Source organism: Halichoerus grypus, chromosome 10 (genome assembly GCF_964656455.1).
Source record: "Halichoerus grypus chromosome 10, mHalGry1.hap1.1, whole genome shotgun sequence".
Taxonomy (NCBI): domain Eukaryota; kingdom Metazoa; phylum Chordata; class Mammalia; order Carnivora; family Phocidae; genus Halichoerus; species Halichoerus grypus.
In genome coordinates, this window is record NC_135721.1 from 126,859,499 (window position 1) to 127,353,073 (window position 493,575).

The following is a 493,575-nucleotide window of genomic DNA, read 5'->3' on the forward strand; positions in this document are numbered from 1 at the left end:
TGTGCGAGGCTGGCATGAGTGTGGGAGTTGGGGGAGGGTGGGAAAGGCTGCGGGAGGCTGTCACTCCCTGTAAGTGGGGATTTCTGCCAGAGGAGGAGATCTAAGCCTGACTCTAGGTCTGGACCTCAGCTGGCTCTGCCTGGCTGACTGCCAGACCTTCTCCCTCCAGGAAGCCCACCAGGTATTTGGGCGTGTATGTGTGAATGTGTAGCGGTGACACAGAGAGAAAAAAAAGTGCACAAGGAAATGATAATGCAAATAACTAACAAACATTGAGCACTTACCTTGTGTCCGTCTCTATGCTAAGCACATCACAGACTAAAGTCAGCGAACCTTCATTGACCCCAGCATCAGCAGCATTAGCTCCATTTTCCAGATAAAGAGACTGAGGTACAGGGCAGCTAATTAATTCAGCCAAGGTCCTAGAGCCCCTGGCTGAGGCAGGCAGTCTGACTCCAGAGCCCCAGCTCTGAACCTCTCATCCCTTGAAGGGGGGTTTTCAGGTGTCACTTAAATTGGCACCTGTGCTTTGTGCCTGTTTCCTCACCTGTAATAGGAGGATCATCCCAGCAATCCCACCTTTCAGGGCTGGTTTGAGGCTTAGTGATGAAGTACCGAAAGTCCTGCCCATGAGGCCTTGCACATAACACTAACCCTTGTGAAGATCATCATGTGAATATGACGGTCACGCTCATTGTCAGCCAACACTCTAGAATGGGGCACAGAAACCCTCAGTCCCGTGCAAGAAGGAATCAAATCTCTCTTTTTAGCAGTTTGCCCATATCATTCATCTGCAGCATGTAACCTAAATATCTTGTCTTTTTTCCTGTTCCTCTCAAGCTCTGTAAGAAAGCAAAGTACAGCCAGCAAAGAAAGTATGCAGATCTTGGTCATGATTAAAACCACCTTGTCTTTTTAAAGACATTGAGAATCTTCATTTCTGCTGAGAGGTTCTCTCCCAGAATAGATACCCACACAGGCCACCAAGTCCAGTGTGGTGGCAGAGGAACAGATGAAATTTATCTTTCAAGGTCACTTCCACTTCTGCGTCCCCAGGAGATTAATTCAATTTAACAATTATTTAGTAAGTATTCACACTGTTCCATTGGGGACTGGGAAAGACAGCACTGAACAAGACAGCCAGAAAGCCCCATCTTGCGGAGCTGACATTCTAGGGGAGGAGACAGACAATTAAAAAATGGAGACATCATCTAAAGTCAAGTCTTGAGAAATACCATGAAGAAAAATAAAATAGGGGTGCCTGGGTGGCTCAGTTGGTTAAGCGTCTGCCTTCGGCTCAGGTCATGATCCCAGGGTTCTGGGATCAAGCCTCACATCGGGCTCCCTGCTCAGCGAGGAGCCTGCTTCTCCCCCTCCCCCTGCTCATGCTTGCTTTCTCTCTGTCTCTCTCTCTGTCAAATAAATAAATAAAATCCTTAAAAAAAAAAAAAGAAAAATAAAATAGAGTAAGGGCATGGAGAGTAATAGGTGTGGGAGGGCTATTATTTTATTTTATTTTATTTTATTTATTCTTTTGGAGGCCTCTTATTTTAAAAAAGGTGATGAGGGAAGGCCTCCTGGAGACATTTGAGCTCAGAGCTAATAAAGTGAGGGTAGCTGGGGAAAGAATATTCCAAGTTTAAGAGTGAATGGCATGTGCAAAGGCCCTGAGGACACAACCAGGGGCGAGAATGGTAGGAATTGAGTTTGGACAGGCAGGCAAGGTCTTGCTTCTCTCCCCCTTTTTTCTCTGCCAAAGTGGAATAAAGACAGCAGCCTGCTGACCCACCTCCCTCTCAGCTAATGGATGAGAAAGTGCTTTGAGCAGGAGAGCAGGGACAATCAGTGTTACTAATGGACACGTTGGACAAGGCCCATGCCAAGGGCACTTTGGGTCAGTGTGGTTTCTTCTCCCTCCTGGAGAGTCTGTGTTATCCTAAATATCAGCACTGGGAGAGCCCAAGTTTCAAACATTTCCATTCTCTCATTCAAGGCATAGAAAAGGTACGGTCCAGGGAGGGGAGGAGGCTTGCCCAAGGTCACACAGCAAGTTCCTGCTAGAGCCCCAGTTTTCAAGACTTGGCTGAAGAGTGCAACAAATCGTGAACCATCCCACTCACAGGTGCAGATCAGAGTAAATAAAATCAATATTCTTATCTCCTTAAGAAGTTGTTACTTCCCCAAGGGTAAGAAGAAGGTGAGACTGTTTGCTTGCGGGTTGGTTGTGAAGAGTAACACTTTGCAAAGCAAATTCAGTATGTTAAATGAGCAATTTCTCCCCCAGATGGGTCTCTCTGCTCTCACCAAGTGACTTCTCCTTTGTGCTTTTCAAAACATTCCCCTAATTTTCTTAAGTCTTCACAACCAGTGCTGAGCAAGGGTTAGAGAAGGCTGGGCTCTTTGTTACTTTTCCACAAAACCGAGGCCCAGAAGAGTGAAATAGCTCGTGGGAGGCTACAGAGCAGGTTTATCCGTTCAGTCAGCAGATATGCATTACAGTGGGCCAGGAAAGTGGTGAGGAGCAGACCACATAGAAAATAATGCCATGGGAGCGCCTGGGTGGCTCAGTCGGTTAAGCGTCTGCCTTCGACTCAGCTCATGATCTCAGGGTCCCGGGATCAAAACCAGCATCAGACTCCCTGCTCAGTGGGGAGTCTGCTTCTCCCTCTCCCTCTGCCCCTCCCCTATGCTCATGCTCTCTCTCTCAAATAAATTTTTAAAGACCTTAAAAAAGGGATTGGTTAGCCCAGTGATGGGTATTAAGGAGGGCACGTACTGCATGGAGCACTGGGTGTTATACGAAAACAATGGATCGTGGATCACCACATCAAAAACCAATGATGTATTGTATGGTGACTGACATAACATAAAAAAAAAAAAAAAGACCTTAAAGAAAAGAAAAGAAAACAATGTCATGAACAAGACAATTTCAGAGAATACCAAGTGCTATGGATGAAATAAACAAAGGATCTGGCAGGACTAATTTAGGGTGGTCAGAGAAGGGCCCCAGTTGAGATGACATAGGAGGGGGGCCTGTAGCTTGAGATGCAACCTGCCATGTCCAGAGCCAGGCAGAAGACGGTTCCAGACCAAAGGACAGCAAATGCAAAAGCCCTGGGGTAGGAACAAGTTTGGTGCTGGCAGAACAGAAAGGAAAGACCAGTAAGGTGGGAGCAGAGCAGAGCAGGGGGAGGGGTGGGAGAGATGAGATTAGAGGTGTGGGGGCAGGGCCTTGCAGGCCACTGTGAGGCATGTGGATTCAGTCCTAAGTCCAGGGCTCTATGGTTGGTGGCAGAGCTGAGCCTTAAAACTCAGGTCTCCTTCTTCAGAACCCAAGCTCCCTCTTCTACAACTCCCTCTGACCTTGCTCACATCCCAGTACATCCTCAGCCTGACTCTGGAAGCTCCCGGTTGTACTCCCAGCGTGCGCCTCTAGCTTGCCCTCCTCGGCCTTGATTTCCCACAGACTCACTCAGCGTCCACTGCCTTTCTCACACACAGGGCAGACCTTCACTTCGGCTTCTCAAGGTCGCACTCTCTGGGAGCCTCTCAGCAGCAGGTGAATTTGCATCTTCCCTGCCCCCAACAAGAGCAGGAATTAAGAATGAGGAGAGAGAGACAGAGATAGAAATAGAGACAGTGGGGGAGAGAAAACAGAGCAGAGGAGTCCTCCAGTAGTGAATCTGCCGCAGACTAGATAGAAGGGCAGAGAACACAGGCCTGATCTGCTGTGGGGGGCTTATCAGCCCTGGCCTGGGTGACAGGTCCCCAGGAGCCACAGTGGTCTCATCTTGCCTTACTCCTGGTGCTAGGAGGTGACAGACAGGGTCCAGAATGAGGGGGGTCCAAACTAGCCAAGCAGCAGGGACAGCCTCCGGGGAACCCCGGGGGGGTCCTAACACCCCCCACCAAATCGCCAACAAACCTCCAAAATCCCTCCTTGGGGTGATCTTTTTTGATGTAGGGAGACGAAGTCTTGTCTTTTTTTTTTTTTAACTGAGATATACTTAACATATAACATTATACTGGTTTCTAGCATGCAATATAGATTTGATATTTGTAAGTGTTGCAAAATGACCACCACCATAAGTCTAGTGAACATCCATCACCACACGTCTTTTTCTTCTTCTTCTTACAAATCTTTTTCTTCTGATCCAAACTTTTAAGATGTACTCTCTTAGCAACTTCCAAATATGTCACTATAGTGATCATGCTGTACATCGTATCTCCACAACTTATTTTCTCTCTGGAACTTTATACCTTTGGACTCCCTTCATCCATTTCATCCCCTCTCTCACCCCTGCCTCTGGGTCGCATTTATTGAGCTCTTACTGTATGCTGTGCACTGTATTAAGTACTTTACAGTTTTACCACACAAAAGCACTCATGCTTCATGGAAATAGAGAAGTTCTTAGAAAACTTGGTGATTGTTATAAACTTTAAAAGGCCCGCTGAATCAAAACAACTACAACAACAAAACCAGCGCTGGCATTCTGCCATCACTGGTTTAGCGTAGATCTGGTCACCTAACCACCCCCTGCGCCCCATGAGATGCCACCTGGAAGACCCACACGACTGCCCTGGAACTGCCCTTCAGGACCTTCCAGACAGAAATCAGGATGCCCTGCCTCACCAAACACCCACGAGCATGGCTGCTATCAAAATAACAGAAAATAGCAGGGGTCGGTGAGGATGTGGAGAAATTGGAACCGTTGTGCTTTGCTGGTAGGAATGCAAAATGACGCAGCCTCTGAAAAACAGTATGGTGGTTCCTCAAAAAATTAAAAATAGAATTACCATATGATCCAGCCAATTCCTCTTCTGAGTATATACCCAAAAGAATTAAAAGCAGGGACTCAGGGGCGCTTGGGTGGCGCAGTTAGTTAAGCATCGGACTCTCGGTTTCAGCTCAGGTCGTGATCTCAGGGATCGAGCCCCACGTCGGGCTCCTTGCTCAGTGTGGAGTCAGCTTAAGACTTTCTCCCTCTCCCTTTGCCCCTCCCCCCCCGCACACGCTCTCTCTCTCTCTCTCTCTCAAATAAATAAATAAAATCTTTAATAAATAAATAAATTCAGGGACTCAAACAGATATTTATACACCCACATTCACAGCAGCATTATTCACAGTAGCCAAAAGGCTGAAGCAACCCAAGTGTTCATCGATAGATAAATCAATAAGCAAAATGCGGTCTATTCATACAACAGAACGTCATCCAGCCTTAAAAACGAAGGGAATTCTGACCCAGGCTACAACGTGGATGAATCTTGAAGACTCTATGCCAAGTGGAACAAGCCTTGTCACACAAGGGCAAATATTGTATGACTCCACTTCTGTGAGGTCCCTAGAATAGCCAAGTTCATGAAGACAGAAAGTAGAGTGGGGGTGCAGAGCACCAGGAGCTGGGCAGGGGAAGCACTGGGGAGTTGCTGTTTAGTGGGGACAGGGTTCCAGTCTTGCCAGATGAAGAGAGTTCCAGAGATGGGTGGTGGGGATGTTTGCACAACAATATGAATGTATTTAATACCACTAAACCGAATGCTTAAAAATGGTTATGATGGTAAACTTTGTGTTAGGTGTATTTTGCCACAATTTTTTTTAAAGATTTTATTTATTTATTTGACAGAGAGAGACACAGTGAGAGAGGGAACACAAGCAGGGGGAGTGGGAGAGGGAGAAGCAGTCTTCTGAGCAGGGAGCCCGATGCGGGGCTCGATCCCAGGACCCTGGGATCATGACCTGAGCCGAAGGCAGACGCTTAACACCTGAGCCACCCAGGTACCCCAATTTTGCCACAATTTAAAAAAAAAATTTTTTTAAGAGAAAGATGCCTCTGCCCCTTCACTGGGGCCCAGAGAGGAGGTCTCATTCTCCGACAGGAAGGATGGGGGTTGACTGCACCTCCAGCAGCCCTATGGCCCCATCCAGCCCCCTCTGTACATTAAGAGTCTGGGGCAGGCCTCTGTGACCCTAAAAGAATCCATCAGAGATTCTCAGCGACCCCCCTTTGGTCCCAGAACAGCACAGCAATGAAAGGAGGTTGACAGAAATGGAGTTCTATTACTGGCTTTGAGGGATCTTGAACAATTCACTCTATCTGCTTGGGCCTCAGTTTCCCCATCTTTCCCAGTGATGGGTTGGACTTCAGAAGTGCACAGGAACAATATCTGACCCCCAGACATGTCTTGTTTGTCCCACACAAGATTTAAAATTGAGAGTGTCCGGCCACCTGGGGCTCTGCTCCTTGGCGGTCATTGCCATCTGGAGGCAACACTCCCAGGAGAAGTCAATGCTCCCCAGTTCACTCCAGTCCCGAACCTTCCCTGCCAGGGCCCTGTAGATGGTGTAGTTTGCAAGTTGGACAAGATGACACCCGAAGAACCTTGACTTCAAGAAGAGCTTCACTAGAGTTACTTGGGGGAAGATTTCTCTGAAAACACAGCTCTGGGGTTTCTGATCATGGGACACGTGGTCTCAGTGACCTCCCGTTTCTCAGCTCCGAAGCCCAGCATTCTGCAGACAAGTTCCCTAAATAGGGGGGCACCACAACAGGGTCTCAACACCCCCACTGCTATCTCACTCCTTGACTTCAACCTCAGTTTTCTGGGGTTCCCAGTGGAAAGGGAAGAAAGCCTACAGTGGACCGTGTGCCTTGCTCTGGGGGCCTTCAGACAATAACCTCCCTCCCATTCTCCACCTCAAAGCTTATAGAAAGTAAAAAAATAAATAAAAACAAAATATACCCTTATTAAAGTCTTGTGATTCTGCCCTGATAAAATCCAAACAGGAGGAATACGAACTAATATCCTTTTCCTCCTCTTCTTCCTCCTCCTCTTCACTACAAATGAAGACTACTAATGGCTGGCTTTAACTGAGCATGTACTATGTACCAGGCTTTCTCCTAAGTGCTTTGCATATTATGTCCTTTATACCTCACAACAATCGGAGGAGGCAGACACTCTCGTAACCCCATTTTATAGAAGACGTAACTGAGGCAGAGCCCACACGTTGGTGATGGGCAGACTGGGGTAAATTTCAGTTCTCTCACCTCTCGTGATGTGACCTTGGACAAGTCACTTCCTCTCTCCAAGCTTCGATTTTTCTCATCTGTGAAATCTCCAAGTTGTACGATGCCATCATCACGGTCTAAACATTTTGTTAGGTCTTGAACTCATGTCCTAAAACTCAAAGCATATATGAAAAGAATGAATTGGAAACTATACTTGCCAGTGTAGGGCGGTGTAGGGCTTGCGCATGTGTGTGTGTGTGTGTGTGTGATTTAAAAGCCAGTTAATCAACAATCCATTGTGCTCTTCTTTTCCAACCTGGGCCAGGCAGAATGGCTCCCGCAAAGAAGGATGGGAACAAGAAGGCCCTCAAGGAGGTGATGACCAGAGAACATGCCATCAGCATTCCCGAGTACATCCAAGCAGTGGGCTTCACAAAGTGTGCTCTTTGGAACCTCAAAGACCTCTGGAAATTTGTCATGGAAGAGATGGGAACTCTAGATGTGTGCACTGACCCAGGCCCGAGGAATAAAGGAATGCCCCCTCCTGTATCCGTGTGCAGTTGTCCAGAAAACATAATGACAGGATGGAGATTCATCAAAGAAGCTCTGTCCTTTGGTTACCTGTGTCCCTGTCACCACGTTCAAAAATCTGCAATGTGATGAGAACCACTGAGGGTCAAATAGCTATAAAACCAAACCAACAAAAAAAGCCAATTAATCAAAGTTTTCAAACCGAGCCTATACTTTTTTTTTAATTAATAGACTTTTTTAAAAAGCCATTTTAGGGGTACAGAAAAATCGAGGGGAAAGTGCGGAGCATTCCCCTATACCCGCTCACCACCACCCCTAAATTCCCCCTATTACCAACATCTTGCATTAGCATGGCATGTTCGTTAACACTGAAAGCCAACCTTAAAGCCATAGTGGTACATCATTATCAACTAAGTCCATGGCTTACAGTAGGGTTCATTCTGTGTTGTATATTCTATGGGTTTGGACAGATGTGTAATAACACACATTTTATCATTGCAGTATCATGCAACATGGTTTCACTACCCTAAAAATCCTGTGCTCTGCCTGTTCATCCCTTCCTTCCCTCCCGCCAGGCCCTTGGCAACCACTCTTCTTTTCATGGCCACCATAGTTTTGCCTTTTCCAGAATGTCATACAGTTGGGATCATATCCTATGTAGACTTTCCAGACTGGCTTGTTTCACTTAGTAACAGGCTTTTAAGATTCTACCATGTCCCGGGGTGCCTGGGTGGCTCATTCGGTTACGCGTCTGCCTTCAGCTTCAGTCACGACCCTAGGGTCCTGGACTCTGTGTTCAATGGGGAGTCTGCTTCTCCCTCTCCCTCTGACCCTACCCCCTGCTCGTGCTCTCTCTCACTCTCTCTCTGTCAAATGAATTTTTTTGAATTTAAAAAAAGGATTCTACCATGTTCTTTCCTAGCTTGGTAGCTTATTTCTTCTTAGCGCTAAATAATATTCCATTGTCTGGATGTACCAGTTTGTCGATCCACTCACCTACTGAAGGAAATGTTGGTTGCTTTCAAGTTTCAGCAATTATGAATAAGGGCTTATCCATTTTTTATGACTTTTTTTTCCAGTTGCAAAAAGCAATGATATATGATCACCATAGATTAGGAAAACAGAGATGAGCATAATGAACAAAATAAGAATCTCTCCTTTACAAAGAAGGAAACTGAGGCTCAAGGAGGGGAAGTAAAGTGTCCATTCACTCATTCCTCCAGTGAATATTGACAGAGAGCCTACTATGTGTAGGCACTGTGCTGGGACAGGGGACGTCTCTGGGAATAAGGAGCTGAGGTCTCTGCCCTCCTGGAGTTAACATTCTAGACAAACAAAAATCAAGTAAGTAAATAAATGATATGAATAATGAAAGAATAGCTAATATTTATTGTGTACTTTCTTTGTGCCAGATGTTGTTCCAAAATCTTTATGTACATTAAGGCAGTTAATTCTCACAATTACGCTAGCCATCATTACCCCAGTTTCGCAGATGGGAAAACTGGGGTACAGAAGGTTAGATCATTAACCTAAGGTGGCATAACTCAAACGTGGAGGAAGCAGGATGTGGACCCCGGTCCTGTGGCTCCTGAGTCTGCAGGCTTACCGCCACTCTAAGTAAGGGGACGTCATTTAGATGGAGGATCGGTGGCAGAGTTCGGGCTGAACCCTGATCTTCAGCTTCTGAACTTCACCTTTGTGTCGGGGGCCCCTCTGCCTTTCGGGGGCCTGAGAAGCCAAACTTCATTATTCTTTGTGGCTTCCTCCAGACCCCTTAGCTGTGGTCCCGGGGGTTGGGGGAAAGGGTTCAGAGCTACTGCCAGGGCTCCAGGCTGCCCAGGGCTCCTGAGTGCAATCCGATCCCCTTTATTTTTAAGCCATTAAATCCCTGATGACAAACACTGCTCTCTGGAGGAGCAGCCTGACCTTACTGCGAGAACAGAGTCACTGGGTGTGGAAAATGATCTCAAAGCCGCACACCTCAGCTGGTGTTTTTGACCAGCGGGCAAGGAAGGGCAGCCTCGTCCCACTCTGCTTCCTGCAGGTCAGCTCAAAATGAGCAGCAGAAAAAGCCAAAAGTTTATAAAACGGTGTAGGTGAGGCTCTGGGGTGAGAGCTTATTGCTCTGGGTGTTTTGGAAAGCAACTGACGACATCAACAACCCAACTTTAAAGGAACATGGCCTTTAACACGCCCATTCCGGGCCCAAGAGTTTAACCTACAAATACCCTCACACACGTGTGGCATGATATATGTACAGACCTACACGTTACGGCAGTTAGTAGTGAAAGGACTGGAATGACCCATCTTTCTCCCATCCGCCAAAGAGGTCCTTGGTTTAATGAGTAAGGTCCATATTTGCAAAGAAATTCTATGCTACTGGTCAAAAGAAAAAGGCAGCTCTCCATCGTGTACTGTGATTGAGCTCTCTCCAAGAGAAATTGGTCAGGGGGGAAAGCAAGTTTCAGAACATTATATGCTGTCTCGGCTGTCACAAAAGTGGAGGGGGGGCAAGTCTACAGAGACGTTGAAACCTGAAAGAGGGCCAGGACCTGGGGCCAGGCAGACCAATTCTGGCCCTCCTCGGCTGTGTCACAAAGAGCAAAACGCTCAACCTCTCTGTGCTTCAGCTTCCTCAACTATAAAATTGGGTCCTCATCGCTGGGCTTGTTGGAAAGCTTAAATTAAGTAATTTCCATAAGGGGCTCTGCTCGGTGCCAGGGACACAGGCATTGGTCAGTAAAGAATAGCTAGGCGAACAATTACCATTGTGCACACAATCTCTCAGGAGGATGCATACAAGAGACTCTAACAAGGGTGCTTCTGAAATGATGGGGGGTCAGGATAGAGGGTGACTAACTTTTCAGTGTATGCCTTCTCGAAGCATTAGATTTATTTATTTATTTTTACCTCGTGCACGTATCACACGCTTGAAGAATATTATTTAAAATAGGAAGCAGGGCACATTCAAAATGAGAAGGAGCGGGTGAGTGGTTTTCAGGTGACTTTCTAGCTGGATTTTCTGAGCTCACAGCAACCTGGGTGTCGTCCTTCAGGACCTCACTGCTCATGGGCATAACAGGGGAGACTGCTAGAACATTATGCCCTCAGCCTCACCCCAGACCTGCTGAACGAGAATCTGCATTTGAACAAGAGTTCCCCGGAGCCGCTTGAGTCTGCAAGTTTGAGGGCTGCTGGTTTCCTAGCGGCTGCCAGAGACCAGAAGACAAGTGTTTTTCAGTTTTGTGACTCAGCAGGGCAAAGGATGAATGGAAGGAGTGGCCCCTCCCTCGGGATCCGGGGGGGTGGGGTGGGTGGGGGGAGAACAGTAAGAATTAAGAATTCTGCTCACTCTCTCCCCAGAAGAGGTTGTAGCACAGGAGATCTGAGGCGTGTGGCTTTTAGCAGCTCCCCACTTAGGGTTTAAAATAACTTTCTGGCTAAAAAAAAAAGAAAGTAAGAAAAGAGAACCTCCCATTGCAGCCCACACAACCCCAACACGAAAGGAAGGCCGCTGTTCCCTACTCCCCTGCCCGAGCCCACTTCATCTCTGGAGACAAGGACAGAAGCATTGCTCAAGGAGAAATCAGCCGGAAGATTCTAAGAGCTGAAGAGCCTCTGAGACAATCCACTTCAAGCTTCTCATTTAACAGATGGAGAAGTAGAGGCCTAGAGAGGGCAAGTGGTTTGTCCCAGGTCACACAGCAAGTTAGGGACAAAAGCATTTCAGGACTCATGGAGGCAGGAAAAAAGGTGAAACCACCGACTTCAGAGTTACGAACTTGAGGGGCCACACAGGCGATGTCTGTAAGAGAAGCAGATTGGCCTTTCCATCCCACAGGCCGCAGAGCCAGCACACGGGCCAAGCTGGGCTGATGATAATTGGCTCTGGAATTTCGTTGGACTAAGAACCATTTATGCATCTACCTGCAGGTACAGAGACTGCCACATAAAAAAAAAAAAACCAACTGTGGTAAGATACACATAACATAAAATTTACCATCTTAATCATCTTTTAATTTTTTATTTATCTTTTTATAATATTTTCTTTCCTTTTTTTTAAGATTGTATTTGTTTATTTGACAGAGAGAGACACAGCGAAAGAGGGAACACAAGCAGGGGGAGTGGGAGAGGGAGAAGCAGGCTTCCCACCGAGCAGGGAGCCGGATGTGGGGCTCGATCCCAGGACCCTGGGATCATGACCTGAGCCTAAGGCAGACGCTTAACGACTTAGCCACCCAGGCGCCCCCATCTTAATTATTTTTTTAGAGATTTATTTATTTATTTGAGAGAGAGAGCAAAAGAGAGTGATCGCATGAGTGCTGGGGGGAGGGCAGAGTGGGGGAGAGAGAGAGAGAATCTCCAGCAGACTCCTCACTGAGCGCAGAGCCCGACATGGGGCTGGATCCCAGGACCCCGAGATCAAGACCTGAGCTGAAATCGAAGAGTCTGACACTTAACCGACTGAGCCACCCAGCCGCCCCTACCATCTTAACTGTTTTTGAGTGTAAATGTAGTGTAGTGATTTTTTTTTTTAAGATTTTATTTATTTATTTATTTATTTATTTGACAGAGAGAGACACAGCGAGAGAGGGGACACAAGCAGGGGGAGTGGGAGAGGGAGAAGCAGGCCTCCCGCTGAGCAGGGAGCCTGATGCAGGGCTCGATCCCAGGACCCTGGGATCATGACCTGAGCTGAAGGCAGATGCTTAATGACTGAGCCACCCAGGCGCCCCTAGTGTAGTGATTTAATACTTCCACATCGTTGTGCAATGAGCCTGCCACCTTTGATGAAGACCTGGGTATAAGAAGTGTTTTGCTTTTCTCTTAGTTCTAGTCTAAGAAAAGCTACCGTGAGCAAAATGATAGATGGCAACAGACTGGGGTCAGGGAGACAACAGAGAGTGGTGGGGACTGTGGCAAACCAGAGAGCATGCAGCCCATCTGGGAAGCACTCACCACCCAGCTTGAAGCTGGCCCTTGCCTGCAGGGCTGCTAGATCATCTAAATCTGAAAACATGTGATGTTTTAAGTGTGGTGTGGTGTGGTTTTTTTTTTTCAAAATTCAAAACATTTTGAAAAGGTAAACAGAAAAAGTCTCCCTCCCACTCCAGTCTCCTACTCTGAAAGGTAACAGTTAATTGACTTTTCTTGAATACTTTTTAAAATGTTTTTAAAGATTTCACTTATTTGAGAGAGAAAGCAAGAGTGAGTGAAGGCAGTGGGGAGAGGGAGAAGCAGACTCCCCGCTGAGCGGTGAGCCCGACACGGGACTCGATCCCAGGACCCTGGGATCATGACCTGAGCCGAAGGCAGACGCTTAACGACTGAGCCACCCAGGTGCCCCAGCTTTTCTTGAATACTTAAGGTTTCTTTATAATTATACAAGCAGGGGCACCTGAGTGGCTCAGTGGGTTAAGTGCCTGCCTTCGGCTCAGGTCATGATCCTGGAGTCCCGGGATCAAGTCCCACATCGGGCTCCCTGCTCAGCAGGGAGTCTGCTTCTCCCTCTGACCCTCCCCCCTCTCATGCACTCTCTCTCTTTCAAATAAATAAAATCTTTAAAAAAATAATTATACATGCAAATAGTAACATATACATACATATTTCTTTTCTTTAGACAAAGAAGAACATAATGAGAACTTTGGTTTATACCTGGCTTTTTTACTTAACAGTATATCCTAGAGAACTTTCCTTATCAGTACCTAGGCAGTGCCCTTGACTTTTTTTCCAGCTTCATAATATTCCAATGTGTGGATGATCCATATTTGATCTAACCCATCCCCTGTTGGGAGGCACTGGGCTGTTTTTCAAAACTCTTGCATTACAAACGATGCTGCCTGAGTGACCTCCAACGTATATCATTTTTCACAGGTGTCTGTGGACCAAATTCCAAAAAAGTAGAATTTCTGTGTGTGCATTTTTAACATGTAATAAATTTGCCAACTTGTCCCCTCCTAGAGACCCCAAGATCCACTCTGGCCAATTATGTATCAATGGCCCTTTCCTCACAAACACCTTATTAATGTTGCCAAATAAACTAAAACGAATCAAAATAAAACCATGTGCCATCCAAATAAACGTGTCTGTGGGCTACACTAGCCCAAATTTTACCAGCTGCCACCCTTCAACACCCAGAAATGTGGATTGACTTGCCTCAAGGTGCACAGCGATTGAATGGCAGAGTCAGAACCCAAATCTCAACTGCCTGGTGCCTAAGCCTGTCCCTGACCCACTTCCTGGCTGACAACCAGCTTGGGGGAGCGCTCAGCTTTGGTGGTAAGAAATTGGGACTTCCGGGGCGCCTGGGTGGCACAGTTGGTTAAACGCCGGACTATTGGCTTCGGCTCAGGTGGGGATCTCAGGGTCGTGAGATCGAGCCCCACATCAGCCTTGGGCTGAGTGTGGAGCCTGCTTGAGATTCTCTCTCTCCTCTGCCCCTCCTGCTTGTGTTGTCTCTCTCTCTCTCTCAAATAAATAAATAAATCTTCAAAGATTTTTATTTATTTATTTGAGAGAGAGAGAGAGTGAGAGAGAGCATGGGGGGGGAGGGTCAGAGGAAGAAGCCGACTCCCTGGGAGTCTGATGCCAGGCTCGATCCCAGGACTCCAGGATTATGACCCGAGCAGAAGGCAGACACTTAACCAACTGAGCCACCCAGGCTCCTCCAAATAAATAAATCTTTAAAAAAGAAGGAAGGGAGAGAGAGAAAGAGAGAGAAAGGAAGGAAGGAAGGAAGGAAGGAAAAGGAAGGAACCAGGGCTCCTGCAGAGTTACCTGGAGCCTTTGTCAGCTCAATGAGTGGAAAAAGTCCTGCTTCTGTGCAGACAGTGAATGTGGATGGAGCTGCCCTCAAATCCAGCAGGTGCCCACCTCTCAGATGTATTAGCCAGCTCTTGATGTATAATAACCAACCACAAAGTCTTACTTATTTCTGTTCATTTAGCCTAAAACCCTTCACTAAGTGCTTGAGGAAGTCTCTGATTGCAGAAGGGAGTCTGTAACAAGAACCCAGGATGCAGCTTTGGATCCAGACCCCAGCCCGAACCCCAACTCTGGCCCAATCTCCCTCACAAGCTGTATCTAACTTTGGATCATCGTCCTTTTTCAGCTCCTGTGTCTTCAACTATAATACGGGGATAATAATAGACCCCACTTTGAATTGTACTTGGTAATCACAGTGGACACAAAATAAGTACCTTGAACATTAGAATCTTTGGCCCTGCTTACCAAAACACCGAGGCTGTGAGAGGCTCAGAGGAAGTGGGCCTAAGCAAAAAAAGAGAAGATTCCTTTGTATTTATATTGTGTCCATGCAACTAGATTGTAAGCTCCTTGAAGAAGGGGGCAAGACAGGCATGGGAGGGGCGCCTGGGTGGCTCAGTCAGTTAAGCAACTGCCTTCAGCTCAGGTCATGATCCTAGGGTCCTGGGATCGAGCCCCACATCGGGCTCCCTGCTCAGCCAGGAGCCTGCTTCTCCCTCTCCCACTCCCCCTGCTTGTGTTCCTCTCTCGCTGTGTCTCTCTCTGTCAAATAAATAAATAAAATATTTAAATAAATAAATAAATAAATAAATAAATAAATAAAAGACAGGCATGGGAATAACTAAGTATTTTGCAAGACAGAGTGGTGGGTGCAAAGTACTATGAAGAAGGGCAATCCATTCAAACTGGGGCCTAGAAGGACTCCCGGAGTCTTCTGAACCAGCCCTTGAAGGAGGATGAGGGGATGGAAGAGGACCCAGCATTTATTCAACAGCTATTTGCTTGGCATTCTGCTTCCTGATTTCGTTTTTTTCTATTTTGTTTTTTTCCCCTCTCTTTTATTTATTTTTCTTTTTAAAAATTTGATTTTATCTATTGATTTTAGAGAGAGAGAGAGGAAGGAGAGGGGCAGAGGGAGAGTGAGAATCTGAGGCATGAGATCATGACCTGAGCCGAAACCAAGAGTTGGACGCTTAACCAACTGAACCACCCAGGTGCCCGTCTCCTCTCTTTTAAAAATAACACAAGTGTACCGGTCAGTTTTTGCTACAGAATACACTCATTTGTGGTTCATGCATCTGTGTATTTCCTGGGGAGACACTATTGATCTCCTGATCTCAGCTGGGCCTCTGGGCAGTGGGTTTGGTTCAGGGTACTTCCCAAGCCACTCATTTTGGGGACCTAGGGGGCCACCCATGGTGTGTTCTTCTCATGTTGAAAACCACAGGGGATGAGCCCCATTCTCCCAGTGCATGTCAAGCCTTGGCTTATATCATGTCCACTAATGTCCCATGACCAAAGCCAGTCACATGGCCAAGGCCAAAAATGAGAGCCAGAGAAGAACCCTTTCCATGGAAGTGGAGGGGGAGAAGGTAAATATTTGCTCAACAATAACCTAATCTACAACAAGCAGTATTACACATGAACACGGTCTCATTAAAAATTCAAACAGGAAAGTATAAAACCATCACAAAGGAGGAAAACAGTTTACCGTCCTCCCAGCCCACTCTCTCCAGACATAACCACTCCGTCAGTGTGGGATAAGTCCCGTCAGACTTTTTCCCATGCTTTCACACACACAGAAGGTTTTCATTTTACACAATAAGATCTTACTACGTGTATTTTCACATGGCAGTTATACATATCTAATCATTTAACTATTATATTGACCTTATGATTAGGCGTTTTTGAGTTTCTATTTTATAAATGAGGAATCTGAGGTTAAGGTGTTTACCCAAGATCACCCACCTCTTAAATAACTGAATTAACATTTGAACCCAGGACTTTCCAAAAGTTCTTTCGATTACAATTAAGGCTGCTTCTCTAAAAGGGGGTTTGAGGGGCGCCTGCATGGCTCAGATGGTTAAGCATCTGCCTTTGGCTCAGGTGATGATCCCAGGGTCCTGGGATCGAGCCCCACATTGGGCTCCTGGCTCGGTGGGGAGCCTGCTTCTCCCTCTCCCTCTGCCTCTCCCCCGCTCAGGCTCTCTCTCTCTCTCTCTCTCTCTCTCTGCATCTCTGTGTCTCAAATGAATAAATAAAATCTTTTTAAAAAATAAAATAGGGGCATCTGGGTGGCTCAGTCGTTAAGCGTCTGCCTTTGGCTCGGGTCATGATCCCGGGGTCCTGGGATCGAGCCCCGCATCGGGCTCCCTGCTCCGCGGGAAGCCTGCTTCTCCCTCTCCCACTCCCCCTGCTGTGTTCCCTCTCTCGCTGTGTCTCTCTCTGTCAATGAATAAATAAAATCTTAAAAAAATAAATAAATAAAATAAAATTAAGCCAATAAAATAAAATAAAAGGGGGTTTGAGTTTTCCCACCAAAGTTGTTGTCACCAGCTCATCATGCCTGCCTTATGGACCACAGAGGAAGAGGGTTGTGTGTGTGTGTGTTGTGTGTGTTGTGTGTGTTGTGTTGGGGATGGTGAGTTTCGGGAAAGACGAGTGTTCACTATGACCAGACTTGCATTAGGGGCTTTGGGAGACATGCTGTAGAGGACAAAGACCCTCATCTTTGGGTCATTTATGATTAAGCCAAAGAAACAAGGAGTCTCCGGAGGCAGTTTAACAGCCTGGCAGGATGCGCTGGCTGTGTGTGGGGCACCTCCGGAAAGTTTTATTATCTGTCCTTCTAAGAACTGAATTGCGAATGCAAGCTCAGCCAGGGGCTGATATCCCCGCTCAGCCTGGGGGATGACACAAGCCTTAACCAGCTAACACGAAAAGACAGAAAAAAAAAAAAAGGTAGCATTTAGAGAAAGTTGAAAGAACTTTTGCGTGAATTGCAAATGGTAATATTGCTACACTTCCCACAGGAGCCCATGCAATATGAATGTGTCACCAGGGGGCTTAATTTAGACTGGGGGGCGGTCAGGGAAGGCTTCTTGAGCAGGTAACATTCCAGTGGAAACCTGAAGGCTGAGTGCGAATTAGGCAAAGGCTAAGGGAACAGCAAGGGGGGACGCCTTGACTGAAGCTGGCGAGGGCTTGGCATCAGAGAAAGAGGAGGGACACCTGGGTGGTAAGGCAAAGAGTGGGGGGTGCAAGTGGGGGAGGGGAAGAGATAGGCTGGGTGGCCGCCAGGGGCCGGTGCATGCAAGGACTTGCGCTGAGCTGCTCTGGGAAGGTGGACAGGAGGGCAGAGGCGTGGCATGCCCACGAGCTGGTGCCAGAGGAAAATTGTGCATTTGTGTGAGCGAAAGAGCGGCTTCATGAGCATATAAGAGAGCGAGGTCAGGGCAGCCAGGGGCTCAGAGACAGGGCCAGGTAGCTACCAGGTAAGCCGTGTGACTCTGCGTATGATTTAATCCATTCAGGTCTGTAGCTAAAAAATTCAAGTTTTCAAAAGGGTACCTGGGATAGCAAAACTTGAGAAGCCCTTTCCATGGAGTTTAGACAAGTCACACAAGAGACAAAATCTGATGTGTCTGTGGTTCGGGCTCGGAGAAGAGGTGGAAGAGGGACTGGGATATGGAGAGCGTTACAGGTGCCACTGGAGCTAGGTCCTGAGGAATGAACGGGAGCTCACGAAGCAAGGACGGGAGGGAAGACAGGACGGGCAGAAAGCACCGCAGAGGCAAAGAAGACAGGGTGTTCTCAAAGTGCCCAGTGGGTAGCGAGAACAGGTTGGGAAGGACGCGAGCTTGGGTCCCTGGAGGAGAGGGGCATCAGGGAGGCAGTGTGGCCCAGACACGAACACGGAGAACAGCGGGATCACATTTCTCCTAATAATGTACTGGGCTCGTCTCCCTGCTCTCTCACCCCAAGGGGACTAGAGCAAGGCATTTGGGGCCCTTCCCCCCTCCCTCACACAAAGACACACCTTTTGGGGAGGGCGAGGTGGCAGATGGGGGTGACCGATCCTGTAATCCTATCCCCAGTCCCTGAGTCAAGAAGCTCTTTCCCCAGCGGGCTCCAGCCCGGGTCGGCTGTTGAGACAGAAGACGGAAAACTGTTTTTCTCATCCACCTGGCCTCAGGTGGACGGGATGGGAGCCAACCAGAGTCCTCTGGAGACAGCTCTGGCTGCGGGATCAGCCCTTAGAGGACCCAGATGAAACCCGATGTGACATGAAAGATGGTAGGAGGTGGCCAAGTGCTGATCGTATCAGGCAAACTCCTCCTTGGGAATCAAAGAAAGGGAATAAAGCTTTTCTTGTTTACTCTCCTTTTGCGTTCTGGTTCGGTGCTGGCCAGGGGTCTGTGGGGGGCTCCGGGACGTGTAATCTGGCCTGGGAGGCAGGCAGGTTTCCCAGCCACCCTGGATTTTTAACATTTCTTGTTGTTGTTGGGAGTCCCACCCTCCAGCAAACTGTTGGGCACACTTAGGGAACAGCCACCAAGGGCTCTACGAAGAGCGAAATGCTCTTGGGAATGACCTTTAAGACTGTCCTTGCCCAGGAGTCTATGATCTGGACGGAGACAGGGAAAGGTTCTTTATTTCGTTCCACTGTGAACTTGTTAGGGAGCAAGGCACTAGTCAAAAGCATCCTGGCTTCTGGCTCTGGAACAAGCACGCAGTGGGGCTCAGTCGGTGTCCATGTCCTCTCACTCAGGATTCTTTCCATTGTAAGTATTAGAAACCCAGCTCAAGAGGGCTCCAGTGAAAAGTGGAATATATTAACTCACAGAACTAAGAAATCCAGGGCTTGAATGACGTCACGCTGGGCTGGATCTAGGGGTCAGCCGACGTCATCGAGGTTAGACTTTCTTCCTCCCCATCAGTTGTCCTGTATCCTTTGTGTCGACCTCTTTCTCAGGTGAAATCGCACTCTTCGTGGCGAAGCTCGTATCTTTAGCAACACCGGTACTTTGAATCGTTACAGCAGAAGGTGCCTGGACTGGATCTTGCTGGACCGGACACAATCACTAGCCGGGGACGTGCCAAGTGCTGATTGGTGGGGCCTGGGTCCCATGTCCATTTCACATCTGTTGCATGAATAGACAGGAAAGGCTAGAGAAAGAAATACAGTATTTTACATTTGAACACCAGAGCAGCTAGAATGATTCTTTCTAAAACCTCTATGGAATCACTTCACTCCTCTGCTCTGAGCCTTCCTTCCCCCTCAGAGCAAAAGCCCAAGTCCTTCCAACGGGCTCTAAGGTCCTAAAGGATCTGCAACCCCTGCCCTTACTGACTCCTCTCCCAGTGATCTCACTGTGCTCACTGTGTTCTAGCCAGGCTGTCCTCCTTTCTGATCCACACACAGTGAGGCTTCAGTTTCCTTGTTACTAAAATGGGGACACTTGTAGTAGACATCTGATACTGTGTCTGGCCAGCTTTTCCCTTTTCCTTGCAACTCGGTCATTCTCATGTGTTTCAAGAAGTGTTGACCCCGCCCCAGATCCAGAGATGGACTTGTCACTGGCCAGAGTGTTCTAATGGTGTTCCAGAACCAATCACAGACGTTGGTTCAGGGATGGGCATGAAACCCAAGCCAATCTACTGAGATTCAATCCTGAAACTTTTATTATGATGATTAGAAATAAAAAACTCTCTTTATGCTGATGTTGTTAGAAGGATAATATAGGCATTAAACCACCAGAACTACCATGTGGAGAGAGAGTCTACTTGAGAAACACCAGGGAAAGCAGAGCAGTGATGGAAGGAGAGGGAAAACTGAATTCTGGTGATATCTTTGAGCCCCTGGATTCAGCCGTGCCTGAATCCCACTAGACTTTTTAGTTACATACCTTGGTAGCTCCCCTTCTTTGCTCAAGCCAATTGGAATTAGATTTCAGTCACTTGTAACCAAAAGATCACATTTCAGGGCTGCTGGTATAAGGGTTAAATGAAATTGTGAATTATAAAGTGCTTAGCACAACAAATGCTCAAAAAGCAGGAGTTATTAGTAGTAGCATTTTACGATTCCATCTTTTACACACATATTTAAATCTGTTTTCACTTTTAAAACTTTCACTTAAGAAACAAATATTTAAACTTCTGTATAATCAGAGCTGATATTTACTTGGTACCAGTACAACCACAAGGGTTGTTAAAATACTGAAATACTTCTGTAATGGTTGATAAACAGCATCGCTCCCAATCTCCCAAGTACTCCCTGGCTCTCCAGGATGTGCTCAACTTCTCTCTTGGGATCCTCCAGCCGGTCCTACAATCTGGCACCTAAAGTGTGAAAACCAGGGCTGGCAGGGGCCTCCGGCACCCTACTCTCTGACTGAGGCTCCCTCCATGCTACGCATTTTTTAGATCACCTCTGGGTACATCTATTAACTCTTCAATATGCACGCATTAAATGGAAACACTGAATTATCAACAGCTCCACGAAGTAAGAGCCCCACCCTTCATTCCTCGAATCACCAATTATTGTTAACTGTGTAACCTCCTCTGAGCCTAACGATACCAGAGACATAATTTTGCACAGCGATGACTAAGCAGGCATGGGCACGGGCCAGGTCTTGTCTTTCTCCCCTCCTGTTACCTTGGGGAGCACCTTCCATGATTTCCACATCACAGTCATATTTGTCATCCTCTGTGGCAATCTGATATTCCTTTGTCTTAACACACTGTGGATGGCCTAACCCTTCCTCCACAGTGGGACATATGGTCCGTTTTTGTTCAGCTTTTCAAAAATTTTAAAAACTTTCTGTTGGAAATTGATTTTCCATGTGGTGCCCATCTTTCTGGTAATAAGCAACGGATTTCCTTCCTGATTCAAACTTCAGTTTTGCGAATCACAAGACACAGTTTTACTTTTTGTCTGCAAATGGTTTTTGTTGTTGCTCTTTGAAATAAGAATCCACGTGCTCGATTGTGTAATGCTGCCATTCAATAAATTATTTATTTTGACTCTAAGTCCATAAAGGATTTAAAGTGGTTTTATAAAAATACGTACAAGATGAAATCAATAGATGAGGGAATCAGGGAGAAGAAAAAATAAGGAGCAGTCTATCTGATAAAGTATTGTGCCCAGCTGCTGGTCAGAGTGACCAGAAATAACAGTGACCTCAACAACTTAGATGTTTATTTTTCTCTTACATAAATAAAATCTGGGAGAAGGAAGTTCAGAACTGGTGTGGCAGCTCCACAGAACTGAGAACAGAGGCTCCTTCTAGCATCCCACTTTATTATCCTTAGGATGTGGCTTCCATCCTCAAGGCCACCTCATGGTGCAAGATGGCTACAGGAACTCCAGCAATTGCAGCCACATTCCAGGTAGCAGGAGGAAGGAAGGGAGAAAACCCTGCAATCCCAGCTTTCTTTAAGGAGCCTCTTAGAACTCCTAGGCCCAAACTTCTATTTATAAATCATTAGCCAGGATTTAGCCCTAGCTACATGCGGGGCCAAGAAATGCTGTCTTTTAGCTCTGCTCAATGTCACCCCATATAAAATCGGGGCTCTTTCCTAGTAGGAAAGAAAGGAGAATAGATAACAAATAAACCACTAGTAGTTTCCCCTACAGGTGAGAAAATGAAATAAAGCTAGGAGTTCATCTGGTCCACAGTACTGCCTACCACAAAGACTTTTCAGGTGTCTGGCTACGAAATTGTCTCTGAGTATCCTAATGACAATAGCAGAAAGGAATCCATGACTAAATACTTATCTTCTCCTGTACAAGGCTTAAAAAGAAAGTCTACCCACAGGTCTTCATGAGGAAGACACGGGACATGGTGGACAATATCCTTAACAATATTCCTGCATTAATGGAACAACTTGATTCTGGGATGTGTTTCAAAACTTGGGGGCGAGGGGGTGGGTGGGAGTATAGCTAAAACCAGATGGGCCATGAGTTGATAATTGCTGTACTAGGTGATAGAGACATGGAAGTTTTCATATGTTTCCCTTTACTTTGCTGTATGTTTAAAATTTTTCCATACTAAAAAAAGAATTTAAACTCTGCAATAAATCCTTTCCTACAATTGCTTTTTAAAATGTTCCTTTAATAAACTTGCTTTAAAGTTTAACTGACAGGCAGTTTCTATCACAACTACTTCCTCATCGTTTTTGGCCTTTTTATCTACTTTCCATATCTGTTAACTGATTTTTTAATGGCTCCACTGAGATATAATTCACACACCACGCAGCTGACCCTCTTAAAGTGTACAATTCATTGGTTTCTTGCAGAGTCATACAACCATCACCACAATCTATTTTAGAGTACTTTCATCACCCCCAAAAGAAACGTCATACCTCGAAATCAGAGAGGGAGACAAACCTTAATCATCGGAAACAAACTGAGGGTTGCTGGGGGGTGGGTGGGTGGGGATGGGGATGGGGTAACTGGGTGATGGGCATTAAGGAGGGCACTTTATGTAATGAGCACTGGATGTTATATGCAACTGATGAATCACTGACCTCTACCTCTGAAACTAATAATGCACTATATGTTAATTAATGGAATTTAAATAAAATTAAAAAAGAAATGTCATACTTATTGGTAGTCACACCTCATTGCTCTTCCCTTCCCCCACCCCCAGCCCTAAGCAACCGCTCACATACTTTCTGACTCTATGCATTTACCTTCTGTAAATTTTGTAAGTGGAATCGTACAATATGTTTTGTGTGTGACTAGCTTCTTTACCTGGCATAATATATTCAAGGTACATTCATGTTGTAGCATGCATCAGTACTTCATACTTTTTACAGCCAAAGAATATTCCATTTTATGGATAGACCACATTTTGTTTATCCAATCATCAATTGATGGACACTTTGGTTGTTTCCAATTTTTGGCTATTGTGATAAGGCTGATATGAACCTTCACGTACAAGTTTTTTGTGTGAATACATGTGTTCACTTCTCTTGGGTATACACCTAGGGTGGAATGGCTGCGTTAAATGCTAACCCCATGTTTTGTTTTGTTTTGTTTTTACTTTTTTTTTTTTAAAGATTTATTTATTTTATTTTAGAGAGAGAGAGTGAGCACGAGTAGGGGGGCAGAGGAAGAGGGAGAGAGAATCTCAAGCAGACTCCACGCTGAGCACAAAGCCTGACATGGGGCTCGATCTCACAACCCTGAGATCAAGACCTGAGCTGACATTAAGAGTCAGACGCTTAACCGACTGAGCCACATGTTTAACATTTTGAGGAATTGCTGAACATTTCCCAAAATGGCTGCACCATTTTACATTCCCACCAGCAACGTACAAGGGTTCCAACCTCACTGTAGCTTCACCAGCCCTTAGAATGGTCTGTCATTTTTCTTTTCTTTTCTTTTTTTCAAGATTTTATTTTTAGGGGCACCTGGGTGGCTCAGTAGTTAAGCACCTGCCTTTGGCTCAGGTCATGATCCCAGGGTCCTGGGATCGAGCCCCTCATCGGGCTCCCTGCTCCACGGGAAGCCTGCTTCTCCCTCTCCCACTCCCCCTGCTTGTGTTCCCTCTCTCGCTGTCTCTCTCTGTGAAATAAATAAATTCTTAAAAAAAAAAAAGATTTTATTTTTAAGTAATCTCTACCCTCAATGTGGGGCTCTAATTTACAATCCCGAGATCAAAAGTTGCATGCTCTCCAACTGAACCAGCCAAGTACCCCTGTTTTTATTTTAGCCATACCAGCGGGTGTGAAGTGGTATCTTGGACCTTTGATTTGCATTTCCCTGATGGTTACTGATGTTGGTCACCCTTTAACGTGCTTACTTGCCATTTGAATATCTTCTTCGGAGAAATGTCTTTTCAAATCCTTTGCCCGCTCGTCAGTTGGTTTATTGCCTTTTTATTGTTGGATTGCAGGTGTTTTTAATACATTCTGGATACAAGTCCCTTATCACTATACGATTTGCAAGCATTTTCTATCATTCTGTAGCTCGTCTTTTCACTCTCTTGATGGTGTCCTCTGAAGCACAAAAGTTTTTTTTTTTTTTTTTTTTAAGATTTTATTTATTTATTTGAGAGAGAGAGAATGAGAGAGAGCACATGAGGGGGCAGGGTCAGAGGGAGAAGCAGACTCCCTGCCGAGCAGGGAGCCCGATGCGGGACTCGATCCAGGGACTCCAGGATCATGACCTGAGCCGAAGGCAGTCGCTTAACCAACTGAGCCACCCAGGCGCCCTGAAGCACAAAAGTTTTTAATTTTGATGAAGTACAATTTATCTATTGGTTTCTTCAGTCATTTATGCTTTCTTGGTGTCATATCTAAGAAGACTTTGCTCAACCTGAGGTCACAAAGATTTTCTTCAATGTTTTCTTCTAAGAATTTTATAATTTCAGTCCTGACCTTTAGGTTTGTGGTCCATTCTGAGTTATTATTTGCATATGGCATGAGAAAGTGGTCCAAATTCATTCTTTTGCATGTGGATATCCAGTGGTCCCAGCACCTCTTATTGAAAAGATTATATTCTCTCTCTCTCTAAGATAAATAGATAAATAAAAATTTTTTTTAAAAAAAGAAAAGATTATATTTCCCCACTGAATTGTTTTGGCATCCTTGTCAAAAAGCAACTAACTAATAAATGTAAGGATTTATTTATACTCTTTCAATCTATTCCGCTGATTGACATGCCTATCCTCATTCCAATACCACACTGTCTTGATTACCATAGCCTTGTACTAGGTTTTGAACTCAGGAATTGTGAGCCCTCCAACTTTGTTGTTTTTCAAGGTTGTTTTGGTTATCCTGGATCCCTTGCATTTCCACCTGAATTTCAGGATCTGCTGGCTAACTGAAAAGCAGCCAGCTAGGATTTTTATAGGAATTGCTTTGAACCTGTAGATCAATTTAGAGAGTATTACCACCAGAGCAATATTAAGTCTTCCAGTCCACGAAAATGGAATGTCTTTCCACTTGCTTAGGTCTTCCCTGATTTCTTTCAACAACGTTTTATAGCTTTCAGAGTACGAACTTTGTAATTCGTCTGTAAATTTATTCCTAAATGCTTTATTCTTTTTGATGCTAATGTAAGTGGAATTTTTACTTAATTTCATTTGAAAAGTTTTTATTGGTATTTTATAGAGATTTAATTGATTTTTACATCAATCATATCCTGCAAACTCACTGTATTGCTTTATTAGTTCTAATTGTTTTTAAATGAATGCCTTACCATTCATAATATACAAGATGATGTCACTTGCAAGTAGAATGGTCTTACTTGTTCCTTTCCAATCCGGATGCCTTTTATTTCTTTTTCTTACCTGACTGACCCAGCTAGAATGTCCAGTACAGTATTTACCAGATGTGGTGAGAGCAGACAGTCTTGTCTTATTCCTGATCTCAGGTAGAAAGCATCCATTCTTTCATCATTAAGGAGGATGTTAGCCGTGGGATTTTTGCAGATGTCCTTTATTGGGTTGAGGAAGTCCCTTCTGTTCATAGTTCATTTAGTGTTTTGGGTTTGTTTGTTTTTTTTTAATCATAAAAGGCTATTGGATATTGTCAAATGCTTTTTCTGTACCTGTGGGTGATCATGTGGTTTTTATCCGTTAGTCTGCTGATATGGTTCATTATATTAATTGATTTTTGAATGTTAAGTCAACTTTGCCTTCCTGGGATACATTTCTGGCGTATAATCCTTTTCATATGTTCCTAGATTCAGTTTGCTAGTATTTTGTTGAGGATATTTGCATCTATATTCATAAGGCTATTAGTCTGTAGTTTCCTATCCTTGTGATGTATCTGTCCATAACTTGGACCACTCAGCAGCATGTGACACAGTTGCTTACTCCCTACTTTTCTATTTTTAATTGTGGTAAAATGCTCAGAACATAAAATTTACCATTTTAGCCATTTTTAAGAGTACAGCTTGGTGGCATTGAGTACATTATCTCCGTTGTGCACCCATCACCACCACGCAGCTGCAGAACTTTTTCATCTTTGCAGACTGAAAACCATCTCCGTGAAACACTGACCCCCTCCCAGCCCATAGCACCCAGGAATCCACTTTCTGTCTCTATGGGTCTGACTACCCCATGGACCTCCTAGAAGTGGCATCATATAATATGTGTCCTCTTCTGAGCTGTTCCACTCAACATGATGTCTTTCAGGGTTCATCCATGCTGTAGCCTGTGTCAGAATTCCCTTCCTTCTTAAGGCTGAATAATATTCTATTGCATGACTATTCTACGCTTTGTTTATCCATTCACCTGTCAATGGACACTTGGTTGCTTTCACCTTTTGGCCACTGTGAATAATGTTGCTATGGGGGCACCTGGGTGGCTCAGTCGGTTAAGCGTCTGCCTTCAGCTCAGGTCATGATCTCAGGGTCCTGAGATCGAGCCCCAAGGGGGATTCCCTGCTCAGTGGGGAGTCTGCTTCTCCCTCTCCCTCTGCCCCTCCCCCCTGCTCGTGTGCTATCTCTCTCTTTCTCTCAAATAAATAAATCAAATATTTAAAATTAATAATAATGTTGCTACGAACATGGGTGTATAAATGTCTGTTCAAGTCCCTGCTTTCAGTTTTTTTGGGTATATACCCAGAAGTGGAACTGCTGGATCATCTGGTAGTTTCTATGTTTAATTTTTTTGAGGAACCACCGTACTGTATGCCTAGAGCTGCACCATTGTACATTCCCACCAGCAATGCACGAGGGTTCCAATTTCTCTATATCCTCACTGACACTTGTCATTTCCTTCTTTTTGAAAAAACAGCTTTATTGAGATGTAGCTTACATACCACGCAATCCCCTCATTTTAACTCTACAATTCACTGGATGTTTATGAAATGTATAAAGTTGTGCAGCCATTATCCACAATTCTAGAACATTGCCATCACCCTGAGAAGATCCCTCAGGCCCATTTGCGGTCACTCCCCATCCCCCCACCACAGCCCCAGGCGACTCTAATCTCCTTTCTCTGTCTCCACATCTGCCTTTTCTTGATATTCATATAAATGGAATTGTAGTCTTCAAGCTGTAAATGGATCAGTATTTTGCTCCTTTTAGCTGCTGATACTCTTCTAGTGTATGGATATACCACATTTTTTTAACCACTCACTAGCTGGTGGACATTTTGATTGTTTCCGCGTTTTTTTCATTTTTTTTGTTGTGGTAAAATATATGTAATATAAAATTTGTTATTTTTTTTTTAAAGATTTTATTCGTTTATTTGAGAGACAGTGAGCACAAGTGGGGGAGGGTGGTGCAGAGGGACAGAGAGAAGCAGACTCCCCGCTGAGCAGGGAGCCCAACGTGGGGTTCCATCCCAGGACCCTGAGATCTTGACCTGAGCCGAAGGCAGATGCTTAACCAACTGAGCCACTCAGGTGCCCCTAATATTTGTCATTTTTAAGGACACGGTTGAGTGGCATCAATTACATTCATAAACTTGTACGACCATCAGCACTATGTCCAAATTTTTTGTCACTCCAAACAGAAACTCTGTACCCATGAAACAATCACTACCCATTGCCCTCTCCCCCAAACCCCTGGGAACCTCTAACCTATTTTCCACATCTCTATGAATTTGTGCCTTCTAGATATTTCATAGAAGTTGAATCATGCAACCTTCATCCTTTCACATCTGGTGTCTTTCACTGAATGTGACGTTTTCAAGGTTCATCCCATGGTATTGTGCTTCAATACTTCATTCCTTTTTATGGCCAAATAATACTCCATTGTATAGAGACACCACATCTTGTTTATCCATCCATCAGTCGATGGACACTTGGGTTGTTTCACTGTTTGGTTGTTGTGAATAGTGCTGCCATGAACATTCTTGTACAAGAGTTTGTGGACCTTGCTTTCAATCCTCTCGGGGACACACTGCAGGGTGGCATTGCCGTGACATATGGCAATTGGATGTTCTCTGCTCTGGGGACTGCACCAGCTGTGGTCGGACAACAGTTCCAGCCTTTTGGACTTCTCAAGGCCAGTAAAAATTCCTAAGAACAAAACAAATGATTGGGCAACCTACATAAGACGATGTACTTTTTATATCGCCAAGTAAAGACTTCAAGATCAAAGAAATATTTCCATCATTACTTTACGAAGAAAGAACGTGTTAACCGCCACCACCACTACCCCCAACAAGGGCAAGAGATGAAAATATCAGAATAAACAGCAGTTGTTTAAATTTATGCAAATTTCACTACACTGTTGTTTTCCACAAAGTACCATGAACGGGTTTAAAAAATGACAATAATACAACACACCTCCTCACAGTCTAGCAAGGCTGTGTGTGTGTGTGTGTGTGTGTGTGTGTGTGAAGCAGGAGGATGTTGGGTACCCCAACTTTAGGGAATTCTGAGATGTGCAAAAAGAGGTTCTGACCCTAAGGAGCTTCAGGCTCCGAGAAGAACAAAAACCAGGATAATGGGGGCTCCTGGGTGGCTCAGTCAGTTAAGCGTCTACCTTCAGCTCAGGTCATGATCCCAGGGTCTTGGGGATCGAGCCCTACGTTGGGCTCCCTGCTCCATGGGGAGCCTGCTTCTCCCTCTCCCTCTACTCCTCCCCCCGCTCGTGTTCTCTCTCGCAAATAAATAAATAAAATCTCTGGGGAGAAAAAACAAGATAATGGCTTATTTGAGGCACAAGCAACAAGAGAACTCAGAGACAGAAACTGGTTTTGACTGTGGGAAGACAGATGAGGGGCAGAGACCTGAGCAAGCCGAGATGAATTCCACATGCCCACAAGTCTGGGAGATCATTTTTACCAGACCAGAGAGAGTCTGCAATTCCTAGAGTCTCGGTACCTTTAGGAACAGAGGTTTTATTGCCAAATAATCTCTTCCAGTTGGGGCATCAACAAAAAGAGTGGGTCAGTTTGGTCCCCTCTCCTCCTGCACCCCAGAGGCCCTTGAGAACCATCACCTTTGACAGAGGCCAGCTTGGAAATTAGCCCTTAACCGCCTGCCACCTGAGCATGTTTGGGAGGGAAGCAGCAACCCTCAGAAGGTCAGGAGATTTGTGGGGTCCAAGTACCATCATGAAGGAACAAAAGGAAGACGTACCTGGGGCAGCAGGTACCACAGGGCTAGGGTCTGTGAGGCTCTGAGAAGCCGCCTCCCCCGCAAGCTCCTAAATCCCCTTGGAGAATTTCAGGGAAGGAGACGTGGGGGACAGCTGTAGATGAACTCAAGATAAGAAACAATTGTCCTCTTTACTTTCCTGTCCCACAGAGGAAAGCGTAAGCTCCCACTGCTGAAAGCACAGAAATGAGGAAAGGGGACAATAGAGAAGGTCATAGATGGGGGAGGAGGTCATAGGGCAGAAGTATCAGTGTATCAGAATCAAACGTGGCTGATTTTCCCCTAAGGCTGGCAATGAAAATATATATGGAAAAGTCCCCGTGCTTTGAGAGGTAGGCTCATGGAAAACTGTGGTGAGGGATCACATAAGCCAGTACCAGACTCACACGTGACATCGCTATCAGACTTTCTTCTGGTGCCAAGGCAGCTCATGAGAATGAGTCTAAGGCAAAATGATGAGGCCAAAACCTTTTCCCCCCCTCTTTTTCAGAGAGGAGTAAAACAGGACCAGGTGGTGAGTCCATCTGAACTTCTTGAACATTGTCGCCCTCCGGTGGCCGAGATGCAAATTGCACCAAGGTTGAGGATGGAAGTGGGGTGGAGGGTTGTCCTTTCCCTTCTGTGGAAAGACAAGTGGATATACCAAGAGGTTTCAGAGAGGCTGGCTTTGCTTATGAAGAATATCTACTGAAAGGTGCAGTCTTGGAGCTGGAGTTTAAAACATCCTACTCTTTCTTTGCGGGAGGTCGCCTGGCATCTCCCTCTCTCTGCGTGGGCTCGTCTGGGCTTCCTCACGGTGTGGTGGACTCAGAGGTGTACCTGGTTACATGGCAACTCCAGGGTTCGGGCACAAGTGTTCCCATGAACAGGGTGGAAACTATATCACCTTTTATTTATTTATTTATTTATTTATTTGTTTATTTTTAAAGATTTTATTTATTTATTTATTTATTTGAGAGAGAAAGAGCACAAGCAGGTGGGGAGGGGTAGAGGGAGAAGCAGACTCCCCACTGAACAGGGAGCCCAATGCGGGACTCGATCCCAGGACTCTGGGATCATGACCTGAGCTGAAGGCTGATGCTTAACTGACTGAGCCACCCAGGCGCCCTATTTATTTATTTATTTATTTTAAAATATTTTATTTATTTATTTGAGAGAGAGCACACGTGAGCGAGAGAGCACAAGCAGGGGAGCAGCGGCAGAGGGAGACGGAGACAAGCAGGCTTCCCACTGAGCAGGGAGTTGGACGTGGGGCTCAGTCCCAGGACCCTGAGATCATGACCTGAGCCGAAGGTAGACACAACCAACTGATCTACCCACGCGCCCCTAGATCACCTTTTTATGACCTAGCCTCAGAAGCCACATGGCAACACTTCTGCCATAGTTTTTGAGTTGATACGGTCTCAAATGCCCACTGAGTTTCAAGGCAGAGTGTCAAAGACTTTGTGGACATACTTTAAGACTACCACCACAACTAATTTCCAGTAAAAACTTAAAATACACAAATAAGGCTTTAACCAGCCCCCACATTAGTTTATGCGTTTATTGTCTGTTTTTCCGCACTAGAGATTAAGCTCAATCAAGGTAAGGACTCGGGCATTTTGTTCACTGCAGTATCCCCAGGGCCTAGAACAGAATGCAAGAACCATAAGGTGATGGAACAGAAGGAAATGTCTGCCCCTCTCCTCTCCACCCAAGTTAGGCCAAGCACCGCCCATATCCAGCTCCCGCCCTCCTCTGTGACTCTCCTAAACGGTGTGACCTTGGACAAGAAGCCTCAGAGAGCCTCAGTTTTCTCTTCTGTAAAAGGGGGTAATATTCATACATATCTCCTGGGGTAGTTGTGAGGATTAGATGAGTTCATTGAAGCAAAGCACATAGAACAGTCCTGGCCAGTGGGAAGCACCGGATGAGACACCCCTCTTAGCCCTCAGATTTCTGCATTGTGGAGTTTATTTGTCCCCTGTATTTTCTTTATCTTAAACAGCTTTGTTGAGATTCAATTCACATATCATACAATGTATCCCTTTAAAGGTGTACAATTCAGGGCTTTCTGGTATACTGAGAGTTGTGCAACCATTACCACAATCTAATTTTAGAACACCTTCATCACCTGCAAAAGAAACTCCCATTAGCAGTCGCTCTCCACGCCCCTCCCGCGTGGTGCCTGAAAACCACTGATCCTCTTTCTGTATCTACAGATTTGCCTATGTGATACTTTATTTCTTGTGTCATTTCATCCTTGACTGTGTCTTATTTTCCACACCACCCCCCCAAACAATAATAGAGCATACAATTCTGGAGACCCTGCCTTTTCCTCTTTGTACCCTCTCCCAAACTGCAGACAGGGCTTTGCCAACGGGTATCTGCAGATAAAGTAAGAAACTAGCCCTCTGAGTAAGAACCAACACAGAATACCTGCGATGTGTCACGTCGTGTGTTAGGGGCTGGATACACATTAACTCGTATTCTCCTCACAAGAGACGCCACAAGCCAGGCACTGCGTGATGAAGGCATTGATGAAGGAACCGGGAGGGAAGAGGGTGAGTAACTGGCCCGGGGTGACCCAGCCAGCAAGTAGGCAAAGGCAGGATTTGAACCCAGACCACGTGTGTCTGGCGTCTGCGCTCTTTACCAGTGCACCATACTTCTTTTGAGGCCAAGGGGATGGGATTTCTTCACTACGATCAGTCCGAAGAGACCCTCAGGTGTTTGGGAAAGAGCAGTGTGGCAGTTGTCACAAATGACCGCCATCAGCCAGCTTCTTAGTATTCACGTGCCCCGCATGGCTCCTCAAACATCCATTTTGGCCTGATCTCCTGCCTTGATTTAACCCACAGGATGCAGTGGAAAGGATGCTGTACCCTTCCAAGACTCAGCCTTAAGAAGCCCTGGTAGCTTCGGTTTTTGCACTTTGGGGAGCCCTGAGCCTCTGCATGAGAAGTCTGGCTACCCTGCCGGGAGACCACGTGGTGAGGTCACACAGGGACAGACCCTGAGTCTACGAGGAGAGAGGCCGGTTGCCCCAGCTGTCCCAGCACCTCAGCTGTCCTCCCCAAGGTGCCAGACATGTGAGCAAACCATTCTGGATGTCTCGGCCCTGTGTGAGCCCTGCTGACTGCAGATCTAGCCACCACCACACACGACAGAAGAACCGCCCAGCCGATCCTGGGCAAGCGCAGAATTGTAAGAAATAATAAATTGTTGTTTTAAGCCGCTAAGTTTTGGGGTAAATTGTAACAAATTGTCACAAACTTAGTGGCGTAAAATACCACAAATTCATTACCCGACTGGTTCCAGAAGTCAGAAGTCTGAAGTGGGTCTCACTGGGCCAAATTCAAGGTGCTGGCAGGCAGGCCTGTGTTCCCTTCTAGAAGTTCGAGGTGAGAGTCTGTTTTCCTGCCTATTGCAAATTCTAGAGGCAGCCTGCATCTGTTGGCTTGCAGCCCCCCTCCATCTTCAAAGCCAGCAGTAACATTCCTCTGATCTCTGCCTCTGCCTCTTTCACTAACAAGGGCCCCTTTTTACTTTATTTTATTTTATTTTATTTTATTTTATTTTATTTTAGAGAAAGAGAAAGCGGGGGGAGGGGCAGAGGGAAAGAGAGAGAAAGAATCTCAAGCAGACTTCCTGCTGAGCACAGATGCTGGGCTCAATCTCACGACCCCAAGATCATGCATGGCCTGAGCCGAGACCAAGAGTCAGATGCTTAACCAACTGAGCCACCCAAACGCCCCTATAAGGACTCTTGTGATTATAGTTAACCCACCCAGATAATCTGGAATAATCTTCCCATCTCAAGATCCTTATTTTCATCCCATTGCCATGTAAGGTTACATTTTCACACGTCCCAGGGATCAGGACATGGGTATCCTTGGGCAGCTCTCATTCTGTATACCACAGTTGGGTTCCCCAGAAGCACATTCTGGAGTAGGGATTTGGGTGCCCATGGTATATTTGGGAGTCGCCAGCAGGTGGTAGGGAAGTGAGACACAGAGGGGAAGGAAGCCTCGATGGGGTGTGCTATCTGGCTGGTGAGCCCCAAGGACCTCTGGGAAACAGTAGAACATGCCACAGACCTCTCTGTTCATCATTACGTGGCTCTCCCCAGGGTACCAACCCACTGGCCCTTCTGGTCTGCCCTGTGCGTGGCCGAGCACACCTCTGTGTCCCAGGAGAGCACTCAGGCCAAGGGTCTGGCATATTTAAAAACAGAAAATACCCGAACAGCATATAGCAGACTCGGCTGGAGCCCCAGCCATCTGCCCTGGGCTCTCACCCCTCCTAGCTGGAGGAGGCTGCTTCCCATGGGCCGCGGGGCTTGGTCAGCCTGGGTGCAGCATGCAGTGTCAGAAGCCAAGCCCCGAGAAGCAGCGCTTAGGCAATAATGGATGGGAACTAGACGAATGAACGCCCTGGCTTTCTCATCTCTTCTCTGGGATAACTCTATGGTCTCTGTACCGGCTCCCAGAGGTGTCCAGGGGGATGGAGCCCCAGATTACCCTCAGCCTGGCTTGATATCACCCTCCATCCCCCCTCCCAGGACACACTCCAATCCTTGTCTCAGGGAGTCCAAACCATGATCCAGAGGCAAACAAATAAACAGCAAAACCCCACAACGGTGGTGTCTTAAATATTTACACCACACAAGTTAACATTTTTTTTTTTAGTGCAACTAGACGCATGTACACAAACAGAATACAATTGCTACATACATAACTTCCTTTGGAGAGACTCTTACAAGTCTACCTTTGAGGCTTTCCCTAAATATAAGGCCCCCACCAAACAGGGCTTCTGCCCCAAGCACCCTCCCCAGCCCTGAGACAGGAATCAGGGGAGACTGTGTTTGAGTTTTGCCTTAAATAAACAGAAAATAAATGTTTCAAGGAGAACAGTGACACACAGAAGCTCTGTGGGGGCAGGGGCGGGTCATCCAGGACGGCGAGGCGTATAAAGAGTCTGTGTATAGCGGGAAGAAACCAGACTGGCAGCTGGAAAGGCCAGCTGTAGGCATAGCCATAAGGGCCTTCGGTGACTGGCTCATGCTACCGAGTTGAGACATTACTCAGAGGAAACCTGAGTCAGAACAGACGCTTCTGGTGGCCAGTCTTATTAGTTGGACTAGGTTCAGCAGCAAGAGACAGGGAAGCAAAAATAAAAGGTGCTTATGTCTTTCTCGTGTAAAAGCCAATAGGTAAGCACCCCAGAACAGGCATGGCTCTCCAGCATGTCAGGGACCCGGGCACCTTCTCTCTTGTTGCTCTGCTGAGAAAAACTTCTATTTCAGATCGCTTCGTGGGTCCAATATGGCTGCTGGCAAAGTGAGACTGGGAGGGGACTGTTAGATAAAACACAATATATCCAGTTTTATTTTATTTTTTAAAAGATTTTATTTATTTGAGAAAGAGAGAGAGAGAGAGAGAGAGAGAGAGAGCACAGAGGGAGAAGGAGAAGCAGACTCCCCTGCTGAGAGAGGGCTCGATGCGGGACTCGATCCCAGGACCCTGAGATCATGACCTGAGCCGAAGGCAGACATTTAACCAACTGAGCCACCCAGGTACCCCAATTTATTTTATTTTTTTATGTAATTTCTACACCCACCATGGGGCTTGAACTCATGACCCCAAATCAAGAGTTGCATGCTTTTTCAAATGAGCCAGCCAGGCACCCCTCCAATTATATACATATATGTACATATATATATATTTCCCTCCAGCTGTATTTTAATTTCAGGGAAACAGTGATTTTTTTAAAGAAATATAACAATGTCCCAATTACTGCATGGGACATACTTACACTCAAAGAAAGTATTCATTGTTTATCTGAAATTCAAATTTAACTTCTGACACATTACCACAAATTTAGTGGCTTAACACAACACCTATTTATTCTCTCACATTTGGAGGGCCGAGGTGTTTGGGAGGGCAGAGGTGTACGAAGAATCAGCAGGGGGATGTTCCTTGTGGAGGCCTCAGTCCCATTTCTCCACCTTTTCCAGCTTCCAGAGGCTGCTTGTATTCCTCGGCTTCTGGCCCCATATCACCGCCACCTCTGCTTCCAACATCTCAACTTCTTCTGACTCTGGCCCTCCTGTGTCCCTCTTATAAGGACCGTTATGATTATATTAAGCCAGTCAGGATAATTCAGGATAATTTCCACATCTCAAAACTCTTAACTTAATCACACCTTCAAAGTCCCTTTTGTGGGGTGTCTGACTGGCTCAGTTGGTAGAGCTTGTGACTTTTGATCTCGGGGTTGTGAGTTCAAGCCCCATGCTGGGCATAGAGATTACTTAAAAAAAAGAAAGAAAGAAACAGGGGCGCCTGGGTGGCTCAGTCGATTGGGTGTCTGCCTTTGGCTCAGGTCATGATCTCAGGGTCCTGGGATCAAGCCCCATGTCGGGTTCCTTGCTTATCAGGGAGTCTGCTTCTCCCTCTACCCCTTCCCCCTGCTCGTGCTCTCTCTCTCTCTCAAATAAATAAATAAAATCTTAAAAAAAAAAAACAGAAACAAAGTCCCTTCTTCTCTGTAGTTTTCACAAGTTCAGGAGATTGAGATGTGGCTATCTTTGGGGACTGTTATTGTGCCTACCATAGAAATACAGAAGTCAACCACAAATAACTTGCTGATGAAATTTTTTTTAAAGATTTTATTTATTTATTTGACAGAGAGAGAGATAGCAATAGCAGGAACACAAGCAGAGGGAGTGGGGAGGGAGAAGCAGGCTTCCCAGCAAAGAGGGAGCCTGATGTGGGGCTCAATCCCAGGACCCTGGGATCATGACCTGAGCCAGAAGGTAGACACTTAATGACTGAGCCACCCAGGCGCCCCTTGCTGATGAAATTATTAAATCCTGTGGACCCCAATCCACCCACCACCATTCATCCATGAGTAGCTATTGAGCACCTCCTAGGTGCTCTGGCCATAGAGCTGTGAACAAGACAATGTCTCTACATTAATGCATGTTCTACCTGGGGGAGAGGAGATAGTAAGCAAACTCATGTGAAAACAGACCTTTCCCTTAAAAGGTGGAGCCCAACTTTTCTCCTCTTCAGTGTGGGCTGGACTTAGTCATTCACTTCTAAATCAACTCTAGGCAAATCGAGGGAAAACTGTATTTTGCCTAGAACTTTAACAAATGTCATTCCCCATTGCAAAACCACACCACTGACATTTACGTCAACCACAGTCAAGTCTCCAACAGCACCCTTGATCAGTCTGCATGGCGAGCCACCTTGGAGATGAAGTCATAAAAAAATTGCTACAGCTTCCTATGGCTGTTCTTTCTTTTTTTCCTCTTGGGTCACTTGCTGGGGAAAGTGAGGTGCCTGATGTCACGAGCACATTCAAGCAGCTCCATGGCGAGGTGAATAACTGAGGCCTGTAGCCAACAGCCATGTGAGTGAGCCACCTTGGAAGCAGCTGCTCCAGCCCCGGTCAAGCCTTCAGATGACTGCAGCCCCAGCTGACAGCCTGACTACAACTCTTGGGAGCTCCTGAGCCAGAACCACCCAAGCTGCTCTCAAATTCCAGAGAAACTATGAGGTAATAAATGTTTGATTTTTTTTTTTTAAGAGAGAGAGAGAGAGCAAGTGGGCTGGGGGATGGGCAGGAGAGAAAGAATCTTAAGCAGACTCCCCACTGAGGGCAGAGCCCGATGTGGGGCTCGATCTCACGACCCTGAGATCATGACCTGAGCCAAAATCAAGAGTTGGACACAACAGACTGAGTCACCCAGGCGCCCCAATAAATGTTTGATTTTCAGCCATTAAGTGTTCAGGTTCCGGTAATGATGCAGCAATAGATAACTAATACACAGGTAAAAAACACCCCCATTTCAAATTAAGTTTAGTGCAATAAAGAAAATAAATCAAGATGATGTGGAATCCAGTGGTGGGGGTGGGTGTGGTATGACAGGGAGGTGAAAGCCTCCCTTGTGGGTGACCTTGAGCTGGAAACAGAATGATGGAAGATGTCAGCCAGATGTGATTTCCAACACCAATAGACACCGCATTCCCTTTTTTATAATCATAAGACCTCAGTTAACTATTCTGAAACAAAATTTGTAGATTACAGAATCTTTCTACAGACATAATTTTTAAAAAGCTAACAAAAGGGGTTCCTGGGTGGCTCAGTTGGTTAAGCGTCTGCCTTTGGTTCAGGTCATGATCCCAGGGTCCTGGGATCGAGCCCTGCGTTAAGCTCTCTGCTTAGTGGGGAGCTGCTTCTCCCTTTCCCTCTGGCCCTCTCCTGCTTGTGTTCCCTCTCTCGCTCTCTCACTCACTCTCTTTTTAAAAAAAGTAACAAAAAACAAAGACAAAACAAAAAGATAGCAATGCACAATCTGCAAATTTAATTCCAGTATATAAATGCCAAAGCACAATTACACTAAAAGATATAATAAAGCAGTCAGATGCTGGAACCTAAAAGTAGAATTCCCTGGATTATGACAATTGCAGACTGATCGGAGGTGCTGTTGTGGCGACTCAAATTCCAGGGCTGGCATAAATGGTAGTAATGTGGTTTTGAAACTGAGAACAACATTTGGTAAAGTTCCAGACAAAACGCAGTTTTCTCTTGAATTACAGTAATAATTGCATTCCCAGAAAATTCGATATATATTCAGACTATGAAAAATGCTTTGTATTTATATGTCAAGCAGATGTACGTTCTAGGTTCAGATTGCAATTAATAGGTTTTTCACCTCCAAGAATGTCTACTCCAGCCACATGAGACTACGTAGGATTGTCCAGCTCTCTAGAGGATGTCGTCAAGCAATCCTACTCCCCTCTCATGACAATAAAATTTCAAAAGGTCCCTCGGGTTGGTACTGGCTTCATTGAGAAGCACTGACTGGGAGGCGCATAAGCCAAGCCCTTAATGGGAACAAAAAGGAATCCAGAGTGGTGGGAGAGTCCGAGGAGGAAGAAGGGAAAAGAGAGATGAGGGCAGAGAAGTCAGGCATGGTGAGATACTTAGAGTCAATTCCAAGGGCAATTGAGAGGAACTGTGGGTTTTTCAGCAGGGTAGTGACATGGCCTGACCTCAGTGTGGAGGATGACACAAAACACATCATTCCGTGGATTATACTGCATTTTTTGAGAGTTTCACACATCCATTCATTCACTCATTCATTCAACACATAAGGATTGAGAGGTGTCTCAGTGGGATGCATTGCTGTGTAACAAACAACCCCCAAATATAGTGGGTTAACCTAGCAATAATGCGTTGCTTTCTGCTTTTCTGTGGGTTGGCTGGACAGTTCTGCTGCCTCACAAGGGTTATTCAAGGTGCTGTAATCAGCTGGTGAGTTGGCTGGGGGCTGGGCTCAGCTGGGAGCTCTGGGACGACTGGAATGACTGGGCCTCTTTTTCCATGTGCTCCTTCTTCAGTATGCTCCTGAGCATCTGAGGCCTCTTGATGCACAGGCTCACTTTCACCACATTCCATTAGTCAAGGCAAGTCACAAAACTAGTCCAAGGGGGTGGAGAAACAAACTTCACTTCTTGATGAGAAGAGCTGCAAAGTTGCATTATAGCAAAGGAATTTATGGCCATGAAACATTCTACCTGGCTCTGGACCAGGCCCTGGGGAGACTGCTGCCCCTTTGTGGCCTATATCCTAGTCTGACAGCATGTAAGTCAATAAGTGCAAAAGGCCAGAAAGTGTTGTAAAAAACATCAAATAGAGAGAGGGGGGCTCCGCTACACCAGGCGGTCAGGAAGGGCCTCCTGAGATGTTTGAGCTGAGACCAGAGCATTTGAGCATGCTGCCTGGGGAATTTCTGGGGTTTTCAAGAAAGACACTGTCCTTGCAGGAGCCCTGCTCAGCACCACGGCTCCCTGGGGGGGGGGGGGGGGCGGGGGCGGAGGGAATGATGCAGGCTCCCTGGGGCGGTTGCAGGCCGTGTGAAAGGAAGGGCTCCAGGGGGCATCACCAATGGTGTTGTGACATCACTGGCGGTGGGATAGAAGGCAAGGGGCCCTCGGGCCAGCCTTTTGTCTTCTTACGCTCACTTGTAGGCTGTGTGACACTGGTGATCTCCGGTTCTTCCTGTCAGACACCCCAAACACCCTGCCCCGTGCACAGCACCGAGGAGAACCACAGATTTATGAACGTGGACGGACACACTCCAAAGGGAGGTGCAGGGAGGCGGCACGAGACACACAGTTCCCTGAACTGGACGGCCGGGCGTGGGCTCTACCGCAGCAAGGGGAAGGTGCGGCGGAAGGTGTGTGCCTCGCCAACAGGCAATGCGAGGTCCTGTGTTTGGAGAGCGTCCATGAATACCCCTTCTCTCTCTGCCTTCCCTTCACCTCCCCTTTCCCTCCACCCCTTCCTTTCCTTTCCTTTCTCCTTCTCTCTCCGTGTTTTCCGGCCGTTCTGTCACACCTCCCTCCCACACCACTTCCTCTTCCATTTCATTCTTCTTCCCTTCTCCCAACTCCCCCTCCTCCCTGTATCTTCTCTCCTTCTCTTTTCCCCACTTCTCCTCTCCTGAACTCTCCTCTTCCTACCTCCTCTCTCCTCTCACCCCTTCACCTCCAATCGCTCCCTTCCCCACCTGTTCTCCCTCTCCCCTTTCTCCGGTCCTGCCCGTCCCCTCCTGCCTTCAACTACCTCTACTCGCCTCCCCCACCTTCTTTTTCCCTACCTTGCTCTTTCGCCCCGCCCCTCCTTGCCCATCGGGCCCCGCCCCCAGCCTCGGGCCCCGCCCCCAGCCGTAGGGCCCGCCCCGCCGGAGGTCACGGGGTCGACGGACGCGCGGCGGCCGTAGCGGCCCCGCCAGTCACGTGGTCACGTGACGCGCTCCAACATGGCGGCGCCGTGGGGCCGCGGCGTCGCTTCCTGACGGGGCGGCGGGGACGGACGCGGCCGGTGTTGGCCGGGACGCCGGGCCCGCAGCCTCTCTCGCCCGCTTGCTCGCGCCGCCCGCCCGCGGGGCTGCCAGCCCCCGCCGGGCCGGGGCCATGCAGGAGAGCCAGACCAAGAGCATGTTCGTGTCCCGGGCCCTGGAGAAGATCCTAGCCGACAAGGAGGTGAAGCGGCCCCAGCACTCCCAGCTGCGCAGGGCCTGCCAGGTGGCGCTCGGTGGGTGAGCCGCTCCGGCCCGGCCCCGCGCCGGCCTCCCCACGCCGGCCGTTACCCCGCCGGCCTCCTGGCCTCCACCTCCCCCGACCTCGAATCCCACCTTCCCGACCCCCTCATGATACCCCGGGGAAACTGATGCCCTGGGAGCTCGGCACTGGCCCAAGGTCACCTAGCAAGTTAGTGACAAGCTGGTGCTAGCTCTCCAGCCTCCCAGCCCAGGGCTCTTGCCACGACTACTTGCCGTCCTGTTTCCTGGTTCCTCCTCTCACCACCCTCAGAAGCAGTAGCCCTTGCCCCAAGTTTTTTCTTTACTTGGTTCTTCTAGTTAGGGTTCCCCACGTGAGCAGAGCAGGTGGGAAGAGCTGCTCAACTGGTTTAGGGAAATCCCTGAGGCTTGCTTTCGAAGTCCCGGATTGGAGAATGTTTTCCTTTAATTTGGGGCTCTCCCATAATTCCGTCATATCCTACACCTCCTAGGTAGGTGCAAGAGATCTGCTTATTGCGGGCAGTTCACTAAAGTAGAGGGTGTATGAGGGCAAAGAGACTCGTCTGTTTTATTCACTGCTGGACCCCCTGCACTCGCAGGAGTGCCTGGCACATAGTAGGTGTTGACTGAATGGACCCACAGGTTATGGAAAGAAGGAGAGAACTCTAACTCATAGCTAGTTAAAGCCTTGGTAGTTGATTACAACATCAACATGTTGTCTTTTACTTTTAAGCATTGAAATATTTATCAAATGCCCACTGTCTACTAGGCGCTGTGATGGGCACTGAGGATACGGTGGGGAATAAGACAGACAAGGTATTGGCCCTTGTGGCGCTTGTACTCTAAAAGGAGAAACCAAAAAATATATAAGAAAATTATGAGACATTTTTGAATACTGATAAATACTTCTGTGAAAGTAAAACAGCAAGATATGATAAAGAGGGCCTCAGGACTGCTTTTGATAGGTTGTCAAGAAAGTAATCCTTTCTGAGGTGACATTTGAGCTGAGTCCTGAAAGGCAAGAAGTATCCACCAAGTGGAGTTTCAGGAGAAGAGAGTTCTGGGCAGTTAGGATCAGTCCATTTGCCCACGACTAGCTTCAAGCTAATTCACCACCCTGATGCCTTTGGTTTGGAATCTGTAAAAAGACCTGTTTTTTCCTAACAAATTGACTGAGTCAATAGAAAATGTGATTTTTCTGTCAAAGAGTTTGAAGTTGCCATCACTTTTCTCGCTACAATTGGTATAAGGTATAGTGCTGGCATTCTTTTCTTGGGGCCTAGGGATGAGCTTGTGAACTCTGCACTGCTGGGGAAGAGGGTCCATGGCTTTCATCCGATCCTCAGATGGGTCTGAGGCTCCCTCAAGGGTCAAGAACTATTGATGGAGAGGTTGTTGTTGCTTAGATAATCTGGAAACAGATGTTAGTCCTGTGAAATCCAGGATCAATTGGAGGAATTTACTGAGATTTAGATTTGTAAAGCTTTTCTATTCAGAAAACCAAGGCTAACTGTTGGATACTGTTTTATCAGGAATGCAGGATAAGCACTACAAAGCAGTTTGTTAGGCAAAAGCCCAATACTTAGAACTCTATTTTGAAACCTGCCTGGATTCTGTCCTCTCAGTATTACTTTAAGAGTATTGTTGCAGAAATTTAAAAATAGTAATCTGGCAGAAAAGTTTTCATTCCTCCTTGTCAGAAGACTTGACATAAAATTTTCACCAAACTATGTATCACATTGTTGGAACCTACTTAAAAATTGCCTTATGGGTCATAAAGGGTCAAAACATTGAGAGCTTGTTACATATTTTTTGCATCATATCTTTGTTCAGAAGTTCAGATTTTTCCAACGCAAATTGTGGAATGCACGTTCAATGTTTTAGTAGTGAATTGTAAGAAATAGCTGATATATGGGGCGCCTGGGTGGCTCAGTCGGTTAAGCGGCTGCCTTCGGCTCAGGTCATGATCCCAGGGTCCTGGGATAGAGCCCTGCGTCAGGCTCCCTGCTCAGCAGGGAGTCTGCTTCTCCCTCTCCCTCTGATACCGCCCCCCCTCATGCTCTGACTGTCTCTCAAATAAATAAATAAAATCTTAAAAAAAAAAAAAGCTGATATAAGAAGTAATTTAGCCATAGGTTAAATGAGTAGTCAGAGGTCATGGTGGCTCATCATTGTCATCAAATTGGGTAATATTATAAGGGAACCTATGCACAGTGTTAGTTAAACTGGCCATCTTTTTTAAGAGAGTAATTGTGTCATTGCTTTTAAATAGAAATGGCTGCTTTTATTTATAAGCAATAGAAAACCTATAGCAAAGTACACAGTGATAGTTCATTCTGCATCTCTTGTGCCCAGAATAGCTGAAACAAGCCTATGTATGAGTTTGTGTATAAGAAGTGTTGCAATGTGGCTGGCATTTTAGAGATTACCACGTGTAGATTATCATGAATTTTGATAAGAGGAACCATAAATGACCACTCAAGGTTGAAATGCTTAGATGATAGAGAGCACTTACAGGAAACAGCTGTGATATGATTCTGTCGTCAGTTATAGTATTGGGGGAAGGGGTCAGGGATACAGGGACTGCATAGTACAGAGATTAGGAGTGTGTTCTCTGGACTCAAGATTGCCTGGGTCCAAATCGCTTGCCTTCCGCTTCTTATCTTTGTGATCTTGGACAGGTATTAATACCTTCCTCATTGTGTTATAAAGATGAAGTTAGTTGACATTTCTAAAGAACTTGGCATGTACTAGGTGCTCTGTAAAGGCTTGCTATTGTATTTTATTATTAGTTTAAGCTGTGACAAACCACAGAAACTGAGCTCTCTAACTTGATGTTCTTAACCTGCATTGGTTCCTCGGTCAGGAATGACTTATTGCTCTGTTTGGTTTGTAGATGCAATAAATAAGAATGTAATTACACGACAGGAGGCTGTGTTTATTGGAGCATTAACTTGCTTAAGCTCAACGAAGACAGGGCTTGTCCCTTGTAAAAGCAGTGATGATTGGGATGGACAGGTTTAGAGTAATCTCAGTGGTTTATCTGCACTAAATGCCAAATGCACAGATATGGACTGCCCAATTAGGAGATTGTGTCCTTCCAACCTTTATCTGGAGATATCAGAATAGCCTGTAAGAGGATTCATCACCCAAGGATGTTGTTGCTCTTTACCTTAACGAAGCTTTGATGTATATTAATAATCTTGAGCCTTTCAGCCCTCCATTGGGGCACATACATACATTCTTAAACATCCCTTTCATAACTGTCTTCAGGGCCATTTTCTCTCATGATCCCTCTTTAAATGATAGTACTGTTCTTAAACTCTATGGAGTTTGGAGACTTGACAAGATAATCTGAAGGTTTTTAAATTGAGTATGGAAAAATTTGTCTGGAAATCTGGAAAATGTTAATAACTGAATTGTTCTAATGGTACTCTTCATGTATATATGATAAGAGATTCGATATCTTAATAACTTAATCTGCACGGAGTGCTAAGCAAGGGCTGAGTGCTCTAATTAGTAGGCATCATTCTTAGTCATTATCAAGAAAATATAAAAATAGTAAACATATTTGTTTTCATATGAAATAGAGTGATTTTTTTTAAAAAAACATTTTCTTAGAGCAGTTTTAGGTTCACAGCAAAGTTGCACAGAAGGTACAGAGAATTCCCATGTACCCCCGGCCCCCCACACATGCACAGCCTGTCCCATTCGGGATCCCTCATCAGAGTGGGACACTTATTACCATGATGAAGCTACACTGACACATCATTTATCAACCAATTGAGTCACTTTTTAAAATCACATGTTAGGTAATAACTATTGCTATCTACCATGTACTAAGCTTTCCTGTGTTCTAGGCACAATGCCATGTGCTTTACATGCAGTTTAGTTCTTACTATTATTATCCTCATTGAGGCCCAGAGAAGTTGGCCAGCGTAACTCAACCAGTAAGCCATGGATCCAGTAAGGAAAATTGGCAGTCTGGCTCCAGAGCCAGATCTTAACCATTTACTCTAGTGCTGTACTGCTTCTCCATATGGAAGTTAGTGTATATAAAATACTCGATGGAGTCTTTAAACAATTGCACTGCATGAAAGTTTTGAAGTTTCATGAAGTAAAGCATTTGGTAAGTAGAGAGACCATATTTTCTGTAGTTGAATTTTGGGGTGTATTTGAAAGCCTCTAGTCAAGAAGATGACGGTTTTTTTTTCTGCAGCTTTTTGCTGCATATGCCTTTGTTTTACTTTACCTTAGGGACTAATGGGAAGAAAGAAATGAGGGTAAAGAGCTTATGTCCCATAAGCTTCATTTGAGTTATGAAGTGCTCTGATTTATGACATCTCTCTTCATCAGCAGTAAACTGCCTTTGATTAATTCTAGAGTTGTGATGTGGAATTGGTGTCTGGTTTTGGGTACCACAGGCAAAGGGAGACCAAGGCTCAGAGAGCATCTTGCCCACATCTGCACAGCCAGGTGGGAAAGAACTACAACACATGCTCTGTCCTGACAGAGAGATCATCAAATCCAGGGGCGCCTGGGTGGCTCAGGTCACGATCCCCGGGGTCCTGGGATCGAGCCCCGCATTGGGCTCCCTGCTCGGCAGGAAGCCTGCTTCTCCCTCTCCCACTCCCTCTGCTTGTGTTCCCTCTCTTGCTGTGTCTCTCTCTGTCCGATAAATAAATAAAATCTTAAAAAAAAAAGAAATCATAAAATCCAGTGTTAGATTTGCCAATCTTGTTTAATATATGGGATTTAGAGGCATGGGGGTCATTGGTGATGTTAGCTTGAGCTCTTGTGGTGGCACAGTGAAGGTGCAAACCAGCATGGAATGGTTGAAGCCTGCGTGAGAGGTGAGGAAAGAGACAGTGAGCACAGATAGTTGTTTCCCAGAGCTTGGCCGAGGTGTGAAGGGGAGGCAGGAGATGTGGATCCTGGGAGGTTTTTTTTCTTCTTTTTCTTTTAAAGTAGAAAAAAACTTGAACTAGTTTAAATGTCATTGGGAAGGAGCCAATTAAGAGAGTACATTCATAAATCTTAGTTGTATATTAATATGCAAAAAAATTTAACATTTACACGTCCATATGATAAATAGTAAATCGCTTTGTCTTCCATATGATGTTGGTTTTTTTCTAATGTGTTCAAAGTAACTATTCTCACCATTAGGAAGAACCTAAGAAGAAAATTTGAAAAATAGTAAAAAATCCCTAAATTGTCATAGCAAATAAAGTAAGGCCTTCTGTTGAAATACAGAATAAAGCCTTTAATTTTAGTAAATTCTGGTGTTTTGATTAGACATTTTGTTTACATGTGCTGCATATTAAAGTTTTGAGAAATACCAGGACTCAGGACCTTGACAGATTACTTTTTGTTGAAAAGCTTTATGACGATTCTTCAGGAGGGGGTCATCTGCTAGAAGCAGCATCTAAAAGTTGGATTTTGATTATTGAAAAGTATTTATTTATTAGTTTGGCAGAAAATTCACTGAGAGCTGAGTTGGAAACTTTGCTTCTTGATTAGTCGTGTGATCCTGGGCTGACAATTTAGCTTCTTTGAGCCTCGGTTTCCTGAAATGATAAAGGTGGTAATACCTATGTCCCAGGATTATGGTGAAGGATTAAGTGAACCAATGCAGTCATGTCACGGACACCTGGCGCCTGACGGCTGACCTGCTAAAATTCAGAGGCACTGGCGTTACCATATTTAAAGGAGAAGGAACTGAATGCTTGCTCTTCTCTGCCTCCCGTATAAGTTGGTTTATGGACATTTTTGCAAGTCTCTGACATTTCGACGCCAGTGAAGCAAGCGGTTGGTTGGATGAATTTAGAGCTCGTCCTGTGCTTGTAAGTCTCAGGGGAGACTCTGTAAGCAGTGCTGGGGAAAACAGTAAGACTATTCTTTATGGAAAAGAGCAGACTTGTGAAAACGTGTACTTAATCAGCAAGTACATGGAGTCTCCTATATAAATAGCTCAGAACTGTATTTAGTTCTCACCAATTTCACCAGGCTTCGGGAGCCTGCCAGGAAAATACTTGACTGTCTTTCCAGCAAGGTTATCTTAGAAAACCTTGACTCATTCCTGGAGTCCTCCTTTAAGAAGCTTCTTTCAGTTTACTGTTTTGGTTGTAAATAAGTCTTTTAGCTTTTTTATTAGGTACTTTATTAAGTTTTATAGATTTGTGGGGAGAATGGCCTTCTTGTGCTATTAAATTTCTTAAATTTTTCCTTGGTCCCAGGGAGTGGTCAGTGCATATTTGTTATTTATATGTTCCTTTTGTCTGTTGACTAAACAAGGGTGGGGTGACATTCATTGAGAAGATATTTATTTGGGTGTCACATTTGGTGTCATGATGTAAGGGAAACAAACAAGGACTCTGTTCTAATGGAGTTTGCAATTAATGGGGAAGAAGTGCATTATTCAAATGATCACATCCTTTGGATCATACTAACAACCTAAAAAGTCCTGTGAAGGAGAGAAACCTGGTCCTGCAGGGGAGTGAACAAAGGGGTGAGGGAAAATTTCCCTGAGGAAGTCTTGAGATCTGAATGATAAATAAGAAATAGATTGGGGTGAGAGGCATTTTAGCAGCATGTGGGAACAGCATGTATGAAGGCCCTGTGGCAGGGAAGAGTATAACTGTTAAGGAAACTAAAATGTCAATTGACAGTTATCTCAAAATAGAAAGAAATGATTTAAAAAAAAAAAACGACAAGAGGGGGAGGGTATGTGTTCTGGTAAGCGCTGTGAATTGTGCAAGACTGTTGAATCTCAGATCTGTACCTCTGAAACAAATAATGCAATAGATGTTAAGAAAGAAAAAAAGAAGAAGAAGAATGTAGCAGGAGGGGAAGAATGAAGGGGGGGAAATCGGAGGGGGAGAAGAACCATGAGAGACGATGGACTCTGAAAAACAAACTGAGGTTCTAGAGGGGAGGGGTTTGGGAGGATGGGTTAGCCTGGTGATGGGTATTGAGGAGGGCACGTTCTGCATGGAGCACTGGGTGTTATGCACAAACAATGAATCATGGGGGGCGCCTGGGTGGCTCAGTTGGTTAAGCAACTGCCTTCGGCTCAGGTCATGATCCTGGAGTCCCGGGATCGAGTCCCGCATCGGACTCCCTGCTCAGTGGGGAGTCTGCTTCTCCCTCTGATCCTCCCCCTCTCATGCTCTCTGTCTCCCATTCTCTCTCTCAGATAAATAAATAAATAATCTTTTAAAAAAAAAAAAAACAAAAAAAAAACAATGAATCATGGAACACTATATCTAAAACTAATGATGTAATGTATGGGGATTAACATAACAATAAAAAATTAAAAATAAATAAATAAATAAAAGTCTCCAAAAAAAAAAAAAAACGACAAGAGAACCTGAAAGAGGCCACTGTGTGGTCGGAGCATGGTAAATGAGAGGGGAGAGTGTTTGAGAATAAGGTGGGAGGGGCAAGCCAGGGCCCACCCCAAGGTTGTCATGGTGAGGAGTTTGATTTTCAGACCAAAAGCAGCGAGACAGCACTGAAGAGTTCCAAACAAGGGAGAAGGCGACAGGATGGCCAGGTTTGTATTTTGGAACAATCACTTGGGCCATTGTGTTCAGAACATTTCAGAGAAAGACCAGAGGGATGGCCCAGGGGCAATGAGGAGGCAGTTACCATCTTCCAGGTGAGAGATGTTGGTGTCTGGACTTCAGTGGTGATGACAGAAGCCGGACAAAGAGAATGTATTCCTCACTTGCTCAGAAGGTGAAGCTGACAAAACCTGTTGATGGGTTGGATAAGAACATTGGATAAAGAAGAAGACTGGTACTCACGCAGCTGGATGGATGGTGGTGCCATTCTGTAAGGTGGGAGTGTGGGAAGACCATCTGGGGAGAGGTAGGGGGCAGGAGGTTGATCTGAGTTGGGACTTGATGTGTTGAGGCTCCCCTGCCTTTGAGCATCCAGTCGGACAGGTGGAGTCGTCAATGGATGGAGGTACAACCTGCTGTTCATGAGGCAGGCCTGGGCTGGCAATCGTGATTTGGGAGTCAGGAGAGCTGCGGGGAGGTGGAGTCTGCAAGAGCAGTAGGGAGGACTTGGGGCAAGAAACCGAGGACCTGTGAGAATGCGTGCCTGTGGTGGCAGAAGTAGGGAACATCTCAAGGTCAGAGAGGCCAGTAAGGTCAAATGCTGCAGGGAGGTCAAGTTAGATGGAGAATAGCAAAATGTCCATCAGATTGAGAGACATGGGGGTCATTGGTGACCTTAACTTGAGCTATTTTGGGGGTGTGGTGAAGGTGAAAACCAGACCGGAGTGGGCTAAGGCCTGCGTGGGAGGTGAAGAAATAGGCAGTGAGCACGGACAGCTCTTTGCCAAAGTTTGGCTCTGGTGTAAAGGGAAGGAGGAGGAGATGTGGATCACAGAAGGTTTTTTTGTCTTATCTTTTCTTTCTTTAAAGGTTGAAACTTGGGAAGGGAGCCAAGTGAGTGAGAGGTTAAATAATGCAGGAAAGAGAAAGGACAGTTTATTCATTCAACAAATATTGAGTGCCTGCTCTCCGCCTAGGAATTCCTAGGTGCTGGAAATTCAGCAATGAACAGAACAGACAGAAGTCTCTGCTGTCATAGTTTATATTCCCTTGGGGAAGACAGATAACAAATGAACTGATAAATAATATGTCAAGGGCAGTAAATACTGTGAAGAGAGATTGGAAAAATAAACCAGAGTAAAGTGAAAAAGTAAAGCAGGTGAGGAGATACAGAATTACAAGGGGGGGGGGAGAGGCAGAGATGGCAGTTTTGGGTGGTGAGGGAAGGTGACATTTGAACAGTGCACTGAAGGAAGGGAGGGAGGGAGCCATGCAGATATGTGGGGGAGGGAGGGCATTCCAGGCAGCAGGAATAGCAATTGCAAAGTCCCTGAAACTGGAACATGCAACAAGCAGGCTGGGGGGCAGGGTGGTAGAAGGTGAGATCAGAGGGATGGCCCAGGGCCAGATCTTACAGAGGCTTGGAGGCCAGGGTCAAGGTTTTGGATTTTATTCAGTGTGAGATGGGAAGCCAGTGGAAAGTTCTGAGCAAAGGAGCAGATGTAATCTGATTTATATTATAAGGGTTATGGATAATCTGTTTTGAGCAGATGTAATCTCATTTACATTTGAAGGGAGTCCTTCTGGCTGCTGTGTGAAGAAAGATATGGGGTGGGAGGAAGGATGAGAGCTGGAGCATCGTGGATGGTGGTGCTGGTGGCCCAGCACGGTGGAAAGTGATCAGATTCTAGATGGAACGGAGAGCATGAAATTCCCAAGAGGCAGATAGGGATGGGAGACTACAGAGGTGTAGGGATTGGACCCTGTCTTCTGGCAGGAGAGAGTGGAGGCTGAGTCCAGAAGTGGGTCAGTTTGTAGGTTCTCTAATGGTAAGTTGCCGAAGTCTCCTTGTGGCAGTTTCTAATCTCTAAATGAGAGAAGAGATGCCAGGAGCATGGGTTGTGAGTAAAGAGGAGGGGTGCTGGTTAGGAGGGGAGGTGGGGTATTTGAGGAGAGCAGAGAAACATGCAGTCGTCTGGACGATAGAGGAGTGGGCTCACCTGGCGAGATTTAGGGTTCCATTTGTGGTTGGTGATTATGGCTCTGTAGCCCTACCAATTTGCCCTGTTGTCAGAGGTCTGGTTGTTAGGTGGAGACAGGTCAAAAGGAGATGGTAGTGTAATCCAAGTTTGGAATTCTGCCAGAAATTAAAGACTAAAGGTCAGAGAGAGGCATGGCTATTGATTGCCTATCATTCTGATAATAGTCCTGCTAATGGGACCCATCCTGGAAACTGAAGAATGGGGAGAGCTGACATGTTGGACTCATCAAGATCTGACAGGCCAAAGAAGGGCCCTTCTGAGAGCAGTTGAGTAGGACATCTGGAAGGAAAGGAGATTGAGGGGATGAAACAGGAAGGAGCTGCAGTGCCACAGTTCTACATAGGGACAAGATCCCAAGTGTGACCAGCCACGCAGCCTGGCTTGGAGCAGGGCGGGGGGAGGCGGGGAGGAGGTCCTCGGAGGGGAAGTTGAAGGAATTGAGGGCAGCCTTGGTTTGTATAGGAGGCAGGTGTGTGGCAGGTCAGATGTGTGGGGGAGAGTTGCAGGTTTGCAGGGACGTTGGGGGACTTTGGGCCAATTGACCAGTGATGGCATATTGAGGTTGGTCAGAGTGGTTGTTGGACTCAGCTTGGGAGTAGAGCAGAGGTCAGTGCCAAAGTCACTGAAGAATGGGGGAATCTGACCTTTGGGGTTCATAGACAGCGGCGATGCCCAGAAAGGACTTCCCAGGAAGATAGTGCTGCTTTTTAATTGAAGCTGCCTCACCTCAGGTCTCCCAGCTTTCCAGCCTGCTCATTTATGACTGCTAATTGCCCAATTGGCTGTTGGGAAAGCAATGCCTATTAAAATGTGAAGCAATAAACCAGAGCAGGCGTGCCCTTCCATATGCTCCTCTTCCTTCACCCATCTTCCTCCTCTGTCTCACCGTTGAGGGGTTCTGGAGTATCGCTCTGGAGCAGACAGCCTGGGTTATGAATCCTGACTACCCGGTAGCACTTGGTGGCTGTGACGGTGGGCAGCTGGCTTCACATGTGTCCCAGGTTCCTCAGCTGTGTAACAGTTATGGGATAAGTGCTCTGGCCTTCCTGGGTTGTGGTGAGGACTGAATGGGCACCTGCCCTTCATTTTCTTTTTCCCCTTGGCTCTGCTTGGTTCCACCCATGGCACTAGAGATTTTGCACTATTTCTGGCTCTTGTTTTAAGAAAAGAGCAAGAGAACTGTCACTTGTTGGCCACCTGCTGTAGGTCAGACCCTGCCTTAGCCATCGGTGAGTTAGCACTGGTGACGTTCCAGAACAGGTAATTTTGGAGCTCAGAGGCCAGCACAGACTCTAGTGAAGGCCTGATTGCTTCAGGCACATTGAACATCTAAACTCTAACAAAGTAACCATGGTTGGAAGGAAACCTTACTTTCTTTCAAGTTTGAGCAGCAGTGCCCCTTTGGAGTGTCACAGAGTGGCACGATCTTAAGCACTGAGCAGAGCCTTGATATTCTGGATATAGATTTCTGCAAGCTTGGCTCCCAGCCTCCTGGGCCATTCCCACAGCCTGGGGGCCTCTGCTAGAGGAAGCCACAGCTACTTCTTGTCCCTAAAGGGAAGGAACCGTGCCACAGAGCTGTCTTTAACAGACCCTGTGTGTCACAGCCCTTATGGTCTGTGAGCAAAATGCTTGATATTAATCATCTGGGTGTTTCTCACCCATTTTCTTATGTGTGTAGTAAGAGGACATTGGAAGGTTGGCTTGAAGGTTAGAAATTGCCACCTCTAGTGAGTCTAGTTGTTCAGTTTTCACTTCCTAGCTCAGTCTAGAAGGAGTTCTCCAAGCAAAGGAAATTTGTAATTACCAGAACTGTGTTGCTGGGATAACTAATGCCATATCCAAACCACTGGTTCTCAACAGATTGTAAAAAGGCTGCCCTTTTGGAGATTATCTAAATACATGGCATTTGGTGCAGACTTGTTTCAGTGGCCTGCTTTGATAATATGTTGAGCCTGCGGAGCGTAACATGCAAGAATACATCTGACTGAGGGGCTGGGGGAGAATTCTCTCCATGTCTAGGTGGAGTGTTCTGTTGTTTCAAGGGCACAGACGCTGTTCTCCTGGAAATAAGATTATCTCTTTGAGGTTGTGATTTGTGAATAATGACACTTTATTTCTGTAACCTTCACTGGGTAGTTGTTATAACCTCCATGGTAAAAATTTTTATTCATAAAAATTATATATGCCTTAGCACAACAATATGAGTGTAGTCAATATACTGAGCTGTACATTTAAAAATGGTTAAGATGGTAAATTTTTAGGTGTGTTTACCACAATTAAAAAAAATTGTAAAAATATATATGCTTATCATAGAAAATGTGAAAAAAAAAGAAAAAATAGTCATTCTATTAACACAGCTTTTTGTTCTATTTGTTGCCAGTCTTCTATACATATTTTTAGACAGTTGAAATATTATTACATGACCATAATATTGTGGTAGCTGTCGTTAACATACATTTTGCAGAATGGGGAAATAGCTAGAACATTGGACTATGGGGCCAAAAGGCCTAGATTCAAATTCTGGTTCCCCAGTTCCTGATACATCACAGGAGGCAAGTTACCTAACCTTTCTGTGCCGTGGCTTCTCATCTAAATCAGTGATTCTCAACTGGGGCAGTTTTGCCCCAGGGGACACTCGGCAATGTTTGGAGACATTTTTGGTTTTCCAGAGTGCAGGAGGTTGCTCCTAGAATCCAGTTGGTAGAAGCCAGGGATGTTGCTAAACATTCTACAGTGCACAGGACAGCCCCATGGATTACCTGTTCCCTGGTGTCACATTGTCAGTAGTGTCTTGGTTGAGAAGTCCTGCTCTAAATAAGATGGAGATGAATACCACCTACCTCATAGGATTGTTTTGAGGATTAAGTAAATGAAAGTATGTGAAGTACTTAGAGCATTGCCTAGCACAAAATAACCTCCATGTCTGTGTTAGCTATTATTATTGTTACTATAGTCACTTTTAATAATTTCATGTCAGCCTTTCGTTCTTTAAAAGCTCATAAACATTCTTTTTAATATTTTCCAAATATCTTTTAGTAAAGTTTTCTTTTATATAAATATTGCATGCTCCTAACATGGCTTTCTTTCTTCCCCACCAGATGAAATTAAAACAGAGATAGAAAAGCAGAGGTAAGCTCTTCTCTTTGCTGGAATACAGTATTAAGGGAGAGGTAGTAGCCATGGGAACCCCTTCCTGTGCGTGTTTTCTCGTATTCCTTAGCTCCCAGGTGGCACATACTCTCCTAGCAGTGTCGGACACATGGCAGGACTCCGTATGTGTTTGAACAGATGCTAGGTTAACAGGTTACCAACTCAATAACTGCACATTTGCAGGAAAGGGTAAAGTAGATCAAGTTAATGCTGCTGTACCTTTTCTTGACAGATGAGGCAAAGCCCTTGGCCTGTATGTCATGCTTCCTTGGGCAGGAGGACAGCTTGCCCCAGAAGTGGCTGCTCCTCGTCTTCATAGTTAAAAAGCCAGTTGGTCACATTTCAGAACATGGCTGATGCCAGGACGGTGTCAACATAGCTCCCTAATCAGAGACCTTCCCTTCTGCCTGTGGCACTTTGGTCTTTTGTCCTAATGCATGTGTTTCCATTTTTAATTGTCTCGCCCCGCAGATGCAGTTTGCAGGCACTTTCAATTAAATGATTGCAAGTGGGATGGGAAGTTAGAGTGATGTGTAGGAAAAGCAAACTTTTTGTTTTTTCACTTCCCCTCTCTGGCCCTCTCCTGCTTTTTCTCTAGGCTTGGCGCTGCCGCACCACCAAAGGCAAACTTCATTGAAGCTGACAAGTATTTCCTTCCATTTGAGCTAGCTTGCCAGTCCAAGTCCCCCCGGGTGGTCAGCACATCCCTCGACTGCTTGCAGGTACCACGTTGAAACTTGCTGGTGTAAAGAGGGTTTCCTCCAAGCCATCGCTGGTCCTTTTAGGGGAACTATGCTTCCAGGGTGATGGAGGAAGGAGCAATCCAACATGTTCTTTGAGGGAGGGAAGGGTAAGGGGTCTGACCTCCTTAGCCAGAACAAGAATGTGTTTCCCTGGAAATACTTTGTTGTACTCCCTTAATGTATGTTTTTCTAAGTGAAACCTTTAGGATTAGTTGGAAATGTGGGTACACGTGGGCACATGCAATATTTTTATGCCACCTCTTTCTTGATGGCATTAAAATTCAGAATATCAAGTAGAGAAATAGATATCACTATTCATCATTTGTGTGATATTCTATAAAGACACTGTGAATGTGGAATAAGCAAATCCTGAATCATTGTTCCCATAAGAAATACAGGATAAGGTGCCTGTGAGCCTCTGGCGTAAACACGTTCATCAACTGGTCAATACATAAAGCAATATGTAACTTTGTTCTTTGTGTTTTTCTGTTTAAAGACGCCTTATTTAATATATCTTATTGATTCATTAACATTGCACTCATGGTCACAGCACTGTAACACATGCCTGAACAAAGCTCACCTAACACGTAATTTCTCCGTAAGGCACATCATTGCCTTCTTGCTCTACTAGGAACAGTAGACAGCACTTCAGCACAGTGCTTAGGGACCATTTTAAATGGCAAAAACACCAACAAAATGGACCAAAAAAAGCAAAAAATGTGGCATGAAATAGGCCACAGAAAAGATAATGCTTACAGTGTAAGAGCTGAAATGAGAAGACAGAGCATCTCCTTGTTTGACCTCAGCTGAGAATGTATGCATCAGGTGATTTGATTTTTTTCACTGCTCTGCGTGTGTCCACACATGACTGCAAAAGTGCCACAAGTATTGATTTGGGGCTTACAAATAAATTGTAGTTGAGTTGGGTACATCTGCAAATACAGGATCTGGGAATGATAAGGATTGACTATATGAGAGCCACAGTGACCTTGTTATAAATCACCTTTGATTGATGAAGAAACAGGAATAAAGAAGTTAAGATAACTTGTCCAGTAATATGCAAGTATGAAAGACAGAAACAGGGCTACAATGTGGGTCTCTTAATTCCTGGTCCAGCATTCTTGTTTTGTTTTGTTTTGTTTTTTTTCTTTTAAGATCTACTCCTGAGGTTTCTGGTTACCTCACTTTTATCCTTAACCCCAGCAGGTAACCTACACATCAATGGAAAAAGCTTGATAAATTAAAAAATTATATTCAGAGGTCCACAATTTATCAGTACTTTCTAGAACAGGCATAGTGAATAGGTTTTATATTATGATTGCTCAGAAGCTGTGTTGAAAAGCTATCTGCAGCTTCATCTGGATTTCTTGAGAAAGTACAGTGATCAGTTGGTGATGTCTGCTGAGGCACGGGCTGCCAAGTGGCAGTGGGCATGCCATGTTTTTGGCATCTCCAGTCTAATATTTACTCTATTAATCTCGCTTCTTTGATATATCTGTACTTGAAAGTTGATGACAGTTTCTTCGCAGAAGCAGTTCTTCCAAATGAAAAGCTATTTTCTCATTCAATATAATTCTGTACAGATTGTCCTATGTGAAACATATAATGAGCCAAGAATTCTTAAATGGCAGGCCCAAGTCCTCCTTCCATCCTAAAATATTTGTTGCTGTGAAATTTTCTGAGGAAATTTGGCATAAGTTAATTTTAGTTGTTTTCTTCTCATGTTACGGTCTAGTTCTGAAGCTGGTGCTGACAGTTAACATTACCGATGTACTAAGAACAGTGGCTATTGAGTACTTGGCCTGTGCTGGGCCCTGTGCTCAGTGCTCTGTCCGCAGCATTGTGTTTAATCTTCCCAGCAACACTCTGGTTACTTAACTCTCATCCTCATTTTGGAATTGAGGAAATGGAGGTTGAGAGAATAAAGTGACCAGCCCTGCAGAGCTCCCCCTGCCCAGGAAGTGGTGGAATGGGGTATCTAGACCTCTCCCCACCCTGTCTGAATTCTTAACCAGGGGTCGTTAAACTAAAATTGTAAGCCAGATCTGGCCTGCCACCTGCTTTTATAAATAAAGTTTTATTGGAACATAGCTGTCTTAATCTAGTCAGGCTCATACAACAGAATACCACAGACTGGGTGGCTTAAGCAAGAGATATTTATTTCCCCCAGTTCTGGAGGCTGGGGACGGCAAGATCAGGGTGCCAGCTGATTCAGTTCCTGGTAAGAGCCCTCTTCCTGGTTTGTAGATGGCTCAGTCGTCAGCTGTGTCCTCACATGGCAGAGAGAGCACACTAGATCTCCAGTCTCTTCTTCTAGGGCACTGATCCCATCATGAGGACCCCACCTTCATGATCTTATCTAAACCTAATCACCTCCCAAAGGCCCTACCTCCTAATACCATCTCACTGGGAGGAGGGCTTCAACATAGGAACAGGGGGACACAAACATTTAGTCCGTAGCAACAGCTGTGCCCGTTGTTTCTGATCTCTAGCTGCTTTCCCACTACTACAGCTGAGTTGATGGAACAGAGACCATAAAGCCTAAAAATTTGGTTCTTTACAGAAAAAGGTTGCTGACCACCACTCTTAACTGTTACCCTGTGGTTCTGGCCCTTTGATTAAAAATAATGCTGTTTGTATTTTATGTTCTATATTTTCCTGGAAATAATCTGTTTCTGGAACTCTGGAACGGAAACATTGACATCCTGCTCTGCTTCAGCCCACTGTCCTGACTTGAACTATAAATGTAAAAGTGTCTTCAGGCCTACGACATATGGCTAGCTCTTTTTTTTTTTTAAGACTGGAAGTTCTCTGTGATTTAGTAGGTATACTCGAATTTCTTTGGTCATTTTACAAAATGCAAGCTGTGTCGTCCTTTTTACGACATTAGAAAGTGACCCAGTGCTCCCTGGAATAGTGAATGAAAAATTTCATTCGCTCTTCGAGGTTGTCCTTGCAAAGCCTGTTAGACTGGCTTTTCCCAGCGTGGGAGAGATGACTTCCGTCTTGGAAATGGAAGGCCAGTGTCTAAGGGCAAAGGTTGGTTTGAGCAGAATTGAAGCCAGCTGCAGACATATCCACATTCTGCCCTGGGCATTTAAAGGCATCCTTCTCTGAGCTTAGAGAGGTGATGGGATGCAAAGGTGCTTATGGGTTTGGTCTGTCCTGAGCACAGTTAGCTTAGAGTTCCCTCTCTCCTCTGACAGAAACCTAGAGAGTTCTCCTGCTGCTGCTCACTTCTACCAAAAGATAGATTCTCTTTATTCCTTCCCTTCAGCACCTGGTCTGCTGCACACTTCCCCTCCCTGCCAGCGGAGGGGCATTAGGCTCAGTCTTGCCTTACTCAGTGCGTGATTTCCAAGGTTCCCTGGGCATATGTCAGTAACCAGATTTTTTTTTTTTGAGAATATCCTTCTAATATATTCATATTTCTTTAATGGTAAGATTATGTACATGTACTAGTGTTACTCCATTACACATATTATAAAACATACACAAAGAGAACTTTCAAAAAGATAAAAAAAAATAGGAATAGAGTTGTAATATTTTCTTTCTATGTCCCAGTGAGGGCTGTAGGAAACCACTGGTCTCAGCTATCCTTCGTTCATACCACAAGCATTATGTTTTAGTTCTCATTTCTAGATAACTTCGGATTTTTGAAGCACATTTTAACATCCATTCGTAATTATAAAAGTTGTACATGACTACATTCTCTGTTAAAATTTTTTTTTTTTAGAACTTTACAGATAAGGCTGAAGTCCCTTAGACCACTAGCCCCAACCCTGTGCAGGTCGTATACTTTTTTCCTTTCTTGTTCATTTTTTTCTTGCCTATGGGTGGTAGATTTTTATTTTATGAATTTGACAAGTTTCCCTAATTTATTTGCATCTTTAGAATGTTAGTTGGATATGTGGACTTTCTCATTTTAATAATGTTTCAGGTTGAACCACATGAAATTGTCATTCTCATGGAGTGAAAAACAGGTTTCAGGAACTTCATATGACCCAACGTAATAAAACTTTTTGTCCATAAAGAAGGAAAATAAGTCAAGGCTAGAAAGCACAGACTTGGGTCACAGATAGCTTAGCATTTATATACTGGCTTAACATGTCACTAAGACACCTGGAACAGGTTCTTTAACCTTTCCAGAGTCCGGGATCCTCAGACATAGAATAACAATAGTGTCATTTGCCTTTGTAGGTGATGATGAGGAGCAATATGATGAGGACTCAGTGTTTTTCAAACACAAGTCAATCATGTTTCACCCTCAATTTCTTCCATATCTGCACTCTTCTTTATCGTTATGTATTTAATACTTTTCTTTAAAATAATTTTTAAAAAGTTTTTATTATTGAAGTATTGTTGACATATAATGTTATGTAAGTTTTAGGTATTCTCCAGCTTGCTTTTTACTTTCCACAGTGTTTTTAAGATCTAGCTATGTGGCTATGTGCATCCTTTTGACTGATGTATGATATGTTATGCCATCATTTAATTTATCTCTTCCCCTATAGAGGGGCATTGACAAATAGAGTAACAGTGAACATCCCTGTGCAGGCAGCCTCCTTGGACACAAGGGTCAATGAGTCAGCTGCCCAAAGGCCTCCCTCCTCTGCCCTCTTCCCATCTCATTGCATCAACAAGAAATAAAGCAGGAATTTCTACCCTCCATCTGTGTCACCCTCCCGAGTCCAAGCCACCAGCATCTCCCTCCTGGACAGATGCGGTAGCCTCCTCACTGGTCCCCTGCTTCTACTCCTGTGGCCCTCCAGCCTGTTCGCCGTGCAGGAACTGGAAGGAGCCTTTAGAAATGTACCACATCATGTTAATCCAGTAACTTTCCACCCCACTCACTGTGCAAAGCACTTTCCTTAAGTGAGCTTGCCAAGCTCACTCATGCTGCTGGACCTCTGCTATGTTTCCGGGCTTTTTTCTGTGCATTTACAAAAATACACACATAGTCACATAGTTTTTATTTTCCAAAAATGAGATAATGCTATGCATTATCACTGCAACTTGTTCTTTTTAAGATGTCTACAAATCAGACAGAGCCCTGGAGATCCTAGCCAGGACTTTTGGCTTTGGTCTGCCCCGCCCTGGAGAATATAAACTCCAGGGGAAGAAGGACCGTCTTACTCCCTGTTGTGCCACCAGTGCCCAGGACAATATCTGGCCCAAGGAGGGGTAAGAGGGCAGAACTAGAAATCCCCAAGGATGCAGGAACTCTGCTTTCTTCTGGCCCTGTGTCACTGCACAGACATGGGAGTGAAGCCATACTTTAAAACCCTGTTCAACTTGGGGCACCTGGGTGGCTCAGTCAGTTAAGCGTCTGCCTTCGGCTCAGGTCATGATCCCAGGGTCCTGGGATCGAGCCCCGCATCGGGCTCCTTGCTCCATGGGAAGCCTGCTTCTCCCTCTCCCACTCCCCCTGCTTGTGTTCCCTCTCTCGCTATGTCTCTCTGTCAAATAAATAAATCTTTAAAATAAATAAATAAATAAAATAAAACCCTGTTCAACTTGAAGGGGAATGTGCTCTCTCAGGAGCCTGTAGAGGAGAGAGGATCCTTCCAATCCTTTTCCATATTTGAATTCAGCAGTGGTTCACCTCCATCCTTGCTTTGTTGCATCATTGCTGGGTTCTATGGGGACTACTTCTCAGCATTCACATTTTAGGAGTTCAGAACCATCCCACACATAATCTGGTGCTCCAGATGGGCTTAGGCATCCATTAGGGGTAAGGCATAAGCAATGTCAAAAACCAAAGTTCACTTACCAGGCAGCCAGCGCTGCCCACTTCGGAAGCCTGCGTGTCTAGCAGCAGGGAGGGGTTTGAGGTAAAGGGCATCTTGAGCTGTTTTTCAGAAACACATTTCAGCGCCGCCCCCACCCTCTGCACCTTCCCCACTCCTGCTCCCACCCCCTGCCCCTGTCTGGTGACCTCTGTGGTTGGACTTGATCAGCAGAGGGTGTGCAGGCCTCTCCTGCTCATTCAGTCACACGATCTGGCAGGATCATGTTCTACTCTCAGCCACTCTCTCTTCACCCGTTTTGTTCAGCTTACCGGATGGCAGTGCTTCCACAGCTAATGATGGGGGAAAAGCTGTTGAGAAATGGAGTCGGGCCTCTGCAAAGCGGCAGGTCTTCCTAGCATAGTGCTGGTGGCACAGTAGATAACCTCAGGTCCTTGTGTCACTCTGTGCGTGTAGAGGCAAGGAAATGACAAATTAGGAACCAAAAAGGACAGCATTTTTTTTTTTTTTTAAAGATTTTATTTATTTATTTGACAGAGAGAGAGATAGCTAGAGCAGGAACACAAGCAGGGGGAGTGGGAGAGGGAGAGGCAGGCTTCCCGCCGAGCAGGGAGCCCGATGTGGGACTCGATCCCAGGACCCCGGGATCATGACCTGAGCCGAAGGCAGACGCTTAACGACTGAGCCACCCAGGCGCCCAAAAGGACAGCATTTTAAGAAGTCTTTTAAGTCAGTGGAAGCAGAGAATGCCTTAGAATTCACATATCCTAGAGGGGTTGTGTCAGATGAGTGATTCTTTTATCTGGTCAACCCTCAAAATAACCTGGACAGCTTGGAGAAAAACACTGGTTACCAGGCTCTCCCCCAGAAGTTCTGATTCACTAGGTCTGCGTTGAGGACTGGGAATCTGCATTTGTAATGGGCTCCCTCAGGTGATTCTGAGTCTCAGCCAGGCTTGGAAATCATCCTGCCCCTGGCCTTTGACTTCCTTTCCAGCTTTCAGATTCTCCACAGTGAAATCCAGGTCCTAAGTGAGGTGGCACAGGCCTCTGAAAGGCAGCCCCTGTCCAAGCCAGTCAGTAGCCTGACCAAGAGGGCGTGGTCCAGGCAGCCCCCCACTTCTTCAGCCACTGGGTTGACACACGTTAGATAACAAAGGTGCAGAATTGAGTTCCCCCTCCAGCAAAACACATTATCGGTTGTTTCTTATGTATCTTTCCTTTTAAAAAGAAAAACATATATATGGTTTTTAACAGCTCGTGAAATAATTCACATGCATACGAGTCACCCATTGAAAGTGTGCAATTCAGTGATTTTTGTACATTGACAGAGCTGTGCAACCATCCCCACAATCTAATTGTAGACCATCTTTATCTGGGTTCATCAGCAGTCATTCCCCGTTTCCCTCTACCCCCCCCCCCCACCGCCCCCAGCTCTGGGCAACCCCTGACTCCATTGTGTGTAGCTTTTGGTCCATCAGTTTTTCACAACAGTGGTCGTGTACCGGCGACTGTTCTACACCTCGCCTATTCCCTTGGACAGCTTTCACCATCCTGGGGCTTTTCTGCCATGGGAGACAGGGTGAACACTGCACCCATAGGGTGGCTGTGCCTGCCATGCCCCAGGGGAGCAGAGGGATCTGTGAGAACCGGAAGTTAAGGTCAAGCTTACTGCCTGTCTTTTGCCGCCATGGGCAGCCTCAGCCTGGCCAGGCAGAAACTTGTCATCTCTGTTCTTTCTGTATTTAGAAACTCATCGCGTATGGGCACATCACCGGCAACGCCCCCGACAGCGGAGCCCCAGGGAAGCGGCTCATCGACCGCATTGTTGAAACCATTTGCAACTGTTTTCAGGGCCCTCAGACCGACGAAGGAGTTCAGTTACAAATAATTAAGGTAGTTCTGTTTGTTTGCCTGGTCTGGATTTTTAAATAAGCAAGCTAGTCTCCCCTGGGAATTTGGATTTCTAATTCGCCATGTGTTAGTTGTCTCAGGTGGTGCTGAGCTGGAACAGAAGAGTGTAAGCATCGCTTAGATCTTCTGTTAAGTGTCAGAATTTATTAGCACAGACAGACAGGAAAAGTGGAACCAGGTGTGTTTTCAAAGTAAACAGTTCCACTAATAACAATGTAAATTGCTTGTCAGTTGACTCAGCTGAAATCCTCTGGTCTTTCTCCTTGAAATTCTGGATTTCCAGTCTGCCATTTCTCAGTGGGTCCTGGATGATCTTACACCAATCTGCCCCTGTCCTCTTGTCCTGCCCCGCCCTCCACCTCCCATTCCATTGCCCTTTCCCTGTTCCATTTCTGCTGCCAGAAGTGGTTTGGCATGTGGTAGTACTGTCTGCTTGTCGAGAGAACAGGGTCAGGATGGGTGTAGCCAGCGTTCCAGATCTTCAGTCCTGACTGTGTTAGCTTTGTGCGGATGGCTCCATGTTAGCCACTCCTGAAGCTCTCTTGAAAACCCTCCAGGGAACTGGAACGCTGACTGCCTATCAAAACCTGTGTATTTTGTGATTAATATAGGTGAGATTGAGTTGGAGCGGTTTCCCTCCTGAGAGAACTGCCTGTGTTTTGGCTTTTAAAAAAGTATACTGATAGCCCTCTTCACCACAACTTAATTACAGCAAATAATTTGGATTTTATAGAGTTAATAATTATCTTTAAGCTCAGAGCAGTAGGGAGTTTTGGTTTGCAGAGCCATCTTCTTAAAATTTACAAAACCAAACCAAAACAAAGCCAAACCCTGTAGAAAAGTTTGGCTGTGGGAGGATGGGAGGCAGGTGGATGTTTGTGAAGGTGAAGGTTGTGGATTTTTGTTTTAGGCTCTTCTGACGGCGGTGACATCCCCACACATTGAAATTCATGAGGGCACTATCCTGCAGACAGTCAGGACATGTTACAATATCTATTTGGCCAGCAAAAATCTCATCAATCAAACCACTGCCAAGGCTACCCTCACTCAGATGCTGAACGTCATTTTCACGCGCATGGAAAACCAAGTGGTGAGTGGTGGCGGTCATCAGCTGCTGGGGGCACGGCACACCCGATGTGTGAACGGTTTCATTTTAAAGTCCATCCCTTCTTCCTCTGAATTCTGTTTTTGTTCTTGCTTTAAAAAGCAGAGAGACAGTCTAGCTTGGGTTTTGGAATCAGCATTCAGAATTTGCTTTGAGTTTGTCAAGAGAATTTATCTCCTTTTTAAAATGTTATTCTTCTGTTTAAAATGTTATCCTTCAGGCTGGCGTATTTTCTGGTCCTTCTTAAAATGCTGGGACCAGGTTTTTTTGTGTGTGTTTTTTTTTAAGGTTTTATTATTTTTAAGTTATCTCTACACCCAGCATGGGACTCGAACCCACAACCCTGACATCAAGATTCACAGGCTCCACCGACTGAGCTAGCCAAGCACCCCAGTGCTGGCAGCATTTAGATTAAATCCCTTTTTTGTTGCCTTGTAGTTGCAGGAGGCCAGAGAATTGGAAAGACCAATCCCGTCAAAACCCCAGTCCCCTGTGATCCAAGCTGCAACAGTGTCCCCAAAGTTCAGTCATCTGAAGCAGAGCCAGGCACAGAGCAAACCAACGACTCCTGAAAAGTCAGATTTAACCAACGGTGAACATGCCAGGAGTGGTTCCGGAAAAATGAGTTCAGAGAATGGAGACGCACCCAGAGAAAGAGGCCCATCGCTGTCAGGTACACCCTGGGCACTGTTCCTTTCCCGCCGTGCGAGGGACCCGTCTATGGCTGAGGGGCAGTTGAAGGGGTCTGGTAACATCTGCAGGAAACCTCTGATAGCAGCTTGTATTTCTGGGCCTTCCCCTTCCCTGTTGCTCATCTCTTGAGGAGCACAGCCACCGAAGCGTGATGTCTGTTGTCCACTGTCAGCTGTGTGGTTTTCTCTCAGTAGTCCCTGGAATGCAGCACGCTACTGCTTCTTGATGTCAGCTTCAGTGCGGTGGCTTCAGTTTGGGGGTTTATCTCTCAGTAGTTAATTGTTTGGATAGTTAGTCACTCAGTGTCTGTCTTCTCTTCCCTGAGGAGGGCAAGGGGACCCCCTCTGTCACGTATACACGGGATCTCTGCACCTTGTTCAGAGCCTGGCAGCTAGTGGCTACTCACAGACATCTCTGAAAGGAGCAAAGAAGGTGGGAGGGTGGGCGGACATACAGATAGACAGACAGACAGCTTTGTTTTCTTCTCTGGTGACCTAGTACATTACGTGTTTTTATTTGCTTTTTTAAATGAAAGAGACATCCCACACCTGATTATAGTCTTAAATGAAACATTAAGTAAGAAATGGTGGATTGGGTTATCGTAAGATTATTTCAGAATGTTTGCATGTTTCCCTGGGCAGGTTGTATGAATCAGTTCTCAAATTCATATTTTTTTCAGGGATGTACCTTCCCAAGTGATTTTTGTGCAGTTCTTCACTCTAGCTGCTTGGTCTGTATGAAATACCTGACCCCTCTTTATACTTCATCTCATCTCTTCTGTCCCCTTATTGACAACAGTTGGCGTTGGTAGTATGTTCTGTGACAGGACACGTGTGTGAGCAGCTTTTGTTCTTCTGTTATTTATCAGCGTGCTTGACATACACAGGAACAGACCAAGTGCTGCTGCTGGAAGGTTTTTCTGTATCCGTTTACTCAAGGAAAGGACAAAAGAGAAAGTTGCCACCAAGAATGGTACGGGTCTCCGGGTGAGCACAGAGTTGCTGTCTCAGTCCTGCGGTCCTATGTCTCAGGGGAGGTGCTCAGAAACTCCTGGCCCACCCTCTAGATCTTTCGCCATCTTTGCTTTCCTAAACTCTCAGGGCAAGGACCAGGTTTTTACTGTAACCCTTAATCAGGCTGTGGTCAGTCAATAAATATTAATATTTAAACACTTGGTATGTAGTAAGCATAACTGTACAGATAAAAACGCAGATCTCTATAGCTGCATCAGAGTGTTTCCCCTACAGCCCATTTCCTACGTGGCAGCCAAAGTGATCTCTTAAAAGCATGAATTAGATCACAGCCCCCCTCTGCTTAAACCCCTTTTGTAATTTCCCGTGGGATCCCATTCAGAGTGAAGTCTGTGCCCGCCCTGCCCCACGGCTTCCGAGGCAGTGTGTGACCTGGCCCCTGCCCGCCTCTCCATCCCCTCTTACACCTCTTTCCCCCGTATTGACTGCACAGTGTGCCTTGGGAGTGCCATGCTTGCTGTTGGTGCCTTTGCACTTCCTGCCCCCCCCATTTATCTTCAGGTCTCTCAGTTCATACTGATCACCCTCTCTGCAGCTCCCACATTTCTGCCCTATCAGCCTCTTTTCTTTTTTTCATAGCACTTATCACTACCTGAGATCACTGAAGAGTTTATGTTTACTTATTACCAGGCTGAGATCTGGACCACTCTGTTCACCACTATATTCCCAACACTGGCATGGTGCCCAGCATTCATGGCAGACACTCAGTAAATACATTTTTTTTTGAATGAATGGGGGAAAAAAAGCTTGACTTCTAAAAGATGGTTTTGCAAAAACACAGTAACTTAAAATTCTGCTGTAAAACAAAGAGTGATTTGCACTTAGTATATTGCTGTGGGTTTTGTTGCCAGTACTTGGTGCCCCCCACCCCCTGCCGCAAGGCTTCTCCCAGGAATATGGGAATCAGATTGCCTATAACAATCAAATAGCAAACCCGCAAATAGTGGGTTGGAACAAAAGTGTGCTGTTACCCTTAAAAAGAGTGAGTGGCTTCAGGTTCTCAAGATGTGGCTCTAAAGAAAGGACGGTTCTTCAGAAGAAGGGATTGAGCAGCCTTGGAAGCCAAGGAGAAAGGATAACCCAAGAGACAGGTGGTGGAGATGTCCACGCAGGGAGACGGTGCCCTGGGCTGGAATCCAGGCTGTCGAGACCCACTGAGAGGCCTGGGCTCTAGTGCCTCTGTGATGGAGGGGACACACCCTGCCCTTCTGTGGGGTCCATCCTGTAGTCATTACGTCCTGAAGCCACCCCTAACTAGCCAGTCACTGTGCCGGGCACCGTGCTCACTAACTGGGCACTCGACATACATTTTCCTATTTATTTACTTTTATTTTTATTTTTTTTAAGATGTATTCATCTATTTTAGAGACAGTGCAAGAGTGGGAGGGGCAGAGGGAGAGGGAGAGAGTCCCAAGCAGACTCTGCGCTGAGTACAGAACCCTAGATGGGGTTTGATCCCAGGACCCTGAGGTCATGACCTCAGCCGAAATCAAGAGGCAGACACTTAACCGACTGCACCACCCAGGCACCCCTACGTTTTCCTATTTAATTTACTGAGAACCCTCCCCACGGCCTTCCTGGGATCATTTGCCTCCCAGTGAAATTTGCGTAGATGGAGACGGTTCACCAACAGACTTGAGCATCTCTTTTCCCTTTACTAGTTTTTCATCCTAAGTTGATAAATCAACAGTCAGTTCGTAAGTCTTATCAAGCCTGTCCAAGACATGGATTAAATTGCTCTGTGTAAACTTACAAAATAGATTTTTGAGCCTGAGACATTCTAGCTTATGTGAATTTGGGGGCACAGCCAGCAATCTTCCCTAGAGGACCCCACCCCATTTGTCCATTCACACTCCTCCACATTGCCTGGCTATTCTTGTCAGTTTTTTTTCAAAAAACAGCTTTATTGAGATAAAATTTGTGTACCATAAATTCAGCTTTTTTAAAATGTACAATTCAATTATTTTTAGTACATTCACAGAGTTGTGCAGTCGTCACCATAGTCAATTTTAGAACATTTTAATTACACCCAAAAGAAATCCTGTGCCCAGAAACTGTCACTTCCATTTTCTTTTTTTTTTAAGATCATTTTTAAGATTTTGACTCCCAACATGCATGAGACATTAGCGTTTTTACATTCATATAGATAATGAGTATCGTAGGTACACAAATACCTGTGTGTTTAAGGAATTCTTAGCTCATTTTTTCTTCTTGGATCTCATTCTTTAAGAGAAAAAAAACAACGCAATTCTTAAGTATTCTAAAATAGAGCAAAGTCATCCTCCTCCAGCCAATATGGAGATTCTTTTTTTTTTTTTAAGATTTTATTTATTTATTTGACAGAGAGAGACACAGTGAGAGAGGGAACACAAGCAGGGGGAGTGGGAGAGGGAGAAGCAGACTCCCCGCAGAGCAGGGAGCCCGATGCGGGGCTCGATCCCAGGACCCTGGGATCATGACCTGAGCCGAAGGCAGACGCTTAACAACTGAGCCACCCAGGCGCCCCCAATATGGAGATTCTGATTGGACAGCCTGGTTTCAGATCATGACTCTACGGTGTAGTAGCTCTGTGACCTTGAGTGAAATCTTTAACCCCTCTGAGCCTCAGAGTCCTCATCTGTAAAATGAGGCCACAGCTAGTACCTATCCTACAGGTTTGTAAGAATTACATGAGAGCAGTGTCTGGCACTTGGACCTGTGTGTTTGCTTTTGTGTTATTAGCTTTCAAATAAGTTTCCGCTTAAAAAAATGAGTTAAAGAGAAAGAGCGAATAGTTAAGATGGTAATCAGATGTGAAGGTGGTGGGAACAGTGCGAACGGTGCATAGAATAAAGGGAGCCTGTTTTACATGTTAGCAATCCAAGATCCTCTGCTTTAGGAATTTCAGTATTTTTTATGGACAAAACAAAAATTGTCTCAGACAACACTTTATAAAAATAACAAAATGTACCCCCAGGACCCCCTCCTTTCTGACACAGCCTGCCTTGCTGGACGGCTCCAGCTCAGGGTTTTACGACCTCTGTGTTAGCTGCTTGTTGGACATTTACTTTGCAACACTAGGTTGCCTAAGTGTTTCTTCCGTCGAGGAACCGTTTTGGCGTGTGGCTGGAATGTGACAGCAAACAGCTTTGTTCCCTGATTTTTTTCCCTTTAGTATTCTTGCATATTACCAAGTGCTTGGACATTGGACACAACCAAACCCTAGTTTGTAGGAAACAGGCATGTCACATTTTATTGTCACCATGTGTTCACATTTGTTCCCCCCAGTTCCACATCTGCCTCCTCCCACTCTGTTTTTTCCCTAGTTCTGTAGTGTGCAGCATAACACAGTTATTATCCCAGCTAGAATGTAAGCACTGTGAGGATAAGGATCTTTGTTTTAAACAGTGATGTAGTCCACATGCCTGGAACAGTGCCAAACATGCAGGTACTCAATTTATTGATGGAATGAATGAGTGAATGCATCTTACTCCATCTACCCCATCCCCCATGGTCCCCGCTTCACTGGACAGAAAACAGGGGTGTGGGAGGGTGTGTCTCAGATTCCTTCAATTTTTTCCCCATTATTCTTAGCATGTAACTTTCATCCTCCAGGTTACCTCATGGTTCCAGATGCTATCATGTCCTTCTGCAGGAAGGAGGGAGAGGTTGGGACTCACGGACTCCCAGCTGAGTCATGCCCCTTCCTAAGGAGCCTTCCCGGAAGCCCATGCAATCCCCAGTAATTTATGCTTTACCCCTCATTGGCTAGAACTTGGTCACCTGGCCACCCTTTTTGCTGGGATGGCCAGGAAATACAGGAACAGCCCCTTCCAAAACAAAATTAGAGCTCTGTAAGGACTCAGGGTATGAGTTAGTAATTGGCAATACCCACCACAGGGGTGGTTCTCCTGCTGGCTAGGGAGGGAATGGCAGCAGGGGTTTCTTTTATCTGAACCTATGCAAGGTGACCCTCTTATTTTGCTTAGGGACAGAGTTTGTGAAATAGCCAATCAGTAATGGCCAGGTGGTGACTGCTGGACATCCTAGGGAATCAGCATATTCTGAACCTTGCAAGGATTTGGTTTGGTTTGGTTTTCTAACATTTTGACAGCATGCTTGAAACTTAAACATAGCAGACTTCTTAGTGGTTATTATATCATTCAGGAAGACCTCTTCTGAGACCTACCCCAGGCTGACATGTCAACAAGGGAAGCAGGGCAGGGGTACTGTGGGGAGTCATGCTTCATCTGGGCCTCTTTAGGGGCTCTTCAGCGGCAGCTCCCTCTACAGGAACCTTCTTTTGGAATTAGGGCTTCCTCACTCTCCCACCCCTTCCTGGCCTGAGAATATTTTGATTTTGCACAGGTGCTATTATGGATCCAGCCTGTCAAGGAAAATGAGTTAAACACTGTTATTCCTCCAAAAAATGATGGTCCTGGTGCTGTTTAACTGCGAAAACTGCAGTGAGGGAAAAGGAAGATCCCTGGAGAAATGGACATTTTTTTTTCTCTTTAGAATGAAAAATAGTGATGGCTTTAAGTAACTGAAACTGCCTTCTGTGTGGCTAGTGGGAAATTTCTTGTCTGGTTTTTTGTTATTTTTTTTTGACAGAGAGAGTGAGTGGGGGGTGTGGTGGGCAGAGGGAGACAGAGAATCTCAAGCAGACTTCATGTCCAGCGTGGAGTCCAACGTGGGGCTCAGTCTCACGACCTGAGCCGAAATCAAGAGATGCTTAACCGACTGAGCCACCCAGGTGCCCCTAGTTGGGAAACTTCAATATGGACTTAGTCTCCAGAGCCAGGCAAGTGGCAGAAATGACAAGGCCTTGGGGTGCCTGGGTGGCTAAGTTGGATAAGGGGCCAACTCTTGATTTCGGCTCAGCTCATGACCTCGGAGTCCTGGGATCGAGCCCTACGTCAGGCTCTGCGCTCGTTGGGGAGTTTGCTTCTCTCTCTCTCTTCCTCTCCCTCTGGCCCTCCCCACCCCCCCACTCATGCATGTGCTCTCTCTCTCTCTCTCTCTCTAAAATAAATCTTTTAAAAAGGCATGTGATGTGATGAGCACTGGGTGTTATATGCAACTAATGAATCATTGAACATTATGTCAAAAACTAATGATGTACTATATGTTGGCTAATTGAATTTAAATTAAAAAAAAAAAGACATAAGAGGGCCTCTCTCATGAGCGCATCATGAATGTCTTAGCACAATCATACTCTACGGGCCAAAGAAAAATTAACACTTGAGTCCTCACTCTTCAAGCACCATTTTAAATGCTTTCTGGGTATTATTTTATTGAATTCTCACAAAGCCCCATGACGTAAGTGCTGTTGAAATCATCCTTGTTCACTACTGAGGGAACTGAGGCTTGGAGAGGTGACGTGACGTAAGTCCCCACATTGGGAAGTGGCAGAGCAGGGACCTGAACCAGACACACTGGCTCCGGAGCCTTCACTCTTCCTCACTGTGTTGAAGTCACTTCCACAAGGGAGTATTTTCTCTCTGATGTCTTTCAGACACCCAACCCTGTCAGTGTCCCATTTTCCCCACTCTTGACAGACCTTTGTCGCTTTTGTGCTCACTGTAATGACACCTGTCCTCAGTGGCAAGGACCGAGGCACCAGGACATCTGTAGAGTTCACGCCCTGGCTAAAGGGGTCAGCTGCTCCTGGTTCCAGCCACTGTGGCCTGGTGTAGCCGGATAATCTTTTTCTTAATAGAAGCTAGATCTGAATTTTTATGACACATCTCCCAATTTTTTAAGTGTTCGCAGCTAATTCAAATTAAAAAAAAAATAAAAACCAGTCTATAAGCACAACCAATGAAACAATCAACAGAGTTTAAATGCATCCCGTGGAGTGGGAGAAAATATTTGCAAACCATATATCTGATAAGGGGTAAGTATCCAAAATATACAAAGAACTTCTACAAATCAATAGGAAAAAACAAATAACCCATTAAAAAATGGACAAAGGACCTGAATAGACAATTCTCAAAAGAAGACATACAAATGGCCAACAAATACTTAAAAAGGTTTCACTAATCATCAGGGGAATGCAAATCAAAACCACAATGAGATATCCCCTCACCCCTGTCAAAATGACTGTTATCGGAAAGATGAAAGACAAGCGCTAGGGAGCATGTGGAGAGAAGGGAGCCCTTGTGCCCTGTTCCAGGAATGTAAATTGGTACAGCCGATAGGGAAATCAGTATAGAGGTTCCTCAGAAAATTAAAAATAGAACTACTTTATGATCGAGGAGTCTTATTTCTAAGAGAATGTAATCAGGATCTTGACGAGATCATCTGCACTCCCCTGTTCAGCATTATTCACAATGGCTAAGATGTGGAAATAATGTGAATGTCAAAAGATGAATGGATAACGCACACACTGGAATATTATTCAGCCTTAAAAAAAAAAAGAAGGAAATCCTGCCATTTATAACAACATGGATGGACCTGGAGGGCCTTATGCTAAGTGAAAGAAGCCAGTCATAAAAGGACAAATACTGCATGATTCCATGTATATGAGGTGCCTAGAGGAGTCAGATCTGTTGACACAATGTAGAAGGGTGGTTAGAGAAACGGGGAGATACCGGTCGGGGGTACAGAGTGTGGAGTTCTAGGGATGCAACATGTAGCAGTGTGACCGTCCTTAACAGTCCTGTGCTGGTTGCTTGAAATCTGCCAAGTGTAGATCTTACGTGTTCTCACCACACGCAAGAAAGGAAGATAAACAGTAACCGTGTAAGGTGACAGAGTGTTAATTAGCTTGATTGCGGTGACTGTTTCACAGTGTATACATACATCAAATCATCGAGTTGTGCCCAAGTATATACAAGTCTTAATTGTCGATTATACCTCAGTAAAGCTGGGGGGGGGGGGTGGAAGCAGTGCGCAGGCTAAAGAGCGCCTACCTGCAGATCAGGTATACTCGGCAGCCTCCACCTCCAACCTCTGATCCATCTCCCCCAGCCCACAGCTCGCCCGATGACACGCATTCAGCATGCTGGCATTTCTCAGGGGTTGGAATGTACGGTAGAGACTAGCCGCTGTCGTCATCATTGTATTAAATTGTGGCATCGGAAAGTGTTGGACCTGGAAAGGAACTTGGAAATACCTTGTCACATGTAGATGAGATGGTTTTAGGCGGCTCGTTGGTAAACGGTGTTTAATAGTTACACGTTGAGGGTGCCTGGGTGGCTCAGACGGTTAAGCGTCTGCCTTCGGCTCAGGTCATGATCCCAGGGTCCTGGGATCGAGTCCCGCATCGGGCTCCCTGCTCCTTGGGAGCCTGCTTCTCCCTCTGCCTCTCTCTCTCTGTCTCTCATGAATAAATAAAGAAAAAATCTTTAAAAAAAAAAAAAAAAAAAAATAGTTACACGTTGATTTTAACATACATTCGGAAAATTGGCGCGTGAAGCCTGCGGTCTTGGGAATGTTCTTGCCTGAGGTGAGGCCGCGTGAAGAGCACTGGTAACTGTACATGTGTGACGTACTGATACTCGTGATGGTGAGAACGGCAAACGTGACAAAGGTGGCCCGAGAGCACCTGAAGCGTGCTCACACACCCATCTAGTCTAAACCACGTTGTTTAGACGAAGACATGGGTGCAAGGAGATTGTAACCGTGGCCGCCGGCTTTCCTAACTTCCGTTCGAGGTCTTTTTCACCCTCTAAGAAAAGCATGCAACATCCACGTTTTCCACAGAGATTGACTTACCCATCTACATAGTTACCGTGGTTTTACTTGTCAGTCGTACTTCAGAAGCTTGGGGGGCAAATAAATAGTTTGGGTGGGTCACCTGCTCAGTGGAAATGAAAATACTTTGTACTCTTCTCCAGGACCTTGTGGATTAAACACAGAACTCATAAAAATAGGGGCTTGATTGAAAGGCCTCATTTGGGAAGAATTTGAAGGCTTATTTTGGTTCTGTTTAATGTGGTGGCCTTTTTGGTCAATGTGATGTTTGAGAAATCACGCGTGTTTACTCCTTAAAGTCTAGTCCAGGACTGTTGACTTGTTCTCCCGAAACAACTGGTGCCGAAGCTCTTCCACTTAAGCAGTTAACAGTTGACAGAACAATTCGATTTAAAATGCAGTAAATCCTCAGCTACCGCATTAGAAGTGTCATGCTGAGCTCTGGGTTGTTCTGAGTGTGAAGGAAGCGAAGCAGCAGGAGGTGTGTCACTTCCCAAGGCTCTGGGGTGCCTGAGGTGAAGGCACAAGAGAAAGCTCCATCTTTTGTTCTGCTGAGAAGCGTAGCTGGGTAAAATCCCGCTCCTGCCTCCATCTCGGGGGTGGTGGAGAGGGCTTTAGGAAGGAAGAGGGATCCACAGAGGGAAACTCAAAGTCCTAGCAGATGCTGCCTAAGAGTTTCCAGATTGCACAGGACTCGTTTTCTTTTGGCATTATCAGATTTGGCTTTGGAGAGGACTTGTTTGCCCCATATGCCTCCTGGATGTGACCTCCTTCTCCCCCTTCCTTTGCTTTCCTGGGAAATACCCACATGTTCGTGTTTGTGTCTTTGGGTGTGTGTAGGGACTGATGATGGAGCCCAGGAGGTGGTGAAGGAGATCTTAGAAGATGTGGTCACATGTGCTGTTAAAGGTAAGACCTCCTCGCTGCTCCAAAAAAGTCCTTGGCCAGATAATTTTAGTGGTGGAGTGCCCACCCCCAGTGAAGTCATGGAAACTGAGTCTGCTTGTATCTGCCCATCTTTCGTGTGAAATTCAGAAATATCTGAAAAAGATATTTCTAAATATCTAAAAAAGAAGTATCTTTTTAGTGATTAATTTTATTCTCGTTGGGGCTGGGTTCCAGCACAGTCTGACGATGCTACAATGGGGTGCCCCACGTGGAAGACAGAGGCAGCTCCCAGATAGATGCAGCTTTTTGCAGGAGTGGCCGTGTGTCCTGAGGTGGTGCCTGGTGCTGCTGCGTGTCGGTGGCCGGCCACTGATGGGTCACGGCGACAGTCCCCACGTTAGCAGGTTCAGAGGCACAGGGAAGATTGGCTCGTTTTGTTAGACTTCATTCATAGTTCCCTCAGTTTTATGGTGTTGTTTCAGTAGAATTAAACTTGTAGAGCTTAGAATGTCCATTGGAGAGAGTTTTTTCTTTGTTTTTGCCCAAAATCTTAGGTAAATGGCTGTGTGTTGTACGCTTGACTCCAGTGTCAATAAACCATTAATGGGTCAAGAAATCATTAATTTAGCAGGGGGTTACAATCAGCATTTCTTTTTTTTTTTAAGATTTTATTTATTTATTTATTTGAGAGAGAGAGAGAGAGAGCACAAGCAAGGGTAGGGGCAGAGGGAGAGGGAGAAGCAAACTCTCCGCTGAGCAGGGAGCCCAATGTGGGTATTCGATCCCAGGACCCTGGGATCATGACCTGAGCCAAAGGCAGACATTTAACCGACTGAGCCACCAAGGTGCCCCAGGGGTCATGATTTTTAAAATGTATTTTTTTTTTTTAAGATTTTATTTATTTATTTGACAGAGAGAGACAGCGAGAGAGAGAACACAAGCAGGGGGAGTGGGAGAGGGAGAAGCAGGCTTCCCGCGGAGCAGGGATCCTGATGCAGGGCTCGATCCCAGGACCCTGGGATCATGACCCGAGCCAAAGGCAGACGCTTAACCAAAGTGGTGCTCAGGCTTTTCATGTGTTTCTTACGATGTATTTCTTACGACGGGTCACAAAGAAGTTTTTGACCCGCTGACCCACTGTAAAGTTGATTTAGGTTACTGCCAATCTGTATTCATAGATTTCATTATTTATTTAATGTGGAATTAAATAAAATTACTTAATAAAATGTAGAAATATACGTTCTGGTAGCAATATCTTTAAAATAGAATAATTTTAATTCTTTGTCTTTCTGTTTTTTATGTGGCTGCCAGGAAGCTCAGGTCTACTTTGTTTTTTTTCCCGTGTGACTGAAGTCTTCTGTCGTAACTGCCAACTCTTTTCATTTACATGGCTCTTCTTCTCTAACCCCTATATTAGTGGCGCTTTTTAAAAATTGGTGCTTTTCATGTTTAGCTGCTTCTAACCTTTTCCAGAAGTGGACAGGGGTGGGCAGGGCTGCTGTATTGCTCAGTTCTAGAGGCACCACTGACATGGACTGCAGTATGAATGAAATTCATTGGGCATTGGGGCTGTGGATAATAGACACATGAAAAGCCTGAGCACCACTTTGGTCAAGCCTTTTTCAGTATTATGTCAGTCTCCTAGGGTGGTGGCAAAGGGCGAGCGGGAAAAAGCATGAGCTAGAAGATGATGTGAATAACTTCTCCCTGGTGTCAGACCTTTTGGGATGAGTACTAATTTCGTGATGATTTTTGCACTCGTGTTTTAAGAAGCAGCACAAAAGCACGGCCTGACAGAACCCGAGCGGGTCCTGGGTGAACTGGAGTGCCAGGAATGTGCTGTTCCTCCAGCAGCTGACGAAAACTCACAGACCAATGGGATAGCAGACGACAGGCAGTCCTTGTCGTCGGCGGATAATCTGGTATGTTGGTCATCCTCCTCCTATACAGACCCGTTTGGATTTTTACTTTCATAGAAGATGCAGAATGAAATCTCTAGCAGAAGAAGTGAGTGAAAACTAGCAGACCCTATTCAGTTAGTCACACAGTCCTGGCCTGATGTGCTTTGTATTAGTAGGTTCCATTCTTGGAATGTGCTACTGTTGGTTGTATATAGCATTGTTATTAAACCTTGTTTATTCAGGCTTTTAAAAACTTAGGTTTCCTGGCCTTTCTTTTCTCTCAATCTACATTCATTATAGAAGAATAAGAAAATACAGAGAAGGAAAAATAGGGAAATAAAACTCATCCATAATCCCCTAATCTAGAGATAACCCTTGTTAACATTTTACTTATATCCTTCTAGATTTTTCTGTTCCTCTCATATTTTTTTCCACTTAAATGTAATCACATGACATACTGCTGCTTTGTAACCTGCTTTTGAAACTTAGTGTATATTACAAACATCCTTTCAGACCCATAGATCTGTCTGCCACATTATTTTTTTTTAAAATAGCTTTGTTGTTTTCTTGAAAATGCTGTATATAAACACTCAAAACAGGGAGAAATACGATGTTAACATCCCACCTGAACCCACTCTCTGCACCTTTTCACTGGTGTTTCTCAACCTTTTGCATTATCAGCGCCCATCCCCCCAGCCTTTTTATATATTTCTTTTTCTGATGCACCACCCCCTTTCATGAATTTTAAAGCCACTGATAAACCGGATATCTGTTTATAATTATACATGTACCTGTGCTTTATACCTACAAAGAAGAAGATTTTTCCCACCCCCTACCCCTCTACCCCTCCACTAAGAACCAGTACCTGTCCCTGTCTTAGTCTGTTTGGGCTGCCACAACAGGATACCATAGATTGGGTGGCTTATAAACAATAGAAATGTATCCGTCACAGTTTTGGAGACGGGGAAGTCCAAGATCAAGGTATCGGCAGTTTTGGTGTCTGGTGAGGGCCTGTTTCCTGATTCATAAATGGCTGTCTTCTTAAGGACATTAATACTGTTCACGAGGACTCCTCCCTCTTGGTGTAATCACCTCCCAAATGCCCCACCTCCAAATACCATCACTTTGGGGATTAGATGTCAACCTCTGAGTGGGGGTGGGGGGGGCACAGGCATTCAGTCTAGCAGTCCCCGTGGGATTATGTCATCCCTATTAAGAATGCACTTACAGGGATGTGCTCAAATCTGCACGAAGGACTCTTGCCTTATATACTAGGCTGTGACTTCTTTGTTTACTCAACACCGTTTTATGGACATCTTTTCACATCAGTACATACAGACCTAATTGTTTCAGTGGTCATGTAAAATTCTGTCCTGTGGATTGCCATAATCTATTTTACCAGTTCCCTGTTAGGTTTTTATGTTACTTCAGTTTTTTATCACAGGAAATAGTTCTATAATGAGCATCCTTATAGATAAATCTTGTGCACATCCTTAATTCTTTCTTTAGGATAAATTCCTACAAGTGATATTGCTGGGTCACGAGTTGGAAGCTTTAAGGCTTTTGTTCCTTAACATCACATTAGCCTGCTGGGAAGGTAATGCTTGAATCTCTGCCCACCTGTAGGCTATCAGTGCTCATTTCCCCATTCCCTCATTAAAACTGGGCAATAGCCTTCATTCCAAATTTTGCTGGTCTGATGGGAGAAAGATCCCGCCTTAATAATTAGTAGTAAGACTATTTAGGTTAATCTGTCATTTGCATTTCTTGGTGAATTGCTTATTCATGGTTTTTTTTGCCTGTTTTTCATTTGGGTGGAAGGTTTCTGTATTTTTCCTTAATGAATTATAAGAACTTTTTGTATGTCGAGCATATTAGTCTTTGTCATGTTACAAATATTTTTTAATGTAGCTTATTTTTAGTTAAAGAAGTATATTTTAAAATGCCTTATCATTTTCCCCCATCTATCCTGCAGTAGTGTTTTTAGAAATACTGTTATCCAAGCTAATATAATTACTTATACATGTGACCCTTAAATAATGCGGGGGCTAGGGGCACTGACCGCCGCCCCCCCATGCAGCCGAAAATCTGCATTTAACTTTTCACTCCCCCAGAACTTAACTACTGATAGCCTGCTGTTGACCGGAAGCCTTACTAATAGGATAAACAATTGATTAACACATATTTCATATATGCATTACATATTGTATTCTTCCAATAAAGTAGACTAGAGAAAAAAATCTTAAGAGAAAATACATTTACAGTACTGTATTTATTGAAAAAAATCCGCGTATAAGTGGCCCCATGCGGTTCAAACCCGTGTTGTTCAAGGGTCAACTGTATTTGTCTTAGATTTTTAACGGTTTAACGTTTGCTCATTTATCATTTTAAGCCACCCATACCCACTTTTTGAAGGACAAGGAACAAGGTTTTAGAATTGCTAAAATGACTCCCCCATAGCTCCTATTTTGGCATATTGTCCTCTCCCCCACATTCCTCACTTCCCCATTGAATAAATAACAGAATTTTAAATTTCCATGAGATAATTCCATTCCTTATTTTTGAAAACGAGTTCTTCTATTGTTTTGACTCCTTGATTTTTCTCTTATTTGTTTCTAATCTCAGGAATCAGATGCACAGGCACATCAAGTGGCCACTAGGTTCTCTCACATTCTGCAGAAGGACGCCTTCCTGGTGTTTCGCTCCCTTTGCAAGCTGTCCATGAAACCCCTTGCTGAAGGTCCCCCAGATCCAAAGTAAGTGGACATCAGTTCTTGGCCATGTATGACCCAGATGACCCAGGAGGATGTTGGGGGTTCTAGGAAACCCCAGTGCCCTGTCCCCTGGTTGGTGTGAATGCAGGAATTTACAGCTTTTCAGACTCCTGCTGTCTCTACAGCCCTTCCATAATGGATTGTCTCTGTGTCCACACCAAGATTTTGCCCAGTTTTGCTTTCCTTGGTTTATATGCAAAAAAGAGTTATTATGTTGAATGTGCACCCTCTTTTTTCTGACTAATGAATTTACTCTGATGCAGGGTGGGCAGAAGTAGGATGTGTACAAACCTTACTTCCCTGCCTTTGTGGGAAACCTCAGCTCCATGGGTACAGATTTAAGCCCCAGATGCATCCTAGAGAAGCCAAACCTTTCTTTGTAGTGAACCAGTTACTGCAGAGATGATAGCGCTTTGGAGCTAGAGAGCTGCATTCACTCCTGGCTCGCTTGAAAGCACCTCCACAGCCATATGCGTTACTGAACCTCAGCTGAAAAATGGGACTGTGGGAAAGTGCCTTACAGGATCAATGACATGAGATGATATCATCGCATCCTGAGTGGGGGACCCTGCACTTTATGAGTTTGATTGTCACTGTTATTGTTAGTCGCTAACAATAATCCTCGACTCTTCTGTTGAGATATGATGACCGTTAAGGAGTTGATTCAGGAAAGTTTTCTTCTTTCTGGCCCTGTGGGTGAGGGTGGAGAGCATGAGGCAGGTGGATAAAGAGCACTGTTTCCATTTCTCCATAAAGACAGAGCAGGACACAGGGTTTAGTCTCACAGGTATGATGTAAAGTAACTGTTGTTGCAGAACCAGCATTCTGGAGTCAGTTTATACTTACTTTGCTCCTGCTAAATACCCTATTTTATGGCAGGGAGAAGAAAAGGATAGTAGGAGTTGGCAACTCTTGTCCTCACGGGCCTGCAGGTCCCAGGAGGACCCACCTGATGCCATCCGCCCTCACACTCTAGGCATCTAGGTGCCGGTGCCAACTCTTCACTCGTTGGCTCTCAGAAAATTCTGCTTGCTGGTAGAGGAGCGAGGCCTTCTCAAGAAACACGCTCTTTAAAATCGAATCTTTTAGCATTGTCACCATCTTTCCCTTCCTGTGCCAGATCCCACGAGCTGCGTTCCAAGGTGGTTTCCCTGCAGCTGCTCCTGTCTGTGCTGCAGAACGCCGGCCCGGTCTTCAGGACTCACGAGATGTTCATCAACGCAATCAAGCAGTATCTCTGTGTGGCATTGTCCAAAAATGGCGTCTCCTCAGTGCCTGATGTCTTTGAGCTCTCTCTTGCCATTTTTCTTACTCTTCTTTCAAACTTCAAAATGCACTTGAAAATGCAAATAGAGGTATGGCCTCCAAAATGATTTTTGGGGTTTTGTTTGTTTCTTTTTTTGTATAATGGTTATACACGAAGAGTTGACTCCTGGTGACATAGTCACCAGGAACTAGACTTACACGGTCTACTTGCTGGCACCCCAAAGAAGAACTTTTTGAATAAGTGAGAGAATACCTTTTCCTAAAAGTTTCTGCCCCCAAATCTTGCATGCTTTTCTAACCAAAAGTGTAAGTCGAGTGGCCCATGTGCTGGATTCAGTCCCCTGAACATCTTTGTTTAGCCTATAAATTGTTTGAAATGACCTGAACTAGTTGGCAAATTGAGAAGTCATTTTCATTTCATTTTACATGAAAATCCAGATTTCTGGTTTCTCTCAAAATTGTATCGCTAGTCCTCATCTTTGCTTGACAGCTCTTGGTGGTTGCTGAGGAGCAGCTGCTCCACTGGTGGGGGCTCCGTCCTCCGGGTCGCTGTGGTCCCGCCCCGCTAGCTGTTCCCACGGGAGGCCAGGGTTCCGCCACGCCTCAGCAGGGCGTGTGTGTGCGCACGCTGCTCTTTTACTTCTCCCCAGGCTACCTCACTCGGAGCTGCCTGTTCCCTAAAGCCTTTGGGGGTTTTGAGCCCTAATTTAAATGGTATTAATTGGTGTCCCCCTTTGTCTTCATGTCATGTAGGTCTTTTTCAAAGAGATTTTCCTGAACATTTTAGAAACATCAACAAGTTCTTTTGAGCACAGGTGGATGGTCATTCAGACTCTGACAAGGATCTGTGCAGGTATTTTCACTCTGAGGGTGCTCATCCATTGACTTACCCAGAAATGGTTTTCCAGAATCCAGATTGAGACCTTTACCTCCTGCTTTTAGAGTGTTAATGCAGTGCTGGGAAAGCTCACCTTAAAGGCTAATGCTAACCTAACATCTAGTCCCTCTCCACTTCTCCTTTAGAGGATGATCAGCTCAATTTGGTTTGTCCCGCACTTTGTGGTCTTCGCACAGAAAGTCCCACATCCTGGGAAGCCCCCTAATCCTGCAAAACCAGGATACAGGGTCACTCCACGTACAAACTGAACGCTTTGTTAGTCACAGGGTCTAAGGTATTGATGCTGCCAACCCTTGATTGGATGCGAAGGTCAATTCAGATTTACTTTATCACAGTACAATTATGTGGCTGTCAACCAAGCCTCCGACTTGTCTGTCATCAAACATAATTCCATAAGTCACACAACTTTAAGAGGTGGATCGGGCAGTTGTTATCTCTTTCTTATGAGGAAAGTGAGCCTTGGAGAGGTGGAGTGAGGGGCTCAAGATTCCGGTTAGTGCCGAGGCAGGTGTCAGAAGAGGGCCTCCTGACTTCTAGTACATCTGACACACATTTCCTGAGGGATTCGTGGCTACCTGAGTCAGTGATTCAGTGGGAAGCATTTTTGAAAAAGGAATCTCATTTAATGAGAAAATGTAACTGCTGTGTCTGTTGGATCAGAATTTCTAATATCTCTGTGTTATTTTCCAAGACGCCCAGTGTGTTGTAGATATTTATGTCAACTACGACTGTGATTTAAATGCTGCTAACATTTTTGAGCGCCTCGTGAATGATTTATCCAAAATCGCTCAGGGAAGAAGTGGACACGAGCTGGGGATGACACCTTTGCAGGTAAAAACGCTGAAAACACCCATTTATATTTTTTTTAAAGATTTTTTATTCATTTCAGAGAGTGGGAGCATGAGCAGGGGGGAGAGTCAGAAGGAAAGGAAGGAGCAGACTCCCTGCTGAGCATGGAAGCCTGACACAGGGCTCCATCCCAGGAACCTGGGATCATGACCTGAGCAGAAGGCAGCCACTTAACCGACTGAGCCACCCAGGTGCCCCCCATTTATATTTAAAGTGCATTTGTTTCAGGGTGTCTGGGTGGCTCAGTCGGTTAGGCGTCTGACTCTTGATCTCAGCTCAGGTCTTGATCTCAGGGTCGTGAGTTCAAACCCTGCATTAGGCTGCACGTCCAGCGTGGATTTTATTTTTAAGGATCCATTTTTATTTGAAAAAAAAAAAGGTGCATTCATCTCCATAAACCTTTATTGAGTGCCACCGGGTGCCAGGCCAGCGCTGTCCTTGGTGCTAGGATTCAGCAGTGAACAAAGCACAGTGCACGACTGCTGTGGTCACGACATTTACAAGCAGACAATGGAGAAGCAAGCTGCAGAGAAGAATAAAGCAGGGATAAAGGGGTGCTAGAAATGGGGGTGCTGTCATTTTTAATGGGGTCACAAAGGTAGTCTCTCTGAGAAGGTGACATTTGAGCCAAGATCTGTAGGAAGTCAGTTCACTTACAGTCACCTTTCCAAAGCTTATATGAAAACAGGATCCTAGGCTCCAGTAAGGCAAAGGAAATTGTCTCTTATCCAATTGCCTCATTGGAGTGCCCACACAGAGGATCTTAAGGTAAGGTCTCTGAAGGAACTGGTCAGAAGATTTGTGAGCTGCCTGGAATTATGTGTAGAATTTTGGTGTATGGGCATTTTCCCTAGAAGGTCTGTAGATGTCATTAGATTCACAGAGAGATCTGTGCCACCTTAGATGCTGTTTTGAGTAGAAAATATTTGCATTTCTTTAGGTTATCTGTGATTCACATTCAATTTTTTAAGAAATGCTACTTTTTAAAAAATTAGTATTTTTATTTATTTGTAGAGCAGGCCTTAAGATGGTATGCATTTGTGAGTGTTTGAAGAGTAAGAATGTGTCCAGAATCATTCATTTGTTGCATCATGTAAAATTCTTTTCTCTTTTTTTTAGGGAGCGGGGGTCACTGGTTAAGACCCTGTTGATTTTTAATTTTTATTTATTTTAAGCAATTTTTTTCCGAAGATTTTATGTATTTATTTGAGAGAGAGAGAATGCATGTGTGCATGTGCGTGAGGGGAGGGAGGGAGGGAGAGAGAATCCCAAGCAGACTCTGTACTGAGTGCCAAGCCTGATGTGGGGCTTGATCTCATGACCCTGAGATCATGACCTGAGCTGAAACCAAGCATCAGACATTTAACCAACTGAGCCACCCAGGCGCCACAACCCTGTTGGTTTATTAAAAAGGAAAGTGTCTTAAGTGTTTTTCGAATTATACAAGCAATGAATAACTTCCTTTTAAAAATCCAGATAACACTTGGGGCACCTGGCTGACTCAGTAGGTAGAACATGCAACTCTTGATCTTGGGGTCATGAGTTCAAGCTCCATGTTGAGCATAGAGTTTACTTAAAAAAAAAAAAATCCAGCTAACACTGTTCCTTTTAGGAGGGCACACATCGCCTGTTTTTCTACTAGGGTGTTTGTAATGAACAGCTTTAGAGATTTTCAGGGTTTTTGCAGTGAGCCCTTAATACTTATGTCACCTGTTAACTTTTCCTTGGGTTCTGTGCTTAATAGCACCGAAGGTCAGTGATTATCTCGTATTCTCACAGAATTCCATAAGAGTCCTGTAGATGTCTGCACTCAGTGTATCTGTTAAGTCTCTGTGCCATGTCCCTTCTGTCCTTTAGGAGCTCAGTCTGAGGAAGAAAGGTTTGGAGTGCCTCGTGTCCATTCTCAAGTGTATGGTGGAATGGAGCAAAGACCTGTATGTGAATCCCAACCACCAGACCAGCCTCGGTGAGAGGGCTTGCTTGCCTCAGCACCACCTCCATTCACAGCATGACTGTTGGGGAAGTCGTCTTGGTGTCACTGTCTTAGAATTAGCAAAACACTTTAGTTTGCTGACTGCCTTAAAGCTTCTGCTTTTTAATCCATCTGGATTTGGAGGGAATAGTGTGAGTTGTGCTCTAACATCATCTTTCCAAATGGAGAGACAGTTATTCTGATTTTTTTAGTAGTCTCTCCTTCCCTCACCACCTTGAAGCACCACCTTTATGATATACCAGATTTCCCTGTGGAAGTCTGTTTCTGAATTTTCTATTCCATTCTACGGATTTGTCTGTTCTTGCATCATTACCACACTTTTCAGATGCCTTGAATTCTTTAGTGAGTTTGATACCTGTTAGGGCAGGTCTTCCTATTCATTGTTCTTCAAGTGTCTTCACGGTTTTGGCACTTCTGTTCTTTCATGTGAAGTTTAGAATTAGCTCATCAAGTTCGACAAAAAAGTAAATTTTTAAGTAAAGTACCTGAGTGATATCAAGGTTTCATGCTTACGACTCTTACGGTATAAACTTTATTGTTACAGGTCTGGAAAAGGGAACCACCGAGTCAGACCTGAGCTCAGGTATGTCTGTACCCCATCTGTTGATTTAGTTTCCTTTGCTTTATGTCATCGCAGGTCAGGAGAGGCCCACAGATCAGGAACTAGGGGATGGGAAAGGCCTTGACATGGCAAGACGGAGCAGTGTGACGTCCATGGAGTCCACGGTGTCTTCGGGGACCCAGATGGCTGTCCAGGATGATCCAGAGCAGTTTGAGGTCATCAAGCAACAAAAGGATATTATCGAACATGGCATCGAGCTGTGAGTATGGCTGCTACTCCAGCCGAATCTCTTGGGGCCTCTGACAAAGCCACGTCTTCTCCGGGAACCTGGGACTGACTCCCCTAGGGGAATGCCTATTACAAAAGGCCAGTGCTGATGCTCGCAGCCAAGCCTGACTGAGCCAGAGTGAGTGAGTGAGAGAGTGGGAGAGGGAGAGGCAGAGGCAGATTGAGATTGAAATTTAATAGCTTTGTGTAGTTGATGCCTGGTCTTTTTACTTTTATTTCACCTAATGCAAAAAATTAAACCAATTTAGAACATAAAAGTATGAAGCAAGAATGTTTAATCACTCATAAAATTATTATCTAAAGGAAATCAGCATTGGTAACTTTTTTCCAACTATATCTTATGAACAGTTCCAACATACAGAAGAATTAAGCTTGTCGTATTAGCATTATTTAGGTATATTTTTTTCTGAACCATTTGAAAGTAATTTGCACCCATCATAATACCTCAGCCGTGTATCTTTGGAAAATGACATTCTCTCATAAGTACATCATCATTATTACAAGCATTGGTAAATCTTAAGGTGTTTCTTTCCAGTCTCTCATACATAAAAATACATAAACTCAGTCTCATATTCTGTCCAACTTTTGAATGATTAGTTAACTTAGTAAATTTGGTTTGTTTTAAAAGCTGATGTTATAATACTTATGAATTGAAGTGTTGATCTCGTTTCCACTCTCCCCAGCCCTCTATCGCCCCCAGTCTATTCTCCCCAAAGCAGCTAATCTTTTAAAAACTTAAATCAGGTCTTATCAGTCCCCCACCTAAATCATTCCACATTTCCCTCTCCTCATCACAGCCTGGTCCCGCCTCCAACCCCCCACCCCCACTGACCTCATCTGCCAGTACCCGAGTCATACCGAGTGCTTTAGTCCCTTGAACACCTTGAGCTCTTCTCACCATTGTGCCCTCTGCTTGGAATACTGCTGGGTCTTTTTCCTCCCTCAGGCTTGGCGAAACCTCTCCTCCTCAAGGAGGCCTTCTGTAGCCTCCTGTCTGCAGGCTGCTCCTACTCGTACCTGATCCATGTCCTTCCTGCGCAGCCCTTGCCCCAGCACAGAGCATTCTCCAGTGCGGGGCCTGGTAAATAGCACATTGAATTTATCCATAGTGAAGTATGCCTACCTTTAACAGGAAATACACACAGTACTTAAGCACTGTTAAAGGAAATCCCAACGTGGACAGTCTAGGGCTGTTATATTGGCTCTCATGGACATCAAAGATCCAGGCTCTTTTAGTCTTTCTCCTTTACCATCCTTTTTTTTTTTTTTTTTTTAGCGGGGGGGTGGTGCACAGGAAGAGAGAGAATTTTAAGCAGGCTCCACACCCAACACAGAGCCCGACATGTGTCTTGATCTCACAACCCTGAGATTGTGACCTGAGCCGAAATCAAGAGTCAGATGCTTAACCAGTTGAGCCACCCAGGTGCCCCTCTGCTTCACCATCCTTAACACAATTTCCACCTTCAGTGTTGCCTCGTGGTTTAAGGTGACTGCTAGAGCACCAGCCATCACACATATACTAGGGAATAAAGGGGAAACTGCAAAAAGAATATACCTCCCAGCCAAGCCAGGTTTGTTTAAGGATCCTTCCTAGAAGTACCCACACCATTTCTGCTCATATATCACAGGCCAGAACTTTATTACGTGGCCATACTTTAAGGGTGGCAGGAAAATGTAATTTTTATTCCAGGTGGTTGTGTGCCTGGCTAAACATCTAGGGCTCTGTTAGTGTTGGAGAAGAGGAGAACAGATGTTGGGTGACAGCCATCGGACCCTGCTATAGCTAGGTCAGAAATTAAAGGTGAAATTCAGAGAAGCCACCAGGACACACAGGACCTTCCTGAGCTGATAGGCGATGACTTGTTCATGCCTCAAATGCCAGCTTTTTCTCTCCTCCAGATTTTGAAATAAGTAACCCATGTCCTCTCTCTTTTTGAAACAGTTTCAATAAGAAACCCAAGAGAGGCATCCAGTTTCTCCAGGAGCAGGGCATGTTGGGAACATCAGTTGAAGACATTGCCCAATTCCTGCACCAGGAGGAGCGCCTTGATTCTGTAAGATTGGGGGTTGGACGCTTGCGTGTAGGTTTTATCAGGTGATTCTGAGACCCCGCCTAGCTTTAACCTAGAGCGTGGCTGATCCTCAGCGCAGTGGCTATTGTCCACTCCCTTGTTTATAGCAGTCCTCCTTACTCCTTTGGCCAGTGTTGGCAAAAAGCTCCCAAGAGGGGGTTGTGTACTTGGTGGAACAGTGTCAGAACTAGAAGTGTCCTTTGACTGCTAGAAACTTCTTTGGTTACATACTGATGAGCAGGTTACAAAAATGGCTACATAACTAATAAAACCTGCCTAAGTGCATGATATCATCTTAGCAGTCAAAGGACACTGTCTGCAGCCCACCTCCGTCCTGAGTGTGTCCCATCATTCTTTCATCTTTAAGTCTCTTGTGCCTCCTCCTGTTCTGCCTGAGACAGGATAGACTGAGCCTGGAATGGGTGGGTGGGTGGGCAGGCTTGGAGTCGCCCAGCTTTTCTAGCAGGCCAGCCTGTTCTGGGTGTTGAGAGCAGGGTATTCTGCCTCCCTACCCTGTCTGAAGTGTGTTTTACTATGGGTTCACATATGACAGTTTCTAGATGTGAGTGGGTGTGTATGTTTCAGACCCAAGTAGGTGATTTTCTGGGAGACAGCACAAGGTTCAACAAGGAAGTGATGTATGCCTACGTGGACCAACTTGACTTCTGCGAAAAGGAATTTGTCTCAGCCCTACGGACATTTCTAGAAGGTTTCCGTCTACCTGGGGAAGCCCAGAAGATTGATCGACTAATGGAGAAATTTGCTGCGAGATACATAGAGTGCAACCAGGGGTAAGCGCTGTGTTGAAGTCCCTTCCATGTCATCTTTTTGTCTGCCTCAGAGCACTGATCTTAGTTTGGTTGGGAGTTGAGTTTAATCTTTCTAAATCTGCGCCAAACAACTAACATTTCTGTTACGATGTGCCAGACACTGCTGAGGGATTATCTCAGGTAAGACCTCACAGCTTCTGTTTGTGTCCCCTTTCTGCAGACAAGGAGAGTGAGGACCAGAGAGGCTAAGTAACTTGCCCACATTTACACAGGTAGAGCCCACGCTGTCTTTTTTTTTTTTTTTTTAAAGATTTTTATTTACTTATTTGAGAGAGAGAGACACAGCGAGAGAGGGAACACAAGCAGGGGGAGCGGGAGAGAGAGAAGCAGGCTTCCCGCTGAGCAGGGAGCCCGATGTGGGGCTCCATCCCAGGACCCTGGGATCATGACCTGAGCTGAAGGCAGACGCTTAACGACCGAGCCACCCAGGCGCCCCTAGCCCACACTATCTTGATAAGAGTAATTTTATGAGTTGAGAAGGGGCTTAGGCACCTCTTTCCTAATTAAGAACAGCTCCCTGATCTAACATATGGGGTAGATCTCAAGGATTTTGGTTTTTCTTTGGTTACATACTGAGGAGCAGGTTACAAAAATGGCTACATAACTAATAAAACCTGCCTAAGTGCATGATTTCATCATAGGTCCTCTTTTGGTGGGTAGTTCATGTTTTTGTAGGAAGTGGAAATTAAAAAGAAAGCTAACTTTTATTAAACATCTCCTGAGGCACCTGGATGGCACAGTAGGTTGAGTGTCTGACTCTTGGTTTCAGCTCAGGTTTTGATCTCAGGGTCATGAGATCGAGCCCCGTGTCAGGCTCTATGCTCAGTGGGAAGTCTGCTTAAGACTCTTTCTCCTGAGGCGCCTGGGTGGTTCAGATGGTTAAGCATCTACCTTCAGCTCAGGTCGTGATCTCAGGGCCCTGGGATCGAGCCCCATGTCGGGCTCCCAGCTCCGTGGGGAGTCTGCTTCTCCCTCTCCCTCTGCCTCTCCCCTTGCTTGTGTTCTGTCTCTCTCTCAAATAAATAAAACCTTAAAAAAAAAAAAGACTCTTTCTCCCTCTGGCCCTCCTCCCCTATGTGTACACACGCACATGCTATCTCTGTCTCTGTCTCTCTAAAATAAATCTTTTAAAGACAAGACAAAACCCCAAAAACACATCTCCTATATGTCAGCCATACCATGGGTTTTACATACATTTCATTTAATTAATGGCAAGCCTGGGAGTAGTGTCTCCATTTTTTAGAGAGGAAACTGAGGCTCTGGGAGAGTGAGCAACCTGTCCAGAGTTAATTAGCTGGTAAGTAGCAGAGCAGGATTGAATACGGATTGTCTAACTCAAAAGCTCACACTCTTTCCCCTGGGCATGAAGTGAAGAATGTCTGAATATACTATGAACATGATGTAGAAATTGTTCAGTAGAGACATTTTAATAAGTTTGCCTCTCAGGTCAATTTGGTTTTCATATTAATTGGTTCTAATCCTCCAGGCACACAACGAGCTATTCCCATTAGATGCATGGTCAACAGAGGCAGCATCTGGTCATTTTAACCCAGTGAACATAGAATTTGCCGTGAAGGCAGAGGAGATGTTACTTACTTTGAACATATCTCCTGTGTGGACCTGTGTTTCTCTTAATGGCTAAACATGTTAGATTGTTTCATGGTAGAATGCAGACCTTTTGGGGCACTGGGGTGGTTCAGTCGTTAAGTGTCTGCCTTCAGCTCAGGCCCTGATCGCAGGGTCCTGGGATCAAGCCCCGAATCAGGCTCCCTGCTCAGCGGGAAGGCTGCTTCTCCCTCTCCCACTCCCCCTGCTTGTGTTCCCTCTCTCGCTGTGTCTCTTTCTGTCAAATAAATAAATAAATAAATAAAATCTTAAAAAAAAAAAAAAGCAGACCTTTTGTTATGTTCTTCAGAGTTTCTCCCTTTCCTTTTGGGGATGATTTGGACAGACCCGTTTTTGTAGCTTCAGCCTCACATACTTTGAGACTGTGTATCCACACATTTTTGTCTTTTCTTGGCTAAGGCAAAAAAAGTCAGACTTAAGCATATTATGTAGAACAATATAAATATTTTTTTTCAAATTTCTGCTGTTTAGTATTACAGTGGGTAATGTAAGCTGTAAATAATTAATAATTGAACAGCAGTTTTCTCTTTTTTTTTTAAGATTTTTTTTTTTTTTAAGTAAAATGCTCCCAGCATGGGGCTTGAACCTATAAACACAAGATGAAGAGTCGCACGCTCTACTGACTGAGCCAGCCAGGCACCTCTGAACAACAGTTTTCTTCCTCTTTCTCCCCAGTGCCCAGCACAAAGTAGATGCTCTCAGGAACAGGACCAGGGTGAGGTAGGTGAAGCACAAGGGTGCAGACTGTAAGGGGGCCTCACTCTCATGGTCGGAGTGAGGGTCTCTGTGCATTTTGTGCTCTGGGTGCCTCACTTGCCACACCCTAATCCAGGGTTCTGGCTGCACCTTGAGAATCTTTAAAACTTGAGTTAAAACTGCTTTATTCAAAGAAACCTAAAATGTGACACAATTTCTTAATTAGCTTTTTCTACACTCAAGGTCATTAGTTATTATTCGATGGTGATAAAAACATGAACGCTCTTGACTACTTTGGCATCATCATGTGGAACAGTTGGCCTGCTTTCAGTGCAGCGTGTCTCCATTAGCCTCTTCTCTGTGCATGTTCTTATATCTGGAACCTTCTTTTCCAGGCAAACCCTGTTTGCTAGTGCTGATACTGCATATGTCCTAGCATACTCAATTATCATGCTAACCACAGACTTGCACAGCCCTCAGGTAAGATATTTTAATGATTTATATATTATAGTAGCTAAATAAGGAGTTTTATTTGGGCCATTGGATGTTTTCTAAATGGCTTTTAATTTTTTTAAATTTCAGGTAAAAAATAAAATGACAAAAGAACAATACATTAAAATGAATCGGGGTATCAACGATAGTAAAGATCTCCCGGAAGAATATCTGTCAAGCATCTATGAAGAAATAGAAGGCAAGAAAATTGCCATGAAAGAAACAAAAGAGCATACGATTGCGACCAAATCTACTAAGCAGAGTAAGGTCTAATGACAGATCATTTCTGTTAATCCTAATTTTCAAGTGTATCAGATTGCATGATTAAGTTCCCTGATAATTTTGTGTATCTAGATATCTGAATAGTAAGTGTGTTTATTTTTTTAAAGATTTTATTTATTTTTGACAGACAGCAAGAGAGGGAATACAGCTGGGGGAGTGGGAGAGGGAGAAGCAGGCTCCCTGCCGAGCAGGGAGCCCGACACGGGGCTCGATCCCAGGACCCTGGGATCATGACCTGAGCCCAAGGCAGACGCTTAACGACGGAGCCACCCAGGCGCCCCAGTAAATGTGTTTAAATCAGTTAGTGTGATTATGTTGATTCTCTCATAACCATCTTCTTGCTAGATTGGTGATTAGTTACAAGAAGGAATTTAAAATGAGTAATCTGAGAGCTAAATTATCCCACACAGTGTTCCTTAAAACTGCTTTAATGCCACTGATGATGGTGCCAGCCTTGATGAGAATGTGTGAGGGAAGGCCCGTGACACTCTCGGCTTCAGCAGAGCATAGAGATTGAGTGCACAGGCTGCAGAGCCACACTGGCCAGGGTCAAGTCCCACCTCCACTGCTCATTGGCTGTGTGTCCCTGGGCAAGGTGCTGAGCCTGTGTGTGCCTCATTTCCCCCTTCAGTAAAATGGTAATATTTGGAACACACTCACAGAGGTGCTCAGGAGGATTTGTGACTTAATCGTTGTAAATCTTTTAAAACCGTGCCTAGCCCACAGCGAGCGCTCAGTGGGTGTCAGCGGTGCTATTAGACTCTCATTTCTTTGTAGGCGTAGCTAGTGAAAAACAGAGACGGCTGCTGTACAACCTGGAGATGGAGCAAATGGCTAGAACAGCCAAGGCTCTGATGGAGGCTGTGAGCCATGCCAAGGCCCCGTTCACCAGCGCCACTCACTTGGACCATGTCCGGCCGATGTTCAAAGTGAGTATCCTGAGAAGCCAGAACCTGGCTTGGCCTGATTCTGCAGGTGACCAGCTAGAAGCTAACCAGTGCCTCTGTAATGGTGAAGAGGTGGAGGAGAGGAAAGGTCAGGTCTGGGTGCTTCTGTCTGAACAGTTACTCAAGTGAGTTCTTCCCAGAAGCCCTTTAATGATGCAGGGGATGTGCCAGGTGCCATAGGCGTGGGCTCCACAGACAGAATGGCTAGTTTGAATCCTGCCTTTGCCACTTCGTAGCTCTGTGACCTTGGTCAGCTTACTCAGCCTCTCTCTGTGTTCATCGTCGGTAAAATGGGGACAAACACAGGGATGCTGTTGGGGCTGCTGGGGGACTGAATGAATGAAGAATTATTCAGGCAAAAGAGATCGTTTTATTTTGACCTCTCACCTCCGTGGCCTCAGGGTTAGTTTACCAGATGAAATTAGTTGGAAATAAAAGACAGTATCCTGAAGTCTCTCTGTTTTTAAAATGTCTAATTTTTCTCTAAGGTGTTTTTATAGTAGCTGTCAATATCCTGTTAGTTGAGCACTTCTAGATTTTTGTGAACCTTTATTTCCAGGGAATTCACAGGAAAATTGGAGGAAAAGTAAAGTCTAAATAATTTTTTTTTAATTTTATTTATTTGAGAGAGAGAGAGAGCACAAGAGGGGGTAGGGTCAGAGGGAGAAGCAGGCTCTCTACTGAGCAGGGAGCCCAGTGCAGGACTCGATCCCAGGACTCCGGGATCATGACCTGAGCCCAAGGCAGTTGCTTAACCAACTGAGCCACCCAGGTGCCCAAGTCTAAATAATTTGAATTAGGAACCTTTCAAGAAATTAAGTTTACAGAGTATGAGTTGTGTGTAGGTTTTATTTTGTGTGCCAGCCTCTGATTGGCCCTGCCTGCCTGCACTCTGCGGAGAAGGGTTCTTGTGCCCTGAATAGACTCGGCAGGGAGTAGGCTCTCCAGTTGATGAGTGATGTCTGCCACCAGTGCAGGTAGATGTGGTGATGGCACGCTAGCCACTATTTATCTTTCTTCCTTCCTTTCGAGCTGTACATTTAGTACGGAGCATATCTATAGTGACACCTTTGACCACAGTTGAGGAGGAATCATTTAATATTGTGAATGGAGTAGATTGAAATCAGAATAGCAGTGAACTTGGCATCCTGGCTGTGCTCATAACTAACAGCGTGGCCTCTAAGTGCTCCTTCCATGCTGAAACCCTAGACATGATGGAAACCTCGCTTCCTTTCAGCTGGTGTGGACGCCGCTGTTGGCAGCCTACAGCATCGGACTGCAGAACTGTGACGATACAGAGGTGGCCTCCCTGTGTCTGGAGGGCATCCGATGTGCAATCCGGATTGCCTGTATCTTTGGAATGCAGGTGGGTGGAAGTTAGCAGGGCTCCAGAGTTGGTGGTGGGCTGTGTTCTTTCAGATTTGGCAAAACTTAGAAACTATCAGACATTTCCAATTAGCCAAAAAAGTCTCAGCAAACTACCTACTCATGCCTGCTGAGAGGAAGCCCACAGATTTGTGCTGACAACAGCCTCATTAGGGAGAAAATTGGAGATTTGGATTGTAACCTTCTTTAGCGAGTAGGTGGGGTCTAAGCTACTTGATTGGGTTTGACAAAACAGACTTCCTATCCATCTGCCTAATTAGCTGCCCTAGTGCTAAAATATTACTTTTCCTTTTAAGATCAGTTTTTATCATAATGTCCTTCATTTCCAAGTCTTCTCTGGGGGAAACAGTTTACTGCAAAATGAATATGTCTGTAAGCCTTTGAATCTTGAAAAATTAAAGCAACTACACAAAATACAATTCTCAAACTCTTAGGAAATTAGGAGGCTGTCGGTCCCATGCATCACTTCCTAAGTAAGAATTTGCACCCATTTATTTTGAAAAACTCAAATCTTCCATTCCCATGTATTTTACAGTTAGACATTTTCTTCTGTACCAAGACCACAGGCTTTGACACCAGACAGTCTGGGTTGCAGATCCTTTCTCTAGCCACGTGACATTGGCCCAGCTAACTCCTCTCTAAGACATCCTTGGTCTCCTCAGTAGAGTTGAGAAAATAGGCCTACCTTGCAAGATTGTTGCAGAAACTGGAGTGTATGTGGCAATCTTAGCATTCAACAGATTCCTCTCCTGCTCCCTCCAGAGGGAAGGGAACGTGGAATTTAAGTTTGAGGTCAGCTGCGAAGGAGAGAGCCGGCTCTCGGCCACGTGGCGCGCAGGGATGTTCGGTAGCAGGAGGACGTCAGCACGGAATAACTGGCGTGTTGATGTGCGTGAAGCCCGTTAGGTGGTGTTTGTACAGAAGGTATCAGGAGCCCAGTGCACACACAGGCCTGTGGATGTGGCAACGGGCACGCGAAGGGTGGAATCTCAGCACGCTTTCTTGCTTGGACTTCCATTGCAGCTGGAGCGAGATGCCTATGTTCAGGCTCTTGCTCGCTTCTCCCTGCTGACGGCCAGCTCCAGCATCACCGAAATGAAGCAGAAAAACATCGACACCATAAAGACGCTCATAACAGTGGCACACACCGATGGCAACTACCTTGGGAACTCCTGGCACGAGGTGCGTTTCCTTTGAAAGCCTGGCAAATGCCTTTTCTTAGTTAGATGGACTCCCAGCATTTTTCTGATTCAGTGTCCGTCTTCTATCTTTGGTCAATTCCAGTTCTGGAACTAGAGTCAAGCCTCGCTTTAACTCTGGGTTTTCCTTTATCCACAAATCCTCACGTCTCTGAAAGTCAGCTTCTGGGGCTGTGGTGGGTGCGTTAAGATGCTCCATGTCACGGGGCAGCCCCCTCCGCAGCAGCTCCTGTTTGCACGTGAGCGCACTGCCCCAAGCCCTTGGGCTCCTCCTGGGAGCTCATAACGTCCCTGTGTAGATTTAGAAAAAGCTGGGGGCCTGATCTCTCTCCTAATCGTATCTGAAAAGGATAAAGGAAATTGTTAACATCCTGAGTAATAGAATTATGCAGGCGATTTATTTTCTGCTTTTTTCCCTTAAATTACATTACCTGATTTCTCTGGTGTCTGCACATATTGCTTCTTGCTTTAGGGAGAAAACTGAAAGAGTAGAGGTGAGTGTGCAGAGTGACGGGGACCGTGGGCACCTAGAGGGGACATGGCTGCTTCCTCCTCCGCGGGGTCAGTTCCTAAGGGGGAAGGCCCAGAGCTGGACTGCTGGGGTCCGGTGTGGGTGTGCAGTTCTGCCTGCGTGTGTGGCATGCAGGTCCCTAGTCCCCGGGCCGCACCTTCGTGGGGTTGCCATGAGGTGAAGGGAGGTCATTTGCAGGGCTCAGAACTGCCTTTGGCAGGTAGTGAGGGCTCAGGAGATGTTAGCCCACCTCTTCCCACTCATCTTGGCAGGTACCTTTGTCCCCTTTCACCCAGCCTTTTCTTTCTCCACCGCAACCCTGGAGTTTTCCATATTAGAAAAGATGAAGTTGTACGGGGTAGGGGTAGGGAGGGCTGGTTGGTTGGGTTTTGGTTTTTGTTTTTTTTCTTTAAGTTATCTCTGTGCCCAGGGTGGGGCTCAAACTCAGGACCCCAAGTTCAAGAGTCACATGCTCCACCAACTGAGCCAGCCAGGAGCCATTTTGTTGTTGTTTTTCTTTGTTTTGTTTTTAAGAAGTAATTTCCTGTTTTCTGAGGAGTCACAATACATAGTGAATCAATAAATAGCTGCTTTCTCTCATAGAACTTTTTTTAATCTGGGAGGCGTGATCTCGATGGGCTTCCTCTGGTTGCCGAGTATATAGCAGCACCTAGAAATGTTAAAATGAATTACCGCCTATCTGATGGTCAGAAACCTTGAGAAACCAGGCTGGAGCCAAGAAGTCCTGGCCGCAAGTTGTTGACATACTTGAGACGCTGGCCATCCTCAGCTTCTGGAAAAGGGAGGGAGTTAATAACAGTTTACTGGTAATAATTTAGTGGTATCATTGTATGTGGAGTAATCAGGGCATGGCTCTTTCCAGTAGAATTAAATACCTTTCGCAGTCAACAGGACGTTGATAAGTAACAATACCAAGCAGTGCTCAGTGGTATAGTGGACTCCCATACTCTGAGATTGGATCGTAACATCAATACAAAAGGCAAAACTCAGCTTTAGTCAGAAGTTCCCATGAAAATCCCTTAGGAAGGGTTTACCTGGAGATCTCCATGCTGTCCCTCGATAAGTTTCTGGCGACCAGTTTTTCCTCCAGTAGAAGTCGAGGCCCATTTCTGTTTCTTCAGATAAGCTCCAGTCGAGAAAAGGCTTGTGTGCAGGTATATCTTCTCCACCCCAGAACCACCCCATGGGGCCGGAAGCTACAGTCTTTTTTCCGACTGCACACCCATTCCAGGGCATGTTCTCCATTCATTCAGTTAACCAAACAATAATCACCAGCTGTTTTAAGTGCTGGGGATTCAGCAGTGAACAAGACAGTGTTGATGGCCTATTGGTACTTAAGGCAGAGAACAAGAGAATATATGGCATAATGCCAAAAAGTGGTGAGGGCTAAGGGGGAAAGTAGTGTGACCAGGGGATGGTGGTAGAGACGGTGTGCATGCAGTCTCAGGGCAGTCAAGAGAGGTCTCTGAGGGACACGTGTCTGAGCTGGGAATCTAAGCTGGGAGTGAACCGTGGGGAAGAGCATACGGAACATGTTGTAGGCATAAAGAACAGCAAATACAAAGGCTTTGGGGATAGGACGAGACATGTCAAGTTAACGGAGCAGCAGGGAGGCTAGCATTTTGTGTCTGAGAGGTAGAATAGAAAGGAGGTGAGGGGGGCTAAGTCAGACCAGATGGCACACTTAATGGGTAGCACAGTGGGTGGGATTCCCTCCCTGCACCAAACAGCTTTTCTCTCTTTCTGGAGCACTTATCACATTTGCATAATTAAACATCTATATCGCATAACTCCATTGTACCAGCTTTTCTTTTAGTCATTTTCTCTTTTACTTTTTAACAGTTTGAAAAAAAAAATAGTGGAGTCTGTCTTCCAGGCCTGCAGTCAGTGGGTTGCCTCGCAAGGACTAGGAAAACCATTCTAAGACCCTGGGATTTCATTCTCACCTGATGAAAAGCTGTGTGTTTCAAAGAGCTCTCGAATGACTAAGATTGCAGTGACCTTTTCAGGCCAGAAACGGGAACTCATTTCTTCACGCCTTCTTTTCATTAGATCTTGAAATGCATCAGCCAGCTGGAGCTCGCTCAGCTGATAGGAACCGGTGTGAAAACCCGCTACCTGTCTGGATCTGGGCGTGAAAGAGAAGGGAGCCTGAAGGGCCACACGTTGGCGGGAGAAGAGTTCATGGGCCTTGGCCTTGGTAAGACACCAGGCCCCACGGCTGGCCGTCATGGAGTCACAAGTTAACCGGAATGAAACGCTTCTTGTCTCAGCAGGACTGTCACGTAAACCAGCTCTTCCTTGTGTGCCAGCTGACAGTATGTTTATTAATGGAAGTGGAAGTGCTGCTTTGGCTCTCTTAACTGATTAAACTGTTGAGTAAATGCCTATTTTATCAAATTCAGCAGGGTGCATTACTTTTCTTTCTATGCCTAGAAGTGTATTGGGGGTAGAAGCCATTTGCTTTAGAAGGGCTACAGCTTTAGTACCTAGTACTAGAGGAATGGGTATGTGTATCTCTAGATTTTGAAAAGTACATTCAACATCTCTTCCATGTTCATTCTCCTGTAAGTAGAATGATTTCTCATTGAATCGAGAGGCTCCCGTCGGTGATCTAACAGGAAATAAGGCAAACAAAAGTGCCAGACCACATTCTAAGCACTCAGTTTACACATTTTAATTCGTCTAGGGCAGGCTCCTAGGTCCCACGTACACTGATTGGAATAGGACAGGGTCACGGTTAAAAGCACAGACTGTATGAAAGGGGGAAGCTGTAATAGCACCTGCTTCTTAGGGCGCATGCAGGGATGGCTGGAGTGAAGTCCTGGAAAGCACACCACACATTGAGCAGGTATAAGCTGTCCCGTCTTCCAGGAGCTCTAAGTTAGTGCTGCTTAATTTTGTATTTGTTGTCCTAAATGTAGGCATTCAATACTATAAAAATGTGAAAGACTGAAGAAAGGGAGGTGGTTGGTACAAGCAAGGGAGCTTGTATTTTAAGAATAAGAATGTATTTTAAATGCCAAATGCCAAAACCTACATTTAATTTTATTCTGTCATCAGTTGAGGGTGTTTTTGTTTTGTTTTGCCTGCAAACCATTCTCTTATGTCTCTTGTCTCTGCATATTGATGCCACAGAATACTTTGTTCTAAATACTTGACTGTTTTTGAAGCAATGTTGATTTTGCACATTGTGTTTCAGGTAATTTGGTAAGTGGTGGAGTGGATAAAAGACAGATGGCCAGCTTCCAGGAATCGGTTGGTGAGACCAGCTCGCAGAGTGTGGTTGTAGCTGTAGACAGGTAATGATTTTGTTCTCCAGCAAAGCTGGACTATCCAGTAGTGTGGCACATCCTCTGTGTAGTTAGTGGATTCTTAATCTGTTTGACTCTTGTAAGTGTTGGGAGCTCTAGATCATTCAAACTAGGAAGTAGCACACGTGATCCACAGCTACTAATAACCTTCATGTTTATTTGTATTCGTGACCTTTTTAAAAACAAGCGTTTTTGCTTGTGCTGATGTTTTAGATTACCTTGTTTCCTTAACAGAAATTTCTAATTAAAAAAATTCCAAGAAGGGTTTAAGATGTAAAGCCTATCTACGAGTGAGAGGTGGCCACATTGATAGTTTGCATTTCATTTTCCTTAGAACCTTTCCATGATACCTGTTTACTTGAAACTAAACATCCACGAGAAATCTAGGTATTCTTATTCAAAGACATTCATTAGATAGCAGTATTTAAAATATGAATTTTCTAAAATGAATAAACTCCTGAAAAGTACCCTTGAATAATCATGTACACTGCTGTTCATGTGGTTAATGACGGATTCCACAGTATTAAATACAGACAGTGTTGAGGTGGTAGGAGTATAGAATTTGGGGCATAATTTGTATTGTTCTCAGAACAATCCTCTTAGTATTTTAAAATCTTTATTAGTGTATTTTGATTACCTTGTTCCTGTTGCTTCCCTGCTTCTCTCCAACAGAGATACTGTCTGTAACATACTTTTGATGGGTTTTCCTCACATTTTTCAGTTAGGTTTAGGCTAAAAGTACAAAATATTTATTCTTCCATTAATCACAATTCTTGCTTTTCTGTTTCTCTGCATTAGCCAGATCATGGACAGTAGCAGTCTTGCCCGACATCATTTTGTGTGCCATTACATTTTTTTAAATTGAGATATAATTCACATAGCACAAGACTTATTCTTTTAAAATGTACAATTCAGGAGGAGCCTGGGTCGCTCAGTCAGTTAAGTGTCCAACTCTTGATTTCAGCTCAGGTCATGATCTCAGGTTGAAATCAAAGGAAAGATAATAACTCAAAAGTAGCTGAAGAAGTAAAGAGCACTGGTGAGGATGCCTGGGGAAATACATATTTTCTGTTTGTAATTCATTTTATCTATCTGATTTGAGGATGGCGAAAGTAATCGTCATCAATCTGTGTTGATGGGCAGGTATGTGTAAACAAAAAACTTACATAGCAACAGCACAAAGGAGAGGGCAGAGAATGGAGCAATATAGGAGCCAGGATGTTTCATACTACTCAAATTAAGTAGACATTAATTCAAAGTCAAATGTTAAAAGTTAAGATGTTATTAATCATTCCCAAGTCAATCAGTAAGAAAAACACTGAAAAAATACAGTAAAAGAAACAAGGAAAATAGAATGATACACTAGAAAATTTCTTAACACATAAGAAGGCAGTGATAATGAAGGAATGGGGAACAAAAACGACACAACAGATATTTATAAAAAGAGAAAAAGAGCAGATCTAAATTCTACCCATCAACAATTAAATTATAATTAAATGTAAATAGATAAAACACTTTAATCCAAAGGAAGAGATTGGTGGAATGGACTAAAATAAACACGGTCCAACCATCTGCTTTCCAAAGGAACTCACTTTATTTTTTTTTATTATTTTTTTTAAAGTAAGCTACAATGCCCAGTGTGGGGCTTGAACTCAGAACTCTGAGATCAAGAGTCACATGCTCTACCAACTGAGCCAGCCAGGCGCCCCCAGAGAGACTCACTTTAGATTCAAAGACACAAACAGGTTGAAAGTAAAAGAGTAAAAAAGACATAGCATATCAAAAAGTAGCCAAAAGAGAACTGGGGTGGCTGTACCAATGTAAGACAAGAGGTTGAAAAATCATTAGTAGAGACAAAGAACATTTTATAATATAAAAGGTTTAATCTGTCAAGAAAACATACAAACATATATGCATCTAACAACAAAGCCCCAAAGTCACACAGCAGAACAAATAAAACTGAAAGGGAGAAATGGACAATACAGCAATGCCCAGAATCAGCAAATCTATAAAGACAGAATGAAGATTAGCGGCTATAGGGGCTGGCAGGGGAGGAAATGGGGAGTGACTGATAGTAAGTACAGGCTGATGAAAATGCTATGAAATTCGATAATGGAATAGCTTCTCGGCCTTTTGGCTAAGACCAAGTGTGAAATTTGATAGTGGTGATGACCACACGACTCTGAATATACTAAAACCCACTGAATTGTATACATGTATACATATATTTTAAAGATTTATTTATTGAGAGAGAGAGAGAGAGCCCCCACAAGAGAGCACACGTGCGTGAACAGAGGGAGGGGCAGAAGGAGAGGTAGAGGGAAAGAATCTCAAGCAGACTCCCTGCAGAGCGTGATCTCATGACCACTATCTCTGCTCATTTAGCTTTAGTGATCAGCTAAGAATTAGACAAAGAGGGGCACCTGGGTGGCTCAGTCAGTTAAGCATCCGACTCTTGATTTTGGCTCAGGTCATGATCTCAGGGTCCTGGATCAAGTCCTGCGTTGGGCTCCCTGCTCAGCAGGGAGTCTGCTTCTCCCTCTCCCTTGCTCTTCTCTGTCTCGCTCTTCTCTCTTTCACTCTTCTCTCTCTCAAGTAAATAAATAAAATCTTAAAAAAAAAAAAAATAAAGCCTTCTGTGCATGTCTCATTCCCAGCTTTTCCTTTTAAGTTTTTGGCAGGGTCCTTGTTTACCCCGGTTGTGACTGCCACCTCAGCTAGTTACTACAGATTGCTTTTGACAAAAGCCCCAGGGAAAAGGCTATTTGCACCAAACAAGGTCTGAGTCAAAAGACAGATCCTGGAAAGGGGGTTTCCAGGGTACTGCCAGGCAGGTCACATAATGTCACTTCTTTGAGACTGGTGTTTTGGGGGAAATTCCAGGATAGTTGTGTTCTCTCCTGTGGAACTAAGTTGCTGGTTTCGCAGTTACCGTGACTTCAGAGCTGTTGGCTTTCAACATTCCTGAGGAACTGAGAAGACAGTAATAGAAATAGGCCAGCCTAAAACACCATAATAGTCTCTATTTATACCAAAATTGAGCCATTTTTCTTGAATAAACATTTTACCAGCCTTTGGTAATTTCCAGAGTTCAGTCCTCAAAGAGTTGGTTTGGGTAACTTTTTTCTGCTAGTTTTTTTCGTTTGTCTTATGGAGGAGCAGCTTTTTGGAGGTCCTCACTCTCCCACTCCCACTGTTGTGACATCACATGCTGTTATATTTTACTCTCCCTTCCTCCTTTTGATGTGTCACTTTTTCTTTCTACCATTATAGGCATCTGTGCTCTGGGTTCACTGACCAGTTTTGTACCTCTGATGCCTCAGTCATTTATTTTAGTGGAGGTGCCAGACCTGAAATGCTTCCTTTTTGCCTTTTCTTCAGTGTTTGAAATTGAAACACAGCTTCTGAATCTAACTTTTATTTTATTGTGTCTGGAATTATCTCCCTAGAATTTTTACTGGATCTACTAGACTGGATGGAAATGCCATAGGTATGTATTTGTCACTCACGTGTGACAACTACAGAATCCTCATGTTGTGGCTGTCTGGCCATTACTAATGAAGCCTTGCATGTGTTGTTGGGTCTGGCCTGTAGTTGACTTTGTCCGCTGGCTGTGCGCCGTGTCTATGGACGAGCTGGCTTCCCCGCACCACCCCCGCATGTTCAGCTTGCAGAAGATTGTGGAGATATCATACTACAACATGAATCGGATCCGGTTGCAGTGGTCGCGAATATGGCACGTGATTGGAGATCACTTCAATAAGGTAACTCTTCAAATTCAAAAACCACTCCATCGGTGTCCAGAAAAAGGCAGGCAACTATATTCAAGGAAGAAGTGAGAGAGAGTTTAGGTACCTATACAGCTTTCCCTGTTATCCAAAAGTAGAACGTTGCTATGAAACCTTTCATAAGCTGAAATGGTGTAAAGCAGAGAGGCAGTTACCATTAATTTATATGAAAAAATTGTTGAGCATTCCCACACCCCAAAAATAACCTTTCTTAGGCTTTTCTGATACTTTAGGACGCATCTTGCTAACAATGCACAGAATCGAGATAAAGCCCAAATGCTCACTGACACAGTTCAGAGCGCTGGTGGCTTAATGCTGAGATGCTGAGTGGAGTTCGCGGGGAAGGGGCTTGGCAGCACCCCTCGTGCTGCTGGCCGCGTGCTGCCTCTGTAACAGCTCGCTGCAAAACAAACGCTGAATGTCATTTTCACTTTCCACGTTTCTTTTGTAAAAGCAAAAATCCTCTTTGGATTTTTTTTTTGGTTAGTGAAAATAGAAACTAAGGTAGGTCTTTCATAAAAGCAAAGTGGTACATGGGGCGCCTGGATGGCACAGTCAGTTAGGCGTCCGACTCTTGATTTCAGCTCAGGTCATGATCTCAGGGTGGTGAGATTGATCCCCTGCATCAGGCTGTGTGCTCAGTGTGGAATCTGCTTGGGACTCTCTCCCTTTTCCTCTGCCCCTCTTCCTCCCCCCTCAAGCAAATGAATAAATCTTTAAAAAAAAGCAAAGCAGTGCAGTGTGACATTGCATGAAGCAGAGGATACTCATAATTCATTTTACCTGTGGAGCATATTTAGGTATTGCTAGAACTCGTGGAGTATGAAATTAAAATCTTAGTGGTATTAAAAATACTTTAATATCCCATATCCAGGATCTAGGCTAACACCACAAAATCATTATAGTCACTGGACAAACATTGATGTTTGAACACATGGCAAAATCCTCTAGTGTCTTCTGAATGACCAAAGATTAAGTTATGTTCTATATAGTTTCACTGTTAATGTCACTGCTTCTTATATTCTGGCTTTTGTTGCCACCACTCTTCTGAAACCTTTGTTGAGAAAACTAACATTCATTCATTCATTCATTCATTCATTTTAAAGATTTGCTTACTTATTCGAGAGAGAGAGAGCATGCATGCATGCAAGCTAGGGGAAAGGCAGAGAGAGAGAGAATCTCAAGTAGACTCCCCACTGAGCATGGAGCCTGACATGGGGCTCCATCCCACAACCCTGAGATCATGACCTGTCCGAAATCAAGAGTTGGTGCTTAACCAACTAAGCCACCCAGGCATCCCTAGAAAACTAACATTTATTTTTACATCAGAAACAGGCTAGAGATTTGTGTATGTTCTAAAACTGACAACTACTGAGAGAAAACCAGACTACCCTTGTTCCTCTCCGCTAGAGGTTTTATCATGTACATATAGGCACATGCACACATAAAGACTTTTAAAAGTCAGAATGTATATGTATTGTGTGTGTGTGTATGCATCTGTGATTCCATTAACTTCTTAAAAGTGATAGCTTAATAGCACTATTTCCTACCAAAACATACTCCATGATTTCAAAGCAATTTTCTCACTCCTGGAGATGAAGAGTTGTAATACAGATGCTTAAAAGTACTGTGAGTAAAAAACAGTTTATCCAAAAGAGAATTGCACTCTCTCCATTGAATGGAAGAAACTTATAAAAAGAAGCAGGTGACCTTTCATCTGAATCCTCAGGGAGGACACAGCCACGAGAGCTTGCACATGACCCCGAGCAACTGTTTGTCGAGTGAATGGTAGCACTGTCACCTAGAGTAATCAACCAGCTCAGCAACCATCTTTCTTACTCTTCTGATAAATAACTTACTAGTGGACCAGTTGACTTAATTGGTGTGAAATTGCTTGAGAAAGGGAATGCGAACCATTACCATTACTGTACCTTACGTTGTATTCTCATCCAAGCCTGTGACCACTAAGCTGGAGCAAACATTGCTCACTTGTTCCATGAAATCTTTCCACTAGCAGCCGTGGAATCCTTTTTTCTCTCAGAAGTAATAATCCAGAAGTGTTTTGGTAAGCCTTTCCCAGCTTTTCGGAGTCTGGATTTCATGTTCAGTGGGACTTCTTCAGGAGAGAACATCAGTTTGTACAAGTTACTTTTCCCACCTGCAATTCTGTTGTCAAGACTCTTTAGGTGCCAGTTCTCGGTTATCTGTGGGTCACTTACGGGCAGCTCAGGATGTAGGCTGACAGATAGTAATGAGACATTTCATGGTTGTCACCTTCATTACCAGTGTCTGTTCCATCTCATCAGAGCCACTAAGCACAAAGTTGTGGAAAACTCAGTTGCTCCCTCTGGGAGTCTTCATTCTTTCTACCACCTCAGGAAGATGTTCTGCTTGTCTATAGTTTACCTACTTTTAGAGACTGGAGTTATGGGTATATATTTGGTTGGCTGGACGTATTTCTTTTTAACTGCCAAATGTTACTCCGTGTAATAAGAATCTCGTAGGTTTGAAGAAGTGAATGGCTGAGTACAGCTGTAACTTAGCTCTTGGCATTCTAGCAGAGCCTTGGGAACAGTCCCATGTTTCTCTTCTAAATTAGGACACGTGTGCGTCCTGGGGTGTGCAGAGCTGCACGATAAGCATGGAGTGTATTCCTGCTGCAGGATTTCCTGAATCCTGATGTTTAGGAGAGGAATATTCTTTTTATTAGTATTTAATTTAATGAACATGACATAAACACCTTAAAAAAAATTACTGTTAAAGCCACGTTTGACCATCACCACTCCCCTATTGAACCCTGCCCAAAACTAATTATTACCAGTTTGGTATATACCCTGACATTTTTCTATGCACGTGTATATGTATATACTCACAGAAATACAGATAATATTGTCTTGGTTTCTTTTGCTTTTTTGAAAAAAAACATAATTGGTATTGCACATATCATTTTGTAACTTGCTTCCTCCACTTAGCAAGGAATCTTAAATATTTAACTATGTTATTAGTATGTATGAGTTTATTCTTTTTTAGATTGTGGTAAAATACACATAAAATTTTTCATTTTAACCGTTTATAAGTGTACAGTTTATTAGTGTTAAGTACACTCACATTTTGTGCAACAGATCTGAGGAGCTCTTTTTTCATCTTGTAAAATGGAAACTCCAAACCCGCTAAATACTAGCTTCCCATTCCTTCCTCTGCCCTGCCCCTTCCCCCAGTCCAGGGTAACCACCATTCTGCTTTCTGTCTCTGTGAATTTGACTACTCTCGCTACCTCATATAACTGGAATCATGCAGCATTTGTCCTTTTGTGACTGGTTTCTTTCACTTGGCATGATGTCCTCAAGGTTCATCCATGTTGTAGCATGTGATAGAATTTTCTTCTTTTTTTTTTTTTTTTAAAGGCTGGACGTATTTCTTTTTAACTGCCAAATGTTACTCCGTGTCTGTGAACATACCCTTATGTAACTATTTCCTATTGATGTTTACAGTTTTTCTTTATTTGAAGTGATATTGCAACATTACTTCTGTTAAAAATAAAACCTTTTCAGGTCAGACCACATGCCAGTGAAATTTCTTGCTTGGAGCAGGCCACTGCAAGATGCCCCAGATCCTTGGCAGGGGTTCTGGTAGGAGACATTCCCTTGCTCTGCTTGAGGGATTCTTCTTGAGGGAAAAGTCTGAGAAGCGCCAACCAAATATATACCCATAACTCCAGTCTCTAAAAGTAGGTAAACTATAGACAAGTACAATTTTAAGGAAATTGAAAAGCCTTAATATTTGTGCTGAATTTTTTGAGGCCGATAATACTCATTTATAATCAGGCAACAGATATGGGCAAGTATGAAAAGGATTTACAGAGGGGCGCCTGGGTGGCTCAGTCGTTAAAGTATCTGCCTTCGGCTCTGGTCGTGGTCCCAGGGTCCTGGGATTGAGCCCCACATCGGGCTCCCTGCTCCATGGGAAGCCTGCTTCTCCCTCTTCCACTCCTCCTGCTTGTGTTCCCTCTCTTGCTGTCTCTCTCTCTGTCAAATAAATAAATAAAATCTTTAAAAAAAAAAAAAAAGGCTTTACAGAGACTTTAAAGTCTTTTGACCTGTCCTGTATACTTGGATAAAATTAATTAGCACGTGGGGAATTGTTTAACGGGTATAGAGTTTCAGCTTTGCTAGAGTTCTGGAGATGTGGTGCACAACAATGTGGATGTCCTTAACACTACTGAACTGTGTGCTTCAAAATGGTTAAGATGGTAACTTTTGTGTTTTATGTGTATTTTGCCACAATCTTTAAAAAATTAAATAGCACATTTGAAAGCATTTTTAATTAAATGTGCAGTACTGATCTTTCATCATTAAACTTAAAACAGAATTGTCCAGGTCATAGCCAAGAAACACCACTTTCTTTTCTCCTTAGGTGTGTTTTTTCAGAGCATTTGTTCTGAAGGCAGGCTGTCCATTTTTGATGTTCAGAAGCCCACATCCACAATTGTTGTACTGTGCCTATCTCACCTCGCCTCCCATTTCTGCTCAGGTTGGCTGTAACCCCAATGAAGATGTGGCGATCTTTGCTGTTGACTCCTTAAGGCAGCTCTCTATGAAGTTTCTCGAGAAGGGAGAATTAGCCAACTTTCGTTTCCAGAAAGATTTTCTGAGGCCCTTTGAGCATATCATGAAGAAAAACAGGTATGTGCCTTGTCAAATTCCCCATTGGAGGCCTAAAAAGACCTCCTAACGCTAATCACACAATATTTTCTTCCTTTGTTGATGGAAACAGGTAAAATGAACAGGCTGATTCACATGTATTGTTTCTAAGTACGTCACTGAGATCTGCGTGTGACCCTTCCCAGAAGGACAGATGACACCACCACAACTAGTAGAAATGTGCCATGCATTCTTACTGGGGTGGGTGCTGATGTTGTTCAGAGAAAGAGCCACTGCTGAGGCATCCTAAAACAAGGTCAAGAGGGGCATTTGGGTGGCTCAGTCATTAGGCGTCTATCTTCGGCTCGGGTCATGATCCCAGGGTCCTAGGATCGAGCCCCGCATCAAGCTCCCTGCTCAGCGGGAAGCCTGCTTCTCCCTCTCCCACTCCCCCTGCTTGGTTCCTTCTCTCACTGTGTCTCTCTCTGTCAAATAAATAAAAATCTTAAAAATAAACAAAACAAGGTCAAAAATTATGTGACCCATCATTTCTGCCCCAGGAGGGTGATAGAAGAGATCAGGACAGCTGTACCTGTGAAGGACTCACCCTGTTCATGCGTTCACTTGGCCTGTATTACTGCAGCCTACCGGCTGCTAGTACTGGTCTGAGTGCCAAGTATACAGAACTAAAGAAAACTCAAAAATTCCTGTTTTCTCTGGCCCTGATTTAATCATCATGGGTACACCATATCCTCTTTACTTTTATATGTGTTTGAGGTTTTCCATAATGAAAGTAAATAGTAAATCCTTGTTTAGGGGCACCTGGGTAGCTCAGTCAGTGAAGCGTCTGCCTTTGGCTCAGGTCGTGATCCCGGGGTCCTGGGATCGAGCCCCGCATCGGGCTCCCTGCTCAGCAGGGAATCTGCTTCTCCCTCTCCCTCTGCCCCTGCTGATGCTTACGCGCACGCACTCTCTCTCTCTCTCTCTCTGAAATACATAAGTAAAATCTAAAAAAAAAAAAATCCTTGTTTATATTCCAGTGAGATAGATAAACAAGTAAATAAATGTTTAAATCAAGGTAAGGGTATAAGACTAGAAGCACTCCTTTATACAGGGCAGTCAGCCGAGATGCATTTGGTAAGTTGACCCTTAAAATGAGGAACGAGCCAGGAGTGGCTGTATGTGGTTTTGGGAAGAGTGTTGTGAGCAGAGGGAAGAGCAAGAACAAAAACCCTGCGGCAGAGTGTCCTTGGCATAACGAGGAGGAGCAAGGAGGCCAGGGTAGCCGGGCAGAGTGAAAAAGGCAGAAAGTCCTGGAGGATGAAGCCCTAGTGGTGGCAGAGTGCCTGGGGCATGGAGGAACTGTCAGCCTTTGTCAGCACTTTGGCTTGTTCTCTGTGAAAGACAGAAGCCATTGGAGGCTTTTGAGCAGAGAAGTGAAATAGTCTGACATATGTTAAGGGATCATCCTGCGTTTATCCGTGAAAAATGAAAAGCCACTGTCATTGTTCAGATTTGGACCAAGGCGGTGAGGCACCATGAGATTGGATTCTGCATACATTTTGAATGGGAAGCCTACAGCATGTGCTGATGAATTAGCTATGGGGCATAAAAGGAAGAAATGTCAAGGATAACTTTCGGGTGTCTGTCCCGACCACTAAAATGAGTCCATGAGATCTGCTTAGAGTGTTGTTTGTTTGTTTGTTTGTTTTTTAAAGAAACTGAAAGCTGGGGCGCCTGGGTGGCTCAGTCGGTTAAGCGTCTGCCTTCGGCTCAGGTCATGATCCCAGGGTCCTGGGATCCAGCCCCACATTGGGCTCCTTGCTCAGTGGGAAGCCTGCTTCTCCGTCTCCTACTCTCCCTGCTTGTGTTCCCTTTCTCACTGTGTCTCTCTCTGTCAAATAAATAAATCTTTAAAAAAAAAAAGAAAGCTTACGAGTTCAAAGGCCGTAGCCAATGTGGGTCCTTTAGGGTAACAAAAAGGGCAGCAGAAAAGTCTCCCTGATATGTCTGTCTCTCTCTTTTCTCTTCATCACCTTACTGCTCATTTTAAGAGAAAATAAAGCCCATTCCAGAATCTGGCATCACCCCTGATTTTTATTTTACTTTATTTTATTATTTTTTTTAGAGAGAGAGAGAGCAGGGGGCAGGGGGAAGAGAGAGCATCCTAAGCAGGCTCCACGCCCAGCAAGGAGCCCGACGTGGGGCTTGATCTCATGACCCTGAGATCATGACCTGAGCTGAAATCAAGAGTCCAATGCTCAACCGACTGAGCCACCCGGGCGCACTTCCCCCTGATTTTAGCGTATGCGCAGAAATACCTCCTACCTTTGGGGACACTGTTGTGAGTGCTGAGGAGATGGAGGCCTGACGTGGCAGCCAGCCTAGTTGGCTGGTGGCACTGATGGCCAGAGTCCCAGGCCCCCCCGCCCATCCCGTGGCTGCTCAGCCAGCATTTGAAAAGGAACAGAGTAAGTTTAGAATCACACATTGCAGCCACTCTCAGACACTGTTGATGGAACTGTAACTTGCTATAACATTTTCAGAAGCATTTGGGCAATGCGCAAGAACCTTAACATTTCTCTGCCTTTTGACTCAGTAATTCTACACTTCTGTAACTCTTCTAAGGAATTAATTTGAAATACAAAACATTGTAAATCACACAAAATAATTTTTAAAAAACCAGATCCCACCTAAATATAAAAGAGTGTTAAGTCAATGTTGGTACAGCCACAACATGGAATATTGTGCAGCTGTTAAAGATGTTCACAATGTTTATGACACGGGAAATGCTTAACAGTTTAGTCAAAAGGGTCGGGTTATGGAATTGGACAGCGTAATAAGGACAGTTTTATCAATCTCTCCATGTGAAATATACTGTCACATAAAGGAATTTTTTGTTTCATTATGTTTTTCTCTACATTTTCCAAAATGTTTACTGTCCTCACATTACTTTTAATAATCAGGCAAAAAGCATTTTTTTTTAAGATTGTATTTATTTATTTGACAGAGAGACACAGCGAGAGAGAGAACACAAGCAGGGGGAGTGGGAGAGGGAGAAGCAGGCTTCCCGCGGAGCAGAGAACCCGATGCCGGGCTCGATCCCAGGACCCTGGGATCATGACCTGAGCCGAAGGCAGACGCCTAACAACTGAGCCACCCAGGCGCCCCTGGGCAAAAAGCATCTTAATTTTTTTTTTTTAAGTAAACTTTTTTTTTAAGATTTTATTTATTTGAGAGAAAGCAAGAGTGAGAGAGCACAAGTAGGGGAAGCGGCAGAGGGAGAGGAAGAAGCAGGCTCCCCACTGAACAGGGAGCCCACTGTGAGGCTCGATCCCAGGATCATGACCTGAGCCGAAGACAGATGCTTAACTGACTGAGCCACCCAGGGGCCCCTTATTATTACTACTTTTTATACAGGGCATGAATTCATGACCCTGAGATCAAGAGTTGGATGCTTAACTGACTGAGCTATCCAAACACCCCGAAAAGCATCACATTTTTTTTTTTTTTTTTTTTTTTAAAGATTTTATTTATTTGACAGCGAGAGAGGAAACACAAGCAGGGGGAGTGGGAGAGGGAGAAGCAGGCCTCCCGCTGAGCAGGGAGCCCAATGCGGGGCTCGATCCCAGGACCCTGGGACCATCACTTGAGCCGAAGGCAGACGCTTAACGACTGAGCCACCCAGGCGCCCCTTTTTTTTTTTTTAAGATTTTGAGAGGGAGAGTGTGTGAGCAGGGAGAGGAGCATAGGGAGAGGGACAAACAGACTCCATGCTGAGCATAGAGCCTCACACAGGGCTCAATCTCACGACGCTGAGATCAAGAGTCAGACGCTTAACTGAGCCAACAGGCATCCCCCCCCGAAAAACATTTTTAAAAGTACATGTAGGGGTGCCTGGGTGGCTCCGTCAGTTAAGCCTCTGCCTTCGGCTCAGGCTCCCTGCTCAGTGGGGAGTCTGCTTCTCCCTCTGCCTGCCGTTTCCCCTGCTTATTCTCTCTCCTCTCCCCCCCCATCAGATAAATACATAAAATTGTTTAAAAAATAAAGAAATAAAAAGTACATGTAGGAGTGCCTGGGTCTGCCTTCAGCTCAGGTCATGATCCCAGGGTCCTGGGATCGAGCCCCACATCAGGCTTCCTGCTCGGCAGGAGGCCTGCTTCTCCCTCTCCCACTCCTCCTGCTTGTTTCTGCTCTCTCTGTCTCTCTCTCTGTCAAATAAATAAAATCTTTAAAAAAAAAAAAAAAAAAATATGAGTAGAGGGGCGCCTGGGTAGCTCAGTTGGTTGAGCATCCGACTCTTGATATCAGCTCAGGTCATGATCTCGGGATCATGAGATTGAGCCCACCGTTGGGCTCCACGCTTAGTGTGGAGTCTGCTTGAGATTCTCTCCCTCTGCCTCTGTCCCCACCCTGCTCATGCACTTTCCCTCTCTCTCTCTCAAATCTTAAAAAAGTACGTATAATTCTTCCCAATGAGCTACTTTTCTTCCCCATGAGGGGGAGGCAGTCATGAATTCAGTTGTATTATATATTAAAATCACATAGGTATGTAGTCAGTCCTTTGTTATCTGTGAGTGACATATTTGCTTTGTGGACCCTTAGCTAAGTTTTAACTCTGTTTTGACTTTCTCCTTGCCTTCTCTAAATGACCTCTTACCAGTTAGTATGGATCCCGCAGATGAACATGAATGTTACCGTAAGCCAGATGAAATTTGCAAGTCAAGTCTGCAATCCCAAAGCCACTCTAATGGCTTTCAAAGCTAGTGGTGTGGAAGTGATAGGTTGTGTAGCCTTGCTTCTTGTTGTTTGTATGATAATGGAGCTCACCCCATAACTGCACATGTCTTAATAGGTTGCAAGACATACATGCTAACCTTTTGCAAATATCCAGGTAACACCATGTTGAACCTTGCAGCTGCTTTAGAACCATTTTTTCTGTCTTCAGGTTTTGTTTTGTAATAATTAAATTTAAAATTCTGCATCTTAAATTACATATGTATATTCCCATCCATGTATATGTGTTTACCATACACATATATTCCTGCCTAAAAATCGAAGAGGATATGCACCAAGAATTTAGAAATGGTCATCTCTGCCTAGGAGAATTATGAGTATTATTAGTGTGAAGGTTTTCATCCAGAAAAACTGACCAACAATGCCTTAAACCAGAAGGCTGTGTATTGTTACGTAACAAGTCAGAGGCAGGCAGACCCAACTTTGGTTCCATAGCCCAAATTGTCGTTGAGGACCCAGCTTCTTTCTTTTTTGCTATTTTTTTTAAAGATTTTATTTATTTATTTGAGAGAGAGCGCAGGGGAGGAAGGGGTGGAGGGAGAGGGAGAAGCTGACTCCCTGCTGAGTAGGGAGCCCAATGCGGGACTTGATCCCAGCACCTTGGAATCATGACCTGAGCCGAAGGCAGACGCTTAACCGCCTGAGCCACCCAGATGCCCAAGGACCCAGCTTCTTTCTGTCCCTTTGTCCATCCACAGGATCACTTTTTATCTTTGAGCCTATTATTTTGTGATGCTGAACAGAGGTTCTAGCTCAAGGCATCATGCTGTGTTCAGAATGGGGATACCAGGAAAGGGGCAGAGCCTACCATGTGTATTTTTTATAAGACAAAACCAAAACTAGTAGAAACCCCTCCCGTTCCCATTCCCACAGATTTTTCTCTTATGTATAATTAGAACTGGTCATGTAGCTCCCCTGGCTGAAAGGGAGGCTGGGGTATTAAGGGCCTGGCACATGAGACAAGATTGTCATGTTGTCTTGTCCTGTTTATGACTGGCTCCCTGTGGTCAGGCATAATGCTGCCTGCATGAAATCGAAGTTCTGTTATCAAGGAGGTGGGAGGACAGCTGCTGGGAAAGCATCTGACTATCTGCCACAGTGATTGTCTTAATGTTTTTTGTTGTTGTTGTATCTAGTTTAATTTTTTTTTTTTTTTTTTTAAAGATTTTATTTATTTATTTGATAGAGACACAGCGAGAGAGGGAACACAATCAGGGGGAGTGGGAGAGGGAGAAGCAGGCCTCCCGCTGAGCAGGGAGCCCGATGTGGGGCTCGATCCCAGGACCCTGGGACCGTAACCTGAGCCGAAGGCAGACGCTTAACGACTGAGCCACCCAGGCGCCCCAATTTTTTTTTTTTTTAAATGAATGTGGATTACTATGTGCTTTTTAAAAATGCAGGTTTTGGGAGGTGCCTGGGTGGCTCAGTCAGTGAAACATCCCACCCTTGATCTCAGCTCAGGTCTTGACCTCAGGGTCGTGACTTCAAGCCCCGTGTTGGGCTCCAAAAATAAAAAATAAAAATAGAAAAATAAAAATGCGGTCTTTTTACTGCACTGCTTCTAAGCGATGCCGTGTTCATTTTTCTTCCCACCATTCAAAGTACAGATGACATGGCTGCCCCATTCTTTCCTTAGGTCTCCAACCATCCGGGACATGGTGATCCGCTGCATCGCGCAGATGGTGAACTCCCAGGCAGCCAACATCCGCTCGGGCTGGAAGAACATCTTTGCAGTGTTCCACCAGGCAGCCTCGGATCATGACGGGAACATTGTGGAGCTGGCCTTCCAGACCACGGGCCACATCGTCAGTAAGTGGCTCTTATGTCCCACCTGCAAGTCTAAAAGGGTGACCACTTTTTCCTGTCTGTTTTACTCTTGTGAAAGCACTCCTGGATTGGACATTGGCCTATGAATCATAGGATTTCCCATACCAGGGTTACAGCAGTCTACTTTGTCTTGATTGCCACCAATCCCTTCCAAGGACCAGATGCCACTATGCCCTACTGATGTGGATAAATTACTCCCAATAACAGATGGAGCTGAAGTTCCAGTTTGCCTGATACGTGCAGAACGTTCAGTCCCAATAGGGACTGGAACTTTTCTGTCCTGAGAGACACTGCTGGGCTTTTCTGACCCTAGAGGTACTGATGATGGGGCAGGCGAAGGTGCACGGACTCCAGAGGACACTGACTGTGCAGCAGAGTCATTTGATGCTCATGGACATGGAGTCAGCAAACTACGTGGGGAAGAATGTTGTCTGTTAAAGTTAGCAGCTGTGGGTGCTCCTCCAAGGGGTGCCCCAGGTCCATACATGTGACCTCCTGAAAGGTTTGAGGCAGAGTTTCCCAAATGTGTAGAAGAAGGTGTTACAGAACCATATGGTGAGTCCATATTGACAATAGCTGAGGGACTTGGAGCGGGTCTCTGTGATGGTGGTCTAAAACCTGGAGCTTTAGAAGTATCAGACTGAGGTAAAGGATCTGAATTTGGCAAATATGAGGGTTTTCCTGATAGCATAGATTCTGGTGTTGACTGAGATGAAACAACAGATCCTCCCCAGAAGGCATGAGCAGAAGTAGGGCTGTTTTCAAACAATGTGCTAAAGGGCCCAAATGGTAAGGGGGCACTGAAATTGGGAGCTGGATGTACTGAATTTTGACAAGCACTTTGTGTACTTAAGGTTGAAGGTAGCTGGACAGAAGAGGGAACACTGTGAGGTCTTTTAATGTGATTGACACTGAGGACTGCAACAGATAATTTTGCACTGGAGCTGGATTGTGAGGGGCAGTTGTGCCATGAGAGGGTGGTCTAATAGCAGGGGTTTCCATTTTAGGAGCAGGCTGGGAGCATCCCATTTGTGTCTGAGGCATAGGGTAAGTCCCTGGGGCAGTAGAAGGCGCCGCCACTGGAGCAGAACTTGTTGTTGCTAAAGGAGGGACAGTCATTCTAACTTCCGGGGGAGGAACCTGAGGCTGCTGAAGAGGTGGTCTTGGCTCCTGAGAAACAGATCCCGGAGGTTGTTGCTGAGCAGAATGAACTGATGAACTCCCAGAAGAACTGCTGCTGTTTGAAAGTCTACTGTTTGTTGTTTCTACTACTGGTGGACTACCTGCTTCCTGTTCAGAGGAAATGCCCCTTTATTTGGAGATGCTCTTCCACAATCCAAAGGGCTGTCTTAGGACAGGAACGGCCGGGGAATTAAAGGAGTGTGCTCAGGATCACCGAACCAGCGCTAGAGCTTTGCCCAGTGCTCAGCTTCTGTCAGGCAGACCACTGAGGGCCAACTTCACACAGAGATCATTGTCCTCTCCATTTCCTCAAGCTCCATCCTAAAATAGTTTAAGTTGAAACGGGCACCTTGGCATCCTGGTGAAACTTGGTTTTCTATGGCTTGTCCTCTCTCACTTCCTTAGGGACATTTGTCAGGTAGGGCCTCTTCAGAGAGTCCTTCCCTGACCCCCAGCCTAAGCAGCCCCTACTGCCTTCTGTCCCCTCACCCAGCACTCACCCAACCTGAGATTATTTTATATTTTATATATGTATTGGTTTAGGCGATTATTGTCTGTTTTGCCCATTGGAGCACGAGTATCGTGAGGCAGGAAATTTAATTGGTCACCTCTGTCCCCAGGGCCCACAACTGTGCTTTGCACATAGTTGGCACTCAGTAAATGATGAATGAATGAGTGAGTGAATGAATATTGGAACTCAGGAACCAGTTTAGCCCAGGCAGTGCCCAATTGATTCATTCCTGAATAATTTAATAAGAAATGCTATCTTCTAGAGATAGTGACATGCTTTTCTTAGATTTTCGCAGAAGTAGTCCCTTCAGGGTGGGGGGTGTTCGATCCCCATTTTTAAATTTCCTGGTCTTATAAAAAACATGGCTTTGTTTCCGCAGCAACTATTTTCCAGCACCATTTCCCTGCAGCCATCGATTCCTTTCAGGACGCTGTGAAGTGCTTGTCGGAGTTTGCCTGCAATGCCGCCTTCCCCGACACGAGCATGGAGGCGATCCGGCTCATCCGCTTCTGTGGGAAATACGTCTCCGAGAGGCCTCGGGTACATCATTTCCTCTCCTCCCGCTTGGGCACTGGGGAGAAAAGGAATCGCAAAGAGCGTTCCAGCTACGCTTTTAGAAATGCATGTTTGCCCTAAATGCTGCCCATTGCTGGGGTTCTACCCCTTCTCTCCTTTTGTATGTATGAAATTACTTCTTTTACTCCTACTGAACTTTTACCGGGTATTCTAATTGTTTTTGTAGGAGATGGGTATTTAGCTTTGAATTTTGGCAAAGTTGAAGAAGCTAGACCTTTCTATTTGAAAGAAAACAAACCTCCCTCTTAAGGAAATGACATTTTACCATTGTGACATGGCTGAGAAGTTGCATTTTAAAAAATCACCTTTTGTTTTCTCCCAGAAATGTTTGGGGTTTTTCTGTCATGTCTCACCTTTCCAAAGAGGCCCGCTTGGTTTAAAGGACAGTCTCATACTGAAATTGGGTAGAAATAAGCACGTCTAAACTGCGACGGCCGATACAGATCTCTCCTTCAGATCTTTTCTGTGTATTGATTTATTTAGTTTCCACATTAGACCTATGAGATTGGCAATTATGTCCCCATTGTACGGGGGAGTTGATGGAGGCGCAGAGAGAAATGGCCTAGTGCTGGGTAACCAGAGCTGATAAAGAAATTTCATTACAGCGGATAGTACCACGCTTCAAGAGTAGTTACAGATCAAAGGGCTCGAAATCCCAGAGGCAGGGCAGGGAGTGGGGTTTCACATCCAGACTGGAAAGATTTCCAGCTCCTAGCTGCGTGACCTTGAACAGCTGACTTCACGTCCTGGTGCCTAAGTTAACTCAGCAGTGGTCTGCCCACTCAGCTTATTCTAAAACCCACAAAGGTCCATAGGCATAACTGCTCGCATGCACTTGGGAGAGGCTTGTGTTTGCCTCCTGGAGATTCCCTATCCTGCCGTTGCTGAATGGATGTTGTTAGGAGGGGGAAATGTGTGGGGCCTTAACCTTCGTGTAGTTCCCTTTTAGTTTCTTCCTTTGCTTGCATAGTCTGTGTCTGAGAGATGACTCTCCTGGCAGGTGCTACAAGAATACACAAGCGACGACATGAATGTTGCTCCTGGCGACAGGGTCTGGGTCCGAGGCTGGTTCCCCATCCTGTTTGAGCTCTCCTGCATCATTAACAGATGCAAGCTAGATGTTCGGACAAGGTAACCATGTCCCGGGACGGTGCCCCTTCTGTCACAGAATGAGCCTCGGTCACCTGCTCACCTGACCCCATGCTCTCCCACTCTCTTCTCTGCTGTTCTTTCCTCCTCACCCCCATCCCTTTCTGCGCCTGTCTTTGTTCCTGCAGAGGACTCACGGTCATGTTCGAGATCATGAAGAGCTACGGCCACACCTTTGAAAAGCACTGGTGGCAGGACCTGTTCAGAATCGTGTTCAGGATTTTTGACAATATGAAACTCCCTGAGCAGCAGTCAGAGGTAGGTGATGACTAACACGGTGCCCTGGATACGGCCGGGGAGGCCTCTCTGCTTTCGTCTCCTCCAGGGTTATGTCATCATCCCCATACAAGTCTGGCATTTTGAGCTCCTGGAGGTGTGTTTTAAAATGGAAACCCCGGGACAGGGCGCCTGGGTGGCTCAGTCGTTAAGCGTCTGCCTTCGGCTCAGGTCATGATCCCGGGGTCCTGGAATTGAGCCCCGCATCGGGCTCCCTGCTCCGCGGGAAGCCTGCTCCTCCCTCTCCTGCTCCCCCTGCTTGTGTTCCCTCTCTCGCTGTGTCTCTCTCTCTCTGTCAAATAAATAAATAAAATCTTTAAAAAAAAAAAAAAAATGGAAACCCTGGGGCACCTGGGTGGCTCAGTCGGTTAAGCCTCTGCCTTTGGCTCAGGTCATGATCCCAGGGTCCTGGGATCGGGCCCCTTGTCCCTCTCCCACTCCCCCTGCTTGTGCTCGCTCTCTCTCAAATAAATAAAATCTCTAAAAAAGTTTTTTTTAATGGAAACCCCCTTCCAAGCACTCTTATACCAGAATCAACTAGTGCTAAGAAACTGTCCCCATTTGGGGAAGGGCGAGAGGAAATAAGTCATCATGGCCCACCCGCTTTGCCGTCGGGCATTGTACCTGCCAGTTCAACAGGGCACCTGCTCCTCTCAGTTACTTGGTTTATACCAGCTTCTCAGCAGTCAGTAAAAAAATGGAATGTCTCTGGTCCCTAAAAAAAAACTCATTAAAAGCATTTTTACAGGCACCTGGCTGGCTCAGTCGGTAGAGTGTGCGACTCTTGATGTCGGGGTTGTGAGTTCGAGCTCCATGTTGGGTGTAGAGATTACTTAAAAGTAAAATCTTTTAAAAAAAAGTTCTGGGGTGCCTGGGTGGCTCAGTTCTTTAAGCATCCGATTCTTGGTTTTGGCCCTGCATCGGGCTCTGCATTCATCAAAGAATCTGCTTGGGATTCTTTCCCCTCTCTCTCCCTCCCCCTTTGCTCCTCCCCGCCCCATGAGCACTCTCTCTCTCAAATAAATAAATAAAATCTTAAAAATTTTTAATGAAGTTACAGTTGGAGATGACATTGGCAAATATTAGGCCTTTTTTTTTTCTTAAGGAAGTTTGACGCCTCTGGTTATCTTTGTTATTTCTTCCCTAGGGATAGAGGGAAGGGGAGAGGATATTCTTTATCAAGATTTTTAGAGAGAGTCACTTTTTTACCTACTTTTAGGAATACCATTATCTACCCCCCCCCCGGTATAAAAGCAGCATAAGTTTAATATGGAATGTTAAGAATATACAGAAAACTCATAATTTTACCATTCAGAAATTAGAGTTAATGTTTTGGCAAATTTCCCTCCGTCTTCTGCCTGGTTAAAATATGGTTGAAGTCACAGTCTTAGATTCAGTCTTCTAATTATATTTTAAAGTAACTTAAAATTTTCTTCATTATAAAACAAATCAGAGGGGCACCTGGGTGGCTCAGTCAGTTGAGCATCTGACTTTGATTTCGGCTCAGGTCACGATCTCAGGGTCATGAGATGGAGCTGTGAGTCAGACTCTGTGCTCAGCACAGAGTCTGCTTGGGATTCTCTCTCCCTCTCTCTCTCAAAAATAAATAAATAAATCTTTAAAAAAGAAAATCAGAAGACAGAAAAACAAAACATTTGAAAGCCACAGCTTCCACAGGCAACCACTATTAACCCCTTCACATACTGCTTGTGTGTTTTCTTTTTACAAAAATGAAATACCAGGGTCCCATGGCTGGCTCAGTCCATAGAGCGTGAGACTCTTTTTGTCATACAGATGCACTTAATTTAGTTGCCGCCTTGCTGGGTATTTGTATCTGTGTTTTCAGTGTGTAAGTGCCAGTGTGGTGTAAACCTCTTTATTCATAGACCTTCACCCTCAGATCTGTGATTCTTTCCTTAGGGTCCATTCCTGCCAGCCGTGTTCCTGCGTCCGTGGGTGTGAGCATTGAAAAGGCTCTTGACACATACTGCCAGATTTCACACCAGAACAGTTTTGCCCATGATGCAGGAGAGTGCCATCTCCCCACAAGGAGAGTGGCCTCTCAGCATTATCATTTTGTTTTTCCAGAAATCCGAGTGGATGACAACAACTTGCAATCACGCACTCTATGCCATTTGTGATGTGTTCACCCAGTTTTATGAAGCTCTGAATGAAGTGCTTCTGTCTGATGTGTTTGCACAGCTGCAGTGGTGTGTAAAACAAGGTACTCGCTATGCCTCTGGGTGTCATTCTTCTTGACTTAGTTTTTACTGAGAGATTAATTTTTCAATATGTAAAAGCAAGAATGTAATGCGAAGGAGTATGATATATAATTGGTGAAAATGTGTATTTTTACTTAGAGTATCAAAACAATCTCCTTGGGGCGCGTGGGTGGCTCAGTCCTTAAGTCTCTGCCTTTGGCTCAGGTCATGATCCCAGGGTCCTGGGATCGAGCCCCACATTGGGCTCCCTGCTCCACGGAAAGCCTGCTTCTCCCTCTACCAGTCCCCCTGCTTGTGTTCCCTCTCCCGCTGTGTCTCTCTGTCAAATAAATAAATAAAATCTTAAAAAAAAAAACAAACTCCTCAAGCCAGTTTATAAGGCATTTCTTAAAGAAGGGATGTAATTATTACTATATTTTTAAAGATTTGCCTTTGTATATTATGCTGGTTTTTTCTACTTTTGTCTATATTTGAAGTTTTCTGTAATGTTTTTAAAATGGGGTCAGTATTAACAGCTTCATCAGTGAACATTGTTCATTTGAGTACTTATGTGTAGAGGTAGTGCGTGCTAGGAAAAATGCCCATGTAGCACATTTGACCTGGATTCCATAGATAGTTTTGGCTTAAGACAAAGCTTCGATGTGTTTTTTCAAAAAGTGACTCTGTTTTAAAATAAATGTAAAACAGTCGATACTGGTATGGCAATGTTCAGGGGAGAAACACTGGTCTAATATTTCCATCCTTTACTAATACATCATATAAGAAGTCAGTTAATTAAGTAGCAAACTGACCACCTTCCATCCCTAGCAATAAAGCTGTGATAAATAATTTTATCTCTTTATAGCCTGCTTAAACAATAAAAGTTTTACTACTGGCTGTATCGTTGCTTCCTTCAATAAGAGCCTGCAGAGCCCCCCATCATGTCGTCTCCACCTTGCAATATGAAGCATTAGTGCCCTGATGGGAATCAAAACAGCAGTGGAAGTTTCATGATAGATGTTGCTTTATTTTGCAGATAATGAGCAGTTGGCTCGGTCAGGTACCAATTGCTTAGAAAACTTAGTAATATCCAATGGGGAGAAATTCAGTCCCGACGTCTGGGATGAGACATGCAGTTGTATGCTGGATATCTTCAAAACAACCATCCCACACGTGTGAGTGTGAATGTGCTTATTGCTGTTTATTTCTGTGCTCGGTAGACATATTAAGACTCCAGTTTGCCTTTCACATGGATCATTTTCCTTCTCTTGCATTCCCTTCAGTTTGCTGACTTGGAGACCTGTAGGAATGGAGGAAGATTCGTCAGAAAAACATTTGGTAGGGTTTTTTGTTGATGTCTTTTCTTTGATCTTGTATTATAGTAAAAAATTAAGGAACCCAAACAGTTTGTGCTTTTCTGATGAGAAGTGAATAAAAAAGGTTATAAGATTTAAAAACTAAGGGCGCCTGGCTGGCTTAGTCAGTGGAGCATTCAGCTCTTGATCTCAGGGTCGTGAGTTCAAGTCCCACGTTGGGTGTAAAGATGTCTTAAAAAAAAAAAAAGAGGGCACCTGGGTGGCTCCGATGGTTAAGCGTCTGCCTTCAGCTCAGGTCATGATCCCAGGGTCCTGGGATCGAGTCCCGCATCGGACTCCCTCCTCAGCGGGGAGCCTGCTTCTCCCTCTCCCACTCCCCCTGCTCGTGCTTTCTCTGTCTGTCAAATAAATAAATAAGATCTTGAAAAAGAAAAAAAAAGAAAAGATTTAAATCTATACATGTTCATTAACATCTTTTTTAGAAAGTACAAAAAAATAAGTCACCTCACCCAATAAAAACCATAGTTTACATTTCTAGTTCTTTCTTTGTGTAACAGCACATACCTAACCCACATATGTTTGAAATCCAGGAGCACTTGGCACATAATGTTTTACCTAACAACATGTGAGCATTTTTAAGATTCTTAAATATTCGGGCGCCTGGGTGGCTCAGTCGTTAAGCGTCTGCCTTCGGCTCAGGTCATGATCCCAGGGTCCTGGGATCGAGTCCCACATTGGGCTCCCTGCTCTGCAGGAAGCCTGCTTCTCCCTCTCCCACTCCCCCTGCTTGTGTTTCTGCTCTCGCTATGTCTCTCTCTGTCAAAAAAATAAATAAAATCTTTAAAAAAAAAAGATTCTTAAATATTCTCTGAGAGCAGATTTTTTAGTGGCTGTACATTATTGTAATCTATTTAACAAATTCTCCCTTGCTGGACTCTCAGTTCTGGTGTTCTGCTGATAGAAATAATGCCTTGGTAAAATTATCCTTATTTATTATCCTCTTAAATAACGAGTGCTTTCCTCTACACCAGTGAGATAGTGGTTCTTATTTTCTGTGTGAGGCCACATAGAGAAGTTCTGATTCAAGTCTCACTTTTAAAACCTTGGTGTACAGGGGCTTTGTATTAACGTCTATTCCCAAATAACCATAAGGCCATTAGATTTTTTTTTTTTTGAAGATTTTATTTATTTATTTCACAGAGAGAGACAGCAAGAGAGGGAATACAAGCAGGGGGAGTGGGAGAGGGAGAAGCAGGCTTCCTGCCAAGCAGGGAGCCCAATGTGGGGCTCGATCCCAGGACCCTGGGATCATGACCCGAGCCGAAGGCAGACGCTTAACAACTGAGCCACCCAGGCGCCCCAAGGCCATTAGATTTTAAAAGGCATTTGGGGGCGCCTGGCTGACTCAGTCAGAGGAGCACGCAACTCTTTCCTTTTTTTTTTTTTTTTTTTTTAAGATTTTGTTTATTTGACAGAGAGCAGAAGCAAGGGGGAGCAGCAGAGGGAGAGGGAGAAGCAGGCTCCCCGCTGAGCAGGGAGCCCAATGTGGGACTCAATCCCAGGACCCTGGGATCATGACCTGAGCCAAAGGCAGACACTTAACCCAACTGAGCCACCCAGGCACCCCGGAGAATGCAACTCTTAAGCTCAGGGTTGTGAGTTCAAGCCCCACATTGGGTGTGGAGCCTACTTAAAAAAAAAAAAAAAGGCATTTGGTATATAGCAACTTAAAAAATGAAGCACCTTATTTAAACATTTTTTTGTTTGTTAACTGCCTTCTGTCAACATTTTAAAAAGCTAGCTATCACACTAGAATTTTTTTTTTAATTTTTTTTATTGTTATGTTAATCCCCATACATTACATCATTAGTTTTAGATATAGTGTTCCATGATTCATTGTTTGTGCATAACACCCAGTGCTCCATGCAGAACGTGCCCTCCTCAATACCCATCACCAGGCTAACCCATCCTCCCACCCCCCTCCCCTCTAGAACCCTCAGTTTGTTTTTCAGAGTCCATTGTCTCTCATGGTTCTTCTCCCCCTCCGATTTCCCCCCCTTCATTCTTCCCCTCCTGCTACATTCTTCTTCTTCTTTTTTTCTTTCTTAACATATATTGCATTATTTGTTTCAGAGGTACAGATCTGAGATTCAACAGTCTTGCACAATTCACAGCGCTTACCAGAACACATACCCTCCCCAGTGTCCATCACCCAGTCACCCCATCCCTCCCACCCCACCCCCCACTCCACCAACCCTCAGTTTGTTTCCTGAGATTAAGAATTCCTCATATCAGTGAGGTCATATGATACATGTCTTTCTCTGTTTGACTTATTTCGCTCAGCATAATACCCTCCAGTTCCATCCACATCGTTGCAAATGGCAAGATCTTATTCCTTTTGATGGCTGCATAATATTCCATTGTATATATATACCAAATCTTCTTTATCCATTCATCTGTTGATGGACATCTTGGCTCTTTCCACAGTTTGGCTATTGTGGACATTGCTGCTATAAACATCGGGGTGCACGTAGCCTTTCGGGTCCCTACTTTTGTATCTTTGGGGTAAATACCCAGTATATCACACTAGAACTTTTGAGCTTGTCCTCATTAATTTGCTACACTTATGTTTTCTGGTTGTTTGGTTTTTTTTTTAAGGGGGCTCCACTCCACGCTGGGCTTGGAGTTCAGACCCTGAGTTGGGGTTTGAACTCATGACCCTGAGATCAACTGAGATCAAGAGTCGATGCTCAACTGGCTGAGCCACCCAGGCGCCCCATGTCACATTCATTGTTAAATCATAATATATAAAGAAATACCTTCTAAGTAGGAATAAGAAAATGTGAAATTTTAATGGGAGGGAGAAAATACGTGACATTAGTAATCTCTCCTATGTAGCCTAATTAAGCAGGCAGTATAATTTTACTTCAAGCTAAGCAAAGCGCTTAAATTCAGGTTGGCCCCCAGTGTCAAAACAGGTGCATATCCGCCCAGGTACTGAATTGTGGATAAAGAAAGTGAACATTTTATTTCTCTCTGGGTTGCTTGTAGGATGTGGATCTGGACCGCCAGTCTCTAAGCAGCATAGATAAAAACGCCTCTGAGAGAGGCCAGAGCCAACTCTCTAACCCAACCGATGACAGCTGGAAAGGTAGACCATATGCAAGTAAGGCGCTTTTTTTAGTTGTTTTCATTTATTTATTTTAAAATAGGTAACATGTTTACGTATTCAAATATTCAGAAGGTACAAAAGGTGAACATGATAAGCCTTTCTTCCACCCCGTGCCTCAGTCTGCCAGTCCCTTCTTTGTGGCAGCCTGTGTCACCAGTTTCTTGTGTGCATTTCCAACTGTTACCCATATGCAAGAAAGAGCATAATATCCATAAACACATGTGTGTGTGCGCGCATGAATTCTCCTGTCCTTTTTATACAAATTACAGAATACTATGTGTATTCTTTTTTCACTTAGTGTATTTTTGAGACCATTCAAAATCAGTACCTAAAAAGCTTCCACATTCTTTTATACTTTTTATTATATGTCATCCCAGGATATAGATGTACTATTATTTGCTTAATTGGGTTCCTACTAATGGACGTTTATATTATTCCCCATCTTTTTCTGTTACAAACAGTACTACATTGAATCACCTAATAATGTGTGTCATTCATGAGTTTATTTATATAATAAATTCCTAGCAGTAGGACTGCTGGGTGAAGTGCACTTGCCATTTTGACAGATAATTACAGATTCCTGTTTACATGATCCTCAGGAACACATAGGTGATACTTCCTATCTTTGGAGTAGTTTTAATTTGCAGTTTTCTAATTATGAGTGAAACTGAGAAGTTTTTCATGTGTTTAAGAACCTTTCTATTTTTTCATCATCTCTCCAAATCGTTCCTCATTTTATATTGGCTGTTAGTCTTTTTACTGGTTTGGAGGAGCTTTTCATGTGTTAGAGATCCCTTTTCTGGACATGAGTGTCAGATTACTTTTATCAGTTTGTCAGTGTTACTTGTGGTCATGTTTTACTGTCACTTTAAAAAACAGGTTTAACAGTCACTATGAGGCAGGCGCTGCACTGTGTGTTTCATGTGTGTGATCTCGTGTAATCATCCCTCTAGCCCTTTGAGGAGGTGCTGTTTACATTTGCGTGTACTGGGACCGAGACGGATAATGTGACTTGCCACTGTGCAGTAGAGTTGGGATTCAGACACACTTTTAGCTGACTGAGAGGCTGGAACATTCCTGGTTTTGTGGTCTGGTCTCTTTCCAGCTGTGGCCCTGTTGTTTTTCTTCAGACACGCCAGGCTTTTGGTGTCGACACTGCCATTAACTTTTGAAGCAGTGTATTAGACACAGCCACGTGTGGCCACCAACTATCTTTGAAGGCATAAAACATAACCACCCTTGGAATCCATTAAAAAGGCACCATGTTGGACACTCACACGCCGTTCTTCAGTATCTGCAGCATAACCAGGGTCTCTGCAGGGGCCAGTGAGCAAGGTCTGCTGCCTCATCAGCTCCAGATAAAGGTTTGGCTTGTGTGGGAGAGTACACGTACAGTTCTTTAAATAGAGCCACTCTTGGTGCAGCAAGAGGTTTGTGCTCTGAGAGGGGCCTGGAACTTGAGACCCCTGCCCTTCCTCCTGGGAGCATGCTCCCACTTGCCCAGAGCAGCCCGCCCTGTGGGCATTAGCTCAGTGAGTGGGCAGTAGGCACATTCGCACACCACTTGGACTGTTTCTTCCCTTGTCATTTGTGGTCCAAGGTGACGTCACTAAATTGGCATAAATTAAATGTACATGTGCTGCAACTCCACCATATTCTTTAATTAAAACTGATTCTACATGGAGAATTTATATAAATTCACACACACACACACACCACAAAATTTCACAGTCACTTTCCAAAACTTGAAGATGATCCATCCTCCTTGTTTGCCATCACTAAACACTTCGTCTAATGATTTCAACATTCGGATTCTATAACAATAAGTTGAAAAAGGAATCTCTACTTTCATTATAGTCAAATCAGTCACCAGTGAAGTGCCCAACACGGGCTGCCGCCCCTGCGCCCAGGGAGTGAGAAGACAAAGATGGAGGGAAGAGATACTAGCCAGAGTCTAGTCAGTAGGCAGAAATCACACCAATGATTTGAACAGAGAAGATTCTTGAGGGAAACAGAAGCAGATACACCTCCAGAGCAGACAGAAAGCAATTGGGAACTAAGAACGGAAAAGAGCCCCATCCCCTCAAGACTGACAGCCAACCACTTTGGAGAGTCTGGCTGCTGCAGGAACCTGGGCCTGGAGTGCTTAGGGCATAGTCCAGAGCTGTCTGTAGGAGTCCCTGCAGGTGGCAGAGAAGTTTGTTGGAAGATAGGGTCCCTGCATAGCTGACTCCTCCCCTCAGGTCTTTGCTCAGGTATCACATTTGCAGAGAGCCCTTTCCTGACCAGCTTGTTTAAACTTGCAGCCCCACCCCGACACCATCTCTACCTCATCCCTATTCTTACCTTTGTCATCGTCATTTGACATATTGTACCTTAGACTTAAATATCCTGTTTATTGTCTGTCTCTGCCATGGGGTTTTTGTCCAGCTTATTCACTCTTCTGCCACAGCATCAAGAACCGTGCCTGAAACATAGTAGGAGCTCTGGGAATACTTAGTTCAACACTGGCTGAATCATTATTAGGGTTAATCTTTATCATCTAATATAGATCAGAAACTGTTTGCCAGCCTCCTCATCAAGTGTGTGGTCCAGTTGGAACTGATACAGACCATCGACAACATCGTGTTCTACCCTGCAACGAGCAAAAAGGAAGATGCAGAACACATGGTTGCTGCCCAGGTAAGAAGACCAGCTCCAAGAAGGACGTCCTCGTGTGCGGGGACGTTGCTCAGATACAGTGCTGTGCTGGAGCCAGCTTGAAGGGTCACGCAGCTCCCCAGCCCTTCCTCCAGTCATGGCATATTGGTGGCTTGAGAAATTGGCTGTGATATTTATACCACGGAAATCAGCAAACACTAAAAATCAGGGCTTTTTTTTCTTTTTTCTTTTCTTTAAATTTCCCAGAAAGCCAATTTACCAGCATCCTACTGTTGGCATGCCAGCCCCACCTTGGGTGCTTTGGAAAAAGAGTGTTATTAATCAGGGGGATTATCCCTCATAATTGGTGTACAATTTAACCATAAATAACAAAAAACTATATGGATAAAGATACCAGTTTTTCCTTTAAAGTTTACTTTGTACGTACAGCCTTTTATATAATATGTTATTCTTGGAGACGGAGGATTGAGTATCCAAAAGTTGGACAGTAACATTACACCATAGGTTGTAAATGTAAGTGCTTCAGGGGCTAGCAGATCCTGTGAATGAGTGTTCAGATTTTTGTATATTCACAAGAGTTGTGCAGACATCACCCCTGTTTAATTCCAGAATATTTTTATCATTGCCAAAGTGAATGCCCTCATAATTAGCAGTCACTCCCCCTTCCCTCTTCAGCCCAGCCCTTGACAACCACTAAGCTACTTTCCGTCTCTATGGATTTGCCTAATCTGGATATTTCATATTTAATAGAATCATATAATATGTGAGCTTTTGTGTCTGGCTTCTTTCACTTAGCATAATGTTTTCCAAGTTCATCCACATTGTAGCCTGTATATGTAGCATGTAACATCCATGTTGTTACATATGTGTGGATGTGTGTTCATATATAAAGTAATATTCCATTGTAAGGCTGTACCACTATTTTGTTCATCCAGTCATCCACTGACAGACATTTAGGTTGTTCCCATTGTCTGGCTATGGTGAATAACACTGCTGTGAACATTTGTATACAAGTTTTTATGTGGACATGTTTTTAATTCTCTTGAGCACGTACATAGGAGTGGAATTGCTGGGTCATATGTTAACTCTGTGCCTTCCTTTTTGAGGAATTGCCAGACTGTCTTCTAGAACAGCTAGCCTATTTTACCTTCCCAGCAGCAATGGATGAAGTCTCTAGTTTCTCCACATCTTCATCAATAGTTGTTATTGTCTTTTTTTCTTTTTTTTTTTAATTGTCACAGTCATCCCAGTGGGTGAGAAGTGGTATCTCACTGTGGTGTTGGTTTCTGTTTCCCTAGTGACATTGAGCATCTTCTGTATTTATTGGCCATTTGTGTATCTTTGGAGAGATGTCAATTCAAATCCTTTGCTCATTTTTAAATTGGATATTTTAACTTTCTAACATTGAATCGTAAGAGTTTTTATATATTCTGGATACTAGTTCCTTATCAGATACATGATTTACAACTATTTTCTTCTATTCTGTGTATTGTCTTTCCAGTTTCTTGATGGTGGCCTGTGAAGCACAAAAGCTTTTAGTTTTAATGAAGTCTGAGTTACTATTTTTAGGAGTTTCATAATTTTAGCTTTTACGTGTAGGTCTGTGATCCATTTTTTAGTTCATTTTGTGTTCATTTTGCTTAGTTCATTTACCTTTATTGTTTTGCCTGTGGATATCCAGTTGTCCCAGCACCATTTATTGTAGAGCCTGTTTTTACCCCAGTGAATTGTTCTGGCACCCATGTTGGAAATCACTTGACCCTAAATATAAGGATTTATTTCTGGGCTCTCAGTTCTGTTCCACTGACCTATATGTCCATCTTTATGCCAGTACCACAGTGTCTTGAATGAAATTGGAAGTATGAGTCTTCTAACTTTGTGCTGCTTTTATCAACATTGTTTTGACTATTCTGTGTTACTTGTGCTTCCATATGAATTTTAGGACCAACTTGTCAATTTCTGCAAAGTAGTAATCTGGGATTTTGATAAGGATTGCACTGGATCTATAGATCAATTTGGGGAATATTGCAAACTCTACTTTTTTTTGTGATCTCTGGTTTATAAGAAGGATAGTTCCATTCCTAGAAGGCTCAACAAATAGAAAATCCCTAAGTATGTCTTCCATTTTAGGCAACATGTTCAATAAAAATTTCTAGCATTTTATACCTATTTTTATATTTTTTTCCCTTCACATTTGAAAACACAGTTGTTGAGCTTACTATGTTCATTAATCACCTGGTGAAGCTAAAGATGCCACTCAGGCTTCACTTGGCAGTTTCTGTCTTTCATAGTATGTTGTGAGACTCACACCTTCTATCACATACAATACAGTTTGACTTTCTCATTTTCTAATTTCGTTATAAAATATAAAGAGAGGACAGTGCAGTCCTGTAGTGAAATAACTGGAGAAGCACATGCTCATGTTCATGCAACGAAGGCGGTCCTGACAAAACAGAAAAATGGGCCCGCAAAGCCTGATGTCAGGCAGGAGCTGGGCATAATTCTTCCCCTGGCCGGTGAACAGAGTCTAACGGAGAAATGTTCAGAGTGCTGAGGAATGAAGTGTGTGATTCTCAGACAGAGGATAACTTCTGGCAAGTGAGGACTGCCTCGATGTCCAGAACCAGCCCATCCTCACGTAGCTCTCCCACCCTCCCCTCTCTAGCAAGACACGCTGGATGCAGATATCCACATAGAGACGGAGGATCAGGGCATGTACAAGTGCATGTCTTCCCAGCACCTGTTCAAGCTGCTGGACTGCTTGCAGGAGTCCCACTCATTCTCAAAGGCCTTCAACTCCAATTACGAGCAACGGACTGTCCTGTGGAGAGCAGGTAAGGCTACACAGCAGCTAGGTCAGGCAGCCGCACTGGTCACCATCCTAAAATATTAAAGCCTTTGGGAAACTCCTGATATTTTACACTTAGCTGGAATAACTCGCCAGATATTTTCAGGCTTGAGGGGAAAAGAAGGACATGCTGGATACATTCAATCCCAGTACCAGGAATATTGCCTGGCACATGGGAGATTTTCAGGAAGTATTTGATGGAAAAATGAATTGATAGATAGAGCCCTGAACTGATCTAGCAAACCGAGACATTTTACATTACGTTACAATTGTGTAGTTGGGGCGCCTGGGTGGCTTAGTTGGGTAGCATCTGCCTTTGGCTCAGGTCATGATCCCAGCGTCCTGGGACCCAGCCCTGCATCGGGCTCCCTGCTCAGGCGGAAGCCTGCTTCTCCCTCTCCCACTGCCCCTGCTGTGTTCCCTCTCATGCTGTCTCTCTCTCTCTCTCTCTGTTAAATAATAAAATATTTTAAATAAATAAAATTGTGTAGTTAAATATGGTGATATAAAAATTGTGGTAGTCTTGGAGAAACAGAAAGCATTCATACATTTGCTGAGGCTTTTAGGGGTTCTCTCTCTTTACCACCTCCAAAAATACATACATAAACCCTGGAGGTAAGTGATATATGCAAGGTGACAGTGGGAGTCTCATTTTGTGAACTTTGCACAAAAGTGATACTTTATATAATTTTTGTATTGTTACCATTGCTGGGTAACCATTAATTTTCTTCCCAAATGCTATTTTAATCCACAATTTCATAATGTCATTTTTCTTTATGGCTTTAACATGTCTAGATGTTTGTTTGTTGTTTTTTTTTTAAGATTTTATTTATTTATCTGACAGAGAGATAGAGCCAGAGAGCACAAGCAGAGGAAATGGCAGAGGGAGAGGGAGAAGCAGGCTCTGCACTGAGCAGGGAGCCCGATGCGGAACTCGATCCCAGGACCCTGGGATTATGACCTGAGCCGAAGGCAGACACTTAACTGACTGAGCCACCCGGGCGCCCCATGTCTAGATGTTTTATGCCTTTGCCTGTGATAAGGTTTTGCTTGTGAGAGTGGTTTACACATCTCTGTGGCTGATTAGTACTGCTTTGTTTAAGAAAATGTGATTAATGTTATATGTCAATTATACTTCAATTGAAAAAAAGAATGTGAAATATTTCTTTCAGTGTTCCCTAAAGTAACTAGATTAGGTTCCTGCATGATTTCTCAGCATTATCCTAGAAGTGTGCGTTGTTTACATGACTGTCTAATCTCTAGGTTTTAAAGGCAAATCTAAACCTAATCTTCTAAAACAAGAAACCAGCAGCCTGGCCTGTTGTTTGAGGATCCTGTTTCGGATGTATGTCGACGAGAACCGCAGAGATTCCTGGGAGGAAATACAGCAGCGACTTTTAACGTAAGAAGATTGGTTTCTGATTAAATGTCTTATCCATAAAACACAAAATGCATCACAGTAATACTCTGAATTGAAACGAATAAGAGAAAAATACCTATACGCTGACACCCTCACAAGCTGCTTTCCTTTTTGCTTCTTCCTTCTATTTGCTGACACTTGTATTTCACTTTTCTTAATGCCCAGAATAGGGCAGGACCTCATTTCTTTCAGAAGTTTCTTAAGGCACAGAAACACGGACAGTAAAAAGTGCTGAGAGCTCAGAATCAGCAGGCCTGGAGTGAAGTCCCTTTAGGGTGATGTCGGCTCTAACCTCCAACCCTCTCTCCTTCCCAAGAGGAATGTATTGGAATCATGTGGATTACCAGGGTGTCCTGACTTGGATTATGCAGAAATGCAGCAATGGGGAGACAGTGGGATGGCATGGAGAGAGCCTCAGACAGAAAAGTGATCTTCGCCACCCAGCTCCCTGTGAGCAAGATGCTATGCCTAAGCTCTTTTCACTCTTTCAAGACTTAAAACCATTAACATGCAGTGTTGACAGCCATGTGATAAGACATGCACTCTCCTGCACTGCTAGTAGGGATGTACAGGGAGGGGATTTTTCCGGAAAGCAGGTGGCATTAAAATCAGGAGCCTTAAAATGTTCAGTTTCTCTCTTTTGACACAGTAATCCCACTGGTATGGAATCTACTTAAGAAAATGTCTTAAGGGGCACCTGGGTGGCTCAGTTGGTGGAGGATGCAGCTCTCCATTTCAGGGTCGTGAGTTTCAGTCCCTGCATTTCAGCCCCACGTTGAGGGTGGAGATTACTTTAAAAGAAGAAAAAGTAGCAATCCTATGTGACAGGAGAAGAGAGAGAAAGGCAGTGTGTAGTCAACTCTGGATGATCGGCTCTGTGTTCATTGTGTGCAAACGCTGACTGGGCCCAAAGCTGTGAGCAGGCCCTGGGCTAAGCAAACATTCAACACGCTGGTTTCATTTAAACTTCACAGCAATGCCCTGGGTTTGGTACAATTATTTATCCCTGTTTTACAGTCGAGGAAACTGAGGCTTAGTGATTTGCTCCAGATGGCATAGTACTTATTTACTTGTTGCAAGAACAAAGAGTTCTCCACTGCAATAGAATGTGAGAGGTTAATGTGTTTGACGTGTCTCCCCCTCTCTTGATTCGTCTAGCGTGTGCAGTGAGGCCCTTGCCTATTTCATCACAGTGAATTCTGAGAGCCATCGGGAGGCCTGGACAAGTCTTCTGTTGTTACTTCTAACAAAAACCCTCAAAATAAACGATGAAAAGGTAAAACCAGGAAACTCTAATGTCCCCACTAGGACCTAGGTTTGGGTTCCTTTTTACTCAATTTAAAGTAACGATTTCCTCATTTCTTCCAAGGATGGTTACATAACTAGCACCATTCTAGATTCATTAGAGGACAGTTCATTCATTACAGACAAGGATGCCGTAGCATACTAGGGCTCTCTCTCTCTCTCTCTCAAAGAACCCCAGTTGAGAAAGGCTGACGTTGAAACCACGCACGTAGTAGTTAAAGTGCTGCAGGGGTTTTGAGGGCAGCTGTGTTGGAAGAGAGGGTCCAGATAGTGAAACCCTGGTTCAGAAGGGGAATCTGCTTTGCTAAAATGAACGTTGACTTTGGTAGCAAAGCTGTCCCCAAAGAATTTGTGTTTGGAGTTAAACATAACTAAAAGACATTCTAATTTGCAAATTTTTCCTACCAACTTTTTAAACAGCAAGTAAAAGCACCAATATTGCAAGAAGTTCCAGGGTGAGATGAACTCTTTTGAGAAACTAGTGCCAGAAAAAGTAGCTCCCTGTCTAATTTGATCTCTCCCCTTCTCTCCCACCTCAAGTTTAAAGCACACGCTTCTATGTACTACCCCTACTTGTGTGAAATTATGCAGTTTGACCTGATTCCTGAGCTCCGAGCAGTTCTGCGCAAGTTCTTCCTGCGGATAGGTGTTGTCTATAAGATATGGATTCCGGAAGAGCCATCACAGGTACCAGGGACACTGTCCCCAGTATGGTAGCCCCGGCCCCTGTGGGCCCCTGCTGCAGCTCTGCAGAACGTTCACCACGCCACCTCTGCCTGGCACATCTCGTGGAGGGTCAGATCATAGAAACAGGGAGTCGGCATCTGGGAGCTCAGAATGGCCTGGAGGAAGCTGGCCTCGACGAGGGTCCCACAGTCCCTGGCTGAGACGTTGTGCTGTTTCATTAAAGTGTTGCATACCCAGTTAACACAGTAGGTGGGGAGTCTGTTTCATCTCTGTCATTCCGTCTTCCTGACTAAACTGTCAAGCCTGTCGCCACACATGCGCCATTTCCCAGCAGAGTCCCGTGGTTGGCTGTATGCGTTCTGTCGGAGGAAGTTGCTTTCCTTGCAAATACTGAGCACTGAGCACAGCTGTAGAGGTTCGTGATTATTAGAGAGTATGTTAATAAAATTTCTTGTAACGGCTAAATGCCGCCTAAAATATGCTGGATTTTTTGTTGTCGTTTGAGTGTGTTGGAGAATTTTGAGTGTTTTTGTCAGTTGTGAGTCAGCTGTAGTTAGATTAGTTTGGAGAAAGTTAGTGGGAAAAAGCGTTTTTGTTTTGTTTTGTTTATGTCTGAGTGGTTTTTAAAGTACTTTATGAAAAGCTACTATTGAAGATTTCATTGAAAGCAGAGTTTAGTAATTAAGTTAGAATTAAGAGCTTGCAAGGTTAAAAAATAAAAAAAGGTAGTGCTTCCTGGCTCTCCCTGTTTTAGTAACCTGGGGAGAAAAAGTCTGTAGGAAAAAGTAAAAAATGTAATGAAGACGGTTAGCCTTCCTTGGAAAGTAAGTATTTGTGGATGGGTATGAAAATTTCCAGAATACGTTGTCCATCTCACACCCTCTGAAATCTAATATATGAAGTAGTAACAAAAATGAAGTAATTTAAGAGAGTTAATTTATATTTGAGTAAACCTTTTATTTTTACCTCAGAATAGTGAGTTTAGTGTCCCTGCTTTGCACAGTCTCCATTCAAGGGCCCTCCAGAGAGGGATGGCGGCTGTGTGGGAGAAGGGCCGACTGCGCAACTCCTCAGCCACACGTCATGAGTCCTTGATCCAGAGTCGGCCTGTGCTGTGGTGGGGCCAGCACAGCTGAACTGTGACCGTGGCGGGAGATGGCCTGTGCCCAGGTGCTGCCATGAACTCGAGCCTCAGAGCTGCATTCTTTCGAAGGGTTGGATTCTGGGGGCCCTGATTGTGTTAATAAAGGTGCCGTAGTCTTAACTGCAATTAGAACTGAATCCTGATGCAGCGGCTTATGTAAAGGATTGCAACAAACCGGGCCTGACGCCTGCAAGCAGTCTGTTTGGAAGCTTGATTTATTCTGAGTCGGTGAGAAAGAACACGAACACACGCTTCACTCCGCCCCCTCACTCAGGGCTCCCCGAGAGCCGCCCTCAGCAGTAAAACCAGTGTTACACGGAGTCATTAACACATTCAGACTTCTGCCTGTGCCCTTCAGTCCTGGAAATTGGGTTGCATTGGTGTCAACTCTGGTGCCTTAGAAGTTAGCAAGTTGGGAACCTATCTAAAATCGGATATTTTTTTCTTTATAGAGAAGGATTTCTGGTGCTTTTGTTTCCTAAGAAACCAATTTCTTAAATTTGTTTGTTTGTTTTTAACAGCTTTGAGGAATGTTTGGTTAGGGCCAGCAGTACTCTGTTTTTTTTTCTTTCCCCCAAAGTATTTTAATTTCTCTACCAAAGAAAAAAAGAGCCGGTTTAGGTTTTTATGTTACTTACATACATATTAGAGAAGAGGAGCTATATAATTTAGGAGGAAGGGACCACGGGCGAGTATTTTATTGTGAATGGAAAACGTCAGCACCTTTGACTTGTCCTGGAATGCATTCCGTCTTTAATGGTGATTTCCCTTGTCCTGGAATGCATTCCGTCTTTAATGCTGCAGCCGAGACTCCTTCCCTGGGACGGTGGTCGGCCACAGCCTCAACAAGTCTGTGCTCTCCATCCACATTTGTCCTGATGGCACGCGCAGGAATGTGCCGCTGCGTCCCCGACTGGAGACTTTTCCTTTCCTTCTGAGGTTCTCGTGTGCCGTTTTCTTCAACGGTGACCCCGCCGCCGGTGTCTTCCTGCTGCCTCTTTCATTCTTGCCACCTCTTGCAGAGCGGGAAGTGTGTGAGTGCATTTTGTTCCGTGCCCAAACATTCAGCTTTGCGTTTTGTTTTGTTTTGTTTTGTTTTTAACTTTGTCTTTTAAAAGGTTGGATTTTCTGAATGAGGCATTTGAATCGTACCGGCATGGACCTTTTAAAAACCGGGATGTCAAACCATTTGGGGTAATTTTTCTTGCCGGTGGCCCGTGACATACAGAGGAATTCCTTACCTCTACTAATAAGCCATTCAGCCTAAATTCTACTTTGTGAATAAATCTATTCTATCTCATGGTAAACGTGGCTTGTGCCACTCAAAAACTAGTGGGAAGAGTGTGTGTGACTGCAGCCCCGGGCCAGGACGCCATTCACTAACAAAGTTAGAGAAGATGGAGCATTTCCAAGGCCTTATTTCTTTGTCAGGATGCTTTAAGTGTGATTATATGTGCTGGGTCTCTAGAGAAGTTTTTGTTACAACACTGCTACTTTGAGCAATTTTGTTTTTCTGCACTGTCCTTGAGGGAAATCACCAGCTCTGGCATCTTAACAACAAACGGTGGATGGGAAATCTGTTTCTAATATGCATCTTTAGAGTCAAATACACCTTTTTCCTGTTACTCCTCATGTACAACCAAAGAACTACATTATGGAAATTGTATCATAATATCTGGAAACACAGCATTTTCCTCTGACAGGTGACTTTTGTACAAAATGGAAAAAAAAAAAAACGCTAGACCTTTTTGTTGTTCTTTTGCGATTACAGCTCTCCATTTCGTAGTCTTTATAGTTATTGAAGGAACCTGCTGATAGAGGCAAGTACGACCGTCCTGTTCAAATGTTTGTTGTTACGATGCAAATGGATATTGGTTGAGACAGAAGCTAGATCCTTACTACTGCATTCTCTGAATTCTGTTTTAACATTTGTGTTAAAGTAGACATAGCTTAAACTCATGTGAAGTCATGGAGTTTTGCTATCAGCAGCTTTGCAGTTGGAGAAACAAAGAAACCAAAGCTGAATATTTAAAAGAATGAATCTATCTGGAAATCCTTACTCTCAAAAGAAGACACTCATCAGGTGTAGTTTTTCTCAGTGTTCTAATTTTTTAAAAATTTTATCTTCATATTTGCATCAAATATTTCTTTATGTGCACAATGTATGTTTTACCTCCTTAAAATGCCTAAAAGTTAGTTAATAGCTACCTTTGTTTAATCTATACACGATGATTAAGTGCATTTAATATTGGTAATTTAATGAAAAGCATTCCTTGCCCAATGGATGTATACATTTTTGAAAGAATAAGCCGAATTATATAATATGAAATGCTATGTAAAGTTTTCTATGTAAAAATATTATGTATAATACTGTTAAAATCCCATGCTTTAATCAGGTGGTAAATCAATAATAAAGTTTTAAAAAGTAAAGCTGTTTTTAATATAGTAATTTATATATATATGTATATGTATATATATCAAGCTATAGTTTTGGGTACATTTGTTCTTATGGCAGCTACAAGCTTGTAGCTCTCAATTGGTAGTAAAATTTGGCCTCAGTAGTTAAAAATAATTTCTAATGGGAGAATATTAATTGTGGGTTTTAATAATTTAAATAAGGTTCCCTTCTTCCCCCTCCCTCCCAATGAAAGGGGGGAAAAAATCCAGTCACGAGAAGATTCTTATTTATCTCTTGAACTCACTTTAACTCATTAATTAGTTTTACCAGTGGGTGAGTTCCCAAAAGAAGACAACAGTCTCCTCTTGCTGGTGTTGAGGGCAGGTTTGCAAAGGAAGACTCATAGGTAGCCAACTTGGACACTGAGCGGAAGGCAATTCTAAGGTTCACAAAGGGTGCCAACCTAGGAAGACGTGGCTTGGCTTTACTGCCTCTGAATTCAGAATCCATTCTTTCTGAAATATCCTAAAATTGTAAATCACCATTGTACTTAAAATACTCCCCTGCTGAAATTTACTCATACTTTTTCATCTTTATTAATTTATTGGAATAAAATGGTGACTCTCTGTGGTCCCACATATCAGGTGCTTCCAGTGAAGAACAAAAGGGAGTGCCTGGGTTTTATCTAGAGCAGTGTTTTTCAACCTGCTGCCAACCAGGAGTTTTCCGTCCTGTCCCCAGGGGGCACTTGGGACACTTGGCAATGTCTGGAGACATTTTGGGTTGTCATGGCAGGAGGGGGGTGGGTAGGATGCTGCTAAACAGCCCCCACCAGAGTTACCCAGCCTCAAGGTCTAATTGGTGCTGAGGTTGAAAAACCCTGAACTAAATTGACTCTGAGTCTAACAAGGCTTCTTTAGTGTGGTGTTGTAGGACCCAAGAGTCTGTCTGTGGCAGATACTGTCAGCCTTCTTTGGCCTTCCTGTCTAAAAAAAAAGAAAAAAAAAAAGGTCACTTCTGCTTACCCATTTTAGAAAGGAGGGCATGCTGAGGTTGAGGAAGGACCAACTTCATGTCATTTATTTAAAGTGCTATTAAGCATTTTGCAAGGTAATCTCATCATGATGCTGCATCTGTAACCCTCCCTGCCCACAGACCGGAACACATTTTAGGCAAAAGTACATTTTCTTTTTCAAAGGGCCAGAGTAGTTCCCTGGAATTTTTGCAAAGCTGTGTAACATGCCTGTGGTCCAGTTCAAGAAACCTGCTAAACTGTCCTTGAGTTAGTCATTTGTGTCACATCTTAGGAGTGGCCAGCTTAATTAATGCAATGACGTACCTGCCGCAAAAGAAGAAGGGGTGAGGGCTCCCCAAGGATTCTGGCAGAAATGACTTTAGTCTTATTTTTACACATGTCTGTTTCCAGACACAAGCCAACCTTATCTGGTGCTCAACTGAAGATTGAGCCTTTGCAGATAATTTTTATATAAGTCAGTTTTCATCTTTCCCAGAGACTCCCCATCTTTGCATAAAGCTTCTATAGCTTCTTCTTCACTGACCTAATTTAGATTTGTTTAAAGAATGTATCTTGATTTATGTTCAAGAAGCACCATGTGTTCTCGTAAACTTCTTAGCTTGAGTGAATTTGAGCTTAAATAATGGCATCTTGATTTTTTTTGTCCAGAGTGCTATGGGTTTCTGAGAAGCAAGCAAAAACCAAGCACCATTCCATAGGAGAGGACAGTGGACAGATCACAGAAGCTGGAATGAAGACCCCTTTGTACAGAAGGATTTGTGCTAACTTTCTGCCCCTTTTTGGGCATCAGCAATAAGCAGGCTATTAATGTCACTTTTTAAAGAACTAACATTTACTGATAGTTTACCACACTGCAGACGCCTTACTTTGCATACAGGAAACCCTTTAAACTTCACAGCAACTGTATGAAATAGATAGCATTAGACCTCCATTTTTTTAAGTGTATTTATTTATTTATTCACTTTAATAATCTCTACATCCACCATGGGGCTCCAACCTATGACCCCAAGATCAAGTCACATGCTCCACCGACTGAGCTACCCAGGCGCCCCAAGTGTCCGACTCTTGATTTCGGCTCAAGTTGTGATCTCCGGGTCATGAGATCAAACCCCACATCGGGCTCCACACTCAGCCATAGAGTCTGCTTGGGATTCTCTCTCCCTCTCCCTTTACCCCTCCCTTTTGTGCTCTCTCTCTCTCTAAAATAAATAAATATGGGCACCTGCATGGCTCAGTCGGTTAATGGTCTGCCTTTGGCTCAGGTTATGATCTCAGGGTCCTGGGATTGAGCCCCGCATCAGGCTCCCTGCTCAGCGGGAGGCCTGCTTCTCCCTCTCCCTCTGCCCCTCCCCCTGCTCCTGCTCTCTCTCTCTCTCAAATAGATTAATAAAATCTTTTTAAAAAACACAAAATAAATCGTTAAATACATAAATAAAAGTTATATGTCAAAATAGTAAGTATTTGAAAACACATTCCATCCTCCTTCCTTGACAAATAAAACCTTTGCAATATCTGGAAGTCAAACTGCATTCTCAGGCTCCTCAGAGTTCTAGGCCAGAACACAGCAGCATGGGAAGAAATCAGTCCTTGTCCTGCCCCCTTTCTCTCCTCACCCCAAGCCTCAACCTGTACCACAAGGCTTTGAATGTGTGTGCGTGGATATGCAGCTCTGTCCGAACCCCCTGCAAACACATCTGTCCCCAAGTCACACTGCCAGTGTAGGGGTGCTCACAGCTGCTGTGTATCTGCTCTCAGGAGCGACCCAGCCAAGGGATTTCTACAGACCCTGGAAGAGGGCTTGGGGCTCGTTGGTGAGGAATTCCAGGGTCTTATGCAAACCAGAACAAGGTCTGAAAGGAGGTGATAAGGGTTTTGGGTGAGCACGCCCATTGGGCATATGGACCCCTCACCTGTGGGCAGCTGGAGCGGGACCAGAGCCACACCCTCTAAAGCATAGGGGCCAAGGCAAGTGTCCAAAGGCCTGTCCAGGTCTACAGCAGTACCACCTAGGAAAATGCAGGACTGGGGACAATGGGACGACGTGAAAAATACACTGCCTCCCCGTCTCGAGATGGAGATAAGAGCTAACAGCGTTGGACAGTTACTATTTTTCAGATGCTCTTCCATGGGCCTCATCTTTCCTGGCTCTGTCATCTGCCCAGACCCACTGAGAGGCAAATTACTAATTACCATCACTCCTGTAGAGATCAGACAGCTCGATTTTAAGTAACTTGCCCGGTGTCACAGAGATGGCGTGAAGGTCTTAACCTGGGTAGTCATGCTCTTTTTTTTTTTTTTTAAGATTGTATTTATTTATTTGACAGCACAGCACAAGCAGGGAGAGGGTCAGAGGGAGAGGGAGAAGCAGGCTTCCCGCTAAGCAGGGAGCCCGATGCGGGGCTCGATCCCAGGACCCTGGGATCATGACCTGAGCCGAAGGCAGACACACCCAGGCGCCCCCATGCTCTGAACTAGTATGATACAACAGGATCAAAGCAGAGTGACAGTAAAGATCTGGTAAAAGATATGTCAATTCTATCTCAATAAAGCAGGGGGGTTAAAAAGATATGCCAGGAAATTGTTAACCAAAAGAAAGCAGGTCTAACAATATTGATTCAGACAAACAGAATTGGAAGAGGAGAGGTCTGAAAGGACCAAAGAGGAATATTTCACATCGTCAGATGGTAGACAGACTTCCTCGGGAAGAAATGGCATGAACCTAATCTACCTAATAGCTTCAAAACATACAACAAAAGACAACTGAGTACACTTTAACAATGACAAAGCCAGAATCATGGTGGGAGACCAACATGCCTCTCAAAGAACATCTAGTAAAGCACAATTAAAAATAAGGACATAGAGAACATAATATGTTACCTACAGTGATGTCCTAATTAGCGAAAGACCAAATCCTCTCATGTTTGTCCCGTGTGAATTTTTCACCATGTGCACATTAGCAGTTGTAGCAAATCCTCATGTTTGTCCCGTGTGAATTTTTCACCATGTGCACATTAGCAGTTGTAGCAAACCTGGGAGTGTGTGGACGGGATGGGCTGGTGGGGGGGCGGGGGGGGCGGGTGGGTAGAGATTCCCAAGGGAACCTTCAGGTATCACCCATGGAGACTGGAGAAGGAGGCCATACCGACCTTTCTGTGACCCTCACCTGTGTGGTTCTTCTTTCAGCTGCAAAGGGCGAGGGGAGTCGGCACCACTAGAGCTGTGTCCACAGACATGATAACCTTGGCACACTTCAGGGCTTCCTGCAGAACCTGGTAGAGATGCTAGACCTACAAGCGTATGCCAGCCAGCCTCCTTCGTGATTAGCTCTCAGAGATGGAAAACTGTTAAATCATCAGGGTTGTTCTCACCGGGATTGGAGGAAAATCTTCGTCTAGGAAAGCAGATTAGTATGATCTTAGTATGATCAAGATTACTTGTGCTATTGCTGCAATGGTAAAAATACATCTTTTCCACCAGTGTCCTTAATAACTTACACCTTTCTCAATGGACTTTATTTATATAGGGAATTTCATTCACCATTTAATAAATACTTATTGAGCAGGTACTGTGTGCTCGGTGCTGGGGGGACAGCTGTAAGTAAGATAAATAAGGTCCTTGTTCTAATAGAGTCCTTAAGCTGATGGTGGGGAGAGGAATTAACAAAGACAATTGCAAAGAATGATAAATGCTATGAAGAAAACAATGATATATTGAGGCTAAGCTTGCCAGATAAAATACAGGACACCTGAGTCAAAGCGAATTTCAGATAAACGATGTATGATCTTTTAGAAGTATGTCCCATGCAATATTTATATTAAAAAGTCATGCATTGTTTTTCTGAGGTTCATATTGAACTGGGGGTCCTGTATTTTACTTGCTAAACCTGGCAAACCTGGGTCCTGGGTGGTTCAGTTGGTTAAGCGTCTGCCTTCGGCTCAAGTCATGATCCCAGAGTCCTGGGATCAAGTCCTGCATCGGGCTCCCTGCTCAGTGCGGGGAGTCTACTTTTCCCTTTACCCCTCCCCCCTGCTCTCTCTCTCTCACTCTCCCTCTGTCAAATAAATAAATAAAATCTTAAAAAAAAATAAGTGGCAAACCTAAATGTCGAGTTACCAGGTGTGAAGAGTGGGCAATTTCAGACAGGTTGGAAGTCCTCTCTGAGGAGGTGACATTTGAGTGGAATCTGGAGGTACAGACGGACCCAGTTATTCGGGGGTCTAGAAGAGCATTCGGGCAGAGGGAAGGGCAAGTACAAACACTGAGGTGGGAATAAGCTTGGAGCTTGGAAAAACAGAAAGGAAGGCAAGGTGGCTAAGTCGAGTGAGGGTGGAGAGGAGGAAGGAGGAAGGTGATGAGGTCAGACAGGTTGACAGGGGCCAGAACTTGCAGGCTTTGTGGACTGTGATAAGAGATGTTGAATAATTTTACAAAAAAGTTACATCCATGACCCTTTCACTCAAACAGAGCAATTTTTGCATTTTATCTCAGGAATTGCTTTTACATGTTCATAGCCAGGGTGCTGTCAAAGATAAACAAAGTCAGACATTGTTAAAGCAGTAAAAACAGATTTTATTCAGAAACTACTCACAGTGGGGGAGAGAGTTGATTCCGACTGTGCAGAGGTGATTGGGCATTTTATTTTATTTTTTAAGATTTTATTTATTCATTTTGAGAGAGAGAGCATGTGCGTGGCAAAGGGAGAGGGAATCTCAAGCAGACTCCCCACTGAGCGTGGAGCCAGGCATGACCCTGAGATCATGATCTAAACTGAAACCAAGAGTCAAACTGACTGAGCCACCCAGGCACCCCTGATTGGGCATTTTATTTTTTTATTTATTTTTAAAAAGATTTTATTTATTTGTCAGAGAGAGAGAGTGTGCGCTCACACAAGCAGGGGGAGCCGCAGACAGAGGCAGAGGGAGAGAAGTGAGAGAGGAACACAAGCAGGGGGAGTGGGAGAGGGAGAAGCAGGCTCCTGGCTGAGCAGGGAGCCAGATGTGGGACCTGATTCCAGGACCCTGGGATCATGACACGAGCTGAAGTCTGCCGCTTAACTGACTGAGCCACCCAGGCGTCCCTGATTTGGCATTTTAAAGGTGAATGTGGGAGTTGGAGAGTGAGGGCCCAGGTGAAAACTTAAAGCGTTGGTCGGTGTAAATGTCATCAGGCTCACTATGTCTGCTAGCTAGCAATTATCAGGGTTAGGCTCCCATCTGCGCACAGAGACCGAGAAACAGGCCTCACCTTCTTGATGATTATATTTCAAAGGAATGGCTTTCAGGTCATTGAGAAAGACACTCCTGAACTGCAGGAGATACATATACATCTCAGAGGGACAGAAGAAAGATCCACAATTGTAAGTCCTTTTTAGTAAATGCTCTAAGGAAGGGAGGTTGGGGCCTATACCCAGGTGTTGGCTAGAACAAACAGTAAATTCTCCTGGCAGCATTGAACTTTCTCAAGCATTGAACTTTCTCAAGCATGTGTGTGTGTGTGTGTGTGTGTGTGTGTGTGTGTGTGTTTGTGTGTGTGTGTGCTGGGGTGGGGGACACTGGGGTCATCCTAGGGTCATGGCCTTATGCTGCTGCTAGAAGCCATGTTCAAATTTGGTCATCTCTTACTGCAGAGGTTTGAACAGAGTCATTATATGCTGAGAGTTCTGCAGGTCTCAGTGCCTATATAATTCTGTGTTCTTATAATATTTGTTTCCTCCAGTGATAACCAAATACATGCCTTTCAGTCCCCAGAGTAGCAAGCTAGCAATTGCAAGGGATGCGCTCTGAAACAGCTGAGCCTCAGCCTGCTGGTGGCTGACACTGAGAGCTGGGATTTCCCTAAGTCCTCATTGCTTCCTGTCCATTGTCACACTCTATGGATCATAAGATCCTACAGGCTCCACCTCTATAGTATATCCTGAAGCTGTCCACTTGTCTCCATATGCGCTGCTACTCACCTGAGTTCCGAGCCATCACGTCTCTCTTCTGAATGCCTCCAGGCTCCCTGCTTCAAGTTCTTCGCCCCCACCCCCATACAGTCCATCTCCACACAGCAACTGGTGGGCCTCTTAAAGTGTAGATTTGGTGGCCTTCCCCTAATGGATGCACGTGAGAGTGAGACCTAGTCTAAACAGGGCTTATGACGCCTATATCATCGGGCCCCTGCTGGCCTAACTTCATCTCCTGCCTCTCCGTGCTTCATTAAGCCCCAGCCCAGCTCACTCCCGCCTCAGAGCCCAGGCTGTTGGCATCCCCTCCTCCTGGAATGCTCTCCGGGAGGATCTTGACACAGCTGTCTCCTTGTTGAAATTGAGGTCAAGTGTCACTTGTTCAGAGGTCTTCTCTGACCAATCAATGACCTTCCAAGTCACTGCCTGTCATATCACCCTGTTTTATGTTTTCTCGTCGTAGCGCTTATCAAGATCTGAAATGATTTCGTGTATTCCGCCTCTTCCTCTAAAACCTGCGCTCTGCGAGGGGCGGAAAGTTCTCCTCGGTCTGAGAGGCTATGGACCTGACTTTGAGCAGTTCGTTCAACAGTTATAGAAGACCTACTACGTGCCTCACTGCAGCCCTACATCAGACTAGGTCGCACTCCGGCGGCCACTCGCTGAACCCCTGCCCGTTCTCAGGAAAATGGGGATTGTGGTGCCCCAAGCCGCGGTCTGAGCCAAAGGGCATTGTCGCTTGTGACGTCAGCGCAAACACAGAGCCGGTCGCGATTGGCCATCCGAGCTTGGGTGGGGCCTGAGCGCTCCTGGTCCCGCCCCTCGCCTCTTCCCGGCTCACGCATGCGCCCGGGCCGCAGCCTCGCCGCCGCGCCATTTTGCCGGGGTTTGAATGTGAGGCGGAGCGGCAGCAGGGGTGGGTAGTGCCGGCTACAGTTCGCGGCTGAGATTCCCTTCTCCGTTCCCGTATCCCCAAGAGGTGAGGCGCGGGGCGTGCAGGGCCTGGCAGGGTGGTCTCTTGGGACCCCGCTGGGGGAGGGATGCGACGTTTCTGACACTTCGCTGGGAAGCAAAGAACGCGCCTCTGGGCGAGAGCGGAATTTGAGCCCGTGCTTCGGGCGGCGCCCTCGGGCGAGGTCTTTGCCTGCACGGACGGGTCGCGCCTCACCTCGCGGCGTGCCAGGCCTCAGGCCCAAGCCCAGCGGCCCCGGGGCCTATGAGGGGCGAGGGCCCCCGAGGCGCGGCCTAACGCGAGCCGCCCGAGCGCCCGCCCCTTCCCCCCCCCAGCGCCGCGCGGATTGGCCGCGCCGCCGCCGGGCAGCTCGGGAAGGCCACCTCTCATTGGTCGCGCCCGCGCGTCCGTCCTCGTCGCGCCGGGCCACCCGCAACGTGAGCGGAGTGCAGTGGCGAGGCCTGTCCGGCGGGGCGGCGGGGCTGCGGGGCCGGAGCCGGAGCCGGCTGCCGCCCAGACGGCCTCTTCCCCGGGACTCACGCTCTGATTGGAAGGGGGACCTTTAACCTCCCTGTGCTTCAGTCTCCCCGACTGTAAATGGGCATCGTGATCTCACTTTGCTGAGTTGTGTGAGGATTACATTCTAGTCCATGCACCTGCCCAGGAATGTAGGGTCTCGCTCTTGGGGGAGACGCGAGAGTGTGGTAGTTCGGAGCATGAGCTTTGGAATTAGAAGGCCTGGGTTCGCTCCAGAGTCGGCCTCCCTGGGAGTGCAGGTTAGGGCTCGTCTCTTCATCCCTCGGAGTCTCCCCATTTCCTTATCCGCAAAGTGGGGTTGAAAACAATCTGCCTCGCAAAGTGGCTGTGAGGATCCACGGAGTTATTACCGTGGTTTACAAAGTCCTACCCGAAGTGACCATTGTCTGCCTCTTCCACCCGTCTCTTCTCCTTAGCCACTGTAGCCATACTGCTGACTTTGTTTTCTTAAATGTTCCAAGTTCGTGCCCACCATAGAGCGTTTGGACGTGCCTTTCGTTTGCTTGGAAATTATCAACATCAGAACTTTGCAAGGCTGGCTCCCTGTCCTTTAAGTTTCATGTCCCTTACAGCTTTGACCAACTTCTCTGAGGACTTATTTCTTTCAACTTTTTACTTAATAGCATTTACTATTAACTAGAATTAGAGTTGTTCATTGTCTTTCTCAGCTGCTGGGTTGTAAACTTCAAGAGCAAGGACCTTGCCTGTCTTGTTTACTGCTATATTCTGGTGATGAGTGCTTACCACGTGGTAGATGCCCAAGTGTTGTTATTCCTTGGAGGCATGGGGGGGGGGTGCTTTTTACTACTCTTGGATCCCACCTGTGTTCTTTTTTTTTTTTTAAGATTTTATTTATTTATTTGGCAGAGAGAGACACAGTAAGAGAGGGAACACAAGCAGGGGGAGTGGGAGAGGGAGAAGCAGGCTTCCCGCGGAGCAGGGACCCCGATGCGGGGCTCCATCCCAGGCCCTGGGATCATGACCTGAGCCAAAGGCAGACGCTTAACCACTGAGCCACCCAGGCGCCCCACCTGTGTTCTTTTCTCTTCTCCTGAGCCCCCTCCCCATAGTTGAATTTTTAACCTGTGTGTGTGTCTCCACTTTCTGCACAATTCCTGGGACTCTTGATTGACCTTATCCCTCCAAGACACTTTGACTTCTTTCTATCAGTGCAAGGGAGTTTTCTCTTCCCATCTGGTTACTTTGATTTCTGCTACTTGGGGGCTGGGACAGAAGGTTTCCTATAGAGGATCGGATGTGTTTGAGAGCAGTGCTCTAGCTTTGGAATTAATTTGTTCCTTCATTTAATAACTATAGAGCATCCACTTAATATCTGGGAATACAGTGAAGAAATAAAAATGGACAAGGTCCTTTCCCTTGGGGAGCTTATATGCTAATGGGAGAAAGAAATAGTAATACAAATAAATGAATTAGATAATTTCAGATAGTGACAAGTGACAGAGCCGATGTGACAGATGAAGGCTTCTCTGGGGGCACCTGAATGGCTCAGTCCGTTAAGGGTCCAACTTGATTTCAGCTCAGGTCATGATCTCAAGGTTGTGAGATGGAGTCCCATATTGGGCTCTGTGCTAGGTGTAGAGTTTGCTTAGGATTCTCTCTCTGTCCCTCCCTCTCTCTCCCTCCCCCTCTCTTAAAAAAAAGAAAAGGCTTCTCTGGAGAGGTGACTTTTGAGCTGAGATCAACCATGGAAGGTTGGGGGGACAGAGCATTGCAGGCAGAGGGAATAGAAAGTAAGTACAAAGACTTGAGGACAGGAATGGACTTAGAATATTGGAATATTGGAGGAAAATCCAGCTTGCTACTGTAGTGTATGAAGAAAGGAGAGGTATCCAGGGGCCAGATCATATAGGGCTTTGTAGACAATGTACAGTTTGGATTTGATTCTAAGTGGTCTATCCTGTGATTAGAAAGCAGGGAGGGGGGTTGAGGTGTTGGGGTATGTTCTTGATATGTGTGTGCCAGATAGTTTTCATTCATTGGATCTCTTTCCCTTTCCCCAGATGTAAGGACTCAGGAATGGTTCTCTAATGTGGAGGAAATATCTAAGGAAAAGGCACAGATCTTGGATCAGCTTATGTCACAGATGTCTGTCAGATGGCCTTGGAAAGCAAAGTTTTTATTCCAAAAGTCTTCATCCATAACTGAGGGCCTGTGGGAAGAGGCTAGACTTAGGTCCAGCCATTCATTCAACAAGAAGAACTTGGAATTTAGATAAGTCTCTCATCACTGATTTACTGTGGTACATGTGTTTTCTTTTTTAACTGAATTGGTAGGGATTTCCAAAGATCTGTGGAAAAAGTAACGTATCTCATATAGAAGCAAAATAATGAATTTCACATTTCTAGTTTTAATCATTATTTTAAAATCAATAACACTTTCTACATTTACATTTTGCTAATATTTTAAAGAGTCCTGGTACTTTCACATGTGGCCAAATTAGATAGCTTAATTAGACCTTGATCTTGCCGATATATTGTGAATACCTGTGGAGTATTTTCTAAAGTTACCTGATTTGTCATGCTTTCCCAAATCAGGGCTAAGCTTACAATTTTTTTTAAAGATTTTATTTATTTATTGGAGAGAGAGCACCACACACACGAGTAGGGGGAGGGGGCAGAGGGAGTGGGAGAAGCAGACTCCCTGCTGACCAGGGAGACTGAAGCAGGGCTGGATCCCAGGACCCTGAGATCATGACCTGAACCATAGGCAGACACTTAACCGACTGGTCCACCCAGACACCCCTACCATTTGGTTTTTTAGACATTATCACTAAGGAGATACAAAAAGGGACAGATATTTAGTTCCTTAATTAGTACTAAACTCAAGGATCTGTGTAGTATTTTGACTTTCAGGGATTGTTTCATGCATATTTACATATCCCCATGAGTCCCCTTTTTTTTTTTTTTAACTTACAAATAGTCCTGCTTAGTACCGGAACTTTGTCATTTTAGTGTCATTCTATCATGTGGTCTTAGAATCAGTTGTCTCCACCTTTTCCTGTAGTCACAGTCAGTTGACCAGAACAAATGTGTAGAATGATGGAAAGTTTTTTTTTTTTAAGATTTTATTTATTTATTTATTTGAGAGAGAGAATGAGAGAGAGCGAGAGCACATGAGAGGGAGGAGGGTTAGAGGGAGAAGCAGACTCCCCGCTGAGCAGGGAGCCCGATGCGGGACTCGATCCTGGGACTCCAGGATCATGACCTGAGCCGAAGGCAGTCGCTCAACCAACTGAGCCACCCAGGCGCCCTGATGGAAAGTTTTTGATGGAAAAAATCAATCAAGGGAGTGCAGCTTTTGAAAATAGTACAAGAAATACATAGTAGGTACCTATCACTATTGTAAAGCTCTAGGGAGATTGAAGTGAACAAAGCCCCTACAAGAAAGCAAAGTAGTATGCCTTATAAAATTTGGAAATTTGGAACTTGGAAAAATAGAGTAAAGGAATAGAGAGTGACTGAAGAGGGTGCTCTTTTAGATAGGATGGTCCAGGAAGGCATCTCTGAAAAGAGATAACCCTGGAAAGAGATCTGAATGAAGTGGGCCGTGCCAGGCAGCTCTCCAGAGGCAGAGCTGTTCAGGCAGGTGGAACAGTAAGTGCAAAGCCCTGAAACAAAAGTATAAGCACTGGCATATATGAACAGTAATATAGGACAAATTTCAAATTCACTTCTTTCTTGAAAAAGTCTTTTGAATGAACAGAAATTAATTATGGTGGGTAAGTTGTCATTTGTTTATCTTACAGATGTAAGAGTTCCCATGTTAAGTTGGGGCTCCTCATAACTGATCCTCAAAGAATAGTCTCTAATACACACTGGGAACTCCTGTTTTCGCTAGTTGACTGACATATTGACTCATCCTTTAGTTCATTCAACAAATGCTTACTGTGTATCTCCTGTGTGCCAGGCAATGGTAAAGTCCTGGGCTTACAGAGACAAGACATACAAAGTCCCTGCCATAAGGAGCTTACAGTAAGGATAACAAGTATATCAAAGATAATTCAGATGATGGTTACTGCTATTAATAGTGTAATGGGAACAAGGTAGATGATAATGGTGGAAGGCCCTTTTGAGGAGTTGACAGTGGGCTGACAGCTAAATGATACCCAATATCAAATTAGAAGGAAGAGCATTATTACAGCATGGAGAACTGTCTTGGCTGGTTCACGCAACAGAGGGAAGGCTTTTGTGGCTTGAACTTAGAGCCAAAAAGAAGCCAAAAGAAGGTAAATGAAGTTGACAGGTTACAGATTGCATGGGACTCTACCATGGTAAAGAGTAGAATTTTTTTTTTTTTAAGATTTATTTTAAAGAGAGAGAAAGAGTGTGCACACTAGAGAGAGTGCACACCTTTGGGGGGAGGGGTAGAGGGAGAAAATCTCAAGCAACTCAAGCAAACTCCCCGCTGTGGAGCCCGACTTGGGGCTCGATCTAATGACCCATGAGATCGTGACCTGAGCCCGTATCACAAGTCGGTCACTTAACCAACTGAGCCGCCCCAAGGGTTTGGATTTTTAATATAGATAATTATGAGGAATATAAGAGATTTTAGCTGAGATATGTATAGTGCTTTAAGAACATAATGAAGAACGTTAGTTGGGTGCCTGGGTGGCTCAGTCCATTGAGCCGTTGGTTCTTGATTTCTGCTCGACATGATCTCAGGGTCCTGGGATCAAGCCCTATGTGGGGCTCCGAGCTCAGTGAGGAATCTGCTTAAGGATTCTTTCTGTTCCTTTCCCTCTGCCCCCTCCTCTGCTCACAAGCATGCGCGCTCTCTTTCTGTCCCTAAAATAAATAAATCTTAAAAAAAAAAAAAAAAGAAAGTTAGTGAAATGCAGAATTACTGAGGAGTGTATTAAATTCAACAGAATAGGGGCTCCTGCATGGCTCAGTCAGTTAAGCGTCGGACTCTTGATCTTGGTTGGCTCAGGTGTTGATCTCAGGGTCATGAGAGCCTGCTTAAAAAATCAGTAAATAAAGGATATTAAAAAAAACCCCTCAAAATAGATCCAATTAATCTCTGTAATCCTCCCAGTACACACAGTTTCTAACATGCTGCCTTGAATAAATGTCAAAAGGTAGAACAAATTTGTGTGGCAAAGAAAGACAAGGGTTTTTTGGTTTTTTGGGGTTTTTTTTTTAGCTTACATACACTGATGTAGATGATTTTGCTTGGCAACAGCAAACTTTCATGATTTCATAACAGATTGAGCATTCAACACAAAGAATGGGAAAGGAATTGATTAAATCATTACTTTCCAAAGTGTTTTTGTTTTGCTTTGTTTTTTAATATTCATTTGGGGGAGAGAGTGAGCAAGAGAGAGAGAGCACACGAGCAGGGGCAGAGGGAGAGGGAGAAGCAGACTCCCCCGCTGAGCAGGGAGCCTGACACAGGACTTGATCCCAGGCTGGGATCATGACCTGCACCAAAGGCAGACACTTAACTGACTAAGCCACCCAGGCACCCCTTTCCGAAGTTTTATATAATAAAGTAGTTCTGTGGCCAAGTAATGGGGGGGGAACTCTGGATTAAACAACATTAAACTGATAATTTACTGTTTGAGTTCCTGAAACCTTTAAGGGAATATAATGTGTAGCATTTTCCAAACTTTTTTTTTTTTTTTTTGAGATTTTATATTTAAGGGCTGGCTGGCTGGCTCAGTCAGAGGAGCATGTGACTCTTGATCTCAGGGTTGAGTTTGAGACCCACGCTAGGTGTGGAGATTGCTTAAAAATAAAATTTATAAAAATCTTAAAAAAAATTTTTTGTTAAGAAATCTTTATATCCAACTCAAAACCACAAGATCAAGAGTCGCCTGCCAGCCAGGCACCCCTGCATTTTCCAAAGTTTTGATATAAAACCCAGAAAGGGTAGCCTCTCAATAAATTGTGTGTATGTTTGAGTGGTACTTGATATTCATGCCATAGAGTGGTTTGCACTGGGTCAAAGGAAGTGAATGGATAGGTGGAGGAATCTCCTAAATAAGAATATTGGCTTCCCTTATGATAAAAACATCTTCCAGTTAAAGGAAAAGACTAGTAAGGAGAATACGGATAGTTTCAAACAAATCATTCTCCTTAAAAGTTTGTAGTTTCTGGCTGTGGAGGGATATGCTGCACAAGCATAGTATTAGCTATAGCCCTTATCTATAGCGTTAGCTAACCTCCCCCCCCCGCAAGATGTCCTTTCTCTTGCTATCCCCAATGTTTCCACTCTAGTTCAGTCCCCTGTCATTATTATTTCCCCCTGAGAGATAGCCTTGGTTAGTAGGAAGAGAGTAGACTTTTATAGAGTCAGACTGATCTGTTGAATCTAATTTTTATTAACTATGTGACTTGGGGCAAGTTAGTTAATCTCTCTGAGTCTCCTTGTATATAAAATGGTTATTATATGAAATGATATAAACCATACAAAACATCTGTCATTGTGCCCTTCCCCCCCCATTTAAAAAAAAAAGTGTCCTAACACATCTTCACTGTTCTCAACTCCATTCTGGAAACATTGCCAGCCCAAAGTTCATCTACTCCACTTTCATTAAGTTTTGACTCATTTCAAAAAACCTTTGGTGACTTCCTATTGTACACTAAATCATGAAACTCTTCAGCTAAATATTGAGGAACCTATATGATATGATCTTAGCCTCCAATTCCTTTATTCTCCAAAGGAGCTATGTACTCTTCCTGTCTGTTAACTTTGCTCACACTAGTTCTTGTATGAGATGGGTCTTCATTCTACTTTGCCTTTCCAGTTCTATGTATCTTTCCTCTTTTTTATTTTTAATATTTTATTCATTCATTTTGAGAGAGTGAGCGAGAAAGAGTGAGGGAAGTGGGAGGGGGACGGGAAGAGGGAGAAGCAGACTCCTTGCTGAGCAGGGAGCCCAGCATGGGGCTCGATCCCAGGACTCCAGGATCATGACCTGAGCTGATGGCAGATGCTTAACTGACTGAGCCACCCAGGTGCCCTTCTGTGTATCTTTCAAGTTGAGCTAAAGACAGCCTCTTGGACATCTTGGCCCACATGCAAATGTAGGCCAAGTGACTCGCTTATTAACTTCCTAGCTGTTCAGTTACTGTCTGTGATTCATTTGGCACCTCTACTGCAGAGGACAAATGTGTTTCAGGGTTTCTTTTTGGATGCAATATTCCTGAGGGGTGTGGGGTAGCACTCTGCAATCAAACACATTAGTATTTCTTAAACAAATTTATATACTAAGTGAGATACTTTATTTATAGCCTCAGGCAGTTTGGGCCAGGTTTTGCTGCCGAATGAGTTTGTTACAAACTTTAAAAAAACAACAACAAACCTGTCAGGGGCACCTGGGTGGCTCAGTCGACTCTTGATCTCAGCTCAGGGTTGTGAGTTCAAGCCCAGCATTGGGCTCCATGCTGAGCGTGGAGACTGCTTAAAAAAAAAAAAAAAAACACAACAACAACTTTCAGTTTTAGACTTTTGGATTTCAGAACTGCAGGAAAGGGATTATGGGTCTGTAGTTGGCATAGCAGTTGAAGTGTCTTGTCTTCCAGCTAATATGTAAGCTCCTTTGAGAGCCTGAATTTAATTACCTTTGACAGAATCATTTTAAAAATACAATAAAAGGGGCACCTTGGTGGCTCAGTTGGTTGTGTCTGCCTTCCGCTCAGGTCATGATTCCAGGGTCCTGGGATCGAGCCTTGCATCCAGGCTCCCTGCTCAGCGGGGAGTCTGCTTCTCCCTCTGCCTCTCCCCTCTGGCTTGTGCTTGCTCTCTCACTCTCTCAAATAAATAAAATCTTAAAAAAAAAAATAAAATTTTAATAACTTTCTGATTGCAAGTGTGATACATACAGTAGTTGTGGGATATTAGGAGAATCTAGAAGAATATGAAAAGAACAAAAATGTCCATTGTTCATCACATGGACATTACTGCTGTTTACATTTTGAAGTGTATTTTTAGTTTTTCTATATAGTGTGGTATGTGTAAATTTTTTTAAAGATTTTATTTTTAAGTAACCTCTGTACCCAATGTGGGGCTCGAACTTAAAACTCCCAAGATCAAGAGTTGCATGCTGGGGCGCCTGGGTGGCTCAGTCGGTTAAGCGACTGCCTTCGGCTCAGGTCATGATCCTGGAGTCCCGGGATCGAGTCCCATGTGGGGCTCTCTGCTCGGCGGGGAGTCTGCTTCTCCCTCTGACCCTCCCCCCTCTCATTCTTTCTCTCTCTATCATTCTCTCTCTCTCAAAAATAAATAAAATTAAAAAAAAAAAAAAAAGAGTTGCATGCTGTACCAACTGAACCAGCCTGGTGCCCCTAAATATTTTTCACATAATTTGAATTGTGGTGTATTTGAGCTTTTTCCACTTAGCTTTATGACATTTTACAAAAATTATTACATACTTAATTTTTTTTCTTCTTTGTCATAGAAGCCCCAGATTAAGTTTGGTGCATGGTTGCCCTGAGAAGGCTATATTTCCCTGGGTTCCCTGGGAGCTAGTGCAGTTTTAGGGGCGCCTGGGTGGCTCGGTTCGGTTAAGCCCCTGACTCTTGATTTTGGTTCAGGTCATGATCTCAGGGTCATGAGATCAAGCCCTGTTTCAGCTTGTGCTGGGCGTGGTGCATGCTTAAGATTCTCTCTCTCCCTCTCCCCCACCCTCTCTTTCTCTGAAAAAAAGAAGTGCAGTTTTTAAAAAATAGCTTTATTGAACTATAACTTACTGTGAATTCATTTTAAGTGTACTTTTTGGTAAGTGTCATTAATTTTACACAGTTGTGCATCCATCACCATACTCATACCACGGTTTTAGACCATTTTTATTGTCCCCAGAAAGTTCTGTTGTTTTGCATTTAATTTTATCTACTCACCAAGAACTCGGCGATCACAACGTCCTATTTTATAGAGTTCTCACGATTTTTTGTTTATGGGGAATGATGTGTGCGCACACTCTTGTAATTTATACATATGTGCTATTTCTTCTGTGTTTCTTAGCTTTATGTTGTCACTTATGTTTAGCTTTTAATTTGTAATATATTAGATGTGAATTTTTTTGGTCAATGGCAGTGTATTCTGTGATTTACGTTTGGTGTTGTTTACGCTTTGAATATTTAATAAAGTAGTTGCTTCTTTATTGAGATATAAAGATACAATTGACATATTACCATTAGGTTTGGGTGTACAACATAATAATTGTATATATTGTGAAATGATCACAGTAAGTCTAGTTAATACCCATCACTACACATAATTACAGATTTTTTTTTGGTCATCAGAACTTTTTTTTTAAAAGTAGGCTCCACACCCAACATGGGGCTTGAACTCATAACCCTGAGATCAAGAGTTGCGTGTTCTGACTGAGCCAGCCAGGTGTCCCTTATATTACTAACTGTAGTCACTATGCTGTACATTATATCCTCATGGCTTACTTACTTTATAACTAGAATTTTGTATCTTTTGACCCCCTTCACCCATTTCGTGCACCTCTAACCCCCCACCAATTGGTTCTCTGTATCTATGAGCTCTGGTGTGGGGGTTTTTTTTGTTTTAATTTAATTTTATTTTTTAAGATTTTATTTATTTATTTGGCAGAGAGAGAGAGTACAAGAAGGGGGAGTGGCAGGAAGAGGGAGAAGCAGGCTCCCGCAGAGCAGGGAGCCCGACATGGGGCTCGATCCCAGGATGCCAGAATCATGACCCGAGCTGATGGCAGATGCTTAACCAGCTGAGCCACCCAGGTGCCCCTTGTTTTAATTTTAAATTCTACATATAAGTGAGATCATATGGTATTTGTCTCTCTCTGACTTAATTCACTTAGCATAATGCCCTGAAGGTCCTCCAGGGCATATGGCTGGCTCAGTCAGTAGAGCATGTGACTCTTGATCTGGGGGGTTGTGAGTTAAAAGTCCATATTGGGCATGGAGCCTACTTTAAAAAAAGTTCATCCATTTTGTCACAAGTGGCAGGATCTCCCTTTTTTATGGCTGAATAATATTCCATTATGTACACATATCCGGTTTCTTTTATCCATTTATCCATTGGTGAACATTTATAAAGGTTATTTCCATGTCTGGGCTGTTGTAAATAATGATGCGGTGAACATATGGGTACAGATATCTTTTTGAGTTTGTGCTTTCATTTCCTTTGGATAAATACCAGAAATGGAATTTCTTTCTAATTGAGAGCGAACCGAGAGAGCACGAGTAGAGCTGCAGAGGGAGAGAGCGAAGCAGGCGCCCCCTGAGCAGGGAGCCTGTTGTGGGGCTCGATCCCAGGACCCTGGGATCATGACCCGTGCCGAAGGCAGATGCTTAACCGACTGAGCCACCCAGGCGCCCCAAGATTTTTTTTTTTTTTTAGATTTTATTTATTTATTTTGACAGAGACGCAGCGAGAGAGGAAACACAAGCAGGGGGAGTGGGACAGGGAGAAGCAGGCTCCCCACAGAGCAGGGAGCCCGACTTGGGGCTCGATCCCAGGACCCCGGAATCATGACCCGAGCTGAAGGCAGACGCTTAACGACTGAGCCACCCAGGCGCCCCCAAGATTTTACATATTTATTTGAGAGGGAGAGAGTGTGCATGCAGCGACAGGAGTGGGGGGTGGGAGGGCAGAGGTGGAGGGAGAGGAACAAGCACACTCCCAGCTGAGCGCAGAGCTGGAGGCGGGGCTGGATCCCATGACCCTGAGATCAGGACCCAGACTTGAGTCAAAACCAAGAGTTCGACACTCAACCACCTGAGCCACCCAGGTACCCCCAGAAGTGGAATTTCTGGATCATATGGTAGTTCTGTTTTTAATTTTTTGAGGAACCTCTCCACACAGTTTTCCATAGTGACTGCACCAATTTACATTCCCACCGTCAGTGCACAAGCTTTCCCTTTTCTGCACATCCTTGCCGACACTTGTTATTTCTTATCTTTTTGATGACAGCCATTCTAACAGGAATGAGGTGAAGTCTCATTGTGGTTTTGGTTTGCATTTCCCTGATGGTTAGTGATGTTGAGAACCTTTGCATGTACCTGTAGGCCATCTGTATGTCTCAGAAAAATGTTCAAATCCTCTGCCCATTTTTAAATTTTATTTATATATATAAAAAATATATTTATATAATTTTTATTTTTTTGCTTTTTGAGTTGTGTGGGTTTTTTTTATTTTTTATTATTTATTTTTTTTTAAAAAGATTTTATTTATTTATTTGAGAGAGAGAATGAGATAGAGCATGAGACGGGGGAGGGTCAGAGGGAGAAGCAGACTCCCTGCCGAGCAGGGAGCCCGATGCGGGACTTGATCCTGGGACTCCAGGATCATGACCTAAGCCGAAGGCAGTCGCTTAACCAACTGAGCCACCCAGGCGCCCTGAGTTGTGTGGGTTTTTAGTATATTTTGGATATTAACCTCTTATCAGATATATAATTTGCAAATAATAGCTTCCATTGGTAGGCCACATTTTTCATTTTGTTGATGGTTTCCTTTGCTGTGCAGAAGCTTTTTTTTTAAGGTTTGATTTATTTATTTGAGAGAGAGCACAAGCAGGGAGAGTAACAAAAGGAGAGGGAGAAACAGGTTCCCTGCTGAGCAGGACCCTGGCATCATGACCTGAGCCGAAGGCAAGACGCTTAACCGACTGAGCCACCCAGGCGCTCCTGTGCAGAAGCTTTTTAGTTTGATGTAGTCCTACTTGCTTATCTTATTTGCTTATCGAAAGTTGCTTTTTAATCATAATCACAGCTGTCATCTTCTGAATCCCAGAATTCTCTCCCCAGGTGCAAATTCTCAGCATCTGGTTTGTCAGTCCTTGTGATTGCATGTTGTACACAAAGAAATTTATTCTAGTTTCTTTAATCTCAGAACTCTTTATGGGATCCTTATTTACTGCTTAAAATTGTAATTTCTCATGGTGGACCTTAACAAAAAAAAGTTCCTAGTGAGTCTTTTTTTAAACCCCTTGTTTGCCCTTTTTTTTTTTAACATTAAATCTGATAAACTTTGTGGTGACTTTGATCAATTCTTCACCTTTGTTTTTCTGTGCCTCTTTTTGGCTTTTTGGTATGTTTTTCTTCTTCATCTCAAAATTAGCTCACCATTGTCTCAGAAAAGTCCATCTTATCTTCTGGAACCTTGCCTCAGCTGAGTCAGGCTTATAGCCCGTACCTTAAAACATAACAAATGGATGACTTTCAGAGAGGGGAAGACCCATAGTATAAAAGTATTCTTTTATGTAAATCATTGTATCCCAATGTGACCAATTTACCAAAGCTCATTTTTTGTTTTAGGTTCTCTGGCAATGGAGCTCAGTGATGCAAATTTGCAAACACTAACAGAATACTTAAAGAAAACTCTTGATCCTGATCCTGCCATCAGACGTCCAGGTAAAGAGAATGTTTTGTGGTTTGATTTATTCTTTAAGGACAGGTGATGAAAACCTTTGCATAATCTATCTGTATTTGTAAATTGAAAAAAAAAAAAAAAAAGATTTAACACTTGATTCTGGGGCATAGTTTTTCATTCTCTACCTGTAAAGTGTGTGGTTGGCTGCTTACAGCTGCTATAACATATGTTGGGGTGTTTTTGGTTTGGTTTTGTTTTTTGAGTAAAGTAGCTTTTACTTGGCATTTTCTGGGATTAAAAAGTACTAGTATGTTTAGAATGCTTTGTCCTGTCACCTTTCTGAAAATCCCCACACCTGCCTGTTTTAGAAATATAATAATTAGGGCACAGAGATGAGAGTTAATTGCTTAAAAAGTGATTAAATGAATTAAACTAGGTAATGAGATGCAGTCTCTTAATCCCCATGTTGGGTTTGATTTAATTAATACGTTTTAAGACCTAGGGTTCCTCCCTCCTGTATTTGACCAGTTTCTGTTAGAAACTTTAGTGGTAGCTTAGAATTGTAAACTCAGATGCCCACAGGACTCAAATGTGAAGGTAAAAATGAGGGAGGCAGGTGAAGTGAGGATTGGTAATTTCATGTGACTTGTATGCCTTGGTTAAGGGCCTTTAGAACAAGCTAACTGGGGGATTCAAACCACTTTTGCAAGATCAGATTTCCAGCTTTGTTGGAAAAATAAAAGACATTTCTGTGAAGTGTCGTCATTTTTAAATGATAATTTGAAATACCATGAAACCAAGCAAACCCTCCTGAGGGCCGGATGTGTCTTGTGGGTGGGTAGCCAATTGATGATTCTCGATGTGAGCCATATTAACTAGGTATCAGCCTGCTTCTTCAGAACTTACTAATGTGCATGCTCACAAAGAGGATTTTGGAACGCCTCCACAAAGACACAAGTGGATGTGTGTGTGTGTTGCAGTTATATATTATATATAATAAATAGAATTGTAAACATGTTAATGCATCCATTCTATTCTAGAATAGTGTTTGTGATTTCTGAGAGGGAGAATTGTGGCTTTTCTCATTAGTGCTTAAAAAGGTAACGTGTTCTTGGAGGAAGGGAAATTAATGGCTCTAATCTTCTTAGACTTTCCCAGAAAGCCTCTGCAAACCCTGTCTATTAAAAATTATTTTTAATAATTTTGTCTTTGTAAGGCAAGGGTGTTACTGTTTTATGAATTCAGGACAGAGTGTAGGAATAAATTGATGAATGAGTTATGAACATAGCATTTCTCAGGGATTGGTACTAGACCAACTCAATGTTTCTAGAAAATGATCTGGAGGTTGAACTGTGTAGTACAGATACCACTATGCTCCCTTGGTTTTTGTGATGAGACTGGTCCAGATGAACTGGAAGACATTTTTGAGGCTACTTGAGTGTGTAGAAACATGTCTGTGTGAATATTCTGTGAGCAAGTTGAAGGAAATGAACACAGACAGAAATAATTCGACTTAAACTCATGAGACTTCTTTAAGGATATTGATTACAATTTAAGAAAGAGACCTGGCGATCTATATGGGCTTTCCCCCAGATCATGGATCTAGTGTGTTGCCCTGTGTGCAGTGCTAACCACTGAGAGGAAACAACCAAAGCCTTCCAGACTCCTGCAAAACCATAGTGTGTCCTCTCCTGAAAAACATTTTTCAGTTTAGCCCTCCTCGTCTTTTAAGAAAGATATGATGGACACAAAGCAGGGAAGATTTGAGGATGGGTATCAAACTCTTGGGACTCAGTTCAGAAAGAAGAGAGATATTAAATCATAATATTGTAGAAAATAATAGATGCTAATGGCAGATCTTTTCAATGAAGTTTATGAAGACATGCTATAAACCTTCACTTGTGTGATCAGTAAACTTTGGAGAGTTCCTTTTTTTTTTTTTAAGGTTTTATTTAGGGAGGCCTGAGTGGCTCAGTTAAGCATCTGCCTTCCGCTCAGGTCATGATCCCAGGGTCCTGGGATCGAGTCCTGCATCAGGCTCCTTGCTCAGCAGGGAGCCTGCTTCTCCCTCTGCCTGCAGCTCCCCCTGCTTGTGCTCTCTGTCTCTGACAAATGAATAAGGTCTTAAAAATATATATATTTTTTATTTATTTTACGAGAGAGCAAGTGAGCACGCGAGCACAGAGGGAGAGGGAGAAGCAGACTCCTGATGAGCAGGGAGCCCGATGCGGGGCTTTATTTTAGAAGGAGCGTGTGCATAGGGGCTGGGTGGAGGGGCAGAGAATCTCAAGCAGACTCCCCACTGAGTGCAGAGCCTGGCACAGGGCTCTATCTAATGACCCTGAGATCATGACCTGAGCCAAAATCAAGAGTCAGATGCTTAACTGACTGAGCTACCCAGGCACCCCTAAACCTAGGAGACTTCTTATCCCTAAGTGTGGTAGGAGTTGAAAATATGTGGGTAAAATCTTCGAATAATTTTTTGCTCATACTGGAAATGTTTAGTTCAAGAAGAAAACTGAGGGCTAGTGTGACAGAATAAGGACTGGACTAAAACTTTCTCAGTGATGAAATCTTCTAGCTGTGTGATCTTAGACAAGTTACCTAACTCAGGGGCCTTGTATTTATTTATTCATTAATTCATTTATTTATTTATTTAAAGATTTTATTTCACAGAGAGAGCACAAGCAAGGGGAGCTGCAGAGGGAGAGGGAGAAGCAGGCTCCCCACTGAGTAGGGGAGCCCGATGTGGGGCTCGATCCCAGTACCCTGGGATCACACCCTGAGCTGGAGGCAGACGCTTAACCGACTGAGCCACCGAGGCGCCCCGATTTTTTGATGCTTTTAATTAGAGATCTACATAGATATAAAGTGGAAGGACTTGGTTATAATGTCAAATCTTCTAACATGGAAATTCTTTTACAGCTGAGAAGTTTCTTGAATCTGTAGAAGGAAATCAGAACTACCCACTCTTGCTTTTAACATTGCTGGAAAAGTCCCAGGATAATGTTATCAAAGTTTGTGCCTCAGTAACATTCAAGAACTATATTAAAAGAAACTGGAGAATTGTAAGTATTTTGTGAACACATGGTCTAATAACCTGTATGTTTATAAGATTTATATGTAATGCTCCTGAAAGATTCAGACACAGATTAAAGATAAAATTAAATAGAACCCTCTTCAACAAAATACTAGCAGATCAAACCTAAAAACGTGTAAAAAGAATTACACACCATGACCAAGTGGGATTTATCCCAAGGATGCAAGGCGGGTTCAGCATTCAGAAATCAGTTAATGTAATCCTGTTAATAAACTGACAAAAGAAAAATCACATGATAATATCAGTAGCTACAGAAAAGGCATTTAACAAGATCCTGCGCCCATCTGTGATAAAACTGTCAGTAAACTAGGAATAAAAGAGAACTTTCTTAACTTGGTAAAGACTATGTACAAACAACCTAGAGCTAATATCCTACTTAATGGTGAGAAACTTGGAGCTTTTCCACTAAGATCAGGTACAAAGGAAAGATGTCCCCTCTTCTAACTTCTCAACATTGTACTGGAAGTCCTTGCTGATGGAATAAGAAGAGGAAGTAAAAGGTATTACTGACTGGGAAGGAAGACCTAAAACTATTTTTATTCACAGATGACATGAGTGTCTATATAGGAATTCTGAAAGACTTGGCAAAAATTAAACAGGATGCTTTCCCAAAGTTCCATTGTTTCATGTGAGTTCATATAGATTACTTGAACTTCCTAACCCAGGTTGCTAGAGTGTGAGACTTGGCTTTTGCCTCCATTATGGTTGAATTTAAACGTTAGTGCATTGTCAACTGAAGAGACATTGTGTGGGAAGATACACAACCTTACTGAATAATTGAAGCAGTTTCTCCCGTGGATGGGAAAAAAATTAAATACAGTAGAAAAACCGCATTAAATATGTTAAAAATTTGTAGAATGCAAAATAATTTAGATTTGGAGTTTTTGATAAGGGATATAGAAATATATGCTAATTTTAAGGCATTGTAGTACAAGTTTATTTTTTAATTTAAATTTTTTTTAAAAGATTTTATTTATTTGAGCGAGAGAGAGAGCACAAGCAGGGGGAGTGGCAGGCAGAGGGAGAGGGAGAAGCAGACTCCCCGCTGAGCAGGGAGCCCGATGAGGGGCTCGATTCCAGGACCCTGGGACCATGACCTGAGCCAAAGGCAGCCACTTGACTGAGACACCCAGGCGCCCCTGTACTGCAAGTTTAATGAGTGGTATAAAATTAGAAATTAAGAAATTAAGGTATTTTCCCTACCTTAGGACAATGGTTCTTAATGGGGGGTAATTTTGCCCACAGAGATCTTTGGAGCCATTTTGGTTGTCACAGGTAGGGGCAGGGAGAGTTACTGCCATCTAGTGATAGAAACCAGGGATGCTGCTAACTATCCTACAGTGTACAAATCCATTCTCATAACAAAGATTTGGGCCCAGAATGCCAGTAATGCTAAGGTTGAGGAAACCTTGGCTTAGGATAAAGAAAAAAATGAGAATTGTTTTGAAGTGATAGCAGTAATGAAATTTAGAAAGTATTAAGGTTGACAAAAATGGTCAGTTTTTCTAAAATGTCAACTTTAAATCTGGCTAGATATTTATTTAGAATTCTTCTTTTGTCTTCATTTCGTGAAAGAGTTTAAGAAGTAGTAAATACTGTTTTTAAGCTTATGTAGTCAAGTATTAACTTCATGTAGTGAAGAAGCAGCTGGAAAATCAGAATGTTTAAACATCCATCCCTCTACTTGCAGACATGCTAGCCCTCTTCCTTTCTCTTGATTTGTAAAACTAGTGAGACTTCCAGAACCTTTTTGAGTGATTTGTCCTGGATGTATTTAAATTGGTAATGGTCAAGAAGTTTTCATTGAAAAGACCTCTAACCTAAGGTGAGAGTCAGATCGACGCTTTTGAAGATGAATGTGGGCTAGGCAGTGTAGATCCATAAAGATTTTCACCACATGTTCTGATAAGTTTACGTTTAGAACTGAGATTCTTAATTGGCATCAGGGAATGTATATTTTTCTGCAGAAGAGTTTATGCTTTCATCAGATTATTAAAGGAATCTGTGACCCATTCATGTAGAGGGAAGGCCCTGACTTTATGGTTTTCTTAGAAAACCAGAAAAAAAAAGAAATGGTTCTATTTTCTCTATAAACCCATAAGGTCATAGATATAGACTTTATGTTACTTGCTATTGATGTTTTGCTTTTAGGTTGAAGATGAACCAAACAAAATTTGTGAAGCTGACCGAGTAGCCATTAAAGCCAACATAGTGCACTTGATGCTTAGCAGCCCAGAGCAAATTCAGAAGCAGGTAATGTAAGGCCCAACTGTTTAATGAGGAGCCTTGTTTGTGGAACTGTCATCTAATTAATCTTTTTCCTCCCCCCAGTTAAGTGATGCTATTAGCATTATCGGCAGAGAAGATTTCCCTCAGAAATGGCCTGACTTGTTGACAGAAATGGTGAATCGGTTTCAGAGTGGAGATTTCCATGTTATTAATGGAGTCCTTCGTACAGCACATTCTTTATTTAAAAGGTATTGATAAATTCATACTTCTTGTTTTAAAGATTTTATTTTTTTTAAGATTTTATTTATGTAGAGCGTGAGTGTGGGGGAGGGGCAGAAGGAGAGGGAGAGAGAATCTCAAAGCAACTCTCTGCTGAGCTGGGAGCCTGATATGGGGCTCGATCTCACGATCCTGAGATCATGACCTGAGCCAAAATCAGGAGTTGGATGCTTAACTGACTGAGCCACCCAGGTGCTCCTTAAAGATTTTATTTTTAAGTAATCTGTACACCCAACCTGGGGCTTAACTCTTGACCCCAAGATCCAAACGGCAAATGTTCCACTGACTGAGACTGCCATGTGCCCTCATAAATTCATGTTTGTAAAATACTTTTTCCAAATGCTTTTGCTTATATAAACAGTTGTATTATTATGACTCTTGTCATTCCTTTGAATTTGGTAATCTTAGAATAAGATTTATTTCATCTAGCTCTGTTACTGTGAAATAGGTCTTAATAAACTGTGCTTGATTCCTTTAAAAAGAAAACCAAGAAATCCATTTGAATTTCAGAGAGCTGTCTACCCATGGGTTTTTCTCTGATCTGTCCTTGAAGACCTAAAGTTAGTACACAGAAACTTGTAAATTACTTTACCTATTTTACCTTAATTTTTTTAGATATCGCCATGAATTTAAGTCAAATGAGTTATGGACTGAAATTAAACTTGTTCTGGATGCCTTTGCTTTGCCTTTGACTAATCTATTTAAGGTAATGGAATAACATCTTGGTGATACTTTAAAATTACTTAATATTTTAAATTGCTTAATTATTTGTATAAATTTTGTTTAAGAGAATGCTTTGAAAGTCTATTTGATAGGTAATATTTAGAGCAACATTGCTTTTGAAAAATTCCAAACCTACACAGAAATAGAGAAGACGATCTAATGAACCCTCATGTATCTATTACACAAGTTTAACGGTATTACTTTTTTTCCCCTTCCCTTCCCCTCATTTTGTAGGAATGTTTAAAAGCAAATCCCAGGCATCATATTATTTTATTACTCAAGTATTTGAGTATGTCTCTCTAAAGGACTCGCTCCCCATTTTGATTTGACTATGTGGTTTAATTTATATATATAATTATAGATTAATTTATATATTTGTATATCCTCTTGTGCATAGGCTGTTTTCTTAAACATGTTTATCTCTGTGAGACTCCTATAAGATTGAAAGAGATGATTTTTTTTTTTAGTCTTTTTTTTTTTTTTAAAGTAATCTCTATACCCACCATGGGGTTCGAACTTATAACCCTGAGATCAAGAGTCATAAGCTCCACTGACTGAGCCAGCCAGATGCCCCCCGCCCCAATTTTTTGCATGCTCTTCCCACTGAGTTAATCAGGGGCCCCGAAAGAGATATATTCTTAACCTATTTTTTCAGATAAGAAGGTTCAATATCACACAGCTAATAAAAAAGGAGCCAAGTCTCAAGCCTGGTTGTGCTAACTCTGGAAAAGCTGCTCATTTCCTTTTTTCAAAAAGGAAAGTTTTGTGATTTTCACAACTTTCTGAGATGTAGTGTGCACAGGATTTTTCATCATTAGGATGTCTTACCGATGGTACATTTTTATATAAAAAAATAAAATTGGACAAAATGTAATCAATATTTTCTACCTATTGGGTTGGTAAAGATTCTTATTTCTTTTTACTGGTGTTAAAAGTGTTAGCCAGAGTGCAATGAAATGAACACTCTTGTGTCCTGTCCATTGGATTATAAATGGTACTGTCTGGAGTTTGGCATTTCATTCAGAAAACTTTAATATTCATATTTCTTTACTCCAGAATATAGGGAGTACCATTTGTTGAGTGTCTTTTACATAGTGTGCAAAGGTACTGGATATTTCATGTATATTTCTTCATTCTCATATTCTCTGTCTGAGGCAGGCATTATTTTCAGATTATACATGAGGAGATTGGGGCTCAGTAAAATAACTTACTTGCTCAAAGGAATGCTCATTATGAGCAACAGAGTCTGGATTATATCCAGGTCAATCTGGCTTGCAAAACCTGTGCTCATAGCATACTAATCTGCTTTGGTAATACATTTCTAGACTCTCATAGTGTGAAAATGAGAGGTGTGCATAGTTTTATAGATAAGCCTGTTTATTGCAGTTAGAATAACAAATAATTGGAAACAGTTTAGATGCCAGGGGTATCATTTAATGAGCGCATATAAAGACAGTTTTGTAATATATTTATATGCACAAAGGAGAGTGGAAGGATCTAGTCCAAATATTAAACATTGGACTTTTAGTAGTGCTGTTATGGACAATTTAAAAATACATACTGTTGTAACGTATTTTTCAGAATCTCTTCAATGACTGTATACTATTTAAAAGCCAAATTTCAGAGAGGATATAAGTAGTCTCAGTCTGTTTCACTAAAGTTTACAGTACATTAAAACCATGTCCCTAAATTCCTTCCTAAGGCCACTATTGAACTCTGCAGTACCCATGCAAATGATGCTTCTGCCCTAAGGATTCTTTTTTCCTCCCTGATCCTTATCTCAAAATTGTTCTACAGTTTAAACTTTCAGGTAAGTTTTGTTATATTTCTTGCTTTTGATTCTTTGATGTCAAATATACAAGTTTTCAATTAATAAAGACTTCTTTGCCAGCATTGATTTTTCTGAAAGAAATTAGTTTTTTTCTGACTCTCCTCCCATTCTTTGCCTACAAGTAGTGTTCTATTTTATAGTCCTTCCTAGAGATATTTCTAGGACATTTCATGGGGAAAGGTATCATTTTCTTATAGTCTAATAACTTAGAGGACCCTACTTCCTAAATCACTGTTTTGGACAGTCACCCTGTATACTGTATTATTGAAGACACGGGGAGATCATATTCTCAGACCTTTCTCTTTTATTTATTTAAGTGGATATTAACACTGGAGGAACAGTGTTTTGGTTAGAGGTCTATGGCTAGCTTATACAAAAAGGCTTTTATTGGAAGAATGGGAGATAGAACACTAAAAAACCAGGTTTTGGAAGGTATAAGAACCAGTGGCATTTCAGAAGACACATAGCTATAGACTTCTAGTAGAAAATGCCTGGTCACTGTCTTGCTACTGAGATAGTGGCCTCCATTCTTTTTGTTCTTCAATCATTACTTTAAGATTCAGTGTTCCAGGAATGAGAAGAGGGGTCTTAATGGTGCAGATTACTATACTGAGATGCAAGAGGAATGGTCTGGCCTTTTCATTGCTCATAGCCGGGGCCATGTACCTGGACTTCCTCCTCATAAAATGATTGCACTCAGAGTGGTAGGAAGAGCATTCTCCAAAAGGAATAGGCAGAATAGATGAACAGCCCAAAATGGTATATCTACATCAGTGCTCATCTGGACACCGGTTTGAGAAAGTTTTACTTAAAGGATATCACTGTTTTTGCTTACATCTTCTTTTGAATTCTACTTCCTAGAAATCAGGTAGGATGAGGCTCTTAATAACTTGTTAGGCATAGTCTGAAGACCAAAGAAAGAGCCATAATCTTTATCCTTGGGGTGGCTTATCCCTCATTAAGAAGGCAGTACTGTGGCACAGGAAATCAGTAGCTATATAAGACAAAAAGTCTGAATTGGTGGTCATCTTACAATAAAAGCAATAGTTGAGAAAGGAAAAGGAAGATAGTGGTAAGCACTCGAGTTTCATACAGTCTTAGCTGGACCTTGAAAGAATAAGTGAGTTTAGATTGGGGCAGGAAATAGGTGGCATCATTTGTAGTTGAAAGTGTATAAACCAAAGAGACAGTGGTTTACTCAGCTGCCAGGCCTGGCTGGGATAAAGAATTCTTGGTCTAAATAGTTAATGGTTGGCTCAGGCTGAGGAGTGTGAACTTGAGACTGTAGGCATGTGGGAAATGTTTAGCATGGGGGCAAAGCTTACTAGAACAACATTACTTTTAATCAAAAATCTCAATTCAGTGTTTATTCTTTAGGACCTCCCTGAATTTTTTGAAGATAATATGGAAACTTGGATGAATAATTTTCATACCCTCTTGACATTAGATAATAAGCTTCTACAAACTGATGTAAGTATTTAAAAATGGTTAACAGGTATCCCTGTTTTAACTGAAGAATTGTTCATATTAGATTTTGATTATATCTCAGTTTTTTTTTTTTTTTTTTTTTTTTTTTAAAGATTTTATTTATTTATTTGACAGAGAGAGAGACAGCGAGAGCAGGAACACAAGCAGGGGGAGTGGGAGAGGGAGAAGCAGGCTTCCTGCCGAGCAGGGAGCCCGATGTGGGACTCGATCCCAGGACCCTAGGATCATGACCTGAGCCGAAGGCAGACGCTTAACGACTGAGCCACCCAGGCGCCCTATATCTCAGTTTTTAAAATGTAAAATAAAAAGTACTCTCTGAAAACCTTGGAATATAGTTAGACTTCAGAAAATGAAATAGTTATTTGAGAGCATTTATTTTATTTTATTTATTTCTATATTTTTAAAGATTTTATTTATTTGTCAGAGATGGTGAGCACAAGCAGGTGGAACGGCAGGCAGAGGGAGAAGCAGGGAGCTTGATGTGTGGGACTCGATGCCAGGACCCTTGGGATCATGACCTGAGCCGAAGGCAGAGGCTTAACCGACTGAGCCACCCAGGCGCCCCGAGAGCATTTATTTTATTTATTTAAAAGATTTTATTTATCTTTTTGACATAGAGCACAAGCAGGGGGAGCAGCAGAGGGAGAGGGAGAAGCACGCTCCCTGCCAAGCAGGGAGCCCGATGTGGGGCTCGATCCCAGGACCCTGGGATCATGATCCGAGCCAAAGGCAGATACTCAACCAACGGAGCCACACAGGCGCTCCTGTTTGTTTATTTTTTAAGTAAACTCTGTGCCCAACATGGGGCTCAAACTCAGGACCCAGAGATCGAGAGTTGCATGTTCTACTGAACATTTAAATTTTGGTTCCTAAAAATTTTTTTACTCTTGCACTGTTAGTAGGTAGAATCCAAGAATATAAGTAATATTTGATTATGTGGGATGTTCTGTGTTTGGTTGTTATTTTTTTTAATTATTTTTTATTTAGGGGTGCCTGGGTGGCTCAGTCATTAGGCGCCTGCCTTTGGCTCGGGTCGTGATCTCAGGGTCCTGGGATTGAGCCCTGCATCGGGCTTCCTGCTCAGCGGGAGGCCTGCTTCTCCCTCTCCCACTCCCCTGCTTGTGTTCCCCTCTCTCGCTGTCTCTCTCTGTCAAATAAGTAAAATCTTTAAAAAAATTATTTTTTATTTAAATTCAGTTTATGTTTGGTTATTTTTAGCAGACAGAATTAGCCTTATTGTGGCCTGACATAGGTAGATTCACAATTTATAGAGAAGGCTATTTCTTTTTTTTTTTTTAAGATTTTATTTATTTGACAGAGACACAGCGAGAAAGGAAACACAAGCAAGGGGAGTGAGAGAGGGAAAGCAGGCTTCCCGCAGAGCAGGGAGCCCAATGTGAGGCTCGATCCCAGGACCCTGGGATCTTGACCTGAGCTGAAGGCAGACACTTAACGACTGAGCCACTCAGGCGCCCCTAGAGGATGCTATTTCTTTACAAGATTGAAAGTAAAGCCTCAGAGTATTCACACCGTGAACATTTTATGAAATAGAAAGCTATCATTGAAAATATTAAGAAAACTTAAACCTTTGTACCAGTAGCCTCTTTTTAAAAAGTCAGTACAGCATGGGAACGTGGGGACATTATGAAGGTTTGTAATGTGTTAAAGTTTCTGGTCTGGGTTTTGTAATATGTACTTTTCATCATAGCACTTTGTGTTATCATTTGCTTGTTTATTAATAACTTACAATCTATCTTTTTTCCAAGAAACAAAAAACTTAAAAAGCAAAATATTAAGAATGCTTCCGTTTCAGATAAAATTAGACCAGGTGATTCAAATCAGTTTTTGGGAGTAGGATGCAGAGAGAGAATTGTTTCTGTGGGTGTGCAGCAAATTTTGTCTGGGATTTACCAACTAAAAAGCAATAAAAAAGATACGGCCCCATGAAATAATTCTTTCAGTCCAGTAGGAAAAAAACGATGCCCTTAGAAAACAAAGCTTGTCTTCACACTTCTATCTAAAGGAAGTTTTTCACCTAGGATTCTTACAGGGAGCTGTTTGCCCATTTAACCAGGTGCTACCTTATGTCTTCTCACTGTGTAATATCCCTTACATTTATGCCTTGAGGAACCACCTGTTCTCTCTTCTAACTTTGAGTTCTTTGGCACATAGTACAGCTCAAAAGGTGTTTATGGATTGCCATCACAGTAGAGATCATTATATAAATGACTGTCATGGTTTAGATTGGGGTTGGCAAACTTTTCCTGTAAAGGTTTAGGTGGTAAATATTTTTGGCTTTGTGGGCTGTACAGTCTCTGTTCCAGCTGCTCAGCTCTGCAGTTGTAGTGGAATGAAAGCAGCCATAGGCAATACTATGAATTGTGTAAACGTAAAGAAGGAATGAGCATGGCTGTGTTTCCATAAGACTTTACTTACAAAAATAGGCAGCAGGCCTGCAGACCACAAGTTTGACCCTTAAATTAGATTGCTGTTTAATATTTTATAGCCAGAATATTGTTGGTGAGAATCCTATAGCATTATTATTATTATTTTTTAATGATTTTATTTATTTGAGAGAGTGATCAAGGGAGATAGCATACGAGCAGGGGCAGAGGGAGAAGGAGAAGCAGGCTCATCGCGGAGCAGGGAGTCCGATGTGGGGCTCGATCCCAGGACCCTGGATCATTACCTGAGCCAAAGGCAGACACTTAATTGACTAAGCCACCTAGGTGCCCCATCCCATAGCATTATTTTATCTTAATGTATTTGAAATGAGAACCTTATGGGAGGAGATAGCAAGACAGTATAGCTGACCATGTTACAAAGGAAAATGTGATACGGCCTTTTATCATTCAGGTTTCTCTATATTATTTTCAATTGAATATGTAAATATTTTGCAATTCAGCAACCAGAAGAAAAGTCTCTATTTAATTTGAAAACTTTGAGAGCTACGCTTCGTGATTAATAAATGATAAGTATTTCATTTGTTATTTATTTGAAAGACTAAATGAATACATTGACAATGGCATAGTTGTAGATTACAACCCTAGGTTTTATTTTTAGTTGACGGAATTACAGCTACTCTGTATTTATGGTAACTTTAAAGTTTTATGTTTGAGTTTTCTGTTTTTTCTTATGTGAGGATGAAGAGGAAGCAGGCTTATTGGAGCTCTTAAAATCCCAGATTTGTGATAATGCTGCACTCTATGCACAGAAGTATGATGAAGAATTTCAACGGTACCTGCCTCGTTTTGTCACAGCCATCTGGAATTTACTAGTTACAACAGGTCAAGAGGTTAAATATGACTTGGTAAGATGATGGTGGAGACAAATAATTAAGACATTCCCTCCCTACCTCCCCCAATTAATAAATGATTCAGTTCTGCTCTTAAAAATATGCCTATTAAAAAAAATACCTATTTTTGTGTTTTATTCCAGTTAGTAAGTAACGCCATTCAGTTTCTGGCTTCAGTTTGCGAGCGGCCTCACTATAAGAACCTGTTTGAGGACCAGAGCACGCTGACGAGTATCTGTGAGAAGGTTATTGTGCCTAACATGGAATTTAGAGGTAATTGTAGCGAAGTCTGAAGCCTTTTCAGGAGATTAAAGCTTGCTTTTTTTAAAGCATGTATTAGTATAAATTTATTATTAAGTCTGCTCCCTGTTGCTTTTTATAATAAATGCAGTCTAATTTTTTTTATTGCTAATTAAAACTTCCTGTAGGTCACTTACTCCCTATTTTCTAAACCAAGACAGAAGGAGAAAAAAGTGATAAAGACATTTGTGAGTGTTGCTGTGATGAGCTTTGTTTTCTACTGTAGAATATTTTTCACAGAAATACTGAATAAGGCTACAGATATTCCTGTTACATTGAGAAGAAAGTAAACCGTCCAGGATCTCAGTTTAGGAAAGAATTTGGTATTGTTTGATTTAGTGTTTCACTGGGGCAAATAACTATTGTTCAGTTGAGTGTAGAAGTGATTGATAACCTTTAAATGCAGAGCTGAAGCCCACTCAGTTTCTGATTAAGGTTAAGAGAGCCCTAAGACTCTATATTTGTATACAAACTGTCTTTCCTTCTTACAGCTGGGAAGAACAGGTAGTAAATGTGGAAGGAATTGTGTTTTATGTCAAAACAATCATTAGATCAGTGGTTCTCAAACTATCAGGAACTAAAAGCTGAATTAAGGACAATACAATGTGAGGTTTTATTTCCTTTTGTGTTTTCATAAAACTATAAAGGACAGATCTTTATTTTGGTATTGCCTCTCCTACTTTGTCTGGTTTGAAATGACTTTTATGAAATGGTGATTATAGTTGTTAGGCCCTTTTTTTTTTTTTTAAGATTTTATTTATTTATTTGACAGAGACATAGCGAGAGAGGGAACACAAGCAGGGGGAGTGGGAGAGGGAGAAGCAGGCTTCCCACGGAGCAGGGAGCCCGATGTGGGGCTCAGTCCCAGGACCCTGGGATCATGACCTGAGCCGAAGGCAGATGCTTAACGACTGAGCCATTGAGGTGCCCCAGGCTCTTTGTTTTTTTAATGTCCTTATCTAGCAGAATAAAAGTTGACATCTCTAGGTTGGGCCCCAGTATTCAACTTTTTGAAGTTGGTGGTTGGTAAAGTCCAATTCTGGGGACACGGTCACATTAGAACAAGTGAGCTGTGTGAATTACCTGTTACCTAATTGTTTAGGGTGGCATTTGCTGCTCTTAAGTAATGATAAAGAATATATGAAGTAGGGGCGCCTGGGTGGCTCAGTCGTGAAGCGTCTGCCTTCGGCTCAGGTCATGATCCCGGGTTCCTGGGATCGAGCCCTGCATCGGGCTCCCTGCTCTGCGGGAGGCCTGCTTCTCCCTCTCCCTCTGCCCCTGCTTGTGCTCTCTCTCTCTCGCTTGTGCTCTCTCATATAAATTTCTTTTTAAAAATGTGTGTGTGTGTATGTGTGTGTGGGTGTGTATATATATATATATATATATATGAAGTTTTTTTGGGAAGGAACATTTTGCTGGAAAACATGGCAGTTCTACATAGTCTTCTGTGTACTTGGCTGTGAAAGTACAATGATTTTTGTCATGTCTTTTGAGGGGTTATTTGAAGTGCCATCTCTCTTTGTAGCCGCTGATGAAGAAGCCTTTGAAGACAATTCTGAGGAGTACATAAGAAGAGATTTGGAAGGATCTGGTATGTATTTTGGTTTTGAACTTAGTCTGATAGCAAGGCTCTTTTAAAGTTGCTCTTTCTGGTCACTGTGGGGAGGAGTGGGAGTCAGGGTAAGTATGTTGTTGTCTTAACCAAGCCTTTCCTCCTCTAACTTTATACACCTTAAAGAGGACTCTTGTCTGAGCTTGAGCGTAGAGTCCAATGTTGAATCATCTGCGTTCTCTTTTTTATATGCTTATTAGTGTGTAACTACTACTGTATCCTTTTTAGTTCCCATTTTGTGTTTCTTGTGAACAAAAGAATGTTCTTTTTCTTCTTTTTTTTTAGAATGTTCTTTTTCATTGTTGATGTTGCTAAGAGCGATCAGATGACAATTTGTTGCCTTATAATCTTGATCACTTGGTTTGTGGTTGTTTCTTTTATGACATATTTCCCTTTGATTTTATAGATATTGATACTAGACGCAGAGCCGCTTGTGATCTAGTACGAGGATTGTGCAAGTTTTTTGAGGGACCTGTGACAGGAATCTTTTCTGGTTATGTTAATTCCATGCTGCAAGAATATGCAAAAAACCCATCTGTCAACTGGAAACACAAAGATGCAGCCATTTACCTAGTGACATCTTTGGCATCAAAAGCCCAAACACAGAAGGTGAATCTTTTCAATATAGTTTTGTTTTTAAAATAGACTTGGTATGGTAATCACAGAAATCAGAAAGAAGTAATACATTTCTAATGATCAGCCTACTTTGCTAGATAACCTGTTAGTTCTGATTCGAATTCATATAGTCTCCCAAGATGACTTTACGTTGATATATTAAGCACTTTATTTTCTTATGGATAGAAAACTGATAGGTACCACACTTGTTTCCCTTAGCTGAGACTCAGTGTATATAATGTGCTTAATTTAAATTTAGCTGTTCCTTAAATTAGGGAGATTTCTTTATTGTCTATTAAAATAGTCTTGGTTTTTTATATTTAAGCAGTTTGTGATTTGAAGTGTTCATCTCCATTTGTAACCTGTTTGTTATTTTAGAGGGGGGTGAGGGGCAAACGGAGAAGGGGAGAGAGACTCTTAAGCAGGCTTCAGGCATCACAACCTTGAGATGATGACCCAAGCTGAAACCAAGAGTCAGACGCTCAACCACCTGAGCCAACGAGGCGCCCCATAACCTGTTTTTTAAAAGTTGCCTAAATTTCCTATGTGATAGATTGTATCAGATGTATACAGGTATTTCATGTCATTTACCCTGTTAAAAATTGTTTTTCAGCATGGAATTACACAAGCAAATGAACTTGTAAACCTGACTGAGTTCTTTGTGAATCACATTCTCCCTGATTTAAAATCAGCTAATGGTGAGTTTGTGAAAAATTTTTTATGCCACTTACAACACTTTTTACTTGAGTGGTTTTTTTTGTTTTTGTTTTTTAAGTATTTAGTTTAAATCTTACTATTTAAGATACTAGTATCTAGTATCTCTGCATCCAACATGTGGCTAAAACTCAAGACCCTGAACATCAGGATTCACATCCTCTACTGATTGAGCCAGCCAGGCACCCCTGCATTGTTATTTTATACTACAAAATAAGTAACATGGCAAAAGTGATAAGGTCATAATAGGGGCTCTACAGCACCATGATACTCAAAAAATTGGCTCCTGTCCTTGTTGCAGTTATTCCTTTTTTTTTTTTTTTTTTAAGGATTTTATTTATCTGAGAGAAATGGGCAGGGGGACGAGCAGAGAGAAAAGCAGACTCTCCGCTGAGCAGGGAGAGGGGGACTCAATCCCAGGACCCTGAGATCATGACCTGAGCTGAAGGCAGATGCTTAACCCAATAAGTCACCCAGGCGTCTCTGCAGTTACTTCTTTTATTGAATAAAATCTCACATGGTTTCCCCAGATCTTGCACTGTTGAAATTAATTTTCTTTAAAAAAGATGTTGCTTGTATAGAAGGAAAATAGGAATAACTAAGACGAAATTGTAGCTCAGCTCTGTTATGCTGGTGCATACTCTAGGAATTATACTTCATTTTTCTTTCCCTTCTCATTTAAAAATGTAATCTTAAAAATTGAAGTAAATTTAAAGTACTTCAAACTGATAATTAAGGATAACTTCCTATGTTTATGAAAGTATATACATTATATATTCCCTTTTTAAAAACTTTTTGTATGGCAGGCACCTGGGTGGCTCACTCAGTTAAGTGTCTGACTCTTTTTTTTTTTTTTTTTTTTTTAAAGATTTTATTTATTTATTTGACAGAGAGAGAGACAGCGAGAGCAGGAACACAAGCAGGGGGAGTGGGAGAGGGAGAAGCAGGCTTCCTGCCGAGCAGGGAGCCCGATGTGGGACTCGATCCCAGGACCCTGGGACCATGACCTGAGCCGAAGGCAGACGCTTAACGACTGAGCCACCCAGGCGCCCCTAAGTGTCTGACTCTTGATCTCAGCTCAGGTCTTGATCTCAGGGTCATGAGCTCAAGCCCCATGTTGGGCTCCACGCAGGGCATGGGGCCTACTTTTTAAAAAAATAAAAAAGCTTTTTGTAAGGAAATTTTAAATATACTAAGAGGGAGAATATTGTAATGGACATCCATGTTTTACTGTCATCTGGCTTTAAGAATTTTAAGTAATTGATCGGTATTCTTTTTTCACTAATTTATTTTCCCACCATTAGAGCAGTTTAAAGGAAATCCCAGCCAGTGCTTGCTTTGGCAGCACATATATTAAAGCAAATCCCAGCCTGAGAGACATGTTTTTGATTCAGAATAGCTTCACTTCTAGCTAAAAGATGATATATGGTTATTAGCTTGTGGTCTAAATCATTTTTATTCAATTAATGTAAGTAGTAAGTGCATGTCCATTTGTAATGAAACTTACAAAAGGAAAAAAAAATTAATCATAATCTTACCAGAACGAATAGCTACATAGTAGATCTTTATATAATTAAATAAGCTTCAGTTATTTGACATTACGGTTACCAAAACTGTTTCAAAAATCTGATAATGTTGCCAATCTGGGTGTAATAGTCCTGAGCACTTAAATAACTATGGTTTTATTTTTTTAATAGTGAATGAATTTCCTGTCCTTAAAGCTGATGGTATCAAATACATTATGATTTTTAGGAATCAAGTAAGTAGCTTTTGATTTATGTGTTATATGCCATTTAATCTCTTAAGAGTTTTATTGTATACCAGCCTCTCTTCCCTTCTATGCAGTCCTTCTTGACATCCACATCTAACAGAACGATAACTTCTTAAGAACTTAGGATTCCAGACCATGCTTAATTTTCTCCTTTGTCTCAAAAATAATCATTATACAGTGATTTTCATAAAAAATGGGGATCCGAACAAGGTACACACATTGCTTATGGTTGATTATGTGTCTTGTCTTTCTTTTAAGATTTTATTTATTTATTTGAGAGAGAGAGAGAAAGTGTGCACAAGCAGGGGGGAGGGGCAGAAGGAGAAGCAGACTCACTGAGCAAGGAGCCCAACGTAGGGCTTGATCCCAGGACTCTAAGATCATGACCTGAGCCAAAGGCAGACGTTTAACGTACTGAGCCACCCAGGCACCCCTGTGTCTTGTTTCTTATTTGATGACAGAGGTCTCCTCCCCTTTCATATGCCTGTTATTTGTTGGAGAAACCTGTCATTTATCTTACAGAGTTTTTCACATTGTACTTTTAGCTGTTTGCATTCTCGTGTGTTTATGGTTTTATTATGTACTTGTTTCCACAAAAGTTTTGTAGTATTCCATAGGTTTAAAATTTAATTTATATAGGGGCGCCTGGGTGGCTCAGTCGTTAGGCGTCTGCCTTCGGCTCAGGTCATGATCCCAGGGTCCTGGGATCGAGTCCCACATCGGGCTCCCTGCTCAGTGGGAAGCCTGCTTCTCCCTCTCCCACTCCCCCTGCTTGTGTTCCCTCTCTCGCTGTCTCTCTCTCTCTCAAATAAATAAAAAATCTTAAAAAAAAAATTTTTTTTATTTATATAAATGGTATGCTATAGGTTCGGTCTACACATGTTGTCTTTTTTTACTGTGCTTGATATTGTTTTTGAGACGTACTCATTTTAGTAGATGTAGTTCATTTTTTAATAGTTGTGTGGTATCCCCATCATAAGACTATCCAGTTTATAATTTCTTGATTTATAATTTTTATGTCTTTGGCACGTATTTACAAGGGTTACATGCAACCTTGTGAAGCTGCTCTATATTTTTTAAAAGATTGATTTATTTATTTGAGAGAGAGATTGAGCGCACATGTGTGGGGGGGGGCACAGAGGGAAGGAGAGAGAGTGTCAAACAGACTCTGCCAAACGCGGAGCCCGGTGTGGGGCTCAGTGTCATGACCCTAAGACCACCAGCTGCGTCAAAATCAAGAGTCAGGTACTCAGCCGACTGCACCACCCAGGCTCCCTGAAGCTGCTCTATTTTAAAGAGTAATGGATGGGAATTCTAAATTTTTAGATGTTTCTTTTTTTCTTTCTTTCTTCCTTTCCTTTCCTTTCCTTTCCTTTCCTTTTCCTTCCTTCCCTTCCTCCCTTTCCTTCCTTCCTTCCCTTTCCTTTCCTTCCCTTCCTTCCCTTTCCTTCCTTCCTTCTTTCCTTCCCTTTCCTTCCTTCCTTCCCTTCCTTCTCCTTCCCTCTCCTTCCTTCCTTCTCCTTCCCTTTCCTTCCTTCGTTCCCTTTCCTTCCTTCCTTCCCTTTCCTTCCTTCTTTCCTTCCCTTTCCTTCCCTTTCCTTGCCTTTCCTTACTCCCCTTCCCCTTCCCCTTCCATAGGCTCCACACCCAGCATGGAGCCCAACACAGGGCTTTGAACTCACAACCCTGAGATTAAGACCTGACCTGAGATCGAGTCGGACGTTCAACTGGCTGAGCCACCCAGGCGCCCCTAGAATTTTCTAATGAAGATTAGTATTCTTATTTTTGCACCACCCCTTTTTTTAGAAGAGAAAATGAGGCACAGACAGCTTAAATGACTTTTCCAAGAAATACCTGCTAGTGAAAAGTATAGTTCTTAATATTAATGAAATCTTAGTTTGCTTGTCCATTATACTACTATTTCATGAGGTGTGTTTTTATCTGCAAGATTTTCCTCTAACCATAGTTTAATGCTCAGAGAAGGAGAATTGTGAATGTGAATTGAGCCATTACGTGGAGGTAGAAGTTTTGATTTCTCATCCGTATCGTCTCCCATTGTAACAGCTGAAAAAAACACACTTTCCAGAATCAGCAAGCCCTTCTAAGGTTGCATCATTGACTTAAAGCATGCATATTATTGTGTTTTTCAGGTACCAAAAGAACATCTTTTAGTCTCTATTCCTCTCTTGATTAATCACCTTCAAGCTGAAAGTATTGTTGTCCATACTTATGCAGCACATGCTCTTGAGAGGCTGTTTACCATGAGAGGGCCGAACAACACCACTCTGTAAGTATTTGATTCTAAACAATTTCTATTTTTTCAGCTTAGGGTGGGGAACTGTTCTGTGCTGGTCAAAGTTCTCTTTGACTATATTCATAATGTCATTAGTTTGAAAAATAAATGTGTACTTTTCCCTCATTTAATAATTCTGTCTCAGTCCAAAAGGATGAGGTCGTATGCTAAAAATAGATACATTATGACAAAAAGTTAAATAGGAAATTGGAGCAAAGGAAAATAATGGGGTGAGATTCTAAAAAGAAATGTGTGTCCAAGGATCCTGTATAGGAGTTAAGGAAACTCCTGAAATTTGTGTGCTGTCTCCTTGCAACCAAGGCATAGAGGGCAACTTGGTAAGTTAAAATTTTCAGTGTCCTTGAGATTAAAATTAGACAGTTACTCAGAAGGCAACTCAGAAATGGGCCTTCATTAAGGGGGTGTTCTTGCAACATCATGCAACAGAGTTGTTTTTACGTGGCCGTTTTTGCATGTTTTTGCATTATTACCCCGTGTGGAGGATAGGACACAACTGAGTGAAAATAATTCCCTAGGGTCCCAGACAGTAGTTCCTCTGGCCTGAGCCAAGGAGAAAATGTAGAGGAACGGACGGTCTGCGTGTCTTTCAGGCCATTCTTCAGCAGTGTTATTTCTTGAAACTGAGCTTTGGGTAAGAGATGGAAAACAGTTCTAGGTTCTTTTCTTCTTCAAGAACTTGAAGTGCAGATATTCTTAGAGCCAATTAAGGGTTGAAAGGACATCCTTTGAGGTGAGTCAAACCAGTACCTGTCTTCAGGCCCAGAACTCAATGCAGAATTTATGCACCTGCTCCAGGAAAAGCAAATGACTGAGACCCCGAGAGTCTGAGCTCTATTCTTGGTGATGATAGGTATGACCCAAGGGTGACCTGAACAGCTTTAGATGATGTCAGGTTTGCCTGGATTTTGGTTTGTGTTTGATCCCAGATGTGCCTTTTTAGGAATTTCACATGAACACATGTAAACAGTTACTTTCCTAAGCTGTCTGTTGATTGTCAGTGGTGGGAGATGGCTACCTTTTATGCCAAGAAGTGTGATTTAGTGGTTGCCCAAGGGTATTCCAGAGTGATCAGCTCAAGAGTTGGCAGTGACTGAAAGCTGTTTTTTCATCTATAGCTTTACAGCCGCAGAAATCGCACCGTTTGTTGAGATTCTGCTAACAAACCTTTTCAAAGCTCTCACACTTCCTGGCTCTTCAGAAAATGAATATATTATGAAAGGTAGGCCGTTTCCCTGGTGTATAGACTATAAGAACCCCATCTCCGATTACAGGGGCGAATGCTCTGAGTTGTACTTCAGGTTACGTAGTCTATGAACCAGATACTGTGGGCTAAGCATTAGGTAGGTTTAGATTATTTTTAAATGGAAAATCTTTTGTTTACTGTTAATGGTATTTTCAGAAAAAAATTTACCCTAGTTTGGTATAGAGCTCCTCTTGTTAAAGAAAAAGTAGCAAACTCCCTTTTTCTTTACCTAGATTGATTTTGTTGAGGGCAGAGATCAGACGAGACATTTGTTGATGGCATGCTAGCTGCTAGGCTAGGTCTTGGCGTGAAGCCTGGGTGCACTTGCTGGGCTGCACACGCATCCTGCCTCCGCAGAGCTACTGCCAAGAACACAGGCAGCTGTCAGCCCCTGCCTGCTGCCACGGGAGGAGAGCGTCCTGGTGACCGCTCTGACTTAGTCACTGTTGGATTCCAGCAGCCTAGCTGTGTCTGACTCCTAGGAAATGCTTTTCAAACAAACTGTCCCTGATGGCGGGTCAGGCCCCCTGGGGTATGTTGTGTATCTGTGTCTGTGTGTGCATGTGTTTATATGTGTGGGTAAGAGTGTATCTAGGTATGTGTTTGTGTTTTCAGCACCGTACTTCTCCCAGTGGTGATGCGTGACTGCTGTTGTTTAATGTCTGTTTCTGTGAGGTTAACTGGCGTATAGTCTCATTACTGTGTTCCTAGGGTGTGTGAGAGCACCCGGATGCATACCTTCTCAGTAGTACTGTTGGATGAGTGAGGCAGCAGACTCTGCCAGCCCAGAGGTGGGGCACTGATCCATCCTCAAGCCCCTTGACTCCCCCAGCTCAGGGACGGTTTTCTCTAGGGAGTGAGGGATACGCAGTGGTTAGCTAGCTGGAAGGTGAGGCTGGCTAAGGGAGAAGAAACATGGTCAAGTTTAGGGGGCAACAGAGGATAACTTTCTATCCTCTGTGCCTGATACATAGTAGCTGCTGTACTTGGTAAACATCTATTCTACTTGTGCAGAAACAATTATGTACATTTTTAGCTTAATAATGTATCTCTCATGCCAAATGTTTTTAGGCATCTATTAATGAGCAGTATTCTTGTAGTGTGGACCCTCCATAGCTTTATGTGTATTTTTAGATTTTTCTTGGGCTCCTAATCTCTCTTTTGGAGGGAGATGGACAGATGGTCTTCTCTCAGTTGTTGGTAGGCTTGTGATGTGTCCATTAGGCTAGGGCTAAACATTACCTGCCATTGATTTTCTAAGTGAAGAGACTGGAAACTGTACTCTCTTCCAGCTACTGCCCCCCTTCCCCTGTCATTCTACCACTTCCTCCTGCTCAGTGTTTGCCTCTTTAGTCACTTATTATTTCTTACTGTCCCTTTTTTCTTTTAAGCCTTAGGCTTTCTGAAAGTAGCTAAATTTTGTTGTCAGTCCTTGGCATAATTTTGAAAGGAAAGGACATTTAGATTGTTTATAGAGAGCTATCTGGGGGGTTGCTTAAGGGTCTTAAAATTTTGTTGGTGAGTCTGTGGAATTTTTTTTTTTTTTTGTAATCACTGTTTTTTTCTGAATTTTAACTATTCTTGCTCTTTTTATATTTTACAGCTATCATGAGAAGTTTTTCCCTCCTACAAGAAGCCATAATCCCCTACATCCCCACCCTCATCACTCAGCTTACACAGAAGCTTTTAGCTGTTAGTAAGGTAACAAGACCAGTTTTAAGAGTACAGTTGCTTTTTAACTTATGCTTCAAACTGTTTGAGCCTCAGAACTCTCTGGCAGTGGGTCAGGCTTAGGAAAAGTTCTCTGAATTCTTCCTGACCAACAGTTAAGTACCTTTTAAAAGTGTGGGGAGGTATTAGATTGGAGACATTACAGCACTTGCCTTTTTAAGTGTAGGTCCAGAAACTTTAAAATGTTTCATTTGAATTCTCATTTAAAAAAAGTAACATGTTTCATTGACTACAATTGAAAAAGTATAGAAGTAATTGATCTGAAATGATCTTAGATGCAGGAAAGCAGGCTCTGTACCAAGTGGACAAAAAAAAGGCTACTCAGACTTTTATAAAATGATGTAGTCCCTTGTGTCTGGTCTCCTTTACTCTTATTTCCCCCAAGTAAGGTCCATTCCTTTGATCAAAAATTTTATAGATATTTTGATTTCATATTTATTAATACTAAGATTTAGAAAATAAAAGCTTAAGGCTGCCAAAATTCTTGTTGAGATGCCTGTTCCTAATTACTCTATGGAAAGGAAATAAATGTATAGAACTATTACAGGGACTTTGGAGAACAGTGATCATTTTCCCACGGAGTTCTGGTAAGGGTGTTGGACTGCTTTGGGCCTTGGGGGATTTAGAGAGAAGAGACCTTGGGTCTTCCGCTGTCCCCCACCCCAAACTTCTAAGTTCATCAACTTCATATGGTAGCCTTCCAAGAAGGACTTCGTTTGATGGAAAATAGGGTTATGTTGCTTTGAAAATTGAAAACCACTGATAGAAAGGAGTGCCACTCTGGAGGTATAGACATTGAGACCCATAGAGGTTAAGGCTTGCCTAAAGTCCCACACAAGGCTAAAGGCACAGCCTGGTCATACATGTCCCTGCTCATTTCTTCCAGCACTGCTTACAGGGTTGGCTCTGGGGGAGCACGTGGCTTTCAGACAAGTTCCTTATAGCGCTGGGAACACTGAAGCTCGTGGAGTCCTCTGCCTGTGACTTGACTTATTTTTCATAGTGGACTTTTGTCCATTAAAAAAAAATAAAAAGAAATAGGCATTAGTGAGTATTGTTTTATTTTCTGAATTTTAAAGTCCATATAAAACTTTAACATATATATGGGCAAGTGTAATTGAGGTTTTTTTTTTTAGTACTGATTTTTTTAAAAGATGGCCTCTCTGTGTTTTAGAAGGGATTGGTGTGTGTGTTTTATTTTAGATATTTAATATAGTCACTTGGATTATTGGAGAGTGGTAAGCTTTCTGTTTTTAATTTCAGAATCCAAGCAAACCTCACTTTAATCACTACATGTTTGAAGCGATATGTTTGTCCATAAGAATAACTTGTAAAGCTAACCCTGCTGCTGTTGTAAATTTTGAGGAGGCTTTGTTTCTGGTGTTTACTGAAATTTTACAAAATGATGTACAAGGTAAGTTAAAAGAAGTTATTTTCTTTCTTACTGAATAAAACTATTAAAGTGGCTAATAAAATGGAGCCTGCCTGTGAGGTATGTGCCTTTTTGTGGGGGCCATTAGTTATGAAGCTGACAGCTCTGTTTTTACTTTTATCAACAGAATTTATTCCATATGTCTTTCAAGTGATGTCTTTGCTTCTGGAAACACACAAAAATGATATCCCGTCTTCTTACATGGCCTTATTTCCTCATCTCCTTCAGCCAGTGCTTTGGGAAAGAACAGGAAATATCCCTGCTCTGGTGAGGCTTCTCCAAGCGTTCTTGGAACGCGGTTCAAACACGATAGCAAGTGCTGCGGCTGACAAAATTGTGAGTGGGATTTATTTTGATGTCACTGTCATTTTATAAGGTAGCGGAGAGAAACTGAGAATGGCAGAGTTTTAAAAATTCTTAAGTAAAATAAATGTAACAAAGTTATTAGAAAATATTAATGTATATTTTACTACAATTAGGTATCCTTTAATTATCTCCATGGTAGGAGATAAAAAAATAGAGCCAAATAGGTTAATTTCAGGAACTTAACTTTAAGGCTTATTGTGATGGGATATTTTCTGTCTATACTTCAGAAGTAGGAACAAAAGTGAAAACGCTAATTATTATAGCATGCACCCTTTTCCAAAACATCACCTGCTTAAAGTGTAACTTTCGGAACAGTTAATCCTTGCCTCTTTAACGGAGTATTATTTGATCTAATTTGTTGTAGCCTGGGTTATTAGGTGTCTTCCAGAAGCTAATTGCATCCAAAGCCAATGACCACCAAGGTTTTTATCTTCTAAACAGTATAATAGAGCACATGCCTCCGTGAGTATGAGTATAACCCTCACTGTATAGATTACTCAAGGACTGTTGGGTACTCAGAAGATGCTGACTTGATACATTGTTGGTTTTATTCACTTCTTTAGTGAGTCAGTTGATCAGTACAGGAAGCAAATCTTCATTCTACTATTCCAAAGACTTCAGAATTCCAAAACAACAAAGTTTATCAAGAGTAAGTAAAATTGGGGTGCCTAAGTTGCTCAGTCGGTTGAGTGTCTGCCTTTGGCTAGGGTCATGATCCCAGGGTTCTGGGATTGAGCCCCACATTGGGCTCCCTGTTCGGTGGGGAGCCTGCTTCTTCCTCTCTCTCTGCCTCTTCCCCTGTCTTATGCTCTGTCTCTCTCCTTCTGTCAAATAAATAAATAAAATATTAAAAAAAAAAATAAGTAAAATCATTTGGCTCTTACAGAAATAATGAAGGAAAGTAGCTAAAACCCTTAGCCTTTATGGTTACATATAAACGTTTTATCAGTTTTAAGCTTTTTCTATAAAATATTTTAAGATGTTTGTATTCTCCAAATAGTAAGTCACTTTCAAATATATTGTGTTCCAAAGGTTAGTGTCTAAGTTTAGATATCAAAACATTTTTTGTCTGTACTGTATGTTAATTGTATAATAAAGGGAATATTGGTCCCAAAGTTACCCATTGGTTTTAATGATTATGACTATTTCACGTGGCAGACTTGTGCTGAATCACTTGTTTAGTGCACTGAGGCCTCTGTATTGATATTCTGCATCTCCTTTCAACAGGCTTCTTAGTCTTTATTAATTTGTATTGCATAAAATATGGGGCGCTGGCACTGCAAGAAATATTTGATGGCATACAACCAAAGTAAGTTTGTTTTTATTAACTTACTGTATTTTGTTATTTAAAGCAAAAAAAATTGACTGCTTTTAGCACAAACCAGTATTTCTATTTTATAGATGGTTTTATAGTTCTTGGTGGAGCTATATATCTTTGTGGTTTTCAAAATATTCTTAGGACTGTTGAGTTGCAAAGAAGAAAATCCCTGCAAACATTTTTCTAACTCCCACCCCTGCCTTCTACACAGCCAGTGTTCTGTGTGATTCTGGATGGTTGGGGTTGTCTCCAGGAGCCTGCCTTTGTTAAGGCCAGTAGTGTGATTTTTCAGATGAAAGTCTTTGCTTTTCACTTAGTGTACATACAAAGAATGTAGTTAGATGGTATTTCCCATTTCATAGGGAAAGGAAGGATAGAAATGATAGAGAACAATTTGAAGAAAAAAACTCAAGTGAGATCCCCGTATTGGTATTATATCAAAAAAATTCCAGACTGACTGAGATGAAAAAAATGAATTAGCCTGAAAAAGTAGTACCAGAATATATGCTTTTCAGCTGTAGAGATTTGTGAGGAAATCAGTTTCATGAACTGCTAGTGGGTAAACTGGTGTGATCTTTCTATAAAGCAAAAAATAATACCTAGAGTATTAAAATGTCCAGTATCTTTGATATCCACTATTTCCACTTCAGGTAATATTAGTGTAGTAGAAACTGAGGATTTTACATTGTTTGGTATTGCTCTTAGGGTGTTTGCAACAACATATTAGATTGGTGGCTAAATAATTTTTATAATGTAGTCTTTAACATTTATATCCTTATAGATATGTAAGCATAGGAAGTTGGGAAGTTTACAATCCAGTAATGTTAAAACTAGTTATTACTGGATAGTGGGGTGGTGATGGGTAATTCTTTTTCTTCTTTCTCTTATCTAATTTCTAATTTTTCAAAGATTTGAGTAATTAAAAAAAAAAGTACAGAAAAGCGGTTGTGAAGATTCCACATGAGCACAGACTTTAGTATTTCACAGAAGTTGTTGGCAGCACTTGGCCACAGGGCCAAAGTTTGAGGTTTCATGTTTGCTTTGTCATTTCTAGGTCTCTGCCATTCAGTTGACCAAAAATAGTAGCTCTGTTATTTTGGATTTTATTATATTCCTAAGGAGTCAGTGTAAGTAACATCTAAGCATTTCACAGTTTAATTATAGTGATAGTCTAATATTTTATTTTAATAGAATGTTTGGAATGGTTTTGGAAAAAATCATTATTCCTGAAATTCAGAAAGTATCTGGAAATGTAGAGAAAAAGATTTGTGCGGTTGGCATAACAAAATTACTAACAGAATGTCCCCCAATGATGGACACAGAGTATACCAAGCTATGGTAAGTAGTACTCCAAACTTTTTGGGAATTACAGCTTCCTTCCCTTATGACTGCAAAATTAAACAAGCTTATTCTCCTGAGGGCTGAGAATTGGGTTCTGATCTCAGGTTCTCCACTAGCAACCATCAGATCCAAGACAGGACATGTGGGTCCTTCTGGGTCTAGAAAGATGTTTCCTGATTCTTAACTTTATCAGAGGGGGTTCATGTGCCCCCTCTGAGAATCTGGTGAACGTCGCTGGTCTACATGATCTCTAGGAATGTTCATGACAGACACTCAGCTAAGTTGGCTTAAAATCTTTAAGTGGAGAAATTGAATAGGCTAAAAGAGGATCTTATGTGCTTGTGCTCCATGACTGGTATTCCTGGCTTTTCTTGACCTCTTGCTCTCAGGAACCTTGCCTCATTTTGGGTTCGCTCAGGCACCCTCTTCCAGAAAAGGATCTGATGATTCAAGGCCTGTTTCTTCTAACTAACTTCTGGCAGCAGTGAATCTCTGGTTTGGCTTCAGTCACATGGCCTTCTTGGCCAGTGGGTCACACAGCCAGCTGGACAGCTCTGGAGATGGAGTAGTTTCCAAAAGGGAAATTGGCGTGCTGTGGCCAAAAAGAAGTTAAGAGTGGTTTTGGAGGATACGTGTAAGAACTGATGTCCATCCCATTTCAGAGGTCCCTTGCAGCTCTTGAGACTGTGCCTCTATGATTTGTGTCTCTGAGGAATTGCTGCTTTTTGTTTAGATCTTCAGAAGTATTCACTTAATCTTTTGTCTGCTTGCTTGCTTCAAATCCAGGACTCCTTTATTACAGTCTCTGATTGGCCTTTTTGAGTTACCTGAAGATGATACCATTCCTGATGAAGAACATTTTATTGACATAGAAGATACACCAGGGTATCAGACCGCCTTCTCACAGTTGGCATTTGCTGGGAAAAAAGAGCATGATCCTGTAGGTCAGATGGTGAACAATCCCAAAATTCACCTGGCACAGTCACTTCACAAGCTGTCTACCGCCTGTCCAGGAAGGGTAAGTGTGTTGTCCAGGAACTCTGATGAACAGACCCCTTTCTGGGAAGGCAAGAAGGTAGGAGTTACGCTGGTGCCTATAGTTAGGCCTTAATTTTCTTTCGTTAAAATGATGTGCTAGAAGTAGATTTTAAGCAAATGACTTTTGGAATAAGGACAAAGCAGGGGATAAAACCCCCTCACACCTCCCCCACACACTTTTTAAGTTTTATTTATTTATTTAAGTAATCTCTACACCTGACATGAGACTTGTACTCACAACTCCCAAGATCTAGAGTCGCTGGCTTCAACTGAGCCAGCCAGGCACTCTAAAACCCTTTGAATAGAAATGTATTTATTTCCCAGATTGAAATCACTCTTCTATTAAAATGTAGGCATTTTTTTTTTAACTGCAATATACTCAAATATTGGATCATGGAGTAAACATAATGGCTGTAGAGTTGCATTATCCAGCACCTTTTACAGAGTCTTCTAGATTATCGGAGAAAATATATATTTTTCAATGTTTTATTATGGAAAACTTCAAACACATAGAAACAGCATAATGAACCTTCACATACAGACCTTCAAAAAGTACCAGTGTTCTGCCATTCTTGTTGCATGTGTTTCTCCTTGGGCATGATGTCATTTCACCTATATGTACTTAATTATGCATTGCTAACCAATAAGGACTTTTTTTTTTAATCCCCACAATGCCACTACCACACTGAACAGCAGTAATTCCTTATGGATCTGCTTTTTAGACCTATCCAGTTCTGAAGGTGTAAAGCAATTGAGATCCTTGAGTATCTCTGCAAGAGTCACTGGTGATGGACTAGCCCTTCCCAAGACACGGCAGTTCTGGAGAAGATGGGGCTTGTGTTGGTTTAGTAGGATCTCCAGGAACCAGCATGTTTCCCATCTCTTGTAGGTTCCCTCGATGGTGAGCACCAGCCTCAATGCGGAAGCGCTCCAGTATCTCCAAGGCTACCTTCAGGCGGCCAGCGTGACACTGCTTTGACCTGCGTTTTCCAGATTGGCTAAGCCAAGGGTGGTTTCTGAGGAAATCACATAGACGTCTGAGCACAGCTGCATTAAAGCAAGTTTTCCTTTTGAACTTGTCACAAATTCCATCTTGTAAAGAATATTAAATGTTGCTTTAAGCTGAACCTTGAGCAAATTAGGTGGTTTGTGTGATCATAAATAGAAGTGGGTGACTTTCCAGTTTGCAGCTTCCAGGGACAGGTATTAGTTCAGTATATGATCATGAGTTGAGCATTTGCACTGTTGGGATAACTTTAAAATTCTGATGGACACTGAGCGTGGAGACTTTTTTCTGTTACTAAATTGTTTTGTTTTGAGGCATTGCCATTTGTGTTTCTCGCCTTTGTATTTTTGTCTGTTTCCGTAAGCTTTTATTGGAAATGTGAGTAAGTAAAGAATCACTGGTGTAACTTGCCAAGAAATGCACATTTCATAGTTTTAAATCTAATAGAAGTTTTTTTTTAAAAGCCCTCAAATATGTATCTAAGAACATCTTAAAGACAGGCTTTTGGTGCTAATACTATTATAATGAATTTCTTTAAATAACTGAAATTCAAACTCAGTCTTTCCTTACCAGGGAAAAGGGAACATTAATAAAGGTTTGGGGCTTATCTATTAGAACTTTCCTGGACCCATTTCTAGATGGCAGCATGAACTCTGGGCCAGATGGTTCCCTCTGTGGATCGGGGAGAGATGCCCTAGCTGGCTTCACGAGGCTGTTGCGTAGGTTAGACTGCATAGACGTTTGCCCTTTTTGAGAGTGTCTGTCTTACCTGCAGATTGGTGGTTACTTGGAACTTTTCAAAGTACAGCCTGAGGTCTAGGATGAGCCATGAGAGTGGGTATAAGCTAGCAAACAAGGCTGCCTGGGCAGGTTCTAGAACAGTTGGGTTTTTAGGGAGTAATCAGACTAGCTCAATTGAGAGGCGTAGTTTACTTCTGCTGGAATTGTCCGTTCAGTGCAGATTAAATTGAAATCTCATTCTGCACACATCAGTGATCTCTTTTAAACTTCAGGCACCTGACTTGAATGTTTTTTCTTCACATGCTGTTTTTGTAGCGTTGCGTGAGAAACCCTCCAGCTTAATCAGTCTAAGTGTTGTATCAATCTACTCATTTTTGTTCGTCTTGACATAGTAATGGAAGCATTAAATCATATATCACTATTTAAGTGGTCACTGGCAAGATAGTGAGATATTATTGGGATCTACTTTTGAAGTATAATTTAATACAGGTAAAAAATCTGTAGTGGAAAACAGTCGGTGGTGATGATTTATGTTCGCTGCTTATTACATAAGCTCCGAGAGCACCTGTTTGGCAACGATCGGGTAGAGCTCTTGGTGAACAGTTAAGTAAATACACAGCACATTCTGTTGCAGAGAACCCTTGCTTCAGCATCTTAGCCTCAGAGGACTGAGCAGGTTGTGAATTTTTTCCTCCTCAAAACAACTAGAAGATGGTTTGTCTTTGTAAATGTGCCTTTTAAAATAGTTTCTGAACAGAAAGACTGGTACCTTTCCTATCCTTTACTCTGGCACAAGTCATTAATTCTGCTAATGTTTAAAAATGCTTTAAATGGAGGTTTCTCATTCCGTCATCTTAGACCGTTTACCTAGCTTTTAAAGATTTTAACAGCTGGTATGTAGTGAGTTTCTGACAGGTCTTAGTGACTTTCTCAGTGTGGTGATGCCAATTCTTTGTGGATGTAAAGAGTTGGATTCATACTTTGAGATTGGGCCAACCTGGGTTTGAATTACTCTGCGCGTGACATGTATGACCTTGAGCAAATGACTCAGCCTCTCCACTTTGATTTCTTCTCAAAAATGAGAAAAATCACCTTCAGGATGGTTGTAAGATGTAAAAAAGACCTACTTTAAGCAGAGAGCATATGCAGAGTTAAGTACTAATAAGTAAAAGCAGCCATTTGATTGTTTAGGGTGGGCTTGGGGGCAAGCGCAGGGCGGGGGGTTGCCTTGGAGGAAGGGTTTGTTACTGAGCAGGGCAGAACACAGCCCTATCTTACCAGTGGTGGTGTAGTTCTGGGGGGGGTGGGAGGGGGAAGACTTTTCAGAAGAGTCCCAGCCCAGGGGGTAGTTTTAGACACACGGGAGAAATGTATCTAACCTGCGAAGTTCCTCATGAGAGCCTCCTGCTGCTTCCATAGATTCTGTTTAAGCACATCTCCCCTTGTAACAGCTTGATTTTTAAAAGTAACATTTCTGATATAAATGTATTTTCTTTGTTGGAAACTTGGTAAACACAGAAACCTACCTTCAAATATTTTGGCTTTTCCCCCTAAACAGAGTTGAGATCATTTATGATTTGATATGCTTTTTAAAACATTTAACAATAATTATAACCACTGTTGGAAATGATAAACCTTGAAGTGAACATTCTTTATACGTGAGTCTCTCTCTTTCCTGACGGTGGGATCACTGAGCACCTGTCCTGTGGAAAGCTTCGCGCCGGTGGCTGCCGCACTGCCCCCCCCACACGTGTGCCGTAGCCAGTTTGGGTTTAATCCAACTTTACACACGTGTGGTAACGGAGCGACAGCCTTCCGGTTTTCAGCTCCTGGGGCCTTTAGTTCTTCATCTCAACTGGCAGATCACCTCCCTGCTATGAAAAGTAAAAAACTAGGTCACACTTCTTATATCTTCCTAGGTGGTTCTCTTCTTTTTTCCCCCAGTAATGACACTTTTTTTTCTTACCTTCAACTTTGGCCACTGTTTCTTGGCTCCTCAGTATCGGTGATAAGGTAACTGCGATGTCACAGGAGAGGGCGCTCCGTCCTGTGCGGTAGTCCCTTGTCCGCTGGGCTTTATCTGTAGGTCTCTTTTAAAGGGGGGAAAGTGAGAATCCGTACTTGAGTACCGTTTGGCCCGGATGTGTGACTGCAAGACTTGCCCTTGGGCCATCCTGGGGTATGCTGAGGGGCTGCTCTTCTGTAGGGCAAAGGAGCTTCATGGGCCCGTTGAAAATAACTTGAGGTCATTTCTAGTGGATTCTCCAAAAGACCTAAGCGGCTCCGGTTACAGCCACAGGCACACACGGGCCCCGGGGGCTTGCTGCGTGATAGGTGGTAAAGGCTGTTTCTGAAATGCTCACACGTGGCTGGAGAAGGCAGTCATAAACTAATGAAGTCGTTTACCTATTTCTGGGTTTTCTCCCTTCTCGATTAGACAATGTGAGAGGAAAATGTGGCAACAGGGAAGCACTGTCCACGTGAAGAAAGAGCCACAACAGGCAGGTCAGTTTTGCAAAAAGGAGACCATTTAATGGGGAAGCGGGAAACATTAGGAGAAAAGCAGCATATTTATCTTGCACCGGAAAAAGGTCCATCTCCTCACGAGAAGTTAGGGTCACCCCTTCTGAGTCTAGAGGGGACGTGATGACTGCTCCCCGATAGCTGGGTTTCTGCAGCAAACATCAGCTGAGAAGACCTCCTGATCTGTCTCCCAGGCGAGTCCACAGGGCAAAGGGAGGGAGAGCCCAGCATCCACCAGGTCCTGCCCCTCACGGAGCAGGCGGAGTGTCTCAGGAAGGCCGGCAGCCCCACTGGTGAGAGCCACCTCTGTCAGGACTACAGATTTCAGGCTAGAAGGAGGGAAGAAGTTGCTCCTATGGTGCCCGCTGAGCATCCTGGTCAGAGAGGCTGCAAGACCCCCCCCCCCGAGGAGCGGCAGGGTGGGGGCGACAGACTTGAGCCGACCGCCACAGGTCGTGTGTTCCAAACCCCCAGCCACGTGAACACCTCACCCTTGGCTCTGACCCTCCGCAGGAGACTCCCTTCAGTCCCAAGGACAGACTGGCTCTGAACGTGGACAGCAGTCTCCAGGGGAGAGGTGTGTGTGCAGCAGCGGGCCACACGTGCCCTCTGTTTAATTCACCATGATCCCCAGCGTTTGTGATGCTATCAAAAGGAACGGCTATCATTTAGAGTTCTGTATTCTATATTAGAAAAACCCCACTAGCAGTGTTGACTGCGTAGCACAGTGGTTCTCAAATTACCACAGCATCACCTAGGAAATTAGAACTCTTAGAAATACGCGTTGAGTCCCATACCTACTACACCACAAACTCTGGAATGGGACCAGCAACCTTTTAACAGCCCTCCACCACGTGAGAGGATGCTCAGTGCTTAAGTTGGTGGGCAGTGACTAGGATAAAGTGAGGTAAAAGTGAATCGATCGAAGAGACACACGGACCTGGTAAAGCTGTGCGCCCTGCTGGGGAGCAGTGCTCTCAAGCTTCATGGCCTCAGAACTAATGGATGTGCAATTAACAGCTCTGGTTTTGCACAAAGGGAGACAAAGTCAGGGCCCACTAGGAGCCACGGGCCTCAGTGGACCTCTTCCAAAACTCAGCCACTCCCTACAGTTCCAGCATAGAGAGACACAAATTCTTGTTCTCATGGAATCTGTCACTACAGTTTTTCTTGGGAGACTTGCGGTGGCCTGGGGCCTGCATCCCAGTGGGAAGACGTGAGAGCTAGACAGGACAAAACAAGATTAGGACTGGACATCTCCGGCATGGAATCGGGCAGAGTCCTCTCCATCAGCCCCGAGTGGTGGGCCCAGAGGGCGGACCAGGAGCAGCCGGCTTCCGTGTCCGGCAGTAAGAACACCAGGAGGTAGGTACGAAGCGCTTCCAACACCAGGTGCCCTGAGGAGCTACTGACACGTATTGTCTTGGCGGTGTGTGTGAGAGAAGTGAGTTTCTAATTTACAGATAAACTGAGGCACAGAGAGGTGAAATCATTTGAGGTCTCAGCAAAGCGGTGACAGGTCAGGACTGATGCCCTGGCTGGTAGCTGCGCTTGTTACGCGCGCCCACGGCCGTCTAGTTGGGCATGCTGCCTTGCCCTCTGAGGACGCCTCCGACCGGCTCCTCTGCCAAGTGTAAACATTCGTGCACCTACATGACAGCACCTCGGTCCTTCAGGAGGTGATCTCCTCACAGCACAGAAGCCTCGTCCACATGGGTGTCTACCCTCTACCATTCTGCTCCCTCAGGCAGGCGTTACCTGGCCGAGGCGAGCAATGACAGAGGTTGGCACACCATCTCAGAAAGGGTTGGGGCTTTCAGGGAACAGACTGTTGCCAACAAACCCTCTAGACCCTAACTCCCCAAACTCAGCCAAAAACCGGCGTGTCCCCCTCCCCTAGGGTAGGGGAGGTCTGCACCGTTCTGGTTTCCTTATCACCCTCCAACCACATTTACACTGCTCTTGAGCTTGAGTCCAAGGAACCACCAGACAGGAGGGTCCTGTTAGGGCCCAGAGAAGTTTCAGGCATGACCTCCCAAACCGGGGAGCACAGGCTCAGCTTACAGGACACTGCGGCCACAGATCTCCAGTGGATCTTGGCACAGAACAACAAAGGCCCAAGGGGTTCCAAGCCCTAGAAAATCTCTGGCCGTTTCTTAGGGAGGCCTTTTTGGCAGCCAGAGGAAATACGTGATTAAAAAGGCAGATACCACGGGCGCCTGGGTGGCTCAGTTGGTTAAGCAACTGCCTTCGGCTCAGGTCATGATCCTGGAGTCCCGGGATCGAGTCCCGCATCGGGCTCCCTGCTCAGCGGGGAGTCTGCTTCTCCCTCTCCCGCTCCCCCCTCTTGTGCTCTCTCTCGCTCTCAAATAAATAAAATCTTTAAAAAAAAAAAAAAAAAAAAAAGGCAGATACCACAGAAGAACACAGTCTCAATAATGATAGGATTTGCATAGGTCCTCATTCCAGAACAGGACCACCTGCTCACTAATCTGTCCACGCTCAGCAATGTCAGAGGTCAGAGAGAGACTCACTGCTGCTCCTGCCACAGCCTAAGTGGGGACATCCGTGATGAGCTGAGGCTGAGCGGAGCCCACAGGCTTCTGTACGGCACGTTCTGGCCTAGCTGGTCCTGCCTGCTCCTGGGCCCTGCTCAGCTTTAACGGCACCAGTGCACGTGCACTGCACATCTGATCGGGAGAAGCTGCATGTGTGGCGGGGCGCCTGGGGGGCTCAGTTGGTCGTCTGCCTTCGGCTCAGGTCATGATCCCAGGGTCCTGGGATTGAGCCCCGCATCGGGCTCCCTGCTCAGCGGGAAGCCTGCTTCTCCCTCTCCCACTCCCCCTGCTTGTGTTCCTGCTCTCGCTGTGTCTCTGTCAAATAAACAAATAAAATCTTAAAAAAAAAAAAAAAAGGTTTTAATGAATACCTTTGGGAACACTATGAAGGAGATAATTTCTTTTTTATTTGAAAGATTTTTAAGTAATCTCTACACCCAACCTGGGGGCTTGAACTCAACCCCAAGATCAACAGCCACAAGCCCCACCAACTGAGCCAGCCAGACAGCCCCAAAGGAAATATTTTTTAAAAATTAAATGGGGGCGGGGGGGGGGGGCACACTTGGGTGGCCCAGTCAGTTAAGTGGCCGACTCGATTTCAGCTCAGGTCATGAGATCAAGCTCTACACTCAGCAGGGAGTCTGCTTGAAGATTCTCCCTCTGCCCCTGCATGTGTGCACATGTGCTCACTCTAAAATCTTAAAAAATTTAAACTTGGGCTAAACAAAGTAGTACAAATTTCCTAAATTGTACATAATTTTGCTAATAAAATATGGATGCCATTTAAATTACAAAGAAGTCTAATTAGAATAAGGTGCTTTCACATTTACAGTTTCACATATTCCATATATACACCCTCTGTATCCATTAAACACAGCACTGCAAGTACATAGAGGGACACGAAGTTCCAAGAAAACAGCTGTGCTGCTTTCCTGAATCGAAACCCCCTGCCCCTAGCTCTGAGTTAGCCATCGCCTCTCAGAAGAACCCACATTTCTTTTAAAAACCTATTGAGGAAAACCGGCTAACTTCCTGCCAATCCAGCAATGTTCAAGTGCTTAAAAAATCCATTTATGGATTTGGAAATTTCAAGTAAATTTGTCTGTTTTTATGGGCACATAGACATCTAAACCCTTAAGCCAGAGACGGTAGTGATGGAAGTTTCCAATGTTAAACTACATGCAAGCAAACAAAAGCTGTGCGTCCCTGTCCTGGCGTTTGCATCCCAGGGTCCTGTGGTCCCGAGCTCACAGCAGGCGGCAGCACGCTGCTTCTCGGGAACACACGTGCCCTTTCCACAGGTCGCACCAGTAGCCGGCTCCCTCTCTGAGGGCACTTGGGATCCAGGCCAAGGCGGCTGTCACTAGGCATTCACCCTGCAAAGCTACGCACGTCAGCCCGGTGAGCGGGGGAAGGAAACCCAGTGTCAGAAGGGACACTTTTTTCTAAGAACTGTAGGTTATATTCCTGTGGCTCAAGAAGGCCTTTCAAAACCAACAAAACAACCAGCTCTGGGGAAATCTTTACTCCTTAAAATCTCCCTTTGGTAAGAGGCATTTTACAAAGTCAAGACAAAATGTCCGCACACGCACTGTGGGTGAGACCCAAGCCTGTCTGTCCCAAGGACCACAAGAGCCTCTCCCCTCTGAGGATCGACACTCCACAAATCCTAAGACCCACAGTCTTCTCGTGGCTGACCCAAAGCCCCTTTGATTATTTCAGACCTGCCTCGGGCGCCTTCCTGTCTCCTTCTCTGCCTGCATTGCAGAACCCAGGACCGCATGGATCGTCCCCAGGGTGGAGCTCCTTGTCTCGGCTCTGAGGTTCTTGTAACTGAGCGAGCATTCCAGCATGAAACACGGGGCACATTCCCTTCCCAGGCAGCTCTGTTCAAGCCTGTTGAGACCCGGGCCGGGGCGGGGCGGGGGGGGTGCGAGGCGAGGGGCACGGCGTACTGCAGGGAACCCTTGCAGCGGGGGACAGCAGCAGGCCTTCCCAGAGGCCAGACTGGTGTGAGAGGTTACAGTCTCTGAACATTCAAGGACATCTTTCCAAAACAGCCAAAGATGCATCAGCCTTGAAAACCAGCCTTTCCAAGAAACCTGGAAATCCATACACCATCCTTGAGATCAAGGGGAAACTCCCCCTCTCTGGAGTTCTGGCATTCAGAGCCGAACAGCCAACTAGAAGTTGTGATGTACTTCAAACACCGCACCCACCTCTCCCATCGCCCTTTTGCAGCGTGGAGGTCGCCGGCGGGCACGCGGTAAGGCAGGGCGCAGCGTGCTGGGCAGAGGCAGCTCGCCTCCCGGAGGCCCGTGAGAACGCCGGGCAGAAGTGGCAGGTGGCAAGTGGGGAGGTGGTGGCTGGCGAGGCCGGGAGATCGCCTACGATCTCAGTATTGGGGAAGGTACTGCAGACAGAGGAGGGCCGTGCAGAAGCCCAGGGTGCTGGTAGCAGTATAAACGCAGGGCTTCCAAATACACATACACGGACCAGACGAATGTGTGTACACACGGACACGCACACGCACGCCTATACATCTGTTTACGCGCCGGCTGCTCAGAAGGCCTAGAAAAATAGCAGTGGGTGCTCTGAATGCCCAGACCTTGGTGGTTTTTGTTTCTTTGGCTTTTCTCTTTAATCTTTTATGCCTGGCGTGAGGCTCAAACTCACAGCTCCCAGATCGAGTGTCACATGCTCTATGGACTGAGCCCAGCCAGGCGCCCGCCCCCCCAACACCCTGGTTTTTAGATGCTCTCGTCACTAAAGGGAACCAGAATAAATGGCTGACTCCAGGACTGGGGAAGGGAAAATGTTTTTCCTTTCACTGCTTTTATCCCTGCAATGTTGATGAACTCCCTTCTGTTGCTGAGCACTTTTCCATAACCTTCTGACCACTTTGTCATTCTGACAGTCCAACCCACAGGCCGGTTCATGAACGTGAACCGTCTTCCAAGAATACAAGCCACAAAGCCACCAGCCCACTCCTCAGCCAGGCCTGAACGCAGTGCCTCACCTTGACGACTCCGAGTGTGAGAGCACCCGCTGGAAGTGAGGAGACTCGAAGTGTTAGAAGTCTCTCTCCTCTTCGGGCTCATTCTTTGGGTGACAGTGTCCGGTCCAGAGGAGAGGCACCTCCCCTCGCTTGGGTGCCCACACGCCGTACTTCCACACCCTCACTCACCTCTTCCCTCACTTCTTTAGTTACTGCTCGGAAGGACCAAAAATTCATTAGTATTTGTTTATTGATCAATGGTTTGATATAAAGTTATTTCAGATCTTCAGAATTTTGCCCAAACAGAAGTCACAAGCATTACAAAGTGTTTTTTTTTTTTCTTTCTTAAAAAAAAGGGTAGGAGGCAGGTTGGGAGGGGACCAACCTAGCAGTAGTGGCATTTGAGAATAAATTAACAAAAAAAAATTTAGTATTACCATTTATTGGTGACAAACACTAAGTTTTACTTACATTCCATGGGGAGAAAAAATTCCAGCGTAAACAATGAATCGAAGCGGTACTTAACTCGCAAGGCTACGGTGCTTTTCATCTGGACCATATGCAGGACCTTTAACTGCACACGCTTCTGTGCCCAGTAACACAACATCAAAAGCAACACAGTTTCAGAGATAAACACGGGTCATTCTTTTCAGCCCTACATGGAGATGTAATCAACAGTACAAAGCACTCAAGGAAATCCCCCTGCGGGTTTGTGTGTACTACGTGGAGACCATATCCTGTAGTGTAGTGAAAGCTACGTGTCTTCAAGAGCCAGGTGTATGTACACACGATTTTTTTTAATAATCTTTAAAACAAAGATCAAAGTTCATTTGTTTAAGTCCTGTTGCATTAACAAAAGTAAAATAGAAAAGGAACCAAATGATCATTAAAGTTTAAAATTCCTAAACTGTCCAATTTATACAACCGTGGGAGACTTCATCAAGGACTCTGAGAAGTCCAGGACCGTTTCAGCTAAACCGGAGGGCACGCAGTTTGCATCACTGAAATGGTCCTGGGTTAGTCCAGTAAAGTCGAGACGTATAACCACATACACATGGATATGATCTTTGCGGATTAGATTACTGAAGTCAGTCTCAGACAAGTTTCTAAACTGTGCTATGTAACTAGATACAATTGAGAAACTCTCAGATGAAAATTTATATAGTGTCATTTCAGTCAAAAGAAAATAATAAAACTAAGAATATGTAATCTCTTTTGGGAGAGAAAGCAGTGGTGAGGACAGTGTGGGTGCCACGGAGGCGGGGGCCGGAGCACGCTAGAATGGTTAGCTGGCGCTGAGTAGGAAGCATTTGATTTTCTCTGGTGCTTTCGGCTCTGGGGCTGGTGTACGGCCCCGCTCCCCGGCGTGGGTGTCCCAGGCGTGTCCCAAGGGTTTGAGTGAGCCACTCTGAGAAGGGGTCGTGCTCTGTTCCCGGTTTCCTTCACACAGCCCAAACAGCAGTGGCCACAGCCAAGCACCGAGGGGTCCGGGGCCACATGGCAGGCCCCGCCGTGCCCCCCAGCAGCTGCCTGTATGTGGGGACAAAACAGCACCCGCGAGCACAGCCACGGCCGCCTCCTTGTGTTCCCGTCTTCGTCACCACTGCCGCCTCTGGTTCTTTACCCAGCACGTCTCTCAGCCCACTGGAGGTATCAGAAATTCCAAATTCTCAAAGCAGTTTCAGTATTTTCAGTATACATGTTGGGGTTTCACAACGGTTCGTGGCCAGAAAAGGTTCAGCACCTCCCACACCTTCAAGGAAGAAAAAAAATGAAAGTGATGCCAGTTTTGAAATGTAAGAAAATTTAACCCATGTTAAAAATGAGCAGAACTCAGCAGACACTGAAGTCCAATGGCACAGGCACCAGTTTGTGATCACTGGGCTCCGGTTTTCTCAGGATACGCCGTCAAGTGAGAAAAGTGAGGAGAAGGAGTGTGTAGTATGTGATCTCCGGGAGAAAAGGAAGAATGCAAGAAATACAGGACTGTACTTGCATAAAGAAACACACAGGAAAGATACATAAGAAACTAATAACCATTGTGACCTGTGGGTGGGGGCAGGGAGAGTGACATGGGTGAGGGCTGTGTGGGGGGCAAGACTGACCACCCGGCATCTCGGGAAATCACTGTGGGGTCTGAACCCTGTGTATGTATTACCTATTCTAATTTTTTTTAAGCAAGTAGAGCTCTGCTCACAACCTGGAAACCTTTCAGGGAAAGGGACAGAAAGTGATAGAGGGGAGTGTCTTACTATTGAGTTGAGCAGATGGTTTGAATTTAATGCAAATGAGGAACAGAACTGCCTTTCCGAGTAAATCAGCTCACTCACACAGACATTGGTCCATTTCCTGTTCTTGGCATCTCTGTACTCGGTTGGTCCAACTCAGAGAGCAGCTTTAAGATGTTCAGTGCAGCCTGGCAGGGACAAAAAGAAGAGTCAGAGCATGACCGCCACCCGGGGCCACAGCAAGACGCTGTTTGAACAGGTAGGCGAGGGACAAAACCGGGAGTCCCACTAAACCTCACATTCCCTTAATATTTGGACTTTCAATTTGAAATACAAATTACAAAAGAAATTATCCACGTTTGCCTCATTGAATCACAACCTCTGCTAATTTTATTTTCTTTTAATATTTTTAACTTTATGGTAACTAGACTACACATTTTGTATCTTGCTTTAGAACAGAAACCTGTCATGTTCCCTTGTTAGAATACGTTAATTTGATGGATGCATTATATTCCATCAGGCGGATATACCACAGTTTACCTAGATTAATCAGTTCTTTTTCTCAGTTTTGTACTTCTCGTTAACAGTAGTTGCACCTGAACGGAGACCAAAATAAGGGGCTTTCTACAGCTGCCCGAACTTGGGCGTGTGGTCTGTGTTCTGGGAGGAGAGGAATGGACACAGCGCGTGGAGGGGGTCCAGGACCCAAGTCCACCCCCCAGGCCAGCACAGGGACGGGAAGGAGAGTCTAAGGCTGATGAATTCTGATAAACAATGAACAATCAATAAACTGAGGAAGAAATCTTCAAAAATACGAAGTCTATAAAAGCACCCAAGTCTCCGGGAGAACCCTTCTCCTGTCTGCCCAAGGCCAGCAACAGGCAGGGGCCAGGAGCACTGGGGAACGTACCATGTCATGGCAGGACTCCACATCCTTTCCAATACCATGGCTGATCAGAGGTGGCTGAGAGGAGCAATTGATAAGAGATACAAACTCGTTCTTGTTGTTTTTGGGGAAGTCTTTGTATTCAACCTGAGGGGAAAAGAAAACCGAGGCCTAGTAGGGCAGCGGCGAATACGCAAGGAGCCCAGCAAACGGAGAGGACACGTCTGTCTCCTGCTGTCAACCTGACACGACTCCTGCTCAGTCAGCAGACTGTCCCGGGCGCCTGCAGCTGGGGGTACCCAAAAACCCTGGTCGGGAGGAAGGGGGGTACCAAACACCTGGTGTGAAAGAAGCCATGTCCTTTTCTGCTAGGCTGAAAGGGCCAGCACACTGAATCCATTCTTGCCAGAACTATCACTAAGATGACAAGCTTTGTTACTACGGTTAGCTTGGATTTTGTAAAAGCTTATTTATTAGCAAAGGACAAGGTGATTCTGTTACCATACAGGCTTGGCCCATACTTTCCCGAACTCCCTCCACCCGCCTCAGGACCATCAGGTACCACGTGCCCTCCACCCTTCCTCCACATAAAGACCTGGATTTAATAAACAAGGTGCAAGGCTCATTTTCTGAGAGAAACCCAAAAAAGTTGAGTGCACTGAGGTCTAGACCACACAGCTCCGCCCTAACAGTTACCTGGAATCCCTGGACTCTGGAAAGATAGTCCAGCTGCTCAGAGGGTCTTGTAAGAGGTCCATGGGGTACGTGGCCTGAAGAGATGTTATTCTTTAAAATGGTCTCGGCTGTGGGCGAGGTGCCCCCATACAACAACTCACGGGCTATCATGGCAGTTACCGTGGCCTTGGCCGGATTCGGAGCTGCCCTGGTGAAATCTTTGGTGTGGTGTCCTTGACTGACTCCTACGGCCTGGGCAACCTCGGGCACCATGGGAAGAATCCCCGCGGGCAGCTGCTGATGACTAAGATAAGGCATCCTAAACTCATCCTCTTTATTGCCTAGGGAGGGACACGCAGACAGATCAACACGAAGCCATGTGCGCCGCTAGGAAAGATCTTTGCCACCCCGCCGGCCCGCCCTCGGCGCACACGACGGCTCGGGGAGGCCGCAGAGCTCCACACTGCTCGTCGTTCCAGGGGCCACGCCAAGCCCAGACTCACATTCAGATCAAGACAGTATTAACATCACACTTACTAGTCCCATTTTCATCCCCAGAGCCAGGTTCAAAAAAGGTTACTTTTCTTCCATCCCCTGGTTTTTTTATTGGTGTCTTAAAAAAGAAAAAAAAAAAAAAGGCCATGAGCGGAAATCAAACTGTCGCAAAATTAGTTCTTACTCTCTGAAACTATACCAACTCCAACCAGCATTCATCTGTGGTTTGTAACCTTTTGAAATATGAAGAGGTAATCAGCAGAGAAGCCCTACCCCCACGCCGACCGGCCCAGCAGCCTCCTGCGTTTCCCCCCCGACCGCGCCCGCCCCAGAGCCACTCCCGCCCCCACAGCCTGTCCTCTACCAGAGGAGGCTAAGAATCCTCCTGCGCCGGGGGCTCAACTCTGCTCGGCACTCACAGGACGACAGGGGAACGTTTAACCAGAGGGAGCCAGAGATGCTAGATGCCTTCCCCAAGGCGGGGGGAAAAGCAGCTTTTAGATGAAAGCTAAACAAAGACTTTTCTGGAACTAATATCCAATTCAAAGAAAAGGTGACATTTCCAAAGATAACAAACAGTGGGGGGGGGGAATCCTATGAGAGAAAACTTTTGTCAAACACGGGTCTTTCTGAGAAGGGAATCCTCTATCAGATTTTGGAATGAAAAACCCCAAAACCCAAGTCCAGGCTCTGTGCCGATTCTCCGAGGAGTGTCCACGGCCACGGCAGAGGCCACGGCCCGCTGCCGGCACGGCTGGCACAGGGAGGGGTCCCATCCCGGGACCTCTCAGTGGAAACAAGCTCGGTCAAGAACCCGCTTGAGGGTACTGCTTTACCAATCTTGGCAGAAGATTTTGTATCTAGTGTTCAATTCATAAAGAAAAAAAGAATCCCGAATCCAAACTACGAATTTCCTTCCATAAATCCCAGTGTGTCGGTGTCCCAGAAAACCCAAAGCCTGCTTCCCAACTAGCAGAAGCCTGAGGCCGCGGGTCTTGCACGCGGGCCCCACCGCGAGCACGAGGGCAGCCGCACACAGGGTCATCTGCAGCCCCGTCGCCCATCCTCCTCCAATGGAAAGGGGCGAGCTGCCCTCCAGCAAAGTGTGTCCCCAACCACAGAGATACAGAAACAAGAACGACTTAACCCAGAGCCACGCTCGGAGCCACGGACATGCAACTCCCCTTCTGACCACATTATAATGCTCCAAACGGATAGGACGCCGCTCAGCAGGGCTGTTTTCCTGCCAGGAGGATGAAGCCTTGCCCTGAAGCCTGGCCCTGGAGGTTGCCAGAGTCCCCTAGGATGAGGCGAGGAGGTCATCTTGCCATTAGAGAGCAAGGACACAGAGCCCCGAGCAGTCACCTTCTCCTCTGATTTGAGGGCTGGTTTGGTGGGCTGAGCCTGTGGGACTTTGAAACCAAGGATCTCCAGCATGTTCTCGGCTGCGTTGCGTTTGGCCACCTTCTTGTTGGTGCCTGCTCCTTCTGCGGTGTGGTTTCCCACCTTCACCTGCATGAGGACGAAGTCAGGACTCAGACCAGTGCTTACACCTTCAGAGTAAGACTGGTGAGGCAGCGGCGTGTGGGCAAAAGAACCCAACAGCGACCACAAGCCTCCCAGGGGCGCCCGCGGCAGCCGCTGGTCAATGTGAGATCACAGAAGCTTACAGGCCCTTTAACGTAAGGAGTTCTAAAAACACACTTCCTGCCGTGACTCCCTCTGACACTCATCTGTGCTGCTGAGGGTCTGCGCCCCCGGGGCACGTGTGTGGAGCCCAGCCCGGGACCACCTGCACGGCCGCGGGCAGAGCGTTCCCCCCACGGAACCCGCAGGCACTACGCAGCACGCCCGCCTCCGGCGGTTCTGTCGTGTCCTCTAGACCTACGAGATGGAGGAAAGGGTAATGACGGAGGCAGGGACGCAAACTACGCTTACAAGCGTGTCGAGTCTGCAGCCAGGGCCCTGTAACTGCACAAAAAACGGGAACATCCATCCAGTCGTTGAAAATGATCTGGTTCAACAAAGTCACTCACTGTTCACAAATGAAGTTCCAACGTGTCTTTACTTTCATCTTGTTTATGTAAATAAAAACGTTAACCAACTCTCATGCTAGAACTATGCTCCTTTGTCAACAGCACGCGTGGCCTGCTTTTCTAACACCATCTAACACTGTCACGGCCCTTACGTGACAGAGAACACGGAAAGTAAAGAGTATTACGTGCTTTCTATATTATTTGTCAACTGCGCCCTGGCCCAGTGGGCCCCGCTCCCCGCCGTCGGACGTTCGCACTACTAAGACCATGTTGCTTGTAGTAATTTGATGCCTTAAATCATGTCCTCGCGTGCGCACCGCACGTGCTGCTGAGTCAGCGGCCAGGAGCTCATCCTCTCTGTGACATCTGTACTACACAGACGTGTAGTTTATACATGCGTAACACATCTATAAACACCCCCCCTCCCACCAGCCCGCCCCCCAGGAGAGCTGAGTGTTCACAGGTTCCAGCACGTAACCACGGCTTACAACCCCTTCCGAGCTGGTCCTGATCACAGACCAGACCAAAAAGCCCCATGTCCCAGAACTGAGAGTCAAGGAAACCTTCCCTGGCCTGTGAAGAGGGCTCTGGGGTTGAATCCTGGCCTTGCCATCTACCAGCTTTGATTTTGGCCAAATTACTGATCCTCTTGGTATGCTGCCATCTTCCTTGTAGCCTGGAAGGACCGTGACTTTACTCGCCTTCTGACTGGGGAGGGAGAGCACGCCGAGAATACTTCCCAAGTCATGAGCGAACTGCTACACGAGAGCAAAGTACTGGGTTTTTCACCAGAAAACACCATTAAATTCAAATCACAAAGTAGACTGCCCATATGAGTAACCGTTTCCTAAATACAAGAAAACACTCTGCACTAATCCGAAGTGCAATCCCAATCTAAGGAGGACCAACCCTAGACTCCAGATTCTACAGATTGGGAGGAACAGGAACATATCCTTTGATAGAACTTGTAAAATTTACCTTCTGAAAAGAACAATACAAGCCTTCAAGGACATGTACTGAAGAGCAATGGTCACCCGCAATCCCCCTGCCCTAGCACCCATGACCTGGAGCAGGGGTCTGAGCTCCTACCTGCTGACTCAGCAGCACGTGCGGCGCGCACGCAAGGACACGTTTTAAGGCATTTACTACAAGCAACGTGGTCTTACTATTGCTAACGTCTGATGGCGGGGACCTGGCCCCCTCAGGAAAGCACCCAGCCCCTGGACCCCTCCAGCTGCGTGGGGCGCGGTCACCGAAGGGCTGCCACAAGCCACGCTGACCCACCTGCATCACAAACTCTCTGCGGCGCGGGAGGCCTCGCTCTGTGAGGAGCATGTACTCCGGCTCCTTCTCCTTTTTCGCCTGCTGGATCTGGGCCAGTCTGCTGATCGGGTTCATCCCCTGGCCGCAGTCCGTGCTGCTCTGTAGCTGACAACAACGGATGCAGACACCATGTGCCATGTTAGCCACAGAGAGGACCTCGCCAATTCAGGGGTCAGGACACAACGCAACATTCCTTTATGTTTGATCTAAGTGCCCAGAATTAATCAGATCTTTTTTAAACCTTCTTAAAATTAAAAGATGCTTAGTGATTTTCTAGGATTGCTCTGAGGTGACTTTTTACAAGGCTCCTGGCAAACCAACATCAGTATCCCACTATGGGTAGGCAAGCAACCCTGAAAAGTCTGCTTTTTAACAATAAATTTCAACTTGACAATGAAGAGAGAAAAAAATACAGAACACTATTCCTAAAATTCCCCCCAAAAGTCTGTTATGGGTCCCCAGCTTTCTTAACAAGGACTCAAAATCCAGAAACTATTTAAAAAACACACACACACGAAACACAAAACCTCAGGCTGACACCATGTGGAAAGAACCTAAGAATCCCACAGTTTCCTCCCAGTGGCCATCTTTAGCGCCACGGAACCCTCAGCCACTGCTCGTGTGGGGTGGTTCCTGGGATCTCCTGAGAGAGAAGGGGAGCTGCAACAGTCTACGGCGTGTGCTCAGCCCTGGGCGCGGGGTCTTGGCAAAGCGTGAAACTACAGCTGGCTCTCGAACAACAAGGGTCTGAACTGTGCAGGTCCACCTAGAAGTGGATTTTTTTTTATAACTATAATAGAGTACAGGAAGTGTATTTTCTCTTAAGATTTCCTTAATAATGTTCGCTTTCCTCCAGATTACTTTACTGTGCGAATATAGCATTTAATACATACACACATATACAACATATAACATACAAAACATATTAATTGACTGTTTATCTTATTGGTAAAGCTTCTGGTCAGCAGTAGGCCGTTAGTGGTTAAGTGTCTGGGGAGTCAAAAGTTAAACCCAGGCTTTCCACTGTGGGCTGGGGGCCCGTGCTGTGCAAAGGTCAAAACTGTATACTGACAATCAGTACAGACCCTAGTATTCCTAAACATGCCCAAATGGACTCTTGTCCCTTCTCTGGGTGGGGAAGCAAGGGGCTAGTATAATTTTTGACAGGTCCATTGACATGGCTTAAAAAATCCCAAAGAATAGGAGGTGTTTGGTGAAATGTCTCACTGCCCCCAGACGCCTTTGCTCCCACAAATCTGCTTCACACTCGCACCAGTTCAGCGGTGAGCGAGGTGGAAGGACACTTTGTCGCCATTCGCTCTGCAGATGCACACGGTTCCTGTGATCACCCCTCACCCACGACGTGTGCGCACAGCTGCCAGCGCCCCGGCGCCCGCATCTTTGCCGAGGGGGCTCCTGGGAGGAAGTACCCAAGGTGGCCCCTGCACCAGGCCTGGCAGGTGGCACGTCAGTGCCTATCCTGTCACTAGGGTCAGCAACCTAGTGAACCTTTTAATATGTCCTCCCCCGTCATCTACAGGCAATGGAAATACTCTCTTCGATCGAGAAGGTTCTTACCCTGACTATGGATTTTGTTTTCTTTTTGATTCTGGGCTTCACTCGCTCGACCGTAGGCAGGGGTGGTAGCTTCTTCAGCTCCTCGAGGACAGCGATAGCAGCGTTTTTCTTTGAAATCTTCTTGCTCTTCCCTTCACCTTCCCCAACAAACTCCCCAACTGACACCTTGGTCACAAAGCTCTTCATATGGGGGGGGCCACTCTCCCGGGCAACCTGTTTCAGAGGGAAAGACTGAGTGAAAGCGTGACAGACACTTCCTGCCAGTGGTAGGCCACACTGCTCACCACACGACCTCCCAGGAACCACAGGGAAGGGCGAGTGACGGACAAGACCTGATCAGTGCAGGCGGCGCAAATGTCAGCAAAAGAAAACAGTGAAAATCCTGAATGCTTTTCTTCCCTTCCTTATTTCTCAGACTTGTTAATGTTCTTGGGTCTGGTTGGTCCCCCACACAGTTAGTACGGAGTAAAGAGGAAAACAAGTTCTGCTCCCACCCTCCGAGCAGAACGGCTCCCGTCTTCCCAGGGTCAGAGACTGTCCTGAGTTCAGGGGATCCACTGCAAATGGCAGAAAGGAAGCTGTCCCAGCGAAGTCCAGAAATAATTGCAACACAAAGAGTTCAAGTTTAATATTTGCTCTGAGCCTCCAGCCAAGTCTGAGCTTATTAAATCCTGATTGCTATGCAGCTTTAAAAAAGAATGAGAAATTTCAAAGCACTGACCGTGATTTCCAATACACACTAAGTAAAAAAAACCAAACTGCCAAGAGTTTATACAGTACCCTAACTTTTGTGTAAAAAAAAAAAAAAAAAAAGATTTATATATACCCACACATATACACAATTATATAAACAGACACACGTGTGTGTTTATATGCTTATTTTTGCAAAAAGAAACACAGGATGGATAAAGCAGAAACTGAGAGAATTAGTTCCCTACAGCACGTGGGAGGGACTGTGTAGAGCAGGGACAGGATGACGCTTCTGAGTGTATCTTTTTGTATAGTTTTGACTTTTAGAAGCATTTAGTGTTTTACATATTAAAAATATAAAAATAAGTCAACAAAGATGGGAGAAAAACACTAAAATTGAGTGTGGACAGAAACTTAAGTAAGGTTCTTACTGGATCACACAGAAGGAAAATAAAAATTGAACTAGGGGCGCCTGGGTGGCTCAGTCGTTCAGCGTCTGCCTTCGGCTCAGGTCATGATCCCAGAGTCCTGGGATCGAGCCCCGCGTCGGGCTCTCCGCTCAGCGGAAAGCCTGCTTCTCCCTCTCCCACTCCCCCTGCTTGTGTTCCCTCTCTCGCTGTGTATCTCTCCCTGTCAAATAAATAAATAAATTCTTTAAAAAAAAAAAAAAACTGAACTAGCTAACTTAGGTTAGCTAAGACACTCTTGAAAAGAACAACCAAGAGGACTCACACTAGCAGATTTCAAGACTTCCGATAAAGTTATAGCAACGATGCCCTCACAGCATTGTTTAAAGGCAAACAATGAGATCAGTAAATCAGAACAGAATGCAGAAATAGACCTGCACACATTTGGTCTTGTGATTTCTGGCAAACACACCAAAGTACATCAAAAAAAAATTTTTTTTTTTTTGCACCGTGTCATTATTTTTAATGTCCAGCATTTACAATATGAGGGCCAGAGCTTTCTCCCCAACTCAAGTTTATAAATTCTCAATTGGCTTGTGAGGCCAATAGGGATACTACTTGTCTAATTTGGTTTCTGGGAAGACTTCATTCAGGTCCTCAATGGTCATCTGATCAAATGGAATTATGTTCCTCATCTTCTCCAGCTCTTTTTCATATTCCTCAATCCTGGCCTTTGAGAGAGACAAAAACTCGGCACAACTTTTCACATCTTCTTTTTCTTCAGCATCCACCTGAACAGTATATTTATCCTCTGGCACAGGAACCTTCAGGGCATTAAACTTCTTCTCAAAGTCATCTACCAAACCAGCCTTCGCCACATTGGCCTTGTAGTAAGCCCAGTCGAGAGCAGGTGGTTTCTCAGGGAGACTAGCCAACCTGGAGGTAAGTGTCTCATTCCAGGATTTCGGGGAGTTAGCAATGGCCTTCTGGTTTTGGGGTATGATCTCCCCCAAAGCTACCCAGTCAATGGTTTTTAGAGCAAGTTTTCATGCAGCCATCTTGAGATCCTTCACCAACCCCGGCAGCCCAGAGTCCACAGCAGCAAGGACAAAATACTTTTTTTTTTTTTAAATCAAAAGTCTTAAAGGGGGGAAAAAAAAAAAAGCACTACATATCCACATGGAAGAAAAGCTGAACCACACAGTCTCAAACTCCACCACAAACAACAGGTACCTGGAGCCAGAACACAGACCTAAATATGAAAGCTAAAACTCTAACACTCTCAGAAGAAAACATAGGAGTGGGGCGCCTGGGTGACTACAGTTGGTTGGGCCACTGCCTTCAGCTCAGGTCATGATCCTGGAGTCCTGGGATCGAGTCCCACATCGGGCTCCCTGCTCAGTGGGGAGCCTGCTTCTCCCTCAGGCCCTCTCCCCTCTTATGCTCTCTCTCTCTCTCATTCTCTCTCTCAAATAAATAAAATCTTAAAAAAAAAAGTTCTGAAGAGACACTAATTTGGAATCATTAAAAAAAAAAAAAAAGAAGAAGAAGAAGAAGAAAACACATGTTCAAGGCACCGTTTTCCTTTCAGTGCTACTGTCCTTCACTGTTGACCGCCCAGGAACCCCGTTCCTGTGTCACCTGAGGCGTCCGTGTTGGCCATGTTTGCATTTCTACGTTGGTAGTTTGTGGCTTGTTTATGTGTGGGGGGTTTTTTAAAACAAATTTTTATAAAAAGAATATAATTTAATGGTAATAATAACCTAAAACAAAAATGGAAGCTACTGGTTATTCTCTTAACTTTTCACAAGATTAAATACAGATTTTCCTTTTAAAAAAAAGAAGAAGAAAACATAAGAGAAAAGGCCTGGAGCATGCAGTTGGCAAACAGCTCTTAAAAACACAAAGTACCAGCCATAAAGAAAACAAATTCGGAGCTCCTCGAAATTAAAATAATTGTTCTCATCAAAAGACAACAATTAGAAAATACAGGGAGTCCACAAAACGGGGGAGAACATTTGCAATATACGTATCTGAGGGTTTATATCCAGAATACTGAAAGAACCTCTGTAAGTCAACTACCCAATTAATGAAAGACTTGAACAGGTACTTTACCAAACAAGATCTCTAAATGGCCAATAAGCATATGAAAAATGATCATCATTTGTCATCAAGGAAATGCAAATCGAAACCACAATGGAATACTGTAATGTACACAACATCCCAAAATGGCTAAAATTAAAACAACTGACAGCATCGAGTGTTGACAAGGATGTGGAACAACTGGTCAGAGTATAAACTAGTACAATCACCTTGGGAAGCAGCTTGACAATTTGTTTTACAGATTTTATTTATTTGAGAGAGAGCACGAGCACGCACGCACGAGCAGTGGGGAGGGGCAGAGAGAGGAGCAGACTCCCTGCTGAGCAGGGAGCCCGAAGCGGGACGATGCAGGACTCGATCCCAGGACCCCGGGATCATGACCCGAGCCGAAGGCAGATGCTTAACCAACTGAGCCACCCAGGCGCCCCCAACTTGACAATTTTTATTAAACACTTACCCTTGACTTGGCAATTCTGGGTGCACGTGTACACAAGAAGCCTTAGCAGCTTTATTCATAAAAGTTCCCAACGTGGAAACCACTCACATGTCCATCAAGAGGACAATGGATAAAGCACAGCTTTACATTCATACAGGGAAATACCACACGGCAATTAGCTACTGCCATACATGGATGAGACTCAAAAACACTCTGTTGAGGATTAGAGACTTGACACCAAACAATCCATACTGTATCATTCTATTTATATGAGGTCTAAGAACAAAGAAAATGAAACTATAGTATAGGTTTCAGAAAACAGCTTCTGGGTGGGTGTTAACTTGAAAGGGGCCCAGGGATTGCTGGAGGTTATGGGAATGCTCTAGATCTGGATCTGGGTGGTGAACCACAGGCTCGAACGGGCTGTGCCCTGAAGACGTGCCCATTTTCTACACAGGAAGCACACCTCGACAGATGGTCAGCAGGAGGTCTAAGTATGGAATTAGGAATGGAGGGGAAGAGCCTTGTGATGCTAGATGAAAATTAGAGGTATAAACTGGTAATTCTGAAAATAGAGGTATTTTCTAGTGATACCTGCCTACAAGGCCTAGAAGCAGTGACCTTCCCTCCAGCAGCAACAAGCATGCCTGGTGCCCCATCCTCATCTCCACATGCCGCTCTCCGTGAGGGGGAACGGGGCTCCTGCAGGACCAGCTAAGGCCATGTCTGTTAGAATTTCCATTTCTACTGGTGCCAAAACTTGAGCAGGGAAAGTTCAAAGTAAGGGTAAGGTTAAAACATTTAAGTTCACTCAAAATCTGAACAGGGGAGGTGAGAAGCGAGCGAGCAGGGATAATGAGGCACACAAGCAGAAGAGGAAAAAAAACACCTCACAGCATATATAAAAACTGTAACTCAAAATGAACCATAAAGCTTCAAGAAGAGAAGAGAAGAAGAATGACCTTACATGAGACAAAGGTGTCTTAGGTTACATACAACAACCATGAAACATAAAAGAAAAATTAGGCAAATTCAACCTCACTAAAATCTCTCTGCTCTTTGGAAGATACCATTTAAAAAATGAAAAGACAAGCCACATACTGGGAGAAAATATTTAGAAAATACGTATCTGATAAAAGGATTGTATTCAGAATATATAAATAACCCTCAAAACTCAGTAATAAAACAACTCCATAACAAAACCGACAGACGTGAACAGACGCTCCCCCAAAGAAGATGCCCAGATGGCAAAGCAGCACAGGAAAGATGCTGGGCGGGGGGGGGGGGGGGCCCGCGCCTGGGTGGCTCAGCTGGTTAAGCCTCCAACTGGTGATTTCAGCTCAGGTCGTGATCTCAGGGTCTGCTTCTCCCTCTGCACCCCGCCCCCCACCTGTGCTTTCTCTCTTTCACGCTCTCTCTCAAATAAATAAAATCTTTTTTTTTTAAGATTTTATTTATTCATTTGACAGAGAGACACAGTGAGAGAGGGAACACAAGCAGGGGGAGTGGAAGAGGGAGAAGCAGGCTTCCCGCTGAGCAGGGAGCCCGATGCAGGGCTTGATCCCAGGACCCTGGTATTATGACCTGAGCCGAAGGCAGACGCTTAGCAACTGAGCCACCCAGGCGCCCCTAAATAAATAAAATCTAAAAAAAAAAAAAAAAAAAGGCAGGAACTACTGCTCTGTGCAACATGGACAACTCAACACCTGCATTACATTAAGTTAAAGAAGCCAGACTAAAGGCAATAAACTCTGTAATTCCATTTATGTAATGTTCTGAAAAGAGAAAAACTGTAGGGGCGGAAATTGGATCAGTGGTTGCCTGAGGCTGAGGACGGAGGAAAAGAACTGGCTGCAAAGGGCCTCAGGGCAACTTTACAGGTTGAAAGAGGTTTTAGGTCTTGACTGCAGGGGTGGTTCCACCACTGTATACATTCATCAAAACACATCAATAAATCTAAATAGAATAGATTTTACTGTATATAAATTACCTCAAAAAAAAAACTACCCTCCCCTCCAAAAACATCCCCACAGGGGAATATCAAAGGACACAGCAGCCAGCTGAATGGCAATTTGAATATCAAAATGAATGACAATAATGTTGAACCATGTTTTTTTTTTTTCTTTTTCCTTTTTTTAAAATGTAAGCTCTACACCTAATATGGGGCTTGAACTCATGACTCCAAGATCAAGAGTCGCACTCCTCCACCTCCACCGACTAAGCCAGCCAGGCGCCCCCAGTGAATGACAACAATAATGAAGTAACACTTTGAATAAAAAAAGAAGCTGTGCACCTATGCTAATAAAAATTAACGTACAGAGGTGGGGTATTTCCTGTGGAATGTCAGCTCAGAAAGGCAGGAAATCCACCATAGCAGTGACTGTTACTGGGAAGAATTATCAATGACTATGAGAATCAACGGGGAAATCTCTGAGGGCAGAGCCTTCAAACATCTCCTCGCAGGATACGGATTAATTGCAAAGAGAAAGAATGTCTTTTTTTTTTTTTTTTTTAAAGATTGTATTTATTTGCGAGAGAGAGAATGAGAGACAGAGAGCATGAGAGGGAGGAGCAGACTCCCCGCTGAGCAGGGAGCCCGATGCGGGACTCGATCCCGGGACTCCAGGATCATGACCTGAGCCGAAGGCAGTCGCTTAACCAACTGAGCCACCCAGGCGCCCCAAAGAATGTCTCCTTAAGGTGAAGCTCTGGTGTAAGCCAATGAAAGGAACGTCACTGACACGGGGGGAAATGCCCTCATGTGATGCTCAGAAGAACCAACACCACATCTGTGGTGTCCTGAGGGAAAAAATGCATTATCTGAAACTAATCATGAGGGAACAATCAGACCAAACTGAGGGCCATTCTACAAAGTACCTTTTAAAAATGTCAAAAGAGGCTGCGAACTGTTACAGACAAAAGGAGAGCCCAGGGATGCCTCTACCAGATGCAGGGTGTGATCCTGCACTGCCACATACGTGCCATCAAGGACGGAAGGCACAGACGGCAAAATGTGAATATAGGACATACGTTACATAAGAATTAGTGACGCTCAATTTCCTGTATTTGATCATTAGATTGTGCTTATTTAAGATAATGTCTTGTCCTTAAAAGATACATGTTGAAATTTAGGAATCCTGATACCTGCCACTTACTCAAATGACCCAGCAAGGGTAAGAAGAGATAGAAAATAGTATGTGCATTCACAGAGAGAAAAAGCAAATGTAAAATGTTAATCACTAGTAAATCTCAGTGAAGGAGAAATTCACTGTCCTATTCTTCCAACTTTTCCACAGGTTTGAAATTTTTCAAAATAAAACATTCAAAAAATGGCTAGGAAAACCAAATGAGCCCCAAAACAGCAGTGCTGTGCTCCCCAGGTGAGAACCAGCGGCCCCTCAGAGAGCAGCCTTCACTCCCCCCCAAAGGAAGAGGTTGGCAGGGAGGGCCCCTCACACACCACCTCCCACCCTGACAGCCTGGTTTCCGAACACTCAGCCCCACCTGGACTCTTGGCCTCTCAGAGTTGACTCAATCATCTACTCACATCACCAGCCAACCAATCTAAATGTGGAGTTCCACCTACAATGGATTTAGTGCAAGGTCATGTAGAGGTCACAACTGCCTCCCGGTGACTTTATCAATCAGCACCATCACATTTTTTAACTAAAACTATGTATTTTATCAAGTCAAGCTATATACATTTTTTCTGGAGAACCGTAGGAAAGGCTCCTGCCTTCTTCTATTAAACAGTTCTAACCCAGATTTCTATGTGACAGATTTTACTATAAAAAACTCAGTAAAAAAAAAAAAAAACTGTTCCCATTCATTTACTCAACAAACATTTCCTGAGCATCCAGTATGTGCCAGGTAATCTTCCAGATGCAAGAGACAGAACTGTGGGGGAAAAAAATGAAAGCCCTTGCTCAAGCTAATAATGGAAGTAATATGACCCTTTGATAGATGAGCTATTTAACATAAGCACTCACATTAACAAATTCAACACCACCACCAACGAACAAACTGGAATGTCTTAAATGATTACCCTAAAGATATTCACCCACCAGAGGGCACTCCCAAAACTTCCTTCAGGTGATCAGACCATTTCCTGCTGTGTTACATATTCCTGAACACAAGCTTGAGACCCAAATCCGAAATCTAAACAAAGCGGAAGTGGAACAGAAGCAATCTGGTCTCCAAATCCCACAGAGCAAAAACAAAATGGCATTCCTTCACTAAGGTTCCAGAAAGCTGACTCTCAGGCAGGGCAACAAACTAGTAGGAACAGGTGGCAAGCTTCACAAGGATCCAAGGCCCTGGTGCCAGCAGTCACCTCTGTAATCCTGAGGTGACCCGGGAAGCCAGGCACCTCCCACTCCCACAATCTTGGCACCCCTCTAATCTCTAAAAATCCATTCTCATGCCCTACCAATCCCTCAGCACGAGGAGAAAAGGAGGACTTCTTCCCTTCCTGCAACAGGTACCCAGGAAGACCTCTTGGTTTTCGGAGTGAAGCTCCCACCTAGTTCCCACCCAGCAACTAGCCCTGTCATTCTGCGTATCTCCTGTCTCATCGCCTCCCTCCCCAATGCCAACAGAGGGAGAAGGGCCGGAAGGGACAGAGAGCCAGGTAAGAAGACACAGCCCTCGTCTGTCCAGGGCTCTGCCCTCTGGGAAGAAGGGACAGTGTAAACCTGGTCCTGCTGGCCAGGGTGGGACAGGGATGGATGTGGGGTGATGCAGGGTGGCCCCATGATGCAAGTGTAACTTCCCATCCCACCTGTGCCCCACAGCAGGCAGGGAAGCACTGCGAGCTAAAGGCCAGAAGTCAGCAGCATGCAGCAGACGGGTTAAGGACTGAACTCAGGAGCCAGTTTAGGGTGCTAGCACATTAATAAGAGAAGGTATATATTTTATAAAGGTCAGGCATGAAGTTTGGGGGTCACTTGTAACTGCAAAAATGCTACAAAATTACAGTATTTTACAGCATAATAAACTTCAGGGGGATTTTTTAACCAACTGAGCCACCCAGGTGCCCCACAGGGGGACTTTTTAAAAAAAGAAACAGGCCAAAAGAAATTTATGGACCACTTAAAATTGTTTTAAGCAAATGCCCCACCTCAAATTACATTTGCCTAAGTAACGAAGTAGAAGCGTAGAGCATTTTGGAAGACTAAATATATAGTCTTTAGAACTCTGAAAGACCTGGGGCGCCTGGGGGGCACAGTCGGTTAGGCGTCCAACTTTTTTCTTTTTTCAAGATTTTTTATTTCTTTGAGACAGAGTTGAGAGAGAGAGAAAAAGAGTGAGAGTGGGGGGCGGAGAAGCAGACTGCCCGCTGAGCATGGAGACCAATGTGGGGCTCGATCCCAGGATCCCAGGATCATGACCTGAGCCAAAGGCAGACGCTTAACTGACTGAGCCACCCAGGCGCCCCTAGGCATCCAACTCTTGATTTCAGCTCAGGTCATGACCTCAGGGTCATGAGATCGGGCTCCACAAGATTCTCTCCCCATCTCCTTCTCCCTCTGTCCCTCCCCACCCTCCCCGTGCTCTCTCTCAAAAAAACAAAGAAAAAACCACCTCTGAAAGACCAAAGAATTGATAAAGAAACATGCATTGTATAGTAAAACACAACCTTGCATAACCAAGTGCGGAAACCAAAAGGATTTGCAAAGAATTCGTCGTGTGTCAGACCATTACAGAAAACTTACTAACCTCTATCACCTGCCTCATCTGTTTGGACTCACTGGGTCCTTGAAGGAAACATGTCCTAAATGTACCTTACTTTCCATATTGAACTAACAGCCCATTAGTTATGGTTTTTAAGACCATAAAGTCTCCAACAACAAATGAAGTTATCAGAGAGGTGATCTACAGGGCAAATGCTGGACAAGGACAAAACTGATGTCCTTTTAACTCCGCTGTATGATTCCTAGGGACTGTTAAGGAGATTAACGTTTTGGGAGTAACAGAGTCTTTTGAGAGTCTTATGAAAACAATGGAACCTCTCTCTAGAAAACACAATCTTCAAAATCATTCTGGGAGGCTCGCAGACCATCCATGGACTGTCTGGAGGGGCATGGCAGCCCCTAAATTAGCAACCCTGAAGAAGAGAATCAATATTGCTTTGCTAAGGGGCGCCTGCGTGGCTCAGTCGGTTAAGTGCCTGCCTTCAGCTCAGGTCATGATCCCAGGGTCCTGGGATCGAGTCCCGCATCGGGCTCCCTGCTCAGCAGAGAGCCTGCTTCTCCCTCTCCCTGCCTCTCTGCCCACTTGTGCTCTCTATCTCTCTGTCAAATAAATAAGTAAAATCTTAAAAAATATATATATATATATATTGCTTTGCTAAGTATAAAGTCTGAGTATTAAACCTGAAGGTTCACAGGTTTGTGATGATAATTCCAATGTTATTTAGGAAAAAAATCATCCCAATGGTGAATGCCAACAGTATTTTACAGTGCAGTCCTACATGTAAAGCAAGCTTACCTCAAAATTCACAGGCAAGTTCCGTTTAAGTGCAATCTCAAACACTTGACTTATTTCCGATTTATTGAGATTTTCTTCTTCTGATTCTCTTCCATTCACCTAAAGAAAGAATAACTGTTTAGTAGTTAACTCTTATTAAAAACTGTCAACATCCCAGCTGTGATAAACCTTAAGCACTGAACCTTGGCTTCATGGAGTGAGCACCACCCCAGGGAGCAAGGCCACCTGTGTGCCATGTGGCAGTGAATTTAAAGGTTAAAAAAAAAAAAGTATTATTTCACACTTGGGTCAGCTTGTACCTTGTAAATCCACCACAAACAACCCCACACCTAACAGACTCAGGGGTATGAATCAGCCTCATCGTGGCGCAACCACACGCCCACAGCTGCTCAGGAAGAGTGACAGACTCCCAAAGCCTTCCTTGAGGACCGGCGAGCCACATTCTGGAAAAAGTCAGAATACAGACAGCTCTGTGTGGGACATGGCAAGTTCAAATAGAAGTCTCTCCATCTAAGTATGCAGGTTTCTCATTTGGACAAAAGTCCCTGGAAACCCACTTTTTTAAAAAAGGATGCAATGGAACAAATTATGAAATTGTGTACCAAATCTTTTCCTCACTGCTGCTGGCCAAAATTCAAGTGCAAACTAATCAAGTCTGCTCAACAAAGGCTGAGACTCCATCTTTATAACAAGGTTCATTTACAGTCCTCCAGCCAGGGCTGGGATTAGGGAGGGCAGAGATCTCAGTGCGAGCTGATAACCGACTCTATCCATGCAGTGATAATGAGAATCCAGATAAGCTCAGTAATAGCAACGCCCCCCTCCCTGCAAATTGTGGCAAGAGAGCTGCATTTTTCTTATTTCTTATTATTGTGACTCTTTTATCAAAGAATTTGTAAAAGTCCTATTTCCAAGACTAGAACTTTCTGAGAAGAACCCATGGCTAAAACTGCGAAATAGCTAAAATACAGGACTATCCAGGATTTTATCGGTTGTGCATTTCTATACGTTCATCAGATAGATCTTACACCTCCGTGTATCAGTATTTCACACTATAATGGAAAAAAAATAAAACTCTTAAGTTAAAAATATTAATACCATCAAGAATATAACCCTATACCAGTAAACTCATCCCAGACACTCTCTCCTTCTCTCTCCTGCCATGATGGCGGCCTTCTCCTTCTAGTCGGGTTTCACTTCACTCTCTGCCTGGTCAGAACTATTTGCGTAGCATTTCTGGTGGCTTTATTAACTTAAAGATACTTTTATTCTTGTTTAAGTCCTAAACGGAAAGAGGGCCTGACTTTTTATGCGGGAATCTTTAAAGCCAGAAATCTTCAAGCAAGACGCCTTAGAGCTCCGTGGAGGTTTGGTTTGAAATTTATTTTTTAAACAAGTTTTAAACTTAAACAAACAACCACCCTGCATTTTAGTATGTTCAACAAATGGTGCTTAGAAAAACAGATTTCCACATGCAAACAAAAACAAAACAAAAAACCACCTATACCATATACAAAAATTACCTCAAAACGGATCAAAGACCTAAACATAAGGGCTAAAATCGTAAAGCTCTTAGAACAGCAGGAAGAAGCCTCCTGGTGCTGGACGTGCCGGCGACGGAGAACAGGCAACAAAAGAAAAAGCCGGTAAACTGGACGGCCTCAGAATTAAACACTTCTGTGCATCAGAAGACGCTCTCAAGGAAGGAAAGGTAGAGACGAGCCACAGACAGGAGAAAGCACATGCAGATCATAGATCTGATGAGGAATTAATATCCAGAATATATACACAACTCAAAAACAAACTACCCAATTTAAAAATGGGAAAAGGACTTGAATAGACATTTTCTTAAGAAGGTAGAAATGAGTACGTGAAGAAGGCTAACGAGTACATGAGCTCAGTATCACTCATCATTAGGGAAATGCAAGTCAAAATCACAATTAAACACCACTTTGCACCCCTTAAGAATGGCCAATGAAAACAGCAAGTGTTAGCAAGCACATGGAGCAGTGCGAATCACAGAGCATTCCTGGTGGGAATATAAAATGGCCCAACCTCTGTGCAAAACAGTGTGGTGGTTCCTCAAAAAGTTAAACATAGATTTACAGGATGATCCAGCAATTACACTAGCAGATATGTACTCGAAAGAACTTAAAAGAACTCAAACAGATACCTAGACACCTATGTTTACAGCAGCATTATTCACAGTAGCCAAGAAGTGAAAACAACCCAAACATCCAACAACAGATGAACGGATACACAAAATGTGGAATGGTCACACAATGGAGTATTACTCAGCCTTAAAAAGAAAGGAAATGCTGACACATGCTACAACATGGATGGACTTTGAAAACATGATAAATGAAATAAGCCTGACAAAAGATGAATATCCACTTATATTAGGTATCTAGAATGGGCAAATACATAGAGACAGAAGTAGATGTTCCCTGGGGTGGGCGGGGCGGGGGGGGGGATCGAGGGGAAGTTATTGTTTAATGTGCACAGAGTTTCAATGTGAGATAAAAAAGTTCCAGAAATGGGTAGTAGTGACAGTTGCGCAACACTGAGAATATATTCAATGCTGGAGAACTGTGCACTTCAAAAATGGTTATAATGGTAACCTTTATGTTATGTTTATTTTATCTTTAAAAAGCAACTTAAAAAAGTATGTTTTGTACCAAATATTAACACACTAGAGATTGTCAACACATTAACTTATGCTAAAAGGTTAACTCATTCTTGTGCACAATTAAGGTTTCTGACAGCTGTTTATTTGAAGGATATCCAGAGGTTTTTTTCTTAAGCAGATGAGTTAAAACAAAGGCTCCACTCGGATGCTAAGTAACTGTTAATGCAACCAGAACAAAATTTAGAAATAAACTGGGTGCTGAGGCTAAAATAAGACTTCAGCCACCACGCATGTACTCCAATTTTCAAACCTGTTGTTCATTTTACCAGCCCAATTAGTTTTAACTTTTAATTATGACCTATTTCAAACATTCAGAAAAGCACAGATAAATAATGTAACAGGCAATTGTGCTAGATTTAACAAATGTCCCAACATTAAGAACTACTGACATTACATTTTAATTTTTTTAAGGAAAACAACAAAGCTCTCCTCACTCTCCTTTCCGGGCAGCCTTAATCATGATTTTAAAATGGGAATGTATCTTTCTCACAGCCATGTTTTTTTAGTGGACGAAAACAATATGATATATTTTGTGTTTTGAAAATTCACAAATAATTTTCACTGATTTACCTTCAAAAATACTCTAAAATTCAAACTTACAAGTTTATACTAATCAAATGCTACTTTCCTATTTTATATATTGAGCTTCCACATAAGTCTGATGGAAAACAACAATCTACGGCAAAAATCTAAACTGTAAGCCAGTGTTTCTTAACCACAGCAGCATCAGGATCACTTGGGAGCTCTGCAAGGACAGATGCTATCTAGATTCCTACTCCAGATGAGGGAACTTAAATTTTTTTCAGGTAGGGCTTAAAGATCCATTTTATTTATAGTACTTTTTTTTTTTTTAAAGACTCCAGCTGATTTTACAAGCAGAGTGGAGATTCACTGCTCTAAGCCATTGTTTCTCAAGGGATTTCAATAGGGACAAAGCAGCCAGTAAAATAAAAATGCAAAACAGGAAACAAAGATATACATTTACTTGGAAGTGAGATTATGTTGCTCTTTTACATAATTTTGATATTATCTGGAGTGAACAAAATGTTGCAATGGGAAAGCAGCAAAATGAGTCAAAAACAAATCCACAAATACCATTCCCAGTAAAATGGGGAAAGTGTAGTGGAGCCTTAGTCTTACCTTCATGAAGTGGGAATTACTGTTAACATCAATTCCATAGTGTATGGTTCAGCAATAAAATCTAGGCAACATTAAGAAAAGAAATAAACACTCTGAACCATGCTTAACCCTCAGTATGCCAGAAAAAAACAGTCATCTCACCGTTTACTATCTGGCTCCAAGAGACTTTATTTTTCTCTATTTAGTCATTTTACAAATAACATACAGAATAAAAGGACAATAAGAATCTTTTCCTTAGAGATTTTAACAAGAAATTAAAACAGCAGGGCACCTGGGTGGCTCAGCCGGTTAGGCGTCTGACTCTTGAGTTTGGCTCAGGTCATGATCTCAGGGTCAAGGGACAGAGGCCCACATGGGGCACCTCACTGGGCGGGCAGTCTGCTTGAGATTCTCTCTCTCCCTCTGCCCTCCCCCCACCCCTCCCTGCTTGCTCACTCTAAAATAAATAAATAAATCTAAAAAAAAAAAAGAAAAGAAAAGAAATTAAAATAGCCAAATCCAAGTTTTTATTCCAGGTTTGTAGTCTGGAAAGCATTTATGTACCCCAAATGGGCACAGTCCTTTAAATGCAGCTAACTGCTCATCTGCTAGCACGTCTGAACCAGGAGCACAGCCCACCTGTAGCAATGCCATTCTTCAAATCCATCCCCAGTGGGTTCTAGCTTATCATGACCTCTGGTTCTGCCGGTAGTGGTACCATCAGAACACACTACTCGTGAAACTGACTCATAACTGTATCAAAGAGAGAACAGCCATCTTCTTTGCTCCCTAACTACAAAATGCTTTCATTTTTAGATCTGTAAACCCCGAAGGAAGGATCTAATGGTTTTTTCATTGTCTTATCATCTATATCCTCCTAATGACCTTTGTATACACACCTTTTGCATTTGTCCACTTATTTTGTGGACCATAAGTGGTGAGAAGTAAATTCTGGTGGCCAAACATGATAAAAATTAAAAGAATGCTGTCACACATACTGTTTAAAAAATCAAAACAGGATGTTCCAGATTCTTGTCACAAAATAATGTGTGACGATGTCCTTCCTGTTGAATGGTCAGAAAAGAATACACATTTGCTTTTCATACACCATAGAAATACACCGTTCACTTGCTGATTCTTGAGTTTGGGAGAGCTTATTTAAGATACTGTCTGAAGACTCACAGTCTGAGATTCGCTTAAACTCTCAATCCCACCATCACCACTGCAGTCTAGGGCCCTGCTGTCCCTCTGCTTTCATCTTCCCGCTTGTTTAATAACGGGAAGGTCTTCCTCTGTCAACTTTCTTCTTTTTGCCATTAGAGGCAAAGAAAAATTCTAACTTCCCACCTGAGTTCAAGGAAAGCTAAGTGCACAGGAAAAAGATGGTGTCTCCAGTCTTCTGCATCTTCTTGGAAGGACGCGCTGCGTCGGGCAGTGCAGTAGGCACGGCAAAGGATGATGTGACGAGGGGTTATTTCACTACTGAGCAGCCACCCCGGGATGGCAGCGTAATTCCATGTCCTTTTATCTGAGTCTTGCTCAGCATGTTTAGGAATGGATTACAAAGAGTGCTGAAATGATATGTCGGATGACAAAGAGCAGAAGGTCTCAAGACAAAGGAAAATTTAGATTCCCTAAGGGGGAGATTTACAAAAGGGTCCAAAGGACCTATGTGATCAGTGTAAGACAGAATGAGTTTTATTCTATTTAAAAAAGTAAGTATGTTTTCTCTTTGTTCTTTGTAAGATCTCCAGAAAAGAATACAAGTCATGCAATATCACTCCTTACAGAGCTTGAAAAAGAAGCTCAAAAATGAAAATTGGGTCTAACGGACCCTGACAGAATAATGAAAATCAAGGTCTCCAATTTTAGTTTAAGCCCTGGCCCAAGTGAAGATAAGACTCAAGACCAGAAGAGCTGCATGTATTTATTTTTACACTAGTATTAAAAAAACCCTTCAGACAGTACAATTTTTTTAAAAAGTCTGTCTCCTACCTCTACCATAAAGCGAAAACTACTTTTAAAGCTTGATACAGCCTTCAAGACAGAAACTACGTGCAACCAAACATACACATATGCATACATACATACACACAGGTGGCACTTTTATTTACTTACACACAAACAGGATCACACTATCTACAAAACTACAGCTCTGGTTCTTGATCGCCCCCCACACCTTACATGATGTAGCTCCTTTCATGCCTATGTGTACAGATCTACCACACCCTGGGCCTCCCTCCGACAAATGTAGCTGTTTAACCACTTCCCTACCAGTGGACATTCAGCTAGCTCCTGTTTTGTCTATTACAAATACTGTAGCTATTAGCCATCTTGCTCCTAGCAGCTCAGACACTGAGTAAGTCATTTTTTATTACCACAAACATTAGATTTAAAAACCAAAACAAAAAACAAACAAAAAACAAACGGCACATTCCCAACACAGGACCCTTACACAAGCTGCTCCCGCTCTTCTGCTTCTGTCTGGTCTCGGCTTCAATGCCACTTCCCCAGAAGGGACTTCTCTAAATGCATCACCCTCACTTCCCTCTAAAGGAGACAGCGGGGTGCCTGGCTGGTGCAGTCGGTTAAGTGTCCGACTCCTGGTCTCGGCTCAGGTCGTGATCTGAGGGTCGTAGGATTGAGCCCCACGTTGGGCTCCACACTAAGCAGGGAGTCTGCTTGAAATGCTCTCTCCCTCTTGCTCTGTCCCTCCTGTTAGTTCTCTAAATAAATAAATAAATAAATAAATAAATAAATAAATAAATAAGACATCTGATGCTCTCATAATGCACTCACTGCACTCTGATGATTCTAACGTTAACATCTGTCAGCTGTTCAATGAAACCCCACCAGGGAAGGGAAAGGGCTGTGGTTTTTCCTCAGGGCCTAGCACGATGCCTATCGTCAAGGGACCAGACTATATCTGCCTTGTAGGCAGAAATTGCTGTCTTTATTGGCCATGTTCTAAAGAAGATGGATTGATCCACCACACAATCACATGCCCTACAAATCGTCAAAAGCAAAATGAACAGTTTGTTTAAAATTATAATCTCCAATCCTGGCAGGCCAGGGGCAAACACGCTGCTCACACCCTGTTGGCAGAGGTCTAAAATGGTACCATCTTTCTAGTGGGGAACTTGGCCATATACACTTGCCATGCAATTCAGCTCCAGATCCATGGCTCATAAAAAGGCATAGACATGCACAAAGATTTAACTACAACGATGTTCTTCACTACCTATTTTCTAAAAGGAAACACAGTAAACAACCCAAATAACTAAGGCTCTGTTGAAAAAATAAACTGCTATGTTCACACAGTGAAACACTTTGTAGCTATTAAAAACTGCTTAGATGCCAGTTGAATTTGAGTCCTCCAAGGAATTATAAGTAAATGGCACGACAATGTATTCATGATAAGCGGTTCAGTGAAAAAGAAGTGGTTACCATATGCTATTACCCCACTTCTGTTACACAGACGGGTGCGTGTATTTACTTATATATGCACTGACCTCCACCAAAACGTTTTTTAAATTTTTATAGTTCACATGCATTAACTCTAAGTAAAAAAAGGTAAAGATACCTTCTAAAAATGTCCCTCCTGGGGCACCTGGGGCTCCAACTCTTGATTTCAGCTCAGGTCATGATCTCAGGGTCCTGAGACTGAGCCCCGAGTTGGGCTCTGCATTAGGTGTGGAGCCTGCTTGGGATTTTCTCTCTCTCCCTTTCCCTCTGCCCCTCCCCACTCACTTGTGCACTCTCTCTCTTAAAATTAATTAAAAAATAAAAATGTCTCTCTCTTTGCATCCTACTACCCACCTACCCAGGAGGCCTGGTAAACCAAAGGGCAGCTCACTGAGGCGGGAGGCTAAGTGTTTCATTTATTATCTCAAAGAAAGTCTGATTCGACTCAATGATTCTTATTTCTGCAGCACTGGTTAAGCCAGTCTCGGCCATTCCTGAAGGGCACGGTCTCTATTTCAAACCATACAGAACTAGAACAGGGGCACAAGGAGATTTAACATTACTCTCAGCAAAGCTCTGTACAGATGGCAGATGACTGCGTGAAACTGAGCTCAGGAGAGCGAGTCCACTCCAGCCTCTGCCCTCAGGATGGAACTGACCACACTGCTCCAGGGCCATGGGGTCAGACTGGAGACAGCAATGGGCATCTGCCCTTTTCAACAATATGGGGAGCACTTCCAAGCAGGATTCAAAGTGGAGCGGCTGCCTGAGGGGGAAGCACTGATAATACTTAGGACCAGGGGTTCCCAAATCCTGATCGAGCTTTAGAGTTACTCCAAGAGCACATTTAAAAAGAAAAAAAAAAAGGCAAAAGACAGACTCCTATTAGAATTGTGTGGGTTGGACCAAGGAATTTTTTTTTTAAACTTCTCAAGTGGTTCTGAAGCAGACAGCCCACATACCAGTGTTCAGCGATCATTTAACAACTGCTGGCTACAAAAAACTGAGAAATAACTACCCCATCTGACTCCAATTACATTAGCACCAAACTGAAGTAAAAAAATGCAAAGCCTCCAAAATGACTCAGATTACACTACTGACTGCCTCTAACAAAACTCACCAGTAAGAAGCTCATCCCTTTAACTTCATGAAATCCCCCTCTTCTAAATTACAGTCCCTTCTTTTATTTGGTCCTCATTGGACCCTGGAAATACATCATCTCTGTTTTAAAATGTGTGATTACACTGGAAAATGGAAACACACCATAACGAAAAATAGTCACTGACTTCCTAAGACCTATGTTCCTATTTAGTCGCAAGGAGTTAAAAACCTATTCCTACCAAGAGATTTTTAAAACGTGGCCCTCAAATTCTTTGACACTCTTCTCATCCAGAAGTGGGGTTAACATTGTCAATGTACTAAAAGCAACTGAACTGTACACCTAAAACAGTTAAAATTATGAATTTATATTGTGTGAATTTTACCTATTAATAAAAAGGGAGGTTCTATATTTCCTCCCTTTGAATCTGGGCTCTGTGCCTGCTTGACCTGTAGAATATAGCAGAAGCAATGCTGTGGGGATTTCTGGGCCTAGCCCTTAAGAAACTGGAAGCTGCTTCCTTTCCTGTCTTCTAGGATACTCACTCTTGGAAGCCAGCACCATACCATGAGGATGGGGAAGCAGCCTCTGCATAGGATAACTAAGAGGGACGGAGGTGCTCAGGCCAGAGCCCCTGCCGAGCTCTCAGCCAACAGCCAGCACCAACTTCCAGCCATGTGAGGGAGCAGCCATCTTGAAAATGGAGCCTCTGGCTCCTGCGGAACCACCTTAGCCAAAGCTATGTGGAGAAGAGACCAGCTCCCATGCCAAGCCCTGCCTAAACTGCAGATATGTGAGCAAAATAAATGCCTAGAGGTGGTCAAGCCACTAGGTTTTGTAATGGTTTGTTATGCAGCAATAGGTAACCGGCACTTCAACATAATAGAGTAGCTGGTCAAAAAATGGCTTTAGAAAATTCTCTAAGCTGGTACCATAAATTGCAGTAGATTCTAACAAGCATAATCTTTTGCACCGAAGAATTCATCAATACATGTACTTCACAATTCAACTGAGTCACAATCTTTCTACCATGTTCACTCAAAACTATACCACAGAGGAAAAAAGAAGGCATCTTTCTTACTAAAACATTTTTTAAGGGGGTGTGGGGGAAGGCCAGAAAACTACAGAGCACAGAATCGTGTAAGCTACCAAATAACAAACATTATGGACAGCTCTCATCTCAGAAAAAGACCCCAAGAGGACGCCTCTCCGCACCCACCTGCTCGCCTGGCCGCCTCCCCTCCAGCCTCTCGGGCGGAGGCTCGCTCTGCAGGGTCCGCAAAGCTTTCGCAGCGGCGTCGTGTTTCGCAGCCTGCCTCGTCTTGCCTTTCCCATTAAACTGCTGTCCTCCCACAGAAAGCTCAACTTGATAAAGTAAAGGTGGTACTGGAAATGGGTAAAAGTACCTGAAAGTAAAAAGGGGGTTAGCAGAGTTACAGTCTCAGATCAGTTAAGTCACCTGTATGTTCTCTGGCAAATTCTGGGTCTTTCCTTCATCATGGGACCTAAACCACATCAGGGCTTCCTTGCCATTAAGGACTCCTCATCAATATACAGAGATTTCGTAGGCTTACACTGGATTAGAACTGGCACACAGGATGAGCAAATACTGTTTAGGAAGCAACCTTATGTTTCACAGAATGGACTAGCTTACAGATTACATGAGTTCAATTTATAATGCTAACCCGAATTTACAAAATCTAAAATGAATTAGGCTTTGGCTGAGGTAGTCGACTTAACTTGCTCTACTTTCTCAGATCTGAGAGTCACACTTGCCTGTCTCCAGAAAAGGCTGGGAATTTTTTAACAAAAGTTTTTTTTTGTTTTGTTTGTTTTTTCTTTTTTAGAAAGGCCCCTCATTTCTGGAAACCCAACAAGCCTGGGAGAGCCTGGCTTCTTACATTTCAGAGCCTGTATTTTTCAAATGGCTTTGCCTCCATCCAAGTCAGGCAGGGAAAGGAAAACTTCCATTCTGATCACCAGTCTATCCACTAATGTCTCAGGACTGCCAACAGGAGGTTTTTAATACATGATGTTTTCGGGTCTCAATTAGTATTTTACTGCACCTGTACTCCAAGGCTATTACACAGCACATAAGTTCAAAGTCAAAAAGTACCCAATAAGCAGTAATTAGCAAATCTAGGGGTGCCTGGGTGGCTCAGTCAGTTAAGCGTCTGCCTTCGGCTCAGGTCATAGTCTCAGGGTCCTGGGATTGAGCCCTGCGTCAGGCTCCCTGCTCAGCGGGGAGTCTGCTTCTCCTCCCTCTGCCCCTCCCCCAGCTTGTGCTCTATCTCTCTCTCTCTCTCAAATAAATAAATAAAATCTTAAAAAAAAAAAAAAAGGAAAAAAATCTATGGATGCTGAGAATCTTTTTTTTTTTTTTTAAGATTTTTTTATTTAGTTATTTGACAGAGAAAGACACAGTGAGAGAGGGAACACAAGCAGGGGGAGCCAGAGAGGGAGAAGCAGGCTTCCCGCTGAGCAGGGAGCCCGATGCGGGGCTCGATCCCAGGAGCCTGGGATCATGACCTGAGCTGAAGGCAGAAGCTTAACCACTGAGCCACCCAGGCGCCCCTGGATGCTGAGAATCTTGATGTTGTGGGAATCATGCTCAAAGTAACAAAGCAGTTAAAAAGGTGATCTTTAACCAAATTTTCTTGGGGCATAGCCACACTGCTAGTGAGGAATATGCTCAGGCCCTTGCTAGAGACAAGAGTTTTGTTTTTAAAGATTTTATTTATTCATTTGAGAGACAGACAGAGACAGAGAGAGCACAAGCAGGGGGAGAGGGAGAGGGAGAAGCAGACTCCCTGCTGAGCTGGGAGCCGGACGTGGGGCTCGATCCCAGGACCTGGGAATCATGACCTGAGCTGAAGGCAGACGCTTAACGACTGAGCCACCCAGGCGCCCCTAGCGACAAGAGTTAAAGAAGCGTTAAGACATACTTCCAAAAGTACCAGCACAATTAAGACTGACTTCAACATTTGGCAAGCCTAAATATGACCAAATCATTATGTGCCCCACAATCTACAGATTTTATTCTTCCATGTCAAAAATGAGATATATTTTCACCTGTATTTAAAACAAACAGACACATACCTTGGGGGATAAGCACCTCCTCTCATGTTGTAGTTATAGGTGGACTGCATCCGAGAGTAAGGGTCGACAGGCTTATACATTGGTTTTTTTCCAAGTTTCATGCACAGTGCATTTAGTTCTACAGTAGGGGTTATGCTTTCTGCAACACATAATCAACACAGAGAACTGGTTGTTTTCTGACATGAGAATGACGGTCACTAAAATCAGAAATAGCATGCTTTCTACTAATTGGATTCATAATGCATTTCATGAAAGGATCTAAGTACTTCATTGCTAGGCGTCAGGTCAGGAAATCCAAGAATCTGCTGTGATTTCTAGATATTAATACACAGTCAACAGCACAAAATACACCATAAGAGCTATTACAGGGGCAACAACTAGCACAAGATGTTATCAGTGAAAGCCACACATTCCAGTTATTAGAAATCAGTTCCAATACACATCAAATTCCATGATTAAAAAAATCCCTGTGACTGTCCAAATCCTTTTACTGTTTGGGAATCCTTAGCCAGTATAACTCTGGTTGTACTGACTTGCTGGGTTATTGGCTTACACTTAGAAGTGTGTTGATGCACGCTATTTCATAGACTGATGCACTTACTAAGTACTAAGTGGATGGAAAGCACTGTGCTAAGGGATACAATTCTTGCCCCAGAGGATTCAAATAACACAAACACTCTCAAAGAACTACTATACAACAGGATGTGTGCTATAAGGAAAGGTGTGGAATCACTGAGGAGGAGGCAAGTAAATTGTATCTGGAGAAGTCAGATGAAGGCGGCAAAATATTCAGATATTTCCAATCTCAATATTTACATTGGGATTTGACCTGTGAGAATACTTGTTAGGAAAATTAGTTCTGTTTCCATATAAACAACAGCAAGTATAAGTTACCTCAGAATTATCAACTATAGAAAATACACATTGTTCATTTTCCAATTTTTTTTCCTCAGTTCATCCAGTTCATAAACTGTTAAAAACATGTAATGTAAAAGGAAAATCAGGCTGGAAAGAGTAGTGTCAGTGCACAATCACATTTGAAAACAACACTTCCACATCAAACACAGAACAACACTAGCAATGGCAAAGTTCAACTTAAAGGCACACAAAAATCCACTTAAAAATGCGTCTTTAGGCATTTTATGTACGTAGAGGAAAATAAAAAAATGACTTGATTCTGTACTATAACTGGTTCAACTAAATTTAGTGCATGAATCAAATCTATAAGAATATCTTTGGGTTTGCAAAATCAGAGGGTCACAGAAGTAACCAGCTTCTCTCTTCCTAACATGAGAATTTTATTTTTTTATATGATTCATACAGTTGCATTTTAACATAAACTGAATCATCTTCAGAGCAGTTCTGACCCAGAAAATCTACCTGCAGTAGAGAATGAATCCGAAACACCACAAAGAAATTAAAAGCAACAAGAAAGGTGTAGCCGAGATCCCTCAGATTTCTTCCTGTGTACAGAGGGACTGGGATGGCTTCGTGTGCGATGACAGGTAACGTGGCTACAACGGAGCCACTCCCACCCACCGTGGCAGGTCAGTGGTTCCCAAGCTTTTACCAGATGCTCTTCTCTATTAGTCTTCTCCCTTCTCCGTGGGTCCCTTGTTTGAAGAGATATTGTCTACTAATAGTATTTAAGTGATAAATATTTAAGTTATTTTCTCATTCTGTTTAATGATCAGGAGACATGAAACTGACAATCAGGGTTTCTGATCAATGTGTTATAACTGGTATTTCCACACTGGGTTGAAGTGATCCCAGCTAAGGCCTACATTCTTGGCAATCTGTACCACCTTATCGAGGAACAAAAGGTATTTTCTCTAAGCTTTTCTGAAACCTTGGAAATTGTCTGGTGACACCCCCCACCCCTCAGGACCTTCTTTGCAGATCCTCAGGAGTCACGGGACCAGAGATTGGGAACCAATGCTTCAGATTTAGAGTATGGTTAAGGATTCTGAAAAGGTAAGTGTTTGCCACTGGTAGTGTAGAAACTGTGCTTTCAAAATCAACAAGTTAGTTAAGAAAGAATTCATATACATACTGAATGGGTACCTCTAAACACACTTTTGAAAGGAACCTGTCTTGGCCCACGCATAATACCTGGATTCCTTCCTTCGCTACGAAAAGGGCGGACTATGGGTTTAGGAAATTTTGTTCCTTCCAAAGCTTTGGCAGCAGCTGTGTGCTGGGCTTTTTTAATACTAGTTCCTTCAGCTTCCCAGTGCTGATCTCCAAGTGTTAGCTGTACTGTAAACACCTACAAATGAAAATTGTGAGCTCTCAATTCATGATACCTGATGTTGACTATAGTATGTCACGTTGGACCTTGAACATTTTTTATGGCCATGGTTTAAAAGGCCTGATTATTATCTTGGCAATTTATCCCTTCACCCCCATTTTTTGTTGTTTCTATAAACACCAAAAGACACATATATCATTGACTAGCATTGAAAAGCATTCTGTGACAAAACTATGCTTTGAAAAATGGGGGTAAGCACAGAGAAGTTTTCCTACATACATTAAATATTAGACGTTGATTTTTTGGAAGTCATCCAAATAGAAACTGTCTTCCAATTACTTCTCATGGAAGAAATATAGCAAACTTGATTTAGACACATAGTAGTATCTCATATAAATTAAGACGTTCGTTTTGATGTTCTCATGCGTTTGTGGTCTCTTGTCTGAAAACACAATCCCAGGAGGACAAACACTTGAATAAATTTGGGAATGTCAGCCAGGCTCTAAAACGCTGCCTTCTACTTTGCTAAGATTACTCTATTATTCAGACACTCCCTCCACCTTCAGAAGAAAATCTGATCCACAGTAAGCAAAGATCAAGAAACGTTTCTGAACTCAAGGAGGCATCCAAAACAGCTAATTTCGTCCTCAGCAAATGCTGACAATGGCAAGCCTCTTTATTCCTTCTTAAGTATAAAGGTAACCCAAATACTCCATTCTTAAAATTAGGTTATGTTAATCCTATCAGAACTGAATTAATACTCTGTCAAAAAATATGACCCATCATGCCACAGTGATTCTCTAACTTTGGTGCTCATCCAGGAAACTTGGTAAAATACACATGCCCATGGATTTTGACTGAGGAGCAAGAGGGGAGACCGGAGCAAGTGTATCTTTAATAAGTTCCCCTAGTGATTCTGACGCACTATGAAGTTTGAGACTCACTACTTTGGAATTTAGCAAAACCAACTGGAGCTTTTATTTTTCTGCTTTTCTTTATCACAGGCTATCACTGTGTTTCATCTACAAATAATATACATGAGAAATGCTGATGTGAATGCATCTACATCATCTGAAAATGTCCAGACCACAGAAATTTGGTGCCTAGAGGGATGGGTGTGCCTTGCCTTCACAGATGATTTTTCTTGTAGATCTTAACTTCAGGATTCCCTCAGTACACAGCTTCCACTAAAGGGGAAAAATTAAGAAATCCTCACCCCACTGGAACCATTAGGGGGTCCCCTGAATTAATGCTGCAGTTCACAAGGGTACTCATTCAGCACCAACAGCACGGACTCAAAACAGTGGCTGGCCTGAGCAGCCACACAGCAGGAGCCTACAGTGCTGTGCAATCCCCAACCTCCAGGGCATTTCATGAACCTTTCACGGAAAGACACTGAGGGGGAAAAGCTAAAAAGCAAAGAGTTATAATTTTATCAACAGTCTCGCCTTTCTCCAGCACTTCCCCCGTCTGCACTGTTGTGGCTCTGCTGCCTCCCAAGTGGAGGGCTGGTAGCGAGGTCAGAATCTAGGTTTTCACAGAATTCAAACCATACCACACCACCGACTTTTTAAAGAGTCTAACAGTCAGTTAGGAGGGAATAACTTTTCCTCTTCGAATAACTTGAAGGTTTAAAAAAAAAAAAAAAAGGGCAGTTACAGATTGAACACACAGCCAAATGACCTACAGTACCACTGAAGTTTAAGTGAAAAAGTACGTGTTTCAAAAAATACCAAAAACAGTTAATAAAGGGAATCCCAAAGTTAAGGTCTGCAAAAAAAAATCCCGCAGAAGAAACAGAACAGTTATAGAAAATCACTAATTGCCTTCCAAAAGTAAAGAAACATTTCAAATACGATCATGCTTTAGAATAAAACTAGCTTCACATGAGTAGAAATTTCTGTGTTTCTCAAATGCCTAATAATAATAGCTACCATTTCTGCAGCACTTAATAATCGCCAGGCATTGTGCTCCACACTTTAACATACAGTCTCTCATTTAATTCTCACAGTAGGCCTATTTGGGTAGGTCTTATCCCCATTTTACAGAGGAGGAGACTGAGGTTCAAAAACAGCAGTAGCTTGCCGCCCAAGGTCACACAGCTAGAAGAAGCTGAGATTTAAACCCACATCTGTCTCACACCAAAGGCGACTCACCTAAACACACTATGGTGCCTATTTAGGACTGTGGTTGATGTTGTTTTTAGTCAAATGAAAAGGGAAACTTGGTAGATATATCATTCAAGGCTTGAGGTCTGCATGTCAAGAAAAGTGACGCATAAAGAGACCAATAACTCATCCTTAATAATATTATCTTTACTGCAAAGCTAGGATCAGAAATAGGAGACCCAATTCCTTCTCTCTGACACCATACCCTCTCTCACACTGCAGCTGCAAAGATAAAGCCAGATATGCACACATTTAAGTTCCAAGATTTACATTAGCACAGATATCAAACGAGCTTCAAAGACTGAATTCCTGAGTAACAAATAGTAAAAATTTAAATTACAGTCAGTCTTCCATTCTCTAAGATATGGGGAAAGACAAGGATAAGTGAAATCAGAGACAATCCAAAGGACTCACTCTGAGACTAATTTCTACCCCTCATCTTCAAATCTTTTACCTGGATTGCTAACAAGTGGCAAAATGGATTTCCTGTTCCCCTCCTCTCCCTGCCCAGTCTAGGGTTCGTGCAAACAAGCAGGAAAGGAGCCCGAGGCAGGCTGTAGCCAGGAGGCCCAGAGCCTGGAAAACTCGCAGGAAATCATTCACAGGTGCTTGGGAATTGTCTCTATTCAGAGTCCTAAACACAACCACACACTAATTGGAATTTTAAAAGCCATATATCCCAAAAAGAAGCATGTCTTGTCTTTGACCCATTCTGCAAGGATGAAGAGAAGTGACTTGCCAAAAATCTATACTTTTGCATCTCTTGAAGACAGCCTCAGTGGTTGGGAAGTACGTATTCTGAACCACAGCACCACTTGGAGCAGCATAAAAAGACAGAAAACATTCCTGGTGGGTTAGAAATGCACAAGCAGTATGGACAATATTTACCTTACAGTGAGCTGGACCTTGCTCACGCAAAAGCTTATACTCAGGCTGAATCTTGTTGAAACGGGCTAACTCATTCACAAGACACATTGGGGTTTTCTCTTTGGGGTGTGCCATGCTAGAAGGAACTGAAAAATAACGTCAGAGCAATGAAGTCAACTAGCAGTATATAGGACTGCTGCTCTCCCGGGGATATGAGAAAAGAGGGAACACGGAAGGTCTAAGGAGTCAGAGCAGCGGTGCCGCACAGCTGCAAACCACGCGGGGGCGCCCGCCTGAAGGCACAGCTGGGGTCCGCTCTGAGCCGGCCGAAGCCGGGGAACCTAGGAGAGTGTGTCTTCCAAAGAGAGAGAACCGAGGTCAGGGGGATAACCAAACCATGGCAGCAAGCAAGATTTGAAATCAGATGAAGCACTGTTGTTATAGCCAACCACGGGAATAACACGGAGGTCTTGTGAGCACAGACACACTGGTTACCACAACAGCCGTCAGCTGGACCCTGTCGGTTATTGCACAAAACTCAACGTGCCGATGCCATTTCTCAAACAACGACTGTCGTGTTCCACACGGCTAACTTCTCGTTCCTGGGGCATCCCCTAGTCTTATCTCCAGAGGCTGCCATCCTCAGACCTTATCTACTTCTGAGAATTATAGAAGTAAAATAAAGTGGCCTTGGCGGGCAGGAGTTTTACAAAGTCAGTAGGATGTGGATATAAGAACGCATTAGAAGAAAAAGCAGTAAATCCCAGAGGACTGAAACAGTCTGTGACATTTCCTTTGAAGATGGTCTCCAATGGCAAATTTGGGGAAAACTGAATCTGTTGGGTATTATGACAAGTCAAGATAGCTCTCCAGTGAGCCAGTCCAAGGAAGCCTAGAGGTAGGGTGACAGATGCCATGCAGCTGAGAGGGGGATGAGCCAACACTCTAAGAACAGATTTATAAAGTAAAGGAAATGAGAAATGAAGGAGGAAATGCAAGGGAAATTGTCAGGTACAAGGGGTTGAAAGAATTTGTTAGAAGGTGACTCTGCTATGGAGACACCCATGTTGGCACCCCATTTAATTGGTTTTGCCACTATGGGGAAGGGTTGGGAAGCAGAATATTATTTTCAGGATTGTTTATTTTTCAGCTGTTTCAAGTCTTTTCTCATCAATGAGCACATTTATTTAGAACTTTTTTTTTTTTAAGTAATCTCTACACCCAATGTGGGGCTCGAACTTACAACCCGGAGATCAAGGGTCGCATGTTCTTCAGACTGAGCCAGCCACATGCCCCATCAACGAGTACATTTAGTTCATCTTTATTTTCCTAACAGTCAGATTTAAATGCTTCTGAACTTATTCCTCTTCAAAAATCTCTGCTTCTTTGTTCAATTTCTAATTGGTCCTCACTGTGATTTCTGAACTACCTCCGGAATCTCAATTTAAACTGACTTGTTCAAAATAAAAATTAACAAATGCCAACGCACTCTCCTGCTTTCCGGTAAATCTGGCTGCTCCCTTGCTTGGGATATAATCTTACAGAAATCTAAAACAAGGGCTTACACATACAAGAATTCTTTGTCAGTTCTGGGAAATAATTTTAAAAGGAGAATTTTCCCATACAACAATACAAATCCAAAGTGGTATTTACTGTTCAATCCTTTCTGCTGGCCGCCACTTTATAATAAGCTAGGTTTTATAGTTTAGTTTTCAATTCCCTTTCTTACACTTTGAAATGGTCTGTCAACTCAGGCCTCCGACAACCCAGTATACAACCGAGTGTTTTACATCTGGAATAAAGAAGCATGGGTGTTAATACTTTCTTCTGCTTCTTGAAGGTAATGTGAGAGCTCCCTACATCTGCAATCTACTTATCAGATCAAAAAACAGGCTAAGAAAACATTTGAAAAAGAAGACACTTGGATTCATACGCTTACCTGCAGCTGCACTGGTGGGTGTAAGAGATGCAGAGGGTAAAGCAGAGTTTTGAATAGGTCTACCTGCATTTTCAGAGGGCAGAGAGCTAGTAGTAGAAGGAATACTCATCAAAGGCTGGGAGAGAAGAGACTGGTTCTTGTTCAGTATTTGGCTCCCTGAGAGAGCAGCAGATGGGTTCTGAACTTGCACTTGAACTTGAGACATGGTCACTTTCAACAAAAGTGAACAACTGCAGGTAAACAGCTTTCAGTGCAGGTTAATTCAGTGCTATGAAGTCTAAAGTTCTACCTAAAAGTTGTAAGGGAAAGAAAATAAAAAGGTAAATTATAGAGGAGATATGTAATTGCCAATATTCAGTCAAAATCGGTGTCACCTACTCAAGAATGAAAATAGTCCCACTGAGCCTGGAGCTCCACCGATATATCAGAAGTGGGTTTCCCCTCGGTACGCAGTGAGGTTCCTGGCCTTATGACTTTCTGACACTGCTTTTAAATGACTTGCAATACCCGTCTGCTCTGCATGTTTATTTTATAAAGAGCATCAGTAGGGCTTAATGATATTCCTTGTTGAATATTAAGAATTACAAACTACAGCCTATATTCAAAATGGCCAATTAAAAAAATAGGGAGAGGCCTTCCATACTATATGGATACAGTAAAGATTTCTGGCCTCAGAATTATCAGAAGCTGAAAGCACACCGGGTTCCTAGGACCATTAATGGGTGAATGTCAACACTGCTTCCACCGAAGGTGCTCAGACTGGCACCCTTACAGTTTTCCTTCAGGCTGACTGAAGAAACACAGGAATTTCTCACTTTTGCTGTTTCTTTTCCTTATGATGGTAAAAAATCTTTTTCCTATGAGGTTTGTTGAGATGGTCTCATTTAGTTACAGACCCCAAACAAAACTTGCATCTACATCAATATACAGGATCCTAAGAAATTACTTGAATAGTAAAGAACATTCTATAGTGTTTGTACGATTAAAAGCAAAAGTGGAGAAGATGAAGAAGAGAGGAACAGATTTCAGACTGGTAATTTCACTGGTGTGGCTGGGGAGTGGAACCCGGGGAGCAGAGGAGACTATTTACCTCATCTTCTAAGTTCCAAAGACATTACTTCTAAATACATTTAAATTTTCTTCGTAAGTCAAAAATAAGGACAGTTCTGCTTATGTTCAGAGTCATCCTTCAAAAAGCTGAAAATGTTTAACCAAGTCAAAAGTACTCCCAAAATAACCAAGAGCAACAAAGAGTAGAAAAAGCCAACCAAAACAGAAACCAGCAACAAATCAGAAGTTCTATTACAGAGTAATTGTTACTTAATTTTTTAAAAAGTCTCAGAGTAATTTTTAATTAAAGCTGGACCTCTACAAAGAGATGAATGACCAGAGCAATTAAGTTACTTGAGGAGTTCTGGCACATTCTCTCTTGCTGAGAGCAAAAAGAACTGCAAAACTAAAAATAACAACCCAAACACCTCAGCTCAAACATGACTTTGGATACAGAAACATCCCCTTATTCACCAAAATCCCCCATACTGCAGTTGTTCCTTGTTTACTTTTGGAGTTGGAACAAAGGAACAGAGGAGATTCACTAAGACTAGGTAACTGTCCTGGTAGACAAGTTGCCAACATCAAGAAACAATTCCAGAACCAACCAGAAATCAGCTAGGACCTTGTTTCATTGTTTTGATTTCCTTCAGCTGCCAAAATGGAAATATTTCTCTCTCAGTGCCCCTCAACCCCCCTGCACTCCCTTCTCCCCTCTCTTTCTAAACTCTGTCTTGAGGGCATTTTTCTACCAAAAAAAAAAAACCTCACCTATAGTGTACTCACAACTTCACACCACCACCCACTAGTCACAGGTCAAAAACTATGCCAAAAACCAAGTGTCTGGACTCCAGAGCCTACTACGTGCACCCCAGAGGCAGCAACCCAATCCTGCCCCAGGTTGCTCTGAGGGTATGAGACTGAATGAACGAACTAAATTTAGAAAGGGTGGGGCCCAGAGATCTATTCTGGCCGGTGCTGAGCAGAGCAGGCCCACAGCCAGCAGGTCCGGTCACAGACTATTAAATACAGATTTTCTACAAGCTGAAAAAGGGAACAAATGGCCTTTAATTAAGACTGCCCCCAAAATGTTACCTTGAGTTCACCTGGAGCTGTGTCTCTGTAACTGGGAAACAAGTAGTTCAAAATTGCAAATAAAAATTTCCTAAAACCCGAATACGGCTGTACTCATCTACAAATTTCTAATGTCCACCGTGACCAATACCAAACAGCACCCATTAGCCCATGAACGCTCCTATGTGTCTCTAAGCCTGAAAAGAGAATTTAATGCAGTGGTTCTAAAGAGAGGACAAGTCAGTTCTTCAGAGTGGTCTGGATACATTATTTGGCTGTCGCCCACTGGAGGATGGGAGGAGTTACTGGTATCTAACGCACAGACGAGCCAAGGATGTTGTTTCGAGTACACATATATTAACCCACAAAATCTCACTAATAAGTAGCTTATATTCTTAAGAAAAGAAAACCCCCTTTTTACCTCAAAAGGCTCTAAAAAATTGAGGCTAATATTTTACCCAAATAGACGCTCCTTTCCCAAAGAGAAGCCAGGCAGCTAACATAGTTATAAATGGGGTAAAATATATTATTTACCCACATAACTTGAACAACAAATAAAGCTTTTCACTACTGCTACTTATAGAGTGCACAGCAGCATTCAGGGGAACCAGGGAATTCTGCAGATCCTACTTCTGTACGAATTTAGCCCCTGTTGCCCAACAGTACTACCCTGTCCTGAAGATGAAATCCTTCCATGAGATCGTGTCTTTTCTTTTGAGCCTATCTTTAAGGGTTACTTGCCACCAGATAAGTTAAGGACTCCAAAGAGATTAAAATGATTTGTCAGTCTTCTTATAAACGAACAATATTTTACACACAGTAAAATTAGGTGGAAAACTGAAAACACAAAGACTTCAGCTTTCCTCAGCACTGAAAGCACCTTTAACTGTTAAGCCTGGGTCGTGCTATTTCCCTGTGTCCGGCCTCCAGCACAGACGAGAAGCCTCTGGTTTCTCTTATCTCAAGAGCTTTAGACACCAACTCAGGAAAACATGTTCACATCTTATTCTCAAATCCTTGTATTTACGTAGCACATACAAGCACTAAAACACAAAGAGAGCTGATAGGATAGAGTTACGAATACCTTTTTTTTTTTTTAAAGACTCCTAATTCCAAGTCCCAAATTTGGCTTGAGGACACAAAAATCTTCTCATAAAAACAGTCTCACCTTGGATGGCAGCTTCCATTTCACAAGTGTCACATACTTTTTAATGGGTTGTGGGAAGGGGAATATGGGCACATGAATTCCACAAAAGCATTGTTTTTAAGATATTTTCCATGCCCAGCATGGAGCCCAATGAGGGGCTCAAACTCATGACCCTGAGATCAAGACCTGAGATGAGATCGAGTCAGACACTTAACCACCCAGCGCCCCTAAGCATTTTTAAAAATTATACATAATGTGTTAAAAATTGATCAGGTACAGAGGTGTCTGGGTGGCTCGGTCGAATGAGTGTCCAACTCTTGATTTTAGCTCAGGTCGTGATCTCAGGGTCGTGAGATCAAACCCCAGGTGAGCTCCGCGCTGGGCGTGGAGCCTGCTTGGGATACTCTCTCTTCCTCTCCCCCTTCTCGCGCGCGCGCTGTCTCTCTCTCTCTCCAGAAAAGAAAAAAAAAGTGAGGAGACACAAATGCAAATTCCTCATTCAGCAGTGATCTACCAAGACTAGGCCATACTGAGTGTACCATCTGAGTGATTTGTTTAAGAAACAAAAAGGCAGATTCTTCTAGAAATAGTTTACAGAACTATCTGCAAGAGTGCTTAGTTTTATATTCACTTTCAACTAACAGATTGTTAAATCATTGTAATATGAAACAACTACTTCGGCAATTATGGAAAAACATTTTAATATCCAATTTGTAACTAGATTAATATATGACTTATAATGAAGGTATACTTTTGTGTTCAACACATCATTCCCCTTTGCAATAAGTGATGTTTCCAAACAAGATGTTAGAAAGAAAAAGAGAAAAAGAAAAAAAGGAGAAAAGAAATCACCACAATTCTGAACAAGCTTAGATAGCCACAAACATTTTACCAAAAATCTCTCCCTTCACCATCCTTTTCTTGGGGTTGCGCTACTGTCCAATGAACGCCTAGTGAGGGCAGTACTGCTAACGCCTGAACAAAGTCCTCCATCAAATCTTATGTAGTATGGGTACACAGACACAAGAGCACTCCAGTTCCTTGCCAGGATAAAGCATCAGCTGTATGAACAGCAATTTCAGGACAGTATATTCATTCAACATTCAACAAAAATTTATTAAGCATCTACTACATGTGAAACCTTATATGGCATATTGTACATTCTCAAGTGCTAGAAAAAATCTATTTGTTAAACTTTTCCTCAAAGACACAAAAAGAGATCTTTAAGCAACCAACTGTAAATCTATTAGTTCTCTAGGTTTTGAGAGGCTCCACTCTCAGAGAAACTTTGTCCACAACAATAAAAAAGCTAAGGAATAAACCACTTTTCCTACAATAGCCTTGAAATACACCTAAAATGCCCAGACCATTCCTTTACATTCAACAGTTATTTCTAAGATCCTTTCTGGACACATCTTTCTGGTTGCAATGTGGTTTTATGTTTTCTACAAATAAACTCACCCCACCCCCACAACCACCACCACACCTCCCTACCTTCACCCCCTACCAGCACCCACTATCGTGGCTCTGGTCCCCAGAACAGCACTTCATTGACTCCAAACATTATCTAAACACTCGTAGGCAGGGCAGCCGCAAATACAGAAACATGGCAATCACTATACTCCTACATAACCATTTCCAAATAACAACGGCAATGTCAAGCAAATAATATCCAATAGCAGGCCCAAATATCAAATTACCCAATAAAAGGTTAAAAGAAATATGACCAAACTACTTAAGACAGAGGGAAAAACAAAACAAAAAGACCACTATGTACTTGGTGCTCAAAAGAAAGACAGGACAAGTAGCCCTGAGGAGGCATAATCACTTGTAAGACAATAAAATCAGCCAAAAATAATGCCTGGAAACAACCCAGGCTGTTCAAGATCTTTGCATCCAAGTGACTGAATGTGGCCCCTGTCTCACACTTGGCTCAGTGCCAAGTGGGCAATGGAGGATTTTCTTTCCACACAAATGTAACCACTGGGTGGTCCATTTAAAGAAACACTTCTTAAAAGAGAATTCATTATTAATTGTTCATCCTGGAAAGACCATCATACCAAACTGTACACTAAAGTGAAAAAAACTTTACCTCTGCAGCCTAACGAGCTGCAAACCTTACTTTCTTTTCTAGCTTTGCAACCTTATCAAGCTTCCCTCTTCCATTCCCTAGGAGCAACTCTTACAAATAACTAAAGTCAAACACATATAATTTTTTGCAAACATGGAAGTGTTTTTAAAATCTAGACTTATAAGAACATGGAGAAATGTCTTAAACCAACCAAAATGAGTGACTATTCATGATTTGCTGGAGATTTTTCAGAGTAGCACTGTGTAACCTATTCTTAAGTAAGAAGGGGCTTAGTTCAACATAACAGTTAACTGGCTTTTCCTTTCAGAAAAGGGAAATTGTACTCTGTAACTATGTGCCATCTACCTAGAAACACGACGGCATTTACCATCATCTTCATGCAAAAAAGACTAGAGCCAAGACCCAGTTTCTAAGAAACCAGCCTTGCTGCTAAGTAGCAACCAACAATGTTAAATCAGATCAAACTTCTGAGTTGTGGCTTTCAGTTCCACTCCCAAATAAGACAGCAATTATCCATCCAATTCTTGGCAATCCACTGCCCGATGCCTCAGTTTCCCCAGAACACCCTGTAACAGGATATTCGGCAAAGCCTCAGCTTTAGCAATCGGAGGGCGAAAATAATGAAGAAATCCTAAGGCATGGGATGGTAACAGTTTAGTCCTTGGAAAACAAAAGCATTAAATAAACCCAGTGTAAATCCATTCATTGAGCCTGGTACAACTTCTCTGATCTCCTTATGCTTCAATTTCCTTATTCCCAAAGAAAGCTGGGTTTGACTCGTCCACTAATCACTACCTCAGTGATGTTATGATGCTGTGCTTTCAGCTCTCAGAGGGAAACTGCTAAAATACAAGGCAGCATTGACAGATGTAGTGCATTTTGCAGTGCCTTGATATAAAACTGTAAAATCCTCAACTCTTACAAAACTTTTGGTCTAGATGATCACAAGCAGCCAGCAGTAAATGGAACTTGATTCATAACCCTATCTCATGACAGAAAACAATGTTGGATTATTTCCACAAGTTTGAAAATCAAGTTTTACATAAACAATCTGAGAAATCAAAGGCAATCTACAAAACCTGCTATGAGCAAGATACTTACCAGCCGAGTTATGTCTAATGACAACTTCAGTGGCCAATTTTCACGTCTCGACATTTAAAGTACACGGCAGTGCTGGCTAAAGGGTTTTACATTCTTGCCAACAATCTTCCCTGCATTTACTTTCTAATTAAATCTCAAGAGTAAAAAGAAATTCAGACTGCATACAATTTCTTCTTTTTCTCTAACCTTACAGACAGAAGCAAAAGTCATTTTCCACACAAGCCATTCAAGAATTCAAAAATATTACAGTTTATGAACAGGCCTGAAATTATAGAGCCAAATTATGTGTACCTTAAAAAGAGGTGCTCCGGGAATAATGCTGTTTTGGTTCAGTTCTGAGAGGTTATGTGATTAGGAAACTCCTAGAAAATAAGAAACAATAATAATTTACTAGACTAGACCATTTCTGACAATGAAGATATATATTGCTCAAGTTTTGGGGAAACCTAAAATTTACAAGGAGGAAAGTTTCTGAAAACATGATGTCATGGCCTGAAGCAGCACACTGTAGAATCCACAAAAGCCACAACTGCCTGGGAGCTGGGCAGAGTACTTTGTGGAGACATGACCATAAGAGAGAGAGGAGTACTTCGAAACTAATTTTAAAGAAAGAAACTGGGCATCATATACTGTCTGATCACACAAGTGTGGTTTTTAAACTTATGGGGTTTTTCCCCCTTTTAACTACCGGCTAAATATTTTATTTCTAAATGTCCTTACCATATGCTTGGTCATGCAAATACAACTGCATGGGAAAATTTACAAAAACACAAGTTGCACATAAACATTCTTATATTAAATTGCAAAATACAAAAAGCACATTACCTCTAGTAAATCCAAACCATAATCATTCTTTAGAACTGGATTTCAGGCGACATAAGAGTTTAATTCTCAAACTCTCAGATCTGATTTATCTAGAGGTATCTTCCTTTTTAAAGGGTAGTACAGGTGATCCTTGAACAACGCGAGGGTTAGGGGTGCCGACCCCCCCACCCCACACAGTCGAAAATCCACGTGTAACTTTTCACTCCCCAAAGACTTCATCACTTATAGCCTAGCTGGTAACCGGAAGCCTCACCGATAACATAAACAGTTGATTAACACATATTTTATGTTATATGTATTATATACTGTATTCTTCCAATAAAGCTAGAGAAAAGAAAATATTAACATAGTCATAAAGAGAAAATACATATATAATACTGTACTGCATTTATAAAAGAAATCCGCATATAAATGGACACATGCAGTTCAAACCCGCATTGTTCACAGGTCAACTGTAGTCAGTAACAAAGACGATTCCTTACCTTGAGATGCCTTTTGCATTTTTACAACATAATTTCACTCATTTCAATTTCTCACTGCTACTGTGACTTAACAGAAGATAAAAGTAGCTGTTCACTGTCCAAACAATTTCAGAAATAAAACAATAAAGTCTAATTTGTTTTACGGTATTTTAAACAACTCAAGTCCTTTTCGTAAATAGTATGTTATACTACTAACAAACTTTCCAATCTAGAGGCCTGTTTCTCCATAATCTCACAAGACTAGCATGAATGGAAACCGGAAAAGGCCTCTGAGCAGCCCAAAGACATTTCTAAGACTGCCTAGGAGAGCTCATGCCTTCTACTCCGGGGGGGCTTCCCTCAATTCAAGTCCATCTGTGCTCAACAATTACGGTAGTTTTGGGTATCTACGTTTTTTTAGCCCAACCCAGAAATGTAAAAAATTAGAATAAAAAAAAAATACATAAAAAAATAAATAAATAAAATGGAAAAAAGGAGCTGCTAGAGTCAATGACAACAGTAAGAAACAACCACAACAACTTTACAGCAAAGGAAAGAGGAGGAGGGGGGAGAAATACAGCAGCTTGTAACCATCTGGATTTTAGACATTTTCACACAAAACAAGGATAGCTGACACTCATATACACATTCACACTCCCGTGACCAAACGCAGCTTTTGAAATCCCCCAACCATTTTCAAATGATAATCCAAAACCCTCATGATTATTACTAGTCTAGCTATATAGCACTTACTTTCTCCAAGCAGTGCCAGAGAAGACAGACTGGGGGTTAAGCCCAACTCCCTTACTTTCCCACTCAAGAAAACATACTAGAATGCAAAAGAATGAATTACATTCATTGCTTTATTCACTTAACAAAAAATTATTGAACACCTACTACTTGCGGGCAGTATTTTAGACACTGGGGAGAAGGCAGTGCATAAATAAGATACAGTCCCTGTCCTTGTGCAATTGTACAAGAATAACCTTGAACCTAACACAAATTTAGTAAATAATTCACAGTGGCATTTTAACTCACAGTAACAAATCATTTATAATACACATCACCTCATAACTAAAGAAGACAAGTAAGAAGAAAAAGACCCCTTGGCTGCAAAATGCTGATTTAGGATAAGGGCAAACCAGCTAGCACAGGGGGCTGTTTGGTTATGGTGGAGGAAAGTCTTGGCTGGAGATCTGAATTTGGGTCCAACTCTGGTGCTGAGCTGAATAATAAATGCTTCATTTGATATGTTAAGAGGCTTCAACCTTTTACTATATTAAATGGGGTCACTACCACCAATTTCATAGGATTAATAAAGTAACTGTACTGCTTGGATGGATTAGCTGGTAATACAGGTGAAATGCTTGTAAAGTATGATATTCCATACCCAAGTTAGTTGTTAAACGTCACTTTCTTAGGGTATACTGTAACTGATTTTATAAAATGACATAAGTCATGTACGAAACACGCTATTTAAGAAAGAAAAAACAGCAAAATTAGAAAGAACTTTATTAAAAAAAATTACTTTATTCTTTTTTTATGTTTGGTGCTTAAATAGGTAAATTCTGTTAACAGGGAAATCAGTACCCAGCAGTAGTCATACTCTAAATGTTCCAGACTGTAAAGGTTCACTACACTACAAACAAAAAGGGAATTTATTTACCTAACTCTATTTGACTGTCATCTAGGTGAAGGGTCATAGAGTTTCAATGAGCAGGTTGGTTAAATTGTGCAACAAAGAACATAAGCCTCCAGGCATAATCAGACTTATCATTACATATAAATTATCTTCTTTCTGACAGAGGAAAGGACTGCCTAGCATTTTGTACAAAATCACAATGGCATCAGCAGACAATGGCCCTGTTTGTATCAGGGTGGAATCTGCAAGAGTAGAAAATTCATGCCTCAGTTAATTTTAATCTATAGAAAGCATGGACTTCAAAAAGCAAAACTGTGAGAGAATCAGACAAGATCTAGTTAGATCAAAAAGCTCGTGCCTGAGGGGAGCCAATATAGACAATTTAAGAAGCAGCATGTGCTCACTTCATCCCCAGAAAAGACACATTTCCGACACCTTTTCATGATTAATGAGACACACGTACGTCATTACAGACTACATGGTCACCTAGGCTGAGGTTAAAACACAGAATGGAAACTCACACACCGTCTCATGAAAACCCCAAATCCAATGGGCAGGTTTAATTTCACTGATCTAGCCTCTTAAAACTAGCCATTAAGAGAGGACTACTACCTGGGTGGAGAACCAAAGAGGCTTCCTATTCAGGAGATCACTGATTCAAAGAAAGTAAAAAAGAAACTGTTCAGGAGGCAGTTTAATACCAAACAGAAAGTTACATGAAATATTTCCAATACCATCAGCAAGGAAACGGATGTTAGACATGGCTGGGAGGCAAAGAGGGCCACAACCAGAGAGCCCTATAAAGTTAATTGGAAGTTTAGTTAATGCGTATCCAATAAAGTAGAATATTATAATTCTAAAGAAACTAATTTTCTTAGCAACAACCTTGTCTATAGTTCATAAATCATTTTTAATTAACTTCATGAAGGATCATAGCAATAATTTAGGGGACAGCCTCCTACAACACACAGGTTAATGAAATATCCTCCTCCCGATTTAATTCTAAGTAGTTCCCGCCCCCCACAAGCCTTTGAATCAACCTACAAGTTTTAATGTGGCTGTAGCAATCTATCACAACAAACAAAAGTACACGGTAAGTCTATTTCAAGGGAATGATGAATCGAGTTCATTTTAAAAACTGAGTATTACTGAAACAGACTTTTTTCAAATTGGTCTGAAGTTCTAGTGACCAAAAAATCATTCTAGCTATAGTGACACACAGAAAAAATCGCCCTAAACAAAAAGCACCCGAGCATAATTAGAGATGAAGTTGGTTCAATAGAAAGCTCAGAACCCCACTCCAGTTACCTGGCCTCCCAGACAGGTCTCAGTATCCACAGCCACTGTGAACAGACATCTGCAAAGACGTTTTCCAGTATCAGAAATACAAAATAAAGTGTCTACTTCAACTCTTAGCACCAAGGAAGAGCTCGCTGAACAGCAGCTTTTACATCATTAGATAAATTCAATCTGACCCTTCAGATTCCTTTCCTGCATTAAGTAACCCTCACCCTGTAATCCTAACCTACCTAGCACATGGTTAAGAGCTCAATAAATAGTAGCAAGTATTATTATCCAGCAAATTTACTAATCCTGTCCTCAGCCACATAAACATCTATAAATATAAACTTATAGCTACACATCACTTGTAAAAAACATTTTAAATGGGAACAGAGAACATGCTGACTAAAATCAACCCACTCACTGGGCAACCAGTTCTAAAGCTACATCAAATATAGAGATAATCTAATGAACAATCCTTTCCATTTAGGCAAAGACCCCAGGGCACTTAAATTTTTTTTTAAGATTTTGTAGTCTGGTAGACTAACAAAAATCTTCTAGAACAATTATGACCTCTGTATCATATAATAAAATAGCCTGGTTTGTTTCATTACTGTTATAAACTCACAAAGTCATCACACTTCTCCCCCAAATTAGATTCCAGATTAAACAAAAGCAGATGGGCTACAAATTTAATATTTAGAAGACTAATTTTTAATCGAAAGCAAATACTTTCTTGGACAGATTTTCCTACTTTTGCTTTCAGTAAATATACTCTGAAGGAGCCCCCTGAATATACTCCTTTAACAAATAAATGAACATGTGTAATTCCAGAAAATATAAAATTAAGTTTGCAGAGAATTTGTTTCTACCTCCTCTTACCTGGTGACATAAATCACTTTTATATCAACCTTATTCACTACTTTGGGAATGTACGTATTAAAAAAAAATTAAGCTCTTTGTAGTAATTTCCTCATTTTACCATTTTTTAAATAATAAATAATTTTCTTTGGTAAGGTTTTCTAGTTCAGAGCATTAAACTGTCACAAAACAGATCTCCAAACCATCCATCTAGGAGTATTTGTTAAGATCAACATAGCTATATATTTGTAATCCTATTATCTCCTTAGTAGGTGAGAACAAAGGATTTGGCCAACATTATTCAAGCTTTGTAATACTTGATTTACACATAAGCACACCTTATCGCAAAAATTCATTCAACATTTCTTCAAAAAAGCAAAAAGTTCTGGAGTCAAAGCAAAACTGGAAACAAAAAAATCAACAAAGCCCTTGGCTTTTAAAGGTCTAGAAACACCTTACAGAGCTGCCTCAATTTAAAATTCACTGTGGTGGCTATGCATGCTCAAGTATTTAGTGTGCTGATGCTGCAATTTATTTTGAAATGTACTGAAAAATAAAATGGACTAACGAATTCAAAGAGACAGACAAATGGAACAGACCTGATAAAACAAGTAGAGCCAAATGCCAATGGCAGAGAGCAGGTGGTAGATACAGAAGCATACAGTAAATTTCTTTAAACTTTGTTATATGTTTGAAAATTTTCATAATAAAATGTCGGGGAAAAATAAGGATAGCAAATAACATGTCTTCTCATTCAATCTCTAACTCATAATTTTTTTTTTTAAAGATTTTATTTATTTATTTGACAGAGACACAGCGAGAGCAGGAACACAAGCAGGGGTAGTGGGAGAGGGAGAAGCAGGCTTCCCGCAGAGCAGGGAGCCCGATGCGGGGCTTGATCCCAGGACCCTGGGATCATGACCTGAGCCGAAGGCAGACGCTTAACGACTGAGCCACCCAGGCGCCCTCTAACTCATAAATTACACTTTTTGGAACGGCATAAATGCTAAATCTTGATTTTAATGAGGTTTTATTTAAGGAAAAGCTCATATAGAAAATTATACTAGAAGCATGTTAGCTACAAAGGTCTCTGTCACCAAAAGTTTACAATTTAAAACAACCTGTTTAGGTTTAGTGTGAAGCAAAAGGTCTAGTGTGAAACAAAATTTGTCATAAAATTCTCTCAACATTTCTGAAAGCTCTCATTTAAAAGGGGGAAGAACTTACATTTCCCCAACCTGAGCAATTCTGTGCCACTAAATATGACAGTGAGTAAGACGATCCAGTGTGGAGGCTCATAAAAACAAGGTCCCTGGAATTGACTTACTGACATCCAACTAAAAGATGCCTTTTTCATGAAAGTTTCATTTTTATGCTGGTGAATTTCACTTTCACTCCATCCAGTAAAAGGGCAAGAGAGAAAGTTGCCCTGCAAGCTGAGAGCCACTCTGTGCCTCCTATATTAAATATCTTCATTGTCTTACTGAGGGGAGACTGGATGAAGCAGCACAGTATAGGCCAACGTTGAACGATTACACTCAGAGTAATTTTAATGGATAAGACTTCAGAAATGAGGGGGAAAAGTTCTATGAGTCATACTCCTTTCTAAACTTAAAATAATCTGTATATACATGGGTTTTCTGGCTGAATCTTAAAAGAGAGCAATTTAGTCTGAACAAACTGTATTTATGGTAACAATTCCAAATACTTAAAAAAGTTTGACTTTAAGCCTCCTGGGAAGCACTAAGCATTTTTTAAAATAAAGCACATTTTGTGCCCTTTCTTAGATACCAGATTTTTTTTTCTAATTTTAAGAGGTATGCACATCCCTCTCCATCTCCCAGACTGTAGTAAGTAAAACATAACATACGTTTTCACTACACCTGATCAAGCGCAAAGTAAACCTACATAATTGAAATTACAATTATCTAAAAGTAAATTACAATTGTCGAAAAGCTGTGAACAGCCCATGACCAGAAATTTGAAAATTAAGTAACAATGACAAATGTAATATTCCTGTCAACTTCAATTCTAGGAGAAATCTCTTTTCAGACAAGAAAGAAAAACATGAGCATCTAGGCTCTGAAATTCATTCATACTTACTAAAAATAATTCTACAACAAAGTTTTGAAATCAAATACCCTTTGCTTAATTCTTAACCTAATGTGACAGCAGCATATTTACACAACTACTGTAAAGAAACTTTGAAAGTTTCATTATGAATTATAAACTGTAGTTTAATTTTGACACAAAGTTATTCTCCATTGTAAGTGGTTTAACAAGTAGGTCTCCACCAAAACAGGCTTAGGGATATCTGTATTTCTGATTCCTTTTCTTTTTTTTTTTTTTTTTTTTAAAGATTTTATTTATTTATTTGACAGAGAGAGACACAGCGAGAGAAGGAACACAAGCAGGGGGAGTGGGAGAGGGAGAAGCAGGCTTCCTGCAGAGCAAGGAGCCCGATGCGGGGCTCGATCCCAGGACCCCGGGATCATGACCTGAGCCGAAGGCAGATGCTTAACAACTGAGCCACCCAGGCGCCCCTCTGATTCCTTTTCAATTATAACCACTAACAGCTCAAGAACTGTTGCTTTTGTACACAAAAAAGCAAGGCAATATTTTGGACATGACTGAATGGAATAAGCACTGAACCAACAGCTAATCTGGCCACTCATTTTTTTTCTGCTGTATAGTAATCGTGTGTAAACAGAGATGAGAAGACCAATAAACAAAATGAGAACTATGATTCCACTAAAAGTAAATTTCGTGACAGATTAACAGTCTGAGATGATCTTGTAAAATTATATGATGTTTAGGATTTGTTTCAAAATAACCCAGTTTGGGGGAGGAGGTACTTCATGAAACAAGATGACCTTGGCTACAAGTTAATTATTGTCAAAGCTAAGTGACCAATACATGGGGGTTCTCTACAGTTATCCAATTTTTCATGTTTTCCATAATAAAGAGTTTTTTAAAAAGGTTATCGACTGCAATATTAAAACATCATTTCCCCAACACTACAATTTTCGATGTGGCAGAAGACATGCGTGTTGTACAGCTATTTCTTAGGTGTTCTGAAGAGTCATCCAACCAAAGATTTTAAACTAGAAATGACGGTGAGGCTCTGTCAGAAAATTACAGGAAAATGTCAACAGGCCACTTTATATCACATGTAATCAAGAGACAGGTGTAAATCAAAACAGCTTTAAATTCAGTAAAGACATTTATTACCTAAAACAACTCTACAATATAGGAGGATCATTCAGGTGAGCAAACACACACGCACTACTTTTTTGTAAATTTGAACCTCCATGAGTTGCATTTCCTTAAGGAAAGGTACACATATACAACTAGGTAAAGAATTAAAAGAAACTCAGTATCTTTAAATAAAGTTGCTGTTTTAAAAATCCCACCTGTCACCAGGAGGACCGAAACTGCTCCCTCTACAATCCAACTGTATTTTTAGTTTTTACTTCAACAAGCAGCAATGTAATTTATATTTGGTAAGCACACCGATTCCTGAAAGGCCAAGATCAATCAAAAACCCGGATTAACTCTCTTTCCCCCACCCTCTAAACAATTAAAGCTACAAGCAGAAGGGAAGAGTGACCTTAAAAACGTCCCCACAGCCAGAGAACAGAGGCAGAACAGACTGAAGCACACATCTTCGCCGGAACAGGAGAAAACTTCCACATAAGCAATACTGCAACACGGAGGTGGGGCAAGGGCTTAAAAGGAAAGTCGGCCAACAGGGACGGAGGGAATAAAAGCAAAGCTGCAGTGAAAAAAAGTTAGAAGTTAGAAATGTAGCGCAAGAAAGGACAGACATATTTTTTGCCTGCTTCCTACACCGCCCCCTCCAGAGCCTGACACAGAGCAAGTGCTCCAGAAAGGTTTGCTGAACTCAAGGAAAGCTTCTGCCAGCAACTTTCCCAGAAATGAAATGACAACAAGAAGCCGGATGATGGCAGGAAAAAAAAAAAGGACAGGTTGCTCATACTGAGGGAGCTGGTGAAAATCTTGTAGCTGGCTCAGCGGAGGAGATGGAAGTAACAGCATCTTTTACAGTCTGCCTACTTACAGAGTGTCCCAATTAAACGTACGCCCCTTTCAGATGTTAACAACCCAAAACAAAAGCCCGGGCGCTGGCGGTGGGCACGCTAAATATTTCTGCCTCAAAGAAAACCCAAACGGGTAGGTAGGTCAACTTGTATCCCACTTTACCCATTAAGTTATACCTTAATATCACGCTAATAAATTATGCAGATGGTTTATTGGGACACGCTGTGGGTCTGGCACTCTGATAAGCGCTTCACACGCCCCATTTCACGGAACCCTAACAGCCTGAAGAGGCAGGAACCGCATTAGCCCCTTTTTCCAACCAAGACACAAAGAGTTTAAGTGACTTGCTTAAGGGAGTAGCGCTGGGGTTTGTACCCGTGCTGGACACCTGGGCTGTGCTCGTAACCACTACGCTCCAGATCCAGCTGCGGAGATTTAGACGCTCCGGATCTCAGGGACTTGAAGCGGGGACCCCCACCCCATCCCCCGCCCCAGGAATAACTTCGGCATCCCCACGCACGAGGAGGAATTAGGAAAGGCGGCGTGGCACCTGTTTCTTGCCCCAGCAAGGGGTGGACGAGCTGGAGCGCCTGGGGTCCAGGCCGCGGGGCGCCCCGAGGCGGGGGGCGCGGGAGGACCCGCCTCCTCCGGGAAGGCCCCGCGGGCGGGACAGAGGCCCGGGGAAGAAGGCCAGGCGCGCGGGCCCGCCGAGGCCTAGGCCCCACCCGCCGCCCCCCTCCCCGCGGCCGCGGCGCCCGCGCGGGCCCCGCCAGGCCCGGCCCGGCCCGGCCCGGCCGCCTCACCTGGCTGCTGCCCCGAGCTCGTCCCCCGGCCGGCAGTCCTGGGCGGCGGCGGTGGCGCCGGGGGAGGCGAGGAGGGGAAGGAGGAAGGAAGAAGGGAGAGGAGGAAGGGAACGGCGGAGGGAAGAGGCGGAGTGGCCGCGGAGGAGGCGGGCGCCGCCGGGCCGGGGGGGGGGTCAGAGGAAGGGGGAGCCAAGCCAGACGCGGCGGCCGCCGGCGCAAACGCTGAAGAGCCGCTCCGGCGCCCGCAGCCCCGCAGGAAGTGACGGGGGAGGGGCCTGCGCCCGCCCCCGGCCCCCGCCCGCCTCCATGCCCGGCCCCACCCCCACCCGCGGTCCGAACCACAAGTCCCGGCGGGCGCTGCGACGGCGCCTGCTCTCGCAAGGCACTCCGGGAGCCTGGTGGGCTGGAGCCTGGTCGGGCCTGGTCGCGGCGGCCCACCCGGGCCCCCGGGGCCTGCTGGGAGTTGTAGTTCTGCTGGGAGTTGAGGGCTACCCGGGGACCCGCAACAAGGCTGGGCCGACCTTCTTAACTCCGCCCCCCTCCCGTCGTTCTTCCCGTTTTTCTCTCTGTCTTTCCTTTTCCGCCTCCGTTCCTTCTTTCGCTCCTTCCCTTAGTTTCTCCTTACGTAAATGTTTATTAAACGCCTGCTGTGTGCAAAGTACTGCTCCAAGAGTTGAGAATATAGAAGTGAACAGAGAGGCAAAAATCCCTGCCCTCAGAGAGCTTACGTTCTAGTGGGGGAAGCACATAATAAATAAAACCAGTTATTTTTATAGTCAGAGGGCGAGAAATGCCAGATTGCTATTTCTTTCACCCAGCTCTGGATAAACTAAAGGGGTTTTAGGGGGGTTGGGGTTAATGGTGGGGAATTTTGGACTTCCAGAATCACACTCAGCAAAGAATAATGTGCGCATTGTGAGAGGTCCAGGAAACAGTGAGGGGAAGAGCTGCAGATGCCCAGGCGTCCTCTTTCCTGCTCACTCTGGGACTACTTCCCCACTATTTAAAAATGGTTTATTTTCTCTCTGCCTATCTTTCTCAGTATCTTTCAGTCTAGCTATTGCTCAATCTTTCTTGCCAAGGCAATGCAGTTTAATTTGCATAAGTTCATGATATGAGGTCCTGTGGCTGAAGGGGCCTCTCCAAACATGGCTTTGGGACCTTGCCCCTGGCCCAGAGGACACTTTTCTCTAGACCAGGCCCCCTTACTCTGCTTCTTGTAAAATGCAATGAGATTGAATTTCGGGACATCAAGAACAGTCAAAGGACTTTCACTGTCCAGTTAGTGCCAGTCCAAGACAGTGGTAAGCAACAGTCAGATATTGTCCAGCCCTCTGCTAAAGGAGAATTGTTTTCTCTAACTTCTAAGCAGTCGACCCCATAGCTCACTGGGTAAAGGAGTGGACACAGAGGGGTTTCTCTAAACTCAAAGCTGAGGTCCCCACACAATCAATCTCTTCAGAGGTGTAAAGGTAGAAGGGGATGTTCTGACCCATTTTACTATCACCTGTGGGGACCCAAGTGACGGGCAGATGACTTCCAGTCTCCACTTATTTCCCTCCTTCCATATATTGAAGGGGCGATCCCTCTATTTTTTTTTTTTCCTAATCCCAATTTTGGATTTTATTCCACGATTTGGATCCTGATACAGCTGGGCCTCAGTTTCCCCCTTAGTTAAATAAGAACAATTTCCTGTCTTACCCAGTGGACATGAGAATCAGTAGAGCTTGATACCCTGTCTCATATTCCCCACCTGAAGAGTGATAGGACTCTCTTTAGAGTTGTGAAGTTCTAAGCGTGCTGCTGTGAGCAGCCTAAGCTGCGATCTGCTCTTGCTAGTGACCAATCATGTGTCATTCCAGGGGTCACATGTTCTTAGGGTACTGCCTCCCCCTTCCTCCCCTCACCCCTAGCAATCACTGATCTTTTCACCAACTCCATATTTTGCCTTTTCCAGAAATGTCATATAGTTGGAGTCATGCAGTCTGTAGCCTTTTCAGATTGGCTTCTTCCAGTTAGTAATATGCGAAGTTTCCTCCATGTTTTTTCATGGCTTGATACCTCTTTTTCCATTTTTTAATAGATACATAGATGACATGAAGTATAATTTTTTTTAGATAAAAATCAACTTCTCACAGGGTTTTTATTGATTTGCATGTTCCCATTCCTTATTATAAATGTATATAATTTACATTCTAGGAAGGAACACAGAATTTAGTGTAATTTACTTAATGGTTACAGTTTCTTATTTCCACCTTCATCTCTAAGAAAAATAAATAATTCCTTTATTATTTGGCAAGAGTCAAGAAGTCTGCAGGCCCTTAGAAGAGAATTTAACTCACAACACAAAGAGAGAAAACAAATCTAAGTGACCCACTCCTGAACCCAGTCAGCCCCACAGCTAACCTCTGCCTCAGTTAAATACAATTCCTTGATTACACAAAGCGAGTTCAGAGTCATTCTCAAAAAACAAGGAGTGTTGAGAACAGCCCTGTGGTCAGGTGGCTGGGGACCACCTGAACCTGAAGGGGTCATACGTATTGTCTGACCAATCTGTAGCCCCGTGCTTGATCTGTGCTGACCCGAGGGAAAAACAAAAACAACCTCCCCCCCAAAAAAAACCCTAAGGAGTATTAAATCTTCAGCTTGTTGTTGTTTTTCTTCCTTTTTCTTTCATCTGTGTTTTTAGTTTTAATTAGTTGCTATCATTCTAACACTTACATAATAACCTGGGTTTGGGGGCACCTGGGTGGCTCAGTTGGTTAAGCGTCTACCTTCGGCTCAGGTCATGATCTCAGGGTTATGGGATCCAGGCCCACTGCGGGCTCCCTGCTCAATGGGGAGTCTGCTGCTCCCTCTGCCCCTCCCCCTGTCTGTGTGAACGTGCGCACGCGCATTCTCTCTCAAATAAATAAAATCTTTAAAAAATAATAGTAATAATCATCTGGATTAGTATCAGCTCTTTATAAATGAGGCAGATTTGGCTGCACTGAGCCCGCAGAGTGGCAGCTACACCCTATAGGTGGGCACATACTTTTCATGTCACTGCAGTCCCCACCCTACCCATGTCTCTCTGTTTGTTATTTTCCTGTTCTTGTTGACATTTAAGTTTGCCACGCCTGGCCTACTATGTAACTGCATGCTTTTCTGTGGAGCTGAAGACTTGTCAGGAAGACAGACCCTGGTCAGAGAATCTCCAAATGCAATGGTGATGAGTACAGGAAAGAAAGGTACATGATATTATGAGGGCACTATGAACCCAGGTTTCAAGGTTTAGGGACGGTGCTTCAGCAAAGATCTGAAGAATATGTACAGGGTAACTAGGCAAAAGGGGTGCAGAAAGGGTTCCAAGTAGGAGGAAAAAATGTACAAAACCACGTGGCCCAGATGCTAGTTACTATTGCTACAAAACAAATCACTTCCAAATGGAGTGGCTTAAAAGAACAGTAATCCTATTATCATCTCTCATAGATCCGCGGATCAGGAATTCGGAAAGAGTTTGGCTAGACTCTTCTAACTTGGGTTTCTAATGTAGAACTGGACCACTGGGTGATAGGACACCTGGGGGCTGGCTGGGCCTTTCCCTCTTCATGGAGCCTCAGAGACTGTCCACGGGGCCTCTGCATGGGCTAGTATGGGCTTCCTCACAGCATGGCAACCTCAGGGCTGTCAGACTGTTTACACGGTGGCTGAGGGCTTCAAGAGTGAGTGTCCCAGAGAGCAAGGCAGAGTTGCATTTGCCTTATGTGACCTAGCCTCGGACATCATATAGAGTCACATTTGCTATAGTGTCCTGGCTACAAATGAGACGTAAGCCTGTCCAGATCCAAAGGGAGGGGGATTAGACTCCACCTCCTGTTAGGAAGTGCAAATGGCAGGTCTGGAGCTCAGAGGAGAGTCAGAACTTGAAACGTAATGTGTGAGTGGGTAGCATTTGAGAGTTAATTGAAGCCTCAGGTGTGGATGTTAGTGGATGTTAACACCTGATGAATGACCTCTGCTACCCTCTCATGGCCCCTTAGCAGAACTTTGCACCCTTATAATTATTTGATTTTCTGCTGAGTTTGCTCTGTTTGGCTAGGACTATGTGATCAACTTCCATGAGAGCAGGGACTCAGGCTGTCTTGATCATCATGGTGTCCCTGGCCCCTAAGACAGTGCCTGTACACATACATTTCCATCAGCTACTGAAGAACCACAGCCTCTCATTTGTGCTAGAGTCCCTAAAAAAACAAGGAACACCTGTAAGTTTGATTGGTGTATGTCAAAATCACTCATAGTATATGTTGCAAGGGCAAACACAGTTGAGAACTACTTGCTACTCCAGTAATTCTCAGGATTATTTGAGGTAGACTGCTCCCCTGGGGCTATTTCAGCATCTTAGAGGGAGAGCATTATATCTTAGAAGATGGAATGACATCATTACATCTTGACATCATGACATCATGATGACATCTTGACATCTTTTTGTCAAAAAAAGACATCATTTACAAATCAGTAAAAAAAGAAAATTCCTAGGAATAAATTTTACAATAATGATGCACAATCTATACGAAGAGAAGATTTAAATTCTACAGAAGGATGCAGAAAAAGACTTGAATAGAAATATAAGCTATGTTCTTGACTAGCAAGACTCTGCATCATTAAGATATCAGAGATATTGAGATCCTTTTTTTTAAGATTTTATTTATTTATTTGACAGAGAGAGAGAGGGTGCTAGCACAAGCAGGGGGAGCTACAGAGGAAGAGGGAAAAGTAGGCTCCCTGCTAAGCAGGGAGCCTGACGTGGGGCTCAGTCACAGGACCCTGGGATCATGACCTGAGCTGAAGGCAGACGCTTAACTGACTAAGCCACCCAGGTGCCCCTATGGAGATCCTAATTAAAAAAAAAAAGCAAGACTTTATTTTGGAACTAGATGAGCCAAGTCTTCTTGTGGAAAAACTAACAAGAAAACATTTCTTTTTTTTTTTTAAAGATTTTATTTATTTATTTGACAGAGAGAGACACAGCGAGAGAGGGAACACAAGCGGGGGAGTGGGAGAGAGAGAAGCAGGCTTCCCGCAGAGCAGGGAGCCCGATGCAGGGCTCGATCCCAGGACCCTGGGTTCATGACCCGAGCCGAAGGCAGACGCTTAACGACTGAGCCACCCAGGCGCCCCACAAGAAAACATTTCTGAAAGTGCCTGCCCAAGTAATAAACATATTATCATGTCGTACTAGTTAAAACTGTTACCTGGGCTCCTGGCTGGCTCACTCAGTAGAGCATGCGACTCTTGATCTCTGGGTCATGAGTGTAAGCCCGACAATGAGTGTAGAGTTTACCTTAAAACAAAACAAAACAAAAACAAAAACAAAACCTGTTAGGTATTAGTGTCTAATTAGTTCAACAAATCAGCAGAAGAGAAATTCCCAAATAGACACAAACACAGGTAGGCATTTATTATTCAATAAAGGTGGTATTTCAAATTGGTGAAGATAAGAGATTTCATGCAATAAATAATTTGGGACAACTACAAAACATCTGTGGGGAAAAAAGAGTTAAATCCATACTTCATATCTTACACCTGGAAAAATGCCAAATGGATCAAGGATTTAAATGGAAAGAGGGAAACCATAAAAGTACCAAAAGAGTTTCTGGGAGAAGTGGAGAAGACCCTTTTGATTATAACACAAAATTCAGAAGACTTAAAGGAAAAGATTGTTATATTTGATTTCATGAAAATAAAATATAATCATGGGATGTAAAGAAACAAATGACAAACTGGAAAAAAATTGCATCTGAAGCACAGAAAGGCAAGCTTTATTTTATTTTTAAAGTTTATTTTATTTAAGTAATCTCTACACTCAATGCGGGGCTCAAACTCATGACCCCGAGATCAAGAGTCACAGGCTCCTCTGATGGAGCCAGCCATGCGCCCCAGAAAGACAAATTTTATAACATGTAAAGAATTAGAACATGTCCTATGAATTACAAAAAGAATAAAACCCAATAGAAAAATGGGTAAAAGATAGCAACAGACAGTTCATGGGAAAGGAAAAACAAGTTGTTCTTAGAAATAACACCATGAGGGGCGCCTGGGTGGCTCAGTCGTTAAGTGTCTGCCTTCAGCTCAGGTCATGGTCCCAGGGTCCTGGGATCGAGCCCCACATCGGGCTCCCTGCTCCTTGGGAAGCCTGCTTCTCCCTCTCCTGCTCCCCCTGCTTGTGTTCCCTCTCTTGCTGTGTCTCTCTCTGTCAAATAAATAAATAAAATCTTAAAAAAGAAAGAAAGAACACCATGAGGGGTGCCTGGGTGGCTCAGTCAGTTAAGCACTGACCCTTGATTTTCAGCTCATGTCACAGTTGTGAGATGAAGCCCCTCATCGGGCTCTTTGCTGGGCATGGAGCCTGCTTAAGATTCTCTCTCTCCCTCTCCCTCTGCCCCCTGCAACTCTCTCCCTCTCTTAAACGAAGGAAGGAAGGAAGGAGGGAGGGAGGGAGGGAGGGAGGGAAGGAAGGAAGGGAGGAAGGAAGGAAAGAAGGATGAACACCATGAATTCAAGGATATTAATGGAAATACAGTTTGTAATAGCAAAAGTTTGGAAATAACATCAATGTCCATCGACCTAAGACTGGCTAAATAAATTATGACAAATTCTTACAATGGAATAATAATCAATGGTTAAAAAAAAAAAGAACGAGGAGAAACACTGCAAAGAGAATGAGAAACAAGCTACAGACTTGGATAAAGTATTTGCAAATCACATATCTGATAAAGGATTTGTATCCAGAATACACAAAGAACCCTAAAGACTCAACAATCAGAAAACAAAAAACCCAAGGGAGGGGCACCTGGGTGGCTCAGCTGTTAAGTGTCTGCCTTCGGCTCAGGTCATGATCCCGGGGTCCTGGGATCGAGCCCCACATTGGGCCCCCTGCTCCGCGGGAAGCCTGCTTCTCCGTCTCCCACTCCCCCCGCTTGTGTTCCCTCTCTCACTGTGTCTCTCTCTGTCAAATAAATAAAATCTTAAAAAAAAAAAAAAAAACCCCAAGGGAAAAATGGGCAGAAGAATTGAATAGACACTTCACCACAGAAGTTACAGGGATATATGGGTGTCAACTAAACATGTGAAAAGATGTCATTAGGGAAATGCAAATAAAACACACTACATACACTCACGAAGAGATATCATTACACACCTATTAGAATAGCTAAAAAATAATAAAAATAAACCAACAACACCAAATAGAAGAATGAAGAGCAACAGGAATGCTTATTCATTGCGGATAGGAATGCAAAACAGTACACCACTTGGGAAGGTACTTGGCAAGTTCTTATAAAGTTAAACATGCACTTGCCATACAACCCAGCAACTTATGTTCACATGAAGCCCTTGCACTAATGTTTATAGTAGCTTTCTTCATAACAGCCAAACCTGGAAACAACCAAGATGTCTTTCAATAGGCGAATAGGTAAACAAACAGTGGTCCATCCATGCAATGGGACCCTCCTCTGCAACGAGCATAGATATGTTCATGAAACAACATAGATGAATCTTAATTGCATCATTATGGGTGAAAAAAATGAAACCCAAAAGGCTACAAATTGTTTGCTTCCATTTTATGACATTCTGAAAAAGGCAAGATTATAGGGACAGAAAACAAATCAGTGTTGGGGTGGGGGAGGTAGCTGACTAAAATCCTACATCTAGTGTTTAGGTATTTAGGTGATTGAACTGTTCTTTATGTTACCGCTGTGGTGGACACATGACTGCATTTTCCCAAGCCCTTACAGAGTAAACCCTACTGTATGCAAATGTTTAAAAATCAGTAAAGATGTCCAAGGTTCCCAAGATGGAGTTAAAGACCGTGACAAATGAATCTCACTGGCGGGGATGGGAAAAAAAAGAGCTGACCCTAATTAACTTTGTTAAAGTGCTTTGACTGGAAATTGTAAAGCTAAAGGCAAAAAGAACTGCACATAAACACTGTCCTCTAGTTGATAAGTGTGTTTCTCACAGGAATGAGAAATATAAAGCACTGTGAACTGAATGAAAATGAAATTACAACATACCAAAAACTTGGGGATGCAGTTAAGGCAATCTTTAGAGGGAAATTTGTAGTATTAAAATGTTTGTATTGGAAAAGCAAAAAAAAAAAAAAAAAAGTCTCAAATCAGTAGTAATCTAAGTCTCTTCCTTAAACTAGAAAAAGAAATTAAATCCTAAGCAAGGGGAATTACAGAAACAATAAAGATATGAGCAGATATCAATAAAATAGAAAGCAGTAATAATAGAGAAAATCCATGAAAACAGAAGCTCATTCTTCCGAAGAAAAAAAAAAAAATCAACCTCTATCCAGACTCATCAAGAAAAAAGAGTCAGAAAATTTGTGGCAGGTACAGAAAACATGTGTTTGTTAATGAATAGACCACCTCTGGATTCCAGGGGTCTGAAATGAAGCATAAAAATGTAATAACAGTATTTGCCTTTGAAGAGAAGGATTGAGTAGCTGGGGATAAGGTGGGGAAAAGACTTTTTTGCTGAAATACCTTTCAGTTTTCTTTTGAATGTGCATAATACATAATCACCTATTCAAAAATAGGGGCACCTTCCTGGCTGGCTTAGTCAGTACGGCATGCCACTCTTGATCTCAGAGTTGTAAGTTTGAGCCCCACATTGGCCCTAGAGATTACTTAAAAATACAAAATCTTTTTTTAAAAAAGTAACAAAAATAAAGTGCTTTATATTTCAAAGAAAACATCTTCACTTGAGGAATGGTAGTTTTTATTTATTGTTTTATTAAGTCTTTAATTTATTTAAATAATCTCTGCACCCAATGTGGAGCTCAAACTCACAACCCTGAGATCAAGAGTCACATGCTGGGCGCCTGGGTGGCTCAGCTGGTTAGGCGACTGCTTTGGCTCAGGTCATAATCCCAGGGTCCTGGGATTGAGTCCCACATTGGGCTTCCTGCTCAGCAGGGGAGTCTGCTTCTTCCCCTCCCCATGCTCATGCTCTCTCTCTCACTCACTCTCTCTCTTTCAAATAAGTAAATAAAATCTTAAAAAAAAAAAAAAAGAGTCATATGATCTTCCAACTGAGCCAGCCGGGTGCCCTGAGTGCTGCTGGTTTTTAAAAAGCATATTCATTCATGCGTTCATTCATTCATTCATTTAATATGTGGTGTTTATTATTTCCACGAATTTTTATACTTATATTGCAAATGAAGTTTTCCTAAAGCAATATTGCTTTTTATTTTATTTCTTTAAGGTTTTATTTATTCATTTGAGAGAGAGAGAGAGAGCATGAGCAGAGGGGAGAGGCAGAGGGAGAGGGAGAAGCAGACTCCCCACTGAGCAGGGAGCCCGATGCGGGGCTCGATCCCAGGACCTGGAGATGATGACCCGAGCCAAAGGCAGACGCTTAACCATCTGAGCCACCCAGGTGACCCTTAAAATTTTATATAAATGGTATCATACTATTTGAATTCTTCTGTGCCTTACTTTTTGCCCCTCAACGTTACATTTTTGGGTAGTTCATCTATATTTACATATGTAGCTTTAGTTTGTTCATTTTCACTTCTGTACACCATCACATGGGTGTATCCCCTTGTACTTACCCAGTCTTCTGTTGACGGACATTTAGGTTGGTGGTATGTCTTGCTGTTGTAGGCACCACCGCTCTCAGCATTCTTGCGTATCTCCTCATGCAACTTGTAGATTTTACATTTCCTATATTCGTAATTGACTGTTTCCCAAAATACCCATTGACGTACCCTTTTCTAAGAGCTATCTTACCTATTGATTTTTTTAATATATATCTATGAACTATAGGTATAATTTATGATAACTTTATTCTAATGCTCACAGACCTCAGGAAAATGGGGAGTAACAGTCATTCAATTTATTTATTCAATACATACTTAGATATCTACTATGCATTAATTATGTGCCACGCACTGAGAATACTGAGATGAACAAAACAGACAGGCCCCTGCCTTCATGGAGGTTACATAAAGAACATATCTCTGCCTGGTCTTTTTCTCTTACTGACTGTCCTAAAAAATCTTGATAGGATTTTGTACAGGGATGCTACGGGCTCCAGGGTGAAATGAGAAGTAGTGATCATGAGTTAGTTCTAGGTCAACAAGGTAGCTCCTATTGGCTCAGCTGACCTGGTTATCTCTCAAATTTAATACCAGGTAAGTCAGTTGGAAAAACAAAATCCTCATGATGTAAGTTTAAATTGATCCTATAGGAGAATCCATTGCTTATCTCAAGGTTATTTGGAAATATGAGGGTATGTTTTCATATCCTACTGGAGGCCGAAGGCTACAGGGAGTCATTTTCCCTGGAATTAGAAAGCTTTTCGGTCATACAAAATAGCTTTTGGCTTCATGCAAATTATTTCTCAATAAGAGCAAAAGTGCTCTTGTTATATTCAAGTATTATCTGCCCTCTAGATAATGTCTATGTTTTATTATGTAGTTTTAAAAATTAAGTTTCTTGGGGCACCTGGGTGGTACAGTCAGTCAAGCATCCGACTCTTGGTTTTGGCTCAAGTCATGATCTCAGGGTCATGGGATTGAGCCCCATGGCAGGGCTCCATGCTCAGTGGGGAGTCTGCTTGAGATTCTCTGTCCCCTCTTCCTCTGCCCCTCCCCCTGCTCTCTCTCACTTTCTCTCTCTCTCTAAAGTAAATAAATAAACCTTTTTAAAAAATTAAGTTTCTTAAAGTAATATGCACCCATAGTTTAAAAGAGACAAATAGTTTTAAGAAGCTTATCATGAAAAACAACACCCCCATCCACTCACTTTCAACTCTTTTCTTCAGGTATCTTCCTTTATATTTCTCTTTTTTTTTAAGATGTACCCTTATCCATTTGAGAGAGAGAGAGAGGGAAAGCACAGAGGGAGAGTGAGAAGGAGAAACAGACTCCCCACTGAGCAGAGAGCCCAAAGTGGGGCTTGATCCTGGGACCCTGAGACCATGACGCGAGCCGAAGGCAGATGCTTAATTGACTGAGCCACCCAGGTGCCCCTATATTTCTTTTTTTTTAATAGTTTATTTATTATTTTTTAGTAATCTCTACACCCAACATGGGGCTTGTACTCACAACCCCAAGATCAAGAGTCGTATGTTCTTCTGACTAAGCCAGCCAGGCACTCCTCTTCCTTCATATTCTAAAGGACATGCCTATACCGATATTTCTTGATTCTTCCATTTAGATCTGTTGACTGTCTACCACGGAAGATGAGAATTAGTTCTCTTAGTCCTGTTCCCACCCACTCCAACACAATAATTTCCCCTTCTCAGTTGTTCCAATATCTATCATAATTATTGCTGCAAGCAATATTTAATATTTATATTATTAAGCCTATATAAGTAGTATTCACCACTAAGCCATGTAAAGTATGATTACATTTCACTTCTTCTGTAACTTCCCCCCCCCCCAAAGTTATAAGTTGCCTTGATGTTTCATTTTCTTTTGTCACAAGATGTAGATAGGGAACTATTTCAGTCTCACTTTCAGCAGATGCTTCCCCATTCCAAAGTAAGTCTGCCTAGGCGGGACTTGTAAAAGAGGTGACTAAAAGCTGGTTATAGCAGCTTTATTCATAATTGCCAAAACCTGGAAGCAACCAAGATATCCTTTAGTAGGTGAATGGATAAATAAACTGTACTACATCCAGGCAATGAAATATTATTCAGCACTAAAAAGAAATGAGCTATCAAGCCATGAAAACACATGGAGGAAACTAAAATGCACATTACTAAGTGAAAAAAGCCAATCTGAAGAGGCTACATACTGTGTGATTCCAGCTGTATGACATTCTAGAAAAAGCAAAACTATGGAGACAATTAAAGATCAGTGGCCCCCAGGGGTTTAGGTGGAGGGATGAATAAGCAGAGCACAGAGGACTCTTAGGGCAATGAAACTCTACATGATACTATAATGGTGGATAGATGTCATTATACCTTTGTCCAAATTCACAGAATGTACAACACCAAAAGTGAGCCCTAATGTAAACTAAGGACTTTGGGTGATAATGATGTGTCCATGTAGGTTCATGGGCTGTGACAAATGTACCCACTGGTGGAGGATGTTGATAGTGGAGTAGGCAGTGCATGTGTGGGGGTAGGGGTATATGAGAATTCTCTGTACTTCTACTCTATTCTAATTTTGCTGTGAACCTAAAACTGCCCAAAAAATGAAGTCTATTAAATTAAAAAAATAAAAACTGGTTTTGTTACTTTTGGTCCCTACCCATTCAAGAGCATGAAAGGACTGTTGAAATTTCCCAAGATCAAAGAAAATGTTTGGAGAGCATTAATGAGCTGTGAGTACACTTCCGCCAGTTTGTGGGAATGAGAAAAGGAAGGCACTTCAGTAAGACCCTGATGAACTTGATGTGTCTCCTGAAGCTCAGGTGACATGGTAGGTGGTGCCTGAGTCACACCCGAGAAGTATATGAAAGGGACCGTGGCTGGCTAGCTCCTCTGATGGGGCAGAAAGAAGCAGAGGTGCTGTTTCAGGTGCTGGACAGTATCCTGAGGACTAGACTGAGCCGTGCTGGGGAAACACTACCTTGGATCTGGTCTAAGAGGTTTTTCCCGAGGAGTGAGGTGACCCCAGTCAAAAGAGGCTGCATGTCTGGGGGCTGAAGCCAGAATTATAAGTGGTCATAAAATCAAGGGGTCTTCTGTATCCAAATGGCCAACAGACACATGAAAAAGTACTCAACATCACTCGGCATCGGGGAAATACAAATCAAAACCTCAATGAGATACCACCTCACACCAGTCAGAATGGCTAAAATTAACAAGTCAGGAAACGACAGATGTTAGCAAGGATGCGGAGAAAGGGGAACCCTCCTACACTGTTGGTGGGAATGCAAGCTGGTGCAGCCACTCTGGAAAACAGTATGGAGTTTCCTCAAAAAGTTGAAAATAGAGCTACCCTATGACCCAGCAATTGCACTACTGGATATTTACCCCAAAGATACAAATGTAGTGATCCGAAGGCGCACGTGCATCCCAATGTTTACACAATGTCCACAACAGCCAAACAACGGAAAGAGCCTAGATGTCCATCAACAGATGAATGGATAGAGAAGATGTGGTATATATATACAATGGAATATTATGCAGCCATCAAAAAATTGAAATCTCACCATTTGCAACGACATGGATGGAACTAGAGGGTATTATCCTAAGCGAAATAAATCAATCAGAGAAGGACAATTATCATATGATCTCACTGATATGAGGAATTTGAGAAACAAGACAGAGGATCATCGGGGAAGGGAGGGAAAAATGAAACAATACGAAAGCAGAGAGGGAGACAAACCATAAGAGACTCTTAATCTCAGGAAACAAACTGAGGGTTGCTGGAGTGGAGGGGGGTGGGAGGGATGGAGTGGCTGGGTGATGGACACTGGGGAGGGTATGTGCTGTGGTGAGCACTGTGAATTGTGTAAGACTGATGAATCACAGACCTGTACCCCTGAAACAAATAATACATTATATGTTAATAAAAAAGAGTGCCTGGGTGGCTCAGTTGGTTAAGCGACTGCCTTCGGCTCAGGTCATGATCCTGGAGTCCCGGGATCAAGTCCCACATCGGGCTCCCTGCTCAGCGAGGGGTCTGCTTCTCCCTCTGACCCTCTTCCCTCTTGTGCTCTCTGTCTTTCATTCTCTCTCTCTCAAATAAATATCTTTAAAAAAAATAAAAATAAAAATAAAAATACATGTTAATAAAAAAATAGAAGTAAAAAAAATCAAGGGGTTCTGGTTGAGCAAGGTCCCACCCATAAAGCAGATCAGAGCTCAGGGATCGGGGATAGAGGAGTGTCCTGGAAAAATCACACAAGTCAAAAGCACCCTGGAAGAGGAAGAGTCCATTGTGAACCTCTGCCACGGTCAGAGAGTGCCATACTGCGTCTTCTCTCCTGTCTACAGAGGCCTCTTCTATCCAGGAGGAACCAGAGACAGTCTCCTGGTGGAGAAGGATGCTGGAAGGCCTTGCGGGGAAGTAAAGAAGCCCACCGGGCCTCCCTTTCTTACCTCAGGTGGCCAGTCTAAAGCAGGCAGAGGGAGAGATTATTTTATTTTAAATAAATTTGGGAGTTTTGACTCTTATTAGAGTGAATCAAATGAAATTGCCAATATTCAACCATTTTTGACTCACACAAATGGCAACTTCATATGGTTCAGCTTAATGCATAAGCGTGGACTTTTGAATTACTGAACCGAGGTTGTTTGGAGGTTTTAAGTGACCAAGAGAATTTTATTACCTGAGAGTGACTATAAAATCCATGAGACTTGCCCTACACTTCACTCAAGGGTATGGGGGAAGAACAATTTGAATATGCAAAGAATAAACTTTGCATCCAAGAATAAACTTCTTTTCTTCCTACACCCCAGAGTTCCCATCTGTTCAACAAATTGGCTACACTTAGTTTTCTGTGTATTTACCACCAATCCATCCACAAAATCTCTGACAGAAACTGAAATTTCCTCTCAAGAGATTCAAACATATCAGGTAATCTATCACCTTATTTTCAATTTTTTTTTTTTTTTTTTTGGAGACGTTCCCCCACCTTGCAGTTCTCTGTTCTTCTGCTTTGGTTGGGACTGATTCCTCTCCAGGCCTGCTGGGCAGCTGCTGCGGCGGCACCTTCTCTTGCCTCTTTCCTGGGCTGGATCTCCTGTTTCTTGGATTCCTTGAGTTCCTTTTTCATGGTTTTCTCCTTCATGCTCCACTCACTTTCTTTCTGAGAAAGTGGCCTAGAAGAGAAATTTTCGAGATCTTGCATATCTGGAAATGTCTTTATTCTATCTTCATGCTTCATGGATAATTTGGCTGGGTACAGAAATCTAGGTTAGAAATCATTGTCTTTTAGAACACCGAGTTTTTCTTATACCAGGGGAAAAATCTGTTTCTTAATACTTTACACTTAGATGGGAAACCAACTTTTTTATTACTCCCTCACTTCCTCTGTCTCTCCTCCTCTTCTTTTTTTTTTTTTTTTAAGTTTATTTATTTAAGTAATCTCTACACCTATTGTGGAGCTCGGACCCATGACCCCAAAATCAAGAGTCAAATGCTCTTTCAACTGAGCCAGACAGGTGCTCCCACCTTCTTCTTCATCTTTTCTTTCTTCTTGATGGTGGTGGAGAAAAATTCTTTATCACTGGGTTTTCAAAGTCCACAACTGTCAAAAAGCACAAAACTATTTTCCTAACACAGGCTTGTCTTTCCGTAGCAGAAAAGAAATTTGGCACTTACACTTTGTGCTGTGTTTGAAATACTCTATATACTGAGAACACACGTAATCAGTTAAAAAATTTGCTGCATCTTGATAAATGATTTTTCTATCATTCTTAATACTAAAACTCTTCCGCTTAATTTTTTCTTTTTAGTAAAATTGAGATGAAATTCACATAAAATTAACCACTTTACACTGAACACTTCAGTGGCATTTAGTACTTTCACAGTGTTGAGCTACCACCACCTCTATATAGTAGTTCCAAAACATTTTCATCATTCCAAAAGGAAACTTTGTATTCATTAAGTAGTTGCTCCCCATTCCCCCCTCTCTCCCAAAACTCTGGCTGCCATCAGTCTGCTTTCTGTTTCTATGGATTTACCTATTCTGGATATTTCATATAAATGGAATCATACAATAAGTGACCTTTGATGTTTGACTTCATCCACTTAACATAATTTTTTCAAGGTTCACCCATATTGTAACATGTATTAGTACTTCATTCCTTTTTATAGCTAAATAATATTCCATTGTATGGCTATATCACAATTTGTTTATCCACTTATCTATTTATGGATGTTTGGGTTGTTTTCACCTTTGGTTATTGTGAACAATGCTGCTATGAACATTCACGTACAAGAATTTGTTTTTAAATTCTCTCAAAAAACTATTTTCAGTTCTTTTGGGTATATATTTAGGGGTCGAATTGCTGAGTCACATGGTTACTCTGTGTTTACCTCTTTTAGGAATTGCTAAGCTATCTTCCACAGCTGAACCATTTTACATTCCCACGGTGATGTACAAGTATTCTCATTTCTCCACATCTTTGCCAATGATTGTTATTTTCCTTTTTTAAAATTACAGCTATCCTAGTGAGTGTAAAGTGGTATCTCATGATTTTGATTTGCATTTCCCTAATAACTAATGATATCAAGCATCTTTTCATGTACTTTTTGGTCATTTGTATATCTTCTTTGGAGAAATGTCTATTCAAGTCCTTTCCTCACTTTAAAATTGGGTTGTCTTTTAGTTTTGAATTCTAAGAGTTCTTTGTGTTTTCTGGATACTCCCCTTAACTTTTGAGGCTACCTGAATTTTCACTGTTGTAAAAATCTGGTAATATGAGTGTTACACAATGTGGGAGAGACCATTTATTGTCTAATGATATCCACTTTCCAATTTTTTTATTGCAATAGAACCCCAACTTTATTTTTAGGCTAATTATGTGCCCACAAAAAAAGACTTTTTCGGGCGCCTGGGTGGCTCAGTCAGTTAAGCGTCTGCCTTCGGCTCAGGTCATGATCCCAGGATCCTGGGATTGAGTCCCACATCGGGCTCCCTGCTCTGTGGGGAGCCTGCTTCTCCCTCTCCTCCCTACTTGTGCTCTCTCACTATCTCTGTCTCTCTCTCTCAAATAAATAAAATCTAAAAAAAAAAAAAAAAAAAAAAAAAGACTTTTTCTAGTCCCCCCTGTTTCTAGGCATGACCACATTGTTAATTTGAAGATGTCTATTAGACATCTAAGTGGGGATATTGGCCAGACATCTGGAAATTCAAGAACAGAGTTCAGGAGGGAGGTCATTCAGTCATGACCCTGTTGTTTCCTCCCCACTGCCTTTATCCACCACATTTGAGCACCTGGCTCACATGTTCTCCTCCAACTCAACATTCATACAAACAGCTAATCCAAGATCTTGGTCATTCAGTTGTAGGACCTTCTCATTTCTAGTGACCTTCTCCTCCATCCTACTCCAGTCATCCCTCTGTATGACCATATACTAGGTCTTGACATTAAAAATAAACCTATCCAAAACATCTTTCTACATTCTGACCACAACCCTTCCAACCTCCATATTTCATGACTCACTGAGACTATTCTAGCTAATCAGGCCTCCAATCTATTTACCCATCTAGTTTCTCCCCTTCCATCAGCCTTCTCCATCTTTCATGCCTTTCTATATTCAGCGAAACGTTATGGTCCATCATTTCAAGAACATTCTTTCCAATACCATAAACGCTGATGACCATTTGTTTTTTGATTGTACTTGTCAATCAAAATTCCAGCTATCTGCTTTGTCAGTGTCTATATTGAAAAACTCACTCATCTTCCCAAAACAAAAACAATAACCCACCTACATCTGAACCAATCTTCTTCCTGTTGCCACAGGAGTGGTTGGTGTCTATCCTATTGAAACTAACCCTTATCTCCTCCTCTCCTTCATATAAAACTTACACTACCAATGATTCATTTTCTCTTCTGGATATCTAGGCATTAGCTCTCAACTAGATTCTCCCAATCTTTATTTAAAAATTCTTAAGTCAGGGCACCTGAGTGGCTCAGTCTGTTAAGCGTCTGCCTTTGGCTCGGTTCATGATCCCAGGGTCCTGGGATCGAGTCCAGCATCGGGATCCCTACATTGGGATCCCAGGGAGTCTGCTTCTCCCTCTGCCACTCCCCCGCTCATGCTCTCTCTTTCTCACAAAAATAAATAAATAAAATCTTTAAAAATAAATAAAAATTAAACATTCTTAAGTCTTTCTTATCTAAAAAGCAAAACCAAAACAAACAAATCTCTTAGTCTCATTGCATCTCCAGCCCCATCACATTTTCTTCCTTCCCTTCTCACAGCCGAAGTTATGAAAGATTTGCCAATACTTTATTAAAACACGTTGCTAAATCCAATAAGCATGCTCAGATCTCTTGTTGCTGGATCTTTCACTAGCATTTGACACGGCGCATCACTCCCTTCTAGAAATATTTTCCTTCTTGGACATCTAGACACTACTCTCTTCTAGTTTCCATCCTGTTTCTCTAATCACTCCTTTTCTTTTTAAGGTCTCAAAATGAGATAGAAGAAAGTGTTTTACAAATCTGAGCACTGTAATTAGTGTAGATAATTAACATTTTCTTATATGTTAAGCATATAAAGAGAAATGCATATGGAACAAAGTTAGAAGGCAGACTTAAAAAGGAAAGTGATGGTTTAATTGAAATAGTATGACATAGGTGTTATCTTTTGTCTTAAATTTTCCTTAGAGTCTAACAGTGTTCTGTACTATATATTTTCATTTAGGTATAATTAACATGCATTAATAGTGTTTTAACAATACATATAAATCCAGTGTATTTTTTAGGAGAAAAAATCAATTTATAATACCTGTTCTGAGAATGTAAGTGTTGGAGATAGTATGGTCAAGCTGGTGTAGCCACAGGAAGAAATGAGAATGAGGCTCTTCTTCTTCAAGGAAGAAGTTTATTGTACTCACAGGTCTTAGAGGGGGGATAACCATGTGCCATGCAGAGCCACAGAGGAAGCACCAAGTATTGATGTCACCTGGTGGCAGAAGAGAGCGGGGAGGGGAACGCCCGGATTTAGGACTAGCTAGTTTGAATAATGTCAATGGGCTCTGGGCTATAGGGGTGCTCTCTAGTTGCCTGGTACCTGGCTCTGGGATGATTTCAGGCAGGGGAAACACAGGCTTGGTGGGTTCCAGTTAGAGGACCTTGGAGCTATAAACTAGGGATTGGTTGGCTTGCATATGAAAGATGTGCTCCCAGCTGAGCCCTCTGCTATCTGTCTCTAAGAACAGAGTAGCCCTGGGGGGAGCAGGCTCTCCCCTACTGAAAGCTTTTTAAGATACCAAAACATTATAAAATATAGAAAATTTTTTTTAAAAATGATTAATGCAACATCTTCCAGGGAACTGCATTACTCTTTCAGATATTGACCCAATATTTTCATGTCAAATATGAGAAGGATAATGCTTAGATACAAGGCAGGCAGATAGCGCATGACGCAAGCATGTCACCTCACAGCTGCAGCTGCTGCATGCCTAGATCAAAGACCATGGACAGTATTACTTAGGTTACCTGTCCTTTATATTTAAAAGAATAGCATTACCCAAAGCAAATGAAGTATACCAGTGAGGCAAAAGCTTTTGCAGGGTGTGGGCATAAACTGCTTCTCAGAGGGACCAGCCGGCTTGACAAGTTTTTGTTTATAAACCTCAGGAGAATGCAAAAGGAAGTAATTGCTAGTGGGATGGGAGAAGGAACATCCCTTGGGTTTCACCAGCATTTAGGAGAAAAGGGGGAGAATCGTGCTGAGTTAACGTTGTGAAAAAGGGCTGTCATGGTAAGGAGCTCAGGTTTTGGTTTCAAATGGACTTGGATTCAAATCCTGCATTGGCCACTCATTGGCTTCTTTGGAAAGTCAGTTAATGATAATAAATAACATTTATGAAGCACCAAAGATATGTGGGGCACTGTTGCAAGTGTTTTATATGTATTAATTAATTTAACCCCCACAACAATTTTATGCAGTAGGTACTATAATTTCCTCCATTTTATGGATGCATAAACTGAGGCACAGAGTGGTTAAGTCAGTTGCACAAGATCAACACATATTTATTAAGCGAAGGAGTTGTTTCCAATAGAGCAAGCCATATACCTCATGTCCTTCTAGTCAATACTTTTTCCTGCTTGAGTTAAGCAGTACTGGTTTCTGAGCTCTAAGTGAAACAACACACGACAAGGTTTTTTATGCATGTTGTCACATGTGCATAAAGAATTTTTGTGTCAAATAAGGGGTAGATATCATTCATATTAAATAAATATAAGGGAGATTGTGAGGTGAAGAAAAGATAGGTAAGTAAGAAAGTATGAAACCTCACTGGAAATTGGTATATGAATTTTTTTTTTCTTGTACTTGACACTTTTGAAGGTTGCATGCCAATTATTTTGTGGCATGTTCTTCCATTTGGGTTTAACTAAGGTTTCTTTACAATTAGATTCAGGTTATGCACCTTTGGCAGGAAAATCAAACACCAACGATGCTGTGTTCTCCTTCCATCCAATCAGGTGGCACATGATTCTGATTTGTCCCATTGCTAATTGTGTTCACTTTGGTCATTTGATTAAGGTGGCATCTGCCAGTCTCCCCATCTGTATAGTTACTCTTTTTTCCTTTTACTTATTAGGTATTTTTGGAAAAAGGTACTCTGAAACTAGGTAATATCTCATTCCCCATCAGACTTTCAATTTCTTTATTTTTCTCTTTTACTTAATCGGTTATAATTTGTTACTCTATCTTTGAGATGCAATTCACATACCATAAAATTCGCTCCTTTAAAAAAATTCACCCTTTTAAAGTGTACAATTCAGCAGTTTTTAGTATACCCCTAAGGTTGTACAACCATCACCCCTATCTAATTCCAGAACCGTTTTACCATCCCCAAAACAAACCCATCAGCATTCCACTCTTTCCTCTCGCCAGCCACTGGGAACCACTAATCTGCTTTCTGTCTCTATGTATTTGCCTATTCGGGACCTCTTATACAAACAGAATCATAAAATATGTGGCCAGCTTCTTTCACTTAGCATAATGTTTTCCAGGTCCCTCCATATTATAGCATGTGTCAGTACTTCATTTGTTTTTACTGGCGACTATTATTCCAGCATATGAAACATATATATGTATATTTATATATATATATACCACATTTTGTTTATTCATTTATCAGGTGATAGACATTTGGGTTGTTTTTATTTTGGGCTATCATGAATAATGCTGCTATGAACATTCATGTATAAGTTTTTGTGTGGATATATGTTTTTAATTCTCTTGGGCATATACCTAGAAGTGGAATTGTTGGGTCATCTGATAACTCTTTTTTTTTTTTTTTAAAGATTTTATTTACTTATTTGAGAGAGAGAGAGTGAGAGTGAGCGAGCATGAGCGGTGGGAGGGACAGAGGGAAAGGGACAAGCAGACTCCCCACTGAGCAAGGGAGCCCAACGCGTGTCTCGAGGTGGGGCTGGATCCCAGGACCCTGGGATCATGACCTGAGCCGAAGGCAGACGCTTAACCAACTGAGCCACCCAGGCGCCCCTGATAACTATGTTTTTTAACTTTTCTGAGGAACTGCCAAACTGTTTCCAAAGTGACTGCACCATTTTACATTCCCACCAATGGCATATGAAGGTTTCAATTTCTCCACACTCTTGCCAACAGTTGTTATTGTCTGTATCTTTTTTTTTTTTTTAATTACAGTTGACCCTTGAACAACTGAAGGGTTAGAGGCACTGACCCCTCCATGCAGTCAATAATCTGCATATAGCTTTTGACTCCCCCAAAACTTAACTACTTATAGACTACTGTTGACTGGAAGCTTTACTGATAACATAGTCAATTAACACATATTCTGTAGGTTATATGTATTATATACTGCATTCTTACAATAAAGTAAGCTAGAGAAAAGAAAATGTTATTAAGAAAATCATAAGAAAGAGAAAATAGGGGTGCCTGGCTGGCTCAGTCAGTAAAGCATGTGACTCTTGATCTTGGGGTCATGAGTTCAAGCCCCATGTTGGGCGTAGAGCTTACATAAGAAAGAAAAGAAAAGAAAAGAAAAGAAAGAAAGAAAGAAAGAAAGGAAGGAAGGAAGGAAGGAAGAAAGAAAAAAAGAAAGAAAGAAAGAAAGAAAGAAAGAAAGAAAGAAAGAAAGAAAGAAAAAAAAACATTTACCATACTCTACTGTATTTGTGGGAAAAAAATCCACGTGGGGCACCTGGGTGGCTCAATCAATTGCCCTGCCTTGGGCTCAGGTCATGATCCCAGGATCCTGGGATCAAGCCTAACATAGGGCTCCCTGCTCAGAGGGGAGCCTGCTTCTCCCTCTCCCTCTGCAACCCCTGTCCCCGCTCATGCTCTCTCTCTCTCACATTATATCTCAAATAAATAAATAAATAATCTTTAAAATTAAAAAGAAAAAAAAAATCAACGTATAAGTGGAGTCACGTAGTTCAAACCTGTGTTGTTCAAGGGTCAACCATAGAGCCATCTTGGTGGGTGTGAAGTGTTCCTCATGGTTTTAATTTACATTTCCTTAATGATTACTGATGTTGAGTATCTCTTTTCCCTGATCATCTCTAACAGGCTCTTTCTGATCTTTCCAGTCTCAGAGTAAACATCATCCCCTCATAGAGGCCTTTCCTAAGTCTTTCTACACAACATTCACTGCACTGGCTATTAGCATCCTTCTGTAAATGTTTCTAGTTCTTTCCCCTTTCTGCATGTTAGGTAAGACTGTGCTTTCCTGCCCCCTTGACACTGGGTGTGACTGTATGACTTAACTTGACCAATAAAAGATGAGCAGAAGTGACATGTGTCACTTCTGGGCAAACGATCTAATAAGCTGTTCACTTGTTGCCATATCCCCTTCCCACTACTTCAGTGAGTAATTACAGTAAGCCAACTTCCCAATCTGATGATCCTAATGTTGTTTTGATGAGTTTGGCAGTTCCTCAAAAATATAAACATAGAGTTAACATATGACCCAACAATTCCACTCGTACTACCCAAGAAAATTAAAATATGTCTGCCTGAAAATTTGTTCATGTATGTGCATAGTAACATTATTCATAACAGCCAAAAAAAAAAAAAAGGAAATAACCCAAATGCCCATCAACTGATGAACAAAATGTGGCACATCCACACAATGGAATATGACTTAGCCATTTATAAAAGAATGGAGTACTGTACATGCTACAACATGCTAAGAGAAAGGAATTAGTCATATATTATAAAATTCCATTTATGTGAATATTCTGGAGTAGGCAAATCCATAGAGACAAAAAGTAGATTAGTGGTTGCCTAGGACTGGAGTATATGTGAAGATTGGGGATGATAGCTAAAGAGTATGGCGTTTCTCTTGGGCTTTATCTGATGAAAATGTTCTAAAATTGATTTTGGTGATGTTGCTTTACATGGGTGAAAAATGTGGTATATGAATTATATCTCAATAAAGCTGTTTAAAAGATTGGGGTATTGATCTACTCGTAAGGCTATTGTGAGAATTAAATATGTTAATGTGTGTAAATCATAGAATAATCTTTAAAACGTAAGTGCTTAATAACGTTTATATTGTTCTTATTTCCTTGAGACATCTGATGCCTTTCAATAAATCTTTCTTTTTAAAAATATTTATTTATTTAAGATTTTATTTATTTATTTGAGAGAGAGAGAGAGCATGAATGGAGGGGAAGGGCAGAGGGAGAGAGAGAAGCAGACAGAGAGCCCAACGCTGAGCAGGGAGCCCAATGTGGGGCTCAATCTCAGGATCCTGGGATCATGACCTGAGCCGAAGGCAGAGGCTTAACTGACTGAGCCACTCAGACACCCCTTTATTTTATTTTATTTTATTTTTGAGAGAGAGAGTGAGAAATAGAGCAAGCAAGCAGGAAGAGGAGCAGGGGGAGAGAGAGAGAGAATCCCAAGCAGGCTCCAGGCTCAGCACAGAGCTGGACGTGGGGCTCGATCCCACAACCCTGAGATCATGACTAGAGCTGAAATCAAGAGTCGGACACCCAACCCACTGAGCCACCCAGGCTTTCAATAAATCTTTCTATAATCTAACTTCAACAGGTATTTGTTTCTTGCAATAAAATGATTTCTAAGACCACTGCTAAAAGCAGAACTACACTATGACTATAACTTGCTTTAAAAAAGATGAAGAAATCAAGGGGTAGAAACAAAAATGAGACAGGTATAGGGTCAATACAATGGCTCTGTATACATGCATACATCTTATTTGAATTCACACAAGGAAGGGACAATGGAACAATTAGGATTAGATGCAGTTAACATGTGACAACAAAACCAAACCAAACAACAGGGCTTAAACAACACAGAAGATAATTTGGTTTCATTCATAAATGTAGCATAGGTCAGTAGTTCAAGACCTACCTATATGACCTTTATGTTTCAAGCTCACTGATGCACCATCCTCATCTTCCAGGTCCAAGACAGCCGCTAGAGGGGCAGCCATTTTGCCCAAGTTCCTTCCCACTTTGGAACCTTTGCTCGTGTTCTTTCTTCCTAGAAATCTCACTTAGTGGCTCTTCAGTTCTCAGCTTTGGAACATGGTCGCCTCTCCAGAGCCAACTTCCCTGACCACATGCCCCAGTACCTCTTAGCAACCTGCAGTCTTTCCTTCATCTGACTTATCACCTGTCTGTACTGGTTCCACAACTCCCTAAGGGTGTGACCTTGGGCAAATTCCTTTATCAACCTGTGCCTCATTTTCTTTACCTGTAAAATGGGGATATAACAGCACTCACAGGAAGGTTAACACTTCAAATTCATGAGAATGGTTACCTCTGGGGAGGGAGAAGGGAAGGAGATGGCAATATCCCCCGTGTCTGTCTTTGTTCCAGAACATATGAAAATATTATGTTAGTAAACTGATCTTGAGTTGGTGCCACTATTTAGTAGTAGAATATTGCTCAACATTAATTATTAACATCCACCTTGACTCTCTGAGAATAAAAATCAGTTGGAAACTCTACTTTGAATTGGGCGGAATCTCAGTTCTCAGCTAAAGTTCTGGGGTTGATGTCAGACCCCCAAGGAGGAAAAGAAGTCTTCTTTCCAATCTGATCTTCGAAGACTCTGATTTGGAGAGGAGATAAGAAACTGGGTGGGGATGGTGAGGAGGAGAATGGGAATGAAAGTCAAGATGGATTTTACACAAGTGCAGCAAATCTCCAAAGCTCTCGACATCTTTGACCGCCAAGGATCTCATAGGACTTGCTCATTCTTGGGCAAGTTTGTCAAGGTTTCCACATCTACTCAGATCTTATCAACTGCAAATCATTTAGGGGAATTAAGATGTGAAGACAGTCTGGATTTGACACCATCTAATAAATATTTAGTGAAGCTGCAGCCCATGCAGCAGCATTCACAGTGCAGGGAGATGCCCGGCACCCATGGAATGTGGTCGGGTGATACCAGGACTAAGGCAAGAATATATACGTCAGTGCCAAACATGCCTTGTGCCATGACAAGTCCAAACAGATCCTTGTGGCATTCTGGGGAGGACAAGATCTTATCTGTAGGTGGAGAGAACCATGATCGGGTTGCTAAAGGGAGCTGCATTTCCAGGGAAGTTTTATTTCCTTGGGAACATTGCGTAAGCCCTCCTGAGAGCAGAGGTATTTCTTTAAAAATTGCCTTAGCTCTGGTACATCATTTTACCACTTATTTTATTCATATTGTGTTTTCCCCTTCAGATTGGAAAGAGTGGCAATGCCTATTTCCCTTCTGATTATAAATATATGGTTAGTTTTTTTTAAATCAAGTAGTAGGGAAAACTATAAAGTAACTAAAAATCATCTGTATTTTCACCTTCCAGATATAATTGTGGATAGCATTTTAGTGTATGTGCCTCTTGACTGTGACAGAAATTTCCTGTTGCTCTCAATAGCCATTATCCACTTTTTCCTTAGCAGTAAAACTCTACATTTTTAGTTGGGCATATGGCTGCTCAGAATAAAATCTACATTTGCCTGCCTCTTTGTAGGTAGGAGTGCCCACACACTAAGTCCTGGCGCAAAAGTCATCTATATGACCTCCTGGAAGTGTGATTAAGGGGAGAATATGAGTTCTTCTTACCCTCCCCCTTCCTTCATGCTTGCTGGAATGAGCCCTGATGGCTGGAGCTTCAGCAGCCATTTTGACCAGTGTAGTGGAAGCCATGTAATGGTGATGTGGAGCAAAAGGATGAAAGGAGTCTGGTCACTCTACCTGCCCTTTTATCAAAAGAGAAATCAACTTTGAATTCCTTTGATTGTCTACATTCACCAAGTTTGGCAGTAAATCTAATGTCAACTTTTGGGGGGGGTTCTTTCCCATCTATTGGAATCATACAAACAAAACAAAATAATAACAACCCAGATTCCCACAATACAAGAAAATTGGGAAAGGCCCTTTAGCTTTCTGCTCAGTGATTACTGCTGATTTGCTCAGAGACTGAGTCCAAAACCATGCCCCGTCTGAGTTAGATGGCTCTACTCTTAGCAACCACTTCCTTTGCTCCAAGCCTGTCCATGCATTGACCCTTATCAAGAGACCTGCTGCGCCCCAGGGTGTGACAGAAGTGAGAGGTGTAGGTCTTGACTACTCAGAAACTCAACATCTTCTGTCCTTCCAGCCTTGCTGCAACGAATATCTGTTACCCTTTATGGCTGCTCAACATTCTTGGACTCCTTCCCCTACCAGTGTTTGGGAATATCCCATTTCATCAATTCATGCCTCTCTAAGATTGAGACTTGATAATCACTTTTGCAGAGGCTCTGCAGCTGGAGTACAGGCTCGTGACCTAGCCTCTGTCAATCAGAAGCATCAGCGCTGGTCTTCCACAAGAAGCCGGGAGCCAGAGCTGGAATCCACCCTCACCAGCATGGCAGCAGAAACTCTCAGCTTCAGAGGCAACAGTGGCCCCTGGTCTTGTGGTCAGGGGATAAATCACAATATCTGGAAGCAGCAGTGGTACCAATTCAACCAAAGGAGATTGTGGAGTGATTTGGCCACTGTTTCTGGACTTAGCCTTCAGGTCTGGAGATTATCTATCTCATCCATTTAGAGATATCTATAGATATATACACACATAGACAGAGACAGAGGGAGGGTGGGAGAGGAACAGGGAGAGTGAGAGAGATTTAAGATAAGGAATTGGCTCACACGATTATGGAGCTAGCAAATCCAAAATCTAGAGAGCCAACGTCCCAGTTTGAGTCTGAAGGCTAGGAGTTGCTGTAAAATCAGGAAGAGTGGACGTTCCAGTTCAACGAAGCCCGTCAGACTGGAAGAATACTTTCCTACTCAGTGAAGAGTCAGTCTTCTGTTCTATTCAGGCCTTCAACTGCTTGGATGAGGCTTCCTCGCGTTACGGAGGTCAATTTGCTTTACTCAGTCTATTGATTTAAATGTTAATCTCTGGGGCACCTGCGTGGTTCAGTCAGCTAAGTGGCTGCCTTCAGCTCAGGTCATGATCCCGGGGTCCTGGGATCGAGCCCCTCATTGGGCTCCTTGCTCGGCGGGGAGTCTGCTTCTCTCTCTCTCCCGCTCCCCCTGCTCATGCTTGCACACGCGCTCTCTCTCTCTCTCTGAAATAAATAAAATCTTAAAAAAAAAACAAATGTTAATCTTTCTTTTTTTAAAAGATTTTATTTATTTATTTGAGAGAGAGTAAGAGAGAGTGAGCTCTCTCTCCAGTCTCAGGTAGGCCTTCAGACGACTGTAGCCCCTGCTGACATTGTGACCACAACTTCATGGGAGGCCCTGAGCCACAGCCCTGTAGCTACAGCACTTCTGAAATCCTCACCCGCACAAACTGCAAGGTTCCAGATGTTTGTTTTAAGCCACTGACTTTTGGGGGTTATTTGTTACTTAGAAATAAGTAGCTAATTTACCTGGTTTATAGTTCTTTTTTTTTTAATTGAGATATAATTGACATATAACATTATATTAGTTTCATGTGTGTAACATAATGATTTTATATTTGTATACATTGTGAAATGAGCAACACCTTAAGTCTAGTTAACATCCATCACTACACATAGTTATAAATTTTTTTCTTTGAGAACATTTAAGGTTTATTTTCTTAGGAACTTTCAAATATACAAATACGATATTATTTACTATATATAGTAGCCATGCTTACATTACATCTCCATGATTTATTTATTTTATAACTTCGCCCATTTCATCCACCCCCTACCCCCCACACACACACCTCTAGCAACCACCCATTTGTTCACTGTATCTATGAGTTTGGTTTTTTGGAGGGGAGGGTTTGGTTTTGTTTTGTTTTGTTTTTGCAGATTTCACAAATAAGTGAGATCATATAATATTTGTCTTTCTCTGACATTTCACTTAGCATAATGCCCTCAAGGTCTATCCATGTTGTTGCAAATGGCGAGATTTCCTTCTTTTTTATGGCTGAATAATATTCCACTGTGTATATATACACCACATTTTCTTTATCCATTTATATGTCAGTGGACACTTAGGTTGCTTCCATGTCTTGGCTATTGTTAACAATGCTGCTATGAATATGAACAGACATCTCTTCAAGTTAGTACTTTTGCTTCCTTTGGATAAATACCCAGAAGTGGGATTGCTGGATTATATGGTAGTTCTCCTTTTAATTCTTTGAGAAACATCCATACTGTCTTCCACAGTGGCTGCACCAATTTACATTCCCACCAACAGTGCACAAGGGTTCCCTTTTCTCCACATCCTCCCCAACACTCATTATTTCTTGTCTGGGTGGCTCAGTCAGTTAAGTGTCTGCCTTTGGCTCAGGTCATGATCCCAGGGTCCTGAGATCAAGCCCCACGTCGGGCTCCCTGCTCAGCGGGGAGCCTGCTTCTCCCTCTCCCTCTGCCTGCCACTTGCCCTGCTTGTGCGCTCTCTCTCTCTGTCAAATAAATAAATACTATCTTTAAAAAAAATGGTATCTTCCTCATATGACAGAGGCCTCAGTTTCTTACTGGCTGTTGCCAGGAGGCCTCATTCCTCATTACATGGGCCTTTGCATAGGCTGCTAGAGTGTCCTCGACACACTCAGTGGCACAACACACTTCTCCCAGAGCATGTGATTCAAGGAAGTACTAAGTGTAGCCACTAAGTTTTTTATGAACCCCAACACTGTCTCCACATTCTATTGTTTAGAAGCAAGTCACTAAGTACAGCCTACACTCGAGTGGGGAATTCAGCTCTACCTCTTGAAGGGAGGAAATCAAAGATTTTGTGAACATACTTGAAAAGTAAACATACCAGGGGTTAACACCATAAAAGGCAAAAAGGGACACTGAGTAGTAAGTGCAGGGAGCAGGCATGAGTTGGGAGGACATCTGGAAGAGGCTGGAAACACTAAAACTAAGGAGTTGAGAGAAGGGGGCCAATGCAGCAGAGAGGCACTAACCTGCTGGTGTCTCTGAACCCAGAGGAAGTTCTCGTGGGGCCGGGACTCCAACTGTGGTGGAGGAGGCAACACCACTCAGCTGTTGCTGGTGCTCTGAGCAGGTACAGTGAAGCTGGTGCTGTATTAAAAAAGAATGATAAAAACCTGCAAACTAGAACCAGCTGGAAACTGGAATGAACAGTCATTTCCAGGAAGAAGAATTGCTGTTGGAGTGACACTCGCAGGAATGTTCAGCAAACAAGGAGCAGGTCCCTTCTATCTTCTCCAGCCCCCCAGTCTCACCCATGTGCCCCCGACTGGAGGATCCTAATAGGGAGGCAGAGTCCACGTACAGGTTTCCTGCTCTTCCAAAGTAGAGCATTTCTACTGTAAGTGGAAATGTCTTAATGTGAAGGAGCAATTACTGTTAAATTTATATGGAAAATTTTTTGAGTGTTCCAGACCCCCCAAAAAATAACCCTTTAGGTTCTTCTGATACCTTACGACACATCATGGCAACGGATGCCCAAAATAAAGTGAGATAAAGTACAGATACTCACAGACACATTTCAAAGCTCTGGCAGCTGGATGCTGAGATGCTGAGTGGAGTCCTGGGGAAGGAGCTTGGTGGCACCACTCTTGCTGCTGAGGCCGCACTGGCTCTGTAACTGCTGGCTGCAAAACAAACGTTGAGAGCTTTTTTGCTTTTTGCCTTTTTTTTTTTTTTTCAAAAGCAAACATCCTCTTCTGATTTCTTTCTGTTAGCGCAAACAGGTAACTGATGCAGGTTTTTCATAAAAGCAAAGTGGTGTAACGTAAACTTTCAAAAATTATGGGATACCTGCCTTCGTTTATGAAATAATGATTTATACTCATTTAATAGTAACTGACATTATCCAGTGCTTACCGTGTGCCAAACGCTGTTTTAAATATGTAATCTAAAACTCTAAGAGGTTGGTGTTACTCTATTGCCATTTTACAGGTGAGAAAACGGATACACAGGGAAGGTAATTCGCCAAAGTCACATCTAGTAAGAGGTGGAGCCAGGGATTTGAACCTATAGAGCTACTTCCACAAGCTGTGAGCTCAAACACTCTGCTAACCTGCCCTTATACCAAATATCATCCTGCCAGGCTAGGTAGAATAAAATGGTGAGCAAAAAACAGACCTAGTCTTGGTCGTCATGGAGCTGATGATTTAGTGGGAAAGACCACTTACCAACTCACAACAAATGAAAGTAAAATTAAAACTGTGTCTGGTGCTCCAAAGAATTGCACTGATCATGATAGACTTCTATTTAAAAAAAGAAAAAGAAAAAGATGGAATTTGACCTACGTAGGGGTTGGGAGTGGGAATGGGGCCAGACAAAGGAGGGGCTTATAGGCCCAGAAGGAGGAGGTTTGTCTTTATCCTAAAAAACAGTAGAAGTAAAAAATAATAATAATAATAATTAAAACCAAAAAAAAAAAAACAGTGGAAGTCACTCAAGACTTTTCACCGAGGGAGGGAGGATGGGAATGGTGAACCAGACTGGCCCCAGGGAAGCTGGTTATGAGGCTGCTCTCCAGGTGAGATATGGTGATGGGGGAGATGGGGAGAATTAGAGGGAGCTGTGAGATGGAGATAATACTGAGAGGATATGAAGAATGGGAGGTTGGGTGGGGGTAGTAAAGGAGGGGGAGAAATCAAGTACACATGGTTCCTTGAATGGAGTTGTCATCCACTGAATTGGGGAATGGGGAAAGGTCTGACTGGACCAACATCTAGGCAGTAGAATAAGATAGATCTTGGACACTGATAGGATATCAGGTTCTAAAGGAGATGGAGGACTGTATTTTCAAAGACATAACTTGATATAGCTACACTATCGAAAATATTTGCCACTAGCCACGGGTGGCTATTTAACTTAAATAAAATAAGAAATGGAAAAATCAATCCACACGTGGCCAGTGGTTACCCTACTGGACAGGACAGATATAAGACATTTTAATTGCTGCAGAAAGTTCCAATGGACAGCACTGCTCTAACAACTGGCATTATTTTATGTTTTATAGTAAACAAAGTCTGTTCGTGTCCATCTTTGCCTTTAATCCAGTGTGATGTTCTTGTCTTGGTTTTCTAAGAGTTCGAGGAAATGCTCTGAACACTGACATCTACCGTGTGTTGTGCTGAGCTCGAATGACAGTTTGACTCAAAATATGGACTGTACCTGGTGCCCGTTTGTAAACTGTTTATTACCTGTTCGGGACAATAAAGTACAGAAATGGAGAATAAGATTTTAGAAAGTTTTCTAGCAAACTGGCATTGCTATAATATTTCACTGTATTTCACATAAGTACCAGTCTGCAGTGGATTGGAAATTTTATTTATTTTAAATTTATTTTAATTTATTTTTAAAAAATTTTTAAGTAATCTCTACAACCAAGGTGGGGCTCAAACTCACAATCCTGAGATCAAGAGTCACATGCTCTACCAACTGAGCCAGCTGGAAATTTTATTTATTTTAAATTTATTTTATTTTTTAAAGATTTTTAAGCAATCTCTACAACCAAGGTGGGGCTCAAACTCACAATCCTGAGATCAAGAGTCACATGCTCTACCAACTGAGCCAGCCAGGTACCCCTGGATTGGAAATTTAAAATGTTGGTCCTTCATTATAAATGGTGAAATTGCAGCACTGCTCTATGGCCCAAGAGTTGGACATGCTTCCTGCCCTCCAGAGCTCAGGTAATGATGTCAGCCAGAGCTGACATAAGGTTTATTTGAATTGAGCAAACATGGGCATACAGACCTGATATACATCTGAAAACGATTCAAAAACATGTAAAGACATTCATTCGCTTGTTTCTTCACCTGGCATTCACTGAGTGCCCGCTATATGCCAAGCACTATACTAAGCACTTGGGATACAGCAGTGAACAAGTTAGACAAAGCCCTCACCCTTCTGGAGCTCATATCTAGTAAGACAGACTATACACAAGTTCACTAAATTAACTAATAAAATTATCTCAAAGAGTGCTAAGTGCCAGGAGGGAAATAAGAGGGATGGGATAGGGCGTGACTGCAAGATGGGTGCTGCTCGTTTATGCGGTGGTCAGAGGATGGGCATGAGCCAGTCACACACTGACTGAAGGGAACAGCATTCTGGGTAGCGGGAACAGTCAGCATAACGGTCCTTAGGTGGGAACGAGATTGGCTTGTGTGGGTAATAGGAAGGCCAGTGTGGCTGGAGTAGAGGAAACAAGGGGAGAGTAGTAGTAGAAGTTGATGGGGTAGGAAAGAGCTAGATCATGTTGCTCAGAAGGAGTTGGGATTTTATTCTAAGCATACCGTAGTGTTCAAGCAGGGGATCGAGGCAATAGGATTTGGGTTTGTGAAAGATCTCTCTATTGTGTGGAGAATGGACTGAAGAGAGGCAAGAGGAGACTCTAGGAGACCAATCTGTTGCTGCAGATATCCAGTTGAGAGAAGATGGTGACTTGAATGAGGTGGTGGGAGCAGAAGTGAAGAGAAGTGGACAGAAGATGAATCAGATCAAGTCTCTCCTGTCTATTGCCTGGAACAAGGAATTTCACTTGGGATGATTGGATGAACTTCAGGGGGTCAACTAGGCCCCTGTAACTGTATAAAAAAACTTTGTGTCGACGTGCCTATGAGAGGTAGACCTTCCATTAGGATCCATAGGGAAAGAAATAACACTCAAAGTGATAGATATTCTTCATTCACAAGATTCAGTGTCTGAAGCTAGGGTATGAAACTCACCACAATCAGAACCACCATTAAAAGAAACCTGAAGCTACAATAAAAAATAAACAAACAAAATTTAAAAAAGGAGGAAAACAGCAAGTGTTGCCAAGGATGTGGAGAAACTGGAAGCCTTATGCATTACTAGTGGGGATGTAAAATGGTGTAGCCACTGTGGAACATAATTTGGTGGTTCCTCAAAAAGCTAAACATTAGAATTTTCATTTTACCCAGCAATTTCACTCTTAGGTATATACCCAAAAGAACTGAAAACAGGGACTCAAATATATCCTTGTAGGTCACTGTTCATTGCAGCAGTATTCACAATAGTCAAAAGGTGGGAGCAAACCAAGTGCCCCTCAGCTGACGAATGGATACACCAAATGTGGTATGTACATTCAACCAGCACATCATTCATCCTCAGTGAGGTTCTGACACAGGCTACATACAGCTTGGATGAACCTTGAAAATACTAAGGGAAATAAGCCAGACACGAAAGGATAAATATTGTAAAGTTCAACTTATATGAAATATCTAAGATAGGCAAATTCATAGAGACAGAAAGTAGATGAGAGGTTATCAGGACTGGGGAGAGGCGAATGGGGACCTGTTGCTTAATGGTTATAGAGTTCATTTGTGGTCATGAAAAAAATTCTGGAAACATACAGTAGTGATGGTTGCACAACATCGTGAATGTAATTAATGTCACTGAACTGTACACTTGAAAATGGTACAAATCACAGGCACACAGGAGCAAATAGCTACCAAGGATGGGTAGTCTGGGAGAACTACACGTTTGAGATGTTTAAGGAAAAGTTGCCTAGAGGAGGTGATCATAAGCGCAGTTACGAGCCAAGATTTCCACACTCAGAAAGAAGAGGAAAAGCTTCTGGTAAGCTCTGGGACCTACTTTCTAGACTCTGGAGCCACTGCCTGGTTGTAATCTTGGCTGGGTGGCCTTGGGAACCTTTCCGTGTCTCAATCTCCCCGTACGTAAAACGCCCACAGTAATGGTATCTTCTGCTAGGGTTGCTATGGTGATTAAATTAGTTAATGCATATAAAAGTAATCAGTTCTCCGGGCGCAGTAACTGCTATATAAGTGTTAGCTAGTCTTAGTTTTGTTTAACTTCTTTTCTTTTTTATGGAAAAGATCTAAGAAGAAAATAAAAATCACATAATTCTACTACCCAGTAGCAATCCCTGCTAACCGTTTATTGCCATTTCTTCCACAACTTTCTGTCCGCAAATGCACAGACACAGAGCTCCGCCAGCGCACCTCCTCCGCCCGGCGCACACCGCACGCCGCGGCCAGCGACCAAGACAAAGAAATTCACCGAAGCCCAGCCGGCCACGGACTCCGTCACCCGAAACCACCTCCCAGATTGCCGCGTGCGCACTCCGCGCTCAGGGGAAGGAGCGTCGCAGGGCCTTCCCCCAAACGGAAGTGATGTCAGCACATGCGCAGTGACGACGAGGAGGCCGTCGGAAAGTAAGGGCCGGCCTGTGTGCGAGCTGGTTTCCGGAAGTGGTGCTGTGGCAGCATGCTCGAGGAGCTGGGTTTAATCGGGACCATAGGCGAAGATGACGAGGTGCCAGGGGATCCTGAGTCTGACTCCGGGGACGAGGAAGAGGAGGTATGAGCCGATCGGGGTTGGGGGCGCGGCGGCGTGCAGATTTCCATGATTGCTTCCCTTCTCCGTGATTCCTCGGGCCCCTGCCCCTAGCTCCTCAGCATCCTCCTGCCAGGCCGGCAAGTGTCCCTGGAAGGGGACCCCAAGATCTTCCTCAGTTTGGTCGCCACTCGCTTTTCCTCACCTCTGCGCCTGTGCCGGTAACGCGCCGCGTTGTCTTGGCGAACTTAGTACCCATTCACTGGTGTTGAATCCGGGCTCTATGTAATAGATCATAGAGATCCAGGGGCCAAGCCAGTCGTGGTTCCTCATCAGGGGTTCGTTCATTAAGCCAGTATTTACTGACGTGGAGGCCATGGGACACCCGGGTGGAGGTGTCTGTAGGCTACACCTAGTGTTCAGCGTTCGGGACACAGCAGTGAACAAGATGGGCAAGGACACCACTCTTCTGAAGCTTATGCTGGGTGGGAGGGTTACAGACATTAAGCAGTGTGGCAGTTAAAAGAGGAACAGTGTCATGAAAAAGGGGCTCACCCTACAAAGATCCAGCCCAGGTGTTTGCCCCACTGTGGCCTCATCTGCCTACAGACACCTCCACCTGGGTGTCCCATGGCCTCCACGAATTCAGCTTCACCAAAGTTGAACTCGGGTCTCCCTCACCTTCCCAACCTGCTCCATCTCAAGCCAGAAACCTAAGCATCATCCTTGACAGCTGCTTCCTTCTCACTCCCCTCCAGTTTCGTTCAGGCTAGCTCAGCTCTTTTAACTTCTCCCCCTTTTCCTAGCTCACCCTAGCCCAGGCCACTGCCACCTTGTGCCTGGAGACCCAGCATCCTAAGGTACCTACCTGGTCTCCAGCCTTTCTCTTGCCCGCCGCCCGCCCCCCCCCATTCACTACTTAGCAGCAGCTAGAATGATCTTTTCATTTCTTGAATGGAAAACTATTATTAAAAAGGACTGGAGCAAATATGGCAAATGATAATGCCGAAGTTAAAATATGAAGTTCTGTACAGCTAGAAATGATATGTAATCGTTATTAATAATGAACTTTAGGGTGAGAGTTCTTACGAGTTCTTACGAGATTGTTTAACTCAAGTGAGGAAAAAAAGGTCAGTTTCTAGTTCTCAGAAGCCGTAATTCAGTCAGTCTTCCTTTCCAGTTTTTAGATGTTTGGGTTTTTGTCATTGGTTTCTAACTTAATTGAATTGCTGCAAGAGAAAAAAGTCTGTATGATACTGATTCTTTGAAACTTTTTGAAGATTTGCTTAAAGGCCTCTTGTGTGATCAGTTTTTGCACCTATTCCATGTTTGTTCAGAATGCGCACTCTCTAGCGGTTGATGCGTTGTCTATAATGTTCACAGGAACGAAGCTTGTTGATTGTGCTCTTCAGATTTTCTGCAGACACTTATTTTTTGTCTGCTTAATCTGTCAGTTACTGAGAGAGCCATGTTCAGATCTCCCATGACAATTGTAGATTCCTGTTCCGGGTTGTTTCAGCCCTGTAGTCATCCTGCTTCTCCCTCTTCTCAGGGGCCCATCGTGCTGGGCAGAAAGCAGAAAGCCTTGCAGAAGAACCGGAGCACTGATTTCAACCCTGACTTCGTTTTCACTGAGAAGGAGGGGGCATATGATGGCAGCTGGGCCATGGCCGATGTCATGAGCCAGCTCAAGAAGAAGGTGAGAACGGACAGTGATTGGCAGTTCCAGGCCGTGGGCTATTGAGGTTGGACAGTAGGTTTTGGGGTCTAACCTCACTGCCTTTTGCCATCTGCTTACATTCAGCAAATGCTGGAACTCTTGGAAATATGTGGTGTAGTTCTGATGGGGTGGGGAGAAGAGTCACAAAAACCCCCAGTCTTGATTAAAACCAAAGTGTAAAATGTTGCAACATAGATTTATTACAGAGTAATTACAAACACATGAATTGATCTACAGATGATATTTTATTTTATTTTATTTTATTTTTTTAAAGATTTTATTTATTTGACAGAGAGAGACACAGCGAGAGAGGGAACACAAGCAGGGGGAATGGGAGAGGGAGAAGCAGGCTTCCCGCAGAGCAGGGACCCCGATGCGGGGCTCGATCCCAGGACCCCGGGATCATGATCTGAGCCGAAGGCAGCCGCTTAACGACTGAGCCACCCAGGCGGCCCCTACAGATGATATTTTAAAGTATCAGAAATATCTTATTTCCTTCATTAGAAGATGTCCATGACGGCTTTTCCTGGAGGAGGGCATGGTGAACTCAGATTAACTTCCGTATATATATTAAGGGAGACCATTCCTGATATTATACGCATTAAAATGTGAAAAAAACGTTTCAGAGGAAATCTGGTAATACTGGTCTACTGGTTTAGGAATACCAAATATTACATATAAATTGCTTGACTTAGAAAAGAAGTGGGCATAGCTATGTTAAAATGGTCTCTTTTTGTAGGTGTTCTCTCCTTGTTTTGAATACTAGAGAGAAACCTTTGTTACATTAGTTTGTAACAAAGAACAATCTAGCATGCACCCTTGTAGTAGTGTTTTGATCTGCCCCACAGATGCTGTCATTCTGTCACTTGCCAGGTGATCTCACTGTTTAGGGTCCCTGGTTCCCACATAGCATAGCCAAAGCTGCCACAATGTCACCGTCATCTGCTTATTTGTCAAGATCCCATGTTTTCCTTTGAATCCAGTGAGCGAGCTAGAAGGTGCATCAGCGACATTTTCCATTCCATGGGCCTCAAAGAGAAATGCTGCCAGCACAGAGCTATTTACACCAGACTCTCTTGGTGTTCTGATTAAAATCAACTAGCATTGCCTTTTCATGGTTACCTGGACAGGATTTCTTTGTGATTTTTTTTTTTTCCTTTTCAGTACTTTTTCAGAGAATGCCAGAGAAATTTTCCTTTTTCAAAATAATTATGAAATGTTTGTTTCCCTGTTCCATGTTTTGATGAAAGTTCACTCCAGGTTCACTTAACAAATTTTACATTTGTTCCCAGGTCCGGGTATATAGGCCCCATGTAATTAAAGACTTGGTCTTATAAAGCTTGCAGTCCAGCAGGGTAAAAGATAAGTAAACAAATAATTACAAATACAAAAACAAATAGTTAATTGTAGTTGTGGCAAATGCCGTGGCAGTTCAGGGTGCTTTGAGCATAGGTAAAGGAGGCCTGCCATTACTTACCCTTTCTAAAAGTTTCAGCAGAATTTGCTTTGATTTCAGCCTTTAATTGCTAGGCTAAATTCTGTCTGATTGGCATGGGGAAGCATTTTTCTAAGTAGCATTCAGCTATAAATGTGACATCTCTTGGTAATTCTGTTCTTCTTAATAGTAAACACCTTCCAAAATGTGGATGTTCTTCTTGGTTTCAGGTAAAGATTTTTCACACTTGACTATTTATTTGTTTTGTTGTTGTTGTGAATAATCTGCAGATTGATTAATCTATCCAAGGACAGACGAGCCTCTTCTATATTAACATTGGAGACCCAACCCTCAGAGAAACCTTGCTTTGTCTCTTTCCCATATATATGCTTCTTATTCATCTTATTTTTATCTGCAGAGGGCAGCTACTACATTAGATGAGAAGATTGAGAAAGTTCGCAAGAAAAGGAAAGCAGAGGTGAGAAAGCAAAGCAGGTACTTCTCTGTGGAAAGCCCTGAGCTTTGCCCTCCACACGACCCCACCATTTTTCTTTAAGCCTGAATTGGAGTGCGGGGGTGCAGACAGGCTTCTCTGTGTGTCTGTTGTTAATAATCACTGAGAGTCCGCAGAGCATTCTGCCCAGGCTGGAGAGCATGGTATTGCTCTTCAGAGGTTCTAGATTTCCTGAAGTTTGTAGTTGCCTTGCTTTACTATAATATTTTTTCCAGGATAAAGAAGCTAAGTCTGGGAAGTCAGAGAAGGAGAAAGAAGCAAAGGAGGGCTCTGAACCAGAGGAGCAGGAAGACCCTGAAGGGAAAGATGAGGAAGGCCCAGAAGATGAAGACTCAGAGACCGATTACTCGTCAGCTGATGAGAACATCCTCACCAAAGCAGGTGGGCGTTACAGAGACGCTGTCGGAAACGGGGACAGGAAATTGGAACGAGTCCACCTTTCCTTTGTAGGACTTCCTGTGTTCTTCTACACAGTCACATTTAAGATCTCCATGTTGAACTCCTAGCTTCTCTTTTTTCTTGGGGTTTTGTTAGGGTTGTTGTACTTTGCTGGCAGACCATACCCTTTCCCTCCTCCCCAGCCCCACACAGCTGCTGGCACCTCTAAGACTCAGATTTATTTGGGGTGATAGGTCCCCCACATCCCACCTCAGATGGGCCCAGCCGCGTGGTGGGTGCTTCATAAATATTTCTTGCAGAAATGAGTGCTCGAGCATGATAATAGAGTGCAGTGGTTGAGAGCCTGGTCTCTGGAACTTGCCAAGCTTGCTGCACGTGTCCTCACTGTCAAACGAAGCTAATGAGAGTAGCCCCCTCAGGCTGTTGTGTGGATTCAGTGAGGTAGCTACAGAAAGCACTTAGGACAGCGGCTAGCAGATTATAAATGCTTAGTAAGTACGAGCCCTGATGGTCAGCTCTGTTTTTCTCCACAGATACACTCAAAGTAAAGGAGCGGAAGAAGAAGAAGGGACAAGTGAGCATGAGCATGGAAAAGAGCATGCAGCTTATTTTTGCAACCTGACAGGACTTTAAGGCCAGTTAGTTTCCTTGGGCCCATTTTGCTGAATTCTCATTCTGTCTTTTGATTTCCTGGTGTAGGAAACAGGAGGATTTTTTGAAGATGCATCTCAGTATGATGAAAACCTCTCATTCCAGGACATGAACCTTTCCCGCCCTCTTCTGAAGGTAGTTGCTTCTTTTGGCAATCATGGAATTATTGCAATCACCCCTTAACTAGGCTCCCTGCCCTAAACTGGGCTCTTTGCCTCCCTAAATTCTGTTGTCCACACAGCTGCCAGAGAACGCTCTTAAAAAGTTCCATCTTGGCCTATTAAGCCTTGCCCTTTCTGGTCTCTGGTGATGTCTCCTAGCACTCATTCTGCTCTGGCCACCTTGGCCTCCTCCCTGGCCCTCAAACAGGTTAGGCGTTTTCTTCCTCAGGGCCTTTGCACTTACTGTTCCCTCTGCCTGGAAAGTTTTTCCAGTAATCTGGTTGGGGTGCTCCTCACCTCTTTCAGGGTTCTACTCAGTATCTTCTGCTCAGTGAGACTTTCCCTGACCCTATTATAAATCGTACTCGTTCCCAGCCCCCTTGAATGCTGTGGTTTTCTCCATATGGCATGTGATGGCTTTTGGTCTTTTTCCCTACCAGACTGTAAGATTGCCAAGGGCAGGGTCTTTATTTCTTTGGTTTACTGCTGTATCTCAGTGCCTAGAACAGATCTCCCACATAGTCGGCACTCGATGAATGTTTGTAGAATGAATGACTGGGAGGGACTGAAGGAGTCACCACCTGTGTGGAAACCTGCCTTGTTTGTTTCATGCTGAGACTCCTCCTCCCCATCCTGTCTGACCCCATCTTTTCTCTTCAGGCCATTACAGCCATGGGCTTCAAGCAGCCCACCCCAATCCAGAAGGCATGCATACCTGTGGGTCTGTTGGGGAAGGATATCTGTGCCTGTGCAGCCACTGGGACAGGTATAAAGGATAGTGACTTGGGGGGTGGGGAGAGGAGGAGGCAGGAGGAGGATGTTCAACCTACAGCAGGGGTCTAGGTTGATTTACCCAAGGGCCACTTGGCTAAATATGCAAATACAAATTGTAATGCAATAACACTATATATTCTTGCTTATTAATTTCCCTTAAATCTCAACATATATTTTCCTATTTCTTTAAGTACTCTTCACTTTTTTTTTTCTTAAAGATTTTATTCATTTATTTGACAGAGACACAGCGAGAGAGGGAACACAAGCAAGGGGAGTGGGAGAGGGAGAAGCAGGCTTCCCGCAGAGCAGGGAGCCCGATGCGGGGCTCGATCCCAGGACCCTGGGATCATGACCTGAGCTGAAGGCAGACACTTAACGACTGAGCCACCCAGGTGCCCCAAGTACTCTTCACTTTTTAAAAATGGTTGTATCGTATTCTGTTATATAGCTGTTTCTGCTCTATAATTAACTGCACTAATATATAACATTGTAATGAACATTTTTTACTCCTATGATTGGGGATTATGTATAAATAAAGGTGACCTTCATGAGACCCCCTGAAATCTGTAACCTGTAACTATTCCTATTAGGGTGTCTCTGTGATCATGATCTCTTGTTGCTGCCATAATAAAAGATTTTTTTTTAATTTAAGAGGGGCCGGGGGAGAGGGAAAGGGAGAGGGTGAATCCTTAAGCAGACTCCCTGCTGAGAGCGGAGCCCAGTGCAAGGCTTTATCCCACGACCCTGAGATTATGACCTGATCTGAAATCAAGAGTCAGACGCCCAACCAACTGAGCCATCCAGGTGCTGCAATAGGAGTAAAGATTTTATGAAACAGACTTTCATCATGGTGTTCTGTATCAATAAATTATAGAGTAGAAGTAGTCACATGACAGAATATTATGCAACCATTTCAAAGTAAAGAGTATTTAAAGAAACAGGAAATATGGTTTTTTTGTTTTTGTTTTTAAGTGATCTCTACGCCCAGCATGGGGCTCAAACTCATAACCCCAAGATCAAGAGCTGCATGCTCTACCAACTGAGCCAGCCAGGTGTCCCTGTTATGCTTTTTTTGAAAGGGGATTACTGAACAGAATATATAGTGTTATTGCATTAAATTTTTAATTTTTATATTTCTGTCCATTAAGAAAAATGTTGGTAATCTAGATACCATTAGGTTAATGTTTATCTCTGGTTGGCTGAACTGTGGGTGATTTTTATTATTTTCATATTTTTTTGTACTTCTCAGATTTTTTACATTGGCCTGTGAAAAAAAGCTTTATGAAAAAAAAGTTGCTTCATTTCCCCTTGAGCATGTATGTAGGTCTTCTGGGCTCAGGTGAAAACCTGAACCTTGAAGGGACTGAAGCTCCTCTCACCGGTTCCTGCTGCCTTCTCCAGGTAAAACTGCTGCTTTCGCCCTGCCTGTCTTGGAACGTCTGATCTACAAACCCCGCCAGGCTCCTGTCACGCGCGTGCTCGTGCTGGTTCCCACCCGAGAACTGGGCATCCAGGTGCACTCCGTCACCAAGCAGCTGGCTCAGTTCTGCAACATCACCACCTGCCTGGCCGTGGGTGAGTGTCTGGCGGCCCCTGAGAGACTGTGAAGTGGTGGAGGGTGGGTGTGCCCCACCATCTGAGGATGACAAGTACCAGGAAAGCCTTCCTGTGATTAAACCCACTTGAAAAACCAGATGAGGTGTTTTCAGAGTAGAGAGCTGGGGGGAAGGGAGAGGGTTTCACTGAGATTTAACGAGCCTTAAAAAATGAAACTTCAAAATTCAGGGCAAAAAAATTTTCTTGGGACTGAACAAATTTAGGATGTAATTTTTGCCTTGTATGACTAGAGAATCAAATATTTGGGGCAGAATTTTTCTGATGATATTCTATGGTACTGTTCTCCAACCTTCATGTAACCCTCTCTGTGCAGTGGGAAGGCAAAGGGGATGGAGAAATCGTTCGCTTTGACAGCTGCTTCTGTCAGTCCCTGGGTGTTTGAATCCTTCGGTTCTGAAGTGCCCTCATGTCATCATCTTTTTTCACACGTAACATAGTTGTAATGAACTAATCTGTCTCCCCCAATGTCTTGTAAAATCCACATAGGCGGGGCCTTTGTCAGTCTTGTTCTCTGCTGTTTCCCCGGCATCTGGCATGGGATGTGGCAGGTGGCAGGGCCCAGTCCAGACTGTTGAACAATTGACTGACTTGGCCACTTGGCGGGGCTCTTCTCTGCAGGAGGCTTGGATGTGAAGTCTCAGGAAGCAGCTCTGAGGGCAGCGCCCGACATCCTCATCGCCACCCCAGGCCGGCTCATCGATCATCTCCACAACTGCCCTTCCTTCCACCTGAGCAGTATTGAGGTGCTCATCCTGGATGAGGCTGACAGGTACACCTGAAATGGTGGGGCCCCAAGTGCTCCGGGGTCCTGGGGGCCACACCCCAGAAGAGAACCTGCCTCTGCATTAGTCTTCATGGATCTTGCCATGGCCATGTGTGCGATGACAGTTCAGCTGCTCACATCTGGACATCTGTTCATCATTAGTCTGGATTATCCTGCTTTTTTTCTCTCTCTGTGATGTGATGGTTAAGAGGGAGGGTAGATCAAATTCTGACTCTGCCATTTCCTAACTGAGATTTGGAAATATTATTTAGATTCTTTGTTTGTTTAAGCTTTTTAAAATTTTTAAGTAATCCCTATACTCAACATGGGACTCGAACTCATAACCCTGACATCAAGAGTAGCATGCTCCACCAGCTGAGCCAGGCAGGCGCCCCTTTTACTTAGATTCTAAAGCAAATCTCTTCTTGTTTGTGAGGGATAAGAATTACACCCCCCTTCATGGTGTGGAGGATTCCAGGAGTAATACAGGTAGAGTGGCAGTGCACGGTGAGGACTCAACAAACAGCCTCTATTACTGTGGTAGGGGACTCCCTCCCTCCCTCTTCTCTCATATGGGTCCCATCTGTTCCCCTCTTTCCTTCATGACCGAACAGAATGAACCTCAGTGAACTGGACTCATGATCAGAGTGGGGGCAGGGGAAGGAGGCCACAAGCCCAAAGCCCATTCAGATTTACTCTCCAATTGAAGCATCTCCAAACTAAAGAAGTCCTGAGCCGAGCTTCGGACCCCATACTCCCCTCCCTCCCTTTCCCATCTCCGTGCATGGCAGCTCTGTCCTCCCAGTGGTTCAGGCCAGAATTGTTTGCATCGCTCTTGTGTCTTCATCTCCCACCCACAAAGCATCCATTGGGAAGTCCTATCAGCACAGCCCCACGTAGGGGCTTCTGCGCTTTCTGTCCCCTCAGCTTGGAATGACCTGTACCTTCCTCAGGTTTCTGCTCCAGTTGTCACTTATCCGAAGGGCCTTTGCTGGCCACTGTCTACAGCAGTTCCTGCTTTCCACTCTCTGAGGTGCTATGCCTCTCCAACCTCCTACATTGTCACCTGAATGCCTGTGTGGTGGTTGTGACCCTTCTCTCCTCTGGAACATATTTATGAGGGGCTGGCTTTGTGCTGCTTGCTGCTCTGTGCCCAGGGTTGCATCTAGTATCCAGCAGATGCTCAGTAAGTGTTCGTTGAATAACTGATTGATTTCCCCAGAGCAAATGAACCATTCTTGAGTCATGAGGGAGGTAAAGGAGATCTTTCTGAGCAAAGGGAATGTGATCTGATTGAGGTTTTAAAGGGGAAGGGAACTGTCTTCTTAAAAAATGTTAAAGTCCCAGAAGACCAAGAAAGGCTGTGGATGTTTCCTATTAAGGAGATCCAAGGACCATGACAAGTAAATGCGGTACATGATGCTCACCTGGAGCCTGAGCTGGGGAAGACATACTGTGAAGGATTGAGCCAGCTGAACAAATTGGAGTCAGAGTAATCCTCTGATTAATATTATCTACAAAGACAAAAAGGTTCCTTTACAGTGAAGAGAACTGGCCGATACCACCTCAGTCATGTGATCAAACTCACGTCAGTGGTACTGGAACAAACGGATGGTCTGTGTCTCCTGATGGAGAGGGAAGTACACAGCCGCACCCCCTGCACGTTCTCGCCTCCATGAGTTACTGAATCCAGTCACTGGGAAATGAGCAAAGACAATGTAAAAAAGCTTGAGGAGACTTCTGTAGATTAAGGGAGACTGAAGAAACATGACAACCAATGCAACATAGGAACTTCGGTTTCCTGGATTAAAAAAATAAAAAGATAGCTATAAAATGACATTTTGGGGACAATTAGGGATATTTGAACTTGGACTGTACTTCAGGTATTATTCAAACACTTAAATGTTTGGGGTGTGATAATGACATGATGGTTATATAGGAGAAGGTCTTTTCTTAGGCAGTGTGTGCTGGGATAGTTAGGGGTAAGGTGTTGTGATGTCTGCCACTTATTTATATATAGTTCAGAAAAAAAAAAAAAAGATAAAGCGAATGTGGCCAAATGCTAGTTCTTGATGAATCTTGGTGAAAGGGTAAACTAACAATATTAATACGTAAGTAAATAAACGAGCCTGAAACGTAACCAGTTAACATCAGAACATCAGCTTGTCTGATGTTTTCTGTCCATCATTGTGACAGATGTGAGCTCAGTCCATTTCTCTTGATTCCTTCTCACTGCTCATCAGGATGCTGGACGAGTACTTCGAGGAACAGATGAAGGAGATCATCCGGATGTGTTCCCACCATCGCCAGACCATGCTCTTCTCAGCCACCATGACAGACGAGGTGGGCCACAGGAATTCTGCTTGGTGGGGTGAATGCAGAGGACCTCCACCCCCATCCCCACCCCCTACCCCCCGCCTCCTGGCAGACGAGTGAGCATCCCTGTGTTTGTGCTGGGCAGGTAAAAGATCTGGCTTCTGTTTCCTTGAAGAATCCTGTCCGAATATTTGTAAACAGCAACACGGATGTGGCCCCCTTCCTGCGGCAGGAGTTCATCCGGATCCGGCCGAATCGGGAAGGGGACCGGGAAGCCATCGTGGCAGGTGAAAGCCCAGGGAGGGACTGGGCAGGGGGGTGCTGGACTCCCTTGGCCCTGTGGGTGGCACACTCAAGCGACTGGGTGTTGCCTGGCACTTCCTCTGACGGGCTCCCCTGACCTGTTGCGTGGTACTGCCATTAATGTGCTCTGCCACTTTGGCCTTGGGTCCTTCCCCCTTTCTTCTGTCACCTCACCTCCCTCCCACTGTCCAGTCCTCCTTAGGTCCTGCTGAACGCCCAGCCACTTCCCCCAAAACTGCCCCTCTGGCCCTTGGTTCAAGCTGCTGCCTCTCTTGCCTGAATTGTTGCAGTGGCCTTGGACTAGGCTCCTACTCCCACTCTTGTCCCTTGGCGACCATTCTCCACACTGCAGATCATTTAAAATGATCATTTACAAACGAACATTCACTCATGTTACCTCCCTATTTACAACCGTCGGGTGTCTCCCATTGCTTTCAGTCCACAGTCCACCCTCCCTAGGGAGTCCTGTACAGCCCTCTGGGACCTGGCCCCTGCCTGCCTGGAGTCCTCAGCCTGGGTGCCCAGCCATACTCTCCTGCTTCCGTTCTCTCAAACACACCAAGCTTGTCCTGCCTTGGGGCCTTCACGTTTGCTTCTTCCTCTGCCTGGAATCTTCCCCCAAATCTTGTGAACGAGCCTGCCCTGTCGTTCAGCCTAACATCACCTCTCTAGAGAGGCCAGCCCTAAAGCTGCCTCTCCATCTTCCCTTCCCTCTCTCACAGCATTTGTCACCCTTGGGAATTGGGAATTGGCTTCTCTGTGTCCTGGACTGGGAGCCTCACGAGGCAGGGACCTTGCCTGTCTCCCCCAGTGCCAGCCACATCAGCTCCTTCACAGGTGCGGAGGGAGTCTGTCGGAGGTGGCTTCCAGCTCAGTCTTCTCTCCCCACCAGCTCTGCTGACAAGAACCTTCACTGACCATGTGATGCTGTTCACCCAGACCAAGAAGCAGGCCCACCGCATGCACATCCTCCTGGGGCTCCTGGGGCTGCAGGTGGGCGAGCTCCACGGCAACCTGTCACAGACACAGCGGCTGGAGGCGCTCCGGTAAAGTTCAGGGGGCCGAGGCTCCCTCCCATCCTTCAGAGAGGGCTCTCCTCATGGAGAGAGAGAGAATACCACCCGGAGGTTATGTTAGAGCGATTGCAGGGGATACACACGGCACCGTCCCCCAGTGTAAAGATTTTAGTCCAGCTGCTGTAAGGTTATGTCTTAGGTACATTGAGAATTCCTCATAGTCTCGCAGAAGCTGACACTGATGCCCTAGGGCTTGAGTGTTGGAGCTGCTGAGTGGGGCCACGGCAGGAAATTCTGACTTGGGAAGACACAGCACGTGTCCTGTTCTCTATAGCTTTTCCAGAGCAGTGGGCATACCTGGGTCTGTTAGAACGAGATTTGAAATCAAAGCCAGCCACCATTTCCTGAGCATGTACTTTGCCACGTCCTGTGTTTTCCATGTGTTTTTGTTTGTTTAATTCTTGTAGAATGAAGTCATGCTCATAGGCCAGGAGGGACCCTTTAGAATTCTTCACCTGTCTGCATTTATCATAGGCAGCTGCAAGGTATTTTTTTAAAAAAAAGGCTGCTTTGAATGCTGAGACATTTGCATTTGCTACTTCCTACAGTCTAGCTCTGTGGTTCCTGAACTTCCGTATTTGTAGGAGTTGGGGCTTAAGGTGGTATAAACCAAACTATGTTTGTTCTATGTTACAGGATGTTTAAGGTGTCATGTGAGTATCAGATGGTCTGACGTTTAGGATCTCAATTAGATTATCACTGTGACAATCTGTACTCTGCTGCTTGAATCCAAAAGGATTTGTGTTCTCTCTGCTGGCTCAGCCTCCTGTGGAGCATTTTTGGGGTTGAGTATCCAGGTGAACATCTGTTTGTGGCTATTTCTAGGCGCTTTAAGGATGAACAGATCGACATCCTTGTGGCCACAGATGTGGCAGCCCGTGGACTTGACATCGAGGGGGTTAAAACGGTGAGCAGCCTCTGTCTTCCTTGAACTTTTGCTGGGAGTCTTTTTGCCTCCTTGTGTTCTGTCTCTCTCCAACTCCCAGGTCTGACTTTGACCTTCCAGGTAATTAACTTCACAATGCCCAACACCATCAAGCATTACGTCCACCGGGTGGGGCGAACAGCGCGGGCTGGCAGGGCTGGGCGCTCGGTGTCTCTGGTGGGAGAAGAGGAGCGGAAGATGCTGAAGGAGATCGTAAAAGCCGCCAAGGCCCCCGTGAAGGCCCGGATACTTCCCCAAGGTGGGCAGGCACCAGTGTAGCAGCTCAGGGCGGTTGGGGTGGGCAGGGTGGGTCCTGGATCAGACTCTGTGGGACAGAGCCAAGAGCAGAGGGTAATAGGTGAGAGTAGTCAGGAGCTGGATTGGAACTCCAGGCCTGCCACTTCCTTGCTGAGTGACCCTGGGCCGGTCTCCCCTTGCCCCTCTGTGTCTCTCTTTCTGTGAAAGGAAATGATGACAGACTTACACCTCGAGTGCCCCACTCATAGGTTATTTTCCAGCCTTTGGGAAGAGAAGGCTTCTTCTTAGGGCAAAAGCCCTATTAATCACCACCCCCCTTCCTTTTGGTGGGGGAAAGAGGTCAGCACTTACTTGTTTTTAGATGTCTTTCGTTCATTTCTTTCTCATCTGCAGGGTCACATTCTTTGTTTTTTAAATTTATAAAAATAATATATATATATTCAGTATTAGAAATTAGTAAATAAAAGCCAAAATGTAATTGCTTGTGGAAGAGCTCACCACTGTTAGCATTTAGGCACATATCCTTTGAGACCTTTATTCCATTTATACATGTCTTTTTTCTTTCATTTTTTTCATTTTCACTTAACTCATTCCATCAGCTAGCAATTATTGAGTACTACCAAGTGCCGGGTGCTGTTTATTCTATCCTAGGTATTAGGGATATAGCAGGAAACAAAACATCTGATACTCTGGTAGGAAGAAGACAATAAATAATAAGAGTAGATGTGATCCAGAATGTCAGGAGGAGAGATGCTGCTTTCGAAAGCTGTTTAGGAAAGGCCTCTGAACAGATGGCATTTGAGCTGAGTCCTAGATAAGAATGAGGTAACCATGAGCAGTCTGCAGACAGTGTGCCAAGCAGAGAAAACCAGGGCAAAGCCTCTGAGGCAGGAGCGGACGCGTTGTGTGAGTCAGTGAAGGAAGAGCCAGAGAGGGCCCAGGGCACGGTGAGCAAGGGTAGAGATAGAAGCTCTGAGAGGTAGGCAGGGGCCACATGTAGGAGTTTGAAATTTATTCCAAGCGCAGCAGGCTCTTTGGGGGTGGGATGAGGAGGGGGTGTGTTGTGAAGCGGAGAAGTCACCCATAAAAAACCCCAATTTTCTGTTGTCACTAAATACACATCTTTCTTATTTTCATCAGTTACACAGTATTTATCCTTACTTAAAAATTTTTGTTGGGGCGCCTGGGTGGCTCAGACGGTTAAGCGTCTGCCTTCGGCTCAGGTCATGATCCCAGGGTCCTGGGATCGAGTCCCGCATCGGGCTCCCTGCTCCTTGGGAGCCTGCTTCTCCCTCTGCCTCTCTCTCTCTGTCTCTCATGAATAAATAAAGAAAAAATCTTTAAAAAAAAAAAAAAAAAAAAAAAAAAAAAAAAAAATTTTTGTTGTTCTCTTCCCTTGAGATGTCATCCTCAAATTCCGGGACAAGATTGAGAAGATGGAGAAGGACGTGTATGCAGTTCTGCAGCTAGAGGCCGAGGAGAAGGAGCTGCAGCATTCAGAAGCTCAGGTAGGGCTGCACCGAGACTGGGGGGGGGGGGGGGGGGCTGCAGGGCGGGGCGGGGAGCGGGCCACGGCGGTCCCTGCCAGTCCTGCCCTGCCAAAACCCGGTGTCAGCCAGACAGGTGCTGTCCTGCAGCTGCCGTGTGACGTCTTAACAGTTGGCGCTGTCGTGGCAGCCACCCTTGTGCTGTCTCCACAGATCAACACGGCAAAGCGGCTCCTGGAGAAGGGGAAGGAGGCACCGAACCACGAGCCTGAGAGAAGCTGGTTCCAGACCAAGGAAGAGAGGAAGAAGGAGAAAAGTATGTTGGAGAGGTCCCTCAAAAAGCTGGGTCTGAGTTCTCCTAGAACTCAGCACGGCCACTGCTAGGCCTGTTCCCAGAAGAACTGAGAACAGGGACTCAGAGGCACACTGTATGCCCGTGTCCAGTGGCCAAGGGGTAGAAGCGACCTGTGTGTGTCAGCAGATGGACAGTCACAGAAGATGTGGTATGCACGTCCCATAGAGTATGGTTTAGCCATAATGAAGTGGATACACACTGCAAGGGTGAACTAAGTGAAATGATCCAGATGCAAAAGGACAAATAGATATGATCCTCCTTATATGAGGTAAATCCATAGATGCAGAAAGTCGAACAGAGATTCCCAGGGGTTGTGGGGAGGGTGTTATGAACGGTTACAGAGCTTCTGTTTGGGGATGATGAAAAAGTTACAGAAACAGGTCACGGTGATGGTTGTGCAATCCTGTGCACATAATTAATGCCACTGAGTTGTGTACTTTAAGAATGGGTAAGGGGTTCCTGGGTGGTGCAGTCAGGTTAAGTGTCCAACTTTCAGTTTCAGCTCAGGTCGTGAGATCGAGCCCCGCATCGGGCTCTGCAGTCAGCACGGAGTCTACTTAAGACTATCTCTCCCTCTCCCTCTGCCCCTCTCCCCGCTCTCTCTCTCTCTCTCAAATAAATAAACATTAAAAAAAAAATGGGTAAAATGGCAAATTTTTTTTTTTTTTTTAAATGGCAAATTTTATGTTGTATCTGTTTTGCCACAATTTAAAAAAAAAAAGTAGGTCAGGAATATTTATAAGTATTCCCTGCCCTCCCCACCCCCCTTTTTATCACACAAATTCACATTTTTCTACACCTTGTTTTTTCCAGTTAATTTTATAGCTTAGATTTTATACAGGCACATACATAGCTGCCTTTTTTTTTTTTTAATGGCTGCATAGTCTTCCATCATGTGAATAGATTATAATTTATTTAATTACTCCCCTGTTGAGGGACATTGAAGTTGTTTGTAATCTTTTGCTATTCCAGCCATGTAGTGAATTAACTGTATAAGTGCCCTTTCACAATTAAGCACGTGCATTTAATTTGCAGGATAAATCCCCGAAAGTGAAATTATAGGCCAGAGGATATGTGCATTTATTATTTTGTTAGGGATTGCAAAATTACCCTCCAAAGAGGTTGTACCAGCAATTTAAGAAATACTGCCTATATCTGATGGGACAAAAAGGGTGCATGCATGTTAAATTTCTGTGTTAAACATAGTTATAACTATATGGCGGGAAGGTCTGGGAGTATAAGTGAACCAAATCACCTTTCATAACACGATGTAGATAACGAATGTCTCAAGTGGATTAATGGAGAAATAGTGGAACAAGCATGTTAGTGAGATGGAGAGGTAACCACCAGCAGAGGATGTGAGTTGCTGCTTCTCATTTTGAACTCTTATGTAACCAATTTAAAATATGTGTACTTCTTTTAAAAAAAGACGTTAAACAGTACCTGAAATCTCGTACTCTCTCCTCATCCTAGTTGCCAAGGCTCTGCAGGAGTTTGACTTGGCCTTAAGGGGAAAGAAGAAGAGGAAGAAGTTTATGAAGGATGCCGAGAAAAAGGGGGAGATGACAGTAAGTGGTTGGGTCCCTGCCCAGTGGCATGGGTCAGCAGTTCTGGTCTGTTCCGTACTCACATCATCCTTTCTAGGCAGAGGAAAGGTCCCAGTTTGAAATCCTGAAGGCACAGATGTTTGCTGAGCGCCTGGCCAAGAGGAACCGCAGAGCCAAGAGGGCCCGAGCAATGCCTGAGGAGGAGCCAGCAAGAGGCCCTGGTAGGCAGATGGGGAGCCCATAGGAGCTGGTAGGAAGGTTCTCCCTGAAACTTGTGCTTCTGGTCAGGGAGAAAATTGGAGGGTTAATAAGAGCCCATATTTTTTGAGTAATGTGTGTACCAGTGTGTACAGTTATTTTTGGGTTCCCAAGTGGTGAAGTGACCCCATGGTTAGTGGGGAGAGCTAGGATCTGAACCCAGACCTTTCTGACTCGAGCCTAAGTCCTTACAAACTGCTCCTTGGAGGAGCAGGTCAGGGTAAAAAGAAGTGAAGTCAGTCTTCAGCCCATTTCACATTTCAGTGGTTCTTTTCACTTTGGGACTCTGCAATCATCCTTTGGAGTGGTTCGTCACACCTGCCACTTCTGAATTCCTCATCCCTTTTCTGCTGGGATCCGATGTCTTGTTGCCATGTCAGTAAATCATCTGGCCAGACCATCCACTGAACTTGGAACCATTACCCTGAACTTAAGGATAGGATTTAGAAGCTTGAGCCAAAGAGGACATATCTAACCCATGCTTTCTGTGCACAGCCAAGAAACAAAAGCAGGTGAAGAAATCTGTATTTGATGAAGAGCTTACCAACACAAGCAAGAAGGCCCTGAAACAGTATCGAGCTGGGTAGGGTTTTAAGTCATCATGGGGCTCTTTGTATTTTGATCAAAGCTATATACCTTCTTCCTCCTTCTGTACTCCCCAATTCCCATATACTTGTAGCTTTATAATATATAATTTTAAGGGTTCCTGTCTGACACCCCCCCCCCCCATCCCCAGCTAAGCCCATCTCTGGTGAGAACAGGAGGAAAGTGTTAAGGCCCTCCTGCCTTGGAGGTGAGAATTTCTGGTTCAGAAATAGACCTTTCTCTCAGGAGAGCTAGAAAGGCAAAGCATCATGGTTTGCTCTTAGGAATGTGTTACCCCCCACCCCCACCCCCAGATCAGTATCCCTTGGGCTGGGGTTGGGTTGGGGATAGACAGAACTTCCAGTCTTTTTTTAAAGCTGGGCCCTGACTTCCACAATCCCGTATTATCAGGTGGAAAGACCAGGCTTAGAACCTCAGGCCCTGAAAACGGTGCGTCAGTGATGCTGCTGTTTCATGTGGGAGCTGGGTGGGGGCGGCGGTGAGACATTGTCTGTCTGTCGGGCTTCATTTCAGTGTCTCATCTTCTCACTCGCAGCCCCTCCTTTGAAGAGAGGAAACAGTTGGGCTTGCCCCACCAGAGACGAGGAGGAAACTTTAAGTCTAAATCCAGGTAATGTTTGCCCTTTTGGAGGGCCAGAGGTTGTGCCTGTTGGGGATTGGACCTTTCATGGGAAAGCTCCTCCTTCCTCTTTCTGGCTTTGGGAGTTGGTCTTTACTCTGCGGATTTTCTTCCTAGGTACAAGAGGAGGAAGTAGCCATGTTGGCCTGAAGTTCATGGGGCAGCCCTTAGATCCCTTCCTTGTGGGAAATCATCCTGGCTTGGTCTCTTCTCTCCATTTGTAAAAAAAATTTTTTTAAATGTCAAGTCTGTATCATTTGTACATTAAAAAAAGAATGTAAGGTTGGGGGGGGTGTTGGTATGTGGAGTTATTTCCTAAGCATCCCTGTGAGTCAGCCAAGGCTCTTCTTGTTGATTAACTTTCAAATAAAGAAGATACCAAATGGGGGGTGCCTGGCTGGCTCAGAGAAGTGTACGACTCTTGATCTTGGGGTTGTGAGTTTGAGCCCCGTGTAGGGTGTAGAAAAAACCAACAACAAATGGAAGTATATTTTGGGAGGGAGAATAAACTAATCTGAATTGTATATTTTATTCTTCTGTTCATCCCTCAATAGCATAGTCTACCCCATCTACTTCCAATGCATCTTGATGCTTGTAGAAGAGCTAGATGTGGAGGAAGTTCTTCCTAGAAGTTCTCTTGATGTCTGTCTGTCCTAGAACTAAAAGCTGTCATCCACTGAGCATCAGCCATGTACCAGACATTCTGTGTACTGAGTACTGTCTCATTAAATTCACTACACTCTGTGGGAGAGGTAGTCATCCCCCTTTTGCACATAAAGAAACAGAGTGTTCGGGGAAAATGGAGTAATTTTCCAAAGTTACACTGGGAGTTCAGGTTTTTGAAACCAGGGTCTACCTGAACCCATACTGACTGTGCTATGGAAGTGCTACTGGAAGCTCAAAGGGGACACAAGGAATCCCAGATAAATTTGCTCCTTGTTGCAAAAAACAGCTTTTACCCTGTAGAGTGTGGTTCTCATCCTTTCTGAATCATAGGTTCCTTTGACAACTAGATGAAAGATAGGAGATACCCCTTGAGAAAATTGTTATGGTTGTAGTCTGTCCTATATAATTTCAAGTACATACACCACCCCCACCAGCTCAAAAATTGTAATAGTTACCCAGTGGCACATACCCTTGACATTAAAAGAATGTGTTCAAAGGTATTCATTTAGGCTGCACCTAACAGTCATCAACAGAAGGCTCCACTTCAGTAAATAACAGCATACCTGGCATGATGGGAGTATGCTGACTCCTTGTGTGTATGTGCTTACAGAAATCAAATTCTAATCTAATCTAAACCAAACCTCCAAGCTAAGGTTGTTAGGTTAATAAAAGCCAAGTGCAGAACTGTGTACTTTTTTTTTTTTTTAAGGGGTTATACATTGCATGTGCATAGCTTACCTCTGGGAGGACTCAGGAAGCGGTTAACAGAGTTGTCTCTAGGGAAGGAAACTTCAAGTTAAACCTTTTTATACAAAAACACTCTTTTTACCTTGAGTAAAAATGACTCACCAGCTAAATAAAAACCCTGTACCACAGAAACAGGACTGGCCTCCTTGTAGGCAGTGCCTCCATTCGCATCCTCACTGTCTCACGCCGCCCGAGCTGCTTCTAACAGTTGACGACAAATGTGGACCACTGAAATTTCTCAGTCATCGTTTTTATTAATTGGCTTTATAGGCTAAAGTGCATAGTAAAGACAAAAAAGGATATGCATACATAGGAAAAGGACATTTTTCTCACCAACATTAAAAAGACCTGAGATGCCTAAGTGTCTGTTCTAGGAACACTGAACTGAGGGAAAATGTATGCAGGCAGCAGGCCTGGGGGCTGGCTTCTGGCATGGGTCTGGGGCCTGCAGAAGCTGCTGGCATGCTAACCCTGCCCAGGAAAAGCTGTAATAGTGTTGGAACAAAGGGTCACACTTTGGATAGGTGCTGCTGGTACCAAATGTAAGTTTAGTTCCATTCAGGGCCCTGGGGAACCAGCACTGCTACTGAACTTCTCCTCCTGCAGACAAAGAAACCTCCACCATCCCAAAGTGCCGGTCATAGGAGAGGGTACTGGGGAATCACTCCTTAGGTTAGCCTGGGCCTGCTGCACAAGCCCCCCGGCTGTGGGTAGTCACACCTTTCCCACTCTCAGTGAATATGTAACTGGGTCAGGGTTAGTCACTGAAGTCTTTGTCTTATCACATGCCTCCGTCTCCGGGAGCGAGGGTGCCCAAGGAAGAGGGTGGGAGGGATTTTTGTGCTCCTGGAAAGGATAAGCAGTTCATAAACAACTCCTCTGGACCTCTGTTTATTAGAATTAAAGTTAGTCTACAAGTTAGGGCCTGGCAATTAGAATTCAGTCTGCTTCACTGAGTTCATACACTGTGCCCCCGGAGCACCGCAGAAAAAACATCTGACTGAGTCAGGACCCGGAGATACCGGTAGGTACCCCAAGGTGGAAGCCCCAAACGTGCTCCAGGGAGCCTGTCCACTAACTTGCAGGAGAAAAAAGAAGAAATCTGTTAACTTTGCTCTCAGTTCTGGAGGTAAAGTGCTTATTCTAGCGCAGGGGAAATCTAGAAACAAATGTGGGCAACCCCTAAAAGTGGATCCTTAAGTAGGTGCTAAGACTAAAGGACAATAATAAAAAACAAACTTCGGTTCCTTCAAGAGGGAGCCGACCCCAGCCAGGAGGTGGCCAGGCACAAGGCAGCGGTGTGCCATCTTCCTACAGCATCCTCTGGATCTCCTCAAAGTTCATCAGGTTGTTGGCCGTGTCAGACCAGGCAGCATGCTGGGCTCCATCCATCTCAGAAGCAAGCTGATTGCTCCTTTCCAGAGTATGATTTATGCCCCCAATCACCTCCTTACAGTCAGGACATGTGCCCCTCTGCATGGCTCCCCCGCAATCGCTAATCACGTAGATGTGGCCATTGGGGCACTTGAACCAGTGGCCACGAGGAAAACCCATAGCATTGACTATCTGCACTCGTTCTTCCTCTGAGATGCCCAGGCCAGAGCAGGGAAGGGTGTTTTTCAGAGCTTCCATCTTTTTCTGCACAAGCTGTTCATCCTCCTGGGTGAACTTACACGTTTTCTCAAGGATCTTCCGGACACTGTAGACCTCTTCTGCTGTGCTACCTTTCATCTTCCCCTCTGCGATCTTGCAGCGGGACAGGAGGTTCACCAGGTACGTGAGCCTCTGGATTTCACTTTGGAGGTCATCCAGCTCCTGGCTGGTAAAGCTCAAACGCTTCTTGGCTAGCCACTCATGGACCTGTTGTAGTCGAATCCCCACTTTCTCTCGCTCTGAGACCTTCACCTTTTTCAGAGAATCCCACAGGCCCGCCAAGTGGTCATAGAAGCTGATGTAATTCTCAACAAGGCCCAGGTCCTTCACGGACAGATTCTTCTGGTCTAGCTTCTCCTTCAACATCACAAAGTCTTCAGGAAGCTGCTGATGGAGGAGGCTCTTGCTCTCTAGCAGGGCCTTAAGTTGTTCCTGGCTGGCTGCAATTTCCCCTGCTGAGCCCTGAATCTTTTCCTTGACGATTTCAATCTCTTCCAGTCGCTGTTTGATGCTGGTTCCGTAGCGGAGGTTTTTACGGATGGGCACCTGGCAGATAGGGCACACCTTCAACCTGATGGCAACTTCGTCGTCCTTCTGCTCATTCATGTAGCGGTCCAGGGCTTGCACCTCAAAGATGTGGCTGCAGTCTTCTAGCTGCACAAAGCGGGCGTCGGGCTCATCCTCAAAGCCAAAGAAGATCTGGGTGACTTCTTCCTGGTGGCAGACACGGCACTTCTTGGGGCATGGCTCCCCACATAGACCAATGCAGGGGTGGCCACAAGCCAGCAGCTTAGTACAAGGCACGTAGCATGGGGGCCGGTTGCAGGGTTCAGAGCAGAGTCTGGTGCACTGGTAGTGCTGGCAGCGCCAGACACAGGGTTCCACGCAGGGGCTGCACAGCTCCCCACACTTCCTCTTGCACTGGCTGTGGACACAGCGGTTCTGGCAGGTCCGCTGGCAGGGTGGGCACTCGCCGAGGCACGGCTCCTGGCACTTGTGTGAGCAGATGAGCAGGCGCTTGCAGGGCTGCTGACAGCGCTCGTGAAAGCGCCCTTCGAAGCAGCTGTGGCAGGAGCCGGGACAAGGATGCCCGCAGTCCAAGACGGTGCCACACTTGGTGGTGCACTTGACTGGCAGGTCATACATGAGGTCTTGCACGTTACCACACTTCACCCGCTGGCTGTGCCCACACTTGAGTTTCACGGTGACCATTTCCGAACATAAACGCACACAGTCCTCACCGCAGGGGTGGCTGCACCTGTGCCCACATTTCAGAACCTTGGGGCAAGGCTCTTGGCAGCAAAAATCTGACTCAGGCATGGAACAAGGAACCATTTGTTCATGGCCGCACCGAAGAATGATTTTGCGCACCTTCACCTGACAAGGCTGACACTCCTGGAAGCAAACCAGAGGGCACCGGTGCCCGTCCTGGCAGATGACCTTCTGGCATGGCTTCATGCACTGGAACTCCTTGTGTGAGCAATCATAGGGGTGACAGGCACGGGTGCAGACGTGCCCACAGCCGAGCCGGAACTCACAGGGTAGGCTGCAGCCTCCTTCGGGCACTTTTTGGAAATCAGAAGCTTTGGATACTAAGGTGTGGGTATCGGGATGGTTCTGGCAGCATAGCCGGAGCGTGCAGCCTATTTGATTGTTCTCTCGAAGAGTATGGATGATCTTGCTCCACAAGGGCACCTTGGCCAGCATCTGCATGTTTCCAATGCAGTACATCCCCTTCTTGGCACGGGACAAGGCCACACAGATGCGGTTGGATATCTGGAGAAAACCCACCTTGCCTTCCTCGTTGCTCCGCACTAATGAGAGGAGGATGATGTCATTCTCTTCTCCTTGGTATTTGTCAACCACATGGACCTTGACGCCAGCAAATGTCTTGGCTGGCATGAGTTTGCGCAGGCAGAAGAGCTGCCCGGTGTAGGTGGTGAGGATGGTGATCTGGGAGGGCAGGTACTCCTGACACAGGAAGTACTTGCACAGTTCTACCACGAAGCGAGCCTCATGCTGGTTCTGGTGGCTTTTGCCTTCTTGGATTTCCTGTTCAGGAAAGTTGTGTTCCACAAAGAAAAGGTTGGAAGAGACCCCCTAGAAAGGAAAAGAAGTGATATGTTAGGAGGTTCACTCATGCAATTTCTTCTGTCTTCACATGTATTGGCCACTGGCCCTATTCCAGGGAGAGACCTTGCAAGGCTTTTTGTATACTTTGTACCAAAATCTTTAATTTTGGAGTCAATCACCATGTACTTTCTTTTGGGACCATGGCAAGTAGGGAAATGGATAAAGAATTAGTCTATTTCAGTTTTCAATACATTTGTTTGATATAAATATTTAAAACAGCCATCCACAATCCAACTATTATAGTCCAGGAAATAGGCAGCAGCTATGATGATGAAGATGTTGAGGGACCAGCTAACTTACAAGCACTCCACCGTGCTGACTGCTTTACACACATTATTTCCCTCAAAACAATAATGTAATGAGGCAGCACCCATTATTCTCAATCTACAGAAGACCCTGACACTCAGAAATGGTATATAACTTGCTGAAAAGTTACAAAGCTACTAAGTGGCAGAGCTGGGATTCAAAACCCACGTCTCTATCTCTCAACTTCTATATTATTTCTCCCCTTAATAACCAGCTTTTAAAAAAGCTGGCTCTAGGGGTGCCTGAGTGGCTCAGTCAGTTAAGTGTCTGCCTTGGCTCAGGTCATAATCGCAGGGTCCTGGGATCGAGTCCTCCATTAGGCTCCCTACTCAGCAGAGAGCCTGCTTCTCCCTCTCCCTCTGCCCCTACCCCCCTGCTCGTGCTCATGCTCTCTCTCAAATAAAATCTTAAAAAAAAAAAAAAGCTGGCTTTAGTCCCTTCTGAAAAACCTTTTCCATCCTAAGGAAATACAGCCTTCTAGGCTGTTGAGAGCATCACAGAAAGATCAGGTAGGGCAGACTCACCTTTATCTTCTCATATTTGAGAACAGAGGGATGATTCTCCAGATCCTGGTAAATGTAGGGGGTCAAAAGCCGGGCAATTTCAGGGCGCATGCGGTGCTGAAACAAGATATATATGTCATTAGAAACATGGGCAGAGAATAAGTTTTCTAAAGACTAGGTTGCTGGTGGAAAATCTTGAGGTAACCTGAAAAGAATAGGGAGAAAAGAACAAAATGTAAACAGCTCCTTTGTCCAAAACAAACTCAACAAAGGCTGATCTTGTGGTATTTTGTAACAGAAAAGAAGTCTGACAGTCACTGCATTACTAAACCAGTTTTATTTTTATGAGACTTTCTTACTGGCAGTTGGTAGGTTCCCAGGAGACTTCTCCTGGACATTTGGGAGGTAGTAATAAAAGTTCAGCTTCTCACCTGGTAATTCAGACGGACAAAGGGAATGTTTACTTTCACCAGCCGTTCAAAGAGGGATACCTCAAGGTTGAAATTCTTGGCTAGATCATACACGTTGGCACTGGGGCGCAGCTGAGAAAAGAAACAAGTCTGAGAACTCTGTATTGACATATTTTATCCATCCACCCACCCACCCACCCACTCATCAAAATGTTTTTTTAAGTGCCTTATGTGCGCTATTCTAAGTACTGACAGGCTAAGGATAAAGAGCCCCAAGGGCCATGAAGGTAAGAAATACGGGTGATGTGACAGAGTACTCAGGGGAGGAGTTCGTTTAAATAGGCCTCTCTAAAGAGTGACATCTGAGTTGATGTCAGCATGGAGAAGTTGCTTATCATTTGAAAAGCAAACCATGAGAGGAAGCAGGAGGAGGGCAGGGGTGGGAACACAGTGGGCAAATGAGATGGTGATAGAAGTCAGAGAAGCAGGCTGCACCTGAGAATATTTGCCTCTGTAGGCCACTTTAAGAAGCCTGATTTTTAGGGTGCCTGGGTGGCTCAGTCGTTAAGCGTCTGCCTTCAGCTCAGGTCATGATCCCAGGGTCCTGGGATCAAGCCCCGCATCGGACTCCCTGCTCAGCGGGAAGCCTGCTTCTCCCTCTCCCACTCCCCCTGCTTGTGTTCCCTCTCTCGCTGTCTCTCTCTCTGTCAAATAAATAAATAAAATCTTTAAAAAAAAAAAAAAAAGAAGAAGCCTGATTTTTATATTAAGTCAATGGAAAATCACTGGAGGGTCTTAAGCTGTAGAGTGACATGATCTGATTTCCTTTTTTTTTAATATTCACGGCTCCTTTATAAAGAATGGATTAAAGGAAGGCAAAAATGGAAGTAGGGGAACAGGAAGCATACTGTTTGAATAGTCCACTTAAAAGGCCAATGTAGATTATAAAAGTAGCAGAGGGAAGAGATAAAATGAATGACACTACCTCTGAAATATACCCCAAATCTAAGAGCACTTGCTCTTAGATTGAATGTGGAAGGTGAGGGAAAGAATCACAGAAAGCCACTAAGCTTGAGGACTGGTGAGTGCACCCCTCAGTCCTCTGTCTTCATCTTCTAGGGGCTCCTGCCCTACCTGCTGGTGGTCCCCAATCAGAATGAGGTGCTGGCAAGCTTTGCTCAGTGTGGCAATGGTGTGGGCCTCGAGGACTTCAGCAGCCTCTTCCACAATGACAATCCGAGGCTCCACCTTCTGCAGAATCTGACGGTATTTGGCAGCACCTGGAGTCAAGAGAGAAGAGGCTCCCTGAGCTCAGTCACTGGACCCTGTGACAACTGAGCCCTCACATTCACCAGGGCCGTGCTGACCACTGAATGAGAGAACAAGTGCTGCTGAGTGGTCTCCAGAGCATCACCCATGTTGGTCATTGCTGGGGTTCCGAATGCAGCAGGAATAAGTGGGTACATTTCGCCATCAGTTCCCTAAACACAGCTTGCTTTCAGTAGCTTCTCATGGCCTTTTCCCTCTAACCTACTAAAGAAGCTCCTCTTTACCTGTCTTAGTCTGAGAGGAGCTTGGCACCAGGAGTGAACAGCTGCATCAGGTGGAGTTCCCCATGCTTTCTTACCTGTGGTTGTCATTCCTACAACCTGGGCGTCTTTCAGGATGTGCAGGTCTTCCTGGAGCCTCAACTCGGCCATTCTCTCTGCCGATGTGCGGTACTGGCGCTCGTAGTTGAGGATCTTTCGGCGGGTGTCAGCCTGGTACATCTGCAGCCACAGCCTGGGGAATGTGAAGAACCAGAAAGGGGAAGATGTGTGCTCTTTGAGAAGGTGGAGGAACCCTCTTCGGTGTGTATAAAGTGGAACCTAGACCCTCGAGGAGCTTACAGACCAGAGAGAGAGCAGGAAGAGACCCAGGTTTACTGGGACCCAAGAGTCCAACTTGCCCAACAAAAAGATGTGCAGAGACGTGTACATAGGTGGCCAGGAGCTAAGGAGGGGAGTAGGATAAAGAACAGATGTTAAATATTAAGAAGAGAGTAAGGGACTTCAAAAGCTTCAAGAATTTCTCACAAATTCTCCCTGCCCCATCCCTGCCTGAGTCCCCTCCCCTAATTCTCCAGAGTATTGGTTTACAAGTAAAACAAATCGTATCACTACACTACTCTGCTATAAAACATTCCAACGGCTTTTCAATACACTTTGAAAAGTGGCTTTTGATAATCCAGGCTCCTCATCTTTGCTCCATGAGGCCTTGCGGTCAGGCCCCTGCCCACCTCTCTGACCTCGCTTTCCATTTCTCTCTCTGAGACACAGCCATGCTGGCTGCCTTCTTTCCATTTCTCAAACGGCCATACTCCTTCCCAGGTCAAGCCTTTATGCATGTGGTCCCCATAATTTCATCTGCTCCCCATTCCCTGCTGGTCTTGCTAATGTCTACTAATCCTTCAGCTCTTGCCTCCAATGTCACTTTCCTGGATACCTCAGACCAGCTCAGATCTCGTGTTAATATTCTTAGCACTCCTTGCTCCTTTCTTTCTTAGTGTTTATGTCCACTTGTAACTTATTATTTGTGCAATTAACTAATTTGTCTCCCTGGATAGACTTTAAGCTCTGTAAGGCTAGAGCCGGGTGTCTTTTTTATCCCATGGCTGCACCCCTAGCACCCAGCTCAGGGGGGGTTTTCAACCAATCATCAGTTAACACTGTTGAAGGTCGGGGTGGAGCGACAGGGGGGTTATGTTCCAGGAACAGAAAAAGAACCCCTTGGGGAAATTACATGAACTGGTTGGGGGGCAGGGGTGGGGAGTGGGCATAATACCTATATAGCTGCCATCGAGAATTCAGGTCCAGCTGCCAAACATCCTGGATTTCATTGGCCTCGGCCTCAGTCATGGTGTTCAGTTTGCGAAGTTCAACCTTCACTTTCTTCTTCATTTTCTTTTTCTGGCTGCGCTGGGTCTGTGGACATCAATACCAGCCAGGGTTACCATCTGAGCAGAGGTGGGCCCAGTTCTAAGACCAAGGTGGGGGCCAGAGCACATTAAATATGGGAGCCGCCACCTCAGAACTTCTCTGACTGTCTCACACTCTCCCAACACATACCCCACTGCAGAGTGGCTAAATGAGGGCTCTGGAGTCAGTCTGCCTGGGTTCAAAGCCTCATCTACCTCTTATTAAATTGTGGGACCTAGAGTAAGTTACTCAACCTCTATGTACCTCAGCATCCCCTTCTCTAAAATGAGAATAATAACGGTACATCTTCACAGGGCTGCTGAACTGACTGAAGGAATAAATACATGGAAAGCACTTGGAATACTGCTGATGCTAGTTATCACTGAACGTCTTTTGACCACACTATTTCTCATTCCTAAAACACATGTCACCAAAGTAGTAGACACTGAGTCTTGTTGAATGTCGTACAGGGCCTGCTAAGATGGTCTTAACGCCATCATAGTACCTTCAACAAGTGGGTGAAAGGCACCATTTAGGGGAAAGTACTCTCCCCTGGCTCTGTACTAAGTCTGAGGCCATGAGCCTTTAGAAGGATTGGCATGAAAGATGGATGTCACAGTATTATGTACCTTCCCCCCACCTCAAAACCAAACAAATCAACTCCTCCTAAGGTCATGTGGCAGAGAGATGCCCAATGCATAACTCAACATGCTGGGATCAGACTCCATCCATCACGTACAGTGATGGTGAACTGAACTAGAGGATCAGGTTCAAAGCTAGGAGCCCAATGAAAATTGCACCTAGTCAAAGTTGCCTTTGAAAGTCCCTTAAATCATCAGTGGAGGTCAGGAAATGTTATTTTGAGTATCTGGTCCTCTACTGTCAAAGCAATGCATGGTAAATTCTGAGGACCTATTGATTCTACCAAAGGAAGGACCAGAGGGAAAGTCTGGGTGTTCACACACCATTCTGGCTTTAAGAAAAACATCAAATTCCAGGGTGAATGAAGGACGAGTCTTCCATCCAGGCTGTACCGTTTGCTTCATTCTGCTTTACTTGAATTCTCTAAAGTCTTAATGTATTGTTCATAGGCTTATTTGTACTTGAGAAGGTAATATCCACGAAAGCACCAAGCACTGAGGTCCTAAGTGTTTGATCTGACCCACATGTGAAGCACTTTTCCAAAAGTTCAAGAGAAGCATTTGGTTACCTGCTTCCTGTTTTTCTAAGTTGGAATTTCTTGCCAAGGCCCCTCTGAAAGAACATAATTTGTATACTCTTGGGAACTGGACCCATCTTATACTATGGTTAAGTTGTAAATTGGGCAAATTAAGTTAACTGTGAGGACAAGGTGAATACACTGCTGTAACAGAAGTAGGTGAAAACAAGGGGCTGCAGTTCTAATCACAACAGATGTTCTCAGGCCTGTTTCAGAAGAGTCTAACGCCCACCCAACTGGCAGTAGTAACTGAACTCCCATTTCCCATTCTGTTAGGGCTTCCAGAGGACACGAGCAGGTGAGTTTACCTCCCACTCTCCTGCGGTCTGCTCCTGCCCAGCTGTTGTCCCAGGGCCATAGTTGTCTAGCCTCATGGCCAGAAGCACTTTAGCCAACTCGTGGACTGCCCCACTCTCTTCCTTCTTCCGCCGCCGGGGCCTCACCACCTCTTCCTCCTCAATCACCCGGTCTGCTTGAATTAGGTCAGCCTCCTCTGCAATCTCAATCAGTGAACCCTCCTCTTCCCCTTCTTCTTCCTCCTCTTCCCCTTCTGCCTGGGCTAGGAGGAAAGCAGGCAGGACAGTGGTGAAACTCTTGAAGCCAAACAATAGCAGAGGGCACTTACAAGAGCTCAGATGCATGAAGACATTCTCAAGGGGTTTAAGTGGTTACCTCTAGCAGGCGAAACTGGGGGAAATGAGGGTTAGGGGAGGGAGACTTAGATACTTTTTCGTTATATTTTTAAATACCATATAAATGTATTCCTTTTTTTTTAGATTTTATTTACTTGAAAGAGAGCGAGCAAGAGAGAAGGAGCAGGGGGAGGGGCAGGAGAGGGAGAAGCAGACTCCCTGCTGAGCAGGGAGCTGGACACGGGGCTTCATCCCAGAACTCTGGGATCATGACCTGAGCTGAAGGCAGACGCTTAACCAACTGAGCCACCCAGGCACCCCTAAAGATATCCCTTTTTAAGAAAGGTTTTACTTATGTCAAATACACGAAAGAGATATGCAACGTAAATGGGCAATTTAAAAGATAATAAAAGTTCGTAAAATGAACATCCAGGTACCTCACACCCAATTTAAGGAGAAAATCACCCATTTCTTGAAGACCCTTAGGGGCCCGTCTAACCTGAATTTTATTGCTCATACGTTGCCCCCCACCTTTCTTTTAAAATAACTTTACCATATATATAATAAATACACACCTCTAAACAACACATCATCTAGTTTTGGCTTTTTTTTTCCTACTTTTTTGAACTCTATACCAAAGGAATAATATTGTGTATATTTTCCTACAGCTTGCTTTTTCCATTCAGCCTGTTTTTGAGATTCATACATTGCCATATATACAGTGACTCATTCCTTTTCACTGTTGTACAGTATTTCATGATCTGAATGGACAGTAATTGATCCATCTGTTGTACAAATGTTGATGAACATTTGAGTTCTTTCTATTTTTTTCTATTATTACAAAGTGGTTGTACAAATTAATATCCCCCTTAGCAGAGTTCCTACTGCTCCATGTTCTGATTTATCAGTGTGGGGTTATAGCAAACTTTAAAATTTTTGCCAATCCAGTACATAACAGCATCTCATTGTGGTTTTAGCTCCTCTCATTTCTAATGAGCACTCTTTGTATGTTTACTGACCGTTAGAATTTCCTATTTTGTGATGTGCTTGTAAAATGTCTTTTATCTATTTTCCTATCAAGCTATTACTTGTCTCTCTCTGATTGATTATCACTCTTTATACATTCTAGGTATTACTTTTGAGTTTTACTCTCTGGTCTTTACCATATTCCACCTTAAGATGTGATTCTAGGTAGACATGCATTCTTACCTGTATTTTCAGGTCCTGCTGGAGCAACATTTTGGGTGAAAGAGCCAACACCCAGACCCAGCCATTCCAGCATCATGGAATGCTTCCAGTCCTGGAAGCAAATCCATTCGCTATCCTGAAGAAGGAATAATTATCAGTCACGAGAATTCTATGACAACCAGTGTAAAAGGAAAGGCTTCTGTGAAGGATCAAAAGTAGTTCCCTTAAAATTTAGAGGCTGTAAGTTGGCAACCCTTGGGCAAATGGATCATTAAATACGACTTGCATAGAATTTTAAAAATAAAAATTTCCTCTCTTGATAAAATCGGGATCTATGGCAGCAATGAGCCTACATTCAAGAATGGCAACAAATGTCTGGAAATGGGTTGCCACCACTTCTTTTCCAGTCTGCCAAGCCCTCTCTACTTTCCAATGTCTCATATCTAGTCGTTTATGGATCCTGACTGGCCCCTTCAGGCTTCTGGGTATGTAACCCTAGAAGTCAACAACTCATTGATAAGAGAGCTACCATTTCACTGGGTTCCTGGCCAGCCACTTTACAGAAATCATGTCAGTTAGTCCTTAGAATATCCTTTGAAAGCAGGCGTTATTATTACCCCTGTTTGACTGCTGAGAGACCTGAGGATCACACTGGCCAAGGCACAAGTCCATCTGTATGACTGAGGTCTGCTTACTTCAAGGCTCTCTAGATGTGCTAGGCTGCCTTGTTATAATTTTGTTTGTTTTATTTAACACTCACTTATAGCATACTAATTAAACTAAGTGGTTTACAAATATTAACTTGCTTATCCAAATAACAATCCCATAAGAATTACATTGATCTAAAAAACTGCCATTTCTGCAAGTCAAATTTACAAATACTGGCAATTTCATATGATTCAACTTACTGTTATTATCATCCCCACTCTATAAAAGAGGAAGCGGGCACAAAAATTTAAGTAACCTGCCTAGAACAAAACCAAAATTCATATCCAGCAAGCTGGCTCCAGAGTCTTGTCTTGCTCTTGACTAGTATACTCAGCCACTTCTCCTCATGAAAAGGTACTTCTCACATTATGGCAGCATCAGATTATCAAAACAGCTTATGTTTTGGATTGCTGCTTCTGCTGGAGACTCGCTCCAAGTACTGAGGCAAGAGAGATGCTTATAGCCCTCAGGATGACCCCTACCTGTACTGGTCCATTCATCAGGCTTTTCCAGTGCTGGGGGGAGATGTATTTCTCCAGGTGCTGTTCCCGTAATACACCGCGCATGGTGCACTCCAGGGTCTGGGCCCCTTCATGCAGCTCTTGCTCTGACTCTTTCATTTGTGTCACAATCTGCCAAGAACAGAAGGAAAGAAATGATGAGGAAGTACCATCATCCCCTGAATTCAGTTCCTGCCGTGAGAGAAAACAAAGCTAAGACAGGAACAGCAAGAAGAGAGAATAAATAAATAGACCAGTCAACAAACCAACTTCCAACCACATTATTGTGGTCTCAAAACCAAAGGATTACTATCCAAAATGTCTAAAAGACTCCTACCAACCAGTAAGAAAAGGAAACAACTAATACAACAGAAAAACAGGCCAAGGATACTGCTGCAGACACTTCTCTCTTTCTTGGTAATAGGAACTCAGAGTTTTGTTTGGGTACACTGCTGCCCAGCTAGAAGATGGGCTGTAAGCTAGGGCTGCTGGTGGTTTGGGGAAGTGGCTTTAAAAGGTCCTGGCAGGGGCTGGGAAGGTTGGTGTGCCCTTTCTGCCCTTTCTCCATCTTGATTATGAGGGCAAAGGTCATACCATGGGACCAGCAGAGTGGACTGTTGGAAGGAACCTGGGTCCTTCACCACTCTGTAGAGTGCCTCCCTATCGTCCCTGGACCGCATACCCAGAGAGACACTGCTCTCTAGCAAATTGAACTATCTCGGATAGCCCCAGCCGGAACTCACACTCATGTAGGCCCTCCGAAGGTGCATGGGGAGGCTACGGCGGAACTCCCGCTTGTTCCTCAGCTCTCTCAGGGTGAACTGCTTCAGGATTTCACTGTTGCTCCTTCCACCTACCCGCACAATGCTGGTCTTCTGACACTTGTAGATGCCTGTGGAGCAAGGTGGAGCACAGCAGAGGTGAGACAAGCTATGCTGGATTCTCTTAGGAGAGAGCTCTATGTGTTTGGGATATTGTCACAGCTGCTCCCTTAGGGAACAAGCTGATGCTTACAGGAATCTACCCCAGAGATGAAAGACCTGCAGAGCCGTAGTGCGGTGCTTAAGAACATAGACTTTAGAATCAGACAACTGGGGACCCAAATCTTGATTTCACCACTATTGCTATGTAAACTACGGCAAGTTACTTAACTTGAGCTCCAGTTCTTCATCTGTGATTTGAAGACAGAAGTACTTTCCTTATAGGGCTATGGTCTGGATAAATGAGAGAGCATCTATATAGCTCCCAGGCAGGTCCTGGCACAAGGCAAGCACTTAGTAAATGTTCTCTATTATTCACTCTACAGGTATTTGCTGATTGGTCATTGTGTGCCAAGCATGTGCTAGGTTCTTAAGATATAGCTTAAGACTCAGTTCCTAATTTGTTCTCATGTCTCGCAGTCTGGCAGAGAAGATACACATTAAACAGTTTATCATAATAGCAATGAGTACAGTAAAGACTATAAGCTCATGATGCTGTAAGTATGTAACAGGGGACCTTACCTAGTTTAGGTGGGTAGTGATCTAATTCTTGAGGGTCTAATATTTAAACTGAGATCCCAAGAATAAAAAAGATTTAATCTAGATTAAAGGAAGATATAGAATGGAAAATATTATAAGGAAAATGAAAAACATATACTTATTCATTCATTAATGCAATTAGTATTTTTTTGAGTACCTAGTATGTGCCAGAATCTATGAATATAGCAACAAATGGGACCATCCCTCACAGTTTTTAGAGTCTAGGGTAAAAACACATATAATAAATTGTTACATACGTATTAAGTTTCTGAAGAAAAAATACAAAAGGAGACTTAACCTTGTCTGGGGGCAATTGGGAGTCTACTTGAAGAGAGATTTAAGGTGACACCTGAAGAATGAATTGGAGCCAACCAGGCTAGATGAGGTCAAGATGGAGAGAGAGGGAGAGAGAAAAATGTGCCTTCTAGGGAGGGGAAAACAGTATGGTCCAAGGGAGAAGCTGGAAGAACTGAAGACAACTGGTGTTGCTGGAGTTAGGGAGAACAAAGGAAGAGGTAGGAGATAATGCTCAGAATTAGGCTGGAGCAGACCACACACAGCCTTGCAGGTCATAGAAAGGACTATGGACTTAGTTCAAAGACAATAAAAAGCTACCGAAGTTGCTGATAGTTCAATTATAAATGTCTTGATGGAGAACAATTTGGCCTAGACTTACCTTCCAGAAACTGGTCCAAAGCATGATTAGTGTAGCATACAACCAAGATCGGGAATTTCTGGACGCTAATTTGCCAGACAGGCTCGTTGGTTAGAAGCGCCTGAACAATTTTTAGACCCACGTAGGTTTTGCCTAGAAAACAAGAAAACAGGAGAGTTAAAAAAAAATTAAAGACTTCCTAGAAGGAGTAATTAATTATTTACAGCAAATTATTATTTTATTTTCTTTTTAAAGATTTCATTTATTTATTTGACGGAGAGATATATAGCGAAGAGCAGGAACACAAGCAGGGGGAGTGGGAGAGGGAGAAGCAGGCTTCCCTCGCTGAGCAGGAAGCCTGATGCGGGGCTCGATCCCAGGACCCTGGGATCATGACCTGAGCCGAAGGCAGACGCTTAATATTGAGCCACCCAGGAGCCCCAGCAAATTATTATTTTAAAAAATTTAAACTGAGATTGTTTAAAATCCAAGAAGCACAAATGGGTATATAACAAAAAGCCCCCATGCTCTTCTGCCCCCAGCCACCCAGTTCCTCTCTTGGAAGCAACCAATATTTCCAGTTTTTTGTGTCACTTTCCAGAGTTAGTCATACTTTGCAAATGCAAACAAGTAAGAACACAGTCTTTCTCTAGCCTTCCCTTTTTTTTTAAATGGAAATAGTTGCAGACTATTTTCACTATTCTACATCTTGCTTTTTTCACTTAATGTACCTTGAAGATAGTTCTCTATCAGCACATAAAAAGAATCCCCCCTCCCCTGTCTCTTTTTTCACAGCTGTAAGATATTTTTTAGCCAGTACCCTCATGCAATAAATTATTTAGAAATGCTTTCTATATATCACAATAGACTTGCCTTTGTGATAGGAGGGGAAAACTCAAAGAAATCAATATTGAAGTTAGAGTTACAGACTCATTCGTAAATGGCCAATAATTAATTAAGTCTACAAACAGCTAAATTCTTACTCTGTGTCAGGCTGAGAAGGTAGCTACTGTCCTGGTAAAACTCAGAGTAAGTGAGGAAGCAACAGAAGAAAATCAAAGATTTCAGTATAGCAAGATAAATAACAATTTCCTTCCTTTTTTTCCTTCAAATAATAAGTACTGAGTGCCTAATACATGTCAGGCACTGGGTTAGGTGCAAGAAATAGGAGAGTCAGCAAAACAGCCACGGTTCTTATCTTCCTGGAACGTACAGACTTGCAGAAGAAAAAGATATCAATCACACAAACAAATGTAAAATCATAAAGGTGGGAAATGAGAAATACACAGTACCCCCCAAAAAAATAATTGGGATTTTGGCCTAGTCGATGAGGTTAGAAGAGACTTCCCTGGGGAAGTGAAAACGGAGTTAAGAGTGGGCAAGAAGGAACAGGGATGGGGCTGCCATCTTCCAGGTAAGTAAAGACTGAGGCTTGGCTTCAGCAGTAGAGATGAGATAAGGAGGCAGACCGGGGAGAAGTTTCAGACGTTAACATCGATTGGAACTTGATGATGGTTTGGTTAGGGTGGAAGCAGAAAAGGAAAACTAGGTATCTGGTTACAGGACTGGATGGATAAGGATACCTCAAGAGGAAAGAAAATCTCTATAATTCAATATTTACTCTATCTCCTCCTACTACTTCCTTCCCCTTAGAATGGGTACTTTTTGGGATTTCCACCTCAAAAATGACTCCCCTTATTACTTCCCCCTCATATTCACAGGTATGCTCTTTCCTAATAACCATTTAGGTGTGTGACCTAAGCAAGCCTGAAATTATTACTATACTTGGAACTAAAGTATACTTGGAACTAAAGTCCTACTTTAAGTGATTAACATTAAGGGAAATTATCTGTAACATGTAGATTTTGAGACAAAACGGCTCCTACAAATCAATAAGAAGCCATTTGAAAAGAAGCCAATCCACAGAAGTAGTAATATAAACAGCTAATAAACTCAAGAAAGGATATTTAATCTCATTCTTCATTAAACAAATACATATTAACTACTGTGATATACATTTCCAGGGGACAATTTGGCAAGATCTATTAAAATTACAAATTTACATATTCTTTGATCAAGTTAGGAATTTCTCTTTTGCATTTATTTTGTTTGCATATGAAATGACTCACAAATAAGGCTATTCATTGAAATGTTATTTATATTAATAAATCTTTCCACATGGGACTGGTTAGATTATTCCATTGCATGGAATATTATGCAGTCATAAACAAGAGCTACTACTAGTTACCAATATGAAAAGATCACCAAGATATTTTATAAGTGGACAAAGCAACATGCACAAGAGTGTTTCTAGCACAGTGGGTTAAAAAAAAGTAAGGGGTGGGGTGCCGAGGAGCTGGCTCAGTCAGTGAAGCATGTGACTCTTGGTCTCAGATTGTGGGTTCGAGCCCCACAGTGGATGTGGAGATTACTTAAAAATAAAATCTTTAAGGGGCGCCTGGGTGGCACAGTTGGTTAAGCATCCAACTCTTGGTTTCAGCTCAGGTCATGCTCTCAGGGTCATCAGATTGAGCCCTGAATTGGGCTCTGTGCTCAGCGTGGAGTCTACTTGAGTTTTTCTTTCCCTCGTCCTCTACCCATCCCCCCTGTTCTCTCTCTCTCCCAATCTCCCCAAAATAAATAAATAAATCTTAAAAAAAAAAAAAAGAGAATCTTTAAAAAACAAAAAAAAGAAAATAGTAAAGGGTAGTAAATATATTCAATTCACGCATTTGCTTGAATATTCATAGAATATCTCTGGAAGGATCAAATAAAATAACACTGTTTGCTTTAGGGAAGGGAACTGAGTGGAATAGTAAGAGGAAGGAGACTTTTTAAAAACTTTGAACCATTTTTTATTAAAACTAAAAACAGGGGCATCTGGGTGGCTCAGTCAGTTGAGCAGCTGATTCTTGATTTTGGCTCAGGTCATGATCTCGGGGTCCTAGAATTGGGGCCCCACGTCGGGCTCCGCACTTGGCGGGGAGTCTGCTTAAGGATTCTCTCTCTCCCTCTGTCCCCCCCACCAACGTGCTCTCTCTCTAAATAAATAAATAAATCTTAAAACAAACCAAAAACATAAAAACTAATGGGCCAAAATTTTTAACCTTGCAGATCAGCAAAAAAGACTGGTAACAAGATTGGAAAGGATGTAAGGAAATGGAAACACTAGTTCATTCTTGGTGGAAGTATAAACTGGTAATCATCTTTTTTTTTTTTATTTCATCTATTTGAGAGAGAGAGAGCACACAAGCAGGGGGGAGGGGCAGAGGGAGACGCAGACCCCATGCTGAGCAGGGAGCCCGACACAGGACTCGATCCCAGGACTGTGGGATCATGACTTGAGCCAAAGGCAGACGCTTAACCAACTGAGCCACGCTGGCACCCCTCTTTTTTTTTTTAAGCCTTCAAAGTATCTCTTTAATTATGCATATTTTCCCATTATGTAAGTGTTTCTTACCAGAAAGAACCTTCCACTGGTGCCTGGGTGGCTCGGTCAGTTAAGCGTCTCTCGGTTTAGTTCAGATCATGATCTCAGGTTCCTGAGATCGAGCCTCACATCAGACTCTGAGCCAAGAGAAGTATGGTGTGGTAGATAGGAGAGCCAGGACAAAATGAGCCAGACTGCCTGAGTTCAAGTCCTAGGTCTGTCACTTACCATCTGTATGAATGTCAACATATTATTCAACCTCTCTTTGCCTTAGTTTTTCATCTGTAAAATGGAATTGTTTCTACTTCAGAGTTGTTGAAGATGTAATGAGTTGATACATGGAAAGCATATAAAACACTACTTGGCACATAGTGCTGTTATTATGTATTTGATACTATTCAACATAAAATCAGGGGCACCTAGGTGGCTCAGTCAGTTGGGTGTCCGACTCTTGATTTTGGCTTGTGTCCTGATCTCAGGGTTGTGGGATCGAGCCCCGAGTCAGGCTCTGTGCTTGGCATGGAGTTTCCTTGTCCCTCTCCCTCTGCTCCTCCCCCTGCTTGTTCTCGCTCTCTCAAATAAATAAAATTTTTTTAAAAATTAAGAAGTAAATAGAAAACCAAATAAAAATTAATATAGCCTTTGACGAAGCAAAGGTCATGCATCTTCCTAAGTCTGACCCCATAGCAGTCTTCTCTAACCTTGTGATTTTGATTACTATGCATACGAATGGATGCCCACTGGAAAATCACCAGGAACAGCTACTTTATAGATAAGTCTAATGCACATTTTAGGAGAATGTCTCTAATCAAGATACTCTAGAAACCTACAGTCAAGCCTCCCTTGCCTATCTCATAGGGCAGATGTCATGTGGTCTGAAAAATTCTCTTACCTGTTCCAGGAGGACCTTGAATAATAGCCAGTTCCCTTGTGAGAGCAAACTGCAAGGCTTCCATTTGAGAGTCATCCAGCTTCAAGGCTTCTTTTGAGGGCCACTGGATGGGGTCTAAGACATTCACTCTGGCATGTCTCAAGCCCTCAGCATTCCTCAGAGATTCTCCAGTGGCCGAGGGATTCTTTATTAAGGGAGTGAAATCATATCTACCCCCCATTAGCAAGTACCGTGGCTCCTTCACGTAAGAGTCACATTCCACAATGTTCCTCTGGAAGGGGACGTCTTCCTCCTGGACCTCCTGGAGTCCTTCCAGGACATGCCTATAGGCCTCAAAGTATGCAGTTGTCTCCACCATGAGGAAAGAGTCAGATGGCTGGACCTCTGCTAGCAACTGTTGGCTCTGCTCATTGAAGGAGAGTTGAACAATTCCTCGGCAGAGATCTTCCTGCTCCCGGTTAGACACAGTGGCAAAAAGAAATGTTTCAAAGTTGTCCTTGGACATGCACACCAAAGATCCATAGAGCAATCGCTTGGAATTCTGCCAGCGAACAAACTTGAGTGGTTTTGTGTCAAACTGCACCTTGTAGACAATGCCTGATGATGAACACACAGGGGTGATAATCCTGGTATCAAAGTAGATTCGGATGTCATCAAACTTTCTCTTCCTCAGGCCTTGGTCTTCAAAGCTTTGGAGAAGTTCCAAAATGCCTTCTCGCAGGGGTCTAACAAAATCTTCTCTCAAGAGTCGGAAGTGGGTATCCAGATAGATAGCAGTGCTTTCATATTTTCCAGTAATGATGTTGGGACGAAGGAATGGCCTCTCATCCAAGTGCACTTCATTGTAAGTAGGGTAAATGGGCATGGTCCTGTAGCTCTCAACATGGTCTTCTGCCTCACGCTGCACTAATGTGTAGGTGTCCACTTTTAAAGTGCCCTCTCGCCTCTTTTCCTGCAGATGTTCAATGATGGTCTGCACCTTTTCCAGGTTCTTCTCTGTCTCCTCTTCTATGTCAACCCCAGAGGCTCTCAAAGCATTCAGAGAAGCTGGCAGGAGGGAAATGAGCATGGAAGTTTCCTGCACAGAGCTGGCGGGGAAGACACTTACAAGATCCTGGAGGAGGGAGATGATGTTGCTTATGTGTTCTGGATACTGGTTTCGAATATCAGGGATGGGCTCAGTGATCATCCCTACCACGTAAGTCGGCAGGCAGACTTTGAGGAATTTGGAGTTCTTCAGTATGCCCAGGACATGGAGAACGCTCTGGCGGTCCATTTTAGAACTGCAAGCCTTCCGAAGAACCTGGCAGATGAGCTCAAGGAAGTTGGATTTCATAACAGAATGAGACAGGAGCTCTTTCAGCCCTACACTTGTAGCAAGAGTAATGACCACCTCAGAAGGGTCTTTCTGCAGAAGATTTTCTAGGAATTTGTAGCCCAGTTTCTTCACCTGCTGTGGCTGTTCTGAAGGCTTCTGGTGGGGGGTCCGCCACTGCTGGAAGTTTTCATCAGACCATGATGGTCTGTGATTCCTTCCCTCCTGGTTGCCACTTCTCCGCCTAGCATCATTTTCCTGACCACGTCTTTGGCCTCTAGGTTCATCACTGGTGTGCCCCTCATGGCTTCTCCTTCCCTGATGTGGGTTCCTGCCCATAGCTCCAAACCTTTCTTCTCTCTGCCGTACAGGAACAGCATGGTTGGTGGCCCTAGGATGCCTTCCGGGCTGGTTGGCTCCTCCTCTGAGAGCACTGGCTGGTGGGTTATTGGCCTGATTTCTAGCTCTTGGTGGTAATTCTCCATCTACAGGCCCTAAACACAATGGAAATATTGGGTAAGCACAAAAATGAAGGTGTAAGGAAATCTAATAGAACAATAATGGAAAGACTCTCATTTTCGAAAACAACTAAGGAACTCAGATTTTCTTTGCAGAGAAAGTTTCCTAAAAAGCCATGTAATAAATGTAAAATAGATTACTATGGTTGCTGTATATATTATGAAAACATTGTTTTTTCAGAGGGTGCAAAAGGGAAAAAGAATAAACATCTGCTGGGGCACCTGGCTGGCTTAGTTGGAAAAGCACGCAACTCTTGATCTTGGGGTCCTGAGTTCAAGCCTCACGCTGGATGTAGAGATTACTTAAATAAATAAAACTTAAAAAAACAAGAATAAACATTTTTTGAGTGCCTAATACATACTAGAGAATAAATACGTGCAGTATCTCATTTAGTCCTCATAAGCTGGGATTGTTTCAGAGGGTCAAAAAGATTAGCTCATTGCTTCTAGTTTTTTGCCAATACCAAATGATTGCCAAAACATGAGTTCCACAGCCAAACAGATCTGGTTCAAATCTCATCCTCGATACTTCCTCACTGTATAACCTTGGCCAAGTCGCATAATTTCTCTAAGCCTAAGTATCTATGTGGGTGTAAATATTAAATATTTATAAGATGCTTAGTAGAGTACCTGACACATAAAAAGTTCTCATTACTAGCAGCACTAATACTACTTTTCTATTGGGAATACCCTATTGACTTCTAGAGTCACTGCTTCTACCACTAAACAATTATGTCACAGGCGACAGAGCCATCAAGTAGGATAAAGTTACAAGAGAAATGCTTCTTGAAATTTGTCCAGCATCAGATGGCAAAGGGGATGGTGGGGCTTCCTTTACCAAGATGTTTTTGAGCTAATTAATACGTTGAAAAGGAAACAAAAATGAAACTGAACTTCTGTTTTAGGAAACTCAAAAATGAAACTTAAGTTTTTCTCCCTTCTGAAGCACAAGTTCATCCACATAGTATTATCTACTACCAACCCTCAGACAAGAAGTTGTTGGGGGAGGGAGGAGATACACCCAGTCCACACATGAAAGTTAACATCACCCTGTGGATAAAGCTGAACTTGTTTTCCTTAATCTGCCACACAATTCTTTTTTAAGATTTTATTTATTTGACAGAGAGAGACACAGCGAGAGGGAACATAAGTAGGAGAGGGAGAAGCAGGCTTCCCGCCGAGCAGGGAGCCCAATGCGGGGCTCGATCCCAGGATGCTGGGACCATGACCCGAGCTGAAGGCAGACGCCCAACAACTGAGCCACCCAGGTGCCCCTTGCCACACATTTAAGTAACTTGGCCAATGTACCCAAACCCAGTTTTTTTCACTTTCCTCTCCTATAAAATTGACAGAGCTGACCCAACTTAGCAGAATTACTTGGGAGATTTAAAAACAGGGGCGCCTGGGTGGCTCAGTCGTTAAGCGTCTGCCTTCGGCTCAGGTCATGATCCCAGGGTCCTGGGATCGAGCCCCGCATTGGGCTCCCTGCTCAGCAGGAAGCCTACTTCTCCCTCTCCTGCTCCCCCTGCTTGTGTTCCCTCTCTCGCTGTGTCTCTCTCTGTCAAATAAATAAATAAAATCTTTTAAAAAAAAATAAATAAATAAAAACAGCAAAATAAGATTGTATACAATGATGTGAAGGTAAAAATGTTATGAACACACATTATAGTCAAGATGATCGTACCATTTCATGACATCAGATGCTAAATCCATTTTTGTACATTTTTTGTTTTGCACTTTGTAGAGAAAATTTTATCGTGACAACATAAAGGAACATTTGATAAAACATAAATACTGTATTACTGAAATCTAAACTTTGTGTTACTTTCTTATTCACTTTTCAAACTCTCAAAGTATCAGAAGAAAGTCCTCCTTCTAATAAAACTTGATGTTTTAAAGAATGAAAAACTGTATTGTTTCTCCCACATTCTTCCAACATTCATGCAGCTCATAAAATAAAATTCAAGTTCTTTCTCATCTGTTCCACAGCTAAACTCAGATGACATATTGCAAACTTAGGGAAAAACCAAGAATCCATTTGGTTTTGTTTTAGAAAGTTCTAAGCAAACAATCATCATAGCAATAGTGATGCTTTCAGAACTGCTTTGGTGACTAGGGTTCTAGACACGTTATCACATACACATCCACTAGCCATGTATGAATGTTAAGAATATTAGACATGGCTAGTCTGATAAACACGTGTAAAACAACACATGTAACTTTGAAGACCTAATACCAAAAATAGGGTAAATATCTCATTAAAATTTCTTTATACTGATAACACCTTAACATAATATTTAAATATTTGGGGGAACAGGTAAAAATACGGAAATTATTAAAGTACTATGATAATAAAATATATGCATTCAATTATTACAATAAAATGACATTATCTGGATATATTTATTTAAATAGGTGTTAAATTTTATTAAATTAGTAATAAATTTCAAAAACGGATTTCACCTGTTTCTTTTTGCTTTTTTAATGATGCTACTAGAAAATTAAAGATTACATTTTTGACTTGATTATGTTTCTATTGGGTGGTGTTGCTCTAAACCAGAGTTATTTCCAATTCAGACACCTTATCACTACCTTTGTTAAAGTGAACTGTACCCATTCATCAGCTCTCTTAGGGAAAAGAGAAGGCTATTTATTTTTCAGAATCATTCATGCTATGGCTAAGGAATAAGTCATTCTTTACTTGAGAGATGCTGTCAATCTTAGGTGGGCCTGCTCATTCATACAGAACTCAATTTCCTTCCCATTAGGTAGAAAATCTTGCTCACCTCTGTGGTTAGTATAGGGATTCCTTGGCCGGGCCTCCAAGCAAGGTCTTCTGTCCTCCATGTCTGAGTTACCCGAATTCCTTCACGTTCACGTTACTTTCAGTTATCTGGAAATCTGCACAGATTGAGAGAGATCAGGGTCCTTGAAATACAGCATCTAGCAGAAAAAAACCCAAAATAGCATCAAGCCAATCCTTCTGCCTCTACATCTTAATGATCTGTTAACTAAGAGTTAAACACAGATTTAATCATGGGCACGAGTGTTCAACTCTGTGAATGCCCAAATATGACATAAAATGTTAAGTTCACAATTTAGATGATTTCAAATTTCCCCTTCTCTTTATCCTTGCACTTCATTGGGGTAGAAGGAATTATCAATTCCCATTCAAAACTACTATTTGGTTTATGCCTTTAGTCAAGTTACTTAATCAGTTGCTAGGATTCATTTTCCTCTCCCATAAAGCAGACAAATATTGTTTCCAGGACAGAAAGTAGTACATTTCCGTTAATCCAAAAACGATGTATTCACCATCCCACCCAGCATTTCTATTATACAGTATTCTATAGCTTACAGTATTCTATAGTTTGTAAATAATTAGTGAGCAGTTATCCCTTATCCTATTCTTTGGAATGCAGCCAAACTGATTAAGCCCTCTATTCTACTGAATCAAGAGAAGGAAATTACATGTTTCAATAACCAGAGGCTTAGCCTCTACGGGATGCTGTTTCCCCAGGATCAGCTAGAAGTCTGTAGTTCTTTCCTTCTCCTCTTTCTTCTACTTTGAAGGTTTTTGACAGTGATCCTATAAGAGGAAGAGGAAGCCCCTTTAAGGGAACTTCTTAGTACAACTCACACACATCATATGACCTGGGGCTAGGGAAAGAGTGGGTGACTCAGAGTCCTCAGCAAAGGGATTTCTGAGACTGTCCCTCTCACTGAGTTTTAAAATATTCATAGTTGGAAACTGTGAATAGAGTTGGCATTATTTGAGGAGTAGCTTTTATCCTCATCAGAAAAAGGAGTCCTTTTCCTTCCTGCTGGGAATATTGTGGGTGAGTCTCTTTCCTCATCATATCAAACCTAGCTCTCAAGTGCAGATTCAGTATTTTGGTTTTGGGGGTTTTTTTTTCCTTAATTAAAAAAAAATTCTGAGGGGCGCCTGGGTGGCTCAGTTGGTTAGGCGACTGCCTTCGGCTCAGGTCATGATCCTGGAGTCCCGGGATCGAGTCCCACATCGGGCTCCCTGCTCGGCGGGGAGTCTGCTTCTCCCTCTGACCCTCCCCCCTCTCATGCTCTCTGTATCTCATTCTCTCTCTCAAATAAATAAATAAAATCTTTAAAAAAAAATAAAAAAAAAATAAATAAATAAAAAAAAATAAAAAAATAAAAAAAAATTCTGAGGAGAAAATGCCTTCTTTCTCTTGTTGAAAAATACTAAAATAGAAACTCAGAAATTTTCTGGGATGAAAGAAATGGGAAAAAACAAAAAAGAAACCAAAGGGAGGAGCAAAGAGAACAGGAAATGCCATGGAAAAAAGGCAGACTAAAGTGGGTCTCTTTGGGAGTCAAGGCCTAAAAGGGCAGGAAGAAGAAAATCAGTGACGGCCAAGCTGGTAGAGGGGTCAAATCAGAGGAGAATGGTAATTATCAGAGTGAGGGGAATGGAAGAGACTGAAACGCGCAGCCAGAGGTGGGTATCAGGGGAATTCTCCAGGGTCCCTAGAGGGTAGTAGAAGGAAGAATGGAGGAATCACTGGCACCCAGGAGCCCAGGGGGTCCTGATGGAAGTATCAGGGGGTCGAGGGGGAGTCAGGGCCGTGCGGTAGCATGAACAAGGTGCCATGGCTAGGCTGGGCCGGGAATGGCAGGGGAGGTAGGGGAGCCTTCAGAAGAAGAGGGTCGGGCTGAGCTCAGCTGGGGGGGGGGGGGGTGCTGTAAGTAGGGATGGGGCGTGCAGGTGCTGAGGGTGCTTCCTAAAGCTGGGGGTGAAGAAGGCGATGGCAGGTCAGGACAGACGAAGATGAAGGGGGCGGCTGGGGCAGAAAGCGAGGGCAGAGATGGAGGTGGGGGGCAGAACTATCTGAGGGGATCAGAGGCAGAGGTGGCGATGGGGGCGCCGAGAGGGCAATGGGGCTCTGAGGGGGGCACCTAGGACTCTGAGATGGATGATGGGGAGACGGGGCGCCGAAGGGGTGGCGGGGTACTGAGGAGGCGGCGGGGATGCTGAGGCGAGTACGGGGCGCCGGGGAGAAGCGGCGGCAGAGGCAGTGGCGGGCGGCGCGGGCGCCGGGGGTCGCTGCGGGCAGAAGCAGGTGCGGGGTCGAGGCGGGGATCACTCACCCGGCTCCGGCGCGTCTTCTCGCAGCCGCAGCCTTCGCACTGGTCCTCGGGCCCAGGAAGGTCCGCGGCCCCGCCCGGCGCCGCGCACTTTCGGTTTCCTTTCCCCGCAGACACTGGGCGGGGCGAGGGGCCGGGCGGGCGGCCGGGAGGAGGAGGAGAATTGGGGTGGGGGGGAGGAGGAGAACTGGGGTGGGGGGAGGAGGAGGGGACCTCGGGGCTGCAAGCTAGGGGGCCGGGCCCTGTGGCACTGCCGGCGCCCCCGCCCTCAGGCTGGGCCGGGGCTGGCGGACCGGCGGGCGTCGCTTCAGCTCCCCCCGGCGGCGGGACCGGCGGGCTCGGGCGGGCGCGGCTGAGGGGAAGGGACTGCGGGGGGAGGGTTAACAGTGCCCACGGCCGTCTTAGGCCTCAGCCCGCCCCGGAGGAAGGGGAACCCGGCGGGAGGCTTAGTGCGTCCGAAGCGCGACATGGCGGCGAGGCCCACGAGCCCGGGGGAACCCGAGTGTACGGCGAAGGGGGCGGGGCTAGAGCGGCCTTGACAACATTAGATCGCCTCGGGCCGGGCGGCTCGGAGACTACATTTCCCAGAGGGCACCGCGTGCCGCGGGACGGAAGGGGAAGCGCCCCAGGCTCAGTGCGCAGGCGCAAGAGCTTCCCCTGGTTATATAAGAGAGGTCTGGAGCGCTCTTCGTCCTTTTGCGTTTTCGGCGCTATTCTTCTCTTTTTGTCACTGGTTTGTGCTTCGTCCGATGTTGTGCGGGCCCGGGAATCCGGGTTTGCTGTTGTGAGTGGTGAGTGGAAATACTGCTGTTTTCCCTTCGAGATCCCAGTTCCTCCTTTTTCCTCTTTGCCGTGGCTCCCTCTGCTCTGACCCTAAATACGCCTTAAGGCGTCGCGGAGACCAATTAAAACTGGAAAAATCCGCGCCTGTGTGCGGACCTGAGTCCTTGGCTGGTGTAAATGATGACTTCTCTTTTTTCCCCATCAGATCGACAATGCTGATGTCTTTGAACACTTGCCAGTTAGTTCTGATACACCGGCCTCAAGAGGCACGGCCATGTTCTGATCCCAACCGTGAGAAGATGGCGATTGATGCCCTTTCTTTGTTGGTTTGCAGGTCAGTGCGATCAGAGGGTACAGAATGGATCTCCGAAGAGGGGGTCGCTGCTGGGCCTCCAGGAGAACCCCCTGTAGACTTGTCCAGCCTTCCGTCTCCTGATCTCTGGCGTAAGCATTTGTATTCTGGCCTATTGTAGGAAACGCGTGCTCTGGGAACCTCTTCGTGTGCTAGGCAAACTTGGGGGGAAAAAATGAAGATTTAACCGTAGCCAATTTTACTTATAAGTAAAGTGCGCTGAACACTCGTTTTATCACAGTTCTAAAAATATGTATCTGTTAGACTTCGGTGAAGAAACAGGTTTGGGAAAAATAATTCCCCAAAGTGGAAAAATCTCTTTAAAGTGAATAGATGTTAATTCTTGAATGTCTCTTGAATGCTTCTGAACGTACATTTTTGGATCCCATTTCTTCGCATATGAGGTGTTTTTTTGTTAAGTCGTTTTCTTGAGCATACTTAAATTTCCAAGTGGAGGCTGACAGCACAGGTGGGTGGTTGAAAGAATTTACTAGAAGCAGAACAAGAGGAGATGTTTGTTGGATACACTGCAAGGGAGCTGCAAGCAGGAAAGCAAAAACTGCCAGGAGGGCAGTGGTGGGGGGCTATAGTGAAGGGAGAAGGTGAGGAGGTATGGGAACAAATGGAGTTTTCCTTTTTTGGTACCTGTGCCCAGTTTTAAGTAGCCCATTGGTCCTCTAGGGCTTACAGATACTTTGAGGTGGTCGCCTAAAGGGCTTGTGTTCAGCCGGATGGTCACTATGGGCCCTGTTAACCTTATCCAGGTTTCCATTGCTCAAACCTTTTTCCTGAAAGTGGCCTCTACAAGTGAGGACATTATTGATTTTATTTTTTTAAGTACTCTCTACACCCAATGTGGGGCTCAAACTCACAACCTAGAGAACAAGAGTCACATGCTCTACCGACCCAGCCATCCAGGCACCTCACGTGAGAATTTTTTTCTAAGGGAAAGCTAAGTTTGTGTTTTTGGTTGACCTAGCCACTCAGAACTAATTCTCGACTGTGTACCATTTTAATTTGCTTGAGTCCTTAAGGGCAGGACTTACTGGGGGACAGATTTATCGTACAACTTGCTGTGCCAGTGTTCCTGTAAGTCAGGTTTTTAGTGATGGCATTTTGCATTAAAATGTAACATCCTGACACTTGGTCAAAAGCCTGTGGTCACTTCTAACCTCCGCCAAAGCCAACCAGTTTCCCACAACTCTGGCGAGCCACATTGGCCTCTCAAATACAAGCTCAGGAGGCAGAGGTGTTTATTTTAGCTGTTACTGCCAACAACAGGATCCAGGTCTCAAATACTTGGTTGCACGTACAGAGGCAGACCAACCAAATCTTGCTCCTTGTTAGGGCTTTTTCTAAGAATGAGAGCTTCCTACTGGCGTATATGATGACTGAACTTTTTTCCCCAACAGATCGACCATGTTAATCTAACTTTTTTAAGCCAGTTTATGTCTGATATGCCAGTTTGAGTGCTCCGTTGTCCCCCGCTCCCTTGGGCATCTAGCTGAGGGGAGCTCATGTTTGTTTTTTCATCTCAGAGTTACTGTTGGCGGAAAGCAGACTTCGAGTGGACCAGGAATGAGATGTTGGTAAGTGATATCCACATGGCTGAATAGACAGAAGATCTGGAAAATGGGAGAGAGAATAACTCCTTTTTTTAAGTTAATTTAAGTAATCCCTACATCCAGCATGGGGCTCGAACTCTTACCCCAATATCAAGAGTCGCATGCTCTTCCGAGCCAGCCAGGCATCCCTACTTTTATTTTAAATATGGGACTGTCTGTCCCCCTTGTGTTCTGCTCTAACTCAAATTTGGCCATTGCAATTGATGACATAACTTTTTTCCCCATCAGATCGACCATGTTGATCTAACTGAACCATTAGCCAGTGTTTTGTCTGATGCATCGGCCCCACCCTGTTTTCTACTTAACCACTAACAAACTACCTTTTGTATGGGTTTTTTTTAAGTGGTGTTTTCTTCCCCCAGGAATCAGGTCACTTACCTTGGTTTTATCTGCTAACTTCCTGCAGGTTGGGAGCCCTGTGAGCCACAGGGCAGTAAATAGATGCAGCCTGATGTGCTTGGTTCAGTCTGTCCTGCAACAGGTGAGGTTTCTGCAAATGGCATTATCTAAGTGTCAGCCCCCTTGTAAAGTGATTAAATTTGCCCCCATAGAGGTGTTGAGTTTGCCCACTGGGGAGTAACCTGGGAACCCACTTCCCAAGTGGAAGTGGTAGAGTAGGACTGTTGACCTATTGGTACTACTGGGTCCTGGAGGTCTCGCACATCCGAAACAAGTAGCTTTTTACATCAGAATTAAATACGGATTGTAATCTTTTTTCTTTTTAAGGAATTTCTCAACTATGGAGCTGGAATACAAGGGTTCTTGGAAAAGATTGCCTCTGTGCTTTCCTGAGAAAGGGTGATAGTTTGGTTGAATCAAGTCTCACAAGGGTTTTGTGTAACCTGAGAACTGTCTAGAGGCCTGTGCCCATTTTGAAGAATCTAGGATTATGGTTAAATTTAGTAAAACTTTTAACTTGTATCCTTATCTGGAGAGAGAAAATAAAATTCTTTAAACGAAAATGCTCTTGTTTGGTTAATGGAGATAAACATTGAACCGTGGGTACAATCATGTCTACAAGGGTCAAACTCCAGGGCCAGAGAGCAAATGGAGGGCAGATCGCATACTTGTACATTCTGCAGGCATTTCTAAACGGTTGTATACACTAAAGCACAGGTTCTGTGATTTGTGAGATTAGTAAATACAATTAGGGCTATACTTGATTTACATGTTTTAAATGTTTAAACATGGAAAATTCTAGACTGGTCTAATGATACATGGCCAAATCTGGTTTCATCCAACATTTCACATTCTCCCCTGCCCCAATTTTAATATATGTTGTCTTAAGATTGTCTAACCTAAGAAAGATGGGACTTCACACTGGGCCATTTATATTGTGCCTTCTAAGCTAGCTCTTGGTATTGACTCTGCATGGGATTCCCCTCCCCTTGAGTGTGTTGGACCTAGTGCTTCAAATAAATGGGAGACCACAAAAGAGGGTAGGTCACTGGACATTAGGCTCCTCGTTTGTTCTCTTGCTAGTTCCCTTCATACCTGTTTTATTCCTTGGCTTGTGCACTTTGATGAAGCAAGCTGTCGATGGGAAGTCCATGTAGCAAGGTGGGCTCCAGCCAACCATGTGCTTGGAACTGGACCCTGCCAAGGACTGCGCGTGGAAGCAGATCCTTCCCCAGTCAAATCTCTGGAATCCCTGCTGACACCTTCATGTGTTCAGGAGATCTTGAAACAGGACCCATTTGAGCTGTCCCTGGATTACTGACCTACAGAAAACAAGATTGTTTTTCAAGTCACTGAGTTTTGGGGGTAATTTACCCAGCAATAAATCCAGAGCTCCATAACCAAAAGCTCTATAGCGGTCTTGACAGGAATACCATTAACTGCATCAGTCCACTGACCTTGCTGAATCTGTCAGGGCATTCAAAACTAAGTATGACCCCTAGCCTACATTTCCAGACTTCCGTTGTGTCCCCCTTCATGCATTCGATTTAAACTTCAAAAACTAGGGGCGCCTGAATGGCTCAGTTGGTTAAGCATCTGCCTTTGGCTCAGGTTATAATCTCAGGGTCCTGAGATTGGGCCCCACATGGGGCTCCCTGCTCAGCGGGGAGTCTGCTTCTCTCTGTCCTTCTGCCCCTCCTCCCTGCTCCTGCTCTCTCTCAAATAATCTTTAAAAAAAAAACAAAAAACAACTTGAGAAACTGAACTTAGCCCTTCCGCACCAAGGCTGCCTCCCCCAGTCATTTCTATCCCAGGTATTGTCACCTTCGGTCTAGTTGCTCCGGCAGAAAATCTTGGGAATTATCCTTCACGTTTTGCTCTCCTTCCACGTGTGAAATGTTAGCAAATCCTATTGGTTCTGCCTTCAAAATACATCTGAAATTTGCCCCTCCATTGCTACCACTTTGCTGATTGAAACCATCATCCAAGCTTTGATTACTGGTCTAGCTACTACCACTCCCCTCTGTGATCTATTATGCAGCTAGAGTGATGTCGAAAACCAAATATCATGCCACTGTCCTCAAAACCCTCCAGCATGTCCCCACCTCACTTGGAGTAAAAGCCAGAGTCTGGCCTGCCCTATTTCCTTTTCCTTAATCTCTGACCTATCCCTCTTTCTTTCAGTCTCTTTCAGCCACCAAACTGTTCCGCCATCACTTGAGGATCACTCCTACCTCAGAATCTTTGCACATGCGCACATGCTGTTTCCTCTGCCTGGTGTGACCAATCCTAGACTCTTCACATCTTTGCATGTTTCCCTCCCTTGTCTCAATCAGGTGTGTTTATTCAAATGTCATCTTCTCTGGGGACCTATCTAAAATAATCTTCCCTTTCTGTTCCCTTACCTTGTATTTTTTTCATATTACTTACCACTGCCTAAGCGATACATAGACACACACACACACACGCATTGTATATATATATAGTATATTTATTGTTGGTGCCCCCTCATTCCCCACCCCCATTAAACCAGGACTTCACGTACGTAGCAACTTTCCCTTCTTTGTCTATGGCCCCTCCAACAGCAAGTGGCACAGTGCCTGGCATGTGGTGGGCCACTCAGTATTTGCTAAATGAAAGAATGAATCACACACTTGACTTGTGGCTCGACTGTGCTAAGGCACTTGACATGCACACTTCGTTACTCATCACAACAGCCCAGTGAGGAAAGAACGTGATTCTTACCCCAATTGCACAGATGAGGGAGTGAGGCTCAGGGAGGTATGGTTCCCCAGCTCTATGTGAGACAACTGAGTCACAAACCCTGACCTGTTTGACTCCAAAGCCCCTCCTTTTCCCTTCCCAATGTACTGCCTTCTGCTAGAACAAGGAGTGTTTTCTATTCTCTGCATCCTCTGCAGTTTCCAGAGCTATTCGTTGCATACAGTAGGTGCTCAATAAGGCAAAAATGACCAAATGATTCCTTGAACTATCACGAACTGGCAGCATGAAGATACAATCCATTCCATAAATATTTATTGAGTACCACTGGGTGCCAGACTCGGTTCTAGGTGCTGAGAATACAATAGTGGGGAAAAAATTACTGCCAGTGTGGAAGATTAACCTGCCAGTGGAGGGAGGAACAATAAAACAATAATAGTATGTTATTTAATCGTTAATACAATGGAGAAAACTCAGTGCAGTGGGGTAAAGGAATAGAATTGGAAATGTAAAGGTGAGCAGTTGAGTACAGAGCTGAAATAGATCAAGGAGTGAGTGGTGTATCAGAGGGAGAGTATATTCCCAGGCCGGTGCAAAGGCCTTGAGGCAAAAACATGCCTGCTGGATGATGTGTTTAGAGTAGAAAGGAGGCCAGTGTGGCTTTGAGTGGAAAATTGGAAGGTCTGGCCATAGTGGACTCATTTTCCTGCCTGGTAATAATGACTGTGGCTGGGTAACATCCATCCCTTTTGGCAGGTCATGTGCTTTCCAGGTCCCACAGTGGTCTACTTCCCTCTTTTACGTACCTGCCCCTGCATTAATAATCAGAGTAACGATGGCTAGCATTTATCGAGCCCTTACTCTGTGTTAATGGCAGTTTTTTATATGTAACGAAACATTCTTCCAACAACCCTGTGAGGTAGGTTGTATTACTCATCTCATTTGACAACTGAAGCTACAGTCTCAGAGAGGTAAAACAACTTGCCTAAGGTCAGGTAAGGTCAGCAGAGCTGGGAAGCGTGGCAGAGCCAGGACTCGAACCCTGTCAGCCTGGCTCTTGAGTTTGTAACCTTTGGCTTAATTGCAGCCCATCACTTATAGGCCGTCTAAGACATAGGAAGGACTCAATTTCTGGCTCTTAAAAGTTTAAACGAAAAGTTCACATGCTTTTGCTGGACTTCCTTGTCAGTGAGATACTTCTGACAGAAGTGGCCCCAGATGCCTGCCAGCCAGGGGCCAAATAAGCCCCTGGGAGAGCTCCCATCCACCTTGCTTCTTGGCTTTGCTGTCATTGCTTCCGTGAGCACCAGGGCCCATGATAGGTCTTGGATGCCCAAACTCTGCATCCTGTCTCCCTAACTTCAGTCCCACCAAACATTTGACGCTTCAGTCTCAGTTTACTTCTTTGTCCTCCTAGCTGAGGGATCTGGCAAATAACTTCACCTCTACATGCCTCAGGTTCCTTATCTGTGAAATGGGGTTCATAACAATATCTACTTCAGAGAATTGTAAGGTTCAATAAACTCATGTCTGCAAAGCGTTTAGCCCAAGGCCTAGATAGTAGGGACACAATGCATATCCTGTGAATAAACAAATCTTCCTGCCATATTGATTTGGGAGGAGGTCTGTGTTGGGGAACTATAAGAAAAATAAATGTGTTCATTGAGTGCTTACCATGTGTAATACTCTGTTATTTATTATCTCTTTTAATCTATACCCCAACACTGCTTGTTTCTATCCCATTTTTAAAATTAATTAATTAATTTATTTTAAAGATTTTATTTATTTATTCGACAGAGAGAGAAAGAGGGAGAGCAAGAGAGCACAAGCAGGGGGACCTGCAGAGGGAAAGGGAGAAGCAGATTCCTTGCTGAGCAGGGAGCCCGATGCGGAGCTCAATCCCAGGACCCTGGGATCATGACCTGAGCTGAAGGCAGACACTTAACCAACTGAGCCACACAAGTGCCCCTTACTATCCCATTTTAAAGACAGGCAACTGAGACTCGGAGGCTTAGCAGCTTACTTGAGTCACACACCTTGGAAGTGACAGCTGGGATTTGAACTTCATCCTGGGCCCCTAATTTCTACGCTCTACTGTCTTGCAAGAGCTTTTGCTTCAGACCCTCACCAACTGCATGAATGGAATCACAAGCATTTCTGGGAAGCTGTGGAGAAAGATAAGGGATCCACAGATCATCTTCCAGAATTCGAGCTAGGAGGTGGTATTGTCTCCCCTGTACTTCACTCTTTGTTGGCTGGGAACAGAGCAATTTTATAAATGGTTCTGAGTCTGGGATTAGTCCTGGCTCCTGGCCTTCAGCCAGCTCTTAGCTCCAGATCTCCCAACTATAAAATGGGTATAACATTACCTTCCTCTTGGGAATCTGTGAGGATCAAATGAGATATGTCAAAATGCTTAGTATAGCACTTGGCAGAGGTTAAGTGTTCAATTAGTTATAACCATCTTCACCAGGGCAAAAAGGGATGAACTAGTGATGCAGACAACAATTTAGATGAATCCCAAGACACATGCCGAGTGAGGGAAACCAGTCTCAAATGGTTACATACTGTGTGGTCCTATTTATTTGACATTCTTGAAAAGGCAAAACTACAGTGATGGGGAACAGATGATCAGTGGTTGCCAGAGTTAGAGGGCAGGGGGTGGGAATATAAAGGAATAACATAAGGAAGTTGTGGGGTATCCTTATTGCGGTGATGGTTACATGAATTTATATATATGTTAAAGTCGTGAAACTGAAATGAAAGTCAATCTTATTGTATGATAATATAAAAAGTACTAACAACAAACATGGGCTCTGGAATTGGATTTCCTGGGTTTGAATCCTAGCTCTACCCTTTATTTTATTTATTTATTTTTATTTTTATTTTTTAAAGATTTTATTTATCTGACAGAGACACAGCGAGAGAGGGAACACAAGCAAGGGGAGTGGGAGAGGGAGGAGCAGGCTTCCCGCTGAGCAGGGAGCCCGACGCGGGGCTCGATCCCAGGACCCTGGGACCATGACCCGAGCCGAAGGCAGACGCCTAACGACTGAGCCACCCAGGCGCCCCTACCCTTTATTAACCATGCAACTTTTTAAGCAAGTGATTCACATCTCTTTCTACTCCAGAAACCAATATTGCACTGTATGTTAACTAAAATTTAAATTAAAAAAACAGTGATTCACATCTCTTGAGCCTCTGGTTCATCTGAAAAATCAGGACATTAATGGGATCCACCCTTTGGGGATATCTTGAGGAGTAGAGGAACACTTATAACTCTGCTTGGAACATGGAAAGAGCATCTCAAATGCTGATTTTTTAGTTTCTTTTAATCTTCTTTTCCTTTTTCCTCCTAGATTTTGCCTGCCTCAGTCCTCTTGTGGCACAATTGCCAGGGAAGATGGAGCTTAGGGTCCCAAACAGGACTTGCAGCTCCAGCCTGTGTCAGCAGGGGGCCCTGGGGGCACACATTTCTCCAACTGGCGGGAGCATAGCCTCCACCCTTGGGCTGGGAAGGGGGAAGATGGCTTGGTGGCGGCGTAGCAGGTGGGTGAGCTTTTCAGCACTTCTGGGGTGACCGCAGCAGCAAAGCCTGAGAAAGGGTAAGTTCCCCAGGCCCGAAATGTGTGCTTCCACGAGACCCATGCAACAAACCGACCAGAAACAAATTTGCCCATGATCCCTTCAATCTAACACGTTAGTGATTGGATTTTCACTTTCCCACATTCCCTTATGTCCCCATGTTATCGTAGTAGGGTGCCTACTACCACTATGGTTGGAACTTCCCATTTTTAAAGGAAGCCAGAAATCCTTAAACTGTTAGCAACAGATTCCAATTTTATAAACTGTGAAGACTTAGAAAATGCACACGTATGGGCTTCAGATAGCCTGGAGGCTGCCAGTTTGAGACCTCTACAATTTTTTTTTTTTATTTGTCAGAGAGAGAGACAGAGCACAAGCAGGGGGAGAGGCAGGCTCCCCCCACCGAGCAGGGAGCCCAACGCGGGACTTGATCCCAGGACCCCGGGATCAGGACCTGAGCCAAAGGCAGACGCTTAACTGACTGAGCCACCCAGGTGTCCCAAGACCCCTGCAATTTGAGCTGTATCTTTTTTAGCACCTGTCTTACCATTCCTGAGCCAGATAAAACACATGATATCCAGTTCTATGTGAATCTCAGATAAATCACAAATAATTTTTTTTTTTTAAGATTTTATTTATTTATTTGACAGAGAGAGACACAGTGAGAGAGGGAACACAAGCGGGGGAGTGGGAGAGGGAGAAGCAGGCTTCCCGCAGAGCGGAGAGCCCAATGCGGGACTCGATCCCAGGACCCTGGGATCATGACCTGAGCTGAAGGCAGACGCTTAACGACTGAGCCACCCAGGCGCCCCAAATCACAAATAATTTTTTAGCATAAGTACATCTCTTGCAATATTCAGGACACAGTTAAAATTATTTGTTGTTTATCTGAAATTCACATTTAACTGGGTGTTGTGTATTTCTGTTTGCTAAATCTGGAAGCCTCATTCCTGGGAGCATCTGGCTTCGGACAATGTCATCTGCTCTTCAAGAGGAAGCCTTGATGGACTTTGTACGTTCTGAGTAACTTCCATGTTCTCTGTCAACTTGGATTTTTTCCCTCCAAGATTATCTGGAGGGAAATTGCATTTTATGGGTTTTCCCAACAGTTTCTGAACTGGCTTCAATTCCCAGGGGTGGAATTGGCAGGCCCTGTGACCCACCCATTGGGCAGGTCCCCTGTTCAATTCCTTCCAAGGTTCATTAATTGCAGGTTTATTTAGAAGGCAACTGTCTTTTTTTTTTTTTTTTAATGTTAGTCATGGCAGAAACAGACCATCTTGGGCTTATTTATATCTGCAGCTTTTTTAAAAAGAGAGAAAAGGAGAAATCTGGATCCTCTCACTTGGCAGGCTCATTTAAACAAATGGTCCTTTTGCTAAAACAGACCCATGCTGCGGGGCCACACAGTTTGCAGGTGGGAAGGCTTGGGTGGGGGGTGGTCCTAGAAGGTGAGAGCTTTTTTTTTTCTTTTTTCTCTCTCCAATGTTCAAGTGGCAATAGGGGCAGTCTGGAAATCTGACGTCACTTTGGCTCTCCCCAGGTTGGCCTGGTGTTTTTACAGCCGGAGTGGCTATCTATGGAGTGTGGTGGTATTCATCATAGTGCCACGTGCTAGGCTGCTGCCAGCGTTTTGCTGTCCCACCATTCAGTGAAGCCCAAGCAGACCTCTCTCTAAGCCCCATTTCTCCCTACTTGAGTTGTCCTTGTCATGATCATCGTCCGTTATTGCCATTTATTGAAATGTTCTACCAGGCTCCACACTAGGTACTTGACATGTTATAATTTACTCCTTACCTCCACTCTACAAGGGAGGTAATGTTATTATTCTGACTTTACAGATGAGGAAACTGAGTAAATGGCCCTCCTCACCCTCATCTACCTTGCTCAGTGCTCCTGGAGCATGGACAGCTCGAGCCCCGTCCTGGGGGCTTCAGCAGCAGATTGGGAGGGGGAATGGTAATTGAGGCTGAGCTAGCCATTCCTCTGGCTTCACCCTGTGGGGTGCTTCCCCAGGAGCTCCTCCACCTGAGCCTCCTTCCGGGCTATGGTAGCTCCTTCTTCCCTGGCACCTTCAAGTGTAGGGGGTACCCCATTCTATTTCCAGCACCAGCGTTCCTTGCCAACCCTTGTGGTTTCCTTATGTTCTGTGCATAAGCTTGTGGCATTCTCTGATTATAGTCTGCTGGAATTGTTCTATTTCCAGTAGGCTAGGACTGGTACAGAGGCAGAGCTGGGATTTGAACCCAGGGACTCCAAAATAACCTCTTTGCAAGTGGCTCCCAGAGCTGCGCTCAGATTGCTCCTGCCGGGCACAGTGTCTGCCTTCTGACACAGACCATGATCTGCTCTCATTTCTAGCATTTTCCCACAACAGCTGCAGGAAATGTTAAATGTATTTTCTCTGCCTGCCAGTATAATGACCCTATTAACAACACACACACACACACACACACACACACACACACGCAAACTGATGCTCATTTTACATGACTTGTTCTTAGGAACAAGCTCCCTGTGAATACTTGCACCCCCACCCCAAGTGCTTAATTAGAATCATTTCAGGGCAAGTCACTGAGCTGAGCCAAAGAGGCGATAAGAAGGATAATTATCCCTCAGTCTCTGCCCTAAAATAGTTCATAGCCAAGTCACCAACTCCCTGATTAATTTTTCAGGCTAGAATATCATGGGGGATGAGACCAAGCTTATCTACATGTGGTTTCCAAACTCTATCCTCACATTTGGAAATAGGGACATTATGTATGTATGTGTATATATATATGAAATTAAAAACACATATATCAATCATCACCCAGAAAGCAAATAATCCAATTAAAAAATGGGCAGAAGACATGAAGAGATACTCTCCAAAGAAGACATCCAGATGGCCAACAGACACACATAAAGATGCTCAATATCGTTCATCATCAGGGAAATGCAAATCAAAACTACGAGATATCACTTCATACCTGTCAGAATGGCTAAAATCAACAACATAAGAAACAACAGGTGTTGGCCAGGATGTGGAGAAAGGACAACCCTCATGCACTGTTGGTAGGAATGCAAACTGGAACAGCCACTGTGGAAAATAGTTTGGAGTTTCCTCAAAAAGTTAAAAATGGAACTACCCTATGATTCAGTAATCACACTACTGGGTATTTACCCCCCAAATACAAAAACACTAAATTCAAAGGGATACATGCTCCCCTGTGTTTTATTTTATTTTTTTTTTAAGGTTTTTTTTTTTTTTTTTTTTTAAGATTTTATTTATTTATTTGACAGAGAGAGAGATAGCGAGAGCAGGAACACAAGCAGGGGGAGTGGGAGAGGGAGAAGCAGGCTTCCCGCCGAGCAGGGAGCCCGATGTGGGACTCCCCTGTGTTTTATTGCAGCATTATTTACAATACCCAAATTATGGAAGCAGCCCAAGTGTCCATTGATAGATGAATGGATAAGGAAGATATGGTATATATACACAATGGAATATTACTCAGCCATAAAAAAGAATGAAATCTTGCCATTTCTGAAAACACAGGTGGAGCTAGAGAGTATAATGCTAAGCAAAATCAGTCAGAGAAAGACAGATACCATATGATTTCATTCATATGTGGAATTTAAGAAACAAAACAAATGAGCAAAGGAAAAAAAAGAAACCAAGAAAGACTCAACTATAGTGAACAAACCGATGGTTCCCAAAGGGGAGGTGGTTAGGGGAATGGGTGAAATAGGTAATGGGGATTAAAGAATATACTTATTACGATGAGCACTAAGTATTGTATAGAATTGTTGAATCAGGGGCTCCGGGCTGACTCAGTCATTGGAGCATGTAACTCTTGATTTCAGGGTTGTAGTTTCAAGCCCCACACTAGGTATAGAGATTACTCAAAAATAACAACAATAATAATAATTTAGGGCATCTGGCTGGCTCAGTCAGTAGAGTTTGTAACTCTTGATCTCACGGTTGTGAGTTCAAGCCCCGTGTTGGGCGTGGAGCCTACTTAAAGAAAAGAATTGTTGAATCACTATATTGTACACATGAATCTAATATAACACTGTATGTTAACTATACTGGAATTTAAAAACTTAATAAAAATGTATATTAAAATTCTGGTAGGATATATACTCAAATATATTCTTATTAAAAATAGCTTGGGGCGCCTGGGTGGCTCAGTCCTTAAGCGTCTGCCTTCGGTTCAGGTCATGATCCCAGGGTCCTGGGATCAAGCCCCACATCAGGCTTCCTGCTCAGCAGGGAGCCTGCTTTTCCCTCTCCCTCTGCCTGCCTCTCTGCCTACTTGTTCTCTCTCTCTATCTCTCTGTCAAATAAATAAATTAAATCTTTAAAAAAAAATAACTTTTTATTATGGAGAATGAACTATGATAACATGCAACAACCTAGATTGATCTCAAGGACCTTATGTTTATTGACAAAAGCCAATTTCAAAAGGTTGCATATGTATGATCATTTATATTACATTCTTGAAATGACCAAACTATAGAGGTAGAGAACAGATTAGTGGTTGTCTGGGTATAGGGACTGGGAAGAGGAGTGTAATCCTAAGTGGTTACCACAAGGGAATTCCTTTGTATCTTGTTTGTGGTGGTTACATGGATATATGAATCTATTTACTATGGAATAAAAATGCATAGAATTATATGTGTGTGTGTGCGCACACAAATATGTAAAAAACATGGTGACAACAGAATGAGGTCTGTAGTCTAGTTAAATATATTGTACCAAAGTCTATTCCCTGGTTTTTCTATTGTACTACAGTTATATAGGATGGCACTCTTGGGGGAAGTTAGATGAAGTGTACATGATATTCCATTTACTAATTTGCTGCTTCCTGTGAGTCTATAATTATTTCAAAATAAAAAGTTTAAAAAAAAACAAACCTTTCATTATTACCAAAGCAGAATAAGTACATTGTAGAAAGTCAGAAACATGGAACAAAAATAAAAGAGACCCAATTACATAACTCAGAAACTCCACTGCCAAACCTTATTGTATATCTTTCTAGATCTTTTATATGTTTATATATACTATATGTATTTGGGGGGGCTATTTTTTATTCTATATTTTTAAAGATTTTATTTATTTGTCAGAGAGAGAGACACACACAAGCAGTGGGAGTGGCAGGCAAAGGGAGAAGTAGGCTCCCTGCTGAGCAAGGAGCTGGGTGTGGGACTCGATCCCAGGACTCTGGGATCATGACCCGAGCCAAAGGCAGATGCTCAACCGACTGAGCCACCCAGGCGTCCCGGCGTTATTTTTTAAAAAGATAATATTTTAGAGCAGTTTTAGGTTTACAACAAAATTGAAAGGAAAATGCAGAGATATCCCATATGCCCTCTGACTCCTCTCATGCACAGCCACTCCCATTATCACCTTCACTCACCAGAATGGTACATTTTTGTTTTTTATCAAGGATGAACCTACACTGACACATCAGAATCACCCAAAGTCTATAGTTTATCTTAGAATTCTCTCTTGTTGCTATACTCTCTATGGGTTTGTACAAAAATATAATGAAATACAGTTGACCCTTGAACAACATGGGTTTGAACTGTGTGAGTCCTCTTACACATGAATTTTTTACAGTATGATACTGTAAATGTATTTTCTCTTCCTTATGATTTTCTTTTTTATTTTATTTTTATTTTTTTTTAAAGATTTTATTTATTTATTTGACAGAGAGAGACACAGTGAGAGAGGGAACACAAGCAGGGGGAGTGGGAGAGGGAGAAGCAGGCTTCCCGCGGAGCAGGGAGCCTGATGCGGGGCTCGATCCCAGGACCCTGGGATCATGACCTGAGCCAAAGGCAGACGCTTAATGACTGAGCCACCCAGCTCACCCCATGATTTTCTTTTTTAAAAAAATTATTTTTAAGTGATCTCTCTACCCAACATGGCGCTCGAACTTACAACCCTGAGATCAAAAGTAGCACGCACCTCTGACTGAGCCAGCCAGGGCCCCCCCCCCCCTTATGATTGTCTATTTAATAACATTTTTTCACTAGCTTACTTTATTGTAAAAATCCAGTATAAAATACATATAAAAATTATGTGTCAATCAACTCTTTTATTGGTAAGTCTTCTGGTTAACAGGCTATTAGTAGTTAAGTTTTGGGGGAGTCAAAAGTAATACACAGGTTTACGACTGTGCAGGGGATCAGTGCCCCTAAGCCCTGCATTGTTCAAGGGTCGATTTATATCCATCATTGTTGTTTCATACAGAGTATTTTCACTAAAAATCCTCTGTTCTCTGCCTATTCATCCCTCTTCTCACCCTGTCCCTAGCAATCACTGATCTTTTCTTTTTTTAAAGATTTTATTTATTTATTTGTCAGAGAGAGAGGGAGAGGGAGAGAGTGAGAGAGAGAGAACGTGTGCAAGGGGAGAGGCAGGCAGAGGGAGAGGGAGAAGCAGGCTTCCCGAGCAAGGGGCTGGATGCAGAACTCGATCCCAGGACCCTCGGATCATGACCTGAGCTGAAGGTTAACCAACTGAGCCACTCAGGTGTCCCAGCCACTGATCTTTATATTGTGTCCATGTTTTTACCTTTTCCAGAATGTGATATAATTAGAATCATAAAGTATGTTACATACATATAGTTAGTATCATACAGTAACCTTTTCAGATGGGCTTCTTTGGCTTAGTAATATACATTTAAAGTTCCTCCATGTCTTTTCATGACTTGATAGCTCATTTCTTTTTAGCAGTGAAAAATATTCCACAGTTGGGTCTACTGCAGTTTATCCATTCATCAACTGAAAGACATCTTGGTTGCTCTCAAATTTTGACAATTATGAATAAAACTGCTACAGACATCCTTGTGCAGGTTTTTGTGCAGACATAAGTTTTCAACTCCTGGGTCCTTGCGGACAGAGCCTGTCTCCCACAAGAGAGGCAGATGAAGCCAGACAGTCGCCTCCCCAGCCTCGCCAGCAGCTAAGGCACGTGACCTAGTTCTGACCAATGAGACACAAAGGCTAGAGGATGCAGTGCCATGGCATCCTCTCAGATGATAATATTAACAATAACATGATTTCACGCAGTGATCAGTTGGGGGAGGTGACCCACAGAAAGGTGCAGAAACTCCAAAAGTCTATGTGCTGCTCTATAGTTAGAGCAGTGCTTCTCAGACCTTAATGTAGGCATCTTCTTAAAATGCAGATTCTGGGTCAGCAGATCTGTGGTGGGGCCTGAGATTCTGCATTTCTTTCTTTCTTTCTTTCTTTCTTTCTTTCTTTCTTTCTTTCTTTTCTTTCTTTCTTTCTTTCTCTCTCTCTTCCTTCCTTCCTTCCTTCCTTTCAGATTTATTCATTTATTAGAGAGAGAAGAGGAGCAGAAGGAGAGGGACAAGCAGACTCCATGTTGAGCACGGAGCCCCACACCGGGCTCGATCTCACGACCCTAAGATGATGACCTGAGCCAAAATCAAGAGTCAGCTGCTTAACCAACTAAGCCGCCCAGACACCCGAGATTCTGCATTTGTTGAGATGAAGTTAATTTGTATATCAGGACCCCCCACAAAAATGGAGGCTGCCCTCTTGGTCCAGCCCAGGTCCAAGTCTAACCCTAAGTCAGTCTGCACTTACAGGAAACACCTGTCAAGGAAATGTAACACACACCGGCCACAGTCCTCCAACTCCACTTTGGCTAGCTTACCATACCCTGCAAATAGGACCTCCTAGCCCATCTGTTGTTTCCAGCTGCCTTTGCCTCTTTTAAGCTCTATAATACTCTTGCCCCAAATCCCTCGGAAACAGTGCTCCGCTGCTTGTCTTGTTTCCCCTTGAATAAAGGACATCAGGCTTGTTACTAAATTGTTTTAGTTTATCATTTGACACTAGCAAGCTCCCAGGGGATGCCAGTGCTGCTGGTTCTTGGACCACAATTTGAATAGCAGGGTATTCCATGCTTTTGAACACAAACAGGAGAAAACCCAATTATATGTGAGTTAAACCCAAAGGAAAGACATTCCCGAGAAGGTAGTTTAGGGTTGGCTGATCCAGCAGTTGAGCAACCTTTTCAAGGACTCAGGCTCTCTCCCGCTTTCCTCTCCGCTACCCTGAGTGTTTTGTGTTTAGTTCTCAGGCTTGTTGCCTCAGCATCATGAGACAGCTCCAGGGGCCATGCCCAGACACGACTGGGCTTTCAAAGGAAGAGGACAGCAACCCCTCCCATGCATCTTTCTATCAGTGAGAGAATCTGTCCTAGGAGCCTCCTACCCCCATGCTAGGGCTGCTGATTTGCACAAGCCAAAGGTACCATTTTAATAGACTACCTGTAGCCGTCCGGGAAGCGCAGGGAAGTCTTCTCCTCGTGCGCATTGACCAGAAGTGCATCACGTGTCCAAGCCTAATCCTCCATTGGCAAGGGGAGAATTCCTATGATTGGCTTAGACCTGCAGTTCTCAAAGGAAGGTACTTGGAGAAGTAGCATCAGTATCACCTGGGAAACTGGTTAGACATGCAAATCCTTGGCTCCACCCCAGACCTACTGAATTAGCAAGTGTAGGGGTGAGGCGCAGCAATGTTTTCCCGGGGCCTCTAGGTGATTCTGATGGACATGGGTCAGCCCTGGCTGCACGTTCAAGTCATCTGGGGGGAACGCTTAAAAATTTCTGCTTGATAGAAATCAGGAGAATGGTTCCCTCTGGAGGTGGGCTGGGGTATAGACTTGGAAGTAGTGTGAGCAACTAACTTGTCCTGGTCCCCACCCCCCCACCCCAACTTTAGGTTTTAGTACTGAGAGTCCCATGTCCTGAAAAAAAACCCTCAGTCCTGAACAAATGGGGACAGTTCTTTACCCTACCTTGAAGGGACAATATGGAACTTTTTGGGGTGCTTTTGGAAATGTTCTATGCCATTATCTGAGTGGTGGCTACATGTGTAAAAACTCTTCAGGTGCTTCTAATGTCCAGCCAGGGTTGTGAACTAATGTGTTCAAATCACCAGAGATTTTGTGAAAAGGAAGATTCTGGCTCAGTAAATCTGGGATGGGCCCTGAGACTCTGCATTTCCAACAAGCTCCCAGGTGATGCTGATGTTGGACCATGCTCTGGGTAGTGAGGGCCAAGTCGAATCACAATTTACCTTTTTAGGGCACCTGGCTGGCTCAGAAGAGTGAGTGACTCTTGATCTCAGGGTCGTGAGTTCGAGCCCCTCATTGGGTGTAGCGATTACTAAAAATAAATAAAAACTTTAAAAAAATTAACCTTCTTGATTTGGGGGCAGAGAAGGGGAGCATTTCCCTGCAACATCTTGGTGCTGGTTATGGAGGAGGAAAGAAAGTTGGTGGGAGAGACGGACTAGCTGTGGGGTGGGGAACCCTTATGGTGTTAAAGGAACCAATGTTTAGGGTGAAGTTAGGAAGAATAGAAGGGCACACATGGGCAACCACACAAACATAAGCTCAGACAGCTGTTCCCACCCCCCCCCATGATATGCCAAGAGGTCCATGTTTGCCCGAGTTCTGGACCTAGCCAAGTCAAGGCTGAGAACCCCAGCCTGGGCTCAGCTTGCTTGTCCTAAAGTCACCCAGGAATTTATCCTTCCCAAGCCGAGTGTGGCAGCCAGAGGTGCCCTGTCCTCTGCCCCACAAATGCCGCAGAGCCTGATACAGGGCTGCCAGTTGGTTTAATTATCCAGATGGGAAGTTGGCAGGGGGAGCCCAGTCTTGGGTAGAGATTAATGACTCCATTATCTTCCTGGGCAATCATCCTGTCCAGGGCCCAGTCCAGAATATAGATATAAGGTGTAAATAAAGTCCCTGTTCTGAGGAGCGCATTTTTCATTGTCTCTGGTTAGGAATTGGCCCCTAGAAACCACTGGTTCAAATCCAGGAGGTGACTTTGTTTGGCAGCACGACTTGGTCCATTTGGGGGCAAGTGACAGGCCTCCTGAGCCCTGGGCTGAGGCTTGGGTCAAAAGGTGTATTTTCTTCTTTTTCTTAAACTCAGAAGTAATACATGCTTGTTGTAAACAAAACCAGAAAGCTTCATGGAATGTAACAAGTGATGGTTCCTGCCCCCGCTTCCCAGTCCCTGAAAGTAACTCTAGTTAAATTGGTTGATATTCTCACAAACATGTCTTTTGTTGTTGGTTTTTCTTTTGAGTCAATTTTTTTCTCAACTTGCTTGAGATATAATTGAAATACACTATATGGCACATATTTAAAGTATATAATTAGATTAGTTTTGACCTATGAATACACCCATGAGATCTTCACCACAATTAAGATAGTGGACATATTGGGCGCCTGGGTGGCTCAGTTGGTTAAGCGACTGCCTTCGGCTCAGGTCATGATCCTGGAGTCCCGGGATCGAGTCCCGCATCGGGCTCCCTGCTCGGCAGGGAGTCTGCTTCTCCCTCTGACCCTCCCCCCTCTCATGCTCTCTCTCTATCTCATTCTCTCTCAAATGAATAAATAAAATCTTTAAAAAAAAAAAAAAAGATAGTGGACATATCCATCATCCTTCATGTCTATCATCTACCCTTGTGCCTTTCTGCAGTCCCTACTCTCTCCCTCCCCTACCACTGACCTTCTTCTGTCACTAGAAATTAGTTTGCATTTTCTAGAATGTATGTAAATGGAATCATACAGTGCATGACTATTTTTGGGGAGTGGGGGCTGGTTTCTTTTATTCAGCATAATGATTTTGAGATCCATCTATTTGTTCCTTTTTACTGCTGAGTAGTATGGATGTACCACAATTTGTTTCTCCATTTGTCTGTTGATGGACTTTTTAGATTGTTTCCAGGTTGTAGCGATTACAAATAAAGCTACTCTGAACATTTGTGGACAAGTCTTGGTGTGGACAAAGGTTTTCGATTCTCTTGCGTAAATGCCTAGGAGTGGAATGGCTGGGTGGTATCATATATCATACGGCAGGTGCATGTTTAACTTCTCAGGAAATTACCAAACTGTTTTCTAAAGTGGTTTACCGAATTTTACATCCCCCCAGCAGTGTATGAGAGTTCCTTGTGCTCCACATCCTGGCCAACACCTGCTAGGACCAGTCTTTCTCATTTTAGACATTCTCATGGACGGGTAGTGGTATCTCATTGTGATTGTAACTCGCCTTTGCCTAATGACTGGTGATATTGAGTATCTTTTTACGTGCAATTATTGGCTAGTCCCCTATGGTGACTAGTTAAGTGCCTGGGAGCAGGGGGTGGAAGGTGGCTTTAGAGCTGCTAACATTGACTTCCCTGTGAGACACCCAAGCAGAGATGTCCGCGGGCAGCTGGGGACCGGAGTCTCGACTTCAGAGGAGAGGTCGAGGCTAGAGATGTTAATTCAGAAGTTGTCAGCTTTGTAAGTATTTAGAGCCCTGAGACGGGATGAGATCACTAAAGGAAGAGCATAGATAGAGAAGCGGCCCAGGTCTGAGTTTACTCTGAAGCCGGAAGATGAGGAAGAACCGCTCACAGACTAAGAGAAGAAAGTGCCCAATGGCAGGCGACATCGCAGGGACTGGCCTCGGACGCTGGCCCATCAAGAACCACACCCTCTGCAAGTCACTCTCGTGTAGCCCCGCCCGCTTCCGTTCCTGGCCGGTTCTGTGCAACCAATAGGACGCTGCAGAAGTGACGTGCCTCACCTCCGAGGCTGCCGTCCTAAGAAGCGCTGCAGCTGACCCCTTCTCTTTTGGAACAATGCTCTGGGATAAGCCAGTTGCCATTGGAGAAGTTTGACCAGGGGCGCCTGGGTGGCTCAGTCATTAAGCGTCTGCCTTCGGCTCAGGTCATGATCCCAGGGTCCTGGGATCGAGCCCCGCATCGGACTCCCTGCTCTGTGGGAAGCCTGCTTCTCCTCCTCCCCCTCCCCCTGCTTGTGTTCCCTCTCTCACTGTGTCTCTCTGTCAAATAAATAAATAAAATCTTAAAATAAAATAGACTTTATTAATGGGGCGACTGGGTGGCTCAGTCGGTTAAGTGACCAACTCTTGGTTTTGGCTCAGGTCATGATCTCAGGGTTGTGAGATGGAGCCCTGCATCTGCATTGGGGTCCACACTCAGCAGGGAGTCTGCTTCTCTCCCTCTCTCTCTCCTTCTGCCCTTCCCCTCGCTTGCGCTCTTTCTCTCTCAAATAAATAAAATAGCCTTTATTTGTTAGAGCAGTTTTAGATTCACAGTAAAATTGAACAGAAAGCAGAGAGTTCCCATATAGTCCCTGCTCACCCCCCCCCCAAACTCAGCATCCCCTACTATCAACATCCCCCACCAAAGTGGTACATTTGTTACATCATGAACCTACATGGACACATCATTATCACCTAAAGTCAGTAGTTTATATTATGGTTCACTCTTGGTGTTAATAGTACATTCTATGGGTTTTGACAGTGAATAATGGCATGTGTCCACTGTTAGAGTATCATACAGAATAGTTTTACTGCTCTAAAGATCCTTCATCCCTCCTTTTCCCCAACACTGGCAACCTCTGATATTTTTACTGTCTCCATGGTTGTGACTTTTCCAAAATGTCATATAGTTGGAACCATACAGTAGGTAGCCTTTTCAGATTGGCTTCCTTTACTTAGTAACACGCCTTTAAGTTTCCTCCATGTCTTTTCATGGCCTGATAGCTCATTTCTTTTTAGTGCTGAATAACATTCCATGTCTGGATCTACCACAGCTTATTTAACCCTTCACCTACTGAAGGACATGTTGGTTGCTTCCAGTTTTGGCAATTATGAATAAAGCTGCTATAAACATCCATGTGAAAGTTTTTGACTGGACACACACTTTCAATTCATTCAGATAAATAACTCATTTGGGTAAATACCAGGGAGCACAATTACTGGATCATGTGCTATGACTATATTTAATTTTGTAAGAAATTGCTAACCTGTCTTCCAAAGTGGCTGTGCCATTTTGCATTCCCACCAGCAATGTTTGAGAGTTCCTGTGGCTCCACATCCTTGTCAGCATTTGGTGTTGTCAGTGTTTCGAATTTTAGTCATCCTGATACGTGCATAATGATATCTCATTGTTGTTTTAATCTGCAATTTCCTAATGCAATTTCCAGTTTCCTCACATAATGTGAGCCTCTTTTCATATGCTTATTTGCAATCCAAATATCTTCTTCTGTGGGGGTGTCTGTTTCAATCTTTTGCCCATTTATATTCTTTTTTTTTTCCAGTTTATTTATTTTAAGTAATCTCTACAACCAACTTGGGGCTCGAACTCATGACCCTGAGATTAAGAGTCGCATGTTCTACAGAATGAGCTGGCCAGATGCCCCTTGTCCATTGTTGTTTTTTTATTCCTGGTGTTGAGTTTTAAGAATTCTTTGTCAATTTCAGATAATACTTCTTTATCAGATGTGTCTTTTGCAATTTTCTTCTCTTAGTCTATGGCTTGTCTTATCATCATCTTGAGTGATACAGTTTTTTAAAAAGCAAATAAACTACTTTAAGTTTTAAAAGTGAGTCTATTCAAAGAAAAATATTCAGGAAATAATGATCAAGGTGTTAGGGATATAGCAAAAAATGAAGGCATATCCAAGGGACATGTTTGGACAATACTGATGATGCACCTAGAGCCTGGTACACATCTTGGCTCCCAGGCTCCTTTCCTGGCAATTATTCTGGCTATTACTATTTTATTTTATTTTTTTTAAGATTTTATTTATTTGCGAGAGAGAGAATGAGAGACAGAGAGCATGAGAAGGAGGAGGGTCAGAGGGAGAAGCAGACTCCCTGCTGAGCAGGGAGCCCGATGTGGAACTCGATCCCGGGACTCCAGGATCATGACCTGAGCCGAAGGCAGTCGCTTAACCAACTGAGCCACCCAGGCGCCCTATTACTATTTTAATAATATTGGCAGCTTTTGTTGGTATTATTGCTATTATAATTATGGTTAGTGGCTATTCCTGTTATTATAACAACATGCAGTCCTATTGTGATCTATTATAGTACACTGCTTTGATGAACCTCTGTATTTCCTCTGTCTCCCTGGAACCTGGGGGCAGTGGGGCACCCTGCAAAGTTGTTGCAGTCATTATTACTGTCGTCTTGGTTCCGCTAGCTGTGCAAAGTTTGGATAGGACGAATGGGAGGCGGCGGATAGCAGCTCCGTGACAGGTAGGAGGTGGGTCTGGGGAGGGGTCCGGCCGGTAGCCTCCGCCCCAGCACTGGGCGGGCCAGGTAGGGTCGGTCCCCGTCGGCATCCGACCTGCGTCGCCCGCGGGCCCCCGCGCTGCTTCTGCGACCAGGCGTGTGGCGCGGTGCGGGACTGTTGCCCAGGTGCGCCCCCGGCGCAGGAGGAGGGGAGCGCTGGGCTGGGAGGGACCGGGAGTCTGGGGGCGCGGCGGAGGAAGGAAGGAGACCGCCCACCGAGGGGTTCTGGGCCTGCAGGGGCGCGCGAGCAAGGCGGGGGGTCTCGTGCGCGCAGGACACGACGGAGAAGAGTGGGCTGTGGAGGTGCGGGCAGACAAAGATGCGTGGGTCGTGGACAGCGGCGCGCGAGTCTCGGGGTGCAGAATGGAGAAGGACGCGTGGAGAGTTGAGGGCTGTTTGGGAGGAGGGGGCACGAGGACTGCGCTCAGGTCTAGGAGGGCGGCACGGGGATGGGGGGCTCGAGGAAGAAGAGCCCTTGCTAAGCATGGGTGCGGGGTGCAGGGCACCGAACGGAAATGGGCGCGTGGGGGCACAGAGGGGTGCGAGAGAGGAGGGGGCGCACCCTGTAAGGAGGGCGCCTGGGGCACGAAGGGAGTATGAGGGAGGAGGGGGCGCAGGCGGTCAGAGGGGCTGGGGAAGCTTCGAGGGGTGGGAGGGAGGAGAGGGCGCTTGGCTTGGCGTATAGGGTGGCCAGATTTAGCAAATAAAAATACAGGATGCCCAGTTAGACTCAAATTTCAGTAAGTAATATTTTTTAGTCTAAATATATCCTAAATATTGCATGGGCCATACTTATGTTAAAAATTGGTTGCTTGGGGTGCCTGGGTGACTCAGTCAGTTAAGTGTTTGCCTTTGGCTCAGGTCATGATCCTGGAATCCCCGGTTGGAGCCCAGCCTCGGGCTCCCCGCTCAGCCAGGCGTCTGCTTCTCTCTCTCCCTCTGCCCATCACCCAGCTTGAGTTCTCACGCTCTCTCTTTCACTCTCTCACTCTCAAATAAATAAATAAAATCTTTAAAAATTTTCTTTAAAAAAATTGATTGCTTTTCTGAAATTCGAATCTCTCTGGACGTCCTGTATTTTACCTGGCAACTGGCTGGGACAAGGATAGGGGGACCCGGAGGGGTGCTCCACTGACTGAGCCGGCCAGGTGCCCAAGGGGCTGCTTTTGAGTCTGTGAGTGGAAGGACTCTACCCTTTTTATGTTCCAGAAGTAAATTTTTCACGTCCCCTGGGGACAAAAATCTAAATCGTGGAACCCTGTAAAGTGGATGTGATCCAACTTTCCTTTGTCAGGGAGAAAAATGAATGAACTCTTCTACCTGAGGCATCAGTGGGGCTTCCTTCAGGAATTTACATTTAAAAGAGGACAATTTTTAAAAATTCAAAACTGAAGGGACCTAATATTTATTGATCACCTACCTACCTACTCTGTGCCCATGGGCTGCACTGGGTGTCCCATCAAATTGGACTACTTTCTCCCAGCACGCTGGGGCTCAGCAGGGGAGAAAAGCATAGCTCAGAGGAGAGGGTTTTGGCCAGCCAAGGTGATCCAGCAGGTTTTGGATCTGGATCTGATCCTGTGTCTTCTAGCTCCTAGTGCTAGCTTCGCATAAGTTTGAATGGCTAATGGTGGACGTTCAGACAACACGGGGAGGAAAAAGTAATTTGCGGCATGGTGTAATCCTAAATCACAGCAAATGAGGCTCCTCTAGATTAAATTTGCTGAAGGACTGTTTTGGACCAGCTTTTATCCTCGTCTGCTTCCTGTGCAGAGAGCGCGTGCAGCCCTGGGGTCATTCAGAGTTTGGGTCTGACATCCCTGGTATCCCTGGACCCATAGGAGCCCCCCTGCCATAGCCCAGGAGTGGGGGCCCCAGGAAGAGGACCGGGCAGAGGGATCAGTGCCACTTTCCCACAGTCTGACCCACACCCACAGAACCACACGATGTTATCAGCTCTCCAGCGTTTTCCTTTGCATAAAGAGCTTGGGCTCAGGGGCCCAGGAGCCTCAAAACTTTGCCTTCCTCTTTGTTTTGCTCCTTTGGGAAGGCAGCAAAAAGACAGGAGGTCTAGGATCTGCCCTTGCGTCTGGGCCTGGGCGGAGTCAAGGGCTTGTGAATGGACCAGGGAGAGGTTCACTTCCCACCCCCCACCCCCCCACCGCCCCGGGGAGCAGGGCAGGAGGGGTCATGGGGACCAGTCAGGAGGCACGACATGGGGAGGAGAGAAGAGTGTATGTGTTTTCCTTCTCCTTCTTCTTCCTCTTCTTCTTCTTCCTCCTCCTCCTCTTTCTTCTCCTTCTTTCCCCCCCTTTCTCCTTCTTCTTCTTTTTAAAGATTTTATTTATTTATTTGAGAGAGAGGTGGGAGGAGCAGAGGGAGAGGGACAAGCAGTCTCTGTGCTGAGCATGGTGCCCAATGCGGAGCTGGATCCCACGATCCCAAGGTCATGACCTGAGCTGAAGTCAAGGGTTGGATGCTTAACTGACTGAGCCACCCAGGCACCCTGAGTGTATGTTTATTCATGAGACATTTAGGAGTTAAAATTTACTGACTTCAGGGCGCCTGGGTGGCTCAGTCAGTTGGGCGTCTGCCTTCAGCTCAGGTCATGATCCTAGTGTCCTGGGATCGAGTCTTGCATCAGGGAACCTGCTTCTCCCTCTCCTCCCCACTCATGCTCTCTCTCGCTATCTTTGTCACTATCTCTGTCTCTCTCAAATAAATAAGATCTTTTAAAAAAATAAATAAAATTTACTGACTTCAGTAATTGATTATGGCAGGCAGAGATGTTGAGGATGACTAAGACCGCCCTAACATTTACTGAGTAAATATCAAGTGCCAGGGAGGTACTGTTGTAAGTGCTTTAAATAAATCGTCTCCTTTAAGCTTCATAACTGTCTTACAGAATAGATGGTATTGTTGAGTCCATTTTACAGATGAAGAACAGAGGCACAGAGAGGTAGTGCCCTGCTCTGAGTTGCACAGCTATTAAGCAGCAGATCTGGGATTGGGACCCCAGCAGTCTGGCTCCAGACCACAGTATTATATGCATGTTGGCCGTACACGTGAAAGAGGAGCCCTTGACATTTCCCACATCCAGTTCAGTGCAATAGGTGGCCAACTGCTGCGTGCCCAGCCCAGCTAGAAGCAGTCGGGGCTAGAAAGATGGAGCTCTGCTTCCCCTCCAGCTTACAGTCTATTTTTGGGAGACAGGGTGGCTATGAAAGAAATAAAGAATTTCAGTCAGAGCAAGAGGAGACTTAGCAATGATTGGTGAGGATGGGGTGAAGGCAGGGAGAGTGGGTCTGAAGCTATTAGTAAGGCCTTGAAGGATAGCTTCAAGTTTTCCACATTCTTTACCAAATGTGTTCATGTATTTTATACTCTTTAATTCTCCCTTCAACCCTGTAAGGATCAATGTCCTCATTTATGCACTTGTGTCTTCATTGTACTAATCAATTCTCTTAGGGTTGTGGCACAGTTCACATTGATGTAAATGAACAAGGGGGTTTATTGGCTCAGGTAACTGAAAAACAGTCAATGGATTTTGACTTCAGGCATAGCTGGATCCAAGGACCCCAAGGATGTCATCAGGATTCTATCTCTTTCCACTTTTCAGCTCTGCTTGTGTTAGCTTCATTTTCAGGCATACCGTCACCAAGTGGTGGCAAAGATAGTACCCAGTAGCTCCAAACTGGTATACCTAGTAAAATGAGAGCATTCTTTTCCCAGTTGTTCCAGCCAAAACCCAAGGGATGGTTCTGTTAAGCCCCATCGGGTCACATGTTCATCCCTGATCCAATCAATCACTGAGCTAGGGAGAAGGAATGTGCAGTTGGCTGTGTCTGGGTCACATATCCATCCTAGGAACGAGAGAGTGAAGTCAGCCCCATTCAGACCTTGTGGACGGAGAGTGGGGAGGGTTGGTTCTTCAAAAGAAAACTTGAGATGGTTTTACCAGAAGTTCAGGGTAGGGAGGCTGGGAGGGTAGAAATGACAGCTGGCCAAAACTGAGCTGTGGGAGACAGTGCATTTCAGGAGACCCAAAGTGAAAGCGTGCTGAGATATTAAATGGGAGGAGGAGGGAGGGAGGGACTGCAGATGTGCTGTAGGAACGCTTAAGACTCTTAGCTACTAGGCTTGGGGATCTCTCTGATCCACTATCAAAAAAGACCTTTTGTGAACCAGCTCAATAGGAGACAGGAAATACCAAAGGATTTCAGGCAACAGGCTAGAGTTAGAACTGCATTCCAGAAAAGTCTTTTTGGGGGGCAGTGAGAAAGATGGACAGTCAGGGGGCTGGGCAATGAGGTTCAGAGAAGAAAGTGGAGTTTGGATCATCCAGAGAGGCATTTCCTCAGGAGTTGGGGCTGTCAGAGTAGGGGCAGGGGGTCCAAGGGGACTGTGGGAAGTTCAGTGTGGCTCCAGCAGGCTCAGATGGCACGATGTTATCCGGATCTGCAGGGCTGGGTGAGCAACCTTAAACCAACCCCACCCCTCTTTTTAAGCTACACTGATGAGCTAGAATTTCTCCTTTACTCAGAAGAGTGGGATGGCCTTTGTTTTGAGAAACACTGCCATCTTGTGGTGTCTTTTTACAATGTCAACCTGTTGTCCTATTTCTTTTGTTGTTGCTTAGGCAAGATTTGCTCTGCTCATTTGTTATTCACTGAGTCCCTGTGTGCCAGGAACCGTGCTTGGCGTGGGATTCAGCAGGCAACAAGGACCTGGCTTCCGGTGGAGCTGACATTCTACTGGAGGAGGCTGATGAAATACAAATAATCACATGAGTGTACTAAGGTCATGACCCTAGGCCTAGGGGAAGTGTGATGACATTGCCCTGGGAGGGTCACGTGTGCATATTCCTTGGTGACTTTACAGATGCCAGCAACAGGGAAAGAATATTGTAAGGTGGCGTCTGCCTAATTTTCTGCAAAATCTCTCACCTGCTTGGCAGGCCCGGCGGGGCAGGGTAGGGGATCATGGTGGGACTTTGGTACCTTCCCTGAAACCTGGGTCCAGCTGCCAAGCCAGTGCCTGAAGGTGATCTGCAGTCTCCCTGCCAGGTTGTCCAGCCACCCTGCGAGCACTTCCAGTGACACAGGGCTCATTTCTTCTAGCAGCTCCTTCTACTGTCGATGATCCTCTCTTGTCTGGACAAGTGCATTACTGCTTTCGCTGGTCCCCCTGTTTCTGTTCTCACCCCTCTCCAGCAGCCAGAGACATCCTGTTCAAACCTGAAATGGGATCACGTTGTCACTCCTCTGCTCAGAAACTGGCAATGGCTCTTCATGCTTAGAATAAAATCCAAATTCCTTCCAGTAGTCATCAGAGCCCTGGAAGCTCTCACTGCTCCTCTCTCTCTGACACCACCTCCTACCACGTTCCTTCTGCATGTTCTGCTCTTGCCACACTGTATTTCTCACTGTCCCTTCGGCATCTAACCTTGACCCTGCCTCAGGGCCTTTGCGCTGCCGGTTCCCTCTGCCTGGAACACTTTCCTCCCAGATGCCTACCCAGCCCCCTCCCTCACCTCCTCAGATGTCCTTTGTCATGGGGGCCATCTGTGGCTCCTCCATCTAAAAGTGTCTAATCACCCCACCACTGCTCCTCTTATTCTGCTTTGTTGTCAGAGCATCAATCACTGCAATGAAATAATGTACTGTTTATTGTCTGTTTCCCCCACAGAGCGTCAGCTGTTCGAGGGCAGGGCTTTTTCTGCTTTGCTCCTCTGTGTTCCCAGCACCCAGGCCAGTGCTTAGCACACAGTAGGCCCTAAACAGTTGTTGGATAAATGCATCAAGACCCCCCTGTTGTATTGAGCATTTACAATCTGCTCAGCGCTTCTCATTTGTCATCGCACCAATCCTGTGAGATTGCAGTTTGAATCCAAGTTTGTCTGACGCCAACGCCTTGCCTCGACTCTGATATTCCACACCCTTAAGCCCCACTTGCCTCCCCTGTGAGATGGATTTGACAATAGTGCAAATACATTTGGAGCCAGGGTCCTGGCAAACGACAGATGATACGCCCAGAACAGTTGAATGGAAGAGAATTTGATGAGGGCTCTATTCACAAAGGTGAGGGCCAGGGTGCGGGAGGAAATGGTCTTCTGGAGCCTGGTGAGAGCAGGAGCCATGGCTGAGGCTCCCCCACCCAGGAGCAAGGCTGAGGCAGGGGTGGGGGGCTGCTGGGGGTACACAATAAACACCTCCCTGCTGGTGCGCCCCCTCCCCCATTGCCTGAACTCAACTGGCAGCCGCAGGGCCAGGGAGCCTCTGTGATGCACAGGTTTCCTGAGGGCACAGGACAGAGAAGGATCCGGGAGAGCACAACATCCCAAGATTGTCGTGAGGATCACGTGAGGTCAGTATGTGACTTGCTTGGTCCAGCACCAGTGACATAGTGATGTCATTATTATGCGGGTGGCGAAAGTAATCAATGATTGCGAGGTTGTCATACTTTATCCCCCGCTTCCTCCCGCCTTCCTTCCTTCCTTCTTCTGAGCATTTCAACTCTGCTAAGAGTTGAGATCTATGCAAGGAACATGTGGCTTCCTGAGGTGTCAGAAGCAACGCTGTCTGTGTTTGTAACACAATAACCTCATTCCATCAGTTCAAGGATGCACACTTTTTTTCTTCTTCACATTTTCATGTTGCTGAACTGGGGCATGTCTCATAGCTGACGAGTGCTTTTCAGGAGGACAGACTTTCTCTTTCTTGTTCACCACTGTGTTTCCAGCACCCAGGACAGTGCCTGGCTCACAGCTCCCTTGGTAAATAATTTGTGGAGCGAGTGAATGAATTCAGATGCTAGCACATCTGTAGAAATTCTCTTCCTGGTGAAGTCCTCAGATCCTGGGTTTTCGCTTGATGGCCTTCTCTGTCTGGTTTGGTCCAGTCCTGATCTGGGACTATGGACTTGGATGAAGATGCTGATGGTCCCGGGGGCTCCATCATCAGAAAATACCTCCCCACTAGGCCCCCAACTGTGGGAGGCACATGAGCATCTCAAGGACATTGACACCCAGCGCCTTCCTTCAAGTGTGATGAGCTATTTCAGACATACTCCACTGTGAGAATAATATAACAGACCTTCATGAAAAGCTAAGAAGCAAACCTTGATGAACGTCCCTGGTACTTCTGTGTTTCCCTCCCTCACCCCAGTAGTCCTCCTTCCTTCTCTCAGAGGTAACTACTCTGCTGAATTTGGTATTTATAATTCCCATGCATAGGTATGCATGTGTTTACATACATAAATATATACAATTGATGTGCATATATATATATACATATATATAGAGAGAGAGACCGTTCTCATGATTCACAGTAGTTATGTTCCATGAAATCACAGCAAACACTGAATTAATGAATACCAAACCATTGCTCCTAGGGGAAATAAGTACACACAGATCTCACATACACTATAATCTTAAATCCTAAAACAACCCATTTTGGTAGATTCTATTTTCTTTGTTTTACAAAAGAGAAAAGCAAAGTTCAGATGTGCGAAGTGGCTGGCCCAAAGCCGCCACACTACCAGGGGCCAGAGTTGAGATTCAGACCTTGAACTTGAACTTGGCTGCGGAGCTGAAGCTCCTGGTGCCTCACATCGTGGCCTGCAGCCTCTGTCCAAGGGGGCAGGTTGGGCCTGTTCGACCTCAGCTGAAAACATGCACGTCGGGTGACTTAAAATTTTTGCTGCTCTGTACGTGTCTGTGAATAACTGCCAAAGCACCTCAAGTATTGATTTTGGGGGTTACAAATAAGTTTTTAGCAAAAGGCGAATGGGCAAATGCAGAATCTGTGAATAATGAGGATCGGCCATTTATATTCTCCTATCTATGAGCCCTGTACGAATTCTTTTTTTTTTTTAAGGTTTTATTTATTTAATTGATAGAGACACATCGAAAGAGAGAACACAAGCAGGGGGAGTGGGAGAGGGAGAAGCAGGCTTCCCACTGAGCAGGGAGCCCGATGCGGGGCTCGATCCCAGGACCCTGGGATCATGACCTGAGCCAAAGGCAGACGCTTAACCATCTGAGCCACCCAGGTGCCCTGAATACTGTTCTTATTCCTGTTTGACAAAGGAAGAAACCGAGGCACGGAGAGGTGAAATCGGGTGCTGTTAAGAGCTTAGGAAATGTTTTTTGGAGGAATGAGTGATGGAAACAACCCAAATGATCCCCAGCAGGATCATGGGTAAATAAAACATGGAATTTGAAGTTTACTTAGATGTATAAACAGTTGTCATAGAGCAAGGACTCTTGTCAAGCAAGGCATGGACTCAGGTTTGCAAGAGTTCTAGTGCTCATGTGGTATTTCAGGGGGTCTGGCTTGTGAGGAAGGCCTGGCGGCTGGCCCGCCAAATTCCATGGAAGTGACCTTGGAGACACCCCCCCCCCCCGCCTTCTCTTCCAGGGGTCTCTTGTGTTGTGGCAGAGTGGAATGGCTGGAGTTGCTCTGTCAAGCCCTGCCAGATCTCCTATCGCATCCGCCTGAGGCGTGTCCTGCGGGAGCCAAGGAACGGGGGTGCTCCCTGCCCCCCGCTGGAAGAGCGGGCTGGCTGTGTGGATTACCGCGGCCACCAGAGAGTGGAGTGCCAACAGTCTTTAAGTGAGTTGGAGTGGCCCCTAGGGGTGGGGCAGCTGTCCGTGGGAACTCCCTGGCTGGACTTGAGAGCCTTCCACGAGTGTGAGGTCCGAGTTTAGGGTAGGATTTTATCTTCCTTTACCTTGATTTGCCCTCCTCACCTTATGAATGAGGTAAGAAACTCTGACTTCCTGTGGGCATCTCCTATCTTTTTTCTACTCATCTTCTAGTGTGAATCAGTCAGGACTTGGTTTGTATGCAGGTGGTAGGAAACCCATGTTAAATTGACCTGAGCAAGACTGTGTGGTTCATGTAAATACAATTCTAGGGGCTGCATTCAGGCATGGCTGGATCCAGGGACTCAAGCAATGGTCCCAGGAATCTCTCTCCATCTCTCAGCTCTGTTTTCCTCTAGCTGGCCTCATTCTCAGTCAGCCTTTCCCCCTGTAATGGTCTTTGATAGCATCCGTCTTGCCTCCAACTAGCCCAGCAGCCGAAAAAAAAAAGGTACTTTCCCATAGTTTTAGCCAATATCCTAGGATGAAGTCTCATTGACTTGACCTGGGTCATGTATCCACTGCTAAACCATCAGTAAGGCTAGAGCGATGGACTATTCTGATTGGCCAACCCAAGATGTGTGCTCCCTTTGCAGCTGGGGGTGTGGTCAACCCCACCTGAATGGGGATAGGGAGAGGTGTTTTCCAAAGGATAACTGGGGAGAATGGATGCAAGGCAGGCAGAACTGTAGATGTGGGCTACATCGTACACCCAACGGAGGGCTTTTATAGAGCACTACAGAAATAGATGATGCCCATTATACAAAAGAAATTGACTGAGACATTGGAAGTTGTTTTTCTGAGGTGGTAGAAGAGCAGGCAACAGGGCTAAATGGTCCCCTTCCAATGTCTTCCCAAACTACAGCTGGTGGGAGGGGAGGTCGTTCTACAACAAGTCTTACCATGGTGTCACCCTCCTGCTTTCAATTCTCCAGTAGCTACCCAGCGCCCTCAGGGCGAAACGCAAGCTCCTCGTCAGGTCTCTAAGCTCAGTGCTCTGGCTTTTGTCTCCTGCGGCCTCATCTCCTTCCTCCCTCTGCCTAAGTTTTAAAGGATCGTTCTGACTGCTGTGGGGGCAGCTGACTGAAAAGGGTCAGAGGGCAGCAGGGAGCCCAGGGATGACGTGGCTGCAGGGGTGCCGGCGAGGGAGGATGGTGGCTAGACTAGGGTGATGGAAGAGGGAATGGTGGAAATCCTTCTCCCTTTCCCTTGCCACCCACATCTGACCTTGCCCGGCTCATTTCCTGCGTAGATGTCAGTTTTCCGGGAAGACCTTTCTGACTGCCCCTACTAGGTGCCAGGCACTTTGCCACATCGCTTGGCTCTGTGAGGCCAGTGTTACTATTCTCATTTTACAGAAGGGGAAACCAAGCCTCAGGGAGGCACAAAACTTGCCCAAGAGGCATGGCTCGTTGTAAATCACCTCATTTAGCTCTCACCATAACTCTACGGATACGTACTAATATTATCCCCATTTTGCTGTTGAGGAGGCTGAGGCTCAGAAAGGTGTAGTGACTTGACCAGGATCACTCAGCTGTAAGAAGGAGAGCTGGAACCTGGGCTTCTCTGGACTCTCCTCACTGTAGGCTGCACCAAAAGAAGCACTATGCATGCTGGAAGAGAGGAGGGAAGGGAAATTGTGTATTAAGTGTGTTATGGCAAAGACCAAACCCAGTCTCTCTGGCAGCAGCAGGGAGAGGGGCCTGGGATCCCTGGTGTGGCCCTTGTCTAGGTCACAAGCATTAATTCAATACCGAATCTTTGATTCAGCTCCATCACTCAGGGAATGGGGAGAAGTAGGGATGCCCTTTGGCTTCTTTATTTTCCTGAGGAACCTCTACCCCCTTTGGACTGACTCCTTATTCTCCTCCTCTTTGTTCTCTGTTCCAGGAAGGAAGAGACTTGGAAGTGGGCCCAACAAAATACTTTTATTAATTCATTCATCCATACATCTGTCCACCTTTTGGTCCATCTATTTCTTATATCGGTTCATCTATCCATCCACCTGTCATCTCTCCATCCATCCTTCTTTCCATTCATCAGCTCTTCTACCAATCATCTCTCTCTCTCTCTGCTTTTCGCCATCCTCCCATTTCCCCAGCTACTTATCCATCTTTCTTTCTTTCTTTCATCCATTCACTCAGCTATGAACTTTTATCTACTCTTTTTTACTCACTTATTCATGCATGAAAATCATTCATTTGAAGGGCGTCTGGATGGCTCAGTCGGTTGAGCATTTGACTTTTGATTTCAGTTCAGGTCATGATCTCTGGTCATAAGATCGAGCCCCAAGTTGGGTTCTGCACTCAGCAGGAAGTCTGCTTGAGGATTCTGTCTTTCTCCCTCTGTCCCTCCCCTGCCCACGTGCACGTGCTCTTTCTCTCTCTCAAGTAAATAAATAATAAATAAATAAATAAATAAAATCTTTAAAAAAAGAAATCATTCACTTGAAAAACTTTTATTGAGACCCACTATGCAACCCACTGTGCTAGGCCCTGAGTGGCAGAGGTGGATCTGACCCTGCCTCCAGCATCACATAAAGGGTTCTCTTGGGGACCACCTACCCAGGTGCAAGATCCCACAGTCTCCTTTGGGCTGCCATGTAAAGAGCTCGAACATCAGCAGGACCTAACCCTGTTTCTTGTGTTGACATAGTCTGGGGGATGCTGGGCCACCTAATTTTGTTTTCTCCTTGGTCCACAGTCCCTGCTCTGATAACCACAGGCAGCTACGGGAAGGAGCGGAAAAAGCGAGGTGTCCCCAAGGAGCAGGAGACAGTAGGGTAAGTTAATGCAAATGAACCCAAAGTCTAGCTGAATTTGTGAACGTTTTCCCTTGGATTAAACTGCCATCATTTCTGTCTCTCTCTTGCTTTGATAGCATCAGTATCTCCCCATTTCTTGTCCTGTTACCTTTGTAAGCTCATTAACATGGATTTTGAAGTCCTTAATAACTGGTCTCCATTCAACTTCATTCATTCATCCATTCATTCATTCACTCATTCCTTCACTCAATGTTTATTGGATGCCCATTATATGACAGGTACTGGGCTAGGCCTTGGGGCCACAGCAAAGAACAAGAAAAGATAGAAATACTTGTAGGCTGTTCATAGGGTGAGGGCAAGAATTCTGCAAATAAACCACCAAAAGGTGGAGCGAAAGTGTGCTGGGAAGACAAACGTTCCAATTTCCACAGGCTTCTGGTGAGGGACGGATTCCCCAGGGGTTCTGGGGCAGCTCAGAGAGGAAGGGGCTGAGCACGGCTCTGGCTTGTCTTGGCGAACGGTCTACTCCTCAGGCCGCCCAGAGGCTGCAGCCACCAGGGGGCAGCAGCCCCACGCCGAGTCTCCCCGGAGTCCTTGACCGGCGGCGAATCTTCCGGCAGGATGGGGGCGGGGGTGGCGTTGACTGCTAATTGCAGAAAAAGTTGGGTAGAAGTAAAATTGTAACTGGCTCTTATTTCAGAGCCTCCGGAATGTGGAACTGCCCTTTTAAATACTTCTCACGACACATCTTTTCTATAAAATCGGATCTGTTATAAAATGCCGCGGCGCGCTTCGGAGTGTCACTTTGGGCTTTTTTGGGTTTGGGTGGTTCCATTTTAGGCACCACCACTTAGTAGCTGTGTGACTCCAGGCAACTTCTCTCTCTGATGCTTAGTTTCCTAATCTGTAAAGTGGGGCAACACCTACCTCTCCGGGTTTCTGTATTAGATGGTTCATTCAGCGCATTTTTGTGGGGCGGGATACTATTCCAGGAGCTGGACACAACCGTGACCAGAACAAACAGGAGTTCCTGTCCTTCTGGGGCTGGCAGGAGACTGGGACACAGACGGAGAAATAAACCACACGGTCTCTTGGACGGGACGCTTAGACGGGGCCTGACGCATGGAAGTCCTCATGATGTTAAAGAGTTGAGCCGAGTCTCTTGTCGTGTGTGACCTGTTGGTGAAGAGTGGGCTGCCAAAAGGTTCCTATGCTCCGGCAGAAATTGTACCAAGCTGGGCCTACAGAAGGCTAGGTACCCAGTAGGTGCTCCATAAATGCTCACAAGTGCTTGGGGTGGTGTCTCCCTGTGTGGCTGCAGGTCCTGGGGCCCGTTCCACAGAGCTGGCGGCAGGTGAGGGCGCCCCACGCCCAGTGGACGAGGTATCTGACCCAGGGCCACACGGTTTGTGTGAAGTGTGAGTGGCCTGCCCCGGACGCCAGGAACCGGCGCTGCTGCGGGGCCGGAGGGTAGGCGGTAGAACTCGGGCCTGGGGAACTGTGATGTAGAGCCTGGGGCTTCTCTGTTGCCCGAGAGGCGAAGATGCTGTAGGAGCGAGACCCTGATTCCTGGCTGGGGTGGGGCCCGCTCTGAACTCCAATTTCTTCAACTGAAAATGCAGCTAATAAGAGGGCCTAACGGGGAAGGTTAAGCAAAATTGTGCAAATTGAAGAGATCTCATAGTTGTTGGCACCCAGAAAGCACTCATGGAAAAGGGAGCTGGTATTATTACTGAATCCTGCCCAGTCCCTTAAAAGCCTGCTTTGGCAAACCTCACTTTATAGGTGGGAAAACCAAGGCTCAGAGAGGCAGTGTGACTTAGTCAAGATCACACAGCAGGATTTGACCCAGATTTGGCTTATATCAGCTTCTTAGACTGCCTCTCAAGGGCAGGTGTCTCAGAAAATACTTAATATACTAATTATCATAGTAGCTAACATTTATTGAGTGCTTACTATGTGTTAAGCATTATTCTAAGCTCGTTTTTTAAATTTTTAAAAAGATTTTATTTATTTATTTGACAGGGAGAAAGATAGTGAGAGAGAGTGAGCACAAGTAGGGGGAGCGGCAGGCAGAGGGAGAGGGAGAAGCAGGCTTCCCGCTGAGCAAGGAGCCCGATGCGGGGCTCGATCGCAGGACCCTGGGATCATGACCTGAGCTGAAGGCAGACGCTTAACCGACTGATTCAGCCAGGTGCGCCCTAAGCTCCTTTTAAAAAATTCATTCATTCGAGGGGCGCCTGGGTGGCTCAGTCGTTAAGCGTCTGCCTTCGGCTCAGGTCATGATCCCAGGGTCCTGGGATCGAGCCCCACATCGGGCTCCCTGCTCGGCGGGAAGCCTGCTTCTCTCTCTCCCACTTACCCTGCTTGTGTTCTCTCTCTGGCTGTCTCTCCCTGTCAAATAAATAAATAAAATCTTTAAAAAAAAAATTCATTCATTCGATAAATATTTGTTGAGCACTTACTATTGAGCACGTGCCAGGCAATGTTTTGGGCGCTGGGGAGACACAACGAACAAAGCAGATGTGGTCCCTGCTCTTATGGAAACAACATTCTGCTGTGTGGAGACAGACATTAGGCAAGTAAATCTGTAATTTGTCAGATGCAAGATAAGTGTTAGGGAAGAAAGCAAAATCTGGGGGGGGGGGAGTTTTGTTATTTTTCAAGGAAAGTGGCACTAAGGAGGTGACATTGGAACAGGAATCTGAAGGAAGTGAGGGAGGTGGCCATATGGATAACTGGGGGAAGGACATTCCAGGCAGAAGGAACAGCAAGTGCAAATGCCCTGAGGTGAGAGTGTGCCACCATTTTGACCAGAGTGGAGTGAACAAGGGGGAGTGTGGAAGGAAGTGGAGTAGCATCATTAACACACATGATGCCATTGAAACATTCCGAGAACTCATCGGGGACACTTTGAGGATCCTCTTTCCAGGTGGGGAGGTGGAGATGCAAAGAGGTGCCCAGGGTCACACACCCAGCAAGTGGCAGAAACAGGATTTGAACCTGCATTGATCAGATCCCCGAGCCAAGCTCTAGAGACTAGACTGTTTCCCACTGACAGTGCTTTCCCAGGGCAGGGGTTATTATCCGAGAGCTCTCTTCTGGGGTCTGTCAGGGATTTATTCTCACATTTGCAAGGTTATTAATTTCCTTCCTTTTAAAAGTGAGCAGCCCTGCTCACTGCAAACCTAGAGCAGGGAATGCCAATGCCAGATGGAGTGCTTGGGACAGATGTATCTGAACAAGAGGCATTGGGCCTGCACAGATCTGGGTTCAAAGCCCACCTTTGGCCCTTACTAGCTGTGTGGCTCTGGGCGAGCCTCTCAGACTGTTGGAAGGATCTGGAGCCCTTTGCACAACACCTGGCCCCTCGTGGATGCTTAGTAGTGGAAGCTGCTATCGTTACATCTAACCTATAACATGGGTATAATAATAAGTACTTCGTGAAAATGAGGTGTAATGGATGTGAGGACCCTGGCACGGAGTAGCTATGCAATAAATAGATGGCAGTCAATATTATTACACTCTAGGGAGGCCCTCTCTGCACACCCCCTCCAGCTTCTCTCCCACTTACCTGTCTCAGACCCCAAGTTTTCCCATTACAGATTTGTTCTTCGGCTTAGATGCTCACCAGTTAGAGCCTCAGCTTATGTCCATCCATTTTTGGATAAGCCTTTCTAGCCCTAAAACTCTGATGAATCTCCGATTTCTCTTTTGGATGCAAAGAGTCCAGGATAAGGAGCATGGCACTTTGGTGAGGCTGACATGGGGGTCATGGGAACCCCTGCCCCAGGGATGGTCGGCCTGGAAGGCAGAGCCACGGCTGTGCCAGAGAGAGGCATCTCTTCCCGCCCCCACCCCGCCTGGGGCCAGGCTCACAGAACAGGTGATGGAAGGTCTGCCTGGGGCATGAGCTCACCAGGCAGGACTGGGCAGGAGGGGGATCAAAGCGAGGATGGAGACAAGCTGTCAACCGGATTCTTTCCGTGGGCGGCTGGGGAGGGCGGGCATGCAAAGGGCACGGGCCTGGGGAGGGATTAGCCTGCCTGTCAGTTGGGGATTTCAGGAGGGTTTATTTAGCCTGAGAAGTGTCTGTGAGTTTGGGACAAGCACAAGGGACACCTGCTATAGTCATGCATCTACTGTGTGCTGGGTGCCAAGCAGGTGCTTTATATGTGAGAACTCATTCAGACCTCATAAGCCCTTTTGAGACAAGGGGCATTCACGCCATTTTATGTAATGAGGATGACAAAAATAATGGTAACTTTAAATACTGTCATTTGTGAAGTGCCAAGCACTGTGCTTAGACGGGTAGAACAGTGCCTGGCCTGTAATAGGCACTCAATCAGTGTTTGCTATTACTGTTAGTTATTATGTTGCATTTTTTATTATGTTGCATTTTTTTAAAGATTTGAATTATATCTACAGAGAATTGGCTAAAACATCTATGAACAGGTTAACAAATGTTTGGAGAAGAGACACCCCGAGATAGTCACCACCCAGGCAAGGAACAGGACCTGGAAAGCACCCCCTCCCCCCGGGGCCCCCACACCCCTCCTAACTGCAACACTTCCCTTCCCCATAAGCGAAGCCACCATCCTGACTTTTATGGTAATCCATTCTCGAGTTTTCTTTATAGCTTTACTCACCTCGGAGCCGATTTCTAAACACTAGTTAAATTTTGTTTTGTTTTGTTTTGTTTCAAACTTTACATAAATGAAATGATGCAGGATGTGCCTTTCGGCGTCCAGCTCCTTTTGCTCCAGGAGCAAAGGAATGCTCCTTGTAGCATTCGATCGTTTGTTCCTGTTGCCGAAATGGTTCGCTGTTATGTCCTGATCGTTTTCATTTTCTCGGCACAGAGCAGCTCATAGAGCCCTCCGAATACTTCAGAGAAGTGAAGAACATGGATATCTCTGTTTTCCACTGAAGAAATGGAGGCTCCTAGGAGCTGGGTCACGCACATCCTTGATTCTAGAGTCTGTGTTCTTAATCACGTCCACTGTGTTGCCTTCCAGCAGGAGGAGAAGGGGACGCAGGGAATAAGCAAATTGCCCAGTTTGCCCAGCAAGGATGTGACAGTGTCACCTCACCAGACATTAAGAGCTGGGTCTGGATTGCCCTCTGTGGCCTCTGGGGTCCGGCTCCACAGCCAGCTCAGGGCCAACTCCTCTACCAGGCTGCAGTGCCCACACACTTTTAGGGGCCATGAAAATGATTTAATTTTAACTTCTTTTAAAATCAGAAGAAAAAAGATTAGTAACCATAATAATGATAATGAAGATCTAATTATAAATCCAGCTTGGATTATATTCGTCTTTGTACAATACAGCCATAAACTGTGAATTTAAAACCTTCTTCTGCAAGGTGGAAGGGGCGCACAGAGGCAAACATCCCGGGAGCCCAGGAGAGTCCTAATGCCCCTAAGCCAGCCCCGTGTCTTGCAGGAACCAGCTGTTGCAGTGGCAAGCGGCTGGCCCACCCCGGGTGCCGAGGGACCTGGGAGAGGTTCAGGCAGCTCCCGGACTGTTCCTGCCCTGAGGTCCACAGCCTCGTCTTCATCTAGCACCTGCCCGTGACCCCCTACCTGTCCAGATCCCCTCTTTCCAAAGCCTCCCTGGCTGGCAGGGAAACCCCCGGGGCTTGGGATCCCATAGGATGAGGGAGTGGGGAGAAGTATGCAAATGTGAGACTGGAGGAACAAGCCTGGTCCTTATGCTGACACTGAAAATAGCTTTATGCTTCCCCTCAGGGCCAGCTGAGTCATAGCCTTCCTGACATCTCCCGCTAGTTCAGGGCCTCCCAAAGTTCATCTCCTAAACATACTCGTGTGGCTTTTACCCTATTCTCCCTACCTGCAGACTTCCCCCGCCTTTTTTTTCTTTTTTTACTCTCCACCCCTACTTTTTTTTTTTAAGATTTTATTTTTAAGCAATCTCTACACCCAACATGGGGCTTGAACTCACAACCCCGAGATCAAGGGCCACATGTTCCTCTGACTGAGTCAGCCAGGCGCCCCCACCTCTACCTTTTTTTACTTGAAGCTTACACTTAAATACATGTGTTTATTTTATTTATTTATTTATTTATTTTAAAGATTTTATTTATTTGACAGAGAGAGACACAGCGAGAGAGGGAACACAAGCAGGGGGAGCGGGAGAAGGAGAAGCGGGCTTCCCGCAGAGCAGGGAGCCCGATGCGGGGCTCGATCCCAGGACCCTGGCATCATGACCTGAGCCGAAGGCAGATGCTTAACGACTGAGCCACCGAGGCACCCAAATACATGTGTTTAAAGAGGAAATGTTTTATCACAACTAGAAATAAAAATAAATAATAGTAGCCAACTTTTATTACATAATTACCATGTGCCAAACACTGTCCCGACCCTTTATACACATTGACTCATTGGATCCTGACTTAGGTGCAATTATTATCCCCATTTTACATGTGAGGATATTGAGGCACAGAGAGGATAAGCCACTTGTCCAAGGTCACACAGTTAGTGGCAGAGTGGGGGATTTGAACCCCAGAGCAACGTCTCCTGTTAAGATTCCCTGCATGAGGGCGCCTGGGTGGCTCAGTTGGTTAAGCGACTGCCTTCGGCTCAGGTCATGATCCTGGAGTCCCTGGATCGAGTCCCACATCGGGCTCCCTGCTCGGCAGGGAGTCTGCTTCTCCCTCTGACCGTACCCCCTCTCATGTGCTCTCTCTCATTCTCTCTCTCTCAAATAAATAAATAAAATCTTTAAAAAAAAAAAAAAAAGATTCCCTGCATGAGAAATACATCAGCTGCATGAGGGCAGGTTTTTTTTTCTTGTTCCCTGCTGTGACCCCCGTGTTTAGAACATGCAATAATGCTCAGTACATATTTGTTGAATAAATAAATGAATGAATGAATAGGTGAATGTTCGGTTGCCATACTTTGAAGGCAATCAGAAAAATAAATATAATGGAAACCAAACAAGTCTGGGTAGATCTTTCCTGCCCAAGAACTGAGCATGAAGCCTGCTCTCATCTCCTTCAAACAAGAAATTAGCATGTATCTGAGAGATGGTAAGGCAGCACTTGAGTCTAATGGAGACTTGTTCTTTGACAAATTTCAAGGGACTTGAAAGAGGACTGATTTTCTCCATTTGGGAATTGACTGTTATTAATATATCTTTAAACACCTTCATTGAGATAAAATTCACACACCATACCAATCCCTCATTTAAAGTGTGCCATTAGGCCCTTTTCAGTATATTCATAAGGATTGTATAAACATCTAACGGTCTAATTTTAGAACATTTTTTTGTCCCCTCCCTAAAACGAATCCCGTACCAGGCGCAGGTACTCCTCACTCATCAGACCCCTCCAGCCCTAAGCAACCACTAATCTACTTTTTGTTTCTATGAATTTGCCTATTCTGAACATTTCATATGAATAGAATTGTACAAACAGTCTTTTGTGTCTGGTTTCTTTCACGTAGCATCATGTTTTCAAGGTTCATCCATTTTGGAGCACGAATCCGTACTAGAACCAATTATTTAATGCCCCACCCTGGATTCCTGTAAAATCATCTCGACAATGGTCCCACTTTGCAAAGCACCCCTGCAATGGATAGTGAATTTGCGTGAGTTACGGCTTGCCCCCTCTTGCTTGCTCCCTGCTCAGAGTGGTCTGGTCCAGCTTTCCCTGCCTTGGAGCCCAGCAGCTCCAAGGATGGAGTTGGGCGAGGGGTGTACCTTTCAGCTGACCTTGGGGCTGGGCAGGAACTGGCCCACATGTTGCTGCTACTCAGCCCTCCTTCCTAAATCAGGACTCTGGGCACTCCTGGGAATCACTGTCTGTTCCCCCTATCTGGGAGTGTGAATGAATCACCGGGCAAGCGTTTGAGCAACACCTGCGTTTGCCGGTCTGGGGCCTGCAGGAGTTGGGGCAGCGGAGGGCAGAGAGGTGCAGACCAGCCAGGAGGCAAGGGAGGACACGGCTTGACTCACAACCAGGCCGGGCTCCCCAAAAGCAGGCTTTCCCTGCCTCTGCCCCTACACTCGTTTTGCCTGCAGGAGGCTGGTTTTTTGTTGCCTTTTTTTTTTTTTGCGGAAATCCTTTTGTGTATTTAGCTGCTGTCTTCCCAGGCCAGCTGTAAGTGCCTGAATTGCCCAAGCTCTGAAGTATATACTTTTTGGAGCTCCTCCTAGCTACCATTTTTGCAGCCCGCTAAGAGCGATGCTTGTTTTAATCCGCTCAAAGGCGCTTGTAAGTTAAGTGATCTTTTCCCCATTTTCAGAAGAGGAAACTGAGGCTCAGGAGAGTCAGGTTACAAGGTCTCATCAGAACAAGTCTCATGATTAGGAAATACTGGAGCTGGGATTCAAACTGGACTCAGAGCCTGTGCTCTTGACCAACAGGAAGGCAGAAGCCATGGTGGTGGGCAGCTTGCTTACGGGTACCCAGAAGGCAGAGCCATTTCTTGGGGGTCGTAAAATGGGACATTTACCTACATCTCCCTCTGGAGAGTGTTGCTGGAGCTTGGGCAGAGTTGGGGAATCTGCTAGGGAGGGAGAAATATCTCCATCCAGCCAATACTTAAAAAAGATCAGAAATGTGTTGAGGATAAAGGTGGGGGGGGGGGCGGTCAAGCGGTACGGTGTTCCTGGAACCTTTGCCCCCAACTCAGGACCTCAAGTCAAGGGCCTTTGGGGGATGAGTGACCAAGCTCATCTCAACCAACTTTAACAAAAAAAGGAAAATTATTGGCTCATGCAATTAAAATATCCAGAATAGGTCTGCCTTTAGGTTTGGCTGGATCTACGGTTTTAAAGGTTGAAGCTCTCGGATCATTTTCTTTTGGCCCTTCTCCTCTGTGTTGGCTTGATTCTTAAGCATCCCTCTTGTGGTGGCATAGATGGCTGCCGGGAGCTCTAGACTTTCTTCCTCCCAGTTCAGCATCTCCAAGAGGAGAAGCACTTCTCATTTCCAATGGCTTTATTCTTAGCTAAAGTCCTGGGGTGGCTGCTTATTTGCCTGGCTCATCTCACCTGCTCATCCCTGAACCAATCAGGCAGTAGTGAATGGACTGCTCTGGGTCTGTGCCAGGGGCACATCCCTGGAGTTAGGGGAGGGGGTCCGTCCTTCCTGAACTATTTAGACCAAGAATGGGGAAGGGATGGATGGTTCCCCCAAAGGAAATGCAAGGGGCTAGTATCAAAAGCAGCAGGAATGGGAGCTGGGCAGGTCCCAAGACAACAGACGTCGTCCTCATGGGAAGTAGAGGGGCCGCTATCCGGCTATCTGGCTTTGCCACCAACTTGCTGTGTGACCCTTCTCCTTCCTGAGCCCCAATTTCCCCATCTGTATAGTGATTATCTTCACGGATTCATGCAGCTCTGAACTTCTGAGGCCCATAGGCTTCATTTAGCCAACGGCCCTGCATCCCAGCTTAACAGGTGCAAGCTGTGACTTAGGAATGCGTGGCCTTCACAAACCCTGGGACTGAACTTGGGACAGGACACCCAGCCTCCTGTTCCTGCCCGTCCTGGCAGGGTACAGCCTGTGATGGTGGGAGGGAAGGGCTCCAAGGAGGTTTCTTTTCACATCTCCAGTGTTCTCCATCTATAATTGGCTCCGAATGAAATGATCTCATCCCTGAACACTGAGGAAGAAGGGTGGTGGTTTGGGGGGGGGGTGGGAGCAGTTTGCTGGCAGCATCTGACATAATTTGTGACTAACCCGTTTCCCTCCGGAAAGAGAGATGGTCCGCTCGCTTGAAGAAGCAGTAAAAGTTTGAGAAAAATGTCTTGGTGATCCATTGAGGAGCTCCAGCTTTTGGGGGGCTTTTGAGAGGCCCAAGGCATTTCTCCACTCTGTCTAAACCACGTATCTTCTGACCTTTGCTCACAAGTCAACCTGACTACCTGTCATGTGAGCCACTGGCCGGGGAGGAGGTGAGCGTGGCCACTCCATCAAGCGATCTCTCTTGTATGGATTCTTGATGGGGTTTTGTGGCCAGCTGAAACTCGTTTACATGCCCATACATTAATTTTGAAAGATGGGCTCCTAATCAACTCTGAAAAAGCTTGTCACAGCACCATCTGTTTGGCGTTTGTCACTATTGCATTACATAAGAGGAAAGACATTTTTAAAGAATGCGGCTGCATTTAGTAATTGGATCGCCGGAGAGGAGCCAAGCCGGGGCGGATGGCACCGTGATTCAGAAATGCCACAGGCCCTTCTCCAGGGCGGGGCGGACTCCCCAGATTCCACTGGGTGTCATCAGAGCCCCGAGTGCAGCCCAGCTCAGGGGACAGGCCCGAGATGGCTTCCTTTCTTCTTGTCTTTCTGTTTCTCTCCTGTTCTTCCCTTCCTCCCGTTTGTTCTCACTCACATGCCATCTCAGATCAGTTCCACCACATATTAGCAATAACCAAATGACTTCACTTCCCTGAGCCCCGATTTCCTCATCTGGAAAATGGGGATGATGAGAGAGTGCAGCTGTGCAGTTTAAGTGCATTAATACGTTCCAGTTCACACCTTGGGCCTACCCCCTTAGAGTCATAAACATCATTTTGAGGGAAAGGTCTTCTGTTTGTTCAATAGGCCAAAGCACCCTGGCTCAGGGCCTTTGCACATGCTGCTCTTTCTTCCTGGAATACTCTTTTCCTGTATCTTTGCATGGTTGTCTTCTTATTCTGGCCCAACTCCGATGTCACCTCCTCAGAGAGGCCTTCCCCAACCACCTTAAGTAAAGTATTCCCTGCCCTGGTCCCTCCAGTCATACACATTCATCTCTATTATTTTCTTCTCAGAACTTGCCATCTGTCTCCCTGAGGACCTGGTCTGTCTTGGTCGCTGCAGTATCCCTAGCACCTAGACCATTGCCTGGCACATGGTAAGAACTCCATAATTATTTGTTGAATGAATGACCAAACTCATTAACTCTTCATGACCATCCTTTAAGGCAGGGACAGGAGGGAAGTGACTGCTCAGGGTCACATAGCCAGCAAAGGGAGGGAAGGGGAGGTGGGGACCTAGGGGCCCTGCTTCCAAGCTTCCTGTGGCCCTCAGGTGGGAACAGGATAGACATGTGGACCTCTGGGCCCACGCCGCCACCCTGAAGGGTTCAAGCGAGGAGTAAGCTCAGGGAGCAGCCTCTGAGAGTGGTAAGAGTGAGCCAGCTAGGCAGCCAGGAGGCAAGACTGTTTACAGGAGCTGGGGCCATCTCCATGACAACTGGTCAGCCTACAGCTTCCTGCTTCACTAGGGAGGAGGTTTACACTTGGCTGGGATGCAGTGAGGACAATGGGAACGGGGACTGGCAGAGGAGTGGGAGACCCTAAACCCCCAGCATGGGGGAAGGAGGTCTTGTTTCTGAGAGTTGCCTAAAGGCTGGAAGAGCCTGATGATACTACATAAGTTTGTGTATGTGTGCGGGTGTGTGTGTGTGTGTGTGTGTGTGTGTGTGTGTAGGGGAGAGACTGGGCTGTGTGCAGCCTAGGTGCCTGGATTTGAAACCTTCTGCACTGTGACATTTTGTGCAAGTGAATTAACCTCTTGGTGTCTCAACTCCATCCAGTGTAAAGTGAGCATAGACAGTAGTGGCTTATGGGGTCATCGGGATGATTAAATGAGAGAAGGGGTGCCTGGCTGGCTCAGTGAGAAGAGCATGTGACTCTTGATCTCGGGGTCGTGAGTTTGAGCCCCATGTTGGATGTAGAGATGACTTAAATAAAAAAAATTTTTTTTTAAATGAGAGAATATTCTTAGAATATACCTAGTTCTGGAAAGCAACTTCCACGTGACTTCAGGTTGCCTTCCTCTTGTGGGGGATTTGGTCTCAGTCATTCTCAGGGATCTCCACTTCCTTGGCTTTTTTTCGTTCATTTAACAAATATTTATTGAGCATCCAGTAGGGTGCCAGGCAATGTTCTAGAGGCTGGGAACACAGCAGGGAACAAAGCAGGCAAAAATCTTTGCTTGCGCAAAGCTGACATTCTAGCAGGGTAGGTAGACATTAAATACGATAAAAAGGAAACATAGTATGTTAGACGGTTTTAAGTGTTAAGGAGAAAAATAAAGCAAGGTTGGGGGATGTGGACTGTCAAGTGGGGGTTGCAATTTCAGACAGTGGTAGGACGTGAGGGTATCAGAGCCTCACTGAGAAAGTGACTTCTGGGCACAAGCTGAAGGAGGCAAAAGAGGGAGCTACATGGTTCACTGGGGCAAGAGCATCCTAGGCTTGGGGAATAGCCAGTGCAAAGGCCCTGAGGCAGGAAAGTGAGCATGTATGAGACTGTATTGTGTCGCTGTATCTCTTGGCAGGTCTGCGTGTGTGGTGTTATGTGGCACCCATTTAGTGTATATGGTTGGTTATGGATGGAGATGTTTGTACATGTTTGTTCATACATGGGACTGCTGAGTTCAGCCGCAGAGGCTGTGCCTGTGTAACTCAGGGGATGCCATCCATGTGGATTACGATGGACTGGGGCATCCTGGAGGCGTGCCGTGCAGTGGCCCTGTGCATATTTATAAGTAAATGTTATAAAAACATGTCTGTGAAAATGTCTATATGTGCATGAGTCTGGACGTTTGGATATAAGTAATATGTAAATGTGTGTATATGGATATATCTTTATCTAAAATGCTAATATCTTGTTTATCATGGATTTTTGTTTTAATATTGATTTTTAAAAGTATGATTTATCTTAATTGAGAGGGAGACAAATCATAAGAGACGCTGAACTCTAGGAAACAAACAGGAGGTGGGTGGGGGGAAGAGATAATTGAGTGATGGGCATTGAGGAGGGCATTGAGGGGCACCTGGGTGGCTCAGTCGGTTAAGGGTCTGCCTTCAGCTCAGGTCATGATATCAGGGTCCTGGGATCGAGCCCCACATTGGTTCCCTGCTCAGCGGGGAGTCTGCTTCTCCCTCTGCCTCTGCTCCTTCCCCTGCTCATTCTCTTTCTCTCTCAAATAAATAAATAAAATCTAAAAAAAAAAAAAAAGGAGGGCACTTGATGTAATGAGCACCAGGTGTTATATGCAACTGATGAATCACTAAATTCTACCTCTGAAACTAATAAAAAATATGATTTATCTTGATTACTGAGTGTTTTGTTGCCTTCCCCCCTCCCATTTTATGTCACAGTGAGGGCCTCACTCTCCTCATTCCTGGTCCTGGCCTTTCTCTGCTCCGGGGATGGAAAATGAATGTGCAGGAGGCCTGGCTGAGGCAAGGGAAGCCTTTCCTTCCAGTTTCTTCTAGCGTCTGTGCTCATCAGTACATAACCAGAATCCAAACCCAGTTCAAGCACCTCTTGTTCCTTGGAGATAAGATCTGCTGAGTGCTGACTGCTTGCGAGGGACTTGCATACATTACTTTGTTTTATCCTTACAACCATCCTCTGGTGGAGATATTTGTTCATTTGATGGAATGTATCTTTATTTAGGGCCTACTATGCGCCAGGAGTACCATCTGGCATTCTTGCTGGTCTAGCATCTATTCCTTGTCTTTCTGGTAATGGCATCCCCAGTTTTCCTTCAGGGTACCTGGCCTGTCCCCCTCACGGTCCGGGTGGTTCAACCTGGGCTTTCTGTACCTTTCTCACTAGCTCAGGGGTGGACATGTGACTCGGGTGGCCCAATCAGCATAGTCCATCCCTCTGACTATAGAGATTGATTATGGGATGTGCACATGACCCACATTGTTCAAGAGTGAATTCTGGCTCTTTTGCTGCCTTTTTGGGATAAAAGAGCTCTCTTTTCACCAAAATGTTTAGCTGTAAGAAAGATATAACCCTGGAGCTCCTGGTGAGGATCCACTACATGGAGAGAGAGAAAAAACTGAGTCCTTATGACATTTTTAGAGCCCCTAGATCCAGCCATACCTGAAGCCATTACCTTAAGACTTTCTAGTTCTAAGAGTTTACTTTTTAAAAATTTTTAATTAAGCCAGTTTGAGAAGGCATCTGAAATCCTGTGCTTCGCATCTTTATATATTATCTCCTTTAATTCAGAGATGAACCCTGAAGAAAAGGGGCTATGATTATAAAGAAACAGCCTCAGGGAAATAAGTTGCTTGTCCAGGGTCACACAGCAGTTCGGTAGGTGGAGCTTGGGCTTGAACCCAGGTCTTTCTGACTCCTGAGTCTTTCTTCCATTCCACATTGTCTGAGCTCTGGACAAGAGGGTCTGTGGGAGTAATAGACAAAAGGCCTGAGTCCCAAATTAGCTACCGTTTTGCTCTGTGACTTTGATCAAGTCATTTCTCCAATATGCGCCTGTCTCCCCATCTGTAAAATGGGGAAAATAGTAGTGCCCATCCCATTAGGTTGTCGTGAGGGTTAAATGTGATAACCAGTGTGAGTAAAGTGTTTAGAAAAGGGCTGGGCACGAAGCAGTGAACATGAGCTATTATTACTCTGGCTCCTTTTTTGAGGGAAGGAAGTGGGTCTGGGGGCTTCACCCCTTGCCCGCATCCAACACGTGCCCTGCTTCCCGGCTGGTCACACACTCCTAGCAGCCCCAGGTGGTGTCTTCACCCATCTCCTGCCAGATGCGCAGACCTGGCTCACTTAGCCAGGAAGTAGGCACTTAAGGAGCCACTTCCCCAGTTTCTCTTTTAATTTTCGTTACATAAATTTCACATTTCCTGGAATAGAGATCTTGAACGGCTTGACTCATTTGGAAATCGAGTCTGCAAAGGACCTCATTTATATTAATGGGACCTCAAGTCTAGCTTGCAGGAGGCTGAGACAAGGATAGATGGTAGGGACTCCCAGGCTGAGCAGCTCCACGCTGAACCCAGATGCTGCCTTGGATAAGCAGATGCCTATAGATCTAGGCTGGGACCACTCTTATTATGTGGGAGGCTCCTGGATGCAAGGATTGTGTTGCTGCCTGGCTTAACCACCCCCCAGTGGCTGCCCACTGCTCAAAGTAACCATGCTTGACAAGGTGCTGTGTAATGGGTGACCTCTTCCACCTCCTTCCTACCTCTCTCTCTTCTCGTATATCCCTCTCCAGCCAAACCTCTTGAGAGTATTCCTGCCTCAGGGCCTTTGCACTATCTGTGCTCTCTGCCTAAAACGCTGTTTTCCCAGCTCTTGTGTGGTTGGCTCTTTCCTGTCAATCAGATCTTGTCTTAAAATCACCACCTCTGGGAGGCCTTCCCTGACTGCCCATCCCTCTGGAGTAACAATCCTCAGTCACCCTATATCTTACAGCTTACAATCTGGTGCAGAGAGGGACAAGCTGCAGTAACAAACACGCATGATTGACTAAGACAAGGACTTTACAAGATACAACACACGAATTCACACCACAGCCCTTGGAACTAGCTGTTGCTAGTACCAGTTCATGAAGCGGAGAGGTGAAATACCTTGCCCAGGGTTACTCAGCCAGAAGGGAGAGGAGTCAGAATTTGAACCCAGGCCATCTTGCTCCCACATTTGCTGGGATAACCAGCTCACTGAAGTCACAGGAAGTTAGAGCTTACTGCCACGAGGGCTGCAACCACGCAGGCTCAGGAGGCTGTGGGAGGCCAGGAGACCCCCCCCCCACCTGATCCTGCCTTTGAAGGATCAACAAAACTCCCTAAAAAATATAGTGCCTCAGCTGTGTCTAGAATTTATTTATTTTTAACTTTACATTATAGCTTAAGAATTTTTAACATCTCCACACTGTCCACGGTTAAATTTTTAAGTAATGCATATTATTCCAGGGACAGACAGTGCTATTCATCATTTTTGGGCAGCTGTGTGCTTGCAATTTTGATATTCTCCCAAGTGCTGCAAAGGACCTGAACTCTGCGAGGTAATGAAGGGCTTAAGAGCTTGGGCTCTGGACTTGGGTTCAAATCCCAGCTCCTCTCCTTGGCTCCAAGGATTCCACATGCTTGGGACAAGGGACATCTCCAAAGTCACCGAGGTGGTTAGATCACCGATAACTAGAAGGCCCTGCCCCCCTCCACTGTCTATGCCTTGGTGCCAGGTGAGACCCAGGCTCCCCAGACCCAAGAGGGGCTGAGCTGACCTTCTCTCCTGCTTAGCATGTCCTTGGAAATTAGGTTGGTTTAAGAAAATAAAGCAATGTGATATTTCAATGAGAAACTAGTAGGAGTAGCTGTCTCTGGAAAGGGAAACTGGGTGGTGACCAGATGGGGTGAGAGAGAGATTTTCCTTGGATATCCTTTCATACCTTTCCAACTGACACCATGTGAGATTATTACCTAGTAAATAAGTAATCATTAAACAAACAAAAAGAAGGGCATGTATTATTTTCACATCTCTCTGTGGATTAAGCTTTATATAGTATATTCATTTTCTTTATTCACCTCAACAACCTGGGGAGTGGTTATTGCACCCTGCCTGACACTTCAGAAAACTGAGCCCTTGAGGGGGCAGGGCCTTGCTTGGGGTCACGTGGTGGATTAGGGCCAGAACTGAGACCCCAGCCCAGGCTTCCTGACCTTCGGCTCGGGCAGTCTCTGCCCCACCAGGGGTCTTCTCCTTCCCCAGTGGAAGCCACGTTCAGGTGTGGACTGGGGGGTGTCAACACTATAGAGTGGTTATACATCGATGCCTGTCATGGGATCTGGGTTCAAATCCAGGGTCTGCCACTTGCCTGTTGTGTGACCTTGGGTAAATCCACTAAACCTCTGGGGCCTCCGTTCTGCAGTGGCCAGCCTGCAAGATGGCCTCCAGTGATTCTCATGTCCTCGTATTCACTCCTTCGGGTCATCCCCTTGCACAGTGAATAGGGCTGACCTGTGTGGCCTAGAGGATATTGCAAAAGTGCAGTGTGCGTGACTTCCAAGTCTGGATAATAAAAACACATTGTGATGGTGGAGTATTATTCAGCCTTAAAAAGGAAGGGAATTCTGACATAGGCGAAAACATGGATGAACCTTGGGGACATGATGGTGAGTGAAGTAAGTCAGCCACACAAAAAACCCAAATGCTGTATGATTCTACTTATGGGAAGTACCTAGAGGAGTCAAACTCATAGAGACAGAAAGTACAATGGTGGTTGTCAGGGGCTGGAGGAGGGAGAGTGGGGAGTTATTATCTAATGGGTTTAGCGTTTTAGTTTTGCAAGCTGAAAAAGTTCCAGGGATGGATGGTGGTGATGGTTGCACAACAGTGTGACTATAATTAATGCCACTGAACTGCACACTTAAAAATGGCTGGGAGGGCGCCCGGCTGGCTCAGTTGGAGGAGCATGTGGCTCTTGATCTCAGGGGCATGAGTTCGAGCCCCATGTTGGGTGTAGAGATCAATTAAAAATAAAATCTTTAAAAAAAATGGCTAGGGATGGTAAAATTCATGTGATGTGTATTTTGTCACAATAAAACAATGTGGGGGGGCACACATTGTAGTTCTGTTTTTCTGTTGGATTGTTCACTCTGGGGAAGCCCTCAGTGGTATGTGAGGACATTCAAGGAACCCTATGGACAAATTCAGGTGGTGAAGAACTGAGGCTTCCTGCCAACAGCTATGCATCAACCTGCCGACTTATGTGAGGACGCCATCTTGGAAGTCAGCCCTCGGGCCCAGTCACGCCTTCAGATGAAGGTCGTCCGGCCGACATCTTCAGTGCAACCTCATCAGAGAGTCCATTCCAGAGCCATGCAGCTAAGCCACTCCCAAATTCCTGAGCCACAGAAACTGAGATAATAAATATTTATTGTTGTTTTGAGACACTAAGCATTGGGATAATTTGTTACTTAGCAATAGATAACTGACGTATTTCCTCATCTGTAAAATAAAGATGATGATCATTTCACGGGGTTGTTGGTGATGATAATTTTATGATGATACCCATGATGATAATTTCATAGGTTGTATTTCATAGGGTTGTTGTTGAGAATTAATTAGCAAATCACATAAAGGGCTTGGAACAGGGCCTGCCATGCAGTAAATGCTCGGTAAATGTTAACTAGCATGATTTCATGTTCTCTGTGATTTCTGGCATTGGTAGGAGCTCAGCTAGACAATAGATCTCCATTAAGCAATGGATGTAGGCTGCAGGCTGCAGTGGCAGTAAAAATTATAGTGACAGTGAGAGCTACCATTATTGAGTGCTCACTGTATGCCAAGCTTTGGGCTAAGCAATTTACGTCTTTTCCTCCAGGCCCTCCAGCAGCCCCTTGAAGTGGAGGCTATTATTTTCCCGTCTTACAGACTAGAAAACCAAGGTCCAGAGAGGGAAAAGGACTGGCCCTAGATCACACAGCAAAGCAGTGCTGTAGCCAGAATTTGAACTCAGATGCTTCAGACCCCCAGTGTTCTCTTCAGCACCACTAGACTGAGCTGCAGCTTGACGAACCCCCTCGAAGCCCATCTTTCTCCTCCAGCCAGTTCCTGCTTATTAACACAGGGGGGAAATTGCCAACACATCTGACAAGTGGGTCCTTTGTTCCTGCATCTCCCTTCTGCAAGTGTCAGACTCCCTTCCACTCGGGAGACCAGAGAGTAGGTTCCCTTAGAAATTTTTCTTTTTCTGATTGCAGTGTCCTCTCCCAAACTTATTCCCAGATCCAGGATTGGGAGTAAGAACACACACATCCAGGAAAAGCACAAAATGACCTGCCCAGCCTTCATCCCCTGTAGTGTCTCCTCTCGGGCAGTTTATTTAGCCCTGAACCTTTGCAGCCTGGCACCCTCAGACACGCCTCCAGCTGGCTCCTCACAAAAGCTCTCCTAATATTTGCTTTGGGGACATGTGGCCATCAGGGGGGACATGTCCCCAGACAGGCAATGAGCTCAGGACATGGGCATCGCCACACCTGCTCCTCTCCCCGAGGAGGGGGGAAACAGTTGGGCAACTCCTGACAACACAGCCTTTTTGGAGCCTGTGTGTGTACTTGTGTGTGGGCAGGAGGGCAGATGGGGCCTGGACGGAGGGACAAGGATGTTTGCACCTGCCGTGTGGCAGTGGCTGTGATGGGCCTGCTTTCTCCCATGTCCTTGCTTCTCGGCTATTTCTGAATTGCAGGAAGAAGTACATTTTGCATCATGACCTGTAACGCACACAATTGAAATGGAAATTGCATGAATCTGTACTCACATTATGAGCAATGCATTCTATTCTATTCTATTCTATATTTCTATTTCTATTCCAGCCAAATTGTTCTTTCATTTAAAAAGTACTAGGCATGACCCGTGAAATAAATTGAGAAGTTCCGTAACACAGGTTTGTAATCTGGGTCTGTAAACTTGCATGAGACAGAACTCCCTCTCTTTATTTTCACTGACCTCCAGCTGACCTGTAACACTTCCTTCAGTTGTGCACACAGGCAACAAATCATTGTAGTATTCGCAGTACTTGTCATGAATACTAGTCATAGATTATTTTGTGTTCTATTATAGTTGTTGCAGATACCTTAAAACAGCATTTAATGCTCTTCCGTCCCTCAACGTTTTGGTCATTACTAGACCCACTGTGAGCTCTTATTGTTTGTTAATAAAGAAGCACATGTATTACATCACATAGTTAAAATATTTTGATAACTGCATTTCAATAGAATAGGTTTCTTTTGTAAACCTATGTATCTTATTTCAGGCACTTAAAATTATTTTTCGGAGAAGGTGTCCGTGGGGTTCATCGACTGTCTGGGGGCCCAGGGCACACCAATTTTAAGAACTCCTGCACAAATGGGTCCCAGCTCACAGTTTATGAAATGCTGTAAACTTCAGGGGAGCAGTGCCCTAGGGTCTCTAACCCGCGTGTGCCCCATGATCCAGCACTGAAACCACACCAGTGGTCAACGTTTGTTTACCACTTACCTGTGCCCGCCTCTATGCAAGGTGCTTTATATGGATCATTTGGTTTAATCTTTATGCCAGCCTTGTGAATTGGGTGCTATTTTTTGCCCCATCTCTCTCTCTCTTTACCCAATTTCATTTTTCTTCTTCGCACCAGTGTGTCAGACGTTTTAATCTGTTAATTGGCAGCCTTCCTCTGGAGGACATGTTACTCTTTTCACATTTCTTGTAATACAGGTCAACTGGCAACAAATGCCTTCCATTTTTGTCTGAGAAAGTCATTATTTCTCTGGCACTTTTGTGTGGTAATTTTGCAGGGTATAGAATTCTAGGTTGGTGGGGTTCCCCCCCACCACCCAATACTTGCAATCTTTCATTCCACTCTCTTCCTGCTTGCATGGTTTCTGAGAAGTCAGATGTAATTCTTATCTTTGGTCCTTTATAGGTGAGGTGTTTTTTCCTCCGGATTCTTTCAGGATTTTTTTCTTATCTTTGATTTTTCTCTAGTTTGAAAATGTCATGCCTGGTGGAGTTATTTTGGGGAAATTTATGTTTCTTGGTGCTTCTTGGATCTGTGATTTGGTCTGACATTAAGTTTTGGAAATTCTCAGTCATTATCATTTCAAATATTTCTTCTGTTCCTTTCTTTCTTCTCTTTCCGGTAGTCCCCTCATGCAGATGTCACACCTTTTATAGTTGTCCCACAGTCCTTGGATCTTCTGTTTCTTTCAGTCTTTGTTCTCTTTGCTTTTAAGTTTTTGAATTTATGCTCTATTGGAGGGAGGAATTTATGATCTACTGGAGGGAGGTAAACAATAAAATATAGTGTGTCAGAGATGGTGTGATGGAGAACAATAAAGTGGAAGGGGACAGACTGTGAGAGGTATGTGTGTGTGGGCAGGGGAAGTTGCCATTATAACCAGGATTATCAGATAAAGGGGATGCTGAGATGACACCTGAAGGTGGTGAGGGAATGAGCCATGTGGCTAGCCTGGAAAAGATGTGCCAGGCATGAGGGGACAGCCAATGCAAAGGCCCTGGGGTGGAAGATGACACCTGAAGGTGGTGAGGGAATGAGCCATGTGGCTAGCCTGGAAAAGATGTGCCAGGCATGGGGGGACAGCCAGTGCAAAGGCCCTGGGGTGGAAGTGTGCTTGGTGTATTGGAAAATAGAATGGTGGCCAGCGTGTCTGAAGGGGAGTGAGGGAAGGGGAGAGTAATAAGACAGGAGATCCAAGAGGATTGAGGGGTCAGGGAAGGGGGCTGGAAAGGGGCAGAATCATCAGGTGAGTCCACTTTGGGCATGTTTGAGGAACAGCGAGGAGGCCAGCGACAATGGAGCCAAACACCCTCAGGGGAGAGCGGGGCGGGCGGGGGTGGGGAGTGAAATCAAAGAGACGGGGGGGGGGGGGCAGGGGGTGTATGGCCTTGCAGACAGCACCAAGGACTTTGGATTTTGTTCAAAATGTGCTGAGAAGCCTCTGGAACGTTTTGACAGCGAAGAGACATGATCAGACTGACAGTTTGACAGGATCCCTCCGGCCACTGCGCTGAGAAGAGCTTGAACGCGATCGAGGGTGGAAGCGGGGAGCCTGGTCTGGAGGCCGGTGCAGTCATGAGGCGGTAACAATGACGCCGTGGCCCCGAGCTGCGGAGGCTCAGGGGCGAGCAGCACAGACTCCAGATCTATTTTGGAGGCAGAGCCCACAGGAACCGCTGACAGGCCATTCATTTCAGCACTGTTTGTTATCACAAAAGTTTGGAAGCAACCTTAATGCTCAGCTGTAGGAGACTAGCAATTACTGTGTACAATAGAACGCAGCACAGGCTCCCGAGAGAACGAGGAAGCTCTTCATGCATTAATACAGAAATACAGAATGATTGCCAAGATATATGAAATGACAAAAGCAATCTTCAGAGCCGTGTTTATGGTACGTTACTATTTGTATGGGTAAAATTAAGAAAAAAAACAAAGCAAAACACACAGACAGACAGATACACACATGGTCCTTGGATATTCTGTTCCGGGTTTTTTTGTTTTTTGTTTTAGTCTTTATTCCCTTTGCTTTCTAGTTTTTGAATTTATGTTCTCTTGGAGGCAGGAATTTACATTCTATTGAAGGGAGGTCAACAATAAACAAAATACATAAATAAAATAGAGTGTGTGAGAGGTGGTGGTGTTATGGAGAACAATAAAGCAGAGAAGGGGGACGGATCTCCAGAGTTGTGTGTGCGACTCTGGTAGGCACCGTGAGACATTTTGATGAGAGGTAGTGAGGCCAGGAATGCCCAGGTACAGCTGACATGAGAGCCAAATAACCAGAATTTGGGCTTTGGTCCGTGAACACAGCACGGGGGGCATTACCACTGCTTGCATATCAGGGTGACAAGCCCATTACATTTTCAGACCCTCTCTCTTTCAGGTGGAGAAAAAGCTAGTGCTGCCCCTCCAGGTCCCCGATTCAGCCTCTCCCGCAGATCTTCACATCCCCATCTCCCTTGTGCCCTCCAGAAAATAATACAAACTCCACCAAGCTCGTTTTCTCCATACCTTTTTATTGAACTGTGCATACTTCATTAAAGGACCATTTGCTTAGAAATTCTTGAACGTTTGGACATATTTTACAAGACAGGACAGCAGCTGGAGGTCACAATTTCATCTCATCACATGCATAAAAAGACACAGGTATTTTGTCGTTTGGTTTTTGTGTGTATGTGGTGTGTGTGTGTGTGTGTGTGTGTGTGTGCACGTGCATACACACACACAATGCTCATTTTCATTTTTACAGGAAGGACTAGAGACATCAACTGACCAGAGATGAACAGGACCCACAAATGCGACCCCGAGAAAAGAGTGGCTAAGGACATTGGTCATTTATGGCTAATGTGATTGGCTTGGCCCCCAACATGGGTGGGGTGATCAGAATGGCTTTGCTGGCAGAAAAGCCTCAGCCTCACACCATGGTTCCTGGGAGAGACAGAGGGTCTTAGAGCTAATGGAATTGGGGCAACATGCTACCTTGGGGGACACTGGGGCTCAGAAAAAAGGAAGACCATTGGCTCTCAAAGTTGGAGGGAAGGTTGGCCCTCTTTTCCAGCTGGACTCCCATGGCTCAGGGAACGCAATCCAGTTTCCAGATGTCAGCTCCCAAATTCCTGCCCCCAGCAAATCCCTTCTCTGTGAGCTAAACTAGAACATGAGGCTGAAAATGCAGAATAGGAGAGTAGGAAGGAGCCTGGGGCTCCCTGTGGGGCCCCTGGAAGTGTTGTTCTGAGAAGACTGAGGCCCTTAGGGCAGACAATTGTCAAATTTGGACATCATCTTGGCCCCCAGCTGAGTCAAAGCCCAAATGGCATTGGTGGGGCTTACAGGCTTTAATGGGAGGGGTCCCCCATTTCTCCTTCCTTCCCAGTTAGCAATACCTCAAGCCAGGCAAGAACCGATGAACTCCTGTATTCACTCACTCACAAGTCAATCATTTACACATTCACTCACTCAAAAGAACCCAGGTTGGGTGCCCAACACGTGCCATGGGCATACACTGGGGGATAACCCCGAGTTCCTGGCACATAAAATGATGTTGCCAGCCCTTGGCCTTGGACTGAAGCCTGGATAGGTCTGGAGAGCAAACAGCGCAGCTGCCCCCAGCCCAATAGCTGCTGATCTTCCTCTTCCCCACCCATTAGGCACATGGAGCTTCAATGTCAAGCCTATCTAAGGGAGAGCCCAAAACCCTAGTGAAGACCAGGGGGCCACAAGCCAAAGCCATGGAGAAGTCTGAATCTCTTGGGCATCTTCTCCTGTGCTTCCCTCCTTGTTTTCCAAACCTGGATTAGCTCAGGGAGGCAAGAAGTGTGGGATGATCCATGCAGGACCCTTGAGAGCATCTCAATGAGACAGAATTGGGAGTTTCCTTCATTTTCCAGAATATGTCATGCCATGGTAGCCACTAACTTGAGATATTTCTGCAGGACAGAGCCTCAAAGGGGGGATCTTGGGAACTGGATTTTTGTTTCACTGTGTTTTTGGGGAAAGTAGCTGCTCAGTCTATCCATGCAATCCTATCGTTCTGCCTCACTTCATAATAAAACCACCTACAACTGCCTGGACTTGGGGTCGCCCTGAGGATGAAGCCCCACCTCCTCCAAACCCACTATACACAATTAGGGGGAGGGGGATTTTAAATCCTCTTGTGTCAAATGCTCTCCTTGGAGGATGCAGTATCCAGACCCACTCGGGAAGGGGCTACGGATGTGGGAGACTGGGCAGCCGAAGCCTTGTTTGGCTGCAAAATTGGATTCCAGCTGCCTCTCTCTTTTGGTCCTTCTGGACTTACTTCATTGGGTGGGGCTTTTCCAATGTCTTGAATGGGATTTTTCTGTTTTATTTGCCAGAAGAAAAAAAAAAAAGCCCTTTTGGAATGGTGCCATTTGCTATTGCCTGGGCAGTTCGATGGCTGGCTAGTGGATAAAAGATAATTGCATCTCTTGTACAGAAAGCCTCAGGCCTAGGACGGCACAGGGTCTGGGCAGAAGAGCTGAAGCACCATGAGATGACCAGCCAGAGCTGGGACTGTTCCTTGGCTGGTCTGGGGAGGGTAGCATAAGCCTCATCCCACCCAGTGTGGTGCCTGTGAGGGCACTGGGGATGGGTTAGATGAGAGATTGGCAGGGTCATTAAAATTGCCCAAGATAGGAAGCAGAGGGGAAGCAGGGTATCCTGCTGCCACTTCCCTCCCTGGCACCCCCACGGAAAACTCTGAATCCTAGAATTTGAGTTCCTGCTCACTGTCCTCCCTGCTTTTGCCTCAATGCCTTGAGCCTGCGCCCAGATGTCCAAACCACATACACACCTCCCTGGGGGAGGGGGGGATTCCCCTGGTTGTTCAGTTCAGTGGCCATGCAGCGTGAGGGTCCCTCTGCAACATCCATTTTGTGCATCATCTAGCTTCTTTTTAAGCAGCTCATTCCCCAACCAGGTACCAAATTCCATGGTGAGGCAGCCCCGCCCATGAGAATCCACTTCTTTAATTTGAGCTGAAATTGACCACTTTGTTTCTCTCAGGCAAGAGAGGCTTTCAGAGACTCACTTGCAGCCATCCTGCAGGCATGTGGTTTCTTCTTCAGGAGAACGGCCCCTTTCCCCATCCTGGCCAGCCTTTAGAAGATCTTTTCAGGATCTTTGCAGAGAGGAATGGAGAGTTAGAACTGGAGGGGAAAAAAAGATGAGGGACCGCTGGATTCACCAGAGCCCCTTCCGAATCCATTTCTTTAAGTTGGCATTTGGGGATGTTCAGGAGAAATTCCAGGTTAAGACAAAAGCAGGGGCAGTGGATAGAAACCCAAACTTCCCAGTCTCTCTCTAGATGAAACCAGCCACAGAATAGAGTTATTTGCTTGTCTGGGCATCAAACCTGGCAAACTATTGGGAGACAATTTTGTTTTGTTCTTGTGCAAAGTTTTTAAAAAATCTCGTCTGTTTTATTTGGCTCTTGTTCAGATTATCAGGAATTTTGGGGGTGGGAAAACTGATGAGGGGCATAATCCAGAATAATACATTCGTCCTTGGATTGGTTTCCTCTTGGGGTTTATCGAAGGGATGGTTCACTGCCATGGGGGTCCGGATTCAGCTCAAAACTCTGATCTGGGCAGAGGCCAGAGTCCTGAAGCTGATAGTGAGGCAGGTGGGGTATGAACACCTAGAAATGAATGCCAATCTGAGATCATCTGGCCTTTCTTCATCTTCCTGCATGAGTTGAAGAGTGGAGAATCACTTTCTGCTGAAGATCCTGCTTCATGAGATGTCCTCTGCCCACCTGAGGCTGAAAGCTGCCTGGTGGAATTAAGCAGGACAGTCCAGAAATTCCCCAGGGCCTGGATAGGTGGTAGCTGGATAAACATTGCCCTCGCCACAAGTCTCTGGTGCTATGGAGCCAGGCAGCTGGGAAGGGAGGGGGAGATGCAATGGCACATTCTAGGGGACACATCTTCTCAGGGTTTGGCTGCAAGCTTGTCTACTGTGGGTTTTTTTTTTTTTTTTTTTTTTTGTGAGGATGCTGCAAGTGGATTAAAATGAGGAACAGGTAAGAAGTTGATGAGATCCGAGGCCCAGCATGTTCTCTGAGGTTCGCAAGAACCTGAAAATGCTCTGGCCTTCGGATCCAATTGATGTTACAGGGGAGTGGGTCGCTGGACATGGCAACAGGCCAGCCAAGAGGGCGCTTGGGTGCGTTCTGGACCTCAGCAGGAGGTTTGCTTGCGTGAGATTTGCCCTCCCAAGATCTCCGGGGATGAGAAAATTCAGTCTCTTCAAAATGCCAGTGGGGTGGGGGAGGAGGAGCTGAACCAGCCCACATGCCATTCTGATTCTGAGGGCCATCCGTAGCCCTGCTTCTCCTGGTCTCACTCCTGCCTCCGTGCCCTGGAATCTTAAGAACAATAAATAGGAGAAACACACAGAACGAGGAAAGTAACAGTGTCCACAGACTCTAGGTCAAGTGTCAGGAAATGCCTGCATGAGGAAGTCAGAGCCCGAAGTCTTTCCCCACCCCCCCGAAAGTCAGGTCCAAAAGGAAGAAAGAGAACCCGAGGGGCAATGGGAGGAAATGAAAAAGACCAGAAAATATCAGCTATGATAATGACCAACCATAAAACTCCTAAGATGTTATTCTATATTACAAAAGAAGCAATGAGACTGAATGGCCCTATTACAAATTTGCTAACCACACACATACACCTTTATCCTTTTTATCTGAACAGAAAAATAGACTACTCTGAGATATGTGGATATCCTCCGATGTAGCCCTGCATCGGATACTTCTAGAGCCAGAAACGTGGCAACAGAAAATGCAGAGGTAATTTTTATTTTGGGGGGCATAGCCAGGCTGGTTTGGGTCCCCCTGGCTGAGTGAAAGCATTTGCATGCTGTCATATAAGCGGTGAGAAACCGGAAGCAGGGGAAACTTGAGCTCAGGGCTGGAGGCTCTCCCCTGTCCCTTGGGGGGCCGCAGAGCTGACCCCTTCTTTCCTCCTGCCACTGGAAAAGGATCTCCCAAAGGCTCCCTCTCCCAAAGGATCATGCCCTAGAGTCGTATCACTTCAATCTCATTGGATTCAAAAACCTAACTGGAGGCTGAAGCCTGGGGTTATGTTACTTGGGACTAGTTGGCAGAGAAATAAGGAAAGGGAGGTGAGACAGAGAGAGAGAGAGAGACCTGGTTCTAGTGAACCTTGTCCATGGTGAAGTTTCAATTTTCCCTTGTCCGTGGACTAGACACTCCAGCCGTGAGCAAGACAGAAATGTACAATAGTTACAAACATCAATACATCACAGTTTTAAAGAAGAGAATTCTGTTGTTGTTGTTGTTGTTGTTGTTTTTCTCCTCAGAAGAGTGGGTCTTATTAGGAGAAAGGGCAGGGGTGAAGCTACAGTCACCAAGACGTGGTAGAGGAGAGCTGGTAATCAGTTTGGCAAAGTCTGTTTTCACCAGCACTACTCGGGGGCAAGCCGGGTGAGTTGAAAGGAAAGGCCTCCTCAGAATTTTGCTGTTCCCCAGTCTTCGTCCTTCTCGATCCCCAGTGCTTTTAGAGAAAGGGACTTCATGGAGACAAATGTTCTGTCCTCTTTTTTTCTTTCCCCATTAAGTGTGCTTACGATAAAATTCCTAAAGAAGGCACTGAGAAATCTACTGCACCGAAGTCCTGTTGTTTTTCTTTACCCAAAGATTAAAAAAAAAAAAAAAAAGTGAAAAAGCCGACTCCTCCAGAGCTCGCCCACCTCTCTCCACAGGTCGCAGACTACCCCGATCACACGGGGACCTGGTCCCTAGCCCTTACTGATAATGGTGGAAGTTGGAAGCCAAGGTCCGCTGGATTCTTGACGAGTTTCACCAAATTCACCAAAGGGACCAGGCATTCACCCGCTCCAGCCCCTAGTTTGGTTTCTTTGGGTTGACTTGTTTTTTTTTGTTTTTTGTTTTTTGTTTTTTTCCCATTTTCATCGGTTCAGGAATGGGTGGGACATGGATCACCGAGTTAAAGTGGTATTTGCCTCCAAACCATGCTTTCCTGTCCTCTATGAGGATCTGTCAAGGTCAGCTTCTCAGTGGAGACTCTTAGGTAGATTTCCCAGTGCATATACACAGGTATAGTAGGAGTATACACATATTAAAAATCGGGGTATGTTCATTTTTGGCAGGTGGGGCCTGGGAAAACTTACAATACTCTATTTTGAGTTGGGCACAGGATAAAAGCTATATTCCCACAATACATACACAAGTAAAAGAAAAAAAACAAAACAAAATGCAATACTTTCTAAGCATAGTATATGCTGAGTTTCAATTATTCTGTTTCTATAAGAACTCTATAGGACTCTGGCTAGTAAGCCTGAAAAGGTAGGTTCTTAATGATACTTCTGAATTCGTCCTTCAAAAGTGACTCAATAAAATGCTACTTTAAGGTCAGACAAACTACATGGGGAAGGGAGGGCCAGGTCCTGTGTGACCACACAAGGCAGAAAGGGCCTTTGGTTACAAGGAGAGTTGCACCAATTGGTTATTAGTTTAAAAGAAAGAAAGAAGTCATGTCCAATCTGTACACTTCTCATCTGCTTCGACCAACAAATGAAATGCCTTGATTTGAAGAAGGGGTGGTAAGTTCCTTCTCGCTATATATGGCTATATTTAAACATGTTCACTTTCCTGATATGTAAAATAGACTCTATTATTATTATTAATTTTTACAGATAGCATCAGCTCTAAAAATATCTGAATCGGAAATCACAACTATTTACTTTTATCAAAAAGCATTTGTTTTCCCTGAATTTTCACGTTTGTGCTGACGGCCGACGGAAATGGTGATAAAAACAAGGAAGAGACACGTGAGCTGACATGGCCCAGGGACGACTGTCGAGCGGCCGCTCCTCAGGAGGCCCCAGCCCGCACTGTGTGCCCTGGAAAGGGCTCAGGGCTGCTGCTGCCTCCTCCCTCTGGCGTGCCTCCAGCACAGGACGACCTCACACTTGCCCGGACCCTTTGCCGTTGCTGCCAGGGTGCTCTGAAGATACCTCGGAGCGTCAGGATACTTCGGCATCGTTTTATTGGGTAACATGGCAAAGAACAGGACTGCACCTTCTTGGAGGGATCCACAGTCCTCGGAGACGCTGAGAAGCAGTATGAACCAGGTACGGGTTCAGCAGAGAACAGGTGTTTATAAGGGCGGTGGAATGACTCTGTGTCATCATACCTGTGACAGGTGGTTCAACCCCATGCCACTGTTCGGAGGGCAGGCGGAACGACTCCGTGATATTTGTGAACTGATGGATGGATTCGTGCCATTATACTAACAGGCAGACCAGTAACACCTTGTATGAAGGACAGGCAAACCACGCCATGTTTGTTCCATCAGGAAGACGGATGCCTGTCACTGGATTGTGGATTGGCAGATCTACACTACTGGACGTGGGGCATCATCCATCAGTGTTGTATTAAGAGAACGACATCGGTCCATTGTCCTAAAGACAGGCAGATCAACGACATGTCATCTTTACTGACAGATGGGCCAACAGCATGGCATCGTGCTAACCAGTGGCTCAACCCAATGTTTCTGAACCGAGGAACGGCCAACAACTCCATCCTGTTGGACCCAACTCATGCAGGCCAACGCCAGGTCGTCAAACTAGAACAGGAAGACCGACACCAAGAAATACACCAGAACCGTCCACAATGCGCACAAATACTTATTGCTTTTGTCTGCACTGGCTGCATTGATGGCTGCAGGAAGGAGAGCTGAGTGTCGGTACAGACAGTGACACTGAAAACACACCAACAGCTGGTTGACAAGGAAGAGAACAGAGTAAACACCCAATGCCCACCGTCTACTGTATTCTTCCGAGACGTGCATGCTTCCGGTACACGTGACTCTGTGAGAGGCCCCGCTCAAGGGCTCAAGTACCCTTCCTTGCAAGGGACCTAATGGGAAGCGTCAGAGGGGCAGGGAAGGAGCCCACAGACCTGGACATGGCAGACAGCAATACCAGCACAATATCGCCCACCGTGGCCGGACACAGGCATGGACCAACAACCCAACTATAGTCCCGAAAAGTGGCCCACGGGAAATAGTGCTTGTTTTAAAGTGCAAGATGTTGACACTGTCCCTGGTAGAACCTATTTTTGAAAAACATAAAGTGCTTTTTATTTTAACTTTTTTTTTAAACTTGAATACCACAGGAAACAAAAAAGAATTTCTATTATAGTAGATGCTTTCCCTGCTGCAGCAGGAAGTATTCAAAAGTCTGAATTGGGCATTTCAATTGGGGATTTTTTTTTTTCCTTTCATTTTTGCAGGTAAAAAAAAAAAATCAGATTTTATTCTGTTCTTCAGTAACATACAGTTTCTTTGAATAAGCTATTTCTTTTGCATATTTGACACTTGCATATCTTTTGAGTCTACACTAGTGATGTACAGAAAGTGTTTTCCTTCTAACAACCCTAAAGCAACGTTCACAGTTCATACTGTTGGCTGAGTGCCTGCCGTCTGAACCCTTCCCAGATTGCCAGGGGGCAATTAGAATCAAGTACAAGTGGTGCAACTCACCCTGATGATATCTCAAAATAAAATCTCAGGTACTATGGAACACTGAAGTCAATGAAGACATTTGAGTAAGGGTTTTGCGCTGGGATCGCGGCTGATGGCGCGGAAATTTCCCCATGACATGAGTATCCTCTGTAGCTTTCTAACAGTGGGATCCATCCAGGAGGTGATGGACAGGAGTTCCTAGAGGTGGCCAGGTAACACCCAAAACCAAATTGGTCAACCCAGCCACTTGTTCCGGCATCCTTCTCCAGCTGAAGCCTGGAGGGATCGAGATGCTGCCCCCCCCCCACTGAGGCTGTGATGGAGAGCCATGACAGACGAGTGGGGAGGAGGTGGCCTTGGTTAGGTCCAGCATGTGGTAGTGGTGGCTGTGAGTTCTGCCCATGTCATCTCCCAAAGAGGGCAGTGGACTTGGTGCAAGGAGACGCCACATCCTGTGGCTTGGCCGACTTCATTCGGTCATACCTATCATGGCTCTCAAGGCCCTAGGGAGCCTCCCCTGGAGTTTCGCTTCTGTCTGGGGGCTTTGCAGAGCCTTTCTGAGTTCGTGCGGAAAAGCTCTGCGGCAGGGAAGCTGAACAGCACACCTCTCAGGTCTTGCCACAAGTCTCTGTTGCAGGTGGGGTAGCTCAGATGCTCTGATCCCGTGTGCTTCCATGGGCTCCTCCTCCCGGCAACACGCGGACGTCGGGGGAGATGTGGTTCTCGAGTTTGCACTTTTCCTGGCCACTGGGGCCTTTTCCAGTCAATGCTTCTGTTGAGTAAATACAGTTCTGCCTTAAGAACTTAGGGGAGGTGGGTAAGGGGGAGCTTTCAAAGTGGTTCTTCTCTGATCTTGTCCCAACGCTGAACTTGGGACTGGTGCTCACGTGGACGCTCTTGGGAGGGCTGGAGTCTACACTGTAGAGCACCTGCCCCTCATCATCTGTGTCTGCATCAATGTACTGGTGGACACCTGCTTCGAAGTTGAATGCTATTGCTGTGTGTTTCTCAGGTGATCGGGGGGGCGTCCTAGCACTTGCTGTGGTGTAGATGGAGGACTCTGGACTCAGTACAGGCCTGTCCAAGAGTGTGGCACACTCCAGTCCAGCGACAGCAGCTGCAGCGCCCCCCCGGTTCCTAAGAGGGTCATGGTACATCCCCAGAACGGGGACTAGTGGACTGGGATCCCCCTCCATGAAGTTGACTTTAAGTGCTCGGAGCTTCAGGGGGTTGTTTGTCTTCAGAGAACTCTTGGGGCTCTCAATGAAGAAGGTAGAGCGATGGCTAGCATCAGGGGTGGGGTTGGCCTCCACAAATCTACCACCACTGGCACCCAGAGCTCCCCGCCAGCCCATCTCTGGGGCCATGCTGCCCCCAGTCTTGCTGGGAAGTGATGCCAAAGGGCTGTGGGAGAATCTGGTGGCTTCAGGGAAGTCTGTGGCACAGCTAATGAAGCTATCAATGCTTGACATGCTTCGCATGTCAATGACCCCTTCTGTACGCGTGGGCAGAGGGGCTACAGGGCTGGGGATACTCTCCATTTCAAGTTCTTCCTTTGGTTTGCTCTGTGTTGTTGACTCCTTGGTATTGAGGATGGGTTGAGATTGGGTCTTGGCCATCTTATTGTACATGTCTTCCAACTGCTGGACGTTCAGGTGCTGAGGACTAGAAGATGATCTGGCCTTCTCAGGGGATCCCTGCTCCTTGGTTTCAAAGGACTTACTTGAGCTAGTTTCAGACAGTGTCCTCTTTGTCCATTTCCATTTGTTGGGAGACAAGTGATTATCTTGCACTTTGTCCTTCTTACCCATATTGTCTCCATTTTTCTCAACCACGATGTCCATCATCTCGATGCTCCGGGCAAAAGCATCTTTCATGTTCATGGATACGATGCTGCCATTCCTCTTGGCTCTCTCCAGAGCCTCTCTCCGCTTGATTGCTTTCTCCTGCCTCTTCTGCTCCTTGTAGAACTCAGAGAAGTTATTGACAATGATGGGGATGGGAAGGGCAATCACCAGGACCCCTGCAATGCAGCAGAGCCCCCCAACAATCTTCCCCAGGAGAGTCTTGGGGTAGATGTCTCCATACCCAACGGTCGTCATGGTGATGGTGGCCCACCAGAAAGAGGCTGGGATGCTTTTGAACTTGGTGTCATCCTCATCCTTCTCAGCAAAGAAGACAAGGCTGGAAAAGATCATGATGCCCATGGCGAGGAAGAGGATGAGCAAGCCCAGCTCATTGTAGCTCCTCCGCAGGGTGAAGCCCAAGGACTGGAGGCCAGTGGAGTGGCGTGCAAGCTTAAGGATGCGGAGGATACGCATGATGCGGAAGATCTGGACCACGCGACGGACGTTCTGGAACTGCAGCACACTCTTGTTGGATTCGGTGAGGAAGATGGTGACATAGTATGGCAAGATGGCCAACAAGTCAATGGCATTGAGCGGGCCCTTGAAGAACTTCCACTTCTTGGGTGAGGAGAGGAACCGCAGCAGGTACTCCATGGTGAACCATGCAATGCAAACGGCCTCCACATGGGCCAGCTGGGGGTTGTCTGTGGTCTGGCCGAACTCATCAAGGCTCTGCAGCTCGGGCAGCGTGTTGAGTGACAGGGCAATGGTGGAGAGGACGATGAACATGATGGAAATTATGGCAAGGATCTGCAAGGAGAAGAGAGTGGGATTTAGTTACCAACCGCCAACAGGATGATCATCCTAACACCGTGCGTCCGCAGAATGCTCCTCAACATTCAAGAGCATTTTCACATCTCAACAGCCACTCAATGCCTGGATGTTTGAGCTAAAAAAATCATTTATTTGAATCCATTTCTTGTACAGGTGTACAAACCAAAGCCCAGAGACTGCAATGATTTAAAGCTAATTATTCCAGCCTCAGGGTGGCGGGGTGGGGGGGAGTCAGCAGTGAGGACACAGGAGATCTGAAAGAGGGTGTAGGGGCGGCAATTTAGAGCTTGGGCTCTGGTGTCAGGCTGTTTTGGGTTCGAATCCCAGCTCTGCCGCTTCCTTACCTTGAGCCAGTTGTTTACTCTAAGCCTCATTTTCCTCATCTGCAAAATGGGATGGTAAATAAATGTCTACCTCAGAGAGCTGCTGCAAGGGGTAAGTGCATTAACACGTGCAAGGCATTTAGGAGAGCTTCCAGCTGTGCACACAGAGCGTCTGATGAATGCTAGCTGTCCTCACAGGGGAGGTCTCTCAGCCCACACCACCCCATCGGCCTAGCCCGCCCAGCCTCCGAGTGGTCCAGCTGGTCTTTGCTTCCTGCCCCGTCCCGGAACGGCCTGCTATATCCCGTCGGCCAGGGCCCTTGCTGCCCGGGTGAGTTCGAGAGGCTTCCGTTTTCTGTAATGAATCCCCACTCACCACACATGGTTGTCAAGCCTACATTTTTACTCCGACCCCTCTCTTTGGGCCTTTCCTGTCACAGGTTCCCAAACGTCACACTTCTCTGGCCACACGTTTCCAACGAATCCTGTGTCTTTTAAACAAAAGCTTTTGAGTTTTAATTCTTGATGTGCACTCATTGAAAAAGTAAAATTGTGTAATCACTTTATAAAAAGAAATATCCAATACATACAAAAGTAGATCAAATTTATGTATATTTACAAACCATAATCAAGCGAACGCCTGTGAACCCACGACCCAGGTGAAGAAATAGTATGTGATAGTAATGCTGACATTTCCTGCGTGTCCTCCACCCCGGGGGTAACTACAATTTCTTCTCATCCCTTTTCTTTTCTGGAGAGTTTTTAATACTGAGATATATGTCCCTAACAAATTGCTATTTTGTCTCACTCAGGACTGACATTCTATTGTACGTGTTCTTTTGCTGCTTGTACTACTCTTCTCTCAGTAGTAAAACAACACACACTGCTCACCTTCTCCATTTTAGCCTTGTCCTAAGAAACGACATTTGCAAAGATGCTGGTTTTGTGTGCTAGGGAAAGATGTGTTAAATCTTCATTAAAATAAATACGTGCTTATTCCGGCGGCATACTTGGGGAACTCCTGCACCGAGTTAGGAGTGTGGGCTCTAGAGGTAGAATCCAGCTCTGCCATTTATTGGCTGGATGGCCTTGGCATTGAAACTTCCCTTGCCTCAGTTTCCTTACTTGCGAAATGGGGATATTCCAGTCATTCATAACTGGGGATGATTTTGAACCCCCAGGGGTCAAAATTTGACAAATGCCACAGAAATTTTTGGTTGTCACGACTTGGGGGGAGGGATGCTCCTGGCAGCCAGTGGGTGGAGGCCAGGGATGCTGTTGAATCCTACCGTGCACAGGACAGGCCTGCGATGAAGAATGATCTGTCTCAAAATGTCTATAGTACCAAGGTTGAGAAACCCTGGGGTATACCAGGAGCTAGCCCCTCATAAATCATAGCGTGGGGGACGAGGAGATTATGCAGTAGGGTTACCAGCACAGGGCTAGACACAAGGTGGGTCTGATTTTCTGGGGCAGGCAGCCAGGGCCTTGGGCAGAGCCCTGCAGGTTGCTTCTCTAGGTAGGCACTGATCCCCGGCTAGGAGGAAGCCTGCAGGAGAAGGAGCAGATTCCTGGGGAGCCTGTTCCTTTAAGAGCTGGGAGGTCCCATTTCCCCCAGAGCCTGGCAAGGGAAGCCTGCTCCAGTTTCTAACCCCTAGACAACTCCAGGGAAGGCCCACATAATTGATGTTCTGCTGACAGAGGCATGAATTATGCACCCGGCATATTATGTACGTATTATGTACAGTCCTTAGGGTTTGTTATTCTAAGGTAGGCACCACCTTTGTACCTGAGAATGAGAATGTGCCCTGCCCTCCCCACCTCCCAGCCCCAGTATGCCTAGAAAAAAAGAAAAGGGGGCAGAGTCCTCCCTGGCTCCTGAGGGAGGGCAGTCTGCTGCTCAGCATTGTCTTGGGAGGGTCAGAGCACCTCAGGCCTCCTTCCGTGCACGCAGGCACCCCTCTGCACTCCGTCCTGGCCCTGCCCACAAGACTGTTTTCTTTCCTAGACCCGCTGAAGCCTTTAGAGTCAGGGCCATTCTTCCTGGCTGGGGAACTTCCAAGTGGGAGTTAAACCCCCTGTGCCTCAGTTTCCTTATCTTTAAGATTTGGGGTGGGGGGGTGGAGGTGTCCAATGCAAGGCTGCAATGAGAGTTCAATGAATTCATAAGGCCCTCAGATCAGCTTTTATTGCTGTTATTACTCTGCAGCCTTATACTTATTTATGAGCTGGTTTGGGATCTGGGTTGGAGTCCTGACACTATTATCCCCGGCTGTGTGGCTTTGGACAAATCGTTTCCCCTCTCTGAGTCTCCATTTCTCCATTTTTTATCTCTAGAATGGAGATGGAAGTAATTGAGCACTTGCCACATAACAGCTACTTAATATATGTTACGTTATTAAATTATGATCCAGGTAATTTATCATCACGCCCACTCCCAGCCCCTGGACTGGTTGCTGAGGTCTGTGGGCCCCAGTGCCTGCTAAGGCAGCAGACATCCCACAAACAGCCTGAAACCCAAACGAACAGTTTTGACCTGGTCTCTGGGATGGACCCCAGGGGTGGACCAGCCAGCACCTGGAGTCCTCCCAGAACCTTGTTCAAACCCCTGTCTGGGCCTCTGCATTTCCAGCTTTGCTTTCCTGGGATCTGAGCCCAATCAGGTTTGGGCAGGACTCCAGGAACCCGGGGAGCAAAGGCAAAAGCCAGGACAAGGGACTAGGAGGCAGTCTTCAAATTCCCTCCCTGTGAGGAGATTCTGGATCCTGGAACCCACCTGTCTGCACCAAATGGGGGCAGAAGCTTTGGTCCTCTGGGTGAAGAGAGCAGCAGGTGGGAGTCCCCAGGGTGGGATCCAGGGGTGCTGGAGCCAGGCCCTCCTCCTAATTGTCGGCTCTGGTGGTTGATCACGGGGATGCCCACCTTTGGCTCCAGCAGCTATAAATACAAACTGTTTATCATTTCCTCCACACACTCCCCTGCTCTTCCAGGAATGTGAACGAGGCACAGAATATCTGTGCATAAAAGGGCACAGGCTCCTGTCTGGAAAGATGGGGAGACACAAGCAGAGAAGGGAAGGGTCTCATTCATGGGTACATAGCCCATTGGGGTCAAACCCGTACAGGGATGCCAGAAGCTCTAGCAAGCTGAGAGATGTTCAGGGCTTGGAAACTGCCCTTTTTTTTTTTTTTAAACAAGTCATAAATCATTTTTTAAATTTAAATTTTAATTCCAGTAGAGTTAACCTACAGTATTATATTAGTTTCAGTATACAGTATAGTAATTCAACAATTCTTTACATTACTCGGGGCTTGTTGTGATAAGTGTACTTTTATTTGGAAATTGCTCTTCATGCACAAGCATGTTCATAGCAGCTTTATCCACAAATAAAAAAGTGGAATCAACCCAAATGTCCATCAGCTGATGACCGGATAAACGGGTATATCCATAGAATGGAATATTACTTATCCATAAAAAGGGGTGGAGGACAGACACACGCTACAACATGGATGAACCTTGAAAACATGATGCGAAGTGAAAGAAGCCAGACACAAAAGGCCACATACTGTAGGATTCCATTTACATAAAGTGTCCAGATAAGGCAAACCTTTAGAGATAAAAAGCAGATTAGTGGCTGCCAGGGTGGGAATATGGATTAACAGTTGTTAATGGTTATGAGGGATCTCTTTGGGGTGATAAAAGTGTTCTAAAACTGATTTAGGGTGATGGTGGCACAACCTGGCAAATTTACTAAAAACTCAGTGAGCTGCGCACCAGAAATGGGTGAATTAGATGGTAATAAGCCTTAATACAGTAATAAAATTTTTGCTTTCCATAAAGCGTATCCCATTGCTTTTAATCCTCACAACCGTATTGAAAGGTCATAGGAGAGAAGCAAAAATCCAAGCAAGCCACAGATAGCCCTTCTGTGAACCCTGCAATAGTTCCAGAAGCTCTCGGATAAAGGTCTAATTCTTTGCATTTTGTTGGCATGATTTTATTATTTTATTTTATTTTTTTTTTTTAAAGATTTTATTTATTTGAGAGAGAGAAACACAGCGAGAGAGGGAATACAAGCAGGGGGAGTAGGAGAGGGAGAAGCAGGCCTCCCGCGGAGCAGAGAGCCCAATGTGGGGCTCGATCCCAGGACCCTGAGATCATGACCTGAGCCGAAGGCAGACACTTAAGGACTGAGCCACCCAAGCGCCTCTTGGCACGTTTTTCTTACCAAACGCTGTGCTAGTTGCTGGGGATATGCAGCATGGATAAGAAAGACCATTTCTGTGGCTGCAAGGAACTGGGAGAGAGACGTGGACAAAATAACACAGAAACCCATAAAAGAGCAAGATGATGCCAGAGAGTGCTAAGTGCTACATGTTACTGAGAAAAACAAACCAGGGGGATCGGTAGGGTAGCAAGGGGTGAGGGGTGTCCACATGAGGTTGGGTAGTCAGGGCAGACCTATTTCAGGAGATGCCCTGGTTGTTGGGACTTGAGGATGAGGAGTATGTTGTTCAAAGATCTGAGCATTCCAGGCAGAAGGCGTAGCATGTGCAAAGGCCCTGAGGTGGGAATGAGTTTGGCTTAATCAAGCAACAGAAAGCAGCTCAGTGTAAGTGGGGCTGAGTATAGGGATAGTTGGAGGGGATGAGGTTGGAGCGGCAGGAAGAACTCATCAAGAATGATAGAGAGATTTGGATTTTTATATTAAGACTACCTTTCTTCTCTCTCTCCAGACTATTTCCTGAATTTCCCACTGCATATTCCATACTGAATCCTGGTAAAAACACTTATAGTTCCCAAGCCGCACTGCCATGGTTGCTCACACCCCAAGATCCTCACCATGCTGTTCCCTCTGCCTTCAGCACCCTTCCTCCTCCACTTCTCTTGGCTGATTCCTATCAGCTCCCAACTCAGGGGCCATTGCTTCAGTGAGCCTGCTCTGACCCCCAGCTCTGGGTCAGGTGTGTCCATCCTCTGGACTCCCACAGCCCCTAAGCTTCTCCCATGAGAGCACTGATCTCGCTGAGCTGGAATTTTCTCCTCTGTGTCCTGCAAAGGAATGTCAGCTCATGAGGACCCAGGCTGAGTCTGTCTTGGACTGCTGTGTCCTTAGGTCCTGAACAGTGCCTGGCACAGAGTAGGTGCTCCCTAAATGGATGATAAATGAATGAACAAGCAAATGAATGGAAGGGAGGCTCAGAGAATGAAGTGAGTTATCCAGGTTCACACAACTTGGAAGAGGTAGATCTGGGACTTGATCTCGGGTCTGTGGGTGTCCAGAAGACATGTTCAAGGACGTAAGAGGAGGCAGCTTCCGGACCCGGCAACCCTCTTGCTCCTTTTATGGTCCTTCCGCTTCCCTGGCTTTAAAGGGAGATTATAGCTGGGGAGTTTTAATTAGAAGGGTCACTGGCGCAGATCCGATTAAGGGGATTGGGAGCAGGCTGATGGTCTGCACCCCTCTCCCCACTGGAGGTGGGGGGCCACCACTGGGGAATTGGTGAGAAATTGGAGTCAGGAACCTGCAGGTGGCGCTCCTGGGCACAAAGGGACAGGAATCCAGGGATAAATGTGCTTGGACAACAAAGGATGAAGGCAGAGGCCTTGGGGTGAGCCAGCAACAGTGGCCTTCACCAACAGAGGGCAACCGAGTCACACAGGTGGAAAGGAGGTGCCGTGGCATTGCTGGGGGTATCCTAGGCATTATAAATCAGAAGACTTTAGGCTGAGAAATTTATTTTTACTTATTGGCCCAAGTTTCAAAATTGGAAGATTTCACATAAAAATCCAGATTTTCACATTCCCTTGGAAAATCAGATGATGTCTACACTCAACCTGCATTCCCGAGGGCAACCATTGCCTGGAGCTAAGGAGCAGCTGCCCCTTTAGACAGGCCCCTTCGCTCCTTCCGTTATCTGTCAGGTCGCTGTAGGCGTTGGGTTTGCAATGCGGGACCCACTGACGTAATACTGAAGACTGCAACCGCTTACTGACTTGCTACTGTATATGAAGAACTTTCCAGACGAGATCTGCATCTAATTGCACAAGCCAGAAACCTACGGGTCATCCTTGTCCCCATATCCAACCCATCACCAAGTCTTGCCAATTCTGGCTCACAAACATCTTTTGGTCTTTTCCATTCCTTCTCTACCTGCAAGCTACCACCCTTGCCCCAAGCCACCACCACCTCCCACTGGGCCACCACAAACAGGCTTTCCAGCTTCCTTTACAATTAGACGAGGCCATGTGGGCCGCGTGACTAGGTCTGGCCAATGAAATGTGAGCAGAAATGATGCTTGCCCGTTGTTTCCTTTTTCTTGCTGGCTGGTAGGCAGATGTGATGGGCAGAGCTGCTTGGATCTGAGACGAAAGTTAATCGCAGCCCTAGCCTGGCCCTTTAGTGAAAAAGTTTGCCAACTCCTGGTCTACCTTATAACATCTGTCTTATTTAAGCCACTGGATTTTGGAGTCTTGTTGTTACAATCACTTAGTCTATACTCTCCTGAACTCTCCAGCACCATCCTGTACCAGGCTCCCCTTTGCTCTTTCACTTCAGGTGAATTAGTCTTCCTTTGGTCCCTCACAGTTCTCATGATCCTTCTTGCCACAGGGCCTTTGCCCATGCTGTTCTTGCTGCCTGGAATGCTTTTTCCTTCACTCTGCCTGGTCAGTTTCTCCTCATCCTTCTTAGCTCAGCTGAGGCATCACCTCCTCAGGGAAGCCATCCCTGACCCTGATTTGATCAGGTCAAATCTGTAATTGCAGGCTTTCAGAATGCATGTCTTTCTCTTCAGAATGCTAAGTCGCAATTTTACAATAATGGCCACCTCTGTAGAATGTAATCAACTTGAGGACAGAGGTGTGTGTCTCATTTTCTCAATCTTGAGTCCTCGGAGCATATAGTAGGTGCTCAACACGTATTTATGGAATGAAGAATCTCATTTCATCCTGAAAACCACCTGCAGGTTGTGTTGTACCCCTGGCCCTCATTTTATAACTGGGGAAACTGAGGCTTAGAAAGACAATAACCAAAGTGACAACAAGGGAAGTGGCCAAGGCGTGGGTTTGATCCATGTCTACTAGGCACTGAAGCCCTTCTCTGTTTTAACACCTGAGCACCTTTTCTTATCCCAGAATCCTGGGGTGTGAATTATGTTGTTTTTTTTTTAAATTTTATTTATTTATTTGACAGCGAGAGAGATAGCGAGAGAGGGAACACAAGCAGGGGGAGTGGGAGAGGGAAAAGCAGGCTCCCTGCTGAGCAGGGAGCCCAATGGGGGCTTGATCCCAGGACTCTGGGATCATGACCCGAGCCGGAGGCAGACGCTTAATGGCTAAGCCACCCAGGTGCCCTAAATTTTGGATTTTTGAGGGGTGAAACAGAAAGGAACATATTAGATAATTGAATTATGGTTTTTAACATATGTCCTCACTTGAACCATCTCCCCCAGGTGACCTGACTCTTCCCTACACGATCTGGGCTGGACATCCTTCTCCTAACAGGTGAATTAAGTTCCCATGAGCCTTGTTAAAGTAGGGATTCTGGGAGCTGGTGAGATTACAACCTCCTGCCCATCTGAGGACAATGCTTCTGGTGGTGGTGGTGGTGGTGGTGGTGGTGGTGGTGGTGGTAATGGAGACTTGACTCTGGTCCCTGCAGAGGGAGGAGGGGATAGTGAGAAACTTGATCAGAACAGGGTTCTTCCTGCCTGAGTGATCGTCAATTCCCTACATTTGCTGAGGGCGTGCAGAGCTGAGGAAGGGACTGTTGGTCTCAACAGTGATGAATGGTGTCGGTCCATCCCTGCTGCAGGGAGCAGTGGATTGAATAAAAAACAAGGAGCACAGGAAATGTTAGGTAAGGACAATGTCTACAGGTTCTGCTGAGCCACAAATCTGTCCCCTTGCCCCTGAATCTGCAGGGATGGGGAGTGTGGAGGGTAGTCTTTGAGAGCCTGGCCAGGGCAGCTGGGGGTGCTAAAGGAAGCTAAATATGTTGGTCTGGATGTTGGGATTGGACACCACCCTGGCTAACATCAGAATGATGGCTCTATGATTCTCGATAACAGCCAGATTTGCTGGTTAATGTCCAAGATACATTTAGAAGGAGACATTTGGGGGGCTTAACAACAGATCTTTTTCATATAGCACTTTAGTCTCACTAGAGATTCATGTTGAGGTGAACGCATGGGTAGTCAGGAGACCTACTTTCCAATTCTGGCTGGGCATCTTTAGGCCAGTGTCTTCACATCTCTGGTCTTTCTCATGGAACGGCCACTGAGAATCTGCTGGGTCTCCAGCGTAGTTCCTTTCCAAGCCGTGACTCAGGGAACCAGTGGCTCTATCGTCTCAATATGTGACTTCCATTCTTGCCAAGGCAGGGGCAGGAATAGCGTGGAGAAGTCACGCTTGCCTGTGCCCAGAAGTGATATGCGTCATTGCTTCCCCTGACAGCGAGGTCTGAGATCTACAGCCTGCCTCCCCATGGGGATGCAGTTAGTGCTCTGAAACCTGTAAAATGCTCACGAAGCCTAAGGAGATGGTCTCCAACGCAGGTGTGCGCACCGTATGATGTACTGGGGGAGGAGCAGAAAGAAGTGACTGGCATTTGATGGGTAAGTCCTAGAGACCTGCCATCCAACACTGTGCCCAGAGTCCCAATACCATATAGTACACTAAAAGTGTGAAGAGGGTAGGGGGCCCCTGGGTGGCTCAGTCAGTTAAGCATCTGCCTTCAGCTCAAGTCATGATCCCAGGGTCCTGGGATCGAGCCCCACATCGGGCTCCCTGCTCGGCGGGGAGCCTGCTTCTCCCTCTCCCCCCTGCTCATGCTCTCTCTCCCGCGTGCTCTCGCTCTCTCTCTCTCAAATAAATAAATAAAATCTTTTAAAAAAATGTGAAGAGGGTAGATATGTTAAGTAGTCTCACCATAATAAAAATAAAAATAACTGTGATAGATGTAATAAAAAATAATAGCATTGGGGGCAGATTTTTAAAAAGAGAGAAATTACCGGCATTTCTACTTTTAAATGAAAAGAAAAGAAGTAATCCCGTTTTACTGACGTTGAGCCCATGAATCAACACTGGCGTCCTGCTCGCTGGGTATGTCAGACAGCCATGGGGGAAACAGAAGTGCCCTGAAGGAGGAGGGGGCGCCTCAACTCAGTGGGTTGGCAAAGAAACCCTCACATCTTTGACCGCAGCCCTGCAGTGTATGTATGCCTGGCGTGGAAGAGATTTCTAGCACTCACTCCTCTCTGGTTCTTGTCTTCTTCCTGGGCACACTGGAGGCCTCTATTTCCTCTGTGCAGAACTGTGTGACTCGCTGTGCACTGGGATGATGCAGATGGCTTCTGGGCTGAGGGTGAGTGGGTGTGAGCTCCCTCTCCTCAGCAACAATGGAGGTCTCGTGTTGAGAGGACAGTGGATCCTGAGTCACCACGACTTGGAAGAGGGCCGTGCTGCACTCTTACTGGGTCCTTAGGGGGAATCACACAGGTGAGAAACAAAACTTTGACGTGTAAATTCACAAGATTGTGGTTTCCTCACTACTCCTAACTACTGTTTACTCACCTCTGTAATCTAGTGTATCCTGACTAACTCATCTAGTTGAGTTGGAGTGTAGATTCTATTCTCTGGTTTTAAGCAAACTAGTCCTCACAGACAAAGACAAATGGTTTACAAAGATCCCCGTAAAGAAACAACAGCTTGGAGGTAGCTTTAGTAATGTCAGCCCAGGTAACCATCAAGATAACAGCTAAACGGATACTTCTGGCGTGAGCCCATCAGTGGTGACGACGCGAGGTTAAGAGCAACGATGAGCTCATCAGATCTGACAAAAAGTTAACTAAAAGGGTCAAAGTCATCAGGAAGACTCTGTAATATGAATTTTCATCCTGTCTTTTACAGTGAACCCTGTCTTCATTCATCATCAAACACAGGAAGAAGCATGACAAATGAATAGAAAAATGAATGAATAAACTAGGTCCAGTGGAAGAGAGGCACTAGAATGTATTGGTTAGGAAGCTAGGCCTGCATTTTATTATTTTTTTTAAAGATTTTATTTATTTATTTGTCAGAGACAGAGACAGCGAGAGAGGAAACAGAAGCAGGGGGAGTGGGAGAGGGAGAAGCAGGCTTCCCGCTGAGCAGGGAGCCCGATGCGGGGCTCGATCCCAGGACCCTGGGATCATGACCTGAGCCGAAGGCAGACGCTTAATGACTGAGCCACCCAGGTGCCCCAATTATTTTATTATTTTTAAAAATATTTTATTTATTAGGGTGCCTGGGTGGCTCAGTTGGTTAAGCATCTGCCTTTGGCTCAGGTCATGATCTCAGGGTCCTGGGATCGAGCCCCACATTAGGGCGGGGGCGGGGGGGGAGAATGATTTCAGGACTCTGAGATCATGACCTGAGCCGAAATCAAGAGTTGGATGCTTAACCGACTGAGCCACCCAGGTGCCCCATAGACCTGCAACAGCTTCCTGATTTTCCAGCTGTGAGCCCTTGGAAAAGTTACTTAACCTCTCTGAGCCTCAATTTCTTCACCTGTGCAATGGGGATCACCACAGTTCCTACTTCATTAAGGATTCCATGCGATCATGCATATGGTGCCCAGCATACAGTCGGGGCCCAGGGAATGTTTGCTGCTCATTTGTGTTCAACTGGAAGGAAGATGTGAGCAACATATAAGACCATTCTAATGTGGGGTCTGTTATCATGAGCTATTATTACTATTCTTCGGCGGGGGACTGAAGAAAAAAGCAGAGTCAGTGAGACCTGGGTTCAAATCCTGCCCCTGGACAATCAATGTTCCCTGTGTGCCCCTTAGCACAGCTGTGTAAGTTCACACAAGGAACTTTGCTTCTCTGAACCTCAGTTTCTTCATCTGTAAAAAGGGAATAATAATACCTACATGGTCAGGTTTTTATAAGGATTAACCTCATTCATTCGTCCATCTGTCCATCTGTCCATCCGTCCATCCATCCATCCATCCATGTGTTCAATGATGCACCAGGCGCCATCTTAGGCTCGGGGTACAGCAGTGAACAAACCAGGCAGAAATCCCAGTTTGTGTGGAGCTGACCATCTTGTAGAGGGAAGGGGTACGCAGTGAACAATAACAGGGCAATAGGATAATTTTGGGTGATGGTAATTGCTTCGAAAAAATTAAGTCGGTTGTAGGAAAGGGGAATGACTAGGAGATGTGTTCACCTGTGGTGGTCAGGCAGGGCCTCTCGGTGGAGGTGACCTTTGAGCTGAGACCTGAATGATAAGGAGGAGCTGGCCCTGTGACCATCAGTGGGAAAAGCATTCCAGGCAGAGGGAACAGCAAGCGCAAAGGACCTGAGGTGGGAACATGTGGGGCCAGCATGGTTGAAGCAGGGCAACTGAAGGGAAGAGTAAGAGGGAATGAAGCGGGAGAGGGAACGGGGCGGAAGTTCAAGGCTCTTCAAGCCACACATGCAAAGTGCAGAACATGCTACGGTTCTTATGAATATTCTTAGCAGCAGTCTTCCTCTGACTCCCTTCTTCATGCCCCGCTAAGGGCCTGCTTTGGAAAATGAGGGCGATCATTCTTGTGTCTCAGAAGAGTCCCTCGGATAGTCAGCCAGAATCCCCCAACCCACTGGTTTCCTCTCAGTGATTTTCCAACCCCATAAGCCATGCTGCTTCTCAGCAGCAAATTCCCACTTGCCCCAGCTGTCCTGGGAGTCAAGCCCAGACTCTCCTCCCACGGTCCCTGTGCCTGCTACAATGTCCTGAATGGAGTCCCCCGTATTACCATCTATGACAAGTGTCATTAGACACTTTTTCTTCAACACCTTTCTTGTCTGGGCCCTCAGGAGCCTCTCGTCTTCTTGTTATAAAAAGGGAGTCAGCAGAGCCCTCAGCACCTCTCACTGGCTGTTCCTCAGGCCTGGAGAATCCTTTTCCCACTCCCTCTTGCACACACAGTGGGCTTTCTCACTTCTTTCAGGACTTGGCAGAAATGGCACCTTGGAGAAGCCTTTTCAACTTCTCCCAGATGGAAGCACATGCCCTTCGCTAAGGTAGGAACTAGGTCTTGTACTCCCCTTTTTGCAGCCCTCCAGCGGCTTCCTACGGCACTCAAAACAAGGTCCAAACTCTTACAGGGCTTACAAGGCCTTGCCTGATCTGGTCCCCATGTCGGCCTCTTAGATCTCCTCTCCTCTGCTCTTTCCCACTCTCTTCCAGCCACACTGGCCATCTATATGCTCCTCAACATGCCAAGAGCATTCCTCCTCAGGACATTTGCACTTGCTGTTTTCTCTACCTGTGATGCTCTCCCTCCAAATTTCTCTGTGACTGGCTTCTTCATACCCCTCATATTCCCTCCTTAAAGGGGCTGTCCCTGACAACCTGATTCAAATAAATACCTCCTGGGGTGCCTGGTTGGCTCAGTTGGTGGAGCATTTGACTCTTGATCTTGGGGTTATAAGTTCAAGCCCCATGTTGGGTGTAGAGATTACTTAAAAATAAGTAAATCTTATGAAAACCCCACAAAACTCCTCCCCAGTTACTCATTCTTCCCCCACTGTTTTACCTCCTTGGTGACTTGCCACAGTCTGCAGTCATCTTGTTTATTTATTTATTCACTCATTCATTTTCTGCTTCCCCACCTACCCAGATCAGCACTGCGAGGGCAGGGACTGTGTCTGTCTTGCAAAGCTGAGCCCCATTCCCCAGCACAGAGTTTGGTATGGTGTTGGCACTCCACAAATTCTGGTACATTAAATGAAAAGTGAGTGGGTAGATGGTTGGATGATTTGTTGGTTGGTTGGATGGATGGGTTGAGAAGCCATGGACCCAATTGGACCACCCAAAATGCAATGCTCATTGAGTCCTCGCCCTGTGTCGGGCACTACGGGGAAATACAAGCTTGAATTAGCAGCTGAACATCTATTAACGATGACATAATAATAACAGCCAAAATGTATTGATTACTTAAGGCCAGGCACTGTGTCAACTGCTCTGCCTGCCTAGTCTCATTTACTCCTTATATCAACCTGAAGAGGTAGATGCTCTCAAATCCTGGTTTACAGTCGGGAAAACCAAGGCTCACAAAAGTGAGGCTTCATGGAGGAGGAGTCATTTGGGCTGGGCCTTGAAGGATGGACTCCTGCAGGAGGAGGTGTTCAGGCAGAGGTAAGCACAGGTACAAGGGCTTGAAGTGGGGAATGACAGCCAGCCCCATGTGGCTGGGGCAGGTATGCACAGATAGGTTTAGTAGTGTGGACATGACTCATACTGGCCAATCAAGTTTCATCTTGGGCTTCTTTTTTTCTGGAATTATTGGGGAAGAAGTGTTCTTTTTCATCAGGGGGTGCTGAGTTATTACGATGTCAACCTGGAGAGGTCAGAGAGTCATCTTTGGACCTTTGGGAAGAATCTTTCAAAGAATATAGCCATTGCTGAGGGAGTCTATGCTAAGAGACATAAGCAGGTTGCTGATGACACTAGTTAAGCACCTGGATACAGCCATTCCCGAAGCCAGTATCCCTGGACTTTCCATTAACGTGAACTGACCAATACCCTTTTTTAATTAGGCCAATTTGGGTTGGGTTCCTGACTCTTGCAAATAAAAAGTGACCTGGCCAACAAAATTCTCACCTTCATTTAGCAGGTGAGATAACAGATTCATAGAGGTAAAGTGACTTGCCCAGGATCACACAGCCAGGAAGCAGCTGAATCACACTGAGATATCACATAGAAGGTACGTGGCATCTAACAGGTCCTCAACAAATACTGGTTTTTTTTTCCCCTCCACTGACCAAGAAATGGTGGAGCAAAGGACTAGAAGAGATATACCACGTGGAACCCCCCGAGCTCTAAGCTGCTGGGCAGATTCTGGATTCCTTTTGGAATCTTCTAAACTGCACTGGGGTCTGGCAGAAGCAGGACCCAAGGCTCAGTAGTTGGCAAGTAAAGTGAACCAGCTGTCAGGATGTCTTCATTTGAACAAAACTCCTGAGATTCCCGTTCCCTCCAAAAAATGCCCTCTGAGGGTCCTGGCTATCACCCAGTGTTTCCAGGGAAGGACCTGAAGTCTTAGCACTTACTTATTTACTTACTTATTGATTTAAAATACAGGTGACCTTCCTTCCTTTTATTTCTTAATTGACCTAGCACTTCTTGGCGACTTATGCTTAGTAGGCGCTTGCACAGCTAAGAGATTTGGTACTGCCAAAGATTCTGTGGTCATTTGAACTTTTCAAAGCTCCTTCACACTGGAGCGGAACGGAGAGTAAGGGGTTAGCCTGCCAACTCTGATGTTGGACTTGCAATTGGGTTGCAATTCTGGCTCTTGCCAGCTTGGTGACCTCTGGTACATTTCGTAACCTCTCTGAGCCTTGGTTTCCCCTTGTGGAAGATAGGGCAGATTTAGAAGAAGAAACAAGACAAACCAGGTAGATGCTCTTAGTACAGACATTGGAACCTCTTTAGCTTTGGGGCCGTGCAAAGGAGTTCTACGTAGTGGCTGGGCCCTGGCATGGGTCATTAAGTCAGTTCGCTGAGCCTCAGTTTTCTCATTTGTAAAATGGGCGCAGCAATGGAAATCATGGGTGGAAAACGCATACCACCCTCAGTGCCAGTGAAGGGCGAGTGGCCCAACAAGTGTAAATTGAGGCCGCTTTGCTAGCTGGAGAGCTCCAGCTACCTGTGGGCAGTTCGCTTTGGCCCACGCACTGAATTATTTGCCAACATTTATTTCCTCTACGAATCCAGATTTCCAGCTTCTCAAAAAAAAGAAAGAAAGAAAGAAAGAAAGACAGAAAAAAAAGAAAAGAAAAGAAAAAGTCTGAGGTTCTGGCTACTCTGGACATGTCCTCCTCTGTGGCAACCGGGCTGGATCTGAGTGCCAGCTAGTCCAGGCCTGTGTTTTTAAAATCTTCCACACGGCCCGCATGAGTTGTTTATGAGGCCTGCTTGGCCTCCGCCGGGATCTTGGTTTGCGAGCCGAGGAATAAATCATTGCAAGTGTGGCCAGTGATGAGGGTAAGGCTTCAGCACGGTCAGGGAAGCAGTCATGGCTTCCTCAGAATGCTGGGCCTGCAGCTGGGTCCACGGAGTGCTCTGACTCAGGGAGGTGTGGATGGGATCCCTGTCTGCTCTAGCCCCTCACCCATCAGTCCTGTGGCCTGATTGTCCTGGTCTGCAGGGAAGCCACATTGTTGCTTCCTTCGAGTCCCTGGCTGCATTTTCTCCCCTGTCCCCCCTGCTTCCAGACTTCTTGAAGCTCCTTCGCATTCTCCACCACCTGCTCTCCCAATAAAACAAAATGATTGGAGAACAAACAGTAGGGTGCCTCAGGAGGGCCTCTCTGAGGAGGTGACATTCGTGAGGGGATCTGAAGGATGCACAAGAGCCAGGCATGGCAAGATCTGAGGACAGGGTGTTCCAGGAAGAGGTAGCAGCAAGTGCAAAGGCCCTGAGGCAGGGAAGAGATTGACATATAAGAAAAAGAGAAAGGAGAACAGTGTACTAGAGCTTGGGAGGAAGGCAATGGGTGTCAGAGATGAGATCGAGGAAAGAAGTGAGGAAGGACTTAAAGACCCGATGAGACACTTTTATTCTGAGAACGACGGGAGCCACAGAGGGCTTCTTAGCAGGCCAGTGACATGGCCCAATGTGGGTTTAAAGAGCTTCTAGCTGTGTTTGGTAACAGCCTGTAGCTGGATTGGAATAGATGCAGGAATCTAAGTGAGGAGGACAGGCAGGTGTCCAGGTGAGGGATGGTGGCTGTTGAGAATAGAGAAGACAGATTCAAGGCATATTTTGGAGGTGAAATAACCAATTTGCTGATGGCTCGAATGTGTGAGGTGAGGTAAAGAAAAGTCAAGGAAGAGTCGCAGGTGTTGTCCTGAGCAATCAGGAGGATGATAGTGGCATTTCCTGAGATAAGAGGATAGGGTGGAGCATCCTGGAGAGGCCGGAGGAGCACCTGGGGTCAGATCATGACAGGTTGTGAACGCAGGCTGAGGGATCTAGATAAGACCCTGTAGGTAATGGGGAGCTACGGAAGGCTTTTGAAAAATAGCAGACTATTCATTCAGTCATTTAACAAACATTTATGGAGATAGGTGGTCCACGTTCTGCTCTCTTCCAGACTGCAACACTCCCCCAACCAGCTATGGGTTAGGGGGCACAAGCCACCTTCCTGGAACCTGGGTGTGGATCAAGGGATCTCACCTGCTGATCCCTGGGTTCCCTTCCCCTCCTCTTCCATCCCCTGATTAAGGAGCTGAAGTGCATTTTAAAGATCTTTAATTACTGACTGCCTGTCTCCCATCGAAAAGCTCCACCAAAGTAGGGGCTGTCTTCATTACTTCTGTATCCCCAGTGCTCGACCTGTGCCCGGCACAAAGTTGGTGCTCGATTAACTATTTACTGAGGAACTGAATTAAGAAGAAAAAGCCCCAGTCCGCCATCTTTAAGGATCAACTGAGATACTATAAAGTGCCAGGCTCAGGGCCTGGTATACAGTAGGCATTCAATAAATGGTAATGAAAATGCGCAGAAAATACAGTCACACTGTCTGCAGTCCTGGCCCAGTTTCTGGTGGGTCTGGATGTTTCTCCAGGCCAGGAGGGGCCTGAGGGGTGGGAGGGAGAGGAGACCTGTGACCCATACTCCTGGGCCCCTGTCTTGGGCCTGGACAGGATAGGCGTGGTATCTACTAATCCGGCTAAGCAGCCGAATGTGTAAAGATATGTAATCCAAGGCCTCAGCATCCTGTCCTGCCGGCTTTAGCCTGACCTTGGCTGGGGATGACCCAAGTCAAGGTGGATACCCCGGCCTCCCAAGGCTCTCCAGAGTTGAGACCCTTTACACAGCCAGGGACAGAGACCAAAGGGAGCCCTTCTTGGAGGGCAGAAGGTGGCAGGCTCATCCAGGCCTCCCCCACCTTCCATCCCTGCCAATCTGGGAAGCTGTATCTCTGCGACCCTCTCCTATTCCTGCATCTCTGTCCTACAGTCCTCCCTGTTGGCGGAAATGCTGTACAAAGACACTGCTTCATGGAAGAAAAGAGGAATCCATTCATTCATTCAGCAAACATTTATGGAGGCCAAACCATGTGCCAGGCCCTGTTCTAGATTCTCAGGACACAGCAGTGACCGAAGTGGATCTCGTCTTCAGGAAACTGACATCTGGGTGTGTGGGGGGGAGCAGATATTAAAGGAGGAAACATGAATTGGCAAGGTCACTTTAGGCACTACAAAGACAGGCTACTGTGATAGAGAGTGACTGGGTGTAGGAGGGCATCATTAGCTATGGTGGTCAGGGAGGGCTTCTTTGAGGAGGTGACATCTGAGCTGAGACCTGAAGGAGAAGGATCCAGCTGTATGAAGATCCAGGAGAGGAACACCCAGGCAGAGGGAAGAGATTTTAATCCTCACAAATCCTATGATTTGGCACTATTACCTCCATTTATTGAGCACTTACTACGTGCCAGGCTCTGTTCTCAGAACACGCAATGCATTGTTTGACATTAAAAAAATGCATGATTGTCACCTGATTCTACAGCCGAGGAAACTGACCCACAGGGAAGTTAAGTGCTTTGTCCATGGCCGCACAGATAGCAAGTAGCAGAGCTGGGATGTGAACCCAGCTCTGCTCCATCCTCCAGCTTATATAGGTTATTCCCTATCCTCAGAGCACAGGGAGGAGAAAACCTAATTGTTGAGCACCTACCAAGCACCAGGCTGTTTGACTTCTATCACCTTTACCTGCCCCTACCTCTGAAGGCCACCCACTGGTCCCCTGCCATGTACATCTATCTCCTTCCTCTCTGTCACCACCCAGTCTACCTCCGGCTCCCAGAGTGGCCACGTGACCCACGCTGATCCCACCCACGTGGTCCAACCCTCCTAGCCATGGTGATTGGCTGAGGGATGGGCATGTGACCACGATGGGCCAATGAGAGCGAATCCTGGGACTCTGGCTGACCGGCTAGGGAGGCGCAGTTCTTTCTTTGAGGGGGACCGTCTGGCTGGGAGATTGGAAGCCCGGAAAAGCAGAGAGCTTGCCTGAGAGTGAAGCTCGCCCAAGGGCAGGCAGAGACAAAAGATGGGGAGAGACTGAGCCTCAATGACAAGTCCTGACGATATGGCCCGAGGGCTTGTGTATCTGGGGCCAGAAACCAGAGCTACTTCTGGACTGTCCAGTCGCTTGAGCCAATCAGCTCTCTTTTCTAGCTGAAGCCAATTTGAATTGGATTTCTGTCGCTTGCAACTGAAATTAGAACATTTTTCCCCCTCCTGGAATGTCCTCCCTTGTCTTCTCCCATGCCACCAGTAGTAGTATTCTTACTGCCACCAGGAAATAACCAGCACCGCCGTCACCAATACTGTTACCACTTCCATTAACGTCACACTCTCCACCTGCAAACCTCTCCCCAGCAGGAGCAAGAAAACCAAAGTTTGCAGAGAAGATGGAATCTGCCTCCAGCCATAGGCAAAGCTGCTCAGGCTTTCCTTCATTCACTCCCTCACCCGCTCTTTCATTTATCACAGAAACGTCACTGATGGCCTTCCGTGGGGAGATGGGCTCACAGACCCGGTTCCTGCCCTCACTGAGCTGCCAGGCAGGTGGGCTCTAGGACATTCCAAGGAGCCTCCCTCCCAGGCCCCACAGGAAGCCTTGCCAGGATCATTCTCTCCTCCTTGGGGTTCTGAGGCTACGATGGAGGAGCCCAGTTTGTAGGCAGAAAGGAAGGACTGCTGTGATTTTTTACCTCTCACCTGAGCTACTGTGGGCAATGGCTAGCCTCTGAATCTTCCTTGCAGACATGTGTGGGGTTGGGTAGGGATTCTCTACCGACTTCACTTCTCTGCCTCTGCACAGTGCCTCGCATGGGGCTGGGCACACTTGGTAAATGCTTATTCATGGACTGTTTCTCAGGGGCAGAACCAGGCCTCCTTCCTTCCATCCATCCACGCATCCCTCCACCTGCCCATCCTTTCTTCCCCTTTCCCGCTCTCCTCTCCCTCCCTTCGTTCTGACCTCCTTCTACTATTTCTCCATCTTTGCTTCATCCACCTTCCATCTACTTAGCCAGCATCCAACACCCTTTAGTCTTCTACCATCCATTCACCCTTTTCCCTCTCCCTTCCTTTCCTATGTTTGTCTTTTAAATAATCCATTACTTGAATCAATTCTTTATTCATCTCTCAAGCGCGTCAGGCCCTGCATCAGCTGCCCCAGGTAAAGTGACCATCCCTCGATCCCTTCCTCAGAGAGAGGATACTTGAACCAGACCATCCCTAAAGTCTGTCTCCTGAGCTCTTTGAGGGGCCCCAGCTCTCATCCTAGTACACGAAGCTCTTCAGCCATTTTTTTTTTTTATCCTCTTGCCTGTGTTTGGAATCTTCCCTAGAGTTCCAGCCTGAAGACCAGGCAGAGGCTATAAACACAACCGCTTTCTTTGGCTGTTCTGGGAGCCGTTCTTAACCCCTGCCTTTGAGAACACAGCCCCGGGCAGGGCCAAATTGCGGCACAACTCTGCATACAAACACAGTACGGGCTGCTTAAGCGCCCATTGTGTACTGGCCTCAAGGAGAGTGTACTGAAGAAGACAACCTTCGAAATTTCTGAGCCTAAGGGCCCCTTCCCGGCTCAACCTTTCCCTTTTCTTTCACCCGGTCTAGGGTTGGAGGCTCAGAGAGGGGGTGACTAAGCAGGCAGGTCTGTGGCAGAACCAGGACTGGAGTAGGGGGCTCCTGACTGTCCCTCACCTGACTGCCTCCCAGCCCCTGCCCATTCTCCTTGGGCACTGAGGGATGATTCCAGCCTCCAGGTTTTTGTTCCCGCTTTGCTTCTTCCCAGCCTCCTTTCCTAGAACGTTAACATTTTTCTAACTCTTAGCAATTTGTGAGGAGCTTGCGAGACTGAATAAACAAACAAAAACCCTGATTCTCTCAGCCACTTTCTGAGGCACTCTGAATTCCTACAGGACTTCTTTCTGTGACAACCCAGCCCCAACCCCATGCTTCCTTTTTAAAAACCTTCCTTCCGGTTTCCTGAGTGGTGTTCTTCCCCTCGCCCTGGCAGGGCCCCGGGGGTTGAACACGCAGCCATCCAGGGGGGGCCAGGCAGGAAGTACAAACAGCGAAGTCGGCTGGATGTCAAATACCAGGAGGGGGTGAGGGGTGCTCGGGCCACCCCTCACCAGCTCCGGGAGGGGACGGAGATGGCACCAAGGTGGCCTGATTTTCCAACTTCTCAAGAGAAACAAAAAAACCTGAGTTTTTCCTCATGAAATCTTCCAATTTGTTAATGCTGGCAACTAATTGAAATATGTAAATGCAGTTCAGTTCAAACAGTACACATTAACTGGCTAGATCTGCTCCTTTCCCCTTGTCAAGTCTTCTGTGAGCTGCTTCCTCCTCCCCCCAAATTGCCACCAGAGCCACTGCTCCAAGAAGAGCACATCGCTTGGAATACAAACGACGTAATCACCACAGTCGCAGCTACCACAAAGTGGATATCCAAACACTTCAATCACCCCCATGAGATACTGTTCCTGTCTTCTTACAAATGAAGAAAACAAGAGGCTCAGAGGGGTTAAGGAACTTGCCCAAGGTCACACAGCTAAGTGATGACTTGGATTTGAGCCCCAGTCCCGTGTGACTCCAAGACGGTGACCCAGCCCAGGGGTGGTGGCACTGCCCTCCCCCCGCCCCCGGGAGGTATTTTGGAAACATGAGGGTGGGCAGGCATTTCTGATTGTCACAGTGAGGGGATGGGGGTGCTGCTTGTCAGTGGGTGGGAGCCAGGGATGGGAGACGCCCATGGTGCCCAAACAGCCCTGTGTCATGAGGTCTCGTCCCCATCCTGTCCCATGCCAACAGTGCCCCCAGCTTTCTCTCTTCCCTGACCATGGCTGCCATTATTGAGTGCTAGCTGTATGCCAGTAGCCCAATGAAGTAGGTATTATTAGTATCCCAGCTTAAAAGACAGAAAAACTGCCGTTTGGAGGTGGGGTGACTGGACAGAGGTTCCATGGAGTGGCAGCAGGGCTGAGAGGAAGATGAAGAAATTGAAGGGAGTCGCCAAGACTCAGTAATCAAGGTGAGTCACCTTTCCGTGCACTATTTTAGAAAATCGAACCTGATGCAAAAAAGTTCATGATGAACAAAATATCTAAATCTTGCATAAAGGCAGGCTCTGCCATGTTGAGCTATCCTGGAGTCTGAGAGAAAAGCACAAATCAATCAAGCTGACCCTGGGTTTCTGTGCCCAGAGTGAGTGCCTCGCCCTAGTCCAGATTCTGAGCCACAGAGGCAGGGTGTGAACCCAAGGCCAAGGCCGTAGATACTAATGGTACCCCAGGGGGCCTCTCTGTCACTAGCCTCAGTAAGACTGGGAGTGGGGCAGCCAGTCTTCCACCCTCAACTCGCCAGGCCTTGATTGCAACTGGTTAAATTATAGGCCCCTGAAAGCCATGATTTGTAAAGCAGAAGACAGACAGGCCTTTAATTAGAGCCAGGCGGGTGGGTGGCTGGTTAATACTAAGTTCCGTAATAAGTGCTGTATTTTTGAATTTGTTGGCTTGATCACACACATTCTGGAGGCCTCTCTGGAAACCTGTTCATAGAAAATAGGGTAAACAGCTATTTCCACCCTGAGAGACGAAAAATGGCTGTGCGGCAGGGTGACTGTCGTGAGGGTGGGCGCTGGGGGCAGCAGCTCGCAGGGGACAAACCCCAGCCCTGGGGTGACCTGCCTTGCCTCGGGGCCTTGGACAGGCCCTCTCGGAGCTTCTGCAGCCTCAGGAGGGGAAGAGTATCCTTCAGGTGGGAAGAGGATTAGAAAGAACGCCCAGTAGGGGCCCACGGCTCTGGGGTTTGGCCCCAAGGATAATCACTTAGGAGGAATACTCGCCATTTACTCTTGAAAATCCCTTTCCGTTGTGAGGACCCCAAACCTGGAAGTTCAAAAGGCCAGAAGTAATGAGCTTTATTTCAGATGTGGCCTCCTGAGGCAGGATGTGCGTGACTAATGTGGGGGGCAGTTGGGGAAAGGGGAACGAGTACATGAAGAATTTCTCTCTTCCTTCTCAAATGAGACAAACCCAGTTCTAGCTGAAAGTCTGGCATGTAGAAAAGCTCATTATGGTTCCAGTTCTAAGAAACAATCGGCAGGGGTTCCGGACTCTGCGAGCTCCCTGTTTCTGGCTATAAGCACAGGTGGGAGCTGGGGAATGCGCACAGAGTTAGTCTGGCAGGGCCGAGAATTCTAGTGGATCCAGCGAGGGGCTGCGGACTTCCCTGGGAGGAGTAGCAAGGCTGGTGCGGACTGGTCAGGAGATAATGTGTGCTGGTTTCGCCTCCTTCACTTCCAAGGGTAATGACCAAGGATGTGCACAAATTGGATAAAAAGACAAACCACTCCCAGTGTGCAAAAACTCGAAGGCAGTGTAAATAAACAAACCATTAGGTTGAGAAAGGACAGAACCACAGATAACAAACAGGGCCCTCTCCTCGGAGACTGGCTGTTAGCGGGAGGTTGGATCCAGCTATTCGCAAGGATGTCCCAAGGATGGGAGAGGCCGCCTCGGGCACTGAGTGGGTGAGGCCGGCCCTCCAGGCCGCAAGACACAGCAACGCTGCTTATGATTTCCTGAACCTAGACTCTGACCCCATTTTACATATAAACACTCCAACTATCTTCTGCCAAGGTTTTCATACACGCTGAATTTTCCAGAAATGCAACCAGTGGATAAAGCAGGGGAAGGACTGTACTGTCTTCGTTCAGAACTTTACCAAGAATTAGTCACCACACAGAAAAATCATGTGGGGGATGGCAAGGCCAGTTATGGTGTTTGGGCTGCCAACACCCCTGTGGCTCTCTGTTTTTGTCACGGTCACACTCACAGGGCTTCTACGTACAGAGAGTGGGCTGGTGGTTAGGGTACCTGAGTTCAAATGAAGGCGCCTGCCACTTCCGTGGTGTTTTCTGGTATCTTTGTCGTGATCAGGCATTTGTATATTGAAATGCATACTGGTTTAATATAAATTACTTCCCTCATAATTCTCCTTTCTATTAAAGGCAATGCGCCCCCTGGAGAAAGTTCCGGTAGTCACCCTGGGCGTGGAGTAGGGTGAGGGTGGGTGATGGTTGCTGGCATCTAGTGGGTAGAGGTTGGGGAGGCTGCTGAGCATCCTACAAAGCACAGGACAGCCCCACAGCAAAGAATTTTCCTGACCCAAACATCAACAGTACTGAGGTTGAGATGTCCTGCCTTAAAATCAAGTCCTTCGTCTGGGCCACATCAGCTCCTAGGAAGGTTCCATAGGATCTTACTGTCTTTCCACTTGGCGCTTAATTGTCAGCCTTTTCTTTTTTTTTCTTTCTTTTTTTTTAAGATTTTATTTATTTATTTGACAGAGAGAGGCACAGCGAGAGAGGGAACACAGCAGGGGGAGTGGGAGAGGGAGAAGCAGGCTTCCCGCGAAGCAGGGAGCCCGATGCGGGGCTCGATCCCAGAACCCTGGGATCATGACCTGAGCCGAAGGCAGATGCTTAACGACTGAGCCACCCAGACGCCCCAATTGTCAGCCTTTTCTAGTGTTGTCTGGAACTGTTCTCCACTGTTCTGTCACCATGGTTCAAACCTCAGAGCACCCTGGACATGGGTGCCTGGCTGATAAGACCCCCCTAAACACGGGCAGACAGAAACACACAGAGTGTCACCAGCCTGACCGAAGTCACCCAGAGAAGTAAGTGCTGGGGCTGGGATTTGAACTCAGGTACCCTAACCACCAGCCCACTCTCTGTTCTGAGAAGTGACCTCCTTTGGGTTTCAGGTTTTCTCTGACCTCTCTGCTTACCACTTTCCATGCCTTTCTGGTTAGAAATGAGCCCTCAAGTTACAGTGGAAACAGAAAGAGAAGCTGTCTTTGAATCCTCTCCCTCGGTGATGGGCTGAGGCTCTGAGCTAGATCTTGGAAGGACTTCCTGATGCTGTCAGATTCCCTACGGTGGGATGGGGGAGTGGGATAGGGGCGTGAGATGGACGGTGGGGCCCAAGGTGGCAGCACAACACGGGGGCTGAGAAGACAGGCTCTGGGTCCAAACTGGGGTCTAGTTTCTGGCCTCCACCCCAGACCTTGGACAAATTCCTTCCCCTTCCCGAATCTCAGTCTCTCCATCTGCGACATGGGGCGGTGATACTTCCTCAGTCATTCAGTTGTGAGGATTTGATGAGAATATTCATGTGGAAGGCTGGCTCAGGGCTTGTTCAATGATGGGAACTAGGCGGCCATTAGCTCCAGGGTCTGTGGAGGCAGGGGGAGAATTCTAGAAGGCGATAGTGTGTCCTCGTCTCCAGAGGGTAGAGGAAGGAAAAGGAGAACAATTGCTTTGTTTTCTCCTTTAAGAATTCTCTCCAACACACCGCTCTGCCCACTTTCATGCCACAGTTATCACTCCAGACCCTTAACCAGCATCCCCTGGGGCACTGAGTGCTTAACCAAGAGGAGAGTCCAGAAGCTTGGCTCAGCCCTTCTCCGGCTTGGGCATGTTTCCCATTTTACGTCCATTCGGTCACCATATACTGAATACTTTCCATGTGCCAGGCACTGTGCTAGGCTCTGGGGGCAGAGCATGGAATGAGGCAGGAAGTCATTGTCCTAAGGAAGAGGAAGACCCAACACACACACACACACACACACACACACACACACACACACACACAGCAGAGAGGGAGTTAATGGGTGATGGGGAAAAAGTGTCTGTGGGAGGGAGGCAGCTGGTCGAGAAAGGGCCCCCTGAGGAGTCCTGCTAAGCTGTGGTCTGAGGATGAGCATAGCAAGATGGAGGAACAGCGAGTGCAAAGGCCCTGAGGCAGGAACAAGGTGTGTTTGAGGGCCAGAAAGAAGGCCAGTGTGGAAGAAATAAGGGAAAGAGGACTCAGAGATGATGAGAGAGAGGCAGGCAGGAGCCAGATAATGCAGGGCTTTGGAGGCCAGAGTGAGGAACTTCCAATTTATTCTAAGAACCCAGAGAAAGAGGAGGCTCTGGGCCCTGAGTGGAAGAGCTGCCTTATCTCTTGGGAGCACCAGGGCTCCTGGGGAAACCTGTCACCCCCCACCCTGGAAATCTGGCTGGTTTGTGTGTAGTCTGCCCCAGGGTACGACCCCTCACTGCACATACTGGCCTCATTCCTGCCTCCCCACCTTTGCTCTGGCAGGTGCCCCTGCCTGGAATGCCCTTTCCTTCCCCCTCACTGGTGCAATTCCTCAGCGCAGCCTTCCTGAGGAGGCCCTCCCTGACAGCTGTAGTCCATAGGGACCTCTTCTTGCCCTGACCACCCCTCTGACATTGAAATCCCTTGGAGGATTTTGCTAGCAATGTAGATTCCTGGTCCTCCCCCGGGAGACTGATTCAGGAGGTTGTGGTGGGTCCCAGGAATCTGCATTTTAAACAGACTCTTCAGCGTGATCCCATTACGAGGCCTCGGAGAGACCCAGCTGCTGGCATTTTCCCAGAGCCACCTCAGGCAGCAGGGTGGGAAGTGTGTGTTTGGAGTTAGTGGAACCCAAAGACTATGGGTTCAGATCTCAGCTCTGCCTCTTACCCAGCTGGGTGACCTTGGACCAATGCCATCAGCTCTTGGAGCCTCAGTGTCCTCATCTGTAAAATGGGGATAGTCATATCTAACTTGAAGTGCTGTGGAGGAGATGACAAATAAGATGCCCCTCACCCAGGGGGTGGCCCACTGGCTTAATGAGCACAGTGTGGTCCCCACCCCGCAGCTGCTTCCCAAGGACCTGAATAAGAAGAGCTACCACACACTGAGGCTCGTTGTGTTCCCGGCAATGTTCTCTAGCCCAGGGGTCAGCGCGCTCTTCCTGTAAAGGGCCAGACGATGACTATTTCAGACTGTGGGCCATGTCTCTGTCACAGCCACTGCACTTTGCACCAGAGCACGGAGCAGAGACAAACAGGAGCAAACTCGGCTGTGTTCTGGGAAAACTTTACGGACACTGAAATTGTAATTTCATGTCATTTTCACTTGTTATGAAGCAGTATTCTTCTTTAGATAGTTTTCAGTGCCTTGGGAATGTAAAAGCCGTTTTTCACTTGCAGACCAGACACACACAGGCAGTGGGCTAGATGTGGCCCGTGAGACCTGGTTTGCTGAGCCCTGCTCTAGACGCTTTGCAGGTATTCACTCCTGGGACCCTCATGAGACAACCTTCGTTTCGGATGGGGAAACAGAGGCTCAGAAAGACTGAGATCTGTGTGCGAGGTCCCCTGGGTCTGTGTTGCGAGAGACAGCTGTAAGGTCTGAAGTCGGGCAGGGCTGGATGCAGAGCCCATGCTGTTCTCCATTGTGCTCCCCTGCCTTGCTGAGGTCACACGAGCCTCAGATGCAGACACCGCATTTCAAGAACTAGTGATCTCTCCTTATTGAGAACGAACTTTGATATCATTTCAGCCACTGCTATTTGAGTGTCTATCACAATAGCCAAATCTGTATCCTCCGTGATTCTGAGAATGCCTGGGGGGCATTCTAAGTGGGGTGGCCAATAATGGCCTTTCTGAGAGGAGACATTTGAGCTAAGACCTGACTGTGAGAAGGAGCTGATTATGAGAAGAGCCTGAGGCAGAGAGCCCCAGGCAGAGACCAGTAAGTGCAAAGGCCCTGGGGTGGGAGGACCCCCTCCCCCAGGGCTACCATAGGTTCCAATGCACATCCCACCAATAGGCTGTGTTATGATCATCCATGAGGTTCTTACTCCTGTGGAAGGTGGCTTGATTTCTCTGAGCCATAGTGTTCTCATCTAAGAAATGGGATAAACAGTACTCTCTTCATAGGACTTTTGTGAGGACTGATTGAGTTAATGCATACAAAGTTCTTAGGATGGTGTCTGGTGCATAATGGGTGCTCAATAAACAGTGGATCCCTTCCCTGTCTTCTCTGAAAAGAGATGGAGTCCTAACAGCATGCTTCCCAAGGTCAGAGAGAAGCCTCACTGGTGACTTAATGTAGAATAACAGCTTTCTCAGATGGAAATTATCTCTCATACCACTTTTATCGCTTTTTCTACTCCATCCATCCATCCAACCATCCAACCATTCATCCATCTACTTATCCACCATCTATCATTCATTTGTCCACCCATCCACATATCCATCCACCCACCCATCCACATATCCATCCACCCACCCACCCATCCATCCATCCATCCACCCACCCATCCACATATCCATCCACCCACCCATCCATCCACCCACCCATCCTTCCATCCATCCAGGAAGCATTTATGGAGAGCCTGTGCCAGATTCTGGAGATGCAGAGACTAAACTCAATCTATGCCCTTGAGGAGCCCAAAGGCCCTTAGGCAGGATAAGTACCTAAGTTGCCTTACAGAACATGACAGAAAGTGTAGAGTTTGAACCCCACTCTGCCACTTCTCTCAAATGGCTTTGAGATAGTGATTTCATCTCCCTCAACCTTAACTCTTATCAGTAAAACAGAGGTGATAATCTCTACCTCCAAAGATTAGGTGAGGTCAGCAAGTTAAATTACTTTTTACAGAGCTTGGCACATAGTGGGCATTCAAAATATGGTTCCCATTATTCTATTGGAAACCAGGGAAGGTTTCTTTTTCTTTTTTTTTTTTTTTTAAGATTTTTATTTATTTATTTGACAGAGAGAGAGAGACAGCGAGAGAGGGAACACAAGCAGGGGGAGTGGGAGAGGGAGAAACAGGCTTCCCGCGGAGCAGGGAGCCTGATGTGGGGCTCAATCCCAGGACCCTGGGATCATGACCTGAGCCGAAGGCAGACGCCTAACGACTGAGCCACCAAGGCGCCCCCAGGGAAGGTTTCTTGGAGGCTTCTAGGCATAAAAGGATGGAAAGAATTTGGACACGTGAGAGTAACAGAGGGGAATCCCAGGCAGAGGGCACAGCAAAAGAGCAAAGGTAAAGAGGCAGAGAAATTCAGGGTTCATAGAGGGGCCAGTGGAAGAAGAATGTTCTGGTTTCCCTCCTTCAGTGTCCTTGGGGGCAGCAGGGTCCCCAGAACTGAGAAGGACAAGGCCTGAGGTAGGATAGGCTCTGAGGGGTGAGGACCTGTAGTCTAGGTGACCCAGATAGCCACGGCAGACAAAACTGGGTCATGGGAATTCATCTCTGCCACAAGGCAGGCTCCCCTCCACCCACCGTCTGGGCTGGTGGGGCCTGGCTGGGTGGGAAGAGATTTGTTTGGACACTTGGATGTCCCATGGGCTTATCAAACTTAACAAGGTCAAGTGGAAGGGCACCTGACTGGCACAGTGGGAGAAGTATGTGACTCTTGATCTCAGGGTCATGAGTTCGAGCCCCACGTTGGGTGTGGAGCCTACTTAGAAAAAACAAAACAGAACCAGGAAACAAGGTCAAGTGGAGTACTTGATCTCCTACCACCCGCTCCTTACTGGGTTTTTCCTGTTTGGGCAAATGGCAGCTCCCTCCTCCCAGATCCTCAGGCCACAAACCCGAGTGCCCTCCCCGACCGTTCCCTGTCCATCAGCAAGTCCTGTGGGCTCCACCTTCAAAACCGATCCGGAGTCTGATCACTTCTCCTCACCTCACCACCACCAGCTCCAGGCCACAGACATACCCCGAAAGGACTGTTGCGCTGGCCTCCTCACTGGTGTCCCTGCACCCTCCCCCACCATCTGTTCTCAGAATGATCTTCGTAAAACGTACATCGATCCCGTCAGCATCCTGCTCAAAGCTCCTGATGGCATCCCACTGCACCTGGAATAAAAGTCCAGGGGCCTCACCATGACCTCAAGGCCCTACCTGAGCTGGGCCTGACCACCTCTCCCACCTCATCTTGACCCCATCACTCACACTGTTTCAGCCACACTTGCCCCCTTGTGCTCCTCTGACACCCCAAACTCGCTCCAGCCTCAGGCCCTTTGCACTTGCAGTCCTCATTGGCTGGACTGCTCCTCCCCTGGATCTCTGCGGGGCTCATTCCTTCTCATCCTTCACATATCAGCTTGGATGTCACCTCCACAGAGAGGCCTTCCTGACCACCTTGGTGAAGTAGCCCCCTCACATACTATCCCAAGACCGTCTTTCCCAGCTTTCAAAGCACTTAGTCATTTCCTTCTTGACTTGTTAATTGTCTCGTACACTAGAATGTAGTTTCCATGACGGGGCAGGGACTGTGTCTCTCTTGATCCCCTATATATCCCCAGCTCTCTGGTATAGAGTAGGTGCCCAATAAATGTCTGTTGGATGAATGAATACATAAGACCTTCCCCGGTGGGGAAGTGGAGGAGACTTCTCAGAATGAGAATCATAGATTCATGGGACCATTTGTGAGACATCGGAGTGGTAAGCCTCCTAGTCACAGCCAGCATGCCCATCGTACAGATGCGGAATCTGAAGCCCAGTGAGGGGAGAGAACTAGCCCCCAGGCACACAGCCCTGTTGGTGACAGAACACACCAGGCCTCCTGCCTCTCAGCTCTCAGCTAAGGGCTTGGTCTCGGTCATGGCCTCGTAGAATCCTCTGGATAGTCCCTGCCGTCTGCGGACCCTGCACCAGCTGCCCCATCTTCCCCTGCCCCATATAGGGAACTCTTCCAGACCTGTTGGCTTCTGGAAAGCCCAGCAGGAAGCCGAAAAACCACAGCCTTTTTCCCTCTGGGGTTTCCCTCAGTAACTGTAGAGGCAAGATCACTGGGCGAGGGGTCTGTGCTACCCCTGGGGTTCAGCCAAGGGTGGCCCAGCCCCAGAGGCATCTCCCCACCAGCCTCTGTCCTAAGTCCTGCTTCCAGGAGGGCGGGTGGTCCTCAGGCCAGGTCAGGCCAAGGTTCGCAGCTCAGCGTGGTGGAGTGGCCTTGGGACAGCCTCTTCTTTCTCTGAGCCTCAGTCTCCCCACATATAAAAGGGACAAAACCACCAACAGTGCAGTGAAATAAACAGAAAATCTTTCCTTGCTTCTGCAAGAAAATATCAGCAACCACAGTTTGAGCACCTACTGTATGAACATCTCTACATACTTTAATTGCAGCTTTCAAGCCTTCCAGAAGAGGAGCCAGGTTAAGAGAGACGTTCACAAAAGAACCCAGAGAGTACCCCTCCCTGACATAAACACTCCGTGCAACGTAGATCCTTACTATGATAACGCACTTGGGTATTTTTTGTTCTTGTTTTTTCAATGGTGGTTGTGACTCACTAAATTGCTTTTTTGACCCTTGGTTTGAAAAGCACTGTGTTAACCCACTTAAACCTCACAAAACCCTACTAGAGAAGGACTATTAATACCCCCATTTTCTGGATTAGGAAAGGGCTTCCGAGAGTGGCAGCTGGCCCGAGTAAGTGACAGGTCTTATTTGCCAAGCCAGACCCCAAACCAGGGATAGGGCCCTGCAAACCTTCCTGCCAACCTGGGCAACTTCCCTTCCTAGGCCCCAGCCAACTCCTCTCTTGGTTTCTGTAAGCAAGATGTCAGGTTAGTAGAACAGATCCCAGGGATGAATTAAAATAATGAGCGGTGCCAGAGGAAGGGTGCCAGGGCCAGTGAGAGGGGGGAGAGGTGGGGAGGGAGGGGGAGAAGGAGAGAGAGAAGAGAAAAAGAAGGGAGGGGGAGAGAGAGAAAGAAGGAGGGGGGAGGGAAAAAGGGAGGAAGAAGGGGAGGGAGAGAGAGAGTCTGTCTGACCTGAGAAAGGCAATGATATTTTGATTGGCTCAGTTCCCACCTGGGCCTCCTCTAACCCCGCCTGCCAGAGAATCCCAAGTGTCTTTCTGCCCATTGATCCTGTCACTCCTCTGCTTTAGAGCTCTCTATGGCTCCCCAGTGCCTTCAGGATAAATCCAGATTCCTAACTGTGGCTCTCCAGCCCTGCAGAATCTGGCTCCTCTCTTCTCCCCCACCTTCCTGGCCCCCCAACCTGTGTTCTGTCTCCCTCTCTCGAACTAGGCTGTTCCAAGGGGCCATGCATGGGCCATGCTCTCTCCCTATCCCTCTTGCCCACGATAACTCCAGCTCCTTCTTTAAGGTCTCTTTAAAAATTACTTGGGGGCACAGGGCTGAACCCGGCTGGCAACACCCCCTTCCCGAGCTAACAGGTGGGAGGGGGAGACTGACAACCCTCAGTGAATAAAAGGACAGAGGATTTTTTTTTTTTTAAGATTTTATTTTTTTATGGGCGCCTGGGTGGCTCAGTCGGTTAAGTGTCCACCTTCGGCTCAGATCATGATCCCAGGGTCCTGGGATCGAGTCCTGCATTGGGTTCTAAACAGTAAGGACATGGGTGGGGTGGGTAGGTGCTCGAGGGCTAAGACGGGAAGGTAACTTCATATTCAGTAGCCTGAGAAGGTGATCTTTGAGCTGAGACTGACAGGGGCTTGACCACCAAAAGATGGAGCAAAGAGCGTTCTAGGGTGGCTAGAGCAGTGGGATATGCTCAGCTCCATTCCAGCCCCCCGTAAGTTCTCATCCTTCCTAAAGTGTGCGCGGCCCAGGCCAGTGTGGGCAGTGGGTTGGGCCAGAGCCAAGTCTACTAAGGCCTCCTCTGTGCTGCCACAGAGGCTGTGGCTCTTTCCTTTCTGTGGGTGACCTTGGGGAAAGGTCTAAGGGGCCCCCAGTCTCTCCAGTAACCAGAGGTCAGGAGAGGGCCATGCCTATCTCCTGGAACGTGATGTCTTTTCCATTGTCATAGATGTGGCTGCATTTACTGACTCCCCCCTCACCATGGCCCACTAGTGTGCCCCCCCCATGGCCTCTTTAACTTCATCTCCTAGGGAGATGCTACTCCCTCATCTCATGCTACTCATCCCCTCACATGCTCCACTCCAGCCACAATGGCTTTCCTGCTGTTCTCCTACTGTATTGAGCTCATTTCTGCCCCAGGGCCTTTGCACGGCAGTCCCCTCTGCCTGGGATGTTCTTCCCCCATTTTGTGATGCTATCCTTAATCAAACCTCAGCTTCCTGGAAGGGATTGGGAGTGTGGAAAAGAGGGGCCATTCCTCTCAGACCTCACAATCCCTAAGGGTCTTAAACAAGAGTTTTCATGATATGGACATAAGGTTGCTCACTGCACCACCGTTTACTAGATTAGAAAGTTTGGAAACAACCTCAGCATCCACCAACAGGGGGAACAGTTAAATCAACAGTGGGCCATCCACACAAAGAAATATGAAGCAGCTGTGAAAGAGAACAAGGTGGCTCAATATGCAAAAATAGGGCATAATTCCCGAGATACGTGGTTAGCAAACAAAGCAAGATGAGAACATTATGTATGGCCAGCTCCCTTTTCAATAAAACAAGGAAAAAAGACTATACATATAGAGGGATTTGGATTTGCTTATATATGGATAAATTATTTCTGGAAGGGGTCAGAAGAAATCGGGAACAGTGGCTGCCTCTGGATGGGAGGACTGGGAACAGGGGCAGGAGAAGGACTTTTCACTGTGTGCTCTTTTGAACTCTGTGCCTTTTATACTCGGAAAATATATCACCTATTCAAAAAACTGACATCCCAATATTTTTAGGATTTTGACCTTATCTCTAAATGGGTTACCCAAACAAACAGGGACACGGTGACGGGGATGAAGTTCATCAAACCACACCACCCTGGCATCCTCCTACTGGCTCGCTCTGAGAGAACACCATGAATCTCAAATATAAATATATGTATAAGGGGCACCTGGATGGCTCAGTCGGTGAAGCATCTGCGTTCAGCTCAGGTCATGATCCCGGAATCTCGGGATCAAGCCCCATGTCAGGCTCCCTGCTCGGCGGAGAGTCTACTTCTCCCTCTTCCTCTGCCCCTCCCCCCTGCTCCTTCTCTCTGTCTCTTGCTCACTCTCTCTTTCTCAAACAAATAAATAAAATCTTAAATATATAGATAGATAGATAGATAAATAACACAAATCCCGTGGTAATCTTGTGCGCCTCACACTTATATTCCATTGTAATGGTGGGTCAAAAGCATGAATTTGTTCAATTTAATATTTTAAGTGTACCATAATTTTAGGGATGTCTTCTTTTTTGGTTTTGTTTGTTTGTTTGTTTGTTTTTAAGATTTTATTTATTTATTTGACAGAGAGATATAGAGAGAGCACAAGTAGGCAGAGAGGCAGGCAGAGGGAGAGAGAGAAGCAGGCTCCCCACCGAGCAGGGAGCCCGATGTGGGGCTCGATCTCAGGACCCTGGGATCATGACCTGAGCCGAAGGCAGACGCTTAACCGACTGAGCCACCCAGGCACCCCTGGTTTTGTTTGTTTTTAAACAAATTAATATTCCAGGAGCCTCAAAAAATAGCAGCGTCCCAGGCTTCTCTTGGCCTGAGGGGATCCTGTCCCAGTTCTCTTCAGGGAGAGAGCAGAGAGACTCAGAGAAGAGGAAGAGCAAATCCACATTTCCACATTTAGCTGCTCCTAGGGGACCGTGACGACTTCACCAGGGTGCAGAGGCAGGGCCAGGCCTGCCACTGGGAATGTGGGTCCTGCTGAATGTGGGCAAAGGGAATTCCCAGCTTCTAAGGCTGGTCTTGCTACTGACTGGGGGGACTGCGTGTTGGTTTTTTAGCTGCCTCTTCTGGAAATAGCCCCTCACAGTATGGAGCCAGAAGCTCGACCAGTTCTGGCCAAATCCGAGGCCCAGACTTTTGAGCCACTACATCAAAGTGAGAGATGCTGATTTAGCCATGGCCATGGCCTGACCTGAACCAAGGTCAAAGTTTCCCAGTGGAAATGATCAAATGGCCCCACTAATCATGTAGAAGACCTTGACCCGATATGAACGTCACCCTCTGCTGCCTGCAAAGCTCCTGTCCAACCTTCATCTCACTTGATTCTCACGACTATTCTAGGAAGCTACAGGGTTGGCTTCCTATTTCCCATTTTCCAGACAGGAAAGCTGAGATCCAGAGTGGGAAAGGGACTTGGCTAAGGTCACATGGCGGGGGAATGTCGCACACGGTAGGGTTTTCCAGTCCAGGGCTCTCTCGGAGACACTACCTGGAGGAAACCAGGGCAGGCCTCACTTGGGATCTTGGTCCCAGGGCACCGAGAGGCCCCTTCTTGCCAGGTGGGCAGAGACCAGATGTCTAGCCAGCTGTCCTGCTTAGCCTGGTGACAGGGGAAGCGTGATGAGCCACCAGCAACAGGGAATCACAGAATATCTCTAGGCTCGGCGAGACCCGTCAGATCTGCCTCCAAGCATTATCTGACACATACATGTCCACCTCTCAGCTCAGATAGCCTGCGGGCCAGGCCGCCACCCTTTCGTTCCGGAGGAACCCAATCACCTCCGCACAATAAAACACACTCCATTTTCCACATTCCTCCAGAGGGGTCTTCTAGAACCCAAGCCACATCATTTAACTCTTTTTTGTTCAAAACACCCCCACGTTTCCCAGTGTACTCAGAACCAAAGCCGTAGCCCTAACAATGGCCATGAGGCCCTGTATGGCCTGGCCCCTCACCTCTTTGGCCTACCTCTCTCCACTCCTCCTTTGCCTCACTCCGTTCCAGCCACACTGGCCTTCTTGCTGCTCTTGAAACATACTAGGCACTCTCCTGCCTCAGGTCCTTTGCACTTGCTATTCTCCTATGCCTCTCTCTTTTCTTCACCTTTCAGGTCTCTGCTCAAGTGTCACATTCCCAAAACAGCTTTCCTTGACCCCTCTATTTCAAATGGCACCTGCCCCCATTAATACCTATACCCCTACTTCTGACATATTACGTCTTTGGGTAGATATTACATATTTAATCTTATCTTATTGTTTATTGTTCTTCCCTCCCTTCTGGAACGCAAGCTTCATGAACTGTGGGGTCTTGGTCCTTTTCTCGACAGTTATATCCTCAGTGCCTAGCAAGGGGCTGGTGTAGAGTAGATACTAAAAAAAGATTTGTTGGAAGAACAAACATGTGGATTCCAGGTCTCCAGATGACCTCCACAGGGCTCTGACTGGGGCAACAGGTTCTGAAATGCCTAATGGATCTTTCTCTCCAAGAAATGCAAACCCAGCTCCCCACTGGGGTTGGGTGGTTTACCTGCTGGCCACATGTCCGAATCCGTGCAGCAGTTTCGGTCACTGTGTTTTTGTGACTGGAGGCAAAACACACTCTGCTTCCTCAAGACAGTCCAACAAACACAATGAGAACTTTCTGGAGCTCAAGGTAAAATTTGTAGAGCGAAATCCATCTCCAAATGCGTGGTTTACAAGGAAGCAAAGGGGAACTAGGGATTATTTCTTTGTAAATAGCAGATGAGACCTTATGTAAAGTTGGCTTCCCTTGGGGTGGCTCCCATTTCCAAAAAACTCATTATTATGCAGAAAATAATCATTCATGATGGTAGTTACCATTAACTGAGCAGCTATTATGGGATGAGGCACTGTGGACTGCATTAGGTACATTGTCTACTCAAACCTCAAGACATCCTTGAATTGGATCCCTGCTGGCAAGAAAAGGAAACCAAGGCTCAGAGAAGTGAAATGCCTTGCCTGATGTCCCACAGCCACTAAAAGGAGAAGTCGGCACTCAAACCCTGGTCTTCTCTCCCCAAATCCAAGACAAGATCCTCAAAGGACCCTGGTGCCGGCAATCCGCTGCTAAGACAGCCCATGCAGATAAGCACAGGCCTGCTGACCAGGGCCTGAAAAAATAAGAACTCTAGGTCATCCACACGGCAAAGCCAGCCAGTCCTACAGCACTCTGAGTTCGGGCTGGGGTTACGACTCACTGTTGGTGTGTTCCTGGAAGATATCCAGACTGCTCTGGCCATTTTCTCCTAAAAGCTTTGGTGAAAGGCAAGGGAAATTGTGTTTGGAAAGCCTTCTCTGGATTCCATTAAAGCAGGGGCTTAGGGGCCTACAGCAACCACCTGTGCACTGTCCCAACTCACGTGTGGGTCTTCCCTGTTCTGAGAAGACACTGTGACCCAAGACTGGGCAAGAAATCCTGGATTTCCAAGTACATGGCCCCTTGGGGGTGGGGAGCACGGACACTGGCCTGGGGGCATAGAACCGGCAGGGTAGGGTCTTGCTTCAGGCTTGGCCTGTGAGGCAAGATAAAATTTGGCCCAAACCAACTTTGGCCAATATGAAATGGTAAGGAATGTCTTGTTCTGGGATGGGCCCTTATGGTTTAATAGTCCTGGGCAGCATTTTCCTCCAAAACCTCTCGACCTACTGATAAAACTTTCCAGCCACGTGGGTCTTAAAACACATTGCTCACCACTCCTCCATCAAGAGGCAAGCTTTATGCCCCTTCCTCTTGAATTTGGGCTCTGTAATTGCTTGTTCAGTAGACTATGGCAGAAACAATATGGTGCCAGTTTCAGGGCCCAAACTTTGAGAATCTGGCATGTCTTACTTCCTGTATCTTGGGATGACCACGCTTGGAACCCAGTCGCCATGCTGTGAGGAAGCTCAAGCTACCCCACGGAGAGGAACAGACCACCAGGAATGACACTATGTCATGCAGGCGAGCCCCAGTTGAGCCGCCCCAGCGGACATCCTGTGTGGAGCAGAAATGAACTACCCCCTCCCTCCGCCTTGCACATGCTTCGTAAATAAAATGATTTTGTTTCAAGCCATTACATTTTGGAGGTGGCTTGTTACACAGTAATAGGTAACTAGATCACCTTCCCAAACTGGAAGGAATTCCTGGGTCTTACAGGAACCCCAAATCCAGATGTAGGATTTTAATAACAGAGAGGCCTGTCATTTGAAGAAAGGCTAATAAATCAGGCTGCAAAAGTTCATCTGCTGACCGCCTGCCCCCCCCGCCAATCTCTCCCCAGTCTCATAACCGGAATGGTTAAGAATAGTCTTGGGCTCTTCCCTATTTGAGATAGAATCCTCCATCAACCAAACACACCTCTAGATCCTCTGTGATCAGGGGTGAAGGGGACAAAGGTGGAGACTAGATGATTTCCCTTAATTCAGGATTTTAGATATTTTTCATGGAATTATCTGGTAGCTATCATCCTATTTGGAATATCCAAGGAAACAAGGCCACTGTATAGGAAAGCACCAGAAACCTTTCCTTCTGCTCTTTTAATGATTGTGTGGGGCTGCCATGGAGATGAAACTGGGAAGAGGTGGAGGAAGGCAGCCTATAAAATCTCTGTGAATGCCTCTTTTTCTAGGGCTTGGCCTGGCTCCATGGAAGTGGGTTTGTCATGTGATTAAAAAAGTCTCTAAAACTCTGTCTGCCAAACTGTCCCTCTCTCTAATTTTCAGTTAGCTAGAACTCCCAAGAGGCCCATGACAACAGGACAATGCCCAAGAAACACGAATAGAGGGATCTGAGCGACTGACAGTCATTGCCCTCTCCCTAACTGACAGTGCCCCGAAAGCCTTCATCAACATTATCTTGGAGAATTCTTTCAGGAACCCAGTGAAGGTGACTGGATGCAAACCGTGGTCTGTCTGGACAATACTACTCCGCAATAAGAAGGAGTAAACTACTGATACACTCTACAGCACGGACGAACCAGCAGAACATGATGCTGAGTGAAAGAAGCCGGACACAAAGGGCCACATACCGTAGGACCCCATTTCTATGAGAAGTCCAGAAGAGGCAAATCCACAGAGACAGAACATAGATTGGAGGTGCTGGGGAGCGGGAATGGGGAGTGAATGGATATAGGCATAAGGTTTCTTTTGGAGATGTTCTGACATTGGATTATAGTGATGGCTGCACGACTCTGTAAATTTACTAAAAAATATTGAATTACACGCTTAAAATGAATGGATTTTATGGTATAAAAATTATTCCCCAATAAAGCCGTTTTATTTATTTTTTTAAAGATTTAATTAATTTATTTGACAGAGAGAGACACAGCGAGAGAGAGCACAAGCAGGGGGAGTGCAAGAGGGAGAAGCAGGCTTCCCGCTGAGCAGGGAGCCCGATGCGGGGCTCGATCCCAGGACCGGGCTCGATCCCAGGACCCTGGGATCATGACCTGGGCCAAAGGCAGACGCTTAACGACTGAGCCACCGCGGCGCCCCATTGAAGTCTGCATGTCTTCTGAGCAAGAGACACGGAGAGCTTTGTTCTGGATGATCTTCTCAAGACTGTCGTATAGCAAACAGCCTTAGAAGAGAACAACTGTATCTCCCTTTGCAGCAGAGGGCAGAGTTGTTTCCTAACCAGTGGAATAAAGAATGTCTCTCTCCAGGGCAAAGGCTGGGCAGGTTTGTCAGGAGCCCCTTTATAAGACTGGGGGTTTCCTAAGCTTGAGGATCCCTAGTTGTGGCAAATCCAGGTGGTACGGCATCTATATGAGCTGTTTTGCAGTGTCCCTGTGGAACTTAGGGGCAGAGAGAACCCATGTGAACATGAACTCATGCCACCTGCTATGCTGTGAGTAATAAAGCCCTTTGTCTCTGACCCAAGAGTCTCGTGTTTTCTGCCAGCTCCCATGAAACAGGCAGGCTCACCCATTAGCTTGTAAGCAAAATAAAATCTCAGACCCTCTGCATTTCTTGACAGTGGGCACTCACATCAACCCCATTTTACAGATGAGGACTTTGAGTCCCAGAGAACAGAATGTTCTTGTTCAAGGTCACATGGCTAGCAAGTGACAGAGCTGGGATCGAAACCCAGACAGATTGGGAAAGGCAGGAGACCCGAGGAGGGGGATTGGTGAAGGCATCAGCTGAGAGTGATGAGAGCGGAAAGCTCCAAAGATACACAGAAGGTCGTACCTCTCAGCCTCCCAACCCCACACACCCCCAGATGCTGCCTGTCCCCACATCCGGCTGCTGGGGCTGAGCAGCCAATTTGGGACGGCCGTGATATATTTAACGGTGAGTCACGCTCTCCCCCAGCAATCAGAGTGGCAGGCTTGGAGGATGCAGGGAGCATCTCTGGGAATCCATGCCCGAGGGTCGCCATGGCAACCCCACCCGACTCGCTTGCCGGCAGCTGGGATGGCAGCGCCTGAATCGAGGCAGAAAATAGTCTCATGGCCGAGCGTGGCCAAGGACAGTGGCAGGCCTGCCACACGCCATCACCAGCGGGTTCACCGGGGGTTGCTGCGGGGGTCGTGAGGACTTGGTGATAAGGAAGTCTCGTGGGCATGTTGGTGAGCTCAGAGTCCGCCCATGGAGGCCTGATATCCCTGGCTTGCTGGGATGAGGGTACTTGACTTGAGGGTTATTTTGGTGAGTGCCAGCTTTTCTTGCCTTGGTTGCTCTTGGTTTGTCTGTCTCTCTCATATATACCCACTTTCACAAAGACCCCTCTCCATCTGAGGCTTCTAACCAAGCACCATTACAACAGCTGAAGACTGAAGGCAGCTTGGGATGTTAACCACAGATCTATCTTCCAGGATAATTCTGAAGACTTCAGAACATGACCAATCAGCCACTCCCACACCCCCACAGCAAATATGAATATGCCAGTGAAAGCAGTTTGTAATTAATTAATTCATTCATTCATTGTACCTTGAACATACCAGGCACTTCCTGCCCCAGGGCTTTTGCACTTGTTCTATCTGCCGGGACAATTCTGCCCCCAGGTAGCCACAGCCCGACTGCCTCACTCCCTTTAGGTCTCTACACACGTCTCAGAGAGAGATCATCAAGACCAGCCTAGGAGAAAGCACCTAATCCAGCCCCAGGGATATGGCCAAATATATACACCTATACATACACAGATCGTGACTTAGTTTCTTCCGTTGGTAACAAGGAGAGGGAAATTGAAAACTAGTGACTTATAAATTGAATATGGCCCACAGATATGTTTTGTTTTGTCTAAATAGCGTTTTTGAAAAAACTGAATTAGTTGCTAACATTTATAAAATTTGGGAGATTGCACTTTAAAATGCCACTTTTCCACTTCTCTTGAAAAACTGGAAGATCAAGCTCCACATTCGTGCCTATGTTAACAGCGACCGCGTGGGGCTGAGTAGTGGTCACCTGTTTCGACCAGGCCTGAGCTTTCCGGCCTTTCACAGGCCCTGTGTGGCCCTCTGCATTCATTTATGTGGCCACATACAGCCTCCAGGAGTCTGTGCTTACAATCCGGGCCTCGAATCTGAGGTCTTTCAGGTCTTTGGTTTGGGATGGAAGGAGTAGAGCATAGCAACAGGTTTGCTTCAATCAGAACTGAGTTTCTGGACTCATCCAGGCATTCTAGGTGAAGGCACTGGAGAAACAAGAGCCCAGAGGTGTGAAAATGTCGGCGAGGTGAAAGACTGCCAGTATGTAGTCTGGCGTGGGAAGAAGCCAGCAAAGTCCTTTGGGACCAGAACCTGAAGGGCCCTTAATATCTTGATAAATCACTTCAACTTCTGAGGGTAACGGGGAGCCACAGAAGATTTTGGAGCAAGGGAAGAGACACGATCACAGTTAGCAGTGAGGTGGGGATGGGGGAGTGAGAATCACCCTTGATATCAAGTCTGGCTCAAGGTTCTCTGAGGACCTAACCCCAGGGTGGAGTGCGTAAGGGGTGAGAGCGCTGCTGGTTCCCACCAGCACCCTCGGCTCCCAGCTCCCTCCTGCCTGTCTTATAATAACAGTGTTTTCAATACGGACGTTCTGGGTCCCCTGTGGCGGATCTCTCAGTCATCCTTCCAGAGAGAAAACAAAAAGCACTGTTTTTCCACGTCTATTTTAGGCTGCTGCCTACATCTTTGTTCTTCGTGAGGAACACACACTCCTGGGGGGCCCCTTTCTCAGCTGTGGCCCGGCAGCCAGGTCTGGACCACCAGGCTGGGTTCTGTTATAGGAAAGGACCAGCAGATGTGATGGAATCATGCCAATGAGGCCGGTTGCTGCACGGGGATGATTGTGTCATTGAGGCCCGGAGACGTGGAGGTGAGGGGGAAGGTAGCTCATTCCCGTCCACGTGCTCATCCTGGACAGATTATCTTTGACTATTCTGAGCATCTAGGGAGAGCCCACCCTCCTTGTCCCCCAAAGATGCTGCCTGGAGTTTGGAAATCTACATTGTATGGTACGTTCATGCCCATGTTACTGAGCGGAGAAGCAGAGACTCGACCGTACCTGGATGGATCAGGCTGACTCATTTTACAGAGGGTAAACTGAGGCCTGAAAAAGCAGCATGGTTTGCTTAAGACTCTAGAGCCATTGGCCACAAGCTGCGACTGAAAAGACCAGAACGTAAAATCTCCCAGGGCGTGTACTTTGTCTGCCTTGGTCACACCTCCATGCCCATCACATAACATAATGTTTGGCAAATAGTAGGCCCTCGATACATAACGTGTTGGATGAATAAACAACATCTCTGCAGCTCTTTTCAGCTTTTACAAATAATCCTCACACACATTCCCTGATTTTGACTGTCATGATTATCTTTCAAGCCAGGAATGGCATTTGTCCTCATTTTGCAGGTGAGGTTCAGAGAGGTTTAGTTGCCTACCTGAGATCACACAGCCTGGAAGTGGCAAGGGCGGGATCTGCATCCACAACATCTTACTGTGGGCTGGGCATCACTTAGAATCTTCAGGTAGAGGAAGAGACCTTAGAAACCCCAGCTAGGTGGTAAAAGCCTGAGCCCCAAGGACAGCTCTGGCCTGAATTCTACTATACAATCTCGGGGGGGTGGGGGGGGAAGACTAAGCGAGCAGTTTCTCAAAATGTTAAACAGAGTTGCCCTCTGACCCAGCAATTCCACTCCTGGGCATGTACCCAAGATAGCCACACAAAATCGTATGTCCACAGAAAAACTTGTAAATGACTGTTCCTAAGAGCATTATTCATTATCGCTGAAAAGTGGGGCAATCCAAATGTCCATCCAGGGATGAAGAATAGACGAACTGTGGTCTGTCCATATTATGGAATAGGATCCTGCCATGAAAAGGGATAAAGCGCTGACACACATTACAACATGGAGGAACCTCGATAACACGATGCTGAGGCAAAGCAGCCGGACACAAAAGGCCACAGTGTGCGAGTCCATTGATATGAAATGTCCAGAAAAAGCCGATCTATAGAGACAGAAAGTAAATCAGTGGTTGCCAGGGGCTGAGGCAAAGTGGGAATGGGGAATGACAGCTAATGGGTACGGGGTTTCTTTTTGGGGTGATAAAAATGCTCTAAAATTAGATTGTGGTGATGGCTGGGCAACCCTGTGACTCCATTAAAAACTATTGAATTATACATTTTAAACAGGGGAATTTTATGCCATGTGAATTATATCCCAACCAAACCAGTTTTTAAAGAGACCAAGAGATGCATTTCCATGACAACGGAGTTTTAGAAGGGGGAACACACAAATGAGCAAACGTCCCCAGCATGGGCAGTCCCGTGTGGTCGTCCTGCATTTCTCGGGAAGGATTCCAACCCCAAGCCCCAAGGATTCACCTGAGGGCTTGCTCCTAGAGAAATGAGAATCTGCAGGGCACCTCTTCCAGGCTACCCTCCCAGATATTCCAACCAGGGATGAGAAAAGGAACCCAGTATGATCACTGGGCATTACTCCATGTCCGGGTGCTCTGTTTGTGATATTTCATGGAAGCCATGCGACAGCCTTGCTGTGTGCAAGGGACATCATCACCCCCATTAACCAGGCAAAGAAACGGAGGCTCAGAAAGAGGAAGTGACTTGCCCAAGTTCCCCCTTGCTGTGACCTTCACTGTCCTGGTGGAGGCTTCAGCCAGGGCATCCCTATCTGCTGCTGATAGAGTGATTCTCCACATTTCATCAGATTTCATTTGAACAAAGCCAAACGTCTTTCTTAGGGACCCACCTGCCAGGGATTCTAGGCTAGACTGGGGCTGTTTTTCTGGACTCCATCCTGCTAATGCCTGGTGTATTGCTATGCACCATGGACTCTGTAACCACTTCTCAAATAACCCTGATGTTGGGGTTCAAGGAAGACAAGGTTGCTGCCTTGTTAAGCATTTGCATAATGTAATTTCATAGACTTTCTCTCCTCGGCACTAAATGAAATGAAAGGCTCTCTCTTCTTCTGCAGCTTTAGGTTCAGCCCTGGAGTTTATCGGTCGGAAAGAATTTCCCACCAACATGCACAGGCAGACCTGCAAAGACACACGCTTTTGTGTCTCCATCTGTCTGTCCATCTGTCCATCCGTCCATCCATCCATCCATCCTCTCCCCATTTATTTCATAACCTCATTAATGCAACAACTATTTATTGAAGGCCTACTATGTACCAGGCACTGGGTTAGTAGCTGGGTACAGTGGAAGAAAAGGTAAAACAAACTCCTTGTCCTCATGGAGCTCACAGTCTAGTAGAGGAAGACAGGCCTTAGGAGACACATAAAATGTTGACATATACTGGGACGAATGTCACCAAAGAAAAGTTCAGAATAATAAGGGGGACCTAATTTCTTTTGAGGAACAGGAGAGGACTCTATGAGGAAGTTGATAATGTGGGATAAGTATGACTTATGATGTATCAGTGAGGGATGCTCTTGGTTTAAGAAGTAGAAAATGCTTACTAAAAGAGGTTCAAACAAGCAGGGGATTTATTATCCCACATAACAAAAGGTCCTGAAATAGGGTTACCCCATCATCAAGTAGCTCAACAATACCATCAAGGGTCCAAGTTCTCTACCATCTGCTCTACCATCCTCAGAGAATTGGTTCCATTCCTAGGCTGGCTCACCTCATGGACTCAAGGTGGCTGCCATTGCTCTAGCCATCACATGAAGACATGACCACACCCAAGAGGAGGAAAAAAAATCCTCTCATTCTATCATTTCCTGAGATAGAGGAAAACTTTCCCAGAAACTTCCTGGCAGACTTGGTGGGTAGTATCAGATATCCATGCATAAACCACCACTGATAAAAGGGATGGGGCCACCATGATTGTCTCAAACAAGCATTCTTACCCAGGGGTGATTTTTCCCTCCAGGGGACACCAGGAAACATTTTTAGTTGTAATAATTGTGAATCGTGTGTGTACGTGTGTGTGTGTGCATGGGGTGGGGGTGGTGCTATTGGCATCTACTAGATAGAGGCCATGGATGCTGCTAAATATCTTACAATGCACAAGACAGCTCCCACAACACAGAATGACCCAGACGTTAACAGTGCCAAGGTTGAGAAACCCTGCCTTAGACCAATCAGAATCAAATCCTGAGTCATGGGGGCACCAGGTGGAAACTGGTGCAGGAATTGGTTGGGAAAGGCTTCCTTAGAGGGTATAATAGCTCAGCTGAGTCTAGAAAGATGGACATTGGCTAAAGCAATCCAGGGAATGAGTCAAGCCTACCATCTGGCCATGTGGATGAGCAGAAATGCCGACGACCTCCTCCATCTTGCCTGCCTCTTCCAGTGGGATGTGAGCCCACATGGCAGGGACCTCGCCTGTCCCTCCCACTTCTTTATCCCCATCCCAGTTCAGTATCTGCCACAGTAGTTGTTCAACACTCTGATGTTAAAGAATAAGTGAAAGGGATGGAGGACACTCACTCTTGACAGTGAAACCCCAACTCGGGAAATTCCCAGGTATCACACAGGTGGACACATTCAGGAATAAGCATGGGTGGGCGGGGGGGCAGTCAGCACCAGCAAGACCCCATCATTATACAGATGGGGAGACCAAGGCACAGAGAAGGGGTGATCATAGTCCAAGGTCACTCAGCAAGTTGGGGGCAGATGCAGGCCAGAATCCCCGTGCTCCTTTCCCAAACCTGGATCAACACCAACTGGTAGATCTGGGAATGATCATTTGGAGACACATGATTTGGCTGATCAGTTATAGTTGCTAAATCTGAGTCTATTTTGGGTCCCACCTCCTTACAAGGCTGTCTTTCTGGATTGCCTTCCCTCATGACCCCAAAAGGATGCTGAGTGGGCCGCCATTTTGTCAGTGACATGCCCTGCTCAGATTGCAAAATGGCAGCCAAAATGGCCACCCATGAACATGTTTTGTTTGGCCCACTCAGTTCTTAAAAAAAATGTATTATTTGCCTTCTTTGCCAACAATAAAAATAATTGGGACAATGTGCTTATTATCCAAATTTCCCGTCTCTTGGGTAGTCAGAAGGCTTGGTGACACTGTACCCATTTTTCTGCATGGCAGCCATTCACCGGAGCTGGCTGGCGACTGTCCCTTCGGTAGGGATACCAGTGCTCCATTCCACCCCAGGGCCCTCACGTACAGGCCTGCCTAGCCCCAAAGGCATTCTGAGACTGCAACCCAGCCCCAGTCGATGGGGCATGAGGTGAGTGGGCAGGGCCACGCAGGGACCCCAGGCAGGGCACCCTCCCCCTCTCTCAGAAGGAAGCCCTTGGTGGCCATGGCAACACATTGCCGTTTGTAAACAGATCTTCCACCTCAAATGCAGAGATGACAAGTACATCTCCTTTCTCAGCTCAGGCAACATCAGCTCCCGGCACCCCCAAAACCCAAGGCAAGAAGGGGGAGGAGTGTGATCTGCCTTCTCCAATCTGGCCCCCAAAGGCAGATGCCCCAAACACCCCCATGTGTTCAACCAAACCAGAGATGGGGCGTTGGGGGTGGGGGGTTGGTTTAGATCCCATCTTATGTAAAAAGACCAGAAAATGTTTGATTAGAGACAGAGGAAGGCGTGGGTGTCTGAGCGGGGCTCTGATTCTGGGCAAATGTACACATTCCCCAGCGCCCGCCCTCCCCTTCACTTCCTCTGGGCAAAAGCAGACTCTCCCTGCAGCTCACGCAGCCAGCTTCCCCTCAGCCATGACCCAGCCCTTTGTCGGAGTCCCCAGCGCATCCGCGTGTTTCTAGGCTGCTTACACAATCCGGAGGAAATAAAGCAATGAAATGAGAATCAGCCAGAAATAAGGAAATGCCCCACGCAATACTTCCCTTTGAAACTGAGAGGCTAAAACCCAGAACAGAGCAGAAATTGGAAGCCTCATTGAGAAAAGACGCACAGAGAGGAGTGCCAATTAGCACCCAGGTCCCCTTCTGGGAGTGTCAACCATAAATATTAATGGCCATAATCATCTGGTGTTAGTCATAATGCCTTGTAAATTAAGGTCGCTTTACTGGGGGTAAATAGCTGCATTAACGGCAGCAAAAGGTAACGGTGCCCATCATTTTTCATTACAGGCCTGGTGGCTTTGATATGTGATACAGTCCCTTGCCTTCCTCCTCTGCCTTCTTCCTCCCTCCCTGCCTCTCCCCATCAGGCACAGGAGACACTGAGCCTAGAACTCACAGATACCCGGGGTCCCGTCCCCAATGTTTTCATATCTTTTATAATTAGAAGGGGGGGAATGAACTTTCATTTTATTTATTTATTTTTTTTAAAGATTTTATTTATTTATTTGACAGAGAGAGAGAGATAGCGAGAGCAGGAACACAAGCAGGGGGAGTGGGAGAGGGAGAAGCAGGCCTCCCGCCGAGCAGGGAGCCCGATGTGGGACTCGATCCCAGGACCCTGGGATCATGACCTGAGTCGAAGGCAGATGCTTAACGACTGAGCCACCCAGGGGCCCGGGAATGAACTTTTAGACTGCAGAAAATGTTTTAATAGGTAGTATGATTATATTTGTCTTTATGCCAATGCAGCTATAAAATATAAGCTTAAATATTTTTTATGGAGAAAAACAAAAGTGCCCCAGGGCCCAGGAAACTCATCCCATCGTCCTGCTTTCTGCTGCCCCCTCCTCTCCCATGCCTCCATCCCTTCTCTCTTTCTCTATCTCCTCCCCTTCCGCCCCTAACCGTGGCATCTTAAGCAATTAGCCCTGCTTTATGGAGTCTCAGTTTCATCCTGCTCAAAAAAGGTAAACAATAATAATTAATAATAGTGACATTTAAGTGAAATAACATCAGTGGAAGCTTTTGACACAAAGTGGTAAACAGGGGTGTTACTTCCCTTCCTTTCCAGGAGTTTCTGGGCTCCTGGGAGTCAGAAGCATGATTTATTTGAAAATCTCAGGGGAGACAGAGTAACACGACCTCCTCAGCTCCCCCTGCCAAATGCACCATCAGGGCCACCCCTGCTCCCTACTTGCTGGGCTTTCCCATTCCTCTAAAGGATAAACGCTTTTCTTGACCCGAGAAAACTCACGAGGCACTTGACGAGGCTAGCTAGATCAAATAATGTCCCTAAATTCCATCAGAAAGAAAGGATCCACTAGGGCTGGCTCGGGCCAGGGAGGGGGGCTGCCCAGCTTCTGTCAGCCAGGACTGGATACATTGTTGGCAGAACCCTGCACAAAATGAAAATGCGGGCCCGTGTTCAGCAATTGTCGAGTTTTAAGACAGGGACAGCAGAGTATTAAACAAAGCGTGGGGCCCCTCTGAGCAGGGAGCCCAGTGCTACTGCAGGAGTCCGACGTCCTTGGCCAAGGCTGACATGGGTGTGGTAGTTGGGGGGGCAGGGAACTGCCCTGATGCGCGACCCTCTGGTCTACTGCAGTCCCTGGCACGTAGCAGGTGCCCGTCAGGCCCACCCACTCATGGTTCGCTCGCTCATTGCTCTAGTGTCTGGTCTGCAATGTCAGAGGACCCCTGGCCCTCCCAGTGGACATCTGGGCCTGGCTGGCCACCCGGTGGGTGGGCTGACTCCCTCCCCAGGGGCTGTGCCCTGGACCCTTTCCCTGTTCCCTCCTCCAACTTCCCCCGGACACAGTGACCCCTGCCTCCAAGTTATGCTGACCATCAGCTCCCCCACCCCTGCCAACTGCAAATATCACAGGCCAAAAGTAAAAATAAAACGGAATCATAACAGTCAAAATAATAAAATCCCCAAATTTCTCAAGTACCTGCTAGGTGCTGGTCTAAGCACTTGATATATCCTGGCTTATTTTTTTTTTTTATTGTTATGTTAATCCCCATACATTACATCATTAGTTTTAGATATAGTGTTCCATGATTCATTGTTTGTGCATAACACCCAGTGCTCCATGCAGAACGTGCCCTCCTCAATACCCATCACCAGGCTAACCCATCCTCCCAACCCCCTCCCCTCTAGAACCCTCAGTTTGTTTTTCAGAGTTATCCTGGCTTATTTTAATGCTCACACCAACCTTCTCAGGTGGGTCCCAGGATTATCCCCTCGGGCAGAGGAGGAGACTGAGGCACAGAGAGGTAAAGTCACTTGCTTAAGGCCACACAGCTAGGAAGTGGCAGAAGAGGCAGAGTGGAGCTTCAGTGAAGGCTGATGTTGGACCAGAGCAGGGAAGGGAAAGGTGGGTCCTATTGCCTCTTCCCAGCCTCTAGGCAGGAGGCCCACAGACCCCTAGGATGTCTTCTCCTGGGAATGGAGTAGAGAGCGTGGGTGACAGAATAGAAGAGTATGGCCCCGGTAGAGTGCTGGGCTGAGTCCTGAGGCTTGTGTTAGAACCTGAGTTCTGCCACTATTCGACCTGGAAGGTCACGCACCCTGATCTGTGGCTCCTCCAGCTTTGCTGACTTCACCTCCTACACCCTCCCTTCACTCACTCCAGGCCAGCACACTGGACTCCCTAGTGTTCCTAGAATCTACCAAAGGCATTCCCACCTCAGGGCCTTTGCACTTGCTGCTTCTATTTCCAGAGCACCCTCATGTAGCTATTTACGTGGCTACTTATTTTTCTGGTTTAAATTCAAGGACCATAAAGCATGTGTGTGTTGAGGGAGCATGATGTGTCTTCCCTGTAACAGGCCTTCCCTGACTGCCTCACCTGGTAAGATCTGGAAAGTGCTTCGAACCGCGCCCGACCCTCAGTAAACACCGCAAAAGTGACCAGCACTCTTACTACCATCTAAACCGGCAGCCCCTCCACGTGTCACTCGGATCCCCTTCCCTTTGTTTTTCTTCACTGCACTCACCCCTTCCTGAAATTATCTTCCATGTTTGTCTACTTGGTGCTGCCCGTCTCTCCCACTAGAGGGTGAGCTCCATTGGGCTGGCCCTTTGTCTCAGTCACTTTGGACCCCAGAGTTAGCACAGGGCTCAGCTGGTGTGCAGGGGGCCCGGAGATCACCTCTCTGAGCCTTGCTTTCCTCACCTGGACAAAGGAGGTACGGCAGCCCCCGCAGAAGCTGGGGAGCAGAAGGAAGGAGGGGAGACCCTCCCAGAGTTCTGTGATGCTGGTGAGGGAACCGCAGTGATGTCACAGTTCCTAGAGCTGAGCCCTGAAACGCGGGCCACAGCTGCTGGTCAGTGGCCCAGACCCGCCCAGGGTGTCAGGCTTGGCGCCCACTAGGGCTCTTCCCACCCAGCTGGCCACCAGCCAACTGAGTCAGCATGGAAGGCTGGCCTGGCCTGACCTAGGAGGCTGCCCGGCCTTGGACAACAGCCTGAGGGTCACCCAGAGAGTAGCTGACCCCTGTATGGAGCCCTCACCTCACAGCACGTCATTGGATTCACAGGGAAATGCAAATCCAAAGCACAAGGAACTTCACACCCAGTAGGATGGCTAGCGTAAAAAACCAGACAACAGCAAGTGTTGGCCAGGATGCAGAACTCCAAGATGGTGCAGCCACTTTGGAAAAGAGTCTGTCAGTCCCTCAAAAGGTCAGACACAGAGTTACCATATGACCCAGCAATTCCACTCCTAGGTTGATACCCAAGAGAAATAAAAGCCTATGTCTACACAAAAACTGGATACAAGTGTTCACGGCAACATTATAATAACCCAAAGTGGAAACAACCCAAATATCCATCAAGTGATGAAGGAGAATCAAGAAGTGTGCTATCCCTATAGTGGAATATTATTCAGCCATAAAAAAGAAGCAAAGTACTGCTACATGATGAACCCTGAAAACGTTATGCTAAGTGGAAGAAGCCAGATGCAAAAGGCTGCATATTATATGACTCATTTGTATGAAATGTCCAGAAGAGGTAAGTCCAAGAGACAGAAAAAATGTTACTGGTTGCCTAGAACAGGGATATCTGCTGGTGGGGAAATGTGGAGTGATTACTAATGGAGATGCGGTTCCTTTTTGGGGGTGATAAAAATGTTCCAAATTGATTATGATGATGGCTGCACACTGTATGTACTAAAAAGCATTGAATTGTACACCTTATTTTATTTTTTTAAAGATTTTATTTATTTGACAGAGAGAGACACAGCGAGAGAGGGAACACAAGCAGGGGGGAGTGGGAGAGGGAGAAGCAGTCTTCCCACTGAGCAGGGAGCCCGATGCGGGGCTCAATCCCAGGACCCTGGGATCATGACCCGAGCCAAAGGCAGACGCTTAACGACTGAGCCACCCAGGCGCCCGAACTGTACATTTTAAATGGGTGACTATACATCCCCCCCCGTAATATCTCAACAAACCTGTTGTATGTATGTATAGGTAGAGAGAATATATTTGTAAAGTGTCTTTTATGAGCCAAGTGAGCCAAACAAAAAAAAAGTCTCTACCTTGTCAGGAAGTTAACAAGGAGGAGATAAGAGAACATATAAAAGTGTAATTTGACTCATGATGATGAGAAAAATAAAGCAGGAAGGGAATAGTGTAGTGGATGGGGATGGAGCTGCTTTAGATGGCAGAGGAGAGGTACTATGGCCCAGGAAGGCCACTCTGAGGAGGTGACATTTGAACAGAGATCTGAATAAAGAGATAGAGGGAGCCACAGATGCTTAGTGGAATAGCACCAGGAGAAGCAGCAAGTGCAAAGGCCCTGAGGTAAGAGCAATAGGCCAGTGGGGCTGGAGCATAAGGAGCCAGAGGGAGGGTGGTAAGAGATGAGGTCAGAGAATTGCCAGGGGCTGGATCATGGAAGGCTGGTAGGCTGTGGTAGGAACTGTTACTCTATTCTGAGCGAGGTGGGAGCCACGGGAGGGTTTTAAGCAGAAGAGGGACATGTTCTCGCTGCAGTCTTCACGGGATCCCTCTGGCTGCAAATGGAGAATGGACTTCAGGGAGAACGTGGGCAGGATGGAAGATGGGAGGCCAGGAAGGAGGAAAGCACAACAGACCAGGTGAGAGATGATGGGGCCTCGGCCCAGGGGTGGAGGTGGAGATGGAGGTGTGGAGAAGTGTTCAGCAGACAATCCCATCTGCGGTCTCGCCCATCCACCCCACAGCCCTGACATTTGCAGGGATACTGATTGCCATGTAACACAAACTAGCTGTCAGCTGGGAGCGGGCCTTCCTCGAACAGTCTGAACTCCTCACATTCTCCAAGGTCAATCCTGCATCCACCTGTCCAGAACTCTGAAAAATCCCATAGCCTTGTAGACTCCGGATCCTTGCTGCTTCGATCCCCTGAGTCCAAGTGTCCTGACCCCATCTGGGCCCTGGTTCAGCCCCCACTATCAGTTTCCATGAGAAACCCCACCCCACCCAACTCGTCATCATTCTGGCAGACTTAACGACTCAGTTTCTACATCTAGAAGATGGGGATAATAATAGTAGTTGCTTCCAATGACTGTTGCCAGGGTTAAATGAATTAATGTATGTAAAAGCACTTAGAACAGCGCCTGGCGCTCCATACGCATTGGCTGTTACTATTATTGTGTGGCTGTATTCCAGTCAGTGGTGAGGGGTATTTGGTGGGTCCCTAGGGGAGGGGTGTCATGTTGGAAAGGACACCCACCCAGAGCTAACTCTCTTCCCTCACCCTACTCCCACCAACGAATTCCCCTCATTGTCTCCTGCAGCACAATCCCACCCCCCTTCTGGGAAGCCCAGGCCCCAGCCCTCTACCCCCTACAGGGGCTCACGCATTTCAAGAGGTCTTGAGAAGCCATCTCCCCAACTGCACTGGGCTCCTGGGAGGAATTCTCCTGCCAGCCGCTAAAAGAATATATTATCTGTATCTTGTTCAAGGAGGTGGAAGCACAGAAAGAGGGAGAAATATGCCCAAAGTCACAAAACTTAGCTGCGACAGAGCTGGGAATGTAATCTACATCTGATGCGAAGTGATTAAAGATGGAAAGCTGGTTTTATTACGTGCTTATTACTACGTGCCAGGCATTTTGTATGCATTGCCTTTTTAAAAATTGTATTTTTAACCCCAACTGGTTTTTTGGAAAGGTAATACATGCATACAGTTTGAAAATCAGAAAGGTACAAAGGGATATACCGTTACAAGGGGGATCATTCTTCTGTCCCCATCCGTTGTCATTCAGCTTCCCTCCCCCTCCCCCAGGTGATTACCATTCCCACTTTCTGATGGCTCTTCCCAGTGATGGACTGTGAGTGGCAGTCCCTGCTTGCCTACCCAATATCCATTCCCCACCTAGGAGAACCCTAATTTTGTTCAGGTGCCAATGTGTCCAGATAAAAATACTCATGTTCCTAGACTCCCTTGCAACTAGGAGCAGCCATGGGACCCAGTTCTGTACAGTAAAATGTAGGTGGAAGTCCCTAAGCAAGGCATCCTTTTCCACGCCCTCCCACCCCCACAAGACAAGGCAACTGGAAGAGAAGATTTTTGTCTTTTTATTTTCCTTTTGCCCTTCCTTTTTCCTCCTGCCTGGAATGTGGACTTGATGCCTGGAGACAGAGCAGCCATCTTGAGAGCAGGAGGATCAAAGCCACATGCTCAGAATGGGGGAGTGGGAAGGAGGCGGATGCCCGAGTCCTTGAGCAGCTGTGCCAGCACCGGTCCTCCCAGCTCTGGACTTGTGTTTGTTCAAGCCATCACTTGTTGAATTTTCTGTCCCTTGCAGCTACATGCCTTCCTAACTGATGTGCTGTGCATACAGAAGCATTTATATTTATCTGTATTCTTTCTTCCCCACAATCATGGTAGCATACACTATGCCCACACTTCGGGATCTTACTTCTTCACTTAATGATGTATGTTGGAGGTTGTTACAAATCAGTACACACAGAGCTGCCCAAGCTTTTTAATTCATGTGTCAAAACTTTGTACACATGCCCCAGAGAGCCTTCAACCAGTCCCCTCTTGGGCTACATTTGGATTGTTCTCAAATTTGCAAAGATTATCCAACCTATTTCATTCCCCACACGTGAGGATATATCTAAAGGAGTAGAACTGCTGAATGACAGAGGTTTGGCCGACTTGCTTTCTACCAGCAACGTGCTAGTCTACCTAACACACTGTCTCTAATCCCTTCAACAACAAAATATGATAATGCTCAGGGAATTGTACGTGGCCTTCCCAAGGGCATTGCGGGTAATGGTCAAACTGGGATTCAAACCAGGGTCTGTCTGATATCGAAGCTGTGCTTAGAAATACTTCTATGACATTGCTTTCTATGTAGGGTGCATTCCAGGGCCTCTCAGCAAAGAGGGAAGAGTGAATATGACCGGGTCCTGGTCTGTGCCTGAGAGGGGCCTTTAGAGTGGAGCTGTGGAGAAACCCACGTGTGTCCGAGCCTGGCTTCCAGCTCACATCTGCCACTGCCTTGCTGTGTGAACAAGTCCTGCCTGCTTGCTGGGCTTCAGTTTCCCCATCTGTAAAATGGACAGCTTGGAGCTGTTGATCTCTAGGACCCTTTAGCGCTCAGCTCCTGGAAAATTGCCATGTCTGAGGGTCTCCTGGGAGCTGCTTTTCAGCCCCTAAAATGGAAACAGTCTTCTGAGCAATTTTTCCTCCATTCCTGACCAATCAGAGGTCAACCACATCCAGGGGGTTCTATTTCTATCTGTGGACTATGGTCACAATCCCTGGGGGAGGCCACGCTGAGGGAACAGCCCGGTTGCCCTGCTTTCTCTGTGGATCACATCTTCCTCCAGCTCTCTGACACCCAGATTCTCAGGGCAATGATTCCAATTATGGTTTCATATATTGAGAGCTTACATTGGTCAGGCCCTTGACAAAGTGCTTTACAAATACAATATATACAAATCTGGAAAAGAGGGACTATTCTTATCCCCAATATACAGAGAAGGCAAGAGAGATTAAACAATTTGGCTAAGCTCACTCAGGCACTAAGTGGCAGGCCAGGGACTGGACCCTGGAAAGTCTGGTGCCCTTCACACAGGATTTCTCTACCACGGCACTGTAGACATTTGGGGCTGGATCATTCTTCGTTGTGGGGGGTTGTCTTGTGCACCGTAGGATGTTTAGCAACGTTCCTGCCGTCCACCCACTAGATGCCAGTAATACCCATTCCCCTGATGTGACAACCAAAAATGTCCCAAACATTGCCAAGTCTCCCAAATTGCCCTTGGCTGAGAACGGCTGCCTAACCACAGCTCTGGAGGAATGGATTCTGGGTGCATCTGGGGACTGCTAGCCTCCTGAGCCCAGCTTTGGCTCCTGGGAAGCACCGCCAAAGGCTGAGAGAACTTTGCAGGGGGAACCATGCCTGTCACGTGATAGAAGTGTCACCGGGCAGCCTTCTCTGAGGTGAGTGATGGGCAAACTCAGCGAGGGGCACTGGTGGGCAGCGGAGAAAAGGTGCAGGTCGTAGGGCGGGTTTGGAGGTCAGCTGTGTGCCCTGGACAAGTGTCTTACCCTCTCTGAGATGCAGTCTTCTCAGCCAAAATCAGAGATAACTGCTTGCAGAATGGAGGCGTGAGGGGCGCCTGGGTGGCTCAGTCGTTGAGCGTCTGCCTTCGGCTCAGGTCATGATCCCAGGGTCCTGGGATCGAGCCCCACATCGGGCTCCCTGCTCAGCGGGGAGCCTGCTTCTCCCTCTCCCTCTGCCTGCCTCTCTGCCTACTTGTTCTCTCTCTCTCTCTCTGTCAAATAAATAAATAAATAAATAAATAAATTAATTAATTAAAAAGAATGGAGGCCTGAAGCTGAAGTAAAGTGTCATCATCACGGGTGAGGAAAAATGAAAACCAGAAACTGCTTCAAAGCAGGGTCTAGTTAAATAAATTATGGTACAGCCACAGCATGGAAGATTATGTCGCTATTAAAACAAATGAGCTTAATGTGTTTTTGCTGATGTGGAAAGATCTCTAAGATTTATTAACTTATTTATAGTTACAAAGCAAGGTACGGAGCAGTAATATGACATAATCCCACTGGTATTAGAAAAAAAGATTGAACTTTCAACATATCCTTATCGAAAGCCTACTACTTGCCAGACACTGTTCTAAGCAGTGGGAGGACAGCATGGACAAAACAGACTCAAATCCCTATTTCCGGGGACCTGGTGGAATGTGCATACGAACATACAAACACGTGAAGATTTTATAAGGCTGCACAAGGAAGGCTCCGCTTTTGAACCTGGAGAGGTGGGGGTGAGAGTTCTAGCTTTCCATGGCAGACCCTTCAGTAGTGTTTAATTAAATCAGTCTTCACTGTCTGGATGCATCCCTTTTAATTCTCAGTTTTTAAAAGACTGAACCAAAAAATTCGAGGGAAGGCCAAGTGCAGTGCCTGGTCCATTGTAAATGGTTGCTTTTAGTATGATCACATATTCAGGAACTGTTTCCTGAGCACCTACTATGTGCACGTACTGTGCTGGGTGCTGAGGACACAGCGGTAAAGCAAGAAAGATAAGAAACCGCCCTCGGAGAGCGGACACCCTCGTTGGCGGGGGTGGGGTGGGGGGGGAAGACAGCTGTTAGAGAAGTAACTACAAGTGCATTACTGTTACAATGGAGGCGACTCTGGAGGCATCTGAACCTATCAGAGGGGTGGCCTACAGATCTGGGGAGCTGGAGCCTGGGCTCTCGCCCTCTCTCACTGACGTGACTTCTACCCTGGACTATTCACAGAGTGTGGCCCCTGCGGGGTTCTGGAGCTAATAAGAACAGCTAAAACTGATTGAGAACTTACAACCAACCCGGCGCTCTGTAGGGACTTTACATGTGTTAGCTTATTTAATCCTTACGACAACCCTATGAAGTAAATACTACTTTTGTCCCCATTCTACAGAGAAGAACTCGAAGGCACAGAAGGGATGAGTAACTTGCTCAGGGTCACACAGCTAGTAAGTGGCAGACCAGAACTGAGACCCAGGTAGTCTGCTTCAGACCCCACACTGTAACTACTTCCTTTCATGACTTTCTTCTCCATTTCCTCCTCTTCCCTGCTCATCAGGAGCAGTCCTCGGCCCCCACACCTTCCCCCAGACATGAGGGATGGCCTTCTGCTCCCACCTCCAGCAGAACATGCAAGGACTGGAGAACAACCCTCTGCACCCTCACCTGTCCTTGGGGCTCGTGAGGCATCTCAGCTATGCCCTCAGAGCCTGGGGGGAAGAGGGATAAGGATGGGCAGGAACCACCAGGAGCATACCGGCCCCTCTGCCGTCCTGTCGTTTAGGGTTAAGGACCTCAGTTGACTCTTACAGCCAAGGATCCAGACTGAATATAATCCCAGCCCCTGAATGAGCCCTGACCTGTGTCTTTATTCTGACTGAACCCTGACTCTGGTCACACATTCCCTCATGACCCTGGTCACAACAGAGCCCTGACTTTGGTCACAGTCTGAGCTCTGGACCAGATCACAGACCTGATCCTAGGCTGAGCCATGATCCAGGTCACACACTAAATACTGACCCTTCTCATTGGTTGAGCCCTGATCCTGGTCACACACTGAGTTTTACTTTGATCTCAGATACACAGCCATCTCCAAATGCTACTGTCCACTGTCCAGGGGTCTGGAGAACTCCCAGAATGCCCTCTTTCCCCCAGAGCTTGGACCAGTCATCCCTTCCATCTGTGCAAGGAATGTCAGGCCCGCTGTCTCCAAGGGCCAATCTGGGGGACGCAGGGAGCCCTAAGAAAGACAAGGACATGAATTTAGGCAGAGCTAAATTCTTGGGAGGTCCCTTCCTGTCCAGAGGCTCTCAAACTCCTCCTATTTCTCCCTGCCCATCTTCTTCTCCCATGTTCATGCAAATATTTATCCCAAAATAAAATTCATCAGCAGAGTTCTGTCTTTAAGGAAGGGAGGTCAGACAGCAGCCCGCCCAGCAGCTGGGCAGAACTCTGTCACCAGGAGGAAGTGCCCCAGCAGGGAAGGACTGTGCCTTCTCCCTCCCAGCAAAGCATTACTCACTCTGCCCTGGCTCAGCTTCATTCTGAGGGGCTGTGGAGTTCCTGACGCTGGAGCCATGCTGACCCAGGGAGCCTGTCCTCCCAGTGTGGCTGTCTGCCCCCGATCCTGGGAATCAGTCCCAATGTCTAAACAACAAGAGTGTCAAGATTTGTAATGGGCCCCCCCCCGCCCCAAGGTGCTTCCAAGGTTGGCAGGGCTTGACACGTCAGGAGAATGTCCTTGTGGCCTCCTCGAGGAATGAAATTGCCTCCTTAAGACCCCGGGGGGGGGGGGTTCCCTGAAAATGGGGCTGGGGAATGGGGTGAGAAACACACATTCATCATGCCTTCCTTACTCATAGAGTGCAAACATTTGAAATCGAGGACACTGAGCAGATGCTAAGTTTTCTGGCTAGTTCCCCTCCCGTCTCTGGAAAAGACTTTAGTTCCTCTGGTTTGAGAGTGGAGGGTTGGGGAGCCATAGAGGGAAGGAGAGAAGCGTGGGGGTGTCCTAGATGTGCATCATCCAAACCCTACCACTACCTACAGCCCATGAATTGCATCCTCCTTGGACAGTCAGGAGTCAAATACCCAGTGAGCCAGTCAGGGGGACAAAGAGGTGGAAAAACAGCTGGTCAGCCTGTCAGCCATCTTGTCAGTCGGCTACAGAGAGAGGCGATGGGCAGTCAGTCATCCACTTGATCAGACACATGGTCAGTCAGACAGACGAGGAGATGGACAGACTTCCTGTCATCATCCTTAGATACAACAGACCCCTAGCAGACAGACAGTCAGACAATCAGGCTTTCAGTCATCCTGTCAGTCAGACATGGAGACAGCTAGCAGGCAGTCAGTCAGACCAGGACATGGAGAAACAGACTGAGTCATTCATCTAAGTACAGACAGACTGTCAGCCAGTCGGACAGACAGAGACAGGCAGATCATCTGTCAGTCATTCAGTCACTGGGTCTGACACCCAAGCAGACAGACAGATGGTCAGTCAGACATTCAGAAAGGCATTTGAACAAGGAAATGGACAGAGAGGCAATTTGTTGTGCATCTCATTAGTTAGATACAACAGCCAGTCAGACAGACAGACAGACGGTCCGTCAGGCACCCACGTGGTCAGAGCGCCGGCGACGCAGGCAGACGGGGAGCTGGTCAGTTTTGCATCCATTCGGTCAGACGTGAAGACAGACAGACGAACAGCCAATCACCCATTCAGTCAGATGCATGGCAGTCAGCCAGACACCTATGTGGACAGAAAGACACAGCCAGACAGCCGTTCGTCCAGTCAACCAAACACCCAGGCAGAAGGACAGACAGACGGTGATCTAGACATGTGATCAGTGTGTTAGTCGGACAGATCATCAGGCAGGCAGGCAGCTGCCTAGCCAGTCATTTGGACACTCTGTCAGTCAGTGGTGTGGGGACAAATCCGTCAGGCAGACCCACCCTGCCCCCCGGCCAGTAACCCAGCCGGTCATTACAGTGACATCCAGGCTGAGCAGAGCGGTCACTGGACCCGTGAGGGATGCTGCGAAACAGGACAGGTGGTCCTGAGCTCACCAATAACTGGAGTCAGAACATGCCTCTCAAGACCCTGACAGCCCTGTAGGCAGTCAGGGAAAGCTTCCTAGAAGAGGAGGGAAGAGGACCAGGCTCAGCGGCCAAGAACAAAGCATTCTGGGTGGGCTAGCTGCCCATCCCCCAGGCGGGACTTGAGGCAGTTTTCCCGTTTGTGTCCTCCTTTCCTTAACCCAAGTGTTCTTTGAGCTATGGAGATGGGGTCCACACACATTCCCCCACCTCTTCATCCGCACTACGCTGTGCCCCTCCCCGGAGCCACCCCTTCGCCCTCTGAAGCACACTGAACACACTGCCCCAGAGGCTTACTGTTCTTCTAGGCCGCAGGGCTAGAGAAGGGGCGGCAGTATGCATGTCGGTGTCTGCTGGGGGGCACGTGTGGAGTCATTGGTCAGGCCCCCTCCTTCCTCCTTGCTCCGCCAAGTTCTCCCTTCCTCCCTCCTCCCCTGGAGCTGGGGGTTGGGAGGCCCTCCCAGGCCACTTCCCATTTTGGGAATTGGGCTGAGAACTATGCAAGGAGACTGAAATAATTCCTTTTTCGAGCCTGGCCGGGGCCCTAGCAGCCCAAACACTGGCACAAAACCAGTGCGGGGGGTGGGGTGGGGGGTGGGGAGGGTGGCTCTCTAGGGGGGGTGGGGGGAGGGGGCGGGGCTGAGCCCTGGGGCCCAGGGAGACAAAGGCCTGGGTGTCTGCAGAAAAACTTCCTCACCCAGCCCCAGGGCTGGTTACCAGGAACCTGGAAAACTTAGAAGCTCCCAGTGGGGAGCTGCCAGGCCAGAAAAAGGGGGGGGGGTATGTGGGGGGATGGGGACCAGGAGACAGCAGAAAAGGAGTCACACAGTCCCCACTGGCAAAGACAATTTGAAAAACAGACCATTTCTAGCAGCCAAGACGGGATCTCTGGTATCTTCTGAGAACATGCCACCCTCCTAGGGGCAGACGGGGCATCTGCAAGATGGGGCCAACCCACTGACCCTCTTTCTCAAGTAAGAGATGGTTGCGGGGAAGCACTTAGCACACAGTAGATGCACACTAAACGCAAGTGGCCCCAGCAGAATTCAAACACAGCTAGCTTCACACCACTGCCGCACTGCCTCCTACCCTGTAACCCGGGCCATCTCCGCTCGCTTGGTCCCCACGTCTCCTGTCTAAAACGGAAGCAATGCCAGAAGCCTCTCCAAGGTGGCTACGGGATTAAATGACATGAAGGTGTAGAAAATCTAGCACATGGTAGGTGTGCAAGGCATTTTAGTCTTTCCTTCCTCCTTTCCCTTCTCAAAGTGGTATTATTATTTCAGTGGGGATTTACAGCAACTCGGCCAAAGGCAGACCTCAGTCTACATTTTCTGGGTGACACCCATCTGGAGCCAGCCTCTTCTGAGCCTCAGTTTCCCCCTTACGTTAAATGACAGTGAAGGACAAGAAGAGACGTCCCTGAGAGCTCTTTCATCACTGCCATCACCAGACACGTCACGTCTGGTAAGCTTAATTTCCAGCATGCATTTTCCCCTCCCAAGGTCTCCCGGGTCGGCTGGGGATCCAGCTGGTCTTGAAGAAGCCAACTCCCCTCTGCCAGGGATAAACCGATCAGCGCATTCCTTTCCAGAATAAGCCAATCAGGGCATTGCATCCCCAGGATATGCACATTGCGCCCTCCAGCCATAGCGATCGGTCCGAGTGGAGCACATGACTTAAACTCGTCCAATCGGATTGGCTTCTGAGACTTCACAGGAATGCTGGGAGTTCTCTTTTCTTCTGGATGACACAGTGTGCAAATGTGATTCCTGGACGTGCCTTTGGGGCTCCCAGGAAGGCAACCGGCCCAAGAACAAAACGGACAGAGAAGGGCATAGCAGAGTGGATCGTAGACATTGGGAAGACATCCTGACCCCCTCCGCCACCTGGATCAAACCTCACTGGGCCTTTTCAGTTACTCCATCCAATAAATGCCCTTTATTGTCTATGTCGGTTTGATTGGACTTACTGTTTCTTGCACCCAAAGTCACCCCTGCAGACATATTTCCTTTATCAAAGTGGTTTGTTTTGTTGTTGTTGTTGTTTGTTTTTATTTTGGCCAATTTTAACCTTCATCACTGCCTTTCTAAATAGATGCCCATTGTTCTCCCCATCTGAGAGATGAGGAAGCTAAGGCTCAGAGAAGTGAAGTGACTTGCCCCAAATATGAACCTGGAAATGTCTTATGCTCCTTTCATGACCTCCCATTTCTCATCCAACCCTGAGCAAGTGAGAGGGAGAAAGACAGTAACAACCACCACCAAACTCCAATGATGATTGTTCCAAGGAAGACAAATCTCCGAATGTCAAGCCTGGAAGATGCTTAGGGATCACCCAGTTGAACTGTCCTCAACCCTCCCATTTCCGAGATGGGGAGACTGAGGGAGGCAGACTGAGAGCCAGGGCCTGCGAGGGCAGAGGGGTCATCTGCTGTTTCAGGCCTGTCTGGTGGCTTCCTTCTGGTAAAAATTCCTCACAGGTTTTTGGGAAATTGTGCCTCCACTCTGGAGCCACCTGGCTTAAGGGAGGCTGACCCACCAGCCTGGCCAATCAGAACTGTGCATTCCCCTGGCAATGGCGATTGGCTCAGTTTGGGCACTGACTCAATTAAGCCAATCAGAGTGAGCGCTGGGGGTGGGACTACAGGCAAAGAGATGCCCCCAGTCCTAACCAAACTCGGTTTTCAGCACAGAGAACAGGCCCCAGGTTCAGAGCCTGCGGCAGGCTGCAACAGCCACTTACAGTTTAATGATCTAGTTCATTTTCATGTTATTCACTTTTAAACTTGTCTTCCATTTAGGTTGACCAACTCAACCTGGTTTGCTAGGACCATCCTGATTTTAAAACGGAAAAGTTCCATGCCCAGGGAACAGCCTCAGTCCCAGGCAAATGCGGATAGGGACAGTTGGTCCCTACTTCACTTTATGGGTATCAGATACTAGCTTTCCATCAATGGCAGGTTCCTTTTATAATAAACTTACGTAAATTTAAAAATTGAGCCAGTTAAGGGAAAAATCCTAACAAAATCGTGTACCTTTAGTGAAAAGGAAATGGCAGAAAATCGTGAAAGCTGCCTGTGAGTGTGAGTCCTCGTTGGGAGATACACAATGCCTGCAAAGTTGGAAACCCATGCTCAGTCCCTGGGTTACTGGCCTACTGGCTGTTTAATCCGGATAACTTGCTCACCCTCTCTGAGCCTTCAGGTCCTCTGCAGAAGCAGGAATGGTGTGGGCAGGCAGGCTCTGTTAACTCGCTTAGCATGTGGGCTCCTCCCTGAGCAAAACCTGCCGCCAAGAGCAGCTCACAAATCCCTGGGGAGGCCCGTCATCTCCCTACTGTGCTTGGCTGATGGGGCCATATCTGCAAATTAGCCACCATTCAGCCGAGACGCCCTTTAGAGATGCTAATTGCCCGGGGCCCAGGAGTCCCCACTCCTTCCTGGCACAGGCGGCTGGCTGTCAATCCCCTGCCATTATTGTCTGCTAACAGTGCTTGATTTGTCGACACAGACCAGGGTGCGGGCTTGCCATTCGCATCCAGCTACAGCACAGCGCACAGAGCGTGGCTACCGATGCGCGTGCATGAAGCACACACGTGCCAGCAAGCATCTATTCCTGTGGACAGATCTGTGGACACACGCGCACCCTCACGCGTGCCTGCCTAGGCCCCCGAGCGTGGAAGTGAATCAGTGTCTCTGTGTGCTCTGGGAGCCACTCATAAGCCTGCACAGAAAGAGCTCCAGACAGGTAGACGCAGGACCACGCACATGTGTGTGCAGACAGGCACGCTGCAGGGGGTTGCTGCCAGGATTAAATGACAGACGCCTGGTGGTGCCGAGAACAGTGCCTGGCATGTGGTTAGTTAGCACTCCATAAATGAAATCTCTTACTGATCATTTTTTCCCTGATACTCTCTTTGTTGAGGTATGATTTACACACAATAAAATATACACGTTTTCTGCATTCAGTGCAATGCCTTTTGATAAATGGATACACCCCAATTAAAGTATAGAGCATTTCCACCACCCAGAAAGCTCCCTCAGGCCCCCTTCCGGTCAATATCCCCAAAGGCAGCCACTGTTCTGATTTCTTGCACCATAGTTTAGTTTTGCCTACTCTTGGAGCCCACATAAATGGAATCGTACCGTATGTTCTTCTTGATGATAACTGTTCTGTCGGCTCAGGTGTGAGCCAACAAGCATGCACAGACACGTACACCTGCACGTGTATGCACGGGAGCTCACGGATGCACCCATGCACACACGCAGTATTTCGAAGCTGTAAATCTCTTGGCCTCAGTTGGCAGCTCAGCTTGGCCTCGCTAGGTCCAAGTGGCTAAGGGAGGTGAAGGAGCTCCGGGCACTGGGTCCAGACCCTGGGGAGGTTCCTTCAGCATCTCCATCAGCTCCTTCTTGCTGGATGACCTCAGGCAAGTACTTAAAAATCTCAGTTTTCTCCTTCGTAAAATGAGATGATTGACACGCACCTCGTAATAACTCCCCTGGATTGACTGCTTACTATGGGCCAGGCAGTGTTTTAAGGACTGTACCAGTCCTAACCCAAGTCCATCCTTCCAGCAACCTGAGAATCTAGATACAATTATGACCTCTCTCTTATCAGACAGCAGCTTGTCTGAGGTCACACAGCAGAGGAAATGGCAGAGTTGGATTTGAACCTGGTCTGCTCCAGAGCCCCCGCTCGCCACCATGACAGTAGCGCTCCTCATGGAGAGACTGTAAGGGCATTGTCTTTGTCCATACACCTGCCGCAGGGTAGGTGCTTAATAAATGTTTGATGTGGTTACTACCAAGAACATTTGCATCCCCCATCTCAGTAATGCCTCAGAACAACCCCATTTTGCAGATGAGAAAACAGAGGCTCAAATAAGTCTGTTGCAAAAATCCCAGTTCTTCTAACTCCGAATCCCACATTCTTTCTATTCTCCCCACTTGGGATGTTCTATCCCATGAGGGAGGGACTTTGCCTGTTTTGCTTATTGCTATTTTCCCAGCACCGAGAAGAGTGCCTGGCATCTACTCAGTACTCCATAAATGTTCTTCCAATGAATGGGTACAGCAGGGAGCCCGATGCCCTCCTTTACAGTGTGAGGACCCCAGACCTGGAGATGGGTGTCATTTGTCCAAGGTCACACCGTGCCTTAGCACCACTGACTCTATCATATTCTCCCTGCCTGGCTCACCCTCTCTACTTCCTGACCTGAGCAGCCCAAAAGTTTTGGGAGCCCCTGAGGCATTCTCAAAGGCCACGTTAATGGGGAGCTGGTTGGGAGCCTCTCCCAACTTCATTACACTGGCCAAGGTCAGCACGGAAGGCTGCCAGGCTAAACCTCAGAAAATGCCGGCCAAAGGGATACAAAGCCCCGGCTTCCCAGAGCTTCTGCACTGGGGAAGGGGAGCATTCCTGGCAGAGGGGGTGGGGAGGGAGGGCCAGGCCAGCCTGTAAAAGCCCTCTGCAAACAAATGCTTGGTCTGCAGCCCACTCTGACCATCATCCCCATCAAGTCAGCAGAAGAAGCAAAACTCTTGAGCCCAGCAGGACGCTGTGGCGTGGCCTAGGGTCTATGCCTGTGGGTACCGTGGTCCATGAGAGCCCATCTTGAAGATGCAGGAGAGATGGGGAAAAGGTGGGACTGCTGGGGAGGGGACAGGCTGCCCTAGACGGAGGGTCACTCTTAGTTGTCAATCTCTAGCATTTGTCTGTGGATAGACGTTTTAAACACGCTGATCACTTCCTCTCAGGGCTTAGGTGGGTGTCTCCTGAAGCAGAGTCTGAGGGGAGGATTGTTAGGTAGAGGTGCTTCAACGGAGTGCCTTGAGGAGACAGCGAGAGTGAGCGAAGGGGGCCTGGCAGGGCAGGAGCTGTGCTGGACGGTGGTCTCAGCAGGCAGCTAGCCTCAGCCTGATCCCACGGGGAGCTCAGGAGTGTGAACGGCACCCGGAGTTGGTCTGGCCTTTGCGTAAGAAGGCCAAGCTTCTGCCCCCCTGACTCGGTGAGTCGTGGGCTCCAGGCTGCGTGCAGGGAGGGGGAAGGTTGTAGTTTGCAATCCCCCAGGCAGTCAGGGGGGCTGTGGGCTATGCTAGCCAGGAGAGGGGATGTGGGTAAGGCCCCTTTATTGCATGAACTCATCAGGACCTACACCTCCCCCACGTAGGGCCAACCCTCAGAAGAAAGAAGAAAAGGCACAGAGGGGAGACTGTTTCCACCGCCCTCCAGGGCAGGCCACTGCATCCAGTGTTTGAAAAACAAAAAAATCAGCCCACCCCACCCCCCAAAAATGGCACTTCGCACATCAGGGCTGACAGGGCCTCTCTCACGTCTGCGGGACGCTGGGGTCTGCGAGGCTCCGTGGGCAGCGCAGGGGAACAGCAGTCTCTGGGTCCTCCGAGCGGGTATGCCCGCTGGCCTGACCCAGGACAAGATGGGCCGGCTCCAGCGGCAGACGGCGCAGATGAAGTTACAAGGTGAAGAAAGACAAAGCAGCCTGGCTGGGCCTCGGGGGAGGCCCCGGGACAGGCCCTGGGAGGGTAGTGGTGAGATCTGACCCTGTGGGGAAGTGGTATGGCGGAGTAGGAGCAGGGGGCGGAGGGTCCTTGGGAAGGTGAGGGCCTAGCCTGCAGCCCCCACCCCCACGGCAAAAGGCACCAGACCCTTCAGTCCTGAGCAGGGCCCCTCCTCACTTCACCTCTGCCAAACTAAACCCTCCTCCTCTGGGCATAGCACTCTATAGCGAGCAAAACACCTGTTATGAGCTCAGCCTATTGAGGTGGGCCAGCCAAGGGCTCCATTCTACACATGGGGAAACTGAGGCTTGGAGAGGTCCACAGTGACCCCTTCATTAAACATCCACTGTGTACCAGGCACGAAGTCAGGTGCTTGTAGTACACAGACCAGAACCCCTGCTCCCGTGGAGCATATACTCAAGTGGGCCAGGAGTGCGGAAAGCAAGAAGGTAACAATTACCACGGAGAAACAGTAATACCAAAAGCAGGCAAGGGAGAAAGACAGCCACTGGTGGAAGTTGCCATTTAAAAACGGACAGTGAGAAACAGGAGAACACCCGCTTTGGAGTTTGGCAGGTTCGGCGTCCGAATCCCAGCCCTGGCTGAGTCTTGGGCACATGACTCGGCCTCCCTGAGCCTGTTCCTCACCTGCAAAAAGGAGGCCGCTGTGCAGAGGCCGAGGCTCGTACGGGTGCGTCTCTGGCTAAGGGGCTTGGACCCTAAGGCACAGGCAAGATGCTTTTAAAGTGTGCTTTGAGGGCTGCCTTCATCAGCATCGACTGAGCTCCTTGTTAGAATGTAGATCCTGAGCTGCCACGAGAGACCTTGATTCCGTGGTCTGGGGGACAGACCTGGGAATCTGAATTCTGCTGGGGCTTGGGAACTCCCAACCAAAGGCTTGGATGTGGGGTTAACCTGTGGCTGCCTCCCTGGTGAAAACTCACAGGTGCCCAAAGGGGAAATGCCCTTAAGGATCACAGGGCTCAGCAGTGTGCTCCCATTATGCAGATGAGGAACCTGAAGACCAGAGAAGCTGAATGACTTGCTCAAGGCCACACAGCTGATGAGCAGCAGAGCTGGGTCTGGGATGGTTGACAGATGGATGGAGAGAGGTAGCAGCCGGTTCAGGTAACAAGGAGTGGGTGCCAGATAGCGGGGGTGGCATCAGGAGGAGAGCCAAATTTTGTCCCAAGAATCTAATCCTTCGGGACTGGGAGAAGGACACGTGCTTCCTTCCCATTCGAGAGTGTTAAATGACCCTCCCTGGACTCCTGCTCAGTTCGTTCCTTGCAGAAACAGGATCCTACTCTCTGTCACACCCTGACCAACCCAGGGCACCCCAGTCTCCCAGGGAGCCCCCTCCTGCAGCCCAGTGGACCCCGGGCACACCAGTGTGGGACACACACCACCAGTACTAGACGCATTGAAATCCGGATTTCTCAACCTCCCTGCACAGTAGAATCACCTTGGGAGCTTTGAAAAGTACCAGTCCCTGGGAGCCACGCCTCGAGATTCTGATTTAATTGGTCTGGGGGTGACCTGGCATTGGGACTTCCAAAGATCCTCAGATGATTCCCACGTGTAGCCAAGACTGCTGTAGCTGTACGGGGATAAGACGTCAAATCACATTGATTCAGCGTGACGAGTGCCTTTCCAGTTCTCCTTCCGACCTCCGGACTCCCTAAAGGGGAAAGTGCAGTTCGAAGCTAATAGGATTTTAACGCCTCTCTAACACGTGTACATCTTCCCTTTTGACCCAAAGAGAGCAGGTGTCAGGCTCCAGCGTCTGGCTAGAATTTCGCAACACGATTTATGGTGAATGGTACCGTTTGTTCAGAATATCCAATTTCCAACTTAAAACAACTTATTTTACTTAAATCAGTGAATTAATTTAAAGAAGAATATTAAGCAAATCCTATTTTAGGTATTTCTCCTGGACCCAGTGGTGGTCTATGACCCAAGCAGGTCCCCTCACTTACGTTCTCCTCTGGCTACAGGAATCATTTCTGAAACGAGCACATCGCTAAAGTGTGTCCAGTCAGAGTCAATTCTGGAGCTTTTGCTGGAACAGCCAGGAAAAAGATCTCTCTTTCTGCTGGGCTTGGTGCTCATAGGATGGACTTTGGAGAAGATGTCAGTTCAGAGAAGGGAGTGACCTTCCAAGGCCTCGAGCACTAGCGGTACAACTGAGATCCGAACCGTGTTCACTTGCCCCCAAATGTAGTACAGCTTCCAAATAAACCCCATTTCTGGCAAATTCACCGGGATCCCTCAGAACTTCTGTTTCCTGGGTTTAGAGTCTCTATATACAGCATGTGCTTAAGGAAAATTCAATAGCACCCTTTAGAACCTAAGTAGGTACCTTTAAAAAGCTCTTAAAAGACACTGTAATGATTATTTAACACATTTGGAGCACCAGAGAAGATCTGGCTATTTGTGAAGATATTTGGTGCCCTTGTTCCTTTCAGTTTGGGACAATAAGAAACTTCTGGTTGGAGTCTCAGCTAGACATTTCAGACTATCTCACCCACTCCCCACTGAAAGGAGTGTGATGTCTGCTTTCTGCCTACTGTGATAACCTCTGAATTCACCCATCTATCCATCCATCCATCCATTCACCTGCCCCCCCCACCCACATATCCAACACAATTTTACAGAATGCTTACAAGGAGGGAAGCACAATGCCAGGAGCAGGAGAGACAGACGAACACAGCAGACAAATCCTGCCATCAGAGAGCTCACAGTCCACTCCGAGTGGGGGAGGGCAGGTAGAAATCAGATAACTGCTTACATGGATGTGAAATTACAATGGGAACAGGGGACATCCAAGAGAGTCTGCACATAGAACTCTGAAAACCATAACTGGGGATTTGACCTATTCAGAAATCAGAGAAGTCTTCCTGGAGATTCCGGAGCTTCAGGATGAGCAGGCAATAAGTGGGTGAAGAAGAGAGGAAAAGCATTCCAGGCAGAGGGAACAGCATGTGCAAAGGCCCTGAGGCAGGAAGGAATTTAGTAAGTATGCAATCAGTATGGCTGCGCACAGGAAGCTAGGAGATGAAGTCAGAGAGGTAGGGGGTCCTGCCCGCATGGAGCCTTTCAGGCCCCTGGGAGGACATGTGCCTCCTCTCCTCACCCCATTCTCCAGCAAATCAAATGGAAAACTCCCACCTTTCCCCTCCTCTCTCCTTTACATCATAAAGATGGGAAAAAACCAAAACACTGCCCTTATGATTTCTGGAACTTGAGGAATACAACAAAGCATCCACACAACAAGGAGAGTTTGGGTTACTTAGGCGAAAAGGGAGAAGAGCAAAAAGAAAGACAAGAAGCCTGGGAGTTAAATGAGGAAGTGAGGGAAGGGGGGGGTATGCACTGGTGCAGGGACGGGACTCAAACCTGCCTGCCGCCTTTTAGCTGCCTCCTTGCATGTGTCACTCAACCTCCCGGGCTCAGTTTCCTCATCTGTAAAATGGGAATAATAACAGTACCTTCCTCAGAGGGTGCAGTGAGGGCTGAATGAGTTAATAATGTCTGTCTGTAAAGAGTGATGTATGAGTGGTATGTGGGTGTTACATGGGTGTTGTCAGGGAGAGAGAGAGACTGGGTTGCACCTCTAAACTCCTCTGAGTCCCCAGGGAGGCCCTGCTCTCAGCCTGGACAGCTGGAGGGTGGGAAGTAACTGAAGGGACCAAGAACCCATGGTGATGGGCTATATGGGACAGGCTTTGGAAGGCAGCTAAGAAATCTCCTTGGGAGACAAACTCCTCCCTTGAGTGAGAACATCTCACATCTGGGAGGAGGGCCAGGTTCTACAGTTTTCTGAGTAAAAAGGAATGGGCTCTGGCCACCTCCCTCATAAGAAACCTCCAGTTCTGATTATCCCCCAGTGTTGAATTCTGGAATCCAAAAGCACTGACCAAGGGGGTCTAATGACAAATTCTTTTTTTTTTTTTTTTTAAAGATTTTATTTATTTATTTATTTGACAGAGAGGGACACAGCGAGAGAGGGAACACAAGCAAGGGGAGTGGGAGAGGGAGAAGCAGGCTTCCCGCTGAGCAGGGAGCCCGATGTGGGACTCGATCCCAGGACCCTGGGACCATGACCTGAGCCAAAGGCAGACACCTAACGACTGAACCACCCAGGTGCCCCTCTAACGACAAATTCTTAGAAGAAATGCCAGGGCCCATCATGAGGGAAATGACATCAAGTTTGGGAAGTCAAGAGAAAGTTGCTTACATAGAGTCACTGAAGATGAGTTAAGGAGGCCAAGGGGGCCAGGGTGGGGGGTGCAAGATTGTTCTAGTTGGCACAGCCATGTGCAAAGGTCCTGAGGTAAGACCCTGAATGGAGCCTGAGGATCTGAGAAAGGAGATAGGGAGTCATATGATGTGTGTAATATGAAGGTGGGTAGTAGTTCTTATAGGCCTTTAGTGACGAGATAAGGGATTTGGAAATTATCCTAAGAGCAATAAGAAGTTATGGAGGAGTTAATGCCCCTCCCTACTGCCACTGTCCCTCACCCCCATCCAAAAACTCTGTATAGATAGAGTGGATAAGACCGGAGGCAGGCTCTGAGTGAAATGATATGAGGCCCCCAAAACTCTCTAAGACCATATCTGAAGGGGCAAATTCATTCATTTATTCATTCACTCAATAAATTTTATTTCATAACTACTATTCTAGGCACAGATTTTTTTTTAAGATTTTATTTATTTGTTTGACAGAGAGAGAGAGAGAGCACAAGCACGGGGAGCGACAGGCAGAGGGAGAGGGAGAAGCAGGCTCCCCGCGGAGCAGGGAGCCCCATGTGGACTCGAACCCAGGACCCCAGGATCATGACCTGAACCGGAGGCAGCCGCTTAACCGACTGAGCCACCCAGGCGCCCTAGGCTCAGATTTAACCACTGAGAAAATAAGCAAAACCTGACCAAGTCCCTCTCTGATGGATCTTATGGTGTGGTGAGATGAACCAGATAAACATATAATATACCAGGTGGTGAAAAGGGCTATGAACAAAATAAGGAAGGTAAAGGAATGCAGTGTGAAGGTGGGGGAGGGGGAGCGTGAAGGTGGGGGGAGAGGAGCTATAGTCATTTCCTCGGGGATGAGACCTAGCGGCTGGTCTCTGCCAGCCACCTTAGCACTGAGTGCCCACCACGTGCACACGCACATGGTAAGTAGAGCTGAAAGGTGATCTTGCAGAGCCCCCGCCTCCCACCATCGACGAAGCTGCCCCCCCCCCCCAGCTGACGCTAACAGTGCATTCGTGGTGCCCGGAGTGACCAGCACACTATTCTGCTTCCCCACACTACTCCGCTGCCAGCCACACATCTCCCGGGGCCAGGAAGCCACAAGCCCTTGGCATCTTTTTGGACCCTGGCCTGACCCCGTCTGCCTTTCTTTGGAGCACAAGGAGGTGAGATCTGGGGTTGGCAGGGCTGCTTCCCGGGGCCTGCTCCAGGTCAACCAGCAAGAAAAGGTAAATTAAATGGGGTTGACAACAGGTCAACGGTCCTTGGCAGGGGAGTCATTGTTCAGCTGCCTTCCTGAGGATGTCACTCCTGAGAGCACCCCCTGAGTGGATGGGCGTCAGAAACAGTAAGAGAAAGAGGCATAAATAACAGAATCCCACTGGCTAAATGGAGGTTTGGGGACCTTCTGTGGTTTGCCTTTCTTCAGGAACTGCTGCCAGGGGGTAGACGATGAAGCATTAATGACACACATAAGGGATGAGACCCAAAAAATAAGGAGTCGGGGACAAGAGTTCCGACACCAAACACCGAGGTTCTGAATGTGCCCGCCAGAATTCCAATCATGAACACCACTGAAGTGTCCTGACCTTGACCCTCAAAACTCAGACTCTGAACATGACTTCCAGCCTGGAACATCAGCGTTCTGACCTTGCCCACTAGAGTTTCGATCATGAGTAGCAGTACTCTAGCCCTGTACTCCTTGGGTCCAATTACAGATCTGAGGATTCTGACAATGGATGGCAGCCTTCTAACCTTGAACCCCAGAACTGTGACCCTGAATGCCAGTGTCCCAACAACGAACATCACTGCTGTGATCTTGAGCAGCGTAATTCCAACCTTGAACCAACCTCAGAATTCCCATCCTGGGCCCCCAATCTCTGCCAAAAATTCCTGAACCCTCATACTTCCCAGCCTGAATTTGTAGAGCTGATACTACTTTGCAAGGATCTAAAGTTTAATTCTACACAACAGACTCTTGCATAGGCCCACAGCCCCTAGAAATAAGCCAAATGCTCCGACGGGGAGGAGAGGAAGATGAAAATAAAAATAACACCAGCTTATATTTTTTGTGTATCAGACACTTCGCTGAGCACTTTACATGCTTCTTCTCATTCAGTCCTCTGGACAACCCTTGGGAACTTGCTATTCCCATTTTACCGATGAGAAACCTGAGACTCAGAACCAGTCCAGTTTGCTGACTCAAGATGCACTGCTTTTTACAGCATTACAGCAGCTTTTTCTTCCTGCTCTAGTTGGAGGTTGGGTAGGGGGACGTTGGTTCCTATTAACTAATTAGTTAAGGATTTCCCCGACTTGTGTTGGCACCCGCTGGGGGTGCCTTGGGTTTTGAAGCCAAGTCCCAGCTGGGGAGGACAGTCATTCATTCAACAAACACCTGCCACCCTGTCTTGTGCTTGCTGTCAGAGTGGTGAGAAGGGAGGGGAGGACCAGCTGCTTCTGTCACCCAAGCCCTACCCTCATCTCCCTCTTCTAGATGGGAGAGCCTCAGAGACCAGAAATGACCCTTCTTCCCATTTCTAGCCATCAGAAGGCTCTGTGCCTCAAGAGTCAAAAAGCGGAGCCCTGAGGGCTGAAAGTGGTCCACACGACTGTTCTGCTTGGCCCACTCAAATGTGTTTAATTTTTTAAAAAATTATTTGCCAATATTAATAACTTGGGATATCTCACATGAAAAAATTAAAATCTCTGGGGGCACCTGGGTGGCTCAGGCAGTTCACAGTCTGACTCTTGATCTCGGCTCAGGTCACGATCTCAGGCTCCTGAGATTGAACCGTGCATCGGGCTCCGTGGTCAGCAGGGAGTCTGCTTCTCTCCCTCTCTCTCTCCCTCGGCCCTTCCCCCCACTTGCACACGTGCACGCTCTCTCAAATAAATAAATAATTCTTCAAAAAAAAAAAAAAAAGAAAATCTCTGGCTGGGCCCAGAACCCAGCCTAGAGCTGAATAGCAGCTGCATCTTTCGATGGACGTGTGTGCTCCAGTTCCTACCGCTCCCTGCTGCCTCCTTGACACCAAGGCTGAGTGTTCATGGTCTTGCTCATTGACGTATCCCAATTCTTCCAGCCAACGGCTTTGCTTGTTAACACTACCTCCCTGGCCCCTGTGGCCATCTGAGTTCAAGGTCCCCGAAGAGACCCTTTTTCCTTGACAGATTCTCTGGGACTGAAGGACCTTCTGCTCCTCACTCCCAGGACCTCTGAGTCTTCCTTCCTACTAGGCAGGGCTGGCTTCGTGGGGGTGCAGCCTACATGGTCCCACAGGGCCCTGTGATTCGAAGGGCCCCAAGCTTGGTTGCCGGCTCTACTTTCACAGTCTTGAAATTCTTATGAATTTTTGAACGAGGGGGACTGCATTTTTGTTTGGCACTACACCCCGTCAAAGTCTATAACCAGCCCCGCCACGGCATCGCTCAGTAATTCGGGGCATCCAGCACGCACGCACCCACCAACGGATCTCTCCAGTCTGTCTGGAAAATGACCTCTTTAGATTGGTCTCTTCAGGGGCGCCTGGGTGGCTCAGTTGGTTAAGCGACTGCCTTCGGCTCAGGTCATGATCCTGGAGTCCCGGGATCGAGTCCCACATCAGGCTCCCTGCTCAGCAGGGAGTCTGCTTCTCCCTCTGACCCTCCTCCCTCTCATGCTCTCTGTCTCTCATTCTCTCTCTCGCAAATAAATAAAATCTTAAAAAAAAAAAAAAAAATTAGATTGGTCTCTTCTCCCAGTCTTGAGGCCAGCAAGGGTCTGAAATGTTTAGGTAGGGGTGGGGGGCTTGGGGGCAGCAACCTGGAAGGACAGGGAGCGGGACTAGGGGACTTGCCTTGGGCCGCGTTTGCATAGCGCTTTATGTAAGAGAAAGCTGCCTACCTTCCAGCCTCTCCTTGGCATGGTCATTGTATGAAGAATTCGAGCAGGCAGGGTGTCGTAGTTGGAGGCCAGATCATGGCAAGGTTTGGGGTAGACTGTTTTCCTTTCTCCCTCTTGAGAAAAGGAGGGGAAAAGGAAAACCAACAACTCGAACAAAGCACTTGCACTTGGCCGGGCACCATGCTGGCCACTCCGGCGCACCAGTCCTTCCTGCTTGCCACACCTACCACACCCATTTTTCAGCCAGGGAAGCTGAGGCCAGAGAGCTGAAGGGTCTGTCTGCCCAGGTTCTCATAGCTCACATATGTGGCTGTGTTGGGATTATGAACCCAAGTCTCCAGAGTTCCAAACCAGAGTTCTTTCCACTTATCCTACCAGCCGTGCCATAGGAGATAAGGGAAAGCTTTGGTAAGAGGAGGGGAAGGGCGCCTGCCCCAGGTGGGCCTAACCTCAAAATAAACCAGAGAGACATTCCATCGCGGAAAGGGTGTAAATGTTGCCACATCCAAATTGGTCATTCAAGGTCAGGGAGGGCCTTTCTGAACAGGTGACATATGAGCCAAGATCTGAAGGATGAGAAGAGGCAGCTGGCTTTGCAAGATCTGAAGCCAGAGGCCCAGAGAGGTCAAGTAATCTGCTCAAGGTCACACAGCTAGCTTGTGCCTTCATTCCCTCCCTCTGGCCCTCCAACAAACCCTTCTAACGAAGCCCCTCCTCTGCATCGGGCCCTGGAGCGACGTTAGGATGTAACTTCTCCCGGAAATGCTATTGTAACTCAGAGCAGCCTTGACGAATAGGTAAATAAATGAACGTGGCAGGCGTTCCAATAGAACTTCATGAATGAATCGAGCAGCCCACCCACCCTGCCTTAGATCACAGAAACAAAGAAGATACAGTCCTAGACTTTGAGAACTTCCTGCTTTACTTGGGGAGATAAAACAAGTTCAGCAGAATATAGAATCCAATAGGGAGCATGTTAAAGGGCACAAGAGAGAAAGACAGAACTCATGGAAGAAAGGTCATTTCTGCAATTTGGGAAGGAGAGAAGTCAAGTTCAGGTTCTCAGAAAGGGCCACCTGGACCGAGAGGACCTCTCTGACCACACCCTGTTGTTTTCTACCAAAACATCTTGCTTCTCTCCTTCACAGCATACAGATTACACTGTGTGATTATTGCCATTTACTTTTTTATTTGGTTAATGCCCATCTACCTCCAGGAGCCTAGAAGCTCCATGATGGCTGTGGATTATTTTTACAGCTTACATTTATTCCCCCCGCTCTGGGTAGCAGCACCTCAGTCTCTCCCTGGGGTGCCACCTGTTTTACTTCCATCTCTTGGTCTCTTCCCAGCTCCAGTCACTAAGATGTGATCCAGACCTGTTGAAGTGATTGGCTTAGGGATGGGCCAATGAAAATTAGTCCCGGGGTTTTGCTGGCTCTATTTGAAAAGAAACTTGCTTTCCCCACAGGATAGAAGCCTGGAGTTGCTGGAGATTATCTTTCCAGCCATGTTGGTAGAGCCTGCTGAAAGGCCAGAACTTAGAGATATTAGACACCAAGTACTGATGACATATCAGCCCCTGGATCCAGCCCTGCCTGAAGCCATCCCTAACCCAGGACTTTTCAGTTATTTTCTGCTTCGGTCTGTTTGAGCTGTATATTTGTTACCTGCAACCAAAAGAATCCTAACTAATAGATACACAAGTGCTTCTCAAGCACCCAGCACAGTGCATAGAATACAGTAATAAGCAATGGATATTTGTCACACAAACAACAGGTGGCATTGAAGCGGGAGCTCAAAACATGCACATACACCCACATGAAGTTATAAGATCCAGAGGAGCGCAGAATGGAAGCCAACTTTGAAACCAAAAGGATTGTCCCAGGAAGAGGAGAGGATGATGAATGAAATTGTGGTCACTATTTCAAGGAATAATAAATGATGTGTAAACATATCCATGGCATAGGAGATAAAGGAAAATCGATCCCTTCAAAGAGAGTGGGGATTCCAGGCACGATGAACAAATGGAAGGCAGGTTCAATATCATCATCTTAGCTCTACCTTCATTTTGCTTCCCACACACCCCTGGCAGGGCAATCGTGGGCTGCCTCATTGGCACACTTGGGTCCACAGGGACTCTAAGAGGCAGAGCTGACCAAGGTCAAGGGCCTCAAAGATCACATGGGCCTTGAAAGACTCAAGGATGGGTCCTGGGCAGCAATTAGTGAAATATGATGGTCTATTTTTAGAAGCCGTTTGATTCCAGGTCCATTACCTGGTGGATGTGAGTGATGATGTGGAATTGTCGAATGTAACATTATTCTCTCAGACAGCGTCTGCTTGGCAGGCCACATTGGGCAATTATGGTGGAGACCGGTCTTGTTGCAGAGCAAAAATGGAACAGTCAGGGCATGAGGAAAACACCTCAAGTGTCTAATTTCATTGTGTCTCCTTGTTGTGAATGGAAGGCCAGAGGTCACTTCTTCCTGGCCCAGGAAGTGTGGGCATAGGAGTGGGCAGGTAGAGACAAGGATGGTGAGAGAAAATGGGAGGGGATACACCTGGGAGACCCTTGCTTTGTAGGGGAGATCACTCCGATCAATCAACACACAATCATGCAAGTTTGCTCACTCATTCACTCAATAAACCTTTACTAACACTTAAGCAAAAATAATAACAATAGTTAACTTGTCCTGAACACTCGCTGAGTGCCCGGGGACTGCTCTGAGTGCTTCGTATAGAACCGTCACCCTAGCTGTTGTGAGACTCCCCAAATTATGGATCAGGAAGTCAAAGCCCAGAGAAGTTAAGTCATCCCACCAAGGACACACAGCTTGAATCATCCCTGAGCTGGGATCTGAATCCAGGCAGTCAGGTTGCAAAGCCTGCTTTTTAAAGCATCCCTGTCTCTCTGTGGGCCAGGCCTGGCATCCACAGAACATCCCATAAGCTACTCTTCACAGTGTTTTGTGTGAGGAAGGTATGAACATCAGGCTTTCGGAGCACAGAGGAGGGAGCAGCCAGGGCTGCCTGAAGAGGATGTGGGTGGTGAAGGGAGGAAAGAGAGACTGCAGGCAGACAAGAGGAAGAAGGAGGTGCAAGGCAGACCAATCAGTCTGGGCAAAGGTGTAGAGCAGGACTAGGGAAGGATGGAGTAGTCCGGGAATGCCAGAGGTGGGTGTGGAATGAGTAGAGGGGTCAGGGAGAAGGTATGGAAGGAAGTGAAGGTGGAGAGGTTGGCTGGAGCCTTGAAGGTCAACTAAGGAGTTTGGACTTTATCCTGGGAGCAGTGAGAACCTTAGAAGGGTTTCTGGAAGGGGATGATGTGAGCAGATTATACTTGAGAAAGATGGCTCTGGTTCTCTGCAGAGGAAGGCTCGATGCAGGGAGGCCTGTGTGGAGGCTCAGTAGAAAGGTCACGGTCCAACGGTGACAGACAAGTTCAGCCCTCTGATCTTATCTCCCCAACTCCCCTGCTGGCTCACTCTGCTCCGGCCACACTGGTCACCTGGCTGTTGCTTGACTGACCCAGACATGCTCCTGCCCCAGGGCCTTAGCACACGCTGTCTTCTCCATCAGGGAGGATTCTGAGCAGGGGAGTGAGCAGATCTGACTCATAAAAGTCCCTCTGGTTGCGTGTGGGGGACAGACTGTGGGGGTAGTGTGAAGATGGAAGCACAGACAGGAAGAGGCTCCTGCAGTGGTTCAGATGGGAGAGGATGGGGGCCTGAGTCAGGGATGCAGCAGTGGGGCAGTGAGAAGTGGCCACATTCCAGACAGGTGTCACCCATGCTTGTGTTTCACTGTCTTTCACTTGCATTCCACAAAACTTTCATGAGTGGAAGAGGAATGGTGGAGCCATGCTGGGTGTTTCAGGGACTGTCCCTTATCTCTGTCAACAATTACCCAGACAGCACCTCCCTATGTCCCCAGCACTGTGCACAGAGCTCGATGCCTGTTAGGACCTCTGACCCTCCCTACCCCAGGGCTCTCCCCAAGAGTCAAAGTCATCCAGAGCAGCAAATGGTGCTGGGAAAACTGGGTGCCCACATGCGAAATGATAAAGTTGGTCCCTTACCTCACACCACACACAAAAATTAGCACAAAATATTTCAAAGACCTTAATGTAAGACCTAAAAGTATAAAACTCTTAGAAAAAAAGATAGGAGGAGAGCTTCATGACATTGGATTAGGCAGACTTCTTGAATATGACACCAAAACACAGGCAATCAAAGAAAAAAGAGACAAATAGGTCTTCATCAAAATTTAAAACTTAGGTGCATCAAAGACACAATCACCCAAGTGATAAGGCAACCCACAGAATGGGGAAAAATATGTGCAAATCATAGATCTGATAAGGGGTTAATATCCAGAATATATAAAGAACTCTACAACTCAACAACAAAAAGACAAACAACTTGATTAGAAAACAGGGAAATTACTTGAATAGACATTTCTCTAACGAATATGTACAAATGGCCAGCAAGCACACGAAAAGATGCTCGACATCACTTGTCATTAGTGAAATGCAAATCAAGACCACAATGAGACACCACGTCACACCCAGAAGAATGGCTATTATCCAAAGAACAGAAAATACCAAGTGTTGGTGAGGATGTGGAGAAATTGGAACTTTGTGCCCTGTTGGTGGGAATGCAAAATGGTGCAGCTGCTGGGGAAAACAGTATGGCAGTTCCTCAGAAAAGCAAAAAAAGAATTACCATGTGATCCAGCAGTTCCACTACTGGATATATACCCAAAAGAATGCAAAGAAGGTCTGGAGATGTCTGTACACCCAGGTTCATAGCAACGCTACTCACAGCGGTCAAAACGTGGAAGCAAGCCAAACATCCATGCATGGATGAATGGCTAAACAGAGTGTGGTAAACACGTACAACGGAGTATTATTCAGCCTTAAAAAGGAAGGAAATCCTGGCATAGGCTATTACATGGATGAACCTTGAGGACATTACGCTAAGTGAAATAAACCAGTCACAAAAAGACAAATACTATATGATTCCATTTATATGAGGCACCTAGAGCAGTCAAATTCTTAGAGACAGAAAGCGGAATCGTGGTTGCCAGGGGCTGAGGGGTGAGGAAAGGAATGCTATTGCTTAATAGATACAGAGTTTCAGTTTTGCAAGATGAACAATTTCTGGAGACTGGTTGCACAACAATGTGCATATGCTTAACATTCAATGATATACTTAAAAACAGTTAAGATGGTGAATTTTATGTTTTATGTATTTTGCCAGAAATAAAACAAGAACTCATCTGGGGGTTGTGTTCCAATTGTGGGGCTCAGGCATAAGTGTTTTTCAAAGCTCAAGGGATGTGAAGGTGCAGCCAGGGTTGAATAGCACGGCTCTGTGAAGTATGCCCTATTTATCATGTCTACTTCCCAGTCTTACAGAGGTGAGGTGCCCCATGTGCTTGCACCGCCAGGAAGTGATGGAGGTGGGATTTGAACCCAGGCCCTTAGGAATATGTCTTGTGTGGTGACATTATGTCTTATTTGTTATTTATGTCACCGGAGAAACATTTTAAGGAGAACTGTGCACTGGACATTAACATGTGAATTTTGGCTGGTCATGCTCACCTTTACCAGAGGCACCGAAACCAAGAATCTCTCTCTCCCTCGGGAAGGAGGTTGGGCCTTATCTATTAAACTACCTATTAAAAAAATAAATAAATAAACTACCTATTAAAATAATGCCTAATGCTAATCCTGTGTCTCTAGTAGTCCCATCCAGTAGCCTTTGAGGGCAGGGTCCTGATGGATCAGGCGCCAGGAACACTCCCAAGTCAGGTGGGAGACGCCGAACCCATCTCTCCCCTCAAAGCACGTTCCCCAGGGTGAGAAGGGCAAGGTGGGGATGGCTCCTGGAGCTTTCTTCTCACTTCCTGAAGGCTCTTCACACAGCCCAGAGGCCAGACCATGGGCTCAAAGTCAGGGAGCCCTCCCATTCCCTGTGTGACTGTGGGCCAGCCACTTCACCTCTCTGGGCCTCCGTTTCCATGGCTACGAGTAGAGATAATTGTCCCTCCCTCACAGGGTGGCCTGGGCGTCAGATCCATAAAGGTCCTTGCGTCTGCACCACTCCGTAAGCACTGGATGGTAGCTACTGTCACTGTCAGTTCTTATTTTATCCAGGAGACAGAGGTGAGGCTGACTGAGCCCACCAGCCCTGGATTCTCTTCTTTTAGGAGGATCTCTGGTATGGGTTTTGTTGTAAGATGCTTTTTTAGCCCACAAGACAATCAGGACACTGAAGACGTGACATTTCCCACAGATCTGTGGTTCATTCCACCAGAACCAGACCCCAAGACAAGGATCCAAGTGCAAGTAGCTTATGTGGGAAGTCATCCCAGAAAACACTGGTAGGGGAGAGGGGCCGTGAGATAGGGAAGGGAAAGAAGCCAAACAGCGTTTATAATCAAGCAAGGAAATACTGTGGGCACCAGGAACTCTGAGGCACCTCTGAGTTACCCCCCCAATCCAGGGGTGAGGGAGCCGGGGTGTTTATACAGCTTCCCCCATCAGTCAGCAGTGGAGGGCTGCTCTGGGTGGGGCATTAGGTCCCTGTCGTTCCTGGACTCACTGGCCAGAGGAAGCCTCTAAGGCAAAGCACTGCAGGTGCTGGGCAGCTGGGAGTTGGGCTGGTGGCACAGAAATGATAAGAGCTAAAAGGATCTGGGTGGGACATGGCCTCTCCTCTCTTGGGGCTGAGCCCCCGTTCTGCCCCAACTGCCCCTGCGATGGTGAGTGAGTTATATATAACCTCACCTTACAATGAGCATGTCTCATTTTAGAAGACGATGACTTTTTTTTGAAAAGGAGCTTATTTATCTGGCAGGATCATCAGGAGGATTAAATGAGACAATGACGATTAAAAACAAAACCAAAAACAAAACCCCTAAAAGTTACTGAAGGCTTTCTATGTGCCAGACCCTTTGCATACATTAACTCATTTAATTTGGTAGCAATTCCATGAGACAGGCTTTGTTACTGCCCTCACTTGATGCATGAAGGAACTGGGGCACGGAAAGGTATAGCAGTCTATCCCAAATCGCATGGTTAGTGAGTAAAGGAACCGGACTTTGAACTTGGGCCATCCAGCTCTAAAATCAGGGCTCCCATCCATGCTACTATCAAGTCTAGGACGTACACAAAGTGCTGGGTATGGAGTTGGTGTTTACTGCTAGCTTGTTCTCTTTCAGTTAATGAAGCTTTGGCCAAACTGCTCATTTGGCCAACACTTTTCCTCCCTAAGCATTTTCACATTTTCACATTTTGTTGCCTTTCAAAACCCCCAAGAGACCAGCTGCCAAGGTATGATCCTGGTCAAGCATCCTAATGGAATGGTAAGATCTTTGAGCCTCGATGAGGGTACCAATGAGGTCAGAAAGGCCTGGAAATGGTCCCTGACCTGTACCGACTTGCAGTGTGACCCAGGCAAGTCGCTGGAGCATCCTCTGTGTTTCCTTATATCTAATGGGGATCCTGGATTTCTGATGCCCGGCTTCAGCACCTTACATCCACCATCATACTTAATCCCTTGGGCAGCCCTGTGAGGCGGGGGGTGGGGGTGTTTATTTTCATCCTCATCTACAGATTCGGAAATGGAAGCTAGGGGAGGTGAAGCGATTTGCGCAAAGTACAGAGCTAGGAAATGGCAGGGCTGGGATTCCAACCCAGGACGGTGTGACCCCACAGCCAGGATTCCAGATCTCTGCAGTGTTGTCTCCAAGGAATAAACACAAACATCTAGGATGACCGACCTGGGGCTGGCAAGAGCCTCGGCCACAGATGACTCATAGCGCTGAAAAGGCCCCATAGATTCCAAATTGGTTTCCCTCATTTTTTCGGTTCTCCCCCCCACACATACCCGCCCTCATTTTTTCTTGATGACAATACACAAATCCCCCTGGCTCAGGTTAAGGAAGCAGAAGGATCATCACATTAGAGGCATGAAATCCCGAAGGGGCGGGCAGTGATCGGGCAATCCACAACACTGGGACAGGAGATGTTGCCATCCAGGGGTGTAGCTAGCAGAGAGGAATCCCCTGATAATGCTAATAATCGCTGTTGTCATTTATCAAATGCTGACCATGTGCCAGGCACTTTATGCAGATTATCTCCTTGTGGCCCTCTCAGGTGGGCTCCATTTTAATTCCCATTTTCTAGATGAGGACACTAAGACTCAGAGAAGGGAAGGAACTCCCCCAAGGTCATATTCCTGGTAAGCCATGGACCTGAGAACTGAACCATATCTTCTAGACCCTGGAGATGATCTTTTTTTTTTTTTTTTAAGATCTTATTTTTTAAGTAATCTCGATACCCAACATGGGGCTTGAACTCACGACCCCGAGATCAAGAGTCGCACACTCTACCGACTGAGCCAGGCAGGCTCCCTACCCCCACCCAGAGATGATTCTTAATCAAATCTGTGGTGGTCAAAATACTGACCACTATCTTTAAATAAGGACCACTCCCACTTTTGAATATAATAATATGTAATTATTATGATTATTCACATTTATAAAGTACTTTCCATTTGCAAATTATATTTACATCTGAAATCTCACTGAGTCATCAAAACCGCCCCAAGAGGTGGGCATTGCTCTAACTGCCATTTGGCCAATGAGCTCACTAAAGTGCAGACAGCTTGAATGATCTGCCCAAGATTCCAGGATTAAGAAACACAGGCTGGGAACCAGACCAGCCTGGGTTCAGGCCCTAGCTCTGCCATTTTCATTCCTGCCACAAATATTTATTGAGCATTTAATTGTGGGAGTTCCAGCAAGTGGTTTCACCTCTCAGAGCCTCAATTTTCTCTTCGTGAAAGAGTCTTAATACCACTCATCGAAGCCATTCCTTCCTGCATCTGAAAATGCCAGACACTTGCCTTCCCCGGCTTCCCTGCTGTGAGAGCATGAGCATGTGACCTGATTCTGGCCAATGGGATTTGAAAAGAAGTCTGAGGGGACTCCTGGGAAAGGTTTGCCTCTCAGGGAAAAAGGTGGCACACGGGATGAAATGTCCCTCTTCACTGGTTGGACCTCATGGATCTACATTAGCCGTCTTGTGACGTGAGGCTGAATCAAGCCTGAGGGCCAAGCCACCTGCAGGAGCTGGAGGAGCAGAAAGATGGAACGATTCTAGAATCCTGATGGTATCATGGAGCCATTAGCCCAAAACCAGCTACCTTGGAATTTTCTGTTACGTGAGATGATGCATCTTCCTCCTTGTAGAGGCCACTTTTAGTTTTCTATTCTGTTACTTGCAGTCCAAATTGGCAGATTACCTGATAGGATTGTTGAAGGGATTTCAATGAGATAGGGGATATAAAGTACCACTAACTAGTGCCTGGCACAATCAACAGTAGTCAATCAGACTGAGATACATGCCCTGAGACTATTCCAGGGAAGGCAGACCCTCCTGGCCTGGTGAATTATTTCCCTCTCTCTCTTGCTAAGAAAAGCCTGGAGATTTTTCCAAGAAAGCAGAAACCCGTGGTGGCCCAGGACCACAATCCTGCTGCTTGGACGGGGCTGACCCCAGCTTCCAAACAAGAATCATCACACTGCCTTTTGCCTAATGGATTTTGATTTTCACTCCCCTGACGGTGAAGGCTAGAGCCTGTACTTTGGTTTGTCTCCGTGTTGCCAGAACATCCCATCAATTATTAACAGCGTCAGCTGGGTCTCCCAGTACTGCTATCAGAAGGAAAGAGTTTGTCGCAACTCAGCCCACCCAGTCATAGAGAAAGGACTCTGCTCCTATTTATAGCAACGAGCCCCACCTACTCCCATGTGCTAGGCACCGCGCTAAATCTTCACAAACATGATTTCATGATGACCCTGCAAGAAGGGCCTTGCATCTCCATCTTATAGGTGGAAGGCGAAGGCTTGCAGAGGTGAAGAACCCGCCTGAGGCCAGAAACTGGGGAGGTGGTGGGACTGGGCCTGGGACCCTGGTCTGTCCTTGCTCTAAACATAGGAGATATGCTTGTTCCTGCATCTCACAACCACAGAGAAATGATCCTCCCTTTGACCATCTCATTCTGTGGCTTTTAAGAAATTTCCATAGGCTTTGCTGCTCTGATAAGCAAGGCATCTAACCTGGGGGATGGATGGGGTGGGGTGGGCAAAGTACACGTGACTGAAGGAGGCCAGGAAGCTGGGCTGCAGGCAGGCAGTGAGGAACAAGAGACAGAGCCCCCAAACCCGAGACACACTGACTGACTGCTTGATTCATTCATTCAGTCCACATGTAGTTATTTGGAGCTCCTCTGGGCCAGCCACCTTGACGGGTGCTGGGAACAGAGCTGTGACTGTAACTCATGGACCTCGCACTCTGGAGGGTGAGAAAGAAAAGGAAGCAAATAAAATTTCAGGTGGTGCTCAAAGCCTAGGCAGGAAAGACATTGAGTGTGGTTGCAGAGAGTAAGGGGAAGGAGAACGTTTTAGACAGGGGTCGGGAAAGTCCCTCGGAGGAGGGGTTATTTGAGCAGGGACTTGCTCAAATGAGGAATGAGGAGAAGCAGCTGGAATGGGACAAGAGGGGGCAAAGCATTCCAGGTGGCAGGAATAGCAAGTGCAAAAGTCCTGGGGCAGGCTTTAGCCTGCCCTGGGTAGGGAACAGCAAGGAAGCCAGTGGACTGGAGCCCAGTGAACCAGAGGAGAGTCGAATAGATGAACTCAGAGAGAGGACATGGGGACCGATTCGGTAGGGTCTGATATGCCATGGTGGAAGGTTTGGATTTTATTCTGAGTGTGGTGGGAAACCTCTGGAGGATTTTAAGCAGATGAATAATGTGATCCAGTCTCTAATTTGAAAAGCTCCCTCTGGCTGCTGTGTGGGCAATGGATTTGCAGGGGGCAAAAGTGGAAGCAGGGAGACTGGGGAGAAGTCTGTGGCACTTAATCACTATGGAAAGAACAACATCTTCAAAATCACACTTGGGTTTGAATTTCTGGCTACTCCTGTTTGCCTGCTGTGTGACCTTAGGCACGTTACTCAACCACTCGGAACCTCCCTATTTGTGAAAGGCGGGATAATAACAGAGAGCTGGTATGAGGACCAGTTGTGTTGTTACATTTCATACACAGTGAATGTTTGATCAATGGTCAGGATTTCTATACTGAGGGACCAACGATCATGCTTGCCTGTGAGCCTCCCCATTTCAGCTCTGGCTGCAGAATGTCCTAGACCGTCCATTTGCCAGGAATGTGAACTGACAGCCTGAGCCTGGGATCATGGAGAGGTCATGAAGCTCGTCCCTGTGAGCGGATTAACCCGAGGGCAAGATGAGGCTGTTTATTCCCAAACAGCACTTTTTGCAAGCCTGAGCTCCCTCCACTGTCTTGCTGCCAGACGCCAACCCAAACACAGCCCTTTGCCGGCTTCTTCCCTGGGAGGGTGACTCGACCCTCCCTGGCCCCTCATTCTCATGTCTTAGGGACAGGACAGGGACAGGGAAGAGTCATGTTTGGGCCTAACCAGGGTGTGTGTAGGAGGAACCCGTGTCAGGCCTGGAAATAGCAAAATAAGTCTGCTGATCCTAAGCCGGTTAAGGGTGAGTGACTGTCTTAAGAAGGAAGGTTTCTGGACATGAAACCTAGGGCAGGATTATGGTCAGAGGCAGCCCACAGAAGAGAAAACCAGGCCTAGAAATCTCTGCATTCTCTTTGGGGTTGCCAGGGAAGAGAGAAAACGTTCAGGCCTCCTTCCACCTTCCTCCCAGCCACCCCCTCTGCATCTACTCTCAGAGGCCTCTCCCCAAGCCACCAGATCTGGGGAAAGGACCCCACAGTGTCCCCTTCAGACCCAGCCTTGCAGGTGGACCTTCAGTGAAGGGCCAACTAAGCCAGGGGGATCCCACAAGGAGAGGCCAGGCAGGGCACGAGGCAGCCCGAGCACATACATGATGCTTCCTCCTGCCTTTTTCCTTTTGCCACAAACACATTTACCTACCTGCCCCCCCACCCCCTCCTGGCCCCACTCTTTGAGAGTGTTCTGCATGTCTTTCCCAGCGTGGTAGTCCTGGATTTCGACATCAACACTTCTTATTTCTGGCTCCCCCTGGGCCTCACACAACCTCTTCTAGAGTGCTGAACACTGTGTTGTCATTTACTCCCGACACCCAGCACGTTGGCCACCTGAAGACAGGCCCCATCTCTCCAAGGCATTCCTGGAACCCAGCCCAACACAAAGCAGCAGCTCATCAGCACTGACCCCCTTCCCTGGCCTGGCCCCCCACGCCAAGTCTGTCTCAGGCCAGCATACCCTCTGCCTTTACCCAGCAGCACACTGGTCCACTTGGTGTGATCTAAGCCTTTCTGCCTCCTTCTGCTTCATTTTTCACATTGCCTCATTTTTCTCTCTTATTTCAAAATTCACATCCTCTTCCGACAGCCAAAGCATCTTTACAAGCTGCACCAAATCATTCTTGGAATAAACTCACCAAATAAATAAAGAACAAACCAGGGGTGACCCCTCGCCCACAAGCATCCACAGGCAGCTGCGTGCGTCATGCATGCACACACCTACCCCTCAGAGTCCCTGTGCCTCATTTTTCTTACTTATGTTAAAACTGCCTGACAGTATCTCAATGTTCTCCAAGCACATCTGTAAGCTGCTTTCATTCCTTCTTTGGGGCAAAGTGGGGTTATAAATACAGGGGTAAGTATTAGAATCTCAGGTGACCCCCCCTTCCGCCTGGGTCTAGGACTCCACGAGGGAGCATTATGTATATAGACCAAACTCAACTCCATCCCAGCAAGGCTTTATCGTCCCTCTGTGCCTTCTTATTTACAGTGTCCACCCTCTTGCTGCGGGAGTTTACATCTCTGCAAATCCTCTTCTCCAACAGAGTCGAGGTATAAAGTATTGAATGATCAAGGGATGAGGTAACCAACGCAAACAGTAACAGTCGGAAGGTGTTGGTCCTCACCTCTGAGGTCTGGGCCACAGCCCCTCCCCCTTCCTGGTCTTCTTTGGGAAAGAAGCCAGAGACTCCCCCAGCGGTGGTCCTCCAGCCGGGGACCCAGGCAGAGCCCCCAGTGCAATTGCCCCCAGATCCCAGACTCACCTTGGCAGCCACGGAAGAATTGGGCTTCTCCAGGAGGTCCCAGAGCTTTTTCCTCTTCTCTGCGCAGCACGTGTTATCGAACTCCTCCCCCTCTCGCTCCCGCAGGGTCTCGGCCTCCCGCTTGAGCTCCTCGTTCATCTGCTCCTTCTTCTGGTGGTAACGGGCTTGGCAGCAGGACTCCAGGTAGATTTCGTCGATGCCCCAGTAGTCAAGCTCTTGGCTGAAGCTCAGCGCGCACATCTCCTCCATCATGTGCAGCCGCCCAGTGCGGTAGAAGTTGAGGATGGAGGTGAAGGCGCCTGGATGGCGGTCGAAGAAGTACTCGTTGTCGTCGAGGCTGTAGTCGTCACACACCTCGAGCAGCGAGTCGTGCGTGTTGCAGTCGCGCAGCTTGCCCAGCCGCGTGCGAGGCAGGCGGTCCAGGGTGCGCCAGAGCACCTCGTGTGCCAGACCCCCGACGTTGAGGCGGACGCGCCTCGAGCACGCCTTGCTACGCACGATCTCCATGGGCTCGGGCGGCAGCGAGCTGGTGGAGCGGGAGCCATGCTTCGTCATGCCCGCCGGCATCGCTGGTCCGGCCGCCCCCGCCCCCCCTGCCCCCCCAGGCCGCTGTCACTGGACGGCAAGGCCGGCCGCTGCGGGGGAGGGGGGCAGGGAGCGCTGTGGGCTGTTGGAGGTGCAGGGGACCGCGCGGGCGCGCGTCACGGCCGGCTTCTCACCTCCATCCCGACCGCTGAAAGGCAGGAAGCGGACGCGGGTCAGCAAACAGGGAGCTGGGAGCGGCCCCTCCCCACCTCTCCACCGGGGCCCCAACCGGCCTTGACCTTCCTGGTGCTTAAGCGGCTCAGGACTGGGGGGCGGGGGGCGGGGGTGGCTGGACGGCTTGGCGCTGTCCCTCCCGCCAGTGCTGAAGTCCGCCCCACCCCATGGGTGGAGGGAGGGGCGGCTCTTCGGGGCGGGGAGAGGGCCCCCAAGAGGCGCTTCGGGGATCCGGGAGGCCCCACCCCGGGTTTCTGCCGCCCAGGCCAGACCCAGCCGCCCGGGGCGCTGTCCTCCCCTTCGAGTGCTGAAACTCGCTTCTTTCTGGGTCTCCCCGTCGAGTCCCGAACCAGCCCCACAATGGGCAAAAGGGGTGCTGCATGAAAAACTTTTTTTTTTTTTTTTCAGATTTCTCATCTTTTCCTTCCCCCTGCTCCGAAATAATTAGAATTTGAGCTCTAGGAGGTGGCAGTGGGTTGGCTTTTTCAAACCTTAAAAGACTTGGGGAGAATTCTGGGGGGATTTCAGCTGCCCACCTGTCGGAGGTCATAACTGACGGGGTGGTCAAAGACAGCCTCGCTGTTCCGGAGCGACCCCTCTCCCTAAAGCACGGGAGCATCTCTTGAGGTCGCTCCGGTAACTAAGTGAGCCCTGAAAGACGCAAAGCCAAGATCTGTGCGGAGGCCTGCCCCTCCCCCTGTGCCCCCTACCCCACCGCAGGAGGGGCGCGCAGAGTCCTGCGGATCCACCTGCTCCATCCTTCCTTCTCTCCTTCCCCGCCCCCTCCCCCCCCCCCCACCTCGCTCCTCTCCTGCGATGGCTTTTTATAACTCCGGGTTCTGCGCCTTTCCCGGGGCTTGGAAGGGAAGGGGTGGGGGAGGTGGGAGGCGGGGAAAGGAGCTGAATTTTCTGGCCTTTTCAAAACGTGCCCTCCTCCCGCCGCGCGCTGGTGATTTCGGGGGCTGCCCTGAGCCCCCCAGCATGTGATCCTGACGCCCTCTCCCCTCGCGCCTCCCCAGGCCCCAACCCTTGCCCGAAGAACCCCCCCATAACACCTCCCCCGGCCTGAAGCCGCGGAGCCCGGGTAGACCAACAGGCCGAACCGCGGCAGGCGAGCCCCCTTCCTCTGTCCCCCTATGTCCCCGCCGCTGGCCGCGCGCCTCAACACTCACCCCCAGGGCGGCCGCTTCCCGGGGCCAGGGAACGCGCATCGCCCCGGCCGCCCGGGCGCCCCCGCCCGCGGGCAGCGGCGAACCCGGGGCCGGGCCGGGCCCGGCCTACGCCGGCCGGGCAGGCGACGCGCTAGGCTGCAGGCGCCGCGGAGCCGGGGCTCCTCTCCGCGGCTGGGGGCGCGGGCGAGCGCTGGGGGCGCGGGTGGCAGGTCCGCGATCGGGCGGCGCCTCCTGCTCCACCTCCTCCTGCTCCTGCTCCCGCGGCGGCGGCGGCGGCGGCGGCGGCGGCGGCTGCTTGAGCGAGATCAACAAGTCGGGGCTGAGCTTAGGCTCTGCGCTGGCTGCGATTCTGTCCCGCACTTCGGAGCGCCCGGAGTCGGGCACCGAGGCGGGACGGCGCCACCTGCGGGTCGGAAGCGTGCGCGCCGCTTAACTCCTGCCTGCCCGGCCCAGCCTCCAGGTGAGGCTGGGGGCGGGCTAGGGCTTTGCGCGAAGATGCACCTGGCGGCCCGGCCCTTCCCACCTGGGCTCCCTTTCCTGGCTGCCTCGCAATCCTGCCTTCTTTTGTCAGGTGAAGAACGTGGGGGTGAGCGCCTACTCTGTGTGAGGCACTAGGATAAGCGGCTGAGAAACAGCTGTGAATCAAACACAAACGTTCGGCCCTTCGAGAGCTGGCTGGAGACAGACAAAAAACAAGAAAGTAAAAAAATATGTCAGACGGTGATAAGCGCTGGGGGGGATAAGGAAGTAGAGGAGAGGGATAGAGGCAGGGGTGGGGGGGGCAGATTGCAATTTTAAATAGCCCTTGCTTTCACGAGCTTCCATGCTAGATTCTAAAACCTAATTCTAGGAGGGAATTCTGGATTCTAGTGGAGGAAGGTAAACAATGAAGTAGATCAACAGATAAATATGCAATGTGGCAGCTGGTGGCAACAGCAAAGATGAAAAATAAAGTAGGGTGAGGGGAAGAGAGAGTGAGGGGTCAGCTGGTTTATAGAGCCTGGCGATTCATTATTCATTCATTCATGTTACCTTGGGCAGCTGGTTATTGAGAGCTTACTGGGTGCCTGGCCCTGTGCCAGGCTGGGCAAAGGAACCATCCTTCCGTGGAGCTCCTGTCCAGTGGAGGAGACAGAATCCATCAAATAATCTCCAGAAATGAATATAGAACCAAAGGATTTACCTGAAGACGTGAGCAAGGCTTACCTAAGGATGCCATAGTTAGACCTCATGTTTACTCATTTATTCTTCCAAATACATATTTACTGCATGACAAATAAATAGGAGCTAGGGATACACAGTAAGCCCCCTGCTTTGGAAGAGAAAGCTGTGGCTAAGCCACAGGGCCCCTTCCCCTCTCTGGCCCTTTTCTTCATTTATAAAATGAAGAGATTCATTTCCATAGTGTTGCACATATTATATATATAGTATAATATATAATATTATATATAATATATAGTATAATATAATATAATGAATAGTATAACATTCATATATATATATATATATGTTTTAAACATATATATATATATATATATATGTTTAAAGTAGGCTCCACAGCCAGCATGGAGCCCAACACATGGCTTGAACTCATGACCCTGAGATCAAGACCTGAGATAAAATCAAGAGTTGGACCCTTAACAGACTGAGCCACCCAGGTGCCCCAATATTACTATATTTTAAAAATCTGTTTACTTTCATCACCTCCATCATCATGGTCCTTGTCCAAGATGTCATCCTCTTGTGGGTAGAAGCCAGGGATTCTGCTAAACATCCTCCAGTGCACAGGATGGGCACTCACGATAAATAATTCTCCAGGTCTGAATGTCAATAGTGCCAAGGTTGAAAAACCCTAGATTAATTTAATAGAAGGCAAAGGTATTTGCTGGTCTGGAAATGCTATTCTCTCAACCACTAATTGGTGAGCACCTACTATATGCCAAACACTACTCTAGACACTGGAGATACAGCGAGAAGAATAAAACAAGCAATCCCTATGCTCTTGGACTTATATTCTGGTGAGGAATACAGTTAATAAACAAGTTAAATAAATAAATCAGATCACTTGGATTGTGATAAATGCCATGAAGAAAAGTAAACAAGAGGAAGTGGTAAAGCATGTCTGAGAGGCACCAGCAACTTTAGATAGGGGTGTCAGGCAGGAAGTCTTCCAGGAGGAGATGATATATCTAAGCTCAGAACCTGAGGGCAGGGAGAAGACAACCATGTGAAATTCTGAGGAAGGGGTTACAGGCAGGGGAGCCAATAAAAGCAAAGGCCGTATGGTGGAAATGACCTTGGGAAGGAAGGTTAGAGAGGTAGACGGGACTAGGCCATACAGAGCCTTGTTGGAATTTTATTCTCAAGGTTAAGGAATGAGTTTGAGTTTTTTCTGATCCTGATGGGAAGCCATGACAGCCTTTAAGCAGAGAAGTCCCATGTGCTGATATATTTTTGGAAGTGATTCTTCCAGCTGCTATGTGCATTATGAAGTATTGGGGGACAAAGATGGCAGCAGGAAGACCCCTCATGAGGCATCTGCAATTGTCCGGGCCAGTGGTGAGGGGCTGGGACTGGAATGATGGTAGTGAAGATGGTTGGGCAATTTCACGGCCACAAGGCTCTGGAAGGAGATTGATTCTTCCCCAAGCTCAAGGCTAGTGCTAGATACCCCATGTCATTCAGATTCTTCCCTCTGGGTGGCCCAAGTCCTGCAAAGTTTGGTTCCAGATTTAGATAAAGAACATCTAGATACACCTGGATCTTGGAAGTGCAGACAGTGGGAATAGCTCTGTCTCTGTTTCCCCAGGCTCTGCGCAGCGCACAGTTCAGAAACTTTCCTTTCTGAATGAAAAGACTGTAACTATTTGAAAACATCTGACCTTCATTTCCTAGAATTTTCTGCCATCATAAGAGGAGAGACTGCCTAGAAATAAAGCCAATTCAGGGGAAAGTAGAGCCCAGAGGTTGAGATACTGAGTCCCGACAATGTCATTAGAGTTTCTGGATCCAGTCATGCCTGAAGGCATTGCCCCTGGATTTTCCAGCTGTGTGAGCTAGTAAATACTCCCTTTTTACCTAAACCAGACTGAGTTGTGATATTTTCCTTTATGTCCCAAAGAGTCCAACTGATAACAATTCTTTCTCCACAAACCAAAAGTTTCCCATCTCCTTATAATGTACTTATAAGAAACAGGGGGAAAGAAAATGAACTTACAGGAAACAGGGCAAAAAGAATAATAAAATTCAGAATGTTTTACAGAAAAGGGACCCCCCCCACCCCGGAAAGAGTTCAAGTATAACCATGTCATTTTGCAGATGGGAAAAATTAAAAGCTCATCAAGGGGAACAGCATCCGAAAGGTCAACCAGAGAGTAGGCAGCTGAGTGCCCGCACCAGGTCACAAACTATATCTGCTCAGGCCCTCTCGGCAGACTTCCTGCTGAGAGGTGTTGAGATTTTTTACCTGAGGCTGAGTGATATCAAGTCAGCCCAATTCACCCCTGTAAATACAAGTGAATCCCTTGTAAACTGTAGTAGCAAGAGATGTATCCACTCAAAGTCAGTTTTTTCTTCCTTCTTAAACCCCATAATACGGGGCATCTGGGTGGCTCAGTCATTAAGTGTCTCAGGTCATGATCCCAGGGTCCTGGGATCGAGCCCCTCATCGGGCTCCCTGCTCAGCCGGAAACCTGCTTCTCCTTCTCCCACTCCCCCTGCTTGTGTTCCCTCTCTTGCTATGTCTCTCTCTGTCAAATAAATAAAAAATTAAAAAAAAAACCATAATAATAGCCATCACTCTTTATAATCCCACTGAGTGGCCTCAGGTTTCTTGGCACTTCTGGGCACTGAATAAGATTAGTGAGTCCCCTCTCCCCTCTCCCCCACAGACCCCTGGGAAGGAATAATTGCTTTATGAGGGTAGTTATGGGGGCACCCAAAGGCTCAAGGGAAATCATTGACATCTCCGAGTGGATGTCACTCAGGACAACTGCTCTTTGCTGTGGCCTTGCCCAAAGTTCCAGCAGCCCTGGGGGATTTTCCATCAGCTTGGACTCCAGTCTTCTTGCCTGTTTTCTTTCATCACACCCAATAATAATAATCATAATCATGAGTAAAATGGGGCTAATGATAGAATCTACCCCCCAGAGTTGCAGGAGAGACTAACGAGATAATGCATACGAAGTGCTTAGCACCCATGCCTAACTCTAGGAAGTACACGTTAATATCACAGCATCAGCAACAACCGTAATAGTAGCAGCTAACATTGAGCAGTTACCATATTCCAGGCACTGTACTAAATGCTTTGCATGTATCTGACCTCATTTAAGATTCTTTCTGGCTCTCTCGCCCTTGGGCTGAATATTCTAATATAAAGACCTATTAGCTGTTGGATGATCCTTGAGTGACCAGATGTCTGATTCTAGTGTCCATCCCATTCTATGCTAGCCTGATTAATTTTATCAAGCCCTGGGTTTCCTGGCCCAGGTTCCTGGTAAAGGGTGAGCCTTGTTTTCTTACCAACCCAAATACTTACCCATTCTTCTTCCATCTTTTGCCCACCACCTACCCATCAACCCAGCCATCTATTCAACCATCCATATACTATCCAACCATATAGCCACCAAGTTATCCAACTGAACACCCAACCAGTCATCTGTCCACTTATCTATCAATCCATGTACTCACACATCCATCTTCCTTTCCATTCATTCACATATTCTATCCACCACCCATCTTTCCACCCATTCATACACCCACCAACCATTTATCCATCCATCTACCTATTTATTTACCCATTCACTTACCCACCTACTCACTCAACCACTTATCCATCCACCTATCCATGCATCTACTTACCTACTCATTCATCCCCCCACACGGCCATCCAGCTCAAATATTCATGCATCTGTCCACCACTTACCTACCCCCTCATCTGTCCATCCATCCATCCATTCCCCATCCACCCACCCACCCACTCACTTGGCCATCCCCACTCATCTACTACCTACCATTTTATAGTGTTTATTACATGTGACGCTCTGTGGTAAGCCCCGGCTCCCTCCCTGGGAGGAAATATGGGTGCCCCCAGAAGGTCCCACAGAAGGAGATAGGTAAACCTGCACATAGTCCCTCAAACCCCTTTGTAGCCTGGACTTTGCCAAAGTCATTGACTCCCAGGGTCTGCGGCCAAAAAATGATGAAATACAGGGCATGGATGGATTGAGGCATGGGCTTCCAGCAAAGCAATTAAAGGTAAAGTAATATCTCTTCCCTGCAGATGGCCTGGTAACTCCAAGATGTGATGGAAAAGGAGCAAGTCAGCAAAAGGAGGAAATCAAAGCTACAGAGATCAAGAGCAAATGAACTGATTCTTGTAAGATAACATTTCATTGACATCCAGCTCCCCTGCCCTTTGGGAACTGATATCTTTTCTACCTTCTCTCCACTGCCCTTGTCCACCTCTTCCCAGTCTCATCTGCCTCCTCTCTGATCTTCATCCCCTAGTTTTATCCTTCCTCTAACCCAACCTCCCCACAGCTACCAGGGTAGGCCTTTAAAAAGCAGAAGTCTGGCCATGTCACTCTCCTGCTGATAAACCTACATAACTCCTCACCATCCAGGATAAAAGACAAACTCTCCCAAGATGAGGAAAAGACCACTTGTTCACTTAGTTCGTATTTCCTGAGCACCTACTATGTGTCAAGCTTATGTTGCATGCTGGGAATGCAGGAATGGTGAAGTTAACCTGCCCTCCAGTAGCTCACATTTAAATGGGAGGCATAAACAGAGACATTTAAAAATAATCTAATATTGATAATTGCTGAGCAGGAAATAAGAGAAGTATGAATGTCAGAACAATGGGAAGGAGGGAGAGGTGATGCTGCAGGTGAATGGTAAATCAGAGTAATCAGCAAGCCATAAAAGAGCAGGGGGAAGGGCATTCCAAGCTAAAGGTAGAAGGGAGAGCAGGTTCAAAGGCCCTGGGGCAGGAGGGTTGAAGGAGATGGAAGATGGTGGATGTGGCCAGAGCAGAGTGAGTGAGGAGGGCAAGAGTGGTCCAAGAAGGAGCAGGAGAGAAACACAGAGAAGGAGAAAAATCATGTAGGTGAGGGCTGTGGGGAGATGTTTGGATTTTATGTCAAGAGCCTTGGAGTCTTAAGCAGGGAGTAACTGATTTGATTTTTACCTTCAGGATATAAAAGACTGTTTTAAAGACTTCTGAGATCTTGGTTTCTGCAGTGGCCTCAGAGTCTCCAAACTGAGGACAATCCCTGACAAGACGCCTCCCTCAAGGGAGAGTGCTGGCCCCTCTGACACAGGGCGATCCTTGGTGGGTTTTGCAGCCCTTGCCCATCATCCCCCTCCACGGAGATGGGGAGACAACTAATGGCATTTTGGGTTTGCGGAGACGGTTGCCAGAATTCTGAGTATTTCCTTCTTTCTCACAAAGAGCGGGTGCTTCTCTTCCCCCACACACTTACACACAGAAAGTTGTGTCTGACTCTTGCCTTCTCTGCTTTTCCAGCTTCCTTACTTACCACTACATCCCCACATTTCAGGCAAACACTTTCCAACCTCTGGCCCAGTGAGAGCCACTTCCCAAACATGGCCCTCCACGGACCTGCCTCTGGGTTGGCACGCCTTGCCCCGTTCCAATCCACCTCGACTCTGGGCTTGGCCTTGTGACTCATCTTTGCCAGCAGAATATGGCAGAAGTGATGCCATGTCCAGACCAAAGCCTTAAAGAAGGTCTGACAGCATCCACTTTTGTGCTCTCGAGAGCTCTGAGCCACAGAGTGAGAAGCCCTGAAATTACACAGGAGAGAGGGGCTCAGCCATTCTAATGTCTCAGCTGAGCACAGCTTGTCCATTGTTCCTGCCAACGCACTATCTTAGATGTTGCTGCCCAACCTGACATCTGCCTGCAGCTATGTGGGAGACCCCAAGTGAGACCTGCAGAAGAACCATCCAACTAAGCCCCGGGCAACCCACAAAACCATGATAAATAATAAAACAATTTTATTCTATTTAAATTTGTTTTGGGGGATAATCTCTACACCCAATGTGGGGCCCGAACTCAAACCCTGAGATCAAGAGTCACATGCTTTTCCAACTGAGCCAGCCAGGCACCCCAAAACAATTTCATTTTATTTTTTATTGATTTGAGAGAGAGAGACAGAGCAAAACAGAGACAGAGAGAGCAAACATGAGCAGGGAGGAGGGGCAAAGGAAGAGGGAGAAGCAGGTTTCCTGCTGAGCAGGAACCCTGACATGGGGCTCCATCCCAGGACCCTGAGATCATGACCTGAGCTGAAGGCGTTTGACTGACTGAGCCAGCCAGGTACCCCAAACAATTTCATTTTAAATCACTACCTTTGGGAGTTATTTGTTACACAGCCACAGATAACTGATACCGGGCCTTTGTTCATTCTGTTTCTATTGCCTTAGAATGCTTCCCCAACTCCAACCATCAGTTTCCCCACACAGTGGACCCTTATTCACCTTCCAAAATCCAGATCCAGTGTCACTTTCCCTGCCTCCTCACCATCTGGAGTAGTTTCTCTTTCCTCTGGGAAACTTCATTATGAGGCTGAGGATATGCATTCTTTGTCTCCTCCACTGGTTGTGAATGACAATATTAACTCACTTAATGCTCACAAAGCCTGATGTCATCATTATCCATTATCCTTATTTTACAGGTGAAGAAGCTGGGACACAGAGAGAGGCCCCAAATCACCCTGGTATTAGGTGGCTCCACAGAGATTCAAACCTAGGCAGACCTGTGCTCTTAACCACTATAGTATGTGGTCTCTGAGTAGAGCCTGAACAGTAATGACATCGATTATTCCAATTAACACAAAATCCAGAGGTAGGTGATGCTAGGGTCTATCACAGCAGCAACCAGAGGCCTCAGGATTCTTGGATTTCTCTGAGATTCTCTTATCTTCATGATCACAAAATGGCTGCCAGGGCCATGTTCTCTCATGACAGCTCTAAGAGAGGGAGGAAGGAGGAACTTCCTCCACACTTCTGAAGCTCCCCACAGACTTTCCCGATCATCTCATTGGCCCGTACTGGATCACATGACAACTACTAGCCCAGTCACTAGAGGGGCCTGATACCTATATTTGGTTCAACCTGTTTGTTTTTTGTTTTTTTTTAAATGCATAATTTTTAAAAGAAATTTTAGTTAGTGAACATACAGTACAATATTGGTTTCTGGAGTAGAATTCAGTGATTCATCACTTACCTACAACAAACCTCAAGTCTTGATTTGGAGGTTGGGCCCATTTTCTCTGAGCACATGGCTGCCTAATATGTGAAAGAAACCAGGGTTCTTTTAGCAGGGACACTGTGGGTTTGGCCCTTGGCCAAGGAATCAGTATTTCTCCCACAGTGGTCAGCCCTCAGAGCCCCTGAAATAAAGTCACACAGAGACTCTGTTCATCATAAGGATCCAGATGCCCCCAAGCCACTTTCTCGGGTTTGCCTAATGTGGGTACACTTGCCTTGTCTCTCCCTGGACACTCAGGCCACTCTGAGGTCCTAGAGGAGGTCCCAGGGCAAGAGGACAGCATGCCACCAACTCTCCCCACTTTGCACCCTCTTTCCCACACACACAGATGCTGGAGCAACCAGAGGGGCTGGTGGTGGTGGAGCTTTTGGGTGAAAGGGAAAGAAGTGTCTGCTGTGTTGAATGTAAACATCTTACATGTAAAATGTTGCTGTCTTACTTGAGAGATCCATCACAGCCAAGTTCAATCCCACCAGACCTGCCTCCATGCCTCCATGCCCCCTTGTAGATGAGGAACATGATGCGAGGGACATTTGCCTTGGGAAATTATTTTTTGCTCTAAGATTGGAGAGAAAAAAACAATTTTCTTTTTTATCTTCCCCAAATCTAATTCATTTCACCTCTTCTTTTTTATATTAAAACAAATGAAGGGGCGCCTGGGTGGCTCAGTTGGTTGAGTGTCTGCCTTCGGCTCAGATCATGATCCCGGGGTTCTGGGATGGAGCCCCAAGCATGCCGCAGGTCACACCAGCCCCAACGCTCCCTGCTCAGTGGGGAGTCTGCTTTTCCCTCAGCCCCTCCCTCTGCTCGTGCACTCTCTCTCAAATAAATAAAATCTTTTAAAAAAAACAAAAACCAAATGCATATGTTGTGGTGAAGGATAGAGAACATCCAGTGAATTTTTAAGAGATTTTTTTCTGCTTGTCTTACTTTGTGAGCCTCCTCCCCACGGTCCTCTGTGGGCATCCTGGCCCTCTTTTGCCGACAGGATTGTTGACAGAAAGATCCTCAACATGGTCTCAGGAGGCAGA

The 493,575-nt window shown here is 45.4% G+C and overlaps 7 protein-coding genes, 2 long non-coding RNA genes, 4 other non-coding genes and 1 pseudogene across 32 annotated transcripts; 9 read left to right on the plus strand and 5 right to left on the minus strand.

Moving 5' to 3' along the window:
• Positions 1 to 40,195: 40,195 nt before the first annotated feature.
• Positions 40,196 to 131,755, plus strand: ARFGEF2 (ARF guanine nucleotide exchange factor 2). The gene is made up of 39 exons (XM_078057286.1): positions 40,196 to 40,466; positions 53,161 to 53,191; positions 53,811 to 53,934; positions 61,454 to 61,600; positions 62,529 to 62,708; positions 63,162 to 63,396; positions 72,968 to 73,036; positions 74,786 to 74,937; positions 77,542 to 77,672; positions 78,811 to 79,045; positions 79,710 to 79,809; positions 80,546 to 80,685; positions 82,561 to 82,669; positions 83,334 to 83,517; positions 85,489 to 85,600; positions 86,204 to 86,409; positions 89,166 to 89,250; positions 89,353 to 89,524; positions 90,322 to 90,473; positions 91,729 to 91,857; positions 92,901 to 93,059; positions 95,661 to 95,808; positions 96,811 to 96,910; positions 100,372 to 100,412; positions 100,517 to 100,686; positions 105,241 to 105,392; positions 111,784 to 111,956; positions 114,047 to 114,207; positions 115,244 to 115,374; positions 115,521 to 115,650; positions 117,757 to 117,892; positions 118,906 to 119,044; positions 119,153 to 119,207; positions 122,237 to 122,351; positions 124,909 to 125,039; positions 127,684 to 127,852; positions 129,130 to 129,268; positions 130,445 to 130,562; positions 131,132 to 131,755. The coding sequence occupies exons 1-39, from the start codon at positions 40,346 to 40,348 to the stop codon at positions 131,306 to 131,308; spliced, it is 5,358 nt and encodes a 1,785-aa protein (XP_077913412.1). The 5' UTR covers positions 40,196 to 40,345; the 3' UTR covers positions 131,309 to 131,755.
• Positions 131,756 to 135,164: 3,409 nt separating this feature from the next.
• LOC118553833 (uncharacterized) lies at positions 135,165 to 142,640 on the minus strand. Its single transcript, XR_004926228.2, has 3 exons — positions 141,810 to 142,640; positions 139,020 to 139,247; positions 135,165 to 135,806 (listed from the first exon to the last, which is right to left on the minus strand). It is a non-coding gene; the product is annotated as an uncharacterized LOC118553833 (long non-coding RNA).
• A 13-nt stretch (positions 142,641 to 142,653) lies between these two features.
• Positions 142,654 to 185,477, plus strand: CSE1L (chromosome segregation 1 like). 2 transcript variants are annotated; one of them, XM_036120998.2, is made up of 26 exons: positions 142,673 to 142,779; positions 145,311 to 145,549; positions 155,556 to 155,651; positions 158,536 to 158,678; positions 160,862 to 160,963; positions 161,042 to 161,187; positions 161,834 to 161,924; positions 163,644 to 163,751; positions 165,150 to 165,242; positions 168,403 to 168,570; positions 168,699 to 168,828; positions 170,381 to 170,446; positions 170,874 to 171,076; positions 171,696 to 171,780; positions 173,494 to 173,555; positions 175,718 to 175,854; positions 176,997 to 177,100; positions 178,728 to 178,825; positions 180,119 to 180,269; positions 180,415 to 180,623; positions 181,018 to 181,115; positions 181,217 to 181,302; positions 181,881 to 181,962; positions 183,163 to 183,309; positions 184,099 to 184,330; positions 185,240 to 185,477. In XM_036120998.2, the coding sequence occupies exons 3-26, from the start codon at positions 155,567 to 155,569 to the stop codon at positions 185,327 to 185,329; spliced, it is 2,916 nt and encodes a 971-aa protein (XP_035976891.1). In that variant the 5' UTR covers positions 142,673 to 142,779; positions 145,311 to 145,549; positions 155,556 to 155,566; the 3' UTR covers positions 185,330 to 185,477. The 2 variants fall into 2 exon arrangements, with proteins under 2 accessions (XP_035976890.1, XP_035976891.1); XM_036120997.2 differs by lacking the exon at positions 145,311 to 145,549 and having other exon boundaries at positions 142,654 to 142,779.
• A 9,125-nt stretch (positions 185,478 to 194,602) lies between these two features.
• STAU1 (staufen double-stranded RNA binding protein 1) lies at positions 194,603 to 282,729 on the minus strand. 16 transcript variants are annotated; one of them, XM_078057288.1, is made up of 19 exons: positions 282,575 to 282,729; positions 278,181 to 278,295; positions 277,642 to 277,759; positions 253,852 to 253,940; positions 238,974 to 239,044; positions 232,219 to 232,507; positions 230,301 to 230,425; positions 227,106 to 227,262; positions 224,994 to 225,132; positions 223,114 to 223,300; positions 213,523 to 213,621; positions 203,398 to 203,628; positions 201,781 to 201,924; positions 199,826 to 199,972; positions 198,503 to 198,578; positions 197,987 to 198,306; positions 197,315 to 197,437; positions 196,507 to 196,592; positions 194,603 to 195,929 (listed from the first exon to the last, which is right to left on the minus strand). In XM_078057288.1, exons 6-19 carry the CDS (start codon positions 232,421 to 232,423, stop codon positions 195,914 to 195,916), a joined length of 2,055 nt encoding a protein of 684 aa, XP_077913414.1. In that variant the 5' UTR covers positions 232,424 to 232,507; positions 238,974 to 239,044; positions 253,852 to 253,940; positions 277,642 to 277,759; positions 278,181 to 278,295; positions 282,575 to 282,729; the 3' UTR covers positions 194,603 to 195,913. The 16 variants fall into 16 exon arrangements, with proteins under 16 accessions (XP_077913414.1, XP_035976899.1, XP_035976901.1 ...); XM_036121006.2 differs by lacking the exons at positions 253,852 to 253,940; positions 277,642 to 277,759; positions 278,181 to 278,295; positions 282,575 to 282,729 and adding an exon at positions 248,618 to 248,886 and having other exon boundaries at positions 201,781 to 201,918; XM_036121008.2 differs by lacking the exons at positions 253,852 to 253,940; positions 277,642 to 277,759; positions 278,181 to 278,295; positions 282,575 to 282,729 and adding an exon at positions 248,618 to 248,885 and having other exon boundaries at positions 201,781 to 201,918; positions 203,398 to 203,610.
• LOC118553829 (ATP synthase peripheral stalk subunit d, mitochondrial pseudogene) lies at positions 205,051 to 205,552 on the minus strand (annotated as a pseudogene).
• LOC118553840 (U4atac minor spliceosomal RNA) lies at positions 236,399 to 236,576 on the plus strand. The gene has a single exon (XR_004926234.1). It is a non-coding gene; the product is annotated as a U4atac minor spliceosomal RNA (small nuclear RNA).
• Positions 282,730 to 282,823: 94 nt separating the features above from the next.
• On the plus strand, positions 282,824 to 301,284 carry DDX27 (DEAD-box helicase 27). The gene is made up of 21 exons (XM_036121000.2): positions 282,824 to 283,000; positions 284,529 to 284,675; positions 286,550 to 286,609; positions 286,861 to 287,026; positions 287,578 to 287,618; positions 287,744 to 287,830; positions 288,517 to 288,622; positions 290,032 to 290,205; positions 290,866 to 291,016; positions 293,254 to 293,353; positions 293,472 to 293,613; positions 294,522 to 294,675; positions 295,531 to 295,612; positions 295,712 to 295,889; positions 297,290 to 297,396; positions 297,589 to 297,691; positions 299,204 to 299,298; positions 299,375 to 299,498; positions 300,031 to 300,118; positions 300,677 to 300,751; positions 300,878 to 301,284. Exons 1-21 carry the CDS (start codon positions 282,908 to 282,910, stop codon positions 300,894 to 300,896), a joined length of 2,292 nt encoding a protein of 763 aa, XP_035976893.2. The 5' UTR covers positions 282,824 to 282,907; the 3' UTR covers positions 300,897 to 301,284.
• A 1,123-nt stretch (positions 301,285 to 302,407) lies between these two features.
• On the minus strand, positions 302,408 to 327,995 carry ZNFX1 (zinc finger NFX1-type containing 1). Of its 3 annotated transcripts, XM_036120996.2 has the most exons (15): positions 327,840 to 327,975; positions 326,184 to 326,301; positions 325,499 to 325,613; positions 320,880 to 322,688; positions 316,579 to 316,710; positions 315,126 to 315,274; positions 314,365 to 314,514; positions 313,196 to 313,310; positions 311,663 to 311,913; positions 310,002 to 310,141; positions 308,806 to 308,960; positions 308,313 to 308,458; positions 307,200 to 307,310; positions 306,790 to 306,885; positions 302,408 to 305,926 (listed from the first exon to the last, which is right to left on the minus strand). In XM_036120996.2, the coding sequence occupies exons 3-15, from the start codon at positions 325,557 to 325,559 to the stop codon at positions 303,485 to 303,487; spliced, it is 5,757 nt and encodes a 1,918-aa protein (XP_035976889.2). In that variant the 5' UTR covers positions 325,560 to 325,613; positions 326,184 to 326,301; positions 327,840 to 327,975; the 3' UTR covers positions 302,408 to 303,484. The 3 variants fall into 3 exon arrangements, with proteins under 3 accessions (XP_035976889.2, XP_035976887.2, XP_035976888.2); XM_036120994.2 differs by lacking the exon at positions 326,184 to 326,301 and having other exon boundaries at positions 327,840 to 327,995; XM_036120995.2 differs by lacking the exon at positions 326,184 to 326,301 and having other exon boundaries at positions 325,499 to 325,655; positions 327,840 to 327,990.
• Positions 327,996 to 328,212: 217 nt separating this feature from the next.
• LOC118553831 (uncharacterized) lies at positions 328,213 to 337,090 on the plus strand. Its single transcript, XR_004926221.2, has 6 exons — positions 328,213 to 328,627; positions 328,954 to 329,063; positions 330,510 to 330,560; positions 330,959 to 331,077; positions 331,323 to 333,331; positions 337,076 to 337,090. It is a non-coding gene; the product is annotated as an uncharacterized LOC118553831 (long non-coding RNA).
• On the plus strand, positions 328,787 to 328,877 carry LOC118553837 (small nucleolar SNORD12/SNORD106). Its single transcript, XR_004926231.1, has one exon. It is a non-coding gene; the product is annotated as a small nucleolar SNORD12/SNORD106 (small nucleolar RNA).
• On the plus strand, positions 330,346 to 330,436 carry LOC118553838 (small nucleolar SNORD12/SNORD106). The gene has a single exon (XR_004926232.2). It is a non-coding gene; the product is annotated as a small nucleolar SNORD12/SNORD106 (small nucleolar RNA).
• LOC118553839 (small nucleolar SNORD12/SNORD106) lies at positions 330,787 to 330,880 on the plus strand. The gene has a single exon (XR_004926233.1). It is a non-coding gene; the product is annotated as a small nucleolar SNORD12/SNORD106 (small nucleolar RNA).
• A 19,509-nt stretch (positions 337,091 to 356,599) lies between the features above and the next one.
• On the plus strand, positions 356,600 to 373,804 carry LOC118553832 (somatomedin-B and thrombospondin type-1 domain-containing protein-like). Of its 2 annotated transcripts, none has more exons than XR_013441536.1 (4): positions 356,600 to 357,513; positions 359,854 to 360,048; positions 362,784 to 362,862; positions 367,707 to 368,820. XR_013441536.1 is itself a non-coding variant. In XM_078055876.1 (4 exons), the coding sequence occupies exons 1-4, from the start codon at positions 357,456 to 357,458 to the stop codon at positions 373,651 to 373,653; spliced, it is 354 nt and encodes a 117-aa protein (XP_077912002.1). In that variant the 5' UTR covers positions 356,600 to 357,455; the 3' UTR covers positions 373,654 to 373,804. The 2 variants fall into 2 exon arrangements, 1 of the variants encoding a protein (XP_077912002.1); XM_078055876.1 differs by lacking the exon at positions 367,707 to 368,820 and adding an exon at positions 373,632 to 373,804.
• Positions 373,805 to 385,125: 11,321 nt separating this feature from the next.
• On the minus strand, positions 385,126 to 484,636 carry KCNB1 (potassium voltage-gated channel subfamily B member 1). Its single transcript, XM_078057292.1, has 3 exons — positions 484,246 to 484,636; positions 482,315 to 483,047; positions 385,126 to 395,821 (listed from the first exon to the last, which is right to left on the minus strand). Exons 2-3 carry the CDS (start codon positions 482,879 to 482,881, stop codon positions 393,812 to 393,814), a joined length of 2,577 nt encoding a protein of 858 aa, XP_077913418.1. The 5' UTR covers positions 482,882 to 483,047; positions 484,246 to 484,636; the 3' UTR covers positions 385,126 to 393,811.
• Between the last annotated feature and the right edge of the window lie 8,939 nt (positions 484,637 to 493,575).

What these genes read in the sequence shown, in the direction of transcription:
- ARFGEF2 (XM_078057286.1), top strand. Translation starts at nt 40,346, where the DNA reads ATGCAGGAGAGCCAGACCAAGAGCATGTTCGTGTCCCGGGCCCTGGAG. An exon ending in CATCCCTCGACTGCTTGCAG is followed by an intron (nt 53,935 to 61,453) that starts GTACCACGTTGA and finishes TTCTGTATTTAG; the next exon opens with AAACTCATCGCGTATGGGCA. An exon ending in CCTGTATCTTTGGAATGCAG is followed by an intron (nt 91,858 to 92,900) that starts GTGGGTGGAAGT and finishes CTTCCATTGCAG; the next exon opens with CTGGAGCGAGATGCCTATGT.
- CSE1L (XM_036120997.2), top strand. Translation starts at nt 155,567, where the DNA reads ATGGAGCTCAGTGATGCAAATTTGCAAACACTAACAGAATACTTAAAG. An exon ending in TTATGATTTTTAGGAATCAA is followed by an intron (nt 173,556 to 175,717) that starts GTAAGTAGCTTT and finishes TGTGTTTTTCAG; the next exon opens with GTACCAAAAGAACATCTTTT. An exon ending in GTGCTGCGGCTGACAAAATT is followed by an intron (nt 180,624 to 181,017) that starts GTGAGTGGGATT and finishes AATTTGTTGTAG; the next exon opens with CCTGGGTTATTAGGTGTCTT.
- STAU1 (XM_078057288.1), bottom strand. Translation starts at nt 232,423, where the DNA reads ATGTCTCAAGTTCAAGTGCAAGTTCAGAACCCATCTGCTGCTCTCTCA. An exon ending in GGAGGTGCTTATCCCCCAAG is followed by an intron (nt 223,301 to 224,993) that starts GTATGTGTCTGT and finishes TTTTACTTTCAG; the next exon opens with GTACTTTTACCCATTTCCAG. An exon ending in CCCTCAAATCAGAGGAGAAG is followed by an intron (nt 198,579 to 199,825) that starts GTGACTGCTCGG and finishes TTCTTTTTTAAG; the next exon opens with ACACCAATAAAAAAACCAGG.
- DDX27 (XM_036121000.2), top strand. Translation starts at nt 282,908, where the DNA reads ATGCTCGAGGAGCTGGGTTTAATCGGGACCATAGGCGAAGATGACGAG. An exon ending in GGAAGAAGAAGAAGGGACAA is followed by an intron (nt 287,619 to 287,743) that starts GTGAGCATGAGC and finishes TTCCTGGTGTAG; the next exon opens with GAAACAGGAGGATTTTTTGA. An exon ending in CTGAAACAGTATCGAGCTGG is followed by an intron (nt 300,119 to 300,676) that starts GTAGGGTTTTAA and finishes TCTCACTCGCAG; the next exon opens with CCCCTCCTTTGAAGAGAGGA.
- ZNFX1 (XM_036120994.2), bottom strand. Translation starts at nt 325,559, where the DNA reads ATGGAGGACAGAAGACCTTGCTTGGAGGCCCGGCCAAGGAATCCCTAT. An exon ending in TCCCTATACTAACCACAGAG is followed by an intron (nt 322,689 to 325,498) that starts GTGAGCAAGATT and finishes CATTGTGTTTAG; the next exon opens with GGCCTGTAGATGGAGAATTA. An exon ending in TCAAGGTCCTCCTGGAACAG is followed by an intron (nt 316,711 to 320,879) that starts GTAAGAGAATTT and finishes CTTGTTTTCTAG; the next exon opens with GCAAAACCTACGTGGGTCTA.
- LOC118553832 (XM_078055876.1), top strand. Translation starts at nt 357,456, where the DNA reads ATGATACGCCCAGAACAGTTGAATGGAAGAGAATTTGATGAGGGCTCT. An exon ending in GGAGTGCCAACAGTCTTTAA is followed by an intron (nt 360,049 to 362,783) that starts GTGAGTTGGAGT and finishes CTTGGTCCACAG; the next exon opens with TCCCTGCTCTGATAACCACA. An exon ending in AAGGAGCAGGAGACAGTAGG is followed by an intron (nt 362,863 to 373,631) that starts GTAAGTTAATGC and finishes TTTTCTTCTCAG; the next exon opens with AACTTGCCATCTGTCTCCCT.
- KCNB1 (XM_078057292.1), bottom strand. Translation starts at nt 482,881, where the DNA reads ATGCCGGCGGGCATGACGAAGCATGGCTCCCGCTCCACCAGCTCGCTG. An exon ending in ATTCTTCCGTGGCTGCCAAG is followed by an intron (nt 395,822 to 482,314) that starts GTGAGTCTGGGA and finishes TTCTCCTTGCAG; the next exon opens with ATCCTTGCCATAATTTCCAT.